The sequence below is a fragment of the Pantherophis guttatus genome, chromosome 14 (assembly GCF_059756535.1).
Source record: "Pantherophis guttatus breed Tessera chromosome 14, ASM5975653v1, whole genome shotgun sequence".
NCBI lineage: Eukaryota > Metazoa > Chordata > Lepidosauria > Squamata > Colubridae > Pantherophis > Pantherophis guttatus.
The window spans coordinates 911486-1483029 of record NC_142076.1 but is presented as its reverse complement, the minus strand read 5'-3'; the positions used below and the strand labels follow the sequence as shown (position 1 = coordinate 1483029).

The following is a 571544-nucleotide window of genomic DNA, read 5'->3' as shown; positions in this document are numbered from 1 at the left end:
CCTGAGCAGGAATTAGGCTCAATGGCCTTCCCGACACACAAGGCAATCCTACCTCACCTGCTGCTGTGGTGGACTCCTTTTTCCGTTCCTGCCACCTGTGAGGAAGCCAAAGGAATCTGGTTGGTGGCCCAGGCAGTGCCACTGCGATGCCACCCAGGCCTTGCCCGCCCCAATGCCTCCTGCAACACCCACCTCTCTGACATTCCAATCATCATCAGATTGGCACCTCCCTGGAGTGTGAGCTGCCCTCATTGTGGAGATGGGTTTCAGGGCTCGTTCATCTTCCTGCTAAGGGGTTTTATGGAGTCCAAAGCCATCGTCCCTCTGAAGAGGGAGGCATATCTGAACTGCTGAACCGTGGGCCATATCCACCATATCCAAAGAAGGACGCAGTGGCTCCATGGCTAAGACTCTGAGCTTGTCGATCGAAAGGTTGGCAGTTCAGAGGTTCGAATCCCTAGTGCCGCGTAACAGGGTGAGCTCCCGTTCCTTGTCCCAGCTTCTGCCAACCTAACAGTTCGAAAGCATGTAAAAAATGCAAGTAGAAAAATAGGGACCACCTTTGGTGGGAAGGTAACAGCGTTCCATGCACCTTTGGCATTTAATCATGCCGGCCACATGACCACAGAGATGTCTTCGGACAGCACTGGCTCTTCGGCTTTGAAACGGAGATGAGCACCACCCCCTAGAGTCGGGAACAACTAGCACATATGTGTGAGGGGAACCTTTACCTTATATCCACCCCAGCCCTCAAGACTGTACCCCTCTCAGTGTTGGGCTGTTGTTTGGGGGACTAGGGGTTTAGCCACCCAGTTGCTTGACAACTCTGCTTTAGGTGCTGAGATGGGCAGCCCGTAAATTAAAGAAACAAACAAGTAAAGAATGGAAGTGAACTGCTCCAGAACCCTCTGGCTGCCATTTGCATCTTTCCCCATAAAGATACCCAACCTCAGGGCCGTGGCGGGGTGGCCTCTTCCCGGCCTGGGAAAGACTGCCAAGAGGGAGAGTCCTCTGCATTGCTTCTTGTCCCTCGGAGTGGTGGGTGGCCACTTCTCCTTCACTCCTGGCCTATGGGGCCAAAGGAGGGGCCCTGCTCTGGGCAGCCTAGCCAGCCCTGCTTGACGAGGGCTGTTTTCTGGGACATGGAAAAGGCAACGTGGAAATGGGAGGAAACAGGCAGAACTTGCAGCCCACTTAGGAGGAGGCAGCTCCCTGCCCCTGGGCAGGCCAGTCATAGAAGGATAGCAACGGCCCATCCCACAAGTGGCGCCTGCTGTGGCTGCTGGAGACACGCCAAGGAGAGGGCCAGGCGGGCGAGGGGAGGGGAGGGGGCGTGTGACATGTGGCCTGCCTCCGACTGGAAGCGCTTGACATCTCAAGAAAGAGGCGCTTTAACATTTGGAGGGTTCAGAGCCATAAATCACAGGCCAGGCTGCTTGAAAAGGATAGAATACATTCAATTTTACAGGATATTAAGCTTCATCTAATTTGAACATAGGAATGGACCAGCAAAATAAATGACCAATTTTTGAAGGAGAAATTACCATTTGGCTGGTGCCATTATGAAGCTGCTGGCATTTTATCATGTTCTTAACATAATATTGCTTGTCTATTGATGCATAGTTATAATGCCAGCACAAATTAGAAGGTGGCGAGAGAGGAGAAGATGAGGGCTGTAGAAAAATGGGCATCATTTGTCAAATTTTCCTCCGCAGATCTTTTGTGCTATTGATGATATGCAGATTAAAGCAGAAGTAAATGGAGGAAATGGGCAAAACAAATTGAGGGAAGGGACTCTTGGTCAAAGGGGGGGAGGGGCATGTGAGGCCAGAAGGAGAGAAGGGTGACTCTCTGGAATCCCTTGATCTTCCTTGGAGACCTCCAACATGGACTCCACACCAGCCCTGGACCTCTGGGATCCCACCATGTTGGGAGAAGAGCTTTAGAGATCTGGAAATGGTAGTCAGTGAATATTTTCTGTGAAGTGTGGCCGCTCCACGGAGCTTCCATGCAACTCTTTCCTCATTTCAGACCCAGAACAGCCTCAAACAGAGCGAAGTGGCTTGACAATTTCAGTCTCTTTCTGAGGAACCACAAAGAAGTTTGGCTTTGGTTGTTTTACTGACAATCACAGCATAAAGTAAAGTTGGATGGGGGAAGTTTAAGGATTTTATTTATTTATTTATTTATTTTTCCCAGAGCAGGGATGAAGGATTTTTTTATTACCTCAGGATCTGCAGCAGATCAGGGCAAGGCAGTAGTTGACTGGTTCTTGTTTTTGGTGTTGTGAGGTTGGCAGGAAAAAAAATGTCTCCAAACTCCTTTTAAGAGTTGTGGAACAAAGCCGAAATGCTTACGCAGAAAAGTCAGGAGTGGAGCTGATCAAAAGGACACAGCTGCCCCTTTGATTCCTGGTTTTCTTGGCTCCTCTGAAGATTTCCCAGTCTCCATTAGAAAACCAGAGGCTCGGGAGGGGCCCTGTCAATTGCAGCCTCCTGCTCACTGCAGAATGAGAGAAAGCCAGACAGAACATTTAAACATTCACGGAGCTGATTTGAGTATCAAACTTCTTGGTTCAGAAAATATTTTTCCCCCTAAGGTTTGGTTGGAATCTACCTTCGTATAACTGGCCTCTCTTATTCTGCGTCTGCCCCCTGAGCAAGAGACAACAATCCCTGATCTTGTTCTATCGCTGTTAGTGATTTCTCTGAAAATTAAACGTTCCCAACTTCTTCAGTCACTCTGAATAAGACGTCTTGCAACTTGATTATTTTAGTTGCAAATTTTCTTAAACTTGTTACAGATTCTTGGACTCATTCTAAAAATTTAAATATTTAGTGTAGTGACCCATTTTATGTGTGATTCTGGGCAGCTCATGACAATCAAGATAACAACAGGAACAATAAAAAATAAACAGGTATCCTAAAATTATGATTAAAAATTTAGTAAAACACAATGACAGTCAGCAGGTGAAAATACAGGTAGTTCTCAACTTACGACCACAATTGACAAAAACAACAGAAACAAAATTTCTGTTGCTAAGTGAAACATTTGTTAAGTGAGTTTGGCCCATTTTACAATGTTTCTTGCCACAGTTGTTAAGTTAGTCAAACTATTGTTAAGTGAATCTGGCTTTGTTGTTAAGTGAACTTTGCTTGTCAGAAGGTCGCAAAAGGGGATCATGTGATCTTGGGATACTGCAAATGTCATAAATGTGAGTCAATTACCAAGCATCTAAATTCTGATCACATGATCATAGGGATGCTACAATGGTCATAAGTGTGAAAACTGGTCATAAGTCACTTTTTTCAGTGATCTTGTAACTTTGAATGGTCATTAAACAAGCTGTTGTAAATTGAGGACTACCTGTAAATCATATGTCCATTTAATACAGCCACTGGAATTACATGGAAGTAAGGAAACAGTGGGGTACCCCAAAGTTTTAGGCCCAGTGCTCCTCAATATCTTCAAAAATGATTTAGATGAGAGAATAGAAGGGGAACTCATCAAATTTGCAGACAAATCTAAGCTGGCAGGAACAGCCAAGACCCCAGAAGACAAGCTCAAGATCCAAAAAGATCTTGTCAGATTTGAACAATGGGCCCTATCCAACAACATGAAATTCAATCTAGATAAAAGTAAGGTTTTACACTTAGGCAAGAAAAACCAACTGTATAGGTGTACACTAGGTGAAACTTGGCTTAATGCCAGTAACTGTGAGAGGGAGTCCTAGTGAACAGTCACTTAAATATGAATAAACAGTGTGCAACAGTAGTCAAAAAAGCCAATGCAATCCTAGGCTGCATTAATAAACGGATAGAATGAAGATCACACGAAGTGTTAGTACCCCTTTATAAGGCCTTGGTAAGGCCACACTTGGAATCTTGCATCCAGTTTTGGTTGCCACAATGTAAAAAAGATGTTGAGACTCTGGAAAGAGGGCAGAGGGGAGCAACAATGATTAGGGGGCAGGAGGCAAAACATACGAAGAACAGTTGCAGGAATTGGATATATCTATTTCCTGAAAAGAAGAATTAAGGGTGACATGATAGCAGTTTTCCAATATTTGAACGGCTGCCACAAAGAAGTGGGGTTCAGCTTATTTTCCAAAGCACCAGAAGGCAAGACAAGAAGCAATGGACGGAACTAACCATGAAGAGAAGCACTCTAGAAGTAAGGATAAAATTCCTAATGGTGAAAGCAATAAACCAACAGAACAGCTTGCCTTTAAAAGTCTGGGTGTTCCATCACTGGAGGCTTTCAAAAAGAGACTGGACAGCCATTTGTCTGAAATGGTACAGGGTCTACTGCTTGAGCAGGGGGATGGACTAGAAGACCTCCAAGGTACCTTCTAATGCTGATGTTCTATGTTTTATGCCAAGGCTCACCATGACTGCCAGCCAGCCAGGCACAATGGCAAAGCGAAGCCTTTAGGCCCTTCCTAGGGGCCAGTATAACATCTGAGGAGGGGGGATGTTCCACAGGGCGGATGCCATGGGAGGAAAGGCTCCTTAGTAACAGGCCTCTTTCTCCTGCTGGTTTGCTGGGACAGGTAGATGTAACTCATAGCGACACACAAATCTGTTGATGCAGCCCAGAACTGCATTTGCTGACTCACATTCAGTTGATGATCCTAAGATCTTTTCTGCAATCCTATTGGCAAGCCAGGTATACGGCTGCTGAGGCAAGAGTTGAGGCTAGACAAGTCTGTTGATAAAGGTGGGAGAGGCAGCAGGCTGGAGGTCTTGGAAATTAGCTCCTCTGAACAGGTTCAGCTCGGGGGCTGCTGGGCGTGGGCAGCACTGGGGTCCTTTGCTTTACCCCAAGCTCATCTGCACGTGTTCTGCTTCCACAATAAAAATTGTTTACCAGGCTTGCCATGCCCTTGAAGCTCCGGCAGTTAGCCGCTGAGCTCAAAATTGTTTCTGGAGATTGGAGATTTATTGCCAGGTCTACTGTGAAGTCTGACTCCGATATCCCTCATTCTATCCCTGTTCATTTCATCTCTGTTTCCTAAATGAAGAATTTGGCACTCGTCTCTGTTAAATTTCATCCTGCTACTTTAGCTCATTTATCTAAGCTATCAAGACCATGCTGAAATTTATTTCTATTCTCTGGAGCAGAGGTTGTCAAAGCGTGGGATGCTGTGACCCCCCCCTAAAACAATAAATTCATTTCTGTGGGCACCCCCACCTTGGACGAGGTTGTCAAGACGCTGGACTGGCAGGACTTTGCCCCGACCGCTGGTTGGGCAGAGCAGCATCTTGGTCTGACAGGATCCCTGGAAAGCCCAGAAGGACCCACCAGGTGGGAGAGGAGGCAGGGAGGCAGAGTCGGGGCTCAGAGCAAGAGTCCGAGGGCAGCACCCTTCAAGTGCGGATCTTGAGCTTCCCAGCATCCACAAAATGCTTTGGGGTGGAGGAGCCATCAGGACTTGTTGGCTCAGGTTCGGCCGACATGGTAAGACCTCAAAAGTCCTCCGCATGCTGTGGATGGGCTTGAGGAAATGAGGCAGGAAGAAGCTGCGGTCCTAGCAGCCAAAGGCCTGGCAGGCAGGAACTGGAACTGCGGGTGGGGAAAAGCACCAGCCATCTTCCCAAAAGGGTGGCAGAGAAGCACAGGATCCAACTGGCCCCGTGTTCCTCAGAGGCAACAGAGGGAATTTTGGAGTCCCGTTTCAGATGGGCCTTGCTCCCCCCAGGAAATCCAGACTGCCCAAGCAAGTTCAGCTTCCCAGGTCCTCAATCCCGCAACTCCCAGGTGCCAGCTTCCCCTGCCAGTGCAGGACTGCCACTTCATTGGTTTGTGGGGTCCTTGGTGCTCTCTGAGCTTGGCTGTTTTCTTCCTGACATTTCATTGCCAACTAGGTAATATCATCAGTGCTACAAGGGAATGGGCCTTGCTCTGTTTATATACAAATGACTTGCCCTGCCAGTATTGGTAGGAGTGTTCTTAGTAGTTCTTGATTGGGCGGTTGTTTACTGTTAAGTTGGTTATCTGAGTTGATAGTTCCTTGATTGGGATATTATTTACTGCTTGTTGGTCTGGTATTAAGATTGGTGTCCATCTCTACTTATCTGGGTGTTGATTGCTGGTGAGGAGGTATTTTGGTCTTTTAGTTTCCTTTTAAGCTTTTTGGTCATCTCTTTTGAATGGTGTGTAGATGTTGTTTATCTCTATGTGCCTATTGATGGCTGATTTGTCTAAGTGTCAGACTTCCAGGAATTCTCTAGTGTTTTTGGATTTGTCTTTGTCTAGGATGCTCACAGTTTTTCCCAGATGAAACTGTGGTTACATCTATCCATGTGTTGTGCAATGAAGGAGTTTTCATCATGTCTTCTGACTGCTAGCTGGTGTTCATGGATGTGCTCTATTTGTCTTCTGCCTGTTTGTCCTACATAGTACTCTGCCTTTTAATATCAACTGGACATTTCATAAGTATTCCTTTTACCTCTTCATCCCATTAATGAACAGACAGACAGAGAGACACACAGACACAGACACAGACACACACACACACACACACACCCCATTGTAACTGTTAGGTCATCTTCCCTCTAGGTGCTCAAAGCAGAGTGCATTCCATTCTCCTCTTCCCACTGTGAGAAAAATCACCCAGTGCGCTTCCATAGATGAGAGTGGAGTGGAACCTGGGTCTCCTGTCCAGCACCTGCATCCCCTTGGTCACCTCCTGAGAACACAGGGCTCAGAGGTGATCCTGGTGGCCCTCTACTTGGTTCTTCCTCTTCTCCCATTCCATGAGGACCATTAATCAGCTTTCCTCATCCCAGGAATTTAGGACACCTGCAGTCTTATGCTGGCCTAGTTGGATACCCATTACTGTCCACAGAAGATAGCTGCAACTCAATGCTTCTTCCACAGTTACTTGAAGGAGGGAGGGCCTGAGATGGGATCTTCAGGACTGTCTGCCTGTGACTGTTCTTGGAGTCTTGTATGACCCTGGAGATGTTATCCAAGATGGCATTCAGTCACTTGAACAATCTGTCCAGATTTGTCATAACCTCTCCCAACTCGGTCCTAATGATGGGATAAGAACTTGCAGAGGCAGTCCTTAAACTTTTAAGGGCCAAGGATTTGGTCAGAGCCAACGCCCTATCCTGGGATGTGTTCCTGGGCAACCATTCGCTTAATGGGCCTGAACTGTGCTTTAGTATTTCTAAAATATGTCACTCATTGACCTCACTGGTTTTATAATTATGGGGTTTTACTGTTTTTTTTTTTAGTTGCTGTTTCACTCGGGGTTTTTTTTTATTTTTGAGTTGTGACCGCCTTCTAAAATGTCTTCTTTTGCTTTATCACTTCAGTTCACAGGTGCAACCGCCGTGCCTGGGAATGTTGGAGCCCAGGAAGAAGATTCCTGTGGCCGTTCAATTTCTTCCCCGCCTACTTGCCTTGGGTAGGCATTGCCTGTTGGTGTAACCTCAGGTTTTGCTATTGAGCAGTTCTCTCTGCAGGGAGGGATTAGCTCTTTGTTCCTGCCATCCAAAGGCTACCTCAGAACAGCATCTGAAGTTATTGGCATTTCTCCCAACAACTTTATTTCTGATCTCTATTTCTTCTAGTCCAGCATTTCTTAAACTTTATTCTGCGTGTTAGATTAAAAAGAAACAAGACAAAGCAATCTTGGAGCCTTCTTGGCACCGTTTTGAACCGTCTGTTTGCTTCAAATTCCATTCGATTTCCACAGTCGCCATTCAAACAGACAATTGTGGTCAGGACACCCGTGTTTCAGGGCTCTCCACCATTGGTTGTGATCTCACAACCAGAGACTTTGAATGAATAATAAAGCAAAGGCAGGGGCCTTACTAGAGGTCACTTGCTCTTTCCATTATCCCTCGGCTGTTGGCGATGCCACCTTGATTTCCCCCGTCTCTTCTGATTCCAGCAAGCGGTTCTTGTTCCAGGAACTACTGAACTGGGATTGCATATTTCTGGCTACCTGGCACCTGAGCTAAATTCAACTGTTCAATACTTAAGCTTCTTTAATGCTGCCCCTTTTGGGGTTTTGGAACATAAATAGATTTTTTTCCAGCCCTTTGGCCATTCTGTGCTTTCCATACCGCTTATAAATTGCAACGAGCTCTTTAACTGCATCACCTTGTAAAATCTGAAGCAGCCCTGATGCTGTTTCATCAAATCTTGCAGTTTCGGTGTTAGCAATATTTTTTAGTGCCCATCCGGGCCAGAGCGCCTGGCAGAAGTTCAATGATCAAATCTTTGTATGTAGTATTGATTTGGGGACATTTTCTTCCATATGTTCACACTTCTCTGCTTTATATCTTCTGTGTCCAATAGATTAGTCTGCCTTTTGTGTCTTTCATTGTGCTTTTTTCTGCACAAAAGTTCCCCTTGATTTCTGAAGTTTTATTAAATATGTATTTTGCCTTTCTTCTTTCTTTCTTCCTCAATTTCTTTGCATTGCATGTAATTCTATATCTCTTTGTGAGAACAATTAACCAGTGGAATTTCTTCCCTCCAGACATTGTAGGTGCTTAATTGGTGGAGGTTTTTAAAAAGAGATTGGACAGTCATTTGTCAAGGATTGTAGAGGGTCTCCTGCTTGGGCATAGGGGTGGACTAGAAGACCTCCAAGGTGCCTTCCAACTCTGTTATTCTGTATGCTTTTCTGGAAGTCAATTTTTGCTGGGACAAAGTAGACTTCTGCCTATGTTGCTTTTCCTTTCTTCCTTTCTTTAGGTATTTTCAATATCTGAGCCAAGGGCCAATTCATCTTCTTTTGCTTTTTGCATTTCAGGATACTTTTGCTTATATTTATTTTATTTATACCCTATCTTTATTATTTTTATAAGTAAGTCAAGGTGATGAACATATCTAATACTCCTACATCATTTCCCCTCATTTCCTCAGAGTTGGGCTGAGAGTGACTGGCCCAAAGTCACCCAGCCTGCTTCCCTGCCTAAAGCAGGACTAGAACTCACCGTCTCCTGGTTTCTAGCCTGGTGCCTTAACCCAAGACCAGACTAGCTCTTCATATTTTCTTTACATTTAATTTCAGTCCAGGGTTCTTCAAGCACTCTATTCAATTTAATTCCAAATAATCAGATGGAAAATTGTTGAGGCTTTACGTTTGTTTATTAGATTTGTGTTCTACCACAATCAGAATGACATTTGGTGGTTCACATTGTCAGAGTGTGGAAGGTTCTTCTTGAACTGGAGGGCTGTTTTGCTTCCTCCCCACCCCACCCCACCCCCACTTCTAGTCAGGCTGGCAGCAGGTCCCACAACAGTTGAGCAGCTGCTTCTGCCGCCAGGACATCCCACCAGGCCCCCTGCAGCCCTGCAGCTCAGCAGCTCAGCCGCTTTGCTCGCGCCATGACCTGACTCACAGCAGCAGAACAGCAGCCAGGCCAGGCCACTAAAACCCATGTGCCACATACACATGCCAATAAAGAGCCACAATAAAAGAATATAGAAAACCCAAATCGGCAAAGAGGGGGTTGAGGGGTTTTTTATGTAAATTTTTGGAAAAAATTTTAAGGGGTCCCGGGGGGGGAGGTAAAATTGGAACTAGGGTAGTGGGTTTGGGGGATAACCCACCAAGGGGAAGGTCAGGCCTGGCCACTATACGCGGCGGGGGGGTGGGAGTTCCGGAGGAAATGGGGGGGGTCGAGCTTGTCCAGATTGTGTTTTTACCATCGGTACTGTGAGGGGGAGGGGTAGATATGGTGGGAGCAGGGGGCCATATCATGTTAAGGGAGTGCGCACCCGCTGTCTCCATGCGGTAGCGTGCTCCGGCCCCCAAGGCTCCACTCGTTCTCCAGGTTGCACAGACCCTCAGGGCCCGGGCCTTCGGCTGATGTTGTGCAATGCCAGGTCCGCAGTAAATAAAGCCCCCCTCATTTGTGATCTTGTTCTGGAGGGGGGAGTGGACCTGGCAGGGCTTACGGAGACCTGGTTGGGCCTGGAGGGAGGGGTCCCTCTGGTAGAAATGTGCCCACCAGGCTTCCACGCATTCCATCAACCGAGGTCACAGGGGAGGGGCGGGGGAGTAGTGGTTATTATTAGAGAAGGCCTTAGGCCGAGGGAGACCACTGTACCTCAGACGGCCGGTTGTGAGACCCTCCTTGTGAAGTGGGGTCATGGGGTTCAGATGGGTTTGCTGATCACGTACCTGGCTCCCTGCCACGTGGCAGCAGCCCTGCCCGAGCTACTCAACGTTATCGCCGCGGTGGCGGTTGATACCCCCAGACTTATGGTCATGGGGGATTTCAACCTGCCGTCCGTGGGTGAGACGTCTGAGGTGGCTCGGGAGTTCATGGCTTCCATGACGGCTATGGATCTGACCCAGCTAATTCATGGCCCTACGCACATGGGGGGAAACACACTGGACTTGATTTTTGTCTCTGGACAGTGGCTGAGTGATCTCGAGATAGGGGACATAGCCATCGAGCCCTTGTCATGGTCGGATCACTCTCTCCTTCACCTTGATCTTCGAACCGCTGCTCCCTGCCGCAGGGAGGCGGAACCGATAAGATGGTACCGCCCCAGGCGCCTGATGGAACCTGATAGGTTCCAGATGGAGCTTGGGCCAATGCCTGAGGTCCTGGCTCACGCCTCGACTGGAGACTTAGTGGCCGCCTGGGATAGGGCGGCCGCTGGAGCTCTGGATCGAGTCGTGCCTTTGCGGCCTCTGACCCGGCGCCGATCTCACCTGGCTCCTTGGTTTACTGAGGAGCTGAGGGAGATGAAGCGCCGGAAAAGATGCCTAGAGAGTAGTTGGAGGGCCAGTCGCACTGAATCTGACCGGACACTGGTAAGATCTCATATTAAGAATTACCTAGTGGCGATAAAAGCAGCGAAATGTACTCATCTTGCTGCTCTTATTGCGTCATCAGATAACCACCCGGCCGCCCTGTTTAGGGTGACCCGCTCCCTGCTCCACCAGGAAGCGAGGGAGGACCCCTTGGAGGGAAGAGCCGAGGACTTTGTTCAGTATCTGTATGACAAAATCACTCAGATTCGGGAAGATCTGGACTCCGACTGGGTAGATCCAGTGGGGATGACGGAGGCAGGTCCTGATAATGTTATCTGGGATGAGTTTGACTCTGTGACCCCTGAGGACGTGGACAGGATTCTGGGTAGACTGAATGCGACCACATGTTTGTTGGACCCGTGCCCCTCCTGGTTAGTGCTGGCTTCCCGGGAGGTGACGCGAGGCTGGCTCCAGGGGATTATAAATGCTTCATTGAGTGAGGGTGTCTTTCCCGCCGCCTTGAAAGAGGCGGTGGTGAGACCTCTCCTCAAGAAGCCTTCCCTGGATCCGGCAATATTGGCTAATTATCATCCAGTCTCCAACCTTCGCTTTGTTGCGAAGGTTGTTGAGAGTGTGGTGGCACGACAGTTTCCCCGGTACCTGGATGAAACGACGTATCTAGATCCGTTCCAGTCGGGCTTCAGGCCTGGGTACAGCACGGAAACGGCATTGGTCGTGTTGGTGGATGATCTCTGGAGGGCTCGGGACAGAGGCTGTTCCTCTCTCCTGGTCCTATTAGATCTCTCAGCGGCTTTTGATACCATCGACCATGGTATCATGCTGCACCGGTTGGAAGGGTTGGGGGTGGGAGCCACCGTACTACGGTGGTTCTCCTCCTTTCTCTCCGACCGGTCGCAGTCTGTGTTGACAGGGGGGCAGAGGTCGACCCCGAGGCCCCTTATATGTGGGGTGCCACAAGGATCGGTCCTCTCGCCCCTTTTGTTCAACATTTATGTGAAGCCGCTGGGCGAGATCATCCGTGGTTTCGGGGTGGAGTACCATCAGTACGCTGACGACACCCAGCTGTACATCTCCACCCCAGACCACCCCAACGATGCCCTTGAAGTGATGTCCCGGTGCCTGGAGGCCGTATGGATCTGGATGGGGAGAAACAGGCTCAGACTCAACCCATCCAAGACCGACTGGCTGTGGTTTCCGACGTCCCGATATAGTCAGCTGGTGCCATCGCTGACTATTGGGGGCGAAGCATTGGCCCCCACGGAGAGGGCTCGCAACTTGGGTGTCCTCCTGGATTCACAGCTGTCTTTAGAAGAGCACTTGACGGCCGTGACCGGGAGGATTTTTCATCAGGTTCGCCTGATCCGCCAGTTGCATCCCTTTCTGGATCGGGACTCGTTACGCACAGTCACTCATGCCCTCGTCACCTCCCGTCTGGACTACTGTAACGCTCTCTACATGGGGCTCCCCTTGAGGAGCACTCGGAGGCTCCGACTGGCGCAGAGTGCAGCCGCGCGGGTGGTGATGGGAGCGACGTGGCGCTCCCATGTAACGCCCCTCCTGCGCGAGCTGCACTGGCTCCCGGTGGTCTTCCGAGTGCACTTCAAGGTTTTGGTTATCACCTTTAGAGCGCTCCATGGCTTAGGACCTGGTTATCTACGGGACCGCCTGCTACCACCAATAGCCTCCCACTGACCAGTACGCTCCCATAGAGAGGGGCTCCTCCGGGTGCCGTCAGCCAAACAATGTCGACTGGCGGCCCCCAGGGGGAGAGCCTTCTCTGTGGGGGCACCTACTATCTGGAACGAGCTCCCCCCCGAGATACGGAGGATTCCGGATCTGCGTACCTTCCGTCGCACGCTTAAGACGTTCCTATTCCAGCAAGCCGGCCTGACCTAAACTTCTTCGCTTTTAAATGGGAATTTTAAATTTGGTTTTAAATTATTGGGGTTTTAAATATGGTTCAGCCAAATTTATTTAATTTGTTTTATCTCTATTTTAAATTTTGTATTTCCATGTTTTATTTTTATGGCTGTTCACCGCCCTGAGTCCTTCGGGAGTAGGGCGGTATACAAATTCAATAAATACAAATACAAATACAAATACAAATCATCACACAATAGTCTGCATCTCCAAAGGCTCCATAAACCGTTTTATTTTGTAATAGCTTAAGGGATGCCAACAATGCAGGGAGATGGAATTTCTCAGGGGATCCCTTTCCGGAATGTCACGGGCTGTGAGAATCACCCTGAGGAATGGCAGGAAGACCTACAGCCCAGTTGGAAGCGTGGGAATCTCTCCCCTCTCAAAAAAGAAAGAAAGAAGAAGCTCTCATCCTCCCTTCCCTTCCCTTGCAAAAATAGGTTACCAGCAGTTCCTTCTGTGATATCTAACTGGGGCTGGTTAACATTCGGGGGGGGGAGGGGAATTCCTGGGAATTCTTTCATGCCAAATATGGGGTCATAAGGGTGAAAAACAATACTTTGAATTGCATTTGAAAACTAACAATAGCAAGACTTGCAAAAAATGGGCGGTCCTCATTTGACTGACCTCGGAAGGACAGAAGGCTGAGTCAACCTTGAGTCTGGTGAGGTTTGAACTGCCAAATTGCAGGCAGCCGGCAGTCAGCAGAAGTAGCCTGCAGTACTGCACTCTAACCACTGTGCCACCACAGCAGAAACAAGGAGCCAGTGCCACGCCCAGAGCACAGTTGGAATATGATCAGCCGGTTCGCACCAGTTCACGTGAACCATTGGTGGAAATTTGGCCAAGGTCACCGAACTGGTAGCGATGGCCGGCTGGCCACACCCCCGAACCGGTCCCCCAGTTACCGCTCACTCGCTTGCCCCGCCCACCATGTTCATCACCGCCATGTTCTTCGCGCATGGGCATCCCATTGCCTTGCAAGTCCAATGGGATGCACATGCGTGAAGAACATGGCAGTGAAGGCAGCAGCTTTTTCCGTGACCTCCAATACTTTTTGGCGACCTGTGGCCAGCCGCCTCCTCTTTGTCAGCTACTTTCCAGCAGTAGCGGCTGGCTGGGGGCCGCTGAAAACTCTGGTCAGCTTGCCTTCTGGACTCTGGACCAGCCGCCGTGGAAGGTAAGCAGCCCGAACAAAGAGGCGGTGGTGGGGGAGGAAGTGGGGCTAGGGCTGGGGCCGCTAAAGGAGGGGAAACAGGGGTGACTTGCAAAGGGAGGGCAGGGGTAGATAGGTGGAAATTCCAAAATTTTTCCTACCTTTTCCTGTGGGCGTAGCTAGGTGTGGGGGTGGTCATGTGACCGTGACACTCACATGGGTGTGAGTGATGTCAAGTTGGCCACACCCACTCAGTCACAAGCCCCCCACCTAGCCACACCCACCGAACCGGTAGCAAAATTTTCTGAAACCCACCCCTGAATATGATGTTGGCAGAGACCTCCCTCCCCTCCCCACAGTAACCAGGCTGTTGCCTTCTGGGCCAATTGAAGCTTCTGAAGGACCTTCAAAGGCAGAGCCATACAGAGTGCACTGAAGAAGTCCCGGTGAGTGGTAATGACAGAAGGAATGGCCACAAAGCCCTCTTGTTCTAGGTAGCATAATTGATGCACCAACTAGAGCTGAGGTAGCTGGGCCTGAGCTGATCACAGGCCTCACTACCCATCCAACATAGCCAGGAGGATCCAGGCCATGGAGCCCCTCCATCAGAGGTTGCTCTACCTTGTCATCCCCAAGGACAGCTTCAAAGGTATCAAGGCACCGAATGCAGTTGCATGTCTCACTTGGGTTCATCCCACTGAGGCTCTCAAAGAGTAGCTACGAGGCCCTGGGTGGTCTCTGCTGCCAATCACACACACAGCCAGGCTTCTGATACAAATCAGGGTATTTATGGCAATCATAAATTTTTAACTGTAGTAATACAAAGCACCGTTGCAAACCAAAACATTTCTGAATAGAGAAGAGACACAAGAGCTTCCTTTTCAAAGAATCCAAAGAGACAAATTGCTAATTTAGGTTTGATGCAAGAATTGTCAATTTCCGAAAGCTTTTGAAAAATTTATGTTCTACAGATTTGCATTCCATTCAGGAATTATATCTCAAGGTTCAGTAAAACTATTCAATCGTAATTAGTTTTGTGCATGAAGAATTCTAGTTCTTTCTGTTGGTTCCCATCCCTGCGCCCACCCAGGGAAGCAAGGAGAACAGAGTGTTGATCATCATATTGCTGACTTTCCACGGCTGTGTGTCCAGCTCTCCACAATGAGGACCTGGGGCTGCAGCCTAACACTGCTGGGTGCCTACTCAGCCAGACGTAAACCTGCTCAGATTTTCTCCAAAGGTCAGTGCCAATCTGCAATGGCTCTTCTCTGAATCTGAATGCAGGGTGGGCTTCACAGTGTATGTGGACTACTACTATCCAGTTCCACCATCCTCAGGCAGGGGGTGAGCCAGATGGCAAATGGGGTGCACTGCAGCGGGTGTCCGTGAGATGGCCCAAGCTCAGTCTCCAGGTGCAAGGCAGCACCTTCTCTGATCTTCCAGAGCTACTCTTGGTCAAAGCAGGCACTCCTGGCCTAGGTGAACCAAGAAAAAGTGGCATTATTCTACAAAAGCTGCCTTCGCTTCATTCGCTGCTGTGTTGAATTCTCAATGAGCAGACTGCAAAATCTTTGGCTCCCCGTCTCCCAGTTTTGCAAGATCCCCCATAAACAACATTCAATTGTTGGTACTTTTCCTTCCATTTTTGTGAACTGGCCACGCAATGAAATGTTTTGCTTCTTTTTTTTTTTTCTAGAGAGAAATGTTGCTTCCTAGCTCAGCTACTTGATAGGTCCATTTTCTTTCTTTCTTTTTGCTTTGACTCTTCCCCTTCCCCTTCCCCCCACTCTGTGTGGGTACTGTAACCCCTATATTCAGCCATCCAACCCCCACCTGGAAAATCTCCTCCCTTCTTGGCCTCCCACCCCACTTCTCCCCCAGCACCTGCCATCAGGAAGCACCTAAGATCCAGCAGAAGATGCAAGACCTTGGCCTTGATCCTTCTGGCTCGCTTGGTCTTGTACCCGAAGACCTTTAAGATCTTTGCTGGCTGCTGTTATATCTCGTTTCAGATTTCTCTTTGGCAAGCTGAACACAGCCAGCTCCTTCAGCCGTTCCTCACCACTTCCCCCTTGAAAGCAGCGTGCTGCGGCTTCTCCATATTCCTTTTAAAGCAGGTAACCGTGAAGTGTGCCCAGAACACCAAGAAAAGACAAGCTGTACAACAGAAGTGTTCCTTCTGAAGGGTTGTGCCCCCCCACTTCCTCAATGCTGGTGGGGAGGCGCCCCTCCCTTTCTGAGAGAAGCCAGAGAATGACTTCCTCCCTCTGCCGCATTATTAGAACTTACCTTTGAGTTCAGCTCTTCTCTCCTACTTCAGGGTTTCTTCTTAAATTTTCTGCAATCTTGTCAGCCTTGTCTCGTTCTAAGGTTTAGTTTTTCTGACTCAGTTCCAACAGCCTTCCCACAAGGGATTGTATTTGCCCACTTTTTGCTTCTATTTATTAAAATCTGCCTTCCTGAAATCCGAAGTGCCCGGCTAACTTCCCTTAATTGTTCCTCCCTTTTTAAACTTGAGTTCCAAGCTAGAGTCCATGTCCTGAAAAGGACCTCACAAGTTATCCAGTTCAACACTCTCCCCAATGCAAGTCCATTTGAGGTGATGGAGGCATGGTCAAGCTTGGTCATCTGAGATCAGGAAGTGGACCAGCTGCTCTGTGTTGTGAATCTGGCCACCTGTGCACTGGATTGCTGTCCTGCCTAGCAGCTTAAAGTGATCAGGGCCCAAGTTAGGGTGCAATGGGACTTTCTTGAGAAACGGGGCCCCTGCCCTCCATCTTGACAAACACACAATCCCCTCAACAAGCCATTGCTCAACCTAGCCATTTAGATAGCTTCCAGCACTCCATTTCCCCTTGAGAGGGTGGGTTGTGGAGAAGGTGGTGGCTTTGTAACTAGAGAGACTCTTGGATGCACTACATTATCTAAGCACTAATCAGTCAGAATTCAGGCCTGGGGAGTGGCCAAATACCCTCTGGCTAAGCTGGGCTGAAGAAGGGTCATCCTGATGACCTCATTGGATTTTGTCAGCAACTTTTGATGCTCTGGCTCTTCAGGTCCTTCTGCTCCAGTATGAACCTGCCCACCTACAGAAGACAAAGAAGAGAAGACTGGTTGAGAAGATTTGGGAATCTGGCTTTTCCAGCAGCTGCTTTTGTTCTATCGTATTTTTTTTCTGTTAGTCAGAATTAGATCCAGGATAGCTGACCCCTTTTTGTCCTCCATCTTCAGGAAAATGAAGATGTCAGTTAGAGAGACAGGGGGAAATGGGGTTCCTGGTCCCTGCTGAATTAGCTTTCCAGGAGGAATCAGTGGAGATTTCCTAGACTGCTCTTGCCAGTCCTTGTGAGATTCTGTGGAGCTGATCTAGGAGCAATCAAACACACTTCCTGTTTCCTATATGTGGATTTTATGAGCTTTTCCATGAACTGGGCTTAGGTTTTCATTTTCTTTTTTCTTTAAATTTTCTAATTTTCTTTAAATTAGCATGCCTAGCACAAGCAGTTGACTTAACGGATGGTCTGGTGGGATGTAGCCATGTAGAAGCTGGCATGGAAGCCTAGATCAGGGTGGAGCAGATAGAACCTTCTGGAACCATTATCCAAACAGTTGAAGTTAGATTTGTGCTATTTGTAGGTATAGTCTCCTTTTTGACCCACCCACCCCTTTTTTTTACCTATCCAATTGGATTGACGTGGCCTCTAGGCCCCACCAAATGAATAAACTCAGAATCTGATGGAAGGCTCTCCTTTGTGAGGTAAGCCAGACTTGAGTGATCACGGTCTGGGCCTCCTGGTGAGCTGGACTGCTGAGCAGAGATTACGCCTGGCTCTCTCCCCACACTCAAATGCCAGTAAGCCTTGGCTGGCTGCCTTGAGGATATCTGCTGCCTGTCCCTGTGCCCTTAGTTCTCTAAACACAACCTTGCAAGGAAGAAAGTTCCAGATGAAGCAAGGTTGAAGTCAGATAACAATAACAACAACAACAACAATAATAATAATGAAGAAGACCTCCAAAGTCTCTTCCAGCTCTATTCTGATTGATTGATTGATTGATTGACTGAGTTTTTGGTAGTTGTGTATCTTCTTTGAAGGGGTGCCTGAGGAGCTTTCCCCATCCTAGCCCTGATGTAAAGCACTGGCATCCTCCGGTCTTATGAGCTAGATAATATGGACTGATGGGCAGGAACCTTTTGCAGGCTGATGGGGCACAGGGACACACACACACACACACCAGTGAAAAGGATGGCTCTGATGGTCTTGCCTCAAAGACAGAGATTTCCCACTCCCCAGGGATCTGACAGGATGATGTTGGCTTGCCTCCCTCACAGTCTGAAGAAGAGAGAAGGCAACCTCAGGGAGGCAGCAGAAAAAATATTTTAACGGTGCCCGATTGTCTATTGACCCTGGACTCCTGAGTCCTCAGAAAAGGCTGCATTCCTGGGAGAGCTTTGGGTCACCAGGATTGGGCCACAATTCATGTGGCTCCCTGACCAGATTTTTCAGCCCAAGCTATGGCAATAGGGAAGCCTTTTGGAGGGGTCACTTTTCCTTCATGGGAGGAGTCACTTCTGTGTTGCCTTCCATCCTTCTACCCCACTAGAAAATATTGCACCCCATAAAAAGGTGGAAAGCATCGTAAGTGGAGCAGCTAAGCATGGCCATCGGAGTCTCATAGGAGAAGCAGCCTTCAATATGGCATCATGCAGTGTTTTTTCTCGAGCCAGGCTTCTGGGAAAGGCAGCCCTGTATATCTCTGGCAATTCTTTGTGGCTCCAAATGCCTCCTTTGCTGCGTCTCCTGGAGAGCCTTCTCAAGATGCTGGGCTGTGCTTATCTTGTCTCCCATTCCCCAAGAAGAACTGTGCTTGGCCCATTAGAGACTCTGCTCCCCAGTCCCAGCTGGGCTCCGAGTCTCTGGTGACGTTTTCCCTTGAGTGCAGAGCTCCTGATCAGCTGGTGCCTTCCTAAGACTTGGCGTCTTGAAGCGTGAAATTATATGACCCTGCCTTGACCTCAGATTTTCTACAGTTAATATCTTTCCCAGAATACAAATAGACACAGCTCAAGGCTATCTTCCTTTTCTGCTCCTCTTCTCAGGAGCTGGAAAATTTCCCATGTCCTGAGCTCTGCCTTCCTGCTTGTCCTACCTGCGCATCTCGTCTTCCTGGTTTCATCCATGGGGCTGGTCCTGGGACCACCTGATGAAAATCTGGAGAGTTGCTGAACTCTAGAAATGAAACCCACAATACATGTTAGACCCTAGATGGACCTCAAGCTTCCTTTTCTGTTGATCTAGTCTCATTAGTTCCCAGTCAACCAGCAGCACTAAAATTGGGGTGACTTTGTTCAATAGCTAGTCCTGATCCCCAAAAGGGTTTGGGGTGATTAAGTTCTACAACCATAACTCTATGCCAGAGGTCCCCAAGGTTCTCAGTTCATGGCACCAGTAGAATCTCAGTAATTTTGATGAACCAGATAGTAAGTGCTGCAAGCAGCTCCTTGAAACTCAGACATTTTTCTTAACAGCTCTGTCAACTTTAGAGCTCCCTGAAAATCACCCGTCTGGACTGGGGAGTGGCAGGCTTTGCACAGCCGGATTGAAAGGGGGAGGGGGCACTGCTCAGGGGCTGCCTGGCTGCCCACTTTCTCACCTGGAGCACTCCTCCTCTCCTATCACACATCCACACTCCAGGTAAACATCTGCATACCAAGAGAATCTCACCGGGGGCTGGAAAGTGCAACTGAGCAATGAAGAAGCTGTTTTAGTTGCAACTAATTTTCACAAACAGTTTCAGAGAAGAATTTTGGCTCCTGAATTTGGCCCTTAAGGCTCAAAGTGGCTGCTTCAGGCATTGGCTCAGTGACCCTGCCTGGTCAGCCCTCATGAGGTTGTTGTTTTGGGGAGAAAATGTGGGGGACTAGCAGCTGCTTGGTGTTGAGGCTGGCATGGGGCTGGCATGGTGGAGAGGGGCAGCATTGTGACATTGGAGCCGATGCAAGTCTGGGGCTCCTGGATCGCCTCTCGGCTATTCTGGCCCAGACTTTGCTCTGAGCAGCTTCCTCCTTTTCTGCATGGAGAGACGGAAAATCTCTGCCTTTTCATTGGACTTCTAAGAAATATTGCCAGAGACCGAGGTGAGTGATATATGAACTGGCCTCCATCTGCCATTGTATTTGCCTCTCTTTCCTCTTTATTATATCATGTTCAGAAGGAGGAGGAGGAGGATTTATGGCTCTCCCAGCTTCTGAGTTATTGGAACCTTCTGGGCTCCAGGGCCACGGCTCCAATACATCGCTTCCCACCCATTGCAACTGCACCGTTTTCCAGACACTCCCAGATGGGGCTAATTGGCTGCCTTTTTGGCACGGAGGAGGCCAGAGGTGAACTGAAATGCAATGCTGGGATGGGACCTTGCTTGCTGTAATTCCGGCTGCTCCCCTTCTGCAGATGGAACTGCCACAATCCATTCACCAGAAAAAGGGAACCTTTTGCCTTTCAACTTAGCTTAGGTTTGTTCTTCTGGTTGCTAAGTGCTCTTTGATAGGTACTGTTTCTTTTCTTTTGCCCAGAGTCACTGGGAGTTAGGTGGCATCAAAATTGGACTAAATAAAATGTATCGATCCTGGAGGAACCCAAAAGCAGCCTTCTTGGATTTGGACTGGCTCCAGCGAGGAGAAGATACAAGAGGACTTGAGCCAGGCAGAGGGAAGAGAAAAGTGCTTGTGAGATTTTGCAGCTCTGCTTGGAGTTTTAATGGGGTCCTATCTGGCTGTTGAGTAACTCAGAGAGGCTGTGTTCTCCAAGCAAGCCTTGGAGGTCTGGCGAGGGCCAAACGGAGCTGTCCTCTGTCTTTGGTTCTGAAAAGCAGGTGCCGCCTGCTCTGCTCAGAACTAGAGGGGTGGGGGCATTAGAGCCCCTTGTAGATGGAAGAGCGGAAGGGTAGGAATTAGAAAAGAGCAGGGAGTTTCCCTTCGGAGCAGATTCTCAGACTCAGAATTAGCCACCATGGGAACAACTCTGAAATGTCTAATAATCCCACATTCTTTCAGATGATTTATTTGGTAGTTTAAGAGGCCCCATTTCCACAACGCTTCTTCTTTCCTTAGTACACCAGCCCTTATATGAGCTCCTTATTTATGGGTTTTCATTTCTACCCAGAACAGGATTCAGTTCAAAGACTTCCTAATCGAGCCTTCCAAAGCTTGACCAACCCTCTTGCACCATCGGTTTGTCCTCCAACCAAATTTATTTTAACATCATTTGCAAAGCCAGTTTGTAACGGCAGAATGTGACTTTTGCTTTCAGGTCATTTTCCACAGCTGCTGTGAATTCTCCCAGTGACCAACTGACCATACAATGGGTTCAAAGGGAGAAATTTGGTTTCTGGGATGATGGCTTGTGCTAGCTGAAGGACAGACTGCTGGCTCAAAGTTCATATATGCATTATCATTCTATGAAAAATAATCAAGGTATGGAAGGCATATATGAATGAATGAATGAATGAATACAATAGAAACCAGATCAGATGACTCCTATCAATGCAACATAGCAATTAAAAAGGATAATTTCTTCTAAAGGATTAAAAGCAATACAAAGAAAAGAGGAGATCCACAGCATAATAAAAATGTCAGTTCTGCTCAGAAATCCAACTGGCAATGCTGTAATCAGACTTAAAATAAGTGGAAGAAGAAATAAAAGCAATATTGTCATTGGTTGCTCAACCAGCCAAGAGAAGATGTCGGTGATCCCTTGCAAAAACAAATATATTTTGATTTTGGCAAGCCATGGGAAAATACTTTGTGGCTTTCTGATTAGCAAGTTAATTAAGTCTGGGCTGGACTGCAAGGCAATTAACTGGATATATAACTAGGACGGAACTCTTATTCAAAGAATTTTCATCTGTAGTTTCTCATCCATCTTGGGTGAGGTATGAAGAGGGTTGCCACAAGAAACAATCCCAGGTTCTTTTCACTCTTTTTATTTATGACTGGGATGGAGAGGTGAAGGGAACATTGGATGGGATCATTATTAGTCCAGAAAGCAGAAATAACATTCCAAACTACCTTGATAGGTTAGATTCATTCAATCATTTCTATGGTTGCTCAATTTAAAAACAACTCTGGGCAGCAAGCAATATAAAAAACAATAAAAGCAATAAGAAACACAAAATGAACCCTCATTCAGTGACAGCAGCAAATTCCTGCTGTGATAGCAATGGTCAAGCCACTCCAGGTACCAAAAAAGCCAAGTGAGTCAACCAGATGAAGTGATGGACACTGGGGTGCCAGAAGATGGACCCCTCAGTCAGTTGACATATTACTGACGAAGAACTGGAGGACTTTTGGAGTACTAATGGGGTTTAGGACACTATATTCCCCTTCGGGACATCTAGTTGCTGATGTTGCCATGTGGGAGAAGAAAACCCAAAGCTGCAAAGGAGCCTGAGCGTAGATACAGGGACATGAGGAACACAGGGGACATGAGGAGCCGGGAGAGCTCAACACAGTGAAAGGTGAAATAAATGGAGGATACATGGACCTCTTGGGCATCGGTGGATTGAAATGGGTTGGAATTGGATTCTTTCAGTCTGAAGAGCACATAGTGCCCAGGACACAAAAAGCAAGGAGCTCCGTTCATAGTCAGGAAGGATTGAGCAAAACCTGTAGCTAGGCACCAAGCAATCAATAGCCGAGTAATTTTTTAAATTAAACTTCACAAACAATCCTTTAATATGATTACCCAAGTTTATGCTCCATCTACTGGTGCAGAAGAGAAGGAAACTTACCAATTACATGGTCAAGTTACATCTGAAATTGACAGAGAAAGCAAGCAAGATGGGTTGGGGGACTGCAAGCCCAAAGCTGGAAATGCAAAGAGCTTAAACATAGTTGGATTGCATGGCCTAGGCCCTAGGGAATAGAAATGGCATCAATTTTGCCAATCAAACACTGTTTTCCAACAACTAAAATAATGCCTATATGCAGGGGTACCATCAGATGGAATACACAGAAATCAGATTGACAGAGACCCATTATAATAGCCAAAATGCGTCCAGAGGCTTACTGTCGAACAGATCAGAAATTGCACAAGTTCCAAATCAGGTAAAATGGAAGTAGAGAATCAATTTATTTCCACAATAAATGCTCACCATTTTCAAAACTATCAGGAATCCTTTTGGGGCCTTGAACCACATTGACAAGAGAACCAGAAGGACTTTGGAAGGAAGTCAACTAAGTTGTTAAGGATGAATGTGAAAAGAGACTGCCAAAGACCAAGAAACAGAAGAAAGCAAATTGGATGTCAGAACAGATGGTGAGCCAGCAAGAGAAGAGAAGAGAAGTCAAAGCTAAGAAAGACAAAGATCTCAGGAGAGGTGTTAAAAGATGCAGGAAGCACTATTGAAGAGATATCCATAAAGATGGACGTGAAATATCAAGCAAAATTTTCTGTCAAAACTTTCCAACAAAAAGAGGTCAATATGGGCTTTACAGATTATAGGAAGGCTTTTGACTTTGTTGGCTGTATCAGTCTGTGGAATGTCCTTAGGAAAAGCGAATTGCAAAACATTGCCTTGTCCTCATGAAAATGCTACAGGCAGGATATGAAGCTACAGCTTGTTAGTCCTTTGATTCAGGCCAGGTGAGAAACAGACACTGCAAGGAACATCCTGCAATTAGGTGTTATACAAACAAAAAGGGTTATGTGTGTGTTTGGGAGGGTGTATTTAGAGTTTCCCCCCCCTCCAAGCTTTCCACTTCTCCAGGACTCCATCTTTCTTGATCCTTTATAAGTCCAGAAGGAACATGACAAAACAGGTCAACAAAGGAAGGAGACAAAGCTCTCTGCTTATTGATTCAATCAATGTGTATATGTATAGAGAGGAGGCTGGATTGATAAAATGAGTCTGGAGGGAGATCAAATAGGATGGGCCAATGCTATGGGAGGGAACAGCCCCTCAAGGAGCTTAGTCTGAGGCCAGATAAAGGTGATCACCAGGGCTTTGAATTCCACCTAGAAGCCTACACGTGGCCAGGACAGCTCCTGAATCAGGGATGCTATATGGGCATACTAAGGCATGTCCATAATTGTCCAGCTGCTGCATTGTGATCTAACTGCAGCTTCAGGGTAACCTTCAAGGTGAGCTCCCTGAACAGCACATTGCAGTAGTCCACATGCAAAGTGACCAAAACATGAATGAAAGTTTGAAGGGCCTCCTGGTTCAGAAAAGGGATGTAGCAATGGCCTTCCTGCCATAGCTGCCGCATGTTCTTCATGCAGTAGCATGCAGGACAGTTCATTGGCAGCAACGCTTAGGCTCTAGGGGTGGAGATACACAGCTGGGTATCATCATATTGCTGATATGTAATCCTAGGCCAAAATATGACCTCACCCGGCAGCTTCATATTAAAGAGCAGGAACAGGAATGCTAAACCTCGAAGCACCCCAGCCTATAACAGGAGTGCCAGGCCCAACCTCTGCCCTTTGTTGACACTGACTAGAGAGAAAGAAAAACAGCCACTGGAGCACAGTGCCACCCAACTCATCCTCCCAAACAGGCCACTCTTGTTGATTGTACTGAAGGCTGATGAGAGAGCCGAGAGAACCAGCTAATAATAGCAAAAGGAAATTGGAAATATCTTTTCTAATGAAAACAAAAATCAAATGCATAAAATGTGGGATATCTAACTTGGTAGTAGTTCTTACAAAAGAGTTATTGGGATAATAATTGATAGTAAAACAAATATGAGCCAGCAGTATGATGTGACTGCAAAAAAGGCAAATACAATTTTATCTCTATCAACACAAGTTTCTAAATACATTGGAAACCACAAACCCGCTTCATTTTGAGTAAGGTGTTCTGTGCTGGTCACCACCCTTTAAGAGCAATGAGGATTTGGTCTGCGAAGAAAAGTCGAAGGACCTGGTGAAATTTATCCTTCAGAAACAAAGGCCGGGATGTGGTAGCACTGTCAAAACACCGAAGAGTGGGGGGGAAAGCATTACATATTAGATGTCAGAAATGCCACGTGTGCATCTGCTAAGCACATTTTCTCTTTTGTAAGTTCTGTGGATTTATTCAGGAGGAGTTCACTGAGTGAGTGTCCAGTTCAGCTGGAGAGAGGTCAGAAGAAGCAGAGAGAGGAGGAGGAAGAAAGTGGCGGAGGAGGAGGAGGAGGAGGAGGAGGAGGAAGCAAGGGCTGATTGATCACTGCTGTCTGTTTCCTACACAACCATGGTGCTGGTTGGCCCGTGAGAATCCCCCCCTCCACTGTATTAACAACTAATAACCTCCTCATCTTGGAACTCTCCAACTTTTGTAATTTTATAACATTTTATATTTTGTAAAAAAATTAACTTTAAATTATTTTGGTTTTAATGCTTCATTTTATTCTAGGGGGACGGAATAACTAAATATCACAACGCAGACTCGGTCTCGGTTTCCACTGCAGGATCTTCTTTTGCTGGCGGGGACAAGCGAGCAGCTCCGGCCCAACGCGCGGCCCCTCTCGCCCTGCTCGCCCCCCGCCGCCTCTGCAAGGCTCTCTAGCTCGGGAGGCGTATTCAGTCCGCGTGGCAAAGAAGCGGCGGTTCCCGAGCACGTCCGGATTAATATTAACAAGGGGGGAATCGCTCACGCTGAGCTATTGCGGAGCTTCGTTGAAGCGGCGCGTTAAACAAAGACTGGCTGGCGGGATGGTTGCACGCGAGGCCGGGAAGCTGCCTGTGGAGCCCGTGCTTTGTTTTGCAACAAGTGGGAGGGGGTCACGGAAGAGCCGGCAAGGCAAAGGGGAGCGGGGGGGAAGAGAGGGGGAGCAGCGGGCCGTCTCTGTCCCCTAAAACTGATAAAGTGGCTGCTGAACCGCCTCGTTTCCTTCCCTCGGGCTGCCCGGCAGAATCTGTCAGCAGCTCGTGGTCACGTCAGAGCGGCTGGGGCTTAAATAAGGAAGCCAGGAGACATTTCTGGTGAAATGGTTTATTGCTTTTGCATTTTGTTTTCTTTGATTTCCCACAGACAGACGGCAGGGACATCTCGGAAAACATCCCTCACCTTGACAGCTAAGTCAACAGGCCAGCTGTCTGTTGGGGGGGAGGCCCACTGGTGGACCCACCCAACTGCCCACCCAGGCCCTGGCCTGGCTCCCATCGAACTGGCTCCCAGCAGCATTTGCCAGTGTGCCTCGGTGAGCAGCTCCTTCCTGGGTCTGGGCGTCTGTCGTGCTGCCCTGGCTTGGCTCCTCCCAGCCTGCTGAAGCTTGCAGGAAGACATGGCTTGAGGCGTCCCTCCTTTGCAACGAAGGCCGAAGCAGAGCTGGATGTCCATCTGAATGGCGTTCCCACTCAGGAGTGCCCAGGCGCCCTGCTCTTGCGATGGCACCCCTCCCCTCTGGGCTGCCAAGCCAGCTGATGCAGGGCCCAAGGAGAGGCCGGGCTGAGGCTTGCCCAGATGTGGCACATCACAAGAAGAAACATGTGTGGGGAGGGGGCAGGGCAGGGCAGCCACCCTGTGTCACCATCTTTCCCCTGAAGAAAAGGGACCCCAAATGTCCTTGAAGCCCTGGAGAGCAGCCCTGGGGCAAAAACACCATCAAAGGTCACTTTCTAAAATTCAGAAAGAGACACTGATTTACAACAAATTCCAGATAGAAATGACAGAAAAGCCAACACAATCCTAAAATGCATTAAGAGAGGGATACAATCAAGATCAAGTGAGATACTAATACTACTCTATAAAGCCTTAGTAAGGACACACCTAGAATCCTGCATCCAGTTTTGGTCACCACACTATAAAAAGATGTTGAGACTCTAGAAAGAGTGCAGAGAAGAGCAACCAGGATGATGAGGGGACTGGAGGCTAAAACATACGATGAACGGTTGCAGGAACTGGGCATGGCCAGTCTAGTGAAGAGAAGAGAAGGACCAGGGGAGACATGATAGCAGTGCTCCAATGTTTGAGGGGCTGCCACAGAGAGGAGGGGGACAAGCTATTTTCCAAAGCACCTGAAGGCCAGACAAGGAAGAATGGATGGAAACTGATCAAGGAGAGATTCAACCTGGAAATAAGGAGAAATTTCCTGACAGTGAAAGTAATCAACCCATGGAACAGAAGTTGCCTTCAGAAGTTGTGGGAGCTTCATCCCTGGAGGCTTTCAAGAAGAGACTGGACTGCCATTTGTTGGAATTGGTGTAGGGTCTCCTGCTTGGGTGGGGGGTTGGACTAGATGACCTACAAAGTCCCTTCCAAGTCTGTTAATCTGTAAATCTTTTTTTCCTTTTGTATGCTCCAGCTCCTCTCACAAACTGCACTAAGGGTTGAGAGGAAGACAGATAGAGCCAAATCGCTTCCTTAATTCCTTCCTGAAATATATGGCCAATTTCTCTCCCGGTTTCCAATTAAATCGTTAACAATTTCCGGGTTCTTCGTGGCAGTTCTCCCTTGTTTCCCTCATCAATCAGCCCTCAGTTCCTCTGTGGGAGCAGGTGAGTGTTTTGCCCAGGAAGGAAGAGCCGGTAGGAATTGCTTTCCCATTTCACAGCTGCCCTGGAGGGTCTCTTGCAGATCCCTTCCTGCGGGACCGACAGCCCAGCGTCATCGCCTCACCCATCTCCTTTCCTCCAGCTGCCGCCAAACAGCTGGGCTTCCACAGCTTTCTATTTCAGGGGCCGCATTGCAGCTGGTCCAAGTTGCCTGCAGTTCAGCATCTCCTTCCTGAGATCGCCCTCAACCCAGGCCCAGAAAAGTCCTCCGGGCAGCTCACGCTCAGAAGGTCAGCCAAGCTCAGGTTTGCTGATCATCTCAAGAGCTGGTGTAGGATTCAGATCAAGGTCTCGCCTCCCTCAGAACAGAAAGGAAGGGTGACATTTGCCTCACACGTGTGCTTCAATTTTCCCTAATGCATCAGGAGCATTTGTCCCTGAATTGATTTTACTTACACTGATTTATACTGCTCTTCTCTAAATAGGTACATACCCTGGTGCGTTAATTTGCTTGTGTAATAAAAACAAATAATGTTTCTATAAAGCTCAGTGCCTTCTTAAATGAAGTTGCTTTGCCAACAAAGCACACTGAGAAAGTCTTGTGTTTGCAGGCAGATGTGCTGCCTGAACTGATCTCTTTACCCCTTAATCCACACATTATTGAGAAATAGGGATCCAAAAGAGCTTGTGGGGAAAGGCGGGGAATTTCCCAACAAATAGAAACTAAGAAAAAAATACATCACTCGGAGTTGAGTCTTTTGTGCTCTCTGAGCTGGGTTATTTGCTTGCTGACATTTGTAAACCCAACTTGGTAACATCAGTTCAAGTGAAGGTGGAGTTAACTCTCTGTTTATATAGCTTGCCCTATTAGTGTTGGGGGTGGCGATTTTCTCCTTTGTACCAGTAGTTGTTTGTTTTTTTTAATTTGATTTATATGCCGCCCTTCTCCGAAGACTCAGGGCGGCTTACAATGTTCTCATAGTTCCTTGATTAGGGCATATTTTTCTGCTTGGTTGTTTGTCTGGTGTTAATCCCTGCTTATCTGCATTTTGGTTGCCGAAGAGGATGAGTTCTGGCCATTTTGTTTCCTTCTTAGCTGTTTGTTGTCTCTTTGAATGATGTGTAGATGTGATTTAGAGTTAGGATCTATTGATGGCTGATTTGTCTGAATGCCAAACTTCCAGGAATTCTTTAGCATTTTTGGGTTTAGCTTGGTCTAGGATGTTCAGTTTCCCACTTGAAACTATGGTTTAGTCTGTCCATGTTTTGTGAAATTAAGGAGTTTTTATTGTGTCTTCTGACAGCTAGTATGATGTTCATGAATTTGCTCTGCTACTCTCCTGCCTGCCTGCCTTATATAGTAGTTGTTACAATCCTTACACTACATATTGTAGGTGCCTCCTATTTCTTCTTTTTGGGTTGTTGTGCCTTTTGGTTTATTTTAAGATGTTTTGAAGGATTTTGGTTGGTTTGTGTGCCACAGTGATGCTGTGTGATTGTTATAGTCTATGCTACTGGTTGTTTCTGAGATATTTTTGATATATGGCAGGGTTAAACTTTTCATAGCTTGTGTTGCTTGTGCTGTAGAAGGTTGAAGCGTTTTTTGTTAAAGTTGCATGCTATCCATTTTCTTGAAAGATGGGGTATTTTCCCATTTTCTGGTATTCTGGGATCCTGCAGTGTGTTTGTGCTCGTCTGAGTTACACAGCTCCTCGGCACTTGGGTAAACTACCAGAAACAGCCTGCAGTCTGCAGTCTTACGAAAAGGGTTCCAAAGGGATAAGCAATTATTCCTGCTGAGTTTTCACACATGAGCAATGAGCTCATGAAAAGGAATTGGGAGGATAAAATCAGGGCTGCTTGAAAAAGAAGGTTTTCTGCCCACCTTGGCATTAGCTCCAGACAGCAAGAGGCCTGGGGGAGGATTGGCACAGAATTAAATCTGCTTTTCAGAAGGATCAAGAAGGCCACGCTCGCATTGCAACCCCAACCTAATGGAGTCCTTCTGAGTGGGGCTTCCTCTCCGAATAGGTCACTGGTAAATTGCAGAGCCAACTTCCTTTTGTAGAGATTGCAGTGCAGAGGTGGGTGATCCTTGGTGATCCCTGGATGTGGGTGTGCCTTGCATTTCAGGTGGATCCCGCATTGCTTGGTTGCTTGAGCTGCAGCACCCTCATTTTTTAAACGATGAACTGAAGAAGCACCTCCTTTGTCTGGGCTCCTTCCAATGGCCCATAGGGCAGCTGCTGTGCTGCCCTTTCTCCCTACACTTCACTTGCCCTCTCTTGGAGGGGTCCCGAGTGGGAGGAGAGCAGTTTTGTTCACATTGGATACAGTGGCATTTTTCTGGGATCCGCTGAGATTGGAGCCCAGAAGCTGCACGAGGAACAGCAGGCAGAGAATCTCAAATTCTGGACTGTTGAGTATCCGTCGAAAAGTCTCTGGATCAGGGGTGTCAAACTTGATTTCATTGAGGGACGCATCAGGGTTGTGTTTGACCTTGGGGGGTGGGGGTGGCCAGGGAGGGCGTGGCTAGATTGACACTCATATCAGGGGCACCTGTGGTGGCCCAAGTGCTCTACCAGTGAAAACGGGTTCTCCCAATCTCCGTTTTCAGCTAGGATGGCCTCCTGCAACCCTCTGCCAGCGAAAACGGAGCTCGAGTTCCGGAGAACCTGTTTTCACTGGCAGAAGCACTGCAGGCCAGTCCTTCGCTGTTTCCAGGGTGGCCCCGCAGGCCACATCTAAGCACCTCACGAGCCAGATCTGGCCCATTGGCCTTGAGTTTGACACCCCTGCTCTAGACATAATAGGGAAAAAAAGTATAGGGGTTCTTTGGGTGACATCTGTATGAACAGAAACATTTTGCAGAACTTGTCACCAAACACAATGAGAGGATATGTTTTTACTCTGAAGCCATTTCTTCACCATGCTGCTACCAGTTTTTGCATGTACCCTTTTTGCAGCATGGAACTTTCCTGACAAGGGCTCCTGTGAAGGAGCATTCTTGCAAGCCGACAGAGAAGATGAGATGAACTTTGAGGAGGGGGCTTTGCACAGAACATCTTTACTTCTCAGGGCAGAGAAAGTCTTGGGGTCTTTCTCCCTATTTCTCCCTTCATCTCCTGTAGATGAAGGAGATTCATAGTGTTGTCAGGTCAAGAAGGGCAGCAGTTCAGTGACTCTAAAGGTTGTGGTAAAGCCAGGAAGGTCGGGCTGGATCGCTGGGTAGGGAGGACTGGTATTTTCAGATTTCCCCCAGGATGCCTGGAGGGCATCTTAATGCTTCCTTGACTGTTCTTCTTCAGAGCAGTTGTGGAGCTGCCAAAAAGGGCCAGAGAGGGACATGTTAGGGAACATGTAGTCTCTTCCTCACCCCTCCTCCCAATGCAGGATAGAAGAAGTGAGCAGAGGAGCACCCAGGAACTGTTTCATTCTTGGCTCTTCTGCCACCAGGAACCAGCAAGCCAACTCAGCCCAGCTGGTGCCTGCTTGGAGTGTGTGGGGGGACACATATGCTGTGGTGTCTGCTGCAATGTATAGAGGAGCACCAGTGGCATCCATCCCACTTTGGGTGTGGAATTGTTAGGCACGTTCTCTTTGACGGGAAGATGCTCTAGTCAGGGCCCTCCTTTGAGCCACCTGAAGTTGAGCAGCTGGAAATTGAGGCAGGTGATGAAATTCCCCTATAAGAAAAGCTGGGAGGCTTGAGGGAACCTTTTTCTTTCTGTTTAGGCTTCCAAATTCTGCTGGCCTTTCAGCAAGGGTTCCCCGTGTGCATGCAAGAGCACTGAGGGGCCTGACCATAACTAGAGTCCAGAATAAGTTCCCCTGGCCTCCTTCACACCTCTATTTTTGGGATGTCCTGTAGTGACCTGCAGCATCTGTTCACTGGAGTTCACCATTTAAATAAGAGAAGCAACCATAATTCCGCATTCTTCACGATCCAAACAACAGTGGTGCAGCAGCAGGGAAAGGAAAGGAAACCCTGCCAACAGTAAGTGCACAGAAGAGAGGGACTATTTCTGGAGACAGGGATCTCCTCTCAGGACCTATGGCTCACCCTGGCCTCTGTGTAGAAGACTCCACGGGCACTTGCAAACTGGGCAGAAAGTGGTTAACCCACCTGGGGGATAGCTAGAGAAAGTTTAAGGCCCACTGCGCTCCTGAACCCTAGGCAGAAGAGCAGCTGAGCCCTGGAAAGGACCCTCTTTTAAGCCTTTCCTTTGGAATGCAAAGGGTGAGGTTTTTAATCCCTCCCACCTCCTCAATACAGAAATAACTCACGCTGACTTAGGATCCACCTGACTTTGGAGCTGCCTCTGTGTCTACTGTTGGTGTCTGGAGAAGAAGGAGGGCTGGACTTGCCCATCTGCTGGCGAACGGACCTCTTGGGGTCCCCAGTGCCAAGACTCCATGACAAGCTACAGCTGCCTGCAAGAACTGAACGGTGAAGCCTGGCTTGGCAGGAAGGAGACACGCTTCGGCACGGATTCTCTTAATCTCCCTGGCCCAGCAGCCATTCCTGGATAGCGTGTCTGCAACCCCCTAGCTGTGTTTTATTCACTCCCAGCTGAGGCACCTAAGTGATCTCTTCCCCCTTGTGCTGCAGGCAGCATAGTCACGTGGACCCCCTTGAGGGAGATGAAACAAAGTGTTCTGTATCAGCACATTTGTGGCTCTGGCTGGTTTTGCCAGTTTCTCATGAGACAATCTGTTCCGTCCATCAGCCCTCAAACTTCTTTTGGCTTCCACAGCCACCTTTAATTTTTTTAATGGGTTGGCTAACTTGGTTGGTCACTAACCCTGCACTTGACCCTGAAATCCCCAGGCCTGTCCCTGGCTTAATTCCTGTAACTGAAAGGACTTCTATCTGCTGGTTCAGAATTCTTTCTTGCCAGGAATGCTTTTCCCAGGAGAATTCTGGCTCTTCAGGGGAAGAAATTGCCTGGAGGGGACCAGGGTCTTCTGGGACCACCAGGATCATCTAATCCTCTGCAATCTGCAGGAGAAGCAGCGAAGCCATCCTTGGGAGGTGGCTGTCCAGGCTCTTCTTGAAGCCCCTCCAGAGATGAACAGCCCCAGCCTCCTTAGAGAGCGTCCCCTCTCTTACTCTCCAGTGAGCAGCCGTTTGGACCCCACTGGATTCTGCAGATGCTCTTGGATTTCCTCTTGATTGATACAGTTTGAGACTGCAGAATCTTCCCTTTCCAAAATTCAAAATTCTCTTTTTTAGGAGTCCCAGTTGAAGACATCATCTTTACCATTAAGATTCTCTTCCCATAGTATCTTCTTTATTATTTATTTTCGTTAATTGGAATCAACCTTTTCAATCTAGCTTTTTTGCCAAATGATTTTCTAAAATCAAGAGTTCTAACCTGATGTGGCCAATCAGCATCCCAGCACTTAAAATGCAGCACATCGAGGCTGCTTGAGGAGCTGTGTGACACACGCCTTCCCCATGCACAGGAAGGACCCTGGTCAGGGCAGAATAGGATGACATTCCAGCCAGCTCCAAGACCAAAGGGGGACACTGAGGAAAGCATTGGTCTGGATGTGACCTTGGCAGTGTTCCCACCAGAAAGAGAGGGATGGTTAGGGAGGTTCCTATGGGGTCTTCCTCAGAATGGGAACAAAGCCCCTGGTTCCTGTGATGCCCCCCCCCCCGTTCCTCTCACTCATTCTGCCAAGTCTCCTGAATTCTCCAGTGCATCGTGGAAGTTGTAGCCAAAAAGCCCTGAAGATGACGACTAGAACAGAAGCAGAGAAGCCTGTGACTAAACAGGCTTGGCAGGTGTCTTTGGAGCCACAGCTTGCCCGGTGTCTTCTCTGGCGTTCGAGGATTTAATTAATCCTTTTTTTGCACGACATCGCTTTCCTTGGCAGAGAAGAGTGTGGAGATGTGTAATTAAGCAGGTAAGCCTAGAGGCATCTCTCCAAGACTGGCATTTGCATGTAAAGAGGGTAGGTGTAGGATCCCTTCTCTCCTTTCACGGTACTTCCAGTTTCCTCAAGAAGCGGAAGGGGAGGCATCCATTTCTGTCATTTCATGTCTGGCTCTGTCCTTTCAGTCATCAGGCGGTTCAGTTCCAATTCCCAAATCTGTGGAACCAGCTGACGCTCATTCTATTGCACTAGATTTGGTGACAAAACATGGCACTGTGCAAACCAGACCCAAAATAGCACCAGGTGCTTCCCTCCATGAATGGATAATGGGATGCCCCTCTTGCCATCTGCCTGCCCAATGATTAGTGACATCATTGAACCCAGCCAGGACCCTCCTGGTGCAAGGACTCATGGGAAGCATTTTCTGGAGGGGGAAGACCAGAGGGGCTGGAGACCACTCCAAATGAATGGTCACCAGCTGAGGAGAAAAGTTGACTGAAGGGATTTTGGGTTCCCTGGCTAAAAGTCCCACAGGTAGTCCAACATCTGCTTTCTCATAGTCTCTTCTCTCTTCTCTCAAAGTTCTTGACATCTTTTTCAAAGCCCTCTTGAGTTGCAGCAAAGTAACTCCAGTAATTTCCTTATAGTCTAAAATTTAAAAAAGCCCACATCACTCTTTCATTTTATTATTATTTGTGTATCTTTTAAACTTTTTAAGTCCTAATACAATCCCATTTGTAAATCCAGTACTTCCATCTTTTCCTCTTTTATAACACCTTTTGTGTCCATTATTGAGTTCAATTGTGGAAGAACTTCTTGGATCCAAGCATCAAACATTTCTTTTACAATAGCCATCTGCTGCCATCTCGTACCCAGGCTCCAAAGTCTGGCTATCACTTGTAAGGTAAGTACAAAGATTTTTCCATGTGAGAGGGTCCTTTTGATTATCTTCAAAGTCTTTCTTTAATTCAAATTCATCTGAATCCTTTGTTCACTAAAAACACTTTCTAAAATCAACACAATAATCACTCTTTTACTGTATATTAGAAAAAATAAAAGTTACAAAACTGTAGTCACATAAGTGCCTTTCTTTCTAAACAGTTTGTGGAGACACTTACCTAGTGCAAGCTAAACTTGTGGTTCAAGGGTTTTTCAATCTTAATAAATAAGATTGGAAAAAGGAAAAAGGAATAAGCTCAAAGAGGATAAAAGATGGGGTTTGGTCAACATTTAAATCCCCCCAAAAAGACTACATAACAGTTCAGAGCATTGATGGAATTGCCGGCTGATCTGAAGCAACTGCAAAAACACCCATTTCTGCTATCTACTTAACAAAAAAAGCTATCCAGAGTTCATATGGGTCCTCTCCTTTATCCAGAGAGAAATTCTGGCAATTCAGATCCAATTTCTAGCTCTCTTTTGGACATCATGACTCCAAAGCCCATGGAATGTCCGTTCCCATCAGAAGTGATTCCAAGTGGTCCATCATCGTGTTCTGCCATTCTGTTGGAAGTGGGAGGGGGAGGCTTGCTGGCATTTTTCATATACTTTTCACTTTTATTTATTTATTTATTTATTTATTAGATTTTTATACCGCCCCCTCTCCCGAAGGACTCGGGGCGGTGCACAGCCAAAGTTAAAAACATACAATATAAACAATTAAAATACGTTTAAAACAGAATTAAATCTAAGATGGCTCCCCAATTTAAAATGCCTTACCCATACCCCTATAAAAAGACAAATTTAAAATTTAAAAATTTAAAATTTCCACATTTAAAAAGGGGGAAGATTTAGGCCAGGCCAGCTTGATAAAATAGAAAAGTCTTAAGTGCGCGGCGGAAGGTGCGCAGATCCGGGATCCTACGTATCTCCGGGGGGAGCTCGTTCCAAATCGTAGGTGCCCCCACAGAGAAGGCTCTCCCCCTAGGGGCCGACAGCCGACATTGTTTGGCCGACGGCACCCGGAGGAGCCCCTCTCTATGGGAGCGTACTGGCCGGTGGGAGGCTATTGGTGGTAGCAGGCGGTCCCGTAAATAACCAGGTCCTAAGCCATGGAGCGCTTTAAAGGTGATAACCAGAACCTTGAAGCGCACTCGGAAGACCACCGGGAGCCAGTGCAGCTCGCGCAGGAGAGGTGTCACATGGGAACTCCATGTCGCTCCCATCACCACCCGCGCGGCCGCACTCTGCGCCAGTTGGAGCCTCCGAGTGCACCTCAAGGGGAGCCCCATGTAGAGAGCATTGCAGTAATCCAGACGAGAAGTAACGAGGGCATGAGTGACTGTGTGTAGGGAGTCCCGATCTAGATAGGGACGCAACTGGCGGATCAGGCGAACCTGATGAAAAATCCTCCCGGACACGGCCGTCACATGCTCTTCTAACGACAGCCGTGAATCCAGGAGGACGCCCAAGTTGCGAGCCCTATCCGTGGGGGCCAATGATTCGCCCCCAATAGTCAGTGATGGCATTAGCTGACTATATCGGGACGTCGGAAACCACAGCCACTCGGTCTTGGATGGGTTGAGCCTGAGCCTGTTCCTCCCCATCCAGATCCGTACGGCCTCCAGGCACTGGGACATCACTTCAAGGGCATCGTTGGGGTGATCCGGGGTGGAGATGTACAGCTGGGTGTCGTCAGCGTACTGATGGTACTCCACCCCAAAACCACGGATGATCTCGCCCAGCGGCTTTACATAAATGTTGAACAAAAGGGGCGAGAGGACCGATCCCTGCGGCACCCCACATATGAGGGGCCTCGGGGTCGACCTCTGCCCCCCTGTCAACACAGACTGCGACCGGTCGGAGAGAAAGGAGGAGAACCACCTTAGTACGGTGCCTCCCACCCCCAACTCTTCCAACCGGTGCAGCATGATACCATGGTCGATGGTATCAAAAGCCGCTGAGAGATCTAACAGGACCAGGACAGAGGAACAACCCCTGTCCCGAGCCCTCCAGAGATCATCAACCAACGCGACCAATGCCGTTTCCGTGCTGTAACCAGGCCTGAAACCCGACTGGAACGGATCCAGATACGACGCTTCATCCAGGTACTGGGGAAGCTGTCCCGCAACCACACTCTCAACAACCTTCGCCACAAAACGAAGGTTGGAGACTGGACGATAATTAGCCAATATTGCCGGGTCCAGGGAAGGCTTCTTGAGGAGGGGCCTCACCACCGCCTCCTTAAGGGCGGCGGGGAAGACACCCTCACCCAATGAAGCATTTATAATCCCCTGGAGCCAGCCTCGCGTCACCTCCCGGGAAGCCAGCACTAACCAGGAGGGACACGGGTCCAACAAACATGTGGTCGCGTTCAATCTACCCAGAATCCTGTCCACGTCATCTGGGGTCACAGGATCAAACTCATCCCAGATAACAGTCTCAAGACCTGCCTCCGTCACTCTCGCTGGATCTACCCAGTCAGAGTCCAGACCTTCTCGAATCTGAGTGATTTTGTCATACAGATACTGAACAAAGTCCTCGGCTCTTCCCTCCAAGGGGTCCTCCCGCGCTTCCTGGTGGAGCAGGGAGCGGGTCACCCTAAACAGGGCGGCCGGGCGATTATCTGATGACGCAATAAGAGCAGCAAAATGCGTACATTTTGCTGCTTTTATCGCCACTAGGTAAGTCCTAATATGGGATCTAACCAGTGTCCGGTCCGATTCAGAAAGACTAGCTCTCCAACTACTCTCTAGGCGTCTTTTCCGGCGCTTCATCTCCCTCAGCTCCTCGGTAAACCAAGGAGCAAGGCGAGATCCGCGCCGGGTCAGAGGCCGCAAAGGCACGACTCGATCCAGGGCCCCAGCGGCCGCCCTATCCCAGGCGGCCACTAGGTCTCCAGTCGAGGCGTGAGCCAGAACCTCAGGAATTGGCCCAAGCTCCGTCTGGAACCTATCAGGTTCCATCAGGCGCCTGGGGCGGTACCATCTTATCGGTTCCGCCTCCCTGCAGCGGGGTGCCGCGGTACGAAGGTCAAGGCGAAGGAGAGAGTGATCCGACCATGACAAGGGCTCGATGACTATATCCCCTATCTCAAGATCACTCAACCACTGTCCAGAGACAAAAAGCAAGTCCAGTGTGTTTCCCCCAGTGTGCGTAGGGCCATGAATTAGTTGGGTCAGATCCATGGCCGTCATGGAAGCCATGAACTCCTGAGCCACCTCAGACGTCTCGCCCACGGACGGCAGTAACCACTGGGAATTAGGAAGGGAGATAGTCTTCAAAGACAGAGCAGACTCCCTCCCAGCTGGTCCCAAGGCCGTCATGCCTGAGGGTGAACTGTTATTTACCTAGCACCTCAGTGTTCTCAAAGCAACCTTGCTGCATCATATTGGCTGCTGGTAGATTGGTCAGGGGGGTTGGATTTCGGGATATAAAATAATTGCTTTGTGCTTTGCGTGGGCTTTTCAGATCCCACCTGACTTTACTACAGCCACATTCTCTCAGCAAAAGTTCTTTTGATTCAATTCAATGGTGTCAAGAGTTTTGCTTTCCTGAGGGACCTGTTGGGGCAGGTCCCTACAGGTAGATTTCATAGCACATTTAAGTCAAAGTTCCTTGTCCACTGTTGGTCCTGTCATCATGGCTAAATCTTTAGATATCTTGTGCATCATATTTAGTAAACCATCTGGATTGGTCTTGGTGATCTCTTCCAGATAAGCATCTAACGGCTACACCAGCTGTGACATATGATGATATGATATGATGAGATGTGCCATGTGCAAACATTTGTCCAGCTGTTGCAACACCTGAGATGAATTACCAAGCATGAAGCAGAAGCCTGTGGAGAACACAGATCCAAATCTGACCAGTGCTCTGGTGGCTCAGCAGACTAATTAACATCCACTTACATCTGCTGCCTGCAATTACTGCAAGTTCAAATCTCACCAGGCTCAAGGTTGACTCAGCCTTCCATCCTTTCTAAGGTAGGTAAAATGAGGACCCAGATTGTGGGGGCAATAAGCTGACTTTGTATAAAATATACAAAAGGATGAAGGCTATTGCTTAGCGCATTGTAAGCCGCCCTGAGTCTCCGGAGAAGGGCGGCATATAAATCAAATTAAAAAAAAAAAAAAAAACAGCTAAGCAAGATCCGTTAGATTGAGGAGGTCAGGAAATTCTTCTACCTCCAACTCTAATTGAGTCTGCTCAGTGGCCATAAGATGGAGGAGTTGACTCTTCCTTGGTGTTTACTGCTAGTGAAAGTTTTAGGGATTTTATCCTGGAATTCCTGAGATTTGAAAGTGGTAAGTGGTTTGGACTCTTGATCATAAATTTGGATAATTTGGTGGGAGGTTGGGGGGCACTGGGGCTGCATGCCCTTCCTCAGATGGTGGGTTAAGTGTACAGGGGGTTGGGTGCCCTACGTGATAAGATGGAGTGTTTTTCTTTTTTCCTGCTAACTACTTGGGTGTGAACAGGAAGGTTAGGTCAAGTTAGGCCTGGGCTGGGCTGTTGTGGTAAATTTATTAGGAGAGAGACTGGGTAGCTGGGCATAAGGGGCTGAAGAAACACCAGGGGTTCAGACCTGCTAACTACTCAGAGGAATGACTTAATGGGTTATATGAATAGGCCCTTTAGCCCGGAGGAGAAAGGGCCTGGGTCAAAGGAACTTAATATTTGGGGAAGGCAGGCAGTAACATTAGGGTAGTAGCAGGCATGGGAGGTGTGGGAGATGGGGGCAGGCTGCTCTCAGGTTAGGTGGCCTTGTTGTTGCTGATGTTCCCAACACACTGTGCACTGTCTTTGCAGCTTTGTTGTTTTTGGTGGCTGGCAATTGCTGCTTAAGGCAAGGTTGGTCTGTCATAAAATTTGCCACGCCTCATCTCGATGAGATGGCTGACCTAGTATGCATTACTAAAACCTATTTGGGCATGAGGTGGGGGGGGGCAATCCAGAGGTGGTATTCAGCAGGTTCTGACCAGTTCTGGAGAACCAGTAGTGGAAATTTTGAGTAATTCAGAGAACAAGTAAATACCACCTCTGACTGGCCCTGCCCCCATTTATTCTCTGCCTCCTGAGTCCCAGCTGATTGGAAGGAAATGGGAATTTTGCAGTAACCTTCCCCTGGAGTGGGAAGGGAATGGAGATTTTACAGTATCCTTCCCCTGCCACGCCCACCAAGCCATGATCACAGAACCGGTAGTAAAAATTTTTGAATCCCACCACTGGGACAATCCCCTCTCAGAAAAGTGCCCATCTGAATTTCAGGTGTGCCGTCAGCCAAACTGGGGCAGAAGTGATGGAGTGTGATGGTAGCTGCCGGAGGGTCTATTCTGCAGATAGCCAGAGATGAGCCCCCTGCAGTTCTTGTAATGGGCAAAAGAACAACTTGAGAAACGGGGAGGAAGAGCCACAACCAAGACATGGTCAGATAAAAGAAATCTGAATCTGGGAGAGAAATGTCACTTGTGAAAGCCTTTCAAACAAGACCTTCCCTAGTTCTCATGAAGATAAAGGGAGGGAGGGAGGAAGAAACACATTCAGACTTGCAAGTACTATAACCTTATAGGAAAAGTAGCCTTTGCCTGTGTGTCTTTGGTTTCCCCATTTGGCCTGTCTTTGCTGTCAGTTCTAGAGATCAAATGGAGCTTCCCTGCCACATTCCCTGGACTTATGTACTGGGGAATTCAATTCAATGGGGCCAGGATCAGAGACAGCTCAAGAGTGAACCACCACCACCACCACCCTGGATCTAATTCAAACTATGGAAGACCAACAGGGCCAAGATCCTCTGTTTCTCGGGAGGTAAAGGGTCCCAGAAGGGACATGGTGGCTCAGTGGCTAAGACGCTGAGCTTGTCAATCGAAAGATCGGCAATTCGGCGGTTCGAATCCCTAGTGCTGCGTAACGGGATGAGCTCCTATTACTTATCCCAGCTTTTGCCAACCTAGCAGTTTGAAAGCACGTCAAAAATGCAAGTAGAAAAATATATGAAATACTGATTGTTAAAATGATAAATGAATATTATAAAGAGCTGTTTAGATTTGAAGTTTAAGATTTAGGGTGATTACATAATAAAATATTAAATGTTAGAATAAGATGTTAGATTGAATGATAAAAATTGGGTTTAGATTTGTTCTTTTTTTCTTTTTTTCCCCCTTTAAGATATTAACTGATGAAATTTGGAATTTATACTTATTTTATACCCGATCAAACCCTTGCTCTAGTCTAAAAAGATGTTGTTTTATGTTTTATGTTGAAAAATAAATAATTTTTTTTTAAAAAAATGCAAATAGAAAAATAGGGACCACCTTTGATGGGAAGGTAACAGCGTTCCATGTGTCTTTGGCGTTGAGTCATGCCAGCCACATGACCACGGAGACAGCGCTGGCTCTTCGGCTTTGAAACAGAGATGAGCACCGCCCCCTAGAGTCAAGAATGACTACCACATATGCATGAGGGGAACCTTTACCTTTACCTAAAAGGTCCCAGAGGGCAGGCACTGTGACAAAGGAGGCACACGACCAGGTCTTGTTAGCATGCCCAACCTGTTGGATCTTATGAGTTGGGCAAACTCAATTGGAGAGCCAGCAGAACCACAGCACAGATTTTGTGCACCCTGGAAGGCCTTGTCCGTGCCTCAGGATCTAACAGGCTCAAGTTCTTCCCAGGTGAGCAACCAGGATACACCTCAGACAGCTTCAGAACTCAGCTCAGAGCAGATCTGAGCAATTTCATCCACAGATGCCTGGAATATTCTTTGTGGTGGCCTTGCAGATTTTCTTCTGATCCCTTCCTATCCAGGAGCGACCCTGAACAGGGCCACTATCTGGCTAACTGTGCACATGGTAAGAGTGAGAAAATAACTGTCTTAATACACATTGTCATAAAATAAACCTCAGTAAAGGATTTTATCCATGTTTGGTCAGATTCAGTCTTTGTTCTCCTCCTCCCATTTCATCTCCCCGATTTCCTCTGAAAGCCAGAGGTCTCTCTATCACACAGACACAAAGAGAACATGAATTCTGAAGACTCCTCCAATTGCCACAAGCCCCTCCCCCCCTTTGTGCCATTCCATCCATCGGAGTCCCTCCGAAAACCTTATGTCATCCACACACGCAGTGAGACACGATCTGATCCACAGCCGTCTCCTCTGCTCATTGCTCGGAAGCAGCACGCAGACCTTGGTGGAAATGTGTCCCAGGACACTTGCGTTTCTCCTGAGAAGTAGGGAGCTACACTTGTGCATTTGGCTGGCCACAGTCATCTGCCAGAGCAGCATCTGCATATTGGTAGTTATGAGGAGGCATCAGTTTTAGTTTTCTGGGTAGATTTAGATTGTTAAATGGTATGATTTACTTTGAAATTTGCTTTGTCTTGTTTTATCCTCAGTAATGTACTGGAGAGTGTACATCACTTCGAGTCAACTGAGCCTGTAAGCCCTGCAAATAAACAAACAAACAAACAGGCAGGCAGCAATTGAAAATGAGGTTCCTTAGGGCTCTCTCAAACCAGGGCCACTCGTGTTTCCAGAGCTGTTGGAAAAGCCCATGAACCAGGTGACTTCTGGAACCAGGTGATAGGAACCCTTCCTTAGCATTCTGTCCTGGAAACAACCCTTGTCCTCCTTGTGGTGGAAGGCAAAGGCAGGGCTGATCTCCCAGTGGGATGAACAGATCGCAGCTCCCAGGGGTTGCTGGGTGGTCATCAGGAGGGAAGCCTGAGTGCCGGTTTTCTGGACTTCTGTGCAAGCTGAAAATTTGGCTGCTCTGCAGGGATGGGGAGAGATGGTTAAGACTGTCCATGTGTGTGAAAACTGTCCCTGTGGCATAGGAGCACAGTCTGCGGGCAAGGAGGGAGGTCTAAAGAGTGGAAAGCAACACTGGAGGCAGCTCCATCTGGGAGCCACAGAACTAGAGGGAAACAAGTTCAGAACAAAACAAATCAGCATTAATTAATGTTAGTATTTGTGTGTTCACTCTATACAGCAAGCTCCGTTGATATTAATCTTGGGTTGTACATCTTGAGTCTCACCTTTTATGCAAACGTGGGCCATTTGATCAGTTTACAGTACCAAGTAATGGGTCATCTGAGCTGGCCAGCTCAGGTCCCTTGAATGCAGCCTGTATGACGCATGTCTGTTGGTGGTAGCAAATAGTCCATACAACAGGTGAGGCTAGTCTGAAACAGACAGAGATAGCCTGCCTCTCGGCACACTGTGTGAACCCAGTCTTGGAGGTACTTGGTCTGTTCTCTAAGAATGTGCAGCAGAGTGAAGCACAGCAGCAGCAATGGGTAGTCTGCAAAACAGTAGCAGCCCCAACTTCAGCACCCGCACCCTCTAGAGGGGTGGCTGTTGTCTTCTCTCCCTCCATCAGAAAGGCTTTGCTGGTTCCAATCTGGCGGCACAGCCCCTCTCTGACCCAGTCACCAGCAGCCTTGTGCTCAACAAGGATACACCAAGGACAATCCAGGTATGCCAGGGAAGGAGAGGTAGGGAAGGAAGCAACTGCTCAGACTTGGATGGAACCAGATCTTGGGTCTGATTCACAGTTAATGGTTCTCTAGTTAAATGATAGTTTCTGAGTGCTGGATCCGAGCAAGCAATAAACATCTCAGCCACAAAAACAGGAGGTTGCATCTCTCACAGTTGCCTTCCTGCTTCTTGTGCTCCTTTGGCAAGTGTTCCAAAATCACATCCGCCAAACAACCACTAGTTGTAATTAAACGCCTCTGTTTTCTTGGCAGATGAATATTTCCCTTTCCCTCTCAACATGAGCACCGAGGGAAGAAGCAGGAGGGAGACAACAGAGCGTGACCTGTTCAGTGATGCATGCATTTAATTTAAATGCATCAAGTTTGGATATATTCATTAGGTGAGCTGCCTTCCTTATTATCCCTAGAACTGGAGGGGGAGGAGGGGGGTTGCTTGTGTTTGACTGATGGCAAGTAAGACGGGAGAATAGGGTAGCTGAGCTCTTTCCTGCAGTGAATTTGGATTGTACACAAACTCAGTCTGTCTGGGGCTTCAAAATAGGCAAGGCCAGCACTTAGCCAGCCAGGAAGATGGCCTCTTGGATGCACCACGGAAAGGCCACCCGCCTAGCCTTTGGACTCCATATCAGCCACGTTTCTTGACTGGTCCTAGAATACGTACAGTAGAAGTTGGCTTTCATCAAACACTCGCCAAGAAGGAACAGAATTCCAGTAAATGTGAAGGGACCACAGCTCTACCTCTAGCCTTCATGGACTGGCTGCTTGGATTTGGTTCATGTTTACTGGGCAACATAACGAAACAGGAGTGATCTTCTTCTGAAGGAAACATTGTGGAGATGAAAGGCAGTCACTCCTTGGAGAACAACTCTTTGTCCAGATGGAAGAAGGACTCCTGTCTTGGGCAGGGGGTTGGCCTAGAAGGCCTCCAAGGTCCCTTCCAGCACTATGATTCTATGATTTTAACTGGGGCTGAGACATTCACCTGTCCTTTCCTGCATGATTTCCTATCCTCAGAGACAATCAGAAACAACAATCAGAAACATTCTGCACTACCAGATTTCAGAAATAATTTTCAAACTTCTGTAGGAGAAACAAACTCTGAGTCTCCATGTCAGGAAAAAACACCAAGATAAACAGTAGACAAGAAGGGAAGGTTCTGAAAAGCAAAGGGACGTGGCTGCTATCTGGGAAGTGACAAAGAGGATAGTAGTTGGTGGCTTACAGTATTTACTCAGGTGTGGTTCACAGCTCAAAAGAGTTTTGAGACAATTTTTTTCAAGTAGGCTGACCAGTGTTGTGCAAACATTTTGCCAAATGCAAAGCAATACATTTATTTTAACAAGCCATGTTTGCTTTGCAAAGGGAGAAATTATGTCTGGCCCCCACTTTTATGAAAAAATATGACTATTTGCAAAGGGAATTATAACAGAGTAACAGAGTTGACAGGATCTTGGAGGTCATCTAGTCCAACCCGCTGCCCAAACATGTCACAAAAATGGCTGTTTTTTAAAAGCCTCCAGTGATGGAGCACCCACAATTTCTGAAGGCAAGCCTGATTGATTGATCTCACTGTCAGGAAATCTCCTTAATTCTAGGTTGAATCTCTCTTTGATAATTTTCCATTCATTGCTTCTTGTTCTGCCTTCAGGTGCTTTGCAGAATAGTTGACTCCCTCTTCCTTATGGCAGCCCCTTCAGATACTGGAAGACTGCTATTATGTCACTCCTGGTCCTTCTTTTCACTAAACTAGACACACCCAATTCCTGCAATCATTCTTCATATGTTTTACCTCCAGATTCCCTAATCATCTTTGCTGCTCTTCCATGCACTCTTTCTATAATCTCAACACATTTTTTTGTATCATGGCGACATAGAATCATAGAGCTGGAAGGGACCTTGGAGATCTTCTAATCTAGTCCAACCCCCTGCCCAAGGCAGGAGTCCTCAAACCATCTCAGACAAATGGCTTTCCAATCCAACTCCTGGAGGCAAGCTGTTTTTCTTGGTTCCAGGTTGGATGTTTTTCTGACAAGCTTCCATCCATTGCTCCTTGTCCTTCCCTCAGTTGCTATGGAGAATAATTCGATCCCTTCTTCTGTATGACATCCTTCTTATATTGGAACATGGCTATCATGCCACCCCTAAGCCTTTGCTTTGTTAGGTTAGAGATTCCTAATTCCCTTAACTGTTCATCATATGGTTTAACCTCCAAACCTCTTATCTTCTTTGTTCTTCTCTGCATTTTTTCTATGACCTCAGCATCTTTGTATTGTGGTGACCAGAACTGGATGCAGTATTCCAAGTGTGGTCTTACCAAAGCAATATAAAGCAGTACTAACACTTCCTGTGATCTCAATGCTATTCATCTGTTGATGCAATCTAGAACTGTGTGGGGGATTTTTTGACAGCTGCAGCACACTGCTAGCTCATACTTACGTGGTTGTCCACCAGGACACCTAATCCCTAACTGCCTATCTTGTACCCATGCATTGTTTTTTTCTGCCTAGATACATGGCCTTATTTTTTTCAACAGCAAACTGTACCTTTTTCAATAGAGCCCAATGCTCAAGTCTGTCAAGATACTTCTGAATCTTGAATCTATCTTCCAAGTCTTAGCTATTCCCCCCAGCTTGGTGTCATCTGCAAATTTCAATCCCCTCAGCTAGGTCATTTATGAAGAGTTGAAGTTCACTGGACCCAAGACAGAACCTTAAGGAACCACACTGTGTAGATCCCTCCACGTAGAAGTAATTCCATTAAGGACTATATGGGGAGTGCGACTGATCAGCCAACTATGAATCCATCTGGTGGTGGTGCTGTCTATTCCACATTGTTCTGTCTTACTAGTAGGCTGTGGTCTATTTTATCAAATGCCTTACTGAAGTCTAAACATACCATATCCAGATTCATTTTCTTGGTCCATTGATTTGGTCACTTTATCAAAGAAAGCAATAAGGTTTGTTTGGCATGACCTGTCTTAACAAACCTGTGCTGGCTTCTAGTAAGATTGGAAGATTGGAACCACACCAGCTCTTTTCCAGTCCTCTGCTAGTTCTCCTGTGCTCCAGGATCTCTGAAAGATTTCATTCAGTGGTTCTGAGATCACATCGGCCAGCTCCTTCAGCATCCTGGAATGTAAACCATCTGGTCCAAAAGATTTGCACTCATCCAAAGCAGATAGGTGTTCTCTTATCAATTCCTTGCATTCCTGTTCTGTCTCCCACAGTACTGCTTTTGATAGGTTGGACTATTTTTTGCTTTTGTGTAAAAACATGCAAAAATTAATTAGGCACTTCTGCCTTCTCCCTGCTGCTGGCCATCATCTTCTCTCATTAAAGCACCAACCACTTCCTTGATTTTTTCCTGGCTCTTTAGATGCTGAAAGGAATGTTTTTGTTATATTTGGCTTTTGCTGTAAGTCTTAGTTCATTCTGAGTCTTGGCCTTCCTGACTCAGTTCTTGCAGATTCGGGTTATTTGCTGGTATTCTGCTCGAATTACTATCCCCTCTTTCTATTTTTTATACTTGTCCTTTTTGTCCCTCAGCTTCTCAGAGAGCTTTGTGCAACCACGCTGGTCTCATCAGGTGTCTCTTGTTTTTCTTTCTCTGTGGTTTTGTTTTTGTTTGGGACTTTATTATACTCACAGCCTGCCAATACAAGCAGGCATATTTTAACAGAAGTTTGAAAGAAGCTAAAATCATTTATTTATTCCTTGCTTCTGAGTCAGTATTGAGTCCTGGCAGCTGGACAAGTCCCTGCAGTTTGACTTTGAAATGAAGCCTGGACGTCGGGGACTTACGCAAAAATAAGCATCCTCCTCACTGAAGTATGGTTTAATTTTTTCATTGTATTTTTGTTGTTACTTGCTTATTTACAAAATAAGAGTGTAGTCGTAAGGTTTCATCAATATTGTATTTGATGCATAGATTTCTTCTGAAATTGTTCCAGGGAAGTAGACAGTGTTTTAATCAGATGGGTTGGGCAGATATTCATTTTTTAGGGTAGTCAGGAAATCAACTCTTCCATGATGTTATGGAAAATGGCAGCTGAAAAGAGAGAACGAGGCCAGAGTCCAGGCAGGCAGGAAGGGTGGAGACAGATCAAAGTGACCAGAGCTGTTGGTTAGCCTGGCGCTCAGGGCAGCAAACAGGGCCCATAAAATCACACCATGGCAGGAGGCTCCAGTCTGTGACAATAGGAGCTAAATGTCTGCCAAGGATGGGTGAATATTGGGGTGCTGCTGACCAGATCCCAGCCCCATTGGGGACCAGTGAAGGATTGAATAATGGTCCAGAGGGTCAGATTGCCTGCCATTGGAGCAAAGATTACTGGATTACAGAAGAGGGAAAGGAGCCCCAAGTGGTCAAAGTGGAAAATGCCATAGTAGCAGCAGAAGCTGGATGGGTGGGGGACTGTTAAGAAGATTGGAGGAACTGAGTCAGAAGAGGGTTGAGCAAGATCGGAGCAAAGGAGGGTGTGGTTGATGTATCAGAGGACTGGTGGAGGGGCACTAAGGGGCACAACTATTCATTGGGAAGAATAACCACAGTTGAGGAGCCTGGGGGCAGGGGGAAGGGGAGATTGACCCCTTCCGTATGAAAGAATGGGAGGCAAGGAGCCTTTGTTGCTAGGTGAGAGCACAGTATCTGCCTCACTGAAGGATGGTTTAAGAGGTGGGAAAGGATGTGTGAAACAGAAGGACTGATGGAAGAGCCAGAAGGAAATTGTGATGACTTGGTGAGGGGGAGAAAGAGTTGAGGAGAGCAAGAGGAATCTATTTAGGTCCTTTAATCGTTCTTCATAACCTCCTCCAAGCCTGCCGCTTTATTTGTTACTCTTCTCCTCACTCTTTCCAGTTCCTCAAAGTATTTTTTTAATCCTTCCTGGTGCGGCTCACTGATGCACCATTGCGTGGTACCATCGCTTTCTATGATCTCAACACCAGGCCTCTGTTGATGCAGACAAAGACTGCATCAGCTATTTGGAGAGCTGCAGCACACGGCTAGCTCGTGCTTCACCTGTGATCTACCAGCTCACACAGATCCTTCTCACAGTTACTTCTGCCAACCAGATATTGCCAACTTCCACCTCTGCATCTGTTTTTCTTACTAACCTTTTTTTTTCCATTGAACTGCATATAAAAGGGCCCAAGATGAAGACTTTCCAACTTTGAATCTGCCTTCTGAGGCATTTCCTAGATGTTGATGTCCAGCTGACTACTCTGAAAACTCCTGGGTTCACTTTTTTCTTTTTTTTTCAAGATGGAGACAAGTTTAGACCTTCTGCCACTTCTTTAGAGGAAAGATGATTCTGAGATCACATCTGCTGGTTCCTTGAACGGATGGAATGAAAACTATCTGAGACCTGAATTCCTTCAGAAGAGCCATGAAGAGAGGAGAATACCAAACAAGGAGAATATTCCACAGCAAAGAAGAGAGAAAGGAGAGAGGAGGAGAGGGTAGGGAGAGGAATGGAAGAAAGGGAAAAGGAGAGGAAGGAAGGGTAGGGGACAGGAGTAGGAGAGAAGGTGAGAAGGGGGAAAAGAAGAGAGGAGTGGGGAAAGGAAGGGGAAGTAGGATGAGGTAGGAGAGGAGGAAGGAGAAAGTAGGAGAGGAGAGGAGGGAGGGAGGGAAGGGAAAGAAAGAAAGAAAGAAGAAGAAAGTTTGTTGCAAAATGAGGGAAGAAAGGGTAGAAGAGAAACTCCGAATGTAATTAAAATGCCTTATTTTAATGCTTTCTTTAAGGAAAACATGTATATGTAGGATTAATTATGTATAAGAAAATGTACATTTTATATTATATGTATAAGAAATAAAACTGAAAACCTTTTCAGAAAAAAAGAGAGAGAGAGAGAGGAGAAGTATAGAAGATCAGATTCCGGCTTATATGATAGTTCTCTGGTATTTCGTCCTGTAAGCCGGGAATGTAGAAAAGATACAAATTGAAAGAGGAGAAAAACAATGTGGGGGCAAAAATAATTGCCCCCATTCCTTTTAAGGGAAGGAATTCCAGGCTCTTCCACTGTGGCCCCTGTCCATTCAGCTGCCAGAGGTGTGATCTGCTCCAACCCTTTGGGCCTTCCAGAAGAGCATTAAAGCCAGGGTTTGTCGGTTGACTTGGGGCCCTGGATGGGGCATTCTATGCTGGAGGTGGTTGATGGGCAAGAAGAAGATCTCCTGATCAGCTGGGACTTGGGAGGCAGAGGATAGATGAGGGCAGGGCCAGCCAGAGATGGTATTTGCCGGTTCTCTGAACTACTCAAAATTTCTGCTACCGGTTCTCCAGAACCTGTCAGAACCTGCTGGATTTCACCCCTGCCTCACCCCCTTGTCATCTACTCACTTACTTCTAGTTTTTATCTAACTTTTCTTAATTTTTATACTTATCTTTTCACTCTTTGTAAGACTGCAGTGATGTAGTGGTTAGAGTGCAGTACTGCAGGCTACTTCTGCTGACTCCCGACTGTCTGCAATTTGTCAGATCGAATCTCACCAGGCTCAGGGTTGGCTCAGCCTTTCCATCCTTCCAAGGTTGGTCAAATGAGGACCCAAATTGTTGAGGGCAATAGGTTGACTCTGTAAACCACTTAGAGAAGGCTGGAAAGCACTGTGAAGCAGTACATAAATCTAAGTGCTATTGCTATCCATAGTCGCCTTATTAGTGAGATGGGTGGCATGTAAATTTATTACATAAACAAAAACATCTGCATAAAGCTGCTGGGTTCATTGAATGGTTTAGGTGTCCCGAAATTGGATTACTGCAATTTGCTCTACGTGGGACTTTCCTTTTTTTTTTTTTTTTATTGCAAAAGTTTTACAATTACATTTTCACCCTTTTTTTTTCACCCCCCCACCTCCCTCCCCAAACTTCCCGTCCTCCCTAGCCCTCCCTAACCCTCCCCCCCAGACTTCCCTATTATATACTCATAACTAATAATACTGATATATATACCTGAACCCATCCCTCCCCCTATATAATTTTCCCTCTTTATCTCTTTACTTTAAAATATTTCTAATACATTGTTTTCAAATAAAAGCTATTTGGTACTTTCTAGTTTGGTATTTGTTCTGAACATATTCTATCCACCTTTTCCATTCCCATTCATAAGTCTCTTGTGAACAATCTTTTAAATATGCTGAAATCTTCGCCATCTCTGCAAAACTGGCCATCTTCAAAGTCCATTCCTCGATAGTAGGCAAAGCTTCATTCTTCCAATATTTACCTATCAACAATCTTGCTGCTGTTATCATATACAATATTAATTTTATTTCACCCCGTGTAAAACCCTTAACTATACCCAATAAAAACAATTGTGGAGAAAATTGAATTTTTTTCTTCAAAACATTCTGCATGACCCACCATATTTTTATCCAAAAAGCCTTAACTTTCCTACAGGTCCACCAAACATGATAATATGTAGCATCCAAACATTCACATCTCCAACATTTTGGCTGAACATTAGGGTACATACATGACAACTTTTTAGGATCTAGATGCCATCTATAAAACATTTTATAAAAATTTTCCCTCAAATTCTGCGACTGTGTAAATTTAACATTCTGAACCCAAATTTTTTCCCATGTTTCCAACATCACTGGTTCTTCAAAATTTTGTGCCCACTTAATCATACAATCTTTAACTAATTCCGTTTCTGAATCCCTTTCTAGCAAAACATTGTAAAGCCTTTTAATATGCATTGGACCTTTCTCTCTTATATGTCTAACCAATTCTTCCTCATGCAACATAATACCAGTTTTTTGGTCCTCTTTCCATCTCAATTGTAATTGATTATATTGTAACCAGGTTAAATTAATCCCTTCGTCCAACAGTGTCTGCAATGTCTTCAACTGCCATCTGCCCGCATCTGTAAAAAGAACCTCTTTGTATAAAAACCCCTCGAGTGACATTATATTTGTATTCCACAAGGTATGACCAAGATCCAGCCATAGCGGTATTTTATAATCCCATTTGAGTCGGTGCTTCTTCCAAACTCTCATCAAAGAGTCTCTAAGTATATGACTTTTAAATACTTTATCAACTTTGTCATCATAAAATAGGTAAGCATGCCATCCAAATTCAAGATCAAAACTTTCTGCATTCAATATTCCAGCCTTTTTACTTCCAAACCAATCACTTGTTAAAGTTAAAGCTGCTGCATCATAATATAACTGTAGGTTTGGAAGTTTAAGGCCTCCTCTTTCTGGAACATCTTGCATAATTTTCAATTTCACTCTCGGCTTTTTCTCGTTCCAGACAAACTTATTAAGTCCAGTTTGCCAACTTTCAGTTGTTTATCACTTTTAAGCACCGGAATCATTTGAAACAAAAACAAAAATCTTGGCAAAATGTTCATCTTAACTGCTGCTATTCTTCCAAGTAAAGACAGTTGCAGCTTTTTCCAAGTCTCCATGTCTTTCTGAACCTCTCGCCACAACACCTCATAGTTATTTTGAAACAATTTCATGTTTGATTCTGCAACCTGAACTCCAAGATATTTTACCTTAGGTACAATTTCAAAACCTGCCCTCCTTTCAAACTCATGTTTACGATCTTGTGTCATATTTTTGACTATCATTTTAGTCTTTTTTGAGTTCACTCTAAAACCTGAAACTCTACCATAGTCTTGTATAATGTCGTTCATCAAGATTATTGATTCCATTGGTTGTGATAGGGTAACCACCAGATCATCTGCAAATGCCTTTATTCTATAATCCTCTTGCCTTATCATTATGCCTTTCAAAATTTTTGAGTCCCGTATTATATTTAGCAAGACTTCCAATGTTAAAATAAATAAAAGTGGGGACAACGGACATCCCTGTCTTGTTCCTTTTTCAATTTTAAACTCTGTCGTCAAACTTCCATTAATAATAATCTGTGCTTTTTGCTCTTGATAAATTGCTGAGATCGCCTGTATAAATTGGTCCCCAAAGCCCATCTTTTTTAAAGTCTTTAGTAGAAAATTCCAATCCACTCTATCAAAGGCCTTCTCCGCATCCAAAAAAACCAGCACTGCAGAAATCTGTTTATTCTTATCAAGATATTCCAATAAGTCTATTACTTGCCTTACATTGTCCTTCATATATCTGCCCTCAATAAATCCCGCTTGGTCCGCATGAATCACCTTTTGGATTACTGGCATCAACCTGTTGGCTAATACCTTCGCATAAATTTTATAGTCTGTGTTCAAAAGAGATATTGGTCTGTAGTTCTCTGGTTTTTTAGGACCAACTTGTTCTTTTGGTATCAAAGATATATAAGCAGTTGTCCAGGATGGGGGTATTTTACCCCCTTGTTGAATATTGCAAAATAAATCTCTAAGTTGTCCCACCATTTCAGCTTGTAAAGTTTTGTAATACACTGCAGTCAAACCATCCGTGCCAGGAGCTTTGGCTGTTTTTAACTGTTTAATTGCTGCTGTTATCTCCTCCTCTGTTATAGGATAATTCATTCTTTCCTTTTGTTGATCAGTAATTTTTGTAACTCTCTTATCCTTTAAATATTTTTCTATAAGTCCATTCTGCACCTCTTCTTTGGCATATAGTTTAGTATAATAATCCACAAAAGCTTCTTTAATTAGTTTTTGTTGAAAGATTTCTTTCCCTCCAATATCAATACTATCAATAGTCCGTATACTTTGTTTTTTCCTCAATGTGTAAGCCAACCATCTGCCCGGTTTATTGGCGTTGCAAAATGTATTATGCTTCGCATATTGTAAACTTGTTGCAACTTGTTCCGCCATAAACATTTGAAATTGGTCTTTCAAAAGTTTTATAGCACTTCGTATTCTTTCATCTGTTGGATTTTTAATAAGTAACTGTTCTTTTTTCTTTATTTCCATTTCCAACTCAGATCTTTTCTTTTGTCGGAGCAGTCTATGTTTAGAGTTCATGTAGATGAGTACCCCTCTCATATAAGCTTTACTTGCATCCCAAACAATTTCAATTGGGGTACCTTTATTCAAATTTATTTCAAAAAATTCTTTCAACTGCTTTTTAAGTTCTATTGTATTTTTTTCATATCTAAACAAGTTCTCATTTAATCTCCAAGAACGTCTCTCAACCTTATCCATCTCAATTTCTATCCATACAGGGCTATGGTCAGTCAGAGTTCTTGGAAAAATCTTTGTTCTTTTTGTCTTAACAAGTAGATCATTTGACAACAGGATAAAATCAATCCTAGAAAAGGATCTATGTCTATCCGAAAAAAAAGTATAGTCCAATTCATTTGGATTATGTATTCTCCAAACATCTTTTAATTCCATATCTTCTTTCATATCAAAAAAAGTCTGTGGTAATCTAATTCTAGACTTTGCCAAGCTCTTTTTATCTAGTTTAGAATCAATTACTCCATTCCAATCTCCCATAATTAAAATAGATCTATAGTCCCATTGCAATATTTTAGTATGTAACATCTTGTAAAAATAATCCTGTTGTTGGTTGGGAGCATAAATTCCAATCAAAAGAATTTGACCATTTGCTGTGAGCAATTCAATTGCTACAAACCTACCATCTTGATCTGCTTCTATAACTTTCGCTGTTAATTTTTTATTTACATAAATAACCACACCATTCTTTTTCTGCGAAGTTGAAGATATATAATGTACTCCTAGTTTTGAATTTATCAAATATTTTTGATCTTGAGTTGTGATATGCGTTTCTTGTAAACATATTATATCATTATTAAATTGTTTCAAATATGTAAATAATTTCTTCCTTTTCTGTGCTGAATTCAACCCATTGACATTCCAAGATAGACACTTAAAGGTCATCAGCCTCTTTCTGGAGCACAGAGCAAAATATTTGAAGTTCATCCGAGAGCTTCGATCTCGCTCCTCCCATAGCTCCACTCTCTTGTACGATACTCTTAATTGCCTTCTTGTCTTGTCTTTCCTGTTGTTGTTGTTGCTTTTGTTTAAGTAGCTTGGATTGGGCTCTAGTTATACGTTGATCTTTAACTTCTGTCAACTGAATCAAATCCAAAATTGGAGAAGAATCCAACAAGGGCTCACTCAGAAAACCTCCTTCTGCACCTTGCACTACTTCTAATTCCTGCTTGGACTGTTCTTGCAATTGCCTCTCTTCACTCTCTTTAATCTCCAAAACTGTGGATGTACGTGGAGATGGTGTTCTTTCCTTAAGAATAGTAGTGTAAAAGTGTTGTGCCTTCTCCACGGTATTCAACCGATACCCTTCTCCCTTGTATCTAAAAATTAACCCAGCTGGTGCGTCCCACCGGAAGGGTATCTGTAAATTTCTCAGTTCCTTAACAAGAAAACCAAATTCTTTTCTGGCTTTCAGCATTTTAGGAGGTAATTCTTTAAAAATTTGAAGTCGTGAACCCCCCACTTGTACAGAAGTATAAAAAGATTTTTGCAGGATATCATTTCTAATTCCTCTTTCTGTAATGTATATGACCACATCTCTGGGCAGTTGTCTTTGTCTGGCCACCCAAGAGTTCACTCTATAGGTTTTATCTATTTTGTGAAATACCACATCAGGATTAACTTGTAGAATCTTGGCCAAGGCTTCAGAACAAACTTGTCTCAAATCCTGTCTCTCCTCCTCTCGAATTCCCCGAAGCCGTATGGCGAATTCCATCGCCCGGAATTGTATCATAACAATCTCATCATCAATTCTCTGCATTTTATTATCAACTTCATCAATTTTATAATCATTGTCTTTCATCTTGACATTAACTTCTGATTTGAATTCTTCAACTTTATAATCAACTTTCCCAATAAATTCTGCCAGGCCAGACGCCACTTCTGATATTTTTTTGGTCACCTTATTTTGATTCTGTTTCACCATGTCTTTGACTTCATTAATTTCCTGCATAAGTTCCTGATGTGATTTTTGAAATTTATCATCTATCTCCTGTTGACATTTTTGAAATTTGTCATCCAGAGTTTTAGAAATAAATTCTTTTAAATCTCCCACATCAAATTCTTTTTTCTGAGTTTGTAGCTGTTGAGCAGGGGGAAGTTGCGTTTGCTGTTTGTGTGTGGGGGATCCCCCCCCTAATGCCTTCCCTTCCTGCTTCTTTGAAGCCATCCTGGCTCGTGATCTAGTTTTTCTAAAAAGGGAAGTTCCTTTTCCTTTCCCTCCTGCACAAAGACTTCTAAAAAAGTCCCCCAGATTTGATCAAACAAGGGTTAAAATAAAGCAGAGTCCAATATTGAAAAGGGAAAAAATTTCCCAGTTATTTCTCTTATAACAAGCAAGGCAGCTTAGTAGCAACTTGGAAACTTTGTAGCAAAACAAAATAACTTCACCAATCCACACTCGCTGGCTCGTTAACTCTGAAGCTAGGCGCCATGTTTTTTCAAAGCACTTTCACTCATTCGCATTGTCTCAGATTGAAAAGTCAACAAAGTGCTAATACTTGCGTTTCCAAATTTCAGGATTCAGGTAGTTTCGCTGTTTATTAAAGCTGGTTCTTTCGCTTTAAGTTTCCTGCAGCCGGCTTGTTCTGCAGGAGCAGAATCGTCCCACGCCGCCCGGAGTCTCAGCAGGTTGAAAGGGAGCCGCGCCTGTTTCCTCCCCAGAAACGATTCCCTGGGGGGTTACAGGGGCTCGACCTGTGCCCTGCTATCTCTCCTCCAACAATCCTCAGGATTTTGAAGTTTTCGAGCCGCTTCTCAATCGCGAAGCGGCTCTACAGGCGGCGGGGCTGGCGGAGCTTCAAAGAGCGCCGCCGTCACCGAAGACAAGGAAACCGGAAGTCTACGTGGGACTTTCCTTGAAGACAACCTGGAAATTGAAGCTGGTATAAAATATCTCACGTTCCCATGTGCCAATAGAAACAACCCATATTGTCTTGTTACAGTTGTGCTGCAGAGTTGCCTTGGTTTCTGATTTGTGTCCAGGTGTTATCCAAGGAACTGGTAATAACCTATAGAATTCTAGGTGACTTTACACTTAGTTGATTGTGAGATTCTAGACAGTAGAATCAACCAGCCAAACTATGCCAGAGAAGGGTGCATGTTCAGTCAGTGTGCTTGCTCCCACACGGGGTGATGAGCATTCTCTTGCCTCTTCCAATGCAGCGACCTGCCCCTTGTGATGTTCAGAAGTGAGTGAAGATGTGACTTGTTTGGAGAGGATCCAGGGACTGAGAAAGTGGGGAGATAAAGGTTCCTGAGGTGGGGATGAGCGCTGGTGATTACAGAAAGCTGTATAGGAAGATCTTTTTGATAAGATTGTTGGAGAGGATCTGTTTTTGTTCTTCATCACAAACGCACCATCTCTGTTCCCTTTTTCAATAGTGGGGTTGCCCAGCTGACCTAGGGAGACTGATTAAGAAAAGGGTTGGCGAAAGCACCATGAGCTTGATCCAAAGGGGGCTTCAGACTGAACCCTGTGGTGGTTGGGAGCATGAAGGAGGACACCGGAAGAAAGGTGAGCATGGCTTCTTTAGGACAGGAAGGCAGATTCGGCAAGTGAGACCTGGTGGTCTCATGAATCTCATGAGGGAACATGGAACTGAAGGATACAACTAGTTGTAAAGGAAGCAAACAGTCCTCTGGGGGAGGGGAGGTCCTGTTTGGGCACATCAATGGCTCCTCAAGGTACGTGATCAGATTGGAGGGAGGCCCTGCAAGGCCCTGCGGTTTTCAACATTTTTATTCATGACTTGGATGAGGTAGGAGGGAATTCATCAATGCCATAGCATTTGTTGGGATAGCTAATACCCTGGAAGACAGGAATAAGACCAAAGACAAGCTTCCAAGTTAGCAAAATAGAGTGAAAATAACACAGGGCAAAATTTAACAGAGATAAATGCAAAGTTGTTCACTTAGGAAACAAATCAAATGCTCAAGGATAGAATGGGGGGCTAGCTGTTTGGTAACTGTACTTGTGAAAAATACTTGGAATAATGGAAGCTGAGTGTGAGTCAGCAGTCTGAAGTAGCTGCAAAAAGGGGGGGGGAAGCAAATGTAATCTTAAATTGCATCAAGAGAAATAGTTTCCAAAATCACAGGAAGGATTTTGCATTCTGAATGTTCTGTCAAACTCTGGACTTCAACTATAACAGATATTGAGACGACCGATAATCTGTTGGGTTCAGAGATATTTCCTCACCTAAACCAATAAACAGAAGGACCGCAGGTGGGCAAACAAGCAGTGGCAGTCGGAGAGCGTTTCAACTTCCTGCCAGCTTCTCCATGGACTTTGCTGGCCAGAAGCATCCAAAATCATGATCATAGGTCCATGGCTGATCGCAGGGGCACGATAGCACTGCAGGGCAGCCTGGTGGGGCTGCAGCAGCCACAACTTTCCCTATACAGTACAATAAGCTTGGAGATCCTTGAAATGTCAGTCCCAGGGGAGTCACAGATCCCAGATTTTGGATGCATTCTTTATCTTCAGGTCCCTTGAAAATTGTTGCTCTACAATGCACCCAACTGAAGGACACAAACAGTTTTATTACTATATGGAAGATATAATATAAAGAAGGGTGTAAAGTAAGACCAATAAAAAGATAGGGAAAGAGTTGAGGCTATTTTGCTTTAGGAGCAAAAGGTCAAGCCAGAGTGCAGGACACAAAATCATGAAGTCACAGGAAAGAAGATTGATGTTTAGTCTCAAGAAACTTGTAACAGTGGGACCAAAAACTCCCTTTACTGGATGTATTTGAGCTACAGTGACCATTAGTTAGTTTTAACCATGAAGTCGTGTCTGACTTTTGGTGACTGTAGACAAGTGTTCTCCATGCTACCCTGTCAGTTGTTGGGTGTTCACCTTTGTGTTCCCACATTTGAGGGAATCAAGCCAGCAGGTTCTTTTCTGACCTCTTCTTCTTGACCCACTAACCATTCCTAGCATCACTGACCTTCTCCGATGAAACTGTGAGCTTTATTACTAAAGATGGTCCTCTATTTCAGGAAGCTCTCGCTTAGATTTATATATTTTTCAAAAACTTACTTCAGCCCCTCATTCTGGTCATTTGTACAAATGGTATCACTTAATGCACAGTTTTTCACATTCATGTGAAAAATATGGGAAGTGAATTGTCTTTTTAAAATAAATGTAAATAGACTGATTTTATTTACTGGTCTTTGAGGCTGGAAGCCATCCCCGGAAGGTGGATCGTGCTCTGAACAGAGAGAGGATTGGGTGTGGGGACTTCAATATACATATATACCTCTGCAGGGAGGTGTGTGTGTGTGTGTGTGTGTGTGTGTGTGTGTGTGTGTGTGTGTATAAAGAGGAGGGGCTCCTGGGCAGAGTCCATATCAGAGGTGCCAGAGATCAGAACAGCTACTGAAGATCAGATTAGGTCAATATTCCTCTTGATACACAGAATTAAAATACCTGGGGACCTCAGTCAATCCAGCATGACTTCTCACCCATGGAGTAATATCACTAGTATCACTGCTTATTATTAATAAAACAAAAGTCACCTCCCAAGATGGAATTTAATCATATGGTAATACGAATATGAATCAGCTCTCAGAGTAACTGGCCCACTTTGGTGGGACAATAGCAGGCATCCCTGGCTAATTTTTTTGCATGCAAACTTTTCTTCAAAGGGCTGAACCCATCGATGTTTTTGGAAACTTCTATCTAGGATCGATGGTTAACTTTGGAAGAGAAGCATCTTTTCTAGCCAGATTCTGCCTTGACCTGCGGGGTCTGGACCTTGGTTTTCTGCTGCAGTGGGCCGGAAGAACCCTTAGCTGCCCTGCTATCGGTTGTCCCACAGATGAAAGTGAATCGCTCACATAACCAGGGAGAATCAGATTCTAGGTGGCAGAAGCCCCCGCTGGGAGGGGGAAAGATGGTGAAGGTTGAAACAGCCTGTGGGCTGGCTTGCGAAGGACCCACTGCTAAGTGGCAGGTAGTGGAGGTCAGAAAAACCTTCCTCCTGACCCAGGAAAAGAAGAGGCAGAGCTTTGCTGAAGCCAGAATCAACGCCCCTCCCACCACCCCCACCGTCGTTCTTGCATTTCTGACTCCACACAGCTCCCCCCAACTCAGCTGCCCCTCAATGTCACCAGATGTTGCCTTCCTGCCTCTCGGCTGCTTCTGATTTCAGGTGAGAATTTCTCTTTGTCGCAAATTGCCTATTCAGGTAATAAAAATTGGCCTTTTTCTGTCACAAGTGCAGCGCTTTTCATATTTTCACTTCCAGCTGTCTTTTACTTTCTTTTCTCTCTTAGTTAATAGAAGCCGTTGAGGGTAAGGCGCCCTTAGCAGTCATCTGCTCAATGGAACCCGAGAACAGAGAGGGAGTTCCGGGTGAAAGCAGGACAAAACCTGAGCTTTTAATGGTGTTTTTGATTCGTGAAATAGAGAAAATTGCATTTGATTATATCTGTAATGGGGGATTATAACTTTGGACTGGCAGGGCAGCAAATGGCTACTTCACTGCAGGGAAAGATTTTGTCTTGTCACATCTATGCGTTTTGAAACAATTACATGCATTTAAAATATTTTAACTTTGGATTTGCATAGCTCAGAGTTCTCCTCCAAAATATTGGGGGTGGGGGGCTGAGCAAGGCTGCTCCTTGACTCTTGGAGGCCCCCCCTCCCCCGAGCTGTAATCTTAGCATGAAGAGCAGCAGCTTCATTGCCCACTGGATGCTGCTGCATTTCTCAGGAAGCTGGCGGGGCCAGATCGCTTCCTCCTTTCCTTCTGAGGCTGACCTGTGAAGCAGAGGTGGGTTTCAGCAGGTTCTGACCAGTTCTGGAGAACCGGTAGTGGAAATTTTGAGTAGTTCGGAGAACTGGCAAATACCACCTCTGACTGCCCCCCCCCCTCCACACCTATTCTCTGCCTCCCAAGTCCCAGCTGATGGGGAGGAAATGGGGATTTTGCAGTAACCTTTCCCTGCCATGCCCACCAAGCCACACCCACCAAGCCACACCCACAGAACCGGTAATAAAAAAATTTTGAAACCCACCACTGCTGTGAAGGGCGTGGCCAAAGCAGAGGTGGACACCTTCAGGGAGAGAAAGAGCCCCCCCTTGACCTTTCCTGGCTGCTAGGTTGGCTTGGCTTTGTCCCCAAATCTTCCTGTGGGGCAAAACAGCATGGCTCCTGGGTACCCACAGCTGGGGCGTCAGCTATGGTGCATGTGGGCACACCTGTGACTGAGAGGGTCCCTGAAGGCATTTTCTCCCACTTGGGAAATGGCAGAAATGGACTGAAAGTGTCCAGTTGGGAGGAGGGGGAGGAATATTCATGGTGCCACTCAGAGCCGGATTTTCATGGCTGTGCCTTGTTTGTGATGGTGCTGCAGGACGAGGCAACCCTTGGAGGCAGCTGTGGGAAGATTGTCTGCAAGGTCCAGGTTACTGAGCAAGCAAACAGGATCAGCAAACAGGTTTGCAAAGAGAGAAAAACCAACATTTGGTGGGAGTTCAGCAGAAGGGGAGGGGGGAAGAGATGGAGGAAGCAGGAACCGGGGTGAAGGACTGGTCGGTTGCTCTTTTCTGTTGATGGCCTTTTGCCTGTAATTGGAGCCCTGCTTGTGGATGGCCGGCTCCCAAGACAAGAGGTGCAAAGGGGGAGAGGAAAGAGGGATTTCAGCAGAGGAGATGTGTTGAGTATTGAATGGCAGATTCAAACGAGCCAATCAATGAAAGAGACCCGGGAGCGGGAAACTTAAGCAAATGTCAGTGGCTGAAGCCGCGGACAGCTCCGGGCTATAAAAGGGGCTGCCGCGGCTGGGATTGCCATTGTAGTTTACGGAGTTTAAATAAAGTATATGTTGCTAACGGAGTGTCCAGTCCTTCTTTGCGCCTGATATTTAACAAGATGAAAGAGGCTGACTGTTGTGCTGCAGGTACCATTTTACTGCTGACTCCGCTGCTGACCAGGTTCAGAGAAGGCCTAAGGAAGCCATGTGGCCAGACGGTGCGCTCCCTGAATGAGTGACCAGGGAGAGCAAGCAGCGAGTTTAGTAGTCTGACCCTTTGGGGTTTGGATTTATCATAAAGAAAGGGGGAGGGAAGCTGCCCCTAGGAGGAGTAGGGTCATGCTTGTTTTTCTTCCTGAAGACAACCTGCGGGCAGGCTGGTTGACTTCTGCAAAGAGAAAGGGAAGGGTCTATCTCCCAATTTATCAGGGATTCTTGGAAAGGGGCCTTCAGGGAGACAACAGCGCCACAAAGAGAGAAGCAAACCAAGCGGAGGGGACAGAAAGATGGAGGGATGTGACCAAGAGGACCAAGAGTATTCTGCAGCTTCAGAAAAGCTCTCACTGTGGATGACATCTCTGGCCCTGGATGAAGCACGGCGGCCATGAGTATCAGGGTCTGAGAAGGAAGGAAAGTGCTACAAGCCCTGCAAAGGGAAGATTATGCTGGGGCAGGGGGGAGATGGGTGGCGGTAATTAGAAACTCTCTGCTGAGAGGGACCATAATGGCAAAAGAGCAATACTATTAGATGACCTGTGATGCCCAATGAGTGGGCAGACGGATGGAAATGTCAGTGTCCATTCTAGCCCTGTGCTGTTCAACACATGTATAAATTACTCAGATGAGTGGTTAGAAAATATGAGGATCAGGTCTGCAGCCAACAAAAAGATGATGGCAAACACCTTGATGGACTGAATCAATTTTCAGGAGGATCATGACAAGCTGGACAGTTGGGCAAGAACAACATGATGAATTTTAAAAGAGACAAATGTGGGGTGAGGAAAACCAACCTGGGCACCATTACATGTCAAAAGAGTATCTTTAACTAGTCAGTGAGTCACAAGCTGAACTTCAACCAGCAATGGTGCTGCAGCCGAAAAGAAGAAAAGCAGATGCCATCCTGGCTGCAAAGGATTGTGTCAAGCTCAAAAGGGGAGATCATTCTTCCCCATTCTGCATTGGTCAAAGGAGCCTTGGTAGTACAGTGGTCTAAAGCACCCTGTTATTAAGACCAGCTGCCTGCAATTACTGCAGGTTCGAATCTCGCCAGGCTCAAGGTTGACTCAGCCTTCCATCCTTTCTAAGGTAGGTGAAATGAGGACCCAGTTTGTGGGGGCAATAAGCTGACTTTGTATAAATATACAAAAGGATGAAGGCTATTGCTTAGCGCATTGTAAGCCGCCCTGAGTCTCCGGAGAAGGGCGGCATATAAATCAAAATTAAAAAAAAAAAAAACCCACTAGAATATTTCTCCTTGTTCTGTCTCAAACATCCAGGTCATGGTTGTCCCAAAGGTGCTTTTCCAAAAGGCACCTGGACTTTCTTGAATTTTTTTTCTTTTAAAATGTTTCGCTTCTCATCTGAGAGGCTTCTTCAGTTTTTCCTGTTCTGTTTTGTTCAGCTCTTTAGGAAAGCCAATGAGACTTATTCAGGGGGGAGCAGTAAAGGCAATAAAAGTCTTGTGTTGTGGGCAGTCATATTAATTAAAGTAAATTGTCCTGGACAAGTCTTTGGGGATTCCATCTTTTTCTCGTATCTGTCTTTATGTTTTCCAGAAAACAGAAGAGACACCAGATTACATGGCAGCAGCTTTTGGCTGGACATCTAGAAGCATCTCCTAAAAGCCAGAGCTCTTCAGCCAAGGAGGAGGCTGCACAGGGGGTGAGGAGCTCCCTCTCTTTCACTGTACGACTCTCTCTTCCATGGAGACTCAGCACTGAGCAGGGGGTGGGAGGAGAAGACCTCCAAAGTCCCTTTCAGCCTGGACCTTCTATCAGCCGTGGAGATAGCATTTCCATTCACACTGTGTGGATGAGAGAAATGAGCTCAGCCTTCCAAATCCACCACTGAAAGCAGGAGTAGCTCTTTCCGCCCTCCACCCCTCAAAAGCCCTCAGAGTTCTGCAATTGGCAATCTTGCATTGCTGAGAAAAAGTCCATCCTGTCATCGCCTGTTGTGGAACCTGCAGCAACAAAAATTCTACATCCTTTCCATGCAGAAAGGAAAACAGACAACTTTCCTCTAGCAATGTTTTGCAAGCCTCCAAAATCCAAGCAGCCCATATGAAGGACAGCAGTAAACTCACCCAGCCGCCTCTCCTTTAAAAAGAATGCTGGTGGGGGGGAGGAATTGGGGTCATCGTAAGGCATCAGCTTCTCAGAAGGGGAAACCAACCGACCATCTATAAACTCCCGCAGAGCCTTGCATTAAAAATAAGAGGCTGGCCTACTGGGAGTCAAATAAGTCTCAGCCGAGCCAGAAATAGATCTGGTTTAATTGGTGGTGAAACAGTAGGATCACATGGGGCTGCGGTTTGATTTGAACTGATCCTCATCTTTGGGGAACAAGCTTCCCTTGTTCAGCAAAAATAGCCATCGGGTGGTGGAAGCAGACTTCAAGTGAAGATTAGGAGAAACTTCTCACAGCAAGAGCTGAAGAGCTGAAGACATGACTTGGGATGACTTCACTGAAGCAGAGAGATCTTGCGATTCCAGATCCTGCATGGAGCTGTCAATTGATCCCTTCGAGGATTTTATGAAGTTCTGCTGCAGCTCAGTTTGGTATAGGTGGGATGACCGAGGGAAATTCTGTGCACTTTTAGCCCCTTTCTTGAAGGACATTTAGCTATTCAACTAAAAGCACTCTATTGAAAATCAATAAGCATAATGTGTTTCAAAGCCAAGTAAAATAAAACATGACAATATTATTTTCTGATATTATCCTTCCATATTGCCAGAATCAACATGCTTCTTTACATGAATTTTAAAAAGTGCCAAATATGGTAGAGGTTGTTCAGATGTAATCCTAACCCTTCTCATTTTTAGACAGAAAAACAAGTCTATGAAACATGAGGGTTATTTTATTTTTGTTTTGTTTGTTATCTGTTATTTTGTTATTTTAACTTCATAGCCATTTTAAGCCGCAGTGCAAACACAATAAAGTTTGGAAATTCACAATAAAGTTGCAAATACCAGATAGTTTGCATGAATAGGAAGGCAGGATTTCTTGATTAAAATCAATACAGTCAAATTATACCTGTTTTTTAAAGCACCCAACTGCCCTGGAACTCAGTATGACTAATTACCTAAACAACAGAATGAGTAGCAGATGAGAAAATCAAATTTAAAAGCAAACAATTTTAGCTTTCCTTCCTTCTTCTTCTGCCATGTTGTAGGACCAAACAGTTGGAGTTCACCCATCAAACAAGCCATGGTCGAAGAAGTCAGAACAATTCAGAGAGTTCAGGAAGAATGCCAAGCCATGGTTTTCTAATCTAAGTGGCCTTGGCAAACATGCATGCGGAAAGGGGTGTCCCCCATGGGAGGAAGAGGAGGAGGACTGAGGACTGAGTATTGAGGAGGAGGAGGAGTGAGCCAATTTTATTCGACAGGCTAGCTAGCAGCCCAGATGAGAAGCAATTAGGCAGTGTTATTCACTCCACAGATGACTATGACCAAGTGGGGTGGGTGGGTGCTGGAGCAGCTCAAAAACCCAGACAGTCTGACAAAGCATCACATCCAAATTAGCGGAAGCAACAATTCTCTCTCTGCAATACATAAATCACACTTGGAATAGGAGCCCCAGCCTGGGCATTGCCAGCTGCCTCTTAGGAGGAATTTCTGATAATAAGAGCCGTTAACCAATGGAACATGGTGCCTAGTGCTGTGATGGATTCCCCTTTACTGGAAGAAATCTCCCTGGATTTCTAAGCTTCCAATTCACATTGGCTGCCTTCTTTTCAATTCATCTTCTAGCAATCCCTATCAGACAATTTGTCTTTTTTTGCAGCAATCACACTCTAGATTGATATTTTCAGCAAATCAAGCTTGTTTGCTGATTCCTGATTGGCCAATGAAAAAATGCTTGCTTACCTCCCAGGGGCAGAGTTTTGGGGGGCTGGGGGCCTCTGCACAAGCAATCCAGGGTCTGAACACTTTTCAGAGCAAGGTGGAGTGAACATTTCTGGCCACAGAGCCAGCTGGCAAGGCAATGGGGGCGTGGTGAGAGGAGATTGGCTGGTAGGGCCCTACTGCTGCCCTGAAGAGCACCTGGATCCATCCTGTCTCTTACAACTGTAGGTCCTCTTGGCCCATCCTGTGCCCCCCCCCATTGACGAGGATCTTTGAGCTGGTAAGAGCCCCCCCTATGGAAGGAAGACAGGTTGAAGCTCTGCTCCTCCTAAGCCTCCTGAGGTTCACTGGCCTAAACTTCACTTGAGATATGCAATGGGGCTCCCTTCTTCCAAGGGTTGTGGGTCTGAAACCTGCTCCTTCCAGATGCTTTGCACAGGTATTGGAGCTTCTCCTGCTGTGACTCATCCTTCCCCTCAGAATCCTATTTGCTGGCCAAGGAGTCGGACGGGGAGCTTGTGGGGCTCCGTGCTTCTCTATTGAGCTGGCAGCAGAGTGAGCACCCAGGAGCCCTTTCAGGAAGAGGGAGTTTGATCCAGAGACAAATTGGCCCCCAGTTGCATGACCTCATGCCAAGAGGTAACATTGGGCAGGACACGTATGAAAAGCTTTCATGTGCCTAGATATCATTGTTCAGACAGCCTCTAAGTCAAGAATTGTCAGGACGTGGGATTGTGATGCCATAAGCCCCAAGTGAGATTCAGCAAGAAACAATTTCCCTTGCACACAAAAAGACATTTCCGTTTGCTGAGCTGCTTTGAAAACTACAAATGTCCTCTAGCAAAATGCTTGGCAAATCCAGGTCATCTCCTGGTTTTGATTGCATTTCTTCCCCAAGTTAGAAGGCGGCCAGAGGTCTAATCCTTTTCCTGCTCTTACCTAACAAATCTCTGCAGCAACTGCAGCAAGAGCCTTGGTAGTACAGTGGTCTAAAGCACCCTGTTATTAAGACCAGCTGCCTGCAATTACTGCAGGTTCGAATCTCGCCAAGGCTCAAGGTTGACTCAGCCTTCCATCCTTTCTAAGGTAGGTAAATTGAGGACACAGTTGTGGGGGCAATAAGCTGACTTTGTATAAATATACAAAAGAATGAAGGCTACTGCTTAGCACATTGTAAGCCGCCCTGAGTCTCCGGAGAAGGGCGGCATATAAATCAAATTTAAAAAAAAAAACAACAACTCTGGAGTGTAGCACAAGGACCCCAAATCTCAGCTCCTGCTGTCATCAGTTTCCAAGGCTGTCGGTTGCCGTCCATGAGAGTCATGATCATAGTTATGGTGTCTATAGAAAAGGACCTTCTTCTCTTTGGGTGAGTGAAGTGAAGATTCAATCCAGTTTGGCTTCTGTGAAGGGAATGGCTGCTCCCGATCACAGCCTGCGTAGAGATGGGCTGGGAGATCAAGGCAAGGCAAATCCCTTGGCCTTCATATCAAAGCAGAGGGGATGATAGAAAGAGCTCCTCCTAAAAATGTTTCTGGAAAGATTGGAGCAAAGTGATTCAGCTGGGCAGAGGGAAGGGAGAGCTTCTTGTGCATTAAAACAACCTATCAGCCTGCCAGGTTCCCTCCTCCCTGGAATGGAAGGACGATGATTTCTTCCATGCTGAAGGCTAGCAGCAGTGGAGAGAACCCAGGACTCCACTGTGGGCCTCCCCAAGAAGCCCTGTTCCCAAGGGAAGATTCTCAGTGGGTTCCGTGGCACAATCCCCCTGTGTGGGTCCGAGTCTCATGCTGCAGGTTCCCACGCAAAGGATGGAGAAAGCAGAGGTGTCCTCAGAGTGGAGGCAGAGGGTGTCTGGCCTGAATTAAGATTCCATCCTATGGAATTGGATGGAATCTGATTGGTGGAGGAAGGATGGAAAGGATTCCAGTCCTTCCTCCTCCTCCTCTCCACATACTTCACATTGGGCTGCCTTTGACCCAAAGCCCCCTCCCGGAGTGGGCTGATGCGTTGGAGGGTCTGCGCAGGTATCCCAGAGAAGTTTCAACTTTCAATGACTTCAGAGATGCTTATGCAATACCCTCATGCTTGTTGTAGGTAGAGGTATAATTATTTCATTAAGCTTTCCTGTGAAGTGTGAAAACTATCTTTACCAATCCCTCTAAATTAGTTCAATATAATATGCAGCGAAACAGGAGATGGAAAATGTTAATTGAAACTGGAGAGGTGTTTATAGGGCGATAGAGTGTGCCCAACTGTGACTGGAATTAATGTCTGGGGCCCTTGTAAGGAGCTCACATCCCAGCGCTGATTAAGTATTTTCGCTGCAAGTCAAGCCCTGTCAAATGACCCTACAGCCCCCACCCCCATGGGAGAGGATGGGCCTTAAGGGTCCTTTTGAAGAACTGGAGGGGGTGACTAAGAGTGGATAGAGGAGCCAAAGCACCTCACAGGCGCCCCTTCCTGAGGCCATCCAAAACCTGGTCCTGCAAGTCCCACTCAGGGAAAGTATGAACAGGCAAGTCCTACAGAATTCCAGGAACTAAAGACAAACACACTCACGCACATGCATGTGCGCAAGCCAAGGGAAGGCTTCACTCCCCCAGCTTGCCCTGCCTGCTCTAGACCTTGGCCTCCACCCCACTTGAGAGGATCCCTGGGCCCCTGACTGAAGGCTGCTCTCAGGGCAGCAGACATGGGGAGGATGCGGGCAGAGCCACTTCCCTGCACGACCTTTCCTGGGGTCCAGAAGACATGGCTGCAGCAGATGAAGGTTCCCAACTGACAGGCGCATGCTCTGTGCAAACAGAGTCTGGCACCTCAGAGCCCTCCACACTGGCATCTCCCACCAAAGGCTAGAAGATCTTCCACCAGTCCAGCCAGGTCAGGCCTGGCAATGACCTCCAGAGCCTCCTGCCTGGGTGGTCCTGGGGGCATCTGGAGAGGGGTTGCTGATTTCCTCTCCCTGGGCTGCCCTGCATTGAGCTGACCAAATCCCAAATCCACCATCCACAAAGAAGCATCTCCTCCAGCTCTCTCCCGGAAATGCATCTCCCTCCCCCAAGCACAGAAAGGTTGGGAGTGCCAGCAGAGCCTTCTGGAAGCATTGGATGGTCTTAGGGGTGCAGCTGGCAGTTCAATGCTCCATTCAAAATGCTCTGTTACCACCCCTCTTGTTGCACTGACCTCCCTTGAGCATTTCCCCAAATAACTGCAGCCTTGAGGTCATGCCTATCTGAATACAGCACAATGTCCATCAGGGTTTCAGTCCTTTTGCCCCACAGACACCATTGAAAAGGGGGAAGGGAGGGAAGAGCAGGCACATTTTATCATTTGGGTGAAGCAACAAGCCGGCATTAGGGGCCCTTTCAGGAAGCCCCAGGGGTCAATTCCCATTCCCTGGTTACTCTTCCCAACCCAACAGAACGTTTCAAAGGAGCTCCGTAGGAGATCAGGGCACAGAGGGCACCTGGAGCCTCAGGACTCCTTCATCAGGATAATCTCCAAAGGCAGCTGGGCAGCATCTGGGCCTCCCAGTCTCTTCTTTCTCCTTCTGAGTAACACAAATACACTGAGATGCCACCCAGATGTACCCACAAAGTATGGAACAGATGCTCCCCACAGCCAAGGCTGGAATAGGAAGCCTGGACAAATTCTGGAAGAGGCTTTTCGGCAGCCAAGGAAAGGAAGCGCCACCAGTTACACTTCCTGGGAAAGCAGTCTGAAAGACCCAGACGGTATAGTGGTGACAGATTGTGGCCTGTCATTCCCTCCCTTTCCTTTCCCTTTTGGACTTAGAGGGCAAGTTAGTTGGCTGCAGGGCTGCAGTCCAGCTGCAAAGAGAGAACCTCCTGGGGACCTGTCAAAAGAAGGTGGAGGGGCTGGAGAATGTCAGAGATAGTGGAGGGCAGTGTGCCACACCAGAGCTGAAGGGGCAGCCAGTCAACAGATGCTGCCCAGGAGAAGAGGGGAATGCCAGTATGCAGAGGCAGCCCTAATCCAAGAACTGCTTCAGGAGCAGCCAAGAATTGTGAGCAGCTGAGGCAGAGCCCACCAGCCCCCCGACCAACCTCGGCAGCGGCAACAGACACTGACTCTAAGAAGGTGTTACTTATACAAATGAGATGTAGAGTCAAGATGTAAAAATAGTTACTTAATAGCCACTGAGAAACCCTGGAATAGGATTTCCTGATGCAGAAAATGGCGGACAAATACGCCTTTGCAGGGACAATGCTAAGGCAGAGATTGGTATCTAGGTGCGAGACTGGACTTATGGAACCTCTCTGGATAAAGCAGGGAGAAGCCATGAGATTGCCCACTGGTGCTCCAGAAAGCAGCTCTTCATGGGGAATCCTAGGATCCGCAGTGGCATCTGCCATGGTGTCTGCTTACAATTCTGGTGGGTGAGGTGCCAGTACCACGTGCCTGGCTGAGCCAGATCTCAGCCTCACCTTCACTTTGAACAACACCCAGATTCTGCACGGGATGTTGGCCTTCGGAATGGATCAGGACCCCTCTTTCCTCCCTCTGCCATTTCCCAAGGAAACGGGAGCCATTTCGGACATCTGGGCCAGGCTCCAAGATGAAGGAGCTGCTGGACCTGCTGCTGGATTCAATCACTGCAACTATTCTCTACTCCCGGTGGGGAATCAGGAGGCAAGTGAGAAGCCAGAACCTGCCACAATTGATGCATGGCTGCTTCTCAGTGGCTGCAAAGGCCCATTTCCTAGCCCTTCCCATCCAGCACCTAGAAGGCTGCAGATGGTCAGGCTGGTTAAAGGGAAGAGATGTCCAGGCAAGTGGGTTGCCTAGTCAAGAAATGGCAGCCATACAGGGAGATCTCGGGATAGAGGTGAAAACTGCACCAAAGTTGGACTGAGGAGGAATCAGCCAAGCCCTAATGGCCTGGGAGATGAGAGAGAGATGGTGGGGGAGAGGGAGGAAGGGAGGGGGGAGAGAGAGAGAGTGCATAAAAACTAACAGAAATACTAAAAGTAATTGCAGGAAAGGAAGAAAAAGAAAAAGAAAAAGAAAAGGAAAAAGAAAGAGAAAAGAAAAAAGCTTCTGATTTCCTTTGCAGCAAAAATAACACAGCTACAAAATTATCTCTTACTCTATAGTTACCTATAATATATAATATATATTCTGTAATCATCAAAACCACAAATCAGAAATGCATGTTTTTGTGCTTCATGTTAAAAGTCTTTAAAGAGGTTTCCAGTCAGCCATAAATGTAGCTATGATTTTTTTTTCTTAGTCCAAATGGTTAATTTAGCCATCTCTTCAAGGTCCACCATCTTCACCAACTGTTCCTTCCATAGGTGGTGGTGAGGCTTTCCACGTTTACACATAGAATCATCTCACTGCAGTTGTCGTATATGAAAAGATCCGATTTTTTTCTAGTTGCTGACCCATTAGTTCCAAAAGAAAAGTCTCTGGTTTCCATTGTACTTTAACCTTTAAAATCGTTTGAATTAATGTATGTATTTGTATCAGTGGTGGAATTCAAATTTTTTACTGCCGGTTCTGTGGGCGTGGCTTGGTGGGCATGGCAGGGGAAGGATATTGCAAAATCTCTATTCCCGCCCCACTCTGGGGCCAGCCGGAGGTGGTATTTGCCGATTCTCCAAACTACTCAAAATTTCCGCTACTGGTTCTCCAAAACCTGTCAGAACCTGCTGAATAGCACCCCTGATTTGTATCCAAATGTTTGCGGTTTTTTTTACAAAGCATGATAAAATGTCCCTTCATGTTGTTTATATTTCCAGAAAAGATTCAAAGTGCCTTTATACATTCTAGAAATTTCTCTGGTAGCAAATATCAACAATATATGATTTGATAAAAATTCTCTTGAAGGCTAGAACTTAATGTGAATTTCAGTCCTTTCAGCCACATATTTTCTCACTGGTCCATTTGTATATTATAGATAATTTCCAGCCCATTTTATTGTACATTCTTTCATTTGTCCTTCTGTCTCATATTTCAGTAAAAGTTCCTAAATTTTAGCAATAACACTAGCATTAGTACATAATTCTATTTCAAGCTCAAGCTCACTCTGTTCAAAACCATCAAACCTTTTATCCAGTTTAACTCTTTCCGTGTACAAAAGAAAACCATCAGCAAGGCCATCCTTGTTATCAAACCTTATCTTGATTTCATTTCATAATCTCTTTGAAAAAAATCCAAAAAAGTACATCATAATAAACATCATTTATGTTTACATATCATTTTTCTTCTATAAAAAGCCACAAAGACATTTTCAGGCAGGATTTCTGTTTATATTTATTCCATACCCTAAGAATAGCCCACCTGCCGCAATGGTTTTTAAAGCTTTAACAGATTGACAGATTAACAGAGTTGGAAGGGACCTTGTAGGTCATCTAGTCCAACCCCCTGCCCAAACAGGAGACCCTACACCATTTCTGACAAATGGCAGTCCAGTCTCTTCTTGAAAGCTTCCAGGGATGAAGCACCCACAACTTCTGAAGGCAACGTCTGTTCCATTGCTTTATCATACCACAGATATCCCTATCACACAAGTCTCAAATCATGGTCTTCTCAATGGAATAACCTTCTATTTCTTAAAACCCCCATTCCTTCATCCAAACCAAACAGACAACAAAATAGGGTTTCAAGTCTGGTAAGCCCAATCCTCCTCTTTCTTTCATATCTTGTAACACCTTATATTTAACTTGTGGTGTTTTTCCTTGCTGTACAAATTTAGATGCATCCTTCTGTCATTGTTTAAACAGTACATCAGTTGTCAGAATAGGTATTGTCTGAAACAAAAATAATATTATAGGCAAAAACATTCATCTTAATCACAGAAATTCTACCTAATACTTGGACATTCTCACAAAAACTCCATTTTGGTTTCTCCAGGAAAGTGTTTTTAATGATGGGGTAGGAATGTGCACTCAATGCACTTAAACAACACATTGAACATCTGGAAATCCCACAGCACTGGGCTGATTTTCATTATGACCACGGCAGCATCCCCCTGGTCACGTGATAAAATTCAGACACTTGGCAACTGACTCATATAGGAAATCCTCAATTTACGACCACAACGGAGCCCAAAATTTATGTTGATAAGTGAGAAATTTGTTAAGTGAGTCGTGCCCCATTTTATGACTTTTCTTGCCACATTTGTTAAATGAATCACTGCAATTCTTAAATTAGTAATACAGTTGTTAAATGAATCTGGTTTCCCCGTTGACTTTGCTTGTCAGAAGGTGGCAAAAAGTGATCATATTGTTATGGTCCAGGTGGTCAAGGCAAAACTCTAGAGAGTCCTTTATTTATCTCAACAAATATTCTAGCCAGCGGCCCTCCAACAACTAGTAAGGCTCCACCCTGATGCTACCCTGAAGGCAGCTTCCCTGAGTCTCCCAAACAGCCCCATAATACAAAGAAAGCCCTCACAGGGCAAGGCCCAGGCTCCCAAGTCCCATCCACCAGGCAGCATCCAGGCACAAGACTAGGGCAGTGCTCAGGACAAGGAGCAGGTCCCAGGCAAGAAGCAGTGCCAAAGCCCCAGTGAAGCAGAGGCCAAGCGCAGGACACAAGAGGAGGGCCAGGTCCAAGGCAAAAGGCGAAGAGCAGTCTTCCAAGCAAGGCAAGGCAAACAGCAACAGGCGCAAGTCAAAGCCGATGGGGGAGTGTAAACCAAAGCAAGCAATGGTTCCTGGCCAAGACTAACTGCCCACGGCTTCTCCTTAAGTTACTCCCCTCCAGGTGTTCCTTGTGAAGAGGGATGGGATGACCTCCTCCTGAGTAGCCTTGCAGTCCTTCTCTGGGCTTCCCTCCACTCTGCTCTCCTGGCCCTTGGATCACGTGAAGAGGCAGCAGGTCCTCACAGGGCCGGATTTTCCTATAGGCTAACTAGGCTTCAGCCTAGGGCCTCAAGATCAAGAGGGGCCTACACAGTGGTGGGATTCTGGGGGTTCTAGGGGGTTCAGCCGAACCCTTTGTTAAATTGCTGGCTCGCCGGCCCCTCGCCTCCCACCCGCGCGGCGCCAGCCTACCGTAGCCAGGGGTAGGCAATTGTGGCTCTTTTACAACCTGTGGACTTCAACTCCCAGAATTCCTGAGACAGCTGGCTGTCTCAGGAATTCTGGGAGTTGAAGGCCATAGGTTGTAAAAGAGCCACAATTGCCCACCCCTTCCCTAGCCTGAGTTCCGCTGCCTGGGATCCACATGGGCTGCCACATGGTTCCCCACCGGCTCCGGACGCAAGAGAGCAGGATGGAGAAAGCAGCTTCCACACCTTCACTCACCCTCACTCTCTGCTCTGTTGGATCGCCGGCCGTTCGCTTACCCCGCCCACTCCCAATCTATTGCTGCCTCCGATGGCTAGAGGAAAAAAAAACTTCAAATTCTTGCCGCGGGGCTTCAAAGGGCCGCCCTAGAGCCAGTGGTGCAGCCGAACCCTTTGTTAAATTGCTGGCTTGTCCCGCCCCTCCGCACGGCTATTTATTGCCAATAAATAATGGTGGGCGAGGGGCAGGGGAGCCAGCAATTTAACAAAGGGTTCGGGTTTTTTTTTTTTTTTTTTTGTAATTTTATTGGCCCACGGAGCTTCAGCAGAGGCTAATTGGCCTCCCGGCTCTCAGCTGATTTGTCTCCAGGGCTCTTCTGCTTCCTTGCAAAGAGTGCTGATTTTTTCCCCCTAGGTATGCTGAGAAACGAAACTGAAACTGCTTTGCTGTTGCTGCAAGGTTGGAAAATTAGGCAGGCAGAATTCTTTTCTTTTTCCTCACCAAAAAAGGTAGGTGCAAACAATGGGAAATTTAGGGAAAAAGAGGAGAGTTCAGGATTTTAAAACACAAAAGAAAAAAAGCTCTATTTAACTAGGGAATTGTAATAATTGAGATACTATTAATTGTATATTTCTGAAAGCAGAAATAGATAAGTTGTGGTTTGGAGGAATATATGGGGGAAATTATTTGGTTTATTATTATTGGTAAATATAATTAATTGATTTGTAAGAAATTGGATTGCATGGAAATAATTGGAATATTCATGTTCATATTGATTAATATACAAAAAAGGTAGTTATTTAACTAATTGATTTATATTAAAATGTTGAATTTATATTAAACAATTAATATTACATAATTAACCAATGTGAGGATGGATATAAAAATAGATGACAATGGGAAGGGGTATAATATAGAATAGAAGGGAAAAATTGAATTTGATTAAGATTAGAGATGAGGATGAAGGGTAATACTGGTTTTTTACAAAAATAGATGAGGAATAAATACGGCAAAAAGGAAATATAGAAATTGTAAATTTAATTGAAATGACTAAACACTGTTTAAATTTGTGAACCGGCCAAATACTCTATTCAAAGAAAAGACATTGTATGTTTGTATGTGTGTTTCTAATTATTGTTATTTATTCATATTTGTTCTCTTTTTATTCTTTAAAGTTTAACAATTCATTCTTTATCTTAATATTTTTATATTTGTTTGGGGTTGGCTTTCTTCCCTTTCATCTTTTTTATTGTACAGCAAACTTTCTCCTCAAACCTACCACCTCTCTCTTTTCTTTCCTTCTTACTTTCTCTTCCTCCCCCTCTTCTTCTTCTCCCTACTTCCTCTTCCTTTCTCCTTCTCCTCCTCTTTTCCTCCCCCTCTTACCCTCACTCCTACTCTAATTTCCCTTCCTTCATCCCTCTCTATTGCTCTATCCTTTTATGCATATGGACTACTCAGAGGTCTGAAAAAGTTATTTCTGACTGGTCCTCACACTTTTGATCAGTCCTCGAACTTACGACTGTCCTCACAATTTACGTTTTTGCCTTATCTTGTCACCATGGTGAAGAGAAGCAGTTGTGAAATGAGTGACATGGTTGTTAAGAAAGCTGCACGGGCATAAATGTGAGGATGGTCATAAGTGTGAGGACCTGTCAAAAGTGCGAGGCTCAGTCAGAAATGACTTTTTTCAGCCCTCTGAGTAGTCCATGATTGCCAAGCCACACCCCCAACCAAGCCACGCCCACAGAACCTGTTGTTAAAAAAATTGAATCCCACCACTGGTGAAAGGGCCTCATAAGTGGAATAGCGTAGGGCCTCTTTTCATCTAAATCCGGCCCTGGGTCCTCATCAGAGGAGTTCAGATGCCTAGCAGCGCCACTGCCAATCCAATCCTCCCCTGTGTCTGTACAGGCAGGCAGCTCTCCATCTGGTCGACCACCTCCCCCAATGCTGAGGGGCCCGGACAGCATCATCCTCAGCCCCTGGAACTCGGACGGCCCCAGTTTATTTATTTATTTATTTATTTTATTCAATTTGTATACCGCCCTTCTCCTAGTGGACTCAGGGCGGTGCACAGCCAGAACTGAAACACATACCAATACAAAATTTAAATTTTTTTAAAAGAATTACATGACTTTGGCCCAAAATTTAAAACATTCAAACTAAAACCCATTGACAATTTAAAAACTAAAAAAGTTCCAACTCCTCCTCCTCTGAACCCGTCTCTTAGGAGGACATAACACACATAACCGTGGGACAGTGCAGCCGTCATAACTATGACTCAGTTGCCAAGTGTCTGAATTTTGATCATATGATCACGAGGACACTGCAAAGGTCATGTGTGAAAAATGATCGTAAGTCACTTTGAATGCTCACTAAATGACCTGCTGTAAGTCAGGGACTACCTGTATTTGGCATATATTTCTTTGTCATCCTCTCCTAACAAGCCGCAAGCATCTTCCCCCTGAAACTGCTGGGTGACATGTCAGGGTGACATCTGGAACCAAGCTGGGGGATCCAAAGGTTACCAACAATGAATTGTCTCATAGCCCTCATTGGGAGCCGAGGTTGGAGAGCACATCGGTGATTTAATTGCATAGCCTAAATCAGCAGTCACCAACTGGTGGTCTGTGGACCACTGGTGGTCCGCAAGAAAATTTTGGTGGTCTGCAGAAAAGTTATTTGCCCAAAATCAGGGGTCCTCAAACTACGGCCCCTGGGCTGGATACGTGCAGTGAACGCTTGTGTTAATGCAGAGAGTCTTCCCCTTCGGGGTCTTTTTGTGCGGGTCTGAGGGGGCAGAAATTCCAACTTGGGGTCTGCTTCAGCCTCCTGGTGTGGGGCTTTGGGCGAAGGCTGGAGGGAAGTGCCGCTGGTGGTGAAGAGCCGGAGGGTCTCGTTCCAGTGGGACTGCATCATGGCTTGGAACTGGCTGACCATCTCAGCCCGATGAGCCTCCAGGCGCCAGTACCTGGCCTTGCACTCCCGCAGGTCTTCCGTCTGCTTGGAAAGCCTATGCTCCTAGTCCTCAGTGAGGTGCTTCTGCTGAGCCTCCTTCTGGGTCAGATCCAGTTTGAACTGAGCTGTTTTGCCGACTCTTTCTCGTGGTGGCTGCTTAGGCTCCAACAACTGCTTCCTGTTGGGGCCCTAAAGAGCCCTGGTGGGGAAGCGAGGAGTGGCTGGGAGGGGAGGGGCGAGTAGAGGTTGGCAAGGCGCCCCTCGATGTGAGTTACATCAAGCTGGCCATCGAGTTGGCTAGGCGCACCCAGTCATATGACCACCTAGCCATGCCCACCCAGCCGGTCATTAGGCAGATCATATTAGTGGTCCGTGGGATTTTAAATTATGAATTTAGTGGTCCCTGAGGTCCGAAAGGTTGGGGACCCCTTTCCCCACATCCCATTTCCTGCCTCCCTCTCTCCCTTTCCCTTCCCTTCCCCCCCTTCCTTGTTTGCAGATCACCAAGCCTGCTGCTCAGACCGCCAGGCGCTGCTTGCTGCATTCTCCTATTAATTGCCAGTGACATGAAAAATGGTCCAGGCTGCTCTGATTCTGCAGCAGTGACATCTTGATTGGCCCGTCGGTCAGCTCTCCCCCCACCCCCGTGTCCCAGAGAGGGCACAGAGCGCTCTGCCTTCTTCTCGGTGGTCTCAACCCCTCCAGCATTCATCAGCCGGGCCTCGGACTAGACTGCCTCCTGGGCTCCTCTCCCTCCATTTCCTTCCCCCCTCTTGCAGTGGGTCGCACTTGGCTGTGTTGGCAGCCTGCCTGGTTTGGCTGCTCATTTCAGCATCTGGAATTAGCACCACAGAAGGAATCTTATTAATTAGTGGCAGAAGGGAGAAGGAAGGAAGAGGGGGCTGCTGTTCTGTACAAGCCAAGCGCATAATGTGCGGCGTTATAAATAGGCCTGGACTGACTTGTAGCCCGTCACAGCTTCAGAAGTTGCAGTTAGGTAACTTTCTTTTCCCGTCCAGGGGAGGGAGGGTTACGCAACTGCTGACTGCTGGGGAAAGGCAAAGTTGGCGCGAAGAAAAAGGTCCTGGGGAGAAGTGATGCTCCCGCAAGCTCTACGCAAATGTTCTGCCCGCCTTCTGAACCGTTGCAGGAGCTGAGCTGCATTCAAACGTTTCAGCTGACATTTTTTTTTATTAAAAAGTTTTTTAAAAATTTTACAAACATTTTCCCATCCCACCTCCCACCTCCCTCCCCAACCCTCCCCCCCCCCCGACTTCCCAGAGCAAAATACAGGGTATAGCATTTAACAATCATATACTAACATATGCTAACTATCTATAAACTCCTATCTCTCTCTTGTACTTTTAACTCCCCTTTTACATGACTAGATTTAAATACTTTCTAAAATCTCTTTATTCATTCATAAACTGTTGGAAACTTTTTAATCCGATATTTGTTTTGAATATAGTCAATCCATCTTCTCCATTGCAAAATATATCTTTCATTTGAATGGTCCTTCAAATACGCTGAAATTTTGGCCATCTCTGCTAAGTTTACTACTTTTAATGTCCATTCTTCAATAGTAGGCAAGTCTTCCTTCTTCCAATACTGCGCCACCAAAAGTCTTGTTGCGGTTACTAAATTTAAAATCAAATTAGTCTCTATAACCGTACAATCTGTAATTATACCCAGCAAAAACAGCTGTGGAGTAAACTTTAACTTCTTTTTAAGAATATTTTGCATAATCCACCATATTTTTATCCAAAATGCTTTGATTTTTTTACATGTCCACCATATATGATAATACGTGGCATCATCACACTCACATCTCCAACACTTGGATTGGAAACTTGGATAACTTTTTTAAAACAGGTGCAATATTTCAAATGAGCAATCCCAGGCCGGGTGAATTCCACACCAGGATCCTGAAGAAATGAGCCAAGGGCCCGGCTGAAACTTTATGGGTATTTTTGGAACTAGAAAGTCCCCAGGCGATGCAGCCGCTTCATTGTCACAAGCAACTGAGGCCCTTTGAGAGCTGAGTGCGAGTGTCTGCATGACTTCAAGGAGCCTGGCAGAGACAGAGATGTGGAGGCTCTTCAGGTTCCTTTGCCATGGGGATCCCGTGCCAGGATCAGGGCAGAAGCAGAGGGGTCCATTTCTGACTTCCTTTCTCTGCTCAGGCTGTTTGGCACACACACACAGATGCATCCTCTCCCCCCTCAGCTTCTCTTTTGAGAAGGGGGGGACTAGCTGAGCTATGCTGGCATCTGCTTAGAGCCCCTTTGTGCGCCTTCTAGATAGAGCTTGCTGAGGCAGCCCTGCTGCGTCTTCTGCCCAGCCCTTCCCCGCCTGAAGCTGCCCCAAACCTTTGGGCATCCACCTGCAAGCAGCTGTCCCCTCCGTGCCCTTCTGCCTTGGGCCATGGGCGGAGCACATGCCACATGCCACAGCCAGCACACCCACACAAAGGAACGAAGGAGAGCAAAGTTTACCCCTATCTTTGAACAGGGGAAAAATGAACGGCACACCAGTCATTCTGATACCAACACTTTAACGGCCTCAAGAGATTGACCTGGAAGTACTTTGAAGAGATTGTGGTAATTTCTGGTTCACACAGATTTGTCAGGAATAAAACTGGCCCTGCTAATTTATCTCATTTTTTTACCAGGTAACTTCCTTAATCAATAGTAGGAAGGCTGCAGACGTAATTATACCTTGATTCAGCAACTTATTTGACAAAGGCTTTGTCCCTACATCCACTCTTGGCAGCTTTCCTTAAGAAACAGGCTGCTGTCTCCTCCTTCAGGTCACAGGTAGACTGCCACACAGGCATGTATCTTGTCCAGACTGGCCCTTCCTTCTTGCCAGCCACCAAGGTGTGCCAGGACACCTCTTGGACTCTGTCGTGGGCACCCATCCCCTCCTACCCCCATTATAGAGACTGCAAAGTGGGTTTTCTGCTATGGAGACCTGGAGAAGGTTGTTGAGTCTGAGTGGAATTGTGGGGAGAAGGTGGAGGCACCTAGCATGTAGGAGCTGAAAGCAAATTCACATACTATGTAATTAGTCCACTACCTGTTCTTAATTGCTTGATGTATAAGATCTAGCCTCTTTCAAACTTGATTCCTGGCGATTTCCTGGACCATGAAAGTTGCCTTTTCTAGGATGTTCTTCCAGCTTCCCAGTCAAGTCCAGAGCTCTCGAATTCCCTGGAGGTCACCCATCCACATATTAATCAGCCCTGATCCTGCTTAGCTTCTAAGCCCAGAAGGGCCGCCAGCCTGTGGTTGATGTCGAACTTGCTCAACGTGATTCATCATGACTCATCCCTTACAATAAGACTTTTTGTTCTTTGTGGGGGGGGGAGGAATGAAAGACACAACCACATATTTGTCCTTCTCTCCTCTCTGACAAGCCTCATATCAGCAGGTGTTCAGCGTGGTGTTGCGCAGAAGCGTTTCTGGAAGATGTTTGCCATGCGAAAAGCAGTTCCTAAATTTGACTGTCATTTAGAATTAAAAGTTCACCTGGCAGCCCCTCTACAGCCCATCATTGGGGGCCAAGAGATCAAGCTCTAGGATGACTGGAAGGAGACGAGCGTGTCTGGCACAATCAGTGAATGGCCATTGCACCTGTGTAAGACCAGCAACCGGGCCTTGTGGAAAGTGATGATAAATTATGCCTGGTATAAAATGAAACGGGGGGGGTGGGTTTCAGAGCCATACTTGTCAGACTCCCTTGGCCACCTGGGGCATAACTTGCTTCGCCTTTTCTGATGTTCCCATGATGCTTGCTCATACACACAAACACGCCCCAGATTGACCCTGCTGAGCTGCAGTCATCTATTCCCTCCCACACCCCCAACGCTCTAGGGTAACCCCTGTGCCCAGCTTCTGCTGGGCAGCCTCTCCCAGGGCTGAGCTCAGCCTTCAGTGCATCATTGCCACCCCTGCAAGAAGACTGCTTTGGGACTCCCCATCTTCAGTGGTGCTGGGGAACCCCAAGAACCTCCAAATTATTTGCAAGACTGCAGGGGCAGCCGGAGGCTACCAAGCAAGGGAGGGGTCTTACTCGCTGAATCCATTCCTGAACCCATCTTTCTCCCTCCCCCATACCTCAGTAGCCATAGTAACCAGATTGCCAGCATGTAGATTCGAAAGGCAGTTCTGAATCCTGTTGCTGAGGCTTGTGCTCTCCCAGTGTGGCTCTCTCAGCTCAGAGCATTAATTGGCAGGAAAGCTTCTCCTAGACAAATTCAACTATCTGCACATTGCACCTTGTGTGCCTGCCTGTCCAGAACGGGGGACCTGTCAAAAGGCTGCCCTGAGCTTGGAAACACAATTTAGCAGGCTACCTGAGACCCCCTTGGGATGCCTGAAAACACCTGCCCTAACCCTGTCCCTGAGCCACCCAGACAAGTGTTCCTGGAGGTGAGGAATTCCTCAGAAGGGAGCTGCCCTATCTTCTCGAGATGCTTCCCATCTCTATAAGGTGCCAAAATTGAGAATGGTGATTCTTGCAAGGAATGGTTATTGGGGTTCCCCAGCACCACTGAAGATGGGGAGGCCTGTCAGGTATAAATGCTCTGCCCGTGCCAGGGATCAGCTATAGCTCAGTAGTGCAAGGGTTAACCCAGACTCCCACCTGGTCAGCTCCTCCCATAGACCCCTCCTTACCTGAATCCCCGCCCACAGGTATAAAAGGTGGGCACACTCCTCCATGTTCCAGATCCTAATGTATTCAAGTGATGATATGATGAACCTGCAAATAAAAGAGAGATATTTTACTTGATGACTCAAGTCTCTTTATTGGGCCTGATCCACCATTCCTCGTAACAATATGGTAGCAGAGGATGGTTGGTAAGGCCCAGAGATCCCAAGCCACAAGACAAGGACCCATACCTACCTGCAGAATGGCGACACCCCCGAAGCAACGGGAAAGCAACCCATCGGACTCGCCAGGGAAGGCAGGAACCTCAACCACCCCCAAAGCCACCGCGACGGAAGAAAGGGGGGAGATCGAGAAAGGGAAAAGGGCCCACCACTACGATCAAGAAGAAGAGAAGCTGCGACTCAACGTCCTGCAGCTGTTGAAAGAGCGAGCCGGTGACAAGAACCTCCTTGCCGACCTGCGGAGCTTCATAATCAACCGCGAGGTGGCAAGGAGCGAAGAGGGCTCGGACTCCGAACTCGAGGAGCTGGACTCGGTGAGTGGATCGCCCAAAAGGGCACCCCCAACGGCCACCGAGCCCCAAAGCCCCGCTCTAAATTTGAAACGGCGGCCATCTTTGTCCACATGGTCGGACAAGATGGCCGACCCCCAACCAATCAGCAAACAGAATTCAAAATGGCCGGCGCGCGAAAAATGCCGGACCATAAACAATGATGAAAGTGACCGGGGAGAGGGGACTGAATCCGACTCCGACCCCTGGTACACCCCCAGCGAGCGGCAAGTGGATAGGGCCATGAAGACCCTTGCCGCCGCCTTCGGCCCAGGTCTCAAAATCACTAAAGAGAAGCCGGAGAGGCCAAAACAAAAGGGAAGACGAGGAGAGGGGCATCGGAACACCCACCCGAGAGCCACCGACGCCCGTGACAATTCGCCAGCCCACCTTCGCACCCCAGGGACACCGCGCCTCCGATCGCCCGGGCCGCGCACCCCGGACCGCATGGATTGGGGCAGCTACTTACAGCCATCGCCGGAGCCCCAGCACCGCCAGGATCTTCATTCCGGAGAAGCAGCTGCTGGACGACGCCTTCCGGAGCACACCTGGACCCCCAAGGCCGAAGCTGAGGCCTACCCGACCGGCAGAGGCCTCTACAGCGGAGCCGCGATGAACAAGTCCTTCCACAGCGACGGCGAAGCTGAAATGGACTTCGCGCATGCGCTCTTCCGCCTAGAGGAAGAAAAAAAAAATTACAAAGCGGGACTTTTAAACTACCGGCAAGCGTTCCCATGCCTTACTGCTGCTATAGACACATAAGGAACCATGGACAGCAGCCAGCAGTAAGTAATTTTACAAATAGTGCTGGGAACTTACCTGTTGACTTTCCCAAGTTGAGGATGGATGGGGGTAATATCCTAGAGTGGTCACAGCAGCTCCAGGTAGTATTCCTGAAAGAAAATATGTCTCATTTTATTAATGACCCCCCAGAGAGACCAAGGACCTTAGAGCTGGATTGCATGCACCATAGGGCATTCTATCTTTTGATTGCCAGCATATCTCCCGCAATTTACCACTGTATAGGCCATAACCTCACGGTATCAGAAATTATAGGAAAAATGTTTGGGTTGTTTTACAGTGAGAGTGTGTCCACCACCACCCAAATTTCCAAAGACTTCTTTTCCACCAGGCTTAAACCAGGGACCCCCATGAGTGAGCACCTAGTGTCATTGAGCGGTACCAGAGCAGAGCTACACCTTAGGGGGGAAGTTATTTCCGACCAGATTATGAAAAGCGTGATAATCAACTCTTTAGACCACTCATGGAATAACTTCTTGACACACTTAGACACCGTTAGTTTAGGGATGCTATCCGTGGAGAAGCTATCCAACAAGCTTATCGCAGAAGATAATCTGAGGAGGAGCCGCCCCGGCCCTCCCAGAGAACACAAAAGTGAGAAGAGAGTAGTCTTCCAAGAGAAACAACACAACACGCCAGAGTGCTACATCTGCGGGTCGAGGGGACACATCAAAAGAGACTGCCCCAAGAACTATAGGGAGAGAGGCAGGCCAGAGCACAGGTACAGACAAACGTAAAGGCACACATCCAAAGAAAGGTATAGGCGTAGAGACTCGCCCATTCCCAGGGATAAGAGGGGGAACAGAGACAGCACACGCGACAGCAGGACAGGGTCTCTATATGGGATAGGGGAGCACACTCACACCACACACCAAGTCAAAGACACCAGCTCATGGCTCCTGGACTCGGGAGCCTCCAACCACACCACCTACAACCAGAAACTACTCTCATCATTCAAGAGGGAGGATTTTTCGATCAAAGTTGCGGACCAAAACCAGGTTAGAGTAACAGGCAAAGGGACAATTACATTACCAGGCGTAGGGAAAATAGAGGGGGTACTGCTAGTCCCGGAGATACCCCACAACATCCTGGCCGCAGTAAAGCTTAGCAAGGAATCAGGGGTTGAGGTGACCTTCACAAAAGGCAATGTCAAAGTTAGCAAGGATGGGGAAGATGTAGGAAGAGTAACCGTTAACCAAGGGTTACCTTACATAACTTTCTGTGAGGATTACACCCACAGCATAAACACCAGTTCAGAGAACGCAAAGGACATTGACCAAGACAGGACTGAGGGTGAACAGGTAGGCGGGAGAGAGACAGATAGCGATGATAACACGACACCAGAAACACAACACAACAAACACACCCAAAAGAGGCCCTCAATAGGCAAACCAATGCATGACGACTGTGCCCATCTGCTGCACCGGAAGCTTGGACACGCCAGTTTTCCCGTGATACAGAAAATGGCCAATTGTACCGAGGGTGTCATAATAAAAAACTGTGAAAACTACCTCGAGTGCTCGGTGTGCAAGTGTTCAAAACTAAAGGTAAAACCCAGACCCAAGAAATCGTTACGTGCCGCCAAACAAATATTCGACTTAGTACACATGGACCTGGTAGGGCCCCTAAGACCATCCATAAATTACAAGAAAAGGTACTTCCTCACCATAGTGGATGACTATAGTCGATATGGCTTCGTCTACACCTTAAGAAAGAAGGATGAGGCCTTCCAAAAATTCAAAGAGTTTTATAAAAGAGTAGAAACCCAAAACAACAAACAAATCAAACAAATCATGACCGACAGAGGGTCTGAGTTTCTATCTAAGGACTTCTCCCATTGGCTCAGGTCCAAAGGCGTGATTCACTTTACGTCGTCCCCGTTTTCCGCCTTTCAGAACGGAGTCGTAGAACGACGGAACTCCACACTGCAAACGATGGTCAGGTGCGCCTTAGAGGACGCGGGCATTGGCCAACACTTCTGGTCTGAAGCCCTGGTCTACTCCAACTACACACTAAATAGAACGTGGTCCAGTGTGATTGACAAAACACCATACGAGATCATGTATAACAAGAAGCCACAGATAGCACACCTACATGTGTTCGGTGTAACTGCTGATGTACACATACCCAAGCAGTTGCGCAAGAAAGGGGATAAGGTATCCAGAAGGCTCAGGTTTATGGGATACGAGCCAGGAACCAAGGGATTCAGGTTTGTGGACAGCAATAATAGGTTTGTGGTCTCTAGAACAGCGGCATTCCATGAGCAAGCCAACTGGTCCAGAATACACTTAAATGAGGTACCCACCAAGCGGGAGGATAGTCCAATCGAGCAAACTCAAAACAAAAACGAGACAGTGGGTAGACAGGAAGGGAGCAGGCCCAAGCCCAACCTCCAAGGCATCAAGGTTGAAGGATGGAAAGAGAATCATCCCAAGATAAGTGTCGAATCACTGACACAAAGAGAGGCCAGATATCTGCATGACACTGAGCAGACAGCAACCAGACCGGTCAGGTCAACCAGAAACCAGCTACCAAGAAGGCTAAATGATTACGTGATGCACGTGCACACGAACCACGTTACGCCAAACTCCTACGAAGAGGTACTGAGACTACCCCAGGAAGAGAGGGCAAAGTGGGAGTTAGCCATGGCCAAAGAACTGGACAGCCTGAGGAAGCTGGAGGTATACACCCCCACCAAAGTCCCAGAGGGCAAGAACACAATAGGCACCCGATGGATCTTCAAGGTCAAGAACTTAGAGGGCGGCCAAAGCCTATACAAAGCAAGATTGGTTGCCCAGGGGTTTGCTCAAAGGTTTCCGGAGGACTACACAGACACCTATTCGCCCACCGTAAGAACAGAGAGCGTCAAAAGCACCTTGGTCATCGCATCCTTGCTAGGGCTGGAGGTGCACCAGTTCGACGTGCAGACCGCCTACCTGCACGCCAAACTAGACAAAGAGATATACATCAGAGCCCCCCACAGCAAAGAAACCAACAGAGGGGATACCTGGTTACTTCATAAGAGCCTGTACGGGCTAAAGCAATCAGGCAAACGCTGGTACGAATGCCTGGTAGAGGCCCTGAAGTCTATGGGATTCACGGCGACCATAGTTGACAACTGTTTCTTCACCAGGAAAGAGGGGGACTCGCCAGAATACATCCTAGTTTACGTGGATGACATTCTATACATCAGCAAACACGAAGCCAACCGCAACACCTTCGCCAGCAGGCTGAGCGAGCATTTCACCCTAAAATACCTTGGAAGGATAAACCGGTACCTGGGAGTACAAGTCAATCAAACACCAAAAGGTTTCCAACTGTCACAGAAAGAGAAAATAGAAGAGTTACTCCATAAGTGCAACATGGCAGACGCCAAGGGATGTGATTCACCCATGCAGGCGGACTTCCTAAAAAACATGCATGATGAATCACCCGAATTTGGAGACAACACGCTGTACAGGTCAGTCATATGCTCCCTCCTGTATATCGCTAACTGGACAAGACCGGACATTGCTCTATCCGTTAATTTACTGTCCAGGCACGTGAGCAAACCCACCACATACCACTGGGACGCAGTGAAAAGGGTGCTAAGATACCTGAAACAAAGTGTCAATGCATGCTTAACCCTAGAGCCTGAAAAATCCGACGAACCCATCCTCTCATGCTACGCTGATGCTGACTGGGCCGGGGACGCCAAAGGCCGCAAAAGCACGTCTGGGTACATATTCTACTTAAATAACTGTCCGGTGCATTGGTACACAGGCAAACAAATCTTGGTGGCAACCTCGACTACTGAAGCTGAATACATATGCCTCTCCAAAGCCGCCAACAATCTCATCTGGTTCGACGACCTACTCGCCAGCGTGTGGAGAGAACCAGCTTACCCAATAAATATCTACGAAGATAACAAAGCCGCCATAGAGATATCCATGTCCGACGCTGTAGGGCAAAGGTCAAGGCACATAGACATAAAGTATAAGCACGTTAGACAGCTCTCCAGAATCGGTTTCATAAAGGCCATACACTGCGATACAGAAGAACAGACCGCAGACATACTCACGAAACCCCTACAGGGCAAGCAACACTCACACTTAGTTTCCAAGCTCAACATCCACCCCAGGGTGCCAACCAGTCAGTCAGGCCTACAGACACGGGTCAGGCATCTAGAGGGGGATTTGTCAGGTATAAATGCTCTGCCCGTGCCAGGGATCAGCTATAGCTCAGTAGTGCAAGGGTTAACCCAGACTCCCACCTGGTCAGCTCCTCCCATAGACCCCTCCTTACCTGAATCCCCGCCCACAGGTATAAAAGGTGGGCACACTCCTCCATGTTCCAGATCCTAATGTATTCAAGTGATGATATGATGAACCTGCAAATAAAAGAGAGATATTTTACTTGATGACTCAAGTCTCTTTATTGGGCCTGATCCACCATTCCTCGTAACAAGGCCCCGCCCACCGCCCCGGATATTGTCATCAGCGATCTGCGCATGCGTTGCGAACCAGTAGTAAAGGTAAGTAGAACCCACTCCTGGACCGCAATGGAAGGCAGGTTGGTAGTAATTTGGGGCTTAGCAGAAATACACACATTCTCTAATCATTCATAGGCAACAGACTTATTTATTTTATTTTAATTATTTGGAAAATTTATATTGCCGCCTACTCTCGGTGACTCAAGGCAGCTTACAGGAAATAAAAACATGTTTCAGGAGACTTGTAGGCCACCGAGAACGGACCCCTGGGGCTAGGAACAGCCAAGTTATTCATTTCTTTGATATTGAAAGCAGTTGTGCTTGGTGAAACTACAGGCTAGAGGTAGAAGTTGACGAGTGAGAGAGTTGTTCCAGACTAAACGTGAATTCCTGGCCATTCAATGCTTGCAGCAAGAGAGGAAGATACAAGGCTGGGCCAGGACAAGTGCGTGGTTGACTGATTTCCCTAATCACACATATATATATATGGATGCAGTGAATATTTGCTAGGTGGCCTCATGGATTGGTATCACCATTTTCAGTCTAGCTGCTTATGCCCCTTGCAGAGGAAACTCACCCAGCTGTCCTCACCAGACTTCCCTATTTCCCTGTGAATAACAGCAGTTGTCAAAAGCATTGCAGATCAGTGTGAAAAATCTCATTACTATGAGCACAGAGACTTTGCGTAATAAATCCTGGGATGGGGGGTGGTGTGGACGGTACAAGAATTTATGAACTTGTTAACAACCATCCATGGGAACATTTTGGTCTGACTAGCGGAGGGATGTTCTTCATTCCATGGCAAGCCTGAAGGAGGAGGACACCACTGAGAACGAGGCCTTGGTCAGCCTCCAAGGGAAACCCAGCTCGGTTCTGGAGGAGAAGGCCGACTCCCCCGAGTTTTGTTTCGAGAAGGAATCTGGTCTCGTACCTGAAACTCCATAGTCAGAAGATGCCCTTTACTGTTTCTGCAGGCCCACGGATCCAGAGAAGCCTACCACAAGATCTAAGCCTTGGCTGGGTTGGAGAAAAGTCTTTGGGGACAGCATGAGAATGAGAAAGGCTCTGTGTCATACAGTTCTGGCCATTCTGGCAGTAGATGTGAGAGACCCATCATTACAGAAAAGAGACTTGGAAAAACAAAAGCAAGCCAGATGAAAGGGTAGATTCAGACTGATTTAGTGGGAGCCCAGCATGCATGGGAAACATCTGTCTCAAGCCAAGCACCAGGGTGCATCTAACTTCTGAATAGACCTAGAATTTGTCAATGGGTCTGATATTCTCTGCTAGCTAGAACTGTATGCAAACGTGGACAGCTTCCAGGCACCGTCATGAGGTTAATTTGGCTTTATCTCAAAGGTCTAACCAAACTTCAGTATCATGTATGTCTAACATGCCATCTCTTCAGTGAGGAAGTCTGGGAGTTGGGATGGGCCAGAGGGGTGATGAGCAGCTACTGTTCTCTCCCCCTTGGGAGGGCAGTACTTGGGGAAGCAAACTGCCTTTGCAAGTCTCAGATTTATGTCTATTTATTTATTAAATAAATTTATATGGCTTCCCAATTTCCACAGGGTGACTCTGTGTTGGAAAGCAAAGAGTGCCTGCAAGGAAAGTGGACCAAGAGGTAGAGCATGACGTAGGACACTTAGTGGACTGTTGTTTAAAGCACAGCTCATAGATTCTCTGTGGTGGCCCCCAAAATCTCTCCAAAGAAGGTAGGGAGAAAAAAAAAGAAGTGAATTGTCAAGACTTCCTTAAAAGCCTCTGAGCGTATGGGTGGCACCTCTGCCATCAGTTGATATGTAGTACTCGGTGAAAAGTGTATGAGCTAGTCTGGCATCTTCCATCTTAGAATCATAGAATCATAGGGCTCAAAGGGACCTTAGAGGTCTTCTAGTCCAACCCCCTGCCCAAAGCAGGAAACTATTGGCCTTTTTGGCAGCTGCAGCACACTACTGGCTCATACTTAAGTGATTGTCTATTAGGACTCTTAGATCCCTCTCACAGTGGCTGCTATTGAGCCTAACTCTGTACTTACCTACCTTACTTTTCTCACCACTGAGCTGCTTCTTGATGGATAGGCCTCATCCACTGCTGTCCGCTTCCTCTGCTTCCAGGCCCTTCTCTGCCACCACTAACCCTAACCCTGTCGCCTTCTCTTGGCGGAATGCCTGCCCCTTTGCAGCTGAGGAAAGACCTAGGTTTCAACAAGGGCAAACCAGGCACCTTCCTTTATCTGCCACCAAACTCCACCTGGAATCTCACACCTTAAACTTCTGTCCCTGGGACGCCCTGGCTGGGGCTCAACTGCCTACTTAGTCTTGGCATCCCTTTTGGTCATTGATTAGATCCCTTGTCACAAGTCGTGAGAAGCCAGCAAGTAGTATGATTACACTCAGTTATACTGACAAATTATGGTCCATGATTTGTTTAACACACTTTGCAAATTAAGCACTCTGGTTTATTCCTGTGGGAACAAACCAAACAAGCCATGGCTTGGTTTTAATTATTTCCTACGGCTTGCAATCCACTAAGGAAGTTGGGCAAAGCAATCCATAATGTGTTAACCACTTGCAAGAGAACCGAGCAGGGGAAGCCGAACTTAACTCCAGCAATGCCAGATTGTGGCTGGCATAGCAGGCCTCTGGGGTGTCGGCCAGGAGGGAGGCCAATTGGAAGCCCTGGGACTTTTCTGGTGGACCTGGACACTGCAGGCCCTATCATCAGAACTAAAGGCTGTGCAAATCTATTAAGATCTACATTCAGGCCATTAATATATTGGAAGCATCATCCAGAGATCAAAAATATCCAGCTAATATTATACCATATATGGGCATGACAAATGTTGAAACTGTCTGGATGAATTTTACAGAAAACCAGTTCCTAAAAGTGCCCCCAGTACTAAGCAAAGATAGATAGATAGATAGATAGATAGATAGATAGATAGATAGATAGATAGATAGATAGATAGATAATTTTATTTCTATACCGCCCCTCTCCCGAAGGACTCGGGGCGGTGCACAGCCAAGTAAAAAACACAATACAAATCCCAATTAAATTTAAAAATTATTAAAATTATTACATTTACGGCCAAGATTCGTTAAAAACCCAAAAATTTAAAACTCCGAATTTAAAACTCCTTTACAAAGATAGCCCTGCCTGTCAGAGAGCAGGGTCTTGAGGGCACAGCGAAAAACTTGGAGGTCAGAGATTGTGCGTATATCTGTGGGCAGTTCGTTCCAAAGGGCAGGAGCTCCCACAGAGAAGGCTCTCACCCTGGATGTCGCCAGCCGACATAGTTTGGCCGACGGCACCCTGAGGAGTTCCTCTCTGTGGGAGCGAACTGGTCGGTGGGAGGCTATCGATGGCAGAAGGCGGTCTCGTAAGTACCCAGGTCCTGAGCCATGGAGCGCTTTAAAGGTGGTAACCAACACCTTGAATCGTACCCGGAAGACCACTGGGAGCCAATGCAGCTTGCGCAGGAGAGGTATTACATGAGCGCAACGGAGAATAGTGGTGACAATTTTTAATTAATTAAAATTTAAATTAGATAATTTTACTTCTGGAACTAATTATTGGGAAGGCATGTCAGATATATTGAAGGAACATAATAAGAGCTGTTCCTCCCATTTTAAAATTAACTAAAGACAAAACAAGAAAGAAAGAAAGAAAGAAAGAAAGAAAGAAAGAAAGAAAGAAAGAAAGAAAGAAAGAAAGAAAGAAAGAAAGAAAGAAAGAAATTATTAAAGAAGAAAAATGGGAGCTAAAAAAATAAAACAAAAGATACAGGACGTATGTTCACAGACATAAATAATATAGAAAGTTGTACAGTAAACATTTCAGTGAATTATCAACAGCTCTTCTGTGATTGCAATTTAATGAAATAAAAGCTACAGTAATGGGTGAGTGTTGGTTAATTAGGGAGCCCCTTTATGCTAATAGTGCCATTTATTTCAAGTCACAATATTCTTCTTTATGGCTCTATCTCTCAAAAACTGGGCCAGGCAAGCCTGAAAGGAATGGACAGAGATGAGCTCTGCATTCAAGGGGCATCACGGAGACCCCTCTGAAGAGCAGCTTCACCCTTGGCCAAGAGCCCCTTGCTCTGAGCCACACATTCCTAGCCCGACAATAGAATTGTCCTAAGGGGAGCTGGAAACACAAGACATTCTGTTCTCCAGCTGAAACGTGCCAGGCTGGATCCTGAGATGATTTCAGAAGCCTTCGGCCGCCTCCTTGTAGCTATTCTTGATTTGGGGTTTCAGCAGAATCATAAGCAGGTGGGGAGATGGGAGGGAGCTCTTGGAAGTCTCTTTCTGGGTGTGGGGAATTTCAAAAGAGCCTGTCAAACCTGCCATCCCTTGTATTGCACTATCCACAAAACAGGATGTCCCCATCCACAGCTCCCCTTCCTTCTCCTTTCCGTTCTGCTCACTTATGAGCAGAAGCGGTGACAGATGGTTCCCTTTGCAGCTCAGGAGACTGATGCCCCCCCCCGCCCCCACCGTCAAGTCTCTCCCAGCCAACGCAGCCACGACCGGGGCAGGAGAAAGCATCTCAAACCGGAACAGCCTGTTGCTCTCTACTGTGTTTCCCCGAAAATGAGACCCTGTCTTATATTTTTTTGAACCCTGAATTAAGCGCTTGGCCTTATTGCCATGCGCTCAAAAGCCCGATTGGGCTTATTATCAGGGGATGTCTTACTTTGTTTTGAATTTAAAGAAAAAAGCTTAGCTGAGATCAGCAAAGGATGCTAGAATAACAACAATGGCTTTTTGAGCTGTGTTCAAAAGAAGGAACGTTTCAGGAACATTCAGGAAACGTTGTTGTTCAGGAAACAGTCCGTTCAGCGGATACCCAAACAAGCCAACCTGGGTTCCACCAGACTGCTGGGAACAGCAAGACGAAGCAACCGGTCTGGGCACAGACTCAGAAACAGGCTCCTTACTTTGTTGGAATTCAGTTCTGCGTCGAAAGGATTTTTATCCTAGGATAGCACGAGACATCACGGATGTTATGGCCAAAGCTTTATTACAGACTTTTCTTTGAGAAATCCTTGACCTTGACTGGAGCGCAAGAGGGCTGGAGAAGGGCCAGCGTCCTTCTCTTGAAAAAGGAGGATCCAGGAAACAACCGACCTGACAACCCCACTTGAAGAGATTCCGAAGCTAATCGCAAAGTGTCAGCACTTAGAAAACAACATGATCATTACCAGAGCTCAGGGTGGATTCGTCAAAAAGTTTTCTCAGTATAACCTACTTTTAGGCATTTGCAGAGGAAGGTAGAGAGGAAGTCCCAGAGTCTGAAAGAAAACAAAAACAAAATTGGCAGAACGTGGTGCAAGGAGAGTCCGAGGGGATACAGGGCACAAAGTAGAGCTCCATCCCGCTCCGGCTGCGTTGGTTGAATCTACAGCAGTCCTGATAAATTCCTGAACTTCGTGCCTTTAATCAATAAAACGTGGCAGTTCCTGGAGCTGTCAGGACAAATTATTGCTAATTAATCCACATGTCTTTTCTCTTGCTCAACAATTAGCAGTTGACAATGACAAGGATGTCATGCTAATTGTCTGCGGGGGGGGGCTTAACAGGCAATACTGGGTAAGGACCCAGTATTGCCTGTTAAGCCCCCCCCCCCGCAGACAATTAGCTTGGAAGAAGCAGGATGTTGAGCATCCAGCGGGGGTGGGGGGGTGGGGTAGGAGACTGCTAAAGCCACCACCCATCGAAAAACAAGGACAAAACAAGGGCTGCTTAGTTCAGGGGAGTCCATAGAAACTGACAGGTCTACTTCTGGCACTGGAAGGAGAGAAGCTAAGGGAGCTGGAAAGGAAAAGTGATGTGGGGCAGTGAGAAGAGAAGAGGGCGAGGGGGTCTCGCAAGGGTCCTGCTAACAAAGACTCTCCTTCCTGGGCTGGCAACAAGGCAGAGTCAAAGCCTGCCTGAAAATGTCCCAGGGCCTCTTCGTAACCTAGTGAGATGCGAGGGGGAAAGATCCTGAGTAGAAGAAGAAAGGATTGCCCATAGACCTGGGGGTGGGAGGGAGAGTTCATGAAGGGCTCTGCTGAATTTGTTGGGAAGTAGAAATAATTGTCCTCCCCACCCATTTTGAAAATATGCACTCTGACTATTATGACCATCCACAGATCCGCTATCCACAGGTTGGCCCTAACCTGAGTTTTCTGTAAAATCTTCTGTCAGACTTGTTGAAGGGATACAGGGAGGCCCTTGGGAGCCTGGACATAACTGATGGCCCCGAGGCCTTCCCAGTCTGGATTCAGCCTTTCCAAGGGGAGACAAATGGCTTCACTGTGGCTTTGACTCCCAGGCAGCAGCTGATGGTGAGTAATTCTCCCTTAGACCGATTGAACATCTCGTCCAAGGCAGGAACGCACCACTCTACCACCCCTGACCATTCAACCTCTGTTTAAACACCTCCACCATCAGGTACAAGCAACCATAGTCACTCATGAATTGTGAAAGTAACCACCTGTGTTACAAGAATCTCATCAGGCTGCTTACCTTCCCCTGGGAACAATAGCAATAGCAATAACACTTAGACTTATATACCACTTTACAGCCCTCTCTAAGCGGTTTACAGAGTCAGCCTCTTGCCCCCAACAATCTGGGTCCTGATTTTACCCACCTCGGAAGATGGAAGGCTGAGTCAACCTTGAGCCTGGCTGGATTTGAACTGCCAAATTGCAGGCAGCTGGCAATCAGCAGAAATAGCCTGCAGTATTGCACTTTAACCACTGCACCACTGAGTCTCACACGGATGAAGGGGTAAGTCAAGTTTATGCCTCTTGGTGCTGCGGCTAGGCCCTTGCTTGACCCCTCCTTCCAGTCTCCTAACAATAAATAACTCAAGGTGACAAACATACATAATACTCCTTCGTCCTCCTATTTTCCCCACGATAGCAAGCCTGTAAGGTGGGTTGGACTGAGAGAGAGAGACCTGATTCCAGCATATGCCTCCTTCTTGTTTTAGCCGAGAGCCGAAATGTGTCAGGCTCAGGGATGTTTTGAACATCTGAGCCGCCAAGATGGTTGCTGTGGGTGCTGATGAATCACGGGAAGCTCCTGCCAGCTGTGGCTTCTTGTGGCAGCCGGCTTTGGGAAGCCTACAGATCAAAGGATGAGGCAGCCTTTCTGCCATTTGCCTGTTTGTCTCTGTACAAGCAGATAATCAAGCCAGAGCTAACAAGATCAGCCTATGCATGGTCAATTCCTCCTGAACGCTGTGAAATTGCATGAAAGATTGGATCAAAGTCACAATTGCACAAGGGCTCCTAATGACTTGGCGGCTTGCTGGAACAGGGTTTTAATTTTATGTTGATTATTTCAAGGCCGGCAGAGGCAGGATCCCCAGGGCTGCTGTGGGGGCTCCCTTTCGCTCACACCAAGAAGACTCTCAGAGCATGGGGAAAGAGAGACAAGGCTTCGCAGGAGAGAATGGGTTTAATTAAAACCACCAGAGAAAAAGAATGTAAAACAGACTGCCAGCATCTTCCCTGCCCCTCAGACACAGCCAGGCTTCCTCTGCCTGAAGGAATGGCCACTGCCTGGAAAGGGGGATAACCAAGGGGGTGGGCTGCTGGGGGAGGGGTTGTGGGGGAGGCTGCCCCCCAGCAGAAAGGCATTTCGTTTGCAGCTCTGCCGCTGGCAGACTTTCAGAGCCGCTGGGAGTGGGCTGGGAGAACAGTCAGATGGCTGATACTCAGCCCACTTCTCTGAGTCAGCCTCTGTCTGGCACCCAGATTCTCCTAGAAAAAACCATGCCCCCCCTTAATAGGTGGCAGCAGGCCTTTCCTTCCCCCAGAGGCCTTCCTGTTCTCTCCCTGCCACCTGGATTGCCTCAGAATAATCTCTCTTAAACAAATGAAAGTTCAGCAGATGCACTAGTGCCAGCTCAGGGACGCACAGAAGAGGGGAAAGAGGCTGCTGAGAGTGACGGTGTTGGGTGTTGTTATAGCCCATCAGTGGGACGACAGCTCCATTCACAAAGCACATAAACATATACGCCAACCTGTCTCCCCAATGCTATTTTCCACTGAAAATCATTTTCCCTTGAATGCTTTCATAATTGGTCTTTCAGACAGTCACTGCTTTTCTGGTCTGTCAAAGACAAGGTGTTTCATGCCTAGGGCATATTATTCAGTCTATATTTACTGGATCCTGCCAACAAGGTGCCTGGGACTTTTGCTAAGCAGAACTCGTCAGATACCTAGCTGGGCTCGCTGATACTGACCAGCCTGGATTCTGCACTAAAACTGTGCCAAGAAATTCATTACCAAATGCAGAAAGCAGCACCAAGGGAAGACCCCGAGGGCCAGCATGTCCAGTTAGCCCAAGAGACGGTGGGCAAAAAATAATATATTCCTTTAAAAGATCATTAAATGTGCAGGGATTAAAGCTGAATGGTTCAAATCTCTGCATGGAAAAAGCCAAAAATCAAGCTAACCCCCAAAACAAAACAGAAAGATGCTGTTGCAGGTGTATCTCACTATATGCCTTCTCAGTCTTCTTCTTAATCTCCTTCCCCACAGATGATATCTTTGCTGGAGGGATATCACAGCTAAAATAGAATTGTTGTAGCACAGGTGGTGCCCACCTGAGTTCAAGGATGGGGTGATCCTCCAGAGCCATCCCAGAAGAAGAAAAGCCCTTGTTTGGGTGGACATTCATGGGAAGGTTTGGGCAGATCTGGGACAGGAGCCCTCCAGAGGACGATCAAAGAGAAAAACCAATGTTTGTGAAGCTTCAGGGAATAATTGTAACCACTCTTGAATTCCATATGGTTCTTACAATGTTTCCCTATGTAAATATTTTTATATTCAAAAAGGAAATTGCTTTTAAGTAAATCCACAGTGAATTTTATACTTTATGGTGTCTTTGACTCAAGCTTCACAGAGCAACCTTGCATTGGTTTCAGAAGTGGATCTGGTGAAAGCAAGGCCACAGGCACATTCGTCTCTTGTTGCTCCTCACACTGAAGAGGTTTCTTGCTCTACTAGGTCATATCATCCGTTCAGGAAGTGAGTCCGTGGTATGGCTGGGACTGGACTCCTTTAACCTCCTCTCATGTGTTTTGGGCTGCTGTAGTGGGATGGTCCGGGGGCCTTTTTCTTGGCTGACCCACACACTTCATGGAGGTGTCCCTTGCCCTGTGCCCCCGGGGGCAGCATTAGTCTCTTTCTCTTGTAGCTTGCCTGTCTCTGGGGCATCGTATCCCACTGGGTCCTGACCGTTTACTAGTGTCACTCACTTACTCTCCTGCTGCTGCTTCTCCTAACTAGTGAGGTGGATGAGGTTTTGTCAGCGAGCCAATCACTTGTGCAGTGTAGACCAAAGTCTCTGGCAGCAATTCTGCCCTCCTTTCCTCAGCCTATCTCTGTTCTATAAGGGAACATCTATGGAGATTCTCAGTTCTCCAGGTCATGGTTGCCTCAAAAGTGCTTTCTCAAAAGGCAACTGGACTTTCTTCTTCTTTTCCTTGAAAATGTCTCACTTCTCATCAATTCTGGCAGGATGGTGGGGGCTATGAGGGGGATTAGTTCTGACAGGATGGGGGAATGGAAGGATATTTCTTTGCATCTGGTCATTTGCACTCTCTCTGAGAGTTGTTGAGGCCACCTGGGCTTTCATCTCTGCCCTCGAGGTCACCTGAATCAGAGTGCAAATGGGTGTGGGATCTTCTTGGAACAAAATCCACATTCCGGGCAGATGACAGATGACGGATTAACAGAGTTGGAAGGGAGCTTGAAGGTCATCTAGTCCAACCCCCTGCCCAAGCAGGAGACCCTACACCATTTCTGACAGGTGGCAGTCCAGTCTCTTCTTGAAGGCTTCCAGGGATGGAGCACCCACCACTTCCGAAGGCAACTTTTGCTCCATCGGTTGATTGTTCTCACTGTCAGAAAATTCCTCCTTATTTCCAGGCTGAATCTCTCCTTGTTCCGTTTCCACCCATTATTCCTTGTCTGGCCTTCAGGCGCCTTGGAAAATAGCTTGACCCCCTCCTCTCTGTGGCAGCCCCTCAAACATTGGAAGACTGAAAGAGGCCATTGTTAAAACTGAGCAACCCTCTCTCAACAGAGGGGCAGGGATAAAACACCACCTATCTCCTGCTACAACACAGTCCTTTCAGCCATCCCAAATAGGTTCCATACCATTTGCACTCTGATTCCTGAGGGCACAGATAAACCCCCAAGTGGCTGCAAGAGCTCTCAGGGAGAATGCTAATGAGCAGATGACTGCAAAGAAATATGATCCTTCCAAATTGAGGTTAGCCATTGTGCAATCCAGGCTATTTAGTATTTTTAAAATTACACGCAAAGAGCCCTGGGACTCCTACTCACGAGACCACCAGTGCAACATATCCTGCTTTGCTGGGCAGCTGGGCAGCATCATTTGTGAGTCACAATCAGGGCTCTCTTTTCTGTTACTTCTTCCGTGAAGGAATTGCCTAAGGGGGATGCCCCTCCCCCATGGAATTAGCAGGGAGATATGACTGCTTAGTGCCACAGAGCAAAAAGGAGAAGCTTTTCTCCTTTGTGGAGGTAGGTGAAGGGGATCCTTTCAGTCTAATTCTGCATGGGGTGTCTGTGTGTGTGTGTGTGTGTGTGTGTGTGTGTGTGTGTGTGTGTATGAAGCTACTTTTACAATACACGCACAATAGAAACATGCTAGACAAATTTCCCTCCTACCAGACAAAAGTCCAAGGTGTTCAGAACTTGCCTTGGTGGCACAGCAGACTAAAGCACTGTTAATTAACACCAGCTGCCTGCAATTACTGCAAATTCAAATCTCACCAGGCTCAAGGTTGACTCAGCCTTCCATCCTTCCGAGGTAGGTAAAATGAGGACCTGGATTGTGGGGGCAATAAGCTGACTTTGTATAAAAAAGAACACCGCTTGGGGGGGGCGAAAGCCCTACTAAGCAGGTATATACAAAAGTGTGAAGGCTATTGCTTAACGCGTTGTAAGCCGCCCTGAGTCTCCGGAGAAAGGCGGCATATAAATCGAACCAATAAATAAATAAATAAATAAACTTGCTATGGCAACCACTCCCAAATACAATCTCCCAGAGTCCATTTAACTGACTACAACATAAGTGAGACAAGAAAGAAAACCTTACAATGAATTTCCACCCTCCCCCATTGTCTTTCTAGCTGTCTTCTTTTAGTCTTTTACTTGTCCATCTCAGGGTCCTTTCTTTCATGTCTGCTGGGTGGCATTAGGCTTGGCTTGGTGGTCAGGGTGGTCAGTCAGGCTTGGGAAGGTCTGCTCCACTCTGGTTGCTGTGAAGACTTTCAGGTGGATGGCTGGATCCAAACCCAATTTCCTGGCTCAGTGAATGGAAGGTCTTCTCTGGAGGCAGCATCTGGGTCAGTGTGATCTGCTTCCATAGGGTTCAGAGTTTTTCTGTGCAAGACTGAAAGACATGAGAACAGGGTCCCTTCCCCACTTTGTGGGTGAGGAAAGGCATTGTAGGAGAATAAGAGATGGAGAGGTAGAATGGGGGTGGGTAGACACCTTGCAGGCAGGATTTGAGGAAGAAAAAAAAATAGTACTACAATTATTAAATAGATACACCAGTTATAACAAAATGGGAACATCACAGATGGGGAAAAAAACTGGATTCACATGCTTCAGAAAAAGGATGGACAGATAAAACCATACAGTAAATGCAAGATCGAAACTTTTCCTGTAAGTGAACTTCCCTCATAAACCTGGGCTGTGCAGAGAGGGAAAGGGGAAAAAATGAACACCATTACCTTCACTCTGATTAGCTGGCCAGACTAAACAGAATGAAGGCCTTTTTTTCCCTAGTGCTTTTAACCTTTTTTGTAGAAATTTAAACTTTTTGTCTTTTGGATTGGAGACAATTTACAGTTACAATTACTTCAAGGGTACACAGAGACACACACACACACAGAAACAAGGAGAGGAAAAAGAGAGGAAAACAGACTGTTAGGTTTACACACCCTGGTCATTCCCATCATAAATCTCAGTTAAATTAGGGAAGGCACAAATCTTAACAAACATATCATGTGGTTGCATGGAAGTCAGAGAGGGAGAGAAACAACCAAACAAAAAAGCAAAACGAAAACCCCAACATTCCTATTTATATATTTCCCTCTTCTTAAGTACCTTTATTTAGTCAAATTGGTTTTCCAACCTCATCCTGAGCAAAGCCCACTCTTTACACAATTTGCTCACATCTTCTTACCAGTCAGGACAGGCATCTGCCATTCATCCTAAGCCTCAAGCAAATCTTCTAAATCTCCTAAGGGGGTTTATGTCACAACCCTCGAGCTACAGCTTCCCATGTTCCCCTTCAGATGTGGGGTTCATTTTGGCTTAACCGGGCCTGCCGCCGTCAGTTTTCAGACCATAATGGTCTGTGAGGACTCTGGTTCCCTCTCAGGGTACAGGCACCTCCTTTGTAGGGAACACCACTGTCAGTTTTCTAACCAAAAAGGGGCCCGGGAGGGCCTCCTGCTTTTCCTAAGCAGTTGTGTATGGGCACCTCCAATCCGCCATCAGTTTTCAGACCCTTGGGGGGTCTGGGAGGACCTGCTGCTTTTAAGCAGTTGAGTACGGGCACCTCCTTACACACAGGACTTTGCTCAATGATTTCCCAGCTGGTTACCCAAAGTTCAACTCTCATTCATTTTTTTCCCATTCCTTTTCACACACTCTCTCCCTTTTTCCCTAACAGAAGGTCCTGTGCTCTGGCACATCCCCCATGCTCTCCAGGCTGTTGGTCATCTGTGGTTAGGAAATGCAAGATCCAGCTGTGATTGGGAGAAGGGCCCTCTCACTCACTCACACAGGCATACAGACATTTCCCACACTTTTCTGGGCTTTAAAAGTTAAGTGTTAGAGGTACTCTAAGCAGCCTTTGAGCTCAAAACTCAAAATCTCTTTAAAACCTTTGTTCCAAATGGCCAAGGTCCAGGAAAACTCACCCACAGACTCAATGGGTCTGCAGCCGGCAAGGGAGGCTTACCTGGGCCAGGTCCATTGGCTTGGAGTCCCATCTTTGGGTGCCAAATTGTTGGAAGAAATGTCCATCTGGGTTCAGTTCCAAGTGGAGAGAAAGACACTGGAAACATGAAGGCTGCTTGGAAAGATGGTTTAATGGTGGACAGGACCACATAGATTTTTTGGGTCCTGGACAAATGAGCACATGGAGAGAGAGAGAGAGAGAGAGAGAGAGAGAGGGAGGGAGGGAGGGAGGGAGGGAGGGAGGGAGAGAGAGAGAGAGAGAGAGAGAGAGAGAGAGAGAGAGAGATTTGAACCCTCTCTTGGGCCCTGCCTTGGAGCTTGAGTGAGGGCTAATCCTATTATGTCCTGAGGGTGAAGGTCTTTTGTTTTGTAGATAGACTGGCCGAGTCTCTTGTCTTCTAGATAGGTTGGCACCAGTCTTTCTGGGGCTATTAACAAAGGTGGAGGCTGCTTTCCAAGAGCATGTTTCTCCTTTCTCATCCAGGGAGGTATAATATTCTGCTTTTTTAATATTTCCTAGAATATTTCATTCTTCTAGGAGAAGAGTGGGTACTAACTTTCTACACACACACCCAATCATCCTGCCAGAACCAATATATAAGTTTTTTATTTTTCAATTTCAAGAATACAAACATTCCATCTTTCCTTAAGCAGTGTGTCATCTAGGTACAAGTATCTCTGTGCAACATCCTTCACATTCACATTACTATTCTTTCTCTAAACTTAAAATTATAATATATTAAACAATTAAACATTGTAAAGCTCTTCATTTTCTTCTTAATGCCTTCTAGTAATACCATATTAACCATATTAATACCATATTAATACCATATTAAACATCATTATTCTCATCTGAAGTGTACTAACAGTTTTCATCTTATTTATATCTCTATCTTAATATATTTTCTATTATTCCTTAGTCTTCTTCATTTCCAAGCTCCTTTTTATTCTCTAACCATTGATGAAATACTTCCCATATCATATAGCAGTGGTGGCTAACCTTTTCTCGACCAAGCGCCCAAAGCGCCCGTGCAAATGCGCGCATGTGAGCGCCCGAACCCCCAAAATGGAATGCGTGTGCAGCCCCCGTGCATGCAACCTGCCCCCCTGCACATGCAGGCGGCACCCCTGCATGCACCCCACACATGCACTGCCCCCGCATGTGCCCTGCCCCCCGCGCATGCACGGCAGAGACCCAATGACCAGCTGGCCAGCGGGAGGCACACGCACATGCGCAGCAGACCTGAACTGGGGCGATGGCTCACGTGCCCACCGAGAAGGCGCTGCATGCCAACTGTAGCACACGTGCTGTAGGTTTGCCGTTACGGTCATATAGTATTCAGTTTATTCTTTCTCCTTAATTGCTAATGTTAATCTGTTCATTTCTGCACGTTCTAATATTTTCCTAATCACTTCCTCATCAATGGGAATCTCTTCACTTTTCCAGTGTTGTGCAAATAAAATTCTAGCTGCAGTTAATAAATGAATAATTAAATATGCATTCTCTTTATTATAAATTTCAGGTAAAATCCCCAGGAGAAATATTTCTGGTTTCAACTCAATACGTTGTTGTATCATCTCTTCCAACCACGTCTTAATTTTTGTCCAATACTTCTTTGCTTCTCCACATGTCCACCATATATAATAGTAAGATCCAGGTATCTGGTGGCACTTCCAGCATTTAGCTGATTTATCTTTAAACACCTTTGCCAACCTCGCCTCGAAAAGCGAAACATCTTTGAGGAAAAGCAAAGAAAATCCAGTTGCCTTTTAAAAAAAGCCCCTTTCAGAGTCCTACAAGGGAAATATTTTAAAAATACACAGAGTAAAATCCTTGATGGTATCCAAGTAGAATTTGGCAGGTTTAACATACTTTCACCATCCCTGCTGTTTTCCACCCATTCTGCCTCAAACTGAAGTGGTTTTAGGCATTTTAAAGTTTCCCCACTATGACTTATACTTATATTGAAAATTATTTTCAATCTCAAATCAGTTTTAATAAAATTGGGTTGCCATGAAATCTCCAACGACAGGCTTGAATCAATCTATGCTCTCTTCAAACTCTGAATCTCTTTTTCAAACTGTATCAGGCCCAACTGACAGCAATTTCTTTCTTACTTGCTATGTATTTTGGATACTATTCCCACATAGGAACATGATAATTGCATCTTAAATCTTAAACGTGGGAGACCAAATATCATTTTCTAGAAAATATCCCGACTGTGCCTTCAGATTCTCCAATGCAATTGGTAGATGTATAAATAGGGGCAACACAAAAACAGATTTAATTAGAGGTAAGAGCTGCACATTTAAAGGAGCTGGAGGCATGGGTTAAATGTCATCACATCTTAAAGTCATAGAAAGATTATTGGAATGTCCACCACACAAAGAACTAGCAGCTGGAAATTTTGTATTTATTCCTGTAGTAGGCTACATGTTCAGACAGAACCTTTGTTAGATCTCACTGGTAATCTGATAATTGTGAATAATTGTAGTTTCAAAATTTTGGAAAATGTTACAGAGGGGCCTCCCATGCCCACTCCACTCCCCCTGCTTGCAACACCCCTTGCTCTGATGCCAAATTTACACCCCAGCATGAAGTTTGCCACCACGTTTGCCCATGGCACCCGGAGGCTTTGGGCAGGACCTTTCTTTTAAAGATTGGCCATTTCTTGCTAGGAAAGCCTGCTGTCTTCAGGCTGAGTTCATTGCATCATTATACTTTCCACCAAGGGGTCTGCAGAGGCCATGGGGGAGTGGTTAACATTAGTAGGATTTAACTGGTGAAGAAATTATGAATGGTAAACCACTTGCAAAGACAAGCCATAAAATGCTGTTTAATTGGAGGGCACGTGGCCTTTGGGCTATCATGGCTCATTAGCAGCGACAGCAGCTGTGCCTTGTGTGATTGTCTCTGCCATGGGATCTTCAGTGAGGACACTGCAAGAGATGCCTGGGAGGACAGCGTCTGCCCGGGGAATGCTCGGACAGGATCCCCCCACTGCAGAAGCGAGGGTGTGGGGATCTCTCAGGGCCCCGGGAGAGAAGCCATGAATGGCACCCTTTTCCTTCCCTCCCACCTGGCAGAGAGAAAGAGGGTGGCATTAAATAAGAGGCACTTCGATTCTGCAGCAGAAACGCTGGTTTTAGAAGGCAATTTGCATAAACAGACAGCTTGGCTACGAAGAATTCCAGCAGTCTCTGGTATTTACATATAGAATATAACCCACTCAAAATACAATTAAAGGCCCTGCCAGCAGGGAGGGTGCCAAGAAGCAGCAGCAGCTTTGATTTTCCCATCAAACCAAGGAGGTCCAGTTGATTTGCCATCTGATGCCCTTGGCATGAGATACCCTCTGGGCAAGAGGTCAGGCTTGGTGGGTTTCCGAAAATGACTTTTCAGCAGCCTTGCAGGATTTTCCCTGTCTCTCTGGCTAAAAATTATCCGGAGGTAGAATTTCTTAAAGGGGCAGTCAAACTCTATTTAATGAGCATTGAAATTATATATGCCATTTGAGGTATTTTGTTTCCACCAGGGTATGATTGGTTGTAGCCACTGCATATAAATGACCCACAAAGGACAAATAGATAGGACAATAAATAAATACAGATTAAACGCTCATGGAAATCCCTCTCTCTCTCTCTCTCTCACACACACACACACACACACAAAAAATAAATATGTGCATATGACACATTTGTACATTTGTGTACATATATCTATCAGAAGCCACACTGTAACAACAGGGAAGAATGCAAAAATAAATATACCCTATTTAATTAATTGCATTAATTACAAACAGTACTTAATAGAAAATAAAATTAATTGCCTGTAAAATAAGGTAACTAGTTTACAAAATGGAGGATTCCTTTTGCATATGTCAGCAATTCTCTCCTACGCACATCAATCACTCGCACAAAGAAACACTCAGGCACCTGCACAGGACAGGATGGGGTTAGTTGACGATTTAGTGTCCTGGGGAAAAAGAAAAAAGAAAAAACCTCAAGGAGATGAAGCGATGCCAACATTTCCTCCTCCTCTAAGAAATCACATGAACTGGGTGCAAAGGCTGTGTGTGTGAGAGAGAAACATAGTACAACCCCTGCATCTCTGCTCTGAGAGCTTAAGGGAAAGTGGGCTGTAGCTACCATTCTGGCAAAGCATCTGAGACCTTTTGATGTATGTGAATCTGCCCACTTCTGGCTCAACTGTGCCAGGGATGTTTCTGGCACAAGGCTGGCTCTTTGACCAAGTAGAAACCACTGCGTCCTGGGAGAAGATGGTGGCATCTGCCACCTTAGCACTAAGTGCTCTCAACTTGGGTAAGAAATTGTTCCAGCCTGTGAGGGTGCTGTGGAGATAAATGTGGGGGCTGAGTAGAGATTTGGGTTTGTTGCAGGGCTGCTTCCTAGATTGCCAGTATTGTCCCACTGTTTCTTCTTCCTGTGAGAATCTGCTTCAGGTTGGGTGGTGGCCTCTCTGCAGGTGGGGCCTGTCACCTGCGCCTGAGAAGGTGCAGTCCGGTATAGATCGTGGCTTATTAATATATTTGAGTAACTTGAGCGATGAGTTGTAGGTGACAACCAGTGCTGTTCTGTTCTGTTTTTATGGTCTGTCTTTTAATAAGTCCTCTCTGGGAATCAATCTGGCTCTATTGATTTGTCTATTGATCTTGTTGGGTGGAGAGTTCAGTGTCCTGAATGCCTAGTTTAATTCCATCAGTTGAGCATCCCTGTCAAGAGAGTCAGAACAAATGTGGTTGGAGGCCTGGATGATGGATTTGGTCGGAGCGTCTGAGTAGAAGCTGACGCAGGTAAGGCTGAGCGGCCATATAACATGAGGTTTATCTATCGGTGTGTAGTTAGCTCAGCTAACTAGGCTGAGACTAAAGTTGACAGAGGGATAGAATTTGTTGACGTCCTGGTGGAATTTTATGAGAGATTATTATTATGGTGAATTAATAGGGTGCTTTTAATCTGTCTCACATGTAATCTGCATAAGCCCCTGTCTTCCTCTGCTCTGGCTCACCCTGATTTAAATTTTTCATCACTACCGGTTCTGTGGGCGTGGCTTGGTGGTGGTGGGGGAGTTAATGTGACTGGATGGGCGTGGCCGACCTTTTTTTTTTTTAACTTTACTTTTTTTACTTTTTACTTTTACTTTTAAAAAATACCTCAGGCAACTCAGCTGGGAGTTGCCAGAGACTTTTCAAGGCATTTTTTTTACCACCTCTTCGGCCAAGAGGTTGCAGGAAAAAATGCTTTGAAAAGCCTCTGATGATCCCAGCTGAGCCGCGCGATCATCAGAGGCTTTTTTTTTTACTTTTAAAAGCATTTTTTTCTTCGGAAGAGGTTGTAGAAAAAAATGCTTTTAAAAGTAAAAAAAAACAGCCTCTGATGATCGTGCAGCTCAGCTGGGCATGGGGGGGGCGCAGGGATTTTTGCTACCGGTTCTCCGAACCACCTGCCGCCATCTCTACCGGATCGGGCGATCCGGTCTGAACCGGGAGCATTTCATCCCTGGTTGAGCCACTCCATGCAACTCACAATGTGACTTGTGGTTCACGAAAGCTTCTGCCTGTTAAGAAAATGTGTGGGTCAAGGAAAATTCTCCCGTTCTTGGTTACAAGGAAGGATATAAACTGTAAGAGCTCTCAGTCTCAGATGCCAAAGTTAAGGGGAGACTCTCAGGCAAACCATCCCCCACCCCAAAAAAATTGAGGGTAGAAATAGTAGTGACCAGTCAAGAAGATGAAGCCCTTGTGGATAAAATCCAAATGGCTTCTGGGAGTCAAGACTGCCCACCTTTCATTTTGCAGCCCAGACCAGCATCCAACCTTAGCCACATTTTTTGGTTTTCAGTAGCTGTTATGACTGGCCACACAGACCACCAGATGTTTAGCCTGGACTTGGCATTTTCATCCAGGTATCGAGTCCTTCCCAAGGACCTAGGATAGCCAGATGCTGTTGTTTGGTGGTGTTAAAGATATCTATCACTATTATTATTATTCTCACTTTTCTTCTCAGTATAAATACATACAGTGCTGAGTCAGAACCCAGAACAAGTTCAATGTTTTATGTATCTTTCTTCTTATTTGATTCTAGCCTCTTTCTGGGAAAATCTCCTGTATGAACATCAAATCTAGACAGCAGCCTGCGCTTACTGACATGGCCGGAGTATTAAAGAATACTCAGTTCTTAGTATTAAAGAAAGAGCCAGGGAGGTTAAACAATATATATACAAACATGTCAATGTCTGGCTGCATACATTGCTTTATTTATATTGTAAGTAATAATTTAGGGTACGGTAACAATTTCCATGGAACTATTTCCCTGAAACAAGGCTGAGCTAAGCGCAGTCAGCACCCAAAAGAACAGATGTGGGCAAGAATTCAGCTGGTCAACAGGCAGGATAACTGGCCAAGAGACACATCAGCAAAGCCAAGCAAGAATGACATGAAATGTCAACAAGAAAGCTGACTCTGACCGTCGTCAAGCAAGAGCGCAACAACAAAGGGCCAATTTTTCACAACAAAAGTCAATTTGTCATAACAACCTCTTTCTCAATCAGCAAGTTTCCAGTATACAAACCATCTCGTGTGCAAAAGAAGCAGCAAGATCAACATCCCCAGGCAATCCCGGGCAAAGGAGAGGAAGGCTGGCCCTGCGCTTCTCAGCTGCCCACCTTCTGGAGCCCAACTGAACCACCTTGCAAATAACTACAACTCTTCTACTTGCTAATTTTCGCTGTGCTAAACATGGTGTTGGTTGCTCTTGGACTGCTTAACATCCTCTTTTTGATTCTGCCGTGCACTTACTCACTGTGCCCTGTTGGGAGTTGAAAAAGGAACCGAATTAAAATTGGACACCTCGCCACCATCACGTGAAACTGATAGAACGGTCTGATATTCCCAAAATGTACAATTTCCTAGATGTGTGGATTCTCTTACAGGTTCTTTTTAGCAATGAAAAAGTGAAAAGTAACTTTTAGAAAGAAAGAAAAAATTGGCCTTTTACTCTGGTTAATCCATGGATGCAAAGTGGAGTGGAAATTGAAAATAGAAAGCATGGGGGCTGCTGGAGAACACAGAAGAGGCAGCAGCTGGGAAAACACCTGCTCCTCCCTCACCCCCACCCCCATCCTGAGGATTCTGCATCCGCTGTGCACCATGGTGCGAAGGACGAGAGCATATGGGGCTTCAGAGCTTATAGAGATTTTCTTACAAAAAGATGGGCTACGAGAGAGGAACGCAACACAGCCTTGGTACTAGATGGGCCTTGTCTTGTCTGCTGCTTTTCAATGTTGCTCTGCCTGAGATGACTCACAACAGGCCAATTAATGCTGCCTCATTCTCAGGAGAGCCTCCCGATCTCAGGGAAGTCCAAAGAAGGCAGCCGCATCTCTGTTTCAGCAGCAGGAAGAATTCTCAGTTAAGCCTCTCTGCCATCGTCCTCCAACCCACTGGCTGAGCTGCTAACTTGCTTTGTCCCCTGCACTAACTAGCACTTGACACCGTTATTCAGCTGGACTCGGTTAAGCCAGCGTTAGAACAGATAGCTAATTCCTCAGCTGAACCCCTAGTCCTACTTTGGTCTAGTTTTAATTTTGATTGGTTTTTGGGTGGAAACACGGATTGTGTGAGCCCAGCCTGCATGGTCAGTCTTCTGAGGGAATGCAGCTGGTGGGTGCAACGCTTACTTTTTTTTTTTTAATTTGATTTATATGCCGCCTTTCTCCGGAGACTCAGGGCGGCTTACAATGCGTTAAGCAATAGCCTTCATTCTTTTGTATATTTATACAAAGTCAGCTTATTGCCCCCACAACTGGGTCTTCAATTTACCTACCTTAGAAAGGATGGAAGGCTGAGTCAACCTTGAGCCTTGGCGAGATTTGAACCTGCAGTAATTGCAGGCAGCTGGTTTTAATAACAGGGTGCCTTAGACCACTGTACTACCAAGGCTCTTTGTGCTCTGCTACAGATTATTTGTCCAGAGCCTCAACTGTGCATGACTTTCTCTATCTTTGGGGAAAGGATTCCAGTCCTCTATGGAACTGCCACCTCTGGGAAGAGGGACTTTGCTCTCTGGACCTTGAACTGGGTGCTCATTTTCTGTCTCTGGCAATGGCACCAATGTGCTACTGAGCAAGAGCCTTTCGGGCAGGGCAAAGACAGTGTCTGGCACTTGAGTGTGGTTTGGGGGTGTCTTCATAACCACCAAGGATTGTGCTCCCCCAGTGTCATCAGTCCAACACATGTGGGAGGAACATCCAACATTTGGTTTTCACCCGACATTTGGCTTAAGCTCCCTGGAGTTTAAGAGAACTTCAGTATTTTATTCTCCAATAAATGCAATGGGTTGTTTTCTTCTTCCCCTGGACTGGTCCTGGCAAATTCAGTCTCTCTCTGAGATGAAATGGATCATTTAAATCCACCCAGTTGGGTTTCTGGTCTTTATTCTGGAAACAGCATTGCTGGGATCACTTTGTGCCAGATGACCAATGAGAGAGTATAACTAGGTTGATTCTCCTAGACCCAGTCCTGGAGGCAGCACCCACCATGATGTCCTTGGGGATAGAAATCAGACCATGCAGCAATCCTGTTCTGCTCCGTTGGGAGACTCAAATTCAAAGGGTGATCTGTCCCAATTATCACCCATCTGTTGTCCAGAAGGGGAACCCATCAAATTTGCAGATGATACTAAAGTGGCAGGAATAGCTAACACCCTAGATGATAGACTCAAGAGCCAGGTGGATCTTGGCAGACCTGAACACTGGGCCCTATCTAACAAAATGAAATTCAACGTAGAGAAAAGTAAAGCCTTACAGTTAGGCAAGAAAAACCAAAAATACCTGTATAAATGAGGTGAAATCTGACTTAATAGCAGTAACTGTGAGAGGGATCTTGGACAATCCTAGTGGACAATCAATTAAATATGAGCCAGCCGTGTGCGGTGGCAGCCAAAAAAGCCAATGCAATCCTAAACTGCATTAACAGAGGGATACAATCAAGATCAAGGGAGGTACTAATACCACTCTATAAGCCTTAGTAAGACCACACCTAGAATACTGCGTGCAGTTTTGGTCACCACACTATAAAAAAGATGTTGAGACTCTAGAAAGACAAAAAAAATGATTAGGGGACTGGAGGCTAAAATATACGATAACGGTTGTAGAAACTGGGCATGGCTAGTCTAGTGAACCACATGCACACCGGCCAGCTGGTCTCCGCACATGCCTGCGCACCAGAAACTGGAAGAGCAGCCATCTGATGCATGCATGCACATGTGTGCTCCTGCCAAAAAGGTTCGCCAACACTAGTATAGGGTCTCCTGCTTGAGCAGGGGGTTGGACTAGATGACCTACAAGGTCCCTTCCAACTCTGTTATTCTAAGTTATTGGCAGCTGCATGGGCCTTAAAGCCAATTGTTTCCCCATCCTGATTTTATATCTACAGTACATAAAACTGCTGGGAAAGATTACTGGACGAGCCACAGCTGGTGCATTTGCTACTCTGATGTCAGCCAGATCTCCAGAATGCAGTTTGCAGCTTGCTTGCCCTCAGCTGCCATGGAAACTAGGAGGGGGGTTGGCATTTGGGGTGGGGAAGTGAGCTGGTGTGAAGACCCCCGGCCTCTTTTAGTTACAGGCACACTGGAAATTTACAGGTAGGCAGCAGCCGTTTTTCAGCTCTCCGGACCCCAAACCATTCAGACCTTTCATAATTTAAAAGAACAACTTGCATCATAAAAACGGAGGTAGGCACAAATCAACCTTGATTTGATTCAAATTGAAAATAAGAATTTGAAACGACCATGATTTGATTTAAGTTTGTGATTCAATATTAGCTGACAGCCCAATTTGACTCAAGATGCTCTCTTTTTTAAAGTTTTTATTTATTTATTTATTTATTGGCAAGAGGGTGATTGAGGGGGTGATCAGTCTGAAAGCGTGAGAAGATGGAGCAGAGACAGAGGCCAGTTGGCTGAGTGGAAGGCAGAGCATTTATACTGCAGGAACTAGATTAGGGTTATACCAACCTTACTAGGTGGAGCACACAGGAAACATGGCCAGATAAACTAATTCCACCATATTATGAATCTGCATTAATGGAATCTTGCAAGTCTGACTGTAAAATATTCTGACCGGCACCGTTATAACCAGAGAACCAGGGGTGGGTTTCACTTCCTTTTGCTACTGGTCTGCGCAGATCGTATTTGAAGACGTCCGGGTGGATGGGCAGAGCCTCCTGCCACCGCTGCTACTGGTTCACCTGAACCGGGGCGAACTGGTAGCAACCCACCACTGCAGAGAATGTAAGGAAAGGCCCGGCTCCTGAGCCTCTTTGTCCACCCCTGATGATGCTACGGGCTCTGCCTTTTCTTATCTAATCCAAGCAGCAGTCTCTTTGCCCTGTCACTCAAGCTCTTGCCCACATCCCATTGCAGGTTAGTTAAATCAGTGGCGGAGCTCTGGAGCTGGATGAGCTCAGAATGAGAGACTGGAAAGATCAGTGGAAAGACAGAACTTTGTCCCCTGAAAGACTTGTCTGGCCTGCAGGATGTGGCTTAGACTGGTGGCCCTGGATGATTACCATGCCAGGAGGGGCAGGGAAGCAGGGCAGCTGCCATCTGAGCAGCCATAGAGGAGATCTCGGGCAGCACCTGCGAGAGATGCCACTTTCAAATGCAGGGCAGCCCATGTTAAAGGATCAAACCATTTATTTGGGATGGCTGCTCCTGAACCAGAAGAGATCAGAGGCAGCAATAGAAACTGGGCCATGGAGGCGGCCAATGGAGAGTCTGGAAGAAGGGACAGAAGCCCCTCCAACCCAGTTGGCCTATATGGTCTAATGGAAGGAAGAACCAGGAAGAAGACGCAGAATCCAACTGGGGCAGTGCCCTCCACATCCAGATGATCCAACCCCTGGTTTAAGACAAGCACTTCCATATGTGCCGGGCCTGAGATTGCTTGGGACAAGCCTATGGTCTTTGGAGGATTTCGGCATGGAGGGGGCTCCGCTCCAGCTATTGCCATGGGTAAATCATTCAGGGCAAATGGCCAGATTAAGATAATCTGCCCCAGATACTGGATGCATCTAGATGGATTCCCCAGAGCACTTGAGGGAGCCACTGAGACCCGGGTTAGCTATGGCACAGGAGGCGACTCAAGCTGATCAGGAATCTCTCCCAGTTCACTCTCCCAGTTGACTTCCTGGTTTACTCAAGAGCTCCAGGAAAGGGAGAGGTCCAGAGCCCTGGGCAGAATATCTGGCCAAATATAAATAGGAGCCCAAGTTCAGGCTTATGCCATGGCACCAGGTAGATGTGTGGCCAGCCAGCAGGCACGTTCAGGATGCTGAATTCCATTATAGGGGGGGCAATACTTAGGCAATCTCCTGCCTGGCCACTGGAAACATTTTGCACACCATTCTGCCAGCAAAGTTGCTGAGATCCAGCTTCCTCCAGGACCTAGTTTCTGTTATTTCCTCTGATCTTCTCTTCCGGTTCAAAAGCAGCCGTCCCAAACCAGGCAACAAATGGTCTGCTCCCTTAGCTGCCCTGCATTTGAAAGTGGCATCTCCCGCAGTCCTTGAAGAGACAGTCCACAATCTGCCCCTCCCCACCAGCCTGAGTTCTCCCCTCCAGCTGATCAGGTGGCAACTGCCCTGCTTCACTGCCCCTCCTGGCACGGCAGTCTGCATGTGTCAGTCAACAGTGGTGAATGGGCATCATCTTGCAGTGTCAGCCAAGGTGTCTGTTGGTCCTTGGACTCCCATAAATTGGAAAGAGAGCTCCCTGGCAGCACTCGGTCCCCTCTGGGTGAGATCCATGCCTGGTTGGCTCTTCCCTCTTCAAGAGGCCAGCCGAATCCAGTTGGCTTAGACAGCTGTTGTCCTGTCTCAAATCAACCCTTTTCTTGAAATGGTTTTTTTTTAATCACTTTTATTTTTTATTTTGTTGAACATTTAAAAGTAATTGAATAACTTAAATCTATAACAGATAGAAAAAAGAAAAAAGGAAATCTCAGTTAAAAAACAAAAAGTAAAGATGAACAGGTAATGAATCCCTTCCATATTTGCCATCTATCAATAGTATGTAATTAGTTTCTTGATTAGATGATTGCCCATATCAGGATACAATAGAGCATTAGCTAACAACTAAATAAAATAGCAATAAATGTACGGAACAGAACAGGAAATGCATCCGCTTGGCATGTGATTGTGATCTATTCTGGAAAACAGATTCTCAGTGGAAGAACCTTGTCTACCCCCTTGGCAATTCTGCTGGCCATGTGGATATTGGTATCCTGGCAGAAGGGCGACAGTCTGTTCCTGAGGTCCCCTCAAGTAATGGTTCCAGTTACCTGGCCATATAATTGGACCTCGAGTCAGAGGCGCAGGGTACCTTCTATGGATGCCCTTCCTCTATTAGTTCGGCCCTTGGTGGAAGTTCCAGTGTTTTCTCAGAGAATCCTGTGACCCATCCCTTGCTCTATTCAAAGCTGCCCTTTGATCCCAGGTCAAACCCATCATCAGGTATTTGTCTATCTGAAATGTTGGTTTGTCCTTGGCCAACTATTTTGAAGATCTACAACTTGCAAGCAACCATATCCTTTGGGTAATGATATTCAGAACTCCCTGTTTAAAGGCTTCCTTGGCCAAGAGTAGATCTTAGTTTGATAGACTGGGCTGTGAAATAACTTAATAGGTTGGTTAATTCACGTAGAGGGCTGGGCCATACCTATCCGTTTTTCTAGACACATTTTCGGTAGTCTCCAGGGGTCCATTAAGAGCATCATCCATCAATAGTTAGAAGGTTTAATTATTCAATAGCTAAGTACGAGAGAGATTTCAGCTCTGACTGCCCAGGCTGGCCCACCTCTATGCTTGTCAGTTCCCAAACTGCGTCTTAAGAAACAGGTCTGGTTTGGTTCAATAAAGGGGCTTTAATAGACCGCGCAGGTCTGCACCCTAAGTCAACATGGCAGCTATTTTCAGCTTGTAAACCTTTAGTATAGGGATCAAACCCCAAACAGCTAAGTAGTTTAAGTAGTGTTTTATAACTTGCTGCATTCTCACTAAACTTGTTTTGAGGTGGTTGGTTTATGACCCTCCGTCAGAAAAAGCCAGTCCAGGTATGGGAAGGAAATCTGCTCAGTAAGCTCTTTGCCCAAGTGCCAATTCTTTGGCAATTCTGCTTATCAATACTATCACTTTGTACTTGACTTTATCACCATTCAAAGAACTGGAGGCACAACGATCGATGCTCTGTTGTGTCCTAATCTGGTCAATTGACTAATCAATAGATTAATCAGGCCACATATTGCAAATACAGGTAGTTCTCCACGTATGGCCACAATTGAACCCAGAATTTATGTTGCTAAGTGAGAACTTCGTTAAGTGGGTTTTGCCTCATTTTACAACTTTTCTGTCCACATTTGTTAAGTGAATCACTGCAGTTGTTAAATTAGTAACCCGGTTGTTAAGTGAACCTGGCTTCCCTTGTCAGAAAGTCACAAAAGATGATCATATGACCCCAGCACACTGCAACCGTCATAAATGTGAGTCAGTCGTCAAGCATCCAAATGTAAATCATGTGACCATGGGGATGCTGCAGTAATCAAAAATGTGAAAAATGGTCATAAGTCACTTTTTTCAGTGCTGTTGTAACTTTGAAGGGTCACTAAATGAGTTGTTGTAAGTCAAGGACTACCTGTAGTAAGTATTAAGATCATGTGTAAAAGCTGCCCAGATTTAATTACATTCTGGTTCCTGCCTCTGCAAAGAATAGAATAGAATAGAATAGAATAGAATAGAATAGAATAGAATAGAATAGAATAGAGTAGAGTAGAGTAGAGTAGAGTAGAATAGAATAGAATAGAATAGAATAGAACAGAGCTGGAAGGGACCTTGGAGGTCTTCTAGTCCAGCCCCCTGCTCAAACAGGAGAACAAGTGACTGTCTAGTCTCTTCTTAAAAACCTCCAGTGATGGAGCACCCATGATTTCTGGAAGCAACTTCTGTTCCACTTATTAAGTGTCCTCACTGTTAGGAAGTTTCTCCTTAATTCCAGGTTGCTTCTCAAATACTGGACTACTGCTATCACGTCGCCCCTAATTCTTCTTTTCTTTAGACCAGCCAAACCCAAATCCTGACTCAGCCTTCCATCCTTTCTAAGGTAGGTGAAATGAGGACCCAGTTTGTGGGGGCAATAAGCTGACTTTGTATAAATATACAAAAGGATGAAGGCTATTGCTGAGCACATTGTAAGCCGCCCTGAGTCTCCGGAGAAGGGCGGCATATAAATCAAATTTTAAAAAAAAATTGGTTTAATCTCCAGGCCTTTAATCGTCTTAGTTGCTCTTCTCTACCATTATAATTCTTACTTTAACTTTTTCTAGCAGAGCAATTGAAGAAGCCCTGTCGGTCCACATCTCAACTATTAGGGTTGCCTACAGTTTTCTAACATTGAGCATTTATTATTTTAGCTGCTAAGATTAAATACAGTGAGATCTTCATTTTTACAGTTAATGTTAGATTTCATTTGTGTTGGTCAAATGATAAGGATACATTCTGGCATAAAATCTTGGGTGAGATAAGCATCATAGCTAAAGAAATAATTGAGTGGGTCCCAGAATTAGGGTGACTGCTTTTATTTATGCAATCTAACCTTAATTATAAAAGTAAATAACTTTTTACTACTTACTTAATCTTAACAGCTAAAATAATTATCCACTAATTTAGTCACTTTATCAAAGATGGCAATAAAGTTTGTCTGGCATGATCTGTTTTTAACAAACCCATGTTGGCTTCTAGCTCTGCTCATTTCGAAGTGCTCACAAATCCTCCACTTGATTATCCTTTCCAGGAGTTCCCCAGGTACTGACTGAAGAAGAACTGCATTCAAGAGGGCCGGAGCTTCCTTTGTTCCTCCCTGCCCTCCTCTGCCCTGGCACCTAGAGCTTCCCATTCCCAACAGGTTCCTCTTCTGTAGGAGTTCTGACCTACCTGTTCTCCCTCACCACAAATGCACCTCTTAAGAGGGTCTACAGAACATCTCCATCTTTTCCATGTGGCACACCAGAGAGGAACTGTGGTCAACCCACACTTCTGGTACACATTCAAATGCCAGCCAGAACCGCTAAGGAAGGAGAATGTTAATATTCTCAAGTCTGTTTTCTTCACTCAGAGTGGGAGGAAGGTAGATTAAGAGAAGGGAATTAGGAAAATCTTTTTTTCCATAAGATTTTGAGTTGAGTCCTCTACAGGAGGCAAGTAACTGCAGAAAAGGTGATTCATGCTTCTGGGCACAAAGGTTCAAGCCCAAAGTTGAGTCAACCTGGGGGAATGGCAGGATGCTATCTTGGTTGCCAACTTGGTTTGGCAAGTGCAAATTTATTAAAAGAATTCAATAAAATTTAACAGCAAGGCTGGGCATGGGCAAGACCAGCTAAGGGTACCCCGACCTCCAGAAGGAAGACCAAGGTTTCTGGTTTCCAGTTGATCATCTAGTCAACTCTGTTAGCTCCTCCAGCTTTGTAGGTGGCAGCCCAAAAGGAAGCCCTGCTTTCCATCCACTCTGGGCTGTTAAGCAGCACAGGAAAGAATCCAACCTCCCAAGTCCCCAGATGGATGATGCCACGGATAAAAGCAGTTCTCTCTCCAGTTCACCTTCTGGAAAATTCCTTTTCCGTCCCTTCCGGCCATCTCCACATCTGTATTTCAAAGGCTTTCTTCTGGGTTTCTGGGTAGGCACCTCACTGCATGGTTGCTGGGGTTCTCTCCAGTCACAGGCCGGCTGGAGGAAAGGAAGGACAGGCCAAGCCATGTGTGGCTTGTTTCTCCTCGATATTTGCTCTCAATAACTCTTTGCTCAGAGTCTTTGTTGTTCTGCTGCTGAGGACATGGCTCTGAAGTTCACCGCACGATGCTCGGTGGACTCTTTTGAACCAGTTTTTTCTGGAGCCTCTAACCAAATGGCTCTTGGCTGCTTGTCTAGGAAGCCCAGGGCTTGATTTAGCTGCACAGAACATCTGATGGGGACAAGGCCCCATGTGAGAACGATTAAGCAGGGGATCAGCTTTCCCTGACTCTGAGCCAGTCAGCAGTCAGTATGGCGGCATCTGACTGGATCTTGATTCTCCTCCGTTCCAGTCCTCTTTTGATGTGGAGATAAATTTGTCATCTCGGCGCACTGAATGAAGGAATGCCACCTGTTTTTGCTGCAGTTTTTCAGTGGCTTTTGACAAATCCTTCCTGAGCATTGTTGTGGAACCACCTTTTAGTAATGGAGCTTGGCCTCTCTGTTAGGTGAAGTGTATGCATTTCTAAAGCACAGCTTCAAGTCAAGCCGGCACATTTTAATTTCCTTTTTACCAGCACTTGTAGCCACCCTGTTTTTATCCTCCTCTCTTTCTCAGAGATAAAAGGGACATAAAGGAGAAGAGAGTGCAAAGGCAATACTAGCACTAGGGTCTGTGCAGAAAATACAACAGGTGGTGGAGCCTATAAGTAAACCCCAATTCTGTGACCCTGCGTGGCCTTTTCCCTTTCCTAGCCATTTTCCATTGAGAGAATTGAGAAACATATGTTGTAAAAAGAAATAACCATCTTGTTAATTCCTGAAAAGCCAAGTTAAATTCTCTCATTTAAAAATTGAATTTTGCTCCCCTGGTTTCTGTTGTGCCTTTCAAGAATTTGATACTCACGGCAATTGTCCCAGGAGCTGAGCTACTCCCTGCCTGGTGTCCGCACTTCTCTTCCTGTGAATGGGGCAGCTACCCCATGGATCTGGGGAAGGAGCATTGCTTCTGTTGAGTGATGGAATAGACCGGGCATAAATCTTTGAGCCCAAATCTAGAAACAGCCCCAGGGGGAAACTTGACTACCTAAAAGTCAAGCTAATGATAAATTGATAAAGTTTATCCACTTTTTTCCACTTTTTAATCTCTCCCCTCTTCAGCTCCAGGCTTCTTGATTCCAGATCCTTTCTTCTCTTCTGGAGATCCTTTTATTTCTCTTCTCCTTCTCCTCTTCTACCTTTTTTAAAAATGTTTTATCCCTTCTGGAATTCCAACTCCTTCAAACTTTTTCAGTCTTTCTGGGACTGGATTTCCAACCTCAAGAGATGGATTAGTCCCTTCGTCTTAGTCTGGCCAGCCTCTCTGACCTTGGGAGCAACAGACCCAGAGTTTGATAGGTATCTTTCTAGCTAAGCAGACAAAGGTGTCTTTCTCTTCAACTGCATCCAAGAAAGCCTTGTACTCTAGAAATAAAACTTCGTGCAAGTTTACTTCTCTGCTTAAAAGAATGGCTCTGAAGGGGTGGCTTGGAAGTTCCCATTGCTACCTCCAACCTTATCTCACAGGGATATCTAGGGAAGAGAGGAGAAGGGACGAGTCAAAAGGAAGAACTTCTCCGTTATGGAATATTCAAGTGGTCCTCGTTTATCAACCACAATTGGAGTCAGCAACACAGTCGTTAAGTGGCTGCTAAATGGAACCACATCTGGGCTTATGGTCTAACTTCAGCTTTTCTTTGCTTTACAGACCTGCAAAGATCATGAACCAGAGGAACGGTTGCAAGATTAATGTCTCTGGAGAATCTCCATCCTCCAGGTCATGGCTGTCCTAAAGGTGCTTTTTCAAGAGGCAACTGAACTTTATGGTTTTGGTTTTTGCTTCTCATACAAGAAGCTTCTTCAAATGAGAAGTGAAACGTCTTCAAAGAAAAACCAGAAAGTCCAGTTGCCTCTTGAAAAAGCACCTTTGGGTTGCAAGATTACTTTTTCATCCTGGTTGCTGAATAAGGAGGGTCTGTCCTGAGCCAGAGGCAGGCTTGGTTCCTTCCATTCTGGAGTCCAGGAAGGCCCTTTTAAAGGCTTTGGCACTAGCTGATGACCACTAGGCAATCCTTTCCCAGTTTTTAAAAATGATGCTTTATTTAGAAACGGATTGGGAGGTGTTTTTATGTTACATTTTATGCTGCAGTCTTCTGCTCTAGAACAAATAAACGTCAAGTTTTACACTAAAGAAATAAAAGTCAGATGAGGAATATCAGGCATGGCAATTGTAAAATAGTTGTTTCTAGATGTTCACAGATCTGTTGTTGTTGTTGTTGTTGTTGTTGTTGTTGTTGTTGTTATTATTATTATTATTATTATTATTATTATTATTATTATTATTATTTCCAGTATCTCCCCAAGTATTGATGTTAGGCTGATTGGTCTGTAGTTTCCTGGTTCTGCTTTTCCTCCTTTTTTGAAGATGGGAACCACATCAACTCTTTTCCAATCCTCTGGTAGTTCCCCAGTGCTTCAGGATTTTTGAAAGATGTGGTATTATGGTTCTCAGATAACATCTGCCAGCTCCTTCAGAACTAGAAAAAGAAAAGCTCTTTCCTTTTGCAGTTATTTGGAAAAACAGGCCTCCAGCCATCCTCTCTTTTTTATCCATATGTTCTTAAGTACAGAAGTTTCACGTACAATAAAATTTTAAAAACAACAATGAGCAATTATGTGGCCTATAAAGGGAAAGTAAGTGGTCTCTGGGGAACAGGAGCTGATTGATCAAAGGCAGTTTCAGCAGTGATTGAACAGGGTAGGAAACAATTGATTAAGGGGGTAGAAAATTTTTAAGCAAAAGAGACAGTCAGCAAAAACTTAAAAAGCTTGGTGGGAAAATAGAAGCCTAACTGAGACTTCTATTTTACTAAATATATTTTAGGTTTGGTTGCATAGCTAAATATTTAGCTCTGCATTTATTTCAAATTTTAGAGTTGGAACCCAGCAGTACTTAACCCCCAATGTGGAAGAAACTATATACTAGGCAGACAAACAATATATATGTTGTTGATGCCCCAAGTGAAATTAAGGGGCAAGGAGAAAGCCAACTATTTTTCACAAGATGATCTTGAACGCAAGATGATATTCAAGGAGAACATCAGTCATTGCTTTTAGGTCCTAAGCCTCATTAATAGAGACTCAGAGAATGCATGGAATGGACTTAAAGAAGTTATTAAGGATGAATGTAAAACAAGACTCTGATGATTGCACAGTTCAGCTGGGCCTGGGGGGGGGCATGGATTTTTGCTACCGGTTCTCCGAACCATCCACGACCATCGCTACTGGATCGGGCGATCAGGTCTGAACCGGGAGCATTTCACCCCTGCAATGTACTATGACTAACTGAGTCCAAAAAGATCAAAGAAAGATGGAATGAAATTCTGTTCAGTAGAGATATCAATATCCAGGATACTTTAGAACCCTAATTACAAGAACTTCTTGTACTAGAAGATGACATTAGATGACTAATTTGGAAGGCTATTGGAGCTGATGGAATACCCACTGAAATAGTAATAGCAATATCACTTAAACACAGTGGTGGGCTTCAAATAACTTAACAACCGGTTCTCTAGAGCTCTGGAGCTGCATGTGGCTCTTTCACCCTTCTGCTGCAGCTCCTGTCACTCAAAATATGTGTCACAATCGCCAATTGCCGGCATGTGATTTATTGAGCTTTTCAACCCCCGGTAGGCCAACCATGGATAAATCCAAGAAAAGTTTCAAAAGAAAATAGAAAGTTTAATTCAACTACATATGCTAGTTTGTGGCTGCTCAAGAAATAGTCAGGATGGGAAGGGTTTTGTGGCCCCCAGTGTTTTCTTTTCTGTGGGAAACGGGTCCAAGTGGCTCTTTGTGTGTTTAAGGTTGCAGACCCCTGGCTTAGACATATATCACAGTGCTCCATGCCCTCTCTAAGCAGTTTATAGAGTCAGCATATTGCCCCCAACCCTCTGGGTCCTTATTTTACTGACCTCGGAAGGATGGAAGGCTGAGGCAACCTTGAGCCAGTGAGAATCGAACTGCTGGCAGCCATCAGTCAGCAGAATTAGCCTGCAGTGCTGTATTCTAGCCATTGTGCCACCACGGCTCATGTAATATGGCAAGTAACAGAAAAAGAATCTGAAAAGTTTCTAATCAAGCTATGCCAGCAAGCCAGAGAACAACGCAATGGCCCATAGATTGGAAGAGGTCAGTCTACATTCCAATACCAAAGAAGAGACACTGATCAGAATATGTACAAGAGCCTTAATTTCAATGCTAGCAAAATGATGCTTAGGATCATCTGACACAGATCAAAGCCTTTTGTGGAAAAAGACATGCTAGACGTTCAAGCTGGCTTTAGAATGTGAAGTATTATTGCTGATGCCTACTGGATAATTGAGAAAGCCAAAGTATACCAAAAAGAAATTTATATGTGCTTTAATAATTATAGAAAGGTCATGTGCCTATCATGTCAAGCTGTGCAACGGGCTTAGCAAAATGTGGATCTTACAATATCTCATTGTCCTCATGTCCTCTACGAGTTCCCTTAGCACACAAGGCTGCTGTTCACTCATGGTTGGATTCTGCCATATCACCTCCAATTATTTTGCCTCCCCTTAATTTATTTTGGCAAGTCAAGCCTTATTTCCTTGGAGAAGGAGCCACTGACATCTTTTTAGACAAAATTGTGGTGCACCAAAAATCTAGATGTTATGATGTCTGGAAAGATGGGGTGGAGAACTCTATTCTTCTGGAGAAGCTTTGTAACACACAACCTGGCTCTGGAGCCCAGTGGGTTTGTGGCAAGACACATTGTGTGACATCCCAAAAGCACAGCAGCAATTTGTGCATATTTGATGAAATGAACTTTGAGTGGATTTTACTTGCAACAGGAAAGGCATCAAGCTGTTTGCTGTGTCCTTGATATTCTCCACAAGTTATTAAAAGATAATAAGCAAAATTCAATGGGAAATTACAAAAGTGAGGTAATCACAGAGAAGAGGGGAGGGGAGGGAAGGAGAAGGGAAGAAAAAAGAAAAGAAAAAAGGGAAGGGAAGGGAAGGGAAGGGAAGGGAAGGGAAGGGAAGGGAAGGGAAGGGAAGGGAAAAGAAATCTGGCAGATTTCAAACCAGCATTTTGTATTACAAGGCAACGATTATAATCATTGTGCTATTAAAGCATCACGGTAAAAATCTTACCCATCAACTCAGTTGAGGGGTGTTCCTCTCTACAAAGTAGACATTGAAGAGTTGGGGTCACCAAGTGAAGTGCAGCAGCTGAAAAAGGCAAAAGCATTTGAGGCAACCTAAGCGAGAGTGGGGGGTAACTATTTTAAAACTGATGTAGGAAGATGTGACAGGAGGAAGAAAGGTCCCTCGTGACGCCTGTCCCTGAATCTTGACACCGGTTGCAACGGGCTCCTGGCTCTAAGCCCTTTTTCTTGTATGTTTCACCCCCCCACCAGGTGAGGTTGAGTTATGTTCCAATGCTTAATTGGGTTGTTGACTCACTAAAGAAAGTCTGATGATGGACTTGCCTCCCCTCCCTTCTTTGTAATTTTGAAAATTTATCTACTGGATTACTTTTTTCAGTGTCCTGCTGAGAATACAAATTGAACAAAATATTCAATTTTGTTTTCTAAATAATCTTTTATTTTTAAAAGATTTTAAACAGAACATAAAAATTAACACAAACTAATTCAGAACACAAAGAAAGAAAAAGATAAAAGAAGAAAAGACAAAAGTGCAGGAAAAAAAGAAAGAAATAGAAAGAAAGCTTCTGATTCCCTTTGCAGCAAATTCAAGCAAGGTTAGAAAGTTCTCTCCCAAATACAGTAAAAGGCTCACTTTTTTAGTGTCTATTTTTTTTTCTAATCATCAAAACTCCAAGTCATGTACATTTTTTTTCTGTTTCATGCAAAAAGTCTATAAGGGGCTTCCAGACAGCCATAAATGTAGATACTGGTTTTTCTCTAATCAAAGCGGTTACTTTAGCCATCTCCCCAAGTTCCACCATCTTCACCAACCATTCCTCCATTTGGGGTGATATTGAACCTTTGTACTGTCCAGCATGTAAGAGCCTTGCTGCAGTTGTCATATATAAAAACAAAGTTCTTTTGCCAAGTTGCCTGTCCCTCAGTCCTCAAAGAAAAGCCGCTGCTTTCCATTCAGCAGAGACAATCCGGAGTTTAAGAATCACCAGCCTGTTGCCAGTTGTGGGAAAGGTACTGAGTCACCTACTAAAGATTCAGAAGACAGCAGCTCGCCCGCGTGGCCAGTTTCATGCGTGGAAGAGGATGTTGTGTCTAACATTCTGGAATAATTGGTCAGGGATACTCCTGGCAGGGGTGCAATCTTACCGGTTCAGCCAAACCGGTAACAATGATTGCCATTGGTTTGGCAAACCAGTAGCAATCATCCCTGGTGGCCCCGCCCATGCCCACCCACTCGCTGCTTCTGGCTGCTCGGCCAACCCACCCCCCCTGCCCTATATAAGTTTCCCAGCTACTCGCCTTGCCAGTTGCCTGCTCAGCTCACCAAAGGTAAGCAATGCATGCCGCCTGCTCACCTTTCACCTTGGGTCGGGGGCCGGGGCCCAGGGACATGCAATTCCCCGAGTCCCCAGAACTGCCACCCGCCTCAACCAGGTCGGGGAATGCACCATTCCCTGGCTCCGCCCTTGCCCTAGAGCCTCCACCCACTCACCGCCTGCCTCGACCAGGTCAGGGAATGCACCATTCCCTGCCTCCAGCCTTGACCTGGAGCTGCCGCCCACTTCCCACTCTCCCTTTATGTCCTTGCCTTCCTCTCACAGCTGGCTGCCAGGGAAGGCAAGCCAGGGCTGAACTGTTGCTGCTGGGCTCCCCGCCAGCCCGCATCTCACCCCCCCCCCCACTTGTTGAGAGATGCCTGCAGCCGTAGGCTCTTTTTTCGGTACACCTGGAGATGCTTCTTGTGCCGAAAGATGCAGCGGCTGCAGGCTTGTTGTAGCAAAACGTACCACATTTGTTGGCTTTGTAGTGTCCCCTGGCCTTTGCTACGAAGCCTCTTTGGGCAGCAGGCCAAAAGAGAGACCCTCCTCCTGCAGCGGGCATGGCATGGAAGGGATGCCACAGTCCTTCTTGTCCTTATGGCGAAATGTCCAGAGAGCTCATCTCATGGACTGACGTGAGCAAAACCTACTTTTCATCTCTCTCACTGCTCAATAGTGTGATCGATGCAGCCATGTGTAAAGACTTTGCTGGTCAGCCTGTGTCAGATTTGGACAAGATGAATTCATCTCAGATCTCATGTTTGCTGATGACAGCATGATTTTGCAAACAGCAAAAGAGAAGTCTGTGACATCCTCCTCAATATAAAAACTGCTGATTATTCATCAGAATTTAAGTCTCCGTACTGACAGCACCAGGCTGTCCGCAACTGATGCCTTCCAGACAGCCATCCAGTTTGGTGAAGCACAGCCTGGGCAGGCTGAACAATTCCAGTAAAATTCAGTTCAACCTTCCTAAAGTAGCAGAAAGTAGCTCCCCCAGCCAATGGCAGCAACTGGACTGGCCAGGCTGCCAGCTGTTTGCAGCAGTGACAGGGGGTCTCTGGTGAAAAAACAGAAGAAATGTTCCACCAAAAGGCTCCTCTGTCCATCATTGATGCTACCAATACTGTGCAGAATCTTGGACTTTGCTTTAAAATAATTTGAAAAAGGTTTCCAGATGCACCACTGACACCAAATATATTAAGGATTTTAATCTGCGACAAGATACAGAAGGAATCAATTCAAGAATGCTGCTGCACCAGCCCAGGGCAGCTGAATGAAGTTCAAAAGCATCAAATATAGCAGTTTTGATACACCTGCCACATGGCGTCATGCTGACTTCCTCATGATTGCTCTGGAAATCACACTCTATGGTTGGAAAGTAGAGTGATCGGATCCAATGAAAACTTGGGTGGAAGAGGATCTCATGAAAGACGGACTCTTGGAGGCTGCAGGTTGCCCTGTGAACTCCAACCACACACAACAAGGTGAGGACTTCAAGTTCACATTCATCCCTCAGTTGGTCAGAAAATATAGATGGTACATTCCTGGAACATGCTTGGAGAAGCCAGCAAGTGAAGCAATGAGAATCTGAGCTATTCTGACCTCTCTCTCAAGCAATGGGTTGCAGCTCATGAGAGTAAGGAAGTGGGTGACAGTTGACCTGGAGAGCTATAATCTGTATGTTGTGTGAGTGGGAGAAGCGAGCCCAGAACATGTTTCAACCCCAAGAACAGGAAGATGATTTAAAGTGGTACACAAGACATGGAGGAACCCAATAATGAGCAGGGAATACAGAGAAGTATTTTCAGTCTTTCCATGCCAAAACATGATCATGGAAAACAAACATGAAGAACTGGATGTCTTAATGCAGGGAGGCTAAATACGATTTAGTAGGAATCGCTGAAAACGGACAGGATGGAATACATAAATGACATTCAAATATTTGAGAGCATAGCTTATTTTTTTAAAAGGTGGGGGGAGAAAGATGCATTATAGGTGAAGGAAATGTGTTGATCTGAACCTGCATATTTGAGTTAGAATGCAAGGAAGATCAATGTCATTGTGGCCTGGACTAAAAAACTGGCAGGAAATCTGGGCAATGCCCTCCAGATGACAAGCATCATGATCACAGTGGGATACCAACTCCTTACACAGCTGTTAGAATCCAAAATCAGCCAAGATGGCAAGATTCCCCCCTCCCCCATTTATTAGTGCTCTTGCTGGTTTATTTTCCAGATTTTAAGACCAGACAAATGGATTGGTACTTAACCAATATGGAAAAGCTTTCCGAAGAGATAAAAGCAATGGGAATTTAGGGAGAAGTCAGATCTTCTTGGGGGTTTGAAGTACTACAGAAAAGTATTTGGAACATAGCTATACTTACACACTAGGTTTCAGTAGAACCACCTCCAACGACTCAGAGCAGTACTAAGTAGTTTGTGTCTAGATCAGGATAGAAAGAACCCAGGGCTGTTCAGAAATCTTTGAACCTCTGATCCTGGAAGTACAGCTTTAGGAAAGAGGTCTAAATGGCACCTCAGGCTGAATTGTTAAGAGGGTCATTAATAGGGAATAAAGCATGGATGTTGTGACTTATTTCTAGGATTTTACCCAATAACTCCAACACAGGATGCAGTGAATCAATTCTCTTTATTAATCAATGTTTCATTTACAGGTATGTGGCTGGAACTGACCTCTGGATGCCTGGACCATGTCTTAAGTACCTGGGAGGCGGAGCTGAGGTAAGGAGGAGTCGGGGAGGATCTAGGTGGATATGGTGTTAACCCTTATCATGCCTGGGGATGGGCAACGGTGGGCATTTATACACAACAAATCCCCCTCTAAATGCCCAACAGTTGCACCTGCTTGTGTGTTTTGCACCCGGACCCCTAATTTAGACGTAAGGTAAGCATGCTGTTTACTTGGTAGAGGTTTGGTCAGGATGTCTGCGGCTTGCTCGGCGGTCTCACAATGTACAGCCTTAATAAAACCAATGTTCGTTAATTCTCTGACATGCTTGTGCTTAATGTCTATGTGTCTGGCCTACTTCTTCTGCCATGGATATGTCTATGGCTGCCTTATTGTCCTCATGTATTACTATCGGGTAGGCCGGTTCGGTCCAGATGCTGGTAAGCAGGTCGTCAAACCATATCAGGTTGTTAGCTGCTTTGGAGAGACAGATGTATTCTGCCTTGGCTGTGGAGGTGGCCACCAGGTTTTGTTTCCCGATGTACCAATGTACTGGGCAGCCGTTGATAAGAAACACATAGCCAGATGTGCTCTTTCTACTTTTTGTGTCGCCTGCCCAGTCAGCGTCGGCATAGGAGGTTAGGATGGGTTCTTTGGACTTCTCTGGCTCTAGGTTCAGGTATGCGTCCATGCTGTGTTTTAGATACCTGAGCACACGTTTCACACCCTCCCAGTGGTACATCTTTGGATCGCTGACATGTCTGGATAGCAGGTTGACTGCCAGGAGGATGTCTGGCCTAGTCCAATTAGCTATATACAGTAATGACCCAACAACAGACCTATAGAGGGTATTGTCCTTGAAGGTCTCGCTTTCCTCATTCATGTGTTTCAGGAAGTCAATGTGTATGGGTGTATCGCATGGCTTGGCTTCCTTCATGTTGCATTTGATTAACAGGTTCAGTATTTTCTCCCTTTGGGAGATCCTGAATCCCTTCTGAGTTCTATCAATCTGGACACCCAGGTATTTGTTCACCTTTCCCAGAGTCTTTAGGGCAAAATGTTTCCCCAACTGATTGGCAAACTTGTCACAATTTTGTTTATGCTGACCACAGTACAAAATGTCATCCACGGAGATGAGTACGTACTCTATGGATGTGCCCTCCCTCTTGGTGAAAAAGCATAGGTCGGCAGAGGTGGCTGTGAACCCCATGTCCTTGAGGATCTTTGCTAGGCACTCGTACCACCTCTTACCGGACTGTTTCAGCCCATACAGACTTTTGTTCAGTAACCACGTGTCCTCCCCTTGTGTGTTTCTCCCCGGGGTGCCCTAACAAAGATCTCTTTATCTAGCTTCGCGTGGAGGTAGGCTGTCTGCACGTCGAACTGGTAGACTTCTAATCCTAGGATTGTGGCTACTACCAGAGCGCTTTTTACACCCTGACCGTGGGTGAGTACGTATCTGTGTAATCCTCCGGGTACCTTGTGCTACTAGCCTAGCTTTGTACAGTTTTTTATTGTCCTCTAGTTCTTTGATTTTGAAAACCCATTTAGTCCCGATGGCTACCTTGTTCTCTAGTACTCTGGATGGGGTATACACGTTTAAATCTTTCAGGCTGTTCATCTCCTTATCTATGGCCTCCTCCCATCTGGCCCTTTCCTCTCGTGGTAACCTAAGAATGTCCTCGTAGGAGTTGGGTGTTGTGGTGCCTGTGTGTATTGAAAGTATGTAATCGTCGAATCTTTTTGGCATTTTGTTTCTGTTGTGTCTTATGGGTCTGCTGGGCATTGTTTCTGAGTCGTGCATGTGTTGGGCTTCCCTCTCTGTGAGTGCATCTACTTTTACCTTTATGAGGGGTGGTTCTCCTTCCATTCTTTGGTGGTTACCCCTTTGTGTTTGGGTTTTTGTTTCTCGTGTGTCTCGTTTTCGGTTGTGTCTGGTTTGTTGTTGGTTCTAACATTGTCATTGGCTCCTTGTCCGGGCAGTACCTCATTGAGGTGTATTCTTGACCAGTTTGTGTTCTCGTGGAACACAGCTGATCAGGACACGACAAATCTGTTGTCCTTGTCAATAAATCTGTACCCCTTGGTTCCGGACTCGTACCCCATGAATTTTAGTCTCCTTGGCACTTTGTCCCCTTTTCTCCTTAACTGTCTGGGTATATGTACATCCGCAGTTACCCCAAATATGTGTAGGTGAGCTATCTGGGGCTTCCTATTATACATGACCTCATAGGGAGTTTTGTTCACTACGCTTTACCATATTCTGTTCAGTGTGTAATTTGAATATGTGAGTGCCTCTGCCCAGAAGCGTTGCCCCAGCCCAGCGTCTTCTAGGACGCACCTTACCATTGTTTGTAATACGCCATTCCTGCATTCTGATACTCCGTTCTGGAATGGCGAAAAAGGCGAAGAGGAGAAGTGTAATATCCCGTATTTCTTTGTCCAATTGGAGAAGTCCCTTGATAGGAACTCTGAGCCTCTATCTGTCATAATTTGTTTTATTTTTATGTTATGTTGAGTTTCTACCCTCTTGTAGAACTCTTTAAATTTTTGGAACACCTCACTTTTGTGATTGAGGGTGTACACAAATCCGTAACGGCTATAGTCATCGACTATGGTTAGGAAGAACCTCTTCTTGTATTTAATAGAGGGTCTCATGGGTCCCACCACGTCCATGTGAACTAATTGGAATATTGAATTGGTGGTGCGGGAGGCCTTCTTGGGCCTTGGTTTGGTTTTGATCTTTGAGCATTTGCACACAGAACACTCCAAATAATTTTTACAGTTCTTTAATAGTAAGCCATTTGAACATTCATTCATTTTTTGTACCGTTGGAAAACTAGCGTGGCCTAATTTTCTATGTAGTAGGTGGGCACACTCATCATGAATGAGTTTGCCAATGTGTGGTTTCTCTATGTGTGTTGTGTCTGAGGTGGGTTTGCCTTCTGCAGTATGTTCTCTTTCACCCCCTCTAGTTTCCATGGGTGTACTTGTCTCTTTCTCCTTACTTTCTGGGTTAGTGTTTGTGTTTGTGTGTTCTTGGGGTACTAAGTATGTGAGTCCCCCTTCTATGATGATTTTTCCTATGTTTTTCTTTCCTTTAGTCATGTATGCTTTCCCTTCCTTGAATGTTGTCTCAATGCCCAAGTCTCTACTGAGCTTGAGCGTGGCTAATATATTGTGGGGTATCTCAGGGATGAGTAGCACCCCCTCTATCTTCCCTATCCCATTTATGTGTGCGCTTCCTTCTCCTGTCACCAATACCTTGTTCTGATTGGCTACATTGATGTGATATTCCTTTGGCGTGAATGACTTCAGTATGTTTTTGTTATTGGTGGTGTGGTTGGTGGCCCCTGAGTCAATGAGCCATGTGTTCTTTCCTTTTGTTTGGGTGTGTGAGTGTTGGTGGTCCCTGAGTTCGTATAGTGACCCAGTCTGGCTATCCCTGGAGCTATCTCTATATCCTCTCCTATCCCTGGGGTTGGGTGAGTCCCTGCGCCTGAACCTGCTCTCTGGGGAGCGCCTGTCTGAGTGTCCTGATTTGCGGCCCTGTCTTTCCCTACGATAGCCGTAGTCTCTGTCCCTCTGGTTTCTGGGACAATCTCTCCTATAGTGATTCCTAGAGCCGCAGTTAAAGCATTCTGGTTTGTCTTGGTCCCTGGTCTGAAAGTCTACCCTTTTTGTTGGTCTGTTCTCCCTACGGCTTGATGAACGGTCCCTTCTTAGGCTGTCCTCCGCTATCAGCCTGTTGGATAATGTCTCTAAAGAGAAGTGCTCTATGTTGAGACTATCCAGTTGCATAATAAAGTTTTCCCAATTGGGGTCTAGAGAGTTTATGATGATGCTTTTCATGCTATCATCAGATATGGTTTCCCCCCTTTGTATGAGTTCTGCCCTGGTGGTGTTTAGCTTAAGTATGTGCTCCCCCATGGGTGTCCCTGCCTTATGCCTGGGTGAGTAAAATTCCCTGGATATTTTGGTTGTTGTGGCTGCACTTTTGCTGTAGAACAAATTAAATATTTTTTGTAATATCTCTGCCACGGTTAAGTGGCGACCAAGACTGGGGTAAATGCTGGGTGACAAGCTAGACATTAACAGATAGTAAGCCCTGTGGTGTAAACAGTCAATCTCAAAAGTCCATGGTTTCTTTGGTGGGTCATCAAATAAATACAACATATTTTCCTTTAGAAAAACAATTTGGAATTGATGGTTCCACTCCAAGAAGTTAGACCCATCTAATTTCAATTTGTGGTTGTCAGCAGTAAAAGTTATGTTACTTACAGTCTGGTGCTGTCCATGGTTCTTTATGTGAGGGAACTCGCAATATGCTGGGGGAATGCTTGTTGCTAGTCTGAATGGATTTATCTCTATGTTCTCTTTTCTTCCTATAGGTGGCGACTGGGCATGTGCGAGGCTCATTTCGCACTGCAGGTCGTCGGGAGAGGAGCTCTCTGTTGCTGGCGTCAAGCCTAGACCTAGGCTTGCTGCTGGGAGGTTGGGCTCACCCCTGGTAGGCCCGTAGCCCTCCCTGGATGGCGGAGACTGTGGCTGGGCCTCTGGATCCCCGGCAAAGAACGGGAGCAGCTGGGGTGGCGAGCCAGTCGTAGGTCGAGGACTCCTGGAGCTCGGCGGTGCAACAGCGGTGGCGGACATAAGTCGAGGACCTTCGGGGATCTTGGGTGCGGTGGCGGCAGCGGCGAAGGCGGCGGCAGCGGTGGACCCTGGGCGACGTTGGAGGACCTCCGGATGGGTCAGGAAGCCTGGTGGAGGCCACGTGGCTGGTGAGTTGTTGTTTCTTCTCCTTATTCCGCGGCCTATGGAAGTTGGTGCAGCGGGTGGCGAGTGTGAATCCTGTGGGTATTCAGTCCTGCAGGCGGTCGGGTCTTGGTTGTAGTTTCCGGGGTGCGTTGTCCCACATGGTGTCTGCTGGGGTGTTGCAAGGGTTACGGTGGCTACCCTGCTGCTCTTTTGGGGTTGTTGAGCATCGGTTTGTTTCTTTCTGGTTGCTGGAGGCTTGAGTGCTGAGCCGAGTGCTGCAGCCAGGTTCTCGATTGCTTCATCTGCTTCGGCTCGATGCTTGCGATCTTGCTTCGGTGTTATTTTTGGGTTCTTCCCCATCAAAGTTGGGGTTCTCGTTGTTTTGCGCCATTCGGTTTGAATCTCGGCTTCCCATTGGCTGTTGGCCATTCCAAGATAGCCACCGAGAGCATGGCGTGGAAATGAAATCTTCCATGTCCGGAGCTTCAGCTTGGGGATACCTTTCCCTTGCCGGGCTGGTGATTTCTTTTCTTTGTTGCTGGATGCTCATCGCTGCTCTATTGCTTTCGAGTAGGCTATGGAGTTTCGCGATGAGCTCCTCTTTGCTGGCAGTCACTTCCATCATTTCCAGGATGGTGGATCGGAATTCTTCATTGCTCGGTGGCTCTGCCCTTTCGCAGTAGTAGGTTTCTTCTCTTGGCCCTTCATCTCTGAGTAGTGGACTCGGGTTGTAGTCTTCATCATCTTCGGTTGTGGCGATCCTCGCTGTGGCACCTTCGAGAGCCTGCAGTTCTTTCATCTGTTTGGTGTAGGCTCTGGTGGCCATTCTTTTCTCTGCCCCTGTCTGGGTTCCTGATTCTGCCATCTCTGTGAGTTGTGGGTAAACCATCCTCTGCTACCAACTTGTGACTTATTTCTAGGATCTTACCCAATAACTCCAACACAGGATGCAGTGAATCAATTCTCTTTATTAATTAATGTTTCATTTACAGGTATGTGGCTGGAAGTGACCTCTGGATGCCTGGACCATGTCTTAAGTACCTGGGAGATGGAGCTGAGGTAAGGAGGGGTCAGGGGAGGATCTAGGTGGATGTGGTGTTAACCCTTATCATGCCTGGGGATGGGCAACGGTGGGCATTTATACACAACAGATGTCATCTCAGGGAAGAATATTAGCAAATAGCAGATATCTGCAGAAAGGTAGAAAGGCTAAATGTGGAAGGAATGCAGGCTCACAAGGAAAGCAAAGAACCAAAGCAAGCAAAGAAGGACTTTTTTTGTTGTTGTGTCATCATTAAAAGCAAGAAGAAGGACGGCGTGGCCCAGCTGCCAAGAGAAGACGGTGCAAGAGAAACAGACAACAAGGAGAAACAGATATCCTAAACTCCTATTTTGCTTCCAATTTTTCCCCAAGGGAACTGAGTTCAACTGGATTTATGCTGAGCAGCTGCCCTATGGAGGAGGTGGCCATCCAAGACAGTCGAGAGACGGCCAAGCGGTCAGGCTTCTTGGGAATAGTTGAAGTCTCCAGAGCCAGACCAAGGACTGAATCCAAGTTTCAGTCTGGTTGAAGTTAGGGAAAACATCCTGAGAAGGAGCAGCTCAGCAGTGAACCAGTTGCAGTTTGCTGGACTGGAGAATTTTTGCTGGCCTATTCAGTTTTGTATCTTCTGCAAATCCAATAAACATTCCCTCCACCTCTTCATAAAACATTGCAGAGTCCTGAGCACAGGATTCATCCAATAGCCTTTCCCTTCATGCTTGTCTCCAACTGGCTTATGAGGCCTCTTCAGATCCGGCCCTTCAGCTGAGGAGTTATTGATGCTTTCCGTGCCTCCATCCAGGAGAGGCTGGCTCTCGTGTTCCCTCTTTTTTGACAGATTGTGGATGAACGGCAAAGTTGGGAGAAGGTTTAGTTTCCCATTGCTAATTGCCTTGTTTGGTTTGTAAACATGCAGGTTGCGGTTTGAGCCCTGACAGCCAGAGTGCTATTTTTAATTGTTTTTAAGAATTACTTGAAAAATGACATTTACCATGTTAGCAGATCTTTCTTTGCGCCCACTCTAAAATTTGACTAAGCCCGCACTGCTTCCTTTATTTGGAATCACTGAAGCATTTCAGACTTTTTAACTGGAAAAATAAGAGGCAGCAAGAAGTGAACTGTCTCGGAAAAATGGAAAGGTTCCTATTTAGCAAGCTCATTTTTGCTGAACTTTCTTTCCAGGAGAATTCTCTCAATATAAGATTATTTCCAATTTCCCTCTCAGTCTCGAGTACTTTATTATGAAGTAAGGAGTAACAATGGAAATAACATTGTGGAGACCTTTGGACTTCTGCAACGCTTGGAAGTCGCAGCTTCTGGTAGCAACTGCCCAACCGTGACCAGCCTTGAGAAGGCAAAGCACTTTCTGGAGAAAGTGCGCTGCTAAGGGCCTTCAAGGAAACAGGTTGCCTGGATTATTTATTCACTCCAACTGAGGCCCATAAAGGGGCCTGAACCGGCATTGGTGGCTTCAGTGAATGACTAGAATGAGGTGTGTGTGTGTGTGTGTGTGTGTCTCCATTCTTTCTGCCTCACCCAGGAGGGCCATATGGCCCCAGGTCAGCACTCTGACCTCCAGACATGATGCTGATAAATAGCAACACCACTGACCTTTTCTCTGAGGGGGAGAAGAGATTGGACAGCCATTTGCCCAAAATGCTAGACGATTTCCTGCATGAGTAGGGATTAAACTAGAGGACTCCAAGATCCCTTCCAATTCTCTTATTCTGCTGGCTCATATTTAATATATAGTATACAGTCCTTTACATCCCTCTCTAAGCGGTTTACAGAGTCAGCCTCTTGCCTCCAAAAATCTGAGTCCTCATTTTACCCACCTCAGAAGGACGGAAGGCTGACCCTGAGCCTGGTGAGATTCGAACTGCCAAATTGCAGACAGCCGGCAGGCAGCAGAAGTAGCCTGCAGTACTGCACTCTAACCACCGTGCCACCACGGCTCCTAATATACCTAATGCTTCTTCCTCCTCTTATTTTCTTCACAAAAACAACCCTGTGAGGTGGGTTGGATTGAGAGAGAGGGACTGGCCCGAAGTCACCCGTCAGCTTTCATGCCTAAGACAGGACTGGAACTCACAGTTTCCTGGTTTGTAAATCAGCACCTTTAACCACTACACCAAAGTGGCTCTTGATTTGCCTTCTCTATATTTGCCTTCCTACAATAAGAAGTTTGTCTCTTACACTCATAGCATAATTGTGTAGACCAGCATGATCCATGTTATAAATCCATGTTGTTCTTGATTTTTCATGTGCTGTAATGGTTTACTACTAGGTCTGAGTCTGGTTACTCTCCCACTGACTCCCACAGTGCTTAACAGAAGCCAGCGCAATTCAGAAGCCAGCAGAGGCACCTGGACACATCAGCTTTGTCATATTACAAAGGACAAACAACTTTTACAAATCTCTCCCCTTTGAAGATGGCGGTTGTGTCTCGTTTGCCTTCCACTCTCTCGTCTCCCATCTGGCCTTGCCTTCTCTCCCTGCCAGGGCAATGCAGAGCCAGGGCTTGGAAGCCGTTCCTGAGCTGGCCTTGGGCAGAACACTGAGGGCGGTGATGTTTCTCAGTTCCTCGGTCCTTGTCTGATCTGCTTCCTCTTCCTGCAGAGTCTTTTCTCAGGAGTTGAAGTGCAGCCATTCTCTGCTCCGCTCCTCTTTCTATCTGCACGGATGCTACAAGCTTGCATTGCCTGCAAATATATGCCAGAGTTTTCCGGCTGGCACAGAAATCTGTCATAAGCTCTGCACATCACAGCAGCAGTAATTGCCACCCATTTCTGTCCGTTGCATAAGCTATTTAAAGCAGCAATTTGTTAGGTGCTCCCCCTTGAATTCCTCTGCCAAATTCCAGCTCTCTTTCTGGATTTATTCTTCCAGTGTACCTACTCCATAGAAACTACCTGCTTTGCATTCCTTCTCCTAATTACTTAAGTATCTCATGGGCAGAAAGCCATGATGTAAATCAAACTAACATATAATAAATAAATAAGTGGAGACACAAATTGTCATGATTTGAATGAAATGTTGTGCATTCCAGTTAATGATATCTTAATGGGAATTGTTTATGTCTTACTCTCAGGATATTTTTTTTCTCCAGCAGTTTAAAGACCGTTCCATCCAAAAGGCAACTAATTGTTGGTTCCCTTGGGTTAGAATGAAAAAGAAACCTTTTCAAGTGAAACCTCTGATGATTGACAAGGATTCCCTCTTCTTTGCAGCTCCAGGAATCCCCTCCAGGCACAGCAGAGAGATCAGGGAAAGAAGCCAATCCGCCTTTGTTGGGAGGGACCCAGAGAGGAGCCACTAATTCTTTTTGCACATTTTAGAGGTGGGAATAATTCAAACTGCTAATCAGATTTTTCAGCTGCTTCTTTATTTCACTCCATTGGGATGGGATGAGGGCAGAATCTGGCTACAATGTGGTTCCAATGGCCCCTTCCTTTCCTCGCCTGCCCACAATCCTCTTCCTTGGAGAATGGCATCCCAGGCAGGGGTGGATTTCCTCTACCTTTGCTACCGGTTCACTCGTGCACGCGCCCCATCTGCACACGCGCAGAAGCTTCTGTGCATGCGCAAATCGCATTTGATGACGTCCAAATGGGTGGGTGGAGCCTCCCACTGCCGCTGCTATCGGTTCACCTGGGGGGCAGAGGGGCGAACCGGTAGCAACCCACCACTGATCCCAGGGGTCTTTTCTGCTGCAGTAACCACCCTTTGGAAGTCCATTCCAAGTGAGGCTCCAACCAGACCTCCTGCTTTTTGTGGGGTGGGGGATGTCATGAGATCTCATATTTGTCAGCTGCCTGGGTGCCTCAGCATTTTACGTTTTCTACTTCTTTAGTATATGGTTTTAATTTTTAGAAGCTATTGTAGAAAGTTAGCACTCACCCCTCTCCTAGAAAAATGAAATATTCTAGGAAATATTAAAAAGGCAGAATATTATATTTCCCTGGATGAAAAATGGAGAAACATTTTTTTTAAAGCAGGAAGCAGAGTCACTCTTAATAGCCCCCACCCTCCTCAATAGCCCACAGCAGATGACAGCAGTTAAGAGATAAAAAGATAGATAGCTCTATTCATGAGCAAATACCCCCACCCAAGATCCAACAAAGGTAGGATTAGCAGTCAGCCATAACAGGAATTGCCCAAAGCCCTTCATTGCATCACCCACCAAGATTCAACCAAGCCTGGGATGCAGACAGCCCACACAGTTAGCTAAGACCCCCCACATAGCCCCCTGGGAGCCTGACAACCAATAGAATACATTTCTTGCAAGGCCCAAGAGAGGGTATAAATCTCTCTCTCTCTCCTCCTTGTGGTCTGCTATCCAGAATCACATGTGCTTGGTGGTTCTGCTTCACTATTAAGCCATCCTTCCAAGCAGCCTCCATGTTTCCAGTTTCTTTCTTCCCACTTGGAACTGAACCCAGATGGACATTTCTTCCAACACTGTGACATTTAGCAAGCTGGGCAGTCACATCACATAGTGTGTGTGTGTGTCAGCAAAATCTGGTCTTCCCAGTGACTTGCCTTTGTAGGGCAGTAACACTTTGGTGCCTCTGGTTGTTGGGGACTCAGGAGGGCTGCCCACATGTTGGAAGGTACCTCTCCTCACTGGCATTAGGCAGAGGGGCTGTCTTGGCAAGGCTGAGGACAGAGCCGGCTCTTCTGGGGTTAGGCTGCTGGGGATAGACTCGGGGTGGACTTGATGGTTTCCGGATTGAAATCTGCTGCCAAGGTTTGGGTGATCAGGCAGGCTGATGACACAGGGCAAGAAAAGAGCAGAGGATGGGCAGGCCAGAGAACACAAGTGACATTTGGTAGGCAATGCTTCTCCATCAGTCTTCAAATCAGGAAAAATTTAATCCAGCACTTGTGAGTGAACCTGATGGCTGCTCACTCCCTCTGGACAGTAGTGGTCAGTAGTGGCTCTCCACTAGCTGATCTCCACTGGCTCCCCCAAGAATTCATGCAATTGGCATCCTACTTCCTCCAAAATGTATTCATTCTTCCCAGTTGGTGCCCAGTTAGGTGCTCTAGATCAGGGATCGCCAACCGCCAGGCCGTGGACTGGCAACAGGCCACAGCGTGCCAGAAACCGAGCCATGCAAACAAGCAAAGCCCCACCCATGGAATGCAAGCAGCACACAAAACCAATCCCCCTCTGGCCTGCAGAAAAACCTCTCTCCATGGAAACGGTCCCTGGTGCCCAAAAGATGGGGACCACTGCTCTCAGAAGTGGTGTTCAGCCAGTTCAGACCGATTCGGGCAAACTGATAGCGGCAATTTGAATTGGTTCACTGAACCAGTAAATACCACCTCTGGCTGGCCCTGCTGATGCCTGCTCGGTCGCCCATTCGCTGCTTGCCACGCCCATCCCAGCCCTATATATGTTGCCTTCGCCACATGGCCCAGCTAATCACCTCGCCAGTTGCCTCGCCCACTCTGCTCAGCTCACCAAAGGTAAGCATGCCGTCTGCTCGCCCTTCGCCTTGGGTCGGGGGCCGGAGCCCAGGGACGCACCATTCCCCAAGGACCAGGCCCCGGCTGAGACTCACGTCGAAAAAGAGGCAACAGCTGCAGGTTTCATGCACCGAAAACTACAAGCCGAAAAAGAGGCCTGAAGTCCTGTCACCGCCGCCCTGTTCTTCATGCCAACCACGCACACACAACCCATTGCCTGTTGGTGCACATGCAAGCTGGCTCTCCATTGCCAGATCCGGCCAGGAGGACGGCCTGTTGGGCTGGAGTGATGGTGTCGCAGCAGAGCTGCTTGGAAGGCAGCTAGACTGCGGTGTCCCTTTAAGGTACTTCGACGCGGGGTGGAGGGGGACCATAAAGGGACAGGCCGCAGGAAGCTGCCTTTTCTGCCAGTTCTGTGGGCGTGGCTTGGTGTGCGTGGCTTGGTGGGGGGGTCATGTGACTGAGTGGGCATGGCCAACTCTGTCACTCACAGCAAGGTGCTGCCCCAACATGACCCACCACCACCAAGCCACGCCCACAGAACCAGTAGTAGAAAAATTTGAATCCCACCACTGACAGCTCTGGATAACTGCCTGTTGCCTTTATGGACTATCCCTTAGCGGATAGTCTTACATGTAAACTTTAAAATTCTGAATTGATCCAATGCTATAAACTGGACCAGTCAGCCTTGAACCCATATTCAGAATCCTGACAGTGGAGTAGATCTCCCACTTGTGTTGGCAGAATCAACACGCAAAACCAGGAACTTATTAGCACAAGAAACAACAATGGGGGTGGGTGGGAGAGCAAATTCAATAAATTGAGAGTAAAACAGAGAAATTTAGCCTTTCTACACTAACGGGTCCCCATAGGTTGGATTCTTTGTTCTATGTCTAGCTGCATATCACACCTGCTTTCATGATGTCTCCATCCGTGTCCATACAGAACACTTGGTGTGAAGAGCAGCTTCGGGCCCCACGTGTCTGAGTCTCCATCGTGGGTCATATGTCCAAATGCTTTTGAGAATCCAGGGGAGATTTGCTGCAGCCATGCAATCAATAGCATTTCCCCAGCAAAGGTTGAGGGATCAATTCACAGCATGGGGGTTACTCTTGCAGAAGGCTCAGGGAGAAGCTTCTGCGTCGCCCGGCAAGAACTGACTGGAGATAGGAAGCCAAGGCTTACATGGTGCAATGCATAAAATTCTGGAATTTAAATTTGAAATGAAACCACAGATTAAAAAGAAATATCATAATTTAATGAGAGATATGCTTGCAGCAATGAGAATAAACTTTGGTCCATAGTGGAAGAAGGACACAATCCCAACGATATCTGACTAGGAACTTAAACTTAAATACCCGGCAGTGACAAAACTAACAGCACCCTTATCCAATAGAAGATTAACTACTTTAAAGCAAGAATAGTCCCCATCTATGAACGCCTAACACAGTATGGCAATATGGAAACCCCCCCATTGGAGCAAACACAGAATTCCTTGACCTCTGAGTCCCTGATTACTTCCACTTCATGTTATGACTGGAGGTGGGGGTGGGGGAGGGGGTGCTGGGATCACAGGGTGCTTGGGGGAAGGGCATCCTTAGAGCAGTAATGAGTGATGAAAGTCTGGATGAACTTCCTGGAGGGAGCCAATGGGAGAGGAAAGGCGACAGGTGTCTCTTGGTCAGAGCTGTTTGGGAGACCTTTGGGTGTCTTCCATACAGAGCTTGAAAGGGCGTCCTTGAAACTGAAGAGTAGAGAGAGATTTTATATGAAAATTCTGCTGAGGCAGTAATGATGGCCAGTTGTCTTGTCTGTAGGTGCAATAACATCAGCTGGTTAGTCTGCTCAAACGGGGGGCTGGACTAGAAGACCTCCAAGGTCCCTTCCAACTCTGTTATCCTAGGATTCTAACAATTCCAATCTGGGAGGCTAATATTGCTCCTCCTCCTGGCTTTGTCTTTAGCCCCCTCCCCACCATCTGAGTGCTAATGCTCAGCCCCTTCCCTACAGCCATCCTCCCCCTCCTTGATCAACAGACTTTGGCCTGTCCCTCCCTCTCACTGGGTCAACTCTCCCAGCTATGGGGAAGCTGTGGGTGGGGGAAGCAGCACTCCAGGCTATGCACAAAGGCCTGGCGGAAAGAATTACAGTAATCACTTCAGAGGTGGGTTTCAGCAGGTTCTGACCAGTTCTGGAGAACCGGTAACGCAAATTTTGAGTAGTTCGGAGAACCGGTAAATACCACCTCTGACTGGCCCTGCCCCCATCTATTCTCTGCCTCCCGAGTCCCAGCTGATTAGGAGGAAATGGGGATTTTGCAGTAACCTTCCCCTGCCACGCCCACCAAGCCACCCCCACAGAACCAGTAGTAAAAAATTTTGAATCCCACCACTGAATCATTTCATTGGGTGAGCTGCATTTCTTTGAGGGGGATATTAGGTACAGACCACCAATGGGAGAAAGGATTGCTTTAGAACTGATAAGGATGCCAGCTGACCCCGAGGCAGACCTGGGTACCAATCCGAGGATGAAGAAGATGCTGCAGTGACTCCTTTAAAAGGCAGCCTAGCAGCTTTGGTGGACAAAAGAATCAAGACTCTGTTATTCTAGCCAGCAGATCCTGCCCTCAACTGTGGGAGGAGAAGCCATCAGAAAGTACTCCCTACACGTCCTTCCGTCTGCTCTGGGTCACCACAGAAGCGCAGAAAAGGGATGGCAGAAAAAGATCTAAAGGTCTACCGAGTCTGCCCTTTGAGTTTATTTGTTCTTTGCTTTCTTTTTCATTTATTTATTATCTTAATTATTTTTATTTTTTTTCATTTTTAATTTTTGGACATGTGTTTATCCCAACCATATTTAAACTCAGTTCTTGATGACTGATGCCCTGCCTCTGCTGGAAGTTAGTGCCAGTCTTTCTGTAAAACAATACTTCCTAACATTACTTTCAAACTTCTTCCCATCAGTTTGAGATGATGCCCCCGGCGTTCTTGATTTTTGCTTAATATTGAAAATACTAGAACCTTCTAGAACCTTCTTCACACACTTAACATATTTCAAGGTTTTAATCATGTCCCTCTCTTTCCTTTCTTCCTCCAGAGTGTAGATATTCCGTTCCTCCAATCTCTTTTGGTATGTTTTGTCGTGTGTCTGTGTGTGTGTGTGTGTGTGTACATATATATGTATATATAATACTTTTCTAGTCAGAGAAAAGTATTATACATATAAACCTACGAATAAAAGAACAAAATAAATATTTGGCCTTTATAGGGAGGAGTCATAAAATAAGAGTGTGGCTGGCTGAAGAGGCCTCATAAGGCCGAAATAGTACTATCCCAGTCTCCCTTAAGTCTCACAGCAGACAACGCAAAATGTCTGATAAAGCCTGAAAGTGGTGATTTGAGATATCACCCAACTAAGGCAATACAAACATCTTGAGTTACGTAGGAAAAACCCTGACTAGAAAAGTATTATACATATAAACCTACGAATAAAAGAACAAAATAAATATATGTATATATGTACACAGAGAGAGAATTCTGTTAATTTAGCCCCACAATATGTATATATGTTATGTTTTACCAGTAGACATACTTCTACTGGCATTTGGGCTCACTGACAAAACATTTGCATAACTACAAAAAGTTCTGCAGGTACAGAATACACCAGTTACTGTCAGCCTCCCAAGTAGGACAGTCAGGAAACATGACAGGATGAGCTAATCTGACTTTATTGTGAGATTATATTAACAGAATCATACAAGTCTGAAAGTACAAACTTCCCACCATCTCTTTTATCATCTGATTAGTTAGGGAGGCCCCTTTTTCTCTGCCTGTTATGCAGCTGGGGGTCTCCCCCACACACACACACCATCTGATGATTCCCTAGGCAGCACCTCTCCCCATTGTTTCCGAAGCTCATTTCCACACACCATTGCAAGCTGTAAGGTCAACTCTTAGAGCAAGCATCATGACTGTACTGGAGTTCAGGCCATTCGTCCACCAGCCCCATAATGGATCTCCAAGTAGCCCCTCTCTCATTCCAGCAACTGACCCAGAAGGGCTCTAGCTCTTCCCTTCGCCCCCTGAATGCTCTTTGTTGGCTGCAGGCACCCCCCAGATCACTCAGCTTCAGCCAGTGGCAGGAAGGTATACTAAAAGAGGAGAAAAAGAAGAAAAGGAGGCCTTCGGGGCCCTTCAAAGCAACAGCAGAGTAGGAATCATTCAAATCTCGGGGAGGGGACTTCATTATAAAGGAAAGATGCTGTGAGAGAAAAGGAGCATTTCTGGGGTCCCAAAAGATGACACAGCTTAATCAAAGGAATCTGGATAGGACTGGCTGGGGAGGTACTAATGGAGACAGGTGGTCCCTCAAGTAACCAGGCCCTGTGCCAGGTAGGGCTAGACAGGTAGTGAGAGTGCCTTGAATCAAAACCACAGGCAACCAGTTCAGCTAATGAAGCAGCCAACCGATCGAGGCCTGCCCATGTCTCTCCGCACTTCTGCGTTCTTGGCCAGGAGTAGTTGCCAGTGGTCTCTAAGGGCAGCCCCCTTCATTGCAGTCATCAGGCCAAGAGGTGGACCAGGGCACGAGCAGCTGTCTTAAGGCCCCCCACCCCCATCTTACAGTGAAGTAATAAAGAAAAAAAACCTCAGTGCCTGGAATTCCAGAATAAGCTGCCTGGTAAATTGGACGGACCTTTTCAGATGCCGCTCCTGCCCAGGGTGGCCTTTGGCCCCTGGAGCCACCAGTCACGGCCCTTCGAACAAGGCCTGGGAAGCTGTATGGGCAGCAGCACCTCTCTGGCCCATTTCAGGGGTGCAGTGAGGGGGCGCCGACAGTGGGGATGGCAAGACCTAAGGCAGCTTGACTAGGTGCCAGTTGGGGGGCAGAAGGGGAGGCAACCTGGCAGAATTTCAATTCCCTTCAGTCACCACAGGCTATTCCAGATTGCACAACATATTTTTTTCCTAGTATTTTTAATATAGAGCCCTCGGGAGTGGGGGGAGATGTTATGTGACACAGAAGTGGCACACCAGCTTTGTAATGCCACTTTGTCACCGGCTTCTGGCTTAATTTTAGGACTGCACCAAAGAGTCATATAACCATCTAACAATAAGGTGGAATAATGATATAGTATTTACTGATCTGCAAACTTTCTATTAAACCTACTGGATCATGGAACCGCGCGTAGACCTTTAAACAGAAGGTTTTGTTCAGTAAAGGCTTTAAAGCATAACTTTTAATTTAAGCCACTGGTGACTCTTGGGTCTCCGGGTCCTTCCGCTCAGTGACAGCAGAACTGATTAATGGAGGGCTTTCTTGGCTCACCTTTCCACAAAATGCAGGGTGGGGGGAGGAGAGAACCTTCTTGGTTCCACTGCTCCAGGTGGCAGGACTGGCGGTTTCCCAGGGGAGGAGGACACTCTCTGCCTCTCCCCCACCCCGCCACCTTTCTCCTGAAGCCAAGTGATTGTCCTTACCTCTCCCACCAAGAAAGGAGGAGCTTCGCGTTTTGCCCAACACTGGATGTGGCCATGGGGCAGGAGGTCAGATGCCTCCTCCCTGGACATTTCCTGGGCTTGTTGGCAGTGTACAAGGTCTTGAGCATTTTGGTGGTGAGTGCAGAGTTCTTTAGATCCAGCATTGTTACTGACTGGTCTTTTCATGTCTAGGATCTTTCTGGGGGATCTTTGGAGAACAGCTGTGATTGTGATCACCAGATACTCATCTAAACTCTGGGAAAGCATCTGCATTGACTTTCCACCTTTGGAAGCCCAGCCAGCCTCACCTTCATGGCTGCCGCTTTCTGAGTTGCAAAGATACCAGCCAGAGTCCTCTCACCCTCCACCCTGCGGAGAAAAGGAACGGGCCGTGTCAAGGGGCCTGCAGGGAGATTAATAAACCTTTCAGGAAGCAGCTCCCTTCAGTGCTGGAGAAGTTTAAGCCCAGCATAATTAATGGTCACCTGCAACTTCTTAGAGCAAGTGCTTCGCTATCAGTTTTATATATGAGCTTCCTGGAAGACAAAGGTCTGTGGGCGAGATGCAGAAAGAGGAAGTGCAGGTGGGCATCCCTGGTGCAAAATGGCGAGTGTGAGATTCCTGGGGTGCAGCCACCATCCTAGACCCAGAACTTGTCCTGGGCCAGACCTTGTAGCCCTCTGACTAATGACCACGCTAGATTAGGAGCAATTGGGTGACGATAACAAACATGCTCTTTTTTGTCATGTAAACATCAGAGGGAACCTGGGACTGGAGGAGGGGAAGATTCGTTCAGCTCACTCAGGATGGCTTTGGGTTTGCTTTGCATATGCAGGGCCTGTAGCCCTCACTTTTGGCTCTTAGCCCTGGTCCTTGGGGAAGGCATGCTCGTCCTACTCTACAGGCCTGGATCTAGGCTGCCTGTTCCCCCCCCCCCAGCCGTTCAGTGGGGGAGAATGCGTCTGGGCATTGTCACGGGTGGCTTTGGATCTGCACAAGAAGGTAAACTGAGACCCTCTTACCCCACTGAAGCAGGAGGAAGCTGAGACTGACCTCATGGACGGCACCGAATGGGACCCCTGACCAATCCAAGGGAGACTCGCTTCACTTCTGCACCAACCTGAGCCCATGTGGGCCCCAAGACACATGTGGAACGCCTTTGCTCCCCCAAGTCCAGCGCAGAGTGGTTAGTCTCAAAGCTGCGTTGTTGAGATACACTGGGAAATTTCTGCGGTTGATGACTTCGATAGTTCTCTTAATGTTGCACTAATGTTCCATTTTGCAAACTTGAGACTGAAATTTATGATGTGTAAGGAATAAGGAAGGAAGATAAGGAAAAAACTCCCTCAAGTGAGCCTACTTTCCTAAGAGAAGCATTGAAATCTTTGGTCCCTACACTGAAATACAGTCTTTGGGGTCCTTGGTGCTCTCAGAGCTTGGTTGTTTTCTTGCAGCTTATCAGGACCACATCGGCGCTCAGAGCACCAACTTTGACCCTACAGTTCAACCCTGAGCTACAAATATTCTCTTCTACCGATACAGTCTTTGGATGTTGCTCACAGAAACCTTTCGGTAAGAATCAGGAAACCTGAAGCGTCACACGCAATTACAAACTCCCAGCCACAGCTTGTGGCCCAGTTGTTCAGCTAGCCCACTGATTTTGTGGAGCTGGCTGCTGTGGGGAAGAGATAATGCCGTTCTTCAGATGTTTCGGCAGGAAAACCATGTTCCTGATCTGACATTCATAACCAGCCAGTGTGGACAACCGTCACACGCGGAATCCGACCTATTACAGTCAAAAGGTCTCTCTCCCTGTTCTAAGATGTCCGAATGCCGCTTCTATCTGGGTCACTTGCTGTGTCTCCACCAGGACTGGCTGTGAGAAGATCTGTCATCTTTGCTCCATGATTTATGCAGGACTCCAACGATAATTTTATTCATGTTGGAGGATAATCACCAGCTCTGTTATTAATGTCTCTCAGTTGCCCTCAGGGCACCACAGCTATAAGGTTAAAATATCAACAAGCAATAAAACCTGCCTTACAAATGAGCAACACCTGGAGAGTGAGAGAAGCTTCCTTGCTGCCTGGCCTCGAGTCTCGCATGCTGGATCTGCAAGGGCTCCCCCAGCTCTGAGCCACCAGAAATTTCCCACCGACTCATTTACGGGAGCAACGGGGCAAAGAAAGCTTCTCCCAGGTTCCCCACGTTCCTCATTTTTATCTCTCATGATAATGAAAAAGTAAGAAAAATGAGGAAATAATAGGACGTTTTTTCCCCCATCAGGCAACCAGCCAGCCTTTTAATCAACTGCATGAAGGATGGGACAGGAATTCCCAGTGGGAAGAGCTCTGAATGCCAATCCTGTTTCTATTCATTGCTTTGACATTCTGGACAGCCCTTCAGGAGGATTCAGAGCCCCAAAGACAACGGGCAAGAGGGACGTTCGGGGACCAGAACAAGGATGGGCTGCAGAGGGGGTCTAGGACAACCCACCATGGCAGCCAACTGGCCATGCCAACTCAACGTGGGACAAGAGTTATGTGAATGTGAATGACAAAGGGTTTATTAAAATATTTTTAAAACTATTTTAAATAATTACATTGATTGAATTGTCCTGCGGCAAGTTGGCCGTGGCGAGTTGTCCCCCTCCAGCTGAAGGAGGCTCATGCCAGACTTGGTTTTTCTCTCTCAAGCAATGTGGACTGCCAAGTTCTGCGCAGCTGCTGTAAAGCCCACCGGCAGAACTGAGGATGTATTACAGTTATTATTTTGTTTTATGTTTTCATTGGATTTGAGCTACGAGCATAAGTAAATAAAATTAGATGAAAACTGTTCCATTATTTCTGCATACTCTTCAAATTTAATTTAATTATTCTGTCATGTTTTATATCCTATGCTATATTTTCACTTTGTAGCGTGAGGTCTTTGTATTAGCATTAAGGAATGTTATACCGAGATCTTCGTGTTTTAATATCATTGTGCCAATAATGCTAGCTTTTAGGTATGTTTAAGGTCTCACAGGTTTCAGTGTTATTACTAAAATGACTCTATAGTAATTCTTACTGATGTCTTATGCTGGTTTATGACTGAAATAAAGATTTATTTTATTTGAGTGAATGAATGAGTGATTGAAGGAGCTGCATATATTTAGCCTGAAGAAAATACGACTGATGTGGGATGAGACATGGTGGAATTGTTTTACACCGCCCAGAGTCATTTTTTGTGAGATGGACAGCCGTATAAATTTGATAAAATAAACAAATAAACCCAAAAGGAAGACATGCAAAAAGGCCAGTCCAGGAACTGCTCAGAATCTGGCCAGAGGGAGGCAGATTTTGACGGAGTGTTGGAAGAGCCTTTCCCAATAAAAGCAACTCAGCAAGGAAAGCAATTTCTGGAAAACTGGCCGACTTCTCTTTAACTGAGCTTATTCCACAGGAGACAATCATCTGTCAGGGAGTTTTTCATTGGGATTCTTGCATTGAGCATGAGCTGGTCTTGACGTCCTCCTTTTTATGCTAGGATCTCCTCCATGTGCAGTTCGAATCTTGGGCCAGCTGGTCCCTCTCTCTCAGCCCTGTTGTGGGGGAAAGAGGCTCAATTCTCCCTAGGTGCCATTCAGAGGAGGAGCCACCTGGGGTCAGGCAAGGGGTGCAAGCCCCCCTCTCAGGTAGTTGCGCACTCACTTCTGCCCTGCTCAGATTTAGCTAGGGCTCCAGAGACCCCCACCCTACCCACAGAGATCCACCCTCTCCACTGATTAGGGCCGCTCAGGGGACAACACGCTTGCTCTGACAGTTTTGTAGCTCTTCAGCATTCAGTGGCCTTCGCAAAATGGCCCAAGTCCCATAAGGCTGTGGCTGAACTACAGCTTACTCCCTTGGGAGGACTTGGCAAGGCTGGGGCAGCAACAACCGGCAAATGCTTGCGTTTCGGGCATTGCCTGAAAGGTTGTTTGTGTGAAATTCCCATGAAAAGCGGTTACTGAGCCATGTCACTGTTTTTGCCCAGTGCAGCTAAAGCTCCTTGAGTCAGCACTTCAGAGAAGTGTAAGCAAACCGATCAAGGCTGGATCAGCAGAACGAACAGACTCAAAGAAGGCAGCTCACATCTTCATCCCCTAAAGCCGAGCCAAGGATCCCAGTGCAGCCACCGGAAGGGGCAGCCCCTGTGATGGTCCAGCTTGCTCCTGTCCTTCCCTTGAATGCACCCACGGTGGACAGCTTGCCTTTCATCTTGCAATGGCCGCTGGGTGCCTAATATTCCTTCTGGATCAAAATGTGCAGATTCTGAACCTGTGAATATGGCCTACAAGCAACCAGGGATGCCCTCAAATCAGGCTGACCTTGGAGAAAGGAAAGGCTGATAAAATGCTAAAATCAGAAAAGGCTGTTGGGTCCCTAAGTCCAACTTTCTGCTCAGGGCAAGAATCAGATGAACTGCCCCAGCCAAAGGCTGCCCCACCAGTCCTGAGCATTTCTAGGAAGGGAGCTCAGCACCTCTCGGGATCATCGGCTCTGTTCTCAAACTGCCCTTAGTTCTGGAAGTTTTTTCCCAACATGCAATTGTATTCTCTGTCCTGCAACTTCCATGCAAAGGAAGAAGTGACATCTTTCTAAAGGTTTGAACAATGGGCCATCTCACTGAGAGGTAAATCCAGTTCCTTCAGGTTTCCTCACTGTCTGATTCCCGGATCTTCCTCCTTGCCTGTTCTATTGCCCGTTTTCTTGATCCTTACGGTGCAGAGGCCAGAATGGTGCACAGCCCTCAGGGGTTGAGGGTCTGACCAGTGCTAAAGAAAGTGGAATGATTCCTTCTGGTAGTTTGGAAACTTTGTTAAACCGGTTTTGAGTCGTTGGAAGCGCAGTAGAACCGCAGGCAGCCTTGGTAAATTCAATGACCCTTAGGATTGCCCTTGCCTTTTTGCAGCTGCATCACCCGATGGCCTCCTATTCCAGAGAGCAGATCCCTACCAGGCCACCCCCCCCCCACCAAGGCCTCGAAAGCCCCGCCCTTGTTACCCAGAGCAATGGTTTTCAAGGGCCCTTTGCTGCTGGGAGGGGGAATGACGGTACTCCGCCCAGTGCTGCCATCTCCTCCTGCCTTGGAAGAACCAGTATCGCCATCACGTTTGCTAAGAGGCTGCCGGCCCTCCGTGGAACCGGATTCCCAGCAAAGCTTTAGCTAAGCGCTGAAACCTGAGGATCGTGTCACGCGCCTATTTGCTTTTAATTTAACGTTTGTGCTGACACAGTTACAAAACGAAATACCTTCCAGAGGCGCGAAGCCCTCTCGCCGCACGCCTCCTGCCATCAATTCCCTCGCCTTCTTAAGACCACCCGCCCCCCCCCAACTTTTCCACCCTCACTAAGGAGGGATCGGACTCCGGGCTGCACCTGCTCAGCGGCCCCAGAAGGGGGGGGCAGGGGGGGCCCAGAGCAACCAGGGAAGCCCAGTTAAGGGGGCTCAGATCAGACCAGAAGAAACGGCGTTTCAAAGAACCGAGAGAAGCCAGGAGTCCCGCGGGCCGCGCCGCAGTTGCCCTTCCAGCCTATCTGCACAAATTCCGGCCTTCCCGGCAGAGCTCCGGCGCTGCCCCTCCGCCCTCGCTCGCGTCCCGATGCCCCTCGGGCTGCGCTGCCGGCAACGTTTGAAATGGGCTGCCCGAAAGGGCCGGCGAGGGGGAAGCGGCTGGGAGGGTTCAGGGCAGCTCGGCCGCCGGAAAGCGGATCGGAAGCCCCGGGGCGGACTGGGCCGTTTGCGAAGAAGCGCAACTGGGAATAGCGAAGCCTCTCGGTCAGGATGGGCCGCAAAGGGCAGGGAGGGCCTGGAATTGGGGCGGCGATTGCTCCCTGCCCACCGGCTGCAGGCACGCCACGCGGGAGCCCCCCGGGCAGGAAACGCCGCCCGAGCCCCTGACTGGGGATTGCGGCCCCGCTGCCCCCGGACCTGTTTAGCCGAGGCCCGGCACGGGCACTTGGGGGCAGACCAGGCCCTCGTCCTCCCGGGATGGCTTCGTGGCCCCCTCCCCGTCGGAGCCCGGGCTCAGCACCCCCTCCTGCCGGGTCTCTGCTCCGCCTGCGCTGACTCGCTCCTGAACGGCACCCTGCCCAAGATAACGGGCGACCAAGCAGACCCTGCGGAGTGATCCTGGGAAAGGGGGGGAGGGGCCGCCGGGCGCTCTCCCTCGGGGCCGGGGGCGGGAGGAGCCCTCCAGGAGGAAGCTGCCCGGGCAGGTGGTGCCAAGGACCCGCCACGCGGCCCTCGGGCATCGCCGCTATTCAGGTGGGCATGAAGTTAAGCAATGCTGCCCTCTAGCGGCGGTTGGCTCCTGGGATATCCTGGCAGGCTACGCTCACTATCGGCTGCTTTTGCACTGAGCGAGGTGGTCATAAATAGATGGAAAAGAGGCAACCCCACATAATCTACTTTCCCTAGTAGAGATCACTTCTAAACCGCCTGGAATCCCCCTGCAAAGCCAACAGTTCTGCCTACAAGGAACAAAGGATCGCTTTAGCCATGAATGTAGGTCAGCTGTAAAGGCTTAGCCTCCACTGTCAATCACCAGCTTCTGGTTGCCAGGCCGTGTCTGGGATGCGTGAAGGAGCTGCAGTGCCAATCTTAGCCAGGCAACTGCCCTTGTCCAGAGGGCCAAAGTCAGGAGAGGAGCCCGTGCCCAGGATGTCCAGCATAAATAATGCGAGACTGTTGGGATGTAATCAGTCATTTAAAAGCCAGGCAGGACCAAACATTTTGGTCTTTGGTTTCGGTAGTTACATAATTCTAGTCTATCCTGCTTGCAAATTGTGTTAGGGCCCTCGAGGTGTTCTTCTGAGATCTTAGAAATACAACCACATCATCTGCATGTCACAAGTACAGGCAAATGCTTTAGATTTACTGCACAAATCAACACTATTGAAAGAGATTTCTTTCTAAGATGAATGTCCTAATTTGTTAAATTGCCTACCAAGTTATGTCTATAGAAAACCAATAATGGGGCCAGGATAATCCATGCCTAATTCCATAGTTTTGGGAAATGACATCTGACCTTCAGCTTTGTATGCTTATGAAGCTTTGGAAATTAGAAGGAACTCGGGCAAGGAGCTTCCAGCTTTTCCCACTATCTTGATAAATAGAAAAAAAGGTGACTTAAAATCAATGAAGGCTGCATAAAGGAAGATTGCAGAAGAGGTAGAATATTTTTCTATTAAGACTAAACCGCAGTAGGTTGGTCCTCTCTTTTTGCCCACCTGATTTTTCTACCCACTTCCTCAGATTCCCGTATGGCATGTATTCTTTTGTTGAAAGCAAATTCGTAGCTTTATATGTGTTGAGACACCTCCCCTCTTTTCCTCAGAGAGTGCTATCATTGTAAGGCCTCGATCCCCAAGGGTGCTATCTACAAACAGTGAAACTCGGGAGGCTGGGTCATTTTTAATTGAGAACATCTTAAATCCCTGGCTGAGGCCTTTTGGGCCTTCCCTGATCTTAATTAGCTGATTAGTCATTAACCTCTGCAAGCATTGCTGGAGGCCAAACCGGGTCTGCTGAGGGTTGAGGCCTTTTCTGATCTCCCACCTCATTATACTGTTTCCTAAAATTCCTCTCCCGTTAACAAGAAGCAGAACATTTCAACGCTGGTCCATTTTTAAAATGTGCAAAATAAAGGCTGCTCTCATTTCTAATTGCATTGGATGTTGAAGAACTACAATGTCCATCACTCCAATAATTTCTTAGATTGGAGATTGCTGCTGATAAAGAAGCAGCAATCTTCTTTTAAAAAAAGATGATGCTTTTGCACTAACATTATAGGTACTTTAACTTTACATCTTATAATTGGGAATTCAGTTGTTTGGGTTCCCCACAATCTTTATCAAACCATGGCTTGGGGGCACATTTACATTATTGACATGACAGTGTGTTCCTGGGTTCTACTTTTTGTGAAACCTTGTTGGAGACTGCAGATAAAAGAGATCACTATCAAAAGTCACGGTCTTGCCTTGTCCAGAGGGGAGGACCTTAAACTTTCCCATAGAAAATCATATATAAAGAAGGCTGCTGAAAAATAGATTTCACACATAAATGGGACAATTGAAGAATAAAGATAAAATGCTTTAGAGAGGCAGACAAATGCCTGAGATGATGTAACAATTACCCTCTTTTGGTCCCCAGCCAGGAAGTCCCCACCCACTATGGGTGATCCTTCTCAGAAAAACCCTCTGAAACATGGAGGATTGTGTCATTCCTTCTCTTGACTGCTGCTTTCCAACTCTCAGGCATTTTTCCCTTCAGGATTTCCATCCATGGAATCCTTTTCTAGACTCTGTGTGTGTGTGTGTGTGTGTGTGTGTGTGTGTGTGTGTGTGTATGCGCATGCATTGAAAGGGCACAAATATATATATATGACTGTTATGAGCCTCCAGGGCTTACATTATATAAGATAATAAATAATTAAATTTAAATAATTATATAAATCCTTCCAATTCTGCTCCTCCACCCCCATCCCTTAGCTATTGAAGTTACCTGGCCTGCAATCTGAAAAACGCAAAATTAGAAAAACCTATCTAGGGCTCATGCAAAACTAAGTATAATGCAACAGGAAATCAGAAGTACTAAGGGAATGAGTGTTGGAAGAAATATCCATCTGGTTCTGTTCCACATGAGGAGAAAGACACTGGAAACATGGAGGCTGATTGGAAAGATGGTTTATTGATGAACAGAACCACATGGATTTGAGGTCCTGGGCAGCTGACCAGATGGAGTGGAGAGTGAGGGTTATTTATACCTTCTCTTGAGCCTTGCCCTTGAACTTCCTGTTCCTGTGCAAGAAATGTATTCTATTGGTTGTTGTAGGGCAGTGTTGGTGAACCTTTTCAGCACTAAGTGCTGAGCGCATGCGTGCCAGAAACCAGAAGAGCAGCCGCCCGGTGCGCATGCATGTGCCAAGAAGATGATTTTCCAGTTTCCAGTGCACACATGCATACCGGCTAGCTGGTCTTCATGTGCGCATGTGCACCAGAAACCAGGTGGCCGGTACACATGAGCGTGCCAGAAACTGGAAGAGCAGCCGTTCGGGTCACACATGCACAGTAAGCAGCTGCTCTTCCAGTTTCTTGCGCTCCCACGCACATGAAGACCAGCTGGCCGGCACACCGGAACCCAGAAGAGCAACAGGCGACGACTCACATGCCCAGAGAGATGGCTCTGCATGCCACTTCCGGCACGTGTGCCATAGGTTCGCCATCACAGTTGTAGGGGTCACTGCTAACTTTGTAGGCTGTCTGAGTCCCAGACTTGGTTGAAGCTTGCTGGGTGATGCAATGAAGGGGCTTCTTGTGCCATGTGGTGAGCTCTGCTGCTAGGTGGTAGAGGGCTAATCCTATTGTGTCCTGAGGGGTCATGTCTTAATCCCACCACCCTGGAGCTGAAGGTCTTTTGTAGATAGGCTGGCCCAGTCCTTCTCAATGGGCACCAAATATCTGCTGGGGGCAGGGAAGCTCTGTGCTTCTGTCTTTAGAAACATGTTTCTCCTTTAGGGAAAATATAATATTCTGCCTTTTTAATATTTCCTAAAATATTTCATTCTTCTAAGAGGGGTGGGTGCTAACTTTCTACAAGGGTACACTACAAAGACAAGGGTTTTACTGAAAATGTTAGAATAATAGCTACTGCACCAGGGCCAGACAGGGCAACTCCCTCTTGCGTGAACTGATCAACTGGCCCCCATCTTCACCTGCATCTTTAATCAATCACTGGAGAGGTGCTACGTCCCTTCTTGCTTCAAACGCTCTACTGTCATTCCGGTGCCCAAGAAACCTTCCATCAAGGAGCTGAATGACCACTGACCGGTTGCCCTGACATCCGTAGTTATGAAAACCTTCGAACGGTTAGTGTTGGCCCACCTGAAGGCCATCACAGATCTGCTGCAGGACCCCTTGCAATTTGCCTACCATGCAAACAGGTCAGCAGATGATGCTGTCAATATGGCACTGCACTCTTACAACATCCTGAATCCCCAAAGAACTAAATAAGGGTCCTTTTTGTAGACTTCCGCTCAACGTTCAACATCACCATTCCTGAAATCCTCCTCTCTAAACTGACTCGGCTTGCTGTGCCTGACCACACTTGTAGATGGATCATAAGCTTTCTAATGAATAGGAAGCAGCAGGTGAAGCTAGGGAAAACACCACATTGAACCTCCATTCAATTAGCACAGGAAACCCCCCCTCCCCAGGGCTGCTCTCTCCATTACTCTCCTCTCTCTATACTAATGGCTGCATCTCGAAGGATCCCTCGGTTAAAGTACTGAAGTTTGCAGACGATACAACAGTCATTGATCTCATTTGAGATAGTGATGAGTCTGCATATAGAGGGGAGGTAGATCAACTGGACCTGTAGTGCAGCTGGAACAATCTGGGCCTGAACACTCTTAAAACTGTAGAGATAATAGTAGATTTAAGAAGTTCTCCTACCACCTCTTCAGTGGTGGGATTCTGCCGGTTCTAGGGGGTTCGGCCAAACCGTTTGTTAAATTGCTGGCTCGCCCCACCCCTTGCCCCGCCCCTCCGCACCACTATTTATTGCCAATGAATAATGGTAGGCAAGGGGCGGGCGAGCCAGCAATTTAACAAACGATTCAGTGTTTTTTTATAATTTTATTGGCCCGCGGAGCTTCAGCATAGGCCAATTAGCCCTTGATTAGATTGGCTCCCGACTGTTAGCTGATTTGCTCTCAGCTGTTTTGCTCAGGGCTCTGCTGTTTGCTTGAGCAAATTTTTTTTCCCCTAGCTATGCTGAAAAACGAAACTGAAAGTAAAGCAGGCTGTTGGCTTTGCTGTTGCTGCAACCTTGGAAAATTAGGCAAGCAGATTTCTTTTCTTTTTCCTCACCAAAAAAGGTAGGTGCAAACAATGGGAAATTTACGGAAAAAGAGGAGAGTTCAAGATTTTAAAACACAAAAGAAAAAAAAGCCCTATTTAACTAGGGAATTGTAATAATTGAGATACTATTAATTGTATATTGTGTTGAAAGCAGAAATGGTTAAGTTGTGGTTTGGAGGAATATATGGGGGAAATTATTTGGTTTATTATTATTGGTAAATATAATTAATTGATTTGTAAGAAATTGGATTGCATGGAAATAATTGGAATATTCATGTTCATATTGATTAATATACAAAACAGGTAGTTATATAACTAATTGATTTATATTAAAATATTGAATTTATATTAAACAACTGTAATATTACATAATTAACCAATGTGAGGATGGATATAAAAATAGATGACAATGGGAAGGGGTATAATATAGAATAGAAGGGAAAATTTGAATTTGATTAAGATTAGAGATGAGAATGAAGGGTAATATTGTTTTACAAAAATAGATGAGGAATAAATATGGCAAAAAGGAAATATAGAAATTGTAAATTTAATTGAAATGACTAAACACTGTTTAAATTTGTGAACCGGCTAAATACTCTGTTCAAAGAAAATACATTGTATGTTTGTATGTGTGTTTCTAATTATTGCAATTTATTCATATTTGTTCTCTTTTATTCTTTAAAGTTTAACAATTCATTCTTTATCTTAATATTTTTATATTTGTTTGGGGTTGGCTTTCTTCCCTTTCATCTTTTTTATTGTACAGCAATCTTTCTCCTCAAACCTACCACCTCTCTCTTTTCTTTCCTTCTTGCTTTCTCTTCCTCCCCCTCTTCTTCTCCTCCCTACTTCCTCTTCCTTTCTCCTTCTCCTCCTCTCTTCCTCCCTCTCTTACCCTCACTCCTACTCTAATTTCCCTTCCCTTCCTTCATCCCTCTCTGTTGCTGTATCCTTTTATGCATATGGACTACTCAGAGGGCTGAAAAAGTTATTTCTGACTGAAATGAGTGACACGGTTGTTAAGAATGCTACAATGGGCATAAATGATGACCAGTCATAAGTGCGAAGACCGGTCAAAAGTGCGAGGACCTGTCAGAAATCACTTTTTTCAGCCCTCTGGGTAGTCCTTTTGTGCATATGGACTACTCAAAGGGCTGAAAAGGTTATTTTTGACTGGTCCTCACACTTTTGACCAGTCCTCAAACTTACAACTGTCCTCACATTTTACGTTTTTGCCCTATCTTGTCACCATGATGAAGAGAAGCAGTTGTGAAATGAGTGACACGGTTGTTAAGAATGCCGCAACGGGCATAAATGTGAGGATGGTCATCAGTGCGAGGACCGGTCAAAAGTGCAAGGACCAGTCAGAAATGACTTTTTTCAGCCCTCTGTAGTCCCTATGCAGATAGCCACGCCCACCCAGTCACATGACCACCAAGCCACACCCCCAACTAAGCCACGCCCACAGAACCGGTTGTTAAAAAAAATGAATCCCCCCACTGCACCTCTTACAATATTAGGCACAGTATCAACAGTAGAAACCTTCAGGTTTCTAGGTTCTATTATCCCCAAGGACTTGAAATGGACCCCTAACATTATTAAAATGGTATGATAAAACATCATTAAAACGGCATAACAAAGAATATTCTTCTTGTGTCAACTCAAAAAGCTCAAACTGCCCAAGGAGCTGCTGATCCAGTTCTACAGAGGAATTATTGTGTCTGTGTCATTTGTACCTTAATAACTGTCTGGTTTGGCACAGCATCCAAACAGGATAGGTACAGATTTCAGCAGAAAGTTAGGACCAGGGGTGAAATGTAAAATTTGTTACTACCAGTTCTGTGGGCGTGGCTTGGTGGTGGTGGTGGGTAATGTGACTGGGTGGGTGTGGCCAACTTTTTTCTTTTTTTAACTTTTCAAAGCATTTTTTGTAATGCTTTGAAAAGCCTCTCTGCCGATCAGGAACTCAGCTGGGATCGTCAGAGACTTTTCAAAGCATTTTTTTTACCACCTCTTCGGCCAAGAGGTTGCAGAAAAAAATGCTTTGAAAAGCCTCTGATGATCCCAGCTGAGCCACGCGATCATCAGAGGCTTTTTTTTTTACTTTTAAAAGCATTTTTTCATCGGAAGAGGTTGTAGAAAAAATGCTTTTAAAAGTAAAAAAAAAAAAAGCCTCTAATGATCATGCGGCTCAGCTGGGCATGGTGAGGGGGGGGGGGCGCAGGGATTTTTGCTACCGGTTCTCCGAACCACCTGCTGCCATCGTTACCGGGTCCGAACCGGGAGCATTTCATCCCTGGTTAGTACTGCAGAAAAAACCATCGCAACCAGCCTGCCTTCCATTGAGGATCTGTATACTGCGTGAACCAGAAAGAGAGCTGAGAAAATATCTACAGACCCCTCAAATTCTGGATAAAATCTATTTCAACTTCTCCCCTCAGGATGCCGCTCTAGGGCATTGCATGCCAAAACAACCAGACATAAAGATAATTTTTACCCTCATGCCATCACTCTGCTGAACACTTAATTCCCACAGCACTGTCTCATTTCTCATCTTTCCTACTATTGTCTATTGGTTTCTTATGATTTATCAATTGTTGTTTGTAATTTATGATTAATTATTGTAATCATGATTATGATCTATGACCTATATTTGCTGTGAGCTTATGGAGACAAATTCTTTATCTGTCCGATCAAACTTGGTCAATAAATAATTTTCCATTCCATTCCATTCGATCTGGTTTTTCCATTGGGACAGTGGCAACATGATCACAGCTTGGGAGAGTTCACCATTCTTTGCCATCCATAGTTCTCCATGAGATGGGACTTTCCAAAACACAACTGGTATGCCATTTGGAAGCCCTCCTAGACTTGTGCTTTTGGTCACGAACATATAGTCTCTTCAACTTGATCCAACACCTAGCAGCAGACTCTTCGCCACGAATATGGACAAGTTGCTGGTCACTCAGTGTCAGTCCAATTATGCAAAGAGCTCGTTCATTGTCTCTGGTAAACTTGGCTAATTTCTTCGCATCTTCATCGTCATCAAGATTCCATGTTGTTACATCCGGTGGATTAAATACTACGTCCCAAAGTCCTTCTCTATGCAGAAGTAGATTACATTTTGTAGACCAGGATACATAGTTTGTTCCATCCAGCCGGGTTATCATGGAAATATTCGATAACTGTTCTTGTGCCATCTTCACTTGGATTATATATCACAAACACAGTTTTCTGTATTATTCACATTAACTCTCAGTTTAGCTCTGAACAATCCTAATTAGTTCTGGTTGGCTCTGGGCCCATAACCAATATTAAGGATATTGTTGTGTTACCAACCAGCAGAGTAAATGCACAGAGAAACGGTACTGAGAGCAATGAATACAATACAGTTACAAGAGAAATTCAAGATTAGAAATTTAGGACATATTAGACATTATTTAGGTCTTGACATTGTTCAAACTGCTAGAGGGTATAAACTGTCACAGGCTAGCAAAATAAGCCAGATGTTAAAACGCTATAGCATGGAGCTATGTAAGCCAGCTAAAACGCCAGAGGCACAGGATTTTCAACATGAAGAAATCCAAAGTCCTGGATTTAGTAAGGAGATCTATCAATCGCTGATAGGGAGTCTATCGTATATTAGCAATTGGTCGAGACCTGATATTTCGTATAGCATAAACCAATTAGCAAGGTATAATGCAGAGCCAACAGATAGGCATTGTCAGGCCGCAAAGCGGATATTAAGATATTTATTTATTTATTTATTTATTTTTATTTATTTATTAAATTTTTATACCGCCCCCTCTCCCGAAGGACTCGGGGCGGTGAACAGCCAAAATTAAAACACACAATACAAATATTAAAATACATTAAAACGAAATTAAATTATCTTTGGCTTCTCCAATTTAAAACCCCTTACCCATAAAATTCCCCAATTAAAAGATTTTTAACCCAGCCCGGCTTGCTGAAATAAAAGTCTTCAGGGCCCGGCGGAAGGTCCGGAGGTCCAGGATTATTCATATCCCTGGGGGTAGCTCATTCCAGAGGGCGGGTGCCCCCACAGAGAAGGCTCTTCCCCGGGGGGTCGCCAGCCGACATTGCCTGACAGACGGCACCCTGAGGAGGCCCTCTCTGTGGGAGCATGTTGGCCGGTGGGAGGTTATCGGAGGCAGAAGATGGTCTCGTAAGTAATCGGGTCCTAAGCCATGGAGCGCTTTGAAGATGAGAACCAACACCTTGAAGCACACTCGGAAGACCACTGGAAGCCAATGCAGCTCGCGCAGGAGAGGTGTTACGTGGGAGCGCCATGTCGCCCCCATAAGTACCCACGCGGCCGCATTCTGCACCAGTTGGAGCCTCCGAGTGCTCCTCAAGGGGAGCCCCATGTAGAGAGCATTGCAGTAGTCGAGGCGGGAAGTAACGAGGGCATGAGTGACCATGCATAAGGAGTCCCGATCCAGAAAGGGGCGCAACTGGCGTATCAGGCGAACCTGATAGAAAGCCCCCCTGGCCACGGCCGTCATATGCTCTTCTAAAGACAGCCGTGCGTCCAGGAGGACACCCAAGTTACGCGCCCTCTCCGATGGCACCAGCTGACTATATCGGGACGCCGGCAGCCACAGCCACTCAGTCTTGGAGGGGTTGAGTCGGAGCCTGTTCCTCCCCATCCAGACCCGCACGGCCTCCAGGCACCGGGACATCACTTCAAGGGCATCGTTGGGGTGGTCTGGGGTGGAGATGTACAGCTGGGTGTCATCAGCATACAGATGGCACTGCACCCCAAAACTATGAATGATCTCACCCAGCGGCTTCACATAAATGTTGAACAGGAGAGGCAAGAGGACCGACCCTTGTGGCACCCCACAAACCAAGTGCCTTGAGGTCGACCTCTGCCCTCCAGCCAACACAGACTGCGACCGGTCGGAGAGATAGGAGGAGAACCACCGTAAAACAGTGCCTCCCACTCCCAACCCTTCCAACCGGCGCAGCATGATACCATGGTCGATTTAAAGATGACAATGCATTATGCATTATATTTAGAACCTAACCGTGATCTTACACTGAGTGCATATGCTGATGCTAGTTTCGCTACTGATTTGACCACCAGAAAATCTACATCAGGTATTACGATAATGTTAGGTAATTGTTTAATAGGATGGAAGTCAATAAGGCAGAAACATATTAGTTTATCCACTATGGAAGCAGAATTTTCTTGTTTGTCACTAGTATGTACTGATTTAATTTATTATAAACAGTTAATGATTGATGTCGGATTAAAGGTAGATTATCCTATTGTAATTTATGAGGATAACCAAACTGCTATGAAAATGGCAACAAATTTAGCAGTTAAGACAAGATTGAAATATACTGATATTCGTTATTTGAATGTTCATCAGAGTATTCAAAGTAATATGGTTCAGTTAGAATATTGTATGTCTGAAAACAATGTAGCTGATAATTTCACCAAAGCGCAGGGTGCAATTAAACATAAAATGTGTTGCGAAAGCTATGGCTTGAGAATTTGAACAGGTATATATTAGCCTGTCCAAAGGGGAGAATGTTAGGATATGGTATAAGTCTAACAAGTTGTCCAGGCAATATATGTGTTCTATCACTTTAAACGTATTCTGTAACTCTAAGATGTAATGCTGAGTAATTGTACTTCTGAGTCATTGTAATGACTAATGACTGTTGACTGAATGCTGACTGCAATTATCATAATTGTACTGTTGAGTCATTGCGCTGCTGACTTCACTTATCTTAAGTGGATAATTACTAGTGTAAACTGTATATAAGGAGAGAGCCGAGCTATAGTCATTGTTGGACCTGCTCTCATCATTGCTTGACTTGCTGCTTGACTGGAACTGTTGATTGGAACTGTTACTGTCATGTGTGAAGAAGCTCTCATCGTAGATGGATATGCTGCCATCATGATTTCTTACCAGCGTGAATTATTGCTGTTTGTCTGGTAAGAAGATATCTGTAACTTCGGATTGATTTGAATGGCTAAAGACTTGGATTGACTAAAAGACTATGCAATTGTTTTTCACTACAAAGTAAAAGCTTTGTTAAATCAGTTTGTATGTATTGTATTCATTGCTCTTAGTACCGTTTTTCTGTGCATTTACTCTGCTGGTTGGTAACACAACAATATCCTTAACACTATCAATGATTTCTTTAAATGTAAAGGTTATTTTCTACAGTTCATTTTTAAACCTAGGCTAGTCAGCCACTATCCCTTTTGCCAAATGGGCAGACATATAAATTGATTAAAATAAAATAATAAATGAAACAAGTGTTATGTTGAGGAGGGACTGGTCTTGTTCTCTATTCCCCAGAGAGCAGGATCAGAACCAATGAATCAAAACTATAAACTTACTGCCTGTAGTACAGTGGACTAAAGCATTGTTATTAACATCTGCTGCTTGCAATTACTGCAAGTTCAAATCTCACCAAGCTCAAGGTTAACTCAGCCTTCCATCCTTTCAACGGTAGGTGAAATGAGGACCCAGATTGTGGGGGCAATAAGCTGACTTTGTATAAATATACAAAAGTATGAAGGCTATTGCTTAACGCATTGTAAGCCACCCTGAGTCTCCGGAGAAGGGCGGCATATAAATTAAAGAAAAAAAAAACTATAAGGAAACTCAATAAATTTTAGAGATAAGGGAGAACGTGGCCACATAGATGTCTTCTTTGTTAGGATGTTTCTGTTGAGTTTAGGCAGCGTGACTAGTTATTATGAGATAAACCCAGGAGCAAAACACAGCACGCAGAGCCTTTAGATAATTAACAGTGGTTTATATACAGCTAAATATATACAGACTTATACATAGTAAATACCTTATCATACAGCTACTGACATACAGAAAGCAATGATACACACGAGGAGAGAGAACATGAGAAGGGAAACATCCTCTAATGGCTTCCCTTATATAGACAGCTTCTGACCCAGCTTCTTAAAATGGCAGTAACCCTGCTGCCTCATTCCTATTGCATCAGCTTTCAGTTGCCTCCACTTACAACCTTCCATCAGTTTACAGCAGAGGGGAGTTTCAGCAGGATCTGACCAGTTCTGAAGAACCGGTAGTAAAAATTCTGACTAGCCCCACCTCCATCTATTCTCTGCCTCCCAAGTCCCAGCTGACAGGGAGGAAATGGGAATTTTGCAGTAACCTTCCCCTGGATTGGGGAGGGAATGGAGATTTTACAGTATCCTTCCCCTGGAGTGGGAAGGTAATGGAGATTTTACAGTATCTTTACCCTGCCACGCCCACCAAGTCACGCTTACCAAGGCATGCCACACCCACCAAGCCACACCCACAGAACCGGTAGTAAAAAAAATTTAAACCCACCACTGGCTTACAGCTATTAAATCTACATACCCTGACAGTTTCCCTTCACAGCAGGCTGGAGATCCACCTGACCTAAATATTTTAGCAGGTCCTGCATAAGCAGGGGCTTGGATGAGATATCCATGGAGAGTTCCTCCATTATTTTATAAATAATCCACAATTGGGGTTGGACTAGAAGAACCTCCAAGGTCCCTTCCAAGTCTGTTATTTTCTTATTCTGTTAATTAAGTCATGAACTGCAGAGAGAAAAGCCAGCATTTTTTTCCCTTGGCAGTTGACAAACCTATAAAGAGCTTTGTTTGAAGAAAGGACATTTTTCCCAGGGAATCACAGGAAGGAGGCTCCTCTGAGGTCCTTTTTCTTCCTCTTACTGTTAATTTGAATTAATCACAATGGCTCTGCTATTTTGGGGGAGGTTATAAAAGACCACAGACCACCTGCTTAGCAGTTCACCACTCAAATCCTACATGGGTCACTTTTTTTGTGATGCATGATGGATCCATTTTTAAAGTGATAACATCTGTTGCTTGTACACATTTTATTTATAATTCTTCCCCGGGTGATTATAACAGGAGCTTGGCAAGTAATCACCAGCTGTGTGAATTAGCTAGGAAAGGCAGTGGTTATTTGATCTGTATACAGAGGTAGCCATGTCTGGAGGGAATAAAACGACAGCTGAGGAACTGTCCCATTGAAGGACTTTAAAATTGCTAAAAATATATGAAGTAGTAAAAGTATCCAATTTATGGCTGATGGTGTAATGCCACTCAAATCAAAGCAGTGGTGAAATCCGAATAATTTCCCTACCGGTTCTGTGGGGGTAGCTTGGGGGTCATGTGAGTGGCTGGGCATGGCCAACTCAATGTCACTCCCATCTAGTCACATGACATACACACCCCAGCCACCCCTACCCAGGTTTTGTGGCTCCCGGTGTTTTCTATGGGAAATGGGTCATGTAGCTGAGTGAGCGTGGCCAACTTGGTTGGTTTCACCCTTAGGAAATTTCTCCTTAGTCCAACTCACAATAAAATAGCACAATAAAATAGCACTGTTCCAATATTTAGAATAGAATAGAATAACAGAGTTGGAAAGGACCTTGGAGGTCTTCTAGTCCAACCCCCTGCTTAGGCAGGAAACTCTACACCACTTCAGACAAATGGTTATCCAACATCTTCTTAAAAACTTCCAGTGTTGGAGCATTTACAACTTCTGGAAGCAAATTGTTCCACTGAATTGTTCTGTCAGGAAATTTGAGGGGCTCCTACAAAAATGAGGGAGTCAATCTATTTTCCAAAGCACCAAAAGGCACAACAAGAAACAATGGATGGAAACTAACCAAAGAGAGAAGCAACCTAGGACTAAGGAGAAATTTCCTAAGGGTGAGACCAATCAACCAATGGAATAACTTGCCATCAGCTTTCAAAAAAAGTGAGGGAAGTACACCCCAAAAGGACAGTGCCAGGAACCACGAAAACAATGCAGAAAACTTAGAACAGCCATTCCCCTTTTTTAAAAAAGTGAACCCCAAAGCAAATGCAGCAGCTGAGAGGGAAACTAAGAGCAGCTGCTCAGGCTAATTGAAAGCCTGGGGGTGCTGCCAAAAGCCATTAACCCTTCCAACTCTATTATTCTATGTTCTCTATTTTCTAAATTGGGTGCTTCACAACAGAAGCAATACAACTGACTGGACCACACATGCGTTAAATTCACAGGCTGTATGACCAAGCTGCATCATTGTCCCCTCCTGTATCTTTTCCCCCAGGAAGAAACAAGAAGTAGCCAACACTGCAGCAGCTATAAAAGGTCTTGGGAAATTCCAGGGAGTATCAGCTGATCACAGAAGTGTTACTTAATACTCTTTATAATGAAAATGTTTGTAATCTTGTCCTTCTTCCTGAAGGGAAGAGGTTAATCCCATCCCTAGATGGGTGATTGACAGGTTTCCCTGCCCTAATCCTGTCAGTTTCTGTTGTTAATTGACTTGATTCAGCGTGTATCGGCTGCATTCCAGCTGCAACTATTAAGTGGAGCTATTAACTGAAGAGAGGGAGGGAGGAAGGGAGAGGGAGAGGGAGAGGGAGAGGGAGAGAGAGAGGGAGAGAGAGAGAGAGAGAGAGAGAGAGAGAGAGAGAGAGAGAGAGAGAGAGACTCTTGCACTTTATTTTTAACCGGTTCTCCGAACTGTCTAAACAATTTACTAACGGTTTGAGGGAACCGGTGAGAACCGGCTGAATTTCACCTGTGAATCAAAGGCCTTTGCCCAATCCCTAACATTTCAAGATTACCCACTAACTTTAGCAAGACTGAGGAGTCCTTCTTGTCTGTTACATGTTTCCCCTCTAAATTTTTGTGGTTGCAGATTGGTCTTTGAGTTTTATTTTTTAAGGAAGTACGGCCTATTTTGATTGTACATTTTATAATTTATCCCTCACACCCATCCATCCTTTATCCATCACAGCCTCTTTTCTTTCTTTCCCCTTTGAGGTGGGTGTAATTTCTATATTTCTAGCTCCTTCTTCATATATGTTTGCCCAGATCCTCTCCACAGGATTATGATAATCACTGGCAATTGTGAGACTATTTTATATTTAGAAAATTGATAAAGTCCCTCGGGAGTTGAGCGGCATAAAAATGTGACAAACAAATAAATAAATAAATAAATAAATAAATCATGCCTCTTACAATCCTGACTCAAAATGTTTCCACGGCTATTTTCTAAGCCACAATAAAAATCTGCAATTTGTCATTCTTAATGTTTAGAGAGGCTTAAGTCTGATTGAGCAGACACTCAAGGGTTCACCCTAATTTTGTCCCCACAACAATCCTTACATGCCACCCATCTCAACCATCAAAGTGGTATCAAAGATTAAAAAGCCAGCTACGATAGAATAGTCAACAATCATCTATATAACTGTGGTTCATAGTCAAAGGGGGGGGAATCTTCCCTTCCTTGGGAAACATCAAGTCTGACAAGGACCGTATGCTGACAGGTAGTTACCAAGGAAATGTCAAGCTGCTCAACTGCTTCAATCTTCTCCAACAGAAAAATGGTCAGATGTTCCACCAGGAATCGATCCAGGGCCAAAGCAAGTGGCAGCAGAGAAGCTGGAATTGGCCACATCCATAGAGCTGTCTGACCAGCTCTCCTCCAATTACAGAGCTGGTCAGTCCTGCCACCATGAATGTTGCCACCCCCAAATCTGTCCTTATCCAGAGCAGGTTGGGACCGGACTGTTCTCTTTAGTCCGCTATTGGCGGTTCCCTTGGGTGGAATGCTGCTCAACATCCAGCCCATGAGAAGAATCTTCCAACTGGCAGGCACAGCATGCTGGTTACCCCACGGATTGTTTCTGGGGAGGGGGAGGATTCCCCCTTTTGTACTATCAATCAATGGAACATTTTCTCCATTCCTGTTTGTCACCTGGTCAGCTCCTTAACTATTCGCTACTAGACAGCAGCAAAAGGGAGAGTTGTTATTAAAAAAAAAAGTTATTGGCTTCCATCTACAGGTCATGCAGATGTTGTAGCCGGTGAATCAACACTGCAGAGCTGGGGTGTGAGGAAGGGGTCCAGATGTGGGGACTAACGTGGGACTTGTCAACTGTCCTCTAGAGATCCTATGAACAGAGACGCTCCAGAGGACTCAGAGTGGAGTCTTTTAATTAAGACACTTTCAGTTGCAGCCATGACGCCACGGACAAACCACTCACATCCAAGGGTTTGCCCTCTCTGGGTCAGCTAATTTAAAAAGAAGAGAGAGGAGGTTGTGGAAAAATGCAAGACTGCCTAGGATGCTCGAATTTCTGCTTGGGGCAGAATATTGGACTTAATCTCCCTTTCCAAATCTATGTAATTTTTATATAGTGAGGATTTATTTCTGCATTATTTGAACCGAACCTTTTTAGTTTTTGTCATTATCTGCAACTGCCAAGAGTTTATTAAGGATTGAGGAAGGAACTCCCACAAAAACATAAACAAGCAAGGAAGTTCCTTTGGTGCCCCATGCTTTGGCTTCTCTGTAAACAGTTCCTGATCTTGAAAGTGCCACCAAGTACAACATGCTGTTAACATGGAAGATCCTGAACTGACGTGTGCTGGCTTTGTTCTGATTGGGGGGACAAGGGTGATTGATTTCCATGACTGGGTAAGACATTTCTTCCCATTTTTCCGTAGAAGGCAGGGCAAGTCATTGTCTCCCCCAAATGGCAGGTTGCTTTTCTCGCCATGATCTCGCTCCCTTTTGGGGGGGGGGGGGAAGCTAAAACTCAATTCCGAGAATGGGAGAGCTGGTTCTTGCAGTCTTTCAGCCGTGCCTCTTGCAGTTGAGCATCTAATAGGATGAGGCAGGTGTAACGACTGTGATGCCTCCATCAACCTGTTCCCCGCATTGCGTTTTTATCAGGGCCATCTGCTCCATGGAGAGTGACAGCTGCTGGGTCGCACAAATAGCTCTGTTGTGTACTTTTGCGTAAAGCAACATATTGTCATAATTTCTTTGCTATCACGGGATGGTATAATGTTAACCAAGGAAAGGTGACATTATTCCTGGTGCCTTCAATGTGCACTGGAGACAAGGTGTTCTTGTACTCGAGGGAAGCCTCTTCTGAGCATCCCCTTCTCCAGAGGCAGGATCTGCCCCCCGGGGGGGGCACCCTTCCTGCTGACTTGTCAGTTGCACCCCTGCTGATTTACCAGCCTGCTTCTCGGAGCAGCTTTCGGAAGAAATGAGCCAAGGAGCCGATCACTCCGTTCTGGGGGGTGATTTATCAAGCCTGCTGCTTTTCCCATTTCCCTTTTTATGAGTCAATAGCATTTGCCTGCACAAGAGGACCATACAGGAATCTGCCGGATTGCTCTCAGTGGCAGTCTAATTATTTGTTACAAAGCAGACTGCAAGGCTTCAACATTTTCCAAATAGCAGGGAGGCAATTAAAAATACTTTATAGCACAATCCCACACAGGTTGACTCAAAGGCCAGCTCTGCTGAGTTCCATGAGAGCTGGTACCACGCCTGCCAGGCTTTAGCTGCATTCGTAAGGCTTGGCCAGGTTGCTGAATTAAGCCATGATCCGGGTTCTTACATTACACTGAATCATGAGCTAAAGAAATAGGTTCTGATTGGACAGAACAGTAAACCATAAATTAAGCTCAAATAACAAAATACCCAAGCTTAAAATTAACACAGTTGAGCATATTCTGTAAATGCATCTGTAAAGTTTTCACTCAACTTTAAATGTCTTATGTGAACACAGGTTTAGACTCTACATCCCTGTATTTCCATTTGTAATTATATTTAATTATTTCAATTTAAAACCACTGGATCAGTGTCTTTCTAAGCAGAATGATCCAGCCCTGACTAGGCAATTCACTACAAAATGGCAATCTTTATTTGCCAGTAGCCGACAGGTAGAACGGCAGGCCAGAAAGTCAGAATCTAAACAGGAATCCATTCCCGCAACAAGCAACATAGAATCCTGAGTAAAATAAACCAATTAATGTCCTGCTGAGCTCTGAGGGAATAGGAACCTGGGCTAACTTCCCATTAGACCTATCTTCTCCCACTCCACTTTCTTAAAATCCCAGAAGTGGGACTGAAAATGTTATAGGCCAGCTGGGCCTGTGTGTGTGTGTGTGTGTGTGTACTCTTGTGTGTATATAAAGCCTTCAAGTCAGTTTGGACTCCTGGTGGCTGCCTGGTCGAGTCCCTGCAGCTTTCCTGGCAAAATTGCTTCCTTTCCTGGGGCTGAGCCATGGGAAATTTGGCCTTGCAGACCCACAAGCTTTCTGACTCTATAAAATCTCATATTGCCATACCAGTGGAGTCACCTTTGCCCACAAAGGCCCTCAGGGCTGCCTCCTCCTCTTCCCCTTTGAATTCTTGCCACCTCCATGAGAAAATTCCCAGTCTTTTCTGGGAAAAAAGCAGAGCAGAAGACAGCCCATGGCAAACCCAGAGCGCTTTCATTTGGATCCATAAATAAAGCAGAGCATTAGACAAAACAGCTTTTCCCAGTCCTCAGATTCCATGTCTTTTGTTGTTGATTAAAAGAAGGAAGTTCATTAGCAAGAAAGCTGCTGCCACAAGTCATCCCAATGGTAGCCCAGATCAACTTCAGAAGAGTCCCATTGTTAGATACTAACAGTGAAGCAATAGGCTTCACTCAGGTCCACTGAATGAGCAGGAAAAATACTTGAACCTGATTGGTTGAGACGCCTGACAGTTCCCTATATAAGGGCTAGCTGTCAGGCAGGGTTTTGCTGGATAATAATAATAATAATAATAATTTTATTTCTATACCGCCCTTCTCCCGAAGGACTCAGGGCGGTGTACAGCCTGTTTAAAAACACAAGCAAAACAACAATATAAAATTTAAAATAATTAAATAAAGTGGCTCAGATTTAAAACCCCAATAAATTTAAATATCCCAATTTAAAAACTATTGTGTTGCTAGTCCGGCCTGGCGGAATAATAGGGTCTTCAGTGCGCAGCGAAACGCCCGGAGGTCGGAGATCTTACGAATTTCCGGGGGCAGTTCGTTCCACAGGGCTGGGGCTCCCATAGAGAAGGCCCTCCCCCTGGGCGCCGCCAGTCGACATAACTTGGTTGACGGCACCCTGAGGAGACCCTCTCTGTGGGAACGGACTGGTCGGTGGGAGGCTATTGGTGGCAGAAGACGGTCTCGGAGGTACCTGGGTCCTATGCCATGGAGTGCTTTAAAGGTGGTAACTAACACCTTGAATCGCACCCGGAAGACCACTGGGAGCCAGTGCAGCTCGCGCAGGAGGGGTGTCACATGGGCACAACGAGTTGCGCCCATAACCACCCGCGCGGCCGCATTCTGGACCAGTTGGAGCCTCCGAGTGCTCTTCAAGGGGAGCCCCATGTAGAGAGCATTACAATAGGATGTTACAGATCTACAATAAAGAATAGTTGTATGAGCCTGGCTTCCTGTCTCTTCATTTACCCTATCTAACACCCATGATCTGGTACTACAGATAACAGAATAAGACTTGGAAGGGAGCTTGTAGGTCATCTAGTCCAACCCCCTGCCCAAGCAGGAGACTCTAAACCATTTCTGACATGTGACAGTCCAGTCTCTTCTTGAAAGCCTCCAGTGATGAAGTTCCCACAACTTCTGAAGGCAAGCCGTTCCTTCGGTGAATTGTTCTAACTGTCAGAAAATTTCTCCTTATTTCTAGGTTGAATCTCTCCATGATCAGTTTCCATCCATTATTCCTTGTCTGGCCTTCGGGTGCTTTGGAAAACAGGCTGACTCTTTCCTCTCTGCGGCAGCCCCTCAAATATTGGAAGACGGCTAACATGTCTCCCCTGGTCCTTCTCTTCTCTTTCCTGGAACCGTTCTTCATACTTTCAGATTTTCCAGTTTCTCTGAGCCTGTTTCAAAAGAACCGGTTTAATTATTTTTCTTTTGTGTAGGTGTATTTATTTATTTATTTATTTGAAGGATCATTATGGTTGTCCAACTCAGACAACATGACTCAGTGCAACATACAAAAAAATAATAATAATGAAACAAAGCAAAACAGCATATGCTGTTCAAACCCAAGTCCATAAAGTCAACATATGCTATCATTCTATCCTGGGAACTCTGTTCATCCTGACTCAAGCACCCAGGCTGGCAAATGTTTCTCCATCTGAAATGATGCTTAACTTAAACCCCAGCTTCATAAATAGAAAGGCATGGTATAAATAAAATAGTACACTCTTTACCCCTCTCCAGGAACAACACAACAAACTGCAGATGGGCTTGGCAAGGAGAGATGCCACTCGAGGCCTGAAAGTCTTCCTAAATTCACCAATCTTGGTCTTTCAAGGAGAGTCACTCGTTCTCGGGCCTTGCCACATTAATCTTGCTTTATTTTGCTTTGTGACCTCTGCAGTAATGAGAACCAAGCAGTTATTGGAGTTTGCTGACATTCACATATTTTGTTGTATTTTAAAAGTGTTGCCAGCATCTGCATGTACCGCAAATTAAATTAGGTTTGAATTTTATTGCCTCTTTTATTTAATTTATCTTAGCTGTTGCGTTCAAGCTGTGGACCAGCTGTTGTCTGTGAAAAAAAGAATGTTAATTTGAGGGAAACAATTTAAGGCTTTCTACGATGGGTGCTAAGTAATCACTCTGGCAATTATATCTACGGAGCCTTCGTGGCTGTTCCCTTGTCAAGAGCTGGCCAGGGTAACCTGACCCAGTGACTCCTTCATCCTTGGGGAAGAGAAGACCACCACTCAGCCAGGTGCCGCTTCTCAGAGCAGCTCTTTCCAACCACGCCGATGTCCCTGTTCTCACTAGGCAGAAAATACCAAAACCTTCACTGTGACCAAGGTGCACAGAACCCAGCCAAGGGAGACTCCTGAAGGCAGAGACCCTCAAGGGAATGCGGGCCTGTTCTTTAAAAGAGCTCCCACTGGACTCGCCTCTTTCAGGCACCGTGTTTCCCACCATCATCCACTTCTTTCTCATCCACCTCATTTTGTCCCAGAGTATTTGGAAACCTGAGCTTGCAGCCTGGGACAAGATGGAGAAGGGATTGAGGAAGATTCACAAAGCAACACAAATGCTTGTTCAAGAAAGAGTGGAGTTAGGTAAATACAGAACACGGACTCCTGCTTTAGGGTCTGTTTTGTGTAGAGGCTTTAACCATGCCCGTGTGTGTACTTAGATCTTGAATATTACTGTACTTTGGAAGCTGGGTTTTGGTTTTTGGGAGTAGAAAAGCAAAGCTAAGGAGGGCGAGCACGGCCATCAGTCACATTAAGCAGAGCTATTCCAGAGTGATAGCCACAATTGCTCCTTTTAGGCCAGGCTTTTCCACTAAGAAAACCTTTTAATTTTTACTAAGATTGTGGTAGATTTCTTTTGCTCCTAAGGTGTACATGTGCACACAAACAATTAGCAGCCAGATGTGTGATCCTTTGTGTCTGTGTGGCAAGAGTTGGAGCAGAGGAAATGAACTGTTGCATCTGAACATCACTTCCCAAAAAGCATCTCTTGAATAAGTGAGTATTGCCAGGTATGGGGGTTGCCTATATGACTCTGGAAGGGTATTCAAGGCTTCAAAAGTGAACACAGCAATCAAAACCTCTTGCAGCAGGGTCAAAGCAAGGGGTGACTTCTGGATACATCACTGAGGAAAGCGAACAGGATCCCAGCACTGAACCCACACCCCATGAGTGGGAGAACCAGCCCCGGGCACTGGTTTCAAAGTGGCCAGAAAGAAAGACTGGTCAACCCAAGCCTGCCAATTTTTGAAACTCCGCCATGCTTGCTGCCCAACTTAAAAGGGGGCAGACCTGGGATAACTAGCCACCCTCAACATTGAGAGGCCTGTGTGTATTGCTGCAGCCCTAAACTTTACAGGAACGAAATGGGAGGTTACACTGGAAGAAATACTGTTCTGGATAAAATCTAACATTGTAGAAACCCTAAAACCGTGATGGCACGTGTGCCGGAAGTGGCATGCAGAGCCATTTTTCTGGCCATGCGAGCTGTCGTCCAACTCACCTGCAGCTGCCCATGCGCACGCGCCCCAGCTGGTGTTCAGGCCTCTGGTGCACATGCGCGCAATTCAGGGAACCCAGCTGGTCTTCGGAGCTCTCCTGTGCATGTGCGCACATTTGCACATGCACACGAGAGTACTGGTGAGCACCAGATGGTGTTCGCATGCGTGCATTGCACACGTGAAAACCATGCACAAGTTAGAAGTGTATAATGATGTATTAGAACGAGCTAAAATGCCAATTTCATGGACGGAGGCATACATAACATTAATTCCGAAAGAAAATACAGACAATCAAATGATCCAAAATTATAGGCCAATCTTGCTTCTAAATGCTGACTATAAAATTCTGGCAACGATTATAGCGGAAAGACTTAAAAAGATATTAAATAATATTATACATTCGGACCAAAACGGGTTTTTACCCAAACAACAAATAAGAAACAATACAAGAATTATAATGAACATATTAGAATATTATGAGCTCACCCCGAAAAACAACTAGCGTTAGTACTGGTGGATACACAAAAGGCTTTCGATAACTTAAATTGGCAGTTCTGAATTACACAACTAATTACTATGAAATTTGGAGAAAAATTTATCAGAATGATCAAGGCAATATATTCAAATCAAACAGCGAAAATAATGGTTAACGGAGATCTAACAGATAAAGTCACCATAAATAAGGGGGTTAGGCAAGGATGCCCACTATCCCCTCTCCTATTTATTCTTTCGCTAGAAGTTTTATTAATTCAGGTCAAGGATAATCAGGAGATAAAAGGGTTAAAAATTAAAAAAGAGTATAAAACACAGGCATTTGCAGTCGATATGGCTTTTATAATAGAGGATCCCCTCAAAACGGGAGATTTACTGATACAGGAAATAGACAAATTTGGTACGGTTGCGGGTTTAAAAATAAATAAAAATAAAAGGAAGATAATAAAGAAAAAATCTCACACAAGGTCAAAATAAGGAATTAGAGAGGATATTGGAAATTCAAGTAATGAAAAAAGTAAAGTATTTTGGCATTTGGTTAACAGCAAAAATTTGTATAAACATTTTAAATTTTATAGTTATCTATAAAAAAAGATAACTATTTAAACTTACTACAACAAATTTGAAAAGATTTAGAAAATTGGGCGAAGCTACAATTATCTTTGATTGGAAGAGTGGCGACCATAAAAATGAACATCCTACCAAAAATTTTATACTTATTTCAAACGGTGCCCATAAAACTAGGGAATTTTTTTTTTTTAAGAATTGAACAAAATAACTCTAAAATTTATCTGGCCGGGGGAAAAAAACTAGAATTAAATTAAAACTCTTTCAAGGTTGACTCAGCCTTCCATCCTTTCTAAGGTAGGTGAAATGAGGACCCAGATTGTGGGGGCAATAAGCTGACTTTGTATAAATATACAAAAGTATGAAGGCTATTGCTTAACGCATTGTAAGCCGCCCTGAGTCTCCGGAGAAGGGCGGCATATAAATTAAAAGCAAAAAAAAAAAAAAAAAAGATTCTAGAATTAAAGAAGGCTTCGGCCTTCCAGATTGGGAACTCTACTATCAGGCGGCAGCAGTAACATGGCTCAAGGAGTGGATAAATTTAAAAAACAGAAGAATACTAACGATAGAGGGGCATGACCTTCAGCGGGGCTGGCACGCCTTCATTTGGGAGGAAAGGAACAGAGCTCACAAATATTTCCAGAGGCATCAAGTGAGAGATGCCGTACTAGAGATTTGGATGAAAATTAAAAGAAATTTCTACACAAAAATCCCCAGATGGATATCAACAATGGAAGCAATGATCTACCCCAATTTAATTGATTTAAAAAGAATAGTAACTTATAAAGAGCTTCTAAATGGGCAAGGGAAACTTAAATCCAATCAGGAATTAATATCACAGGAAATTAAAATAGATTGGTGGCCTTATCTACAGATTCAAACAAGATATAAAAAAAGATTCAGAACAATTTGGGTTTCAAACCAAGCAACAAGAAATGAACAAAATTCTAACAGGGACTGACGAAAAAATGATTACCAAAATGTATAACTGCCTCCTCAAATTCAAAATGGAGGAAGAAACTGTGAAAGAAACAATGATAATTTGGATGAAAAATTTTGGGTATAACATAAAATTGGAACATTGAGAAAAAGTATGGGGGGAAATTATAAAATGACGATGCCGGCCGCATATAAAGAAAATACTTACAAAATGTTCTATAGATGGCATTTACCCCCAGCAAGATTGGCCAAGATGTCTCCAAAAAACCCACCAAATTGTTGGAAATGTAATTATCAACAAGGGACATACTACCACATGTGGTGGACATGCCCCAAAGCTAGAGATTATTGGTTAAAAATTAAAAAGTGGTTGAAGGAAATTATTGAACTAAAAATTGACATGAAATCAGAGTTATTTCTTCTGGATATTACAAAAGGAAAGATGAGTAAAGAAATTTGATACCTTATGCTACATATAATTACAGCAGCCAGAATATCATTTGCCCAAAATTGGAAACAACAAAACGCTCCATTAAACACGATTATAAAAAAAGGGGCTAGAATGTGAAGAAATGAACAAATTAACGATAGAATTAAGGGACAGAGAGGAACTAGTATATTATGAGACATGGTATAGGTGGTATAACTGGCTGAAAAAGAAGTCTAAAATCAATGTATAGTGAATGTTAAGAGAAGATAATAGAAGGAAAAAATATATATTTAGAGTGTATATATTTAGAGTGTAGTTATGTATATATTGTATATATTAGATAAATAAATACTTAAGAAATAAGAATGTATATGTACACAATAAGCCGAAGGATATGATGAATTTAAGAAAAAATTCTGATAACGGAAAGCTGTAAAAATGTAACTGTGATTTTAAACGTGAAAAATGTTTCCCTGTCTTCGGCGACGGTGGCGCCTTTTGAAGCTCCGCCAGCCCCGCCGCCTGTAGAGCCGCTTCGAGACGAAGAAGCGGCTCGAAAACTTCAAAATCCACAGGATTGACGAAGTAGAGATCGCAGGGCACAGGTCGAGCCCCTGTAACCCCCCAGGGAAGTTTCTGGGGAGAGAACAGGCGTGGCTCCCTCCCAACCTGCTGAAACTCCGGGCGACGTGGGACGATTCTGCTTTTGCAGAACAAGCCGGCTGCAGGAAACTTAAAGCGAAAAGAACCAGCTTTAATAAACAGCGAAACTACCTGAATCCTGAAACTTGGAAACGCAAGTATCAGCGCTTTGTTGACTTTTTAATCTGAGAAAAATGCGAATGAGTGAAAGTGCTTTGAAAAAACATGGCGCTCAGCCTTAGAGTTAACGAGCCAGCGAGTGTGGATTGGTGAAGTTATCTTGCCTTGTTACAAAGTTTCCAAGTTGCTACAAAGTTGCTTTGTTTGTAATAAGAGAAACAAGTGGAAAATTTCTCCCTTTTCAATACTTGACTTTGCTTTACTTCAATCTTTATTTGATCAAATCTGGGGGACTTTTTTAGAAGTCTTTGTGCAGGAGGGAAAGGAAAAGGAACTTCCCTCTTTAGAAAAACTAGATCACGTGGCAGGATGGCTTCAAAGAAGCAGGAAGGGAAGGCAACAGGGGGGGGATCCCCCACACACAAACATGAAACGCAGCTTCCCCCTGTTCAACAGCTACAGACTCAGAAAAAAGAATTTGATGTGGGAGATTTAAAAGAATTTATTTCTAAAACTTTGGATGATAAATTTCAAAAATCTCAACAGGAGATAGATGACAAACTTCAAAAATCACATCAGGAATTTATGCAGGAAATTAATGAAGTTAAAGATATGGTGAAACAGAACCAAAACAAGGTGACCAAAAAAATATCAGAAGTGGCATCTGGCCTGGCAGAATTTATTGGTAAAGTTGATTTTAAAGTTGAAGAACTTAAATCAGAAGTTAATGTTAAGATGAAAGACAATGATTATAAAATTGATGAAGTTGACAATAAAATGCAGAGAATTGAAGATGAGATTGTCATGATACAATTCAGGGCAATGGAGTTTGCTATACGGCTTCGAGGAATTCGAGAGGAGGAAAGACAGGATTTGAGACAAGTTTGTTCTGAGGCCCTGGCCAAGATTCTACAAGTTAATCCTGATGTGGTTTTTCACAAAATAGACAAAATTTACAGAGTGAACTCCTGGGTGGCCAGACAAAGACAATTACCTAGAGATGTGGTCATATATTTTACAGATAGAGAAATAAGAAACGATATCCTGCAAAAATCCTTTTACACTTCTGTACAAGTGGGGGGCTCACGAATTGGAATTTATAAAGAATTGCCTCCTAAAATGCTGAAAGCTAGAAAAGAATTTGGCTTTCTTGTTAAGGAATTGCAAAATTTACAGATACCTTTCCGGTGGGACGCACCAGTTGGCATAATTTTCAGATACAAGGGAGAAAGATATCGTTTGAATACCGTGGAGAAGGCACAGCACTTCTACACTACTATTCTTAAGGAAAGAACACCATCTCCACGTACATCTACAGTTTTGGAGATTAAAGAGAGTGAAGAGAAGCAACCTCAACGAGAACTGCAAGAACAGTCTAAGCAGGAATTAGAAGAAGTGCAAGGTGCAGAAGGAGGTTTTCTGGATGAGCCCTTGCTGGAATCTTCTCCAATCTTGGACTCGGTTCGGATGATTGAAGTTAAGGATCAACGTATAACTCGAGCTCAATCTAAGTTACTTAAACAAAAGCAACAACAACAACAGGAAAGACAAGACAAGGAGGCAGTTAAGAGTACTGCACAAGAGTTTGGAGCCATGGGGGGAGCGAGATCGAAGCTTTCGGATGACCTTCAATTATTTTGCTCTTTGCTCCAGAAAGAGGCTGATGATGTTTAAGTGTTTATCTTGGAATGTTAATGGGTTGAATTCAGCACAGAAAAGGAAGAAATTATTTACATATTTGAAACAATTTAATAATGATATAATTTGTTTACAAGAAACGCAAATCACAACTCAAGATCAAAAATATTTGATAAACTCCAAACTAGGAACACATTTTATATCTTCAACTTCGCAAAAAAAGAATGGTGTGGTTATTTATGTAAATAAAAAGTTAACAGCTAAAGTTATAGAAGCAGATGAAGATGGTAGGTTTGTAGCAATTGAATTGCTTACAGCAAATGGCCAAATTCTTCTGATTGGAATTTATGCTCCCAATCAACAACAGGACTATTTCTATAAGATGTTACATACTAAAATATTGCAATGGGATTATAGATCTATTTTAATTATGGGAGACTGGAATGGAGTAATTGACTCTAAATTAGATAAAAAGAGTTTGGCAAAGTCTAGGATCAGACTACCACAGACCTTTTTTGACATGAAAGAAGATATGGAATTAAAAGATGTTTGGAGAATACATAACTCAAAAGAATTGGACTACACTTTTTTTTCTGACAGACACAGATCCTTCTCTAGGATTGACTTCATTTTGTTGACAGATGATTTACTTGTTAAGACAAAAAGAACAAAGATTTTTCCAAGAACTTTGACTGACCATAGCCCAGTATGGATAGAAATTGAGATGGACAAGGTTGAGAGACGTTCTTGGAGATTAAATGAGAATTTGTTCAGATATGAAAAAAATACAATAGAACTCAAAAAGCATTTGAAAGAATTTTTTGAAATAAATTTGAATAAAGGTACCCCAATTGAAATTGTGTGGGACGCAAGTAAAGCTTATATGAGAGGGGTACTTATCTACATGAACTCTAAACATAGATTGTTCCGACAAAAGAAAAGATCTGAACTGGAAATAGAAATAAAGAATAAAGAACAGTTACTTATTAAAAATCCAACAGATGAAAGAATACGTAGTGCTATAAAACTTTTGAAAGACCAATTTCAAATGCTTATGGCGGAACAAGTTGCAACAAACTTGCAATATGCGAAGCATAATACATTTTGTAACGCTAATAAACCGGGTAGATGGTTGGCTTACACATTGAGGAAAAAACAAAGTATACGGACTATTGATAGTATTGATATTGGAGGGAAAGAAATCTTTCAACAAAAATTAATTAAAGAAGCTTTTGTGGACTATTATACTAAATTATATGCTAAAGAGGAGGTGCAGAATGGACTTATAGAAAAATATTTAAACGATAAAAGAGTTACAAAAATTACTGATCAACAAAAGGACAGAATGAATTATCTTATAACAGAGGAGGAGATAATAGTAGCAATTAAACAGTTAAAAACAGCCAAAGCTCCTGGCACTGATGGTTTGACCGCAGTGTATTACAAAACCTTGCAAGCTGAAATGGTGGAACAACTTAGAGATTTATTTTGCAATATTCAGCAAGGGGGTAAAATACCCCCATCATGGACAACAGCCTACATATCTTTGATACCAAAAGAACAAATCGGTCCTAAAAAACCAGAGAACTATAGACCAATATCTCTTTTGAATACAGATTATAAAATCTTTGCGAAAGTACTAGCCAACAGGTTGATGCCAGTAATTCAAAAGGTGATTCATGATGATCAAGCAGGATTTATCGAGGGCAGATACATGAAGGACAATGTAAGGCAAGTAATAGATTTATTGGAATATCTTGAGAAGAATAAACAGATCCCTGCAGTGCTGGTCTTTTTGGATGCAGAGAAGGCCTTTGATAGAGTGGATTGGAATTTTCTATTAAAGACTTTGAAAAAGATGGACTTTGGGGATCAATTTATACAGGCGATTTCGGCAATTTATCAAGAGCAAAAGGCACAGATCATTATTAATGGAAGTCTGACAACAGAGTTTAAAATTGAAAAAGGAACAAGACAGGGATGCCCGCTGTCCCCACTTTTATTTATTTTAACACTAGAAGTCTTGCTAAATACAATACGGGACTCTAATATCTTGAAAGGTATAAAGATTAGGCAAGAGGATTACAGAATAAAAGCATTTGCAGATGATCTGGTTGTTACCCTATCACAACCAATGGAATCAATAATCTTGATGAAGGACATTATACAAGATTATGGTAAAGTTTCAGGTTTTAGATTGAATCCAAAAAAGACTAAAATGATAGCTAAAAACATGACACAAGATCGTAAACATGAGCTTGAAAGGAGGGCAGGTTTTGAGACTGTACCTAAGGTAAAATATCTAGGAGTTCAGGTTGCAGAATCAAACATGAAATTGTTTCAAAATAACTATGAGGTGTTGTGGCGAGAGGTGCAGAAAGATATGGAGACTTGGAAAAAACTGCAGCTGTCTCTACTTGGAAGAATAGCAGCAGTTAAGATGAATATTTTGCCAAGATTTCTTTTTTTGTTTCAAATGATTCCGGTGCTTAAAAGTGATAAACAATTGAAAGTTTGGCAATCTGGAGTGAATAAGTTCGTCTGGAACGAGAAGAAGCCGAGAGTGAAATTGAAAATTATGCAAGATGTTCCAGAAAGAGGAGGTCTTAAACTTCCAAACCTACAGTTATATTATGATGCAGCAGCTTTAACTTTAACAAGTGATTGGTTTGGAAGTAAAAAGGTTGCAATATTGAATGCAGAAAGTTTTGATCTTGAATTTGGATGGCATGCCTACTTATTTTATGATGACAAAGTTGATAAAGTATTTAAAAGTCATATACTTAGAGACTCTTTGATGAGAGTTTGGAAGAAGCACCGACTCAAATGGGATTATAAAATACCGTTATGGCTGGATCTTGGTCATAATTTGTGGAATACAAATATAATGTCACTCGGGGGGGGTTTATACAAAGAGGTTCTTTTTACAGATGCGGGCAGATGGCAGCTGAAGACATTGCAGACACTGTTGGACGAAGGGATTAATTTAACTTGGTTACAATATAATCAATTACAATTGAGATGGAAAGAGGACCAAAAAACTGGTATTATGTTGCATGAGGAAGAATTGGTTAGACATATAAGAGAGAAAGGTCCAATGCATATCAAGAGGCTTTATAATGTTTTGCTAGAAAGGGACTCAGAAACTGAATTAGTTAAAGATTGTATGATTAAGTGGGCACAAAATTTTGAAGAACCAGTGATGTTGGAAACATGGGAAAAAATTTGGGTTCAGAATGTTAAATTTACACAGTCGCAGAACCTGAGGGAAAATTTCTATAAAATGTTTTATAGATGGCATTTAGATCCCAAAAAGTTGTCATGTATGTACCCTAATGTTCAGCCAAAATGTTGGAGATGTGAATGTTTGGATGCTACGTATTATCATGTTTGGTGGACCTGTAGGAAAGTTAAGGCTTTTTGGATAAAAATTTGGTGGGTCATGCAGAATGTTTTGAAGAAAAAAATTCAATTCTCTCCACAATTGTTTTTATTGGGTATAGTTAAGGGTTTTACATTGGGTGAAACAAAATTGATATTGTATATGATAACAGCAGCAAGATTGTTGATAGGTAAATACTGGAAGAATGAAGCCTTGCCCACTATCGAGGAATGGACTTTGAAGATGGCCAGTTTTGCAGAGATGGCGAAGATTTCAGCATATTTAAAAGATTGTTCACAAGAGACTTATGAATGGGAATGGAAAAAGTGGATAGAATATGTTCAGAACAAATATCAAACTAGAAAGTATCAAATAGCTTTTATTTGAAAATAATGTATTGGAAATATTTTAATGTAATGAGGTAAAGAGAAAAATTATGCAGGGGAGGGAGGGGTTCAAGTTTATATATAAGTGTTATATTAAGGGTTTTTTATGAGTATGAGTATATTATAGGGAAGTCTGGGGGGAGGGGAGGGTTAGGGAGGGTTAGGGAGGTTGGGAAGTCTGGGGGGGGAGGGGGGGGGGAAAGGGGTGAAAATGTAATTGTAAAACTTTTGCAATAAAAAAAAAATGTTGAATAAAAATTATTTCAAAAAGAAAAAAGAAAATCATTGCATACACAGATGGTGCGATTGCGCATGCAGTGTATGGGGGAAACCACGTGAAACCTGCATACATGCGCAGATGGTGCAATTGTGTGTGCAGCACACGGTGGGGCACACATGCAAAAGCTGTGCGCATGTGCAGATGGTGTGGTGCACACAGCACATGGTGGGGGCGCACATGAAAGCTGTGCATATGTGCAGATGGTGTGGTTGCGTGCATGCAGCGCATGGGGAGGTGCCGTGCGTTAGCGCAGATGGCACACCCATTTGCAAAGCACGCAAAGCATGTTCCATGTTCGGCACTCGGTGTGTTAAAAGGTTCGCCATCACTGCGCTAGAAGTCCAGATTCTTCCATAAAACCACTCCAGTACCACAAACATGAATTAGATGCAGTGCTATACTGTTGTTTATCTGATCCAAATTATGAGAAACTGAAAGAAATCCGGGAGGCTGCAATTAAAGGTTGGCAGTTCAACAGTTCAAATCCGTAGTATATATCTCCTGCGTGAGCAGTGGGTTGGACTAGATGACCTTCAAGGTCCCTTCCAACTCTGTTACTGTTACTGTTTAAATTACCCTTGCAGATTCGGCATTTATCCCACTGTTTGATTCTCAGAGGGGAATCTTCAGTCCTCCGTGAAAGGGGCCTCCTAAACTGCACGCGCTTCCCCTCAGAGGACTTTATTTAGGGCAGCTGCATCCTTCTCTCAACACCACCTTTACCTGTGCAGAGCAGGTAAAACAGAGGGACCTCCAGATATTCTGAACCTTTTGAGCAGCTCAGGGAAATCCCAACTTCAGACACAATTCTGGGCCCCTTTAATTGGCCGTGCCTTGAAGCAACCAGGCAGAGGCAGCTTTAAGATCACCCTGGGTAGTTAACATCATCAGGCAAATCAAGGCAACCATGACACTAGAAGAGAATATATATATTACTCTCTGCAATTCTATCCATATTATTATATTTTTTTCTGTATTTTTTAATAATTTTCAATAAAAATTTAAAAAAAAAAGAAAAAAAAAGAAAGGAAAATAAACTTTTACTGGCAAATAAATGGGTTACTGGCAAGCAATTTCCAAGCGGACCCCCTTATAGCAATAGCAGTTAGACTTATATATCACTTTACAGCCCTCTCTAACCAACAATCTGTGTCCTCATTTTACCCACCTTGGAAGGATGGAAGGCCGAGTCAACCCTGAGCCTGGTGGGATTTGAACTGTCAAATTGCAGCAGCCGGCAGAAGCAGCCTGCAGTACTGCACTCTAACCACTGAGCCACCGTGACTTATAAGTCATGAGCCAGTCAGGCAAACTATGACTGTTAAAAGCCAATCCTCAGGACCAACATGATGGGCCAAAGGTGACAAGGTAGGTAAGAATTTTATTTCATAAGGAAAGCGTTGCCCAGGGCCTTGGGGATTGTCATCGCCTTCCCGAGCAGGAGGAGGCAGAGAGCAGGCGGTTCTCTTCCCGAAGGCCCAGGCCCAGAGCCTTTTCCCATCTGCTGCACAATCAGAATTAATAATAGATTCAAATAGGTTTCTCTCAGCCTTGGCCGCTTTCAAGACGTGTGGACTTCAACTCCCAGAACCCCCCCAACCGGCATAGCAGAATTCTGGGAGTTGAAGTCCACACGTCTTGAAAGCGGCCAAGGCTGAGAAAAACCGAACGGGCCGTCCCGAGAGAAGCGCCCAGACTCTCGCCCCGAGAGCCGCCAGGGGAGCGCCAGGCTCAACCCTTCGGGGGGCGGGTCACCGGCTGAACTCCCCCACGGGGGCGGGGCTTGGGCCTGCAAGCTCGGCCAAAGCTCCTCCCCTGCCGCCCCAGACGCAGCCCCGCCCACGCAGCGACTCAGAAGCGGCAGCGCCGCCAGCCAGCCCGCCCCCTGGCGTCCTGCTGGGCGAACGCCGCCCACGAGCAGCGGCGGTGGGAAGTGAGCGTCCGCGCAGGCGCGGAGCTCCCGCGGCGCCTCGGAGTGACGCGTGGCGGGCGCCGTTCCCGGCCAGGCTGAGCTTTGGCGGGGGGCGCCATGAGCGGGGAGCGGGAGGGGGACGGGGCGGGCTGGGCGGCGCTGGAGCCGGCGGAGGTGCTGCTCGCCGCTCGGGCCGGGCCGGGGCTGTGCGCGGCGGAGGTGGGCGCGGGCGCGGCGGCGCTGCTGGGCGAGACGGCGGCGCTGCTGGGCCAGGCCGAGGCTCCGGGCGGGTGGCCGGCGGCGGCGCGGGAGGCCTGCCTGCGGGCGGCGGAGCGGCTGGGCGACTGGGCGTGGGAGCGGCTGCAGGAGGGGCCGTGGCATCGCGTGGGCCGCGCCTGGCGCCGCCTCTTCGCCCACGCCTGCCTGCTGCGCGCGCTCTGCCTGTGCCGGGCGCGGGGGGCCTGCGCCGAGGCCCTGCGCGCCTGCGACCTGGGGCTGCTGCTGGGCGCGCCCGGCCCCGAGATGGCCCGCCTGGCCGCGCTGCTGCAGCGCCTCCTGCCCGCCCCGGACGGCCCGCCCCGCAAGGTAGGACGGCGGGAGGGAGGGAGGGAGAGGAGGAGGGGGGGCGCGGGAAGGGAGGCCGCCTTCTGACCCCTCCCCTCCCCCCCCCGCAGAAGCCGCGCACGGAGCGCCCCCCGGCACAGGCGGCGGCGGAGGAGGCGTCGGGGGCGTCGGTGTCCCGGGAGCGGCGCCCGTCCCTGCAGCGCTTCCGCGAGCGCTTCCTGCTGCCCGGGGCGCCGCTGGTGCTGGAGGGCGTGGTGGAGCACTGGCCCTGCCTGCGCAAGTGGAGGTGAGCGCCGCCTTCCCGCTGCCCGGCCGGCGTGGTGGACGCGGAGCGGGGAAGGCGCTGCAGGGGGGCAAAGGAAGCGGGAGGGGAATCTCTCGGTCAGACCTCCGGCTTCTCTTGCCGCAGCGTGGATTACCTGCTGCAGTTGGCCGGCAACCGCACCGTCCCGGTGGAGCTGGGCGCTCGCTACACCGACCAAGATTGGTCCCAAAATCTCATGACGGTCGCCGAGTTCATCCGCCGGTTCGTCGAGCAGGAGGTCCGAGCTCTTCCTTCAGCGGAGCCCCCGGGGGAGGGGCAGGGAGAGGAGTCGGTCTTTCTGCCTTCATGGGGAAGCTTCCCTGGCAGTCGGTATTCCGTGGCCAAAAGGCGTGGAAGCAGCGGCGGGGCTGCCTTGCAGGATTTGGAGCTAGAGAGAGCAGCTCTTCAGGGAAAGTGGGAGGGCAGGGCCGGCGGTCCCCTCAGTCTTTACAGGGGCAAATGGGGGGGGGAGAGGGGTCTCCTGCAAAGGCTGGTTTTGCCTCTTGCTGCACTACATGGCTCAGTCTATTTCTTCTGCCTCTTCCTTTTCATGCCAGAATCCCAACGGATACCTTGCTCAGCACCAGCTTTTTGACCAGGTAAATGTGGAAATTCTTATGGATCCCAGAGCTTCTCTTTGCCCTGAATCACACCCCAAAGTGTGTTCTCAGAGGCAAAAGGACTCAGGCCCCCTCCAATTACCCTTCACACAGAGAGATCTCTTGATAAAAAAAGTTGTCAGAAGCCTAACCCTCCTCCACCCCCAATTTATTTATGAAAAATTATATGGCTGCCCACCTGAGTCTCAGTGACTCTGGGCACTTTTACAAGGATAAAAGCCCAATAAAAAAAACCATAAACCTGTCTCTCTCCTGGCATAACAATCAGATAAGCCACTTGATGGGCTCCATCTCACTTGGGTCCCCTGGCCCGTTGGCAAAACCCAGGTCTTCAGGGCCTTGCAAGAATGGGGGCCAATCTTATCTCCATGGGGTTGATATTCCACAGGCTAGGGAGCCACCACAGAGAAGCCCCTTCTTGGTCCTGCATTCCCTGCCTCCCTGCTGGGGTGGGTTGGGTAGATGTGACTGGGAGAGATAGTCCTTCAGATAACATGCTCCCAAGACACGAAGGGCTTTGAACGTGACAACCAGCACTTTGAATTGGATCCAGAAGCAAATCAACATATATTAAACCTTACTGGGGAAGATCCTGTCCCTTGTAGACCAACCATGTTGTCTCATGCTGCTGCAGTAGCTCCCTTCACCCTAGTGCTCTTTTGGATGTTTTGCATCATGACTGGAAGCAGATCGTCCACCATGCTGGCCTGGGTTGATGGCAGCTATGTCCTAAAGGACTCCATGGGGGGAAAGACTGCTGCCGCTACATCACAGAGACCCTCAGATTCCATAGCAAAAGTCCATTGCCCACCCCAGTAGTAAAGCTCCATTGGTATTGATGCACAGGGAGTATTGGATTGGTGCTTTTTGCTGTGGAAATATATTTGTATGAGAGCCGTGTTTAGTCTAAATGGCATTGAGTGTATGGCTACATCCAGTATTATTTCAATTTTTTAGCAAGCTTGCCCTGACTCCTTTTTTCTTACTCTTTACAGAAGAGGCACCCTGAGCAAGGAGGGGAAGGGATCAGTGTTAGGGACTGAGCATGGTGGATCCCAAGGCAGAAATAACTTTGCCTTTGGATTGCTGCAGAGCGCCATACAACGTAGGCTGAAGGTCTTTTGGGCAACATCCCACAAGCTACAGGGGAGGGGAGGGATGTCAGACTGTGGAGCCCAAATTTGGCCGTCAGTCTCTCTGATATCCAAGTCAAAGGAGCAGGGTACACAGTGTGTGCAAGAGGCCAGGGCCCTGTCCAAGTGGAGAAGGAAGAGCAACTGCTACTGGCTCTCAGGGGAGCCAATGGTGTTGATCCAGCAAACAGGCATGCCAGCCTAATGCCTCCCAACATCACTGGAGAAAAAGTTACCCTTATACATATGTAATATACAGCTGGGGTCATATGCTGATGAAAGACGTGTAAGTGTCATCTCCATATTTCTCTTTCTGATGCTTTCACGCTATATATTTTACAGTGTAAATTTTACACTCCCATAAGCCGCCTAAACATTTTAATGGCAAGGTACCTACAGAACTTGTTCTCTGCATGATGCAATACTTCAAACGCCCTCTTGACTTGTACTTCTGATGGGAATCACTAGATCCCAGAGCTGAAGGAAGACATTGGCATCCCGGACTATTGTTGCCTGGGCAAAAATGATGAAGAGGAGATCACCATCAATGCCTGGTTCGGCCCATCAGGGACCATCTCACCTCTTCACCAGGATCCACAACAAAATTTCTTGGTCCAGGTTTGTTTACATCCTTCAGAAGTTTTTGCCAGGGCAGAATCAATGCTGTCCCCTTGTGGTTCTTCACATAATATTTTGGGCAATAGGTTGCTCTGGACCACCATCTTTACCCAACTTCTAGCATTGCCAAAAATTCGTTTTCCACAGCTTCAATTGGTCCAAATTATTGATGGGGCACTGAAGATATTTGCTGGGTGTTCCAAGTGCCTTCATAGCAGGCTGCTAACTTCACCCTGTGAATTAGTAGAAAAAGGGATACAGTCCATGGCTTTCCTTCTAACTCTCGGGGCATGAAGAAATCATGCCATCCCTGCAGCGGCCTAGTCTGGAACATGAGAGAAGGGCGGGCAGATGACAAACATACATCTTCCCATCTCCCCATCATGACAGGCAATTAACTTTTCATGTTCCCATTTTCAGGTGATGGGACGCAAATACATCCGCCTCTTCTCTCCTGATCAGTCTGAAAAACTGTATCCACATGAAGGGCACCTTCTTCACAACACCAGCCAGGTGGGCGACACCTGCGACTTACGAAACGATGGCCGCTAGTTATCCACTGCGATTTTTAAAGCTGACTGCCCAAAAAGGCTTTGCCACAGGCGCGTAGTGTCAAAGACATTTCTTTCCCCATCGTCTGAGGCTGTAAGGGGGGTATTCTTGAGCTTCTTGAAGTGTCGGATCTAAAAGAGGCATTTCTTTTGCAGGTCGATGTGGAAGACCCCGACTTAGTGAAGTTTCCTAAGTTCAAGGCAGCTGCATTTCAAGACTGTATCTTGAGCCCTGGAGAGGTCCTGTTTATCCCGGCCAGTTACTGGCATTATGTTCGAGCCCTGGAAACCAGCTTCTCTGTTAGCTTCTGGTGGTCCTAGTTTATGCTGAGAACAGATCAAGAGGAACCAAGAGTAGGTACAGGTACAGAATGCCATGGCTGATCCAAGAAAAGTACACCCACCCATCCAAAGATACAGCAAGCAGAATAATCTATTCTTCTATGTCCTGCTACTTCCAAATGCCCTGGAATAACACACTTTTCAATATTCAGTCCCAAGTTTATTTTGTCAGTAGAAAATATGTCACTCTCAGCTACTAATATTATGGCTTAAGCAAGTCATCCTGCAGGGATCGCTCTTGGGTGAGGTATGCAAGTCATCCTGCAGGGATCCGCTCTTGGGTGAGGTATGCAAGGAAATTAAAATTCCCTAATGGATCTACAACCCACTCAAGTCCCATCAATTCAGAGAGGGGGAGTGATGCCAAGAGCAAAATGTATTTGGGAAGAGGCAGGGATCGCCCGCTGGGTGAATGGAATAGTTGCTCAGGCATGTCCTGTTGTGCTAAGTGGGATAGGACCCATCTACAGTGATTCCCTTTATAAAATAAAGGAGAAATGTTGAGGACAATGCTCCACGGGCAGTAAATAAGGAGCAGGCCAACTGCCCAACCACCACTCAAAGCAAAAAGAAGGCAACATGGCTGCCAATAAAAACAGCAGCATAAGCCCTTGTGCAGTTTCAGCTTTTAACCCCCGCACAGCCCCACTTTGTCCAGGTGCGCCCAGAGAAAGAACCCGCTCCTCCGTGTCATCCGAGAGGTCAGAGGCGGCAGCGGCGGCTGCTATTGCTGGTGCCTGAAGCCCATCCTGGAGGCCTTCCTGCTCTCTCTCCTGGCACTTGAGGGCAACTGGCTGGGAGGATGGAGGTCTGCATAGCGAAGGAGAAAATGCAGGATGAGTTGAAGGAGGAAGATAAGCCAGAATGGTGTCAGCTCACATCCCAGAGCCAGCACTTTTATGGCGATGGCAAGACAGCTCAACTTGTGGAAAGAATGGCTTTGGCTCTGTGGGTCAGGGTAGTTCTGTTTTTGAAATGTTACCGTTTTCATTTGGTCCTCCCCTCTAAAAAGCCTCTATAAGAACGAGGCTGCCGCTTCCAGAAAAGCCTCGCGGTCTCATAAAATGAAAGGCCAAATCGCTTGTATTGATCAGACACTGCAGCCAGGTTGTCCTCGCCTCCCTAGGAAAAACAGATAATTCTACAGACAGACATGGCACCCTGAGGTTTTTACCTGGAATCCTGTGAGGCCAAAACTGCTTGCAGTGAGGGCAACGGGGCTCTGGTTGTGTTTGGAAATACTTGGAAAGGCAAGAGCAATGGAGCACAATTCCACAGTCCTCACACACTTGACTCTGAAATGGAAGCAATCCCGTTGAGTCACACGTACAGACGATGGCCAGGCCTCTGAGCAGATAATTTTGCCGCTTCAGCTGCTTCAGAGGTTCTGATGAGTTGGGACGAAATGATGCTGCCAGAATCTTAAGGCCTCCAAGGGAAGCAAGGGTGTGGTAGTTCTCCATAAACAGACTTGGCTAGGCTTGTCCTCTATTCTATCACCACCAGCTGCTCTATAGGAGAGTCTAGAAATGCATTTGGAGGTTTGTAATTGTTTTTAGCCTTGTGCGTTCAAGGGACAGGGCAAAGCTATGTCGCTCAGGCCTCTAGAACAGAATGTTACAAGCAGGAGGACCCTCCTCACAAAAAACTGCCCACCCACTGCCAGGGACCTTCCAGCCTTTGCTGTGGTGGGAGCCCTGCTTCCAGAAGCCACTTGAGCAAGGAGACGCCCTTTTCTGCAGTAAGTCCAAGCAAAAGTTGCTAAATGGGCAGGAATTCACCCAAGGGGTTGACCATCTTAATGTGCAGGGTTTGGCCCATCACCTGCTTACAGTTGGAAACTGCAGGGCAGCAGCTGCCTTAGTCTGTGGCAGCCAAACATCAGGAGTCTGGTAGCCCTCTTTCCTAGTAACAGATTTTGTTACAAGGTAGGACCGAGCTGCAGCCGATGAAAGGTTAGTTCACCATTAATTACCAATCTACTACTGATTTTTCACAGGTGATCCATGTCTCTTGCACCTGCCACAAGATGGGCTGGTAGAGTTACCTGAATGGAAAGGCTGTGGCAGATATGGCATTTCCGGGCAGACTCCGGGTAATGGCGGAAGATGTACTGTTCCAGTTCAAGGATGCTGCGGATGTGCAGGGTGTACTCCCCTTCTTTCTGTAAAACAAATCAACAAGCTGTCAATCATCCTTGGAGCCCATCAGCCCCTCCTCCCTCACGTGCAGGTGGTGTGGTGATGTGCCTGTCATCACTGAGACCTTTGCCCACCTCACACAACCACTTCTTCTGCACCAGCTGTTGGAGCACTTGTTCCACTTCCATTTTCTTCATTTTTTTCGGCTTCAACTGGTCAGCCAAGTTCAAGATCTCGGTGGACGATGCAAAGCCGTTCCCGGACATCAGGATCAAGTCCAGCTGTAAAAACAAAGGACCTAATGTTACTTCTGCCAAAATTGTTTCCCCAGACAGACACGGGGTACCCTATCTTAGGCACCCCCCCCCAATAGTTTCCAATCAGGGATGGTGTGACCCGATGGGTTATTCCCCTCCTCCCATGGCCTAACAGGACCCAAGATGCAGAATGCATGTAGGAACTAAAGACTAGAACTTAATAAATGTGTTTTTCCTTGAATAGATAATTATGGCTACAGCCCTGGAGAGATTTGTATATTTTTGTTGTTTTTTATTCCAATGAAAGAGAATCTCTGTAGCTCAGAGTTTAACTGTGGGGTCCTTGGTGCTCTCTGAGCTAGACCGTTTGCTTGCAGCTGTTTCCTTACCCAACTAGGGAACATCAATCTACCACCATCCCCCTACCACCACAACTGATGAAGCTTCTGGAATAAGAAGTGAAACGTCTTCCTCAAGGAAAAACCGTCCAGTTGCATTTTTGAAAAAGCGCCTTTGAGTCAAGTATGACCTGGATGACTCGGAATCTCCATAGACATCACCAGTGCAACCAACAACCAAGCTCAGAGACCACACAGGAGCCCTCATGGATTATTTAGAACATATTCAGGCCACTTCACAGCACAAAATACTAGAGATCCAGGAGCTGCTAAAACTACTGGAGAAGCTATACAAGGCAATTCCTCTCCTCCTTGCTCTCCCAAAGAATTCCCTTTAGCAGAATTAATGGAGAGGAAGCAAACAGCACATTCTGGTTGAAGGGGATCTAAAGCTGGACCACCTCACTTAGGTGCCTTCAACCACTCCAGCTCTAAAAAATGACTACTCTGCCTAAGAGCTTTAAAGGAAATCCATTATCCTTATTATCCTTATACTTGGCCACAAAAAACCTTTGCCAATATTCCTCAGAATTCTGTTACTTTCATCCCTCTCTTCATTTGAGTGTAGGTGAACTTCGGTATAGTTTATGAAACAGAGGAAAGGCTACAAGGAACCCATAAATGGTCCGGAGGTTCACGTGCCTCCAGCTTCTATCCAGACTTTCATAAAATCCATCCTACCAACAGTCACACAAGCGAGACTGAAGTCCGGCCCCAGGGTAAACTCAATAAAATGTAAACGTTAAACAAATGGAGTTATTGTGGTGTCCAGAATTTATCTAACTCTTATCTCAGCAGAATCCCTCTACTTCATCAGAAGCTCCAATTCAAATCACTCATTCTCAAAGCACCACCAATGAGGCCTTTCCGCTGCCTCTGCCGTGAATCCATGCTGACCACCCAGGCGGCATGTCAAACCAAGCTCTGGAGGCTATTTTGGCCAGAGTTGGGGGGAGGCCCCTTGTTCGTAGCAACTGGTGGGGAGGCTGCTCTGCAACAGCGCTTAGCCTTCTCTGCCGCTTCACGGGGCTTCCAGCCTCTCTGGGCCGTTTACGGAGTCGGCCTTTTGGCCCCGACACCCGGGCTCCTCGTCTGACTGACCTGGGGAGGCTGACCTGGGGAGGCGGAATCCGCTCATCTCCTCCCAGGTGCCGCCGCCGAGGCCTCCCGAGCCACCAGGGCGGCAGCGGCGGACTTACCGTCTTCTTGAAGAGCTCCAGCTCGTTCTCGGAGAAGTCGCTGGCCATTTTGGTGAGGTCGGTCTCTGCCAGGTTCACCTGGGGGGGGGGAGGGGAGGAGCGCCGGGTCAGAGGGCCCAGCCACGGGAGGCCTCTGCACCCCCGAGGGGCCCCGGGCGCCTCGTGGGTCGGCAGCTCACCAGGGCCACGTAGGCGCCGCCGCTGTCTTCCGCCGAGCCCCTCCGGATCTCCATGGAGAGCGGCTGCAGCTGCGCGTTCAGGGCGGCCAGGAAGTCGTCCAGGGCGTCGCTGGCGCCGGGGGCTGCCGGGAGGCACGAGGGGGAGGGGGAGCGTCAGGCAGCCGTGTCCCCCCCCCAGCCCCGAGCCCCGCACCCGCGCACCCCCCCCCCCCACACACACACACAGGGCCCCAGGGCGGCGAAGCCGTTCCGGGCTTCTGAGGGGACCCCGAGCCGCCCCTCGGGACAAGGGCGGCCCACACTGACCCGGGTGCCGCTGGCAGCACAGCCGGCGCAGCCGCTCCGCCTCGGCCGCCTCCACCACCCCGCGGGCCAGCAGCGCCTGCAGGAAGCGCCGGTGCGCGTCGCTCAGCGCGGCGGCCATGGCGGGCGGGGGCGGGGCTTCCGCGCGCGCTCTCCGGGCAGGGCAGCTCGTTAGCGCGCCTCCTCCGCTCTCCGGAGCGCCCTCTGGCGGCTGGACGGAGGCCTGCAGCAGCCCGCGGGCGCCTCCCTTCCGTTCCTGGCTGGTGCGGAGGCGGCGCCTCGATGTCGGGGGGGGGGGGAGGAGGAGCGGGTCGCATCTCTGGGAGCGGATGGCCCGACGGCTCCCCTGAAACTCGGGGGGGGGGCTTTAGTTCCCGGGGGAAGGGTCCCTTGGTTGCCACGGAAAGCGGAGCCGCCGACCCGAGCGTGACTCGAGGAAGCGGCCGAGGGGACCTCAGAGATCTTCTAGTCCAACCCTCTGCTCAAGGCAGGAGCCTTATGCCACCCCAGCATGATCCCACTTACCCTTCTCTTCCAGAGACTCACTAGACATAACTAATTCCTGCAATCCTTCATCATACGATTTAGCATCCAGCCCCCTAGTCATCTTTGTGGCTCTTCTCTGCACACTTTCTAGAGTCTCAACATCTTGTTTGTGTCATGGTGACCAAAACTGGATGCAATATTCCAAGTGTGGCCTCACCAAGGCTTTATCAAGTGGTATTAACACTTCATGTGATCTTGAAGTGATCCTTCTGTTAATGCAGCCTAGAACTGTGTTGGCTTTTGTGGCCGTTACAGAACGTTGCTGGATCATACGTAAGCGGTGACCCACTGAGATACCTAACAGTTGTTGTTATTGAGCCAGGCACTTCCTATTTATCCCTATGCATTTGGTTACACCTACTTAATACTCCTCTTTTCTCCCCAACAGTCATCCTGTGAGGCGGTTGGGCTGAGAGGGATTGGCCCAATGCCACCCAGCCAACCTTCATGCTAAAGCAGGACTAGAATTCACCCGCTCCTTCACCCTCTCTCCAAACGGGCCTCCGTGTTGCCATCTTCTGGACCAAGGAAGCAACCCTACCATCTGGAACTCCACCCCCCAGAGGGAGGCATGGGGTTCCTGGAAGGCTCCAAAGACCTTCCAAAGTATGAGCCGTGTTGTCCATACTGGTTGTTTTTTAATCCAGGCTGCCATGTGTTTGGTTTGGGGCTGTTTTGTTTTGTGTCTTTGAGTCACTATTTATTCTGGTGACTGCCTGGACTGCTCCCTGCTGTTTTCTTGTCAAACTTTTTTAGGAGTGATTAGCTCTTGCCTCTTTCCTAGGGCTGAGTGAGAGCGACTGGCCTGAGGTGATTCACTGGCTTTGTGCCTAAAATGGATCTAGAACTCAGGGCCTCTTGGTTTTTAGCCTGGTGCCTTAAATCAGCTTCAATCTAACTTGATATTGTGGTTATGGTAAAAAGTGCTAGCTCTCTAACACCCACCCAAACTTTCGAAAAATCATCAAAGGATTCAAAGTGCATATTATGGTGTAGGAAGTTAGCACCCACCTAGAAGAATGAAATATTTTGGGAAATATTAAAAAGGCAGAATATTATGTTTCCCTGGATGAGAAATGGAGAAGCATGTTTTAAAGACAAAGCAGCTCCCACCTTCCTGCCCCCCACCCTTTATTAATGGGCCAGAGGCAGAAACCCAATCCTTTGTCAAAGGACAATCACCTGCAAGACAATAGAACCCATCTAGCAACAGAAACTAACACAATGGGGCCCATCTAGCAACAGAAACTCACCACATGGCACCTGGGAAGATTACATCAGCCAGCAAGGCTAGCTAAGACCCCCCACCCCCTGGAAATCTGATAACCAATCAGGATACTCTTTCAGGGCCCCAGGAAGTTCAAAGCCAGAGAGAGCATAAAACCCGGGGACTTGCTGCATCTCGGCCCTTTTCTGTTCAGGAACTCAAGCCATGTGATCCTGTCCGCCATTAAACCATCTTTCCAAGCTGTCTCCATGTTTCCAGTGTCTTTTTCCCCACTTGGAGCTGAACCCAGAAGGATATTTCTTCCTACAATGCAAAGAAGCAGAAGCAACAGTAGATCATACATACTCAGTTTGTGTAAGATGACACTAATGGATTATTAACAACATTGCACAGTTGCCCAAATTATTCACTGGAATATCTAAAAGTTATCATGTGCCAGTAATTAAAAAAATGGTAGGAAAATAAAGTAGGAAAAGTAGAAAAAAGTGAACAGGTTAAAATATTGTGGGTTCTTGGGGAGAACACAATGCATCTGACAGCAACACCAGCTAAGAAACTGGTAGCTGTGGCTTCATATTGTTGAGTATAGTATACAGAACATATGGCTGATAGTGATGAACCAGAATAATTTATACCATGCCACTTTATATATACCTATATACCTACACATATACATATACCACTTTAAGTATATCAAAGGAGTGCGATGGCTCAACAATTTAAGATCTGAGACTGGAACGCCAATTGAGACCCAAGGGTTGCACGATGGGGTGAGCGCCTGTGACTCGCCCCACTTGCGGCCCATGTAGCAATTTGAAAGCCTGCAAATGTGAGTAGATAAATAGGTACCACTTTGGCGGGAAGCATTACATGTCCCTTGGCATATAGTCATGCTGGCCACATGACCACGGACAACGTTTAGCTAAGAAACTAGAGTTGGACATGACTGGACAGGTGAAACCTTTGACCACAGATAATTTATTACATGAGATTATTAAAACCGACATGAAAATAGCCTATATAGGCAGGTGTGAGTTCCCAAGGGTCTGTGGAGAAGCCCCCGGGGTCGTCATCCTCTGCTGAGGGGGAGGGCAGTTTCCTGCCTTGGATTTTAGGGTGTCTTTACTCTTCCCGATCCCGGGCCGCCCAAGGGGCTCTCTACCCCACGGACGCCGCTTTTTGCCAAAGGGCGCAGACGGACCGCTGAACGCAACCCAGGGCGGCTTGGGAACGCGGGCAGAGTCCGGGGCGCGCTCCGTCTGCTCGAGCCAGCAGCCACCGAACGCCAGGAGCGGCGCGGGGCAGGAGGGATGCCCGCAAGGCAGGGGCGGCTCTGTTCTCCCGGCCCCGTCGCGCCCCGGGCAGACCGGCCGAGCCCGCTCCCTTCCCAGCGCGCGCGAAGGCGGCGCCCGGCCTCCCTCCCTTCCCTCGGCCCCAGCAGACGCCGCCTCCGCCCCCGTGGCCCGCCGAGCCTGCCCTGCCCTTCCGCGGAAGAGGGAGCGGGACGCCCAGGGTCGCTTCTGGGAAGCCGCGGCCGGCGGGGTTCGGGGCGGCTGCCCGCGCCAGCGGCGAGGACCGACGGCGCGTCCCGAGCGGCGATGGGTTCGTGGCGGAGCGTGGCGGCGGCGGCGGGGCTGCTCTGCCTCCTGTGGCACCGTGAGTCCCGGCGGCGGGTGGGGCGAGAGGGCGCGACGGCCCCACAGCTCGGCCCCTCGCCTCCCCCCCCGGTCAGCCCGGGAAGAGGCGGCGGCGCTGCCTGGCCTGGCCGCGGAAAGCCGTGCCGGGTGTGGCGGTGCGGGGAGCGCGCGGGCGCCTGTGGAGGAGGAAGGGTGGGCAAAGGGCCGGCCCTCGCCCGTCGGCTGCCCCGCTTTGCGGCCAGGGTGGCCTGGAGGGGAAGGCCGGCGGAGCCCTGTCGGGGGTCGGCTTCTGCTCGGCCGGGATTCCGACGGTCGTTTTGTTAACTGCCGCGAGCGGCCTTTGCAAGGGGCGCCGCGCTCGAGCCCGAGAAGCCAGAAACGGGGCCCTCCCGCCTTTGGACGCCTGGCATGAAGAGGCGTTGGCGTTCCTCTTACGTCAGTTTAGTGCTGAACAGTCCACAACAGACCAGCATTAATTCAAGAGGGTTAACTTCAGATGTTATCCTCCCAGTCATAAAAAAAGGAGGAAGGGGAAGCCTGGAAAATTACTTGGAAGCAGAACTTCGAATGTTGACTCTCCTGTTCCAAAGTCTTCCTCTGGGCCCTTCAGGCAAAACAACGACAACAACAACACCCTCCCTTTCAAACAGTGAGGAATTCTTTAATTTTGTTAGACAATCTCCATGTTGTCTTGATCCATGTCAGATTCGGAGAATACAGCCAGGAGGAACAGCTTAAATTCGCAGTAGATGCCTTAGAAACATTCTACTATGATATTCAAATTTTGGACAGAGCCAAATACTAACCTTGTTTTAAGAGCATGGAAAAACAGTTTCGTGTTGCTCAAAGCAATTCTTTACTGGTTTACTACAAGAGGTTCCAGTTTGCTATTCTGGTTTCATTAGTTTCCTTCTACTACAGGCGGTCCTGGCTCTCTGACTGCTCGTTCAGCAAACAGTTCAAACAAACATGCCCTGAATAAGGAGACTTGACCCAAGTCCTTGACATTGTGGCTGTTGTGTTGTCACCACAGTCACATGATCACAACTTGGGCGCTTGGCCATCAGCCCTCATTACAAGCGGTGCATTGTCCCATATTTACATGATCGCCATTTGCAACCTACACAGCTGACTTCTGACTAGCAAAGTCGTTGGGGAAGCTGGCGGGAAGCCGCAGGTGGCGGTCATGTGACATTGTGCTTAACAACCCACAGTCATTTGCTTAATCACCGCAGCTGGATCGGTTGAACGGCAGTCATGTGACTTTTCACTTCACTCAGTGACAGTCGCTGGTCTCAGTGCAGTTACTAAGTGAGAGTCACCTGTATTAAAAAGGGTTACTACACCACAAGTTACATTTAGTTTCTCCAAATCCTCCTAAACTAGTAGAAGTAATCTGGACCAAGTCTAAGATGAATCAGACTTGGACTTTTTTAAAAAAAAACTCTGCAAAAGTTTCAAAAATAGATACCCGTGCTTCACTATGAAACTGTGTGATGGGGCTTGATAAATCAACACAGCTTGAAAATTAATGAGTAGTTACGATCGGCCTCTCCTCTCCCCTTCTCTCCCTCAGCCTTGACCCACAGAAATGACTCCTATCCTATCCCCCTTCTCTCCCTCAGCCTTGTCCCACAGATGGCTCCCCTATCCCATCCCCTTCTCTCCATCAGCCTTGCTCCACAGAAGCCTATCCTATCCCCTTCTCTTTCTCAGGCTTACAGCACAGAAGCCTCCCCTATCCTATCCCCTTTGCTGCTGTGAAAGTGAAACTGAAAGTGAAACTCCTCTGCTTGTGTTTTCCATTTGGAACAGGTAGGGAGTGGGAGTAGAACTCCTTATCATCAGAGCGTGTTAATAATAATATGGGAAATACTAATGCTCTGATGGTCATTTTGAAAAATCCTTTCGTGAGCAGCTAGAAGCCAAAAGGAACATACGTGGCAAATTTCAAGTTTGTAGGCTTTACGGTTCTGGAGATTTTGTGATTACGGCGAGTGGTTTTCGCTTTTATATATATAGATTTATACTGTAATTGGTAATTGTGAAAGTAGCTATGTTATTGCAAAATAACTGCAAATTCTGCCCGAGTGCGTTTTTCAAAGTTAAAATTTCCCCCAAAGTCAGCTTTTTGTGGGCACACAGTTCCTCAGCCCAATCCTTTTCATGCCTGGGTCGTAGCCTGTTGTGGTGGGGAAAATGGAAGGCATGTTGTTCACTGCTTTGACTGATTTTTTGTAAAAATAATAATAAAGGCAGGATAGGAGGGAGGGAGGGAGGGAACCCAGTGGGGCCCTCCAGAAAGAGGTTACCCTGACTGGGACTTGGAGTTAGAATGACCACCCAGTGGTAAATTGGAAAGTTCAACCCACCTGCAGTGAAATCCTCACCCTGACCAAAGAAAGACTGAATGTCTGAATTCAGAATTAAATCAGCAGGTTTTATTAATTAGTTGTCTGAGCATATAAAAAAACTCTAAAACTAATACAGAGAAAAGAGAAGGGCATGTTCATAATAAATGCAGCATTCAACCCAATCTCTCTTAGGACACCACCTTTGTCTTTTATCTTCTTTGACTGTGATGATACAAAAATGGCAGTCTTGCTAGCTATGTGCGTGTTTGTTCCCTGGAAGAAATGTAAGAGGAAATAAGTGTCTCACTGTCTTTTAGGTTTTAAAAGAGCTCTAAGCAAACGGTCCTTTCAGCAGAATGCCGTTTGCAGCCAAACAGGATATGTGCAATGTCTTCAGGTAGTGCACCATAGATCCTTCTGCTTCTTCTTGGTTAAAGAGAGGAGTTCAGGTTCTGGATTCCTCCACCCCAGCAACTGATGAACCCAACTGGGTTTCAGAGGCAACTGGGGTAAATCGCTGCCAATCTACTACATGGTCCTGCTGAGACCTTGGTGGCTGCCTGGCATAGGGAGTCAGGCGGAGTCTTAGGCATGATGTGGCCTCTCCTGGCCCATCACTCCATAGGGTTCCCATGAGGGAGTTGGAAAGGGTCAAGAGATGCCTGGCACCGTGGTGCTGGAGGAAAAGGAAGAAGGAACTCGACCAAACAGGGGTTAAGGCCACTATTAAGGTTTACTTTGTGGTGGTAAGAGCAGCCAAGCGTCAATACCACTGGGCTCTCGTTGCATCTGCAGACTGGCACCCAGCGGCCTTGTTTAGGGTCACATGGACTCTTCTTGGAAAGGGTGACCCAGACACCTACTACAGGGCTGTGCGGAGGAATTTCCCAGGCATCTGGAGGATAAAATCGCTCAGATTCATTCCCACTTAAATACCAAACATGATGCAAGCCAGACATGCCTGTGGAGATGCCCAGGGAGACTTGTCCAGTTATCTGGGAAGGGTTTGATTCTGTTGGAGCCGAGGAAGTGGACGGGATCCTTTGGAATGCAAACGTCACCACTGGCGCATTCCATCCATGTTGCTCCTGGCTGCTTAAGGCACCTGGGATGGATCCAAGGAATTCACCCTTGTTGGAGGGGGTGTTCCCAGCTCCTTTAAAGAGGTGCTGTTCCCCACTTAAGAGGCTACTGCTGGCCCCAACATTCTGGACATCGTTTGTCCAGTCCCTTCCCTAAAAAGGGACGGTGACCGAGAGGATGGTAGCGTTGCACTCCAGAGGATCTTGGAGGAAATGGATGATCCAGACTCTTCAAGCCCTGATACAGGCCTGAAATGTCATTGGTCTCTGTTGTTGCCCTCACCTGTGGAAGATTCCTCTCCACACACACACACACACCCCGCACCACCAGCCCACCAGAGATGGGGCATGCCCTCAGTCTACTGGCCTTCTGAAAAGGAGTTAAGACCTGCCTCTACGGCAGGGGTGTCAAACTCAATTTCATTGAGGGCTGCATCAGGGTTGTGTTTGACCTTGGGGGGGGGCATGGTCAGGGCAGGCATGGCCAGCTCGATGTCACATGTCGGGGGCGCCTCCTGAGCTCTGTTTTCAGCTGAGACAGCCTCCTGCAACTCTCTGCCAGTAAAAACGGAGCTCGGAAGGGCCGCACACAGCCCTCCTGAGCTCCCTTTTCACTGGCAGAGGCACTGTCGGCTGGTCCATCGCAGTTTCCAGGGCAGCCTTGCAGGCCAGATCTAAGCACCCTACAGGATCTGGGCCCTGGGCCTTGAGTTTGACACCCCTCGTCTGTGGCCTTGCAGGGGTGGCTGGGGGAGCTTGCAGCCATGGGGCTGCTTAATCCCCTAAACCCTCCCTTGTCTTTTGACTAATTTTAATGTCTTGCCTCCTCTTAAAGCGTTTACCTTTTATGTACACTGTTTTATATTTTGACATTTTATTGTATACCACCCAAAGATCCTCTTTGAGGGAGATGGGTGGTTCAGAAATACGAAAAATAAATAAATAAATAAAAACATTTGTGCAATGTGAAGAGAGAGTGTCTACCAGTCAGGGCAACATCAAAGCCATGACTTCCACTCTGGGCCACGATACGCTTCTTCCTGCGAAGCTCTAAGCTAAGCAAGACCCCATTTGAGAAGGGGGGTGGTCTGAGTGTGCAGAGACATTGACGGCAGCTGCTTGGTGGTCCCTGCCCTCTGGTTCATAAAGCAGAAAAGACAACGTTCCTGTTTAGGACAGTGTTTCTCAACCTTGGCAACTTGAAGGTGTGTGGACTTCAGCTCCCACGTCTTGTCCAAGGATTCATTCTGGAAGTTGAAGTCCACACATCTTCAAACTGCCAAGGTTGAGAAACACTGATTTAGGAGACAAATACAGTCTCACGCTAAAGGGTTCCTTGATGTGTCTTGATGGAGAGTAAAGGGGAAAGCAATGTTTTGATTCTTGCCTACAAGAATCTTGCCTACCATTTGCAGGTTCCACTGGCACTCCTGGTTTAACAACTGCATATCAGCAGCATTCCTTTGCAGCTCCCTAAAAGGCCGTGGCAGAAACAGGGAGTGGAATTATTCGGGAAAGTTAATGACCTCAGATAAACTTGTGCAGGAGGCCCAGCCTCGCATTGCAGTATGTGAGGTGACCTCTGCCAAGGTTTGTTGCAAATTCACCCAGAGACCTGGAGAATAATAAACAGACGTTTGTGGAAGTGTATAAACATTCAATCCCAGAAGCAAACTCTACATTGGCCTGGCCAAATGCTGGGATTGTTTTTCCCTGGTGCAAAGTCAATTATTGGACAATGCAGACAATTGCAACCTGTTTCTTCTGTACAGTACAAGGGGGGGGGGGCAATTTAGCTTTTATATGCCTTTGATCATTAGCAAGCAGCAGGCAACAAGCCGCAAAGGATTCACACCCCTGGCAGAGGCTGCCCCTCCCAGAAGGTGGGCTCCTGACTAAAGCAGGACAGCCCTCGGCCTTTGTCCCTCACTGGTGGGGCTGGTAAGGAAGTATGCAAAACTCAAAACTATCTGCAACAGGAAAGGGGCAGTTAACCTGTATTACCTGCCCGCCTGGTTCAAGTTCTTTGATAAGGCTGTCACGTAGTCTCCCAAGGATTTTAGAACATGGATGTGAGGCCCAAAAGGAAAACATCTCATGAGCAAGAGGAAGGGTTTTTCAACAAAATGGACTTTCTCTGGGTAAGACTTTCTACACCTGTCCTACAACCTTGAACTGGAAATTGACAGCTGAGCAAAAAAGATGAAGAAGCACCTATGATCATTTATTTTTTACTATTTTTTTTTATTCAAAACATTAAAATACAACTCCAAAAAAGGATAGAAAAAGAAAATACAAAATAAAGCAAAACTAGACACGGCAAAACTATGCCTATAAAAAGAAAAACAAACATACAAACAAATTGTCCCCCCAGTCAAATATTGATATACTGCAAGAATAATAGTTCCCCCAACCCCATGAAACGAAGCCGCACAGTTAATGAACTTCTACAAGTTTACTTAACCTATTTGACCTGACAATTTATTTATTTATTTATTTATTATATTTCTATACCGCCTTTCTCCCGTAGGACTCAAGGCGGTGTACAGTCAAGAAAAACATAGACATACAAACACCACAAAATTGCTAATTAAAATTGCCACTTAGTTTGGTCAATTACAATTACCCACAATATACCGTATTTTTCAGAGTATAAGATGCACCGGACTATAAGATGCACCAACCTTTTTTGGTGAGGAAAACAAGAAAAAGAAATCTGCCTCAGCCTCCCAGCAATTTTGCCTCCTTTCAGCAAACATCCTGCTTTATTTTCATTTTCATTTTCAGCATAGCTTGATTAGCACAGGAAAAAAAAAATCTGCCCCCAGCAATTTACCTCCTTGCAGCAAGCAGTAGAGGCCTGCGCAAAACAGCTGAGAGCAAAACAGCTGAGAGTCGGGAGGCCAATCCAATCAACTTGTGCTAATTCGGCTGTGCTGAAGCTGAAAGGACCTGTTTCTTCTTGCTGCAAGGAGGTAAATTGCTGGGAGGCAGAGGCCAAAGGATGGGGGCCAGTAGGTGGGCAGGGCTACATTCGGTGTATAAATTTTCACTCCCTTTTAGGGAGGAAAAAGGTGCATCTTATATTCAAAAAATACGGTATATTGAAAAAAACAGATAACAGGTCAAAACAACAGTTAAACTTCAGAGCCCTATTATTGTATTTCACTCGTAGAAAGTCCACAACGGCTTCTAACCCACCATAATCTACCACTTTCTCTCATCCATCCAGGATCAAATATCCTCGACTGATTCTTAATAAGGCTTTTCCTTAAAACTTTAACTGGGCTTTTTCACTTGGATCTCAGTCCCCAAAATCTTATAAGTCTCTGTTGTAGGTATTGCCACAGCATTTGCTGTTCAAAAAAAAAATCATCTACAGGTTGAAAGGTCTCTTAACATTTGTTCTCCAGTTAGATATAACCAATCCGTTTCCCAATCCCCATCAATCTTAGATTAGAATAGAATAGAATTATTTATTGGCCAAGTGTGATTGGACACACAAGGAATTTGTCTTTGGTGCATATGCTCTCAATGTACATAAATAGAGAAGATACATTCGTCAAGAATCATAAGGTACAACACTTAATGATAGTCATAGGGAAACAGTCAATATAAATCTTAAGGATACCAGCAACAAGGTTACAGTCATACAGTCATAAGTGGGAGGAGATGGGTGATAGGAATGATGAGAAGTTTAATAGTAATGCAGACTTAGTAACTAGTCATAGTCATAGGGTACAAATAAGCAATCAAATCATATTAGGAAACTGTACATCGTAAGGATAGATCAACAAGTTACAGTTGTAAGTGGGAGGAGATGGTGATAGGAACGAAGGGAAGATTAATAGTAATGTAGACTTAGTGAATAAGTTTGACAGTGTTGAGGGAATTATTTGTTTAGCAGAGTGATGGCGTTTGGGAAAAAACTGTCCTTGTGTCTAGTTGTTCTGGTGTGCAGTGCTCTATACCATCGTTTTGAGGGTCAGAGTTGAAACAGTTTATGTCCAGGATGTGAGGAGTCTGTAAATATTTTCACAGCCCTCTTTTTGACTCTGCAGTATACAGATCCTCAATGGAAGGCAGGTTGGTAGTAATTGTTTTTTTTTTCCTGCAGTTCTAATTATCCTCTGAAGTCTGTGTCTGTCCTGTTGGGTTGTGGAATCAAACCAGACAGTTATAGGGGTGCAGATGACTCAATAATTCCTCTGTAGAACTGGATCAGCAGCTCTTTGGGCAGTTTGAGCTTTTTGAGTTGGTGCAGAAAGAACATTCTTTGTTGTGCTTTTTTGATGACGTTTTTGATGTTAGGTGTCCATTTTAGGTCGTGAGATATGATAGAACCTAACAATTTGAAGGTCTCTACTGTTGATACTGTGTTGTCTAGTAGTATGGGAGGGTTTCTCCTAAAGTCTACCACCATTTCTACGGTTTTGAGTGTGTTCAGTGCCAGATTGTTCCGGTCGCACCACGAGGCTAGTTGTTCAACCTCCCCTCTGTATGCGGATTCATCGTTGTCTTGAATGAGACCGATCCCTGTTGTGTCATCTGCAAACTTCAGTAGTTTAACAGATGGATTGTTTGAGATGCAGTCATTGGTGTACAGAGAGAAGAGAAGTGGAGAGAGCACACAGCCTGGGGGGCTCCTGTGCTAATTGTGCAGGTATCTGATGTGATTCTGCTTAGCTTCACCTGCTGCTTCCTGCCTGTTAGGAAGCTTATGATCCACTTACAAGTATGTTCAGGTACCGCCGGCTGGTTTAGTTTAGTTAGAAACATCTAGTTCATCGCTCATCAGTTCTGTCCACTTTGAGTCTTTAGAATCCCTGCCCCTTTCAGTCTTCTCCAATCAGCCGGCCATTTTCGGACCAGACACCGCCACCTCCTTCAAATATGCCAGCAACAAATTAAATTCCAGTCATCTGATTGTAAATCTGTTTAACTGCTGTTCCTTACATCTGAATATCATCCTTGGGTTGATTTAAAACCATTGTTATTTTATCAAATGTTTAATCTAAATTTTCAATTCAAACTTGTAAGTTGAAAAACATTTTTTCAAGGGCTTTCCAAAGGTCTTTATCCTTATGTTGTGCATTGTTTGCATTTTTGATATATTCCCAGACCCTTCCTTTAGAGCCAAACATAAACAAGGAACAGGGGAAGCACCATAACAAAATAACCTTGGAGAGCATTGAGATAATCTTTCCCACAATAAAAATAAGTAGAAAAAACAGGGGAATTTCCATCAACAATTTAAAAAATAAGACCAGAGCTTTTAAAAATTAATAAAAGTGAAATCCCTATAATGAAAATACAAATGTAAATCAGATCAGATTACTTTCAATACCCAGGGAATTGCCATCAACTTCCATACGGAGAAAGTAAAAGTGATTTGAAACAGCAAATAAAGCAGTAAGAGCCTTGATAGTACAGTGGTTTAGTGCACCCTGTTATTAACACAGCTGCCTGCAATTTCTGCTGGTTCGAATCTCTCCAAGGCTCAAGGTTGACTCAGCCTTCCATCCTTTCTAAGGTAGGTGAAATGAGGACCCAGTTTGTGGGGGCAATAAGCTGACTTTGTATAAAATATACAAAAGAATGAAGGCTATTGCTTAACGCATTGTAAGCCGCCCTGAGTCTCCGGAGAAGGGCGGCATATAAATCAAATAAAAAAAAAAAAGTAAAAGAAAACACAAAAAAATTAATTTTAATATCCAGCAAGGGATTATAATAAAACACCATTCAGCCAGTCGATTAACATTTAAAAGGAAAAATCAAAAGGAAAAAGGAAATGTCAAAATGTGCAGTTAAAACCCAGCCATTCTTCAAACAAACAAACAAGCAACTGAAAGGAAAAGATGGAGACCTGACTTCTGACTACTGAAAATTGCAATTTTCCAGATTCCTCTTTCCATGTAGATCCACATTTGTCCAAGAATCATTTTGGGTTGTTCCTAATTGCTTCCGTTCAAATCCAAGAGCCAACTTTGGTGGTGAAATTAGCTGTTTGTCAGCAGGAGAGAAAGATTGCTCAGCACGGCATCTTCGGAGGACTTCCCCCACCTATGATCATGTCTCTGACTTCCCATCCTGGTTCTTCCCTGATCCGTATGGACAATCGCCTATCACTCAGCCTTTCACTTTCCATGCCGTTGATCCAGGTCTTAAAGCCAGGTCTTGAAATATGCTCAGCCAGGTCCTTTTTATCACAACTGGGCCAGAACTGGACAGAAATACAGGCAAATCTTGACCCTCCATCCTGCTAGATTCCAAGTTAATACACAGAGAGTTACACGATTAGTCATTCATGTAGGAGAGCGGGAAAGGAAGCTGGCCAGGGTGGATTGTAATAGACCCTCTTCGATCATTCATCAGGAGGTGTCAGGTCAAGGAAATCTGAAATATTCAGCTACACACATTGATGACTTGCATCTTCCTTGAAATCACTCTTGGGGAGGGGGGGGGAGAAACAGCTAACCAAGACTATTCAGCTCATCAACATGTTGACTGTCTTTCGTTGCGATAGTGTTGATGTCTAGTATTGATGTGAATCTGACCTGATAGTCCAGTATGTACCCCAGAAGCTGAGGGGCTTCAAAATTTGGCTGAGTTTGCCAGAATAAGGATGTTGCTGAGTTGTTTGTGGTGGTGGGTTCATCCCAAGAGAGATCTTCTAGGGGGTCACTACAGCCTGTGGTCCATTTGGTGGAACTGTGGCCATAGAGAAGAAAAACTGGAATGTTGGGGCTGCTTTTTACATCAGAGGAGATGCAGCCTTTAAATGGGGGGGGGCTGCATCTGAGCCCCTCTTTGCCTGTTGCTGTTGCCAGATCGTTTTCCTTCTGGTTCTTCCGTTGAAATCCTCAGTTATGTATCAGAGGTATGTTTGGGTTGTTATTGTTGATGTTGCAACTCTTTTCAGTAGGTATTGCCACTAAATTGGATCAGCTTGCTGTTTTCAATATGGTTATTTATTATTCAATTTCTTTAACCACAAACTCAACCAAGTAACTCTGGGGAGCCTTCAGTATCACAAATTATGTGGATTAACTCACATAGAACAAGATGAGTCCATTTTTGTATTCCCTTTGTGACGCTGAGGCCATTAATCAAAGGATGTTCTGCTGCTCCCGTCCTCAACCTGATGTTGTGTAGAATGAAGGCATGGAAAGCTGCTGCTGCTGCTTCTTCTTCTATAGAAATATTGTGAATGTTTTCAGCAGATAGGATAGGATAGGATAGGATAGGATAGGATAGGATAGGATAGGATAGGATAGGATAGGATAGGATAGGATAGAAAATACGGAACGGAACAGAACAGAACAGAACAGAACAGAACAGAAAATACGGAATGAAATAGAATAAAATTAGAATAGAATAGAATTAGGATAGGATAGGATAGGATAGGATAGGATAGGATAGGATAGGATAGAAAATACAGAACAGAATGGAATAGAATAGAATAGAATAGAATAGAATAGAATAGAATAGAATAGAATAGAATAGAAAATACGGAATGAAATAGAATAAAATTAGAATAGAATAAGGATAGGATAGGATAGGATAGGATAGGATAGGATAGGATAGGATAGGATAGGATAGGATAGGATAGGATTCTTTATTGGCCAAGTGTGATTGGACACACAAGGAACTTGTCTGTGGTGCATATGCTCTCAGTGTACATATTTTATTTTTTATAATTTTTTATATTTTTATATTTTATATATTTTATAATTAATACACTCCTAGATTTGACAACAATATTTTTAGAACAATATGTCCACACAGTTGCCTTTCTACCAGGAGATTCTCAACCTACCCCAGAAATCAAGGGCCCTTGATTTCCATACACTATATTACGTCTACTACTATATGCTGTAGGGCGTAGCTTCCTACATAGTTACCAGGTCACGTTTTCTAGATAAATTCACCATCAACCCATTAAAACGTGATGGTGCCCAGGAAGCCTCTCTGGGGCTTTTGGAGACAGGCATTCTCTGTGTTAATTACTGCTACAGTTATTTTCTCCTAACAATAACATATTGTCCCATGTGAGGGTGTGGGTGCCATCCACCCTTTTGGCTCGGGCTATTTGACAAGCAGGAGGAGGGGATCACTGGCTGAGGTGAAGAGGAAGAGGCTCCCCCTCTTCCTTGACAGAAAAAGGGGTGGCATAAGCAGCTACCTTTTGCCCACCATCCGTGGCATGAGCAGACCCACCTGCATCAAAACCAGGACCAGCCATTGTCGGAGAAAGCCCTGCTCCGGAGAAGAGCCAGGCAGTAACATAGATCACAGCCCCATGTTTATAAGATGTGGTATGTATAACCAGGAACTGGACTACAACCAGGCTGCTGCTTGGCTTATATCCAGCCAAAGAAAGTTACGCAGGCCAAGGAAGGGTCCCGCCTACTCCTTCAGCCGAGGAAACCCAACCGTAGAGCGATGTCATCCAATCCAAGAAATGTTCCCTAGGATTCTTTCGCTTCTGCTCCAAGAGACCAAGGAGGTCAACTTTTCTGCAAAGGTTCATTCTGCTGCAGAGTTTTGGGGAAACGCCTTGAGCTGCGCCAGACTATTTGTCTGAATGTATCAGCTTCGCCAAGTAACTATTCTTTTGTACTTTCCTAGTTGCGTCTTCAAAGGATGTCCAGGTAGACTGCTACAACGATTATGTCACTACACTGGTTTGTCGCTGGAAGGTGGATGCCATCACCAACTGCACCGCAGAGTTTAAAGTACTCTACCAGAGACTTTTTTTTGCAGAGTAAGTATTAGCAAAGCTGTGTGTTGTGTTGAGGGACACAACAGTCCTCCGTTCAAGGGTAGGAGGTGTGGGATCAGTTGTAAAGCAGGGACTCTCATAGTTTCAGGGACTGGGGAACCAGGTGGTCAATCAACTCCTTGGAGTAGCTATGCAACTTCCTCCATCTGTCCTCACTCTGCCACAGGGAGCTGATTTGGGCCATTGACAGGATCATTGTCCAGCATTCTCTCGTCATGATGCTTACGTGTCCTCAAGAGAGGGCCATGACTTCAGACAACATAGCTAGATCATCTGTCCCCAACCTGTTTCTTCAGGTTTTCCAGTGATGCACATATCATGGCTGCAATTGTGTCCATCCAACTTGCTTGGTGTTGTAATGTTGCTTCTTGTTTCTTCTGGCAGAATTTTAGTTCCTTCATGAGATGTTTAGCTCTCCCATTGGCAGAGCCAAATTAGCTTTTTGGTAGGGTTGTAAGGTACTGTGGTAGCCCTGAGGAGACAGTCCCCTTCCCGGCATCTTCACGTTGGCCCAGTGGAGCCCTTCCAGAGAGCGCCTGGGTGGTTAACCCAGGGAAATGAGTCCTGGGCGGGGCCGGATTTTCCTATAGGCTAACTAGGCTTCAGCCTAGGGCCTCAAGATCAAGAGGGGCCTACATTCAAATTGTTAGCAAAATTAAAATTACACTTTCACTATAGGTGAAAGGGCCTCATAAGTGGAATAGCCTAGGGCCTCTTTTCATCTAAATCCGGCCCTGGTCCTGGGAAGGCTTTGCAAGACCTTTTATAGGCGAAGCTGTTTGTAGTCAGAGAGAGAGCCAGCACCTGTCTTGTTCAGCAGACATGAATGGGCTCTGGTCACAAAAACCAGTAGAGTGGACAGAGTCCTTGAATAAATTAGAGCCACTCAACTTGTTGAATCTAGTAGGGAGGGACGGGGGGGGGTCCCTTCCAACTCTGTTATGCTGCTGCTGTTTCCTTCTTGAAAAAAGGAGTTGTGTTGAAGATAAGGAGGTGAGGGCGGATGGTAATATTTATTTTAAAAGGGGGGGGGACGTAGAATATTGGCAGAAATTGGAGCATATATAGTAAATATGGAGAAAATAAGCTGTATGAATTTTGACTCGGTCAATACTCTGTTCAGAAATTATGTATTTTATGTGTGTCTGAAAAAAATAAAATAAATGTTTTAAAAAAAATAAATAAATCCCATTTCTCTATTTCAATATTTTCTCCAAAATACATATATTTTATGTAATTTTCTCCTGTTTGCTTATCAAATTCTTTATATCTCTTTTCTATCCAATCATAAAATTTCCCCCATATCTTAAAATATTCCGTATCCTCTTTCTCTTTAATCATTAATCTATTAATCTCTGCGCAGTCCAAAATGTTTCTAATTACTTTCCCTTCTAAAGGGATTTTCTCTGCTTTCCATCTTTGTGCAAATATTATTCTTGCTGCAGTTATTATATGTATAATCAAGTATACATTTTCTTTACTAATTTTCTCTGGTAGGATACCCAGTAGGAACAATTCAATTTTAAATCAATATGTTGTTGAGTCATTTCTTCTATCCATATTTTAATTCTGCTCCAATAATCTTTAGCTTTTGGACAAGTCCACCACATACAATAATAAGATCCTGATATTTGGTGGCATTTCCAAGCCTGATCCTTGTTGTGGACTGGACAAGATCTGCTGTGCCCCAACATCGCCTGTAATCAGCAACACCTGCAATACCAAGCTGGTCAGGCACAAATCCTTGGCTTCCAAACGTGAAGAGGGAGAAATGTGTCTCAGGAGCAGAATTTCTCTCACGGTCTCTTTTGTGGGCCTGCCTAGCATGCCTTGCCCTCTGGCCCCCAAGGTTGGGAGCTGCTGCTCCCTTCATGGACGGAAGCGTCTATGCAGCCCAGGCAGCGCAAAGGTATTCGGCACTTTACAGACCATCTCTGGCTGTGCAGAAATGAAGAAAGGTTTGTGTGCTCTCTCTTGCCATTTTTCCAGGAATCCACGGGAGTGCCCTCTGAAGAAAGTGCAGGGCCACAGGAGTGCCCCCTGGTGTGTTTGCGTGATTCTAGCAGACAATTTCAGAAGAGCCAGGTATAACATATCGCTGGCCAGGACAGAGAACAATGCCAAGGTCTGGAGCAACGAGAGCTTGGATATGGACTCAGTTGGTGAGATACCCTTGGCTTTTCATGCAAACCTCTTTCCACCCCGGGACCATCCTAAACCACAGCAATTTTGGTTTTAGGTGGCAAAAGGGGCATCTGTTGGCATGATGGATATACTGAGTAGGGAAAAGGAGATAGGGAAAATTCATTTGCAAGACTGTGTGCATTAGTAGAAAATGCCCGTCAGTTCCTCCCTTGGCTCTGCTTCCAGAATGGTGCTTGTGTTTGTTTCCCAGACAGAGATCCCAAAAAATTCTGTGGTGATATCCTAACGGTTGATATCTCAAGCCTCCTTTCTCTTCTACTTGAAGAGTTCTCAGTTGAATGGAGGGGGGTGTATACGGGGTGGGTGGGAGTCTAAATGACAGAGAGGACGGGAGTCACCCTGGGGCTTCCTCCAACACTAGGACCAAAGTCCCTAAAGTGGAAGAAAGAGAGAAGATACAGAGAGGCTTTGAATTGTCCTCCTGGCCCCACCCGGTGCCCTGCCTGCAGGGTGTTCCTTCCCCAGATGCCTCGGCCTGTCTCAGTGTCCTCCTCTGCTTCTTCACCATCACAGTGAAGCCCAGGCCCCTGATTAACCTGAGGGTCGAGAAGAATAAGAAGGACCGCACTTTCATCCTTACCTGGAAGAGGGATTACAATGACTCGAACCCACTTCAAAACATTGCAGCGAAATACGAGGTTGCCTATTGGCCCAAAAACCATACCGAACAGGTAAGGGGTGCTGCTCTCCCTTTCTGTGGGTGAGGAAGGCTGATTTGATGGCTTGGAAGCGGAACATCGTATCACTTTGAGTTGCTCCCTCAGCCTCATAAGAGGATAGCTGGACTTTCTGTAAATTTAACCCTGAGCCAGTAGGAGCTTACAGGTAATCTATTCTTCTTTGGGGGCACCTGAAAGGGAAAGTTCACCTGCTTCTAAATTAGGTCAGAGCCCAATACCTTCGGCCAGAGACAGTCTGTCCTTTGAAAAGAAAGCAGGCTCAGGCATTTCAAGGTAGGATGCCTCAGGCAACTTTTTCTGTTGTCAAATTGTTCTTCAAATGTCTACATGGGCTAAGGATTGCCCTGCTATTCAGTAGCGTATTATGAACACGGGCAATAACACGGGCAGTAGACAGGGCTGGGAAATTTTTCAGAACATTTTTAAAAGCTAAGAAAATGTTTAAAATTCATAAATGATAAAAATGTACAAAATAATAAGGCACGTGCATTAAACTCCATTATCGGCCAGATCCTAGAAGCCAACAGGACCTTCCCTTCTTCCGCCCCTGGCTAAGGCCCCACAGAAGCTTTTGGAAGACAGCTTCAGCAGCTGTCTTCCAAAAGAGCTTACCATGTTTGTGGCCCTTTCCTTGGCCTGCTCAGCATTTAGGAGAAGTAGAAAGGAAGGGGCCACTTCAGGATTCAGGCTATGCATTGTGTGTGAGTCCCCTAAGAGAGATCAGCCCAGGGGATCAATTCCAGAGGAAAACAAAGGCTGCTTTGATTGACAATCTTGTGGTCTGATTGGGCTCGATCTCCCTTCCTTCTTGAATCCTAGTGGATCAGGGAGGGTCTATCTCAGCTTCTTCCAAATGTTGTCTTGCTTCCCAAGACTTAAGGAATGTTTCAGCCCTCTTTGCCAAGCTAACAGGTCTTGCCTATTTCCCTCAAAGTGATCTCCCTCACTTGCTCTTGCTGTTCTGTGTGTGTGTGTGCGCGCGCGCGCTGACGTGTTTTCCTCTTCCAGATAATCAATGTTCCAGAGGACTCATCCCGTCATATGATCTTCGCGGACAAGCTCCGTTCAGACTCCACCTACGAAGCGAGTGTGCGCTATAAGTTGAAATACTGGACGGAACCCTGGAGTGAGTGGAGTGCTACATGTGAATGGCTCAATGGTGAGTGTGCTGAAGGCCACTTTTGCTGTGGGGAAGCTGCCTGTCAGGTTCCCAGGGCAGAGCAACCTTGGGACATGGAGGAACTTCCTGAGCGTTTGCAGTGTTACAACTATTCTGAATTGTGCAGCCATCATCAACCCTTCGGCAGTGGCTTCCTAGGGGAAGGTCTAAGCAGTCTTTCTATTTCTAAGTAGATGTTATAATACTGCAGTTAGCTGGAAGCAAGATTAAAAAGGAGATTTTTCTACAGTGTATAATTCAGCAAATATTTTTTCCAAGGCTAATTAACACCTTTTTCTTGAGGGGGCAGGGTTAGATTGTTCCCATTCAGGTTGATTAATTTCTCCTCAATTTATTAGATACCTTCAGGGAAAAGGGATTGGACTTAATCTATTGGTTTAATTGTATTATAAAAAATGCAATCTTGTCTACAGTATACAACCAGAAATCGAGGAATTATAGCCTAAGAATAATTAACTAATTACTAAACATTTTAGATATGTTAGGCTAATAATAAGACAGAAACAGCAACGTTTTGCTAAAGGAAGCAATACAATACTTTTAAAACGCCAATTTATAGTTCTTTGGCACCAGAATTTGCACTGCTACAATAGTAGCCAGCCAAGTCTGGAAACACACAAGTAATGGAAGACAAGAGTTTTGGTGAACACATAAAATGCTGTCCATTAGAAGCAATGGGATAAAGGAAGGAGGGGAGACCATGTGGAGATCACCAGTCCTGCAAAGCTGCCTATAAAGCCAGCCTTTTTCTCCCACCTGTGGAAATGCAGGGCTTGACGAGGCCAGGCTCTGAAGATGGAATCCTGAGCTTAAAAATCTCATGATATGCTAAATCGCCTTCATCTCACAAGAAACACTGTAGAAGAATGCAGAAATGAGTTTGCACGCAAAATCAGGAACTAGAGGAGCACTAGATTGCGGCAATTCCTCATCCTGTCTCAGGCAAGAAATGTAGAAATATTATGGGCTGAAGAGGAATCCACTGAACCCATCTGTCTGAGGTGGGGCCATCCGTCTTGCACTCTGACCCCAGACATCCTAGCCTTGCCCCCTTTAACTGTCAGTCCTTGCCCGAGCCTTGGCCATGCACTTCACGCCATCGTCTTCCTCTTGGTGCAAGAAGCGCATGGGATCCTGGGAAGCAGCATTTGTGCAACAGACATGGTGCCTTCAAATGCCTTGGAGCTCTGAAGGAAAATATCTGCGTTTCTGTACCTCCGGATTGACATGGGGCTCCCTTGCAGCCCTTTCCTGCTCCTTTTAGCCACCTCTGAGCCACCTGCACTTCTAACACAGTCCTGGTCTAGTACCTGAGTAGAAACCTGGTCCTTCCTGGTGAAATCTGTTTCCTTCTCAGGCCAGAGACTCATGTAAGAGATCCTTCCTCCAAACCAAACAATAGGCTGCAAACATAATTTAAGATTGGGTAGTTTTAACCCTCTGCAGAATTTTATATTTCATCTTGGTTTCTCACCCTCTGCCCTCAGCGTCACCTGTATCAGAGTGGAAATGGGGGGTGGAAGTGCTGAAAGGACTGTTTTGTAAGAACACAGTCCTTACAACTTCCAGGAAGGTCCCATCCCCATTTCCACTCTGATAAAGGGGACGCTGAGGGCACAGATTAACTTCCAAGTGGCCTCAGTGGCTCTCAGTGGCTTTCCTATCAGTACATTTTGATTTTCCATCCTCGTATTTTTTGCTAAGATTTTAGTTTTTTCTTCATTAATTTTAATTCCAACCAGTTTATCAAATTCTTTCAGTTTTTCCAATAATATATCTATTCCCTCCAAGAAATTTTCAACTATTAACACCAAACTGTCTGCAAAAGTTTATATAACTACTTTTTCACTTTCACCCCAGTTATTCTTTCCTCTTACATTCTCTCTCTCTCTCTCTCTCTCTCTCTCATAAGAACTTCCAAAGCCAAACTGAACAACAGCTGTGAAAGCTCTTCTTGTTCTTGTGTGTATCTCACAAGATTGAGTTACCATTAACTACTATTTGTACTGTTTGTGAGTTATGTATCAGTTTTACTCATTTGATAAAATTATCTTCAAAATCCATTGTTTCAACAAAAAAATCCAATTCTAATTGGCAAATGATTTTTCCACAGCAAGAAATATCAACACAGCTTGTTTTGATTGTGTTGCATATATTGATTATATTCTAGTATGTTAAGGATATTTTTATATTGCCCCTCAGCTGTCTTTGAGGCAAAAAGCCACATTGATCTTCATGTACAAAATCCTTCATTCTTTTAGTTAAGACCATCCTAAATACTTCATAGTTCTAATGCAATGAAGAAATTGACTGGTCATTTTTTTGGTAAAATAGGAACTTGCCCTTCTTTATGAATGAAAGCAGAATTTGATCCTTTCCAATTTCTGGTATCAAACTGTTTTCCAAAAACAGGCTTCATTGTTATTTGCAAAGGTTGCAGCCGTCCATTTTCAAAGCATTTGTAATCAGATGCAGATGATCAGCCTGGTCCTTGTCCCTTTCCCTACTTTAATCGACTGGCATTGCAAACGTTTGTTTCAAAATACTTTTCCTTCCAAGTGATATTTTAAATCATTTTCTTTTACTTATGTCTTTTTAATCTTTTGTCTGTTTCTTCAATTTAGTATTCTGTAATATAAATTGTCCTCTCAAGAATATTTATTTGCATACCAAACTCTTTTTTACAGTTCTTGATTGCTTATAACAGAGTCTCATTTAATCTCCACCTCTATATTCTATATTTCTTTTTAAATACCAGAGTCACTGGATTATGATCAGAAAAAATTCCCATTAAATGTCGTAGCTGTTGCTATACATCTATACATATTCAGTGTGGCTGTTGCTGTAGGAATTCATTTAGATTGTCTGCAGACACCCTTGAAATTATTATGTCATTGTCCCCTTTTGTTTCTGTTGGCTTTTAATCGTGTATTTATTTATTTATTTATTTATTTATTTATTTATTTATTTATTTATTTATTTATGTAATTTATGTAATTTATATGCTGCCCTTCTCCCGAAGGATTCAGGGTGGCTTACAAGAAGGAACAAAAAACAATTACATAAACATCAAAGTCAATTTAAATTTAGTTAAAATTAGTTAAAAATTGATCACCTGCCTGTGAGCAGCATAATCTGATGGATTATGGAATAGCCATTCCTTAGCACTTAGGACCAACTTATTTTTTAATTGAGCAGAACCACTTGTATTTCCAGTGAAGCTTTTCCTTTTAGTTAAACCTTCTGTTTTATCACCACCATTCGATTTTGAGGCTACATTTGTTTTGAAATCATGCTTTTGCCACCTGCCACTTATTGTAAACTTGGGTCTCGCTTAATGTCTCCTGTTATCTTTGCTTTGGGCAGGCTAAGGGTTGCAATAAAGAAGGACTGACAATTTCCAGGTGAAGCACATTATTTTTGGTAACAGAATAAAGAATTGGAAAGGACCTTGGAGGTTTTTAGTCCAACCCACTGCTAAAGTAGGAGACCTTATACAATCCAGACAAGTGGCTGTCCAGTCTCTTCTTAAAAGCCTCCAGTGATGGAGCACCCACAACTTTTGAAGGCAAGCTGTTCCACTGATTAATTTCTCCTTAGTTCCAGGCTGCTTCTCTCCTTGATTAGTTTCCGTTTATTGTTTCTTTTCCTGCCTTCTGGTGCTTTGGAAAATAGGTTGACCCCCACTTTTAAATTCTTTTACCATTTTCCCCTGCCACTAAATTGCTGGTTTCCATTTTCTTTCTTTTTCCTTTGGTGTTGAAAATACCCAAACAAGCCTTTTAGGTTGTTCTGAGCATTGTTCATTGAGCTCAACTCAATCAGAGCTTCATCTTCCCTGACCAAAACTCTGGGAGTTACCACAGCCACCCAACAATCTTTGTTTTCAACAATCTGTGAAGCTCCCTTGTCTCAAATTGTCCTCCATTTTTCCTTCATGGCTTGCAATTATGCTTTTAATACATTTCCTTGGGAACCTCCACCCATCTTGAAGTCCTTTCCCCATTATTTATTTATTTATTTTGTCAGATTTATATGCCACCCTTCTCCCGCAGGACTCGGGGCGGCTCACAACAATAAAAACAACCCGACAATAAATAAGAGTTAAATAATATTAAAACCAATTTAAAATCCCCAATCCCCAAGTTAAAATCCACACAGATCAGGGAAGTTGGTGAAAAAGCCAAGTCTTTAGGTTGGCGTGGAAGGTGCGGGGGCCGTCTGGAGCTCGGTGGGCAACCCATTCCAGAGGGTCGGTGCGACCACAGAGAATGCCCTCATCCTGGGGACCGCCAGCCGACACTGTCTAGCCGAGGGGACCCAGAGGAGGGCAGCCCTATGTGAGTGCACTGGGTGGTGGGAGGCCGGTAGGAGGTGATCCTGCAGATTCCCCGGGCCCATGCCATGAAGGGCTTTATAGGTAAGTACCAGCACCTTGAAGCAGATCCGGAGGACCACCGGCAACCAGTGCAGCTCGCGCAATAGCGGTGTTATGTGGGAGTAGCGGGACGCACCCGTAACTACTCGCGCGGCCGCATTCTGGACCAGTTGGAGCCTCCGGCTACACCCCAAGGGCAGCCCCATGTAGAGGGCATTGCAGTAATCCAACCGAGAGATGATGAGAGCGTGAGTGACCGTACAGAGGGCGTCCCTGTCTAGAAAGGGTCGTAACTGGCGCACCAGGCGAACCTGTGCGAATGCCCCTCTTGTCACGGCTGTTAGATGGTCCACTAAAGACAGCCGTGAATCAAAGAGGACGCCAAGATTACGAACTCTTTCCGAGGGAGCAAGACACTCCCCTCCCATTAACAGTGATGGGGGAGCTAGATCATGGGACGCCGGTATCCACAGCCACTCTGTCTTGGAGGGGTTGAGCCTGAGCCTGTTCCTACCCATCCAGACCCACACCGCTTCCAGGCATTTAGACATCACGGAAAGGGCATCCCTAGGTTGGTCCGGGGTGGAGATGTACAGTTGGGTATCATCAGCATACTGATGATGCCACACCCCGAAACCCCGAATGATCTCACCCAGCGGCTTCATATAGATGTTAAAGAGCAGGGGGGGAGAGAACTGACCCCTGCAGCACCCCACAACTGAGGGGCCTCGGGGAGGATCTCTGACCCCCCGCCCAAACAAATTGCGTACGGCCTGAGAGATAGGAGGAGAACCACTGTAAAACAGTGCCCCCCACCCCCAACCCCCCATTAGTTCCTTCTTTTGTGGGATCCTGCTGATATTTGCTCTGAGTTCACCAAAATCTGCTTTTTTGAAATCCAAGATATGACTGGAGGTTGCCTTCCTAGTGTGGTGGGTCTGAGGAGAAGATGACGTTGAGAATTTCTTCACTCAAGAAGCTATTGTTCTGCAGGAACTTAGTTGTGCCAATCAGTGTCAAGTCTTCTCTGTCCACAAGCATCAAGTCAAGGATAAATCATCCTCCTGGGCCTTCTCCATCCCAAAGAAAGTTGTCAGCAAGACAACTTCATTTCCTGAAAAACCTTGCTTGGCAGAGTTTAACTAATACTAGGGTAGTTAAAATTTCCCCTCATCACTCTCGCTTTTGCAACACTCATGTGACCTACTCGGTAGGCTTTACTGTGGAATCAGCTGATGCCAGGACACTCAGATCAAGAGGGGGAAACGGTTATGCGGAGGGAGGTGGCCTGGCCTGGCACGACTAGGGAGGAAGGGTCAGGAGAGAGAGAGAGAGTGAGTGAGTGTGTGGTAGTGCTTCTCACCCACACCTGCTCCTTCTTCACGGAAACATACATTTATGCTCGGCCCGAATTCTCTCCAGCTCAGCCTCTTGGGCAGTCCTGAGTTGTTGTTGATTTCCATTGTTTCTCTTTTTGTAACCGTTTCCTTCCTTTGCAGATTTTGAGCCCAGCTCTGAAAAGCAATCCTGGACGTCCATTCTTTGGTTGTGCATGATGATCATCAGTCTCATTCTCTTCTGCTACCTCTGTCTCCTGTGGTGGGTTTCATTTATTGGTTAACTTGTTTGTTAGTTTTATAAGCCGTTTCAAGTGATTCTCAGCCACCGACAATATTTAAATAAAAAAACAAGTAGGAAACAGAAAACAAATATTACTCTATTGGAAAAGTAAACTCCAAAATCCAGGGAATAGAATCCCCACCCCACTCCCCGCAGTGTGGGATCAGAAATTGCCTTTTGCAGGAGCCTTATCTGAAGAGTGTTCCTGGGTGACACCAAAGTGGAGTTGAGCAGATATTGGGGTGGGGGATTCTGCCCCACGGACACAGCCAGCGCTAGAACAGTCCTGTCTCAAGAGTTCTCCACAAGATGACTTAATTTTAATAACCGGACTAGGCGCTTGGCTGGATCTAGCAAGATGGCCAGACATACCAGGAGATATGCAGGTATCCAGGCCCTGAGCCATGAAGGACTTTGTTGGTAACATCTACTACCTTGAATTTCACCCAAAAGCTGTGTGGCAACTTGTGCAGTTTATGGTTGAATGATCTTGGTAGTGGGGACCTAGATATCAAATGCTTGTCATGGACAGATCATTCGCTCCTCCACTTGGACTTTCCTACCGCTCTCCCCCGCCGCAGGGAGACGGAACCGACCAGATGGTTCCGTCCCAGGCGCCTGATGGACCCCAAAAGGTTCCTGATGGAGCTTGGGCCGTTTCCTGAGACTCTGACACACGACTCGACTGAAGAGCTGGTGGCCGCCTGGGAGAGCGCGGCCACCGGAGCTTTGGACCGCGTTGTGCCTTTGCGGCCTCTGACCCGATGCAGATCTCAATTGGCTCCTTGGTTCTCTGAGGAGCTGAGAGAGATGAAGCGTCGGAAAAGACGCCTAGAGAGCATTTGTAGGGCTAGTCAATCCGATTCCGACCGGACACAGGTGACGTCTTATATCAAGACCTACCTAGTGGCGATAAAAGCGGCAAAATCTAACCATTTTTCCGCTCTTATCGCATCTGCAGAGAACCGCCCAGCCACCCTGTTTAGGGTGACCCACTCCCTTCTTCCGGGGGGGGGTGCGGGAAGATCCCTTGCAGGATCGTGCTGAGGATTTTGTGCAATTCCTGCATGATAAAGTTGCTCGGATTCAGGATGGCTTGGACTCCGATTGGATGAGTCCAGGGGAGGAGACGAGGGTAGGTCTTGAGAATGTTATCTGGGAGGAGTTTGATCCTGTGGCTCCCGAGGATGTGGACAGGGGTCTCGGTAAGATTAGTGCCGCCACGTGTTTATTGGACCCGTGTCCCTCGTGGTTGGTACTGGCCTCCCGGGAGGTTACACAAGGCTGGCTCCAGGGGATAATAAGTGCTTCTCTGAGTGAGGGTGCCTTTCCTGCCACCTTGAAAGAGGCGGTAGTGAGGCCCCACCTCAAGAAGCCCTCCCTGGACCCGGCTGAATTAGCCAACTACCGTCCGGTCTCCAACCTTCGTTTTGTGGCGAAGGTTGTTGAGAGCGGGGACAACTTCCCCGGCACCTGGATGAAGCTATCTATCTGGACCCGTACCAGTCGGGTTTCAGGCAGGGGTACAGCACAGAAACAGCATTGGTCGCCTTGGTGGATGATATCTGGAGGGCTCGGGACAGGGGTTGCTCCTCTGTCCTAGTCCTATTAGATCTCTCAGCAGCTTTTGATACCATCGACCATGGTATCATGCTGCAGCAGTTGAGGGGGTTAGGAATAGGGGGCACCGTTCTGCAGTGGTTCTCCTCCTTCCTCTCCGACCGCTCGCAGTTTGTGTTGGCAGGGGGGCAGAGGTCGACTTCGAGGCGCCTTGCATGGGGAATGCCGCAAGGGTCGGTCCTCTCGCCCCTTCTGTTCAACATTTATGTGAAGCCGCTGGGTGAGATCATCCGTGGTTTTGGGGTGAAGTGCCATCTGTACGCTGATGATACTCAGCTGTACATCTTCACCTCAGATCACCCCAACGATGCCCTTGATGTGATGTCCCGTTGCCTGGAGGCCGTGCGGGCCTGGATGGGGAGAAACTGGCTCAGACTCAACCCTTCCAAGACCGAGTGGCTGTGGCTTCCGGCGCCCCGATATAGTCAGCAGGTGCCATCGCTGACTATTGGGGGTGAATCTTTGCCCCCCACAGAGAGGGCTCGCAATCTGGGTGTCCTCCTGGACGCACGGCTGTCTTTAGAAGAGCACATGACGGCCGTGGCCAGGGGGGCCTTTTATCAGGTTCGCCTGATTCGCCAGTTGCATCCCTTTCTGGACCGGGACGCCTTGCGCACAGTCACTCACGCCCTTGTCACCTCCCGGCTGGACTATTGTAATGCTCTCTACCTGGGGCTCCCCTTGAAGAGCACTCGGAGGCTCCAACTGGTCCAGAATGCGGCTGCGCGGGTGGTTATGTGACACCCCTCCTGCGCGAGCTGCACTGGCTCCCAGTGGTCTTCCGAGTGCGATTCAAGGTGTTGGTCACCACCTCTAAAGCGCTCCATGGCATAGGACCCGGGTACCTTCAAGACCGACTTCTGCCACCAATAGCCTCCCACCGACCAGTCCACTCCCACAGAGAGGGTCTCCTCAGGGTGCCATCGGCCAAGTTATGTCGGCTGGCGACACCCAGGGGGAGGGCCTTCTCTGTGGGAGCCCCAGCCCTGTGGAATGATCTGCCCCCGGAAATGCGTAAGATCTCCGACCTCCGGGTATTTCGCTGTGCCCTCAAGACCCTGTTGTTCCGCCAGGCCGGGCTATCAACATAATAATTTTAAATTGGGTGTTTTAAATTTCTGGGGTTTTAAATTGAGCCGAATTATTTAATAATTTTAAATTATTTTAATTGATGTTTGTCTGTGCTTTTAATAGGCTGTATACTGCCCTGAGTCCTTTGGGAGAAGGACGGTATAGAAATATTATTATTATTATTATTATTATTATTATTATTATTATTGGGCGGAGATGCTGTCGGGGTGAAGCAAAGTGCACCCATTACCAGTCAAACTATGCATTCTGCACATGATGCAGCTTCTGAGTGACCACTCAAGGGCATATCCATGTAGAGCACATGGCAGTAGTGCAGCCATAGGACTTCCTGATCCAGGAAAGGACACAATTGGTGCACAAGATGAATCTGTGCAAAAACTTTCCTAGTTACAGCCGTCATCTAGTACTCAAGCAAGAGCTACACATCCAAAAGGACCAGCAGGGATGAGCAACCAAGAAGTTGGCAGGTCCTTAATTACAGCTTCCATGAATCCAGTCGCTCAGTCTGGTTAGGAATGAACCTGCACCTGCACCTCCCCATCCAAAGCCACCAAGATACAACTTCAAAAGCATCCCTGGTCAACCAAGAGTCAAGAGACACAGTTGGGCATCAACTGACCCCAGGCTGGCCTCATTCAGCGACCTCCTGTAGATGTTGACATGGGGAGAGTTCAAGCCCTGAGGAATTTCCCAAAGAGCTCAGCCTCAATTTCCTCTCCATCCGCACCGATTGGAATCAGTCTGAAGGAGAGGAGGGGAACGAGGCAATATTGTACCCATTCACCCTTGTGTTGGGGTCTTAAAGCCTCGGGCATTTGGGGCATCCAGCACAGGAGAGTCTGTCCTGCCTGGCTCATGCCTGCTGCAGTTTTCCCGCCTTTCTTCAGATAATGAAGTAAGTTCTTTTCTTGCTTTGCAGGGTGAAGAGGAAATGGTGGGACGTGATCCCAAGTCCACGCAAGAGCAAAATGGCAGAGGATATAACAGCAGGAAAATGGGTAGGCTTCCCCAGGGTGGCTCCTTTTGGGGGGGGCGGGCAGGGCACCTTGCATGCAAGCACCCTCAAGCGTCTTCCTGCTTCTTTCAGCTTTGGGTTTTCGGCAAGATGGAGACGGCTCCCTACAGACGGTATGTAGAGCGGAGGGTAGCTGGTCTTGCCTCTAAGGAAGGCCGGGGCTGGGTCTGCTGCTCTAGTGCTGTTCCAGGCTGTGTCATCGAAGCCAAGGGAGGCCGATGAGCAGCCAGGCGGCAGGAGTGGGGAGGCCAACAAGCAAAGGGGGCTCCCCTCGTGCTCCTGGCAATCCGCTGATCCTCGTGCCTTTCCTTCCTGACATGCCAACTGCAGGCCTTTTCCCAGCAAAGGTGGCGCTGATCTCCCTCGCCAGCCTCTCAGTGTGAACCGGGAGCCCTTTCTAATCCCCGAAGAAGTCTTCCTGAGCAAAGGCTCTCTAACCACAGACAGCAGTGCTGGAGGTGTCAAACCAGGAAGCCCGGAAGAGGCAGAGGAAGAGACGGAGCAGGTCCCACACGAAGACGCTGTGGCCGGTCTCTTCAGAGACCTTCTGCGTGGCGTCCTGAGCATGGGTGATCCAGGCCCCCCGACAACCTCCGCCCAAAGCTGCTCTGCTCCAGAGAAGCCCGCCTGCCTGCAGGGTCTCTGCCAGCCGGCTTATCAAGCCTGCCGAGTGGAGCCTGAGGGCTCTGGGCTGGAGCTGCCTTTGTCAGGGCGAGGCCCATATGCTTCCGAAGGACACGCCGACTGGCTGCCCGGGCTGGAGACCTCGCCGGTGGATCCCTCCTGTGCTACCCTCCCTCAGGCAAAGAGCAGCCCTGCTGCCCCCTCGGCCCCGGGCTACAAGTCTTTCAGCAGCCTGGAGGCTCAGCCGGTGAGCGGCTTCTGCCCGGCCTGGAGTCAGTGGCCTTGTCTTGCCCCAGAAGACCAAAGCCAGCAGGCCTGGGGCAGCACCAAGCCCGGCCTTCTTCCGCTGCCAGACACTTCTGGAGGCTTCCCAGCAGGTCAAGACTCCTTCCCCCTTTATGGAGCAGCTGCCCAGGGAATGTGGCTTTTCCCTGCACAGCAAGGAGAGGCTTTGGCAGCTTCTGCTCTACGGGCCTCTGGAGGGCCTGAGAGCCTGCCTGGTCCAAAGGCTGCTTTCTTCTCCAGTTACCGGGCCTTCAACTGTGCCCTCCAGAGCAGCCTCGCCTCCCCGGAGTTGTCTATGGAGCCCGTCTAGAAGCCTTTCCTCTGGGGCATCGAAGAGAGGCTTCTTGGGGGCAGGTAACTCAGTAAGGACAAAGGGAGATAAACGGATGTTGCACCTTTTCAGATAAAAGCAAATTAAGCCCACTGCTGAAATTTCCCCGCTTCACAATTTTCAGCTTTCTGTGGACTGTCAACAGGGAATGTGGGTGGTGGGTCAGGCAGCCTACTTCGTGGGGTGTATCTTCCCCGGCTTGTGCCCCTTCCCAATTGCAGGCCTTCCTAGAGCCATGGCTACAGAAGGGTGATGCCCCTTGCTCTGGAAAGCGGCTGCTGTGGGCACCTGGCTCGAGCCATCCCCACCCTGGCTCTGCATTCCCAACCTCAGCTGTGAGTTGAACCTCCAAGACCTTCATCCCTCCAGTAGGCCTTCCTTACTCTTCCTGCAGTTGGAGATCCACAGGCCACAGCCAGGAGGGAAGGGCGGGCTGGAGCGAGGGTCCTCCTGGAGGGATCCTTCGGGGTCCTGCCTGGAGGGGGAAGCAAGCGCTGGGGCCTTTCAGATCTTGGCATGAGGAGTGCAGTGCAGCTCAGGGCTTCCTCTTCTCTACCTGAAGGAGGTGACCTGCTGTCCAGGGGTTAGAGAAGCCACACAGGCATTGCAGAAAGGAACCACTTCGGCCCAACGGGACTAACCTGCCTTACTCGCTCCGGCAGGCGGGGCTTGCTGCAGACCCCGTGGGTCAAGGAGCTTCAGCTGGCGGGGTCCAGGAGAAGGGCCTTTTCTGCTATGCCCCCCCCCCTTGGAACATCGTGCCTCTGGAGGGGAGAGCCATCCCCATCCGCCTGTCCTCCCAGAAGAACCTCAAAGCCTGGCTCAGCTGGTTAGCTTGAGGCCCCAATGGGGGCCTTGCGCACTGGAGGTGGGTGGTGGACGGAGAGAAGACCCCACATTCCTGCTCTTGGTTTTCAGTCTTTTCCTATTTCTTATTAATGGTTTATATGACTTCATCGCATTGCAAGCTGCCCAGAGTCTCTCTGGAAAGTGAGATGGGTGGCATAAATTTAATAAATAAATAACTGAATAAACAAACCCTTTTACAGCCCTGACAGTGTACAAGTTGGGGCCATGCGTACCTTGTTCTGACTTCACCCATGGTTGAAATGCATGGCTTGTGACACCCCCACCCACCCACCCACCCACACAACTTGGCTTACATCTTTGGGAGTTCCCAACCGGGGGGGGGGAGGGGGGGCAGCAGAAAGGCTGATGTGGTGCATGCAGGACAGCTCTAATAGGCTACGCTGAGTTGCCACCCGAGTTGCTTGGGAAACAGGACTTGGCAAGCCAGAATTGGTGCTGGTGGCAGAAGGGAGGCATGCTTGGCCACTGGCCAGCCTTGCTGTTGCACATGGGGGGCACTTGGGCCCTGTGTTGCGAGCGCTCAGCCGGGATAAAGACAGAAGGAGGCAGTTGCCTCTCTAAAGGGGAGAGCTGCCAAAAAGCCCTGGCTCATTCAAGCCCTCTCCCCATCGGACCCCTCCCTTCTCCAAGGAGCACCGCATTCTTCTCCCACGGGCACCATTTGGAGGCCACAGCCCCGCCAGAGGATCAGCATAAATGTAGGCAGGTAGTCTTACAACCGTAGTTGTTATTTAGCGTATCATGAGAACAGGACAGAGAAGAGAACATATGCCCACAATCCAAGTAAATATATATAAAACTACTATGGATGTACGACCATGGCATCATAACTGGATGTCCAATTCGGCTATCCAGGCAATGGCCTCTGGCATTGCTTTGTGCAGATCTTCTAGGAAACAGAGAATGTACATCATGGACAATCTTGCACAATATATTTAATAGTTTGCACAGCAGCCCACAATTGCAAGCATCCCCACTGATACAGGGCAGAGGCACCTCTTCCAGTAAAACACCTTATTCTGTTCAATTTTGTCCAGACAGAGCAAGCAGGTCAAAACCAGGTGGTTTGGTAGAGGGATTTCAATCAGAATACAGCTGGAAGGGACATTGGCGGTTTTTTCGTCCAACCCCATGCTCAGACAGGAGGCCCTATACCACGGCTGTCAATCTCGCGGCCCATGGGCCAGATGTATCCTGTGCTGCCTCCGCCCCACCCGGTTTAGCAAAGGGGTGAAAAGTCCTAATACGTCACGTGACGCTGCTGTGATGATGCGAGTTTGACACCCCTGCCCTATACCATTTCAGACAGATGGTTGTCCGGTCTCTTCTTAAAAACATGCAGTGATGAAGCACCCACAACTTCTGAAAGGAAGCTCTTCCACTGGTCAATTGTCCTCACTGTCAGGAAGTTTCTCCTTAGTTCCAGGTTGCTTCTCTCTTTGATCTGTTTCCATCCGTTGTTTTCTGTCCTGTAACATGACCCAGTGGTGGGATGGAACCAGGTTGGCTAAAGAACCATCTTGCCTCAATGGGGTTGGTCTGCCCCGTCCACTCTTGCAGAAGAGGCATGCTATGGACCCCGTCGGCTGAGGAATCCCAGCTGGCAGGCTCTGGGAGAAGGGCCCACCCACCCCCCACCCCACCCTTTGGAGCCTCTTGCTGCCATTTATATTTCTGCAAATGTAACATTCTAACAAAGCTGGCAGAGGAATTCTGGGAGTTGAAGCCCACAAGTCTTAAAGTTGCCAAGGTTGGAGACCCCAAAACTAGGGGACCCTCAAACAGCAAAGCACAGAACAGGAAGTCAGACCAGCCAATCAGCAGACAGGACCTTTGCACAATACGCACTTGGGATTTGGGGAGGGTTTGTGTCAGTCTGCCTGCAGCCATCTGCTTACCCATCAACCCTTCGCAGCGTAGGTGGGCAGCAACGGCCAAGTGCGGTTGCAGGCAACTAAATCAGCCTTCAGAGAAAAGTAGACAAGCCTTCCTACCTACCGCTTGTCTACTTCTTTCCTAGCTTTAACTAATTCCTGTTAATTTTAATGTTTTTATCCTTGCACTGGCACTGTAGCACAAGCCACCTAGAGTCACTTTGTATAGTGAGGTTGGTGGCATATATATTTTAATAATGGATCAATAAACAAAATAAAAACAAGTGTGGGCTAGAAGCCCCAGCCACGGGGACCAATAATGCCTGCAATTAGTGTAGGCTGCACATCCATGCTGCCCAAATGGCCAGGAAAACATCCATTCCCTTTCCCTGGCACTTTGGTATTTCATGGGGAGAGACGAATCCCTCTCGCCTGTGACTCGATCTTCTAAAGAAGCCCGTGGTCAGTCCCAACCCCTTGGCTGAAGGAGGCCCCTTCTGTGCTCCATGCCAGGTCCCACAACGCGTTGGCTGCAAGCGCTGAATCCCCGGCAGGGGCGGAAATCCCCAGCTACTTCTGAGAAAGAGCTCACAAAGCACACCGTGACCTTTCCAGCAACAGCCACGGATCTTCCCAGCTGCGGTTGGAGAGAGCTACACTCTGGCTGCTTCCCAGCAGGGTTAACATCAATTTCCTGCTACCTGGAGAAAAGACAATAATACCAACTCTCTCTCCCTGAAGGAAGAACACAGAACTTACTGACCTCGCTGGGTAAAACAAACACCGAACATGTAATTCTGCGGAGAATAGTGAACCGATCCTGCATTTAATCTGTTTCTTCATTCTTAATCATTCAAGCCCCCCGATGAATGTTGCGAGCCTTCAGATCTAGACAGGAAGGGCACCCTGTTGCCTCTGTTGGGCCACCTATGGTGGATGGCCATGTAGACTTGTAGAGGACACTTCTGGCCAGTTGAGTGCTAGCCACACATAATTGCAGGGAGGTTGTCTGCAAGTAGCACAGAAAGGGACACTGTCTCCAGATATAGCCTCCTTGATGCGCCTGTGGCCACCCTTCCTCTGCAGCTGGAATCCCAGAGCTTCCACCTCCAAGTGAGCCCAGTAGCTACTTAGCTGAGGGCCGGCAGTGGTTCTGGGGTGCCAGCAGGTATTTGAAGAGACCACGTGTTCCTTGCAAGTTCGCACAATTTGCTCCACTTCGTTCACCACTTCCTTTTTCCGGCACAGTAAATGTGAGGCAGGCAGCTCCGGTGTCTAGCAATGACTCACTGACTTCAGGAGGTATAGTTGGGGAAGCTACATGAACTTACTGGAAGACATGGTCGCCTGAGTAGAAGGCAAACGGTAACGCTGGGCACGGGGGAGAGGCTGGGAGGAGGGGGGCTTTCTCCTTAGCTTCCATATTGGGTTCTGCTTGAGATAGAGTGGTGTCCGGATGCCATTACAGTGAACGCCTGGCATGGCTGATGGGCAGCAATGGCCTCTCTTGGAGACCTCCAGGACTCTGGTTGGCCTTCTTTGGCCTTCTGATGTCTGATGACTCCCATATTCAAGAGGAACAGAAGATGTAAGTGGCCAGGCTGACCCTCTGCCCTGGGAGAGCCAGTGTGCAAATTTGAGTTTCTCTGGAAAGAGATGTCAGCCAAAAACACTCCACAATTTCAAGGCCAAGAAATGCACAGCAAAATGTCTGTTAACGGAAGATGGATGCGGGAAAAAGTAACCTCAGAATTAAACTACCTAGAGAGGGAGACTTGCATCTCCATGTCGAGGAGGACGATCAATCAATCCTCCTGGCATTGCCTTAGTAGGCAATGGGTTTTGATCTAGTTGTGCCGGTTTTGATCTAGTTGTGCCAGTTTTGATCTAGTTGTGATTTGAAGTGTGAGCCTTGAGCTAGTGAAGCCAGGGGAGTTGACATCTGGGGAAGTTTGCTGAGCTCTTGCCATATCCTGACAAGTAACCGTGGGGTGAAAACTCAAGACAGGAGTGCCAGGGAGGGATTAGAGGGGAGAAGGCAGGTCAGCCTCTCCCAAATTCATCCTATGGGCCACAAGGCCTCTCCGGCTGGTCTGCAGAGTGTTGCTTAGAGCAAAACGCATAACGCATTGTGAGCTGCCCTGAGTCTCCGGAGAAGGGCGGCATATAAATCAAATTAAAAAAAAAAAAAAGACTGTCTTTAAGAGGCTAAGGAGGCTTCAGGAATAATTTGGCAGAATAACTTCACTGCTATCCTTTCGAGCAAACTTAAAGCTGCAAGATTTTTTCAGGCTTATATGGAAGTCTGAAAAAAGATTGGATTGATTGATTGTGATTGACTGCCATTGAGTCAGCCTTGCCTACTCCCTTAGTTGACCCCACAGGTAGATAATTTCTCCAGGAGGAACTGACCCCAACTTGGTCCTTCAAGTCTCCTAATGGGGCCCCCACGGCTACTGTAACTGAGCCCATCCACCCTACCAGTCATCGTCTTCTCCTCTTTCCCAGCCCAGCAGCCTTTCCCAGAGAGCTGGATCTTCACACAACGTGTCCTAAATGGGAAAATTTGAGCCTGGTCATTTGTCCATTGAGGGACAATCCTGGCTTGTTTTGTTTGATGATCCATTGATTTCTTTCTTGATTGTCCACAATATTCCCAGGAGTCTTTTCCAACACCAATTCAAATGAATCAATGCTTTTCCTATCCTCTTTTTTTCAAGTCCACCTTTTGCTTCTCTAGAGCGTCTCAGCCGACCCAATTCTGACCTTTGTAGGTATAGAGATATACCTGCAAAGTACCTTTGAGTACCTTTTCCAATGCCTTCGGGTCCATTCTACCAAATGCTAATCCAGAAAGAGTTTTGGCCGCTGGTTCCTAGTCAATCCTAAGAGGCAGAAGCTATAAACCACTTCAATATCTTCATTGACAATTCTGGCTGCAGTACTTGTTGTTGTTAGTTTTGTCTTCTTTATATTTAATTAGTCTCATTTTTTCACTGTGCCGTTTGACTTGCATTACTAGAGACTGCAGATCTTTTGCATTTCCAACTATCAGAGGGTCCTCAGCACAGTGCACGTTATTGACGTTTCTTCCTCTATTTTAAGATGCTCTTCCAATCCAGTTTCTCTTGATGTATCTTGCATGTAGACTGAACAAAAATGGGTGAACAGCGTTAGTGAATAGCCAAGAACCTCAAACTGCTGGCTCTTTTTCTGTCTGCAATTCACTAGTAGTGTTTTAAGTTAGAAATTTTGCACATACTGCTTTCAAATTTAATCAATTTACTTTCATCCTACAATAGACTTTTAACAATATTGATTTATTTGTTTATTTGTTTATTTACTTGTTTGTTTATTTATCTATCCATTCATTCAATTTTTCACATTTCTGAACCATCCATCTCTTTCAAATACAGATTCTGGTGTTTTATTGATGTACTATAGAATGTTAAAATATTTAAAAAACTACATAAAATTAATTTTTTAGAATGAAAGTGTTTTATTTGATATACTTTTAAAAATTGGTACATGAAACCCATTTCTCTAGGGGGGAAGGAAGAGAAAATATGTTGGATATGTTTGCTGCTTTGAGTTATTTGTAAAAGTAATAAAGGTGTGATAATAATAAATGAATATAGGAAGTAGAAAAATAAAATTTCCCATCAATCTATAAGTTAACAGTTGTTTTGGAGAGAAGGGGATGGGTGGGGGGGTGGAGAGAGAGAGAGAGAGAGAGAGAGAGAGAGAGAGAGAGAGAGAGAGAGAGAGAGAGAGAGAGAGAGAGAGAGAGAGAGAGTGAGTGTTGGTCTGTCCCAGGTGCCTGGGGTGCCATCTTGGGGTACAGTCTGGGATGAGTTGGTAATGCTTGAAGAAGTACGTAGACAAGGTTTTCAGGTATGTTCAGCCTTGAAGGAGATGGTACTGCCCTCCTCAAGAAGCTGTCCTTAGACCCAACACTTTTAGATAGCTACCATGTAGGGAAGGTTGTTGAAAAAGTAAGTCTGCAGAATTCCTGAGAATTCTGCAGGAACTAGATTATCTAGTCCCATTTAAGACTAGAACTCAGTGCAGAGACAGCCTTGTCACACCTGTAGGTAATCTGTGATGAATCTGACTTAAAGGTTGTACATCCTTGCTTGCTCCCCTTCATCTCTCCATGGCTTTTGATGCCATCCACCATGATATTCTTCTGGACTGGCTTTGGGAACTGGGAATTGGTGGCACTATTTTACAATAGTCTCCTCTTCCTTTGGGGCCAATTCCAGTCTCTCCCTAGGTTCCACCTTTGAGATGATACCATGGAACCCCGTCTCCTCTTTCCTCTTGTTCCAACATCTACATGAAACCGATGGGTGAGGTCCTGCATTGCAGATTCAGCTTTAGGCTAAGCTTGGTAGGCACTGGTCCAGGGCACCAAAATGGAGGGTATGCCAATGCTGCCTCTTATTACAAATAATTCTAAAAATGCAAATATTCTCATTGTCTGGAGATGACAGCATCAGTTAATTTTATTTAGATTTTATCCCAGTGCCTAGAGGTTGTGTGGGGTTTGATGGGGAGGTCTCAATCTTCCCAGTGGCCATAGATATTAAGACCACCTAGATCTGGCACCTCTTATCTTTAACCTTGGATAGGGTTGCACCTCCCAACTGAGTAGCGATGAGCAACCTTGGGGATGTTCCTGCTCAATGAGCAGTTGGCAGCTGTGGCCAGGAAGGCCTGTGTGCAGTGTGGCTGGTGGGCCAGTTGTGCTCTCTCTTGGATCAGGAGGTCCTTCAGATAGTTACTCATGTCCTGGTTGAACTCTATGTGGGGCTGTCCTCAAAGGCCTCCTGAGAACTTCAGCTGGTGCAGAATGCAGCATCACAAGCATTGATGGGCACTCGGCATACGGCTCTTTTGCTTTGGGACTTGCACTGTTTGCCAGCTGGTTTCCAGGTAGGGTTCCTGGTTAAAATCCTACATGGCATGTCTTGGGTGTTTGGGGGCCAGCCTGCCTTCATAAAGACTGCTCAGCTGATACACACACAGAGACCGGGCAATGCCCCCTGGGTTCCTTTGATTAAACAGGGTCACCAATCATCACCTGGAAGCAGGCTTTCTTGGTCATGGCACCTGCCCTTTGGAATGCGGCTTCCCCACTAAGGCCCAGGTAGCTGCCGGTGCCCTGGAGAGCAGGCTGTTCTGCCAGGCCTGGGCTAAGGTGGCTGGAGCAACCTCTGGGTGTTGGTGGCCGATGTTCTGCGTGGTCTGCCCAATTCACCTTCATCTGGTTCTTTTCTTTCTTTTCTGGTCTAATTCTCTTGTTTGCATGGTTTTGTTTTTATTACGCTGTTTTTTATTCTGTTGATCTTACTCTTGACCCAGCCGGAATCTCTGGACTGGGCAGTGCCAAGTCAGATCAAACAAACAAACAAACAAACGAAGGATTTCCAATTGCAAATTCAGTCATGATTTGGGCATGAAGTGTGGGCGACGTGACTGGTAAAAAAAGAGGTTCCCAGGCATATTCAGAGCATGGCTGGGTACAAATGGGGCAGTCCTCTAACTCAGCGGCCCCCAACCTTTTGGGCACCAGGGACTGGTTCCATGGAAAGAGGTTTTTCCACGGACCAGAGGGGTGGTGGTTTGCGTGCCATCTGCATCCTGTGGATGGGGCTTCGCTTGTTTGCGTGGCCTGGTTTCTGGCATGCCACAGCTCGATGCCAGTTAATGGACCGGAGATGGGGACCCCTGCTCTAAACTGCCCTTAGTCCCCTCCTTTGCCCTGTTCTGCTTCTTTGTATCTTTCTTTGTACTTTTGTACAAATACAGTTGTGCTTTCACTCAGGAGTCATTTGGTTTTCATCAGCTACAATTTCAAGTCTGTTTTTAAGTCCTATGACTAAGCCAGGTGCCTCACACCTGCCATTTGACTTCTCTTTCCTAAAGGACGAAAGAGCAGAAGGCCCAAGACCTTACTAGACAGTCTGCAGCTGAGTGATTTATCCATTCAGCTGAATCCGACTCTTGGCGATTCTCTGGACCAGGTCTCTCCGCGTCTTCCAATCTTGCCCTATTTCCTTGAGTTTTTCTATGCCTTGGCTGGTGTCAGCCTTGATGGTGTCCAGCCACCCTGTTTTTTGATTGCCTAGTTTCTTTTTACTGCTAACTCACTCTTTAAATGTTATGTTCTTTGTCAAGTGGTTTCATAAAATCAAGATATGATATACTAAGGAAGTTAACAGATTGAACAGTCAGATAATCTTAGTTTGGCAAGTCTCGTTTCTTGATAAATGGGTGCTCATTTCTGGAAATTGCTGCATGGTTCTTAAGATCCAACCCTTCATGAACTGCTGCACAATATTGCCAAGTACTGATTCGAACTGAGTGGCCTGAAAATTGTAGGTTTTCCCCGTCCCACTTTTGAAAGTGGGGGCCATATTTTCTCTTCCCCAGCCACCTGGCTGCTTTGCTGTGACTCAAATGGGCAGAATGCATAAATGTTCCTCTATCCCATCAACTAATTCCTCCCCTGTCCTATGTCACAATTCTAACTGGTTCTGGAAATTTAAACTCAATTAAAGTACATAAGAGTTATTGGATTCTGTTTATATAAGACTTCGATCCTGCTCCCTCACCTCTCTTTTCATAATCTTGCTTATTTGTTCACATCAAAGAACTGTTGGAATCTGACCTCTGTCAAGATTAATATTATTTACGAAGACTTACTCTCCACCTCAATCTATTCCTCCATAAGATTCTCCAAAATCACCACTTACTTCATTTGAACAGGACAGAATAACAGAGTTTGAAGGGACCTTGGAGGTCTTCTAGTCCAGGGGTCCCCAAACTTTTGGACCTCAGGGACCACCAAGTTCATAATTTTAAATTTCGTGGACCACTAATATGAATCCAGCGCGCCGCTTGCTGAAGCACCTGGACTCCCAGTGATGCGATGGGGTCCTTCAGGCACTCCCCCTCCTGTCTCTCTCTCTCTCTTTCTCTCTCATTCTCTCTCTCATTCTCTTTCTCTCTCATTCCCTTTCTTCCTCTCTCATTCCCTCTTTCTCTCTCATTCCCTCTCTCTTCCTCTCTCTCCCACTCTTTCTCTCTCATTCTTTTTCTCTCTCATTCCCCCCTCTCTCCCACTCTTTCTCTCTCATTCTTTTTCTAATTCCCCCTCTCTTCCTCTCTCCCACTTTCACTCTCATTCTCTTTCTCTCTCCCACTTTTTCTCTCATTCTCTCTTTCTCTCATTCCCCCTCTCTCTCCCACTCTTTCTCTCATTCTCTTTCTCTCCCCCTCTCTCCCCCTCATTCTCTTTCTCTCTCATTCCCCCTCTCTTCCTCTCTCTCCCACTCTCTCTCTCATTCCCCCTTTCTCTCCCCCTTTCTTTCTCTCTCCCCCACTCTCTCTCATTCTCTTTCTCTCCCCCCCACTCATTCTCTTTCTCTCTAATTCCCCCTCTCTTCCTCTCTGCCCCACTTTCACTCTCAATCTCTTTCCCTTTCTCCCATTCTTTTTCTCTCATTCTCTTTCTCTCTAATTCCCCCCTTTTCCTCTCTCTCCCACTCTTTCTCTCTCATTCTTTCTCTCTCCCCCTTCTCTCTCTCCCCCACTCTCTCATTCTCTTTCTCTCCCCCCCACTCATTCTCTTTCTCTCTAATTCCCCCTCTCTTCCTCTCTGCCCCACTTTCACTCTCAATCTCTTTCCCTTTCTCCCATTCTTTTTCTCTCATTCTCTCTTTCTCTCTAATTCCCCCCTTTTCCTCTCTCTCCCACTCTTTCTCTCATTCTTTCTCTCTCCCCCTTCTCTCTCTCTCCCCCACTCTCTCTCATTCTCTTTCTCTCTCACCCCCTCTTTCTCTCTCTCTCTCTCCCCCACTCACTCTCTCTCATTCTCTCTTTCTCTGCCCCCCCCTCTTTGTCTCTCACATTTTCATTCAAGGGCCGGAAGAAGCATGGGAGCGAAGCTTTACTTGAACTTGCGTGGCATGAGCATTCGCCTTGGTATATTTATGCCAGCCGATGGTGCAAGACAGCCCTCGTTTCCTGCCGCTTGGGACTCGGAGTGGTAAACAGCGTCTGGTTCGGGGAGCAGCTGGATTTTGCTCTCCATTGCGGATGCCAGATCGGCCCCCTGCAAGCTCTCGTCTCTCGAGGAGCCCAACCAAGGTTTCCCACACCACTTCAGGGAGCACTCCTCAAGAGACGAGAGCTTGCAGGGGGCTGATCTGGCATCCGCAATGGAGAGCAAAATCCAGCTGCTCCCCAGACCAGACGCCATTTACCGCTCCGAATCCCAAACAGCAGGAGACGAGGGCTGCCTTGTGCCACTGGCTGGCACAAATATACCGAGGCGGAATGCTGTTGCCGTGCAAATGAAAGTAGTGCTTCGCTCCCGCAGCTTCCAGCCATCACAAACGCCATTTCTTCCCGCTTGTGCCACCCCCTCCCCCCCACCACAACAGCACCATTCATTCCAGACAGTGAGGGCTGCGCTCCTTTTTCCGTATTGCACCACCTGCAAAAATGCAAAAATACGAAAATTTCTCCGCAGACCACCAAAATTTTCTCGTGGACTACCAGTGGTCCGCAGGCCATCGGTTGGTGACCACTGTTCTAGTCTAATCCCCTTTTCAAGCAGGAGACCAGTGGTAGACTGGTTGTTCTCAACCTTTTCTTCATCATGGACCCCCTTTAAATATCTTCTGTGGCCAACAACCATGGCTATGGACCACCAAGACTTAACCCAAGATTTAAATTATAATGTTTCTTCAAGTCTTTGCGGATCCCATGACATTGCGCCCCCCCAGTGGTCCACAGACCACAGTTGAGAACCACAGTTCTGGCCCATTCAAGACAAATGGCTGTCCAATCTCTTCTTAAAAACCTTCAGTGGAGACAAGCCGTGCCACTGATTGACTGTTCTGTGGGTGGGTGGAGCCTCCCGCAACTGACACTACCGGGGCAAACCGGTAGCAACCCACCACTAATGCAGGCCTGTCTCTCCATCTGAGCGGCTGACCGCAATGATCCAGCCAAGATGCTTCTACGTCAGGGGTGTCAAACTCAATTTCATTGAGGGCCATGTTAGGGTTGGGTTTGACCTCAGGGGCCATGGTGGGCGTGGCCAGCTTGACATCCCTCATGTCGGGGGCGCCTGTGGCAGCCCAAGCGCTCTGCCAGAGAAAAAGGGCTTCCGACCTCCGTTTTTGGCTGGGATGGCTTCCTACAACCTTCTGCCAGCAAAAACGGAGCTTGGGAGGGCTGCATTTTCACTGGCAGAGGCACCGCAGGCCAGTCCTTTGCTATTTCCAGGGCGGCCCCGCAGGCCAGATCTAAGCACCCCGCGGGCCAGATCCAGCCCCCGGGCCTTGAGTTTCACACCCCTGTTCTACACTCAGTGTAGATGAACTCTCAACAGCATGAAAAGCCCTCAAAACAGCTGAGATATACTTTCTGAGCCAATTGTGCAAGTACCTACTGACAAGACTACAGTAGTCTTTTATCTGTAAGTGTTGTAAGTGGATCATAAGCTTCCTAACAGGCAGGAAGCAGCAGGTGAAGCTAAGCAGAATCACATCAGATACCTGCACAATTAGCACAGGAGCCCCCCAGGCTGTGTGCTCTCTCCACTTCTCTTCTCTCTCTATACCAATGACTGCATCTGAAACAATCCATCTGTTAAACTACTGAAGTTTGCAGATGACACAACAGTGATCAGTCTCATTCAAGACAACGATGAATCCGCATACAGAGGGGAGGTTGAACAAGTAGCCTCGTGGTGCGACCGGAACAATCTGGAACTGAACACACTCAAAACCGTAGAAATGGTGGTAGACTTTAGGAGAAACCCTCCCATACTACTAGACAACACAGTATCAACAGTAGAGACCTTCAAATTTCTAGGTTCTATCATATCTCACGACCTAAAATGGACACCTAACATCAAAAACATCATCAAAAAAGCACAACAAAGAATGTTCTTTCTGCACCAACTCAAAAAGCTCAAACTGCCCAAAGAGCTGCTGATCCAGTTCTACAGAGGAATTATTGAGTCATCTGCACCCCTATAACTGTCTGGTTTGGTTCTGCAACCCAACAAGACAGACACAGACTTAAGGGGATAATTAGAACTGCAGAAAAAAACAATTACTACCAACCTGCCTTCCATTGAGGACCTGTATACTGCACGAGTCAAAAAGAGGGCTGTGAAAATATTTACAGACCCCTCGCATCCTGGACATTAAACTGTTTCTACTCCTACCCTCAAAATGACGCTATAGAGCACTACACACCAGAACAACTAGACACAAGGACAGTTTTTTCCTGAACGCCATCACTCTGCTAAACAAATAATTCCCTCAACACTGTCAAACTAGTTACTAAGTCTGCACTACTATTAATCTTCTCATCATTCCTATCACCCATCTCTTCCCACTTATGACTGTATAACTGTAACCTTGTTGCTGGTATCCTTAAGATTTATATGGATTGTTTCCCTATGACTATCATTAAGTGTTGTACCTTATGATTCTTGATGAACGTATCTTTTCTTTTTATGTACACTGAGAGCTTATGTACCAAAGACAAATCCCTTGTGTGTCCAATCACACTTGGCCAATAAAGAATTCTATTCTATTCTATTCTATTCTATTCTATTCTATTCTATTCTATTCTATTCTATTCTATTCTATTCTAGTCGAAGTCGAAGTCGAAGTCTAGTCTTTTATCTGAACAAGTCAGGGTGCGTAAAATTCCAGATCTTTCTATGTCTTACTATGATTCAACTTACTGAAATAGACGTTATATTAGTGAACCATCTGTGATTATACATGAGGCACAACTGGAAAAAGAGCCCTGGAAACAACCCATATTTATTTGCCCCACTTGCATTCAGTGCTTCTCCAAAAGGGAGCAGGCGAGCAGCCTCTCTTGGGGAGGATTCCCTGCATCCGTGGCCACTGCCACCGGTTCCTGTGCTCACCAGAGTAATTCCTCAAAACCAACAAGATGAGTCAATCCCTGTCTTGATAACTCCACAGTGGCCACACCAGCCCATAGTTCTTTCTGTTCTGGGTGGCACAGAATTGCCCATGATGCTGGCTGTTCCATTCCCCCTGATCTCCCGCGCCATTCCCTACACCTCAGGACTGGGAGGATTCAATGGTTTCACCAAGGATATTGCTGAAATTCTAGGAACAACTAAGTTTCTATTTATCCATTGGGAAGATTTCAGGGCCAAACAGAGGTTTTCCACAGCAGGGGCTCTGCCCCATCCACAGTGTGCGTTGTAAGTTTTCCACTTTTCCTGGCCGGCCATTCACAAGGGGTCAAGGAGCTCACCTACAGAAGTTTCTTCCCAACAATCGCAATATTTCACATTCCAATTGCAAAAAGTCCATGTTTTCCCAGCCTTTACTGTATAACACCGTTTTTTAAGACTGCAAAATCACTCTGCATCCTAGATACAAATAGTCCTCACTTAGGGACAACAATTGGGGATAGAAGCTCTGCTGCTAAGTGTCACGGTACCTAAGCGAATCATGTGACCATGACACACTTACAATATCTTTTCCTTTTTTTTTATTTATTTACACTTTATTGATTTTTTTTTTTTACACAGATAAAATATAATAACAATTCTGTTTGACATCGGATTCGCAGTGTTTGTACATATATACATGGAAAAATATCTGGTGTCATTTATACTATACATTTCTAATTAATTTCTACACCTTTTACTCCTTCCTTTATTCTCTCATTTATCCATTCGTACCATCTTCCCCACACAGTATCATAATCTGAATTTTCATCATCATTTATCTCGTGCGTTAATTTACTTATCTCTGCACACTCTAATATTTTGCTAATTATAAGGTCGTCTGCTGATAGGTCTTTCTTTTTCCAGTATTGACCGTACGCCAGTCTGGCAGCTGTAGTTATGTGTATTAGGAGGTGGACCTTTTCCTTTCCATGCCCTTTCTTTACCATTCCCAGGAGAAATATTTCTGGATTCAAATCGATTTCTTCTTTAAGTATGTCTTTCAACCATCTCCAAATTTTGCTCCAGTATCTTTTTGCTTCGGGGCATGTCCACCACATATGAAAGAAGGTACCCTGACCATGGCCACATTTCCAACAATTTGGGTGCACATTGGGGAACATCTTTGCTAATCTTGCAGGTGCTAAATGCCACCTATGGAGCATTTTATAATGGTTTTCCTTGTACGTGGCTGCTCTAGTTAATTTATAGTTTTTATTCCACGCCTCTTCCCATTCATTAAAGTTCAAGCTGTGCCCAATGTTTCTCTCCCATGCTCTCAATTGGTTTCTGATTGTATCCTCATCTCTGTCTTCATCTAATAAGTAATTATATAGCTTGGCCAACGCTTTTTTTCCTGGTCCCATCAAAATTTTGTCTAATCGGTTGTATCCTAATTCTAAGCCATACTCATCCTTATCTTTCTGGTATCTTGATTTTATTTGCAGGTAAGTCCACCAATCTAAGGTTATACCTTGGTCTCTCAGGGCATCATTTGATTTAAGGTTTCCCCCTCCGTCGATGATGTCTTTGTATCTGCACAGTTTCTCCATTCCCCACCTGTTGGGGTAAATCAATGCCTCTACCGTGGAGAGCCAATTTGGGACTTTTGTATAATATCTCTGCCTAATCCCCGCCCACGTTTGTATTAGGGAGTCCCTGATTTTATGCCTGTGGAAGTAGGTTTTCTTTTTCTTGTCTTTGTCCCATAGATACGCATGCCACCCTCTCTGTAAATCATGGCCTTCTAACATTAGGATTCTCTTGTTCTCCAAAGTGATCCATTCCCTTATCCATATCAACTTTGCTGCTCTGTAATACATTTCCCAATTCGGGAGTCCAAATCCTCCCACATTCCTTTTTTCCTGTAGGATTTTGAGTGAGATCCTCGATTTTTTTCCCTCCCAAACAAATTCCCTAATGATCTTATTTAATTCTAGAAAAAAAAATTTCTCTAAAATCACTGGTAAATTTTGATATAGAAATAGGATCTTGGGGAGGATGTTCATCTTAATTGCTGCAATTTTGCCTATAAGTGACAATTTAATCTTTTTCCATCTATCCAAATCTTGTTTTAATTTATTAATTAATGGAGTATAATTATCTTCTTTTAGAGATGAACACCTTTTGGTTAGCCAGATTCCTAAGTATTTTATTTTTAGGACAACCTGTAGGCCCAAAGTTCCTTCTATCTCTTTCTTCTGCGTCTCAGTTACATTCTTAGTTAGTATTTTGGTTTTAGATTTGTTCAATTTAAAGCCAGCCACCTCTCCATATTTACCCAATTCCTCTAATACTTTTTGTCCAGATATTAATGGGTCTTCTAGTATTAGCGCCACGTCATCCGCAAAGGCTTGCGTTTTATAAATCTCTTTTCTAATTTTTAGGCCTTTGATTTCCTCGTTATTTCTAATCTTTCGTAGCAAAACTTCTAGAGCCAGAATGAATAATAGCGGTGACAGGGGGCAGCCCTGCCTTACTCCCTTCTTGATTTGGAATGTTCTTGTCCTATCTCCATTTACTAAAATGCTCACCCTCTGATTGTCGTAGATAGTCTTTATCATCTTTTCGAAGTTTTGCCCGAATCCCATTATTTTAATTTGCTTGGTCATAAAGTTCCAATTTAAATTGTCGAATGCCTTTTGGGCATCCAAGAAGACTAAGGCCAACTGCTTTTCTGGGTGTTCTTCATAATATTCTAGAGTATCTAACACAATTCTCAAATTATCCCTAATTTGTCACCCCGGGAGAAATCCATTTTGATCTTTATGAATCCAGTTGTTTAATATTTTTTTGGCTCTTTCTGCCATTATACACATGAATAGTTTGTAATCAGTGTTTAGAAGCGAAATTGGTCTGTAATTTTGGATTTTTTTGGGGTCGGCACCTTCTTTCGGCAGCAGTGTAACATGTGCTTCCCTCCACGAGTCAGGGATTTTTGAGCCCGTCAAAACCTCATTGAAAATTTCCATTAATTTGGGTTGTAGAATTTTTTCCAATTTTTTGTATATTTCTCCTGGGAATCCATCTGGGCCTGGCAATTTGTTGTTTTTGAGTTTGGAGAGGGCTTTTTTAAATTCTTCAATTGTTATCTTAGCGTTTAGCATCTCCTTCTCTTCCTCCGTTATTTGTGGGAGCTCCGCATTTGCCAGATATTGGTCTATTTTTCCTTCCGAGGCCTCCTCTTCTTTGTATAGGGATTCATAATGCTCTCTCGCTCTTTCTAATTTGTCTTCTTCTTTATTTAAGAGATTTCCCTCAGCGTCTTCTAGTATCTGAATTGTCCCTTTTTCATTTTCCTTTTTTAATTTATAGGCCAGCCACCTGCCCGATTTATTGGCGTTCTCAAAGTAGTACTGTTTTGTTCTTTTTATTTTTGGGGCTAGCTCCTCTTGATCTAGGATGTTTAATTTATGTCTCCACACCAGCCAATTTTCTTTTGCTACAGTATCTCCAGGCGTTTTCTGGAGTTTCCTTTCTGCTTCATCTAGATGTTTAATGAGATCTTCCCGGGATTTCCTTTTTAATTTATTTTTATATGCAGTGTAGGATATTATTACCCCTCTTAGATAGGCCTTCATTGTGTCCCATACTATTTCGCGGGGTGTCCCTTGGTTCTCATTTTCTATAAAAAAAGTCTTTATTTCTCCTTTCAATTTTTCTACACACTCTTTGTCACATAGTAGTTTTGCATTGAGCCTCCATCTCTGTTGTTTCTTTCTCTTTATGTTTCTCCATTTTATTTCCAGGGGGTTGTGATCTGCCCAAATGTTTGGGCTGATTTCTGCCGTCTCTATTTCTAACCCCAGCGTCCTGGTAACCCAAACCATATCTATTCTCAACCATGACTATTGCGGATTGGAATAGAATGTATATTGTCTTTCGCTTGGGTGTAAAGTTCGCCATATGTCAATTAAATTCATTTCCTCCACCAAATCGAAAAAAGCTTTTGGTAAAGTCGCCCTTTTATTTTTGTTCATTTTATTACTTTTGTGATCGTTGTCTGGGTCTACGATTCCATTGAAATCGCCTATCATGCAAATTTCATTATATTCCATTTTCCCTAATTGTTCACGAAGCTTTTGGAAATATTCTCCTTGTTTTTTATTTGGGGCATAAATGTCCACTAGTAACATTTTAGTGTTTTCTCTCGTGACTTCAACCATGAGGGTTCTTCCCTTTGTATCATTATATTTCAATTTTGCTTCAATTCCTTTTTTAACATAAATTGCTACCCCTCTCTTTCTTTTTTCTGCTAATGAGGTAAATAGTTTACCATATTTTTTATACTCCAAACATTTACCCTCATCCTTTTTTATGTGGACCTCCTGTAAACAGATTATATCCATATTTTGTTTTGCTAGTTTTGTAAGTGTTAATTTCCTCTTTTTACTATCGTTTAATCCATTGACATTTACTGAGATTAATTTCAAATCATTCATTCCTGTTTTCCTTGCTCGGTCTTAGTTCTTGTTTAGTCTTACGGCTCTTACTGGTCTTGTTTTTTTTTCCTTAGTTTCTTCTTCGATCTTCTTCTCCTCCGCGGTTCCTTCCTCTTCTAAATTTGTCGCCTCTATTTCCTCCTTACTACTTTGTTCTTCTTCTGCACCCCTTAACTGATCAAGAAAGTCTTGTGCTGTGCTCAAGCTATCTATTTTTATTTTTCTCCCCTGCCAGGTGATTAACATCCCCTCTGGCAGGAGCTATCTAAACAATATATTTCTTTTGTTCAATTGCACAGCCAAAAATCTGTAGTCTTTTCTCACCTCCCTCACTCTTCTTGGGATCTGTTTTAATATTATCACTTCTTTTCCTCTGTATGTTATTTGTCCGTCCCTCGCCATACTGTATAAGATGTCTTTTACTTTTTTTCTCGCGAACCTAATATGGACTTCTCTGGGGAGCCTATTCCTCCTCGCATAATTTGTTTGGACTCTATAGACGTCGTCCAGTTCTCTAATTATCTCACGTTTATCTTGTTGGAGTACTTCTGCGATTAGTTCCGCCATCTTCTCTCCCAGATCCTCCTCTTTATCTTCTTCCACATTTTGGAAGCGCAGGTAGAACGACGCCCTATCCATCTCTAATTGTATTAACGAATCTTCTAATTCCTTGTTTTGCATCGTCAACGTCTGATCTACCATGTCCAGTTTCTTCTCATTTTGTTCTATTTTTTGCTCCGCCTTCTGGATCCTTTGTTCGTTGTTGGAGATTGAGACTTGAATCTCGTTCATCTTCTGGTCCAGTAGGTGGATATCTGTTTTTAGTTCGGTGTGATTGTTAGACATTTTTTCCTGCATGGCCATCATAGTTTCTTGAATTAATGTCAATGTTGACTGCACTGTTAGTAATGTTGGTGTTGCTATGGCCTTGTCCGTTTTTGATAGTCCTTCCGTTGACTTTTGGGTAGCCGGGGAGGTCATGGATATAGTGGGATTTGAGGGGGTCTTTTTTCCTGTTTTCAGGATCGTTGATGACATGCTCATCATTTCTTTCAAGATTATTTTTTGTTCTCTAATTATTTTCTCGATATTTCTCCAAATTTTCATACACTGGCTGTCACCTCTTTTTATACTTCTTCAGAATATGGAGAAAAATTATTTATCAATCAATGTCAATTTATCAGTCTATATCACTTCCAATCAATATCTTAAATAAACTTATCAATCAATATCAATTTATCAATCTATATCACTTCCAATCAATATTTTAAGTAAATAACAAGAATTGATTTATGGTTTGTAATTAGTTTATAGTTAATTGATATATTAGATAGTAATTAATTAATAAGAATTTATTTCTACTTGTTAATAATTAATTCAAGTCCTAATAGTTTAAATCACAATAACACAATAACTCCTAGGTAAATCTATAATCTATAACTAAAATTCCTATGTCTAAATTACTACTTAAAAAAGGTTTTTAGTTCAAATTCCTGTATAGCTGTTTACCAATAAATTAATATATGTGGATATTGTAATTCTAATATAACAATATGTCAATAAGTCAATATATGAGAATAGTATCAGTACAGATAGATGTAAATAAATATAGTTAAATACAATTAAATAGTTAATTAAATAGGTATAAATCTAATAAACTCTATAAAAATATATCTTGTATATAAGCAAAGGTCAGAACTTAATTAATATAGATATTTACAATTCTTATTAATAACAGTATTATTATGCAGAGGATCAAAATGTTATAAAAAGAATTTTCAGAAGAAAAGGGAAAAAGGGGGGGGGGAAATATCCAAATTTCAGTTGGGGACAAGCAATGTTTTTCCAAAAGGGTGATATTCTTTCTCACTCAGCCACTGGTCTCCTCCAATCCTTTCTTCTTCCCACATTTACTTTGCTACTGTCAAAACTCTATGGTAAGCCTCGAAGCTAGATTGTCTCTAGCCTGTCCTTTTCAGTTTGCTCTGTCAGGCTTCTTCAATGGCTGCACTTCCTGTTCTCTGGCATAATTGGATAGAGTCCAATCTCCGACTTAGTTCACCTTTGTGCTTTCACCAGCAAATGGAAAAAAGAGTTCTTCTGGATTCTTTTAGTTTCCTTGCTCCCTATGCCCACCGATCCTCTTCTTGCGCAGGCAATTTAGCGTCCTCAGTTTCTTGTTCTCTGCGCCGGCTTGTCGAGCTCCATGGTCGTTCAGACTATTCTCCGATCTCCGGCGCCGCTCTTTTCCATTTGAGCCCTTCTCGCCCGACTCCGCCGACCCCTTCCTGATGTTCAATCTCACGTACGCAGGGAGGACACGTTTCAATCTCGGCACTGCAGCCTCCGATCTTCCTTGCTTCCCGTCTAGTTGTCGGCTACCACAGCTTCAGGCCAGCCATTGAAAGGCTGACTTCACACGCGCCAGTTTGACAGAGCTGCCCGGTTTTGCGAGAAGTGTTTGCGCTTCACTTTCTCGCTCACCCAGATCTCTCTATTGTCCGCGGGGCTCTCCAGGACCCGCGCCCCCGAAGGGATCCCCAAAACGCGGTGACAAACGGTGTTGAGGAGTGGCGATCACTCACTCAGCACCATGTCGCTGCAGCTCGCCAACCGGAAGTCTACAATATCTTTTCCTATCCAGTCATTAAGCAAGTCACTAAGCAAGTCATTAAGCGACTTAAAGTGAGTTTCCTTCAGGGGAGGGAACAATATCTGTTTTCTCCCATCTTCTGGGACCTTACCAGCCCTCCGGGAGTTCTCAAAGATAACCAAAAGCTCACCTTTGCTTATTTTTTCCAGTATCCCTCTGGCCTGGGGCATTTCTGTTAGTTAACTGCTCTTTACTCTCTCCTGATCCAACCAACACCTGCCACGTCCTCCTTCCACTAGTGGGACAACCATGGAGAGCCGGAGTTTCATTTCCTTCCTAAGAAATGTAAACTATGAATTGAAACTTTCCGCCTTTTCACCTTTATAAGCTTTTTGCCCCTTTCCTTTTCACCTTTCTCTTCGTAACGGTCTGACAGCCCCTTTGCATGTCTGACATACGCCAAAATTTCCTTTTATTTTCCCCTTGGATTGAATATTTCTTGCCTCGGCTCATTCTGTGTATCAGCCTTTTGGACAGTTCCTGAAGTTTCTGAGAAACTGGGAAACTTAGCCACGACAAAATCAAGGCATTCTCTCTGATAAACAGAACAGAATCCTTTTTTTGGTCAAGTGTGATTAGACACACAAGGAATTTGTCTCCAGTGCATAAGTTCTGTGTACATGCAAAATGACAAAATAATCATAATCGTAACAACAAAGTAATAGTATTCATAATAATGATACCAATAAGAGAAGAAAGTGGAACATATGAGAAGGATAATAGTAATACAGACATACTACATGGGTAAATATAAGCCAGTACTGTGGAAATTAGGTGTTCAACGAGACAAAAGAAAAAAAGATTATGGAAAATTCCAAATAGCCCTGGATGAAATCGTATCCTCTTAGGACAGAAGGACCTGGTTCTATCAACACTCTAAAATCATCGGAAATTCTGCATAGGTGACCAATGTGCTGTACTTACTCTTGTCTGATTTTGAGGCCTTGGGCTTCCTCTAGGTTGATGAGATGGCGGGCTGCTTGGTCCTCTGCTTTGAGTTGGAAAATAGTCCTTTCCCTGAAATACACGTCTCTGCTGATTCCCAAGAGGCCTGCACCTGGAGGCCCATAAGCCCTGCCTCCTGACTTGCCACCACTGCTAACCTCTAACTTTTCTTGGCCAAGACGCAGAAGAAGCCAGTGAACCAGTCCTAATAGGAAGAAGAAAAGGATGCGGCTGGCCCAGATGGCTGTGGTGCTGCTTCTCCTTCAGCACAGTAAGTTGCCTTTGTAATCTGGCTCTACATTTTGAGGGCATGTTCTATCCAGCATGTTCAGCACTTGTGTTATCCAGCGTGACCTAGAGTTATAAAAGCCTGCCTGGACAACCCCCATTGCCCAAGGAGTCTGGGATACCCAGTTTCATTTATCAGAGCCACACGGTTCTCCCTGCCAGCTGAGCACAAATTGAAAACCCAGAGCTGCCCTTCAGGGTAATACTTATATCCAGGACATAAGTCTACTTTTGGGGTGGAGGTCTAGATTTTACACCCCCCCCCAATTTCTACAGCTGTCCAAAATGTTTCTGCCTGACCTGCTCCGAAACGAGGTTTAATGCACCTCAATTGCTGCTGATGAGTTTGATCACAGTGGCCTAACACCCAAGCAAAAAACCATTGCAGGAGGGCCAATGTTCTCCCATATGGTGCTAGGAATGACTCTCGCCTGTCAAGCCAACCGTCACATAGGAAGCCTTGCCTTGGGAAGTGGCTCGGTTGCCATGGGACTCCTCAGAGATAACCAGAGAGATGCGGTCCTGGCCGCCCCGTGCACCAGCAGGAGCAAAGGCGAACCGAGGGTTAGTGGGTCAAAGGGACAAATCTAGCTCTATCCAAACAACCAGCAGCCCTGGCGTTTTGCTTTTCAGGCCCACCTGCTTCCTTCCACCCCGAAAAGCATCCTGGCTGCACAGCACAGGGCCTGGCAGGGGACTTGCATGCTGAGGTATCTGTAATGAAGCAGGTGGGGAAAACCTCTTCACCCAGTGCCTACAGAGGGTGGACAGATGAACAATTTTATGTACTCGCAAGCAAATCCCATGCAGGTCATAACCAAAGTGCTTCAAATCACCCCTGCATGTGTGTACGAGAAAAATGATGCTTGTATCTTTGCTGGTTTGTGTATCGTTGTCCCCATTTATCTCTTCTCCCTTCTGCTGCTTCCCTGTGCCTGGGAAGGAGGACCCACTATTTGTAAATGAAAAGCCTGGTGCAGAGAGGTGAGTCCCAGGAAAAAGCCACAGGAAATTGTGAGGGGAACGTTTCTGAAATAGTAGAGACCAGAAAGGCCCTTTGTTAGTATCTTGTTTATTAATTTAGTTGTTTTAATCAGCACTTCACGGATGCTATGCAAATATTTGGATACCACTCTAGAACCAGTGGTGTGTTTCAGTGCTAATTTAAGACTGATTAAAACATAAAGTTGGTGCTAATATGGTGACTGCTACTGTGTGATTGCGGCAGAGGCCGTGTGACCATTTGCCCAAAGGGACAGAAGGACATGGCAAACTATCTCCCCACCCCCACCCCCCAGATGTCCAAATGGAAAAAGAGGGAAGCCAACCAGGAACTGCTGGCCTAATGCTCTTCCCTGCCTTTTCTCCACCTCACCTGCAACCTCGCTGGGGACTGTTGGCCAAACCTGACTTAGGTTCTGCCTCAGTTTACCTTTTCCAATAAGCAACCGAGTTGGAAGATCATTTAAAAGAAATTATTAGAGTACTCTGATAAAATGGGGTCTCCCTATGAAAAAGGGAGCCAGGAAAAATGGATTACATTCACTTTTATAGTTAGCACAACAAAGGACTTCAAAGCGAAAGTTGATTGCTTTAGAAATAGTCACCTGTCCAATTACAACACAAGAGTTACAACATCCAATAATATGTGAGAATAGCCATAGAAAAGAGTCTTGTATTTTGAGTAAAAGTAAAAGAAACGTTTGGAAAGGAAAAACATCCAAATGGATTTGGGTACGGCACCTTCTCAGAGCTTCCCAAGGTTGGGCTTGACTATTCTCTTTGTTCACTGAGGCAAAGGAAACTGATCTGCAATGTACCCAATACTCTCCTGCCAGTCCTGGTTTCTGAAAGAGGCTTTTACCTGAAGGTTAAGGCTTATGGCAAGCTATTAACAGTACATTTGAAAAAACAAATTTAAAATACAAGAAAACCCGTGATGGTTAGCCAGTGCAACAGTACTACAAAAACCATGTTTCAAGTATTACAAAGTCCATTCTGCTGGCAAGGGGAGGGGATAGAGATGGGTGGGGGGGTGTCAGACTGGGCCTTCTTGGCCTTTGGGAGACCACAACTGACATGGCAGCTTCTCACTTCCCGTACAGACTCCGCGTGCCAGGAGCTCACCTGCTTCGCGGACTACATCCAGCGGCTGGAATGCACGTGGGGAGGCGGCCTCAGCCCAGCTCACAGGGCCCAGTACAAGCTCAGCGCAAAGTGGTAGGTTTGAGGATGAGGCACCCCGGGCTTCTCTGCCCACTCAGAAGGTGGCGCAGGAGCCTCCGCTGCAGCCGCTTCCCAGCCAGGCTCTGTCGGCCTGGACAGTCGGCCTGCCTGGCCAACTCCATGCCGGGGATCAGTGGGGGGAAGCAGCTCTCCTGTTGCAAGGGAGGCTCCTCGAGGGGCGGGGGGAGGAGCAGGAGAAAGCCCAGAAAGCCTCCTGGGGGGCGGGGGGGACTCGGGCATTTGGCTCCCCTTCTGAAAGCCCTTCCACGCTCCCTGGGAAGCGGCCTCTTTGCTGGACCCTCTCGCGATGTTTGCTTTCCCCAGGAACTGTGGCGACGGCGGGAGCTGCTCCTTCAACCTTACCGCTGGCAACACCACCCACGCACGCTATGCCTGCTTCTCTGAGCAGAAGCTCTGCTTTGCCACCAACGCCTTCGAGGTCAGCATCGCCGCAACTCCTGCGGAGGAGCCTTCGTGGCTACCCCGAAGTTGCAATAAGACGTTCCTGTTCCAGAACCACAGTGAGTGCACCCAAAGAGCTGTGCTAGAACTCCCGGGCAGGTGCGAGAGATTCAGTGGCCGGTCGCAGCTGGACAAAGAGACCCCAAGGGCCGTCCGCGGGGCATCGCCCGCTGCTGCTGCTGCTTTCCTTGTGATGCTTTGACTCAGGCGGGTTTTGGAGGGGAAGTTAAAGTGAGGGTTACCCCTTCAGCCCTCTGGGCCACCTTCATTCTGTCCACCTTGGGGGGGGGGAATGCCCCCTGCTGAGGGGTGCCCCAGTCTGGCTTCTTCTCTTCCCAGTTAAGCCACATCCGCCAATCCACCTGGTCGCAGTTGCATCATCTGCTGGCTACACCCTTTCTTGGGAGACCAAATACCTGGACCAAGAGTACCACTTACTGAGCGACAACCTGCAGTATGAGTTGCGGTACAAGAAAAAAGACCAGCCTTGGCAGGTGAGGAGGCAGAGTGGAAGGGGGGAGAATTCAAGGGATGGGGCTCGAGAGGTCATCCGAAGGCACCGGCAGGGAGGAGTGACACGGGGATGGGCCAATCGGTCCAGAGCAGCCTATGGCTGGCCTGTCCTCCTCGAAGGGCAGCAGGTCAGCTCTGGGCTTCAGCGGCAGCAGACCAGAGCAAGCCAGCCAATGCCCCAAGCCATGCAATGGCTTCGTCCCACGAGGGTGGGGGGGGGTCTTCCCTCCCACTCGCCACCCTCCTTTCATGAGGAAAACCTGGAAAAGCAGAAAAGCTTCATTTAAAGGTGAGGCACACATTATTTTATGTTTGCAACTGAAACAATACTTGGAAAATTTATGTTTGGGAAAGACTGATGACCTTTTGCAATTGCCCCTCCTCTTCGCTTTTCTTTGACTAACACTCCCACTTTTTAAAAATGCAAATAATGTTGTTTAACAAAGTAAGTCTGCCTCATCTCCAAGGCTGGGAGAAGGGCTTTGGACTTCCGATTAAAAGCAGCATTTTTAAAAACCGGGCTTCCTCCAACCCTGGCACTTCCCTGGCATGATGCAAAAGGAAATGCCACCTCCTTGGCCACACCAGTGAGAACGATCAACCGATGGAACAGAAGTTGTGGGAGCTTCATCCCTGGAGGCTTTCATGAAGAGACTGGATTGCCGTCGGCTGTAGGCAGGGTCTCCTGCTTGGGCGGGGGGTTGAACTAGATGACCTACAAGGTCCCGTCCAACTCTGTTAATCTGTAAGGGATCAGCGCCCTGTAGCCATTCCTACAAACAAGACTGAGTGGGACTGAGATTGGAGAACAAGGCTGAGTCTTTCTGCTGCCCCCAGCAAGCCATCATCTCACGGTAGCTCAGGAGGAGCCATCGTGGCTGGCATCTTCCTAACCTCCTTGGCAGTGTGTGGGTGGAGACTAGCGGGGGGTGGGGGCTGCTTTGAAAAAAAAACTCAAGAAATAACCTCTGAGGCCTAACCAAAGTCAGGGCTATTTAGAACATCTCCTTGGGCAATTTTTGGCATGGCTGGGTATCCAACCCACCAACCCCCGTCCCTCGGAGACTGTTTTCTGAGGACAATTCAGGTGACGCAGTGGTCAGATTAATCCCACAACTCCTGGGGGTCTCTTTGGGGGCTCAGAACAGCGCCTCCCCCAGAGTTCTCTCTTCCTTTTCTCCCGTGCAGCGGCAGAGCCAGAAATCCCTCCTGCAGGACCTACACAGCTTGCAGCTTCTGCCCCAGGAGTTGGAGCAGAATACCGAGTACGAGTTCCAGGTGCGCTCAAAGCCGGCCTCTTCTTACCAGGGAACATGGAGTGACTGGAGCCCCCTCGCCTCCCTTAAGACCACGCACAAGGGTGAGCCCCCCCACGCCCTCCTCTGCCCTCCATGCCTTCCACTTCACAGCCAGGATGGCGGGGGAAACCGGCAGTCCAGGCACGGCCTCCTGACCTCAAGCCCCTTCTCTTCCGTGAGCAAGGGCAGCCTGGCTTCTCCTGGGTTACCCAGTCCAGAGAAGCCAGTTTATGAAGAGCAAAGGACCTGCCCCACACCTACATCCTGGCCCCCAACCTGGCTTCTGGAGCTTTCCTCAGCAGGCGGCTTTCTGCACCAGCTGTTCAAGATTGGGGGACCAAACTGATTCTTTCCCCTCCCTTCTTTAGCCTCGGAACATGGTGCAGTCCAATGGCTGAAGGTGTTTTTACTGGTGCTCAGCTTCATTGTTGTCCTCATGGCCTTCCTGGGGTGGCATCAAAGGTGAGTGACATTGCCGGGGAAGCCAGATGCAGGAGACGCCTTGCCCAGTCCATGGAGGCTTTTCCAGGTCTCCTTACACTGCAGGGATTCCCCCCCTCCCCCAATGTGTTTTTTCATCTCATAGCCAATATCCAAGCCAGCATTAGCATCCTGCGAGCATCTCAAGGGGCCAACGGCAGAGGCCGGAGACCAGAGAATCATCAAGAGTATCCCAGGCTGCAGATGAGCTCTTTGTTGTCTCAAGATGGCCTGGGGTCACAACAGTCCCTCTTTCCAGGCAGGCCAGCCACCTGGCAGGGCAAAGACCCCCAGTTCAAGACTCCTTCTGGGTTCAGGGACTTGAGAAACAAATGTTGCTGAAAAACTCAGGGATGGGACTCCTGCTCAGCACTTGACCTTTAGCAGCTGGGACGACATCTGGTGACCGGCCTGTCTTTCCCCTCACAGGTTGTGGAAGAAGCTGGACTGTTTCACCCCCAGCCCAGCCCCCTTCTTCCAGCCCCTCTACCTGAGACACAATGGAGACTTCAAGGTAAGAGCCGGCTCCTTGCCAGTTACTAACCAAAGTAATTTGCGGGGAGGGAGGACTGCAGTTGCAAGGGGTGCCTGAAGCACCCACAGCTTTTGGCAGCCCAGCAGGGGCTTCCTGTGGCAAGGAGGGCAGCCTGTGGGCAGCTCACGTGGCAGCTCAGGGCAAGGGAACAGCATCAGTTAGTTTCTCCCCGCCACCTTCCTGCACCAGCCTATCCTGGCAGCCTGCCCTACTCTGCCACACCACGGTTTCCTCCATCACCCTCCCGCGGGCAGAGGAAAGCCTAAGCAGGCAACCCTCTTGGCTGAAAAAGGGAAGCCGTTTCCCGCCCAAGCAGGCAGCTGAATCCCAGCAAAAGGCGCACTCAGTTCTCATCCTCTCCCCCTACATCACGCATGGCAGTCGCTACCAACTCCTGATTGCCTGTACAGATGCTCCTCTGTCCCACATCAGCAAACTAAACACATCTGGCATTTGTAAACAGTCGAGAGGTCTCTGCCCTCTTTGCTAGGGAAAGACACCAACACGGGTCTCCCTATGGCCAGCAAACGGGTCAGTAATGGAAGCTTAGGTCTTGCCGAGCTGCGAGCTGCAACCTCCACTGGTCTGGCCACAGTTCTGATGCCCTCAAGAACAGAGGGATAAAGGAGCGGGCTGGGGGGGGGGAGGCCAATTCACTGTGGTGCAAGAGTTACATTAATTTTGAAGAAATAGTGGAATCGAATCATTAAAGGAAGGATGGCAAAGGAGGTTCAAAATAAAACATGAATAACAACAATTAAAATGTTTTCTAAAATTACCAGTATTTTAAATTATTAAATTGAATTGCTGAATTGGGCCACAGCAAGTTGTCCCGTGGTCGAGTTAACTATGGAGAGTTGTCCTATTCCGCTCATCAGGAGGGCCAGCAGAGAATAGCCAATGTCCATGGACAATGTTTGGACTGAGGCCTTCCCGGGGACCTCTCAGGCTGAGCTTCCCCGCTCCTCTTTAGCTTCTTACTAAAAAGAAGCTAAAGAAGCTAAAAGAAGCTAAAGAAGCTTCACTGTTGTAGTGAAGTGAGAACCTGCCACTCACAACTCTCCCCACACACAACTGCCCTTGCTCAGTGCAGGAGTCCAAATTCGACTCCTGGCTATCTCTATCGATGGCTATCTCTAGTGGGACCCATCCAAAGAAGGGGAGTCCACATCCACCCACCATTAGGAAGCTGTTTTTTCCTAAAGTTTGATCAGAATGATGCTTTTTGAGATTCATTTCTAGCAAGATTTAGGCCTGAGTGGGCCACAGAAATCACCCTTCTTCTGTGGGCTGACCATTGCCAGAAGAGAGGGAGCGACCCTGCAACTTCTGGAGCTCTCGAGGACTGAGGGTTCCGTTGACCATCCTGCTGAGCTCAGACCAGGCAGAACTGTTTGCAGGAGTCCCATTCTCTGGGGTGGCTGATTGAGAGGGGAGGCTGGAGGATTTGTCTCCTCTGAAACATTTGTGGTTTGAGCTTCACAGGATTTCACCTTGTTTCCTACGATGTTCCGCATCTCCACAAACACCCCAGTCATCTGGGGATTTAGAGTAGGGTCCTCAGTATGCTGCTAACCTTCAGCTCTGATGTTTAGCATAGCTGCAAGCGAGGCTGGCACAGTGGCAGAATAGATGACAACTAAGCCACTGATCGTTTGAATACTACAAAATTACTTTGGCAGGTGGTTTGTGCCCACGGCAATATTCTCTGGAGCAACTAACCGCCCGGATGGCACCTTCTTCCTCTAGATATCGAACTGCATGCATTTCTCTTCTTCTCTCCACAGAAATGGGTGGGTGCCCCTTGCTCTGGAACAACCCTCGATGCCTTTGACTGGGGCATAGTTGTGCCAGAGTTATTTGGCATTGGACACAAGAGCCTTCTCCTGAACTGTGCCAAGGGAGACTGGAATGATGACCTGAATGGGCAGCCTCCAATGTCTGCCCCGCTCCTGCCAGAACACTTGCAGGCCTTGGCCAAGGGCTGCAGGGCCACATGGGAGCAGGGCTATGGCCACCTCTCCATTGGCACCGTCACGGTGGCGGAGGACTTTGCAACTCACTGTCCCCAGTGCAGCAGCGCCCACCCGTGCTGGGCCCTGGAGGAGGAGCTGCAGGAGGAGACGGAAACCAGCGAGAAGGAGGCCTATCGTGGCCTGCAGTTTGACAGCAGCAGCAGCAGCAGCCTTGGTCTGGGCTCGGGCCGTTTGCTGCTGGGGAACGAGGTGCCCCTGCAGGACTCCTTTCCCTCTGGGCCGGCCTCCTGGACAAGCCACCCCCACTTTGGCTCTCTCCCAGGGGGCCCAGAGGGATTCTTCAGTCTGCTGCCTGCCCCCTCGCTCCTCGGCACCTGCCTCTCTGCCCCAGCCCCAGAGGAAGGCCTCTACAGGGGATCCCGCTCCCCCGACTGGGAGGGGGAAAGCGATCACGTCAATGGCCTGGATCTGGACACCATGGACAGCGGCTTCGCAGACTGCGAGTGCAGGAGCCCTGGCGATGGGGAGCTGGCGGAAATGCCGTCAGGTTGCAGTTGCCAGTCTGAGCCCGGCCCTGTTGTGGGGGAACCTGAAAAAGAGGATTTTCTCCTGCCGAGATATGTCAAGCAGTGGATTTAGTCCCACAGCACTGAGGGACTCAGGTGGGCTGGGCAGGGGCGGAGCACCGGCTCAGTCCAAGAGGATCCCACAGGCCTCTGCCAGCCCTTGCAGGATTCTTCTGCCCCAGAGGCTCCTGATGCTGTCTCCCCTCCTTTGCCCCATGCCAGAAGTGCCCAGCTTTCTTTTTGTGAAGATGTGACGCTCTCCAAGCAATGTGGGAATGGAGGGCTTGGGGCATCAAAGGCAAATGGGAAGGCGAGTGGAGCTGAGCTCCAGGGATCCCAGCCTGCACCCAAGTGAATTGGGCTGGTTCTCCCTTAGTTTTTCTTCCGTCCTTTAGGCCAAGCTTCAGTTAGAGTGGCCTTTTGCTTCTGCACAATGTTTAGTTGATAAAAGATGTTTAAAGAGTAAAACTGACCTACAACAATTAGGGATTCCCACCTGTGTGAATGTCTTGGGATTGAGGCTCGTGCCATGGGAGAGGCTGGTCGGGATTCCCTTCCTGTTTTCTTAAACCACTCAGATGGACACCAACCATCTACTGACTACAAATAAAAGCTTCAAGAATTGTTGTCCTTGGTCTCTGATGGTCTTCAGCCTCACAGAAGCCTCACAGGCTATGGAACAGGAAGTCACAACGCACTGTGCGATTGTGATTTGGCCACGCCATTTTAGCACACACACCTCTGTTTTTTCTCATGCAAGGATTTGGTCATTTAGTGTCACATGCTGGGACAGAAGCATCATTCACAAGAACATCTCGGGTTCTGTTAAAGTAAAGGGCCTTGTTCTTTCCAACACAGCAGAAGGTTAGGAAGGAATGACATGAAAGGCTTTGGGCCACCCTGGGCATACTAGACCAAAGGTGAGCAAGGTTGGTGGGGAGGAAGAAGTGGCAAAGGATGGCTGAGTTTGAAAATGGGTAGATTAAACCAAGGGCTGAAGAAGAGATGATCCAGAAAACACACACACACACACACACACACACACACACACACACACACACACCTCATCTAAATGGAAGAAGCAGTGGCTCAACATTTGGCAGCTGCTGCACTCTCAGCCCCTCCCATCAAATCATGTGACTTGGAATGGAGTCCAGCAGCCGGTCCTGAGCCCACAGTACAGACAGGCACACCAGACACAGCCACCTTTGGGGTAGGCAGCACTGCCACCAGGTGCATTTGCAACTGGCCAACTGCCCTCCGCATGTGCAGTCCTTAACGGAGCTACATCTGTAGATGAAGGAGAAGCATGCAGTGGGGAACCTCCAGGTTCCGTTTTAGGCCCAGCACTTTTCAACATCTTCATAAGTGATCCAGAGGAGGGGAAAGAAGAGAATCCATCAAATTTGCAGACAACACCAAGCTGGGGGGAATTGATAACTCTTTAGAAGAAAGACTTCGACAGACTTGAACACTGAGCCCTATCCAACAAAATGCAATTCAGCAGTGAGAAAAGCAAGATCCTACCCAGAGGCAAGGGAAACTAAATACACAAGTATAGAGCAAGTGGTACCTGGCTCAACATTAGCAACTGTGAGAGGAATCTAGGAGTCCTAGTGGACAATCACTTAGCTATGAGCCAGGTGTGTACGGCAGCTGCCAAAAAAGCTAATGCAGTCCTCGGTTGCAGCAACAGAGAGATAGTTTCAAGATCACAAGGAGTGATATATTGCATTGGTGAGGCCATACTTGGAATACTGCATCTAATTCTGGTCACCATGATACAAAAAAGATGTTGAGACCATAGACAGTGCAGAAAACAGTAATAAAGATTATAAGGGGTCTGATGAACAGTTGAGGGAACTAGGTATGTCTAGTCCAACAAACAGTAGGACTAGTGGTGATAGGATAGCAGTCTTCTTGAGGGTCTCTCACAGAGAAGAGGGGTCAACCTATTCTCTAAAGCACCTGAGGGCAGGACAAGAAGTAATAGATGGAAGAACATTAAAGAGCGATCCAAACTAGAATTAAGAAAAAAATTCCTGTCAGTGAGAACAATTAATCAGTGGAACAGCTTGCCTCCCGAAGTTGTTGGTGCCCCATCACTGGAAGTTTTCAAGAAGAGACTGGACATCCACTTGTCTGGAATGATATAGGGGGTCTCCTGCTTAAGCAGTGGGTTGGACTAGAAGACCTCCAAGGTCCCTTCCAACCCTATTACTCTATGTTCTGGAGTAGGGCAAGGCATTATTTCTGTGTCACCCAGAAGAAACTGAGGATGTTTCCGAGAGTGTCTGCTGGTAAAGGAATTACAAAGAGTTTAGGAATCATATAGGATCAAATGATATTGCAGTTATTGGCATGGTTTGATTTATTAACCATGGTTTATGTTCCTGCAACAAAAGAGAAATGAATGAGAAACTTGCCACAAGGGCTGGCTCCACAGAAACTAGCCAGCCACATGGCAGTCTTGTCTGTTATACCAGCCGGTAGGTACCCTCTTTCCCTCTTCAATGGTTCTCTGCTAGTGAGCAAAAGGCAACAGGTGAACAAGAAGGGCAGCTGGGGGACCTGCTGGGATATAGCACAGGTTGGAGAGCCGCTTTGGTGTATTGGTTAAAGACATCAGGCTAGAAGCTAGGAGACCATGAGTTCTAGTCCTGCCATCTGGGTGACCCTGGGCCAGTCACTCTCTCTCAGCTCTAAGAAGAAGGCAATGGCAAGCTACTTCTGAAAACCTGACCAAAAAACCCCTGCAGGGACTTGTCCAGGCAATTGTCACAAATCGCCACTGCCTCGAACACACAAGGTCACTCGTATTGACCTAGGAAGCTTTGCCCAGCCTGGGCCAGTGCTACCAATAGACCCAGCAGACACACACACACCCCGCACCGTCCCCTCACAGCGTCTGGGGGATCCAAGGCTTGGAGCTTGGAGGGGGGCAGGGTAAAGGGCTTGCACCACTCCATGGCTGGAGGGACGGCAAGTCAGGATGAGCCACACTTGTCAGAGGTCCTGGGCACTGTAAGAAAACCAGCCAGATTCTGCTCAGACTAAACGTCATTTTTGGGGAAGTGGGGCGAAGGTGGGAAGAATGGAGAAAAAGAATGACCAGGAAACCATGGACAGAACTCGGGTGAAATCCAGCAGGTTCTAACAGGTTCTGGAGAACCGATAGCAGAAATTTTGAGTAGTTCAGAGAACCAGCAAATACCACCTCTGGCTGGCCCCAGAGTGGGGTGGGAATGGAGATTTTGTAATATCCTTCCCCTGCCACGCCCACCAAGCCACGCCCACAGAACCGGTAGGAAAAAAAATGGATTTCACCACTGGCAGAACTGACTAACATCAGTCACTGCAGATGGAGGAGGTCACCCAAGGCTGCAAAGGTGTGAGGAACAATCAACAGGGAGATGAGGCGAAGTGAGGAGATGCTGCTTGTTTGGACCCCCACTCCCTGGGGAGGGGGGTCCCCTTTCTTCCCCTGAACCTTGGAAGCATAGAACTGGAAGGATAATAAGAGTTGGAAGGGACCTTGGAGGTCTTCTGGTCTAACCCCCTGCTCAAGCAGGAGACCCTGCATCATTTCAGTCTCTTTTTGAAAACCTCCAGAGGCCACTTCTGTCCCACTTATTAATTGTTCTCACTGACAGGAAATTTCTCCTTCATTCTAGGTTGCTTGTCTCCTTGGTTAGTTTCCATCCATTGTTTCTTGTCTTGCCTTTTGATGCCTTGGAAAATAGTTTTGACACCCTCATCTTTGTAGGAGCCCTTCAAATATTGGAAGACTGCTATCATGTCTCCCCTGTTCCTTCTTCTCATTAAAGTAGACATCCCCAATTCCTGCAACCATCCATTCTCCAGCCCTCTCACCATCTGCGTTGCTCTTCTCTGCCCTCGTTCCAGAATCTCAACATCTTTTTATACGAATGATGCAGGATGAAAGAGCAGCAGGAAAACGGAGTCTTTTTGTGACTCAGTTAAGTTCTTCACTGTTACATGCAAAAAAGTTATTTTCTGTGCAAGATGGCCACCTCTTCCTTTTTTGATCAGATTACTGCCTTTTTAAAAAAAATTGCAATAATCTCACCCAGATAGGCATCTTGTAACAATGTGAGAAAGATAAACTGCCTTATCTCTATTCAGTTTGCCCGCTGCACACTGGAGGCCCTCAACAATTCTTGGTACATAACAAATATAGCTTGGGAGGAAAAAAGTCAGTTTCCTCCTAAGCGATCAGGAAACCAGTGTTATTTAGACATTTCTCTGCCAGGGCAGATTCTTAAATCTGGTATCATCCGATACCATCTTGATACCTCATTCTAATTTTGCACTCCAGCCCCCAAACTCTACCCCAGTACCTGCTTTCAGGTGCTGCTGCTAAATGCTAAGCTGCCCTGTGATCAGGCCACCCTCACTGTGACTTGATCACAGTTTCGTAGTGTTGTCCTGTGCCTGCTCCATGTTTTCTCCTCGCCCTGGGCAGAGAGGTCACCTAAACATGCGCTCCCTTCCTTCCCCATCTGCTTTTCTCCACAGTGCACCTCCTCTAAAAAGTGCTAACTGTAAATTAACAAGCTCAGCTCTGTGGCCTTAGTTTAATTCGAACCCAGGGCTGCTCCTGCTGCTGCCTGACACCGAGACGACCCTAATCATCAGTTTCACATTTGAGGCTTTTGCCTGCCTCCTAAGTGGCTTGCTAGGCAAACAGCAGGTGCTTGTTCTCACTGTCAGGAATTTTCTCCGTAGTTCTAGGTTGCTTCTCTCCTTGGTTACTTCTTGTCCTGCCCTCAAGTGCTCTGGAGAACAGGTTGACCTCCACTTCTCTGTGGCAGCCCCTCAAATGTTGGAAGACTGCCATCATGTCACATACCCCCCCCACACACACACACAGTTCTTGTCTTCATTAGACTAGACATGCCCAGTTCCTGCAACTGTTTGTCATAAAGTTTAGCTTCCTGCCCCCTCATCATCTTGGTTGCTCTTTTCTGCAATCTTTCCAGAGTCTTGACATTTTTTTAATATTGTGGTGACCAAAATGGATGCAGTATTCCAAGAATGCTTTGTATTGCCCGTTGCATAGGTAGTCCTCGGCTTACAACCAAAACTCAGCCCAACGGTTTTGTTGCTAAGTGAGACAGTTAAGTGAATTTTGCCACAAAATTTTATGACTTTTCTTGCCACAGTTGTCAAGTGAATCACTGCGGTTTTAAGTTAGAAACACGGTTGCTTAGTGAATCTGGCTTCCCCACTGATTTTGTTTTTCAGAAGGTCACAAAAGGGGATCATGGCAACTGTCATAAATAGGAGTCAGTTGCCAAGTGTCCGAATTTTGATGATCTGACCATGCAGTTGCTGCAATGGTTGTAAGTGTGAAAAATGGTCACAAGTCAGTGCTGTTGTAACACTGAATGGTCACTAAATGAACTGTTGTAAATCGAGGACTGTCTGTATCCGTTGTGTGCCTGCTTACTCCCTTGTAGTCTCTTTCTCTCCAAAGAGTGTAAGCACACACATCCATTTCCCTTTGCTCATTAGCCCAGCATCAAGGCGAGGCTCCCAAAGGGAGTGGGGAGGGGAAAGGGGCTGCACGATTTGCCCCTTTCCCAGCTTCCTGCATTGAGCTCCTAAGCCGTTCCTGTCGTTTGGGCTCACATCTTTCTGACCCTGAAAGCTAAAGCAAAATAAAGAGCCCAACCACTGTCACGTGAACTTTCTCTTTGCTTAACAACTGACTTGTCAGCCTCAATTCTGGATGCTAAATGAGGACTGCTTGTATTGTGGTTATTATCTGCCTCCCTTCTTCTTTTCTAATCTGTTATGCCAAAATTTCCCTGGTTTGCTTCATATTATCAAAATGTCTTCAGTCAGTGGAGCGTATCTTCTGCTGTAGTTCTTTCATTTGGTTTTTGCAATTTGTTCATCCTTTTTAGATTGATTGTATTGCACAATTTTGGTTTGGTTTTCAACCATTTCTTGTTTAGGAAAAGATGGTGAAAGAAACTGATTATCAGGGTAGGATAGGAAATAAAATAGAGAATAAAATATGGAATTGAAAATAGAGAGTAAAACATGGAATGAGAGTAACGTACAGTAGAATAGAATAGAGAACAGAATAGAATAGGAATCTCAGCATCCTTTTTGTATCATGGCAACCAGAATTGGATGTTATATTCCAAGTGTGGCCTCACTAGTGCAGTATAGAGCAGTGCTGCCTCTCCTTGTGATTTTGGTACTATCCCTCTGTTGATGCAGCTCAGAATTGCATTGGCTTTTTTGGAAGCTGCAGCACACTGCTGGCTCATACTTAAGAGTAGTCCAATAGGATACTTGGAACCCTTTCAGTTACTACTGCTGAGCCAGGTACCACCTAGTCTGTACTTGTGCATCTGGTTTTTCCTGCGTGAGTGCAGGACCTTATTTTTCTCATCATTGAATTGAAGCTTGTTGGATAGGGCCCAATGCTTCATGCCTGTGAAGATTCTTCTGAATCTTAGCTTATCTTACTAAGTATTGGCGATCCCTCGGCTTGGTGTCATCTGCAAATTTTAGTTTTATTCTTTCATCTAGATCAGGGTCCCCAACCCATGGGCCGTGGACTGGTACCAGTCTGTGGCTCGTTGGGAATAGGGCCACGATGCAGTGGACGAGTGCATGAAGCTTTATTTGTGCATGTGTGGGATCATCTCCTCTGCTTCCCGCCGGCACTGGTCCATGGACCCAAAAAGTTAGGAGACTGTTGGTCTAGACCAGTGTTTCTCAACCTTGGTAGCTTGAAGATGGGTGGACTTCAACTCCCAGAATCCCCCAGCCAGCAGCGCTGGCTGGGGGATTCTGGGAGTTGAAGTCCACCCATCTTCAAGCTACCAAGGTTGAGAAACACTGGTCTAGACCATTTTTGAAGATGTGAAGAATACTGGCTGGATCTCTCTCAATCAGATTTCAGACCTACAGCATTGAGACATCATGTTTGTTGATGATCTTGGACAACGTCCCTCATCTCCAACTCCCACCTCATCCCAATCTAAATCTTTTAGTTACTTTGTGGACTGGCTGACAAAAGGCTCTGCGTTTAAACGGAGTGTGTCAATTGCGAAGATGCTACGGCTCTCCTGATTTCTGGCTACTGTAGACCAAGCAGCTTCTTCCTGCAGCATCTGATTCCCTTTTCTCCACCTGCAAAGGCAGCAGGCAGGGCAACTCCCCAGTCGCACCGTTCTGGAGTCCAGTCCCCTCAGGCAAGAAATTTCTATCAATCATGGTCTGTCCATCCCATGTTTTTATTTTATTATATGCAAAAGGAGAAGAGAAAGCAGAAGCACTGAACAAAAAGTATTCTTACAATATACCCTCAGACCAGGTCTTGTACCATTAGATTACTAACAGGTAGGTTTTCCTTCACAACAATTCTACTTTTCTGTTAACCAACCCCCACCCCCCCACACACACGTTTTTCCTAAAAGGAGGAGCATCCGATTGTAAAAAAGAAAATCGATGAAATATTCCTTTTATATCTATGTAAAAGGATGCGATGCATTGATGCCCAAATAGTCTTCCACTGACGTTCAGTTTCCCAACGCCGCGCTTCCCGTCACTCGGGAGCCTCAACGAAGAGGGGCCGCATCGGCCGCGCCTCCCCGCTCCAGCCGCAGTCCCGGAGCGGCCCTCCCAGAGCGGCGGGGGCGCCAGGGCTGCTCGCGGGCGGCTCCTGGGCTCGGCCTTGGCCGCGGAGGGGAAGCGGAGGTCCCGAGCGGGCACCGGGAGGCGGCGGCGGCGGGGGCCAGTGGGCGGGCATGGGGGACGCCCCTTCACCCGCCCCGCCGAGGGTGCAGTAGTCGCCGGGCGGCCGCTCGGGCTCCAGCGCCGCCCCGGGGAGCTCTTCGCCCGGCGGGGATGCGCGTCGCTTGGCTGGCCCCGACCCGGCGCAGGTGGGCGGCTGCAGGAAGGAGAGCCGAGAAACCGCCTCCGCCGCCTCCTCCGGGGCCAGCCCTGCCCAGCCCTGCGGGAGCGAGGGAGAGCGCAGCGGCGTCAGCCGGCCCCGCCGAAGCCCCGGGGAGGGAGGAAGGAAAGAAGGAAGGGCGGGGGCCGGCGGCTCCTTTGCCCGGCGCTGGAGGGTAGGAGGGCCGGAAGGCCGGACCCGGGGAGCCCGGCCCTTACCTTGAAATCCCCGTGCTGAGCCAGGTAGAGAGGCTGGAAGAAGGCGGCCGGCGTGGGAATGCTGGCCCCGCAGCTGCTGCGCGCCCTGTGGCCGAGGAAAGGCCGGTTGGTCCTGCCGCTCACAAGGGGCGCCCAGCACGGCTGCCCCCCCCCCCAGCGAACCCTGCAGAGCTGCTGCTTCTGGCACTCAGCCCAACAGCAACAAAGGAAGCCCAGATGCCCCCCCCCAGGTGGCACTGGGAGGACAGGCCGAAGGGGCTCCCCTGTTAAGCCTGCCAGGCCCTCCCGTGTGGGCTGCAACTTCGGGAAAGAAATCTCCTCTTGGGGCCCCCTTGACCCAGCTGGAGGGAGGGGAAGAGCAAACTGGGCAGGGACGCTTGCGGCCACCTTACGTGCCTGGCACAACTCCCAGGGGTAAAACCTTTGCAGGGGAGCCACCGTGAGAGCGAAAGGAGGTCCCGTACCTCTTGAAGAGGGCGAAGGCCAGCGCCAGCAAGAGCAGGAGGGTGCCAAGGATGAACAGGAAGTAGATGGGAGCATCAAGCTGCTGCCAGTCACCTGGGGTGGGAAACAGGAGCTGCTGAGCACAAGGGTTCTGCCCCACCTACCAACCCCAAAGAAAGTAGCACCTTCTTAACAACCTGCCAGAAATTCCACAGATAAGATCGAGTCTTACTAGAGTTGGCAGAAAGCCCAGAAGCCAGATTTGCAGAGAAAATTCAAACTCAATGATCAGCGAACAAATGAACACATGTTGTTTCCTGCAGCTTTTTACAAGCTGTGTGCAAACTTAAATAGGCTAAGGGAGTGGCCAATTAGCCCCAAGCCTTACTCTCAAGGAGACCTCCTCCTGAGTAACCACTTCTGCCTTTTGGCAGCTCTGCGTGCTCCTGCATTGAGAAGAGGCTTCTCCTCTTCATCCTCTTCACTTAAAGGAGCCTCTGGAGGTTCTGAAGGCCCTGGCTGAATCCCTGCCTCTGGCACATCTTCTTCAGCCTCCTTGCTGTCTGACTCGAGCACCGGCTGCACAGGCTGCTGGTGCGACACCACACCAGCCGTCTCATCGGGATCAGCAACAATCCGCGCAGGCCGCTGGCAGGCCACAACAAGAAGCAGGACCACCCTGGACACGCAGGAAGCATTGCAGAGGCCTCGGAAGGCCCCAACCCGGCCTGCTATTTCCTCTGGACACATTTGGGCACCCCGGAGGCAGAACTTGCTGGGTCATGTAGCGTGAGGGGTGAGCTGCCAGTCTGCTGGCCTGGCTGATGGGCTTCAAGTCCATTTCAATTGCTGCCAAAGGCAAGAAAAAAAGCTGCACCTAGCCAGACTGAGTTTGCAGGGCTTGGCTTGAGTCCTGATCTACGTCAGCTCGGCTAGGTAGGCCCCGCCAAGAAATCAACCCTGCAGGAAGCTTAGAATTGCTTGCCTTGAGATTGGCTAGAAGGACAGTCTTGGAAATCTGCCTCTGATGGACACACACACACACCAGCAAATCAGGTGGGGACCTGCCTGAGCCGTTTCTGAATATTATATCTCAGCCACCCAGAACCGCTTTTCAGATTGCGATGAGTGTATGAAAAGCCAATCTGGTCTAGTAGTAAACCAGGTTAGTCAGGTGGTTAAGACACCACCTTAACCATGAAAGGTGACTAAGGGCCAGTTACCCTCTCTCTCTCTTTCAGCCAAGCCCACCTCACTGGGCTGTTGTGGGGAAAATTGGAAGAAGGCGTGTTGGATATATTTGCCTCCTTAAATTATTTGTAAAATACTTATGTAAAAATATTATGGAAGGGTCAATTTGATTTGTTTTCTACCTCTTGTTTGAGAATAAAGGAGAAGAAAAAAATAGGCTGAAATCTTGCAAGAGAAAAATGCAGTAAGAAAAGGCAGGGTGGGTGCAATGCAGGGGCCCAAAGGAGGCAAAGCTATCCTTCTCCTTTTATCAGCATTGCCGCAGCTGGCAACTGCTCCAGCTATCGGGGTGGTATGAGCAGCCAGTCTAGAAAAGGATAATCAGAACCTCAGCCAAGGACTGGAAGTGGGGTGTGTCTTTCCTGCAGAATAGAAGACCGAGGGGAGATAAAAGAACCCCCATCAAGATGTGCTCGTTCTGTATCATCCTGGGTGGGAAATGCAGGGAAGTGGACACAGATGAGCTACCTGTCAGGGGGAATTTCAGGGGGATTGGAGGCCTCTCCCTGGAATTCTTCAAAGGCTGGGGGCAATCTGTCAAAAATACCGTAGGAGATCCATCGGTTTGGGCGAGATGCTTGCAGAGGTGCCTTTCAACTCCACGATAAACTGCTACGGGTAGACCTCATTTAGCAACTGCCTTGCTTAGTGGCTTCGCAGTTACATCGCAGTGGTGATGAAAATGTAACATTACGACCAAACGTCATTTTTACGACCTTCACAGGTCTGAAGTAAAGTCATGAGCATATTTGCAGTTTTGCATTGTGACCAGTCTGCTTAACAACCAAGTAGCTGGTCCCAATTGTGGTTGCTAAAGGAGAATTACCTGTATAAGCAATTCTAACAAATTTCTGCAAAAAGGCTTTTAAACGCCAAGGTGTGTGAAAAATTAAAATCTCAAAATATGATAACTCGAAATAGAAACCAGGGAAATTGGCATCAGTTCAACATCAGGACCATGTGGCCTCCTGGAGGCCAACCTGGGTGAGCTGCCCAAGTGACACAGGAACTCCATGGACTCCAGTGGCTGCCATAGTGACGATTCTCCTCTGGTGTTTTGCAGCGCATTCTTGCAACATAATCTCTGTCACTCTTGAATTCAAAGCCTTCTAGGTGCACCCAGGTTTCCGAGTTGATGAAGATCTTTCTCTGGGCTTGCTAGGAGGAGAGAGGGAGGGAAGGGAGGAAACTATCAAGTACCTGGATGGATGAAATCCCCGCCCCCCCAAAAAAGCAGAGGAAGTGATCTAACTGCAGAATCTTTCTCTCTCCCTCTTTTTCTTCCTTCCCCCCCCCCCCGCCCCCGCCATACACACCCACCCATACAGACCTGCAGTCTTAACAACAACTACCTGGATCATTTAAATCCCTCGGCATCGTTTCCAGAAGTGGGTTGCCCTGGCTACCCTCTTCCTGGTGTTAAGAAGGGGCTGGCTCAACGTCACCCAGCTTTTGGGCCTCAGGCAGGTTTCTGCACTCTCAGTCCTGCACCTGAGAACGACTGCCATCAACGTGTACTGGGCTGCAACTGTTGTCATTGTGGAGGTGATGACAAGGAATGACCCAGTTGCATTACAGCCCAACACATTTCAGAACTTTTCAGTTGGGAAAGGGGCACTGTAAGACGGCGAGCTGCACATGTCAGCAAATTGGTTTAGGGATACTGGAGGGCAGGTCAAGTGAGCCCTGAGCCACTTGCAAATGGATACAAATTTGCCTCTGCTGAGTTGCCTAGTCCTGACCAAAGGGGAGGCCCAGCAGCCCCCGAAAACATTCTTTCTGCTCCTTATCACCTGAGGTTACACCTGGTGGGTTTTGGGAGCACCAGCATCCCATCTCACCGCCTTCCCTTGGCTTCTCCTACCTCCCAGGGGTCTTGAACAGCCTTGAATGCCAGCTCCCACTGCCAGTCCTCCAAAACCTCCCCACAGGCCTTTGGCCTCTTCCAGCGGACACAGCAGGTATTGTCACCGCATTTGCTCTGCAGATCAAAGGGTGGGTCGCACTGAACTGGAAAGAAGACGGGCAGGGAGAAATGATTCGGGAATGCAATGGCTCACATTGCTGAGCTCCACCCGAGACCCCCAAGGCGCCAGCAGTCTTCCTGAGGACCCCAGGCTACGCGGAGGTGGAGAAGAAGAGCAGAGGCCAGAGCAGGCCAAGAGAACCCGGCGGTCACCAGGAAGGCCTCTCGGCCTCCCCCTCCGGTTCACTTTCACTCACTGTGTAGTCTGGGCTTATACTTCGCAAAGATCACGTCGGTCTGGTTTTCTCCCAAGGAGCTGAGGTGGAGAACCACTTTATACTCATCGTTTTCTGTGAACTCGCCTTCCTCGCTGTGCACGGAACAGTCGAAGTGATCCGGTGTGCCAGGGGAGGCGGACAGAGGGCAAATGAGGTCACTGGAGAGTCCGAGGGTGCTGGAAGAAGAAAGGCCATCACGGCTTCAGTCTGCACCTAAGCACCGCTCATGGAAGGGCACAAAGCAGGGGGCAGCCCCAAGTGCCTGGCAGCCAGCCGAAGGGGGCATTCAAGGCTCCGTTTCATGGGAAGACCCCCTCTGAACATGAACATCGGGATCTCTAGAAACTTTACTTGGGGAAGGCAACCGCTGGCAAGTTTGCTGCAAAGGTTTTTATGAGCTGCTCTTGGGTGAAGATTAAGATCCCCCCAGCCGGGCATTGCCCGTGCTGCCTGGCAGCCTCTCCCTGGGCTGGCAGACCCAGGCGTTGCTGCCCTTCTGCTGGGGGCACCACCTGCTTTCAGGCTTTCCGCAAAAGTGGCCCGTCCCCTCCCTGCTTTCCCCTGCAACAGAACACAGTCCAGAGTTTGGCCGGGAAAGAGACCCCTGCGCTTGATGTCTCCTGAATACGTGATTGGGAAAAAACGAAAAGGGGCAAAGGAAATTTTGGGCTTTGGGTTTCTAGAGAAATACAGTTTCCCAAACTCAAAAACAAATTGTCCCATTCATTTTACATTTGTCAGATCCCACCTTCCGCCTCTGGCCCAGGTGTGGGCAGCACACTTTGTCCCCGTTTCTACAAGACACTGAAAGGGGGAGGCAGCCCCAAGGCCGTGCCCCTCTCCTGACTCAGCCGGCCCGACTACGTGGCTGGGGCTGTGCATGGAACAGACGCCCCGGACGATAATAGGGGCCCCTCCTCCCCATTTCCTCCCTCTGGAGAGCTTGTGGGGGCAATGCAGATGTTCACATGCTCTCTGAGGAAGATTTTCTTCAGAAAAGACGGCATTTGTAGATGTCATTTCTCACTTTTAGGCTGAGGAGGAGAAAGAGTTCTCGGGATGAAACAAGGAAATAATCCCCAAAATGTTTTCACAGATTTATAGAACTGAACGTGGCCAAAGAGGTCACATCAATCAAGAGGGAAGGATGGACATTGTAGCCGGTGGTGCTTGGAGGCTCCCTTATTGATTCCCCCAGAAATCGTCCCTGCTTCCACACTGGGCTCACAAGCCCCAGGAGCTCCCTGAGCAGAACATGCTGGAATGGAAGTTGGAGAGGAAACGGGGGGGGGGGTAGTGGGGGGGGGTGTCCCCTTGATTGGCCATACTGCTTTTTGGAAAGATCTGGGAGAAGGGAAATGGGAGCAGCCATGCAGGACAGACTTTTCCCAATCTAGGCACTTGTCCAATTAAAGGACGGGGAGCAGTGGTGGGCAGAGAATAGATGGGGGCGGGGCCAGTCTGAATTTTTACTACTGGTTCTCTGAACTACTCAAAATTTCCGTTACCGATTCTCCAGAACTGGCCAGAACCTGCTGAAACCCACCTCTGACGGGGAGGGCCTGCAACTTGGAGTGGAGGGACAGATGGGTAGGATGGGTTTTTTGAAGTGTACCTGGCAGATAGTCTGGGGTGGGGCGGGAAAAGGACCATCTGCCATTTTCTCCAGGGCCCTGAGAAGACCAAGGAGATGGGCTGGAATGGATGGGCGCATTTTCTTCTACTGGCAAATCCACATTAGACCAATGCAGTGAAATGACCACCCTGCTGTCCAAGAGGCCATCTCCCTCCACTAAACCCTGGATCTTACTCAGAGAAATTGAGGTAGAACAGAGTTCCCTCCAAGGCCTGATTGCGGTGCCATCGGCAGTCCAGTCTGCGTCCCTGAAAACCGTAATTGTTGAGACACTGCACCTGGCTGGCAGCTTCTGCTAAGAGAGGGAGAGGGAGGAAAGCAACTGAGGATTACAGTTCTCCCGACCTCCCCTTGCCCGGTCTCCCCCCACACACGTCCCTTTACAGCGGAGGGTTAGCGATACCATCCCTGGGCTGCCAAAACCCAGAGAACCATTTGAGGGCAGCAAAGAAGAAGACTGGTCTGTATCCCTTAGCTGCCCTCAGGCGGCCACCTGATGTATGCAAAAAAGACACTGTTTCTCTTCCCTGGACCAGCGATGGGCATCTTGTTTGGTATCACATCTAAAATCAGTAGCCAACTAAGAGAAGATGGTAGTGCATCATGACCCAGAAAACGAGACGGCTCAAGGGCTTCTGAGCAGATGGATTCTGGAACTGGGTGGTGGACCTTTTTAGGCCTATAAAGGTTGTACAGCTGTTTTATTCCAGCACTGCTGCTCTGGTCAAAAGAAGAGCCCACCCTTCACAATGCAGGTACTTTTACACTCATCAGGAGCTAGAGGTGCACACTTTTACGCCCAGCTTTTCTCCAAATTGATGGGGGCGGGGTGAGAGAGGAATATTCTCACACCTGGACCTTGAAGATTTGGATACCAATCTCCATTGGCTCATCATCAGTTTGGGGTCACAGATCTCATTATAAGCAGGTGCTCTTGCTGCTACCTCATACCTGTTTGCTCCATTGTCAAGAGAAGGAAGAACTGAGCCCAGAGCATCAAGCAGGCAGCTGTCCCACAGGCCTTTCCCATGGCCTCTGGATGTCTTGAATGCAAGGTGACTGCAACACAGACATGACACTGACATAGCTGGGAAGGGATTTTCAGTGGGGGAACTCACTCAGCCCCAAACCAAGTATTGAATCTCCTTTGCAGATTCTGGGAACAGACACCTGGGTGGATGGAGCCAATCAGGAAGTTACAGATACAGATTAACAAGAGTTGGAAGGGACCTTGTAGGTCATCTAGTCCAACCTCCCGCCCAAGCAGACCCTACACCATGGGAGGGAGGGAGGGAGGAAAAGGGAAGCAGGGCAGCCACTTCTGGGACTTGGGAAACAAGCCTCTAGTTAAAACCAGTTGGAAGCAGAGGTGTGGCTTTTAACCGAGTCCAAGAATGGCGGTGGGAGCCAAGTAGCAGTATTTCTTTCTGATGCCTGCACAAAGTAACCACTGGGAGCAATAAGGGCGCTTCCTTACCCTTGGCTCTTCTGTCACTGCTCAGGAAGGTGCAGATATTCTTCTCAAGTTTTTTTCACTGAAAGGAAGATGCCCTTTGCCCAGCAGACAGAAGGTGGTCTCCAAAGACACTGGGCTCTTGCACCAAATTAATATCCTGCCTGATTTCAAACTCAGTAAGCAACGGAAACTGTCTCTCAGATTGGGGAACTGATCTGGAGGACCAGCAGATAAGTATGGACATGTGACAAGCCCCAACAAGATTAGAGTGTTGGTGATCCAACAATTCGCAGCTTACTCTGACAATGATCCTAAAGCAGAGTTCCTCTGTCCAAATGGACACATGTTGGAAGAGGCCATTTGTAGCCCTTCACACCCTTTTTCAGGCTGGAGACTCCCAGGCTGAGTTGATGCAATACTGGATTAAAAGCATGCACAGGACACATTACGTTCCCTAGACAGACTTTATTATAGCTTAGGGCAGTGGCCTGGTTTGGACATCTTGGCAATACGATGCCTCTTTTCCCTTAACAGACCAAATGTAAACTGCCTTGTCCAATTTTCCCCCAATTTAGAATGTGAACCTATCCTCAGAGTGCTGATAGATTCACTGTGCCTCTAAATTATAATGGTGCAATAGGCTGTCATTCATGTTTAGTCACCTCTCCTATGGATTACTGCAATGTGTTCTACACAGGGCTGCCCTTAAAAGAATATTAGGAAGCTTCAACTAGTTCAAAATGCAGCTGTGTGTGCTGTTACATGTGTTAACAGTTTTGTGCATGTTACACCTTCTGCTCAAGGAGTTTCAGCAGCCGCCACATTGATGATTCAAGATTCTGGCAGCGACCTACCAAGCCCCACATGGGCTGAGGCTGGCCTGTCCCCAGTTGCTTCTCCTTTTAATCAGGGCTGGCAGGAGGTGCCCACTAGCCAAGGAGTCTTGTCTGGCAGGGCCAAGAAGGGTCCTTGGTGCTCTCTCTTTTTTTTTTTAATTTTTTTTAATTTTTTATTTATATGCCGGTCTTCTCTGGAAATTTAGGGCGGCTTACAAGGCGTTAAGCAATAGCCTTCATACTTTTGTATATTTTATACAAAGTCAGCTTATTGCCCCCACAATCTGGGTCCTCATTTTACCTACCTTAGAAAGGATGGAAGGCTGAGTCAACCTTGAGCCTTGGAGAGATTTGAACTTGCAGTAATTGCAGGCAGCTGGAAGCTAAATACTACCTTTTAACACTAGCATTAGTCTGCTGCACCACTCAACCTCTGAGCTTGTTTTTTTTTTTTGCAGATGTTTCATTAATCAAACTGGGCAACATCATCAGTGCTAGTAAGGAGTGGGGTTTGCTCTCAGCTTATATTCTACTGTCTTGCCCTGCCATTCCTTACCAGCACTGATGACATTACCTAGTTAAGATCATGAAACGCCTGCAGGAAAACCACCAAGTTCAGAGAGCACCAAGGAGCCCTCATTTCAACCCTTAGCTACGAATCTTCTCCTTTATTAGGCAGAGGAAGAGGACCTTTCCTGCCTTGCGGAATACCATCGTCCTGCCGGAGATCCGACCGGCCCCGCTCTCTGGCCTTTCGAATGATCCTGAAGACGGCTTTTTGCCAGCAGGCACGAAGACCTAGGAAGGTGGTAGACAGGGCACATCAGTTTGGCAGGAAGCTGCTTGTAAAATTAGCACCTTAGGCGGTTCTTTTTGAGAAGTCACCAGGGGGTCCCTTTCGCTGCTAACCTCCGGCGTGGCGGCGTTCTGAGGGGGAACCTGACAAGCACCCTAGAGGTCTCCGTCTAAAGAGTCTCCATACTGTGCCGAGTTGACGCTTCAATTGCAACTTCCCAGGCAATGTGGCGTCTTTACCGTTCAGCAGCCGACAACGGACGCCGTGACCCACTGAACGGACTTCCTGGGCTGACGCAGACAGGAGGCTACATTAGAAGCCGGCTGGGAGAAACGGGGTTTGCAAAGCGGGTCAGGCTATGGGAAGACAATGAAGCCGAAGGCGGACGAGCCCTCCATGCCTCGGTTCAGAAGCGCGGGAGGAGCGCTCAGCGCTGGCCGAGCGGATCCCGAAGCGCCCTTTGCGCTTTGAAGGGGCTCCTTATCGCGCTCCTCTCGGTGCAGAGCCCACAGTTGCCCACCAGGGGGCAGCAAAACGGGGCAGGACCCTGTGGGGAGGGGGAGGGGGAGTCGCGGAATGACCGGGGGTAAGCGGCCCTTGGGCCTCCCACGCTCCAGCCCTCCTCCGCCATTCCTCTCGCGGCCCGCCGGGGAAGCAGCTGCGCGAGCAGGACGCCGGCCGCCTCCGCTCGGCCCGGGCTCCCCCGAAAAGACCCGAAGCGCCGCCAGGCCCCCTCGGCCCGCCCCCTACATCCGGGCCTCCTACCCAGCAGGCCCCGCGAAGGGCGGCTGCGTCAATACGGGGGGAGGGGTGGCGCGCAGAGAGTCTCGCGAGAACGGCGGACGGGGCTCCCGCGCCTCGGAACAGCCAGTCTGGAAGCGCGCGGGGGGAAGTCCCGCCTCTTCGGGCGGAAGCGGGCATTGTTGTGGCTGACGTCACTGGCGGAGGACGCGGGCGTCCCGTTGGGTCGCGCTCCTGGTGGCGGCGCAGCGGAGGCGGCGGAGGGCCGGCGGGCCCATGGCCAGCGCTGGCAGCCCCCTGGTAGGCCTCGCGGCGGGGCCGGCCGCCACTCGCGCGCGGGAGCGACCGACGGCGCCGGCTGCCGGGTCGGTGTGGCGGCGGCGGCGGGGCGGGCGGCTGTTCCTCAGGCCCCGCCCGGGGTGCGTGGAGCGAAGGCCCGGCCGGCGGAGGAGCTGCTTCCGCCAGGATGGGTCGGAGCGGAGCACGCCTGTGTCCCGAGCGGCGGCGGCGGCGGCCTTGGGCGCGCGGCTCTGCTTGCCTTGCCCTGCGGGTCTCGGCCTGCTGGCGCCCGGCATCGGCCCCGCCTTTGGCCCTCGGCCGCCCGGCCTTGCTCGGCTCCTGGCGGGGCGACGGAGGGATCCGGTCTCGGCGCCTTGCGGGCAGGAAGGGATGGGACGAGCCGGGTCGCCTTCCGGGGCTGCTCAGAAGGGTTTCGGTCCATCCCAAGAGTCGCAAGAGCGGCTGCCCTGCCCCGAGTCTAGGTGCTGGGTGGGATCAGAGGCTTTGCTGGGGCGTTTGAGGAAGGCAAGTCTCGCATTTGCAGCCTCTCTTCTTTCTAAAAAACCCCCTGGAATTCCGGGAACTGGAGCCACGAGGGGAGGGCAAAAGGGTGCTTCAGACTCTTACCAGGAGTCCGAACTAAACTCACAAGTTTAGAGCTGTGGCTCCTGTGGCATTGAAATTCGGCAAAGCTGTGGCTCTTTACTGCTGCTGCGGTCACCCTCTTCCCATTACTGTCATTTCTTGCAAGGAATATCATTGGGGGGACCTGGTCAGAAATCACTCCTGTTCCCCCTACCCTTTTCCCCCACCCAGGATCATTCCGGTTAAATAAGGAAATGATAACTCATCAGGGGTTGATGACAGCCCAACTTTGTGGTGCTGAGGGTGTGCTCTGGAGTGTGGTGGGGGAGTAAGGAAGGGTTGGGCCAAGTGCATGAGAAAGGAAATGTCTCTGAAATGATGACCCAACCAGGCCACCAGTTGTCTATTTGATATTTATTTATTTTTTATTGGTTTGATTTATATGCCGCCCTTCTCCGGAGACTCAGGGCGGCTTACAATGCATTAAACAATAGCCGTCATACTTTTGTATATACCTGCTTAGTAGGGCTTTCGCCCCCCCCCACAAGCGGTGTTCTTTTTTATACAAAGTCAGCTTATTGCCCCCACAATCCGGGTCCTCATTTTACCTACCTTGGAAGGATGGAAGGCTGAGTCAACCTTGAGCCTGGTGAGATTTGAACTTGCAGTAATTGCAGGCAGCTGGCAGCTAAGTGCTACTTAACAGCACTTTAGTCCACTGCACCACCAAGGCTCTTATAAATGTGATCACTCCTGATTTTTCATGAGCATTACTTTTAAGCAACTTCATTTGGGACAGAAAGCTTTTTAAATACAGTACAGGCAGTCCTCGACTTACAACCACAATTGAGCCCAAAATTTGTGGTGTTAAGTGGGACATTCGTTAAGTGAGTTTTGCCCCATTTTATGACTTCTTGCCACAGTTGTTAAGTGAATAGCTGCAGCTGGAAAGTGAATCTGGCTTTCCCATTGACTGCTTGTCAGAAGGTCAGAAAAGATAATCACATGACTCTGGGACACAGCAACGGTCATCAGTATGAACCTGTTGCCAAGCATCTGAATTTTGATCACATGATTATAGGCATGCTGCAAAGATCATAACTGAAAAATGATCATGTTACATTTTTCAGTGCTGTTGTAACTTCGAACGGTTATTAAGCAAACTGTTGTAAGTCGAGGACTACCTGTATTGTAATTCTTAGGAAGCCAGTAGCCATTGCTTCTGTACTGGTCTTCGCTTAGGCATATTATCGTGTCACTCAAGGGGGGTGGGGGGGTGGCAACAAGGAAGGGTTAACTCTAAGCCCTGGCTAGAAAGCAGGGCTTAAACTTTTTGTCATTTGGTGAGCTAGCTCCTTAGTTGCATGCATTATCTTTAGCTGAAAAATAGTTCAATCTAGGTATTCATACAATTGATAGTGCTGTAGTAGATAATAGCTTAGCATTAATTACAAAATACAAGCATTTCCTGCAGGTGACAGTAACAACTCTTGGGAAGACTTTCCAGGGGTTAGACTATTTCAAAAGTCCAAAATTGTCATTTATTGCTTAACGCATTGTAAGCTGCCCTGAGTCTCCGGAGAAGGGCGGCATATAATAAATAAATAAATAAATAAATAATAAGTTTCATTTTTCGTTATCTGAAAGTTTTTGGCAAAAAAGAAATATTTAAAATGTTATTATTATTTTATTATTATTTGGGGTTTAAAGCACACTTGTCAGTATAGAGCAACTGAAGGCCATCTTTGCAGATGCCCATGTGTTTTTCCAGTCATGTTTAATGGAAGGAAATAATTCTGACCGCTTTGCTCCTGTACAAATGTCATATCAGGTAATCCCAGATGACAGGCCTTCCTTGATTGAGTAGACAGTAATTCTCCCAAATAATTGCTTAGTTTTAGTCACTGAAATGCATTCCCTGACCCATCTATTAATAGAGGAGGACATTACATATCTCCCTAGTTCATTCCATGTTCCTGTCCCAATGGATGCACTTAGTTCTTAAGCTCCTGGATATATCTAGCTTATATCAGCTATGTTGTCTTGGATGGTAAAGGATGCAACAGAAATTTAAAAGTGCTATCTCCTGTGCCTTGTGAGACTTGGAGTTAACTTTAAGAATGAAATGAGGGTCTGGTGTTAACATCAACTTATTGTGATGAGAGGCCAGACCTTCTCTTATCAATAGGAACACTTATCAGTAATTTGACAACTCATGGCTGAGATTAGCATCACTAGGAAAGCTGTTTCCAAGAGGGAGTATTGATTGGAATCTCTTTAATTCCAAAGGAGCTATTGTCAGTGCATGTGAATCTGTATTAAATCTCATGAAAGGAAACAGAGAATGCCAGAGGGGAAACGAGAGCCATACACCTGAATGGCATACATAAGGATGCCTGAAAGAGTGACTCCATTTGTCCAGAGTGATGAAGCCCAAGCGGCCTGCCTAGACAGGCTTTCATTATCGGGCCCTCCTCATCCAGTGTGACCTATTGAAATCCAAGAAGTTCTTGCTGCCCTAAGATTCCTTCTCCACCAGGTTCAGACTTTCATCATGTCAAATGCTCTGTCTTCCTTGTGCCTAGATGTCGAATAGAATAGAATAGAATAGAATTTTTTATTGGTGAAGTGTGATTGGACACACAAGGAATTTGTCTTTGATGCATATGCTCTCAGTGTACATAAAAGAAAAGATACGTTCATCAAGATAAGGTACAATACTTAATGCTAGTCATAGGATACAAATAAGCAGTCAGGAAATAATATCAGTATAAATCGTAAGGATACAAGCAACAAGGTTACAGTTATACAGTCATAAGTGGGAGGAGATGGGTGATAGGAATGATAAGATTAATAGTAATGCAGACTTAGTAACTAGTTTGACAGTGTTGAGGGAATTATTTGTTTAGCAGAGTGATGGCATTCAGGAAAAAACTGTCCTTGTGTCTAGTTGTTCTGGTGTGCAGTGTTCTATAGCGTCGTTTGAGGGTAGGAGTTGAAACAGTTTATGTCCAGGATGCGAGGGGTCTGTAGATATTTTCACAGCCCTCTTTTTGACTCCTGCAGCATACAGGTCCTCAGTGGAAGGCAGGTTGGCAGCAATTGTTTTTTCTGCAGTTCTAATTATCCTCTGAAGTCTGTGTCTGTCTTGTTGGGTTGCAGAACCAAACCAGACAGTTATAGAGTTGCAGATGACAGATGGTCTCTACCAGTGGTGGGTTGCCCCCGGTTCACACTGGTTCTATAGAACTGGTAGTAAAACCGGCAGGAGGCTCCGCCCACTGACCCTGACATCATCAAAATGCTTCTGTGCGGCCCCGTTGCGAACCAGTAGTAAAGGTAAGTAGAACCCACCCCTGGTCTCTACCATTGACTGGTAGTCCTTGGCTCAGCAAATTGGTTTGTGTTGACAGGTATTATGGAAGTTTTTGCTTACTTTGATTAATACTGCAAACCAGAAACATCTGGAACAGAATGGGGTGATTGCACCCTGAGAAGATTATATTGCTTACCACTGTGGAACCAGATTGGTTGTCATTTGCTATTGCAAACGGCCTAATGAGACTTCTCATCTTTCCAGTCTTCCAGAAGATCTCTGGGTATAGAGTCAGTTCCTTTAGCAAATCAGATTGACAGCTGAATTGATCTGCTGTTTGTGTTCAGCAACCTTTTTATATATATTGCTGCTATAGAGATTAGGAGCTTTTCTGCAAGCCATTAAGAAGTCAGTGTTTGATCTTCCGATCTCTTTCATGAACCCCTCAACTGTCCACTTGCCAATGGGGTTGTGAAGGACTTGTTTCCTCTTAACACATTTGTTTTAGAGCAGCGGTTCTCAACCTGGGGGTCGCAACCCCTTTGGGGGTTGAACGGCCATTTCACGGGTTGCCAAAGCCATCTCTCCCCCCCCCACGCCTTCACTCACCCTCACTCTCTGCTCTGTTGGATCGCCGGCCGTTCGCTTACCCCGCCCACTCCCAATCTGTTGCTGCCTCCTGAGTCCCAGCTGATGGCTAGAGGAAAAAAAACTGTTTAAATTCTTGCCGCGGGGCTTCAAAGGGCTGCCCTATAGCCAGTGGTGGGATTCTGCCGGTTCCGCCTTGCCCCGCCCCTCCGCACCACTATTTATTGCCAATAAATAGTGGTGGGCGAGGGGCGGGCGAGCCAACAATTTAACAAATGGTTCGGTGTTTTTTTGTAATTTTATTGGCCCGCGGAGCTTCAGCATAGGCTAATTAGCCCTTGATTAGATCGGCTCCCGACTCTCAGCTGATTTGCTCTCAGCTGTTTTGCTCAGGGCTCTGCTGCTTGTTTGCAAAGAGTGCTGGAGCAATTTTTTTTCCCCTAGCTATGCTGACAAACGAAACTGAAAGTAAAGCAGGCTGTTGGCTTTGCTGTTGCTGCAACGTTGGAAAATTAGGCAGGCAGATTTCTTTTCTTTTTCCTCACCAAAAAAGGTAGGTGCAAACAATGGGAAATTTAGGGAAAAAGAGGAGAGTTCAAGATTTTAAAACACAAAAGAAAAAAAGCTCTATTTAACTAGGGAATTGTAATAATTGAGATACTATTAATTGTATATTGTGTTGAAAGCAGAAATGGTTAAGTTGTGGTTTGGAGGAATATATGGGGGAAATTATTTGGTTTATTATTATTGGTAAATATAATTAATTGATTTGTAAGAAATTGGATTGCATGGAAATAATTGGAATATTCATGTTCATATTGATTAATATACAAAACAGGTAGTTATATAACTAATTGATTTATATTAAAATGTTGAATTTATATTAAACAACTAATATTACATAATTAACCAATGTGTAGATGGATATAAAAATAGATGACAATGGGAAGGGGTATAATATAGACTAGAAGGGAAAAATTGAATTTGATTAAGATTAGAGATGAGGATGAAGGGTAATATTGGTTTTTTACAAAAATAGATGAGGAATAAATATGGCAAAAAGGAAATATAGAAATTGTAAATGTAATTGAAATGACTAAACACTGTTTAAATTTGTGAACCGGCCAAATACTCTATTCAAAGAAAATACATTGTATGTTTGTATGTGTGTTTCTAATTATTGTTATTTATTCATATTTGTTCTCTTTTATTCTTTAAAGTTTAACAATTCATTCTTTATCTTAATATCTTTATATTTGTTTGGGGCTGGCTTTCTTCCCTTTCATCTTTTCTATTGTACAGCAATCTCTCTCCTCAAACCTACCACCTCTCTCTTTTCTTTCCTTCTTACTTTCTCTTCCTCCCCCTCTTCTTCTCCTCCCTACTTCTTCCTTTCTCCTTCTCCTCCTCTCTTCCTCCCTCTCTTACCCTCACTCCTACTCTAATTTCCCTTCCCTTCCTTCATCCCTCTCTATTGCTGTATCCTTTTATACATATGGACTACTCAGAGGGCTGAAAAAGTTATTTCTGACTGGTCCTTGCACTTTTGACCAGTCCTCGAACTTACGACTGTCCTCACATTTTACGTGTTTGCCCTATCTTGTCACCATGGTGAAGAAAAGCAGTTGTGAAATGAGTGACACGGTTGTTAAGAATGCTACAATGGGCATAAATGATGACCAGTCATAAGTGCGAAGACCGGTTAAAAGTGCGAGGACCTGTCAGAAATCACTTTTTTCAGCCCTCTGGGTAGTCCTTTTGTGCACATGGACTACTCAGAGGGCTGAAAAAGTTATTTTTGACTGGTCCTCGCACTTTTGACCAGATCTCGAATTTACGACTATCCTCACATTTTACGTTTTTTGCCCTATCTTATCACCATGGTGAAAAGAAGCAGTTGTGAAATGAGTGACATGGTTGTTAAGAATGCTGCATGGGCATAAATGTGAGGATGGTCATAAGTGTGAGGACCAGTCAAAAGTGCGAGGACCTGTCAGAAATGACTTTTTTCAGCCCTCTGAGTAGTCCCTATACACATAGCCATGGCTACCCGGTCACATGACCAGCTAGCCACGCCCACCCAGTCACATGACCTCCAAGACACGCCCACAAAATAAGCCACACCCACAGAACCGGTAGTGGAAAAATTTAGAACCCACCCCTGGTTGGGGGTCACCACAACATGAGGAACTGTATTAAAGGGTCGCGGCATTAGGAAGGTTGAGAACCACTGTTTTAGAGGATGCTGGATGGCAGTTTTCAAGGCATCTTGTTCCCCTTTTTGCACTGCATTTCTGCATGGCTTGACAACCCATTCTTTGAGGGGTTGGCCTTCTCCTCAGCAAGTGAGATCAAGCACTAAAGGAGGGGAGTATGATGGGCAGGTGCATTCTCCAGGCCTGAGCGTGCTCTGATTTGCCTTAGACCAAGGCAACAATATCTGGGCTGCTGCTTCGCTTGGTGGCTAAGGGACTATGGATGGACCGGCTAGATTGGCTCTAGTGGAGAACTGCCTCTCTCCCCAACCCTAGGCTATGCTGGAGAGCTAATAACTTTTAAACATGCTCCAACACTACCAGGCTTGTTTTCACCCCCTTGGACAAAATGCCATTTCAATGGAAGGGAAGATTGGAGGTCCGTTTGCTTGTCTTGTTTCTGGGGAAAAGGAGGTGAGGAAAGCTGCTGGACTCTTGCCACCCCCAACTGCTGTTAGTGTGAGCTTCGGTTCCAGAGGGGAAGAGGACCTGCCAGAAAACACCACAGATAGAGCCAATCTGTTCCTCTTCCTGCTTTCTCTTCAGCTGGGTGCCAGCTCCTTATTTATACTGTAGCATAAATGCAAAGCATATTTCAGCCTTGGTAACCGCCTTTAGGAAAAAGGCCCTCTCTGTACAAAGTTATTCCTTTCCTTCCCGTGTTTTAAACTCATGAATTGGAATAATACAAACTCTTCTGTGTTTCCTGATCCAACCTGCAGCCTTTGGTTGCAATTCTGATGGTGGAGGTAAAGGAGTTAGACTGTGAGAGAGGCAGATCAAGAGAGGGACACAAGAGCAGTGAGAAAGAAAAATAATTTGCAGTCCATCCAAGGACTCTGTGGTGGTTGTCTCTGCTCTGAGGGTGAGTGGAGAATTCCTGGTAAAACAGGAGAAACAGAGGTCCCCTTTCACCCTGCAATTCTGGTTCTGACAAGTTTAAGCAGTTGTCAGAACTTGCTCCCGGTCCATCCCATATTAGAGAGAGCAATTGGTGTATTGTGGAATCGTGCTCTTTGAGTAGGTTGTTTGGTAGCAGACATTTTATTACCCAATTAGGTAACATTATCCTTGCTAGTGAGTGTGGGGTTTGCTTCCTGTTTCTATGTAGTCACTTGTCCTGCCAATGTTGGTGATGTGGTTATTCTCCTTGGTAGTTTCTTAATTAGGGTAGGTATTCTGCTTGATTGTTTGTCTGGTGTTAATCACTGTTTGTCTGGGTATAGAATACTGGAGAGGATGTGTTCTGGCCTTTTTGTTTCCTTCTTAGTTTTTTTAATTGCCTCTTTTGAATGTTGTGTAAATATGATCTATCTCTACGTTAAGGGCTGATTTGTCTCAGCTAAGCTTCCAGGAATTTCCTAGGGTTTTTGGATTTGGCTTGGTCTGGAACGCTCATAGTTTCCTGTTGAAAATATGGTTAAGTCTGCCCATGTGTTGCAAGCTCTATTGTGAGGTCTGTAAGCACCTTTAACACAATTCAGTCATTGCCAGAAGATTAGCATATGGGCACTGCATTTTAGGAAGGACACTGCCAAACTGGAGTGGAAAGGAAGAAGATGATACAAGGGCTTGAGAATAAAACTTCTGAGCAGTGACGTAGGACTTTTGCAGCAGGTGTTTAAGTAGAGGCTGTCAAAGGGATAGCAGTGGATTCCTAGACTGGGCAGGGGTCATAGAAGATCTCCAAGGTTGCATTTGACCCGTATCTTCAGTGATTCTATGTTGTGTGAATACAGCCTTTGTATCTTATTAATCAGGGTATGTCATATTGTACAATGTACCTGCAGTTCAGCATTCTCAGTGTTCTGAACTTGAAATAACCACCATGCTTTGAGTCTAGAACCTCTGTTCCATGTTCAGACCAAAACTTGAGCATTCTGAGCAAATGTTATGATTGTTCTTTTATTGTGTTTTTAAAAAAACAACCAATAGAGTAGTAGAAACTGTCCCATTGCACTTAGGTGAAAGATGATGGAAAAGAGGATGTGCTGATGCACTTATTGTGACATATGGCTTGAGTCTGAAGGGCACTACAGAATTTTGTTGTTCTGCTGAATGGAACTTGAACTATTGCAATTGACCAATTAGCTAACTGTGACAAGGATATATTGCTATTAGTGTTGGTGGAGTTTTACTGGTGAATATATATAATCACTTCTAGGATTTGAACAGCGTTCCGTGCGCCTTTGGCATTTAGTCATGCTGGCCACATGACCATGGAGACGTCTTCAGACAATGCTGGCTCTTCAGCTTTGAAATGGAGATGAGTACTGCCCCCTAGAGTCGGGAGCGACTAGCACATATGTGCGAGGGGAACCTTTACCTTTAGGACTCGAAGGTTCGTCTGCAGGGGTGTGCTGAGGAATTTGTTGATTTTCTGGCAGAGAAAGTCACTCGGATTCATTCAGAGTTAGACATTGGCATGGTTACTGGCCCAGTGGAGATGCTCAGGGTAGGTCTTTGCTCAGTTACCTGGGAATGGTTTGACCCTGTAAATCCTGAAGAAATGGACAAGATCCTAGGGAATTTGAGCTCAGTCATTTTAGATCCATGTCTCCCGTGGCTGGTTAAAGCCTCCTGGTGGTGACGTGCCAGTGGTTATTGGCAGTGATAAGTGATTCTGTGGGAGAGGGCATGATGCCTCAATCTTTATGCCTCTTCTTAAGAGGCCATCACTAGATCCCACCCAGATGGAGAACTTTAGCCCTGTCTCTAACTTTCCAGGACAGGAGGGCAGAGTTTGCTGCAGTCCCATCTATTAGAGATGTGGGACCATAAAAAAAGAGCCTTCTCAGTGGTTGCCCCTTCCCTAGGAACATCAATTCCCACAAGGTACGATTGTTCCGCCCCCCCCCCCGCCCCTTTGTTGCTTTTCCCAAAGACCCTGATGTGGTTTTGTCAGTGTGCCTGGGGACCATAAGTGGAGATGGAGCCGATCAAGTAATTCATTTGATTGTGTGGTTGCTGCCATGGGGGAGGGGTGGGGTTTTATATTATGGATTTTTAATATTGTAAGCTGCCCAGAATCACCTGTGTATAAGTAATATAAATTTACACACACAAAACACATGCTTTTTAAAGGAAAAAAAATCACTTTGTGACAGTGAGATTAATGAAGTGACATTAATCAAATGGAACAGTTTGCCTTCCCGACTTGTGCTCTGCTGCTGGAGGGTTTTAAGAAAAGATTGGAGAACCATCTATCTGGGATTTTTATAAGAACTCCTGCTTTGTGTCCAAGGTCCCTTCCAGCCCTAAGATTCTAACAAAAGATAATATAAACTAAACTAAACTCAGAGAAAAAAAGAAAAATAGAGAATAGAAAGTGAGAGAGAAAGGAAAGAGGAAAAATAAAAAAGAGAAAAGGAACATTTAAGTAGGTGACTTATGATCTTTATCACAAGCACAAACAAGCTTAAATAATTCACGTTGTGTAAAGTTTTATGTAATAGCTTTTCTTCCCATAACTAATCTCTTACTTATATGCAAATCCATAAATCATTAACATTTCAGCCCTGATGTCAACAAACATCACAAAGGATTCCCAGAGTTTTATAGAAACAGATCTTAATTTAACCTTGATCAAATAAACCAACTTTGTATTTCTTCTTGGAGGCTTTAGCAAATTTCCAGTAAATAGTTACTCTCCAGGTCATTCTCTTGGCTGGTCATTTCTATTCCCCACTTTTACTGTCTGTTCTGCCTTATAAGCCACAGGGTTTTTTCCCCAGTATTTTAGTAACTGCTTTAGTAACTGCTTTTTTAAAAAACAGGTTTTATTGATTTTTTTTCTTTCACATACATATTTTATGAACAGAGTATTGACTGGATCATATGTTATACAACTTGTGACATCCAAGTACAATTTACATATTTCAATTTCTGCCAAAATATTCTTTTTCCCTTTTTTATCTTGTCTTAATGCCTTCTATACTTATGATATCACCATCTGCCCTTCAAATCCTAATTTCTTAACATTATTTCAATTAATTATCTTATCCATTGAATATCCATACATATTCTCTTTCACCTTTCATATTAGTTCATTCTTCATCCTAACCAGTTTAAGTATACTCGGGGTTGCTCTTCCACCATTCCATCTCCCTTATTTTACAACAATCCTTCTTCTCCTTCTCTCTTTCCCTTCCCTCCCTTCTTTTATCCTTTTCTACTTTCTTCTTTCCTCCTCTCCTTCCCTTTCGCTACTTTCCCTTCCTTCCCCCACTCCTCCTTTCTTCCTCCTTTCTAACCTTCTCTCCTACTCTTGTTTCCCTCCCTTTCTTCCTCTCCTTTTCCCTTTCTTCTGTTCCTCTATCTCCTTCCTCTCTTCTCCCCTCCTATCTATCCCTCTACTCCTCTTTCCATTCTCTCTCCATTGTTGTATTCATTTTCAATTCAGTATTTTCCAAAATGTTATCTGAGCAACCCTGATTTTTTTCTCCATTTATTGAATATGTTTCTCAAAATCCCCATCACATTTTTTGGTTATCAACAATGTATTTCATCTTATTCCATTCTTACATTGAAACCTTTTAATTTAATTAACCTTCCACCTCTTACTTTCCTTAATTCCTAATTTCTTATTCTAACATCAATTAATTATTTTATTTCATCAATTACAACATGTTTTTCTAAATCCCCATCACACTTTTTAACATTTCAATTTTGTCTCTTGCTTTCATTTATTCATAGTTAAGCCAATTTACCACTTCATATTTCATCTGCTAATCTATTTTACATTAAACAATATGTATCATATTTACTTCTTACCTATAACATTTCAATTTTATATCTTAATTTCAGTTATTTTCATAGTTAAACCAGATTACATTTCATATTGCATCTGTTGATCCATTTTACAATAAACAATATACTTCATTTTGTTTGCTTCTTACATACAATTTCTACTATTAACACAATTTCCTTAAAGCAACTACTATATGCTCTATTTCCCTTCCTTCTCTCCATTATTCTTCCCCTTTTAACCATTTTCTTTTGGTCTCTCCAAAATTCTACTTCTTAATTTTTTTCTCCCTTTGTCCCATTCTCTTTTCTTCTTCTTCTTCTTCTTTTTATATTTATTGTATCTTTTCCCCTGCATCCTTTCTCTTAACTTTTAGGACTGTTACTCTCATAATTCTCCCCCTGTTTTTACCTAGTCTTTTCCCATTTCCTTCTCTTCCGTTCTTTTTTGGGATATTCCCCCCCTATCCATTCTTTTTTGTCACTGTCAATCTCAGTGTAATTATCCATCTTTTTATCTTCAATTATTTTCCCTTCAACATTATATTCTTGCTTCTCATTTATATTCTCTTTTTCCTTTTTTGTGTGTTCTAACCAGGCTTCTGCTTCTTTATTACCCTTGAATGCTTCACACACATTTTTAAGCATCTCCATTAATTCCTCATACTCCCAATGCTTCATATTGTCAATTCAACTTTTTAATATTTTAATTTATATTTAATTAAAATTCAAGTCCATGTAGTCTCTTTTTTTACTTCCAAGTAATATCCAGTTCAAATATTTATCTAGTCTACTCCAAGTTGACACTTTTGGGATGTATTTTATCTGTAGAAACAGACATCACTGCTGACATTATAGCTGCTAGTTTCTGTCCCAGTTCTTCAGATTTCTTCTGAAATATTTCAAATAGGATAACATTTTGTGTCATTTTGTCTCGATGCTGATAAACAAGCAAACCTATATTTTTCCTTCGATGCTTCAAAATTTTAGTCCCTTCAAGTTTCTGATATGACTTAAGATGAACTAAACAATTTATTTCTCATGAAAGTGGTATTTAATTTAATAATTACTTCCAAAATTGTGTAGCAAAACTCCTTTTGCTCCTATAAAGTCCTTAATTTACACCTTTCATGGATTAAAATCTTATTTAGCTTTTCGCTATTTGTTGCAAATCTTTAAATTCTTAACATATACTTAATTTTTCATTTATTTTTGGATGAAGGTATATTCAAGTATCTATTGTCATTTTGCAGATCTCTAATAGCATTAAGATTATTAAATAGATAATTATTAAATTTTATTATTATCAAATAGATAATTTTTGAAAGTGATTAGAAAAGTGAATTTACAAATCTAACTTTCAAGGAACACCATTGTGAGTTAGATGTCCCTGTTAAAGTGGAATGGCGTTTCAGATGGAGATGGCATTTATGGTGCTCAGCAGCTGGATCCTAGATGATAAAATCTCTCTGGAGAGATTGTGAGATTGCCCACATGCACTCCAGACAGCTGCTTCTTGCGAGAAGTCCTCAGGAATTAAGGTTTTGCAGTCAGTTTATGAGTTGAGGAATATCGTCTAATTCTAAGCTCACAGTTGTAATACAGCCTTTTATAAACAAAAAGCTTGACAGGCTACATTTCATAATTTTGTTAATAAATGAATGAACTAAGGCAGTAGCGGGCACTACTGGGTGAGATTCGTGCATCACAACTGACCGCGGGTGACGCTGTGCATGCAACCTGTGGCGGCAGCGGGTGCAACGGCTTTTGTGTCGAGCGCAGGAGGAGGAGCAGAAAGGAGAAAAAGTAAAATTAAAGAAACAAAGGTAAGAGAGAGACGTGGAGAGGGAGAAGGAATGGTGTTGGGCAGCAGTGGGACATGCAGGGCTATGGCTGAGAAGGGTGACGATAGCATCAGGGCAGCAGAAAGGGTTGATGCCAAAATAGAGTGGCACAACACGAAAGCTGAAATAAATCAGTGAGACCCCTAAGAGAAGAAGGGAAGGACAACTGAACGGAGAGGTGATCATCGCCACCAGCCACACCTCGAGATGGGAGAAAAGAGCAATTTACAACAACAATAAAGGAAGGGATCCAAAGATTGTTAAAAAAATAAGAAAATTGCATAAATACAATTTTTTAAAAAATAGTTACATTTTTATTTTTTTTAAATAATCAGGTTTTTCCATTTTTAGAATTTTGAAAGTCTTTTAAAGAAAAAGGGGCCCAAAGACTTTTAAAAATAGTCCAATTTATTGTCAAAATAAATTCATTTTTTTAAAAAATAAAAATTTAAAATGTATAAATATTCAAGGTTTTTAAATTTTTAAAATAAAGACAGAACCAAAAGGCCACCAAATTAGACAAAATTAAGAAACCCTACTAAAAAAACCTTGTCTGGGAGGAATTGAGAATTTACCATTTTTATAGATTCTGTTACAATAAATGTGCTGAGTGACTTTTTTTCCTTCTATTCCTCTCTGGATTACAACCACCTTGAAGGCAATCTGATTGGCCTTTGATGAGTTACCAGTATAGTTAAGGTTTACTTCAACCCTAGCCACAAGAGGGAGCAAAAGACTAACATTTAAGTCTTATTTCAACACTACAAAACTATGTGATGGGGCTTGATAAATTGACACTTAGATATTGAAAATTGAGTAATTACCATCGGCCTCTCCTCTCCTGTTCTCTCCCTCAAGCTTGCCCCATAGATCCTCTCCTCTCCCCTTCTCTTCCTCAGGCTGACCCCACAGAAGCCTCTCCTGTCCTCTCCCCTTCTCTCCCTCAGGCTGGCCCCACAGAGGCCTCTCTTATCCCCACAGAAACCTCTCTTATCCAGAAGCCCCATAGATCCTCTCCTATCCTCTTCTCTCCCTCAGGCTGGCCCCATAGAACCTCTCCCATCCCCTTCCCTCCCTCAGGCTTGGCCCCATAGATCCTCTCCTCTCCCCTTCTCTCCCTCAGGCTGGCCCCATAGATCCTCTCCTACCACAGGCTTTCTAGCCCCTTCTCTCCATGAGGCTTGCCCCACCAAAGCCTGTCCTATGCTATCCCCTTCTCTCCAGAGTTATTTTCAAGTTGGGAGGGGGAGTAGAATGTCTAACTAATTAGCATCAGAGCATGTTATAATAATATAGGAAATACTAATGCTCTGATGGTCATTTCAAAAAATCCTTTCTAAGTGAGCACCTAGAAGCCAGGAGGAACATACGTGGCAAATTTCATGTTTGTAGGCTTTACGGTTCTGGAGATTTCGTGATTAATGAGTGAGTGGTTTTCACTTTTATATATATAGATTAACTACAAAGACCAATTCTGAAAACCAAAGGATACCTTATTGAAAATACTGCTAAAAAATATAACCCTAACCCTAACCCTACCCGCTATGGTGGAATAAGAAAAATGGGGATACTTGATAATTGGATGTTGCAAAATGGTGTAGTAGATGTTTGGAGGGAGATTAAAGGTAATGAAAGAATGTATACTTTTTACTCAAAGGTATTTAATTCATATTCAAGAATTGACTATATTTTTGTATCCAAGAATTTGATGGATAACGTGGATAATATGGATGTTGGAATATTTAAAGACTCTGACCACGCAGAATTGTTACTAGAATTAGATATGTTTCTGGAGAAAAAAGAAAATTGTTGGAGATATGATGAAAAATTGTATAAAAACGAGGAAGATAAGAATCGTATTCTTAAGAAATGGGAAGAAAATTGGGATTGGAATGATAATGGGGAAGTCAATTACGGAACAGTTTGGGACACAATGAAAGCAATTTTTAGAGGAGAAAGCATTAAATTATCAAGCAGAAAGTATAAGAATTATAAAGTAAAAATAGAGGAAAAGAAGAAATTGATAAAAGAACTGGAAAATAGATTTTTAGTGACTAAGGATAGGAAATTATGGGAGGAACTTATAAAATTGAAAAATAAACAAATAGTGGAAGATACAGAAATAGTTAAAAAAAATTAAGCTATTTAAAAAGAGAATTTTTTGAATATGGTAATAAAAATTCAAAATTATTAGCAAGAATGGCGAAAGATAAAAAAGAAAAAAGAGAAATAGGTGTCCTAATAGATGAAAAAGGTAAGAGATGTTATAAAAAATTAGAGAAATGTGAAATTGTTAAAAAGTTTTTTCTATATCTCAAGAAAGAAATTGATAATTGTAAATTAAAAATTTTTTTAGAAAAATATGGTCAGAAGAAAATTGATAATAAATATAAAGAAAAAATGGAAAAGGATATTACCTCTGAGGAAATTAAAGATGTGATTCAGAAGCTAAAACTTGGAAAATCTCCAGGTGAGGATGGGTTACCAGCAGAATTTTATAAAGAGTTTAAAGAAACTTTGATCCCAAAACTACAGAAATTGTATAATAAGATATTACATGGAGGTGATATTCCCATGTCCTGGAATAGAACAATTATATCCTTAATCCCGAAACCAGGTAAAGATTTAGAAAAAATTGAATCCTATTGGCCCATTTCCTTGATTAACCAAGATGCTAAGATATTTACTGCAATTGTAGCAAAGAGATTGAATTATTTTGTAGATAAATATATAAACCACAATCAAGTAGGTTTTGTTAAAGGGCATTATATGTGTGATTTAGTTAGAAGAGTATTAAATGTTATTGATATTGCTGAGAATAATGGTGACAAGATAGGTATTCTTGCCTTGGATATTTTTAAAGCCTTTGATTCTATACAATGGGATACTATGAAAGAAATGATTTCTGCATTAGGATTTGGTAATAAATTTATTCATATTATTTCTAAATTGTATCAGAGGGGTACGGCAAGAGTGAAGGTAAATGGTATATTTACACAAGACATAAATTTGGAAGCAGGGACGAGACAGGGTTGTCCCCTGTCTCCGACCCTATTCTTATTAGCAATGGAAATTTTAACAACTTTGATTGAAGAGGATTCAGAATTAATAGGTTATAAAGGCATCAAAGTTAATTTATATGCAGATGACACTCTTGTCATTTTAAATAATATTACAAATGATATAAAAAGAGTTCAAATACATTTGGAAGAATTTGAAGATATGACTGGTTTGAAAGTAAATTGGGCAAAATCAGAATTATTAATGGAAATTGATAGGGAAAACAAAGAAAAATTACAAAATCAATTTGGAATTAGGATAAAGGATAATTTAAGATATTTAGGTATTATACTTTCACTTAAAATTAAAAATTTAAAGAAACTAAACTATGACATAGTAATAAAAGAAATTGAAGAGAAAATTGGGAAATATAAAAAACTAAAGTTATCTTGGTTTGGTACAGTAGCTATATGTAAAATGATGTTACTTCCTAAATTTAACTTTTTATTCGAGATGCTTCCGATTTTTTTAACTGAGAAGGACATTGAAGTATATAAAAGAAAATTAGATAAATTTTGTAATGGGGATAAAAAATCAAGATTGATTAAGAAAATGTGGTATCAGAACCAAAAACAAGGTGGTTTAGGAATTCCAAAATTATTAAACTATTATAGAGCATTTAATATAAGAACAGTAGTAAAAATTTTAAAAGGAGACGTTGAACTTTGGGGTAGTTTGGAAATGAAGGAAATAAAGAAGTTTGGTTACAAATGGTTTTTGGAAAATTTTAAAGGTAAGGTTAAAATTTGTAATTATCGGTTAAATAGTCTGACTAAAAATTGGGATAGAGTAGCAAAAAAATTAATACCAGACGTATTGTATTTAGGTAAACTGAAAGAGAATTGCCCAATGAAATTAAATAGTAACAGAGAGAGGATTATAATAGAAGAGAAAGTGGAAACAATTAGTGAATGGTTGAAATTTACAGAAAATGAAATGAGGAAAGAGGAAATTTATGGAAAATTAAACATTAATTGGTTCGAAAGAATTCAAATGAATAAATGGAATAGGAAATGTAAAGAAAGAATGATGAGTGTAGAAAGGAAACGGAATTTGAAAATTTGACATCTCGAATAATAAAAGATGAAATTGGGCCAAAGGGATTAGTTAGCAAAATTTATAAAATTATTAACTTTGATAATAATTCACAAATGGTAATGAAAGAGAATTGGGTAAAAGAACTGGGTATTGAAATTTCTAATCAAAATTGGAATATGAACTGGGTTAGCAGAATAATGAGGACATTATCAATAAGGATTAAAGAACATAATTATAAAGTTATTTGGAAGTGGTGTTTGACCCCAATAAGACTTTTTCAAATGGATAATAAAGTGGATAAAATGTGTTGGAGATGTAAAGTGGAACTTGGGACATATGTTCATATGTGGTGTAAATGTAATGGGGTTGAACTTTTTTGGTCTAGGATAGAAAATGAAATATTTGAAATGATTAAGAAGAGGGTCAAATTGAAATCGGAAACCATATTATTATTAATATTGAATGAAACAACATTAACAATTGGAGAAAGAGAATTGGTGAGGATTTTGGTTATAATGGGGAGAATTATAATTGCTAGATATTGGAAATTAAATGTTGACTTAAAATTAGAAGAATGGAATAATGAAACATGGAAATTTGCATTAAATGATAAATTGACTTGTGATATTAAAATTAGAAGTGGTATATACAAAGAGAATGTTTTTTGGAACACTTGGCAACCATTTGTGGACTTTGCACTTGGGAGATTGGATGAATCAGCGCCAGTACCTTATCAAAGAGATTTCTGGAAGAATTGAAGACTTTAGTTTCCTAAAACTTCCTTTCCATTTGTATAGCACGTTGGGGGGAATTTTTTTTTTCTTTACTATTGATTTTTGTATTGTTTTTTTTTTTCTGTTATTCTTTAACAATAAAAATATAATAAAAAATATAAAAAAAATTAAATTAAAAAAATATAACTCTTCATTAAACCAAATTTTAAAAGAAATAAGGCACCCTGCCTTGGAACGACTCAGAGCATTTGCAAATAGCATAGTCATGGGAAAAGCACATAGTCACGGAAAGACTAACTCAGTTGTGATATGTATATATGTGTGCCATATATGTATTCATGCCTACTGAGAACCGAAATTAAAAAAACCCTGAGAATCCCCCTGCAGTCCAGCTTAGTCCAGTCCAATCAATCCCCACTGGAGCTGAGCAATCGATTTCATATCCTCCACCTGGAAGAAAGCATGTAGACACCTGGAGAAGGGACATTGTCAAGTATAGCGGTGAGAAGGAAAAAAGACAAGACTTCTCCAAAGAAAAAAAATACGTGTTGGTGATAGAAGACACTCTTTTCAGAGGAAAGGAACCAGCAGTTTGTAGACTGGGCAATCTATCTGCTGTCTCCCAGAAGCAAAGATCAAAGATGTGGCTGAGAGGCTTACTAAAATAATTAAGCCCACAGATTATTATCCCTTTCTTCTCTTTAATATGAGGACGAATTATACAACAACGAACCTGAAATATCAAGAGACTATGAGCAGCTGAACACAAAAGCCAAAGAGATAGGAGCACAGGTGGTATTTTCATCTGTACTTCCAATGGAAAGTCAACATCCACTGAGGGAATGGAGAATCGGCTTAAGGGATGATGCTGTTGAGAGAATTTTAGATTCCTAGACTGTGGTCTACATTATGTACATGAAGGGCTTCTGGCAGGGGATGGGCTACACCTCACAAAAATCAGGGGAAATGTGTTTGTAAAACAACTGGCTTGGCATATCCAAAGGGCTTTGCTTTTAATTGAAAGGGGAGGCAGACCAGTCTTTAGGACCTAATTCCAGGCATAAACCTCAAGATAACCACTCAAACAATGAGATAAGAAATAGTGAAAAGAAAGGAGAACTTGGATGTAAAACATAGTAGGAAGCAAACGCAGAGTCAGTCATAAAGGATTCAGATGCCTGTACATTAAGGCTCAAAGTACGAGGAACAAATAGGATGGACTTGAAGTCCTAATACATGAGGGTAGATATGACAGTGTTGTCATTACCAAAACCTTGTGGGATGAAACCCATAACTAGAATGTACTGCTAGAAGGATTTAAATTGTTCAAAAGAAACAGATCTATCAAAAAAAGGAGGTGGAGTTGCCTGATGTGTAAGAAACAACTACATCTCTACAGGAATACACAAAACCAAATATAAATCAACTGGGAGACAAACTGCACCAAATGGGGTATCAGACAGGTTCTTGACAAACCTAGCAGGCAACTTGTCTTCCAGAGGGTAGAGGGAGGAGGCTAAACTGTATGATGAAAGATTAAGGGAATGAGATGTGTCTAATCTATCGAAGAGAAGGATTAGTGATGAAATAACTATCTTCCAATACTTGAAGGGCTGGAAGGAAGGAAGACCTTAAGCTTGAGAACCTTGGCACAGTGCCATCTGCAGGGTCACTAGTGGCCTTCCTGGAATGGGAATTTCTTCTTGACATTCACTCATGCTATGTCACTGCCTGTTTAGACAATGTGACCTATGTGGAGCACCCCTTGAAGGCTATTAAAAAACTCCAGATGTTTCAAAATGCAGTGGTTTGAGTGGTAATGAGTTTAATTCAATGTAGTCATCTGACATCACTGGTGGGATATCGTGGGAAATTCAAAGTGTTTTTTTCTAAAAAAAAAAAAACCCTTTTAGGGCCTGGGTGTTTCTGAGATGACTGTTTTGGGGGGACTGTTCTGGCTGTCTGTTGAGGTGCTTGAGGGAAGCTGTGATGTACCTCTCCCTACGGATGTAGTGTATAAGGAATCCCAAGATGGAGTCACGCTGATGGCAGTTCCTGCTCTGGAACATCCTGGAGATTAGGACAGCCCCTTCCCCATTAATATCCGGCACCTGGGTCTTCTGCAGGGCTTTTTGAGGTAGGATAGAATTGTGATTATATCAAGGGAAGTAAGTGGTGCCCGAGTGTTCAGACAGGCTTTCTGATTTGTATTATTTTATTGTCTTTAGTGGCTTATATGTTGATGTTCCCTTAACCTGAATTTCTGAATGTAGGAATTGTAATTGTAAGCCATCCAGAATCTGACTGATTGGAGTGGCAAAAAAGCCTAAATAAACAAATCTTAGCATTGCCTGCCATCTGGCTACAAAAACTACCTAGGATGCTATAGGCACAATATTCTAGGCTAGGAATGGCCAGCTTTTGGTAGCTCTGGGCATCATTTACTTAGTGAGAGCCACAGAGTTAAGGAACGATGATGCAAAGGAAAGAAGTCCCCCTTCCCCTTTGGTTTCCCCATTCAGAAGTTAATTCAGGTTGCTTCTTTATTAATAAAAAATATTAAGTTTATTTTGGGAAGCTTTTTTGTCCCCAGCCCATTCTTGTTTTGAGTGTTTGTTTTAATTGGGCAATGTATACTTTAAGTGAAAGAGGGGCATAGACAATTTTTTAAAAAAAAATTGATTTATATACCGCCCTTCTCCGGAGACTCAGGGCGGCTTACAATGCGTTAAGCAATAGCCTTCATACTTTTGTATATTTATACAAAGTCAGCTTATTGCCCCCACAAACTCGGTCCTCAATTTACCTACCTTAGAAAGGATGGAAGGCTGAGTCAACCTTGAATTTTGGATCAAACATAAATATACATATTCACCTTGATTTTATTTAGTACACAAGAACTTTTTTTTGTAACTTCTCGAGAAATGTATTTGAGAAACCTCCACTCTAGCCTAGCAAAGGTCTCAACTGAATTGCAGAAAAAGAAGAGAAGAATAGTAACTTAGTTGTCAGAGCACTTCACAACATCCCTGGGGACATTTCTAGTTGGTTATCGAGAGGAGAAAGCTCTCTCATATGGATCTTTTTAATTTCTGGAACCCATTCTGGTAATGGGCAATAGTCGTCTAAATGATTAAATGAGCCAACTTAGTTGAAGTTGTTTGTCTTTTTCTTAAATAGCAAATGGGGGGTGTATCTGTCATACCTATATTATATGTGGCTCTGAATCAGGTAGGTTTTTTGAAATAAATTCCTAAGATCCAAGCAGGGTGGATTTGATTTAAATCAAACTGATTTAAATCACTAGTCAGTAAGGCTTGATTTAAATCATAGTTTTCTACATAAAGACTAATTCTTGCTGGTATAACTTTAATATGCAAATAGATGAAGATTTTTAGAATAACAACTTTTCATAGTTTTTTTATCCCCAGTTTAATAGGTTAATCATTCATATTTGGACAACTTTTCTGTTGTACTTAGGAAGGAGAAAAATAATCATTACCTTAATAATAACAATTTAAATAGATTTATTCAACTGAAACAATAACATTACAGCATATGTTATTTGCTTAAACAAACATCCATGTTTGTTAACTAATTTGGCTAAAAAAATATATATATATTTTAAGAAACTTAGACTGTCAGCCCAGCCTACACATGAAAAGCTTAAATACTGTCCTCTGTATCTCACTCGTCATCTTCATCTTCTTCTTTGTCCATAATCTGGAAAAGAAAAACAAGCTTTCCTGCTTTATCAGGTCCCAAACGATTTCTCAATTTAGAACGAATGAGTCCAAAGGAAGAGAATATTCTTTTAACACCTGCAGAAGAAGCTATTTCTGTTAAAAGTGAAATCATTACTTGAACAGTCTCTAAATCCAAGTGCTTAAGTGACTTCCACCAGTTCACTGGTGTAACTTTCTTTAAAATATCTTCAGCAAACATATATTTCTTGAATGGTTCCCCCTTAGCTTTGAAGTTTATTATAGTTGGCATTACAGATGGATGATTGCTGGATACCCATGTCATAGCTAACTCCTCTTCCTCAGCACTTAAGTTTTGACCCTGATACTGGATATTGACAATATTTGCCAAAAAATGAGCTGGAGACAGTACTTGTCCCATTCGCTTTTTTAATGCTTGTGATTTAATTCTGTCCATGTGTAGTTCTGTTTTTAAGTGTTCACTCAGTTCCTTCCAAATTTCAACAGCATCAGCAATAAACAGCTATTTTTCTGAATTTTGTTTAAAGCTTCAGAGATGGGTTTCAGGATGCTCAGCATATGTTCAACATTTCTCTTAAACCCAATGTTGAGGATTTTGGCCGTGACAGTGCCATCTATTTTAGCTCGATTTTCTTCACAAACTGTCATCAGAATAGGCCAGTTCTTGATATACTGCTCAAAACAGTCCACCACAGAGTTCCATCTAACATCTTGTGGGAGCGTTAGCTTGGTTCCACCCATCCTTTTCAGAGCTACTGCAGCAAAATGATTGTTACGGAAGTATTTAGCAATTTCAACAACATTAGTCTTTATTTCTGGAACACTTAAATCTTTGGCTAAGAGGTGCAGCAAATGAGCACTGCAACCATATGTTATTAGCTTTGTATTCCCTTCCTGCTCTTCTAAATTTCATTTGCAGCATTGTCTGTGACCAAACTGCGTACTAGACATTTGAATTTTTGTTCACATGTTATTATAGCTTTTACTGCCACTTCTTGTAAGTATTCTGCTGTGTGTGCATTTCCTGACGTATCAATTGTTTGTGCAAGGAAGACTTTCCCTTCTTCTGTTGTTATACAAGCACATACAATAGGATCATTGTGGACATTACTCCACCCATCAATACTTAGGTTAACAATTCTACCCTCCAGAGCTGTTACACGTTGCTCCATTTCTCTGTCATACACTTTATCCAGCAGTTTCCCTGCAACATCTGCTCTGCTGGGTGGACTGTATCCTGGTCTCAGTGACTGAACCATATTAATGAAATGTGGGTTCTCAGTCAGACGGAAAGAAGAGTTTGTTGCATAAACAAACTGGGCAATTTTTTCATCAACTCTTTTTCTAATCTGCTAGTTTTTATCACAAACTTATCTATGGTGGTTCCAGGAGGGAAGGGTTTTTTCTTTCTTTTAGGTGATAGTGATATGTGGCTGTGGGTGTCTGATGATAATGCTAATGAAGCACTATCCTGGGTGGATAACTCTGAAACTGTAGAACAGGAGGATGGTGATCTTGAAGGTGGATAGTTTCCGGAATCCATGAATTCCCCTAAACAAAAAAGTCAATGCTGTTATTTTATTGTTTATATAATTTCTGCTTATTGTACACAGCACTGCCCCAAAAGGAATATTTGCTTTTCTTCATAACTGTACCAAATGACAGTAACATGCAGTAATAATAAGAAATATAATTTTGCTCAAACATGACAGTTCAAGGCAGTCTTTAGAAATATGATTCAATAAAAATGTTTACCAACCTGAAGATCCTGCCTGTTCAAATGTGTTTCTTTGGTCATCTTCATCACAGCACTTCTCATGATGTTGCCTCATTCAGGCCACCAGGCCTTGCATTTCTTTGTTGCAGTGTTTGCAGTTTGCACGCATGCCTGCCTTACCGATAGGTAAAGGAACTTCATTAAAATATTGCCAAACTGGGTCTCTTTTACAGCCTGCTGTCATTATAGGTTTTTTCCTCCAAGGAAAGAATGTGATAAACCTCAGGTCATACACACAAAAAGATCCAAAGACTTGTCTGTCTGTGGCTGTGCAGTATTGTGCTCAGAAAGTTTCACTTTCATTTTGTACTGCTTGTCTGCTTGCCCCTTCCTCCTCACACTTAGTTTCACTTCCTTCTTGTGCAGATCTATTCCACTCCAAACAATCAGAAAAATATTGTTTCTATTCTATTCACTGAACTTCTTGAAACTTAGCACTGAAGGGGTTGATTCTGTATTCATAGGTTTGTAGAACAATAGGATTAAGGTCTTTTTCTCAACTCTGTTCATGTTATAACATTTTTGCTGTGAAGAAGAGGAATGTAATCTCTGCTGAGTCAAATTCAGTTTTGAGAACTGCAAAAGTAAACCAAGCATCTGTGATAATATCTTGTAGGCAGAGAAACTGCCCAATAATCTTACAAAAACCTCTGGAAGAGCATGACATTGTGAATGGATTAATGGAATTTATTTACCAAAAAAATTAAACATATACAGCCTTATTCTACATAATTAAAAAACTAATCTTTATTTCATGATGGAATAACCTTTGGATGGTAATATATTTTCCTCAAAAAGCATTTTATTTAAAAAAATCCGATTTCAATAAAATCTGATTTTTTTTATTTTTTTAAAAAAATCATTGATTTTTATCCACCCTGGATCCAAGTAAATCCAGTTGTTCAGTCTGAGCCAGACTAGAAGAAAATCTTCTAGAAACAACGTGGCTGCATTTTGAAGAAGAAGTTTTCATTGAGTGCAGACTAAACCGGATTTTGCCAGGCAAAAATGGAAAGCAAGGCTTCAATTAACTATCTCGGTATGGGAAGCTGCCGAAAGCCCCGTCCCTGGTCAGGCTATTTGGGGCTATTATAAATAGCTATTGGCATGTTGCCTTCTGGCCATGGTCTCCTCCCTCCATTTATGAAAGAGGCAGATCTCTAATTGGAGCGTTTGAGAAACTGTTCTTGGCCCCCCTCCCCCCCCCAAAAAAAATCTTTGGTTGATTGCTCTCCTGTATTAGATTCCAGAGGTTTTTCTCCTGCTTTTGGGCTCCAGGGCCTGCGTATGCAGCCACGTGCGTTGGGGTCACCTTTATATCTTGGTCTATGCAGACACCTCTATGAGCCTTCTGGCTCACATGCTTTGTGAAGCTGCATTAGGAGGCTGAATGAGCTGTCCTACACTGCAGGGCTGAACCCAAGCTCTATTTCAAGTGTGATTCCACTGCAGTGGGGACAGGGAAGAAAGCAGCTATGCATGGAGGCAGTGAGACTTGCCAGGTTGCCCTTCTGGAAAATCCAAGACCTGTCAAATTCTGAAGTCTTTCTTGTGGGCTGAGGTCAATGTTGTGCTTTCTGCCTGTCTGCATGAAGTGCTGCAGATTCTGCAGGATAATGAGGGTTGTGGGCTGTTTTTATGGTTTCCAGGCTCTCTGGATTTGTCTGGGCGGGAAAGGCCATCCGTTTGCTGAAATATAGTAAATAATTCTGAGAGGTTAGGTATAAGCCCAGAAAAGAAGGTGATCAGAAAAAGATATGGCAATTCGACAGAAGAATTAAGGAAAAGTATTTTAAAAATAAAGCAATTATTGTGTATGTATGTATATATGTACAGTGGTGCCTTGGTACTCAATTGCTTTGAAACTCATCGAATTTGGTACACAATAATTTTGACACAAAAATTTTGCCTCAGTATTCATAGTTTGTTTGGTACTCAACGTACAAGCTAAAACTTGTCACTGTCTTCTGACTTACTACTTTATTTTTTATGGGAAAAATTGTTTGGTATTCATCACAACTCCAGGAACCAATTAACAATGAGTACCAAGCTATCACCGTGTGTGTGTGTGTGCGCGCGCGCATACACACACACACACACGCACACACAGACACAGAATAACAGAGTTGGAAGGGACCTTGGAGGTTTTCTAGTCCAACCCCCTGCTCAGTTTAGGCTAGGCAGCCTCCTTTAGAGAGCTACTTTGCATCCCTGTGACACTCTTGCCATTTGGGATGCCACCCATTGTTAAAAATGTTCAAGGCCACACCTGGCCGCTGGATGTAAAATAGCACAAATGATCCCCATGTTCTCTTGCTAAACTCTGGCTTCCATATTGAATGGGGTTTAGTCCTGCCCGTCATGACTGCAGAGTCTTTGGTCCTTCCCTCCTCTTCCTCCTGCTGCTGCTGCTGCTACTTGAGTTTGCAAATCCATGCCTTAGAAGCCTCTTGTGGTCAGCCAAACTGCCCAGCACCCTCAGCTGTTGGTGTGGCAGAATCTTTTAGCCAATCACTCCTTTTAGCAGGAAATGTAGTGACTCAGTATAGGCAGGGTTGGGACCAGTGGTGGAATTCTGCCAGTTCTAGGGGGTTCGGCCAAACCGTTTGTTAAATTGCTGGCTCGCCCCGCCCCTCCGCACCACTATTTATTGCCAATAAATAGTAGTGGGCGAGGGGCGGGCGAGCCAACAATTTAACAAACGGTTCAGTGTTTTTTTGTAATTTTATTGGCCCGCGGAGCTTCAGCATAGGCTAATTAGCCCTTGATTAGATCGGCCTCCCGACTCTCAGCTGATTTGCTCTCAGCTGTTTTGCTCAGGGCTATGGTGCTTGCTGGAGCAGATTTTCCCCCCCTAGCTATGCTGAAAAATAAAACTGAAAGTAAAGCAGGCTGTTGGCTTTGCTGTTGCTGCAACGTTGGAAAATTAGGCAGGCAGATTTCTTTTCTTTTTCCTCACCAAAAAAGGTAAGTGCAAACAATGGGAAATTTAGGGAAAAAGAGGAGAGTTCAAGATTTTAAAACACAAAAGAAAAAAAGCTCTATTTAACTAGGGAATTGTTATAATTGAGATACTATTAATTGTATATTGTGTTGAAAGCAGAAATGGTTAAGTTGTGGTTTGGAGGAATATATGGGGGAAATTATTTGGTTTATTATTGTTGGTAAATATAATTAATTGTTTTGTAAGAAATTGGATTGCATGGAAATAATTGGAATATTCATGTTCATATTGATTAATATACAAAAAGGTAGTTATATAACTAATTGATTTATATTGAAATGTTGAATTTATATTAAACAACTGTAATATTTCATAATTAACCAATGTGAGGATGGATATAAAAATAGATGACAATGGGAAGGGGTATAATATAGAATAGAAGGGAAAATTTGAATTTAATTAAGATTAGAGATGAGGATGAAGGGTAATATTGTTTTTTTAAAAAATAGATAAGGAATAAATATGGCAAAAAGGAAATATAGAAATTGTAAATTTAATTGAAATGACTAAACACTGTTTAAATTTGTGAACCGGCCAAATACTCTGTTCAAAGAAAATAAATTATATGTTTGTATGTGTGTTTCTAATTATTGTTATTAATTCATATTTGTTCTCTTTTATTCTTTAAAGTTTAACAATTCATTCTTTATCTTAATATCTTTATATTTGTTTGGGGTTGCCTTTCTTCCATTTCATCTTTTTTACTGTACAGCAATCTTTCTCCTCAAACCTACCACCTCTCTCTCTTCTTTCCTTCTTACTTTCTCTTCCTCACCCTCTTCTTCTCCTCCCTACTTCCTCTTCTTTCTCCTTCTCCTCCTCTCTTCCTCCCTCTCTTACCCTCAGTCCTACTCTAATTTCCCTTCCCTTCCTTCCTCCCTTCTCTTCCTTCCCTCTCTCTCCTTCTTTCTTCCATCTCTCTTCTCCTTCCTTCATCCCTCTCTATTGCTGTATCCTTTTGTGCATATGGATTACTCAGAGGGGTGAAAAAGTTATTTTTGACTGGTCCTCGCACTTTTGACCACTCCTCGAACTTACGACTGTCCTCACATTTTACGTTTTTTGCCCTATCTTATGACCATGGTGAAGAGAAGGAGTTGTGAAATGAGTGACATGGTTGTTAAGAATGCTACAATGGGCATAAATGATGACCAGTCATAAGGGTGAGGACCGGTTAAAAGTGCGAAGACCTGTCAGAAATCACTTTTTTCAGCCCTCTGGGTAGTCCTTTTGTGCATATGGACTACTGAAAGGGCTGAAAAAGTTATTTTTGACTGGTCCTCGCACTTTTGACCAGTCCTCGAACTTACGACTGTCCTCACATTTTACGTTTTGTGCCCTATCTTGTCACCATGGTGAGGACAAGTAGTGGTGAAATGACTGACACAGTTGTTAAGAATGCCGCAACGGGCATAAATGTGAGGAAGGTCATAGGTTTAGGTTTAGGTTTAGGTTTTATTAAATTTGTATACCGCCCTACTCCCGTCATAAGTGCGAGGACCGGTCAAAAATGTGAGGATCAGTCAGAAATGACTTTTTTCAGCCCTCTGAATAGTCCCTATGTGCAAATGGACTAGTCAGAAGGACGAAAAAGTTATTTTTGACCGGTCCTCCCACTTTTGACCAGTCCTTGAACTTATGACTATCCTCACATTTTACGTTTTACGCCCTATCTTGTCACCGTGGTGAAGAGAAGTAGTGGTAAAATGACTGACACGGTTGTTAAGAATGTCGTAACGGGCATAAATGTGAGGATGGTCATAAGTGCGAGGACCAGTCAGAAATGACTTTTTTCAGCCCTCTGAGTAGTCCCTATGCACATAGCCACGCCCACCCAGTCACATGACCACCAAGCCACACACCCCAACTAAGCCACGCCCACAGAACCGGTTGTTAAAAAAATTGAATCCCACCACTGGTTGGGACTCAAGTATGACTGCTGAAAAGCGAAGCATTGAGTTTCTGGTCTGGTCCAACACAAACTGTCTGGTCAACACAGAGGACCGAGCCTGCTCAGTATCCTATAGAAAGCAGAGTTTCCGTTGGCAGACAATGAAAGAAAGGGAGGAAGACGAGGGAGGACACTGGGTGCCCCACTGGAACCCTAAGCAAGAGAAGGACATTTCAGGGTCCAAAACTAGGCAGGATGCTATGAGATCACCTCTGACTTGAGCTCTTGCCATTTAGGCCGTGGGAGCTTGTGCGAAATGACAGCCAGCGCCTGCAAGGTTTCTTATAGGCCGCGTTTCGTGATCTGGCCATTTTTGTCTTGTGACGGTTGATCGATTAAGGGTCACAACATTGAGTGTGCTTTCTACTTTGCAGTATGATGCTGTTCCTATCCAGTCCAGTGTGGTCTTATGTTCCTGCTCATCTCCATCAATGGTGAGGAACCAGGTGGATTCCAGCCTTCAACCTGTTGCTGCTGCCTGTGGCAGCAGACAGGAACTGAATATGGAGAGCACCTTGCAACAGCCTCCACAGCCTCGAAAGAAACGCCCAGAGGACTTTAAGTTTGGGAAGATTCTCGGGGAAGGATCTTTTTCCACAGTGAGTATCTGCGGCAGCTGCTTGTCAGTGCTAAGGCAAAGGGCCGGATCGGGTGTGCTGCTGCTGTTGTCGCTGCTTTTCTCCTGGCCTTTGCACTTGGTGACAAGTCTGCTTAGGTCATTGAGTGCCTGATCTTCACCACATTAGACAGACTTTCCAAAGCGTTGCATTTTCTTCAGACACCTGATTGCCACAAATCCCTATAAGATTGTGGATCTTGTCTCTCTGAGCATGCAAAACACTCTTGAGAAACACCTGGTAAGACCGGCTAAGCAGTCTGGGGAGCAACTGGCTGAATTAACTTGATACGTTTCCATAATCATTTTGTAAGCATGGCATTTCAGGCTTGCACTACTGATGCCCTCTAGATGCTAAACCTCACCATGCAAACTTCAGCAAGGCCTTAGCTTAACCCTTTTGTTGGCCCTGATTATGACAGCCTCCAGATAGAGAACACCTGGCTCTACAAGAATGTATACCCCAGTCTTGCCAGCAAGTGCTTGTCACATGCTCCGAATGTAACCAGATTTCTCTTTCCCTTAAAAACAGGTTGTCCTGGCCAGAGAATTGACCACTTCCCGAGAATATGCCAGTGAGTATCACTTGCTTCTTGGGTTGTAGTTTGTTGATGACCCTCTAAGTCAGGGGTCTCCAACCTTGGCCACTTTAAACCAAAGCTGGCTGGGGAATTCTGGGAGTTGAAGTCCACCAAGCTTAAAGTGGCCAAGGTTGGAGACCGCTGCTGTAAGTCACATCTGCTGTAAGGTGTGACTATTGTACTTGATCAAAGCAGAGAGAGAGGGGTTCATTGATCGAGGTCCAAATGTCTAGTAATTTGTCTGTTGTTTAAAAGTTAAAATTCTAGAGAAGCGTCATATCATTAAAGAGAATAAGGTCCCCTACGTGACCAGGGAGAGAGATGTGATGTCCCGCCTGGATCACCCTTTCTTTGTGAAGCTCTACTTCACATTTCAAGATGAAGAAAAGCTCTGTATCCTTTTCTGTGTTTGACTTGGCAGTAAAAATTGTGGCCAAAAATGGAAGGGTGTCTGTGGTTGAAACTGAACTGGAATTCCAAGTGTGTGTGCTGAATGCTGAATCTCATCAGCTTCTTGATGGTTTCAAGGGCAGGATGGGCATCCTAAGATTTCGGAGCCACCTCTGACTGAATTGCAGAAAACGGAGAGCACCAGTTCTGTCATGGAGAATATTAAAAAACTAAAATATCTGCTTCATATATAGTTCAACATATGACCGCATAACCATGGTTCAGAGTTACAAAAGCCTTGGAAATAGTGACTTACAAACTGTCAAATCAACCCATTGTCATGGGATTGCAATTCAACTGCCAGGCGAGCAGCTCATATTTACAACTGGTTGCAGCCGCCTATGGTCACATGATTGTATTTGTGACTCTTTTTGCTGATTTCCATGAAAAAATGCCCATTGGGAAAGCTGGGTTTGCTTAGTGACCGCATGATTTTCTTAACGATTACATTTTTTAATTTATTTATTTAATTTGATTTATATGCCACCCTTCTCCGGAGACTCAGGGCGGCTTACAATGCGTTAAGCAATAGCCTTCATACTTTTGTATATTTATACAAAGTCAGCTTATTGCCCCCACAAACTGGGTCCTCATTTAACCTACCTTAGAAAGGATGGAAGGCTGAGTCAACCTTGAGCCTGGTGAGCTTCGAACTTACAGTGATTGCAGACAGCTGTGTTAATAACAGGGTGCTTTAGACCACTGTACTACCAGTGGTTGCTTAACAACCACTGTAAAAATTGTCCTAAAATTTGGATCTGACTTTACTTATGACTTCAATGCTTACAATGGAAATTCCGGGCCCAGTTATGGTCCTAAATCGAGGAGTAGCTCTAATTAATACCTAGTTTAGAAACCTAACTCAAGGAAAGAGCCTTAAAGACTTTTGGTAGAGAGGAAAAAATCTTTCCTCTCTATCAGTTGTGCCCCCTGGGCCATCCTCTTTCCAATCTCATGGCTTTCTCTTTAGCCTTGTCTCCAAATACATGCTTGTGTTGTCTAGATCACCCAGTAGAAATAATTCTTAACTTGGCATTCAGATTTTGGTCTCAGTTATGCTAAAAATGGAGAGCTTCTAAAATACATCCGAAAGATTGGTTCATTTGATGAGACATGTACGAGGTTTTATACTGCTGAAATTGTGGCTGCATTAGAGTACTTGCACGGAAAGGGAATTATCCATAGGTAATGTATTTTGAATCGATGCACCTCCTGATTAATTCATCTGTCGTGGGTTATTTCTCTACCGTGTGACTGTATAAGCAAAAGGCCTTTGGGAGCCACCTTCCCAGCCGCTGCTGGTTGAGGCTTTGAACTTTCTCTTCCGGTTCAGCATCACCTTTGCCAACAGGAACATCCATGCTTTTGAAGCTGAGTGGGGCAAAAATATTGGAAGGGTCTCTGCATTGCCTTGGCTTTCTTGAAGACTGATCTCTTTGGCTTTTTCTGCTTGCCCACTACAAGAAAGGAAACATGTACTTAAAGGGTTTGTCTCACTTTTATTTGTCCCATGCCCAGAGTGCTTGTGTGGCTGCAGTCAATATGGAACTTGCAGGATGCTGGGTTTATCCCTGCATCCTTAGTCCTCTGGGGAGCTAGCTCTGCCCTGAATTACAGAGCTTGTTCAACCATTGCAAATGAAATGATAGACAAGGATACATAGCTCATTGGCCACATTCACAGTTCAGGTTTTTTGTCTTAACTCTTTCTTGTGAATTCCTCCCTCTCTCCCTCCCTTTTCTGCCATCTCCTAATAACTCTTCCCTGTTCCCCAAATTCTCCGATGGATGATTTAGTCTATGAAATAAATGAAACAATCAAAAAAAGCTGAGGTTAATTCAAATTTCATGTATTTCTGTAAGACACATGAACTTTATGAAGCTATGATTCAGTGGCAGTCCTAGATAGATCACTGCAACTTTCCTGACATGGGGCTGCCCTTGAAGACCATCCAGAAATTAGCACTAGCACTGATGATCCTAGTTTGGGTAATGAAACGTCTGCAAGAAAACAACCAAGCTCAAAGAGCACCAGGGCCGGATTTTCCTATAGGCTAACTAGGCTTCAGCCTAGGGCCTCAAGATCAAGAGGGGCCTACATTCAAATTGTTAGCAAAATTAAAATTACACTTTCACTATAGGTGAAAGGGCCTCATAAGTGGAATAGCCTAGGGCCTCTTTTCATCTAAATCCGGCCCTGAAGAGCACCAAGGATTCCAGAGTAGAGATGTAAAATTTCCGAAAATTTTGAAACCATGAGAAAAAACCCTGTTTTTTCCCCTGTTTTTTTTTTCTGGAAAAAATAGAAATCTTGGAAAAATTGAAAAAAAAAGTTCAGTGTGGAGTAGTTTTACTGATTGCATGAAATGCAAAAGCATAAAGGTATTATGCTTGCAATAAAACAAGTAACCACCCCCTTTTCCCTCAAAGGCAACAACAAAAAACAAAGCAAGAAACCATCAACATAAAAAATAATAATCAGAGTTGCCCCTTAGCATCAGTAGCAAATAAAGTTATGGTCCACCTCAATATTTAAGCTCCATAGAAGTTTTACCTTTTGAATGGTGTTTTAAAAAGAAAAAAGAAACAGAAGAAGGCATAACATATTCCTCCAGTTTATTCTATCTCATTTTCTGATCTTCTGCTATCATCTTCTGTTTCTTTTCTTCTTCCTTGTTGTCATTTTTCTCATGGAGTTCTAAAAACTTTTAGGTTAGCACAGATTGAAACAAGCCCTTTTCTACCCTTTCACAGATCAGTTTGTTCCTTGATTTGGTATGAATATTATAAAACATAGACCAGATTCTTCCACATATAGCAGAACATGCAGGAATCTGCAGTAAGTGAGGTGTCAGAGGTTGTGTGGTGCAGAGACTTTGCCACCATGTTGCAGGAGGGATATATTTTGCAGGATCCCAGAATGAATTCCTGGCCCAAATCCCTGAAGATGTTCTATATTCTGCAACATTTCAAAGTACTTTTCCAACATCAAGTCCTAAGTGCGGAGCTTGTTTCGTAATCCAATCAAATGCAGCAGCTGCATTCCCATCACTCACACTGTTGCCTTTAAATCTTGGATCCAGTAGATTTGCAGTAGCATGTATTGGATGGCAACAAAATTCTCCCTGTTTCTTAATAAAACCTTTCACTTTACTTTTTTCAGCAGAGATGCACTTAGGTTTTCAAAAACATATGTTTTTATCATAGCCACATGGTTAGGAATTTCTGACAAAAGTGCAGTGTCTGATTCAGATGCATGGATTGCTGAAAAAATGGGTGTTAAAATCTGTAGGGAGTTCTGCAGCCGAACCCGAAAACGTCCTCATCAAGCACAGTCTTCCTTATATTTCTGGGAATTTTAAGATCCTCAATTATTTCTGTGCTTGAAGAGCTTTATTGTTTAGCAAACTTTCAAAGGAGATCATCACTCCACCCCAACGGAGCTTCAGTGTCACTACTTTATTCTGTGCATTTTTCTTCTTGTATTTTGGTGAGGCAGTGGTTTGCAACACTTCCTTACTTGAAGATGCTGGTGAAAAAACACTTTGTGATCATCCAGAAGCAGCAGAAAAAGTGTTTCTGAATTAGAATTCTGGAAGGAAAAGCTACTTGCACTTTCATTCTGGTTCTCATCATTTAATTCCATAAAGTATTTTTTAATGTGTTTAGGGCATCTCTGGAATGCAAGGATGTATTTTGTCATCCTTGTAGCCAGGCAGGGCTGTCAATATAATAATTTTAAATTGGGGTATTTTATTTTTGGGGTTTTAAATCGGCCAAATCTATTTAATTATTTTAATTTTTAATTATTGTTGTGTCTTGTGTTTTTAAATTGGCTGTACACCGCCCTGAGTCCTTCGGGAGAAGGGCGGTATAGAAATAAAATTATTATTATTATTATTATTATTATTATTATTATTATTATTATTATTATTATTATTATTATTATTATTATTTGGAAAAGAATATTTCTTCTCACAATATTTGCAAATTGCAGCTTTGCTCTCAGCAAAAGTTGCACCGTGGAAATGTTTCCAAACTCCAGAAGTTGGTCTCACCATTTTACTGAGAGGAGGAAAAGAAACACCAAATCACTGACCAAACTATAGGTGAACTATATAGGTGCTGTGATGGTGGAGAACATTAATAGGAACCTTTTAAGGGTTACAAAAGAGAAACTAATTTGTGAGGCAGACTTACCCTCTTATCTTTTAAGGGGTTCTGGGAGGGATTGTGGGAATGGATCTGGGGGGATCCATAAATCCACTGAAAGGGGTAATGGGTCTGATGATCACGGTGGGGAGGATGGGGACAGAAATCTGACAAGGATGCAGGGGGATGAAGCGATGGGCATTAGTATAGTAAGTGGGAGGGGCAGATACGACGGCTGCAGGGGGCCATATTATGTTTCGGGAGTGCGCACTCGTTATTTATGAGCGATTGCCCACTCCGACCCCCAAAGCACTGCTTGTTTCCCGGGTTGTTCAGAGTCTCAGACCCTGGGTCTACGGCTGATGTTATGTAATGCCAGGTCAGTGGTAAATAAAGCCCCCCTCATTCATGATCTTATTTCAGAGGGGGGTGCTGACCTGGCAGGGATTACGGAGACCTGGTTAGGCCAGGAGGGAGGAGTTCCCCTTGTGGAAATGTGCCCGCCAGGTTTCCGTGCATTCCATCAGCCAAGGACTCAGGGAAGGGGTGGGGGAGTGGCAGCAATCATTAGAGAAAATCTTTGCCCGAGGGACGCCACTGTTCCTCAGGTAGTTGGATGTGAGTCCCTCCTTGTGAAGTGGGGTCGGGGGATTCAGATGGGCCTACTGATTGCGTACCTGGCTCCCTGCCACGTAACAGCGGTCCTGCCTGAGCTGCTCGACATTATAGCCGGGGTGGCGGTGGAAACCCCCAGACTTATTGTTATGGGGGATTTTAACCTGCCATCCGCTGGTGAGATGTCAGAGACGGCTCGGGAGTTCATGGCTTCCATGACGGCCATGGACCTGACCCAGGTAGTTCAAGGCCCCACCCACTTGGGGAATCACACTCTGGACTTGATTTTTGTGTCTGATCAGTGGCTGAATGATGTAAGAATAGGGGATATAGACATCAAGCCCTTGTCATGGTCTGATCATTCTCTCCTTCACATGGACTTTCGAGTCACTTCCACCCACTGCAGGGAGACGGAACCAACCAAATGGTTCCATCCCAGGCGCCTGATGGACCCCGAAAGGTTCCTGATGGAGCTTGGGCCATTTCCTGAGACTCTGGCTCATGACTCGACTGAGGACCTGGTGGTCGCCTGGGACAGGGCAGCTACTGGGGCCTTGGACCGCGTTGTGCCTTTGCGGCCTCTGACCCGATGCCGATCTCGTCTAGTTCCTTGGTTTTCCGAGGAGCTGAGAGAGATGAAGCGTCGGAAAAGATGCCTGGAGAGCGATTGGAGGACAAGCCGATCTGAATCTGACCGAACACAGGTGAGATCTTATATTAAGACCTACCTAGTGGCGATAAGAGTGGCGAAGTCTAGCTACTTCTCCGCTCTTATTGCATCTGCAGAGAACCACCCAGCAGCGCTGTTTAGGGTGACCCGCTCCCTACTTCAGGTGGGGGTACGGGAAGATCCCTTAAAGGGTCGAGCTGAGGATTTTGTACAATTCCTGCATGATAAAGTTGCTCAGATTCGGGGAGGCCTGGACTCCGATTGGGTAGATCCAGGGGAGGAGACAGGGGCAGGTCTTGAGAGCGTTATCTGGGAAGAGTTTGACTCTGTGACTCCTGAGGACGTGGACAGGATTCTGGGCAAGCTTAACGCTGCCACATGTTTATTGGACCCGTGTCCCTCCTGGTTGGTACTGGCCTCCCGGGAGGTTACACGAGGCTGGCTCCAGGGGATTATAAATGCTTCTCTGAGTGAGGGTGTCTTTCCCACTGCCTTGAAAGAGGCGGTTGTGAAGCCCCTCCTCAAGAAGCCTTCCCTGGACCCGGCTATATTATCAAATTGTCGTCCAGTCTCCAATCTTCGCTTTGTTGCGAAGGTTGTTGAGAGTGTGGTAGCGCGACAACTACCCCGATACCTGGATGAAGTTGTCTATCTGGATCCGTTCCAGTCGGGCTTCAGGTCACGATACAGCACGGAAACGGCATTGGTCGCATTGGTGGATGATCTCTGGAGGGCTCGGGACAGAGGTTGCTCCTCTATCCTGGTCCTATTAGATCTCTCAGCGGCTTTTGATACCATCGACCATGCTATCTTACTGCACCGGCTGGAGGGGTTAGGAATAGGGGGCACCGTGCTTCGGTGGTTCTCCTCCTTCCTCTCTGTCCGTTTGCAGTTTGTGTTGGCAGGGGGGCAGAGGTCGGCCTCGAGGCACCTTATTTGTGGAGTGCCGCAAGGGTCAGTCCTCTCACCCCTTCTGTTCAACATTTATGTAAAACCGCTAGGCGAGATCATCCGTGGTTTCGGGGTGAGTGTTCATTAGTATGCTGATGACACACAGCTATACATCTCCACCCCAGACCACCCCAATGATGCCGTTGCTGTGATGTCCCATTGCCTGGAGGCCGTGCGGATCTGGATGGGGAGAAACAAGCTCAGACTCAGCCCCTCCAAGACCGAGTGGCTGTGGCTTCCGGCGTCCCGGTATAGTCAGCTGGTACCATCACTGACAATAGGGGATGAGATCTTGCTCCCCACAGAGAGGGCCTGCAACTTGGGTGTCCTCCTGGATTCACGGCTATCTTTAGAAGATCATTTGACGGCCGTGGCCAGGGGTGCCTTTTATCAGGTTCGCCTGATCCGCCAGTTGCGTCCCTTTCTGGATCGGGCCGCCTTGCGCACGGTCACTCATGCCCTAGTTACCTCCCGTATGGACTACTGTAATGCTCTCTACATGGGGCTCCCCTTGAAAAGCACCCGGAGGCTCCAACTGGTCCAGAACGTAGCCGCGCAGGTGATTATGGGTGCAGCTCGTTACGCCCATGCAACACCTCTCCTACGCGAGCTGCACTGGCTCCCGGTGGTCTTCCGGGTGCGATTCAAGGTGTTAGTTATCACCTTTAAAGCGCTCCATGGCTTAGGACCTGGGTACCTACGAGACCGTCTTTTGCCACCAATAGCCTCCCACCGACCAGTTTGTTCTCACAGGGAGGGACTACTCAGGGTACCGTCAGTCAAATTATGCCGACTGGCGACTCCCAGGGGGAGGGCCTTCTCTGTGGGGGCTCCAACCCTTTGGAATGAACTGCCCCCGGAGATACGGAATATCCCTGATCTCTGTGCTTTCCGCTGTGCCCTCAAGACCCTGATGTTCCAACAGGCGGGGCTAAACATATGAACATGTGAATGATTTTTTAAATGTGATCTAATTCTGGGTTTTATTTAATTGACCAAACTAAGTAATAATTTTAATTAGCAATTTTATGATGTTTGTGTGTCTATATTTTTCTTGACTGTACACCGCCTTGAGTCCTACGGGACAAAGGTGGTATAGAAATATAATAAATAAATAAATAAAATAAATAAATAAATCTGTCAGTTAAGGCCTGAGAGGAGGACAGAAACACTCCTCTACTGTATACCATCCATTACTCAACTGTCCCGAGGTACACAAGCCTTTTCCCTGCAGCGCCCCCTAGTGGCACAAATGCATATTTCTCTTGTTTGAGAACTGCATTGAGAAGTACAGTGTTACTTGAAATGTATTCCAGGATTTGCTGGTCTTCAGCTGAGAGAACTTGCAATAATTTAAAACTTTTTAAAAAGTCTCAGAAATCTTTCATGAAGGTCTTCATGTTACATAGTTTGAATACCATCTCAATCTTAACTTTATCTTGTAATCAAGGTTCTTGTAAGTAGAACCTTACAATTTATTTATTTATTTTATTTATTTAATCTAATTTTTATACCGCCCTTCTCCCGAAGGACTCAGGGCGGTGCACAGCCAAAGATAAAACAAATACCCATATAAAATTTAAAAACAATTTAAAAACATATTAAATAATTTGGCCCCGACGTCATTAAAACAAAAACAACCCATTAAAATTAATGTTTAGGCCAACCCAGCTTGTTGGAACAATAACGTCTTGAGGGCACGGCAAAAGGTTCGCAAGTCAGGGATCATCCGTATCTCCGGGGGCAATCCATTCCAGAGGACGAGTGCCCCCCCCCCAGAGAAGGCTCTCCCCCTGGGTGTCGCCAGTTGACATTGTTTGACCGACGGTACCCTGAGGAGTCCCACTCTGTGGGAGCGCACTGGCCAGTGGGAGGCTATCGGTAGCGATCTCGTAAGTACCCAGGTCCTAAGCCATGGAGCGCTCTAAAGATGGTAACCAACACCTTGAATCGCACCCGGAAGACCACCGGGAGCCAGTGCAGCTCGTGCAGGAGAGGTGTTACATGGGAGTGCCGTGTCACTCCCATAATCACCCACGCGGCCGCATTCTGGACCAGTTGGAGCCTCCGGGTGCTCTTCAAGGGGAGCCCCATGTAGAGAGCGTTATAGTAGTCCAGACGGGAAGTGTCGAGGGCATGAGTGACAGTGCGCAAGGAGTCCCGATCCAGAAAGGGACGCAACTGGTGAATCAGGCGAACCTGATAAAAAGCCCCCTTGGCCACAGCCGTCACATGATCTTCTAGAGACAGCCGTGCATCCAGGAGGACACCCAAGTTACAAGCCCTCTCTGAAGGGGCTAAGATCTCACCCCCAATAATCAGTGATGGAACCAGCTGGCTATAATGGAATGCCGGAAACCGCAGCCACTCGGTCTTGGAGGGGTTGAGTCTGAGCCTGTTTCTCCCCATCCAGATCCGCACGGCCTCCAGGCACTGGGACATCACGTCAAGGGCATCATTGGGGTGGTCCGGGGTAGAGATTTACAACTGAGTATCATCAGCGTACTGATGGAACTTCACCCCCAAACCACTGATGATCTCACCCACAGCTTCACATAAATGTTGAACAGGAGGGGCGAGAGGACCAATCCTTGCGGCACCCCACAAACAAGGCGCCTCGAGGTTGACCTCTTCCCCCCTGCCAACACAGACTGCGTGTGGTCAGAGAGGAAGGAGGAGAACCTCCGCAACCCGGTGCCCCCTACTCCTAACCCCTCCAACCGGCGCAGCATGATACCATGGTCGACGGTATCAAAAGCTGCTGAGAGGTCTAATAGGACCAGGACAGAGGAACAACCTCTGTCCCGAGCCCTCCAGAGATCATCAACCAATGCGACCAATGCCGTTTCTGTGCTGTAGCCAGGCCTGAAGCCCGACTGGAAAGGATCTAGATAAACAGCTTCATCCAGGTACTGAGGAAGTTGTCGCGCCACCACACTCTCAACAACCTTCGCCACAAAGCGAAGGCTGGAGACTGGACGATAGTTCGCTAATACAGCCGGGTCCAGGGAAGGCTTCTTGAGGAGAGGTCTCACCACCGCCTCTTTCAAGCCGGAGGGGAAGAAACCCTCACTCAGAGAAGCGTTAATAATCTCCTGGAGCCAGCCTCGTGTGACCGCCCGGGAGGCCAGCACCAACCAGGAGGGACACGGGTCCAATAAACATGTGGCAGCGCTAAGTCTACCCAGAATCCTGTCCACATCCTCGGGAGTCACAGGGTCAAACTCCTCCCGGATAACACTCTCAAGACCCACCTCCATCACCCCATCTGAACCTACCCAGTCGGAGTCCAAGCCTTCCCGAATCTGAGCGATTTTGTCATGCAGATATTGCACAAAATCCTCAGCCCTGCCCTGCAAGAATATTTTGTCAGGTATTTTAGCTGTTGACTCTATTGAATTTCAGTATCTCCTTCCAACTTTGCTTGATCTTTGAATTAGTTGAATCATATGTATCCATTGGCATCCTTTATCTTACTAATTCGAGACTGGGGCTTCCTCCTCAATTTGAAGCTACTAAAATTGCATTAAAAAGCCAGTTTAGTGGTATGATTTAGCCATCAAACTAGACCAGGAGTTCTAATCCTGCTTTAGACACAAAAGCTAGCTGGGTGACCTCAGGCCAATCCCTCCTCCTCAGCCCTAGGAAGGAGGCAATGGCAAGCCACATCTGAAACCCTTTGCTAGGAAAACTGCGGGGACTAGGAGTCCAGGCAGCCACCAGGAAGCAACACTGCCTAGAAGGCACAAACAAAACAAGAAGAAAGGTTGCATTATGTTTAATGAGAGGATTCTTTAAAGCAGCAACATGTTTTTCATATCATGAATAAATAATACTTCAAGTCATTTTCAAAACGTACAGCTGTACCTTTTTTCAGTGTTTGGTTTCTTTTTATCCTGTAGTAAGAGTTTTTAAAATGGAATTTACTGTTAAAAGCATTTGAGCCCTAGGCCCTCAATGCCTACTAAATCTTTTCTGGTTTGTGTCTTACTAATGTGATCTTCCTGATGCTACTGCAACAGTATAGAGCAGTTTTTTTTTTGGATATCACTTTCAACGCTGGGCATTGCATGTGGAGCTAAACATTTCCTTGGGGAGGAAGAGATGATCAGTTCATGTAACCATTTTGCTTTTTTTAGGGACCTGAAGCCAGAGAACATCTTGTTAAATGGAGAGATGCATATTCAGATTACAGACTTTGGGACAGCAAAAATATTGTCTGCAGATAGTAAACAAGGTGTGTGTCATTTATCTTTCATTCCCTGAAACAGTCGCACTGCCTTGAGAAGTACCCTCCCTTACTTCTGTATTTCTTCTTTCAGCACGAGCAAACTCCTTCGTAGGGACAGCACAGTATGTGTCTCCAGAGCTATTAACAGAAAAATCTGCCTGCAAAAGGTGAGCTCTGCATATGCGTTTCAATATTTTCATGCTTTCTTTTGAGTTGCATCAAGGTGATGACTTTGAGCTGTTACCTCTATTCTCCAAGCTTTTTGCATTGTCTCTGTTGACAGTTAGATTTTGGGGTGGGTGTCCAGCAGATAAAAAGGGATCCTAAAAACTCTCAAATTTATTGAGAGCTTTTAAACTCATAAACATTTGTTCAATAGAACATTCCAAAACAACATTTGCTCTGCCCAGATATGAGACAATAATTATTTATTCCTTTTTCCTACTAGGCAATGATACTTATTGATATTTATTGTGGGGTATTTTTAAGGATAACTTTTTTTTAGTGAAGTCTCAATAAAGGATGAATAATATATTTCAAAGCACAGTTAAATTAAACTACAGTATTTTTCGGAGTATAAGATGCACTGGAGTATAAGACACCTTAATTTTGGGGGAGGAAAACAAGAATTCTGCCTCTGCCTACCAGCATCAGGATCAGTGGCATCCTCACTTCCATTTGGATTTTGATAATGAGTAGCACAGATCTTTTTATCAGTTTAAAACAAATCCTATCTATTTAACTGGAGTGGGTAGGGTGGGGTGGGGGATGATTTTCATGGGGGCAGTAATCTCAGGAGGTTAAGGAAAAGTCTGCTGCTATAGGTGATGGGGATCTCCAGTCCTCGCACAAGTTGTGAAGGCAGCCGTCAGAACTGCTGGAGCTGCTTCCAGGCAGATCCTGGGAGAACTCGGAGCTCTCGGTGGCTAAAGGGGAAGAAGAAAACTCTGGGCATGTTGAGAACACACACACTCCTGTTGCTGGAAGAAGGGGAGAAGGGCTGCTTCTCCTGCAGTCTCCCCCACCCCCACCCCCGTGCCTAAACTCCTCCCTCCTCAGCCACCTTCTCCTCCCAAACAGTCCCAGAGGGGCTCCATCCGCAGTCGAAGTTGGTCTTCCTCCCCCCCCCCTCTTAAACTGAACTGCACTGAGCAGCTGGGGGGGCAGCGTGAAGGAGAAATGTCTCAGCTCCCCACAGCCACTTGGCATTTTGACCATCCGGAACGGATCAATGCCACCTCCGCAGTGGCCGGCTGCTGCTTTCTTCTAGGATCATTTATCAACAAGTCAGAAAAGCAGTGCAGTTCAGTTTAAGAGAGCAAAGGGGGGGGGGAACCAACTTCGACCTTCTTCCAGCAACAGGAGAATGTGCTTTCTCAACGTGCCCAGAGTTTTCTTCTTCCCCTTTAGCCACCAAGAAGGAGGAGGGTGCGCGGCTCTGCAAATTGCATTGGAGAATCGGGGAAGAAAACGCCGGAAAATGCGATGCATGGAGGCAACGCTTTTGCAAAGCGGACGCTTTTGCGTGGAGAGGTGTAAGGCAAGGTGCTCGCCGCCCAGCCTGTCCCTTCTCCAGACAACCCAGGCTGAGGGCGGTCAGCTTCTGCTCCTGGCCCAGGAGACGGATCTGGCCAGGAGGGAAGAGAAAGTGAGACTGCAGAAAAGGAGGAGGAGGGTGGGCGGCTTTGTGAATTGCTTCAGGGAATTGGGAAGGAAAAAGAGCATTGCCTCTACGCATCGCGTTTTCCAGCGTTTTTCTCCCCAATTCCCCGAAACAATTTGCAAAGCCACGCACTCTCCTCCTCCTTTTCTGCAGCCTCACTTTCTCTTCCCTCCTGGCCAGATCCGTCTCCTGGGCCAGGAGCAGAAGCTGACCGCCCTCAGCCTGGGTTGTCTGGAGAAGGGACAGGCTGGGCGGCGAGCACCTTGCCTTACACCTCTCCACGCAGAAGCACCCACATCGCAAGAGCATCGCCTCCATGCATCGCGTTTCTGGCATTTTCCTCCCCGATTCCCTGATGCAATTCGTAGAGCTGCACGCCCTCATGAAAATGTGGCGGCGGCAGTTTTCAGCAGGTTCCAAGCAGCACCCTAACCGTTTCCGTCACCCATCTCCCAGCATGCAACATTGCTCATTTTTGGCAATGTGAGAATCCCCACTGCCTGAAACCACTGGAAAATGTGACGCACAGAGACCAACAACCTCCCAAGTGTGGGGGCCGGCAGGCGAGTGGGGCTACATTCGGAGTATAAGACACACCCAGATTTTCACCCCCTTTTGGGGGGTAAAAAGGTGTGTCTTATACTCCCAAAAATGTGGTAGGTTTCTTAATATTTACAGCTAAAATACTCTTCATCTTTTTACTAACATATCTGTTCGAAACAGAACTTATTTGAAAAGAACAAAAGCTTTTTTCAATAATGTTTTCTACATACATACATACATACATGTCTATTAGCTGTTGTTTTTAGTTTAAAATTTAAATGATAACCTTACTGTGTTGTAACTACTTTGAAAAAGCTATGCTTTGAAAGAATTCATATACAAAGATTCCTGGATAAAATGGATTATCTAGACCAGTCAGGATTCAGGACAGAAACCGCATTGGTTGTGCTTTTGGATGATCTCTGGCGGGAGCAGGATCGGGCACTGCATCCCTCCTGGCTCTGCTTGACCTCTCGGCAGCCTTCAATACCATCAGTATCCTTGTGGAATGGAATGGGGCTTTGTGTTGTCCTGCTTCACTTCCTCTGTGGCCACTTTCAGTCAGTGTTGATTGGAAGCGAGAGGTCTGGCCCCCATCCACTGCTCAGTACTTCCTCCGCTTTTATTTAATATCTACGTGAAGCCGTTGGGTGAGATCATCCGTCACCATGGGCTGAGATATCATCAACATGCTGATGACGCCCAGCTCTGTATCTCAGCCCATGGTTCTGTGACTTCCCTCTCACAGTGCTTGGAGGCAGTTAAGGGCTGGATGGGGAGCAATGGGCTGAAACTGAAACTTGGTATGATGGGATGGCTCTGGTTTCCATGAAGAATTGCCATCTTTGGTCTTGGATGGGTTGGCACAGCCCCAGAAAGACCCAGTGCGTAATCCGGGGGTTCTCCTGGTCTCACGGCTCCTGCTTGAAGAGCAGGTGGCAGTCATAGCCACGAGGGCCTTTGTTATGTATCATTTATGCCCTTTCCCGAACCAACAATTTCTGCTCACAGTCAGTCATATCCTAGTCATCTCGTGTCTTGCAATGTAGTGTACATGGGGCTGCCCTAGAAAAGCATGGGGAAGCTCCTGTTGGTTCAAAATTCAGTGGCCGACATGGTTTTGTGGTGGCCTAGATGTGCACATGTGTCCTGTCTCTCTCTCGGCTGCCGATTCGCTTCTGGCTCTAATTCAAAGTGCTGGTTGTCGCCTTTAAAGCCCCACGTGGCTTGGGAACAGGTTATTTGAAGGATCATCTTCTCCTGGTCACAGCTACCTGACCCACCAGAGTGAGGAGACGGAATGCCGTGGGTCCCTTCTCCTAAGGAAGTTTATCCAGTGGGAGCAAGAAAAAGGCCCTTTTCTGTTATGGAACGTCATCCCGCAGAGACAAAATGGGCCCCCAGTTTGACCCTCTTTTGCAAGGTCCTGAAGACGTGATTTTGACTAAGGGTGGCCAAAGATCCTTTGCTAGGAACGCCCTGGGTAGTAGGTGAAGCTCTGCACAATTGCTTCCTACATCTGTTGAAAGCAGACATGGCAATGTGGCCTAGGTAATATTAATTCCTGTGTTTTGTTTCTTCCCTTTGTCCGTCTTGCTGATGAAGTTCTGATCTGTGGGCTCTGGGCTGCATCGTGTACCAGCTTGTAGCAGGGTTACCACCGTTCCGAGCTGGGTAAGGCAAGGTCCTGAATTGTACCAAGTTTCCAGTTTTTAGAAAGGATTTCCTGAGTACAATTTGAAAGAGAATGCTCATATAATGGGAAGCAACGGAGAAACGGGGAGGGGTTGGAATTTCTGGCTATGGAAAGAGTGCCATGTCTCTACTTAATAAGGCTCCCTAGCTAGATTCCTTGCTTTTGCCTGTCTCTGCTCTGATTCCCTTATGAGACACTGAATGGGAATAAAAAAGGGAAGTTTCTTGTGGACCTTCTAGAGACACTCTAGCCAGACTCTGCGTAGTTACAGCTGAAGCTGTGTTGCTCTTTCTCCTGCCAATTTGTTTGATTTTGGCTAATCATTGTTTAAGGCTTGACATCTGCTAACTGATTTGTTGAACGCTACAGTTGTTGGTTTCATACAATTTTAAGAAACAAACTATAGTGTTTGGACCACAATAGTTTTGATATATTATATTAAGCCACAAGGTGCAACTTAATATGGGTTAACTTCTGGAGACAAACAATGGCTTAAGCAGAACGTATGGCTCAAGCCAGTGTCTAGTTGGACGCATTCAATGCAGATTTGGACCAACTTTGGCCTGGTTACTGCAGTATAATTCCCCTCCCCCCCCCCCCCCACACACACCACACTTTCCAACAGAGAGTATTTCCTTGCTGATAAAGAAATCACCCTCTTGAGTGATATGATATGTTTTTTTTTCCTTTGCTACCTAGGATTTTACATTAATGTGACTTTTTTTTTTCCAGAAATGAGTATCTCATATTTCAAAAGATAATCAAACTGGAATATGAATTCCCAGAGAAGTTCTTTCCCAAGGCAAAAGATCTTGTAGAAAAGCTTCTGGTAAATAAACATTACTATCCAAAGAAAAAAAAAACAAATGTAAAACATTTAACTTGTGTTCTCCAAGTCCCCATCCCCCATTGGTTTGAGTTTGATTACCATCAGAGCTTCCTCTCCAGCAGGTCTTTTTTCACACCTTTCAATGCTTTTTCACAACTTAAAATCAAGGCCATAATTCTCCATCTGTTATGGTTTTGTTTTCTTTCAAGCCTCTGGACTGCCTGCCCGTCCTTTGCTCTTTTTTGCAAGCCTGCCCTGAAGGTGGAGGAGCTGTTTAAGAAGTTCAATCAGGGCAACCGGACCAAAGTATATACTTTAGAGCAGTTGCCCTGATTTAACTTTTTAAATAACTTTTTGGCCTGGATGATTGAGTCTTCATTGACATATTACACTGTGGAGCTGCTTGGAACATGGAACTCACTCCTTGCTTGAGCAGAAGGTCAGGCCTGCGGGACCTTCACTGCTTAGAGAATTCCTCCAGGTGCTCAGCTTGACTCCCTGCTGATCCTTGCCCTGCTCTTGTTTTCAGCAGAGACAAGTTCACCCCCTTGCACATGTCAGCCTTTTAGAAGTCTATAGATTTCTATAATATCTTTTTTCCTTTTTTCTTTTTCTGTAAGCTAGACATCATTATTGCCTAAATGTGGAACTGTTCCCCCAAGGCCTCATTTTTCAGTCCCCTTAAATATCCCAGCACATTCCTCTGCTAATTCTCAGGATATGAACAACAAAGAAGGAACAGCCTAGCAAGAACATCATGAAATCCATGACCAGTGATCTCAATTGCTTTGTAGTCAGCCCTTTAATGTGACAAATCTTTCAAATTTATGCAGAAGAAGAGATGAATGAGTCTCATGATCAAGTTGAGTTTGAAATTGACAGAACATCCAAGCATGACTGAAATGTAGAAGTTGCAGCTGTATAACCTATGAAACTGAAATGAGGCAAGAGAACATTTTCTCTTTTTTAAAATACAAAAGCTTTAAAGAGCACATAAAACTTAACAAAAACAAGACAGAACCAAGAAAACAAAGAGATAAAGAAGAAAAAACAAAAGTGCAGGAAAAAAACCAACAGGAAGTTTCTGGTTTCCTTTATAGCAAATACAAGTATGGTTAGAAGGCTATCTCTTTCTCTTATGATTTCAATAAAAAGGTCATTTTTTCCTATCTAATTTTTTCCCCTAAACCACAAGTTGTACGTGCCTTTTTTTCTCTTTCATGCAAAAAGTCTGTAAGTAGTTTACAGTCAGCCATAAATGTATATTTTTTTTCTCTAATCAAAGAGGTTAAATTTAGCCATCTTCAGAAGTTCCAGTACCAACCATTCCTCCATTATGGGGGAGATGGAACCTTTCCATTTTTCAGCATAAATAGTCTCAATGAAGCTGTCGTATACAGAGTCCCTTCAAAAGAAGTCTCTGGATTTAATTGCACCAGAATATAAAGAACAGTTGTAATATTGTCCCTTAGCTGTCTTTTAGGTGAAGACCCACACTGGTCCTCATGAATAGATTCTGCAAAATTATTTTCACTCTATCAGCTAGGATTGTTGTGAACAACTGTAGTCATTATTCAGTAATGATATTGCTTTGTAATTTCTTCCTAAAGTCAAGCTTGATCTTTTTTAGGTATTACATATATATTAGCCTCTTTCCAGGTCTCTGGCATCTTTCCTCTCTGTAAAATAGGATTCATCGAGCTTTGTTAAAAGTTATAAAAGTTCATCCTCAAAACTCTTGTAGTACAAACTCAGTAGTCCAGTGTTTCTTAATCTCAGCAACTTTAAGATGTGTGGACTTCAGTTCCCAGGATTCCCCAGACAGCCAACAGCAACAACAATCAATCAGATAAATAAATAAATAAGCTTCCTTTCCATTCAGCCACAAAGTTGTTTATAAAATAGTGAATGAGTTAGCTCTAAGGAAGGAGCTCAGTAATTCCTAGACTGATGCTGAAACGTTTACATGAACTCTGGTTGGGATTGTTCAACCAGATGCAAATCAATTGGACTATACTGTGCTGTAACTCATGTGCATCTATCTTCTGCACAAGGGTATCATGAAAGGCCTTGACAAATATTTTACAGAGATGGCATTATGCCCCATCACTTATGGATTGGACTACAGCAATGTGCTCTACAAAGAGCTGCCCTTGAAGGGTCCTGAATGCAGTGGCGTAGGTAGCAATGGGCATGGCTCAGTTCTTACTGCTCTACAAGCTGTGTTATAACTCCTCCAACTCCTGGTCATATTGCTACTGCTATGAGATCCAAATCAGAGGAAGCATGGAGTCCCTCTGTGAGTTGAGCCCTCAGTAATGTCCATGTGGTCTGTGGCTGTTACGGTGTCCATGAATTTCCAAGCTGCCTCCAATTCCAGGCCCAAAGGAAGACAATGTCCCCCAGTACCATAAATCTGGGAAACTACGGCCACTCTAGCCACAGTATTAAACAGCTCAGTCAGGGAGAAGTTTGCTCTTGTTGACCCTTGTGGCAATGAAAGTTCCCTCTGTTGTCATGTAGGATTCTGTTATGTAGGATTTCCTGACAGTTAGAACAATTCATCAATGGGAATTGTTTGCCATCAGAAGTTGTGAGTCCTGGCTCAGGAATTCTGGGAATTGAAGTCCACAAGTCGTAAAAGGGCCATAGTTCCCCACCTCTGCTCTAGGGTCTCCTGCTTGAGTAGCCGGTTGGGTTAGAAGATCTCCAAGATGCTGTTAAGTAATAGAACTGTCTCAGGTGTTACCAAAACTCTTCCTGGTTCATCCATTCTTTCTTGCCACCTGTCTCTGAGAAGTTGCTCCTCCTACTGGGGTGCCTCTTGGGGCCTTCCTCCACTGCTCTAGTAACATCCGGTGCTATGTCTTCAGAGGTCTTCTTTTGCTGACCTTCCCAGAGAGCTCTCTGCTCTCCCCAACGAGCATTGGATAAGAAAAGGAAAGCCAGCACGTGGTCCTTTCGGCTTCTCCTCTAACAAGGAGAGAAACTTAAAATTACAAGAAGTGTAATTAGCATATTCTTCAGGTAAAAACAGTAACATGAACCAGGGACATCATTACCATATTCAAATAGAGACTGAGATCATTTTGTTTCTCCCCTACAAAACTATTGCTTAACGCACTGTAAGCCGCCCTGAGTCTCCGGAGAAGGGCGACATATAAATCAAATTTAAAAAAAACAAAACAAAAAACTCCTCTCTTTCTTTTTGTTCTCCATGGTTAGCAAACTCACAACCAACGGTTCTTTTTCTAAAGCGTTCTAGTTGGAAAAAAAACTTTTTTCAAAGAATGACTTGTTTTAAATATGTAACCATCATTTAATTCTAAATATAAAATACTTTATTCAACTATTTTATGAATAAGGCATCCCAGTCAAATTTTCCCAGGGATCCGGTTTATAATAACAATCTATAAAAATGTGTTAATTTGTTACAATTGTCTTAGCTGTTGTTACTAAAGTATCGAGAGCCGGAGCAGCCTTTTTTCTATGCTAAGGGGCTTGGTTCACCCTGGCTGCACTCCAGGGGGGCTCAGCTTGTAATTTAGACCCACGTAGTTCTTTTGATCTTCTGTAGAAAGTGTTAAAATCAAATTTCAAGCCTCTGGCTGTGTGTTTTTGGGAGGGACCCTCCAAATAAAACATCATTGGAAGCTGACCAGTTTCAGGGGAAAAGTAACTGTCATTTCTTAATCAGGTTCTTGATGCTACCAAAAGGTTAGGATGTGAAGAAATGGGAGGCTATGGACCTTTGAGGGCCCATCCGTTCTTTGATTTCATCACCTGGGAAAATCTGCATCATCAGACCCCACCCAAGCTCACAGCCTACTTGCCCGCCATGTCTGAAGACGATGAGGATTGCTATGGGAATGTAAGTGCCAAAGGGTGACAGGAAGGTGAATCAGGTTCCAAGAAACCTTGATTCCCTCCGTTGAGTGATGCGCCTGGATCAGCTTTGGGGTGTCCGTTGCATCTTCACAGCCTTCATGTTCGCCCTATCATCCCCATCAGGGAAGGGTGCTCTTTGTGCCTGGAGCATTAACTTCGGTCCGTCCATACTCTGAGACTGGCCTTGCATCCCTGAAGAGAGTCAGTCATAGGATGTGAAAAAGACGTTTTGATTTGGGTATAAAATAAATCCATCGCTTGGACATTTCTGGGTGGGATTATACTATGGTTGAGCTGAATCCTGGACCGTGCTGTGCTGGGTCTGAGCCTCGGGTGGCCAAATTGAGAGGGGCTAGCAGGACCCAGCTGGTGCCTGTTTCCAGGACTGCTGAATACCTGCCCTGATGATTAGTTCTCTGGTGTTGAGCCATGCCTTTGTGAAGTGGTGCCCCCCTCCCAATGCACAAGTCTGCCCATGCCTTGCTGTGTTGCACGGCATGTATGACATTACTCATGTTGTGCATAGGCAGTGCAGCACAGCAAGACAAGTGTTAATGACTGGTTGACTGAAAAGACTGCAAATCTTTCCTTTCCCATCAGTTAGAACTGAAAAAGCTTCTCAGAGGAGAAGCAAAACAACTTCAAGAAAAATCAAGAAAGTCCAGTTGCCATTAAAAAAAAAGGCACCTTTGGGATAAAGGTAGAAAGCCCTGACATGTTATCTGTCTCAGCATCTCCATATTCAGGGCAAAGTGCTAAATGGCGCTTGCTTTTCTTTTGTAGTATGACAACCTTCTGAGTCAGTTTGGCTGCATGCAAGTTTCCACCTCAACCTCTTCTCAGTCACTGTCTTCCCCAGAAATGGGTCCCTTGCAGACTTCTGGAAACAACATAGAGCAATACATCCATGACCTGGACAGCAATTCCTTTGAGCTGGACCTCCAGTTCTCAGAAGAGGAGAAAAGGTTGCTGTTGGCAAAGCAGGCTGGTGGAAATCCTTGGTAAGTCTCGAGATCTCTTAGCTGAGTTTTCTATGGAATTTTTAAATTTTTAATCTCTGTAGTTTTAATATTTTAATATATCTTAATTATTTACCTATTTGATTTATAACCTGTAAGTCTCCCAGAGTCACCTCCCAGAAATGGGCGGCATAAAAAATGATTAATAAATAAAATATTGTCCCATAGACCTTCTTAATCTCTTGAACATAGAGGAGGGTCTTAGAGGAGTAAAGAGTGGGGGTGGGCTTAAAAATAACACAGAACTTAAGATCAAATCAGAAGGAGATGAGAAAACTTTCTTAGGAGTTGTCCAAAATCACTAAACAATATTGCATCAAACTCTAGCAAGCAGAAGAAACTTCCTCTGGAACTTGTAGCCATCCAGAAGATGACAAGGGGTGGTCTCCTGACCATTTACAGAGGGCCACAAGTTCCCCATTCCTTCTTTAAAGCGCTGCTGGAAAAGCTGGTGGAAACATAACAGCAGAATTGAAGCTTCGGTTCTCAGAAGTTATTGTAAAAAAACAACCAAACACTTATTCTTGAAGTGATACATTCCTACTTGATTATGAGGATGGAGATTCTCAGATTTGTAAGAGATGGATTCAGAAAATTTAATGAATTAAACTCTAAGAATCCAGTCAATTTGTGACTCAAGATGTTGGATCTTTGTTCACGTTGTTAGGGCTGTTTTTTCTGGGCACATGAGAATCGGTCTCAAAGGGTGACGTTCCTCTTCTGGTTCTCGGAGAGGTTGTGCTTGTCTCATGTTGCAAGTTGGGGTGGCTCAAAGATAGGATGATGGAATAATGTGCTGTGATGTTTTCTCTTTAGGCACCAGTTTGTAGAAAACAATTTAATACTGAAAATGGGGCCCGTAGACAAGAGAAAGGTAAGTTGCTTGGTCCTGTTGCTTGACATGCCTTCAGGGAACACAGCACCGGAAACCCCCAAAGTTACAAAAGTGGAATCCAGCTGCCCCCAAATATTCAATTCAGGGAGACGGAACGTGGGGACACCTTCCCGTTCCTCTGCCACAAGGCTGCCGTGAAAGAGAAAGGCCTCGGGGAGGGACACTAAGCAAGGGTCACCCTGGGTGTGGTTTAATCCCTGGAAATGGGAACGCATTGAATTGTGATGGCCATAGAATAATGGCAGGTAAATTGCTTGCCTGCTGGGAGATAGTTCTAGAAGTGTTGGACCAGAGTTAGCCGTTGTAGCCAACCTCTTTGCAGCAGTGATGGGAGGTGGCTCTGGAACCCCCAGGCCTTTTATGTGGAGCATTCTAGAACAAGATTGGTAGGTTACTTGTTCTGGAAATTGTGCTCTGAATGCTCGCATTGTAACTGCAGGCCCAAGGATGTCTTTGCTTTCTGATAGCCTAATGAGTGGTAGATGAGCAAGTCTTTGAAAAATGCCAGTGCTGCATTTGGGAGGCAAAGAAAACAATCTCCCAAAAGCTGCCTTAGTTGCATATTCAGATACTTGGGTTGACCTTTTGATAGGTAAATTGTTTAGGAAGAGGCACTGTGAATGACTACAGGTACTGTAAAAGAAGCGGATTACTAGCCATATAAACGGTGTTTTGGTTGCACTTAGGTTCTTGGGTATATGTAATAATAAATGAACCATAATACATGGCAGTACCTGGAGATACCAAAACAGAACAGAAAGAACTGGGGGAAAATCACAAAGCTCAAAGAGCTGTAAATAGAAGAACAGCTGTGACAAAAGAAAGCCAGGAGAGTACCAGTAATAATAAGCACCAAAACAACTGGAGCACCACTTGAACCCCATCAGCATCAATCAATTGCACAAGGTAGCTTTACTTGGAACAGCTTACATCCTACGACAAAATTTTTGAACACCATCAAACAACAGCAACTACCTATCCCAGTTCTTGGGAAGAGGTGAATAAAAGTCCTTAAAATTCAGCCTAAAAATCTGGCTGACCATGGCCTCTCATCATCATCATCATCATCATCATCAATTGGACATACAGCCTCCAAATCCAAGAGAATCAGGAAGCTTATAATAGTGAAAACAATAAAAATGCAGGAGGTGCAAAAAGTTAACTCTAAAGGAAGAACATTTTTTAAAAAGTTTCAACAAGTGCTCTTTGCTCACCTCTCAGGGTCCCAAAACACTTTGGCCCATGTCCTGTTTAAAAAGCCAAGTTGTCATTGCCTTCCATAGCAAAGCAGGGCTGGGTTAAAAAGGCATCTAGGAGAATGGCATTTTAGAGGGTAGGAGCAGCAGCAGAGAAAGCACAGCCCAAATAATGGCATTTTAAATTGAAGGGAACCAGAGCATGACAGCTGCAGATCTCCTGGGCAATGGATGGGCTGTTGGCTTACAAGGAGAGGGACAGCTGGAGCATCTCTGTTAGGGGAACCTATCCACTGATTATGGATCAATGCACCACCATATGCTGGTGCTGCTCCATCGTAGTGAAGTTCTCCTAACCCCTAATTCTGTAGCCTTCGGAGGTTGGATAAAACAATAAAGGCTAGTCCTGGTGACAAAAAATGTCCCCATTCCTGACTTAGAACATTTTTTAGGGCTGTGTGCAGCTTTGGGTTCAATTGTCATTGGTTCTTATTTTATTTCTTCTCATTTGCCACAGTACTGTATATATGCTGTTCTACTCAAGAAGGCCCAAAGCAGCTTACAAAGGAGGAATGCACTAAAATGAAAACTATCATGAATTGTAATTAAGGCAAACATGCCACAGCCATGGCTTTCCATCCTGAAGCGGGTTAGGTTTTCCTTTTCCATCTCTTCCCAAGGCTTTCTGGGGGGGAAAAGTCATGCTGGAGGCTTCCTGGGAGGATTGCTCCCCTCAGATCCTGTTAACATCCTGACCTGGGAGACAGGCAACCTCTTGGTGGCCCTAATCCCTTGGCCTGGGGGCAGAGAATGAGGGCTTTTCCTGTGAGATAGGAACTCTGGCAAGGCAGTTTAGGCTTCTGTGTCAGTGCACATCAGGGAACGTGTCTGTCTCTCATTCGGAGATGGTTGGGTGGCTATTGCATTTATACCTCTGTGAATGTTAATTTTATGGATAGAGATACTCAAACAACAATGTGCCCAACAGGAAGTTGGATCAACTAATCATGCGGGAGGCACATCACACAACTTATAGTTGAGATTTGGGAGGTGTGTGTGTTGGCCCGTCCACAGCCATTGGCAACCTAGGCTTACAACATCAGCCCCTTCTCAGTGTAACAGTTGCAGACAAGTCTAAATCAAGCTTTAATGTTCAACTCTGCTTTCTGAAAAGCATTGAATTGTTTCACTTTCCGACTTAAGGGATTTGTTATAGTAGTTGTGGCATAACAGTAGCTTTTTATGATGCCTTCATTTTCTGGAACTAGACAGTTGAGGTTCCAAACAGTACCCGTAAAGCTTTATGTACTGGTCATGCTTTTAAAGCCTTTAATGGGTTCTGGGTGCCATGTGCTTCTCCACAGGGGCTGTTTGCCCGCCGGCGACAGCTGCTGCTCACAGAAGGGCCACACCTGTACTATGTTGATCCTGTCAACAAAGTCCTGAAAGGGGAGATTCCTTGGTCACTGGAACTCCGACCAGAAGCAAAGAACTTCAAGACCTTTTTTGTCCACACAGTAAGTAACCTGCCCAGCCAGTTCAAGTGGAGTTTTCCTTAATTGCAAATTCTATGCTGGGATGTTCATCCAAATGATTTTAAAGGGGTGGGGGGGGGAGAGAGAGACGACTTTTAGCCTATTTTGAGAACAGGAGCTGTGAGAAATCCCTAATCAGGAAACAAAATAGGCCCAAATGCGAGCAACTCTGAGCTTGGCGTCTGCAGCCGTTTCCTCTTAGGGGCAGCAGAAAGTAGGAGCAACCCTGTGCATTTGCCTTAGGACACTGGATGAGGTGTAGAGGGGAGGTCCCATTGGGCAGAAGCTTGCATAGAGTTCTTCGTGCCTAAAGCCAAACCTGCTGCTGGCTGCTGAAATGAACAGGCGCTAAATCTTCTTTACTTACAGCCGAACAGGACATACTACCTGATGGACCCAAGCGGGAATGCTCATAAGTGGTGCAAAAAGATTCAAGAGGTTTGGCGACACAGATATCACCAGAATGCTGCAAAATGAGACTGCCCCTCAGTGCCCATCTCACTCCTTTGCTGCTAGAGTGCCACGTGCCCCCAGACGGAGGACTCTTCCACGCCCGGCTCACCTCCAGCTCCAGGGCCGAACTAGTTCTTCTTCTGAGGAGGAGGAGGAGGGAGGAGGAGGAGGAGGAGGAGGAAAAGCCCAGCCAGTGGAATTCAGGGTTGCTTTGCTTGCTTTTGTGCTTCTGGTGGAGCTTCTACACCCCCCCACCCACACCCACATTCTGCTGATACTGATGACGGTGGCTTCTGCTGCAAATGAGTGGAGTTTGCATTGCTGGCTTCACCCTAGATCAGTTAAGGTAGCCGAGCCCAGATCATGTGGGGCCTGGATTATTACTGTGATCTTCTGATTAATCATGCAACTGTGTTTTGGGGAGCTTGGAAATCTCTCTTCATGAGAAGTTACCACCCTTGATGCTGCTGCCGTCACTTTCATTTCTAACCGTTGGTTCTTTGATATCCAGCACTTGTCATCACTCTGGGTGTAAACCCACAAAATTCTCCAGGTCATGTCCAGTTGCAGGATCTCCAAGGATGGTACTTCTAATGCCTGCCAGCCTGTCTGCCTTCAAGATGCACTCCGGCACATATGGAAAGTGAGAGGAATGGTGAACGTGACCCTTTAAATCCTGGCTTTCTAGTATCAGACATTTTTAAAACATGGAATTTTAATTTGATGCATTTACATGTTTAACTGAGCATAAAAAGTTACCAGCATGATTTTAACTAATACTAAAAGTGAACTAGTTAGTACAAAATCGTATTGACGTAATAAGTAGACTCTTCACTTTTTCAGAAGAGGGAGCAAACGGTTTTTTTTCCCCCCAAGGTCTGGCAGGGGCAAAGGGTTGCAGGGCCCGACTTTTTGTGTGGCAGGAAGGCCAAACGAAATGCTGTTGTACGACTGATGACTTGATTTGTTGTCTCTTTGTATAATGAGGTGTACAAATATTCCTGTATTGTTCATTGGCCAAGCATTGTACCTTTTAGCAACTTTGAAAATATTTTACATGATTTAAATATATTTAAGCCCCTCTATTAATTGGACTAATTGTTGTGTTCATGTAAAAATGTTGATACAGAGGGGAAAATGTATGGTACTTGAGTCATATCTATCATATGTTTCATATTGTTCTTTTGTCTTTTTCCAATTAAACTGTCACGCTCAAACATTTCTTGAACTATAGGCGAGGTGTTGTTTCCTCACCCCAAGAATCCTTCACTTTGTGCAGGGCCAGCCCTGGACTGTCTCAACACCCCCCCCCCCCCATTTCTGTCCCCGTCACCTTTACATGCTGGGAGTAGGCATTTGAGCAAGCAATGGCGACTTTGGCTTTTTCTAATCCAACACATGAAGATGTTGACGCCTCTATTCAAAGGGATGCTTCCTGTGCAGCACAGAAGAGGCCTCTTCTGGCAGGAGCCCATGTGGAGGTTTGCCATGGCAAAGTCAGGACATTCTGGGTTTGGGGCTGATCTACTGTAGAAAGACTTTGGGCAATGAGCAAAGCCTTTATTTTGCTCTCCCTGGTCTTTTCCCCCGGGTCAAGCAGTCAGATACATGTAGCCTGAACGAGATCCTACCAAAACCCTAAACCAGGTAGGGATTTAGGGAGCATAAGGTTGAGTTTCCTTTGTGTTATTGTATTGCATGATGGAATGAGGGGGCGGGGGGAGAATTAGTGCTCAAACTGGATTTGCACATTGCTGATCATTTTCATTTCTTTATTTCAATCACTGAAGAAACCAGAAATGTCCTGGAGGATTGGGAAGGTTTAGGGTAGAATTCAGTTCACTACTATACCACTTTGGAACAAATTTGAAACAAAATACAGGTGTTGAGAGTCTTATAAATGGGTGAAGGGAATTTATGGAAATTAATGCTGGCCTTACTTTAAAAATTATATTGAAGATTTGGTCCTCATGTAAGCACAGCACTTGTCTCCTTTTGATAAAAATGCCCTGGCTTTCTTTGCCTCCCCCCCCCCCCCCCAATTTTCTGCACAAGTCAGGGGGGCAAAATAGCACAGCTACTTTAAAAGTTGCATGGTTTAATATAGGTTGATTCATTTAAAGAAGAGGCATTTGGGCAGCATAGAAGCCAGGAATAAATCCAGATTGTTTTACTGAATAGTACAGAGGTGCTGAGCTGGCATAAAGTCCAAAGCATTTTTGCAGCATGTACAATACTAATAGAAACATCAGTCCTGAAGAGGAGGAAGAGAGAAGAACAAGAAGGTTGGATTATCAGTTACTACTGGGGAATGTGTTCAAAGTGGCTGCCTACCTCCAGATTCTGCCAGGCTATGGGACATCATAGTAAAAGCCCTGACCAGGACTGCAGCTGGTCCCTATTAGATTGTTGCAAATCCAGGAAAGAACTGAAATTTCTCACTGTCTGATAATCTCTTCAAAAATCAATAGCAATTTTGTTTCAAAATAGAAGTAAAAAAAGTAAACTTTATTTTATTCCAAATGTACAAAACATTTACAACTGTACAGTGTTGCTTAAAAGTTTGTAAATTCTTCTGAATTTTCAATGTTTCTGCATAAATATGACCTAAAGCGTGATCTGTTTTCCATATAAGTCCTAAAACTAGTTGAGAACCCAATTAAACAAATTAGTAAAAAGCAATATACTTGTTCATTGATTTATTGAGGAAAATGAACCAAAACTACATATTTGTTGTGGCAAAGTATATGAACCTTTGCATTCAACAACAGGAACCCTTTAGGCAGCAATAATGGCAAATAACCATTTCCAATACTGTTCAGATAGTCCTCAGATTACAATGACAATTGGATATGGAACTCCGCCTCTAAGTGTGCTGAGTCCATGTCTCTTAGCAATGGCAACTTCAGCAGTCCTGGTTGCTGTCATTAAACAAAACCTGCACAGATGGTTAAGCGAGGACCTCATGTGATTGCAACTTCCGACATCCAAAAGCCAGCAGGGAATGTCAGAAATTGCAATGTGTGACTGACTCACTGTGATGTAATTGTGAGCCTGGCACCCAGATAGTCATGTGACCAGGGTGCTGCAATGAACAGAACTTTGAGAACTACGTACAGTACCCCTTGTTCAACGTGGCGCAACTTTGAACAGTCATTGAACAAATGGTCATAACTTGAGGACTACCTGTAACAGCTGATCAGTCCTGCCCATCTGCTTGGAGAAATTTTAGCCCTTTCCTCCTGGCCGAACAGCTTAAACTCAGGGATGTTGTGATTAAAGTCAGGACTTTGACTTGGCTGTTCCAAAGCATTCGTTTTCTTCTGCTTTATCCATCCTTTAGTCATAACTTGTGTGTTTTGGATTGTTGTCTTGCTGCATGACCCATTTTCTCTTGATTTTCAGTTCACAAGGATACGTCCTGGCTTTACCTGTAGAATTTGGGGACATGATTCAGGATTTATAGTTCCATCAATGGTGGAAGTCATCCTAGTCCATAGTCAGCAAAGCAGAACCAAACCATGATACTACTATGTTTCACATAATGTGATAAGGTCCTTATGCTGGAATGCAGGGTTTGCCTTTCCCCAAAACATGACCATTTTATTCAAGCCTAAAAGTTCTATTTTGGCCTCAACCATCCACAGAATCTTCTTCCAGGAGTTTTCTGGCTTAGCCACCTGGTCTCTTTCAATCCTTACAGAGCCAGCAGCCGCCTTCTTGGGGAGGAGTGGCTTTCTCCTTGCAACACTGCCACGCACACCATGCTTGTGATGGTGATCTCACAAACACTGACATCTGCCAGTGCAAGAGAAGGCTTTTAGTTCACTAGACAATATCCAAGGCTTCTTTGCGATATCCTGAAGAATTATTCCTCTTGCTCTTGGTGTGATCATGGTCAACCGCTTGGCGAAGATAACAATGGTGTTGAATTGCCTCTGCACACCATTTGCCTGACAGTGTATTGGCAGAGTCCAAAGTCTTTGGAAATAGTTTTGTCACCTTTTCCAGCTTGATTTTCCAGCATCAACAGTTTTTCAGATGCCCTCAAAAACCTTTGTACAAGCCATGATATGTTCCCACCTTCCTGTGTTCCAAAAATCAGACTTTGATAGTGAATACCCAGAAAGAAGGCAGGATCTCTCACTCTCACACCTGATTATCATCCCATTGACTGAATTACCTGATTCTTAACTTCCTCCTCAAATGAATTGATAATCTTAGAGGTTCACATACTTTTGTCACACAGATATGCATAGCTTTATTTCCTCAAATAAATGAACAAGCATGTTTTGACTCACCTGTTTAACTGAGTTCTCTTTATCTAGTTTTAGGAAATGTGCACGGAACAGACATTTGATTTTTCTTGCCTAAATATAACCTAAACCTTAAAAACCTTAACCTCTTGCCTAAACCTATTTGGTTTTCTTGCCTCTTTTCTCCATTGAATTTCATTTTGTTAGATAGGGCCCAGTGTTCAAGTCTGTCAAGATCCTTTTTGATCTTGAGCTTATCTTCTGATGTGTTGGCTATTCCTGCAAACTTTATGTTGTCTGCAAATTTGATGAGCTTTCCTTCTATTCCCTCATCTAAATAATTTATGAAGGTATTGAAGAGTAGAGGGCCTAAGACAGAATCTTGGGGTACCCTACTGCTTGCTTCTCTCCATGTAGATGTAGTTCTATTAAGGACTACATTATTGATTGCCAGCCAGTTATTGTCAGCCAGTTATGAATCCATCTGGGGTGATGCTGTCTATGCCACTTTCTTCTAGTTTAGTAAGTAGGTTGTGGTCTTATTTTGTCAAATGCCTTACTGAAATGCAAGTATATTATGTCCACCACATTTTGCTGTTCCACTAATTTAGTAACTTCGTCAAAGAAGGTTTGTTTGGCATGATCTGTTTTATGCAGAAACAGTTCATATTTATGTAGAAATGCTGAAAATCCAAAAGGGGTCACAAACTTTTAAACACCACTGAATATGTCTCTCAAAAGATAAGACTAGAGAAATTGGTTAAAATAATGACATTTAAAAGCATTCTGTGGCATTCTGTAAAATTTCCAGTTCTTTGGAAGCCTTCTCGAAATGTAGACACAGTATTTAAGATGGGATTTGACAAAATGTATTAAATACTTCTGACAATTTAGGGACTAGATCTGCCTTTTTGCAGCCAGACCACTCTGCTAACATAGTTGGTTTGCAATCAAAGTATTGCAAAAGCTTTTTTCATAAATACAATTATCAAACTGAGTATTCCCTATCCAGCATCATTTGATTTTCGTTTCCTATGTACATTTACATTTATCTCTACTGAATTTCAGTCTGTTTGGCTAATCTGTTAAAATTATTTTGAATTTTATTTCCATCTTCTCTGTTATGTATTGTTCTCAAATCTTACACCATAGTAAGCAAGCTTTCTATCTTTCACATCATTAATAAAGATGCTGGAGAACCCAGAGAGTGTTCTGCTGGATCCGGCCAGTCTAGTTTCGGTGTCACATGTTGGCTACTGGGATGTGCTTGGAATGCCACATGCCTGCAAAAGCTGCCCTCCACCCTTCCCAGCAGCCAGTATTTAGAAATATTGCCATGAAGAGGTAATAAGAAGACTCTCTTCTGTGAATCTATTTAGTCTCTTAGAACATTGAAAGTCAGTGTTATAATCAAAACTGCTGCCCTCATAGTTCATCCATCTTGAATCTATTAGTATTTAGTGTCAGTGGATCCCTCAAGTTTGATACCATGAAGGGGGGGGGGATGCCAATTTTTTCAAACCATTTCAGTCTATGGAGCCTGAACATTCCTGGCATTCTTGCCCTCTCAGATTCACAATGATGAGTTGTCACGAGCACAAACATCCCAAGGAGCGGGGGAGAAACTTTTGACTGTCAGCTGTCGAGATCCACCCTTTTTGTCATACCTTAGATGCCACCAGTTGTGTTTGAGTGAACTCTTTTTTGCTCTTTCCTGAATCCCCATCACACAACCCTCAGGTTACATGAGCAGTTTAGAATCCTGAGCTGTATTTTGCACATAATATTTTGTGCATCACCCTGCTTTGTTCCAAACTATATTTTCCAACCTGAAGAAGCAAAAAAACCCCCACCTGGTTGTACTTGCACATGGAACCATTAGTCAGGCTTCACCATGTTTGCCTGCATCATTCTGGGAGCCAGAATTCCACCAAGCAAGCAATCTCCGGCGGGGGTGGGGGTGGGGGCTGTCTGCTCTGCTTGTTAGGGCCAGTCCAATAAGCAAAACATAGAATTGTCGTAGAAACGGGCATTCCAGGTTATTGGGAGTTTCTTCTTTGACTGCCTCTGCTTGGAGACTTGGTGGCTGAATCAGTGGGGCTCCTGACCTCGAATCAATGCTGGTGATTAAAGCCAGTTCAGTCTATAATGAGACCACAACCATCCATGATGGCGGTGGGTAAACAAACAAATGGTGGGGAATATTGAGATCTGACTGAGGGAAGAGTGGTGGTGTCACCTTCAGAAATCTGTCCAGCCAGGTTTCAGGACCTGTTGACAGGCAGGCCAGCAGGTAGGGTGGCATTGAATTTCATGACACCTTATTGGTGATCAGGGTCACTGTTCCAGAGGTGGCTGATGTGTGAGCACCTATTGTTTGGATTGACTGCAGAGATAAGCTAGGGGTCTTTTGGGTGTATCATAGATATTGTTCTTTTAAGAACCTTCCTTGAGCTGGACCGATTTCCAACTTGATGTTGGAGACTAGGATTGGTCCCGAAAGACTTCAGTCTCTGGAGTGTTGAGTCTTGATCTAGTAAAGCTCAAGAGTTCATGACATCAGTGATGGCAATGATGGGCCTGTCCCAAGTTATCTCGGTTTCTATCACAGGTTAGACCTCAGTTTTGTCTCTGAATAATTGCTGTGTGATCTCACTGTGGGGTTATTATCATTTGCTCTTTGTTGTAGACAAGGAGACAATCACACAAGGGCCTTCATTAGACAATCACACAAGGGCCTTCATTACCATCAACCACAATTTCCTTCTGGACTGGCTGTGGGCATTGGGAGCATTGTCTTGCAGTGGTTCTATCTTTCCTCATCAGCTGGTTCCAATTGGAAATTAATGGAATGAAAGATCGATATTGTGCATGCCCTGTTATGAGCTTCTGCAGAGATCTATTCTCTCCTCTTGTTATTTAACATTTACCCGGAGTCACTAGTAGAGGTTGTCTAGTGACTTGGGGTCTGTATCACCAATATTCAACTTGCTGTATATTGTGACCCTGGGCTGGGCTCAACATGATGCTGAAGTCCTATCCCAGTGCCTGGAGACACCATTCCCTGAAAGGATAGATCCATGACTAGGAAATCCCCAAGATTGGTGGCTTCTGCTGAATCATAAGATGGAAGTCATGGCTGAAAGGCTGTGCCAGTTGCAGCCTTACTTAAGACAGTGCTCCATGCCCTCATCACCAAGTAGACTACTGCAATGTGCTGTACATAGAACTGTCTTTAAAAACCACCCAGAAGCTTCAGTTGGTACAATAAGTAGTAGCCCATATGTATTCGTGGATGGCACATATTACACTGTTTTGCAGGTCTACACTGCTTTTCTATTAGCTCCTGGGTATAATTTAAAATCCTAGTTTTAAGCTATAAAGCTCTTTGTGCTTGGTACCTGGTAATCTCCAGGTTTGCATCCCCTTGCTAGAATCAGCCCAGCCACTACGATTATACTAGGAAAAACAACTGGCTGTCCCGTTTCCAAAAGCTCATGGAGTCTAATGCCTAGAAGCATTGCTTTTCACTGATGGGTCAATCTTGGGAATAGCTTTCTGATGAAAGTTCATCTGTCTTCAAAATAGCCTTCAGGAAAAAAACTGAAAACAGAGCTTGTCTAGAAGGCTTGGGACCCTGACATCATGTATCATGTTAATTCTTTTATCTTTATATACTCTTACTGTATATTCCTCTTTTATGAGCTGCTGAGGGTACCTATGAGTTCAGTGGGCTACAAATTTGGTTAATAAATTTACTCTTTACCCAGGTGCCACTTGAAGTTGAACAGCCCAGATTTATTGGGATCAGAGTTTGCAACAGCTTCAGCTGCCATCAAGAAATATAGAATAAGAGTTGGAAGGGATCTTGTAGGTCATCTACTCCAACCCGCTGTTCAAGCAGGAGACCCTGTACCATTTCTGACAGATGGCAGTCCAGTCTCTTCTTGAAAGCCTCCAGTGTTGAAGCTCCCACAACTTCTGAAGGGGAGCTGTCCCATTGGTTGATTGTTCTGTCAGAAAATGTCTCCTTATTTCTAGGTTGAATTTCTCCTCAATCAGTTTCCATCATTGTTCCTTGTCTGGCCTTCAGGTGCTTTGGAAAATAGCTTGATCTCTCTGTAACAGCCCCTGTCACGATATCAAAACAGCAGGACATTTTGGTTTTGTTAAAACATTACATTTGATACGGCGGCAGTTTTGGTGGCTGCGGTTGAGGAATCATGTAGAGAAATATATGCAAGGTTGTCCAGTTTGTGTAGCAACCAAACCACTGTCAGGCAAGCCACTCGGCCTGTTACAGTCCGTGGCTAATCCACATAAACCATGGGACGACATAGCCATGGACTTTATAGTTGAGTTGCCTAATAGCAAAGGACATAATGTAATATGGACCATCATCCATCTGTTTTCTAAGCAGGCACATTTTATCCCTTGCAAGGGATTGCCTTCTGCGAGGCGTTTGGCAAAACTGTTCGTACAACACATATACCGTCTCCATGGGGTACCCAAATGGATCATTTCTGATCGGGCCCCCAGTTTACTGCTCGGTTCTGGAGGGTTTTCCTAAAACAAATAGGGACAGAACAAGGCCTTAGTTCGGCGTTTCACCCATGCGTTAATGGGGCAGTCGAAAGGCCTAATGCCATGGTAGAAAGGAACCTGCGGTCGTATGTGTCTTACCAACAAACCGATTGCTATGATCTATTACCATTCACAGAAGCAGCGTATAACAACACTGTACATAGTAGCACGGGGTATACCCCGTTTCAAGTAGTATCTGGAGTTTCCTGCCATACCAGAACTAGATATTCAAACAGGAGGTCCAAATACCCTGATTGAATGGACAGAGCGGATTAAGGAAAGTTGGCCACATATAAAAATCGCATTAACCAAAGCCTCCACAGCATATAAAACCCAGGCCAACAAGAAGAGGAGCGATACTCCACCATTTAAGGTGGGAGACAAATTATATTTGTCTACAAAGTACATAAAATTGCGAATACCTAGCAAAAAGTTAGGCCCCAAATACATAGGTCCGTTCACAATTATCAAAATAATAAATGCCGTAACGGTGTCATTATGACTTCCACTCCTATTGAATAAATTCATCCAGGATTCCATAGTAGCCTCCTGAAACCAGCAACAAATATTAGGGACCCTGGAATACGTCCAGGACCTATTGCAGGAAACGTTTACGAAGTCGAGAAAATACTCGATTCAAAATTATACCATGGAACGCGCAGATATCTCGTACGTTGGAAAGGATACCCCCATACAGATGTGTCATGGGTACGAGTAAAAAATCTTAACGCCCCATGGCTGTTAAAATGGTTCCATAAGTCACACCCACACAAACCAGGTGGTCATACCTCATAATAGCATGTCAATAATCATATGTATTTGCCTCCTACAGGAAGAGACCTGGTGGGGGGGCCGCATGTACCCCTCGACACACAGCACCATTGAGCTAGCGGAAAATCCACAGTGAGGGGACTGGCGACAACTGACCCGAATGAACCCACGACATGGCACGGTGGAGTGGGGGGTGTTGCATCTAGGCTACACGGTGATATTTGGTGGCGGACGGTACACGGAAGGGGGGCTTGATGGTTAATAATCGTTAGCTGACGGGAGGACGGCGTTATGACCTCGCGGCCAGGGAGAGTGCCTGAGGATGACATCATCAGTCCGTGCGGATGCAGGAAATAGAATGAGCGGCAACTCAAAACTTCAGACAACTGTGAGGGATAATGGATGGGTGGAAAGCATTATTACATGCAATTATACACACTCTATAAAGCCCCTCAAGAGGTGTATATGACTGACTTTGTTCTACATAGGACTTCGGCACCTGTTAGCCACCGTGTAAGCTACGATTAAACCTGGTTTGGTGCTATCAGTTTGTGTGCGTGTAGTACTTTGCCTGGTGAAGCACAGGCAGTTCCAGAGGGGCTGACAGCCCCTCAAATATTGGAACACTGCTATCATATCTCCCCTGGTCCTTTTCTTCATTAGACTAGCCATGCCCAGTTCTTGCAACCATTCTTCCTATGTTTTAGCCCCCCAGGGCCCTAATCATTTTTGTTGCTCTTCTCTGCACTCTTTCTAGAGTCTCAAAATCTTTTATATCGTGTGGTGACCAAAACTGGATGCAGTATTCTAGGTGTGGCCTATGGCTCTATAGAAAGGTACTAGTACCTCAAGTGATCTTGATTCAATCCCTGTTAATGCAATTTAGGATTGTATTGGCCTTTTTGGCTGCTGCTGCACACTGTTGGCTCACATTTAATTGATTGTCCACTAAGACTCCAAGACCCCTCTTACAGTTACTGCTATTAAGCCAGGTTTCACATAATCTGTATGTGTACTTTTGATTTTTTTTGCCTAAGTGTAAGACTTTACTTTTCTCTCTGTTGAATTTCATTAGGCCTGTTCAAATCTGTCAAGATCCATCTGGATCTTTAGTCTATCATCTAGGATGTTGGGTATTCCTGCCAGCTTAGCATCACCTGCAAATCTGATAAATTCCCTTTCTATTCCCTCATCTAAGTCATTTACGAAGATATTGAAGAGTTCTGAGCCTAAGATGGAACCTTGTGGTACCCCACTGCTTCCTTCCTTCCTTCCATGTAGTATAGATGGAGACCTGTTAAGGACTACTTGTAGAGAAGGGTTTGGCAGCCAGTTACAAATCCATCCAGTGGCGATGCTATCTATCCCACTTTTTTCTAGCTTACCAAGAACTAGGTTATGGTCTGCTATGTCGAATGCCTTGTGGAAGTCTAAATATATTATGTCCACAGTATTTCGCTGGTCTACTAATTTAGTCACTATGTTGAAGAATGAAATAAGATTGGTTTGGCATGATCTGTTTTTAACAAACCCCTGCTGATCTAGTTATTACTTTACTCGTTTCCAGATGTTGGCAGATCTACTTTTTGATTATATTTTCCCGGGGATTGATGTTAGGCTGATTGGTCTGTACTTTCCTGGGTCTGTTCCACACCTCCTCCCCCCCCCCTTTTGTGAAGATGGGAACCACATCAGCTCTTTCCCGATCTTCTGAGGGTTCCTGGTGCGCCAGGATTTTTGAAAGGCGCGGTGCGGTGGTTCTGAGATGGGGTCTGTCAGCTCCGTCACAACTCTTCTGCCCAAACCCCAGGAGGCTATTTTGGGGCGGGGGGCGGGGATTCCCAAGCCCTCCGTTGCTCGAGCGGCAGCAGCTCCCGCGCCCGGCCACCCCCCCCCCCACCGCCCGCCTCCTTCGCCCGAGGCCGCTTCCAGCCGTGGGAGGCGAGAAGGCGGGACCTGGCGGCGGCCGGAAGACCCGCCTCTCCAGCGGGACGGGAAGCGAGGGAGCGCCCGCCCCGCCCCTTCCTCCGTCGGGGCCCTGCGCAGGCGCGCTCGCGGCTGTCGGGGGCGCGGCTGGCTCGGCGGGGACTCCTTTCGCGGGGGGACCTTCCGGCGCCGGGCCAGGATGGCGACGGGCAGTCCCTGCGAGCTCCCGGCGTCGCCGGCGGGCGGGCCGAGCCTGGGCCGGCCTCCCTCGGCGCCCTTCCGCCGCTGCAGCCCTTCCAGGGGCGCCGCCCCGTCGAGCGGCGGGCCTCCCGCGACGCTGCCCGGGAAGTGGGTCCGGCTGAACGTGGGCGGCACCTGCTTCCTCACCACCCGGCAGACGCTCTGCAGGGACCCCAAGAGCTTCCTCTTCCGCCTCTGCCAGGCCGACCCCGACCTCGACTCCGACAAGGTGGGCCCCCGCCCGGCCCCGGCCTTCCCTCCTCGGCCGGCCTCGGCCTCGGTGCTTTCCCGGGAGGCCCTCGAGGTCCCCGCCTGTGCCAGAAAGCGGCCTCGCTTAATGAGGGAACCTCCGCTCTCCCTTCAACGGCGTGTTCTGTAGGCCAGAACGAAGGTTTTCTTCCCATTTTCTCGGAGGATCTTCCTCCCCTCCAGCTTCACCTCGACACCAAGCTCCCCCAGAGCCGAAGCTCCGTTCCCGGCCGTAAAATAAACCAAGGGACGAGCTTTAAGGACCTGGGAGCAGCCAGAGAGGAGCGCCGGCTGCGAAAATAGCTCTGCCAACGGCCTCCTTAAACTTTCCCAGTCCGAGGAAACGTTTCCACCTTCCAGCCGCCCTTTCAGGCTGAGCCGCTGGCCCAGCTCCTCTGCGGGCGTTGGGTGCCTCCTCTGCAGAGGTTCAGTCCAAATCCATCAGAGCAAAGTTGAGTCAAGGGTGGGCCGCTTTTGGGGAAAGAAAGCTCCTCTGCGGTCCTCGGAGCTTAGCCCCACGAATCCTTCAGGGCCATTTTCAGTCCCCACCAGTCAAGGGTGTTGAATCTAACCTTTTAAATCCGGGCTCCTCTCCTTCCTCAGCTCTTAAGGTGGAATGAAATCAGGTGAAAGGATAAAGGATGCAGAGAGGCAAGCAGCTCTAGGGAAGCCTTCCTCCCCCCCCCCCCCCAGTGCATAACTGCTCTGTTGGTCACTGCTGCCAGCTACCTTAGCCAGCCATTGGAAAGCTTTCTCTCGTGCCCAGGGCCATGCTCTTCCCTCTGCAGCATTGGATGGCAAATATAAATACCAAAGGCTCTGCCCCAGTGATTCTGGAGAGGTGGAAACTACTGAATCTGTTCTTTGTTGCTCCTTTTACGGGGACTGCAGCCCTCAATCGACACCCCTGTTTTAATGTATCATTTATTATTATTATTTTAATTTTTTATTTATTATTGTATTTTATTTTTTAATTTTTATCATATGATGGGCATATGTTTATCCCAAGCATATTTAAACTCAGTTATTGATGATTGATGTGCTACATCTGTTGGAACTTGATCCCAAGCTTCCTCTACTCTTTTTTGTGAAGTCATACTTTCTAACATTATGTTTGAACTTCCCTCCTTTCAGTTTGACATTATGCCCTTGGGTTCCTGATTTTTGCTTAATGTTGAAAATACTAGAACCTTCTAGAACCTTGTTCACACCTTTCATATACTTCAAGGTTTCAATCATGTCCTCCAGACTGCACATAGTCAGTTCCTCCAATCTCTTGATTGTCCCTTGGAGTTTGCACCATTTTTGTTCCCCATCTCTGGACTTGCTCAATCTTATATCTTTTTTTAAGTGAGGTCTCCAGAACTGGACACTGTGTTCCAGTTTAGTCAGAGGTCTGGCTAAAGCTCTATACGGCGGGATTAGGACCTGCTTTTTCTTGCTGATGATCCTTCTAGTGATGTATCACAGAATTTTGTTTGCTTTCACAATGTCAGCTCTTATTATACACCTTTGTGTCACCAACAAAAGATGTGTATTAGAGTTTATGTTCCTGGCATCAAGAATATATTCAGGGCGGGATCTCGGGGTCTGTCTTGTCCCCAGTACTCTTCAACTTTCTAATGAATTATTTAGATGAGATAGAAGAAGAGCTGATCAAGTTTTCTGGCAACACAAAGTTGGGGAGAATTGCTAACTCGTTAGAAGACAGGCTTAAGGTTCAAAAGACTGTACTCAAGATAGTTCCCCTCCCTAAATCCCACATGGTTACAGCAAAAACGAAAGCACACAGAGAATGCAACCCCGATAGCCTCCCCCTTCCTTCATCGGAATGGCAGCATCCCAGAAGGGGATCTGACATGCTGCCCTCCTTAAAAGAAAGAGGCTTATACCTGCAGCACATAATATAATAAACAGGAGAGAAAAACAGCATTTATTCTCATTTAGGTTTATCAGGGTATTGGCCGTGGAACTGTTTGATTAATTTAGGTCTAATTCATTGTCTTGAGGATGTCAAACCAATAAGCATGACCTCCCCACGAAGACCACAGTGATCTAAATAACCTTATTTGTTTTATTGTTAAAACTTAAAAAGCTGCTTACAGAACTGATTGCTGGAAAACTAGGATGTGTACCAAATAAATAAAATTTATTTCTTTTAATTAGGATGAAAGAGGTGCCTATTTAATAGACAGAGATCCAACCTATTTTGGACCGGTACTGAACTATCTCCGACATGGGAAACTGGTTATCAATAAAGACCTGGCAGAGGAAGGTATGTTTTACAATTCAGGAAAACTGTCCTAAAATTCATTGGCTCGAAAAATTAGTTTTCAAATTGCTTCATTTGGAAAGCAGTTGCAGGCTGGCTAGTCTTGGCACCTCAACTTGTAGTGGCCTCTTTTTGAATTTCCTGGGCTTGAAATTTTGAAAAATAAACTGGTCTTGGTATTTAATTCTTGTAAAATAACAGTTCTTTCAAACAATAAAAAGTAGGAATAAAGAAGAACTATATTTATACAAGCAGACCCAAGTCTCATTTTGCAAGGCTAGCCAGTCTTCCAAGTAGCCAGTGACAAACATTGATCGATTGCCACCAGAATTAAGTTTTATCTTTTGTAACTTGGTTTCCTTTTCAAGGCGTGCTTGAAGAAGCTGAATTCTACAACATCACATCCTTAATTAAACTGGTGAAGGACAAAATAAGAGAAAGAGACAGCAAAATCTCACAGGTGGGACCCTCTTTGATTTCTGAGTAAGTGGTGTTTGGTTTGGGGCCCTTTCAGTATGTGAGATTTCCAGTCTGGAAGAGGACGGTGGCCTTCCCCAGCTCCAGCAGCATTTCTTCTCTCCTCTTGATGCCGCGTTGACACTCTGTGAGGCCAGTCCAACCAAGGGGGGAGCTGTACCTGTGACCTGGTGGTGGGCGGGATTCAGGAGAGCTCCTTTTCCTGCATTGGTCCCAGCAGCCTTGTTCTCTGCCACAGGTGCCAGTCAAGCATGTTTACAGAGTGTTACAGTGCCAGGAAGAGGAGTTGACTCAGATGGTCTCCACCATGTCTGATGGCTGGAAATTTGAACAGGTAACGTAACCAGATTTCATTTCCTTTGCAGATAAAGTTGAGAAAAAGAGGGAGGGAGAAGTTTCATTGCATTGGTATATAAGGCACTGTAAGGTAGTCCTCGACTTACAACTGTTTAATGACCAAAGTTACAACGCCACTGAAAAAAGTGATTTATGACTTTTTCACACTTATGACTGCTGCAGCATCCCCAATGATCATGTGAACAAAATTCAGGCGTTTGTCAACTGACTCATATTTATGACGATCATGTGATCCCTTTTGAGACCACCTGACAAGAAAGTCAATGGGGAGGCCAGATTCCCTTAACAGCAGTGTTACTAATTTAACTGCAGTGATTCCCTTAACAACTGTGACAGGAAATGTCATAAAATGGAGCAAAACTCACTTAACAACTGTTTTGCTTAGGCACAGAATTTTTGGGCTCCATTTTGGTCGTAAATGGAGGATTACTGTACTACATTATTATCAATAGCAAATATGGATTAATAATAGCAATATCCCATCAGTAATATCTGTGTTACCTGTTTCCCCTAAAATAAGGCATCCCCTGATCATAAGCCCAATCAGGCTTTTGAGCGCATGGCAATAAGGCAAAGAGCTTATTTCAGGGTTCAAAAAAATATAAGACAGGGTCTTATTTTGGGGGAAACACGGTATTAAGTAATGCCAAATTAATAAGTAATAATCTGCAATTAATGTGTCAGTTACTTTAGTGTGCTTCAGTGGCGGAAAGTTCACAGCTGCTCTTTCAGTCACCCGTCTGTCTCTCTTTTATAGGAAGGCCAATACTTTCATTCCTGCCTTGAGAGAGAGGTGGGGACAGGTAGAAGTCCCTTAACTAGGCCCAGCAAGACAATCCATGAAGTGGGGGACAACCTCTGGCTCTTCTCTAACTCCCTTTGCCTCTGGTTTGTTTTTGGAAGGAGCCCCCCCACCTCACCCCCGGCCCCTTTGTACATGCTGTCCCTTGTTTTTGTACATAGCTGAGAGCCTCCTATTTATGGCACCTCTTAAGAAAACTTCATATTTGAACGTAATATTGCTGCTCCTTTGGGGGTGGGGGTGGTAATCTTTTTGTTTCCTCTTCCTTTTCTGCGAGTTTATGGTTCATTTCTGAACAGTGTTCTTGTTTAAAACAGTTTAAAACAGTATCCTGTTTCCTTTATAATTCTGGTGATTTCTTGAAACCAGCGGTCACTTTCCTGACTTGCAACATGTACTGGATTCTAGCTGGATTTCTGTTTTTTCCCTTTTTTTAGTAATCCCTCAGTGATTTGGAAGATTTGACCACCTTGACTGCTTCTCTCAGGTTTCTTTTGATAGTCCCTCATTTTTAGAGATTAGTTACTGCAAACAAGTGTGATTGAATTGGTGTGTTCCTTGCCTTCATCATTCATCAGTTTATATCCAGTGTTTCTCCTCAGAGAACACTCTATGGTTTTTTTACTGTTTTAAAGGAAGTCTGATAAAACTAATTAAGTTACCATTAACTAATTTGAACTGAAAAAATCTGGCTAAAGGGGGAAAAAAACTTTTCTTCCTAAAGAGAAAGAACCAGGGTTGAACTCTCAAGTGAGTTCATTCTACTTCCTCTGTTCTTGCATTGTTGCCTTTCATCGATCATCATTGTTGTCGTTGATTCTCTCAGTAATACTTACTGCATTTGGGGTCCCACATTGCCATTCAGGAAACTTCCAGGCCTAAGTAGGAAAAGAAGAACCCTCTGCTCTTCCTCCCCAGCAGCTGGTATTCAGGTTAGCACTGCTACTATAGGTCACAGTTCTATCAAGCATATAAAAAAATAAAAATGATTAAAAAAAAGGCAGAATGCAGAAAGTGAGATCAGAACCATACAGCAGTCATTGGATGGCTGCTGGTTATTACCAGCATTGTTATTACTTGTTGACATGCACACTTAATAACTGCAAAACATGTTTTTTTGGTTCTAATAAAAAGGTCTTTAATATACAAATTAGACAACAATGGGACAATCTTGTTTCACCCCCTTTTTGGATAGGAATAGGTTTAGTTGGATATCCTTTATAATTTACCTTAACTCACCTTAACTGGGTATTTTAATGCAGTGATATTATCAATTTAAGAAAGCAGTGAGCAATCAACGTGGCTAATTTCTTCCAAAATCTTTCACATGGTCTAAGACTGCCTTTAGCCCCCATGAAGGGCACCTGTGTGAAGAAATCTTTGGGAATCTTTGAGAAGATTTCTTGGCTGGGAGGATATAATATGATGCTATGGTCCATTATTGAATGACCTGGCCTGAACCTTGCCTGCTTTGAGGCCAGGATGTTTTTGGAAAGCTTTGAGTCAGAAAGTTTATAATATGAAAAACTGATGTTTAAGCTATTGATTGGAGATGAGAGGCTGGTAGGATGATAGTTCATAGGATAAGACTAGTCTCCTGTTTTGTCCATGGGAAGAAAGATGGAATTAAGCCCAATTTTGGAATCTGGAAAGAGTTATTTGTAGAGATGAAGAGAGGAGCTATCAGAGGTGGGGTTGGATTTTGGAAATTCTGGTATAATTGTTTTTGCTGAGAGATTTATCTTTTTTCCCAATTGAAAACTTTATTTTTGATGTTTTATATGTGAGATGGGTCCATTGAGGAAGGGTAGCAAAACTGAAGGATCCCCACCCAGAGATGTTTTTTTTTTTTTTTTTGGCTTTAATTTATATGCCGCCCTTCTCCGGAGACTCAGGGCGGCTTACAATGCGTTAAGCAATAGCCTTCATACTTTTGTATATTTATACAAAGTCAGCTTATTGCCCCCACAATCTGGGTCCTCATTTCACCAACCTTTGAAAGGATGGAAGGCTGAGTCAACCTTGAGCCTGGTGAGATTTGAACTTGCAGTAATTGCAAGCAGCAGATGTTAATAAAAGTGCTTCAGTCCACTGTACTACAGACTCTTGAATAAATGGCTGAAATGTCCATCCCAAAAATCAGCAGAGATTAAATTATTGTTGTCAGGTGAGTTATAGCTAGCTGAAGATCGGGAAATGAGGTGCTAGAATAGACAGTAATTTTTCTTTGTTTAGCCCAAGGTCTTTATTGCATAATTTTGTTTCTTCTCCTTTATAAACTTCTTGAAACTCTTTTTTTTTAGCATAAATTTTTTTCAGGATTGTGATATATATGAGCATATCTATCCACAATAATTCCCAGGGCCTTCCCTGGCAAACCAGGGTTTCAGTCAGACTGATACAACCTGTAGAGGAGAAAGGCCACGTTGAAAAGCATGTGGTCCCAGAGGAATTCCTGCTGGGTAGATCAGCTGTTTGGTGGTTAGTGGAGCAGCTGGAGCTGGTGTGTGTGTGTGTGTGTGTGTGTGTGTGAGAGAGAGAGAGAGAGAGAGAGAGAGATGGGAGCGATTGGAGACACTTGGCAGCCTGCTTTCAGTGGGGATGAATTTATCTTCTTACATTTATTTTACTTAGTTATCAAATTTTGAAACAGCTGATCTCCCTCACAGAGGGACTCTGGATAGTGTACAAATAAAATATTAAAACATTAAAAACCAGTATGCAAAATTTAAAAAGAGCCAAGGTTGATTATAATTCAGTTAATTGGAAAGGGGGGGGGAAGGCTTTCAGGGTGCTAATCAGCTCCACCTCCGTCTGCTGCTCTGTGCTCCCTAAGCAAGAGAGCAGAGCCATGTTTCCAAGTCTTTCCAAAAGGAGAGGGGGTCCCGCCTCATCTCTGGGGGGAGAGTGTTCCACAGGGTGGGGCATCAGCAGAGGGGGCTCTCTTCCTGGACCTCACCAGTCAGAATTCTTTAACTGACCGGTCCACAGCATGTCCTCCCGCTCTGGGTGGGATGGGCCAGTGAATTGGGCTGAAGATGGTTCCAGAGATACAGTAGCCCGGCCCCCTGCCATCTGGCTCTTTAAGGTCGTAGCCAAAACCTGGCATTGGATCCAGAGCAAACTGCCATCCAGTGGAGCCGGTGCAGCAACCTTGTTACGTACTCTGTTCTGTGGGTGCCCAATATTGCTCGTGGGGCTGCATTTAGTACGAGCTGCTTCTGGATACTTTTCAAGATTATTACTTTCCCAGAAGCGCTACTGGCTGCGTGAGGCTGCTTGCCAAGCTGCCCATGGCTCCTGGCCTCACTTTGGGTTGAAAGCTGGGGAAAATGGGTTTGCTCAGGTTTTTGATGTTTCTGAGCAAAAGGGATAATTTGATGGAACATGGCAATTATTTTACCAGCTGTTGCCATTAATCTGCATGTTGGTATTTAATTTAGAATTTACAGGACGGATACTAAAAAAAGAACACCAGTAGAGATGGGAAAATTGTAATAAATATTTAGAAAGGTTTATTAAGTAAGTGCCCCTAAATATTTAGAGTCAGGGGGATATGACCCCAAAGAGCAGGGTGAGCCCTAATCGTGGGCAAAGTTCATGTTCCGGAACTCAGCCCACCAGGAAGTGGGGATTTATTTTGCCCACTGCCTCCGCCTTGAGGATCTTCCCATTTGGGGATGATGAGCATGAGGAAATGAAAGCTTGCATTTCAGTTATTGGAGAGGAAGAGATTACAGGAGAGCAAACGGGCACATAAAGGAGAATACAGCCTTAGTAACAGTTAACAGAGTGGGAAGGGACCTTGAAGGTCATCTAGTCCAACCCCCTGCTCACGCAGGAGACCTATAACTAGGGATTTGAACAGCTGAACTGCTGACCTTTCTGATTGACAAGCTCAGCGTCTTAGCCACTGAGTCACCTTAGCCACTGAGCCTTAGCATAGACTGCTCCGGCTTCTTAGAAGAGAGGGGGTGGAAACCTTTAGGGTCAAACTGATTAGGTCATGCCAGTGTTAGATAGCAGCGCAAACCAGAGGAGAATTAACTAAGATTGGAGAATTGAGCTAACCTGTGGTTGGTTAGCATCTATTACAAAATCAGGCATAGGACAGAAGCCTTAATAGCCACACTTAGACTTTCAAGTGATTGATCATTTGCATCTTACTAGACTAGATTAGTTGCAAATAATTGCAAATAGCAAGAGAGTCATGGGGATGTTAAGCTTGGGTCTGTTGTACCAATATTATACTGGCAGATTTTGCCAGGAGTAATGGAAATGAAGAATAAAATAATTGTATATTAATATACAATGTAAAGCTTATGGCCTCAAGATTAGTTCACCCTCTGGGTCACTGGACACCCATCCATTAAGGATTTTTAAGGCAAATTTTAAAAGACATTAAAATGGCAAATTGCCACATCCTCCACCCATAACCCCCGATTTTAAATTTAGCATCTATAGATTTTCATGAAGACAAACTGATTAGTGAGAAACATGGGTTATTATATACTGAAAAAGAATCTTGTCATTCTAGCATTACAAACACCAGCAAGTAATACTGTTGAGTTTTGAAACATGGATGTTAAGTTTAGGGATCAAAATTCAAAACAGTTGCTACTGCTTTTAAATTGGGATCAATCATTTTGTAAACACCGAAGAGACTGATTGCGCCAGCTTTTAGAGGGAGGGCAATAACTACCTTGTGACTGTCTCATAAATGCCCCAAAACAGAAAAAATGTTGTACCTGTGCAGTGGCGACCATCACTCTTGGGGAGACCATTCCCTAATTCACTGAAGGGATAAGAAGGAAAAGCAGGAGCTAAGCCACGATCAGACTTGGAAGGCTCTGGCTTTAGAGCCAATCTCAATCAAAGGAGCTGATTTTCTAGTCTGGTCTACCCAGTGGAGCTAAATGGATGGTCTCTGGCCCTGGGGTGGAAAAAGGTTGCTGACCTCTGACCTAAAACGCTACACTGCAGAATCCAGGCCATGTGGGTTTAAAAAAACAAACCTAGGGATTCCCAGGTTGTTTCAATGTTTTTTAAAGAATGTTTTAATTATTTTATTGTTAATTAATTACTGTTTTACTGTATGATGCCCAGAGTCACATTTGTGAAATGGTAGGCTGTATAAATTTGATCAATGGAGCTGTGTTAATTGTGGTCAGATGAAGGTTTGTTTTTTCCTCCTGGACTGTGACCAGGTTTAATGTAACAAAATTAACACTATATTAACTGCAAGCCTAATGAGAAGATGGATTTTTGGAATTAGTTGGGAGAGTAACTGGAGGCTGTACTTTGAATACTAAATGAATCTGAAAGTCAAACCCTGCAAAGTTTGTTTTATGAACAAGCTTAATCACTGTCAGTTCTGCGTCTTTCATTGAAAATGTCTCTGTTTTTTCCTCTACTCTCCCAAGTTGAAGTGAATTCTGTTTTATGGCTTCTGCTCCAGCTGGAGCAAGCTAGCAGTCGGTTTCCGCGGAATTCCTTCCTAGAAGACTAAACCCCAGAATGAAATAAAAATGAAAGAAATTATCTTCTTGAGATTTAGTTTTATTTGTTAAATAAACGAATGCTGTTTACTTCTACCTTGAGACCGGATGCTTCAGTCTCAAGCCTGCCTAAGTCCTCTTCCTCTGGGCTTGGTCGTCAGAGCTTCCACACGCTGTGGGTCTTCCTGTCCTTCAGAGTTCTAGAGATTTCACCACTGCCTGAAAAAGTCAGTTTAATAAAAATGGTACTTGAGGATCCAAGGAGAAACTCAATTGCTCTTTACCTGAGCTTGAATAAAATAAGGCCCCAAATGATGGCCCTGCCCTTCCTCTCTGCTAGGGTTAGGAATAAAAAGAGAAAACTCCCCTCCGGCTAGTGGTGTCTTTGGGCACTGTTGCCGTGCGATATGAGGCCTCGGGCCCTTTGCAAGCAAGAGCCGCAACTAAGCCTCTCTTTCCTGTTCCAGCTAGTGAGCATCGGATCATCCTATAATTATGGGAATGAGGACCAGGCAGAATTCCTCTGCGTTGTCTCCAAGGAGCTGCACAACATGCCCTACGGCACAGCCAGCGAGCCCAGCGAGAAAGCAAAGGTGAGTCGTCTTCAGGAGCGCATAAAAGCTCGGCGCAGGGCTTTGTGCTTGCCAGAGGTCAGGGCAGGGGTCAGGTGCCCAGACAGTTGGTCTTTTCAGACAACAGACAGACCAGCGAATAAGAATTGTTAAGCTTTATTATTAACCCAAGCAAACAGTTTTAAAAGCCTAACATAAAAAGCATACACGCCAGGCAAGATGACACCCAAATCTCCGATAAGGAGCTCCTTAATAACAGCTGCAGAGATACCCCTTCCCCAGGTTGGCCAATTTGCACCTCCCCTTGTGCAGGATTCTGGGTGGAAGCTCCCAGTTTAAAGGCCGGGCAGAGGTTTCTATGAAAGCCTAGCACCATCCCTTCCCGGCCCTGCCTCTGTAGTCCTGAGACAGCAGGACCTGACCTTGACCAGGAGGCACCTGGTCGGAATCAAAAATCTGAGCCTTTCACAGATGAGGAAAACTTTGCAGCTATATGACAGTTTCCTTCCCCCCACCTCCTTTTTTCAGCAGACAAGAATGAAAAACAATCATGTTAGCTCAGAATGAGCTTTAAACTTTTTCTTAATATGAAGGAGAAATCAAAATGTGCCAGTCAACTCAAAATACAATGGTATTCCACTGTATTACTACACTTCAATCCTAATGGGATTCCTTTTAAGAAAGCAGCCTTGCCTCTGCCCACAGGTGGGGCCCTTGTCCCCATTGCAGTTTGAGATTCTGACCTGAGTTGGGGGCCTTCAGGCTAAGTAGATTATGTTTTGGAAATGAAAGCTGAAGTAACACTCCCCCCCCCCCGCCGCCCCCCATCCCACTACAGAAGAATTCTGTTTGCATCCCATGGCTTCGTCCGTGGGGGGGGGGTAGTTGAGTGCTGGGTGGAGCAGTGGGAGTAAATGTTGGTTTAATTAGCAAAGTTTCAATGTCTGGACAATGCCATTTGCATTTAAGCCCAAACTGGCCTGAAGGAGAATGGAAGAATCTTCAGAAGATGAATGGGCATCTGCCCATGACACATAGATCTGGCCTTCTCCTCTGCCAAAGGGGACCCACAGGAGGGCTGCCATCAGGAATGCCAGCCACTCTAGTTAAGAGGACCAGAGGGGTGCAGATGGCTCTCCATCCTCAGGCAAGGCAGAACTGGGCAAAGGTATTGATTATGGGGGCTAAGAATTCAAGCTACTTTAAGATTGCAGAGTAGATTTTAAGGGTATTTTTACTTGCTTTTTATTACTATGACAGCCATAGTTTTACTTTGTGCGTTCACATGAAATGACTAAGCCATCTTCTAATTCTTCCGGAATAAACTTTGGTGAGAACTGGAGAAGAGAGAAAAATGAGTTTATATGAGCATTTTAGACACAAACTATAAAAAACACTCCAGTGAAAAATAAAAAGTTATCATTGAAACAGGAGGTAACACAGTCCTGGTCCTTAAAATATGTGATTGGAAAGTCTAGGGTTTTACAACACCTCAGACATGTCGGTCCTAAGGCATCACTTGACTGCTGGTTTTTCTAAGAATGTGTCAAGAGTTATTGCAAAAAGAACTAGTTTGGCTACTTGATTTCTCAGATTGTGATACTTGCTAAGCAAAAAGCCAGCAAAGGTGTCTCCATATTCAATTGAGGTCATTCAAGGACATGTTGCATTATTTGCCATTATTGTCCATGTTCTGCCATCTTTGAGGAGCTAAGCAGCAGCTTAACGGCACCTGCGTTTCTTTTGAACAGCAGCTTTTAATAAAATTGTTAGCCTACAAAGATGCTCCTCCTATGTTAGATTAAGTGCCACCTGTTGCTTCCCCCCACCCCCCCTCACAATGTTGCCTCTTGTTTTTGTATTTCTACATCCCTTAACTCCTAATACTGGGTAAAAGTGGATTGAAGTATCATTATTCCAATTTTGGAATAGCACAAGGGCCAGGGACTCGGCTCCCTGACGGACGGGGACAAACCTTTTCAGTGCAGGGTTTCTCAGACAACCTCCAGTGGCCAGACTGCTTTGGGATAATGGGCCCACAGATTATTAAAATAAGCTTTGTGTCACAAAGCGCCTCCAGTCATTCTAGTAAGCTACATCTTTCCTTGCAGAAGGTGGCGTTCCTGTGTCTTGGTGATAGGAGCTGCACAAACTGTTCATGGCTGAGATATTTATGCTCGGTGGCTAAACGATGGTTTGCTGACTTCGTACTGGTCAGAGGCATGGGTTTTCTTAGAATAAAGTAAACAATGTTTAGTATACAAATCCACTTGGAAGATTTTGTCAAATCTAATTTCTCACTGTAATCCTGCCCTCCTGCCCCCCCCCCCCCAGATTTTGCAGGAACGAGGTTCGAGAATGTAATTGTATCACAGTATTGAATGCAGAAGATTGTTTTATTTGCATCACCATACGAAGAGGCTTGGCGCCAAGTGGAAGTCTCTTGTGCAGACAAGATGGATTTGTAACCTTTGAAAATGTTGTGCCCGGAGCAGGCCTGCGTTTCCTGCATCGTTCTGACCCCTGGTTGTGCGGATGGTGATTCCACGGAAGGACTCGGCTCTCCTCTCTGCTTCCGCCCTGTAGAGCTACAGCACTTTCTCCAGGGCCGGCCAGAGGAAGCTGTGCTGATTTGTGAGAAGCGGTTGGGGGCTTAGTTACTGTAGATGGTTAAAGGACAACTTATTGGTGCTACTCCAGTCCGTATACAGGCCTCTGTTACTAGCAGCCTCTGTGGACTTCTCCTACACATTCCTTTGCGGTTCTCATGTAAGAATGTTTTAGGGAATAAGTATTCCTCTGTCGGGATAAATGAGATACGTGTTTCTCTCCTCCCTGATTCCTCTCCCCTCTTTACCTTGCTTCCTTTATTACCCAAAGGGGAGAACTCTCTTTTTGCCTGCATTTCTAGAGTTGGCCTTCAGATTGCTTGATCTTACCAATGTCAGCATTCAGTTTGACTACAATTAAAGATCGAAGACCAGTTTTGTTTACAAACGATACAACATCTTGCCTTTCAAATGCATGGCTGCCCACCATGTTTTTTGAAAATATCTGCAAATATTGATAGTGGCAAAGCTGACGTTAGGCCTCAGATTTTAGTCTTAATGGCTGCTCGGTCCAGAGGGTCGGGAATGAAGATCTGTGTGTCCGAAAGCATAGAATTTATGCAGCAGAAAGAAGGAATTCTTCTGATTCTTAAACAGATGTTTACAGTTATTTCTATATTCTTATCTATGCAGTTCTTTCTAATGTTTTGGCAAATACTGTCAAAGCGAACCATAGTTTCATTAAGAGAAGCTTCTAGTAAATGTGAAAAAACACAACTGGATCTTTTTAGAGCACTGTGTTGAAATGGAACCCTTGGCACGCCTTTCAGAGTAGCTTAAAGAGGAATCAACTTCAAACTTCTCTTTGTTCCTTAGAAAGGAGTCCCTGCTTGTTTGAGACTTTAAAGCATCCAACCCATATTTTAAACTTTCATTAAACAACTTATGTAATACTTGTTTTATAATTCACATGTACTGTCTCAAACATATCTCGTCTGCCTGCATTTGGTAAAATCTTTGGGCCTAAAAGAACGGGCAAGTTGGCTACATTTTCTAGCCTCCCGTTTGGAGATGGCATTAAGCAGCACAGATGATTTGCAAGGCCTTCTCAGTACTTTTGAAAGATGCTGAATTGATTAAAGTGTAATTACATAGGACAACTGTACATACACATCGACTCTTCGAGGAGTCCATGTTTTAGTTTTTATATCTATTGCCAGTTTTTCCCCTGAAAGAAGTATTGCTTTGAGAAGTACTGAGAAACAGGTTTGTGTATATGGCCATGCCTCTTGGAAAGGTTGCCACTGAATTGACCTTGGCTTTGTGGAACATTCTAGAAGTAGAGCGGCTTGAAAGAGTATCAGTATACCTTCTCTAAAAGATGGTGCTTAGAATACCTGCCCAGCCTTTTTTAAGCCCTTGAAGTTATTAGTAATTAGCCAATTCATTATCATTCAATGGCAGCCTGAAAAGGGACAGCAGCCAAGCTCAGGATGGGGCAGTGGAGCCCTTCTTCACCCCTCTGTTGTGTCTCCTTTAGCATGAGTTCAAGGGTTGGCTTTGGAATGAGTGAACCCTAACACCCCCCACCCCCGGTGGTCCTTGCCATTTCTGAAGATTGCCTTGCAAGAGCAGGGAGGCAATGGGAATGTTGACTGACATTGATTCAGTTTTGAAGAGCGTGCAGTTCAGAAACTTCCAACATTAGGGCTATTCTTATGGAGGATTTTAAATCCAGGCAATACTTCCTTTTTGATGTGACTTCTTGCTGAGTTGGGGATGGGGTGGGAGTAGTATGTGAACAATCTAGCATCAGATTTTAAAGTTTATATCTTGGAAATTATATCAAATTAACCTAAAAAGCATGGAATTTTTCTTTGTATTTTTCAAGGTTATGTAATGTTATAAGGCATGACGTTTAGCTTCCTGAAAAAAACAGTTTACAATAATCCATTAACCATTGATTATCACTTTTTTATGGTAATCTCTTCCCATATGTTGTCTTCCTCATTTCAACAAACACTGTTATAGAAAGTTGATGGGTCTTACCAAGGGAATTGGGTAGATTTTAATAACTTAAATTGACACTTGTTTTTTTGAAGGCTTCCGCACTAATTCTGGATTCTGAATGATAAACATGGGTGTTAGCAAACCTGTTTCTTTTCAGTTGTTTGATCTAACTTTTGCATTTTATTTATTTTTGACAGTGAAGGTTAAATGCTTTTTAAAATGCTTTAATATCGTGTAGTCAGTGTGTCCCCTTAAACTGATATAACGCACGGCTAAGGCATAAGACAGTGATGATGCTCAATAAAAGAACAAAAAGAGCCAGAAGAGGGAGTTGTCTGAAGATCAGTAGGTTTCTTTTCCCTAACAGGCTGTGAAAGTTCTTTCCAGATTTAGGTTCTTTACTCCTGAGATGGGACCTCCCTATTTTGACTGGATTTTAACCTACAGAGCCCTGCATTGAGATTTGAATGTTGCAAAGAAATACTACATCTACTGTGGAATCGGTAGAAAATTCCCAGCTACAGGTTCTCTGCTTATCAGGAGGCCATAATTCCTTAACACCAAGTGAAGGTAGGATCTAAACAATCAGTGGAAACCTATAGAGATCAAGCCTTTTGGATCAGTTCTGTTGACACTTTCTCAGGGGTTCTCAAGCAATATCTTGGCTGGTTCTTTTCCCCAAGAAAACCTCTCATTCCAAATATCATGGACTGCTTCAGGGCCCAGATGTTCTAAATTCTGGCTGCCATGGCTAATGCCAATGAACCACTGTGAGGGAATTTCCTGCAAGCTTGCTGAAAAAGTTCTAGCAGCCTAATCTTTTTTTTTATTCTTGAACATTTTCAAATTAATCTTAAAATAAAAGGCCACCCAGAAGCCTGGAAAGAATCCAGACCAAGTGTTTTATTCTATCCTCAGGCAGAAAGTCCCGATACATTTGGCATGCTATCTTGTCAAGAAGGGCAGAGATGAGAGGGTAGTTCAGTGCTGGAAAAAGCTGCAGACGCAACTAGGTAAAGCATCTTACAGTTTACTGTGATTTCCAAAACATTTCCGGGTAACATATCACACCTTTGTCACTGGGTTGGGTAAAAGGAAAAGAAAACAAGTAGAAGCCAAAGAATTCTGGGTTTTTCATGAATTAGAGTAGAATTTGGAAAGCATTTAGAATTTGGAAAGCAACAGTTTTGTAAAACACAGAACTAGTCACAATCGCTATTATACCTCTCAGTATTTAAACAGGGAAGTCATCTTCTCGGGCTTCGTAAGAGCATCCTTTAGTCAAAATGGGACAACTCAAGATGTTTGTTAACTTCACCTATTGTTCTTGGAAATAGCAAAGTTACTACCTGGAATGAATACTTATTACCCTTTACATCAATTCACTGCCCTATATATTCTAAACCAAACGGTTAACTATCTCAGTTGGTTAATACCAAACATTTGGAAGTCGGGGTAACATTTTGGTCAGTGGTGGTTGGTGACAAATCAGCTAGAGGGCATTTTTCTTCAGCTTAGCTTTCATCACTCAACAGTGGTGACCCATCCATCCTGAATACCGAAGCCTATTATAAACTTTAATCCTAAAGGATCATTGTTGAGATATCAACTCGTGTGTGTTCCATGGGACACACCCAGGCCCAGGATTCACCAAGAACGAGACAGAGCTACCCTCTTCCTGGGTATAAGAGTGGCAAGTGATTTCACAGAATACTTGTGACCCCCTTCAGAAAACCAGGTGGGGCCCTCATTTAATAAGTTAAATGAGGGCAACCTGAATGAGTCTATTCAGGAATGCCGTTTTCTGTAGGAGGAGGAAAAGATTTGCTTTTCCCTGTGATGGAGCAACAGAGGAAAGGCTTAAATTAAACCATTTTCTGGGTTGACAAAATGAAGTTAAGCATGTTGCTTCACACATTTTGCCAAGCTTCAAAAGCTTTTAATCAAGGTTAAAACTAACACAATTCTACACGTGCAGATGTAGTGGCTAAGTCTTTGGCCTGGTAATACATGTTCAAACCCAGCCATTGAGTCAGATCAGTGGTGAAATCCGGCTGGATCTATCCAGCTCGCGCGAACCAGTGGCGGTGGGAGGCTCCGTCCATCCGCCGAGACATCATTACGCCCTGTTTTTTACCCTCTGCACAGAACCGGTAGCGAAGGTAAGTGGATTTCACCGCTGAATCAGATTATTCCTTCATGGAATACTCAATCTTGTTTACATGATCTTTATAAACAGGATGATTTCCAATCCATCTTGCTGATGGCAGGGATCAATTTGGGGATCTTTTGCATGAAAATATGATATAGAGGTAGTCCTCAATTTACAAAAAATTGTTTTGTGACAGTTTGAAGTTACAACAGCACTGAAAAAAGTGACGATTTTATCAATTACCATTGCAGCATCCCCATGGTCACATGATCAAAATTTGGAGGCTTGGCAACAGGCTCATAAGGATGACAGTGTCCCAGGGTCATGTGATCACCTTTTGTGACCATCTGATAAACTAGAGTCAATGGGGAAACTAGTTACTTAACAAATGTGTTACTAACTTAACTGCGGTGTTTAACTGGCAAAAAGGTTCTAAATGGGGCAAAGCTCACTTAACTTTCTTGGTTAGCAAAAAAAATGCTGGGATCAATTGAGGTAGCAAGTCAAATGCTACCTGTATTGCCTATGAACTCTGGCCCACTCTCAGTGGTTTTTGTTTGTTATCCCCAAGTATGGATAAAAAATACTTCATTTTGTGGCTCCTCGAACCAGCATAGCTACTACCAGACAGTTTGCTGCTTCCCCACGTCTCTTATTCTCCTGGTCCACTTTCCTTGCAAGGATTCTAGCCAATTCATCTAGAATAGCTGCTGTCCTATTTCTGAGCCAAGTGACATTTGCCATAAGCCAGTCTGCTGACCAAGAGCTAAACAAACAAGGTTGCACAACTACATCTGATGCACCCTTCAGACCCTCACGCCCGGCATCTGATGGCTTGACTGCTGTAATGCCCTGCGCGTGGGGCTGTCCTTGAAGAAGCTTCACCTGGTGCCAAAGGCAACCACCGTGCTTAATGAGCTGGACTGGTCAGGGATGCAATCCCAGGTGAAAGGCCCCCCCTGCCTTGGGTTACTCGGCTCCCGTGACAGACATCTGGCCAATTCAATCCTGCAGACTCCTTTGACCGTTAATGCCGCCTGCCGCCCCCCGAAGCGCCCCTGCCTTCTGCAACCAGGGTCCCCGGAGACCCAGGTGGGCCGCCTGCCTTGTTCAAGCCTCTTCCCCCGGCCCGTCCTTCCTTCCTTCCGTCCGTCCGGCCTGCCGTTAGAATAGAATAAGGAAGTCGGAAGGGACCTTGTGGGTCATCTAGTCCAACCCCCTTCTCAAGCAGGAGACCCTACACCATTTCTGACCGAGGCCGCTCTTGCCCTTTAACTCGCTTTTATCGCAGGCGGCCACAGTCCCGGGATTAAAGCCCGCCGGGTCCCTAAATTGCCGCCCCGGCCCCGGCTCTCTCCCTGGCTAAGAGCGGCCACTCGGCCGGAGCGCGACTCCGCCTCTGGATCGGGCCCGGCCGGAGAGCGCGGCCGCCGCGGCGGAGGCGGCCCCGCCCCTTCCGGCCTCCCGCCCGCTGGCCGCTCTCTGCCGGAGCGGGAGGCGTGGCCTCAGAGCGTCCCGCGCTGCGGCGTTCGGCTTCGCGCTCTCGGCGCAGGCGCTGTGGCGCAAACGGGTCGCGCCGAGGGACAGGCTGTGGTGACGCGCTCCGTTTTCTGCGAGGGAAAGGCCGGGTTTGAGACAAAAGGGGGGAGGCGGGCAGGGAACATCCGGGTCATTCGCCGCCGCCGCCGCCGCCGCCTGAATCCGGGACACGCGCGGGGGTTGCTGCTGCCGCCGCCTCCGCCTCCGCCGGGGCGCTTCACGGTAAGGCCCGGGGGGCGCCCGGAGGGCATCGCGGCCGCTTCTGGGGGCGGGGGTCGACCCGCGCGGCGCCTGTCAAGGTCAGTCGGGGCCCGGCGGCGCTCGGGGCTTCGGCCTTCCCTCCCGGGGCCCCCGCAGGCCCGCAGCCGCCTTGACCGGCCGCCTTTGTGTCGCAGAGTCCGTCGACCATGTCTGGGATCGCGCTCAGCCGCCTGGCGCAGGAGAGGAAGGCCTGGAGGAAGGACCACCCGTTCGTGAGTGGCGGGGGCGGCGGGCAGGGGAGGGCGGGGGAGGGGGCGGCGGGCGCGCAACTAACCTCCGGCTCCTCGCAGGGCTTCGTGGCGGTGCCCACCAAGAACCCCGACGGCACCATGAACCTCATGAACTGGGAGTGCGCGATTCCGGGCAAGAAAGGGGTAAGGAGGCGGCCGGCCCCTTTGTCCGCTCCCGCCGGGCCGCAAGGAGGGAGGGAGGGAGGGAGCCCGCCCGGCCATGGGAGCCTCCGGGGACGGGGGAGGGCCTCCGGGAGAGCCGGTGGGCCTGGGCGCTGCGGTTGGGAGGGCGGCCGGGAGCCCGAGGCGGAGAAGGCCACGGAGGCCAAGGATGCAGCCGCAGCCCTCGAGAAAGACGCGCCGCCGCTTTTGTGCTCCCCCTGCAGACCCCGTGGGAAGGAGGCCTCTTTAAGCTACGGATGCTCTTCAAGGACGACTATCCCTCCTCGCCTCCGAAATGTAAGTCTGGCAGACCTCCCGGCTGCCCCGGGAGACGCCCACGACTCTCCGGTCGCTGGACTGGGCCAAGCAGGAGCGTCTCCTCCTCCCCCCCCCCGAGAGAGAGAGAGAGAGCGCGAGCGGGGGAAGAGCAGCGAACCCCTCAGCCTCCATGCCGACCCTCTGGTGGGGTTTCCTGCTCTGCTTTGCGAGCCCCTTTCCCTGCAGAAGCGGCGCCTTGGCGCTCTCGGGTTTGGACTTGACTTTCAAGCTCTGCGTGACTTAGAACCTTCACCGCCATTTCTTCCCTTGTGCAAAAACTCTCGGAATCCGCAGAACGTAACTGGGTGTCTGGAATGGCAGGACTTTGCTGCTTCCTTTATTTTGTATTACTGGCTTACAGAAGTTTTACAGGGGCAGAGACGCTGAAATTCACTTTTCAGTAACTCCGAAGCTGTGCTGTTTTCTGTCCTGATATATTTCTTTCCACTGAATGTTTTTGAGATTTTTCATTTTCATTTTGTTAATTGGTTCCAAGTCTAAGTGCTTGAATAAATATTTTGGTGCGTGGAACAAATACTATTTAGATGCATTTTAAAAAATGACTGCATTTCAGATTTCAGTTTCAGCTTCTTTAAATTTTTTTTTCCTTTGGGATTCTTTCCCACCCAAGTCTTGTCACCATCTTTACTAGAGCTCTTTTAAAAGAAATTTGTTCAAATTTCTTTTAAGTGATATTATGAGTTACAGTCCTTAAGATCTAAGTGATTACAAAGGAAATTCGATTGGTTTACTTGAGAGAAGGGAGTTCAAACTGGGTATGGAGGCAAGGAGCATGTTCTTGCTCCCTAGCATTGACTGAAGCCCTGCTAGCTTTTAAAAGTGTTTTGCCAAAGCCTTGTATCTGAACCAAGTTTTCCTTCCTCTAGGCAAATTTGAGCCACCCTTATTCCATCCCAATGTGTATCCTTCAGGCACAGTCTGCCTGTCTATCTTAGAAGAGGATAAGGATTGGAGGCCTGCAATCACAATTAAACAAGTATGCATTTTGTTAGAACATGGACCTAATTTATGCATCATACTGTATTGACTCAAATGCCCTTAACTGTATACCTGTGAGTATACAATAATGGTTTCTTAATATTTTAAATTCATAATTAACAGCTGAGGGTAAGCATTTAATACCTTGATGAAAATATGTATCTGATTTTAATCCATGGTTTTGCAAGGTGGAAGTCTTACAGTGCTGCTTCTCTCATTCTATGTTCTTAGATCTTGTTAGGAATTCAAGAACTCCTAAATGAACCAAATATCCAGGACCCAGCTCAAGCAGAGGCTTACACAATCTACTGGTGAGTTGCCTTTCGACTCCTTTTTTTATAGCAAACGTGGATCGTGGAGTTTGAGATTAAAATTGGTTTCATCTTTTCACATATCAAGGATTAGGTCTCTGAACTATAGGTAGTCCTCCACTTACGACCAACCATTGAGCCCAAAATTTATGTTACTAAGTGAGACATTTGTTAAGTGAGTTTTGCCCCCTTTTACAGCTTTTCTTGCCACAGATGTTGAGTGAATCACTGCATTTGTTAGCAGCCTGGTGGTTAAGTGAATCTTTGTCCCCCGTTGACTTTGCTTGTCAGAAGGTCGCCAAAGGTGATCACGTGACCCCCGGGACACTGCAACCGTCATAAATGTGAGTCGGTTGCCAAGGGTCCGAATTTTGGTCACTTGACCATGGGAATGCTGCAAGAGTCGTGAGTGTAAAAAAGGTCATAAATCAGTTTTTTCAGTGCCGTTGTAACTTTGAACGGTCACTAAATGAACTATTGTAAGTCAAGGACTATGTGTATCTAATTTCCTTTCATTTTCACTATTCTTTTAAAAATTCAAACAGGTAACGGAACAGATTTATTTTCTGCTGCTCTTGGAACAAGGGCTTCATTTTAAACCATTTTAGACAGGTGTGGGGACACCTCTTCCCTCTTAGAGGTGCACGTGGTACTGCGTAATATACCAGGAGAGAGAGTGTATACGTGTGTATACTTAGGTACATTTTAAAAAAGATTTAGCTGAGATACAAAGGTTGCTGGGAAAGTGAGGCATGCCTAAGAGAGGAAGTTGGCCTCATAGCAGGAGGTAGGCACTGTTAGCAAGTGAGACCGGGGAGTGGGGGGGCACCATTTATAGGCATATTAGTCCATCCCTGCCTCCAATAAGATTTGATTGATTTAAATGGCCACCCATCTTGTAAAACAACAACAGTATGTTCAGCTTTACAGTTGAAGAGATGAGAAAACTCGAGGCGCCTAATCAGCAACCTCCAGCCATTTACCTACGCAGCCCCCAGGTTCCAGCCTTAGCATTCCAGTGCCTGGGAGGGAGGGTGAAGAGGGTGGAGGGAGGCTTGCTTGATCTGGAGAGGAAGGGTGTTTACTGGGTGGGGCTGCTACACAACAGGCACTCTGCCTCACTCCCACTAGATGGCAGCATTTAACGGGAGGGACCCAAAGGTTGCCCTGCAATGAGAAAGGCACCTGGACTGCCTGATGGAATCACCATCGCTTTGAATTGCACCCAGGAAGAAACTGAAAGGCAGCTTTCACATGGGTAAAAGGAGAGATGCCCAGCACTGGGTGAACTGCTGCATTCTGGGCACCTATAACTTCTGAGCAGTTTCCAAGGGCAGTCCCCGCGGAAGGCAGTGCTATAGTCCAATAAGTGACCAGGCCATGATTAATTATGAGCAGCAAGGCCTCCTGGCCCCAGAAAAGGTGCCGTTGGCCGGCAAGAGCTACCACTGCAAAAGCCTCTCTAGTTGTGGTTGTTCCCTGAAGCCCCAAACTCAGGAGGACTCCCATATTGCACAGCAATTCTGTCCGGGAAGTGCTACTTTACCAGGAGTCGAAGGGGAAGGGGAACAAACACCCCAAACTCTGTCTTGCTGAGGTTGAGCTGGAGCCGCTTCCTGCCTGTCCAGACCCTCACAGCTGCCAGGCACTGAGCGAGCACTGAGACAACATTAGCTTCCCAGCTGGGGTGAAGATGCCTGACTAAGTGTCTTCAATTCATGTAGATGTTAAAAGAAGTGGGCAGCCCAAGCCCTGAGGCAGTCCACATCGTAGTGGTCATGGCTAGACCCCCCCTTCCCCCAACAGCCGCAGAGAGAAGGAGAATCCCTGAAAAACAGGGCTTCCCAATCTTTGCAGGTAATCCAGAGGATGCCATGATCATGATCTGGCCTAAACCCAGATTGAAAAGGGTGCAGGTAATCCACTTCATCCTGGGCCCTCTGCAGTTGAATGCCAACCACCCTTTCAATCTCCCTCCCTAGAAAGAGAAAATGGAAGATTGGCTGGGTCCAAGTTTGGCCTCTTCTAACAGGGTTGGGCCACTGCCTTCTTCAGGACAGGCAGAACCACCTCCCTCCCTCCCTCCCTCCAAGAGGTGTTCACTTCAGTTGCAGATTTTGACAGAGAAATTATTTACTGTTACATTTATACCTCCATGCTTCTTACAAGCCAACTCACTGTAGTTTCCTCCTGCCCATTCACTACAGGTAGTCCTCAACTTACAACTGAACCCGAAACTTAACATTTGTTAAGTGAGTTTTGCCTCATTTTACAACCTTTCTATCCACAGTTTGGTAACATGGTTGTTAAGTGAATCTGGCTTCCCCACTGACTTTCCCCTGTCAGAAGGTCACAAAAGGGGATAACGTGACTCTGGGACACTCAACCGTCACAAATATAAGTCAGTTGTCAAGCATCCAAATGTAAATCACATGACCATGGGGATGCTGCAATGGTCATAAGTGTGAAAAAATGGTCATAAATCACTTTTTTCAGTGCCATTGTAACTTCAAACAGTCATCAAATGAACTGTTGTAAGTTGAGGGCTACCTCAACTTACAACGGCGGGGGTAGAAAGGGGGAAGCAGGCATTCATGGGCAGAATCCCAAGATTAATATCAGAGATGCAAGTTAGGTAATAAGATGTCCAGTCTGTTCCCTGTGGAGAAGCAGAAATGTTAGGAAGTAGCGATGCTGTGTGGAGTAATTAGACCATGCTGGGAGAGTAGACACGAGCATGGAAGGGAAGGGAGGAGCACTGAGTGTGGATTTTTTAAGGGAAAAGTCCAGGTTGCTATTGGCTCCTTCTGGTTCTTAATTCAAATGGACCATGTATTCTGCATTCCTTCACTCCATATTGGGCTTTCTCCAGCAGCCAAGCATTTATTCAGGCAAAACCTGGTTTCTCCAGGGGTGCCCACCCCTTAACAAATAGTCTGAATTTCCAGAACAAGGATTACAACCTCCTTCCAATACTTCCTGCTTCTAATTATATTTTGTTTTGATTTACATCTCCACAGCTATAATCTTGCTTGCAAAAATTCCAAGGTTCAGTCCCCTGCCACAAACTATGATTATTAAACACAGTTACTTTATATAATGGGAGGGAAGGGAAAGAGGGAAAATTCTGCTTTTTAACAAATACCTTGTGATGGCTCTTAAATTCTGAAATTTCTTGCCCTCAGAAACTCCAAGGGCTCCCTCCCTGTTAATATTCAGGAGGCAATTGAAATACTGCACTTTTGCAGTCTTTGGGAAATGAGTGTTACTGTTTTGAGTGAGTAATTATGCAGGCAGGTCTTATGAAAGGGTTTCTCTTGAAATACTTTTAAAAATATATTGGTAAGTGATCAGCTGATTTGATGTTACTGGACTTCAGTTTGAATGGATATTTTATTAATGTTTAGCATTTTAAGCAGCATATACATTTGGTAAATGAATAATTTTCCACTGATAACTGATTTTCCACCTCATCATTAAACGTTTACATGAATACATTTATAATACACCAGATTTGTATTATATACAAATAATATTTGTATATAATTATATTATATATATACAATTATACACACTGGTGGCACATTGGTTAGAATGCAGTATCGCAGACTAACTGCGCGCAGCCAGGAGTTCAATCCTGACAGACTTGACAGGTTGACTCAGCCTTCCGAGGTCAGTAATAAGAGAAGTCAGATTGCTGGGGAGCAATGGGCTGACATTGGGAACTGCCTAGGGAGTGCTGGAAAACACTCTGGAGAGGTAGATAAATCTAAGTGCTGTTGCTATTACGATATGCAAATCTGAATTCTAACCATTCCTAACAGATTCAACTGAATTGTAGTCTAGCCAGAATGGTTTAGCAGAATTTCTGAAACACAGTGTATTTATTTGAAAAGAAAACTTTTAAAATTTTGAAACAGTTAATTTTGAAGCATTGTTTTATTTTCTGAAGTTACGAGCTCTACTCTAAGCATATTTTTCCATGGAAAAGCTGCATGCTAGTAAACTGTTAGGTGTTCACAACTAAAAAGAGGCCCATTTTCTATCCCACGAATAAAGAGTTTGCTGCTAAACTCTTTATTCATGTTTAGCCTTTGGGACATGAGAAAACACCATTAAAATCTCTGAGGCATCAGGATCATCTGTTCAAAATGAAATGGTTTTTGGTTTGATTTATGGAGATTCCTCCCCTTTAGAGTTCCCGTGTTTTATCATCTTTCCCATTCTTTTAAATTACTTCATCATTATAAATAATTGCATTCAATTTGATACTGATTTTTCATCTGAGACACCGATGGCATTCATACAAATTCATGCATATCAAAATTCTTGGGAGGCGTGTTCTAAAGTGCTTGGACTTGAGTCTTAGCCTGTAACTCCTGTCTAATTTCCATCTCCAGGGAAACAGTGAAAATTCACTTAAAATACCAACAGTTTGATTTTTGTGGGTTTTTGTGCTAGGGAAAATCTGATCTAGAACACTTTATGGATTCTGATCTTTGAGAATCGTTAGCTTTTTTCTCTCTACATTTAGCCAAAACAGAGTGGAATATGAAAAGAGGGTTCGAGCACAAGCCAAGAAGTTTGCACCATCATAAGCTCCTGTCATCCACATCTTTAAAGGAAGGGATTAATTGGCAAGAACTTGTTTACAAAACTTTTGCAAATCTAATGTCGCTATGTACAATTAATAGTCATTTAGGGGAAGGGATTATGTGTGCCATTTTCCATATTCACCACTTGTATACAGTTCTAAACTTGCTGAATTGTCCCCAGTTTTTCATACAGGGTCTCTTCCTTCAGTCTTTTGTATTTTTGATTGTTATGTAAAACTTGCTTTTATTTTAATATTGATGTCAGTATTTCAACTGCTGTAAACTATAAACTTTTATACTTCTATAAATTCACTAGTATCTCTAGTTTCTTTGCTCTCAGATGCAGGCACGCTTTAAAATGTTTGGGAGGGGGTGTCTTTTTTTTTTTTTTCCTCTACTTGGCTGGTAAGAAAAAAAACATATCCTCCATTCCCTTTTGTTTTCTACCAATAAGGAATTAGATTGTTGCATAAATGCCTTGGATCCAAAGTCAGCCGCATCTTGATTCTGCGTCACCTCCTTTGTGTTTATGGAGTTTTGTCTGTGTTGCTGTTTAGAGTAAATAAACTGTTTCTATAAAGTTTTTTGTCTCGCTTTCTTCCCCATTTCTTCAATATTACACCACTGGAGAAACAACTGCTCTACAATGCAGATAGCACAACTTGATGTGCAGTAGTTTCATTGAACACCTGGTGAAGGGAAACACTGGGTGACACTAAGTAGATGGGTTTGTCTGCTGTAGCTGTCAGCAAACCATACCAGGAGATCCAGGAGTTTTTAAGTATTTTAACTCTGCTTTTCATACATCTCTAAAATGCAGTTAAATTGTTTATGGTTACACTAAAAAGTCAATGATGGAAAGAGCAGAAATGTTTGAAAATTGAGAAATGTTAAATTGAGAAATGTTAAATTTTGTATTGAGTTTAACTTAATTCTCTGACAAACTTGTGAGAGTTTACAAAAAAAAAATATGATTAGGTCTGGAACTTGCTATGTAATCTGACTCTTTTTAAACCACAAATAATGCCAATTAAAATATGGGTTAATATCTGTTCACTAAAAAAAGCAAAAGGCTATTAGGCACTTGCAAGACTTACCATGCCATGACAGGGACTTTCCAGAGAACTCCAGAATATGCCAATTCTCCTCCAGGGCTGGTCAGGGTATTTTCCAAGATGAATTATCTGAACATGAAGCACTGGGAGAGTTGAAGATGTGATTCACACCCCTCCTAAATCTTTTACCAAGAATCACTTCCAGAGCCCCACTGGATCAGGAAGAAGGTATGATTGGCACACCTCCATATTCTTTAAAAGACCAGCAATCTAGTCTGAATTTGGGCAACCCTAGATAAAAGGACATTTCAGTCAGACCTGGTTTTCTGATAGGGATGCCAAAAACTTTCATGTTTTGGAAACAAACAAACTTGGGGAAAAAGCATCCAATGTTCTGGTTTCAACCCGTGTTGACACCATTGGACTTCCTGGCCATTCCTCAATTGGCTTTTAATTGCTGAGGCAAAAATATAGAAAAATGGATAGGTCAAAGCAGGAAATACAGGTTTTCTTGATAGAGTCAAAAAAATATAAAGCCACACTGATTTACTGTATCATGAAGGCAATAGCTGCCAAACTGCAAACTGGATTTATTGCTGTTTTTACACCTTTTCTGTGTTGTTTTTCCGGCACAAAAGGAAAAGTCTAAACAGTACTCAAAAGAGCAGCATTTTTCCTAATCCTGCGTTTGTTCATGAATTCCTGTTCAATTAAGTAGCATCTCCAGGCAACTAACATACAAATACAAAATATATTTCAAAGCAAGTTTAGGGAAAAAACAGATCAGCTGAGATTAAAAATAAACCTGAGAAATTCAGTCCATAACCACATGGGCTCCAGCGATTTGCCCTATTCCAAAGCCCAAGAATAAAATTTTATGCTAAAATTAATGTTGGTGTGTCACTCTTGGCTCTAATAGCTGTTTGCAGGCAGAAAAAAGCTGTTACTGTTTGCTATAGCAAATGTTCATAAAAAGCCAATAATTTTTATAGGATTGGTAAGGAACAGCCAGTTCCCACTTATTGTTATGGCCTACTTTGTTCTGAAGTTCATGCCCAAATGCAAACTGCCAATGACACACTATAGCATTCTGAAAGATTTCATAGGAAACCAAAGTGAATCTTGCTGCTTGAATGGTGGGCTGCCAATAGTGATGCTGTGAGAATTTCTACTCAATCTCCAGCTGACTCATGCCTTGCAGTTCTGTTCCTTTATGCATGCTGCATCATATTTACATGAAGCTCTTGTGGGTGATCGTCAGGAGACCTGATCCATTCATAGTTCTTAATTTTGAGGCTGCCCAATGCCATAGTGACGCTGGGTGGCTCACAGGTAAGTAAAAGAATAAGCAGTATATCGAGTGAAAGAAGATGACTGACGAGAGACAAAATTTCAAAAAAATCAAACAGAAAAAAACAACCCAAGTGGTGGTTCATGTTGCGCCTCAAGCAGTTTGCAGAAAGTCAAAGAGGTCGTGGTGATCCAACTCTTGGGGGTTCTCATTCCCATTTAACTGATGAGACCCAAAGCATCCAGTAGTTTGCTTTCTGGATTTAAGTGACAATGTTCTTATGACATACTCAGCCACCTGACTCTGAAAGCTACCTGGCTCTAATAGAACAAGTTAATTATCACTTTGAGAACAACTTTGCTGCAATGCAGAATTGTTTTAAAAAATTGGTTTGGATTTAAAATTTGTCCATAATGTGGCAAAAGACAAAAGTTTTGGCCTCATTACGCTGCACTGAAAAAGGCTAACTCTAGTACCTTCAGCCAAATGAGGCACCAGAGAGCAGAAAGATCCCTCAGAGTATCACCCTGGAGTCAAGTAAAGAAGGTTTATTGTAAGATTAACATCTTACAATACAGTATTTTAGTTGCTATTTAATATTACAGTTTTGAGACCACGCAACTCTGGGCGATTCACAATGAAGTAAAATTAAAATCTTTATCAAAGAGGAGACGGATGACTGGAACACATTGATTCCAAGACCTGGAGAACAACCAGTTTTCAGCAAGTTGTGAAAAATCAATAGCCTGGGAACAATACAGATTTCCAGAGAGCAGGAGCCATCATTGTGCTTTCTGGGTCCTGTGACATTGCTAAAGTCTACTCTGACCTCATTGGGCAATTTCCTTGGGTAGCTGGGTCCTAACTCACAAAGGGCTTTCACTAGTGCCTCGAATTGCGTGAGAAACCGAACAGTAACCAGTGTAACTCATGAAACAGCAGAGGAAGTGCTTAGCACATTGTAAGCCGCCCTGAGTCTCCGGAGAAGGGCGGCATATAAATCAAATTTTTTTTTAAAAAAGTGCATATATTGTCATCCGGCCAGGACTGCCTATACTGCTGTATTCTGGACTAGCTGTGGCTTCCCAGTGGTCTTCAAGGGTGGCCCCATATAGAGGACGCTAGCAATCCAAATCACAAGATGGCCAAGGCACGAGTCATTTTCTGAAGAGCTTATGAGCCAGAAATAGGCACAACTGGTGAACCAGATGCCCTTTTGGCCACTATTACCCCGTTCTTGAGTCCCAATCTGTTCTTCACATCCAGGCCCATATAGCCTCCAGACACTGGGTCAGCACTTTTGAGTCTCACTTCAAAACTATAATTGAGTTCCCTCTGAAGGGGAGAGAGACATGAGCCCTGCATTGCCCCTCCCGTGCTCCATAAATAAGGGACTGTGGCATGACTCCCAGAATCCTAGAGCCAGAAGGAATCTTCGAGGTCGTCTAGGCCAATCCCTTGCCCAAGGCAAATGATTGTCTGGTCTTTTCTTGAAAAACTCCAATGGAGCACCTACTACTCCAGGAAGCAAGTTGCTCCAGTGATTAACTGTTCTTACTGTCAGGAAATTCCTCATTTCCAGGTTGAATCTCACTTTGGTCGGCCACCCATTGCTGCTTTTCCTGCCCTCAGGTGCTGTGGAGAATAATTCGATGGCCTCTTTCCTGTAGTAGCCTTCAAGTTTTGGAAGACTGCTATCATGTCTCCCCTGAGCCTTCACTTCATTGGACTAAACGTACCTAGTTTCCTTAGCTGTACATTGTAAGATTTAGCTTTGAAGCCCTGTTGCTCTTCTCTGCACTATCTCCAGGGCCTCAGCATGTTTTTAAAATTGTGGTCACCAGAACTAGATTCCAAGTGAGGTCTCATCAGTAGAAAGCAGAACTATCACGTCCTTGATTGTGATGTTATCCCTTTGCTGAATCAGCCTAGAATGGCATTTTTTAGCAGAGGCAATGCACTGCTGACTCCTATTTAAGCAGTCATTCACCAGGATACAAAGACCCTCTCACAATTTCTACTGTTGAGCCAGATGCCTCCTAGTCTATACCTATGCATTTGGTTTTTCCTTCTTAAGTGCGGGACCTTACTTTTTTCATCACTGAACTGCATCTTTATTGGATAGCTCCCAGTGCTCAAGTCTGTCAAGATCCTTTCTTCTTGCGTCTATCTTCCAAAGCAATTCCCCCAGCTTAGTGTCATCTACAAGTTTGATGAGTTCTCCATTATTTATTTATGAGATTTATATTGCCGCCTATTTGCACATGGCAAGCTTACAAGAATTTAAAAACATATAAAACCAATAAGAGAAAAACATACATAATAAAATAACCCCCCACCTCCCGCCCCGGCGGCAAGACATCATACAAGCCATTTAATTTTAGCCCCTCATTTAGATAATTTAGGAAGATGTTGAAGAGCACCAGACCCAGGACTGAACCCTACAACATGCTCTCCTCCATGAAGATGTAGCTCCACACTGAATGTGATTGGTCAGCCAACTGTGAATCAATCTGGTGGTAATATAGTCTATTCCACAATCTTAAAAAGAAGCAAGCTATGACCTTTGTTGAATGCCTTATTGAAGTCCAAGTATATTATATCCACACGATTTCCCTGATTCACTAATTTAGTCACTTTATCAAAAAGAGCAGTGGGTTTTGTTTGGCTTGATCTATTTTTAACAAACCCATACTGGCTTCCAGTAATCACCTTGTTCATTTCTAAATGCTCACAAATTCACTGATCGATGCTCTTTTCCAGGATTTTCCCAGGTACTGATGTCAAGATGATTGGTCTGCAATTTCCTGGATCCAGACCCTTCAAAAACAATGAGAAGCCGGTTTCTACTGTAATTTTTGGTTTAGAGCATTTATTATCAACTATCCATCCACAACATATTAAGAACCGAAATAGCAAATAACCAAAAAGTAGTGATCTCAAATATGAGGAAGTTGCTTCTGGTTTTTCCTCCATCATCTCAAAACAATTCTTGGAATAATAATTAACTGAGATGCTAAGTAAAAAAATAAGACCAGGATATGGATATTGCATTAGTAAAATTATATTTGACAAGCAGTGTATTAATGAAGTTCATCACACAGCTCAGTTGATAGACAAGGCCCATGGGCTGAATGAAGTATTTCAGACTGGAAGAACATTGTCCAATTTGTATCCTAACTCTGAGCAAAACCTTGTTACTAGATTCAGTGAAACTTCTTCTCTTTGAGAATGCTCTTTTGCCTCCATGCGGCTGATTTACTGGCTCCAGAACAGGCTGTGTTCAGGTCCTCATTGCTGCTGCTACTGCTGCTGCTGCTGTCGCTGTCCTCAGGGGTCTCCTCAGAGGAGCTTTCATCTGCAGCAGTTGCTCTAACAAATGGAGATCAGGGTTACTCTATAACAAATGATCTCTAGAAACTCTTAAAGGAATCCTTTAGAAAACTTACTCTGTGGTTCTGCAAGGCCCGTTGAGTATAAAAAATTCCTTTCCTGAATCAACATCAAAAGGATCTGGGGGGGAAACATAAAAGACTGTTAAAATAAAAGTCCCCATCCACTGACCTACCAGAAAAGTAAGGTAACAACTATTAATTTAAATTCCTCATTAAATCCACAAATCCCAAACAAATGTTAAACCACCAGCTTCTCTGGCAGAGGAAGGATTCGCCAAGTAATTTTCAGGAACGAATCTGAATTATTCTGCATTAGCTTTTCTAGGGATGGGAAGATGGAAGCAGCATGGAAAGCAAGGAAAGTCTTTCAAAAGATCTCAGCAGGAGGCTCCGATCTCAAATTGGTGTGCGAAAAGGTGACAATGGACTGTAACTTATTCCAAAAACTCACAAAGATGTGAGGAGTATAATGGAATTCTATGCAGTAGACATGACTGCTTAGAAAACTGTCCAAGACTGTTTAGAAAATCTTCCATACTTTTACAAGAACCTCTAGTCCTACAGCATGAAGTTAGATTAGTGCTCCAGTCATTATCAAGTTGGAAGGCTACAGGAGACCTGCTGTAATATGCCAAGCAACAGATCAGACAGCAGAACCAGATTTTAAGGTTCTTTGGAAAGTGCAGGGGCTGATGTCATGTCAGGTGAGAGACAAGGGTGGGGCCGGGCAGAAAAAGGCTCTTCTCTTGCACCCTGCCAGCTGAAATTGGTTGGCAGATGGGATGTGTAGTAGGCATCATCCCGCTGGAGTGAGTGGGACAGACCAAGGCGGGCTTTAAAGTAGCAGGATAGGAAGAGCTTTGGAGCCTTTGAACTTGTGTTGGAGAAAATTGAGAATACTGTGAATAGCAAAATAAATAAAATAAAAAACAAACCACTGAATATATCAGTACAGAGTTTTTACTCGAGGCACAGATGAGCAAATTCAAATTATCCTATTTTGGACACATTAAAAAAAGTCTCCAATGCTGTTCCCAGATGGAAGGAAAGAGATGAGGTTACCCAGCAACAAGATGGAGTCAGATAGAAGGGTGATGAATGTGCCGTTGGGAGACTTGAAAGAACAGGTATGGGATAAATCATCATCAATTTGTGAGGGCATTTTAGGGGTTTGGGAGAGGGCTCCTTCCTGTATTTGGGAATAGTTATACAGCATTAATGACATTTATTATGGCTGCTTGATACCACTGAGAAATCCCCACTGTTTGTTCACCATTATGATTACTTCTCATGGATTATGGATAAAAGATTCCTCACTTTTTCTTACTACATCAAAATTTCTTGGAATGTTAACCAGAATAAATAAATAAATAAATAAAAATTAAAAATAAAAAAATAAATCATTGAATATATCAATAGAGTTCTTATTCGAGGCACAAATGACCAGGTTCAAATTGTCATATCGACATATGTCCAATTAATGTGGACTATCTATCCCCTGTGTGTGATTAAGTGGTTTCTTTCTCACTTTATCTTGACCCAAATATTTAAATTTACTTTAAAATTTTGGTAAAAGCATCACTAATTCGCCAATTCAATTCTATCTCTTCTTCTCTAAGCAGCCAAAAAAAAAAACTTGGGATGTCCTACCTGTTTCATCTTTTTCTTGGACATGGTTCAGAAATTCATTCTCAACCCTTAACACTTCCTCTTCACAGCTACATGCTGCATATTTTTCCAGGAGATCTTTGTTCAGATCAAGAAACACACTTCCCCATTTAAATTTTTGCAAAAGAACTGTGGCTAGATCAGTGTGTCCTAAAATAAGGAAAATAACTTCAGCAAGGATCAAACATTTCAAAGGTAATTTGCATATCTTACTGGTGAAATATACTTCTCAGTCAAGGCTATTAAAAGAATCTTATATATGAAGCTTGTGAATTTGAGATTTTATCTTATCCATGGGTCAAGAAATGTGCTTTGGTAGTCTATGTATCATGGACTTTTATTATATTTTTTTCTATTTTATATTTATAAACTACCCAGAATCTTGGATGAGATTAGTAATAAACCAACACAATAAATAAAAAAAAAAATGCTTGGCAGAACAACTTTTTTTCACTCACATGACAAACAGCTACAGACAAATATGTATGTATATGTGTATATATAAATATTCCTCTAATCTGTAAAATAAGGAATCCAAACAATATTTATTGCAGCTCACCTACAATGCAGAGGGTAGCTGCAAAAGCTTCCACACAAGTAAGTTTGTATGGCCGTCCATAATTCACTGGATTTGCAGCTATCAAGTAGGGTAACAGCCGGAGATGACTTCCCTTCATCTTGCTAAACGGCGTTTTGTCCAGCTTTGCCCAAGAGCAGTCAATCACGGCAACTCCATTCTGGGTCACAACCTCCCTGAAAATACACTTGCCTTTTAATATGGGATATTTCTGTTTTGCTGACTTGTCAGGAAATCAGATTAATTTTGTAGGCTGCCAGAAGAAGAAAAAGGGTCAAAAAGCTACCATCATACTACGAAAGCAACATTGCAAACCATCAAATATTTTAAAATCAGTAACACAAATGTTTGGATTCCGTGTGCTGCAATTCAGAAAGTGTTCGGGAATCTGGACCAGTCAGATGATGGCAGTCGCAAAAGGCCGATCGGCGGAGGCAGCGCAGGAGCTTCCCCAGGGTGGAGCTGGCAAGGGAGCCGGCAGCTTAAGCAAGCAACGGGTCCGGGAGGCCATGAACCGATCCGCTCCACCAGGCTCCTCTAGCAGCCGAAGCCCCCCAAGAGCAGCCACTGAGCAGGCGGGCACCGGCGAGCGGGAGGCGGGGGAGCGGGCGCTCACCTGTCGGCGGGCGAGAGGAAGCGGGCGGCGGCGGGGCTGAGCACCAGGCCCCCGAAGCGCTGCCCCAGGCGGAGCGTCCGCACCAGCCCCTTCCGCGCCAGCCGCCGCCCGGTACACCGCCGCGGGTCGCACTGGCCCAGGTCCCACATGGCCAGCGGGCACAGGCGGTGCGGGGTTCCGGCCGCGGCCCTCGCCTCTTCGCCTTCGCCTTCGCCGCCATCCTCCAAGGAGCCTGCGGAGAAAAGGAGGCGCGTCAGGGAGCGTTAGAAGCCCGCCCGGCCCCCCCGCCGCCGCCGCCGCCGCCCGCCGCGCCCTCACCGCCCAGCGCCTCCGGGAAGGTCTCCAGGCATCGCTCCCCGCCCGGCCGCCTCGGCCGCCGCCGCCGCCCCCGGCCCATCTCCGATTCTTCCGCTTCCGGGTCGAGCCAATGGCTCCGCCCACCGTCGGCCAATCGCAGGGAGTGGCTCCGGAAGAGAACGCCCCGCCCCTTCCGGAGGCGCGAAGATGGCGGCCCGGGGCCCCGCGGGGAAGAGGCTGCGGCCGCTCCGGCTCCCCTGGCTGCTGCCGCTGCTGCTGGCGGGAGGTGAGGAGATGGCCGTCCTTCCCGCGAGGCGCTGCCGGGGCCTCCGCCGTGGCTGCCCGTCTCTCTCGCTCTCTCTCTCGCCTTCCAGGACTCGCGGCTGCCGGGAAGATGAAGGTGGTGGAGGAGCCCAACAGCTTCGGGTGAGGCGGCGGCGGCGGCGGCGGTGGGCTTGGGCGGCGCTTGGTCCTCGCGCGCCGCGGTTCTGAAAGGTCTCTGTCTTTCTGTCTCCCCTCCGTCTCCGAGAAGGCTGAACAACCCCTTCCTGCCGCCCTCCAACCGGCTCCAGCCCAGAGCGGCGCCCTCCCCCATCTCGGGTGAGCCGGGCAGGGCGAGGGAGGGTCCGGCGGGGCTGCGGGGTCTCCCAACCGCCAGGCGGCCTCATTTCGAGCCTGATCGGATTTCAACCCCTTCCTTTCCCAGGGCCTGAACATCTTTTTAGGCTGGCGGGCAAATGCTTTGCTTACCTGGAATCCACGTAAGTTGTTTAATTACCGTAGACGTGCATTTTAAAAATCACCGCCTTCTAAAAAGTGGAAATAAATCTCTGACTTGTTTTGAAATTTTAGGTATAAATACGAGTTCTGCCCATTTTATAACGTCACCCAACACGAGCAAACTTTCCGATGGAATGCCTACAGCGGGATTCTCGGGTAAGAGGATCCAGCTCCACAGCCACCTTCCTCTTCGCTGCTGTCTGTGTTTTTTTTATATATATATATATTTTCACACCATGCATATTTTGTGGACAATGTATTCACTGGGTCAAATCTTTTTTAAACAATGCTAACAATAATAATACAAATAAGTATGTGTAATCCTAATCTTCCAACTTCAACAATAATTCTTTATCATTTTTCTCATTAATTCATTTACAAGAAGAATTTTTTATTGGCCAAGTGTGATTGGACACTAAACATAGATAACATTTCTTTGTGCCATGTATTTGTTACCCCCTACTAAATTACTAATATTTAATATTTTTAAAATTCCTCATTATTCCCCCATAACTTTCCAAACATTCCAAATGTGTAGGATTACTAATAAAGCCAAATATTAACAATATTTAATCAATCCCGGGAGTGTATCTCAAAATCCACACAATTTCTTTAATTACCTGGTCAGCCCTTCTTTATTCTCCTACCATCTGGAAGGAGATATAGAAGCATAGGCAGCCGCACAAACAGGCTGAAGAACAGTTTTTATCCGTGGGCTGTCAAACTCCTGAATGAAAAATATCTCTACAACAACATAGCACGCTGGACTTGTGGGGCCAGCACAACATGCAATAAGTTCACATGGTGCAATAGGACTGAGTGTGTGTTAGTAGGATCCACTGGGCTAGGGATTTCTTTTTGTCTTTCACTGTGAGTTGTATTGTGTTGGGGGGGTGCACGAAGGAGGCTCAGCCAATCTCATTGTACACATGCTATACTCTGACAAAGGTTTGAATTGGTGTTGGCACTTTGCAATAAATAAGTGGGTTTTGGGTTGCAGTTTGGGCACTTGGTTTCTAAAAGGTTCGGCATCACTGATAAAGGGTTTCCTGCTTGAACAGAGGTTGGACTAGACCTCCAACTCTGTTATTCTGTTTCTAAAATCAGTCATTTTTAGGGATATAATTTATGGGGTTGTGTAATGTACCCAACTACCAAAACACTCAAGTGGAAGTGAGGGGTAGGAATTGTGGGAAGACAGTTTTTGTAAATGTGGTTGCAGCTGCAAACGGCAAGTGTTTGGAAAAAATCAAAGAAGAGTTGGAAAGTGATGCAGGGCTGAAGACAGTATTTTAAAACAGTACCGGATGAAAATTAATCAAGCCCATCAATTATTATTGTCTCTTTCATGTTGGGGCAAATGATAAACAAAGAGCTTGAAAACAATATCAAGAGACTATGAGGAGCTAGGCATGAAAGCCAAAGAGATAGGAGCACAAGTGGTGTTCTCAACAAAAGGTCAACAGCCAATGAGGGAATGGAGGATTCTAGAAGTAAACCCCCTGTCACAAGGGATGGTGCTTTCAAGAGAACTTTGGATTTCTAGACTATGGTTTACCTACAGGAGGGACTTTGGACAGGAATGTGTTGTACCTCACAGGGACTTGGAAGAATGGCAAAAAGATGTTGAAGATGTTGTGCATCTTCTCTGCACCCTTTCTATATGATACGGCACTTGGAGGCTGAATCATACAATCACTGGCTAAGGGTATGTTTAGCCTAAGAGGTATAGGGGTGACATATTACCTGCCTTCCAATATTTTAAGGGTTGTCACAGGGAAGAGGAGGTTGATTTATTTTCCAAAGCACTGAAGGCAGGACAAGAAACAATGGATGGAAGCTCCTCAGAGAGACCCAACCTGGAACTAAGGAGAAACTTCCTGACAGAACAGTTAGTCAGTGTAACAACTTGCCTCTGGAACTGTGGTATTCAAGAAAAGAAGGTGCAGCCAAAAGCAGTGGCTACTCTTTAGGGGCTCCTAAAGAGTAGCCGATATCCCCGATGTCCGAGGGTCTTTTGTGACCTAAATTGTCCTGAAGAGACAACCAACAAGAGGAGCACATACTGGTCGATCCAGGGGGGGCTGCAAATCCCCTAGGAAGACTAGAAGAAGCTCCTCAAATTGGACACAGTGGGAAAGCGACCAAGAAGTCGCTAAAAAGCTGTGGAGGCTATACCAGAAGAGAAAGTAAAGAAACAGCCTGTGTCATCGCGGTGAGACTGACTTGATTTTATCACTTGAAAGTTTCTCTTAAACTAACTGGATGATCAAAGGGTGGAGAAGAGAGGCTGAGAGAGAGGAGTGTGTGTGTGTGTGTGTGTGTGTGTGTGTGTGTGTGCTCGCAACCACATCTGGAAAACTGGGGCGGCAAGGAACGCGTGACTGAGAGCCCATTAACTTCTTTTTTCTATTCAACTTTTACTGAAAAAAAGAAGATGATTTGGAGACTTTAAAAACAATTGGACATTTGGATATTAAAGCTTTGAATGACTGAATGGATTACCTGTTATCTTTTTTTTTTTTTTTTTGAATGGATTGTTATGGACTGCTGTAACAAATTTCATCATTTGGGAGATTGAAAGCTGAAAAATTGATGATGTAATTTCTGGAAATTCCTAATTTAAAGATTAACTATTTGAAAAGTGGGTTGGGGGAAGCTACTAATTCTTTCACGTAAATACAGCATTGTATTTACCTATGATTTGATGGTGTATTTACTCTATTTCAATTATTCATATACTGTCTCAAGATAAGAATCCAATCACAGGGGTTTGGAAACAATAAAATGATCTTTTTAAAATGGACTCATTTTGGGGCCCTCGGGTTGGGCAGGAAATCTGGTTCGCAGGAGCCATTTTGGCCTCCCTTCTTTTCTCTCTTCAGGAGAACTATCCATTTTAAGGACTTTGCACAGTAAAGTGTGTTGCTAATGTTAATAACAGTGAGAAGATGTTTTGTGCTCCCTGAACTAAGGGGAGGTTAGTCAAGTAAATCTAAGTTGCAGGTCAATTTGGCCCATTACAATTTACATCCCTAAATTCAATATTTCTACAGTATGACTTCATATAAATGAAATGGAGTAGCATCAAATGTCAACTGCATATTGGTGCGCTTCGCTTCTGATTCTTGGATTAATGCTATAGTTTCTTGCTACAGATATAAGATAAAACACTACAAGACTCTTTAATTTTGCAGATACAAAGAGTAGCTCTTAGTAGTATTCCTTTTTAAAAGCAGCATCTATGAGTGGAAGGAAACATTAACACTGCTAAAATGATATCATTGTTTTTAGCATCAAAAGCTGCTGAGAGATCCAGAAAAATAAACAAGGCTTAACCCTGATTCATCCCCTGGTATCAGGGTGACCTAAGCAAATTGTTCTAAACTTGGGCTTGAAATCAAACTGCCAGTAGCCTTCTTTGAAATATCTGAAGTATATTATTCTTATTTCCTAGAATCTGGCATGAATGGGAAATTGAAAACAACACTTTTGTTGGTATGTGGATGAGAGAAGGAGATTCTTGTGAAACAAAAAATAGAGAAACAAAGGTAAAGAATTTGATCTAATAAAGAAGCCAACATATATCTTTACATTCTGTATTATTTATTCATTCATTTATTTATTTATTTGATTTGTATCCTGCCTTTTTATAAGCAGTTTAAGCAGCATATTAGTGTCACCACCTGCAATAATAATCCTGTGGAAGGTCGGATGAGCTGAGAATGCAGGACTGGCCCAGAGTTACCCAATGAGCTTCTGCAGCTGAGAGTGGACGAGAGTCTGAGCCTGTTTGCTCCTAGTTTAATACTTCACTTCCTATTTCAATCAACATTATTTTTGATAATCTAGTTAGATATACTTTATTTATTTATTATGTAAATATATTATTCATCACTGAATAGTTTGCAACTGCTTAGCTGTAATACATATGTTTCCCTTTATCTGTCAAATATTGCAAGTTCATTGAGCACATTATATTAATTAGGTCTCTTTTTACTGGTCTGTGATTTAGAGAAATTAGTTAAATTTATGAATTCTGTTTATAAATTCTCAAACCTCTGCTTTTCAGGTACTTCTTGTATGTGGAAAAAACAATAGATTGGCTCAAGTATCTGAACCAAGCACTTGCGTTTATTCTCTTACATTTGAAACTCCGCTTGTTTGTCACCCACATTCTCTTTTAGGTGAGAAAATAATTCCTCCTTTGGATTAAAAGCAGAAAACTGAAACAATGCAATTTATACTCCAATCTTGACATTGTATATGTTCAATAAGTCCATTATATCAAACTATTTTTTGTTCCCAAACATTTCTTGCTGTGTCATGATCCCAAGAACTAAAGGTTTCTGCAAATTAGCCTTGATTTTTGATACGACAAGTAACAACACACAAGTCCACTGGCCTTGCTAAACTGATGGTAACTAACCCAGTAACTCTTGCAATTCCATAGACTTCGTTGGCACCCAGAGTTGCCCCTTTTCCCCAGGAAGGGGTGAGGATTGGTAAAGTTATAAATCAAAGAATTAAGAATGTTCACTGCTGCTAAAATGTCCGTATTAATCACTGGAAAGATTAGACTATGATATTAGTGGTCTCTTACCAAAAGGACTGGCCGGTCGCCATATCAGAGAAACCGACCTACACTTTTCATTTCTGTACGGTCAAGCTGAACTCAGTTATTCTGTTAAAGGTAAAGCTTTCATCTTATACCTTAAAGTAATCAAGGATACCATAACACCCGATGAATCGATTAACCTGTGGGAAGAATTGTTATAACATTTGTCTCCTTGGGTGAGCATAAGATTCTTCCCCAAACATGTTCCTTTTCACTCATTCGTGTTCCCTCGGCCAGCAAGGATGTGGCTGATAGCGGTACTTAATGGCAGCTAAGGAATGGTAAAAGTGCTTGCATGGTAATCCTCTGCCTCTGTGAACTTAATCTTTGAGGAAATGGAGTCTAGAGAGAGCTCAAAGAGCCATCATTTCTTCTCTACAGTCTATCCAACCTTGCCTGAAGCTCTTCAGAGAAAGTGGGATGAAGTTGAACAACTGCTTTATGATGACTTAATCACAAAACAGGTGTGTGCATTTTATCTTATACATAATATAAATATATTGATATATAAATATATATCAAGATAAATAACTAAAAAAGTGAGCCCTTGAGTCACGTTGGATTTCTGCTCGCTAAATGGATGGCTGCAATTTCCTTGATAATAATGTGGGTCTGGTCTACCACTGACTGCCATCTACTCTTTTGCGTTAATTTACCAGTACAGCCTTAAGCTTTTGGATTTCTTGGTGGTATCCATCCAAATTTAGCCCTCTTAAGCTTCTGATTTTTTAAAAGGGTGTGTGTGTACACAGACAGACAGAGTATATATTGCATCAACTTGTTTAATGTAAGCCACAGAGGACTAGATTAAGTGCACTGAAATCCCTGGGAACTAAATGTATGATTGTTGAAGTGCTGTTGGAGAAAGTCAGGATGAACCCAATAAATACAAATCATCAGAGATGGGATTCAGTTGGTTTGCACCGATTCAGGCGAACCGGTTGTTAACTTTGCCCAGTTTGGAGAACTGGCTAATCCCACCTCTGGCTGGACCCACCCATCCTGCCCCTCCCAGGAGTCCCTCCGCGCGCCCCATTTTGGCTTCCAGGGTGGTGCAGGAGACCCAAAATGGGCCGGGGGGGCGTCATGTGCCCCCCCAGCCCATTTTGGCTCTCCTGTTGGTGCAGGAGGCCTTCCAGGCCCAAAACCCCTGCTCTAGGGTGAGTTGGGAATGGGGATTTTGCATTAAGATTGCTCATAAGTAAGTAGGAACCAGTAAAAGAGGAATGGAAAAATTCCTATCTGTAGATCAGTGTTTTTTAGTCTTGGCAAATTTTAAGATGGGCGAACTTCATGCTGCCTGGGGGATTCTGGGAATTGAAGTCCATGCACCTTAAAGTTGCCAAAGTTGAGAAGCATGGGTCTAGACTAGAGTTTAGGATTTTTCCATTCCTGTTTTATTTATAGAGTTCGATGCAATTAAATAAATCAGTTGTGGTTTCGTTAATAGTGATTAAAGTGATATGAACCATTACTGGATTTTTTGTGAGAAACTGAAATTACAAGTTGATCTGGGCTTTGATGATTAAATAAGGAATTATGGAAATAATGTAGACAAATGTTAATCTTAGAGTAAGAGTTTGGATATATTTTTTTACTTATATCTGTACCAAAGAAAGTGGGAAGTCATTCTTTTTACCTCTTTCTTACACTTTCATTCCTTCTTTCCTGAGCCTTTTCTTTTTTCAAATCTGTTTTTTATTTGTTTATCCCTTAGCTTTGTATTTTTTTATTTTTATTTTTTTGGGATGTGTGACGGATCAAATACTCAGCCATTATAATTCTACATTCCTTATTTACAGAAATCATATCAAAATTTAGAATGAAATCCACTGGGAACTATCTCATATAAGGCAGGCTCTGAGTCCCTCTCACCAAAAAGTGTTTATCGATAGAATATTTGTAGCTCAGGGTTGAACTGTGGGTTCTTTGGTGCTCTCTGAGCTTGATGGTTTTCTTGCATCTGTTTCATTACCAAACTAGGTAACCTCATCAGTATTAGAAAGGAGTGGAGTTTGCTCTTATTTTCATTTAATAGTGGCAGTGTTGATCAGTTGCTTTACAAAAAGTGTTTTGATTGGTGCCGGGTCTCTACAGCCTCAGGCAGAGAAGGACTATTCTGCACAGAGTTTCCTAGCATTCCTTTAGGAACCTCCAACATGCAAACTGTGGTTACTTATCCTAAAATGAATCCTCTTTACCTGGAGTGTCAAAATTTGCTGTTTGCTGGAGAGATGTGTAGCTAAAAGTCAGTCTACATTTAGTGTACATCTGATTTTGGGGATATTTCTTCATAACCAAACAAAACTATTTTCTGTGCAGTTCATACCCCTTGCTTGCTGGATCTAGATATCACAAAGCAAAGCCCACATTTTGTAATTAACTCCCACACCCCGTTTTGGCTGGCAGAGTGCTGCAGGAGGTTGAGTGTCATACCCCCTGGCCATGCCCATCCTGGCCACGCCCACCCACCCAGCCACACCCACCCAACCAGTCATTAGGGCAGAGAACTGGTTATTAAATTATTTGAATCCCACCACTGCAAATAATAACTCATATTTTTATTTATTTATTTATTATTCCAATTAATATACCGCCCTTCTCCCGACGGACTCAGGGCGGTGTATAGCCAAAAGTAAAAGCACACAAATATAAAATTTAAAAACGATTTAAAAGCATATTAAATAATTCGGCCCAGTTATTCAAATAAAACCCCTGTTTTAAAATTTTAAAAATTAAAAAAGTTTAAAAATTAGGCCAGCCCGGCTTGTTGGAATAAAAACGTTTTGAAAGCACAGCGAAAGGTGCGCAAGTCGGGAATCCTCCGTATCCCGGGGGACAGTTTGTTCCAGAGGGCAGGTGCCCCTACAGAGCCTTCGACATTGTTTGACCAACGGCACCTGGAGGAGCCCCTCTCTGTGGGAGCGTACTGGCCGATGGGAGGCTATTGGTAGCAGCAGGCGGTCTTGTAAGTACCCAGGTCCTAAGCCATGGAGCGCTCTGAAGATGGTAACCAGCACCTTGAATCGCACCCGGAAGACCACCGGAAGCCAGTGCAGCTCGCGCAGAAGAGGTGTTACATGGGAGCGCCATGTCGCTCCCACAATCACCCACACGGCCGCATTCTGGACCAGTTGGAGCCTCCAGGTGCTCTTCAAGGGGAGCCCCATGTTGAGAGCATTACAGTAGTCCAGGCGGGAAGTGACGAGGGCATGAGTGACTGTGCGCAAGGAGTCCCGGTCCAGAAAGGGACGCAACTGGTGAATCAGGCGAACCTGATAGAAGGCCCCCTGGCCACAGCCGTCACATGCTCTTCTAAGGACAGCCATGCATCCAGGAGGAAATCCAAGTTGCGAGCCCTCTCCGTGGGGGCCAACGACTCGCTCCCAATAGTCAGTGATGGCATCAGCTGGCTATTCCGGGATGTCGGGAGCCAGAGCCACTCAGTCTTGGAAGGGTTGAGTCTGAGCCTGTTTCTCCCCATCCAGATCCGCACGGCCTCCAGGCACCGGGACATCACATCAAGGGCATCATTGGGGTGGTCCAGGGTGGAGATGTACAGCTGAGTGTCATCAGTGTACTGTGGAATTTCACCCCGAAACCACGGATGATCTCACCCAGCGGCTTTACATAAATGTTGAACAGAAGGGGCGAGAGGACCGACCCTTGCGGCACCCCACACACAAGGCGCCTCGGGGTTGACCTCTGTCCCCCTGCCAACACAGACTGCGACCAGTCAGAGAGAAAGGAGGAGAACCACCGCAGCATGGTGCCCCCTACTCCTAAGCCCTCCAATCGGCGCAGCATGATACCATGGTTGATGGTATCAAAAGCCGGTGAGAGATCTAATAGGACCAGGATAGAGGAACAGCCCCTATCCCGAGCCCTCCAGAGATCATCAACCAATGCGACCAATGCCATTTCCGTGCTGTACCCAGGCCTGAAACCCAACTGAAACGGCTCTAGATAGACAGCTCTAGATATTTGGGCTTCCATAAGGGCAGTAAAATGCTGCTATTTCTACATCCACCTTGTGTCTGCTGATTACACCCAGCTGCCTTGTTTATAGTGACTTGTTGCCCGTTGCGGGAGGGGCACTTGGGATGTATGTGAAAAAGATAAAATCAAGAGACTGTGCCAGGGGAATATTCAGATAAGAGGCAGCTTAGCCCCACAGTGGGAATGTGGGCAGGAGAAATGTTTCAGAAGGGACCCTCCCTAGTTTCTTGGGCTGTAAAAGCAACGCGGGGGCAGGGGGGTGTTCTTTCTGACTTGCAAAACTCTGTTAAGGTAGCCGTACAATAGTAGAATTAGTTCACCTGGATTCTTGTCTGGATTACCTTACCAGGCTGATAGTCGCAGCCTTTGGAACAGCCTTTGGAAGAGCCTTCTCCCACATGCTCCGGCCCCCAAGGCTCCACCCATTCCCCAGGTTGCACAGACCCTCAGGACCCGACCCTTCGGCTGATGCTGTGCAATGCCAGGTCCGTAGTAAATAAAGCCCCCCCCCCCATTTGTGATCTTATTTGTGAGGGGGGAGCGGACCTGGCGGGTATTACAGAGACCTGGTTGGGCCAGGAGGGGGGGGGCTCGTTGAGATGTGCCAACCAGGTTTCCTCGCATTCCATCGGCTGAGGTCTCAGGGGAGGGGCGGGGGAGTAGCGGTTATTATTAAAGAAGGTCTGAGACCGAGGGAGGCCACTGTTCCTCAGATGGCCGGCTGTGAGTCCCTCCTTGTGAAGTGGGGTCATGGGGTTCAGATGGGTTTGCTGATCACGTACCTGGCTCCCTGCCACGTGGCAACAGCCCTGCCCGAGCTACTCAACGTCATCGCCGCGGTGGCGGTTGATATCCCCAGGCTTATGGTCATGGGGGATTTCAACCTGCCGTCTGTGGGTGAGGCGTCTGAAGTGGCTCGGGAGTTCATGGCTTCCATGACAGCCATGGACCTGACCCAGTTAATTCATGGCCCTACCCACACGGGGGGAAACACGCTGGATCTGGTTTTTGTCTCTGGACAGTGGCTGAGTGATCTTGAGATAGGGGATATAGTTACCGAGCCCTTGTCATGGTCAGATCACTCTCTCCCTCGTCTCGACCTTCAAACCGCTGCACCCCGCCGCAGGGAGGCGGAGCCAGTAAGATGGTTCCGCCCCAGGTGCCTGATGGAACCTGATAGGTTCCAGATGGAGCTTGGGCCATTTCCCGAGGCTCTGGCACACGCCTCGACTGGAGACCTAGTGGCCACCTGGGATAGGGCGGCCGCTGGAGCTCTGGATCGCGTCGTGCCTTTGCGGCCTCTGACCCGGCGCCGATCTCATTTGGCTCCTTGGTTCACTGAGGAGCTGAGGGAGTTGAAGCGCCGGAAAAGTCGCCTAGAGAGTAGTTGGAGGGCCAGTCTTTCTGAATCTGACCGGACACTAGTAAGATCCCATATTAGGAATTACCTAGTGGCGATAAAAGCAGCGAAATGTAGTTATTTTGCTGCTCTTATTGCATCATCAGATAACCACCCGGCCACCCTGTTTAGGGTGACCCGCTCCCTGCTCCATCAGGAAGCGCGGGAGGACCCCTTGGAGGGTAGAGCCGAGGATTTTGTTCAGTATCTGTATGACAAAATCACTCAGATCCGGGAAGATCTGGACTCCAACTGGGTAGTCTCAGGGGGAGGGACTGGGGCAGGTCTTGAGAATGTTATCTGGGATGAGTTTGATCCTGTGACCCCTGAGGACATGGACAGGATTCTCAGCAGATTGAACGCGACCACTTGTTTATTAGACCTGTGCCCCTCCTGGTTAGTGCTGGCTTCCCGGGAGGTGACGCGAGGCTGGCTCCAGGGGATTATAAATGCTTCATTGGGTGAAGGTGACTTCCCCACCACCTTGAAAGAGGCAGTGGTGAGGCCTCTCCTCAAGAAGCCTTCCCTGGACCCGGCAATGTTGGTTAATTATCGTCCGGTCTCCAACCTTCGTTTTGTGGCGAAGGTTGTCGAGAGTGTGGTTGCACAACAGCTTCCCCAGCACCTGGATGAGACGACGTATCTGGATCCATTCCAGTCGGGTTTCAGACCCGGGTACAGCACGGAAACAGCATTGGTTGCGTTGGTTGATGATCTCTGGAGGGCTCGGGACAGGGGGTGCTCCTCTGTCCTGGTCCTGTTAGACCTCTCAGCGGCTTTTGATACCATCGACCATGGTATTATGCTGCACCGGTTGGAAGAGTTAGGGGTGGGAGGCACTGTGTTGCGGTGGTTCTCCTCCTTTCTCTCTGACCAGTCGCAGTCTGTGTTGACAGGGGGACAGAGGTCGACCCCGAGGCCCCTCATATGTGGGGTGCCGCAAGGGTCGGTCCTCTCGCCTCTCCTGTTCAACATTTATGTGAAGCCGCTGGGCGAGATCATCTGTGGTTTCGGGGTGAAGTACCACCAGTACGCTGATGACACCCAGCTGTACATCTCCACCCCGGACCACCCCAACAATGCCCTTGAAGTGATGTCCCAGTGCCTGGAGGCCGTGCAGATCTGGATGGGGAGAAACAGGCTCAGGCTCAACCCATCCAAGACCGAGTGGCTGTGGTTTCCGACATCCCGATATAGTCAGTTGACGCCATCACTGACTATTGGGGGCGAATCGCTGGCCCCCACGGAGAGGGCTCACAACTTGGGCATCCTCCTGGACTGACGGCTGTCTTTAGAAGAGCACTTGACGGCCGTGACCGGGAGGATCTTTCATCAGGTTCACCTGATTCGCCAGTTGCGTCCCTTTCTGGATCGGGACTCCCTACACGCAGTCACTCATGCCCTCGTTACCTCCCGCCTGGACTATTGTAACGCTCTCTACATGGGGCTCCCCTTGAGCACACGGAGGCTCCAACTGGCGCAGAGTGCGACCACGCGGGTGGTTATGGGAGCAACATGGTGCTCCCGTGTGACACCTCCTGCGCGAGCTGCACTGGCTCCCGGTGGTCTTCCGGGTGCGCTTCAAGGTTTTGGTTACCACCTTTAGAGCGCTCCATGGCTTAGGACCTGGCTACTTATGGGACCGCCTACTTCCACAAGCAGCCTCATAGCGGCCAGTACGCTCTCATAGAGAGGGGCTCCTCCAGGTGCCGTCAGCCAAACAATGTTGACTGGTGGCCCCTAGGGGGAGGGCCTTCTCTGTGGGGGCACCTACTATCTGGAATGAGCTCCCCCCGGAGATACGGAGGATCCCAGATCTGCGCACTTTCCGCCGTGCTTTGAAGACACTCCTATTCCAGCAGGCCGGCCTGGCCTAATTTTCTCCCCTTCTTTTAAATTTTTAAACTGAAATTTTAATTCGTTTTAAATTATTGGGAGTTTTAAATTGTCTTGGGCACAAATTATTTAATTGGGTTTTAATCATGTTTTAACTTTTGTATTTATGTGTTTTATTTTGTGCCTGTACACCGCCCTGAGTCCTTCGGGAGTAGGGCGGTATACAAATTTAATAAAATGAAATGAAATGAAATGAAGAGGTATCCATGGCACCTGCCCACTCAGGGCTCCAGATCCAGCTAGGTCCCCAGTCCTGAGATTGGTGTGTTTAGTGGAGCCCCTGCTGTGTTTTTCACTGCTGTGGTTGTTTTTCTCCTCTGTTAGGGTCTGTGATGTTTTTAATATTTTAAAATTGTGTTTGGATATTGTAAGCCACTGAGAGTCCTCTGGAGTGAAACAATGTATTGATGAGGACTTGAAAGTGTACATATTTTGCTTTTCAAATAGTATCCATTTTCCATTTTAGTACCCAATTATTTGCAGATGTTAGACTTTATGATGCAATGAGGAGCATTGATCTGACAATGTTTTCAAAGGTAATTTTTGTGTTTGACAGGGAAATGGAATAAACAAATGCATGGCAACATAAATTGCAAACAAAAAAAAAAGAAAAAGAAGTCCCAGTTGAATGCTTCAACCCTTGGCTAATTTTTAACCTTAAGCCATTGCCTTTTTCCAGAATGTTCTTTAAAAAAAAAAAAAAAAGGTGTGTGTGGTTTAGCCTATAAACCTGGACTTTCTAGATTGTCTCCATCTGACCAGCCCTGCTTAGTTTCTGAGATCAACCAAAAATGTCTTCGGTGTCTTAATCTGAGCCTTCCAAAATGAAAAATTAAAGTAACTATTACTTTTGTTTTCAGGGATACAAGAAAAGATTGAGAGAGCTGTTTGAAGAAGGCTCCCTTTTAAAATCAACAAGAGAGAAAAAAGAGGACACTCAACTTCAACATTTGGAATTTGACTCTGTAGAAAAGTGCAGCAAGGTACAGGATCTCTTTGGACAGTCCCTTGTGGTTGACTGGGTTTCCTTGCTGTTTTAGATGCGGTTATTTTAGGCTGTCTAATTAATTCACAGAGGGCATCAGTGAAATCTCAGAACTGTCTTGCTAATGATGGCTAAATTAAAGATAATCTTCGAAAAAACTGCAGACGATTTCTCTGAATTCACAGCTTCTCCACTTTGCTGTTTCGTCTCTCTTGGACTTTGTATAAATATATTCTGTTTTTGTGGTAAAATCAATGTGAAGTTACTCTCCTTTTTTTTTTCTAGGAATATAAGCGACTTTCCAATGATCTGCAGAAATTGTCAGATTTACTAACCCAGCATGGAATTGCATATGAAACCGTCCTATGTAAGTTTGCAATATTTTTCCTTCTGAAGAACTGCCTTGCTTAATGACTGCCATATTTAGCTGTTGTCCAAAGTTACAACAGCACTGAAAAAGTCACTTTATGACTGGTCCTTCCAAACTTCCTAGCCTCCCTACAGGCCTGGGATTGAGATTCAGGATCCTTGCAGGACTCCGCAATCTCACACAGCTGCTTCTTGCATGTTTCACAGCTGGCTTCCAACAAGCAAAGTTAATGGAGAAGCCAGGGGTAAAATAGCAAGTCACAGCCATGTGCTCTCACTTAACGAGCCACAGGGACTCTCTTAATGACTGTGGGGTAAGTGAGGTTGTAAGTTATCCACATCACTTAGTGACAGTTGCCAATCCCAGTCATGGTCATAAAGTGAGGCTTACCTGTACTAATACAACAGTGATAAATTTCATTTTCCAAAATCAGGGAAATTCAGTGGAACAAAATATCTGTTAGAATTTTTGAAGTCTTAAAATTATTTCATGTTGGTTTAAGTACCAGAAATCTGAAATTTAAATTTGATGCTGTAATTGAAGTTAGTTGTAGAGTTGGAAGGGACCACAAGGATCAATCAGTTAGTTCAGCTTTCTGCAATATGCAGGAAAGCCAATTAATATATCCATGAATGGGACTATTCTGCCTCCTCTTAAAACTTTCTAGAGATGGAAAACCCACAAACCATAAGCAGACTCTTCCATTGTTGTACAGGACATTCTAGGTTGAATCTCTCCTTGGTCAGTTTCCATCCATCATTCCTTGTCTGACCTTCAGATGCTTTGGAAAACAGCTTGACCCCCTCCTCTCTGTGGCAGCCCCTCAAGTATTGGAAGACTGCTATCCTGTCTCCCCTGGTCCTTCTCTTCTCTTCACTAGACTAGCCATGCTCAGTTCATGTAACTGTTCTTAATATGTTTTAGTCTCCAATCCTGTAATCATCCTGGTTGCTCTCCTCTGCACTTTTTCTAGTCTCAACATCTTTTTTATAGTGAGGTGACCAAAACTGGATGCAGTATTCTAGGTGTGGTCTTACCTAGGGCTTTAGTATTAGGTATGCTCTTGAGGTATTAGGTTAGTCTTGAGATATATTTATAAAAAAGGGAGGATAAAAAGCTAATAATAATAAAGTAATAATTGTAATTTCCACATGTTAATAAGCCATCTCCTTTGCCTTTGATATAGTTGAAGACATTCTTGCTGGATTTTGCCTCTCTTATTTCCCACTTGTCCTTTCCTTTCCTCTGTTTCTGAGATGAGGCTTTGCATTCTCTGGGGCTGGGGTCTCCTTGAATAGGGGGCTGCTGGTTCAGCCACATTGGCTCATTTAGGGGCCTCCTAGTTTTCTTCTTCCTTGGTATAACTTTGAGACCAAGCTATCTTTATTTTCCTTTTTAAGAAGTCTCAGCTGACAGTTACCACAATTATTTTGATTTTGTTTGCAATTTATTTTTATTTTTTAAAAAGTTAAAATACAAATTCCATTTTTTTAAACAGACATTTAAACACAAAGACATTTAAAAAGGTGTATTAAAAAAGACACTAACATTTATACACATTTTATCCCTCCTAGATGAATACTGATAAATATATTGCAACGATATTAGTTCCTCACACCTTGAAACAGGTCCCCCAAAAGTTTTAAATTAATTCTATTTTCACATTATTAACCTGTCATTTATTTACTATCTATGAGCTGTGATGGGGTAGTGGTTGGAATGCAGTATTGCAGGCCGATTCTACCGACTGCCAGGAGTTTGATCCTGACGGGTTCAAGATTGACTCAAGTCTTCCATCCTTCCAAGATCGGCTAAAATGAGGACCCAGATTGTTGGGGGCAACATGCTGACATTTGTAAACTGCTCAGATATGTAGTCTTCACACACCAGAAGTCAGGAAATGGGCTATTTCCGGCCTTGGGGTGGGGGTGGGAGGCCATTTTCGCCCTCCCCAGGCTCCTAGAAAGCCTCTGGCCCACCCTGCCATTGCGTGCCAAAAGCAGGGAGAGCATGGGGCGCGCGCGCATGCGTGGGGGGGGCTCGGCGCATTGAATTATGGGTACGGGCATGCATACACACAGTCCCCCTGCGCTCTCTCCACTTTTGGCACACGACAGCAAAAAGGTTAGCCATCAGCACTTGAGAAGGGTTGGACTAGAAGACTCCCAAGGTCCCTTTCAACTCTATCAATATTCTATGACTTCTTCTATGATTAACCTTGTATAAAGTAGTTTTTTCCCCCCTGTGTTCTAGTTGGAAACAGAGATGGTAATCATATTCCGCAAGCACTCGGGATGAAAAAGTCAGATCTTAGCACTATTTCAAATGCTAACAGGCATGGAGATGCTGAAACTCAGGACAACGCCTTGTGAGAAAATTGAATTGTCCGCTTTTCCCAGCTTCGGTAAAGTATTTTCATCCACATACGATTTTTAATAATCCATAACCATATTATTTTGTTCAAATCAACATTTGTTCAGAAGTTCTATCCATTTGGAATTCTTTTTGTGATTATGCTGGCAGGAAAATGGGGAGCTCAGTCATTGCATTTTACGTGGGCAGCTTCCTTCAACCGTGTTCCTTCCTTCCATAACAGAGAGTCTTGTATGTGAGGACAGCAAACGGTGGCTTGAGCTACCAGACTCCGCTCCTTTGTGGATAATGGCAACTGGAGCCCCATTCAGGCATCGCAAACATGGAACAGCAAGAGCAGGAGTGACAGCCTTACACATTCAACAGTCCTGCTGGTGCTGCTGTGGCCCTTCTTTTCTCAGTGGGACTTGGAAGAATATCTTGTCTTGGACCTTTGAATAAAGATCCAGTGTTCAAACAATGCTGCACCTTCTGTGTCTGTTACTGACTTTGGGGGATACATTTCCTTCTGGACCACAAGAAACAGATTTGCTATTCATTTTGGGTAAAAAAAATCAGTTTTAATCTGAATTACTGACATGGTTTCCTATACCAAAATGTTTCTTGACCGGATCCCGCCTGTGAACTTCTTTTTGAGAGAGAAACGTTGGTGTCGCCAGTTCTGGAAGATTATAATAAAGCTCCTTGTGCTGAGATGGGGGAGAGGAAGGAGTGGGGATCAATGCTGTCAGCTTCTAGGATGAAATGGTCTATGCCAGAGGTTCCCAACTCCCAGGACAGGTCTGTGCCTAACCCTAACTAGGCCACACAGCTGGAGTCAAGCGGTGAGCAAGTGAGCAAAGCTTCATTGGCATTTGCAGCCGCTCCCCAGCGCTAGCATCACCGCCTCAGATTTTCATAGGAGCGCAAAGCCTACTGTAAAATGGGCATTAGCAGTGAGGAGCAGTGGAGGGAGGGAAGAGACTGGGATGCGGGAGGAAAGGAGGGCAGTTTGGGAGGCAAGCCGTGCCAGCCCAGAAAGTGAAACGCGTCAGTCGAACAGAAAGCCAAAAAAAGCCGAGATGGAGAAGGTGCCAACAGGGATCCATTACCTAAACCAGCAGAGGACTTTTAATTGGACACTGACTGACAACGGGGTTGGCCAGGGGAGAAAGTTAATTGCATCTTTTGTGCCAAGCAGGCAGATTCCACTTCACTCCTTCTGTAATCACTTTTGCTTTCAGTGAAGTACATACTCTTGGAAAGGCAATGAGCCAGGAGTCTCTCTTACTAAGTGGGATGGAGACCATTAAGTGGAACCTGCCCGGAAATAGCTTCTACCAAGATTTTGCAAATGATGTTCGTTCATTGAAGGACATCAGGGAGAGCAGGGATGGGGAACATTCTGCAACTGTAACGGGCAGGCTCCATCCATCGTACCTTGAGGACTCTTGTATAAGTGCTGGGAACCAAACCTTTATCTCAATTGTGTTGAAAAAAGCTTTGTGCGTGATCCAGGGAACCCTCAACTCTGGCAAACATTCAAAGCTGTAATGGGCCTCCCTAAAGGCCCTTTCGACCCGGTTCCAAGTTCTGACAGCCAGTCCCCCATTCCTCCCCCCCACCCCAATTCACATGGCTGCATTATGGGTGCTCCGTAACCAACCTGCATTTATGGCCATCTACAGCATCCCCCAGTCACATGGCTGCGATTCATATTTTTGATGAAAACAGGCGTTTACTTCTGGTTTGGGGCAAAAGTGCCCCATAATGAACAACGGGTTTGTTTAAGGTCTGCCACAAAGAAAACGTTATAAATTGAGGTCGGTCACATGATGACCCACTTTACAACTTCACAAGTTATTTGGGCAAAAGAGCCGTTTGTCTGATGATTTGGGGATTCCAACTCCAGGATTTTATCATTCCAATAAGAAAATGATGGGCACCAGAACCACCCCAGGCTCCCTTTGTCCCATGGAGGGCGGAGGATCCTGAAGGGCGACTCCTCGCTACCTACAGGATGAGCGTTTTTTTTTTTTTTATTGAAAAAGTTTTACAAATACAAATTTTCCCATTTCCCCCCCCTTCCCCTCCCTAACCCTCCCCTCCTCCCATGACTTCCCCAAGGTCAAATCCAAATCCAAATCATATTATATCATAGTTTACAGCCCTTCTATTCCCCCCCCCCCCGTGTACTATACATTTCTACACAACATTCAACTAAAAGCTATCTGGTACTTCCTAGTTTGATATTTATTCTGCACATAATCTATCCATTTCTTCCACTCCCATGCATAAGTCTCTTGAGTCCGTTCTTTTAAGTATGCTGATATCTTCACCATTTCTGCAAAACTGGCCACCTTCAAAGTCCATTCTTCAATAGTAGGCAAAACATCCCTTTTCCAGTATTGACCAATCAGTAACCTAGCTGCTGTCACCATATACAATATCAATTTTGTTTCACCCATTGAAAAACCCTTAACTATGCCCAATAAAAACAATTGAGGAGAAAATTTGAGTTTTTTCTTCATAACATTTTGCATAACCCACCAAATTTTTATCCAGAAAGCCTTCACTTTCTTGCAAGTTCACCATATATGATATTATGTAGCATCCAAACAATCACATCTCTAACATTTTGGTTGAACATTAGGATACATGCACGACAATTTCTTAGGATCTAAATGCCACCTATAAAACATTTTATAAAAATTTTCCCTCAAATTCTGTGACTGCGTAAATTTAACATTCTGGACCCATATTTTTTCCCACGTTTCCATCATAACTGGTTCTGCAAAATTTTGTGCCCATTTTATCATACAATCTTTAACCAATTCATTTTCTGAGTCTCTTTCTAACAAAACATTATAAACCCTCTTGATATACATTGGGCCTCTCTCTTTTATCTGTCTAACCAATTCTTCTTCATGCAACATTAAACCAGTTTTTTGATTTTCTCTCCATCTCAGTTGAAGTTGATTATACTGTAACCAAGTTAAATTAATCCCTTCTTCCAACAGTGTGTTTAATGTCTTTAATTGCCATCTGCCCCCATCATTAAAAAGTACTTCTTTGTATAAAACTCCCCCGAGTGACTTTATATTTATATTCCGTATGATATGACCAAGATCCAACCACAACGGTATTTTATAATCCCATTTGAACCGGTGCTTCTTCCATACTCTCATCAAGGAGTTTCTAAGCATATGGCTGTTGAATACTTTATCCACTTTATTTTCATAGAATAAATATGCATGCCAACCAAGTTCAAGATCATAACTCTCTATATTCAATATTCCAGTCTTTGTCCTTCCAAACCAATCACTTGCTTGTGTCAACGCTGCTGCTTCATAGTACAATCGTAGGTTTGGAAGTTTAAGACCACCCCTTTCACGAACATCTTGCATAATTTTCAATTTAACTCTTGGCTTTTTCTCATTCCAAACAAACTTATTCACTCCTTTTTGCCATTCCATCAGCTGTTTATCACTTTTAAGCACCGGAATCATTTGAAACAAAAATAAAAATCTAGGTAGAACATTCATTTTAACTGCTGCTATTCTTCCAAGTAGAGACAGCTGCAGTTTTTTCCAGGTTTCCATATCCTTTTGCACCTTTCGCCACAACACCTCATAATTGTTTTGGAACAGTTTTATATTTGAATCTGCAACTTGAACTCCTAGATATCTCACCTTTGGTACTATTTCAAAACCTGCCTTCCTTTCAAGTTCCTTCTTTTGATCTTCTGTCATATTTTTAACTATCATCTTGGTTTTTTTCTGATACCAGTCTAAATCCTGATACCATACCATATTCTTCTATAATGTTTTTCACCTGAATTATTGATTCCATCGGCCGTGTTAGAGTTACAACCAGATCATCTGCAAATGCCCTTGTTCTGTAATCCTCTTGCCTTATAACTATTCCATTCAAAGTGCTCGAGTCCCGTATTGTGTTCAACAAGACTTCTAGAGTTAAAATAAACAACGGGGATAATGGACAACCTTGTCTTGTGCCTTTTTCTATACTGAAGTTTGTAGTTAAACTTCCATTAATGATAATTTGTGCTGTTTGCTCTTGATAAATTGCTGAAACCGCCTGCACGAACTGATCCCCAAAATCCATCTTTCTTAAAGTCTTTAATAGAAAGTTCCAGTTCACTCGATCAAAGGCCTTCTCCGCATCCAAAAACACCAGCACTGCAGAGATCTGTTTATTCTTCTCAAGATATTCCAATAAATCTATAATTTGCCTCACATTATCCTTCATGTATCTGCCTTCTATAAATCCTGCTTGATCATGATGAATCACCTCTTGAATAACTGGCATTAGTCTGTTGGCTAGTACTTTTGCAAAAATTTTATAATCCGTACTCAGGAGAGATATTGGTCTAAAATTTTCCGGTTTTGTAGAACCTACTTCCTCTTTCGGTATCAAAGAAACAAAAGCTGCTTTCCATGAAGGGGGTATTTTACCCCCTTGTTGTATGCTACAAAATAAGTCTTTAAGATGTTCAATCATTTCTGCTTGTAAAGTTTTATAATACACCGCAGTTAAACCATCCGTTCCTGGAGCTTTAGCTGTTTTCAGTTGTTTAATAGCAACAATAATCTCCTCAGCTGTTATTGGTAAACTTGTTCTTTCCTTTTGATCACTAGAAATTTTCATAACTCTCCTTTCTTCTAGATATTTAAGTTCATTCTGTATATCATCTTTGGCATATAATTTGGTATAATAATCTAAGAAGGCTTCTTTAATTAGTCTTTGTTGAAAAACTTCCTTCCCTCCATACTCAATACTGCCAATAGTCCGAGTACTCTGTTGTTTCCTCAGTATGTAAGCTAACCACCTGCCCGGCTTATTAGCGTTGCAAAATGTATTATGTTTCGCAAATTGTAAATTAGTTGCTGCTTGTTCCACTGTAAGCATTTGAAATTGGTCTTTCAAAAGTTTTATAATTCCTTGTAGTTTTTCATCTGTTGGGTTTTTTATGAGCAACTGTTCTTTTTTCTTTATCTCTCCTTCCAATTCTCAGGATGAGCATTTTAATGGGCCTGCCTGATTCACGCACAAAGGGAGGCTGAGGTTGGCAGCTAGGACCCCACCTGAAAGGGGGCCTGGAGAAGTAATGACAGCCCAGGTGCCACCAATTGATTTACCTCCCCTCCCCCCATTGAAGGAAAGGCAAGAGACAAGGAAAGCAATACAGCAGAATGAGGTTTTATTGCCCCCAAATCTCCCCCCTTTGGGAAAAAGCATCAGAACTTTTCCTACTTTTATATGAATACCCAAGGCAGTCTGAACCAGAGAAGGGCCTCTGACCGCTGAACTCGAGAGAGAGACAGACATTCTTGCTTCAGGAAAACGCTTACATTTCCTGCTGGCCTCGTAGCCTGTTAAAAGGGAGCTGCCGGCTCCCGCAGAAAACACTAAATTCAATGCACGTTTTACTCTCAACACTTGGGACAGATTTAAGCAAACGTGATCAGCCCCAAATGCCTCCCGAAGCTCGGCTTCAATAATGAACCACCCACATTTACCCTATTTCATTTATTTTCATTTCATTTCATTTTCATATTGGCTTTCCTCTGAAGACCAAGGGCTCCCCAGCTCCTGCAAGACCAAACTCTCCCCAACAGGTGGAAGTAACACCACAGGCACATTTCATGGAACTCTACCGGGAGATTAGAGGCCTTGGGGGACATTAATGTCAGGTTGCTGATTTTCCTTCTGCCATTTCAAACAAACCATAAATCTGAGCTGTGCCTTCATTCACTTTAAAAAGCTTGATTACAGAACTGGTGGTTAGAAAAACCCACAAAAGTTGTGTGTCAGGCCAGCAGCCTTCAAGGCAGCACAAAGCTGCAATCTCAATTCATGGGCTGAGAAGAGGCCGAAATGACTGCAGCTGGAGGCTGGAGCTGCTTTGCGCCAGAGAGGTTGTGGCAGGGCAACCTTTGCCCTACACGAACTCTGTGAAGTCGTCCACGGAGGAGATCAAGCGCTTCCTCTGTCCAGTTTCGTAGGTGGGGGCCGGGTCCTGGGGGACCCGGGTGGAGGCTTTCGTAGGGACTGGAGGATGCACGGTGGGGAAACCGGCCTCTTGGAACTGGGTTTCTTCTCGGATCTGGAAGAAAGAGATGTTGATTGCAAAGGCACCATCCATGGCAGCCCATGCCCAGGTAGCTTCTCCCAAAGACCCAGCTGCTGCCCCACACCTGCTGCTAGGCTGGTCTTTATGGCTCAGGTGCACTGTTGGTCTTGGGCATCCCGAGCTATTGCATATAACTTTGGGTTTGATTTCTGTATGCCATCCAGAGTCACTGTCTGAGCTACCCAGGTTTGGGCTAAAAGTGAGTAATTCAAGACTGGGTTCCAAGAGGTCTAGAAAACGTGCTTCTCGCAGGACATGTTTGCCTTTTGTGAAGAAACAAGTCTTGATGGCTCCCCTACCTGCTTCAGATATCACCGGCTGTTTGGAAGAAGCGAGTGGCTGCTCAAAAGGAGGAAAGAGGGTCCCTTACTCACCCTGTGCCGGAGCCGCTTGATGTGGCGCAGCCGAGCAATCCACTTCGAGGGATAGGTGTCAGTGGGGTTGGAGCGGCTGTGATGGACCAGAGACGCCATCTGAGTAGAGAGAGATGAGGAGGAGGCCCTGTGAAGCACACCTGAGTGGAGGGGCTCTCCTGACTGGAATAAGCCAACCCAGCACGTGCCAATCTGACAAACACCCCAGTGCAATACCCATTGGGATGAAAAGAGGCATCCTGGAGGCAGAGGCAGGCACTGGCCCAGTGATCCAAGCCAGAGCTGCTCTGCAGGGAGAGCCTGATTCTGCTGGGTCAGCTGCCACAGGAGCGTAGCTTCAAGGAAGAGAGTCCAGCTCCTGGCAGCAGATCTTGTGCTCAGAGCAACCATAAAGTCTTCCTTGCCTTCCCAGCCAGAGGATCCCTCCGCTTATTCAATGCTGTTTTGAAGCTCTAGAGGGCAGAGGGGGAGACCTTGAGGGATAGGAGGAAGAACTGCTGCCAAAGCAATGGCCGCATAAGAGAGACTTGAGTTTGGGCCAGAAAAGCAGCCCCTCCTTAGTTCACAAAAGGCTAAAGAGAGGGAGGGGGAAGCTCATTCAGACCTGCAAGATTCAGTTCCTAGAACGTTACAGCAAAAGTCGTCCTGACCTACATGGCCTTGCTTTCTGAGTCTGGTCTACCTTGTAGAGCTGGCAGAAGGGAAGGTATCCTCCCACCCAAAGGAGACTTACATTGGCATGCAACGCCATCTGTCGGGCAACAAATGAAAGGTTTTTGTCTGAGACAATCTTCACCACACTTGTGTCAATGAGCCCCTCCATATCTGGGAGAGAGGAAATTACAGGGTGAGAGCAGAAACCAGCAACCCACTCAACCCTCCAGCATTTACTACATTTCATTCAACCAGCACCCATTCTTGGATCCCTGTATGAGGCATTTGCAACACACACCACCTTTTGCAAACTTGGGTGAAGAGAGCAAGGCTGGGCATACCTTTACGGCACTGTAGAGTAAGCAGGTTGCAGTTATAATCCAGCGGTTTGATGATGACATGAACAAAGTTGAATTGGCCCTAGAAAGGAAAAGCAGAATTAGCATGGAGGAACCGGCCTTAAGGAGGACCACAAAACTTTGGTCTCTTGTCCTTGGAGCAGTGATCACTTCTCTGGAGCAACTGTGGAGGGGCAACCTACTTAGGAAAGCGATTCAGAACCCAGAGTGGGAGAGTCCAAAGAAAAAAATCCCCCACAGGCACTTTCACCGACTTCATTCTTCATTCCGAAGAGCCGTGATTGGCTCAAGATCTCAGCCTCAAACAGCAGAGGCAAGTTGCAGCTCCCCCTCCCATCCATCGACTGGCAGAAAGCCCCTCCCAGAGGCAGGCCAATCGGAAAGCCACCAGCTGCCTTTGTCCAATTCGTGTCTTCCTCCTTACCTTGATGGTGCCCAGTTTGAAGTCTTCCCCGGAATCATTGTAAATTATGGAAACAAAATCATTCCCCAAATGTCGTTTCTTGTCACAGCAATTTTTATCCAAATCTTTGGTGGGCATCAAAGTGGCAATGTGGAAAATAGCTATAAAACAAGGAGTGAGGAAAATGGCTGCAGAGAGTAGTTCAGACCAGTGATGAAATACAATTTTTTTTGCTACCGGTTCTGTGGAAGTGGCTTGGTGGGTGGGGTCATGTGCCTGGGTGGATGTGCCCAACTTTTTCTTCCTTTTCTTTTTAAAGCATTTTTTACTACCTACTCACCTGAACCAGTAGTAAAAAAATGCTTTTAAAAAGTTTAAAAAAGGTTCCGACAATCACAGCTGTGCCGCGCAATCATCAGAACCTTTTTTTTTTCTTTTTTAAAGCATTTTTTTACTACCAGTTTGCCCGAACCAGTAGTTTTAATCACTGGTTTGCCTGAACCAGAGCGAACCGGTGGCATTTCACCCCTGGTTCAGACCTCAAGCAGCAAAAGAGGGATCCTCTGGAGATCACTACTTCGGCAGCCCAACTTAAAACAAGGGGTTTTAGGTAGCTCACTGGATGGAGAATAGCCATCTCAGTCCACAAAATGCTCCCAGGAGCCCAAGCTCCCTGCTTGGAGAAAAGGACAGGGCTGAGAACTGGGAAAGATTTTGCTCAGCAAAGACTTTCCTCGCTGAGTTGATCAGAAGGGGAAGCTAAGTTGCAGAGTTGCTAAGTCCACCACCATCTCAAGATCCAGTCACCCAACAAGCCTCATGCTCCGAAGGGTTCCTCAGCTGGGACATCTGTTTGTTCATGCCAGCTCAAGGTAGATGCTAACATCTGTCTGGCACCTCACAGCCTGGAGCATGGGTGTGAAGTGGCATTATGGTGGCTGGCTCCCTTCCAGAGGGAGTTCTTATGCTACTTTGCTGCCTTGACTCCCACATCAGTACAGGTACACCTGGCAAGGTTTGAATCCCGGAATCTGAAGACTCAAACTGTCCTTAGATTCACAGACCCTTCAGGCTTCAAAATAGCTCCTAAAGAGCTCTGAGGTGGAGGCGGAGTAAATGCAGGTGAGAAGCTGCCTCCCATACCTTGCATGATGTCGTCATGCCAGCAGTAGGTGAACTGCCCGTCCTCTCCACACACGTCCAGACCGCCCAGATAAACCTTGTCTGGCTGGCAGTCCTTGAGCTCAATGAGTTTGCCCAGGCCAGTCAGGAACTCTGTGTACCTGTAGGAGCCATGCTCATTGGACAGAATGGCGAGCTCGTTGCTGCTCTGCAGGACAAGGAGGAAAGCAGACCCTCAGAGCAGAGCCAAGGCCACACCAAGGGCTCCATCGTTTAGCATTTATTTCTGAAACCCACAAGGACCTTCATGATTTGACTGTGTACTCAACCGCAGCCAAGACCGATTACGCGACTCCTGAGAGAGGAGCTGTAGTGGAAGAGAGGTCCTGCTTCAATCTAGTTGAGCAACTGGCACTTCCAAGGAAAGAGTGACCAGCTCCTCCAAAGAGGTTCTGCTGACAGAAATCTAACTTAGGAACATACTGTTACCAGACATGGCACACACCTGTCCTTCTCCAACATACAAGACGGCAATCTTGTGAGTGTCATATGGAGGGATCTGATCTAGAAGTTGAATGGAGTTCTCAAAGGTCTAAGGATTAAAAGACAAGAGGGCGAGAAACACACAGGATCAGATCCACACTCCTGGGCCTTTCAGAATACTAAAACAAGGTCAGATACAAATGTCCTATTCACTGCTGAAGACTTCCCAGGCATTTTTCATGGAGAACCGTGCACAGGCAACACAACTCCCAGCGCAACCCAACTGCTCGTCTGAGCACGAGAGTCCCTTTTTTTCACCTTTCTTGCAATTCTCAGGAAGCCACATGGGGTCTAGTAGTCCAAAAGCCCAGAATCCCCTTCCACAGATACAATCCCAGGAATGCCAGAGAAGCAGACCGGGGGCGGGGGAGACACACGACAGGGAGGCAATTGGCCTGACCCTTCCTTTTTTTTTTATAGAAAGCTTTTTAAATTTTTTTAGACAAACACATATACACTTCAGAATCCACAATTCTCTTGTTTAACAGAGTGTCCATTTTGTATCAATCTTTGTTAACAATCTAGCTTCATTTTTGCTTCTTTTTAACTTAGAAAATACCAAATCAATTTTATAGTCCAGTCCAAATTAAAACAATGCTTCCCACCCACCCACCCACTCTTTTTTTTAGGTATAAAGTGCTTCTATTGCAGAGCTTAATATCCAATTGTCTTTTGTTTTATTTTCCTTAGTTTTCTTTTTTTTTTTTATTGAAAAAGTTTTCAAATACAAATTTTTCCCTTTTTTCCCCCTCTCCCTCCCCCTCCCTAACCCCCCCTCCCCACCCATCCCCCCCTGTGACTTCTTCATAACAAAAAAAAACCTAATTCATAACAGATTACTTACTCCCTCCTCTAGATATTGACCTTTACTTACTAAAAATATTATTAATATTATAACATCCCCCTTTATCCATACATATCAAAAAAGAGAAAAGAAAGGGGAAAAAAAAGACATTATACTATGACATTATAAAATAACTTCTCCACTTTAAAACTATACGATAAGTCCTACTTTAACATTTAATCTTCTATATATATTACTATAACATTCCAAAGCGGCCTTCCCCATAAAATCTAGTTTAACATTTATTCCACTCTATCCATTTCCTCCACTCCCCTAAATATAACACTTAAAAATCCCTTTTCTTAGACTAATCAATCTACTAAATAGCTTATTCACCCACTATCATGCAAAATTGCCATACACAACATTTCTTAACATCTTTGATTCACTGCCCACACTTCTTAAAAATATATGTCTATATTTTCCATTATATCTAAATAAAAAAAAAGAAAAGACAATGACTTTAAATTTATAATCCATATAGTATCTTCTTTGAGGTCTTTCCACTGGATTGGTAGAACCAACATCCATAATCGGGTAACATAGCTTACTGGTGCAACAGTTTATTCAGGATCTTCAATCATATCTGCCCCCATCAGTAGTAAATATCTTCTTATATGTATAAAAGTAAAAACAACCACCCGAGTGACATTATAATTATATTCCATATAGTAATAATTGTGGGTTTCATCAGGATTATTAATTCCCATCATCATAGTGGGTAACAACCCGATCTTCTGCATGCCCCAGCATAATTCTCTTGCCTTGTGATTCAAGATAATATAATATGTTTATCAACACAAAAAGAAATTCCAAAATGGATAATTCAAATCCATCAGTTTAAGGCTCGTTTCACGTCCCCAGATTACGGCCATGCAGAGATCTGCCACAAACCTCAGGATGATATTAACCAATACGTCGCCTCTTCTGTGTTTACACATAATCGTTCATATTTTAAAATCACTGGCTTCACTGTTGCCTGATTAGAAATTTCTGTTTTTATGCCACCTATTTCTTTTTTTCTTTTCTTTTTGTGGGTTTGGTTTCCATCCTGGTTCCCTTTCTATAAAGTGTGTATCATCTGGTCGGTTTTTATTCTGCTTTGTAGATTGGTCTTGTTGGTTTTGCTTTTGTATCTCATATTTCTTTTTTATCCCTTGTATATCCCCTAATTGGTTTCCATGTTTATCCTTGCCTTGATAAGTCATCACATTAAGATTAGATGCCTCTTCTCTCAAATTTGTAGATAGTCCAGCTGGGGTATCCAATAAATCCAAAGGCAATTCATCTGGTACAGTCTCTGTAATTCGATATTTTACCTTTATTTCCGGCTCCTTCTGCTTATCCTGTATTATACCTGGAGATGTTAAGTTCATTTTCAACCTATTTTGATAAAATTCTTCCGCTCTTTCAACAGTATTTAGCTGATATCTTTCTCCTTGTATCTAAATATAATACCAACTGGGGCGTCCCACCTGTAGGAGATATTTCTCTTTTTTAACTCATTCACCAGAAAACCAAATTTCTTCCTTTCCATCAATATCTTAGGTGGGAGTTCCTTGTAAATCCAAATCTTTCTTCCATACAATTGCAAATTAGAATTGAAGGAGTTTTGAACGATATTATTCCTAATTTCCTTATCTGTAAAATAAATCACCACATCTCTAGGCAATTGCCTTTGCTTAGCAATCCAGGAGTTGATTCGATAAACTCTGTCGATCCTACAAAACACTTCGTCAGGTTGAACCTTTAGAATCCCAGCTAGAAATTCAGAAGATATTTTCCTTAAATCATCTCTATTATTTTCCTGCAAACCTCTTAATCTTACGGCATATTCTGTGAAATTATATTGTACAATTTTCCTTAGTTTTCAACAAGAAAGGATCTATTTATTTTCTTTCCAATCCTTTAGCCAATTTTAGGATTGTTTCTTCTAATTCTTAAAATTTTCCAGTCAATTTTATTCAAAAATCAATTTTCTTTTTGGGTTTGTCCCTTTAAATTCCGCTTGCTTTCTCTTTTCTTCCCCTGTGCCCGTTAGCCGCTAATTTTACGCTGGGGGTTTCAAAATAATTGTTGTTGTTGTTATCTCGCCTGTGGGTTGGCTGTCACTCACCCAGCTTCAAAAACTCCATTGCTTTCACCGTTCGTGCTTGATACTTAGTCCGGTTGCCCCAGCTTCTTGACAGCCATAATGGCTGCCGCCTCTGCCGCCTCCGCCGCCAAATCGGAGAGAGATTCCTCTGACCTTCAAGGAACTTGCCTGTTCCTCTTGGTCTTCTGAGGTGCCTCTCCTTCTTCCCTGTCCCTACAGGACGGTTCTGGTCCGAAGACCCCTCGGCGGCGGTTTGTTAGTCCGGGTTTTCGCAGAGCTCATCAGAGCCCGCTAATTCCCTAACTCTCTTGCCACAACGCTTCCGGTCGAAAACCGGCCTGACCCTTCCATTGGCTAGAAGAGCAGCAGCTGCAAAAACTTCCCTGCCCTTGTGAGAAAAAGAAACCGGTTCAGCCTTTTTTCCTTCTTCCTCGTTTTGAACTGGGTCTTCTTAACCTGCTACAGCAGCTGAGTGAAGTGACAATGCCACAAATAATAAGTAAATTGTGTTCAGGAGCACGCACAAACAATTGTAGTTGTAGCTGTTGTTTGGTGGTATTTTGTTTCATTCTCTACAAAACCTGAGCTGCCACAGTCCCACAGAAGTCACTGCAGACAGGATGGGGGCCAAAGAGGCCCGGTTCCATTAATGTCCCACCTGAACAGAAGCACGTGTCCTTCAAATGCCCCCCTCCCCTTCCCAAACAAGTAAAGCAGCTGGGAAGTCCCAAGCCTTGGACTCAACCTAACCAATGAAAACTAGGGAATCAAGAAACACTTGGAACCAACCAGAGCATTTGAGCCTCTCTCGGAAAAGGAATATTAGCCCCAGGGAAGCATTTCTGGGCCCAGAGAATGTAACTGGGAACGTCACCTTCCCAAATAGAGCATTTTCCACCTGGAAATTACATTTTAGCAACCTTCTCTCTACATCTGCTCTCTCTAGTGACATTTATTGGTTCCAGTGTTTCACATGTTTAATACAACATGCTCTCTCCCCTCCCCCTTCCAAGGCCTGCTGTGCTGCTTCATTGTGGCAGTAGCAGGGTGTGTGTATGTCTGTGTGTTCCTGGGAGGGATGAGCAAAGAATGCCAAGAGCATGGACTCCTATACCCAAGGAGGGAAGGTCATCCCAGCTGCCAGCTGCACCAGCTGCATTGGGCAGCAGTGAGACAGAAACATGCTGGAAGCAGAGGATCAATTACAGGTAATCCTCAATTTACAACAGTTCACTTAGTGACCGTTTGAAGTTACAATGGTACTGAAAAAAGTGACATGATCGTTTTTCACACTTATGACTGTTGCAGCATCCCCATGATCATGTGATTTACATTTGGCTGCTTGACAACTGACTCACACTTATGAGGGTTGCAGTGTCCTGGGGTCACATGATCCCCTTTTGCGACCTTCTGACATGCAAAGTCAATGGGGAAGCCAGATTCACTTAACAACCATGTTACTAATTTAACAGTTGCAATGATTCACTTAACAAATGTGGCAAGGAAAGTTGTAAAATGGGGAAACACTCACTTGATGGATTTCTTACTTAGCAACATAAATTTTGGGGTCAATTGTGGTGATAAATTGTGATAAAATGATTACCTGTAGTGTCATTAGTGACAATTTAACTAATTTATTTGCATCCTACATTGACTTTTACAAATAACTCAAGATGCTGAACATATCCTTCCTCCTAATTTCCCCACACAATCGGTGAGGAGGGATGGGCTCAGAGAGAGGGACTCACTCTCTCCTCCAGCCAGTTTTAATGCCTAAATCAAGACTTGAACTCACCATCTCCTGGTGATTGATCCAGCCAGCTTTTGGGCCAAAGACAGGACTTGAACTCACCGCCTCCCATTTTCTAGCCTGATGTCTCAACCTCTAGACCAAACTGGCTCTCCCAATGGTGAGAGCAGGAAAAGGTAACCATAAACCATTCTTGTGTTTTTACCAAGAAAACCGCAGGGAGAGAAGATATAAAATCACCGATGATGGACAGATCATCATGGAGAAATCTATCTCTGTGGTCACTAAGAGTCAGCAATGATTTAACGGTACAAAATCAATCAATGAATCAATTACAAAATGCTCAAGCTTACCTCATTTGGCAATAAAAGGGGCTTGTTGGATTCATCACCAAAGAACGGAGAATGATACAACTGCAGGAACACAAAGCTGAAGGGGGGGGGAGGGAGGGAGAAAAGAAAACCTGTTTAGCTGCATCAGAATTAAGGCCTTATGGAAGACACAATAATCTACGATGAACACTCAGATGTGAAAAAGGAAACATTCTTTCTGGTTGTCTGCGCAAAACATTGCAAAGACCATGAAAAAGAGCCTTGGTAGTACAGTGGTCTAAAGCACCCTGTTATTAAGAACAGCTGCCTGCAATTACTGCAGGTTCGAATCTCGCCAAGGCTCAAGGTTGACTCAGCCATTTCTACCACCAACATCCCTCACCTTGGGTTGATGCCTGGAACTTTCCCTGCGTTGGAGGCAGCTGCTGCTCTTCCCTTAAAGAGGTCCCTCTCGACCCTTTTGCCCCTCCTGGAGGGGGCCGAGTCAGAGATGGTGTATCCCCGCGGCCGGTGGCCGGTTGGGGAGTGGGGAGAAGAGGCAGGGGCCGCCGCAGCCAGCCTCATCCCTCCAGGGTCCTGGTCGTCTTCCCCCTTCGCCAGCCAGCCCCCGGCGGCCTCTCCTTCCAGGTGCCCAGACTGAGACTTGGATTTGCCTTCGCTGCTGAGTTTCTGGGCCGACTCTTCGCCACCTGGATCCTTGAGGACTTCCTGAAGTGTCTGGAGCTCTGGGGAGGAGCTGGACTTGCTGAGGGTCTGGGAAGGCTGGAAAGAGAGGGCTTCGAAGGCCCGGCTGTCTTCCAGGTTCCTGGCCCTTTCGATCGGAATGCCAATGGCGGCCAGATCTTCTGCTTTGGGGGCCTTCTCCTCTTGGCTGGAAGTCGATGATGACTGCCAAGGGCGAGGAGGAGAAACAAGATACAAAATAACATTTATTAGTAATTGGAAATCCCTTATGTACTTTTTGCAGAACTGGGAAAAAATGAACTTGTGATTTATGGGATTGACAATTTAAAAAGGCAGGCTGTGGAAAGAAGGAAATTATAGTGTAATCTTAGCGAGAGGATGTAGAATAGAAATGCATTTATAACCATTATCAAGAAGAGTAGAAGCCCCCTTCTTAATAGCAATAGCAATAGCACTTAGACTTCTATACCACTTCACGGTGCTTTCCAGCCCTCTCTAAGCAGTTAACAGAGTCAGCCTATTGCCCTCAACAATTTGGGTCCTCATTTGACCAACCTTGGAAGGATGGAAGGCTGAGTCAACCTTGAGCCTGGTGAGATTCGATCTGCCAAATTGCAGGCAGTCGGCAGTCAGCAGAAGTAGCCTGCAATACTGCATTCTAACCACTGTGCTACCGAGGCTCTTAATCGTCTTTTCTTTTTCTTATTGTTTGTCTTTCCCTCTTTTCTTTCTTGTCTATTGACTATTTTTCTTTATTTCTTTTCTAAAAAGTGCATTGTTTTTATCTTGTGAAAACTTCTTTAATGAAAATTGTGTTTAAAAAATCCAAAATAATTTTCTTCTTTTCTTCTATTTGGATTTTTCTTCCTTCCTGCAGAGCTTTTACAGTGATTTTTTCCCCCTGAAATTTCCCCGACAATGAGAACAATTAATCAATGGAAGAGTTTGTCTCCTAGGGTTATGGGTGCTCCATCACTGGAGGTTTTCAAGAAAAGATTGAACAGCCATTGGTCCAGGATGGACTAGGATCTCCCACTCAAGCAGGCGGTTGGACTAGAAGACCTCCAAGAACCCTCCCAAGCCTATTATTCTATATTCAGGTGGCATCTCCTTTCAAGGAGCAATTCTACCTGCCCCGTGACTACTATTCCCTACTGCAATCAATTCAGTTATCTGACAAAAACGTGCCAATCCTTGGGAGTCCCTGAAGCTCTGTCTCTCAAGGACACCCCAGATCTTGATGGACCTCTTCCTATCAGGAAGCATCCTGAGCAGCTCTGCCTGATGGGCAAACAGGGCAGGAAGGGGCTATCTTACCCGACAATAGGCTCCTCGGCCTAATCTCTCTTCCTCCAGCCCTTGCCCCAAACACGTGGGTTCAAAGTCTTCAATCTCTTGAGATTCAGGGTGGAATTCCACTCCTTTTCGATCTTCATCTGGGGGGCTTCCTTCTTCTGGTACAACTGCAGATTCTGTCAAGAGACACAAAGAGCCAGGAATGACAGGTGGAGAAATATTTCCTGGAAGGAGGATCCTCTCTTCCTGCAACCCTGGTGTTTTGCAAAGTACCTCCCTTCCACTTCACCGGGCAGCTGTTTTTTCAAACAAAAATTAGAACAATCTAGTCTAGTGTTTTTCAACCTTGACAACTTTAACTCTGGACTTCAACTCCCAGAATTCCCCAGCCTGTTCCTCCCACAGAGATCAAAGGAGCAACTGCAGTAGACAGAGTGAAAAATGCAGTTAGTCCAATATTGTTAACAACTTTGCCCAAAGTATATCATATATGGAATCTTGTTACGATACTGTATGTATAACAGTCCCATTACAGAGGCGAAACAGTTTTCCCAGTATTGGTGAGGCCAGAGGAGAGGGCAGTTTGCCTACGGCCAGGTCCAGCTGCTTCATTCATGGCCAAATGGGAGTCAAACAAGCTCATGAGTTCCAACTCAGTTCTTGAGCGTTTTGCTCTGTTTAGGAGGCTTTCTTGCAATATGCAGAGATGTGAACAGAAACCAAGACACAAGCCTTATTAAGGTGTCACTAGGTGTCAATGCTATTGAACCCTTGAATCAGCCCTGTAGGACTGGGGGTTGGGGGGGTGGCTCTGTGGCCTGGCTGGATTATGGAGTGCTGGGCAGGTCCAAAGATTTTTGGGGCAGGTCCCCATTTTTGTTAAGGTAGTTTTTAGAACATATTTTAAAATGTTTAGTGATTTAGTGTTAAAGCCACCTATCCTTACTTGCTAATGTGCTGATCTATTAAACTGTTCAAGCAGAAGACTTCTGGCCAACTTCACAAACGCCCCTGATTAGAATCAGTTTTTTTAGCAAATGGTATATTTATCATATACTTCTATCAAATTTTCATATGCTTGATAATGAAGTATAGCTGGGGCAGATGACAAGGTAATGGGAAGGATAAGACTGGTCTTGCCCTGATTTTCTGGTATTATTTTAAAGTTGCACTGAACAAGGGCCCCTGGCAGATGCTCTTCCAACTCTTGCGTTCATACTGGCATTCCCTGGCGTCCAGCGGTTACCGGGTGAGCTTTATAGCTTGAGACTGGAGCAGAGTCGCTTACATAACATGGCCACAAGGAAGTAGAACGGAACACGGCAGAAAATAGAAGGGAAATGGAAGTGGTAAAAAGGCAGGTTTTGTCCTTCTAAACTCTTCACAAGTTTTGAGCTCCCAGGGACCAGAGGCCACCTCTGCCTGGCCCACCTTTCTTCCCCTTCCTACTTCCAATGATTGGTGAGAAAGATGGCTGGCTGACTGGAAGGGCCGAGAAAAGCCCTAGGTATGAATCACAGGCATGCTTCCTTCCACACCAAGCTGCCTTTAGAAACCAAACCAAACAGCAAACACCCTCTTTGAAAAGATGCAAATATACCTGCCCAGGAAATGCTCCTGTACAACCCTCCTTGAGAGCTGGTCAGGCCCATGGCAGAGAAAGAGGCCACTGTGGAGGGAAAACCAAGGAAGGAGCTACATCAAAAGGGAAGAAAGGAGAGACGGAAAGACAGAGAGAGAGAGACAGACAACACGGAGGGAAAAAATAACCACAACCACAAATAAATATGTAAAAGGCTCAGAAGCAGAGAAGGAGGAATTGGACCACCGCAGTTTCCAATATTTTCTGCCTACTCTGCAGTGGATGTTTTAGGAAAGAAAAAGGGAGGGGGAATGAAATTATACACTACTAAATACTGTAGCTTTCTCTAACACAGGCGTCTTTCAAGGTTTTCACTATAAATTGTAATTTCCTGTTGGGAAAGACAGATTTAATTTTCCACCATTTCAAGCTTATCAGACAATTATTTACCTTTGATCATTCAGAATTCTAAATTTACTCCTCTCTGAAATCTCTGACTCCTGTAAGGATTGTTATCCTTGTTTGAGAATTAGTTCCTAAGTAGGCACTTAATGCTTAAATTAAATATTGAGTTATAGTTACCATTATGTGAGGCAGCCAATTTGTGAATATGCAAACATCCATAGATGTTAGGTGACTTTTAAAACATTTCATAATACTACCATTTAGCATCAGCTCAGTTTTGGCAAAGCAGATATTAAAGGATTTGTTGAAATTAAAATCAATTCAATTTACCTCATAGACTATAAGATTTATTATACCACCCTGGAAATACAAATTTATACCTGATTCACTTTTAACTTAGTCACTTTTCTGAACTTGTTTTGTTTATGATATATTTTCTGTGGCCTTTTTCTACTATATTAATACAGATGTGTACACACACACACACACACACATTTATGGAGTTTCTTAGTTACATATCATTTTTTAAAAAGCAAGCACAAAATATATTTTCATATCTACATTTTATATATATTTGAGAAAACAATATTTTCTCAAATGCAATGTGTTTTTATATACTGCACTTGCTACAATTAATGTACTGGTATGTCATTTCACATACACATTGTTGGATCTTATCTGATGGAAAACCTGCATCTTCGCGTCTGGAAAAGTATCCATAGCAAAACATGCAGCATTCCCAGGGAATCGACATTGCTCCAAAATGAAGTACACCTGCATTAAAACCTTGTTCCGCAGTGCTTCTCCTGAAGTCTATCTGAAGAGAAGGAAAGTGGGGAGGCAGTAGAGGCACCTCATGGCCATAGGAGGCTCCCACTGCTCAAGTGCAGCTTCTGGGCATGAGAGACGGACTGGCCCCAAGTCATGCAGTTGGCTTTTATGGCTAAGGCAGGCCTAGAACTCACCACCTCCCGGTTTCTAGCTAAACCAAATTAGCCCTTTAAATAGAATAAAAAAAATAAAATAAAACAGACCTATCCTGGGAAATTCCAGCAATGGATGGCTCTTGTTATAGGCATTGGATGAGGAGAGCTGTGCTAACCTATGGTGGCAAAAAAAATCAGGTCTGCAAATGGACTAATCAGTTTTTTATTAAAAAGCACACATTTTTAGTCAGAAAGGTGCTAAAAGGCTCTTCCTTATATGGAGCAGGCAGCCATGAGCTGAGTAAAAAAATGTTTATTTATGGCCCCTCATTCAGATGAGGCTGCATCTAACCACTCAGACAGGTTGGTGGGAAATTCGGAAGCTGAATTATTTGCTGTAGAATGGAATACATTTTGAATGTTGCGATCCCATTGAAAACGGAGATATTGTTTTCCTGCACTTGATATAATTCTCAAGATGCTTTGAGATGATTGTCGCTGTCCACAAGCCAGACCAAGAATCTTGTCATCTTCTTCAGATGGGAGCACCAGAACCACTGAGTCCTACACCTAATGAAAAGCTACATTTGTAGAGGCTACTCTGGCTGTCGGATTTCAAGGTCGAGACAATGCACCACATGGAAAACACATTCATTGAAAGACTGGAGATTTTTTTCCCATGTTGGAAGCAGCAAAGGATTTGCCAGTGACAACACTGTTGCCGAGGGATGCCCAGTTAGGGGTCTCTTTTGTGTCCCCATGAAGTTGCCCATTGAAGTGGTGCCCAAGGGCCACCCACATTCGAACTACTGGGTCAGCAGGAGCTCTGGAGCATGTGATGGGAGCTCACCCCACCCAGCAGCAACAGGTCTCAAGCGCGAACCTGCTGATTGTCAGTGCAGCGTTCTAACCTCCGTGCCCTCTGACTGGAGTTGATACAATGGGAAAAGAGACATTTGACTGTCCATCCACCAGTAAAGATACAGAAGCAGGGATATCAAGTGATAGCCATCCAGGGTCTGCTGGAGATAATAAAACAGCACAGCTGCCTGTTCTCTCAGCTACAGAGATGGGCCAATAATGGAGAAGGCTCTTTAACCCCAGGATATTGCTGAAGGGCCAAAGGCATGAAGGAGACGCAGTTCTGATCTGCCCTGGGGCTGAAATTACACACCAACAGCCGGTACTACTCTCTTCCTGGAGGAAATGAAGGTACCTCACTAGACCTGCAGCCAGTCAAGTACAGGCTGTCCTACAAAGGAGAGGGCAGGTCCTGTTCTGTGACTGGGCTCAGAGGGGAGGCTGAGGTTAATGGCAGCTGCGGTGCCTGGGCTGAGCCTGGGTTGCCTCAGAGACAGACGTAGCTGGATCCAGAGGACCTGCTTCGGCTTGACTGAGGACCCAGAGGAAGCTGGCAGATGAAGCACAATGGCAGCAGGACAATGGCAGCAGGACAATGGCTGAGCCCTGCCATCCCCTTCCAGCTGAGAAACAGATACAGGAGTACCAGGCCAATCAGTGACAAAAGCTGAGGTTGCCCTCAGCAAGCAAGCGCACAACCTCCATATACGCCCCCCCACCCCTGCTCTTCCACCCCCTCCCCTTCCTTCTCCTAACAAGCGCAGCACCTCCCCACAAGCAGCATCTCTCCCAAAGCCCCCGAGCCCCTGCACCGATTGGCTGGCTGCGAACTGTCCCGGGCACCCAAATGCCCGATGCAAACTGTACTTTGTACTTCGACGAATGGGCTGTGGTGAAGGGACTGGGATGGAGGGGCCGTGGCCCATGTGCCGGGGCAAAAGGATGGGGGAAGGCCAGCCGAGGAGAAAGCTTGGGGATAATAATGTGGAGGAGAAACCATGGAGGAGAAACAGGCACGGCCAAGGGTACGAGCCGAAAAGTCCCATTCCGTCTGGGGGAGGCCCTGGGAAGCCTGGTGCTGGCCGCGTGCCAGTGCCTCTCACTCAGGGACTGAAAATCTTGCTTGGATTTCAGCAAGGATTTTCAGCACCTGAGCAGAGCCCCCTCCCCACCTCCCCCAGGCACTTGTGCTCTTTACCAGAGACACAATCCATTTAATCCATGCATCACTTAATGATTGCAACATGAGCCGAGGTGGCGCAGTGGTTAGGGTGCAGTACTGCAGCTACTTCAGCAGATCAGCGGATCAAATCTCACCGGCTCAAGGTTGACTCAGCCTTCCATCCTTCCGAGGGGGGTAAAATGAGGACTCAGATTGTTGGGGGCAATATGCTATTTAGTATACTGTCTTTGGTGTAAGCCGCCCAGAGTCCTCGGAGAGTGGGCGGCATAGAAATATGAATAATAAAATAAATAAATAAAATAAACAAGTGCCAGAACTGCAGTTGTTGAGCAAAGCAGTCACGTGATGTTTTGCTTAACAACCGTTTCGCTCAATGATTGAGATTCCAGGTCCAATTGTGGCCATTACTGTGTTTCCCTGAAAATAAGACCCTGTCTTACATTTTTTTGAACCCTGAAATAAGTGCTTGGCCTTAATGCCATGCTCTCAAAAGCCTGCTTTTGGGGCTTATTATCAGGGAATGTCTTATTTTTAGGGGAAACAGGGTAAGTATGAACTGCCTGTACAACTCTCTAAGAACCCACACAGTATGTGGGCTGCACCGGAGACTCAAGAAGCCGAAGTCAGCGAAGGCAGAAGCAGTTCAATATGCTTCCTATAGAATATCTCGTTCCAATGTGCATCCAGCTGAAGAACTGCCTGGCTAGAGATAATGCAGATTTTAATTCCATGCTGGGAGAGTAGCAAGAAAGATCTCCTGCTACTTTTTATGGCCCACAGAACAAATCAATATATGAATCCACATCTACTGAATTTACATTTTTATCCTGCATTTCTACATGAAAGGCTTGAACTTATTCAGGAGATGTTTTTGTGGCTTTTTAAAAGAGACTTTCAACATTATTTATTTAAAGACTATCCTGAGCGAACCCAGCCTTTTCTTTTATAGGAAGACTGAGGCTGTTCCAAAGCTTTCTGTGCAAAGCAACTCCTCCGAAGTGAAGCCAGCTTGGGACAAGTCCTATTTCCCGTGGGCTCCACTGGGGTGGCCCGGCAGGCCTCCCGAGCTTTGCCTCACCTGTGTTGGAGCGCTGCAGGAGAGACGGCTTGGCTGTTCCCGTGGACAAGCTCGAGGAGGGGACCGAGAGGGACTTGTACAGGGCTGTCTCACGATGCTCCTTGAAACGCTCGGCTGCCATCAGGGCATTGGACAGTTCCTGCAGGGGCATGTTGTTGATATCTGAAGAGAAGGGGCTCAGCGGATTTTCCAGGCTCATCAGCCAGCTGGTGTTACCTGAGGAAAGAGAAGAACGTAGCCAGGGAGAGCCCCATCACGCTGGGCAGCCTCGTCTGGGAAGAGAAGGACAAAACTCCCTTCTAAGGTTTTTCCCCAGAAGCTTCTTTTGGTACAATTGAACAATTCTGACCTATCTGTCCCAGGAATATCCGGATATCCCAACTTGGCCAGTGGCTAGACTGGCTAAAATCCAACTCCCCAAAGAATCTGAATTCTCCAGCCCTAATCAAGTCTGACTGAAGGTTGCCCTTCTAGGAACCAGGGCTTCTTTCCCAGCCCAGCTCCAGACTGGATCCCTTTGAAAGTGCCCTCAGGATCACCTTCTGTTCTTCACAACCCTCTGGAACACAAATATCAGTAGAGCCCCCTGATGGAGAGCAGACTCCCCCCCTCTGCCAGCTGTCCCCATTCCCTCGGCAGGCATATGAAGGCACGCTCCCGGTGCTAAATGTCTCTGGAGATTCTCCGTCCTCCAGGTCATGGCTGTCTCAAAGGGGCTTTTTCAAGAGGCAACTGGACTTTCTGGTTTTTCTTTGAAGACGTTTCGCTTTCATCCAAGAAGCCTCTTCAGCTCTGACTGGATGGTGGGGAATGGAAGGGTTTATACCAGGGGTGAAATTCACTTACCTTCCCTACCAGTTTGCAAATGTGCGTGTGCTGTCATCTGCACATGTGCAAAGCCTTCTTTGCATCCATAAAAGCAACGTCATGATGTCTGTGCGGGCAGGCAGAGCCTCCCACAGCCGCTGCTACCGGTTTGCCCAAGCCGGATAGAACCGGATGAATTTCACCCCTGATTTATATTCATTGCATACAGCTGGTCATTTGCATTCTTTTGAATGCAAGGAATATAAATACTTCCATTCCCCACCATCCAGTCAGAACTGAAGAAGCTTCTTGGAGAGAAGTGAAACATCTTCAAGCAAAAACAAGAGAAGTCCAGTTGCCTCTTGAAAAAAAGCACCTCTGGGATTCCTGGTGCTAGTTACCTTAGTGCACCTACCTGTTGGCCTCCGCACTGATATTTCTGCCCAGCCTTGAGTCAGGAGGGGGACATAAGCAGCCAGGTTAGCCTTCTCGGTTTGGGGAGCAGGAACAGGAGAGCTTGGAGGCGGCTGAGGCCCCGTGCTGGCTGAGAAGTGAGAGGCAGAGCTGTCCAGAGCACCAACCCGCAAAGCATGGCCTCCTGCACAAGAGGGGAGAGTCACGGAGCTGCATTTGATTTCAGGCTAAATCAAAACACAGGAGGAGCAACACAGAAGGGACAAGTCCAGCCTAGGCAACTAAAGGAGAAACAGCCTGCCCCTTCCCCAAGATGTGGAGTTGAAAATACATGCACAATTGTACACCTGCCTTTCTCTGCCAGTTTAGCAGGTGGACGTATTTCATTCGGTCTACCCCTCTTTCATAGCAAGCCATGCACTCACCCACCCACCCACCATGCCAGGCACAGGCATCCTCTTTCCCTCCTCCTGGGCATTCCAAGAAGCTCAGAGGGGCCTGGCTTCCGGGCTGGACAACGCTCACCAACCAGTCCACTCCACTCCGTTCTTCTCCCTCCAGACGCAAGTCTCGGGGCAGAAGGGAAGAGGAAAGCGGGGTGCGCAACCAGGTTCAAGAAAGGCCGGGCTCCTGCTCCTTGCATCCCCTCCGGGGCCCCATCCAGGCCACCTGGCAGAAGCCTTTCAATGAAAGCGCAGAGGTCTCACGGTGCCCTGGTTAAGGCAGACTTGGCAACAGGCTCTGAAGTTGGATTCATGCAATTCAGTTTAACCAGGTGAAAAAGGGCTGGGGAATCTGCGGCTTAGCATACCCTATGAACACAGTTACTGATTTAGCATGCTAATTTTCTTGGGAACAACAGGCAAGAGAGATATCACAATGTAGCTTTTGATAACGAGATTTAACATGTTGTGAGATCCAGCTGATAAACGCATTCCTCCTATTTAGGCAGGGATTGGCAACTTGGTTCCTTTCGAACATTCTGGATTACAATTCCCATCAGTCAAAATCATTAGCTATCTTGACTGGGCTTTAATGGGAGTTGTAATCTAAAGTCTTAGTGGCCGCCATCAAACTTTCGCTTTTAGTTTCCAAGCAAGAGGCCAAGTCATTCCATGCCCTGTGGAGGCCGGCAGCATTCAGGCACTGGGAAACTTCTTTTGGCCCTCTTGCTCGGACAAATCGAGCTCTCCTGCCAGAAGTGACCCTTCCCGGAATCACCAAATGCCCAGCCACAAGAATCAGAAACCAAAGCCTGACAACGCAGACCGTATTACTGCTAATAGGATAATCAGGAGATCGGGATTCAACCCCAACATTTTCACTGCAGGACATCCTTCGATGGACAAAGACTCCCAGCTCAGCAGAGCCTACAAACAACAAGCTGATTCTTTGACATGATTAACAACCGCAATTCCAAGTATATTTTCCTGTCCCTAAATTTATTTGTGCATTTTAGAGACTCTGGGAGGCTCCTTACCTGACATGGACCTGACTCGGTTGCGGGTTCGAACCACCTGCGGGCCAGCCTGAGATTCAAGTTTTGCCGGGGCTTCCTTTGACTGTCTCACTTGCAAGCTGTGATCTGAACTGGGAATCAGAAATGATCTAACTGTCAATTCATTAGGAAATAGGAGACTCTTTTGGCCTGAACTTAAACCTGGCAGCATTTGTAGGAAGGAGTTGGAGCTCAGGATTTACAAACAGGCTTCAACTCAATCCTGGCAAAAAAAAAAAAACCAATTTTGGCCCCCAGGCTCGACCTGGTGTGCAACTTGGGGTCCTCCTAGGAGCTGGTGGTAGTCATGGCTAGGGTGCCTGCTTTGCACAGGTTCACCTGGTGCACCAATTTTCCTTCTTCCTGGACTGGGAGGCCTCGGTCACTTCTTGTTTGGATTGCTGCAAGGCATTCTACATGGGGCTGCCCTTGAAGACCACCCACAAACTACAAGTGTCCTGGAATCTGGGGGTGCAGGCAGTGATGGGAGCCCCTGCATTTGCCCATGTAACACCTTTATTGCCAGACTGCTTCTCCCTAAGCATCTGCCCATCTTACCAGATCAGATCAGGTGGGCACACTCCCTAGTCCTTCCCAGTTCATGCCTTGGAAAGTCAGTCTAGCGATCAACTAGCAACTGCCACTCAAACATGAAATGCAGGGGAAGATGGACTTAGGGGCTATGCCAAGAATATGCTCCCAATGTCCACACCTGATAGAATATTTGTTGGGCAGTGGCATCAATGACAACCACATTTGTTTGCTTGTGATGTAACACAATGTTTTAAGCAGATAGATATTATAATTAAAATTGGCAAATTTGTTTACAGCACCATTTTCTGTTGTGCTACTGTGAAGAAGCCCATAATGATGGCAGAACATCCTGGAGAACTAACTGCCAAGACTGATGACTTTTAATCCTGCAGAACCAGATCATTCTTCCAAGCTCCATCCCTGCCTTGAGATTTAGGCTACTTTTGCAAATCAGTCTTTCTCAATCTTGGCAAGTTTATATGTGCTGGCTGGAGAATTCTGGGAGCTGAAGTCCACGCATCATATTGATCTGGACAAAAACGCCACCTTCCCTTCGAGTTATAACATTGTCGTTAATTTTCTGTCCCTCTTACTTTAAAAAGGACCTGAAAAGCGAGCAAGCTGTAGGAAGCTTACCTGGATTCTGCACCATTATGGAGCTCTCCATGGTCAAGGCCCAGGAGGGACCTGGTTCCTGTCCCAACGCTTGTAGTGATTGTAACAAGCTTGTTACCCACTAGCCATGTCTTGGTTCTCCCTCCAGCCAAGAGGAACTCACCCACTGGAGACCTAAAAACCCCCAGAAAACAAAGATAAAGATGCTATTGAAGTCTCTCCAAATAGGGAGATTTCAACATTCATTGAAACTTTCCCAAAGAAAGCTTCTAAATCCCACTCCCACCTCCAGAAGGAAAATATACAGTAAAAGAATGAAAGAGCCATGATTCCCAACTGATTTTCCATCCTCCCTGAGCAAACTATCTCTTCAAGCACCATTGATTTGAGGTGCTGACAATCAGACAGAAGTGTTGCCTCCGGGCAGAGACTAGAGGTTGCACCAACCCTGGAGCTTAATGCTTCAGGTGTTGGGTCTCCCTCCTGGGAAGAACCCCGTGCAAACACCAGAGGAGAACAGCTACTCCAACCTTTTGGGCACAGCTGTGAAGTTGGAAAAGACATATCGGGCCATCATGTCGAGGCAGGTCTCTGTGAGCTCCAAGTGGAGGGTCTTCAGGTTGTCGTCTGCCTGAGCCATGGAGTTCTCATCGGCAGAGCCCAGGCTGGAACTGGTGATGGAGGTTTGTATCCGGCTAGAAAAGGGGGGCAGGGAGAAGATTATAATTTTGAAGAACAAATCTCCCAAGGGAAGAGGCCCCCAAATTCTGTTAAGCATGCAGCAGGCTGAGTTGTGGGCGAATATATCCGATTCTGGGAGGTTTTAACTGACAGGCCTCACGCTGGCTTGGGGAGCCCTGAAGTCCAGGGCCAGGAAGCAGATGCAGGGAGAAGAGCAAATGGGTGGCTATTTCATCTATTCCCAAAAGCAGAGAAGGGCTTGGCCAGATGGCATCAGATAGTAACCGGCCAGAATTGACTGGGGGTCATTTTCAGGACTCTCGTTTGTCTATGATTGAACAGCAAGGGGTTCAGAGGGCTGAATCAGGATTAAACTAGATAATTATGTACAAAAAATGAATTTACCTTGTAAAAGAAAAACTAAAGGAATCAAACTGAAATACCTCAAAAAATGCAAACAGAAAGACTCCCACTGATTCAAAGGTGGGAGCCGGAAATCAGTAAAATTTATTTCTCTCCCCATTCCAGACAACCCAGGAGGCTGCAAATTGCTTTCTCTCCCCAGTTCTAACCCCATAACAAGAGCCCTGCAAGGCCCCCAGGTGGCTTCCCTGGCTGAGATGCTCAACTCCACAGAGTCTGATATTTGGGGAAAACCTTATGTTTAATATCAGTATTAAGTATTTAAGTATTTAATATTAATTAAAACACATTAGCTTAATGGTCAGCGGTGTGTAGCTAGACTTAAGAACACAATTGAGCCCCAAATCTGATTGCTAAGTGAGACAGCTGTTAAGTGGGTTTTGCCTCATTTTACCACCTTTCTTGCCAGAGTTATTAAGTGAATCACTGGGGATTTTAAGTGAGCAACAGGGTGGTTAAGTGAATCTGGCTTCCCCATTCACTTTCCTTGCCAGAAAGTCACAAAAGGGGATCACATGACCTGGGACACTGCAACCATCTTAATCCCGTTATGTTTAAATCGAAACAAATGTCCCAATCCTGGCCACTTCTTGGCCAAGGCAGGGCCCCTTCCACTCATTCTGGGAATGGAGCCACAACCTGCCGGTGAAAGCCTGAGTGTCAGACCGGCTCGAAATGAAATGTGCACCCAGCACAGGGTCTGCCCCAAATGAAAAAAATGGTGGCTGCCACAGGGCATCAAAAGCAGGCAGAGCTGCAATCGCATAATTTTGGCTGCCGTCTTATTTTACCCTGCAGAAACCCTCACCTCAGCAGACCATAATTCTGTGTGTCCCGTCCACCCCCCCCCCCAAGCAGAATTATTTCACAAACAAGTTTTGAAGGTGCAGGACTTTGTTCAAGGCACATCAGCTTTCATATCTGAGTCCCTTTGCCTGATTTTGTGTTGGCTCTTATGGCTGTTCTTTGGTTGCTCTTTAAGCTACATCTGACGGTTGTTGTCTGCAGCAAAACCTCTCCACTCACGCCTTCTCCTCCAGTTCTCAAGTCTTTTTTTCCCAGTTAACTGGAAGAAAGTATGTGAGTTTCCACACAAGGACATCTCTGTGATGGGCTCCTCTGCAATTACTCTGTTGCTAACTAGGATTGGCAGCTAGGATTCCTCTTTGCTGCAGCTAGCCCTTCCCTACCCAGGTTCCCAATACATCTGTTGAAGGAACCCCTCCCCCCGCCAAACATAACTGAGGAGCCAGCACAGATAAAGTTTTGATGCCTAAGACGAGACCAGAGGCTCGCAAATCCCCCCTTTCTTTCTCTTCCTCACAACTGGTTAGTGATACAATAAAGCAGCCTCAATTATGGTTATCTTCCAAACTAGTGTCAAACATTGACTGAAGGGAATCAGGATTAGCTCTGACAAGGCGGGGTAACCCAAATGAACATGATGCTTCATAAGGGTGAAGGTCAGAGTGAGGCTCAGCCTTCAGGTAGCAGGGAATAAGTGGATTTTTCTTGCAGCGAATGTTACATTTGCCTTGGATATGAAAGAGATGCATTCTGGATGCCTTCCTTGTTTTAAACTGCTTAAACTAAACACAGAGCTATAGAAGATTATAGATGGCAAACCTTGACAGTTCATTCTCAAAAGATCTCAGGTTCCACGTCCCCATTTCCACTCCATCCCGTAGTATCTGCACAGGTTTTGAACCATGATATTACGAAGCACAGAGCCAGCACACAGGATATGCTTTCATTCCGGCCATGGAATAACCACCATTTGAAAGGTTTAAGCCAGAAGCAACTGCAACCTGTCATACCCTAAGAAATGGTGGGGGAGGGGGGGATCTGGGCAAAGCACCAGCATGGTCCCTTCAAACCAAACCAAACCAAGCCAAACCAAACTTAGACCGTTATCCTGAAACATGCACCAACATGCTTGCAAAGCTAGTGGGAGGGTGGGCATCAGGAAGCCAAGCAGGAGTCCCAACATGCACCGTCCCAGCCCCCTCAGCACAGACCCCCTTGCTCTTCACCCTCCTCCTCCTCCTCCCCTGTCCCAGCATCTCTACCTGTGGGCTGCATGGTCAGACACACTGATGCTGCGGGAGCGGAAGGCATCAACGGCCGAGGGATCCTTCAGGGCTCTCACGGGAGGAGACTGGTTCAAGTTTGGCCTGGCATTTTTGCCTACTTTAAAGCTACTAAGGGCAAAGCGGCATCAGAACCAGAGAGGCGGGATTGCACAGCAAGGAAATCATTGGAAGGATGGGATGTGAAAGGCCACAAAAGCCCCAGAAGACGGTGGAGAAAAGAAAGGAAAAGAAGACAAAACAGAAGACAAAAGGCCAAAAAAAGGAGGGAAGGGAATTAAAAAACAAGAAAAACTTAACAGCATGAACATTTTAAACACAACAAGCCCGTTTTGCTCCAGACTGCTCGGTGTTACCCCAACCCAAAATAAAACAGAACACAAAACCAATCACACAACCAGATGAAATTAGCGCAACTTAACACAAAGGCAGATTGAAAGTGGCAGCTGGAATGTTAAGGTGCGTTGTACAAGGGAGCCCCTTACGCAGCTGAGTGGGCAGAGACAGGACCAGAGACCTCCAAGTGCCCTTCACAACACTGCCCCAAGTGACCCATCAAGTCACAAGGCTCATCAGGAAGCATCCACTCAATGGAGAAACCACTCCAGCACTGAAGCAGGACAACCCCAAGACTGAGGGTAAGAATTACTGCATTTTTCCTACTGCCAAAAAAAATTATTTCATTTCAAACAAGCAAGTTTTTTTGAGTGGGAATCCCTCCAGTCTGGACTCCAGTAAGAACATCACCTGAGAAAGACATCAGGAGCCGGGAGAATGCATTTCTTACCAGGCAGACAAACACATTATTGTCTCTCCTACCTGAGCTGCTTCTATGAAGGCATACCAAGTCTGACTACAATTTATTCATAGTTTGGGGATTTCTGGCGAGTGTTCTGTTTAAAAGCGAGTCATGAGAACCATTAATTTCTAATCAAGAAGTTCTCTCCTTTGGAGAGGAACAGATTCCAAGAGTTTTTGGAAGAAGATTGATTCGAGACACTTCAATTATTGTGATTTAACCTGACTCACAAAGACTATACTGCGGTCTCTGTTTGGCAACCCGTCTGATGGCTGTTAGAACTGGGAGAAGAACTAAGATGCCTCTAGAGCACCTCAGCCACCTCAAGACGTGAACAGGCAACCCAAGAGGGTGAATCCGAGTTCTTCACCAAGAAGGGAGGCAAAGGCTCTGCATTCGTTCCATACATCCCTTCTCCAGGTGCGTTGCAGCCACCATCCAGCCAGAGCGAGTGGGCAAAGGCTGAGAGAAGCCCTTCTTGTAGAAACCGCCTTTAACTGCTGCCAAAGCGAGAGAAGAGCCTTTCCTGCTCTTAGGACCAACTTACTTCTTGGGTCTCTCATTCAGACTGGTACTCCGAGCTCGGAAACTGTCTTTCTCTGGGGTGTCATCGAAGGAGAGGAGGATGTTCGACCGCAAGCCCTGTCCAAAAGAGGAGGAGGGGGGGAGTGTGCCAGAGAGGATCCAAGAGGTTCTCTACCCCAGATGGGTCTCAGCACAACACCCCCAGCTGAACACCCCCACTCCCACTCAAAGGGCACTTGGTGTTAGCCCTACAATGTAGACCAGATGAGGCCATGTGGCAAGGGCTATTTTTATTGTAACAGCCAGAAGAACCAAATCTTGCAAATTGGACTGTGCTTCCCCCACCCTCCCTTCCCCTTCAGGTGAATGAGGGAGAGGCTCCCTTGGCCCACAGCCGCTTTTCCTCCTGACCTTCAAGGCCAGTCCCTCTGTCCTCTATCCCTGGCTGGGGAATAGCTGGATCAAGCCGCAAAGTCAACTCAAGCAAAATCTTCCCAGCCTCACTAATTGTGAGGTAAGTCACAATGAGAAGAAAGATCACTGAAGTGTGTTGCGGGCTGCGAGAATCACTTTGGGAGCTGGAAGCCACATTTCTGAAAGCTGCCAGGGTTAAGAAACGGCTGCAGCAGCCGGACTTTTCCTTGGTCTTTCTTAATTATGGAAGACACTCACCTTAGTGATATAGGGAACAAAGTCTTTCCGAAAGGGGAGACGGCATTTGATAAACCACATGGCTATGACATGATGCGCCAGGCATACAATATACTGGTTAAACCTACAAACAGTTAAGAAAGGATGTTTAGTAGCCCTGATGGCCTGGGTCAATCAATTTATAAATCAATAAATATGCAGTCCATCAAATTAACAACAACAGCATGGGGCAAAGCAGCCAGGTCAACCTGTGTGATCTGTTCTACCAATGGAAGTGCTACAGAGAAGTCTATACTGTGAAGGTCATGCCGATAGGTAGGAGGTTTGCCTGAGAAGTAAATTCACCATAGCTGATACATTCATCAACCAGCCTCTTCACCATAGGAGCCATGGTGGCACAGTGGTTAGAATGCATACTGCAGACTACTTCTGCTGACTGCCAGCTGACTGCAATTTGGCAGTTCGAATCTCACCAGGCTCAAGGCTGACTCAGCCTTCCATCCTTCTGAGGTGGGTAAAATGAGGACCCAGATTGTTGTGGGCAAGAGGCTGACTCTGTAAACTGTTTAGAGAGGGCTGTAAAGCACTTTGAAGTGGTATATAAGTCTAAGTGCTATTGCTATTGCTATCCCCTTCTGCCTCTCTCATCTTTCAGTCTCCTAAGAGAAGGGGAAGGAGAACAAAGCAGCTGCACGCTTGGGACAATGGGACTGGGCCATCTAAGCCATTCTCTTCTGGAGTGGAAAGCCATTCTCAAAACAACTGTTTACAGAAAACCAAGGATCCCTTGGTTACGAATTAATATGAAGCAGCCAGCTTACTTGGAGGGGTTTGTATAGGGCAGAGAGATGGCAAATACACTGGCATACTGCTCCGCTGCAAAATTCCTGTAGAGATGAGGCAGGCGGGCCAGGGCTGGAAGGGAGAAGAAAATAAGATCAGGTGAGAGGCCTCACCCTGCTCCATGCACATAAAGGAAATTCACATTGCCTGATTTTGCAAAATTCACACAGATGAAGGTTTTTGAATGAACTGCAATGGGCTGGGATTCTGTATCACCCTAAATCATAAAACAGCAGTCTACCAACACAAGGCTAGGCCCCATAGGATAGCCTGCCCACCAAGCTTGGATTGGTCTCGTGCAGGGACAGGTCATCTGTCCCAGGTAGCCTTCTTGGCCAGGGAAGGGAAGTGGCATGCTAATGCCTGTTTCAGTGGTCTCTCACTCAAGTCCCAGCTATATCTGAATATGGGGGTGGGGTGGGGTGGGGTCTGAGCTAGAGTTCTATCACTTGCTGGGACTGAAAATATAACCCCAGATGCAAAGAGCAACTCAACGATCTCCAGAAACTAAAATGGTTTGAGCTTTCCCGCACCTGTTTTCCTCTAATTCCCCCTGCCTTCTCACTGTCAAAGCACCAAAAATTTGCACAAGAAAGGGCAACTATTTCGGAGACAGGGCAACTATTCAAGTATCCCACTGTCAAAGATCTTATGGAGTTTCTAAGAGTTTCCAAAAAAGCAGAGATGCTTTTTGCTACCCCTCCCGAAGAGACAGGCCGATGCAGACTCTGGGGCCACCCACAACTTACTTGAAAGGAATTCCAAGAGAGGGATGGCCATGTTGGCTGTGGCTGAAATATGCGTCAACTTAACTATCAGGACTGGCAAAGCTTTGATGATAATATCCGGCATCTCAACGCTGCAGATCGACAATGCCACCACACACTGGCTGGCGCAGCGGAAGATCAGCCCATGCTCCAGGCAGTAAACCATCTCTCGCTGGATGGAGAGAACATGGTTATACAGGAGAAGATACAATGTGGGCTCTAAGACATTCTGTATGTATTGAGTATAGATTGTTAGAATGACGGAGTTGACTGTGATGGGTTTTAGCATCCAAAAGAGGATTTTTAAAAAGCCAAATTCAAGGTTCCTCAGATTAAATATTCTCTCAGGCATCTCTCTATGCTAAACCTTTGGAGGACAAAATCACTCAACTTGGATGCCGCTTGGGCAAATCCATTTGAAGTGACAAGCTCTTGTCTTGGGGAGCAGGAAGTAGCTTCAACCTGTGGCTCTTGATGAAGCAGACCGAGTCCCCCGTGGGATTAGCTCCACCGCTTGTGAATTAGGTCGTTGCCTTATCTGGTCAGTCAAAGCCCGTGTGCGTGTGTGTATGTGTGCGTGTGTGTGTGACAAAAGACTGAGTCAGGTGGTAGTAAATATATTGGTGAGTGGTGGTGCTCCTTCTCTTGAAAGAGGTGGTACGTCCTCTTCTCAAGAAATCATCCCCATCCTCAGTTGTGAGAAACGGTCATGTCACTTTTCCAGTGCCGTTGCAACTCTGAATGGTTACTAAACATATGGCTGTAAATTGAAGGCTGCCTGTAATTCATGCCCTTATCACTAGGATCTCTAGCAGGCCTATCCCTGCCCTGCACGCAGAAGGCCTTGGGGAAACTGCAGCAGCCCTGGCTATGCACCCACAGACGCCTGCTCACAAAATGCCATCGCTGAGAGTTGTAACGACTGCCAGGGAGTTCCGGGTGCAGATCAACACTTTTAAAACCTGACATGACTCAAGGGCTGGATTTCTCCGGGTCTGCCTTCTCCAAGGTGAATCTGCTAATCCAGTGAAACGTGCTTGCACGGGATCCTTCCACCAGGGGAATGCTATTTGGAGATCCCCTGCTTAAGCCTTTCCCAGCCCATTCCCAGAGATCTGGACACCAACCACCCCTTGCGGCGTTGTTATGGTGCTTCAGAAAAGCATCTGAAGATGATTAAGGTCATCTATCCCGAATGGTGGAACACTGGACTGATTGGCTATCACTGCATACGCTGAATTTTGCCTTTAATCTTCTCTTGTTAATGCTTATAAAGCCCCGAGAGCCTCTGGGAATGAAATGGCAAAAAGTGGTAGCAATCATTATAAATGCAGGGGTCTCAGAAGCCCCGAAAGCAGAAAGTTTCCCTCGCCCCACTGCCCCCGCCCCTCCGGCAATACCTGCTTTGTCTTGTCCAGGTAGCTGTGATAGGAGATCAAAGCAGTCAAGACCGGAACCACCGCCTGGTGCAAGTCGTTCCGGGACAGCCCTTCCGAGACATCCCTCAGCCGCTCCGTCATCTTTTTATCGGTGAGCTAGGGCGAAAGAGTCACTGACTTGTGCTTTCCAAAAACAATGTTACACGAGGGAAATTGTGGATTGGAACCATGGGGGGGGCAGGCAAGCCGCTGGGCCTCTGAAGCCTTGGGGGAAGGAGACGACACTCCTCAAAACCCCTGCTGGATGAAAAATGAACTGCATTCTTCATAGAGGACGAAGGGAAAACAAATGCATGGAGAATTATCAAAGTGAACTGCATTTGATTTAAAATGTAGTTTTTGCTTGTGCTGGATCAACCCACACAGATTCTGGCCCTCAGCCTAAAACATGCTCTACAGCCCTGGATACAAACAGCCAAGACCAATTTGAAAGCTGCAGGCTAATACCTCCCCCCTCCCCCAATTCCATGCTGGCTCCCTGTCAAACACTGTAGTCATATCATGAAAATGTGTCGGGGAAGGACAGAGAGAAGCTGGGCCCCAAACAGCCAAGCCCAAATTCCCAGAGGCCCAGCACATCCTTACCATGGAGCACAGGGCAGAAGACAGCTGATCGATACTGCAAGGGGAGGTTAAGTACAGGACTTTATACTGCAGGGATTTGGGCAGCTTGTTCAGGACCTGCTTCAGCACCTTCCAGTCTGTCTCCTAAAAGGGAAGAAGAAGAAGAAGAAGAAGAAGAAGAGAGAAATTGGAGAGATGGAGGAAGAGCCCAGAAAGTGGCAGACAAGGAAGAATCCTTTTTCTATGTGAATCGAGTTGTTCATTCTCAGCATCCTAGCCATTATTTAATTACTCTGCACTTGCTATATTATTTGTTCTTGATAGCATTTCAGAACCAATATTGGCAGACAGAACATAATCCTCAAAATAAATAAATATGAGTATTACGGCATTCCTTAAACAAACAGGAATGTTGCAAACCACTGGCAATAATCCCAGCATTGATTCAAAATCTTAAACCTACTAACAATAATCCTGTAAGCTTGCCTGCCTAACTGGACATCCTTAAGATGTAGAACATAGTTGCCAGAATCTCCAAACAACAGAGCATATGTTTGGGCCAGCAAAGAGATCTGAAAATTGAAGTAAAGACATGTGAAGGGCACTGCTTTGGGGGAATGGAGTTGCAAGATACTGGGAACTTCCCAGTTCAGAACTCGGGTCTCTTCAGCACTCTCCCAAAGTTTGCTGCAAGATGACTGCAGTCTGGCCATTTATGACAACCTGTGTCTAGAAAACAGGGAAACCCACTGCGACTGGCAGAAGCTGCCTTGAACCTCCAGCCTCTGGCTTCAGTCCAATCCTGGCTGGACACCGAGAACTCAGATCAACTGGCTTTTGTGCACTTTGACTCCTCACTCACTTGCTTCAAGCACTGCAGGAGAACTCCAAAGAGGAGCGAGTAAGACAGGTGGCCTGTGCGGATGGGGGCGTTCTGAGTGGGGCCACTTGGACTTCCCGAGGGAGGGGACAGAGTGCCGGCAAGCTTTTTCTCGGGCTCCCTGCAACACAAGAGAAGAGCATCAGCATGGCCTGGTGCCCAGAGCTCCCCATTCCATTCAGAAGACCGAGCTCCTTCCAGACCATTCCAAGCAAGCTTTAGGCTAGGACAAAGAAGAAGCATTTGGGAGAAGAGGCAGCCGCTGCCCCCAACCTCTGGAAAGGGAAAGGCTGCAACCAAAAGAAACATACACCGCATCGCAGAGGCAGTAGGGGCTGAATCTCACAAGGCCGTCTTTGGTGGGGAGGCCCAGGCGGTGGAGAAGAGCATCAGCACGCAGTGAGAGCAAGAAGTCAAATACCTAAAAATGGAAAGAACAATCCAACGTAAGAGCAAGAAGGAAAAGAAAAGGGCATCGTTTCCAGTCATTCCAAGCCTAACTACATGAAAAGAGCTCCTCAGTCAAGCTAAGATTTCTGAAAAACATTTAGAAAGTATTAGATGGGCAGCAGAAAGAAATTGTCCCCACCCCCACGGGCACAGGATCCCTGCAAAAGTCAATGTCCTGCTGCATTGCTGTTAAACCTCTTTCCTCTTGTATCATCATCAGGTTCAAACCTTCACAATAAGACCCCTAAGACAGGCAAGAGGGTCACACTTAGCCTGGTCTAGGGATTCAGAAAGAGGCACCTCACCCCTTTGTTGTGACAAACTTCTTCTCAGAACTTGTAAAACCAAGACAGCTGTCTGCAAGTTCAGCAGCAATGGCCACGCAAACCATTTGCTCCCCCTTTGCTTTCTCCCTCCATCTTTTCCTGCAAATCCCTGAGTCTGGGAAGGGGTCTGAAAGAGTTTTCACCTGCAGGCGGATGCTGCTAGCAATGGGGAGGCTGTACTTGTGCTTGTAGTGGAGCTGAAGGTGATGGGCGAGCATCTCGTAGACCCGCATGGCGTGACTGGCAGGCAAGCTGTACAACTTGGTCTAAAAGGAGGAGGAGGGGAGGTTTTGTCACACTGAAACTGTTCTCTTCTACTACAAAAGCACAGAAAGAATGGCTGAGGACCATATGGAATCCTTAAAATATTCTCCTTGTAAGGGAAAAAGAAAGGGCAGGCTGGAACTTTACCTGGAAAATGACAAGTAAGCCAACGACTGCCGTCTTCACGTCTTCTAAGGAGGCCGAGTAAGAGAGCAGGTCTCTTTCTTCCAGGTCAGCAGGAGGCAGCAAAGAGTGGGAAGCCACCTTTACAGGAAGACAGCAAACAGCTTTGGTGAAGACGGCAGCCCACAATGGGGACTTCAAGGGGTGGAGATTGCCAGGCTACACCCCAGGAGCTCCGAGAGCCGCTAATGCCACCACCGAGAAGTGCTGCTGGGTAGGACGGCCAAGAGGATGGAGATGAGGGAGAGGGAGGTGAAGAGGAGACACCCCCCTTATCTGCAAGAACAAAGGCTTGGGGCCAGGAGGGACCAAACTGAGAATGGCTTATATGAGGGTGGGTCCTCACCTGATGACCGAGTGGGATTCACTTAACACTGGCAACAGACATGGCCAGTGAGGGGCAATCGTGTGATATGTTTTGCTTAACAAACACATTACTTAGTGGCAGAGTTGTAAGTCACAGTTGTGGTTGTAAAATGAGGACTCTCTGCATGGCTTATTCAATAAACAGTGCTTGGAAACATCATAGTTCAGTGCTTTGTGTACGTCCGAACTCTGTTTCAGCTAACAAGACATAGTGGAAGGGGAAGGAGCCTAAATGGGAGCTTCTAGGTGGTGGTCCAATTCCACGGCCTCAAAACAGAGTTGCGACACAATGCTGTCATTGTTACCAAAGCCTCTTAATTTTACAATGCGCACTGGACAGCCCCACCAGAAAAGCAGTGAGTCTTGAATGAACAGCAGTCTCTCTGACCCGAAGCAGGATTTGCTCTCTTGTTTCCTGGGAAGGGGCTTCATCTCCACGGTCACAGAAACTGGAGGTGAAACACGGAGTCCATACCTTCTCTATGATATCCAGCAAGCTGCTGAAGTGATGGGTATTGCAACCCTCGGCCAAGTCCACCAGCAACTGGGTGGCCAGTTTGCGAACTTGGTGGTCTTTATCTTCTGGGACATGAGACAGTTGGGAGATGACCAGATTGATCAATTCCTCCTGCAATCAGAGACAATTTCCAACTGTAACTAAAGCGGATGGATCGACAGGTTTCTATGCTGTCAGGCAAAACAATCAGGTTCGGGAGTCTTGAATTTCTAGGTCCTCAAGCAGCCATACGTCATTCGGCCTCCAGAACCAACAATCGTTTCAACACACACAACCATGAGTGTGCACTGGGATGTGCAAAAGAGGTTGGGGAACGAGGGGAAGAGAAGTTGCCAAGGAAACACTCAGATTATATGAGGTGCAGAACTCCCCAGTCACTTAGGGGTCAGGAAAAGAAGCTAAAAGAAGGATCTGCGCTAGCGGGAAGATTTTCAGACTTGCAACATTTATATCAGCCCTGTATTGTACAGGTAGTCCTTGATTTATGACAATTGAACTCAAAATTTCTGTTGCTAAGCTAGTCTGTTATTAAGTAAATTTTGTCCCATTTTATGACCTTTCCTGCCACAGTTGTTAAGTACATCAATGCAGATGTTAAGTTAGTAGCACAGTTGTTAAATGAATCTGGCTCCTCCAGAAGATCAAGAAATGTGATCGCATGACCCCAAAATACTACAAAAATATGAGTCAGTTGACAAGCGCCTGGATTTTTATCACTTCTGCCTTAATTTTTTTGTTTATAAACTATTGTTTTATCTTTCAGCAGTGTTAGTCAGCAAATGTGGCACTTTTACAACTGTTAATATTATTCCTGAGATTTTGAATTAAGCTGATTGTCAAGATCTCTGAGCACTTCACAGTAAAAATACAGCTTTCTATGATTTTAAATGCTGAACTAGTTTTCATTGACTGTTGTTTCCATTTGTGATTTTAAAAATTGTGTTCTGCTGCTTTTACTGAATCCCACGTAATATACTAAAAATCAATAGATAAATAAGTAATCATTATAAATTCACCACCTTAAATAGGAATTTGAGAAGTGCAAGCAGTGACAGGTGGGAGAAGAAGGCAGTGCATATATTCAGGGTTTCCAAAGGATTCAAGGATCATCTGATGGAAGCCAAAGAAGCAACCCAACATTTCCATTTCACTGCAGAAAAGCACTGAATCTATGAAACACATACACAAAGAAACAGGCTGTGCAGCTTCCACTGCCTTCAAAGTGAGACTAAACTTTCTGTGCCTGCTGAGGGCAGCATTCCAAAGTTCTACGGGATGACATGTGTTCCTTGAGCCCAATTTTCTGGTGGTTTCAGGGAAAAGAGGGCTAACCCTTGCAGAGGATTTTGGTATCCATTCCTTAAAATTCCTGACCTCAAAAATAGGACAGGTTTCCTTGGTTTGGGCTATCTCAGTAGGCAAAAGTCTCTGCAAGGCGTAAGTCCCTTGCCTGAAATAGTCAAAATGCATGAAGGACAGGCTGGAGAGGACCCTGTGACCTGGGGGAAGTAGGCAGCTGTCTCCAAGGGATGGGAAGGGAGCTGCCATTTTGCCCATTTTTATTAGTAACTATTTCCCGCCTTCCATTGGGGGGGGGGCGCTCTATCTGGAGGACAAATATGTTTGTTTGTTTGTTTGTTTGTTTCTAACTAATTAACATAAATGCATTGTGTTCTGGAAGTTTAGCTGGAATTTGCCAGGGACAAAACTTTTTTTGTTGCTGTTGTGAGTTTCAGCCAAAAGAAACCCCAGAGGGATCTGGAGCAATTTCCTGAGGCGAGCAGGGCAAAGACTTTTTTCCCTCTCTCTCTCTCTCCTTGTTCAGAATTAAGAGAAGGCAGTGCTGCTGTTCTTGCCTTTGTTGCCTGACTGGGGGGGGCCTGTTGCTCAAGGGCTTCAGCAGTTCCCAGTTTCCAGGCCATGACCTTCCTTCCGGATGCCTGTGTGGAAAAGGAGATGGCCTTCCACCATGGGGCAGCATAGGGGTTCTCCCAAAGTCCCTGTTCGACCTTCACTGCCTCTCCCTTCTCAACTGCCATTCCTGGGATGTGCTATTGCAAGGAAAGCTCACGGCCATGGCTCTCCCCCTGCAAAACAGACCTGCCCAGAGCAACCGGATCAGAAAATGTCCTCACCTGCATCTCTATCTTGTCCAAACACGTGTTCGGTTTGAGCGTGAACACCATTGCTTCTGTACATGGAACAATTTGCACACCAACTGTTTGTGCCTCTCTCCTCTGGGCCACAAAGCCTGACGACCTCTCTGTACAATCAGAATAAGAGGGGGACTCACCTCATAAAGCTGCCTGTTGACACTCAGCACGAAAGACAGGACGTGCAAAACCTTTATGCGAACAGCACTCCGACTCTCATTTCTAAGCAGAAAAGGTGGAGAAATAAAGTTGCTTTTCAAAAAGAAACCAAATCTACCCATGCAGCTCAAAATCTTATGGCAGCCAGCGTTGCTCAGCTTGTTAAACTATAAGCTAACTCCGGAACTCATCTGATCCTTTAGGCTAAACCAATCTTTGGTTTATTCAGTGGTGATGCGCTTCTGGGCTAACAGGACATGTTCCAATTATTTGTTATCCTAATTATAACAGTTAACTTAAAACAATATAATAATTATAGAAACACTGCCACTAATAAAAGTATGCATCAATATATAGTACATGTAGTTTTTCCATCGTAAGTTATTGCACTTATGAGATGGACCCGATTTTACAGCAATTTTTACAGCAGTCATTAAGCAAATCACTGTAATCATTAAGCAAACAATGTGGTCATTAAGCAAATCCAGTTTCCTCAATGGGCATTTTTTACCACTTTTGCCCGAAAACAGGAAAAAAAAAAAAGTCACAGGTTGCAATCACGAGATCCCACTTTGACACCTGGCACATTTACAACCAATTGCCAAGTGCCCAAATTGTGACCGGTGGAACAGGTCAAGCGTGAGTCCAGGTCGTGTCACTCTTTCCAAGGCCGTTTTAACTTTGAACCATTGTTCATTGTACCGTGATAAGGCAAGCAGTACCTGTAAATCGTTGGTTTGAATGATTTGGTGTAAACTGTGCTTTGCACTTAAGTTTCTCTCTGGGACCCAGACAACCACGACCTCAACTTCCCTATTCCCATGTGGGGATGCAGCCACAGAAATGTAAGCAATGTGCAGAACATTAGGTCCAATGCAAGGTCCACAGATGTATCTGCTGCTCAAGTGTCCCAATCCTTGACCAGCCAGCCTCTCTTTCTAGGCCCTTTAACAAAAGAAGAGGCCACCATTGCTAAGTCTCTATAATTCCACTTTGGAATCATCTGAACCAGGGAGAAATTTCTCCTAATATTTCTTCAGTTATAATATATTGGTTGGTATCAAATCATTTAGAGCAAAGTGAAAGTAAGTTTGCTACTTCAACCATACATTTGATATTCAACCCCCCACTCCCACCCCCGGTGAATGGAGCTCACAGCTACCCATTCGTCCTACCTCTCAGAGTTTTTGTTGTGGCTAGTTTGAGAGGGGACATCCATGTGAGTGGCCTTGAGCTCCCAGAGGAGAGATGGGACATTATTGCAATAAAGTAGTATTAAAACATCAGAAAAGTATGATCACGTGGGTTGGAGTCATCAATAGCTCAAAGCATAAAGCACAATGGCTGCACTCAGAAGCCGCAAACCATTCTGGTGAGCTCAATCAGGGTCCCTTCCTGACATGGTCTCCAGCAGCTCTTGGGACCCTCACCTCAACATCCTCATCTGGCAAAGCCTGGAGAGAAAAGAGGTGACGTGGAGCCACGTGGCAGTTGTTGGTCCTACCTGAAGAACCTGTCCATTAGTGCCTGGAGGTTTTGAATCCAGCCGTCCTTTGCAGGGTGGATGGACTGAGCTCGGTAGGTTATGAGGTTCAGAACCGAAGATTCCTTCCAAAAGGCAACAGAGAGACAGCAGTGAGGGGGGGGGAAAGGGATACTGGAGTTCTGAATCATTTTCATTTTAACTATCTTTTGCTTCTTATATAATTTTATATTCAGTTTTCATGCTTTTAATATTTTACATGTACACAGGCCAGAGTCCCTCTGTGAGGAATATGGGCAGTTTCTAAATTTGATAAATTAAATAAAAATAGCCTCTTATCTTTCTCCAGTAAGATCCAAACATTCTGGCTTAAAAAGCACCAAGTTTTGTTTCTTACTACTTTATAGACACATATATGCAAAAAAAATCAGGATCATGCAGAACCAATGTTAATGGTTTAGAAGAGGTGTGACTTAAATGGTGGTCTCTTCCAGTGGTAGTTAGAAAGAGGGACATGTTATCTGCCCTGCAGTTTGTAATTTAGCTTTCTTTTTTAATTCATACATAACATTAAAATTTGTTTTTTTTTAACTGAAGCATAGTTGCCATACAACTTCCTCACAGGCATCAAACCGGTTTTGGGAGAATATATAACATTTAAAATAATGGGTTTTATTGATCAGGATTGATTTAGTCATGACACAGCAGGGACAGAGAGTTAATTGATACAGAACATTTCTGTCCCCAGCAATCTAAAACTAATAGGGTTATTAGTGCTTGTAACAGATGTTTGTGTGGGTAAGAATATCGACCTTGATGTCAAGGAAAATCAAGCTTTTGATAGTGTGTGCCATACCATGTGCACCAATCAAACAGGTGGTAAGGAAGTAGGGGAACTCAGGCACAAAACAGGCTATGTAGAAAGTAAACAGGGTCAGTCAAAAAGGATTCAATTGTCTATACACCAACGCACAGAGTATGAGGAATACAAAGGGTGAATTAGAAATTCAAGTAAGTAAGGGCAGATATGATATTGCTGCCATTACGGAAACTTGATAACATAGAAAAATGTGGGTTAGACAGCATCACCACCAGATGGATTCGTAACTGGCTGACCAACCGCACTCAACGTGTAGTCCTCAATGGAACTGCATCTACATGGAGGGAAGTATTCAGTGGAGTACCTAAAGGCTGTTTTAGACCCAGTACTCTTCAACATCTTCATCAATGATTTGGATGAGGGGATAGATGCAGTGGTGGGATTCAATTTTTTTTATTACTGGTTCTGTGGGCATGGCTTGATGGGCATGGCAGGGGAAGGATACTGTAAAATCTCCATTCCCTTCCCATTCCAGGGGAAGGTTACTGCAAAATCCTCATTTCCTCCCGATCAGCTGGGACTCGGGAGGCAGAGAATAGATGGGGGTGGGGCCAGTCAGAGGTAGTATTTACTGGTTCTCCAAACTACTCAAAATTTCCGCTACCGGTTCTCCAGAACTGGTCAGAACCTGCTGAATATCACCTCTGGATAGATGGGATACTCATCAAATCTGCAGGAGACACCCAGCTGGCAGGAATAGCCAACACTCCAGAAGTTAGGCTTAAGATACAGAAGGATCTTGACAGACTTGAACATTGAGCGCTATCTAATAAAATGTAATTCAATGGTGAAAAAAGTAAGGTTCTACACTTAGGCAAAAAAACCCTAATGCACAAGTATAGTATAGGTGGTACCTGGCTCAATAGTAACTATGAGAGAGATCTTGGAGCCCTAGTGAACAATCACTTAAATATGAGCCAGTAGTGTACAGCAGCTGCCAAAAAAGCCAACACTGTTCTAGGCTGCATTAACAGAGGGATAGAATCAAGATCACATGAAGTGTTAATACCACTTTATAATGCCTTGGTAAGGCCACACTTGGAATACTGCATCCAGTTTTGGTCGCCCGATGTAAAAAAGATGTTGGGATTCCAGAAAAAGTGCAGAGAAGAGCAACAAAGATGATTAGGGGACTGAAGGCTAAAACATATGAAGAATGGTTGCTGGAATTGGTTCTAGTTTAATGAAAAGGACTAGGGGTGACATGATAACAGTGTTCCAGTATCTCAGGGGTCGCCATGAAAAAGAGGGAGTCAAGCTATTCTTCAAAGCACCAGAGGGCAGGATGAGAAACAATGGATGGAAACTAATCAAGGAGAGAAGCAACCTGGAATTAAGGAGAAACTTCCTAACAGTGAGAACAATTAAGCAGTGGAACAACTTGCCTCCAGAAGTTGTGAATGCTCCAACACTGGAAGTTTTGGGCAACCATTTGTCTGAAACAGTATAGGGCTGTGATGGCGAACCTATGGCATGTGTGCCATAGGTGGTATGCGGAGCCATTTCTGCGGGCACGTGAGCCAACGCCCAGGTCAGCTCCAGCGCACATGCTCGCACGCCTCCCGCCAGCCAGCTGATTTTCGGGTCTCTGCCAGGAGACGTGCATGAAAAAGAAAAATACACCCTCTTCGAGTTCTATGGTTTCATGTATCAGACAGAGTAAAAATAATCTGGTCCTTAGCAGTTCTTGAAAGTTCTTGAAATACAATGTCAGATGAACAACAATTTCACACATTTTTTCTCTTGAGTGCGATCTGACCTTGGGGTTTGCTGGGACATCCACTCCTGGAAGACTGCCTTGAATGTTTTCCCCTCATGAATAAGCTTCCTCTCTGTAGAATGATGGGCTTTAGATTATCTGGAAATAGCCTTTATAATCCTTCCCAGATTGATGGGCAGCACCAATTGCTTCTCAGGAAATCATTTCTGATGTCCTTCTTCTTTGGCATTGTATGAACACACACCTCAATGTTGGGGACCAGCAAACTCCTAAAGCTTTGGCTTTTCTAGAGGTTGTCACAATTGCTGATGCTCAGTTGATCAAAGGCACCAGATTAGCAACTCCTGGCTGCTACTTAGCCTCCTCATACCTATGGAAGCAGTCAGGGTGTACTCAAGTTTTCACACAAAGCTTCTCCACTTTCTTTTTGTAAAATAATGACATCGTATAAAATGCCATGTGTTGTTCTTCATCTGAGGTTGTATTTACCTATTTTAAAGAACTGCTGAGGACCAGATGATTTGTACTATGTTCTGATACATAAAACTATAGAACTCAAAAAAACTCCATAGACATAGAACTCAAAGAGGGTGTACTGTAGTCCTCAATTTATGTCCATAATTGAGGCCAAAATTTATATTGCTAAGCAAGACATTTGGTCTCTTGGTGACTGAGTTAAGAAGACAAAATATTTTATTCAGGTGGGATGTCCCAGTGGGTATAATACTGAGATATCAAGGAGTAAGATATCAGTTAAATACTGTTGAAAAAGCGGAAGAATTTTATCATAAGGTACTTAAAAAGCAAAATCAACAAGAGACAGAAATTCAAGAAAAGCAGAAGGAGATGGAGACAATGAAGAAACAACAAGTTAAAGAGGTCTCCACAGATGAGCCGCTTTTGGATTCTCTTTCAGAGGTCTCAGCTGGATTATTTAATATAAGAGAGGCGGTTCCGGACCCTAATGCAATGATTTGTCAAGCCACAAACCAGCATGGAAGTCAATCAGTTGATATACAATTTACAGAACCAGAAAGATCTCAGCCACAAAAGCAAACACAACAGGATCAAGTTATACATCAGCAAAACCAAATAGTTGACACACAACCTACAGAAAGGAATTTAGGATGGAGATCCAACCCACAAAAAGTCAAGAAAAGAAGAAGTAGGTCTCACAAACATAAAAACTTTTAAACTAAACAACAGTGTAATGCCAGTTACTTATGAGAGGACTGAATATACAAAAAGATAATTGGCAAAGTATTGGTTTATTTTATCCTGAGGATAGGGCAGATCTCTGCAGTCCTGAATTATTTTGGGATGTGAAAAAGGCCTTAAATCGAATGGTTGGAAATATCTTGTTTGTTTTTTGGATTTCCGGATAAATATATTACGTGTATGCTGAGTTATATGGCAAGAGATCTACTGGATTGGGGCACGAAGAAGATCTGGTTGTTACCCTATTATGATGGTTGGAACTAATAATCTGGATAAAAGACACCTCCATAAATATTATATGGAATATAATTATAAAGTCACTCGGGTGGTTGTCGGGGTTTTTTTTTTTTTCTCTCTTCCAATATGAAGATATTTGTTACTGATGGGGGCAGATGGTAATTGAAGATACTGAAAATACTGTTGGAATAAGGATGCGATGTTACCCTAACATGGGCGATGGAGTTTATCATCCAGTTGAAAGATATTACAGAAGATGCTATATGGATTACAAGCTTAAAGTCTTTTTCTTTTAGGATTTTATTTACATAAGGGAATATTTTTCTAGGGGAGTGGGCAGAAGAATAAAGATATTAATTATGGTAATTTTGTAGGAAAGTGGGTGGAGATAGGTTAGGTTATGGATTGTTTAGTTTAAAGAAAAGGGATATTATGTTTAGATGTGAATATATGTAATGAAGGGGGGGAAGGAAATGGGTAGCTGAACTGAATAAGTGTTAAATTAGGATTTATTGAATAGTCTTAGAGTGGAAGTATGCTATGAAATGTTATATCGTATGGGGGGTAGTAAAAGGGTAGATCACGAGCAGAAATTGTTAAATTGGGAGATATAATAATATTATTATGTTAAATCAGGAGTTATTAGACATTGTTATAATAGAATGTCACTTTGAAATGCATATTATAGCATAGTATAAGGGGGGTATGATAATTTTATTAGAAAGAAAGGGTCAGTATATGGAGATGGAGTAAGTGGATAGTCAAGCATGATATAATCTGTTATGAATTTGGGTTTTATTATGAAGAAGTCAAAGGGGAAGGGGGGGTGAGGGGGGTTAGGGAGGAGGGGGGGAAAAGGGGGAAAAATCTGTATTTGAAAAACTTTTTCAATAAAAAAAAAGACATCTGTGAAGTGATTTTTGTTCCATTTTACATTACATTATAACATTAAGAATGAAAACCAAAATGTGCAAGAACCAATGAACTATTAAAAGCCTTATTAACTGGGATTCTATATTGGGTGAGAAACAAGGTTAAGTTAGTAACACAGCTTCCCCATTGACTCTGCATGTTAGGTCACAAAAAGTGATTATATGACTCCGGGACACTGCAACCATCAATATGAACCAATTGCCACGTGTACGAATTTTGGTCACATGACCATGGGGATACTACAATGGTCGTTAAGTGTGAAAAATGGTCGTAAGTACCATTGTTAACTTTGAACAGTCACAAAACGAATGGTTGTAAGCTGGGTACTACCTGACTGTTCTTTTCTACATGACTGTAGCAAACAATGCATGCTAATGCCATCCAAGACTCCTCAGCTGGCTTTTACCGCTCAGAGGGCCTGGAAGACCATTTAGGAGTGCATTAAATAAGCAACGGTGTGAAGGAGCACTTTCGGGCCGAATAAAATGACTCAAAGGGATCACTTGAGGGGAACATTTCCCACCCAAAGCCTTACAGGCCTTCGGTCAGCACATCGCTCCACAAGTTCGAAGTATCTCTCTTTGGAGCCGTGGAAGTCGTTCTGGTCACACAGCTCCTCAACTGTAGTCAACAAATCGTGGACAATGGATTTCAGCTCCTGGCTTTCCAAAGTCTAGAAGGCAGAAGGAAAAAAAACATCTTATTTCAACACTGTCTAGCAGAGCTGCTTTCATTAACCCTGGTGCCTAAGAATGGGAGGAAAATGCACCTTCTTCCTAGCTGCTGTTCATAAACCAAACTATTAGACTTGTGACTCAACTAATTTCCCCCTAGCAATTATTTAATCAAGAGCCTCTATTTCTGTGAGAGTTACAGATGCAGGAACAGGTGTAGACTGCTGGACCTTCAAGAAAGAAGCAAACTTCCAGTCGGAAAGCAGGAACAGACAAGAGCAGTTGCATTTGAGAGTAAGGAGGGTCTCCGGAATCCTTGTGTTGTAACTTTTTACCTTCCTGATAATAAATATTATTAATCTGAGTTTCTAGTCTTATTCTGTGGATTAACTATTCCAAATCTAGACAACTAATAGATAGTTCAGGGTTACTCACGTCATGATTTCCTCAAGGAAAGGATAACCGCATTCCAAGCAATGCGCCCTAGTTTAAATATGTCACTTATTTGTGCATTACAGATAACACGACCCATTTGGTCCCCTAAATAGCCGGTTTGGTGCATGAAGCCAATCCCATGCATTTTGGCTGTTTAGGTTCATGCATGAAATGAGATACAGGTATTTCAAGTAGAAAGTGACGTGGGGCTATTTTGGGCAAGAGAAATTGGTGGAGAAAGAAATAGGAGGTGGTAAGATGCCATGCTCACCAGTAGTGGCTGGGATGGGGGAACAAGAGAAAAGGAGAGGGGGCACTGGAAAGATCAAGGGGGCAGGCAGGCAGGGATGTTGAGAATTGCTGAGGAAAGGAGGGCTGATGGGACATCAGCCTTGTCTGTCTGCTTCTGGGATTTTGTGTGTTCTGAAACTCAGAACTGAAAGCTCCCAGTGCCCCTTCTGCCAAACTGTGGCTGGACTGAAATGGTTGGGAAGGACTTCTGGAATGCTTGGTTTGCCCCAAATTCCAAACACCACAGCTTTTCCTTTTCATGCACACCCATATTGCACACCATAAAACTGTATGGTATTACCCATGCCAGCAAAAGGACAGAGGTGGCATCTAATTTTCTGGGCTTAGTTTTGATCAATCTTGAAGAGAAAGAGCCCCTCAAAGAAAAGGAGGAGAAAAGCAACAGAATGCACAAAAATACAGGCGGTTGTAAGAACAACCTCCAATCCACACAGACCAGAAGTTCACAATCTGGTCAGCTGCACAGCAAAATCTGCTCCACCAGGAGGGCATCTAAAACAGGCAGGGCACCAACCTGCAGCTGCTCGACCAGCCGCTGCATGATATCCAAAAGGACGTCCCAAGTGACTGCCTGGAGGTCCTTGCCATACTTCTTGATCAGCCTTGTTATGGAGAGAACGATTTCGTAAGACACGATGGCATTGGGGGCTGACATGGCCTAGAAGGAAAAGCCCCAGTCAAGGAAAGAGCTGGTGAGTAGAAGCAGCGCCTGAACCCTCCCCAGAATGGCCCCTTCCCTCTTGAATTTTAGGAAGACGATGGTGGTGGCACCCTTCTGCTGAGCTCAGGGGGAAGACAGAGCACAAGTGGTTGACTCTACTTAGGGATTTTTATACATGTGCCATTTTTACATTTTATTATTATGTAGCTGCTTTCATCAGTATTATTTAAATCCAAAAGCGGCATCATTTTTTGTATTTTTGTTGGCCATAAACCATCTAAAGTCTGGGAAGAAAGTGGTATACATATTTTATAATAAAATTAAGAAATATTTTTCATTTTAAACCTATGTTCTAAAACAAGGGTGTCAAACTCAAGGCCCAGGGGCTGAATCCAGCCCATGGAGTGCTTAGATCTGGCCCGGGGGGCCGTGCTGGAAACAATGAAGGACCAACCCGTGCGGCCCTCAATGAAATCGAGTTTGACACCCTTGTTCTAAAACATATTTTATAGTAAAATGAATAACAAATCTAAGTAGCAAACAAATGCTAGTGTTGTGCAAGTAGGACTCCAAGCCAGCAGCTGCTCTGAGTACAACTGGATGTTTGTGAAAAGTTGCAACCAAGAGAGGAATCCAGGTGCTTATAGCTTCCTCGGACTCCTGCTCACTCAAAGCTCTTATGAGGCTCCATATCTGGGATGTAAGCAACTCTGAAGACACTAAGAAGAGGACCTTGTATTTATCTCTGAAGCAACTCCCTCCCCAGTTCCCCTTCTCCAGCATTACTCCACCCTTCCTCCAAGGAGTTCAGGGATCTCTAAAAGATTCCCCTTACCCAAATTGTATCCTAGTTGCTGATCTGCAGGTAGGCAAGGCAACTAATCCTCAACCAGCAGTGAATATTCAGTGAACTTTGCATCTAAACTAGGACCAGAATGTCACTTGCCTTGCTATCGAGAACCCATGGCAGCCTTTGCAAGCGGGGAACTTTGGGAAGAGTTGGGCCAACTACCATGAAGGCTCTGGTTTATGGTTGTGCTGCATTTGGAACTATTCGGAATATAATCTAATACATCTGGAGGACCCAAGTTTGGGGAGGCAACTCTACGCCATCCTGTTTCAAACCCTTTTCAGGGTTTCACGTTTACCTTCAGGAAAGATGGCAGCACGGATGTTGGTGAATTTTTGAGAGACTGCAGTCTGTGTGCTCCCCACAAGGCCATCCCCACAAAGAAGACAGCTCCCCTCAGGAGGACAGCATCTGCCATGTAAGTCCTGAAAACAGAGAACAGTGGCAAGTATGCCTAATCTTCTTCACAAAAGTCTGCACAAGAACAACAGGTCCCAGATTTTGTACATTTCCTACGTCAAGATGAAACAACATTTCATTTTTGGTGGCACCCAACCATCTCTCTGCTTCCAAGGTAGTCCTTCAATGTGCCACAACTAAGGCTTGCTCCCATCCCTGAGAAAGACATGCAGCCACATACCTATCCTCCATGATCCGACACATGTTATAAATGGCACTATGACCCAGGTGAGTTCCCAACAGATTCCGCATGAGCTGAAGGACAAATAAGGGCTTTCTGTTAAGTGTACAGAATCCCAAGAATTCTACACAGAAAGCACTATACATTTTGCAACAAAGAAATGAGGGCAGCACCAAGCCTGATGACAAATTCTCCAATAGAAATTTAATCAAACTGTATAACATTTATATCAATTCTGTACTGTATGGTAGATAATTTGGCATACTGTCTTCTAAAAGGTCACCCAAACATTTTCAATGTAAAATTCCTGCTCTTTAAAGCACAGATAGGTGGGTTGAATTTCATATGTTTTTCTGATGTAAAGCAACCAGTAAAGGACTGATCTGTAAGTGGCAAAGCCAAAAACTTGGGGGGAAAACCTTGGGAGGAGGGGTGCTCGAAGAATTCTGAGCGAAAGCCACTCTTCAGGCCTTCTACCTGCCAACCTGACAGCTCCAAAAAGGGAAGACAAGAGATCCAACTTTTCAGGTCTACTCTGCCTTATCCCAAATATTTTGTATGGAAGCTCTAATAGGGCATCAAGCCAAAAAGGAGGCTGTTTGAAACCCCTCCCCCTTCTTCTTCCATGTGGCCCTAGAAAATATTTGCTCCCATCCTAGATCTCAAAGCAACTTTCTCTGAAGAATAGAAGGATCTGGGCATGTTTGCCTGGAGATAAGAACATTACCAGATCAGAATATTACTTGGTTCACACATCCACATGACTGAATTTGCTGTTTGGGATTGAATTTGCCTTATTCAACTCAACCTACTTATAAAAATAGCACTAAGCATAAACAAAGCACGTTATGGCTTAGTATATGACATGAACTAGACTAGTATACCAGGGCTTGCTTAACATTAAATAAGCCCACAACCCAAACAGATTCTGGCCTGGTTGATAGGTGAACCCAGCTGTAGGTTCCTTAAACTCCCCCCCCCCCACCCACCCCCAAAAATCCATGCTGCTGCTGCTGCTGCATTTTTCTCCTGCTGCCCAGGACTCAGCTGCTCCCTGCTCTGAGCCCAGGAGAAAGGCCTCACCTTCCAGCAGGGCTCACAGAGCTCCTTCACGTTGATGGTCCAGCACAAGGTGATGATGAACATCGGGAGGATTTCAGAAGGCAGGCAATTATAACACACCACAGCATCCAACACCTGCAGGGAAACCTTGAGGGAAAAGATTGGGGTGAGGAGAAATGATTTCTGTATTTCATTTCTATTCTGTCTCAGCAAAAATACAAATGACTGAAGCAAACCAGGCAGGCAATTGATAAAAGCAAGCTAGGGCTGAGGGAGCAGCAAGCAAACTATCAGTATTACCGCCATCTGAGCAAAGGCTACAGTGCATGCAGTTCAGACATGGGCCCGTGTCATTCTGGTGCCCCTTCCCAGACCTCTAGCCAAGGACACAAGCTGCCAGCCACAAAATGACCCAGTGCATGAAGACCCGGGTACAAGCAGGCTTCCAACTGCCCCGCCATGAGATGCTGGTGGGCAGACCCAATTCTGTGGCTGCAACAGCAACTTGCAGGCAGGGAGGTTGATGGCCAACTGAGCAGGAGGAGGAGGGATGGGTTGGAAGATGTTGAGGGAGAAAGAAACAGAATCCAAGTCTCATTGTCCCAACGCAGACCTGTTCCTATTTTTAAGGGCCCTTTTTATCTTGCCCACGTTTATGTCACTACTCACCTTAATGTCAACTGCAGAAGAGGTCTGAATGCACAAGGCACAAATCATGCTAAAGGAAAGGAAAATCTGGTTAAGGGTGTTGGTTGGCTGGCTTTGTTCACTGAACCTCCTGGGCAGAAATCTTAAATGTACAACTTGAGCCTGCCAGAAACACCCCCCCCCCAAAAAAAAACCAGGCTCAGGTATGTGAAGAGAACTTGTTCTGACCAAATTCTCCATTAGTTTATGGCTAATGGCTCCCTTGGGCTGCCACCTCAATTAACTCAGTGCTTGAACTGATACTGATATACTTTCTCCACAACCCAGCCAGCAAAAGAACATGGCTCTACCATGATTATCATTTCAGAGCAACCTCCTCCAAACCAGTTTGTCTAGATACAATTGGGACCACAGAATCCAGAATTCCACACTAATCATGCTTCCTTATAAGCAAGGGAAGATCTAAAATTTGCCTTACTAGACCATGCCAGCAATGTAGTCATCCAAGTAACAGCTGTTGAATTTCACTAAGTTGATCAACACCAACAGAAACTCTGAAGTCAAACCAACTTTCATCCACTGAAGAACAAATTCAGCTGAAAGAAGCAGCAACAAGAAAAGGGAGAACATACCAGATGCTGAACTGCAGAAAACATTCTATACAAATGACGGTCAATAGCTCTAGCTTCAAAAATTCCCCAGAGAGGCCCTTCCTTGTAAGACCAGGAGGAAAAACCTCGCTGGATCAGACCAGAAGCTCAAAAGAGATGATGAGTTTTGGTCACCCCCTTCTCAGTGCAAAAATCTACTGTGGAAAAAGGGGACTTACCTAGTTCCTCTTCCAAGTACGTTATGTGTTTTCCGTTATCAGTCAGTGCCTTGAATACCTCAAGCCGCTCATGTAGGTCTTCATTAGATGGATAATCTTTAATCACTCTAAAAAAATGAGCTCGGAGAATCCCCAGCCTTTCACCCTTAAGGATAAAAGAATTGCCTTAAGTAAGGGGCATACATTCTTTAAAAGGATGATTCCTTCTAGTACAGGTGCTTGGTAATGCAACTTACCTGTCCCAGAATAATTGCCTGCAGCAGATGGAGGACAGCATGCCGTGCCTCGGGTGGTCGATCTGGCTGCAGCATATCAGCTACCGCTTTCCAAATAGCTTCCACTGCATGCTATTGGAGCACAGAAACATTCAGAGATACTTGGTTTATTCAGCTAAAATTGCATCAATCATTGCATCAGTCATAAATGTAGATCCAACAGCAAACATCTGCCTATTAGGAAACTGTGACATTTGTATCTTAACATCACAGGGTTAGTTTCTGATTTAATTATTTTTCTAGGTCCTGTTCTAATCCTAACAGAAACATTCATGTCTTTTTTTTAACATTTTCTGTTCTGCTTCAAAGTAAATGGATGCTCCCTCACCAGAATATTGTAAGATAGGAACCAAACACTGTAGAATTTCAGATCATGTCTATTCTCAAATTAACAGCTTCTTTCTGACATTCTCTTCCAATGCCATATAACTACCCCAAGGCAGGTCACCTTGAGCAGAAATGAATAAAAATATCTACTTTCAAAAGAAAAAAAAATCATGAGTCAGTTTTGCTTTCCTGTGATTTATTTAAACCTCAAATTTGCTCTATCTCCTTTTCTACTGGGGAAGGCAAAGAGAAATTCTCTGGCTTAGCAACCCAGGTTCCCACCCTCCATTCATCCCAAACCCTCTATACAGTAAATGCTGAGCCATGCAGGATGTGCAGTTCAGCAACAATGGAGTGGATGCTTATATATCAGGCATTTCTTTATCCAAAGAGCACGCTCACCAAAGAGCCCTGCATACTCACCTCTTCAAACTTTTTAGTTTTTGCCACCTCACAGATTTGTCCGATTGCTTTTATCCGATTGTTTAAGCCACATTCTATGCTCAGTTCCTGAAAGACAAGTGCAGGCTTAGAACTGCACAAGCAGCAGCAGGTTCACAGACAGGACGGTGGCTCTACCTGTCTGGCCACATCAAGCACTGAAGAACCAGGATTAGCACTTCCTGGTTAAATATTCTTATGCAAAGATTCACATTTTTTAGATAAGGGGAAAACCTGGCCTTCCTTGCTCACGCACCATCCTCTATATTAATTTTCTTTTCTGGCATCTATTAAAATTCTCGGCTCTTAATATAAGTTCCAGGTTTGGAATATTTCTGAATGTTACCTTGAGTATTTCTGCAGTGATGATGAATTCTGTCTGTTTTCCTTCAGATGACTTAGAATTGGGCCTGGATGACAGTCCTAGGAGGCTCTTAAACTTCTCCTTTAGCCCAGGATCTTTACTTGGTGGCTTTGCCATTGTTAACTAAGACAGCATCAAGGAAACTGTATAGAGAGAAGATTGCTTCATCAAGGGAAAATAGTTGAGATTTTCTCAATGTAACCCTCCCGAGATAGAAGGTAAGAGAGACAAAAAAAAGTAGACACCTACAATCCACGCTATGCATGCTCAAACATGGCATACACGTCAGAGATGAAATCTACTTACCTTCCTTATCGGTTCGGAAATGCACGTGCAGCGCACTCGCAAGGGTAAAAAACACATTACTTCCTGGTTAAAACCAGGAAGTAACGAAAACCGGGCGGGTGGACGGAGCCTGGCGCCGCCATCCCTACTGGTTCTCCGAACCACGCACCACGATTGCTATTGGATCGGCCGAACCAGTCTGAACTAGGAACATTTCACCCGATACAGGTGGAATAGAACATGGGTCCAACTTTGTCAGGAATTCTTCCTCTTTATTTAAAAAAAAAGCTATTATTGAAACAACTCCCAAATTCTGTGCATTAAAACATTATCAACTTATATGAGGAGAACCAGTGTGGTGCTTTAGTTAAGAAAATGTATGGAAGAGCCTCAACTCTCTTTTAATCCTCTGAGGTCATTGGTTCAGCCAAGAAGTCAAGGAGCCAGACTCTGAACCAAACTGGCCTTGCAGGATTGTGATGCCGGTACGTATATAGTGGGGAACTGAATATCTCTAAGCTGGTCCCTCAGTTCTTTGGACTATACACAAAATAGTTTTTAAACAGAAAAAAAAAGCAAGCAAAACCTTCCTCTTGAAATGAAACAAGGTGGTTTCATAAACCAGAACCTGAAAATAATTAAATTCAGACCAACAATACTGTTGTTTCTTTTGATCATACTGAAAGGCATGACCGTACAAATTAAAGATATTTTGCAGTTTTAAAAAGATAATTACTACAGGTCTGTATGTATTAGGATGCTGGTTATTTATTATGTCAAATTGATGTTATGAATCTACCTTGTTTCCCGATTCTCAAAGTTTTAGAAATAGTCATGCTGTTCTTCCCAAATGCTAATGGTAATTAATCATTACAATAAATCTTATTTTTCAGTCTGGATAGAGCACTTCCAACTTTATTATTCAACAACTAGTTAGTGGAGTAATACTAGTATGTGGAGCAATAATAATATGTACACTAGTACATATAAAAGCTTTTTGAGCTGAAATAATTATTGTATTGATAGCATGAAAGATTGGTTTGTTTTTTGTTTTTTTGTTTTTATTGAATTTGTATACCGCCCTACTCCCGAAGGACTCAGGGCGGTGAACAGCCATAAAATAAAACAATATAAATACAAAATTTAAAATAGAATAAAATGAATTAAATGATTTGGCTGAACAAATTTAAAACTCCAATACTTTAAAACCAAATTTAAAATTTCCATTTAAAAAGGGGAAAAACTTAGGTCAGGCCGGCCTGATGAAACAAGAACGTCTTGAGCGTGCGACAGAAGGTACGCAGATCTGGGATCCTCCGTATCTCCGGGGGGAGCTCGTTCCAGATAGTAGGTGCCCCCACAGAGAAGGCTCTCCCCCTGGGGGCCGCCAGTCGACATTGTTTGGCCGACGGCACCCGGAGGAGTCCCTCTCTATGGGAGCGTACTGGTCGGTGGGAGGCTATTGGTGGTAGCAGGCGGTCCCGTAAATAGCCAGGTCCTAAGCCATGGAGCGCTCTGAAGGTGATAACCAAAACCTTGAAGCGCACTCGGAAGACCACAGGGAGCCAGTGCAGCTCGCACAGGAGAGGTGTTACATGGGAGTGCCACATCGCTCCCATCACCACCCGCGCGGCCGCACTCTGCGCCAGTTGGAACCTCCGAGTGCTCCTCAAGGGGAGCCCCATGTAGAGAGCATTACAATAGTCCAGATGGGAGGTGACGAGGGCATGAGCAACTGGCAGATCAGGCGACCCTGATGAAAAATCAGGTTTGTTGATCTCATTTTTATTGCTGCTTGTAAATAGCTTGGTAGTACTTTTAGAAATTATTTCTAGAATACTTCCAGTGTAAAAAATACAAAATGGCTCACGAGAATATGGCATTGCTGTAACAACAAGAAAAGGAAAGAGAGCATTTTGGATGTAACGTGCCTCGTAATTTTTACTGTCACCTTTTCATTAATGAAGCTATGCTTCAATGAGCTACTGTTTTAATTAGGCTTAAGAGTTTCTCATTCATTCATTCCAGGAAACAGGGCCCTTAGCACATTCAGCAACCCAGGCACAGGAACATAGCCAGGTTTTTAGGGCCTTAGGAAAGGCTAACAGCCATTCTAATCTCCAAGGGAGGATGCTCCATAGCCGAAGCTTCTCTTCTGGTCCCTATCAGCTGGCTCCCTTGGCTGATGGGCTTTGCAGTCTGGCCATTCTGCTCAGCCCCGTTTCAGATTGTTAGATTTTTATCCCCCCCACCGATATCACTTCTGGTGAATATACTTGATGCTCGGACCCCCCATTTTCCCCACAACCACCCAGGGAGGTGGGTTAAGTCCCCCAGCCCAGCCGGCTTTTATGCTTTGCCGGCTGCTCGCGAAGGCTCCGTGTGTGGCAAAAGGGGAATGGAATGGAATACGGTTCTTAACGGTTTTCGCTTTCACAAGCAGCTGCGGGGAAGCCTTTTAGCCGCCGTCCTAAGCCGGCACCCCCGAGGGGCTCCCCGCTCCTTGAGGGCAGGTCAGCCGCCAGCCGGTCTCCCCCAAGGCCAGGCCCGGCTGCCAAGAGGCGGCTGCGGGCCCCTTGCGGGCAGGGCAGCTGTGTCGGGAAGCCCCCAGCAGAGCCCGCCCAGCCCCTCCGGCCACGGCCTCCCTCTCCAGAGGCTCCTCGGGGCAGCAGCCGCCGCCGACCCGCTTTCCCTCCGCTCTGCGCCGACTCTGCCGCCTTGGCCTCGTCCAGGGCTGCCGAAGATGAGCGCGAAGCTTCCGCCCTCGGCCTCCGCCGGGAGTTGCACGGTTGAAGCCCCGTTTGCCAAGCGAGCCCCGAGGACCCACCGGCTGCGCCTCCTCCCGGGCAGCTCAGCGGCTGGACCGACCCCCCGCCCGGGCCGCTCCTGGCCTCGGCCCCGCCTTTGCCCGCCCCTCGCGTTTCCGCGGCCGTCGCCCACAACAGACTTACCGGCCTCCCTCGCGAGGGTCGCGGCGCCCCGACCCCAAATCGCGTAAACACCTCCGCCTGGGGCCCCGCCCCCCGCCGGCGGAAGGGCCGCTGAACTTCCGGTGTGGAGCCCAGGCGACGGCGGAAGGAGGCGGCTCTGGCCGCGGGGCATTGTGGGGGCTGTAGTCCCTGGCGGGCGGGGGCCATGTGCGCTGGGCGCGGCTTCCCGGCCCGGCGGCGGCTGTGCGGAGGCCGAGGTGAGGCGGGGGTGGGGGGGGCAGGGGGGGGCAGTCCCCCTCCGATCTTGTAGCCTATCTTGGAGCCCCCTGGATGAAAGGAACCAAGAGCTTTTCTGAGTCTCCCGTTGCTTATTTAAGCGCGCGTGTGTGTGTGTTGCATTATGTGTCACAGGACCAACGGAGACCCTCTGCGCAAGGAATCTCCGGAGCGGGAGGAAAGTCAGCATTGCCTACGGACCCCCCGAGGAAAATGGGGCAGCAGAGACCCCTGAGCCCAAGAAGCAGAAATGGGAACCGGCCAACTGGGAGCAGCAGCTGGCCAACATCCGGGAGATGCGGAGGGAGAGGAATGCCCCCGTCGACCAGATGGGAGCTGGGGCATGCTTTGATGGGGAGGCCCCTCCGGAGGTGAGCAGGGCCCAGGGCAATGATGGCGTATCTTTTCGGCACCGAGTGCCCAAGCAGGAACACAGGCCAGAGTGCCAGAAACCCAAAGGCCAGATCAGCGCCCCCTCCCCCCCCCCCCGGTCTTCAGGTTTCCAGCGCTCCGGCACATGCAAAGACCAGCTGGCAGCGCCACAAACTAGGAGCCTGGCGGTGCAGTGGACTAAACTACTGTTAAAATAGCACTTAGCTGCCAGCTGCCTGCAATTACTGCGAGTTCAAATCTCACCAGGCTCAAGGTTGACTCAGCCTTCCATCCTTCCGAGGTAGGTAAAATGAGGACCCGGACTGTGGGGGCAATAAGCTGACTTTGTATAAAATAAAACACCGCTGGAGGGGGGCAAAAGCCCTACTAAGCAGGTATATACAAAAAGTATGAAGGCTATTGCATAAAAGCATTGTAAGCCGCCCTGAGTCTCCAGAGAAAAGCGGCATATACATCAAAATAATAAATAATAAATAAATAATAAACCAGAAGAACAGCTGGCAATGGCGCACGTGCCCACAGAGAGGTCTCTGCGTGCCACCAGTTGGCCATCATGGGCCTAGGGGGTCCCGGGCCAGCCAGAAACACAGGGTCCCCCCTGCCTCTCCCTTCTGCTTGGCAGGTGAAGCGTTACCAGATTCTGCTGTCGCTCATGCTCTCCAGCCAAACGAAAGACCAGGTGACCTCCGCGGCCATGATGCGCCTGCGGGAGCACGGCCTGACGGTGGACCGGATCCTGGAGACCAACGAGGAGGCTCTGGGCCAGCTCATTTATCCCGTTGGCTTTTGGAGGGTGAGTGATTTGCCACACGGTGAAGGGAAGAGCAAGGGAAGCATGGTTACTTTGTAGGTTAATCTACTCTCTGACTTCCATGGGAGCACCTCTGCCACCCACTCACCCCATCCCAACCCTGTGAGGTCAGCTGATTGGGCTCAAAGCCCCCGTTGGAGCGTCACAATCCTTTGCCAAAATGGCCCTGGCCAATTGTGTGTGAATTTATTACCACATTCATTACCAAATTACTTAGCATCCTCAGTGCATTACAGAGCAGCTCAAGTAACCTCCTGCCAATTAGGAGATGCTGTTCTGCACATGCCAGGGTGGCAAGGAGACCTTGCTGGTAGAAGGTGGGGGTTTGCCTCTCTGTCCCCTTTGAGTCCCTGGCAGAGCTCTGTGCGTGGCATGAAGACCTCCTCCTCCTCCTCAAAACATTAGGACCAGGGTTACCTATAGATAGATGTTAAAAAAAATAAATGACAGCCCTGAAAAGGGCAAATCTGAAAGAGATTCATAACAAAAAATCATCCATTTGTGTTTATAACTTTGCTTTACAAAGAAAAATTCAAGAACAAAAAAATTCTACAAAAACATATTCTAATAAAAATAAAAGTACCATGTTTTTCGGACTATAAGACGCACCAAGATTTCGAAGAGATAAGTAAGGAAAAGTTTTTGCAAAAACGGGCATGCAAAAACCTTTTTGCAAAAAACTCATTTCTTTCTCTCCTCCCTTTCTCTCCTTCATCTCTCTTTCTCCCCCTCTCTTTCTCTCCCCTCTCTCTCTCCCCCCTTTCTCTCCTTCATCTCTTTCTCTCCATCTCTCTCCCCCTCTCTCTCCTTCATCTCTCTTTCTCTCCATCTCTTTCTCTCCCCTCCTTTCTTTCCTTCATCTTTCTCTCCATCTCTCTTTCTCCCTCTCTCTTTCTCTCCTTCATTTCTTTCTCTCCTCCCTTTCTCTCCTTCATCTCTCTTTCTCCCCCTCTCTTTCTCTCCCCTCTCTCTCTCCCCCCTTTCTCTCCTTCATATCTCTCTCTCCATCTCTCTCCCCCCTCTCTCTCCTTCATCTCTCTTTCTCTCCATCTCTTTCTCTCCCCTCCTTTCTTTCCTTCATCTTTCTCTCCATCTCTCTTTCTCCCTCTCTCTTTCTCTCCTTCATTTCTTTCTCTCCTCCCTTTCTCTCCTTCATCTCTCTTTCTCCCCCTCTCTTTCTCTCCCCTCTCTCTCTCCCCCCTTTCTCTCCTTCATCTCTCTTTCTCTCCATCTCTTTCTCCTCTCCCGTTTGGGCGGCGGCGGCAGCGCACCTACCACACCATCGGTTGCCCCTCGGCTTGGAGGCGGCGCCTTAAGCCTGCGCGCCACTGCACGTGCGCCCATCCGGCTGCACCTGCAGCTGGCTCTGGTTGCTCTTACTGAGCTTCGCAATGGGGCAGACGGCGCCCCTCCTCCTCCTGGAGCCCATTACGATGCGGAGCTTCAGCTGCAGCCTGGGCAGCCAGTGTTCCAGGGTGGAGAAAAATCATGCATCTCCCCCAGTGACTGGATGGGCTAGGGTAGGCTGGCGCCGCTCGAGTGGGGGGCGGGGCGAAGGGCGGGCGAGCCAGCAATTTAACAAACGGTTTGGTGTGCTGCGAGGCCAATAAATTACAAAAAAACACCGAACCGTTTGTTAAATTGCTGGCTCGCCTGCCCTTCGCCCCGCCCCCCACTATTTATTGGCAATAAATGGTGCGGAGGGGCGGGGCGAGCCAGCAATTTAACACGGTTCGGCCGAACTGCCTAGAACCAGCAGAATCCCACCACTAGATGTGGTGGCGCAGTGGTTAGAATGCAGTACTGCAGACTAACTCACTGCTCACTCCACCAGTTCGACTCAGCCTTCCATCCTTCCAACGTGGGTAAAATGAAGATCCAGATTGTTGGGGCAATATGCTGACTCTGTGAACCGCTTAGAGAGGGCTGTTCTGCACTTTGAAGCAGTGCATAAGTCTAAATGCTATTGTTATATAAATTTATTTTAAAAAGACAGTTCAATTTCACATAAATATAAATATACCAAAATGTAAAAATGATGTAAAAAATTTTAGGTGGTGCCATTTGTATGGTAAAAGTTAAATGACTAAAGTAAAGCAATTGAATTTTTGGAAAATAAATTAAAGGACAGCTTTCTGAAATAAAAGCTTTATAATATAAATGAGTTTATTTTATCATTATACTCATAGAATATGAAAGGAAGGCAGTTTAGAACAGACAAAAGGAAGCTTCTGTCCACATGGTGCTAATTGAGTGGTTAGAATGCCACATTGCAAGCTGACTCTGCCCATAGCCAGGAGTTTGATCCTGACTGGCTCAAGGTTGACTCAGCCTTCCAACCTTCCAAGGTCGGTAAAATGAGGACCCCAATTGTTGGGTTCAGTAGGGTGACTCTGTAAAACTGTCAAGAGTTATACCCTCTTTCACCTACTTGCTTCTTCGCTCTCAGCTTGACAACAATCGGGAGGAGGGTGGATGATATGTCAGGGAATGGAATGCCAACTTGCAGATCGTAAGACCCTGCTACCAACCCCAAGGTCACACAGCGCAGGTGTTTGAAAGATCCAGACTGTTCCCATAAAAAAAAAAAAAAAGATTTAATTGGCAACGCAATGAACTGAGGGGGATGGCCAAAGGGGAAAATCAAGTCCAACTATGTGGACGTTTGCATGGGAAATTCAGAGCTGGTTTCATTTCTTCTGTGCCAATGTAGTGTATTCAATAAAGTTTTCCTTCTGGGAAGCACAGTGTCCCAGGAGTTCTATTTTTGGATTCTCTACCTGGACAGCTGACACTTAGGGTTGTGAAGCACTGTTGGGTGATATCTGAGTCTAAGTGCTATTGCTGAGTGCTATGTTCTATCTCTTGGAGAACACAACTTGCAAGAGAATGTGGTAGTCTTCATCTCTGGGTTGTGATGACCATCTCCAAGGTCAACTGGCTGCTGCAAGAAACAAAATTTTGATCCAAGATGGGCCTTGGCCTAATCCAGCAGAACTCTTCCGATGTTCTTAAAATGGTGAAGTAGGCACTATAACCTGGATGGCTTTTAAAAGGGTTTAGAGAATGCAGGTCAGGTCTATGGAGGGTTATGGTCTTGAGGCTTCCATGTTACTTGTAGGCAGCTGTCTCCAAATACTATTTGAAGGGGAACAGTAGTGGGACAGAGAAAAAGTAGGTCTTTTTTTGAGTTGCAAGCACCAAGTTTGGGGCCAGCTGGTTAGGACACAATAGGAAACAAAAAATAAAAATGCAGAAATCAGATTGGCCTTAGTCTGATCCGGCAGGGCTGTTCCTCCTCCTGAGTTAGTCCAGCTCATTGATTGACCTTTTCATGGGCTGCAGAACAAGGTGCGATATATCCAGCAGACCACAGCAATCCTGAAGCGGGAGTATGCTGGCGACATCCCAAAAACTGTTGCAGAGTTAGTGAAATTGCCTGGAGTTGGTCCAAAGATGGCTCACCTGGTGATGGACATTGCCTGGAAGAACGTCTCAGGGATCGGTATGTCTCTTGCCATAATAGATTTCTTCCTGTGTCTTTTGGGGGAACAAGCATTCAGCTAATTCTTGCACATTTAGATTTTTTGACAATCCCTGCCATGTATCCAGTTCATATTCACTAATGTTCCGGTCTTCCAGTCCTTCCAATTCCTGTTCAGCTGTCATATTTACATCTGGATTGCCCAAACTTCAAAGTTCAGATTCATTCATTCATTCATTCATTCATTTACAGGTGGTCCTCACTTTATGACTAGTCGCTTAGCAACCATTAAAAGTTACACAGACACACACACACTCCCGGGTGCTTAGGATCCTGTTCTGAAGTTATGACAGCCCCCACCCCCTGCAGTCACAGGACTGCACCTCAATGCCTCGGCAGTTGCCGCATTTATGGCCATTTGCAGCTTTAAAACCACAGCATTCACTTAATGACTGCCACAACAAAGTCATAAAATTGAGTTAGTCACGTGGGTGACGTGATTTATGACTGTCACAACTTACAAGATGATGGGTGGTCTCCATTGTGGTTGTAAGTTGAGGACTACCTGTGTTCTAGTCAATTTATATGATCTTGTTCTTGAAACAGCGTCCCTGGGCAGCCCCCGCTGAATTAAAACTCGGTAAAATCAGTCACAATAATGGCAAATACTGTATGCATGTAATGGGAGCCAAGGACAAGAACTGTCCCTACCAATCACATCCATCTCATGAACTTCACACAAACCCTCCTAGAAAAGCAGCCGTGTTTTTGAAAATTTTCTGAAATGCCAGGAGAATCGGAGCCAGAGTGTGGCCTGAGCTGGGACACCACCTCCTCTTCATGACCTGTTTTCCTTGTTACCATCTGGGAGGGGGCTTCGTGGTATCCGAAGCAGAACATCCAGATTCATTTACAGTTTTCTTCCCTAGAGCATCAACCTTGTGAACTCTTAAGTAAACTGCTTAGAGAGGGCTGTGAAGCGGTATATAAATCTAAGTGCTATTGCTATATATTTGTTGTTAGTTGCGAAGTCGTGTCCGACCCATTGCGACCCCATGGACAACCTTCCTCCAGGCCTTCCTGTCCTCTACCATCCCCCGGAGTCCATTTAAGCTCACGCCGGCTGCTTCAGTGACTCCATCTAGCCACCTCGTTCTCTGCCGTCCCTTTCTTCTTTTGCCCTCAATCATTCCCAGCATTAGGCTCTTCTCCAGCGAGTCCTTCCTTCTCCTTAGGTGGCCAAAGGATTTGAATTTCCTCTTCAGGATCTGGCCTTCTAAAGAGCAGTCAGGGTTGATCTCCTCTAGGAGTGACTGGTTTGATTGTCTTGCAGTCCAAGGGATTCGCAGGAGTCTTCTCCAGCTCCAGAATTCAAAGGCCTCCATTCTTTGGCGCTTAGCCTTTCTTATGGTCCAACTTTCACAGCCAGACATTGCAACTGGGAAAGCCATAGCCTTGAATATGCGCACTTTTGTTGGCAGGATGATGTCTCTGCTTTTTAGTATGCTGTCTAGATTTGCCATGGCTTTCCTCCCCAGGAGCAAGTGTCTTTTAATTTCTTGGCTGCAGTCCCCATCTGCGGTGATCTTGAAGCCCAAGAAAATAAAATCTGTCAGTACCTCCATTTCTTCCCCATCTATTTGTCAGGAATTGAGAGGCCGGATGTCATGATCTTAGTTTTCTTAATATTGAGTTTCAAGCTAACTTTTGCACTTTCCTTCACCCGCATTAAGAGACTCTTTAGTTCCTCTTCACTTTCTACCATTAGAGTGGTATCATCTGCATATCTGAGGTTGTTGATATTTGTCCCGGAAATCTTAATTCCAACTTTTGATTCATCTAGCCCCGCCTTTCTCATGATGTGCTCTGCATTTAGGCAGGGTGACAGTATACAGCCTTGCTGGACTCCTTTCCCAATTTTGAACCAATCAGTGGTTCCGTGTCCAGTTCTCACTATTGCTTCTTGACACATATAGATTTCTCAAAAGATAAATAAGATGGTCTGGTACTCCTATCTCTTTAAGAACTTGCCACAATTTGTTGTGATCCACACAATCAAAGGCTTTAGCATAGTCAGTGAAGCAGAAGTAGAGGTTTTTCTGGAACTCCCTAGCTTTCTCTGTGATCCAGCGTATGTTGGTAATTTGATCTCTAGTTCCTCTGCCTCTTTGAAATCCTGCCTGTACTTCTGGTAGTTCTCGATCCACATACTGCTGGAGCCTAGCTTGTAGGATTTTAAGGATTTTAACCTTACTAGCATGCAAAATGAGTGCAATGGTGCAATAGTTTGAACATTCTTTGGCATTGCCTTTCTTTAGAATTGGAATGTAAACTGACCTTTTCCAATCCTGTGGCCACTGTTGAGTTTTCCAAATTTGCTGGAAAATTGAGTGTAGCACTTTTACTGCATCATCTTTTAAGATTTTGAATAGCTCAGCTGGAATACTGTCTCCTCCACTAGCTTTGTTGTTGCTCAGACTTCCTAAGGCCCATTTGACTTCCCATTCTAGGATGTCTGGCTCAAGGTCAGTGACCCCTCCATCATGGTTATCAGCAGAGGTGGGTTCTAAATTTTTTTACTACCAGTTCTGTGGGCGTGGCTTATTTTATGGGTGTGGCTTGATGGTCATGTGACAATTCTTTAGGATTTAGCAGAGGTACTGATCTACCAGGCTTTTAACTGCTTGCAGAGCTGTACCGGTCTACCCATTTATTTTTGCAGGCATTGGTCTACCCATTTATTTTTGCAGGCACTGGTCTACTCATGTATTTTTGCAGGCACCGGTCTACTCATGTATTTTTGCAGGCACTGGTCTACCCATTTATTTTTCCAGGCACTGGTCTACCCATTTATTTTTCCAGGCACTGGTCTACCCATTTATTTTTGCAGGCACTTCTTGGTCTACTCACTTGTTTTTGGAGGCACCGGTCTACCACCAAACTGCCTTTTACCACTGATCAGCTGTAGGGCGGCCCTTTGAAGCCCCGCGGCAAGAGTTTAAACAGGTTTTTTTCCTTATAGCCCATAGCTGGGATTCAGGAGGCAGCAATAGATTGGGGGTGGGGCCAAATAAAAAGTAGAATAACACGGGGGGGTGCAGAACCGGTTCGGTGATGTCATATTGTCACGGCTACCCGCTCGGCGGAACCGGGAGAAACCCACCACTGGTTATCAGGGATGTTAAGCTCATTCTTGTATAGCTGTTCTGTGTAATTTTGCCACCTCTTCTGAATATCTTCTGCCTCTGTTAAGTCCCTGCCATTTTGGTCCTTTACCATGCCCATCTTTGCATGAAACGCTCCCCTCATATCTCCAATTTTCTTGAAGAGATCTCTGGTCCTTCCTATTCCATTGTTTTCTTCTATTTTTTTGCACTGTTCATTTAAGAAGGCATTCTTATCTCTTCTAGCTATTCTCTGGAATTCTGCATTCAACTGGGTGTATCTTTCTCTTTCTCCCTTGCCTTTTGCTTCCCTTCTTTCCATAGCTATTTGCAAAGCTTCCTCAACCAGCAATTTTGCTTTCTTTGGGATGGTTTTAGTTGCTACCTCTTGTACAATGTTTTGAACCTCCATCCATAGTTCTGTTTCTGTCTATCAGATCTAATTCTGTCTATCAGATCTAATTCCTTAAATCTATTTGTCACCTCTACTGTATATTCATCAGGGATATGATTTAGTTCATACCTGAGTGGCCTAGTGCTTTTCCCTACTTTCTTCAATTTAAGCCTAAATTTTGCAACGAGAAGCTCATGATCTGAGCCACAGTCAGCTCCTGGTCTTGTTTTTACTGACTGTATAGAGCAGCTCCATCTTTAGCTACAGAGCGCAGTCAGTCTGATTTCTGTGTTGACCGTCTGGTGATGTCCATGTGTAGAGTCGTCTCTTGGGTTGTTGGAAAAGAGTGTTTGCTATGACCATTGTATTCTCTTGACAAAATTCTATCAGCCTGTGCCCTGCTTTATTTTGTACTCCAAGGCCAAACTTGCCTGTTATTCCAGTTATCTTTTGGCTTCCTACTTTAGCATTCCAATCCCCCATGATGATAAGGACATTATTTTTTTGGTCTTAATTCTATAAGGTGCTGTAGGGCTTCATAGAACTGGTCAACTTCAGCCTCTTCAGCACCAGTGGTTGAGGCGTAGACTTGAACTACTGTGATATTGAATGGTTTGCCTTGGATTCGAACTGAGATCATTCTGTCATTTTGGGGATTGTATCCCAGTACTGCTTTTCCTACTCTTTTATTGACTATGGGGGCTACTCCATTTCTTCTGAGGGATTCTTGCCCACAGTAGTATACCTGATGGTCATCTGAATTAAATTCACCCATTCCTGTCCATTTTAGTTCGCTGATTTCTAAGATGTCGATGTTCAGGCTTGTCATCTCTTGTTTGATCACGTCCAGCTTGCCTTGATTCATGGATCTTACATTCCAGGTTCCTATAGAGAAAAAATCTTTACAGCATCGACTTTCCTTTCACCACCAGATGCATCTACAGCTGAGCATCCTTTCGGCTTTGGCCCAGTCACTTCACTCTTTCTGGCGCTACTAGTACCAGCCCTCTGCTCTTCCCCAGTAGCATATTGGACACCTTCCGACCTGAGGGGCTCATCTTCCAGCATCATATCTTTTTGCCTTTTGATACTGTCCATGGGGTTTTCATGGCAAAGGTACTGGAGTGGGTTGCCATTTCCTTCTCCAGTGGATCATGTTTTGTCAGAACTCTCTGCTATGACCTGTCCGTCTTGGGTGGCCCTGCATGGCATAGCTTCATTGAGCTATGCAAGCCCCTTCACCACGACAAGGCAATAATCCATGAAGGAGATTGCTATATATAGCATGTGTATATATGTGTTATGTATGTGTTTGGGTAGATACACACTTTCTCTTGAGAACAGGAAACAGAACTTCATTTTTAATGTGGGCCAGTGTGCTTGCAGTAAAAAAAAAATGACAGTAAAGTTATCTGTTTTACGAGACGGTTCCTCATGGGAGAAGCTGGAGAGGTAGGACTCCAGAGGTAGGACTTCTGGGGTGACAAGACTCCTTTCCGTGGGTTGGCATGTCCAAGGAAAGCAGTGAGCTGCCTGCCAGCCACTTTTTTAGCCAGCCCAAATTTCAGAGGGGAATAAATAAAATGGGATGGATCTGGAAGGAAGTTCACAAGCCACACGGGTGGGTGGGTGGAGCAGAGAGGAGACCTGAGGGGGGACATCTTGACTAGGGCATCCAACTGCAAAAGTTTTTTTGCAACTGGGTTGCTCTACTTGGAGTGTCTGTCACATGACCGAATCCTCCAGCAGGGGGCACTGCTTTCCTGAATGCTGATGAGCGATGGGGTGTAGTGGGGGGGGGCTGGCGTTTGAGGGAAATACAGCTTGTTGATTCCTGATGAAGGGCTCCTCGGCCGTGACAGTAGTTGAGAAGGAATTGTGGGGGCAAAGCAGCCATTAAATAGCTCAGCAGGGATGCTGGAGTCTTCAGTTCGATTTCTTTCCTATTGACGATTAATATACCATGGACAGTCGTGCTACTCCTGGGAGCCCAAGAGGAAAAAACATTTTTGGAGCCTTTCCTATCCAGGCCACTAATGTTCTCCCCCTTCTGTGGTCTCCAGTCATGGTAGGAACTAGCGAGGAGAGCTTGGGATCTTGCCCTGGACATCAGAAAGTCCCCAGATTTCCACTGGTTTCTCCATCACCTTCTTACTGCAGAAGCTTCATGTAAGCCCTTGGCTGAATAAAAGACCTTCAGCCTGTGACTCCAGGCTTTGTTCGTGAGAAGGAGAAGGAGAAGGAAAGCGCCAGAAGACCCTCTGGTTTGAAGCAGCGGCTAAGGTGTCTCGCCACACTCGGAGCCAATCCATAGACCGAATTGTAAGGTTGGATCATCTGACACGGCCCTCCAGAAAACTAAACCCTTGACAAATGTCTATTCAGCCTCTATCAAAATCTCTAATAAATCCATTGTCTCTATTCGAAGATGTCCTTCTGTGGGCCAAACCGGGATTTTTCTAAACTTAAACAAAACACCATTTTGCAATCTCAGCTGATTGATTGGGCCGCAACTGTCCTCCCAAGGGGATCAAATGCCCTCATTCAAGGAGCTGGGGATGCACCTGATTGCAGCAGGGTGGGGCTTTGCCCCATCCTTGTTTAGGACAGTCTCCTTTTTCTGATTTTGAACTACAGGTGTGGACACGCATGTGCATCGGATTTGCAACAGGTTAAAGTGGGCAAAAAGGGAAACAAAACTTCCAGAGGAAACGAGGCAAGCCCTGGAAGAATGGCTGCCCAGGTGAGCCTGTTCAAACTGGCCCTAAACATTTCACTTCTCTCCCTCTCTCTTAGTCTCCGTGTGGGATCCCAGCTCCCATGATTTTTGTGCAAGGACATTGAGTTACATTCCCACAATACCATTCCTTATTAAGTGGATGAGATGCAGGCAAAGGTGCTTCAAACTGGTCTCCAATTGACGTTTCCTTCCAGTATTGCCTCTTTAAGGAGGTGGGGGTGGTGGCAGGCTTCTGTTTTTCAAGGCTCATCACATTTCCTCTCTAGACCTGGGGTCCACCTTGGAAAAGCTCAGGTTTCTCTTAAAAAAAAAATGGGGGTGGGGCTTCAAGTCCTGGTGAATCCCTGCAGTTTTCTTGCCAACATTTTCAGAAATGATTTTCCATCACCACCTTGTTCTTTATAAGACTTTGATTGAGGGACTGGGACCAGGATCACGCAACTGGCTTTGTGCTTGAGACGGGACTAGAATTTGTGGGTTCTCAGTTTCCAGTCTGGTGTCGTAACCACAGCGCCAAAGCAGCCTTCATTCCCATTCTCTGGAATGCAGGCTGGAAAACGCTCGTCTTAAGAAGTCTGCATTCCAGATGTATCCGTCAGCAGTGCTGTTCCTTCCAATGGGATAGGCACACCTTCTCACTTGAAAAGGGGGCAAGGCCCCTTTTTCACCTATTACTCCATCTTTCCATTTATTTCAGTGTTGTAGCAAAGGTTGACCTTGACCTACAACAGCAGGATTTGAGTGTTCTGCTGTAGGAAATTTCTCACACTTGTAGGACTTTGGCCAAGGCATTCTCTCTCCTATCACCATGTAGGGCTGTGGTTCCCATCACCATGGGTTAGCAGACATCAGTGCACCAGCCAACACCTCACTTGTTAGTGAAAGCCAAAGACCAGCTCCAGACTCGTCTTTCTTGCCAGGCGTCCCCAAGGAATCCGCCTAACCCTGTTGGCATCCTTGGGAACTATGCATGGAAGGTGGCTCTAAAATGCCTCCTCCAACCCAGGACAAAGGGAAGAGTTCTGGTGGGGCAGGGAGCAGCCTCTGTGCTCGCACTTTGGTAAATGGGGTGTGATGGCAATCTCACTTCCCTTTAGTGTCCCCAGTGTTGGGTACCAACTTGCCTCTATTGCTCGACGCTCCAGAATTGTAGTTATTTCCTGGTGTTGATGTTCCCGTGGTCTCACCGTTGGGAATTGTCTTCCTGTAACGTCTGAGGGTGGGCTGTTTCAGGCATCGCTGGATACCAATGTGTTACTTTTTCTACCACACTGAAATGTTTTCTTCTTTTTTTTTTGCTCCGCTGCCTGCAGAACTCTCTGGAGTGAGTTAAACTGGCTCCTGGTTGGCTTCGGGCAGCAGATCTGCTTGCCTGTCCATCCACGTTGCAGCAAGTGCCTCAACAGGAACATCTGCCCGGGATCCACAAAGCGCTGAGGAACAGCCCCACCCCCACCCATGGCCTCTTTGTCTCGGGGCTTCCGTTGCTTGGGAGAAGCTGTTTTCCACCAGGCCGAGACTTGGAGCCCGTCCCAGGAACTGCAGGGCCTCCTTGGACAAGGAGGAGGTCTCCTTGTCCTCCATCTCCGGGCACAGAAGTTTGGGGCTGGGATTTCACTCTGCCTCTTGAGCCTCCATGAAGAGGCAGCTATCTAGGAAGGATGATTTTATCCAGTGAGCGCTTTTAATAAATAAAGTATGTGGGAAGGAGGCTTAGGCTGGCTTCATTCAAGGGGGTATCTGGAAGGAGAAGGAATGACTGCATAGAACTGGGGCAGGCAAGGGCCTTCAAGATGTTTGTTTATATCATATATTATACTAAATATTCATAGCTGGTTTCCTCACTTAACAAAATCTCTCCAATGAAATGAAAATAATGCTTGGTGGAATGCTTGAAGCAGCAGCAGTCGCACCACAATACTAGAAAGGGACAGATTGGGACAGCAGGGAGGGCTGGGCAGTGGGTGCCAAGCTCAGCATCCTTTCAGGGAAGGACTGATGCTCGAAGCAAGCTAAATTGGCGCAGCCTGGATGCTGGAGGAGCCAAAGCCAGCCTGTTGCAGAACTGCAGTCCCCTGGGCTTCTAACACCCACTGATGATTAATAGAATCAGTTGGAAGGGACCCAAGAGGTCATCAAGACCAACTCTCTGCACACTGCAGGATTCACTACACCATCCTTAGTAAATGATTAATAGAATCATAAAACTTGGAAGGGACCCAAGAGGTCATTGTAATTGTGAGAGATACTGGGAACTGCCAAGTCTGCATCTTGCCCCAAAAGCCAACTCAAAACAGGCAACAGAGTTTAAGGATGTGATGTCACTTAAGAGACCAACGTAGCATGCTTGCTCTGCTCTTGACTAGTTAGTGGTGATGCAGCTCTACAGACAAGGGGGCCTCGTGGTTGAACTAGGACCAGAGGGGCCTCTGTTCAAAGCCACAGAGGTTCTTTAAGCTGGTTTCCTTAAACCAGCCAGTCTCATCCAGCCCAACTCAACATTTGGGAGGGGGGGGACTTGAAGGAAGAAGTGCCCCAACTCCTGACCCAGAGGGATGTAGGTCTTAACATAAGGAACCCAACAGAATCCCACTGAGGTGGCTGCAGGTTGCAGAGCGGCCCCTCCAACCTTCCCTGGGTTTTGAGGGTTTGGGTTTCTGTCTTACACCAGACTGGTGCCCCCCACCCTTCCTCCCTGCCTCGAATTTGCATTTCCAATGCTCCTCACTTGATGCCAGCAAAGGCCTTCTCCAACTCAGTCATCTGGTCCGATGTGCAGCCTTGGGAGCCCCCACTAAGGTGGCTCAGACTTGAAAGCAGTTACACCCGTTCTTCTGAGGAAAAGCTGCTGGAGGTTGAAGTCCAATTCTGGGCAGAAAAGGGTTGGCACAAGACCATGTCTCGATTGTGGGGGGAGGCTTTGATGCATTCATATCCTACTACACCAATAGCTGAATGGACAAATTATAGGATCCTAAATATGAATTGTGAGGATACATTTTCACATTTTAAAAGAAGCAAAAGGACCCATTGTTACTTCCCAGCACAGAAGGGGTGCATTTGGTCCTTGAGTGGCAAGGTTGGGCGATGACTCTTCCCGCACAAAAAGGTAAATCTAGATCCAAACTTAAGTTTTGTCTGGTATCGTTTACATTAGTTCATCAACAATGAATGCAGGTAATGCTGCTTATTTATTTAAACATTTTCTTGTGCTGCATTGAAAATGAAAACTTAGCAACATTAGCCTCTAAGGTGGCCGCAAAAGTGTCCATGGAGTGGGGTCATGACGCAGTTAAAGCCCCACCCTCTTTACCTGTGCCGCGTGTGCAACACAAAAGGGGCGGGGCTTCACTTCCACAGTGGCGGCAGTTACCTTGTCTTAGTGCCACATAGAAGACCGACATCAGCGCTCCCTGAGGTCAGGGGAAGGCTCAGACAAGGGAGGGCGTTTGTAATACTGAATCTTGAGAATTGTCAGAAAATGTGTTTGGAAGGAGCAAAAATGGAAAGAAAACAGAACAGACACCAACACAACGAAAGCTTGCTGTCCATGAGAAATCAGTTTTATTATTGACATTGTAGTATACGTTTTTAAACACAATGCAATTAAAGGAGTTCTTTTTGTCAGTTTTTGTGTGTGAGAGAATTTCTAAAATGTGCAGAAATCAAGTTACAGAACTGGCCTGATGGCAGAAAAAGAAGAAAGCGTGTGCTTTTATCCACCAGCATCATTCCAGGAAGCAGAGGGCAGAAGTTATTCCCCTTTGGGAATAACGCAGGCAAGAGGCCAGGGTGATCGCTGGGCTCACGTGGGGCCTTCGTCCCACCCATTGTCCAGCCAGCCGTCAGTCTGGAAAACTAACAAAGCCCTTTCTTAGGCTGGCACCTGCACACTTGTCCTCTGGAGAAAAATGCCACAGGGCCGGTGCCTGCCTTTTGCCCCCACGTCTCTAATGTGAAAGCGATTCCATAAAACAATGAAGCCAAGCAGTTCTGACCACAAACCAAAAAAGGTGACTCAAAAAACACTTTCAACGCAAGCCATGCAAACCACCTGAAGATTTTCCACCTTAATACCGGTTTCCCCACACATTTTAAAAATGCACACCTCCCCCAGAAGGTGCCCCTTCCTCATTGGCACCATCAACATCTCCAGCTCCCTATTATGGTGGCTCCAGTCCCGCCAATGAAGAGCAGCCCCCCCCCCCCGAGATCAGCTGGACATCTCCTGGGGCTCTTAGCCCACCAACTCTAGGGGGGGAAGCCTAGCAGAAATGGGGGACGTCCAAGCAGAGGCAAAGGGGGATTCCTGCAACTGTAAACTGGAAGGGGGTGGAATTTCCATTTCTGTAGCCTTATATTATGCACGTTATCATGCCACATTTTATGCCTCCATCCTTTAATCACTTACAGCAGGACAGCTATTAAATCATCGCAGAATGAAAATGGACTGCAGTGACATTTTCCTCCCTACTCATAAGTGGGTTCAGGGGCACCAGCTGGGGGGCAGGAAAGAAAAACTGAAGATGGCAGGAACAGCTGTGCAATGGAAGCCCTACCTCCTTTGTACATATGTCACCCGTGGAAAGGGATGGGGCAAAAAATCCATTATAATAGTGATGTTTGAGGCACCAGCTTTTGTGATCTGTATCAATCCTTGACATCCTGCATGGACAATGATGAAGCCAAAAATTAATGGAATCAATAATCTGAAATGTAGTTTTTTAAATCCAAAATTCTTGTTTAATCTTTCCCAAATTGAGACCTTCCATAGATAAGTAGAAATACACTACTCATCGTTCTCAACCAATATGGCATTAAGGACGCTCTACCCTCAACACCTCTGGAGAGCCTCAAGGTGTACAAACTGGAGAGATAAACTTCAAAAATGAGAGGCATTGCTTGCTGCCTAACTGACAGGTGCCTACCGGCCCAAAAGGGTGGACGGGACCACCGCCAAGCCTTTCCTCTCTCCATCTAGATTTCACCTTTCTACAAGCCACAAGACAAAGTTCCAGAGAACCACAACACTCACGGATTTTACTTGTCCTTTCAAAAACAATCCCATCTTCTACAATCAGATTCACTGGAAAGAAAACAAGAAAGGGTGAGGTGTGAATTGCAATTTACAGTCTGTCGCACCCCTAAAAAGTTCTCATTGGAAGCTTCCTGGTTTCTTTAACAGGAGAGCCAAATCCGGAATTTGATTCCCTTGCAATATTTTCTCCTGTGGTTGAAGCCTGACTCCTAGGGGTGTAATTAGGCAGTGGAGGCTGGCACGAGGGATGCAAATGCATTGCAAATTCATATATCCAGTATCTGAAGCCTCTTCAGAGCATCAGAGCCCTTGGTCTGGCCCGTGACTCTTACAGGGCCTTTCCGTCAGCCCAGGCAGCGCCTGAACAAAAGGCCCCTCTGGAAAGAAATGCTGCAATTGCTCAACCGCTACCTTTTTTTTCAAATGGAGAATAAACTAAGCAAACTTCAAGTCCACCATTTTCAAAATATTCATAAAGCTCCAAATTTGTTCATTTATAACATGCAAAAACATCACTCTCCCCTGCCCCCCCCCTTTTTCAGGAGCGCCGGAGGACAGTTGGTACACAAAAAGGGCAGGGCTTTGATTGCATCTGGACTCTGGGGACCCTCCCTGGTGGACACCCCCTAAGAGCAATAGGTAATCCCTGCCATCATGAAAAGGCAACTCCTTGTTTATATGCCCTCTGCTTTTTAAAAAAAAAAAGGGGAAACTACACCCCACTCAGCTAGCTTCTTAACACTTTTTTTAAAAGAGAAAGGAAGGTTGTTCCTTTTCCTAGGGAAGAAGGAACAGAGACCCATCCCTGCCCTTTTCCCTCCCCCATTAACAAAGCTGCGAGGCCCTTCCCTCCCTGCTCAGGGCACTCTTCTCTGGTGAGCAGTTTCTTCCTTGCCAAAGACCACCCTCAGCCTTTAAGAGGCTGCCCCCCAAAATGAAGGTGGGTAGGGTTCATTCATTAACTCAATTATATTTAGGTTTAATGAAGGCTTTATACGGTTAAGATTATTTCTGACTTGCCACGTATCCCTCCTGCCAAATTAATCATTCCAATTTGGTAGCTCATCTGGAGGTGTCTGGAGTGTCACCAAAATGTTGGGAGCTGTACTTCTGTCCAGAGTGACCTCCACTTTGTGTCCAGAACTCTTAGTGGCATTTTTATGGGCAAGAGAGTTCTGCAGAAATTACTTGGAAATATTTGCCTTGATTTTACGCTGTTCAGAAACACTAGAAACCACATTCCCACCAAAAGAGAATCAATTTGGTGGGAAATTCCAAATTTGCCCGCTCTGTCCTGACCTGGGTCCAAGGCATGTTGGCATATGCAGCAGAAATTTCCCACGACACGTGTCCCACCAGGAATAAAGATGGAGTAAAAATACTCCTTGCCTAAAAGGCTTAGATGTAAGTTTCCCTGTGGGTTCCATTCTCTCGCCCCCTCGGAACAGTCAGTGGCCAATGACGACCACCAGATTTAATCACAGAGTCGCAGGAACCCCTCATTGCCCACTGTCTCTGGATGTTGAGCCTTCGCTGAGTTAGGCAGAAATGGACAGCTCTGGAGCTGATGGGCCAAGATGTTCTTTGGGGAAGAGCAGACCCACTGGTATCTAACATTCATTGCTTTCCCCAAGAGCAACCGTGTAAGAGCTAGAGAGCGTCACACCAAATTCACAATCATGTTTACCACCTGTGTGAAGATTAGTCCCACCTGAGACCAAACCCTGTCAACATTTCTGGGGACAGAAAAAGGCTTCTACTGTAGGTTGCAAGCTGAAAGGGTGGCTGGCTGCCTCACAGCTCCTGAAAGATCAGCAAAATCAAAATTAATGTCCTAAAAATAATAGAGATGAAATTCACCTTGAGATGTTTCTTGCTTACCAGCAAGAATTTCATTCTTGAAGGAACTTTTTTCTCATACGTCTCTCAAGTCTCACTAAAAAATGTATTCTATTTTTTTTTACTTTATAACTTCATAGGCCATCCATTTCATTATTGAGTGACTCTGTTATAACAAAAATGAATTCAGATTGCAATCCCTTAATAAATGACAGGTTTCACGTAGGGGTCCTTAAGAGGTGGGCTTGACAGCTGATGATCTCTGTCCTTGTAATCGTCTGTGGTATTTTGTAACATAAAAATCTTGTACTTGCTAAGTTATGGGTCTGAAAAAGGACTGGAAAGAAAAAGATCTGCTATGCTAAAAACAAGGGAATTTCAAGTGCTAACTGAATAAAGTACTGAAAAAAATAAAGTACTGAAGATAAAGTATGGAAAAAATAAACTCCAAACTTAGAACCGAAAGAGTCACAATCAAGGAATAGTTGGCTAATCCATTTCTGAAGTTGTTAACACTGCAGTCCATAGTAGTAGAAACTGTAGCTTTCAGCTAAATGGAAAGGAAAGGTGCTGATTTGGAATGTAAAAATATTTTAAAATATCTAAACGCAAATGGAGAAGAAAAGCAACTCAAACAATTCCTTATATAAAAATGGTCCTATAAATAATATATTCTAATATTGCCAGTTAAATGATCCATAATTAATACAAACTGCAAGAGGTTTCTCTCTCCCTCCCACCTTCTTCGCCTTCCCTTTTGCTTGAGTGAATCCACCTTGCCTGTGGAAAAATGTGGCGCATGGAGTGCGTTGTGGCCCTGTCCGTCGGGGTGGGACACAAGTTGTGCACCTTTCAAATGTCTCCGTGCAGGAGGAGCCGGAAGGGAAACGGGCCCCTCGGTGGGTTCAGAAGTTGCTGAAAATCTCCCGCTTCTTGTTCCAGTCCATCTGAGGCGCTCTCTTGTTCACCCTCTTGGCACGCACTCTCTCTTTGGCTTCCGCTGCAGTGGGACTCAGGTTCAACCCGCTTTCTTCAAAGGGATCTTTCTTTTTCACCTCTCTCACCTAGGAGGAAACGAAAGAGCTTCAACAGGGGGCAGTTCTTTGGCTACACTGCTGCTCTGCTTCAAACTATTTTGACAGGTTCTGAAATCCCAGCACAAACTTTGCATGACTTACAAGACCAAGACAAGGCTGCAAAAATACGTTGGGGTGGAAATTAGTCACCTGAACATCTTACTTCTAGAGTGGGAAAAAGTACAGTTTCTAGTCTTAGAAGAAGAAAAAAATAAGGAGTTCAAGTTTCCTCGCGTTACGTCAGTCATTCAATGACCATTCAAACAATGCTGAAGGAAGGGGGGCTTATGACACAGTCCTCTGAGTTTGGGCCATTGCAGTGTCCCTACTGTCACATGGTTACAATTTCTGATGTTCCTTGCCAGCTTGCCAAAAGCAAAGTCAATGGGGAAGCCAGCAGGAAGTCAGAAGTTGAGGCTCTCATTTTATGACAACAGCCAGCCTTGCCCTGGCTAAGTGCATGGTCACGTGATGTCATACTCTGTGATCAAGTCACTTACTGATGGCAGTTCTGGTCCCCATTGCCAACATAAGCTGAGGATAATCAGTAAATATATCCTTTTAGTCATTTGCCGGTTGCTGCCAACAAAACTTGACACTGGCTGGATTTACACAATATGCCCAACAAAATAGAATTGCTGTGTTCATACTGCACAACCAATTGACCTCCAAAGCGATGCTAAGGTTCTCACAATATGCTGAGATAAGTAGTGGTTTTCCACGACAGTTTGACCTAAATGCCATCCAGGTGTATTTCACCCTAAACTAAAGCCGGTCCCAGGCACGTCAGAAGGGTCTAGGACAACTTGCCGTGGGAAAGTCTCCACACCAACTCACTGTGGGACAATTCACCATGGCCAAATTGCCACTGGACAACTCGCTGCAGGACAAGAGTTACACAAATATCAAAGAAATGGTGGGACGGGATCATTAAATAAAGGATGCCAAAAGAAAATGAAATACAAATGACAAAAATTAAAATATTTTTAACATTATTTTAAATAATTAAATTGAATTATTGAATTGTCCTGCAGCAAGTTGTCCCGTGGCGAGCTGGCCGTGGAAAGTTGTCCCATGGCAAGTTTGTTGTGACGGGCTGGCCATAGCAAGTTGCACAGGATGACTTGGCTGTTGCGAGTTGTCCCATTCCCCTTACAGGGTGGGGGGTGGTAGCATGCCCAGAGGTGGACGGTGGCCCTGAGCTGGCATCAGCAAGACCAGGCATGGTGGAATGGCTGCAGGGGGAGCAATCAGACGAGCAGCCAGCTGTGCTGAGACGGTCGAGAGACAGCTGCAGCAGGACAGCCCCAGGGTCTCGGGAGGAGAGTGCATGCAGCTGCAACCAGCCAGCATGGATGAGAAGGAACTGCCTCCTCCGTCTGATCTGAGAAGAGGCAGAGAATGCTCAGGAAGATAAATCTATCTCAGCATCTTCTTCTATCCTACTATCACAGCACCATTGAAAGTGTCTTGACATATGGCATTCCTCCATGGTATGGGAGCAGCTCTGCAGCGGACATAAAAGCTCTACAGAGAATTATTTATTTATTTTATTTTATTAGTCATATTTCTATACCACCCACTCTCTGAGGACTCTGGGCGGCTTACCCCAAAGACAGTATACTAAATAGCATATTGCCCCCAACAATTTGGGTCCTCATTTTACCCACCTCGGAAGGATGGAAGGCTGAGTCAACCTTGAGCCGATGAGATTTGATCCGCTGATCTGCTGAACTAGCAGTCAGCTGAAGTAGCTGCAGTACTGCACTCTAACCACTGTGCCACCTCGGCTCAATTATTAAAACTGCCCAGAATATCATCGGGCTCCAGCTACCAGCCCTGGATGACATCTTCGCATCTCGCTATTTGAGGAAGTTGCACAACATTCTCAGAGACTCTTCCCATCCTACTTACAATCTTTTTGGACAGTTGCCTTCTGTCCACAATTAAAACTCAGACCACATGTCTTCTGAATAGTTTTTATCCCAGAGTTATAATTGCACTCAGCAATGAACTAAAGGGCCACCATCAGTGAGCTGTTGATGACATCTTCGCATCTCGCTATTTGAGGAAGTTGCACAACATTCTCAGAGACTCTTCCCATCCTACTTACAATCTTTTTGGACAGTTGCCTTCTGTCCACAATTAAAACTCAGACCACATGTCTTCTGAATAGTTTTTATCCCAGAGTTATAATTGCACTCAGCAATGAACTAAAGGGCCACCATCAGTGAGCTGTTGGACAGCATTATTTGGTCTGCTGTGTGGATGCTTGGGTGGTTTAGGGGTGGGGAATTTTTGGTGTGTGGGGTGTGTGTCTGGGGATTGTTATGTGTGTTGGGCTTGGTCTCTGGGTGTTATGTGAATTTCATTGTATGGGTATACTGTGAATATATGCGTACAATGACAATAAACTTTATATATATATATAAAGAGGCAGGAGCAATGGTGGCCATCCAGCTACTTGCGAGTCAGTAGCCTCGCCCCTCTTGATGAGCTACACCGAGCACTACCAAAGACACTTAGACGTATATATACTACCTACCGAGCAAATAGATTGACAGATGATGCTGTTAATATGACTCTGCACTACATCCTACAACATCTTGAATCTCCAAAGACCTATGCAAGGATTCTCTTTGTAGACTTCAGCTCAGCATTCAATACCATCATTCCAGATATTCTTCTAACTAACCCTTCTAATCCTCAAAACGACGGTATAGAGTACTGCACATCAAGACAACTAGACACAAGAACAGTTTTTTCCCAAATGCCATCACTCTGCTAAACAAATAATGCCCTCAACACTGTCAAATTATTCACTAAGGCTGCATTACCGTGTTTCCCCAAAAATAAGACCCTGTCTTATATTTTCTTGAACCCTGAAATAAGGCTTGGATGATACAACAGTGATTGGTCTCATTCAAGACAATGACGAATCTGCATACAGATAGGAGGTTGAACAACTAGCCTTGTGGTGCGACCAGAACAACCTGGAACTAAACACACTCAAAACCATAGAAATGGTGGTAGACTTCAGGAGAAACCCTTCCATACTTCCACCTCTTACAATACTAGACAACACAGTATCAACAGTAGAGACCTTCAAGTTTCTAGGTTCTACCATATTGCAAGATCTAAAATGGACAGCTAACATCAAAACGTCATCAAAAAAGCACAACAAAGAATGTTCTTTCTGCACCAACTCAAAAAGCTCAAACTGCCCAAGGAGCTGCTGATTCAGTTCTACAGAGGAACTATTGAGTCTGTCATCTGCACCGGGGGGAAATTCACTTACCTTCCCTACCGGTTCACAAAAGTGCCTGTCATCAGCGCATGCGCAAAGCCTTCTGCACATGCACAGAGGCTTTAAAAAAGCAACGTCATGATGTCCGTACAGGTGGGCAGAGCCTCCCGCAGCCGCTGCTACCGATTTGCCTGAGCCAGAAAGAACCGGCTGAACCTGATCTGCACCTGTCTGGCTCTGCAACCAAACAAGACTTCAACGGATAGTTAGGACTGCAGAAAAAAAAATTGCTACCAACCTGCCTTCCTGTACACTGGACCTGTATACTGTATACTGTATACTGAGGACCTGTATACTGCACAAGTCAAAAAGAGGGCTGAGAAAATATTTACAGACCCCTCGTATCCTGGACATAAACTGTTTCAACTCTGACCCTCAAAACGATGGTATAGAGCACTGCACACCAGAACTACTAGACACAAGGACAGTTTTTTCCCAAACACCATCACTCTGCTAAACAAATAATTCCCTCAACACTGTCAAACTATTTACTAGTATTTATCTCCTCCTTATGACTATAACCATGTTGTTTGCATTTTTACGATTTATATTGTTCTGTTTGTTTCCTAGTATGATTTGATTGCTTGATTGCTTATTAGTACATATGGCCATCACTAAGATACCTTATGATTCTTGATGAATGTATTTTTTTTCTTTTTTTTTCCTTTTAGTATATGCACCAAAGACAAATTCCTTGTGTGTCCAATCACTGTTGGACAATAAAGAATTCTATTCTATTCTATCCTATCCTATCCTATCCTATCCTATCCTATCCTATCCTATCCTATCCTATCCTATCCTATCCTATCCTATCCTATCCTATCCTACCCTACCCTACCCTACTCCTAATTCTAATCCTATATATCGCTTCGCAGTTTCTAAGCAGTTCTAAGCAATACCTCTCTAAGCAGTTTACAGTGTCAGCATATTGGCCCCAACGATCTAGATCCTCATTTTATCCACCTCAGAAGGATGGAAGGCTGAATCAACCTTGAGCCTGGTGAGATTCAAACTGCCAAATTGCAGGCAGCTGGTAGGCAGAGAAGTAGCTTGCAGGACTGCACCACAGCAGCTCCTGCGATGGGTATTTAGCGCAGCGAGAAGAAAGGAACGACACTGGGAACAACACATCTGGTTTGGTGCCTAGCATTTGTGAGTTTCTTTGTTGCTCTTCCTGACCTGGACTGTGGACTTAGACCCTGGACTTGTGCCTTGACTCTTGAACCTACTTCTCGGACTTGCCTTTGCCTTGGACCTTGATGGTGGACTTTGGTGTGGATGTGCCTGTCTTTGCTTCTACCTTGTCCTTGCCTTGTAGACTGCTCCAACTCCTTGGATTCATTATGGGAGTCATTTCAGAACTGAATTGGGAAACTCATTGGGGGTTGCTTCAGGGGTGGGTTCTACTTACCTTTACTACCGGTTCGCAATGGGAGCACCTTCTATGCATGTGCAGAAGCTTCTGTGCATGCGCAGATCGTCAATTATGACATCCGGGCGGATGGGCGGAGCCTCGTGCTGCTTTTACTACCGGTTCTAAAGAACCGGACAGAACCCACCACTGGGTGGCTTGTTGCTGAACTGGGATTCCCTGGGGAAGACTTTTGGAGAGCTTGGAAAGCCTCAATAAACCCCTTGAATCCTCCGTGGTGTATGTGCGTTTGAGAGGGAATAGGACAGTTAGGAAAGCAAGGATCTCAAGGCCTGCTTTTAATAAGCAGTCAAGAAACCAACATCAAAGGTTTTAAAACACCAATTTTGGTTGCTTCCTATAATCAACGACCTAATTGCAGCAATACAAATGTTTCTGTGATGTTCCCCCAACTCATTAAAAAAACCTCTGGAAGAGTTTTGAAGTTTCTCAATGTTCTTCAAGGGGGCAACCCCATGTAGAGCACATTGCGACTAAGGCCTGAGTAATTATGTCAGTCTGGAAAATAATGCCATTGGCACACAAGACAAAGTCCTGACCTTTTCACTGAACAGGAGCTGCAAGTCCAAGAGGACCCTCAGGTTGTGCACTGGTTCTGTTCTGTCCATCAGAACAAGAGATGGCAAATTCTTGGATCCAGAGGCCCTAAAGCCCAAAGCCTTGCTAGGGATAAACTGAAGCCTATTCTTCCTCCTGCAGCCCCCAATATCCTCCAAGGCCATCCACGGAAATACTTCTTGGCCAGGAGCAGAAATGTAGGGCTGGGTATCATCAGCACATCGCTGATGGCTTCTCTCAGAACCTGCAAGTAGATTGTAGATGCTGGGTAGGGGGAGTCTTCAGCCCTGAGGCCTCCCATAGTACCAGAGCTGTGGGTTCCATCTCTCCCCTGCATCACCACCACCTGGAATGGGTCCAGAGGAAGGAGGAGAGCCATGCCTCCCTCTCCCAACTCTCAGAGATGGTCCAGAAGATACCATGGTCCTGAGGAAGGAAGGCTGTTCCATAACTTCAGGAGCATTGTGGTGGTGCAGTGGTTAGTAGTCCTGCAGGCTACTTCTGCTGACAGCTGGCTGCCTGCAATTTGGTAGTTCAAATCCCACCAGGCTCAAGGTTGACTCAGCCTTCCATCCTTCTGAGGTGGGTAAAATGAGGATCCAGATTGTTGGGGGCAAGAGGCTGACTCTGTAAATTGCTTAGAGAGGGATGTGAAACACTGTGAAGTGGTATATAAGTCTAAGTGCTATTTATATTGTGGCACCTTCCCTGATTTCATGCGGCAGTGAGAAACTGTAATATTCTTCCCTGAGATGTTATTGGATGGGACAATTCCGAACAAAGGAATTTAGCAAAAAGATGGCTGGGCTTTGTAAGTAAAAACCAGTAAAATGTCCCCGTGATCCTACTGGTAGCATTTGAGGGGGGACCATGGGCACCTGGCCTCTAGTGGCATGTGGATCAGAGCTCACCCATCAGCCCCCCTCCTTCCTCCCCTCCCCTCCTGCAACTCCCTCCAGAACCTCCATGTCAAGAGCACTCTGGGAAGAGGAAAGCACCCAGTCCCTACTTCCTGGCTGGGGGGAGCAAGAGGGGCTGCCTCTCATCTCACTGCCTTGCCCCTGCTAAGCTTCCATGTCAAACTATGTGAAGAAGTGCAGAGATGAGCCTGAAGGCAGCACAGAAGAGCAAGGACGGACAATAGAGTCCTAGCCAAGGGAAGGAGTGAGAAACACACTCAAGATTGTGCCACCTTGATTCACTTTGCTACAAGAGGAGACAGAGGGAAACTCTGGTGGGCTTTCAACCTCCTGTAATTACACTTCACAACAATACAGGAACCTTCCTGTATTCCCCTTATAGCTTCCTGGTCTGCCCTACCTTGGAGGCCTGACAAAATACGGACACCACTCCCCTCTACCAGGGAGGCGATGTGACCAAAACTGCATCCCCAAACGTCACCAGAGGCCCAAACCTCACTCCAGCTCTGCTTCCTGGTTCCCCTCTCCGGTTCCAGAAAGCAGCCCCCTTCCCCCCCCCCACATCATTTGCCAAGAAGACAGCACTCCCCATGGCATCTCTCTACACGCAAAGCAGAAGGAATCCTTCAAGCGGAGCCAACGGTGAGTAGAGGGAGCCCTCGGTTTACAACTGGTTGATGAGCAAGCTTTCAAAGTTACAACGGACTTCGAAACAGCTACTCACAGCCGGTCTTCAGAGTTATGATTGCTGCACCCTTCCCCGTGGTTGTCTTATTGCCACTTCTGGTGCTTGGCAACCGGCTTACATTGGCAACTGGTGGCAGCATCTCATAGTCACGTGGCTGCAATTCACAACGTTTTTTGCCATTTTCCAGGAGAATGGCAAAAAACACCATACTGGATTCGCTTAACAACTATGTGATTTGCTTAATGACTGCTATTTATTCATTTATTTATTTATTTAATCTAATTTTTATACCGCCCTTCTCCCGAAGGACTCAGGGCGGTGCACAGCCAAAGATAAAACAAATACCCATATAAAATTTAAAAACAATTTAAAAACATATTAAATAATTTGGCCCCGACGTCATTAAAACAAAAACAACCCATTAAAATTAATGTTTAGGCCAACCCAGCTTGTTGGAACAATAACGTCTTGAGGGCACGGCGAAAGGTGCGCAAGTCAGGGATCATCCGTATCTCTGGGGGCAATCCATTCCAGAGGGTCGGTGCCCCCACAGAGAAGGCTCTCCCCCTGGGTGTCGCCAGTCGACATTGTTTGACTGACGATACCCTGAGGAGCCCCTCTCTGTGGGAGCGCACTGACCTGTGGGAGGCTATCAGTTGGAGAAGGCAATCTCGTAAGTACCCAGGTCCTAAGCCATGGAGCGCTCTAAAGATGGTAACCAGCACCTTGAATCGCACCCGAAGACCACCGGGAGCCAGTGCAGCTCACGCAGGAGTGGTGTTACATGGGAATGCCGTGTCACTCCCATAATCACCCGCACGGCCGCATTCTGGGTCAGTTGGAGCCTCCGGGTGCTCTTCAAGGGGATCCCCATGTAGAGAGCATTATAGTAGTCCAGACGGGAAGTGACGAGGGCATGAGTGACCGTGCGCAAGGAGTCCCGATCCAGAAAGGGACGCAACTGGTGAATCAGGCGAACCTGATAAAAAGCCCCCTTGGCCACAGCCGTCACATGATCTTCTAGAGACAGCCGCGCATCCAGGAGGACACCCAAGTTACGAGCCCTCTCTGAAGGGGCTAAGATCTCACCCCCAATAGTCAGCGATGGAACCAGCTGGCTGTAATGGGACGCCAGAAACCACAGCCACTCGCTCTTGGAGGGGTTGAGTCTGAGCCTGTTTCTCCCCATCCAGATCCGCACGGCCTCCAGGCACTGGGACATCACGTCAAGGGCATCATTGGGGTGGTCCGGGGTAGAGATTTACAGCTGAGTATCATCAGCGTACTGATGGAACTTCACCCCAAAACCACGGATGATCTCACCCACAGCTTCACATAAATGTTGAACAGGAGGGGCGAGAGGACCCGTCCTTGCGGCACCCCACAAACAAGGCGCCTCGAGGTCGACCTCTTCCCCCCTGCCAACACAGACTGCGTACGGTCAGAGAGGAAGGAGGAGAACCACCGCAACATGGTGCCCCCTACTCCTAACCCCTCCAACTGGCGCAGCATGATACCATGGTCGACGGTATCAAAAGCTGCTGAGAGGTCTAATAGGACCAGGACAGAGGAACAACCCCTGTCCCGAGCCCTCCAGAGATCATCAACCAATGCGACCAATGCCGTTTCTGTGCTGTAGCCAGGCCTGAAGCCCGACTGGTACAGATCTAGATAAACAGCTTCATCCAGGTACTGGGGAAGTTGTCGCGCCACCACACTCTCAACAATCTTCGCCACAAAGCGAAGGCTGGAGACTGGACGATAGTTCGCTAATACAGCCGGGTCCAGGGAAGGCTTCTTGAGGAGAGGTCTCACCACCGCCTCTTTCAAGGCAGAGGGGAAGAAACCCTCACTCAGAGAAGCGTTAATAATCTCCTGGAGCCAGCCTCGTGTGACCGCCCGGGAGGCCAGCACCAACCAGGAGGGACACGGGTCCAATAAACATGTGGCAGCGCTAAGTCTACCCAGAATCCTGTCCACATCCTCGGGAGTCACAGGGTCAAACTCCTCCCAGATAACACTCTCAAGACCCACCTCCCTCACCCCATCTGAACCTACCCAGTCGGAGTCCAAGCCTTCCCGAAGCTGAGCGATTTTGTCATGCAGATATTGCACAAAATCCTCAGCCCTGCCCTGCAAGGGGTCTTCCTGCGCTCCCAAATGAAGTAAGGAGCAGGTCACCCTAAACAGGGCGGCTGGGCGGTTCTCTGCAGACACAATAAGAGCGGAAAAATAATTAGATTTTGCCAGTCTTATCGCCACTAGGTAGATCTTAATATGAGACCTCACCAGTGTTCGGTCAGATTCGGAACGGCTGGCCCTCCAATCGCTCTCCAAGCGTCTTTTCTGGCGCTTCATCTCCCTCAGCTCCTCAGAGAACCAGGGAGCCAATTGGGATTGGCACCGGCTATGACTCACTTTATGACTTTGTAAACATGGTTGTAAAATAGTCTGGCCACGTGGTACCTTGATTTATGACTGCTATGAATTACAATCAAAATTCCAGGCTCCATGTGGTCATAAGTCAAGGACTACCTGTACAGCAGAATGACTTGGGGGCAGCAGTGGGAAATAACTCAGAGAGCCTCCTTCTCTCTCAGCCGTGTAACAGGAGCGGCCAAGTGGAGCAGCCAGAGTGAGACGGGGTGGGGTGGGGGGAGACACACACACTGCACCGAGTTGCCCCTGGAACCAAAGCAGCTTGAAGAGCGAGAGGCCCCCCCTGGACATGAGTGTCCAAACAAGGACAACAGCCACTTCCTTCATGCCAGCCGAGCTTCACCCCCCCCAACCCCCCTGGCAAGATCCCACACAAAGGACCCACCCGATCCTGCTCAGAAATCATCTCCTCTCCCCAGGCTGGCAAAAGCAGGTTGAGAGCAGCAGAGCCTTCTCCCCACTCCCTCCCCTCTGCTGCCTCCCCTCGGGCCCCCCAAGCGTGGAAAGAATGCGGAGCGGGACGCCCGCAAGCCAAGATCCAGCTGCTCTCTTGCAAGTGCCTGAGCGGATCCTTCCTAATCAAAGCCACGCTGTCAAGCGCCACAGAGTTTCGCTCTTAAAGAAAGAGCAACAAATAAGCCGTATTGCATGGAAATATTTTCTTTCACATTTGAATGCAATTAAGGGCTTTAATTGCAGGGCTGGGCGAGGGCGGCCTGTCCATTGCTCCATGACAGACGTTGCAGGGTGGAAAAAATCCGAATCCCTTTTGCGTTTACACGGCCTACCCGTTTGTCGCGTCTCTGTGGATCAGCGGAGCCTTTTGGGACGCCGGAGGGAAGACAGCTTGACTGCGGCCACCTCTGGGACGGGGCCAGCAGATGTTGAACTGCTTAGGGAGCAAGGAGGGAGGGAAGACTCAGAGCAAGAGAAGAGGGCGTGAAATGCTGGCTGTGGAAGGCGTAAAGTGGGAGGAAAACTTCACAAGCTGCTCAGAATAAAGAAGAGGAAAGGGGGAGAAAAGGCTAAAAGCTAGAGGGGAAAACTTGACATGCAAAGGGCTGGAAGCTAAAAAGCGATGCTGGACGGGAGAGCTGCCCATGGCGGGAAGAGTTCAGAACGACATATAAAGAAGACAAGAAGATAAAAAAGACAAAGACTAATAAAAAAGGAACAAGGAGAACGGGACAGGACCAAGAAGGCCACAGCCCACCATGGGAGAGTAGGTGGAGTATAAGGAGAATCCTGACTTGAACTAGATGACCTTCAGGGACCCTTCCAGCCCTAGGATTCTATGAGAAGGGTGAACTCTTGGTGGTTGGCAAGTCAGTCCTTGGCCTGGATGAGGAAAAAGGCTGCTTCTTTACCTCGGCCTCCTCAGGACTTTGGCAATCGCTGTGGGACGAAGACATGGATCCGCCATTCAGCTGTGAGGGATGGAAAAAGGGGGCACATTTATCACAAGACATGGAGGGTGGCTGGGAAAGACCCCCCTTTATTGGTTGGAGAAAGCAGCTGGAGGGCTTTGCAAAGGCAGACACCCTGCTCAGTTAAAGAAAAAAAAAATTGAGACTCTTTGGGCAAGTGAAGAGAAAGGAAAAACAGGCCATGACCTTCTTTCAGAGACCTGGTTTGGGCTGCACACCAAGCCATGGTTTGTTGAACAAACCACACCAGGCTGACTTATCACATTCCGCTAGGACATCAGGTGAGGTTTAAAGGCTAGGCTTAGGTGTTCTGATTGTGCAAAGGCAGAGCAGATGTGCATTATTATGGCTCAACGTCATGAGGTTGAACTGGAAGAACCTGGGGTCCCTCACAGCCCCCAAAGGCAACGGTGCTCCAGTCAGCAATGGCCAGAGAATTCCTGTCACACGTCTAGAGATGGAAAGCAATCCTGGATCCATTTCAAAGGATCGCTTATGGCTCTCTGGCCTCAGGGCCAAAATCCCTGGGTCCTGCAAGGGGAGACCAAATGACCAAACTTGCCGGCTGGAGAAGTTGACTAGGACAGAATGGTTTCCAAAATTCTCCCCCCAAAAAGAACGACCAACGCTCAGCTCCGCTTACCTGTGTTTGCGCTGACCCATTCGTCATAGGTGGAGGAATTCCCCCTGCAGAAAATGCAGAAACAACGCCAATGAGCAACCGTTCCTGTGAAATCCCTAACCCCGTGCAGAGGATTGGCCCGCTCTGGGTCGGAGAGCCACCAATTCTGCAGCTTCCGGGGCGAGGACCCACCCAGAGTGGCAGGTTGCGCAGAAGAGCTCCACCTTGGGTCACAGCACAGGACAGCCCATGGTTAAGTGAGAACGGGTCACAAGGGTTAGTGCAGGGGTAGAGACCCACTGGTCACCTAGGCTGGGAAGTAACCACCAACCAGCCCAGAAAGAGGCCTGGGGGAGCCTCTTTCTGCAAGGAAGGACGCAGCTGTGTCCATACAGTCACCGCTCTTGAAATCAACTTGGGGGAGACTTTATTTTTGCTAGCGTGAAATGCAGAAAGGTTCTCTTTCTCCCATTCTGATCCCAACATAGACACACACGTGCTGGAACTGGGGAACTGATTCAAGTAGGGATCAGGCCCAGGGTTGGGTCAGGGTTGCTGCTCAGTGTAGTGATGGCCCTAATGTAGCTGGGTTTGTTAGCTATGCCAGGTGAGTTCGTGGGCCTGTCTCTGCTGAGAACTTGTAGAACATCAACCCCCATCAGCCAACTCAGAATGGGCAAAGCTCCAGGTTCTGGAATCCAACAACTCCCCAAACTGCAGGGAGCTCAGATCCATCCCATGGTGTCCTCCAAAATCTCACCTTCTCATTCTTCTGCTCCCATGAGGGGTCAGTGATCTGAACCCAGCCCAAACCCAACACTCTCTGCTACACCACACAGGCGGAAAAAGGGGCATGCTGCCTGCTCCAAGGGCACATTAAGTGCCAAGGTGGCATCAGGCCAGTTGAACCAGAAGCAGCCTGCAAAATCAGGAGCTCAAACCTTAATGTTGCAGGAAGCTTCCCTCTCCTCTCTCCCTGTGCTGACAACTCCCCTGAGGGCCCGGCCAACCCCTCCGCAGCCCCTTGCCCAGAAGAAAGAAGGGCCATATCTGAGCCTGGCCTGCAGCATTTGGAAAGCAGGTCTGGGCACTAGTGGTTTCTTCTGGCACTCTGCCTGCGTCGTCTGCTGCTGCTGCTGCTGCTTGCAAAGAGAACCGGGGGCTCCTTCTACGCGGAGCCAAGAAGAAAGTATCTCCAATCCGTCTCTTGGTTGTTCCTGAGCTCAACATCTGACACCAGCCGCTTCCCTCCCTCCCCTCCCCCCACTGCAAAAATCTCCGAGTTGTTCTTTTGGAGTCTTTCTTTCCACTGAGAGCCAGAAAAGAGGGCAGGCAGCTTCAATGGGAAACAGCTGTGCTAAAAACACAGAGCTCTCCATTCAGCCTGGCTAAGCGGGGGAAGGGGAAGCTGGTGGTGGAATCATATAGGTTGGGTGGAAGGTATGATCTCCCTCCCCACCCCCACCCCCACCCCCAGGCAAGAAGGAGCCGGGAGTCTGTGTAGCTGCTGGGATCCAGTCCTCGCTCTGTTTGAGACCTGGGTCTTGCAAGTCCAACCTGCTGAAGGACAACCGGACACCCGCTGCAGCCCCAGGAGAGGGCAGGGTCAGCTGGGGGATTCCTGGGACACTTTTAAGTGTGGGAAAGGGAGGGGGCCCCTGGGAGGCCTATGGCTGTCATGCCCACTCTCAAAATGGAAAGATGGACATTTATAGCTGGGCAGCAGGGGCATCTGCCCAAGAGGGAGGTCAAAAAAGTCACAATGGCAGCTGCAATCATACAAAGTTCCATTCCTTTTCTAATGTCTGTTTGATACCTCATCCCCGCTCTCCCCAGGCAGATGGGTAAGTTGCCTATTCTAGTCTAAGAGAATTAGCTACGGATGCTTTCAAAATCTGTTTACTTCACTTGCGACTGCCAAGAGGACTTGCGGAAAATTTGGTTCCAGTTCTGTCCATGGAAGGTATCTGGCACTCCATGTCTGCCCTTCCGCCAGCATCTAATGGTGACATTCTTGATTTTCTTCAGCCACTTTACAACAGCTTTTCTGCTCAAAAGTGGGAAGGAGTGGGCTTAATTTACCTATAAAACACAGTTTATAGGTCCCCCTTTGGGCACATGTATCAGCTGCAGTTCTGGAAATGACAGGGCCTTTTAGAGTATGTAAGTGCTTGTCAAACATGGCAATTTCAAGATGTGTGGACTTCAACTCCCAGAAATCACTGCTGGGTGAGAATTCTGGGAGCTGAAGTCCACACATCTTAAAATGGCCAAGTTTTCAAAGCATTGGGTTATAGCCTGCAATTTCATTTCTCACTTCTTCAGGGCTGAGGCCTTAGAAATAGATTTGGCGGTTGAGGTTAACCTACAGGAGAGCCGAGGTGCCTTTCTCAAGAACAGGCCCCTGGTGGAATCCCTCACCTCGAATGTGTTCTTCAGCAGGAGCGACACCACGTTTCTTGAAATGTTCATCTGTGGCAGGGTCCACTACTAGCAACCTCGTTTCGTTTTCCATAGACTTGATGTGGGCCACAACTTCTGAATGCCTCATGCCTTCCACGTTGATCCCATTGACCTGCAGGACAGCCAAACCAAAAAGGAAGAAGCTGGTAAGAAATGCACATTAGGGCAACACCAGAGAAAGTAACACTTAGAGTACAGAGAACTTCCATCGGCCACCCTTTTCTTAAAAAAAGTTTTTATTTCTATTTTTCATAAACACATTTACATGTACAGTCATTTCCATCATTTTTCATTCATCTTTTCTTTTAACTTTCATTTTTCATTTTTACTTTTTCGGGGCTGCTCTTTTACCCATCAGCCACCCTGATGGGATTTTCTCTTCCCAAGACATCAAGTTCTCAAAGCATGCACTTATGGAACACTAAGGGGCTATTCGCTGTAGCTCACCAAACTGTGATTACATCATGTGCCATAATATACACACAGAGAGACTCAGGGAGGAGATTATGGGGCACTGGAGGAATAGTGGTAAACCACCTGTGGTCCTAAAGAAGCAATTGCCCATCTCAGTGGCTACAAGCCATAATTACCTTGTTCACACCACTTCCTAATCAAAAACCAGCCAGCCCATGGCAACCCTGTCACACAATGTGAACTACGTAGCATGGAACATTATTTAAGTTCCAATGATTTTCTTGCTGCATCATCAACCCCAGCAAGAAGTGGGATGCCAGAACCCAAAAAAGACCCAGCTCCCAGCTTTAGTTTTCAGTGGCAAAAATATATAGTGTCTCTGTGTGTCTATGTCACACACATACAGTATATGCATATTATTTTATGCAAGACAAAGGATCAGACCAGCTCTGTAATGTTCAGAGGACTATAAATGAGGATGAAGGCAATATTTGCTCCAGGAGGCTGCCCATTTGCCAGGTGGGATAATGAAGCCTCTTTGTCCATGCGCAGAGGCTAAATAACCCCTCAGAGAGAGAGAGCCATATTCAGGAGCCAGGGGCTGGAGGCATTGCTTAAGCCCTGGGAAGGCAGAGAGCATTAGGAAGGGATTCGGGGTGACCCTTCTGTGATGGAAGAGGGATGGGAGGAGAAGCAGAATCAGGCCAGCTGTGGTCTTCTAGCCACGCTCAATCAAGTCGAGTTCTACTCCTCCCATGGGAGGCGTTTCCGGATCTGGTCTACCTCACAGGGCTGACATTGGTATTAGCACACGATGCACATTATCAAAAACAGCAAATGCAGAGTAACGTATAACAAGTAACATGCTGTGAGGAGGGGAGCAGAGGAGGGAAGATCTGTCAAATGAAGCTGAGCAGTTCCTGCTGTCTCCATCCCCGGGCAAGGCTACACCTGTTAAATGCCCACCACCTCTTCCTTGGGAGTTGATCCTTGGGAACACAGGTCCTGGAGTTGCAAATATCCACAAGATTCATTACTTATTGTGCTGATTCCAGCAAGACTTCATTCTTCTGGCCAACCCTCTCCCGGTCAGCCTCCATTTCCAGCCCACTCTCAATGGCCGCTCTGGCTCTCTCCCTCCCCTTTAAGTAATCAGTGGGGAAGGGGGGGTAGAACCCCTGCAGGTGCCCACAGAGCTCTCCAGACATAGCCCTGGAGACACTGCCAACCTTCTCCCCTCCTGGCAACCTTGCGCTTGCAGTGTTTAAACAGGTGGCCTGGCGGGGGCTGCGGGAGGCTGAAGGGAGCTCGAAGGGGCCAAAAGAGCAAATAGAAGAAAGCCGCCCCTCCCTCCCTCCCTCCCTCCCTCCCCCTGCACCAGCCAAACACTCCCAAGTGGAGGAACAGCCCATCAAACATTGATGCCAGTCCTGAAGAGCAGGAGGTGCCTGGATTGGGTGGCGCCTCCACAGGTCACCGAGTCCATTTATGTGTCTGGGAAATGCGCCAGGTGTGCTAAATTAATTATCAGAGGCCGATGGGTGAGGTATTGAGCGGCAGGAAAGGAGGACTTCTCTTTCTCTTCCCTCTCAGAAGTCCATGCACCCGCTTGGAGAAAAGGAAACAGTCCGAAAGAGCCTTTTCCGGGATGCCCCACAAGAATTGCCCCAGAGAAGGGCGCAAAGGGAAGAGGGTCTCTGCAGCTCAGGACTGAATTGGGGGGTTCTTGGTGCTCTCTGAGCTTGTGGTTTGCTTTCAGATGTTTCCTTACCTGACCTGGTTCCAAAGTTCTGACGGTCGCTCCCCCCTCCCCCCCCAGTCACATGACTGCACTTTAGGCACTTGGCAATGCAGCCACATTTGCAGACCCCCCACACACACAATCAGGTGACCATGGTTTACTATGGGTTAGCTGAATAAGGTAGTCCTTGACTTACAACCATTCATTTAACAACTGTTCGAAGTGACTATGACACTGAAAAAAGTGACTTATGACCATTTTTCACACTTACGGCCACTGCAGCATCCCCACGGTCATGGGTGCTTGGCAAAGGTGGGCATTTATGACGGTTGCAGCCTCCTGGGGTTGCGCGATCCCCGTTTTAACCTTCCCAACTGGCTTTTTTATTTATTTATTTATTTATTTGATTTATATGCCGCCCTTCTCTGGAGACTCAGACTTTTGACAAAGAAAATCAACGGAAGTCAGATTTACTTAAAAAACGCATGGTTCACTTAACAACTGCAGTGATTGACTTAATGACTGTGGCAATGAAGGTCATAAAATAAGGCATAGGTCACTTAACAGCTGTCTTGCTTAGCAGTGAAAATTTGGGGCTAAATTATGGTCATAAGTAGAGGACTATCTGTAACTTCTGGTTTTTGGCAAAACTATGCCACAGCAAAGAATGAGTTTGCTTAGCAGCCATGGCGTTCGTTTTACACGACTATGTTCGCTTACGGACTGCTGCAGAAAAGGTCATAAAAACGGATCAGTCATGAAAACGGCTCCTTTTACAACTGTCACGACATACGGCCCAGGAGTGGCTTCCACTTACCTTCGTTACCGGTTTGGAACTGTGAGCGTGCGCATGAGCACGCTCGTTTCACTCATATGCGGCACTTCTACACATGCGCAAAACCTTCTGCGCATGCCCAGAGCATCCGTGATGATGTCCGGGCGGGTGGGCGGAGCCTCCCACCACCACCACTACCGGTTCACCCAAACCAGGGTGAACCAGTAGAAATCCACCACTGATACGGCCGCAATGGGCAAGCTCCACTGCAGTTTTAGGTTGAAATTACCTGTACCAGGTTGTGTAACAAAACATCTACAAGCGAACCAGCCAGCTCAAAGAGCGCTCAGGGCCCCCCCCCAGGCAGTAGGGGTTTCAATTTCAGCTGCTACCGGTTCACTCATGGGTGTGTGCATGCTCACGCGTGCACGACGCTTCTGGCAGGCCTGGGCGGGTGGGGGGAGCCTCCCGGCGCCACAGCTACTGGTTCGCCTGATCCAGGGCGAACCGGTAGCAACCCATCACTGTCCCCAGGGAAGGCAGCCCCAGCCCAGGGTTTCCTCTTCTGGATCAGCTCCTGCTCGGGCTTCTCTCTCGGAGACGGGGATCCCTCGGGAATGGAGACTCGAGGGCATTCCCTCTGCCTCTTTTTTAACTTTTTAACATCCTCATTTTAACCTTGTTCTTCATGCTGTGTTTGTTTTTTAATTACGCTTTTTATACCCCTGTATGTTTTTATTGTAAACTGCAATAAAATAGATGAGATGGGCAGTGTGGAAATTTGATAAATGAATAAAATAAACCTGTAAAACCAAAGCTTTCACTTGATGCCAACTCTGGTTTTGGCTTCCTTTTGCCTATCCACTCGCTGAGGATGATGTTGTATAAACAGAGTGAGAAAAAACACCTCAAACATGTCTTGCCACCTAGGAGTGGCAATAACATTCCCCTCCAAGAGGCAGGATCCTTCTCCTGCTTCCCAGATCCCCTCATTACCTCCACAAGTCTGTCTTGTGGCCGGAGACCCGCCTTGAATGCCGGGGAATCTGGATCCACCGAGCGGATGAACTGGCCAGGCCTGGACTTCTCGCTGTGCAGGTTGAACCCGTAGCCATTGGGCCCTTTCTTGAGGTGGCAAAGTCGGGGCCCCAAAGGATCCTTGGCCTGCCCATTCACATCCTGGGTTGGGGGGAAAAAAGAGAAAAAGGCATTGTTTTTTCTTCTTTGGTAACAATAAGGAGCCCCATAGAAGCACCAAGCAAGACCTGCCCGCCCAAACGCCAGGAGGACAGAGTATAAATAGACTCAATGGGAGGAAATGTCTTGGATAAAATCAATTGTCCCATCCCATCCTGACAGAATACATCTGAGGGGCTTACTAAATGGCAAGAAGATAAAATTAGCTAGGCCTGATCAGCTCAACAGCAATTCATCCCTGCGCATTACGTGGAAGAAGAACCCCAAGAGACAAAGGTAGAAGCTCTCCCTTAAGCAAAATGGGGAAAAAGAGAAGGCATTTTTGATCCATCAGAGTAAGGGGAAAGACCTCCCTTCACTAGGCTGGTTTATTTTCAGGCATAGACCAAACTTCCACTGAACAATGAAATGCATAGAAAAACTGAATTATAAAAAACTACATACAGGGGTGCTATTCAGCAGCTTCTGACAGGTTCTGGAGAACCGATAGCAGAAATTTTGAGTAGTTTGGAGAACCGGCAAATACCACTTCTGGCTGGCCCCAGAGTGGGGTGGGAATGGAGATTTTGCAATATCCTTCCCCCAGGAGTGGGGATTTTGCAGTATCCTTCCTCTGCCACACCCACCAAGCCACGCCCATAGAACTGGTAGTAAAAAAATTTGAATTCCACCACTGACTACATATATTTGCCTTCTAACATGAAAAAATAATATACCTGATTTTGTTTATCCTCTAAGGGTCGTTATAGCCATCACAAATAAACACCAATGGGCAACTTCTTTGATTCTGCAGATTTATCCGCTAATAAGGAGGAGGCCTCTTCTTCCATAGGGCAGCCACAGTGATCAGCAAGGAAGGGGGCTCCTGATTCAGAGCAGCAAGCATGAGACCACTAACAGTTCAGCAAAAGCACTGCATGCACACTCCATGGGTTGCTACCGGTTCAGTCTGGTTCTTGCGAACTGGTAGTAACGGTGGCAGGAGGCTCCGCCCACCCGCCCAGATGTCATCACGGACAATCTGCACGTGCGTGCTCCCATTGCAAACCGGTAGCAAAGGTAAGTGGAACCCACCCTTGAAGTACAGCCTTCACATGGAGTGGATCTGATCCTAGACGGCTCTTCCAGAACTGCTATGGATGGAGCATTGAACCCAGGAAGCATAAATGTTTTGCAAGGAGCAGAGAAACAAATAGCCAGGATCAGAAATGGGTCTTTGAATCGAGAACTTTGCCCACTCTGGGTCTCCACTCGTTGGGGCCCCCAGTTCTCCTCCTCCCACCCTGCTGTGAGCAACACTCTGCAAGTGACTCAGTGTAGCTTTCTCCCACTTCCATTCAGACTATAGTTTACAATAGGATTAAAATGTAGTTTAAAAAAAATAAAGAAAATATCTAAAGCTCCCTCTACAAGAAAAGCAAGAAAAATAGAAAATCCACATCCATTGAAAAAACTAACACACTGTGTACCTCTTGGCCTGACAGAAAAGAGGAGGCCAGTTCTCAGCCATCAGTCTTAATTATCTAAGTGTCAGACGTACGGATTAGATCCACACATGAAGGTTCAATTAAACTGATTTATTGCCTAAGCCTCTGCACAGAAATCTTCTTAACTAAAGTCAGCACCTGCTTAGAGTTAGATAAAGGTCAGTGGGAGCTGCTGGACTTAGTTTGCTTGGGGCTACATAGGTATTCCAGGCTGACCCCCTTGTCACTCAGCCCCAGGTTTTGCAATTCTTTCTCCTACGCGAAGTCTGAAAAATAAATAATGTAAAACTAAGATTTGATTTGCTAAGGAACAGCCCAGCTTGGCAGATCTCAAAAAGCTCAGCTGGCTCAACCTGGTTGAGATTTAGAGAGGAGACCACCAGGAGATTCCAGGACTGGCAAGATGAAACATCGCAAAAGAACACTGCCAAAGAAAACCAAATAGATGTATCCATGAAGAGACCAGGAGTTAATGCAGGCTGAAAGAGGACAACAGGCTAAAAAGATACCACTGAGGAAGCCGATCTTTCTGAGCCAGCTGAACTTGGAGAGAAGGTCACTCAGAGAACATAGAAGAATAGAGTTGGAAGGGACTTTGGAGGTCTTCTAGTACAACTCCCTGCTCAAGTATGAGACCCTATAGCATTTCAGACAAATCGTTGTCCTGTCTCTTTCAGAAAGCCTCCAGTGATGGAGCACCCACAATTTCTGAAGTCCAGCTATTCCACTGATTGGTTGTTCTCACCATTAGGAAATTTCTTAGTTCTAGGCTGCTTCTCTCCGTGGATAGTTTCCAACCGGTTCATACACTTTCTGCCACAAGGACAGCATAAGGAGGCTCCTCCGAAGCCCCCCGTGACCATAAAATGCTTCCTGCCATCCCCCTCCCACCCCCAGCTCCCACGAAGCTCTTCCCTCCCAGGAAGGATGCTGGTCTGGCATCCTTCGGGCCATCCTGTCAAGCCAACTGCTGGGCCTGGAGCCATCACCTTTAAAAGCAAGGCCATGCTGCACAATTGGTTTGGCAGAATGAAGGTTCTCTCCCTCCGCCCCCACCTCTCAGAGAGACAGAGACTATATCCTTGTCTCAACAAGCATGGAAATTATGAAAAGAGGTGTGCATGGCATATTGGGGTCTCTACCCCACCACCCAGATAAGGTCTCATTTAGTATACAAATTTGTTCTCATTCATATAATTCCTATTTTCTATTAACTCAGGATTACTTCTTTCTGAATATATTTCTTTCAAAGTTTCAAACTGGGACTGGCAAAGACCCAGGATAGAAGAATAGAGAACTTGCAGTAAGAAGAGACAGGAGCACCTAAAATAATTTTGCTAACGTCTGATAGTGGAAAAGGTCAGGGAGTTCCAAAACGAATTCTGTTTTTGCCTTATTGGTTATACAAAGCATTTTTGCAGGCGCTTAAACTCTGGGTGCCAAGGGCTACCTCATCTGCCTCCTGAAAGAGTTGCAGGACTCAACTCATAAAATGGCATGTGGAGCAACTAAACGTGGGGAAAAGCCAAGATTGTTTACTTTATTTACTTAAATCGCATTCAGAAATTCTGAATTAGAAGATTCAGGAATTGGGATTAAACCGCTGGGAAAACTTCAGCAGCTCAGAGACGCTGAAATGCCACTTGGATGGCTGGAGGCGAGGGAGAAGTCAGCTGTCTCCTTAAGGATGAAAAAGAGAGGGCCAAAGCCAGCCTTGTGGTTCAGTATTTAAAAAGGCCTCAGCTTCTCTCAACAGGCAATGCCAACTCGATGCAAATAGACAGAAAGGAAATTGAACAAGCGGCAGACTTTGTCTTCCTGGGGTGGAAACTTCAATGGGGTGGCAACTGGAATAAGCAGAGGTTTCTTACTTAGGAGAAAGACTACGGCTACTCTGAAGTGCAGAAGCCTCAGACTGCAGCAAAGTTAGTTGTTGTCCAGGCCAACGTTTTCCCAGCTGTAACGCCTGGCTGTGAAAGCCGGAGCATCAGAAAAGAAAGAAGGAAGCACTGAGCTGTGTTGCTGGAGAAAATGGCTGAGAGCACCTTGGACGATCAGAAGGCCAAATCATCTGAGGCTGGACGAAGTCAAAATAGGCTCTTGCTGGAAGGATAAAGCTGAAACCGAAATACTTTGCAGGCACAATGCAAAAACTGGAGTCAGTGGAGAAGACCCTGATGCTTGCAAAAATTGAAAAAAAGCGCTGGCAGAGGACAAGATGGTACAACAGCCATGATTTCCACCAAGACGCAGAGTCAAAAGCAACTGAGCAATAATGACCAACAGAATTGCTATTCCAACTCAGTGGCCTTCGGGCTCTTTCCCCTTAGCTCATTTAACTATCATAAAACCCCTCAAGGCTGCAAGCCACCCAGGTGACTTCTTTCCGGAGAAGTGGCAGAAAGTTTGAATCAGTGGTGAAATCTGAACCGGTTTACTACCGGTTCGCTGGCTGCGCGTGCGCAGTGCGCACCACACACCAAATGTGAGGTGCGCACGCACAGTGCACGGCAAAAGACAGCATGCGGTAAGTAGAACAGTGTGGCCAAAGAGGTTGTAGAAAAAATGCTTTTAAAAGTTTTTTAAAAAGCCTTTGATGATTGCGCGGCTCAACTGGGCATGGGGGGGGGGCAGAGATTTTTGCTACCAGTTCTCCAAACCACCTGCCACCATCGCTACTGGATCGGGTGATCCGGTCCAAACCGGGAACATTTTACCCCTGGTTTGAATATAAGTTGGGGATGGAGTTGTAGCTGGGGAAGGATGTACTTTGTCCACACAGAATTCCTCTCAACCGAACATCTTCAGATTGTAGAAAGTAGCTACGTATATTTGGGAGATTTGTCTCTTTCAAAGCACGTTATGTCAGGATATTGTTCTATACAAGCAAAAGTTCAGGCAAGTACCACTAATGCATTGCTCCAAGCTGTCACCAGCATGACTTCATGCAGCAAAGGCTGTTTCTTAATTGAAGACAAATGTCCCCCACCAAGCAAGCGCTTCTACCCCACAAACCCCTCTGGCCTGGGCCATTGCTTGAAACCAAAACCTCTAACCAAGGGCTCCTACAAAGCAACAGGTTCATGTAAATGGTCTGCAGCCGGGTTCAAATTAGCCCCAGATGGCTATGGAAAAATAAAGAGCATCATGAAAGTAGGAACAGTAACAACAAGGGTGCAAACTGAGGGGAAAAAAACCTGCTATAGCAAAGAATGCCTTTCCAAAGCATTCAAGTTATTTTTCATTTTTATTTGTCTTGCATAAAATGTTACTTATTTTAAGCCCTATTTCCCCTTCTTTCTTTTTTTAGATAGGACTCATGTTGGGTGCCAGAAGAAAACAAAGAAGAAAACAAAGGGGCAGCTCACAAAAGCTTCTGTTTTTAATACAATTTGTTAATCAGAAAAGGTGTGCTACTCCTGGGTACTTTTAACCTGCCAGAAAGGAAAGCAAAAACCAAGCAGCTTCTTCCTGTTGTCCATTACAGTATGGAACTGCAAACATCAACGTCACTTTTCTTGCAAAGGTAGAACAAGACTGACAAGCGCTGAACATGCTTGCAGAGTCGCATCATCCCATTTCTCCATTTTTTTTTCTCCATAGGCATTTTGGCTACACCCTTTATCCCCCACTCGGACATTTGATTTCTTCTTTTAAGTGAAGTCTGATGTATTTGTTTCCATAGCACTTCACGGATATTTTTATAACATGTCAAGATAGATTTAATTTTAATTTGTTTTCTATTATCCAACATTGTGTCATCTGCACATTGGATCTCTCCACCTTCAAGTCATTACAAAAAATGTTGAAAGCTACACCTGACTTACTTCCTCTCAAGCCTAATGAGGATTCAGGCTGCGCAAATTCCAGGTACAATTTTCCAGCCCACTTAATTGCTATGCCATCCAGCACATATTCAACTAGCTTGTCAATCAAAATAGATGAAAGACTGAAATCAAGATATTTATGCCTATATCATCCCCACAACCTGTCTTGGAAGTTAGCCAATCAAATCACGAAAATCTTTGATCTTAGCAAATCCAGGCTGACCTCTAGTGCTACCTAATTATCCAGCTCCATACAATCTATTTCTCTATGATCTATTCTAGAATCTTTCCAAATACTGGTCAGACTAATTATCCACTGTCCTTGAAACCTTGAAATAAAAAGGCAACATTTGCCTACCTCTAGTCATTCAAGATTCCTTCAAGGGTTAACAGGCCTTCAGCAAGTTCCTTCTGCATCCGAAAATACAATTAATCTTTTCCTGGAGATTTAGCTCATGTAAAGGAAGTATTCCCTGGCCATATTACCATTCATTTCACTTTTCAAACTTGCCACTTCACTCCATACTTCCTAACTGCAATGCATTGTTTTTGAAATCTCGCACCTACATTTTCTTGCTTCTTCTCCCACATCTGCCCCCCAAATAGTCCCTGCAATGCAGATAGTCCTTAGTAGGACTGCTGGTGGAAAAGCTACCCCCACATGCTTTGGGGGAACCAAGCTTCCATTTCTGAAAACATTCCTTGTCAAAGACGATTTCTCCAACTCAGAGCAAGGCTTCAGACAAGCCTCTCTCAGGTTTTTTTCTTAATTGAGGAGAATTTGTCCCACTAGATTAATTTGGTCTGGCAAGTATCTTTCCAGCTGCCTAAAAGGCCAAGAATGCTACTGGCACCAAATAAATTGTTTAAGGACATACGATCTTTGTCCCACCTTGGCAAAGTATTTGGGGGGGGGTGCTGTGACTGGAAGGGCTGGCTTTGCACTTTGGGTATTGGACATAATTCAGAACAGACAGAAGTGAAGATTTAAGGAGCAGAAAAGAAAGGAAGGAAGGAAGAAAGAAAGAAAGGGGCTTTTGGAGTCTGGAAAACTGGAGCCAGTGGCTTTGGTTTACTGCCTGCAGTGGGGTAAACTTATTTTGCCACAAGATTGATTGATTAATTGATTGATTGATTGATTGATTGATTGATTGATTGAGTCAAGCTTGTAATAGGTAACAGATCAAAGTATAAACATGATTATGAATACATGAAATGGATACATATAAAAGGGAACATTAGGAGAGGGATGGAAGGCGCACTGGTGCGCTTATGCATGTCCCTTACAGACCTCTTAGGAATGGGGTGAGGTCTACAGTGGACAATTTAAGGTTAAAGTTTTGGGGGTTTGGGGAAGAAACCACAGAGGCAGGTAGTGCATTCCAGGCGCTGACAACTCTGTTACTGAAGTCGTATTTTCTGTAATCATGTTTAGCACGGTTTACCACAAGTTTGTATCTATTGTGTGCTCGTGTATTGTTGTGGTTGAAGCTGAAGTAGTCATTGACAGATAGGACATTGTAGCAGATAATTTTATGTACTACGCTTAGGTCTGACCGAAGATGGCAAAGTTCTAATAAATTGTCTAATCCCAAAATTTGAAGTCTGGCGGCATAAGGTATTCTGTTGTGAGCAGAGGAATGGAGGACTCTTCTCGTGAAATATCTCTGGACTCATTCAATTGTATTAATGTCCGATATGCAGTGTTGATTCCAAACAGACGAGCTGTATTCAAGAATTGGTCTAGCAAAAGTTTTGTATGCCCTGGTTTGCAGTTCAATATTACCGGAGAAGAAGCTACGCAAGATTAGGTTAACAACTTTTAATGCTTTTTTGGCAATGTTGTTACAGTGAGCTCTGGCACTTAGATCATTTGAGATGAGTACTCCAAGGTCCTTAATAGAATGAGGGTCGTCTATAAGGTCGTATCCGCCCACCTTGTATTTAGTGTTTTGATTTTTTTTTTGCCAATATGTAAGACAGAACATTTGTTGGTTGAAATTTGGAGTTGCCAATTGTTTGACCATTCTGATAGATAGTCAAGGTCTTTCTGTAGGGTAGCAGCATTGTCGGTGGTGTTGAATAGTTTTACATCATCAGCGAAGAGAACGCAGTTGCTTATAATATGATTGCAAAGGTCATTTATGTAAAGTATAAAGAGCGTGGGTCCTAAAACACTTCCTTGGGGGACACCACTGTTAACTGGTGCAGGGTTTGATAGGGCGTTCCCTATTTTGACCACTTGTTGCTTGTTAGATAGGAACGCAGCTATCCACTTATGCAGGGATCCGGAAATGCCATAAGATTTTAGTTTTAGAAGTAGCTTGTTGTGTACTACTGAATCAAAGGCTTTACAGAAGTCTATATAAATTGCATCTTTTGCTTTACCCTGGTCGAGTTGGAAGTCCATATGTTTTTGCAGTGTAGGAGTTGCAGATTGCACGACAGTTTTTTTCTGAAGCCAAACTGCTTGTTAGAAAGTAGGTTGTTGGTCTAAATAGAGGATAATGGATTGGTTTATGATTGATTCCATGTCTTTGCATGTGATGCAACATAACGAGATTGGTCTGTAATTTTCAACTAGGCTGGGGTCACCCTTTTTGAAAATAGGGATGACTGTGGCTAGTGACCATAAATTAGGCAAGTAACTGGATTTGAAAGATATTTCATAGATTATACTAAGAGGTTCTGCTATGGTGGTTGAAAGATTTTTAAAGAAGTAGACACATAATCCATCAGGGCCAATAGATAGAGATGGTTTTAGGTTGGGTAATGCGTTTATGATGGCATCTTCTGTAGTAGATGTAGTAGTAGATCATTGTGATTAGTTGTGGTACAATTGGGAAATGTGGGGCATGATCCATTGCTGTTTACAAGGACTGAACCGAAGAACGTGTTGAAGAGGTTGGCCTTAAAGGTTTCATCATTACAGTCTTTCCCGTTTGGCCCTTTTAGTGGTGGGACGGATCTTGAGTCTTTATGTTTGCTGTTTACAAAATTATAGAAGGCCCAGGTGGATTTTTTATATTTTTTATATTTTAAGGGACATTTTGGTAGGATTTCCTTTGATTTTTAGACGGTGGGATCAGTGGTGAAATCTGAACCAGTTTACTACCGGTTCGTTGGCCATGCATGCGTGCATGCACAGTGCACACCAAACGCGAGCTATGCACACGCATGTGCAGTGTGCGCCAAAAGGAGGCTTGGGAAGGTAAGTAGAACAGTGCGGGGGGGGGTGATCAGCTGTGGCACGCGTGGGAACCTTTTAAAAAAACTTTTTAAAAACATTTTTTACTACCGGCAAATAGGTAGTAAAAAATACTTTTAAAAAGTTTTTAAAAGGTTCCGACGAACGCACAGCACAGCTGTGATTGTCAGAGGCTTTTTTTTTTTTTTTTACTTTTTTAAAGCATTTTTTACTACTGGCTCGGGTGAATAGGTAGTAAAAAAATGCTTTAAAAAAGTAAAAAAAACCAGCTCTGGCGATCGCACAGCACAGCTGGATGGGATCCTACACCCAATCTCAAAGACATCTTGTTTCTGGCTCTGTTAATTAGTGCCAGGCAGAGAAATTGTCCTGCATTTGTTCCTATTATTTTTTATTTAGTTTGATGAAAGAGAACCTGATTTCAAACGTGAAAAGGAGAAGATGGTTTTGGTGACATCTGGGATTCCTGTACTTAGTAATGCGGTGGAGAAGGGCTGGGCTTGCATGTCTGGAGGTTTCCCCCCCCCCCCCCAGTTGTTCATAGTTTCCAAAACTCCCAAGGAAAGCTGTGGGGGTGGGGGGCGTGTTCGGAGGCTGCCAAGAGGCCTTTTTTAAAAAGTGCTACTCTCTACTGTTGCTAAAGAAGAGGAACAGATTTTCTCCTGGACAATGGATAAATTTAGTGCTTTAATTCAAAGGAAGAGAACTTCAGATATGTTGTTCCCCAAATTTCTTTCTAATTTTGGTGGAAAATTTTGTTTAAATTAAATGATCAGTTTAACTTCGTTTAGGGAGACATCCTCCAAAAGAAAATTAAAATAGGTCTAAGCAGCCATTTTCTGCTATTTCTCCCTCTCTCCAATATTTGGATTGGAAGGTTATTTACCTGTCTATGCAGCCATTGGGTAGTTGAAGCCTGACTTCCAGAGGTTCTGGTTCCAGATTTCCAAATCTGTGCTAGTTGTGTGTTGTGTAAACTGTTCACGTCCCATGGACACTAAGTACAGAATGCTTTCTAGATCTGATTATCAAGCGCAATGTCTACTCTCCTCAATAAAGTGGAAAGCTTCTGTACAGCTAAGTTGGAGCCATCAAGCTAGCACAGGAGCCAAGCAGACAGAATGTGGGACCATCATCTCTGAGGGACAAAACCTCACCTTCAGGTTTTGTAGGATGGGTACACCACAAAGTCTTCTTGCTAGGCCATACAGGAACTCACCACTTCCCCAGGATGACTGCTAGTGGCCATCCTATTCTGCAGCACATGCAAAATTGCAGCATAAGATCACAAAGGTGGTTTCAGATAATCCGTTTGTCCCCTGAGAGAAAAGCCATCATGCAAACAGGGGGATCTTTCCTTGATCTTTTGCCCTGTCAGGTTTGCAGGCACATCAACAGCCTGACAAATAGTAGCAAAGGATTTCTTGCTACCATCCCACCAGCCTGACCTATCGTAATCACATTTGAGACCGAGTGTAAATCTCCAGATTTACACTTGCAAAATGTCTGGCTCTGAAATCCATCCAACTTTCCTGGCAGTTCCTATTCCTGCCACCCTCATCTCCTGACTGAAAGCTGAGTGATGACAGCCAGGAGATAATCCCATGGCGAGATAGCAGAGTGAGCTGGTCCCCCACTCCCGGTTGGTTGGCACCAGATGGGTCACCCGTTCACTGCTCGAGCCTCTTCTTGACAGCAGGGACTTCAGAAGGGAAGGGCAAAGAGTTCTTGAGGGTGAGTCGGGGCTCTGGGTATCAGCAGGATCTTTGTGCCCGCTCCCACAAAATCCACTTCAGGACGGAGCTAATCTTTAAAACAATATTTCTGAACTTTGGCAACCTTCAACTCCCAGGTCCACCTACCTTAAAGCTGTCAAGATTGAACAAGACTGCTGTAAAGGCAGCCTCAAGATTAGATCCTGTACAGAGTTGATCCGATTTCAGGAAGAACCCAAGGAGAGAGCAGAAAAAACACCTTCTTGGCGGTTCTGCACCCCATCCCCCTTGGTGATTCCAGAGGGTGTACCTCTGCAGGTGTGCTGGCCCAAGGCCGAATACCTGTTTGAGCCAACAAAAGATCCTTTCTATTTGTCTAGGATCAGGATTGAGTCCTACAACTTTTTTAATAACAATTTTGCATTTGTTCAACTCAGGAGGCACCCAGAAAAGCCTGCAGTTATAAATGGAGAGCAAATCTGTATAATAAAATGATAAATAAAACCACTGAATAATGCTGCAATGGGACCATTATGCTCTTCTACTCAACCAGACCATTTGTTTCAGGGCCAAATTGCTATTTCTAAATATTTCCCTACAATACTAGGGAAAGTGTATAACCACTGAGCATAACCACTGAAAACCTGCAAGAGGATTTCCTCTTGTGATATCAAAACTCAAAAAAACTGTAATATAAGCTCTAAAATAAGTGCAACCACATTTTAAAAAATCATTTTCTTCCTCCCATTCTGTAAACCCACCCGCTCCTGCTCTTCCCACCCCAAAAACTACAAAGGCAACCCTTTCCCCCTCCTGTAAAACTGGCAGCAGAACACCTGGACAGCTGGGGGGGGGAGCAGCCCTTTCGCTTTCTTTTCCCCTGTGGTCACTCCCCCCCCCCAATAGGAGAGCATCCTCAGAGAGAGGCTCTCCATCTGCAAGGGGATCTCACCGGCCAGAGAAAAGGCTCACCATTGGATCCTGCCGCCCACATAAAGCCAAGATGGGTTGGTCCCCAGACTGGTGAGCAGGACCAGCAGGAGCCGGCTCTGACAACTCGCCTTCCTTGATACTCTGTGCGCCTCAGGCAGAGAAAATAAAATAATAACCACCTGGTGACATCTCCCCTCCTTCCTGGAAGAGAGGGCAGCAGGTAAACAATCCAATTATGCAGCTTGTGTTGAATGACTCCCTAGCCAGGAAGCTGGGCGGGTGGCTGGGACATCTGAATTTCTATTACGCTTCTTCTCTTCAGTGGGAGCCTGGCTCCTCCGCAGGAGACCAGAAGAGCTGGCTTCCCAAGGTGCAGCCGGAGGCCAGGGGCCCTTCAGGCTTTCCAGTTCTTGTCACGGCCCCTTCCTCTGGAAAGAGTTTTGTGCAAGGCAGAATTTTGACCATCTTCTCCCCACTCTGGTTCTATGGGGAGGGAGAAATTGCCATCCCCCAAATCAAGTGTCCCGCCTGAGGTTCTTCTGCAGCCATACAGCAAGGAGCCCTTTGATCTCTCTGCACTGGAGGGGCCTCCGGTGAGTAAACAGAAAGCAGAGAGGCCTGGACGGCTGGGGAGCTGCCTAAGCCTTGTTAAGTGTATCAGGTGACCACGACACAACTCAGTTGCATCTACCCTGGGACAAAAGGTGCCCAGTTCGGGTGGAAAGGGCATCATGCCTCACTTGCAATCTTAGGATCACACAGTAAGGCAACTTGATGTCAGTGGAGGGCCCCTGTGGCCCCTTAGATCCCTTGGGGAGAAACTCTACTTGGCAGCATTTTTTCATCTCTGGTGTGAAACGTACAATTGTTCCTCAAATTTGACAAAGCATCTCCCATCCACTACAGCATGGGAGGGGGCACGGATGTGCACCTGGCCCAAATATTCTGCCCTTACTCTGGCAATGCATATATTTTTAAATTACTTTCTCTTCCTCTTTATTTAAGTATTTGCAGCAGCAGCAGTTCACAACAATAAAACAATATGAAAAATATAAAAGGCATCAATAAAATCAATACAATTGAAAAGAAAAATGAAATCCTTGTCCTTACACCCACTAACCACACAGCTCCCAGGCAGAACACGGACAGAAAGTTTGTCCTGGGCTCAAAATGGTTGCCCATCCTGGCCTTTTCAGGCAGAACAAGCATTTCGTGTCTCTCATTTCACTTCTCGCATTTGGTCCTCGGCCATTCAGCTCACTGGGCCCAAGCTGACATCTTCTTCCTCTCTTGGACAACTACTGTAGTGGGAGATATTTGCATAATGGGAGGGGGAAGGGAAAAGCAGTGGGTGGGGCCAGAAGCCAAGGTGGAGGGAGACACTTCTCTCCCTTCTTTCTCTTCCAAAGATGCATTTCTCTTTGTCCAAAGCAAACAACAAACGCAAAAGTAAAGGGGTGTGAGATTCTCAGTCATCTAGATCCCAAAGGGGCTTTTTCAAGAGACAGAGCTGAAGAAGCTTCTTGGATGAGAAGTGAAACATCTTCAAAAAACCCCCCAGAAAGCCCAATTGACTCTTGAAAAAGCACCTTTGGGATAAAGGTGTGTGTGTGTGTTGAACCCCCAGAAGTTGCAAAGGGCCCAAGGGAGCTTCCTTCAGCTGCACTCACGCTCTGCAAGCCACAGTTCAACTCTAAGAATCCTCCCTCCTCACCTGCATCATCACCCTTTTTGCAATATCAGTGGCATTTTTACAACCCTGGGATAAACATTTGGAAAGGAGCCTCTCAGCAGCTGTTGTGGCCCATCACAAAGAGGCTGCTCCAATGCTCCCCTTCTCCAGAAGAAGCTTGCCAGCCTGGCTTCTTTGCTGCGTGCTTGGTACTAAGGAGCAGGCAAACGCGGGCAGTGTTGAAAGTAGCAGAAGTTGCTGGGTTGCAAAGAGGCTTCCAGTCATGTGTCTAGAGGCCTCTAGATGCAACCCAGGGCTTCCTGTGCAGCCCTCAATATTGATGGGTCTTCTTTTCTCCAGTGTTACTGGGGGAAAGCAAAATAAAATGAAATAATGTTAATCTAATCTACCGTGGATTCCAGCATTGTAACCTATGTGATATTTCTCTCGCACAGTAAGCCAGATGTCCTAGGACAGTGATGGCTAAACTTTTTGCTGTCACGTGCCAAAAATGGGGGGAGCGCAGGGAGGTTGCACATGGCCCCCTAGTTGAGAATCATGACTCCTCTTTAGCACCAGGAGTCACATGCTGTGGGGCACATAAAGCTTACTCCCCTTCCATGCCAACCTGTCTCTTAGGGTTAGGTCCGCCTGGTTTTCCTTGAACCAGGAATCAGTCGAGAGCGCTGCTTTTAGCTCCGCTGTCAATTTGTCTTCGGGGAGGTTGGAAACCTGGCACGTTTGCGGGCTTGGGCGGCTGGCTGAGTTTCCGAGATCATGGCATGAACTATCTCTTTCCGTCGGCTGTCAAACTGAAGCTTACGGGAGAGAGCGTCAGCTAAAAGTTCCCCCCCCCCCCCGGGATGTATTTCAGGTTAAAGTTAAAGCGTTTGAAATATTGAGCCCAATGAACCTGCTTGGGTGAAAGTTTCTTCAGGGTCTTCAGGGCCTCAAGATTCTTGTGGTCAGTCCATACCTCAAAAGGCTCATTAACCCCCTCTAGGAAGTGTCTCCAGGATAGGAGAGCCCATCACACCGCAAAAGCCTCTTTTTTCCATACCGCCCATCTGCGCTCAGTGTCCATTAACTTTCTTGATACTTAAGCACACGGCATTAGATTGTTTTGGGCGTTCCTTTGCAGTAGAACAGCAGCCACCGCCACATCACTTGCGTCTGCCTGAACACAAATGGCTTATTTGGGTCAGGATGCTGTAGGATCGGCTCCACTGCAAATAGGCATTTCAACTGTTCAAAGGATTTTTGACAACCCATTGTCCAAGCTAGGGGTTGGCTAGGTTTTGGCTTGGTGGGAGACGGGCCGGTTTTTAGCAATTCTGTCAAAGGGAGCGCGACCTCAGTGAAGGAAGGGATGAATTGTCTGTAAAAGTTTGCAAACCCCAGGAAGCTTTGGAGTTGCTTACGGATTCGTGGGGGCTGCCAGTCCTGGGTCCATTTCGATTCCCTGACTCGACACCCTGTATCCCAGGTAGTCCAAGGACTCCTTATAGAACTCACATTTGGACAACTTTGCATAAAGCTTGGTCGCTAGGAGTTTTTTCAACACTTGTCTGACCAATCTGACATGTTCTTCCATACTTTCGCTGAATATAAGGATGTCATCAAGATAAACAAGAAGCCCCTTATATAGGTGCTCATGCAAAACTTCATTGATCAGTTGCATGAAGACTGCGGGGGCCCCTTGGAGTCCAAAAGGCATGACCCAGAATTGGAAACTGCCCAGGGGGCAGTTAAAAGCAGTCTTCCATTCGTCTCCCTCCTTTATGTGAACTCGGTAGTAGGTTTTAAAGCAGATTCGGGTTAATGTCAGCGTTCCAGAAAAACCCCAACTCCAAGTAAAGATGCGGAAGCAAGCATTTTCCATACTTCTCTTTACTAGAATAGGCAAACTGGCACATCTGGGAAAACCCAAATCTGAAAAGCCCGGGTTTTCCCTCAGTAAATCAAAACCCCCAAAACCATCCCCTTTCTCCCTATTCGATCACATGCTCCAATCAACGTCCGTTCCATCTCGACCCAGCCCCCTGATCACTCCTTCTCCAGATGCTGGATCGCCCTGACCTTGACCGACAGGAAGAATGCTATTATGTCTACTAACAACCCCTCTCCTTAATCCCCCCTCCTACTTTCCCACACATGAAAAGGTGGCAGCATTGAAGCTTCCGGTCTAATATGGCTTCCAAAGCTGACAGCTACATTGGCAGAATCTTGCAAACCTAAAGCACAATCCTCCCACTGTCTCCTTACAACCAGAGAAACAAGGGAGGGTCCCTTGCCCCACCCACTCTCCAGCTGCAGGCTCTGCCCTCTCTTATCAGACCGTTCCCATGCAGCATCTCTCCACCCCAGCTCCCACGGCCTTTCCCACACAGCATTTCAGAGGGAGAGAAAGGAACATGAAAGGTGAGCTGTGCATCACACACTCACTCCCTGGAGGCCAGGGAACACAGAGCACCGATTGGCTGCAGAGGAGAGGCCTTACCTGCTACTGGTTTAAGAGCTCACAATACCGAGTAGCCTTGCACACTCTTTCCTGGTGCAAAGGCTAAAGGAATGTGAGACACTCCCTGGAGAGAGAGACAACTTTCAGATTAGCGGGACTCTGTGTCCCGCAATGAGATTGACTGACGGTTGAAGACCAGAGGCTACAGCTATTGTGAAGCTCCCAGATAGAGCTGGTCTTATGGACAGATTCCTTGGGGAACCCATTGTTTCTTGCCCCCTGCAGAATAAAAAGAGGCTTTGAGCAAGAGAAGGCAGTTTTGTAAGACCAATGTTAGATAATCTGTGCAAGGCAGTTCTCTCTCCTCTAGAGCAATCAAGTCAGCAAGCTCAATTGTCTTTTGTAACTTCTATCACACAATGTGACGCTGCACACTGTCACAAGCACACACAGTTGGCTCCTCTTCCCTGGCAAGTGTAACAAACCAGATATTTCCCAGGCCTTCAGGCCAGCACGTTCGTGAGGCACCACAAATATTTTCAGTCTGCCTCAGAGAATTCTTCCAAACCTGCAGAAAACAGGAAATGATTCAACTGGTTGAATAATAACAGAGCTCTGAGCTTTCCCAACTCAAAGTATGCATTGCTGCAGTGTGCTAAGAACCGGGAATAGGCAGAAAAGCCTATTAAAATTTGTATTTGTAAAATTAATGACCAAATGGACACCTTTCAGATTGTCATGAAGATTCATGCTTATGTTTTATTACAAATTTATTACAAATTTAATTATAATTTGTTTTCTAAAGTACAAGAGTTCACAGTGCTCGGCAAACTAAGGAGCAGCTGGATTGGCACTGATGATAATATCAAACCAACAATTGACTTTGTTAACCCACAGTTGCAGTATGTTGTCTGAACCCAATCCTTCTCTGGGGATTCTTTGGGAATTAAGGCAAAATAGAAAAGATACTTTAAGCTGTAGTTTTGTTATATTTTTCTCCACAAATCACACTGCCAACAATCTGAATGATGACAAATTCTACAAGTGTATCTTTGGGGACTTCTGGAGCAGCTGTGGACCACATCCAGCCTGCAAACCGTCAGGCACCCATGCCTCTTTTGTGGACTTCCTCCCAGAATTCTTAGCAACGGCCACGTCAGGTGTGCCTCCTTTCAGCACTCAAGAAAGAAAAACCCCGACTCCATTTTCATAGAGAAAGGTACTTTTACTGAGTATGAACTGAATGCAATCAAAGAAAAGCAAGGTCTGAGGCAATAGGCGCAAAAACCACATATAGAAAGCATCCTTAAAACCCTCCCCCCAATGGTCCAGTCAGGATTATCCAATCCACATCCCCTTTCTCCCCTCTTCTCCACCAGTTCACTTCTCCCCTCCCAGACATTCAAATAGCTCCCCCCTTCCCCCGTTACAATGGCAGCCAAGCAAGCAAGCAATAAAAAGGCGGAGGCTGACATTCTGCCCTCCTGCAGAAGAGTCATTATCCCTACAAGAAAAACAGAATAAGGGAAAATAGATAATTACATAACCAGGAACATGAGTACAGCTCCAAGATGAAGGTTTATCAGGATATTTGGAATAAAATAATTGTAGCTGTTTCGGAGCCCTAACATCTCACTCATTTACCCATTCAGACTGAGCTAAAGGGAAATGTTTCCAGGCCACCAAGTACTGCACCTTACTGCGATGTTTCCTCGAATCCAATATTTCTTTGACCTCAAAATGCTGTTCCCCTTCAATGAGTCTGGGGACAGGAGGAGGTCCTTGGTCCGAACACAAAGGGGACGTACGCTCGGGTTTCAGCAAACTAACATGAAACACCGGTTGAATCCTTTGCAAGGTTTTAGGCAGCTCTAATTGCACCGTAACTGGGTTAACTATGCGCACGATAGGGAAAGGACCCACGTATTTGGCCCCAAGTTTCTTCAACTTTTGGGTAGTTTGCAAGTACTTGGTAGAAAGGAAAACCCTATCTCCTACCTTATAATCCCTACCCTGAAGTCTTTTCTTATCAGTTTGGACTTTATGAGCTTGGTGAGCCTCGTCCAGGGCCTTACGTGTTACGGACCAAGTACCACGTAGCTGTTCAATCCATTCAGCCAAAGAAGGAATCTGTGGATTTTCCTGAGGTAACTCCAGGATGGGCACAAAGTCTTGGCCAGAGGCTACCTTAAAGGGGGTAAACCCAGTACTGCTGTGTATAGAGTTATTATATGCAACCTCTGCAAACGGCAACAAGTCTGCCCAGTTATCTTGCTGATAATTTATGTAACATCTAGGTATTGTTCCAACACTGAGTTAGTTCTTTCACAAGCCCCATTGGTCTGAGGGTGGTGGGCAGAGCTTAACCCCTGGGCGGAGCCTAACAATCCCAGAAACTCCTTCCAAAAGTGGGAGGTGAACTGGACCCCTCTGTCCGAGATTCCTGGTGAACTGGACCCCTCTGGAGCACCGTGTAATCTATACACATGTTGGACAAACAATTAGCAAGAGTTTTAGCCGAAGGGATCTTGGGACATGGGATAAAATGCATTTGTCTAGAAAGTAAATTGTCAGGCTTCGATGCTATCACCCAAATGACTGTATTCCCTCCACTTTCGGGCAACTCAACAATAAAATCCATGGACATTTCCTTCCATGGGGCTCCCGGCCTGGTTACACTCTGAAGCAGCCCAGGTGGTTTCCCAGGAGGCCTCTTTGCTGAAGCACATATGGGGCAGCTCGCCACGTAGGCTTCTATGTCTTTCTTCAGCGCCGGCAACCAGAATTTTTTTTTTTAATTTGATTTATATGCCGCCCTTCTCCGGAGACTCAGGGCGGCTTACAATGTGCTCAGCAATATTGTTGTTTAACTAAATTGACGTTTAACTAAATGTAATGTCTCAGACCTTGCTTAATGTCAGGTCTGTCTCCTTTCAGTACTCAAGAAAGAAAAACCCTGACTCCATTTTCATAGAGAAAGGTACTTTTACTGAGTACAGCAATAAAAACATGGAGGCTGACAGGCCACACTAACTGAGGAATTCTGGGAGCTGAAGCTTCACATCTCAAGATTGCCAAGATAAGGAAAATCCAGCAGTAGAACATGCTAGTAACACCCAGATGCATTCACTTTAGTTCCACAATTTCAGCAATTGTTGGTGAGGAAATTGGCATAACCACTGAGGCAACATACAAGGATACATATAAAGAAATAAATATATTCCGGATGGTAACCTATACCGAGAAATAACCCCAAATCATCCTAGAAAAAAGCATCAGCAAAGCAGGCCTATTTTGTTGCTTAGACGTCATCCGGAGCTAAGCTTGACTCCAAGGAGATTTTATTGTTTAACATAATTTTAAAACTGTACCTAGAACATAGACTAACAGAATGGGCAGGGATCTTGGAGGTCTTCTAGTCCAACCCCCTGCTCAAGCAGGAGATCCTGTAGCATTTCAGTGTATGTTTCAGTTATATTTATTACTCATTTTGCATTTATGTATTTTTATATTGTGAACTTGCTGATGATCCTCTGGATAGAGAGGATCTCCATTTCTGTTTGGATGTGTGTAAATTAAAAGGATAAGAGAGATGAGGGGATGAGAGTGCAAATGAAAGGGGCAGGGATGGGCAATAGCCCCACTGCTACTGTGATGGTGATGATGCTTTTATTCAACACTACAAAGGATAAAAATAATTATGTTTCTGATATTTTTGGAAAATACAAATTCCAATCTAGGAATTATCTAAATAACATGGGTCCAGCAAGGTGTTTTTTTGCAAATGTGCAGTTGATACAACCAAAATAGTTATTGTAAAAATGTATTTGTTATTCCGCCTAATGCTCCATTAACAAAAGAATAACTTTGTAAGATCTTTTTCATCATCCACCCATTTGATCCCTTGATCTCTACATTTTGTATTTTTTTCCAATTCTGTACCTTTGGCCCTATTGTCTCCCTGGCGTTGCCAAATCTACAAAATTATTTTTTCCTTTTCGATTATTTATTTATTAGACTTGTTTGCTGCCCATCTCATCTAGAGCACACTCTGGGCGGCTTGCGAAGATCAAAAGCCAATAAAACATTCAAGTAACAAATAATCATAATAATCCTTGGATGTAATCCCCAAATAGGCATCTTGGGTGTGATCCCAAAACACCTGAGCATGATTTGAACCTCATCAACCTTGACAAAATCCTCATCAGTCAATTACAAAGAACAGCTTGACTCGGAACAGCTTCCATCCTGCAATGATACCTCTAAAAAAACACCTCCCTTTTTACAATCCTATAATCCCTTAATTTGGGATGGAGTCAGAGCGATCGGATGGAGCTGAGCATTTACTGGCCGGATGCCCTTCCTGACACCTAAATGGAGCTCTCAGCAGATATTTTCTCTTTCCGCCCTGAGAGAGAAAGATCTGCTGCTACCTAGGATTGACCTCAACCTTCTGAGTGGGAGGCAAGCATCTTCACTTCTAAGTCATCTAACTAAAACTAACACCACAAAACATCAACATCTGCTTATCCCAGCTCCTTGGAAAAGACTCCATAGGTGGATAAAAATGCCAAATCCAGTCTGAACATCTGGCTGACTGTGTAATAATTTACAATTAAAAGACGGGGAGGAAGGGAGTTGCTCTTCTCTTAAATCTGTCAGCCACCTCCAGCATGATATTGTATATCAGATATAACTATTGTTATATCTGTAGTATTGTGTTCCAGATGGCAATCAATTTGTATGCCAAAGTCCCCTAAAATGTTAATTTCTTCATTTGCAATAATTTTTTCAATGTTGTATTCATACCACATTTGGGAAAGTTGGGAATTGAGAGTTTTTGTATAGATTTCAAGGGACCTTAGTGGTTGGTAGGTTGGTTGATTTAATTGATTCACCCTTACACAAGTGATTCGCGGTAGTTTACAAGATTAAAGACAAGCTTCCCTTCCCCCTGGCATAACACCCCCTGCCCCCCGAACCCTAGGATAAACACTGAACTATGAACCACCCAGAGTAGTGAGGCTCATCTCCTGAGCCAAACAATGGGGGTTACTTTGAGCAATTTTTTGCATTCACTAGCCACACCATCCACGGTTTCATCCAACTTTTCTTATAAACGCTGCATTGCCCTTTGATACGTGTTGAATCCTTGCTTGCATTGTGTTTGTTTCAATGCTTGTTTTCAGCTGCAAAAAAGAACCTTTGTTTCCTCCTTGAAAGTGCCAGCTTGCAACCATTATCAATTCCTGGTGCTGCCCACTTTACTGGCCATGTAATGTAATTATTTCCTCCATGTTTTTTTCTCCAATTGTTTTACTGTCAGTAAACCATGAATAACAAAGCATGATATTTCATGGTACATGTAGTCAATAAACTTCACCATGGATTGCATGTATGACGCACTAGCATCAGTTTTGGGTTTTCCAATTTAAATTGTTTGATTCAAGCTGTATCCAGTTTTCTCCGTCAGCAGTATATCTTATTACAGGACTGGTACACCCATTATTCATGGTTGTACAGTAATTGTATTTCCACCATTTAACTTTCAGTGTAGAACTTTTTAAATATTCTAAGTGTTTTTAATTTCACTATGCAAAATGTTTTCTGATCCAAGAATTCCTAGATATTTGTAGCTTTCTTCTGTGGGCAACTGCATCATTTTGATCATTTTTTCCTTTCTTTATGCTGAGCATTGCACATTTGTTAAATTCAAATTCCATATTGAAATCACCACTATATATCCTTACAATATTAAGGGTTCATTTTCGGTTTCTGATTTTCCATAGACTTTCAATCAACCCTGTTAAAAGGTACACTGTTTTTCCACCTTCTTTTTATAGTTCATATCCAGGTTTTGTTTTTATTCAGGATATTAGTGAAGGGTATGACTGAGACAGTAAAAAGCAAAAGAATGAATCTCCTTGGAAAATTCCTGCCCTGAAGTTTACATTTCCCATTTACCATCAAAGTTGTTTTCTATTTTTTCATAGCTTCTTTTACAAAATTCTGGTTTTATGCACTAATGCATTTACAAGCATTCCTGTATGCAACTAAGTGAAGAGGATAAAATATCCTTTTATAACAATTCCTAACTTCTTGTAAGTTAGTTTTTTCTTCACTTGTAGTTTTAAAATATAATTTTGTCAACTAACAATTGGCCTTTTGCTCTTCGTGAAATTTTAGCAAATCTTTTGTTCAAATGAATACATAAAATTTTTGAACACTGCACACCAGTTAGCAGTCTGAACATTCTTGACAAATGAAAACTATTCCACAGTTGCTTGCAAGTACACTTTTGTCTGTTTTTTATTACTAAAAGTGTTCTACCAGTTGCCATTCATTCTTCAAAGTTTCCAATCTGAAACATGACATTAAATTGAATAGTCCACCTTTCATGAAGTGTCATCAGATGCTTGAGCCAGAATCTGGGTCCTTCCTCTTTTCCTGCTGCACTCCAGTTCTTAACCTGCTTTGCTTCGTTTTTGATTTCTGGTGTAACAGCCATTTGGACTCAGCAAAAAGTTTTCTCAGTCTCTTTTCTCCGTTTTGCAACTTTACATTCTAGTGAGTTGTCTTGGGTATCCCTCTAAAATGTGAATGTATTACTCTTATCAGGGCAAGCATATATGTTTGTAGAATTTTCCAGCAAAATTTCTTTAAAAAGAAATTCTGGCTTGTGATTTATTCTACTTTCATATCATTCAGTTTCTTTGAAATATGTGAGACTCAATGTTTTAATTTTCTGAGACTTCTTTAATCAACCTAGCACTTTTATGTCTCCATTTTCTTTTCTTCAAATTCTTCCCATTGTGATCAAGAACTGAATGGACTAGCAATTGTCAGCAGCCAAACAACTACTCTTTTCTAACACTATAGTCTCCTGGCTAATGTAACATCCCCACACGCTAAATAAATTCCCATCGCTGACATCAACTCAGAATTTATCCATTTTTTTTTCCGATCAAAATTTCCATTTTGGCGTCTGATTTTATTGCTTTTGTTTTATTTCACTGTATTTCATTTCCAATGTTAACACTGCATTATGATGATGATGATGATGACAATGGACTAAACAATTGTATCAATATTCTGCCTTGTCCCCAACAAATCACTGTGATTCAGATGGGTGCGCCCCAAATTTTATTTCTTAGGTATCTTACCTTTCAATCAGGAGCTCAGTGAAGTCCCCATAGAACAACCACGCTGTGAGGCCGAGAAAGGACGAGAGGTCAAAGTCACACAGTAGGGAATTGTGTTGACCGGATTCAATGCAACACTTCAAACCATCTGGGCCACAAGGTCCACTCACGGGGGAATGAAACTGGGCAGGTGGGGATGAGCAAATGGAAACCACAGACTTTTTATCAAGATGGAGGTTGCAATGGTGCAATTAAAGCTCCATCCTTTCTTTTCCCGCAATGCCTCCTAAATCAGTATTTCTCAACCTGTTTGGGAAATTCTGGGATTCAAAGTCCACGCATCTTAAAACGGCCAAAATTAAGAAACACTGGCCTACCCGAAGAGAAGAGAAGTGAGAATAACAGAGTTGGAAGGAACCTTGGAGGTCTTCTAGTCCAACCCCCTGCCCAGGCAGGAAACCCTACACCACTTCAGACAAATGGTTATCCAACATCTTTTTAAAAATTTCCAGTTTTGGAGCATTCACAACTTCTGCAGGCAAGTTGTTCCACTGATTCATTGTTCTGTCAGGAAATTTCTCCTTAGTTCTAAGTTGCTTCTCTCCTTAATTAGTTTCCACCCATTGCTTCTTGTTCTACCCTCAGGTGCTTTGGAGAATAGTTTGACTCCCTCTTCTTTGTGGCAACCCTGAGATATTAGAAGACTGCTATCATATCTCCCCTAGTCTTTCTTTTCATTAAACTAGACATACCCAGTTCCTGCAACCGTTCTTCATATGTTTTAGCCTCCTAATCATCTTTATTGCTCTTTTCTGCACTCTTTCTAGAGTCTCAACATCTTTTTTACACTGTCGCAACCAAAACTGAATGCAATATTCCAAGTGTGGCCTTACCAAGACATTATAAAGTGGTATCAACACTTCACGTGATCTTGATTCTATCCCTCTGTTTATGCATCCCAAAACTGTGTTGGCTTTTTTGCCAGCTGCTGCACACTGCTGGCTCATATCTAAATGGTTGTCCACTAGGACTCCAAGATCCCTCTCACAGTTACTACTATTGAGCAAGGTACCACATATACAGTACCTGGGCATTTTGTTTTTCTTCCCTAAATGTAGACCCTTGCTTTTTTCACTGGTGAATTTCATTTTGTTAGATAGCACCCAGTGTTCAAGTCTGTCAAGATCCTTCTGTATCTTGAGCCTATTTTCTGGAGTGTTGGCTATTCCTGCCAGCTTGGTGACATCTGCAAATTTGATGAGTTCCCCATCTATCCCCTCGTCCAACTCATTGATGAAGATGTTGAAGAGTACTGGGCCTATGTGAGTGTCATCTTAACTTCTTTGACCACAGGCCTGGGGAAGACCAGCAAATGGTCCCCCAAACCAGATTTGGGGCCAGAGGGAGGGCTCCTTTGGTAACCTCCGGCTTTGGGGATAGGAGAGAGAAACATTTCTAGCTGGGCAGAGGCTAAAGAGCAGCTCAGCTGGACGGACAGCTCTGTCTTCTCTCCTGTCCCAGACAAGAGCAGCCCCGAACCTCTCACTCAGCTTGCCTGGAACGGTTGGTGGCTCTGGCCTTCTCAGAAGAAAAGTTCTGGCAGAGAGGAAGAGATGGCAGGAGGGAGGTCCGGGAGTGCATGGTGCAGAATGGTGCATGGGGAGGATTAGCAGGCAAAATATTTTCAGGGCCACTCATTTTTGCAGCTGGTTTATTTGTTCATTCATTCATTTGTATCCCACCTAAAGTGCTTCCAGGCAGCGGCCCTCCAGGTTTGTCAGAATGCTGGCTGGGACTTTGAGGAGTGGGAGTCTCACATCTGGGGAGCACCAGGTTGGGGAAGACTGCTGTGACAACCAAGAAAAATATATTACCATTTTTTTCTTGAGAACATTTCTGCAAAATTGTCTCTCAGATAAGGGACAGCATCGGATGCAAAGGAGATCCTAACTATCACCTGCTGCAAGTATTAATCTGTGCTTATTTGAAAAGAAAGAAAGAAAAGAGCCATGGTAGTACAGTGGTCTAAGGCACCCTGTTATTAAGCTGGTTATTAAGACCAGCTGCCTGCAATTACTGCAGGTTCGAATCTCGCCAAGGCTCAAGGTTGACTCAGCCTTCCATCCTTTCTAAGGTAGGTAAAATGAGGACCCAGATTGTGGCGGCAATAAGCTGACTTTGTATAAATATACAAAAGTATGAAGGCTATTGCTTAGCGCATTGTAAGCCGCCCTGAGTCTCTGGAGAAGGGCAGCATATAAATCAAATTTAAAAAAAAAAAAAAAGACAGCTGGATCTTTACTTTACAGATAGTCCTCAACTTACAATCATTTATTTAGCAACTTACAATGGCACTGAAAAAAGATATTTACAATGGGTCTTCACACTTATGACTGACACAGCATCCCCACTGTCCTGTGATCAAAATCCTGGGATTTGGTGAGCGGAATGTATTTACAACAGTTGCCCATGTCCGGGAACAGGCAAACGCCACAGGCAGCCCTCAAGGCTGCTTCCAGTAAGTGAAATCAATGGGGAAAGCTGAATTTAGTTAACAACCACGTGATTCACCTTGCAGCTGCAGTGATTCGCTTAACAGCCACAGCAAAATAGGCCATAAAACTGCATACAACTCACAACAACCTCCTTGCTTAGCAGTAGAAATTCTGGTCCCAATTATTGTCATAAATTGAGAAATTCCTGTATTTATATCCTTACTTAATGGCTGAATTTGCCTGTTAAAGCTTATTTTTTTCATTATTTACAAAACATTGTATGTTGATATTGTTTCATCATTGTTTCCACTGGTGTTTGCCATCCGAAGTGGGGCTTTCTGAACCAGACTAATGGACTATAAAAATTGTTCCCAAATAAGTAAGTAGTAAGGCCTGAAACTTTGTTTGGGGTGAAATGCTCCTGGTTTGGACCGGATCGCCCAATCCGGTAGTGATGGAGGCGGGTGGTTCGGAGAACCGGTAGCAAAAATCCCTGCCCCACCACCATGCCCAGCTGAGATGCACAATCATGAGAGACTTTTTTTTTACTTTTAAAAGCATTTTTTCTACAACTTCTTCTGCCGAAAAAATGCTTTTAAAAGTAAAAAAAAGCCTCTGATGATCACGTGGCTCAGCTGGGATCGTCAAAGGCTTTTAAAAGAAAAAAAACCCTTTTTTTCTTTTAAATGCCTCTGACGATCCAAGCTCAGTTTTTAAAAAAGCCTCTGCCGATCAGACAACTCAGCTGGGATTGTCAGAGCCTTTTGAAAGTATTTTTTTACAACCTCTTCGCTGAAGAGGTTGTAGAAAAAATGGTTTTAAAAGAAAAAAAAAAATTGGCCACGCCCACCCAGTTACATTACCACCACCACCACCAAGCCATGCCCACAGAACCGGTAGTAACAAATTTTAGATTTCACCACTGCTTTGCACACACCAAAGCGACGGAAACCTGAAGACCCGGTGCGCATGCGAATGTGCGCGCTGACCAGCTGGTCTTTGGCTTTCTAGTGCTCTAGTGTGCATGCATGCACATTCCAGTTTGGACACTCGGTGGCATGTGCGTGTGTTTCGGTTTGGGCACTCAGTGCCGAAAATGTTCGCCATCACTGCCCTATCCCATGTCAGACAGGTGACTGTCCAGTCTCTTCTTAAAAACCTCCAGTGATGATGCACCAGAGGTGGGTTTCAGCAGGTTCTGACCAGTTCTGGAGAACTAGTAGCAGAAATTTTGAGTAGTTCGGAGAACTGGTAGTAAAAATTCTGACTTGCCCCACCTCCATATATTCTCTGCCTCCCAAGTCCCAACTGATTGGGAGGAAGTGGGGATTTTGCAATAACCTTTCCCTGGAGTGGGGAGGAATGGAGATTTTACAGTATCCTTCTCCTGCCACGCCCACCAAGCCACACCCACAGAACCGGTAGTAAAAAAATTTGATGCACCCACAATTTCTGGAGGCAAGCTGTTCCACTGATTGATTGTTCTCACTGTCAGGAAATTTCTCAATTCCAGCTTGCTTTTCTCCTTGATTAGTTTCTATCTGTTGCTTCTTGTCCTGCCTTCTGGAGCTTTGGAAAATAAGTTGACCCCCTCTTCTTTGTGGCAGCCCCTCAAATAATGGAATACTGCCATCATGTCACCCATAGTCCTTCTTTTCTCTAAACCAAATCCTGCAACCGTTCTTCATATGTTTTATTCTCCAGGCCCTTAATTATCTTAGTTGCTGTTCTCTGCACTTTTTCCAAAGTCCCAACATCTTTTTTGTAATGTGGTGACCAAAACTGGATGCAGTATTCCAGGTGTGGTCTTAGTAATGATTTATAAAGTGGTATTAATATTTCAGGTGATTTTGATTTCATGCCTCTTTATAGAACCAAGGATTGTATTAGCTTTTTTGCTGCTGCCACACACTGTTGGCTCATGTTAAGGTTCCTCTCAGAGTTACTGTTTTTGAACCAGGTTTTGCCTAATCTGTACTTGTATCTTTGGTTTTTCCTACCTAAATATAAAATTCTGCTTTTCTCCATTTTCTCCAGATGCTTTGGATTTTAGCCCTCATAACCCCTTCAGACTCCCGGCTGGTCAACTGGTCTGCAGGAGCTGAAAGCCAGCCGAGTGGGAGGGGGCCAAGTGCAGAAGGCCAGAGCCTCCGCTGTGAGCCAGCTGAGGAGGCCTTTCCGCAGCAGCACCCAGCGATCCCTGTGGGTGTGGAAATTACAGACAGATCATAGACTTGACAGACACAGACAGGCAGAGATAAGCCACAGTTCCTGTTTCGTGTAACCTGAGGCTTCGGTGTAATTTGAGAAAAAAACAACAGGTGATGCCCCTCTGAGTGCAGCTGGAGAAGGAACCTGCTTTCTGCCAGTTGACTCCCATTTAAAACTCAGAGGCCTCCAGAGAGGCTTGGGAGAGCAAAGATTAAGCCCTTGAATGCCCAGGGAAACCCATCTTCCCCATCCCCATTTGGCAAGATCAGGCTTGCAGGCTGTTAAGCAGGAGACCCTGATGAAGCTTAAGAATGGGGCATAGACTGTGAAAGAGTCTTCAATAAAGACAGTTTATTGAAACTCTCCTGCAAAACTTTATACATATATCTACACACCCAGCGGCCATGATTCATATTTCTTCTTGTTGTTCAACATTTTTCCCTTTCTTTTACTATTTTTTTCTTCTATTGTCAAGAAACAAAATTTAGGCCAAACTTTTAAAAACCATGGTGTGTTTTTAAAAGACTTGTTACTTTGCAGGCGAAAGCATCTGTGGAAGCACCCCAAAATTTTGGCAATGCTCTGCCCAGGAAGACAACTGGCTGGCGGCATGCCAGGTGAGCTGCAGTCCAGCTTGCAGGCCTAGGTGATTTAAACACCCCCCTCCCCATTTCAAATAACAAGAAAAAGATGGCTGCCCACCATATCTATCTGCCCCAATAAAGATTACAGGTAATTGAAGACAGGAAGCAGTTAGGGTTGCCAGGTCTGCTTCCAAAAAATAGCGGACAAGCGGTGTGTGGGGGGGGAGGGTTTAAGTAGTAAAAAAATTTAAAAATTTTTTACAATTAAATTATATATTTTCTTACAAACATTTTAACATGTATTAAAATAATCACTTCAAAACTTTACTTAAAATTCAAAACATCAAATATATTATAATAATATGTAAAATATTAAATTACATTTTACTTTGCTGTCGTGTGTATTTTTTATTTGACTGCGCAGCTTTGATCAATTCTTTGTGTTTAAGGAATAATTCTTTAATTTCAGTACAACGTTGAGAAATATTAAAAAATATATAAAGTTCACTTCGAACTGATGGTACAAGCAGTCGGTTACGTTCGTCAGTCCACAAATTTCCCATGAGGCTGAAAATTCATTCAACGTTTGCATTTGATACCGGAATTGATGCACAATACTGGAACAGTTTCAGTAAACTCGGAGCTGGCTCTTTCTTGAAAAAGCACGTCCACTTATCAAGGGATGAATCGCCCTGCAGATGAACATAAACTTCTTCTAAGGCAGAAATTTCATTGAAGAGAGTGTTGGGTGGAAGTTCTTCTCACCATGGTGATAATAACCAGATGTTCGTCATTTCTTCTAAAGTTGGAGGATTATTGTGATCAATTAGATTGAAACAACTTAGCATCTCATATACTGAATCGGTGAAATTATACCACTTTTCTAGGTACGCAATGGCTCTTTGATACACGTTGATGGCTTCTTTCTTGAACTTTTGCACGGCATTCTCAGGCAAATGTTTTTTACGTAAAGCAAATAAAACTTTCATTCCAAAAAACTGCTCATCGTATTTTTTTTGCAAAGAATCACGCAGCTTACACATGATAATGTGAAGATCATATGCAAGAATTTTCTTGCTTTCCAGCTTCAGTAGGGTGTCTTGCATTATTGACATGAAGAAGTGTGTGAAATATAAATACAATTCTGAAATTGTTGGTTCATCGTCCTTTGCGAGTTCATTTTCCTGATCCGAAATAAGGTTCCAGATAACCTTATGGCACACATCAGATCCAAGAGAAATAAAATACGATTTTAGAGGTATCCAGTTTAAAAGAAGTCTTTCGACCGCTTTAAACAAACTTAACCAATGTGTTGGAACATGGCGCAAAACTTCATGGAATTCTGACTCGCAAAACTCAAAAAATGATTTCAACTCTTCTCGTTTCTTCACAGAATTGTGTAGCAGAGAAGCTGTTTGACTCAAAACAGAGGAGCCAAGTTTTTATCTCTAGAAGCTCACTGGGGACTCAAGGCCGATTCTTCTCTACCTCACACGGTTGGTGTGAGAGGGGGTGTGCTGTGCACCTAGCCTTGAGTTTCTGAATGAAAGCTCTGATATAACAATGTAAAAAAATAAATAAACAGTCTTGAAGCTGGAAAGTTGGTAGCCTGAAATATCTGGGAACCTTGTTGCCTGGCCATTAATTTTTGAGAGATTTGCAGAGGACTACGCTGAATGTAGATAAAACGAATTCCAAAGCAGCTTCCTTTTATGAACTTTTACTCCAAATAATTTAGTCTTTCATGTTTAAAAGTACAATGGCAACCTGCCCTCCTTTCTCCCCCACCAATGGCCTGTCATGAAAGCTAGTTTTGCAGAACCCACTCAGGGCACCAGGCTGGGCCTCCGAAGAGGAGGCACAACTTTCTCTTTTCACACAGGCTGTCTGTCATCCAGGGGATATGACGAGTGGAGCCCCCCGCCCCCAGGTCATTGCTTGGTAATAGAAGGACTCCCTGGCGCTCCTGAAAAGCAGAAGGGAGAGTCTCCATTACTGAAGGGAGACCCCAATGCCAAGACCAGGCATGGTTTGGACCATACAAACAACCCAAAGTGGCTGAACTTTATTTACCACTGGTGCTTCTTCCATATAATGTGCAAATAACCTATAAGACCCACCTTTTTTGAAAACCTCCTTTTCTTTTGGGCTATATAATTAACAAAGACAGACACCCTCAATTTAAGATTATTTCCTCCTCTAAGAAGATTAGGCAACCACCATCCCCTTTGCTTGTTTCCATTCTGAGTGGATGACACCCTTTTTCAAGGAGATAAATTATTTGGGAGAAAGACTAACAGCTTGTAAGAGAGAGGGTCTTGTTTGCTGCAGTTTTCATATAATCTGGGCTCGGAGCCTTTCCACAGGAGGAGGAGCAGAAAAATGCCTTAAATAAACAAGCGAGCAAACACACTGCTACTGGCGAGAGCAAGAGCAGGCCACACTGGTTCTGCGTTTATAGGCATTACATACATTCTCCAGATGGTAAGGGGGCCGAAGACAATGCTAACTGCCTGTAAATCAGCCTTGCCAAAGCTGGATAGACTTCAACTCCCAGAATTCCTTACCCAGCAGGGCCGATGGGGAGAATCCTGGGAGAGAATTCCAAATCTGGAGGGTGCCTGGTTGGGGAAAGCTGTTTCTTTCACAGCAGATCTCCAACCCAAGTTTGAGAGCTGTCAGCCATACCCAGCCCATCGTTTAACCTTGAACACATTCAGATTTGAACATTGGACCCTATCCAACAAAATGAAATTTAATGTAGATGAAAGTAAGGCTTTACACTTAGACAAGGAAAACCAACTGTACAGGTACAGACTAGGTGAAACTTGGCTTAATGCCAGTAATTGTGAGAGGGATCTTGGACAATCACTTAAATATGAGCCAATAATGTGCAGCGGCAGCTTACAAAGCCAATGTGATCCTAGACCGCATTAACAGATGGATAGAATCACGTAAAATATTAGTACCACTTTATAAAGCCTTAGTTAAGACCACACTTGGAATACCGCATCCAGTTTTGGTCACAATATAAAAAAGATGATGTGACTCTGAAAAAAGTGCAGAGAAGAGCAACAAGGATGATTGGGAGCTGGAGGCTAAAACATGAACAGTTGCAGGAACTGTGTTGTAGACTGGAGATAGATGATGTCGTATCCCTCCCCCTCTGTTGAGGGAGGGCTGTTCAATTTTGACATAGCAAAAACAAAGCAACGTGGTATATATTGCAGTAAAATGCCCCAAGTTACCCCTTCGCACTCCTTGTGCAAAATACTGTGAACAACAAATGTGCTACACTTATTTCAGATGACAAGAGTAACCTCATTTCAATTCCTGATAAATTCACCTACGTTCCCATGTGCATTTTTGTAAAAGTGGCTTGTTTATCTCAGCCAAGCCCACAGTACTGGGACTCCCGGATCCTAACTTAGCTTCCAAGCATGAAGTCAGCCTGCGTGTCGCCAACTGAAGTCAAAGCAGTGGACTGAATTAGGTCCGATCCTAATATGGGACAGAGACAAGCAACCCTGCCACATTACCAGTTTCTGGTGTGGCAGGGAACACCAGGGTTGAGGAAAGACCCGACAACAGGCCAGGGGGCTCCAACTCATGGAACCAAAGGGTGCAAATTAACTCCTCAGCTTCAAATAACTAAATGTCTTCAGCTCTGGTTACACAGGGAGCAATTGGACCAGCACGACCATTGCTGACGATACAGTTGTAAAGCATGACATAACGTGGCTGTATTGCTTAGTGACCGTAGTCCCAGTGGCCAGAGTAACACCAGGACTGCACAAGTTCTTAAGTGGGACAAGGCAGGAGTCCCAGGCAAGCAGGCAGGCAGGTTCCCCCAGCAGGTGCTCTGGAGCACAGGCGGGCAAAGAGTGGCAGGAGTGGGAGTGGCTTCTAACTTTCTGCCAGCTTATCCGTTGGCTTTGCTTATGGAGACCCATCAGGGAACGTTGGAAAGTGTGATTGCTTGATTGTGGAGACCCTGGACCTCTGAAGATCAATTGCAAGACCGCCTCATCCATCACTGTTGAACAAGTGGTTCTAACTCAAGGACTACCGGTAATGCAAAAGATATTAACCCGGCAAGACTGAACCCTCTGGACAAAAGGTGGGGTAAACCAGCTTTAATAAACAAAGACAGAGACGTCTTTCTATTCTTATGAGTTCCTGTCTTTGACATAATGGACGTGAAAGCTACCTGCAGTTCCAAAGAGAGCAGTCTCACTGACAATAAAATATTTATGTCCATGGCCAAATGTGCCAGATAAAAAGGTAATGTGTTCACACAAAGGACAGAAATCAATCTCTCTTCAGCACTGAAATTTTCTACCTCATTTCACTCACACAAAATATCCTCCAAGAAACTAGGCCAATATCTCCAGCTTTAGACACAGATAAGCACCAAAATACTTTCTTAAAAGTCTGTAAATGTCTGGGATCATAAGGGATCTATTTCCCCCTTTAAAACCTTGCAAAGCCTAAGAATTCCACACACCCACACACCCACTGAACTTGCCCACTCCAGGGGTTCATATTGCATCTCCTATAGCCGGGAGAGAAGTTTGCACACTCTTGATGTTGTCCACCTTCTGCTAAGTCAAACTGCTGAACAGCATTAGGCAAGGCGAGTCACTGGAATCCATAAAGCATTATTTCTGGCTTAGTACTTTTAAATATTGTGATTAATTAGTAAATCATGGCTAAATAGCATTAGCACTCATACACATATTTACACATCTCTCCAATGTAGCATTATCTGAATGAGATTATCAAGTTTTAATGGCAGAAAATTATCATTATTTGTTAAATATATATGCTGTCCATCTCACTATTTAAAGTGACTGTAGGCAGCTTACAATACAATAAAAGCGTATAAAAACATTAACATTTACAAGAATTACATGTGCTATCCCACTTGTAATTTTGTTGAATTTGCAGCCAGAGAAAAATCACAATGAATATTGGTAAAAAACAATCTGAATGATTTTCACGTTAGCCATCCTTGCATCTGGTGCTGTATATAGCTTTCCATTTTAATGTAGAATTATTCTTCCAAACGAGCCCAAATAAATGGTAGTAAATAGCCAAACATGGATGATCCTGTAAAGCTAACCTGGTTAAGTAGAATTGTTGGAAGGTCCAGTTTGACCTATGAGTCCAGTGCAGGGATCCAGACTGAAGCATCCTAAAGAGGTGGGCATCCATCCTCCTCTTGGATATCCCCAACAGCTGGGAGGCCAGCCCCTCCCTAGGGCATTCAGCTGCTTTTATGGTGAGGACGTTTTTGGCTCCTTGGGAGACCCCAGGAAAGCTCTGGGCTAGACTGGAAGATAAATGAGCAAACCAGACCTATACTGTTGCCAAGACAACTCCAGGGCGTACTGTAGTCATTAGGCTTAGTTTGAGGGAGATTTACTTGTTATGCTTTTGAATAGCCTGGGAATCTTTAAAGAGATTTACATATTCATAGAGGAAAAAGTTAGCAGGGAATGTCCAGTCATTGTTAAGTACATGCTAGGCTTCTCCAACCTGGCCCCTCCCAGACCACTTTACACCAGGATTTCTCAACCTTGAGGTCATAGAGTGTGGATTTCAGCTCCCAGAATTCCCCAGCATCAGAAATAATTCTATGTGGAAGGGAAGAGAAGGGAAGGGAAGGGAAGGGAAGGGAAGGGAAGGGAGGAAAGGAAAATACTTTATTTGACCAAGTGCGATTAGACTCACAACAAAGTACAGATGACAGACTGTATGGATTAGCCTTCCACTAACTGGAGACAATCTTGAATTGAAGATTAAGACGACACCGGGACACTGAAACTGTCAGAAGTATATGCTAATTGCCACGTGCCCAATTTTAATCATTTGACAGTGGGAATCTGCAACAGTTGTAAGTATGAAAAATGATCATAAATCACTTTTTTCAATGCTGTGGTAACTTCAAAAAGTCACTGAATGAATGGTTGTAAGTCGAGGACTACCTGTATTGACCATGGACTGCTTCTCTCTGTTATAGGTTGCTCTAGTCTGGGAGGCTGCAAGGAGATTTTACTACACAAACAGATTCCTCCCCACAATAAAATTATTTTCAGTTACAGACAGAGTAAAAATCTTTTGCAATCTTCTGACAAGCAAACCAGATTCCTTTAACAGCTGGATTACTAGCTTAACTGCAGTGATTCACTTAACAACTATGACAAGAAAGTGGGACAAAACTCACTTAACAACTGTCTTGGTTGGCAGTGGAAATTATGGGCTCAATTGTGGTCCTAAATCGAAGACTATCTGTAGATGCCATGCTGGTCCCTCCCTGGGTTTGTGCCTGCGTTGGATGAGAAGAGCACATCTTTCTCCTTCTGTCCTGGCCATTTTTTACAGAGGCACGATTGAGAGTGTTTTAACAAACTGCATCCCTATTTGGTTTGGTGGCAGCAGTGCCTCAGACAGAAAGTCCCTACAGAGAGTGGCGAGGACAGCCGAGATTATAGGAGGCTTGCTTCCCGTCATTCAGGATACTGCTTGTAAGCGCTGTGATTAGAGCTGAAAGCATTGTTAAGAGACCCCACACACCAGGGGTGAAATCCAGCAGGTTCTGACAGGTTCTGGAGAACCGGTAGCGGAAATTTTGAGCAGCTTGGAGAACCGGCAAATACCATCTCTGGCTGACCCCCGAGTGGAGAGGGAATGGGGATTTTGCAGTATCCTTCCCCTGCCACGTCCCCAAGCCATGCCCCAAAGCCACACCACACCCACCAAGCATGCCCACAGAACCAGTGGTAAAAAAAATGGATTTCAACACTGCCACACACCCATTTCACAGTCTATTTCTGTTGCTGTCCTCTGGGAGGAGGTTTCAAATTATCTCTAGCAGGACTACCTGATTCTGGAACAGCTTTGTTCCCTGGGCCATTCCTCTGGTAAACTGGCAAGATTACTTTCTCTCGCCATGTACATGTATACTCCAGACTAGACTGTGTTGTTTCTCTGTGTCATATGCATAATATTTATGTGTTTACTTATTTAGTCATGTTTATGTAGTGTATATTGGAGGCGGTGACTTTTTGAGAGCTGCATGCAACGAAATTTCATTTTATCGTATGTCAATTACATTCAGACTCTTCCCCGACGTCGCTTCTCCTGTCTCGGCCCCGGGAGAAAAGCAGGGAGGGAAAGAAAGAAGACCCGCCGCAGCCCCCGGCCGCCTTCCTGGGCAGCTCTCGGCCCACGCCGCCATCCTGCACCCTCTGACAGCTTCAAAGATTCGGGGCGAATCTCCAGGAAGAAGAAAACGGGCCATTGCAACAACCTTCCACCAACATGGAGCCCCTTCCACTGGGCCGGCAATGGCGCCGACGCCCCCCACCCCACCCCACGCAACGATCCCGGTGCCACAGCCCAAGGCCAGGCGGCCAGGCCGGGTCACATCCGGCCCGGGACTCTCCTCGACCGCGCCAGGCTTGGCGAGGTGGGAAAGGGCTCCCTTATCGGCCGGGAGGAGAATTCCTCCGGGCAGCCGCTCAGCAGCTACAAGAGCCGCTGGCCCAGCCGCCGGCCAACATTCCTGCCGCTCCGGGGCCGCTTATCGCTCCGCGCAGCCGGACAAAGAGCGCACAAAGCGCTTCCAAAGAGGGCCGGGGGGGGGGGCGAGCCCCAAGAAGGGGGGCTGAGGTGAAATCCCCCTCCCCGCAAGGCCTGGAGGGCGGAGGATGCTCTCTGGGCCGCTGTCCTGGGGAGAGGAAGGGGGGGCGCGGGAGGGGCCAGGCCATCAAGGGCCTCCCCAAAGGGTGGCAGAAAAGATCAGCTAAAACATGGAGGAGCAAAGGGGCAGAGTCAGAAATCAGCAGGGCAAGCGCCCCCCCCCGTCTCCCCCCTCCCCCAGCTGAGCCTCCTGGCCTGCAAACATCCCTAATAAAAGGCACCCTATGCTCCAGCTGGAGTCTTCCTCCCACTCAGCCCCTGGCTCAAAGGAGAGGCCGGATGAGCATGGAGGTGGCTGGCATGGCTGCTCTGATGGACTGAGGGGGGTCTCTGGTTCCATTCAGCAGAGTGAAGGGGGCGGGGGGGGGGGCTGAGTGCCTTCCCCTGAAAGAGAAAAGAGGTAAGAGACATAGAATAATAAGTTCAGAAGGGACCTTGAAGATCTTCTAGTCCAACCCCTTGCTCAAGCAAGAGAACCTATATCATTCCAGACAAATGTCTGTCCAGTCTCTCTTGAAAACCTCCAGTGATGGAGCTTCCACAACTTCTGGAGACAAGCCATTCCACTCATTCATTGTTCTGACAGGAAATTCCTCCTTGGTTCTAGGTTGGATCTCTTTGATAATCTTCCATCTGTTACTTCCTGTCCTGTCCTCAGGTGCTTTGGAGAATGAATTGACCAAGTCTTCTCTGTGAGAGACCCCTCAAGTATTGGAAGACAGCTATCATGTCACCCCAATCCTTCTCCTCAATAGGTTAGACATACCTAGTTCTCTCAACCTAGTTTATCATATAGTTTAGCCTCCAGACCTCTTATCATCTTTTGCTCTTCTCTCTCTGTACTGCTTCTAGCATCTTTTTCATAACATGGTGACCAGAACTGGACGGTGAACAGATACAGCCTCCCTTTCGGGGGCCCAGACCTCAAAGCCATTGGCTCCCAGTCCGGCCCTTTCTCAGTTTCCGAGCTGGACTGGGAAGACCCTGCAGCCACAGAGGGATCATTTTAGACTTACAAAGGGAGAGGAAATGACTTGTTTATAAAGATAAACAAGGATAGGAAGTGCACTTAATTCACTTAAATTTAAGAAAATAGAAAGAAAGTTAACGGCCCACTCCTTTGTCCTGGCTCCATGAACTCTTTGGAGTCAGACCCACCAAAACAGGCCAAATGCCAGGGGCATCCACTGGTGAGACTAGGCAGTCAAGAAGGACCAGACGGAGGTCGCAGCCACATGATCAACCCACCTGCTTGTGGCCACCATATTGACTTTTTTGACTCCTGTGGACACCCCTCCCATGTATGGCCTTCATTCCAACAGTTGTGTTACCATAATTTAAAGCAGCAAGCTTTAAATGTTGGTAGGGAAGAAGGCTTTCATCCTTTGCCAATATAATTTCTTATGTGCAGATGAGGCTCCTGATGACAACAGAATACTTTATTTGGCCAAGTATAATTAGACACACCAGGAATTTGTCTCTGGTGCAGAACTCTCAATGTACATGCGAAGCAACAGAGTAAAAAGGATGGTAATATGATACCAATAGGGGTAGTGGAGAAGATGAAAGGAATAATAATACAACAACCTTACAACATGGGCAAATATACCTAGACACAAGATAGTACTGTGAGGATTAGGTGTTCAGCTGAGTGATGGCATGAGAGAAAAAACTGTCTTAATTGTTTTGGCCTGCAATGCCCCATAGCGCCATCCCGAGCAGAGGAGTTAAAACAGTGTATGTTCAGGATGTGAGGAATCTGCAGATACTTTTCTTCTGATTCACACAATATACAGATCTTCTATGTTACACTAACAGTAACAGAGTTGGAAGGGACCTTGGATGTCATCTAGTCCAACCCCCTACTCACGCAGGAGACCTGTACTAGGGATTCGAACCGCCAAACTGCCGACCTTTCTGATCGACAAGCTCAGTGTCTTAGCCACTCAGCCACCTAATCTGGCATGTTGTCAAGCAACTCCAGAGACGTGGTCAATGGCCCTGCCTTCTGGCATGTTTTTCCCAATCCAGGAATTAACCACTTCCAACCAGTGGTGGGTTACCCCCGGTTCATACCGGTTCGCAAGAACCAATAGTAAAACCGGTGGGAGGCTCCGCCCACTGACCCGACATCATCAAAGTAGACCTGTGCATGCGCAGAAGCTTCTGCACATGCGCAGAAGAGTGCGCACACGGGCACAACGCAAACAGGTAGTAAAGATAAGTACAACCCACCGCTGCTTCCAACTCTTTTGAAATCTGTCAAAGTTGGTTAGGAGTTGCCACTTTCTGGGCTAAATGTGACCTTGAGTCCAGGTAAAGATCAGAAAGACCTTTTTGGGTTGTTTTCTTGGCAATCCTATGCAAGTGGCTTGCCTCTGGCCCCTCCAAGGACACTTAAATGCTTTGCACAATCAATGTACAGTTGACCTCGAACGAGAAGACCTGCTCATGGCCCAGGACCTCCCCACCTGGACCATGCAGAGGCTTCTTTGCCAACCAGATGGAAAACCACTGCCTTAACGTTATTGGGCTCCTTGGCTTCTCTTGTGCAGAGAAACTCCCTTTGCTTGTTTCTGTACATTTCATCTCAACTGCACACGTCCAAAGGCCAGAAGGAAATGCTTCACACAGAAGAACAACAATCTTCCACTCTCTCTCATGCCTAACAGTTGAGAAAGAGAAGCTGTGCCTGCTATCTTGCCAGGAGTGTTCGGATAACACACTTGTCTTGTTCCTGGGATGGGTGTGGATGCCTCTCCCTGGGTGCAGTCCAAGCCTTCTTCCTGGCTCTGTGTAAGTCACTTCTGCTTTGTGAGGTTTTCACAATTTCTGCCCATTAAATTAACCTTCACAGACTAACAGAAACTAGAGTTATTTTTCACTTTGCTACTATGGCCAATCCTGCTAGAATCCCCAGCTTGGTCATGGTTTGTCCTTTAATTAGGATAGGTGGGAAGTCACTCTTAAGTGACTCAAGAACCACATGGTGGCACACTGAGCACTAACCATAAGCTACATACATACGTAATGGTACCACATGGAGGGTAGTAAGAAGTGGGGTACCACAAGGCTCCATCTTAGGCCCAGTACCCTTCAATATCTTCAAAAACTACTTAGATGAGGGAACAGAAGGGGAACTCATCAAATTTGAAGATGATGTTAGCTGGCAGAATGAGCCACACGCTAGATGAAAGGCTCAAGATTCAGATGGATCTCAACAGATTTGAACACTGGGCCCTAACTAACAAAATGAAATTCAATGTAGAGAAAAAGTCTTACACTTAGGCAAGAAAAACCAAAAGTACACGTACAGACTGGGTGAAACCAGGCTTAATAGCAGTAACTGAGAGGGATCTTGGTGTCTTAGTGGACAACCAATTAAATATGAGCCAACTATGCAGTGGCAACAAAAAAGCCAATGCAATCCTAAATTGCATTAACAGAGGGGTTCAATCAAGATCACATGAGGTACTAACACCACTCTATGAAGCTTTAGTAAGACCACATCTAGAATAGTCTAGTGAAGAGAAGGACCAGGGGAGACATGATAGCAGTGTTCCAATATTTGAGGGGCTGTCACAGAGAGGAGGGGGTCAACCTGTTTTTCAAAGCACCCAAAGGCCAGACAAGGATGGAAACTGACGCAGAAGAGTAAACTTAGAAATAATGGGACATTTTCTGACAGAACAATCATCCAATGGAACAGAAGTTGCCTTCATGGTTGTGGGAGCTTCATCACTAGAGGCTTTCAAGAAGAGACTGGACTGCCATCTGTCAAAAATGGTATAGGGCAGGGGTGTCAAACTTTCTTCAGAAATTGGATCAGCATTGTAGTTTTTCTCTATGGGCTGGCCAGCCGGCCGGGGGGGCAGTGTGGCGAGACGGTATGGATGCCCCCTGCAGCACTTTGCTGGCCAAAATGGGGTGCGGGGTGTGTGCGGCCAGCAAAGTGCTTGCAGGAGGCCTTCCAGGCCGAAAATGGGCCGCGTGGGTTTGGCTGCCAGAGGCATTGCGGACCGGTCCTTTGCTAATTCCAGGCCAGCCCTGCGGGCCAGTTTAAGCCCTCTGCAGGCTGCATCTGGCCTGCAGGCCTTGAGCTTGATACCCCTGATATACGGTCTCATGCTTGAGCAGGGGGTTGAACTAGGTGACCAATCCTATCCTATTCCTGTTCTACCGCTGCAAGGTACTCTTGAATATACTATGACAGAAGCTTCCAGGGAGTTGATTTATTTCTGGAATTGTTTCCAAGAAGTGGGTCCTCAGCTAATCAAAAGAAGCCTGTGTATTAATAGCCTGGAAAAGAGCTTGAAGGAGACCCCGAAGCAACTTCTTGCTAAGGGTTATTAAAATGCAGCTACTTAGGAGGAAATCATCAACATAAAGAGAATGCTGCTACTTTATTTATTCAATTTATATGCCACCCATCTCCCTCTGCAAAGTGATTTGGGGATGGTTGCGACAACATTGTGACTGGATCCAATTCACTTTTGGGGCATGCACTGCAATTCACACGCAAAAACAGATTTATCCTATGAAAGACTAAATCCTGTCACAGTATTTTATCTTATAATCACGCTTTATGATTTAATATAAATCATGAAGCTCATCAGAGACTACCCTGATTTATACTGAACCCATAGTTAGTCTAACTATGGCTGACTGCCTAAATGAGCTGTCAGGTTCACCCAGCTATAACCAACCATTTGCCCAAAGCCACCATTTGGTTTTGACTCGTCCAGCCATATCAATTTCCCATTTGCAGAGCTGGGGCCCACGGGCCAGATGTGCCACACGCAGGCCATGCCCACCCGAGCTCTGCGAATGGGAGAAATGCCGCAAAGCGTCAGGTGACAGCAACGTGACGCCACGAGTTTGACACCCGTGCTTTATGGCTTAGTAGCCTATATTACCTGGGCACTGCTGCTTGTTCAACAATCGTTTTCAAAATAACAATGATTTGGCACAGTGGGTGAACTTTGCCAAGGCTGCAAAACTGATAGGCCGGGAGGGCCTCCTTTGCCATCCCCACCAGCTATTGGAGCTACCAGTTTATACTGGGTTACTGGCAGTGGCGGATTAACGCTCATTGGTGCCCTAAACACTGACAAATCTTGGTGCCCCCCTCCTTTGTTTTTTACAAATCTTCATTGGGTTTTTTTTTCTTTCTCAACTTTGTGGTGCCCCCTTTGGGCCTGGTGCCATAAGCACGTGCTTAGTCTGCTAATACACACTGGTTACTGGGTTATTACAGGGCTATTACAGGGCGCGACAGCTTCCGGGGTACCTGGATGAAGCTGTTTATCTGGATCCGCTCCAGTCCGGCTTCAGGCCTGGGCACAGCACGGAAACAGCATTGGTCGCGTTGGTGGATGATCTCTGGAGGGCTCGAGATAGGGGTTGTTCCACTATCCTGGTCCTGTTAGATCTCTCAGCGGCTTTTGATACCATCGACCACGGTATCATGCTGCGCCGGTTGGAGGGGTTGGGAGTGGGGGGCACCGTTCTGCGGTGGTTCTCCTCCTATCTCTCCAACCGGACGCAGTCGGTGTTGGCAGGGGGGCAGAGGTCGACCCCAAGGCGCCTTGCTTGGGGGGTGCCGCGAGGGTCGGTCCTCTCACCCCTTCTGTTCAACATTTATGTGAAGCCGCTGGGCGAGATCATCCTTGGCTTTGGGGTGGAGTTCCATGAGTACGCTGACGATACTCAGCTGTACATCTCCACCCAGGCCATCCCAACGATGCCCTTGAAGTGATGTCCCGGTGCCTGGAAGCTGTGCGGATCTAGATGGGGAGTAACAGGCTTTGACTCAACCCTTCCAAGACCGAGTGGCTGTGGCTTCTGGCGTCCCAATATAGCCAGCTGGTGCCATTGCTGGCTATTGGGGGCAAGTCATTGGCCCCCACGGAGAGGGCTCGCAACTTGGGCGTCTTCCTGCATGCACAGCTGTCTTTAGAAGAGCATGTGACGGCCGTGGCCAGGGGGGCTTTTCATCAGGTTCGCCTGATTCGCCAGTTGCGTCCCTTTCTGGATCGGGACTCCTTACACATAGTCACTCAGGCACTCGTCACTTCCCACCTGGACTACTGCAATGGTCTCTACATGGGGCTCCCCTTGAGGAGCACCCGGAGGCTCCAACTGGTGCAGAATGCGGCCGCGCGGAGAATTATGGGAGCGAGGGGGCGCTCCCATGTGATGCCTCTCCCGCGTGAGCTGCATTGGCTTCTGGTGGTCTTCCGGGTGCGCTTCAAGGTATTGGTTACCACCTTTAAAGCGCTCCATGGCATTGGACCTGGGTATTTACGGGACCGCCTTCTACTGCCGATAGCCTCCCACCGGCCAGTACGCTCCCACAGAGAGGGACTCCTCAGGGTGCCGTCAGCCAGGCAGTGTCGGCTGGTGACCCCCAGGGGGAGGGCCTTCTCTGTGGCAGCACCTGCCCTCTGGAACGACCTGCCCCCGGAGATACACATGATACCAGATCTCCAGGCTTTTCGCCGTGCCCTAAAAACCTTTCTTTTTCACCAAGCAGGGCTGGCGTATCCCCCCCCCCCTTTTTTGAGATGTTAGATTTTTAATTGTCTATGGGTTTGAGTCGGGATTTTAAATTTAGGCCAAAGTTGTGTAATTCTTTTAACAAATTTTAAATTTTGTATTGGGATGTTTTTATTTTGGCTGTGCACCGCCCCGAGTCCAGTAGGAGAAGGGCGGTATACAAATTTAATAAAATAAATAAATAATAAATAAATATTTCAGAGCGATGCCGCCATACTGCTGATTTAAACTGAGCTTCTGGGCCATTCATGGTTACATAATGCTTGGAACTGTACAGTTTTATCACTTACCTTACTAGTCCTTATATCACATGAGTAAAGAGAAATCAAATCAGTCACAGCAGTGGTGGGATTCAAAAATTTTTACTACTGGTTCTGTGGGCATGGCTTGGTGGGCGTGGCAAAGGAAGGATACTACAAAATCCCCATTTCCTCCAATCAGCTGGGACTTGGGAGGCAGAGAATAAATGGGGGCAGGACCAGTCAGGTGGTATTTACCGGTTCTCCGAACTACTCAAAATTTCTGCTACCAGTTCTCCAGAAACCCACCTCTGAGTCACAGTCATAAAAGTAAACAGGATTTTAAAATAAAATGTGCTTCCAATTTGAAGTGGCCCACTTGTTGGGGAAAGGATAGCCTACAAGAGGAAAAAGTTTGTCTCAGCATTTTTGTATCAAATTTCTGCCTTTTTTACTCTGACTCCAACAAAATCTGCAAAACCAGCAGAAAGTTGATCTAATCTCAGGGAGAGGCTGTTCGATCAAGAAATAATCCATTCTCACCATTTGAGGGGAAAAGGTTGGGATGGAATTGAAACAACAAAGAAAAAGAGAGAGAAGAACGAAAAATTGCTTTCTCTCCAAATGTTCCGATAAAAAGGCAGAGAAAGAAGAAGCTCTGAAGGAGGGAGGGGGGGAAACGTTGCTGTATTAACACAAAGCATATTTGGAAGTTAAAATGTTTATTCAGCTTCTCCTGTTTTATTTCTAAAAAATGGGATACAGTACTGGAAGTCGGCAGGCACACAAGAAAACAGAACCAGTTAACAAATCATAGTAAGTCTTGAACTAAGGTTCGAAAACAGAGGAAGCCAAAATCCAAGAATATTGGATTGTTAAATGCAGTACGTTTTAACCTGGTTGTTTTTAAAAAGTGCTTAACGTGGTTAAGGAATTCATTTTCCAGGTTCAAAAATATGTTGAAATTATATTTTATTAAACTAATGAAAAAGTCTGAGTTCCCACAAAAGACTAACCAAGGTTAAACTAGCAATGCTTTAAAATGCCAAGTCAAGTTTATAACAAGTTTATAAATTATCAGGATAAATGCTTCATAAGGATGGAGCCTCAGCAGGATTCTCAGGTATTAAAATAGTAGGCTGGTTGTCAGACCTGAAAGATGGAAGAACTATTTTAGAAAAATGACAAATAAATAGACTACTTTTTCATAACACGGAGAATGAATAAACCTGAAAAAGACTGAATTTGAGAAAATACATAAATAAATGCAACGGAGAGACAAAGACCCAGAGAATCAAAAGTGGCCATTCAAAATGCTGTTAGGACCACCAAGTTGGCAACAGATGTCTGTTGACTAGTAAGCACTGCCTTCTTGATTCAACTCTAGACACCGTTTTTGTAAATTTATTATTTGTAAACTTCTCTTTGATCCTCTCAAGCCATTTTATCCATTCTCATTCTGTTTCCTGTCACTCTGCACAACCATTTTCCCAGCCTATCCCATTTGTCCATTACACACCCAAAGCACACGGGTTTCTGCTTGTGGATATCAACACAAGGAGCTGACAGCTGTGGTTCCTCATGCAGACCAAGCCAGGACAGAATGGCAGATTCTAGAAATAAAGTTCCTGAACTGCCTGAGTATTGTGCCTTCCTCGTTCCTTGAATCTCCCTCTTCACTGCAGGCATTGTTTGCACCAGACTTTTTCAACCCTTTGCCCTCCCCTCCCCACCCACCACTCTTGATCCACGTTCATTGACCCAGAATGGTTACTACTGCATGCTCTTCTCGTTAGATAACATTTCCGCTGCTTTCTTCCTCATTAATTTGGATCCTGGACTTAATGTCTTCCTCTGAATGTTTCTATCATGCTAAACTCTGTTTGTGAATGTTTCCCCTTCACCTCAGTTCTTTCTACTAAAGCTTTTCTAACGCTCACCTCCTCCTCCCAGTTTTTTTGGGATTTCTCTTTATCTTCTTAATCTCCCATCTCCTGCTTTGGCATCTTTTCCCTCCTTTCTAGCTGCAGAGGTTTCCATTCTCTTGTCAAAGATTCTTGAGGCCCAAGGTTTCCAATGACATCCATCTGCTGATTTGTTTATGTTGCATAAGACAGATGCTTAGTGAATGCGATAATGAACAAAACTCTTTTCAATCCAAATCTCCCTGTAATTCCAGCTTCCTCCATTTTGCCAATTATCTATTACTAGGCAATGCACTTTCCAAGTGGCGCATTTAGCATAGCTTGTTATTTGCCATGTTTTTGTCCAATGCGTCTGTAGCAGGCACATCACGGTACATAACTGTTGATGTCCACCAATAATAATAAGTTTGTGCTTTCAATTTGCTTTGATTCCTAGTGACTGCTTGGACTAGTCCCTAAATTTTTCTTGACAAGGTTTTTGAGAGTGCTTCGTCAATGCCTACTTCCTAGAGTTGAGAGAGGGCACTCATGCCTAAGGCAAGACTAGAACACCTACTCTCCCAGTTACTGACACTCTGTTTGGTGGAAATCCATGGTTTGTGGAATGGATCATTTGTTGACTGTCTTCTTTCAGTCTGTACTTGCTGGAGAATGGAACCCCAGTACCTCTACTGATCATACTTTTAACTCTCCCAAAGGCTGCCTCCTCCACAAACTCTTGGCTTCGTCACAAGATGGGTCCTGGGTCTATGTTGATGCAGCCAGTAACCACCAGTCGATGCTCAATTGCTGGTGTAAACAAAGCCCACACTTTTCTCACAATGTCTATTGAAACTGGAGGTGGACCACCTCTCAGTGGTTCAGGATATACTAAAAATATTGAGAGGTCTGAGTTGTCTTTTTTCTTGTTGTTTTTGGGTGCGGACTTTTCTTTTTAAAACTCTGTTAACCTATTTTAGGACTTCCTTAGAAAGGCAGGAAACAATGTCACTAGTTTTCAGTAGTTGTAGTTGGAGAAAATTCCAAGGCCTTGGAAAAAATAGGCGTGTGATCTGGCAGTTGACCATCCCTGTTTTAAATAAACCAAACTTTTTTTTACCTGGAATAGGAGACCTGCACTGGGATTATTTCCTGGACCAAAATGTTCCGTGATCTCAAAGAAAAATCTCCTTGCTTCGTATAGTATCTCAGCAGGACAAACCATCTAAATCAATTGATTCCCAATTTCTCCAACACACAATGCCTCAATTCAACAATGGCAAGCATTTATTCTCTGCCCTTAATTCAGAGCATCAGTACTAAGACAAAGCATGGAAGGCCCTCATCCATTGGAACCAATCAAGAAAGATTACCAATTGTGCGCACATCTTTTCCTCCATGCCTTGGAGATCCCCTCTCAATCTCATTTTCAGAAGCACTCTTGTGATTTCTTCTACTCAGCCTCCTCTAGAGAGCCTCAACAGTCCCACAGAGTGGTTGTTTTAGGAAAGCAGGGAAAGGCTGGATTTGCCAATCAAAAGCAGGGAAATTGTTCAGCAGAATATATTTGGAGAAATGCTGCCTGAGGCCATCATGCCAACCAGCTGAATCAAGAACATTGTCATCAGACAGTCTTAATGGACTGGATTGGTCTGAGACACATGACAGTTTTGTTAGACTCGCATCTGGGGCGTTTTTGCTTCCTTTGGAATATTCTGCAGTTATATCATTCTTTTCACTTCTACCAGGAAAGGCATAAATGCAACTTTCACCAAAGGAGGCACTTTATTTATTTATTCTGCGAATATGTTTTTTTTTATAACCTACAAAACGGTACTCCGCTCTGACACAGTATATTGCTAATATAAAAGAAGGATGCGAGATTCAAAATGTGTTGTTAATTAAAGTAAAACTGTTAATTTCATTACTGAAGAAGTTACCTACAGTCTTCTAACCAGAGTTTTCCCCTTTGTACATAGTGCAGCTAGTGGGATATTCACAAGAATCTTCGGCAAGACTCTGCCAGGTACATAGAATTCAGAAATATACTGTCTTAGAGCACACAGAGTCTATTCTTAGCCATTGTTGACAGAAACTGTTTATAGACAGGCAGGCCATGGGCTTAAGCTAAGCTGTATTTTCACAAAATCATGCAGAGTAGCTTTTCTCCAGCAGCAGGTAGGAAACTCCCAAATGATCCTTGCCATGGGGGGGGGGGGCTGGGGAGAGACACACAAGACACACACAAAGGAGAAACATTCCCCACAAATGGGGGAAAAAACTTTCAGGAACAAGGATTCCAATCTAGTTTTCTTCTTGATGTGCTAATTTACCATGGATTAGAAACTAAAAACACAATTCCATACCTAAAGCTTGAAATGATAGTTTATAACAACCACCAAATGATAATTCTTGCTAAATGTTTTGCAAGGTATTTGTGGTTATACAGTAGTGGCCAAAATTGTGAAAACCTTTTGGGAAAAGTGTATTTTTGAGGTTTGATGGCTAATAACACCACTTTTTTTGGAGTTTCAAGATAATCATATTCCACAGCTGGAATGGCCTGGGAATAGTCCAGAGCCGACTAAAGAAACTTGTTAGTCAGAAGCAACCCAGCAATAAAACCCAGTTAATAGAAGCATTCAATCTTGGTTTCACATTATAACAGCTGAAGAACTAAAAGACTTGGTTCACTCCATGGGAAGACGTTGTAAGGCCATAATTCATGCTAAAGGTTACCCAACTAAGTATTAACTGACACGGTGATAATTTTTGTATATCTCGTTTTTTCTACGTGTTTCACTTTTCTTCTTTATACTGTAACTGCTATTCCTTCATAAAAGTTATTGCATTACATTCTTGATTAAATTAACTTTCCATTGATATATAATTTTATGGTACTACTCCAAAAAAAAAGTGATGTTATTAGCTAGTTTTAGAAAATACAATTTTCCCAAAAGGTTTCCACAGTTTTGGCCACTACTGTACATCCCATAAATCTCACTGCACTGTAAGAATTCATTTGGCTTCCTTTGAATATACTACCAAGTCAACCTACTTAACCTTCCCATTTCTAGAATACTGTTCGATTCTGGAAAAACTCATTCTACACATTCTTCTTAAAATGTTCACATACCATCACCATAGCTCACCATACCATCATACCACATCTCTCAGCCACCATTAGCTATCTTCCTACAAAGCATTTAATGGAGTCAAGATGGGGCTGCCAAAAAGGATTAAACTCAACCAAAAGTTGACCAGATATGCAGAGAGTTAACTAATTCCACTCAAGTCATCACAACAGGAGAATACCTAAACCAGGTGATGATTTTGCTTTATTGATCTAGTCCCCCAAGAACAAGAGCTAGAGAGAAAGACTGGTCCCCAAAACAAGTCTCCCCATTGCACAGCTCACTCCCACTGGGGTCTCCAATGATGATTGGCTGCAGTCCCCATCTATTGCTTCCTGGCTGGCCAATGGGGAAGGGCATAGTATGCTCCCAAACACTCTTGGGATACTGGGTGCTCCTAAAACCACAAACTGACTATTCTGAAATGGTGATATCTGATCCAATTCGTGGTTTTTAATGCAATCAGTACTATATGCAAGAAAATAAGACTAGGAGCTGATTCTTGGAAATTATTGTCTGTCATTTTCCCTTCTTTTTTCTCTCATTCCCATTTTCACCCTTATCTGCCTTGGCTTCTTTTCCCCCAGTTTTTGGCCCAGCTCCTCCTTCCCACAAAATTCTTATTTTAGGAAGACAAAAAAATTTGAGAAAAAGGCCCAGGAAACATGGAAAGAAACTGACCTGGGCATAAAAAACCTGTAGGCTGAAGCCAAGACAGGAAGTCCTTTTCAATATATAAAATGCAAGCAATTGTTCTTGCTATTATTGTAATTCTTCCAGGGAGGGTGAGAAATGTTTCTAGGGTTTTATGTTTCAGAATATGCTAAAATGATTTGGCTCCTATGCATTTTAATCCAGAGCATAAGAAGAAAAGCAGGAGCCTCTTTGAGAGTTGAAAAAAATATAATAAACTGTACAGTGGTTTTGGGTAGTGTTAGAACTGAACAGGATGGTCCAAAGCAGTGGTGAAATGCAGCCGGTTCTTTCTAGCTGGGGTATATGGGTAGCGCCGGCAGCGGGAGGCTCCACCCACCCACCCAGACGTCATTACATCCCGTTTTTGATGCTCTGCACATGCGCAGAGGTGTCATGTGCAAGCAAAGCAAGCATGCGTGCGCATGCTCCCATTTACGAATTTCACCCCTGGTCCAAATTCCAATTGGTTTATTGTGGACCCCTAAATCTCCATTGCTGTTGTGTTTCTCACTCTATGATCAAAAATCCTATCCAATACTCAAGCCTTTAGAGCAGTGTTTCTCAACCTTGACTAGTCTAAGACTTCAACTCCCAGAATTCCTCAGCCAGCATTGCTGGGAGTTGAAGTCCCCACTGTCTTAAGGTTGAGAAACACAGTGTTAGAGGAAGTATTTCCCCATTGTTGTTTGGCTGTTATATTTGAAGGACTGTGATGTTCCTACTCAATACTTACATCCACGGGAAGTGTGGTCTCCATCAGGAGCCTCTAATTAAAAGCCCTGAAGATGCTTTTAATCATGCACAATCAAGGGGGTGTTGGGTGCCTTCAAGCAAGCATTCTAATGTACACCAGCCTCCTGAATAAAATGTGCAGCAAACAGAACCTCTTTGCACACTGAAGCTTCTGTTCGCAATATTTTGCCCTAATCCAGAAGAAGCAGAGAAGTTAAATTTGGAGAATTACCAAAGAGGATGCAAGCATTTGCCATATCACACAAACAGCAACTGGGGAAGGGGGTTTAGCAGTCTTCAGCACATCCTTTGCCAAAGTTCAGCAGATGAGGGTACCAGAAGCCCCCTCAAACTATTTTTTCACTACCCAATTTAAGGCACATTCTCTTCCTCTCATGCCCCAGGAGGACACCTTTTAGGACACATGGGCAAGTGTGAAATTTGGCTACATATAAACATGAAACAGAGATCATAAACTGCAGTGATTAAGGTGCTGCACCAGAAAGCAGGAGACCAGGAGTTTTAGTTCTCCTTTAGGCAGAGACGGCAGCCAGGTAACATTAGTCTTAGGGCAATCCTTCTTCTTCATCCCACCATTTACAAGGTTATTGTTGATAAGAAAGCAGCAGGCAGGATGATATTATGACATCTTGAGTAATGCAGAAATAAAAGCAGGACAATAACGATAATCACACTGAGAAAATAGATGAGATGGGAGACTTGTGTGTTTACAAAATAGCTAACTTAGCTAGTCACCAAAAATCAACAATTGATCTCTACCAGCCCAAAGGCATAACTGCAAATAATTACAATACTTGGAAGCTGGTTTTCTTTCAAAAAACAGGACTAGGTGGGACATGCAAGCTGGGGAGCTCCAAAGAAATTGTCTCCCCTATGAGAGCAGCCATGAAACCAACAATGCCGTAGTTGCCTGTATGGTAGTAAGTTAACATTTTTTTCTAAGTGACTGGCAAGACAGCTTTTCCCTGAAAAATAACCAATTATTGTGCCCAATCACTTTTGGGCCATAGATAGGTACAGATATACAATTTAAGTCTCTGCTGCTAGACAGGTATGGGCACATAGGATTTCTATTCCGTTCTGTAACAAGATAAACCAAAATATCAGAATTATAACAGAGTTGGAAGGGACCTTGTAAGTCATCTAGTCCAGGGGTCACCAACCTTTCGGACCTCAGGGACCACTAAATTCAGAATTTTAAATCCCGTGGACCACTAATATGATCTGCCTAATGACCGGCTGGGTAGGCGTGGCTAGGTGGTCATGTGACTGTGGGTGTGGCCAACTTGATGTCACTCATGTCAAGGGGCGCCTCCCCAGCCTCTATTCAGCCATTCCTCGCCTCCCCGCTCAGACTCCTTAGGGCCCCAACAGGAAGCAGTTGTTGGAACTAAGCAGCCACCACGAGAAGGAGTTGGCCAAACAGCCTACTCAGTTCAAATTGGATCTGACCGAGAAGGAGGCTCAGCAGAAGCACCTCACTGAGGACTAGGAGCATAGGCTTTCCAAGCAGAGGGAAGACCTGCGGGAGTGCAAGGCCAGGTACTGGTGCCTGGAGGCTCAGCAGGCTGAGATAGTCAGTCAGTTCCAGGCCATGAGGCAGTCCCACTGGAACAAGGCCCTCCGGCTCTTTGCCAGCAGTGACACTTCCCTCCAGCCTTTACCCAAAGCCCCGCACCAGGAGGCTGAAGCAGACCCCAAGTTGGAATTTCTGCCCCCCTCTGACCCGCACAAAAAGACCCCAAAGGGGGAGACGCTGCAGCAACACAAATGTTCATTGCACATATCCAGCCCAGGGGCCGTAATTTGAGGATCCCTGTTTTAGTGCAATATAAAAAATGCAAATAATTTTTCTGTGGACCACCAAAATCTTCTCGCGGACCACCAGTGGTCCATGGACCACCAGTTGGTGACCACTGATCTAGTCCAACCCCCCACCACTCAAGCACAAAAACCTACACCATTTCTGACAGGTGGCAATCCAGTCTCTTCTTGAAAGCTTCCAGTGATGAAGCTTCTACAACATAGAATTGCATTTTTGACTGCCACCACACACTGTTGGCTCATATTTAATTGATTGTCCACTAAGACTCCCTCTTACAGTTACTGCTATTAAGTCAGGTTTCACCTAATCTATATGTGTACTTTTGGTTTTTCTAGCCTAAGACTTTATTTTTCTCTACGTTGAATTTCATTTCGTTAAATAGGGCCCAGTGTTCAAGTCTGTCGAGATCCATCTGGATCTTGAGTCTATCTTCCAGGGTGTTGACTATTCCTGCCATCTTAGTATAATCTGTGAATTTGATAAGTTCCCTTTCTATTCCCTCATCTAAGTCATTTATGAAGATATTGAAGAGTACTGCGCCTAAGATGGAACCTTGTGGTACCCCACTTCTTACTACCCTCTATGTAGACATAGTACCATTAAGGATGTCATTGTATCATTGAGTATGGTTTGTCAGCCAGTTACAAATCCAGCTGGTGGTGATCTATCCCACTTTTTTCTAGCTTACCAAGAAATAGGTTGTGGTCTACTTTGTCAAATGCCTTGCTGAAGTATACTATACTATATATAGTATACTATACTATACTATACTATACTCCACAGTATACTATGTGACATATACTATATGTACTATGTGAAGCATACTATGTAATGCATACTATGTAGAGTATGTGACCACTAGGTGGTCTACTTTGTCGAATGCCTTGCTGAAATATACTATACTAAGTAAGCCCACAGCATTTCGTTGGTCTCCTACTTTAGTCACTTTGTCAAAGAATGAAAGACCGATGCAAAGAATGAGTTAAGCAGCTCTGCTTTCTCTCTACTGCCTGTTATTTGCTTGCCATCTTCTCTCTTTAGTGGACCGGCTGTTTCCTTGATTTTTTTTTCTTGTTATTTATATGTTGTCAGCTAGGTTGGTCAGGAACCTATTCGATTTCTCACTTGATGCAGAATTAGTCTTCCAGTTGATTTTAGGGTAACTGAAGTCCCCAATTACTATTGTAATGTGTTTCCTACATATATTTAATTAGTTAGCAAAAAGTGCATCTATTTTCTCTGCTTGGTTGGGTGGCTTGTATGACACTTATGGCAATGTCATTCCTTTTTTCTTTTATATTGACCCATATGCATTCATATGGTATTTTTATATGTAATATTTATTGATATACCATATACAGTATTGTTTTAATACTGTATCAATACAGTAGTAAGAGTCTTCGTTGCACCATTCATTATTCCACCCTCCTCAGTCTGGACCTTTAGTCCAGCCAGCTAGAACATCTGGAGCAGCAACTTTACTCTCTGTAACTGAAGAACTGCCGTCATCTGAAGGCATCTGGCGCAAGAGCCCTACAGAAGCCAAAGATCAACCGGGCAGGAATTATGCTTGGAAGAAGAATGACCACTTGGGAGCACAGTTGGCAGAGCAATTCAGACCCCTTTTGGGTCATGCAACAAGTTTTGCTTAAATGGAGTTGTTGTGAATCCCGTTCCATCCTGACAATCTTCAGAAAGGCCAGAGCCAGCTTGCAAAAGGGCCTAACAAAGTGGAGGTTGTTTTCAATGTGTAAATCATAGGCAGGTAAGACAGGAAGCCAACAGGGATTCCTGGGGAGGCAGGAGGCACAGAATAACAGAGTTGGAAGGGAGCTTGGCAGTCTTCTATCAAACCTCAAACTTGAGCAGGAGAGCCTACACCATTCCAGACAAATGGCTGTCCAGTCTCTTAAAAACCTCCAGTGATGAAGCACCCATAACTTCTGAAGGCAAGTTCTGAAGGTTTCATTGATTCATTGTTCTCACTGTCAGGAAATTTCTCTTTAATTCTAGTTGGATCTTTCTTTGTTAAGCTTCCATTTATTACTTCCTGTCCTGCCCCAAGGTGCTTTAGAAAATAAATTGACCCACTCTTCTCTGTGACGGCCCCTCCAGTACTGGAAGACTGCTATCATATGTCCCCAAGTCCTTCTCTTTGTTAGAATAGACATTCCTAGTCTTTCAATTGTTCATCACAAGGGTTAGCCTCCAGTCCCCTAATCATCTTTGTTGCTCTTCTCTGCACTCTTTTTAGGATCTCAACATCTTTTTTATAATGTGAACTGGATGCAGGATTCCAAATGTGGTGTCACCAGCGCAGTATAAAGGGGTACTATACTGAACAATGGAAGATTGCCCCCAAAGCAAAGGAGTAACAGCATGCAGCATATGGCGGTGCTTAAAAGTTTGCAAACCCTTTTGAATCTTCAATATTTCTGCATAAATCTGTGATGACCTCTAGCTTTGTTTGAAAGTACAGTACAAAACTCAAGCCAGAGAAGATCCATGCACCGCCTGTCCTGGTTAACTGATTTCAGATGTTCTTTTAGGGAAGAAAAACACATGGAGAATCAACTGCCTGACTTCAGTTCCTGCTCTCATTACCTTCTTGAAGCCAGACCTAAGCAATGGGCTGCCCTGGATACAATGGGGCCAATAGACAGCTACTGATGCCTATCAAGCTCACAGTCCTTCCTAATTTTGAAAAGTGGTTTTGTAATCCAACAAGAATAAAAGCCCTGGGTTTCTTTGTAAGGGGGCTCCCCCCTCCTGAAAAAAAGCCAGAGAGAATCAGGAACAGGACTCAGAAAATTTTGAAACTGCCTTGGAATTTGCTATTAACTTGGGAGCTTTTAAAACTCACCAAGCACAGCAGAAAACTAGCCTGATCTTTTCTGAGGACTTTCCATCTCTGGAGCTCCTTGGGCAGAAATGGATCCCTTTCCTTATCTATGCTCATTGTATGGGGCTTATGGGCTGCTCCACACAATCACAATGCTGAGCGGTACACAATTTCAGCTCCAAAGGCCCCTGCCGAAAGGGGGGTTGAGCTCCACCAAGCAGTTAAAGGAGTTAAAACACCCTCAGAGGAATGTGAAATCCAGAGCCAAGAGTGGTTCAAACACTCTCCACGGAAGCCAAAAGTAAGTGATTGGGGGGAGGGGGCTGATCTGCTGGACTCCAGCCATGGGGGGAAAATCAACACCCTGGAAGGGAAGAACCCATTTGGTCTACACGCATTTCATATTCTTAGGAGTCCCTGAAAGAGAAAGGAAAGTCCCACTCTTAAAACCCAGAATAAAAGTAGCTACATTGAAAGAACAAAACTCTTTCCAGACGTTTTGGCAAGACACATTATATAAGCAGCGATTGGGGAAGTTGCATGGCTGCTGAAAGGGGGGGGGGGTCCCCATAAACACCCCACCACAACTCCATATGAGGAGCTACTACAGTCCTTTGGAACTTCCTGCCACCTCCTCTGCTTGACCACTGCAATTTCTGTGGTACTTTTCAATGATGGGCAAGGTAAGACTATTCTGTCAGAAATAAACTAAGATTTTCAATTATTCCAGGTTGGGCAATCTAAAGGATGCTGTCATTGTGTTAGCAATTCTGGGGACAAAGAGGCTGAAATGTCTTTTCAGACACACAACAGCATTAAACTATGATATAATAGATTATGTAGACATTGTCACAGACATTATGGCATATTGAATTCTGCAAACTCAGTTATGATTTCTTTAATAAATCATGGTTAAACAAAGCATGGGTGAGCACAGGTCACACTCATCATCTTGCCTGTCCTACTGTTGCCTCTATTTCAGTGCTATCTGAGTCACGCAACCTCCAAATGGGTGGACTTTGCCTCCCAGACTTCTCCTGCCCCACAAACATTGCTGAGAATTCTGGGAGTTGAAGTCCACACATCTGGAAGTTGCCAATCATGCTCAAAATCATGCCCCCACAACAAAACCCCTCTTTAATAGAGCTTCTGGATTTGGGCTAGAAAAATATTCTTTCGTCCTGCCAATAACCTTCTGCCACTCCTTGGTATCATCTCTACATCTCGCAGAAAACATGAGGCCCAGCAACATAACTGAATAATGGGGGATTTGCCTCCAAAGCCTCAACTCCTTCACCTTTGGAGCCTGGAGCAAAATGCCTTTGCCTGGCAAGGCCCCCGCCCACCCACCCGCCTGCCCTGCTGGGAATCTGCCGCTTCTTTGGTCCAGAAAACCACAGCACTTTGCACTCGGGTCCCCAGGAACAAAAACAGGCCTGGGCCAGCCCATCCTGATTTAATCTCCTTCCTCCTGCTTTGTGTTTCACTAAAAATACCGCTGCAGAGGAAATCTCTGCTCTGGGGTGGATCCCTTCCTTCTCAGGAGGGGTTTCCTGCCAACACCCCAATTCAAAGACAAGCAGGCGACCCAAGTTCTCAGGCCAGACCGGAGAAAACAGGGGAAGGGGCAGAGGAGGATGCTTTGAAGTAACACGGAGAGCATGGAGGGTGTGCACAACCCACGGCCTGACCTTTGCAAAACGTGGTTTGTTGAGCCAGCTGTACCGTTCTGGTTCACACAGCATCCTAGACCAGAACCACAGTTGCAATTCACATTAGACATTAAACTCACATCAAAAGAGTCATGTTATATTTCACCATGGAGTTAATTAATGGAATTAACTTAAATTAATGTAGTTTTAAAACAAGGGTTAGGACAAGTGTGATGTGTAAAGCAGGACCCTACATTTGACCCTACGTGGTCAAAATAATACACAGTTTAACCTGATGCATAAACTGTGGTTTGCAAATGCTAACCACATTATATAGACATGGCTTCTTCTATAAACTATGGTTAAAACAAACTACAACCTGGAAGGCTATATGAAGCATCAGGTGACTGGGCCATCTCACTCCATTTATTTATTCAGATTCTCAACCGCTTTGCATGTCAAATCATAATTCCGTGATAAAACAAACCCCCAAGAGGTCACCCTTCCCATCCTCAGGAAAAGAGGAGCCAGGACAGCCTACCGTAATTCAAAGCTCACCCATTTATCGTCAGGGATCCATTTAAAGGTTGGGTCAAACATATTCCATACTGTTGGGGCTGCCATACAAAAGCTTCGCCTCCTGGTCACATTCCTCTTACTTCTTGAGGAGGTGGGACCTTTAGCAGACCCACCTAGACAACAGTTGGGCAAGGTACCATGCTGTGGTGTACAGGGCTTTAGAGGGGATAACCAGCACCCTGAATTGAGCCAAGAAATCTACAGATGCAATTCTACAATAGCGGCTTTCCCCAACTTGCTGACAGCCTGCTACATTCTGTCCTAATGAAGCTTCTAAATTACTTTCAAATGCAGCCCTAAGTTGAATACCCGGCAGTGGTCCACCTGCACAGGGATCAAGGGATGAGTTACTGTCACCAAGACCCCCTGATCTTGGTAAGGCAAGGCTGCAACTAATGCATCGAGCAAAGCCATCACCACCACCCACACCCCAATATGGATGGGAGGGCATCATTAAGTAATGTCAGCATTTGTTGATGTTCTTCCAACCGTTCTCTCCTAGAGGCAGATGTTCAATATTCAGGGGAGAGAATTAAGCCCACAATTCTCCCACTGGAGCTACTACAGGGTGCTCAATTGTGCTTCCCCCACAAATATTGAGTGGAGCCTCTTCATCAGAGAGAGCAGAATCACTGCACAACGGGGAGCTTCCACTCCAACTTCTGCAGGCTATCCTGAAGATACCATAGTCAATAGTTTCTAAGAGGATCTAGGACGACCAGGAGAATGACTTCCTCCAACAAAGGTCATCCATCAAGGCAAACAATGCCATTTCCATCCTGAGACCAGACTGAATCCGATTTGGATTATCTGCTTCTTCCAAGACCTTCTACAGTTGTGACCTTTGCTAAGAACAGAAGGTTGGAGAAAGATGGAAGTTCTCAAAGATGGCTGGATTGAGAGATGGGTTCTTGATGGAGGCAGAGGGCATCTCCCCTTTCCCCAGAGAAGCATGAGCCACTTCACAATTCCAGCAGCATGCATCCTGCCTGACCTTATGACCAAACCAAGAGGGGCAAGGATCTAGTATGAATATTTTCTATTATTTTCCAGTATGCTTGAAAAACCATGGGGAGTCAAGCCTGATGATCCTTGGAGAGAAGACCACGAGAAAATGCCCAGTCTGCAGGCTACACTGGGAGTTCCAAAGAACATCCCTGCAGGCAACAGTGGGATGCCATATCTCTCTTCTTCCTCCCACGGGGCTGAATCCCTGGGCACAGAGAGAACGGGGAAAAGACAAACCAAAGATGCTTATAAACATTGTCTAGAATGGGAAAACCACAATTCCACCCCCCAAAAAATATAAATGCAAACATCTGATTGCATAAACCAACCTTCCCCAGAAGCAAATCTCTAAGTCAACTGAAGAGTAATCATTTGCAGTTTAACCAATTCTTAAAGGAGGCCTGGCGAAAGCATCAGAGACTTCGGTCACAAAGCCTGGGTCTTGCATGCGCTACGACCCTCAGACTGGACCCAGCGACACTGGCAAAGCCTTTGGGGAAGGCAAAGCTCATTCTTCAAATATGGTTTTCATTTTTAAAAAGGGACGTTCTTTGCAGCCTCCCGCAAAACAGGCGAGGGCGACACCCAAGTGCCCCTTTTGTACGCCAGCCATTGTGTTCCTCAGCTGACACAGGGCAAACAATGCAGCGCTGTTTCTACTGGCCTGAGAAGAGGATCGCAAGGTGCCAGGCGGTCAGAGGTCCCAGTAAGGCTCGGCTGATTCACTCAGAGCCCTGTCTCCATTCATGCATCAGCTTTAACCATTGTTCCTTCATTCCTGGGCATGTGATAAAACTGGATTTCAAATCCTTTAGTGCCCCCAATCTCTTGGGGGACCCAGATTATCAGGGTAATTCTGTCCTTTTATCACCTACTCTTGCATTTTAGCAGACAATCTGAGGCAGGCAGCAAAAATTCAGCCAACCACCAGCTGGTAGCAGAGACTTTGTATCCTCTCTATCTTTTGGCATCTGCTGCTTGTCAGTATTTTTGCAGCCCAGACCTGATAACCAAAATGCAATGTCTGATTCAGTTAATTTCAGAATCTTTTCTAGTCCATTTCATGCAGAAGATTACTTGATTGTATCTGCTTTTCTAAAATGCACAAGTTCCCTAACAAGTAAAAGTGCTTGGACAGCAACATTTAGCTCTGCAGTGCATCAGAACTTCTGTTGCCTGAAAGTTGCATCTAAGAACAATTGGGGGCAGCCTGCACAAAATAAGGACCATCAGCTGATACGCCATCTGTTTAACGGAGGTTCTACTGTCTGCCATAAATGTCGGACCAGCCTTTACCGGAGGCTTTGCCAGCATGACCGTCCTGGCTGTGTACACTCAACCCTCTCGAGCACAGTAGGGTGGAGGGTGCGCCAAAGCTTAACATGTCACAGACAAACTGGGAAGCAGGTGGGCAGTTCCTACCGAGCTCTGAAATGACAGCATGCCTTCCTTCCGTCTGTTTATTTGCCCTCTCCTCTCCATTACTAGCAAACATAGAAGGATGTGACAAACTGACACGCTAATGTGCTCTTGCACCGCTTTATACAGGTGGCAGAAGTGAATTCTTTGTCACACAACTGCAGAGCCATTAAAGGGGTTGACCATAAGGCACACACAACTGTATCAAGAGCATCGTTTTGCAACAGCTGTTAGTTCAGAGATGCATATTTCCTCCTCCACTCCTACAGCTGTTCCGGGACATTCTTTTCTCCAGTTTGTTTGGAGTTCATGAGATCAAGATTTGAGCCCCCTCACCCCATCCTCCAGAAAAAAGTGCAACCTCCTTCTGGAACTCAAAATCCTACTGGGTCTCCCCACCCCCACCCAGTGCTGTATTCCCAGCAGATGTCACTTAGGTTTCCTAAAGCTGACCCGACAGTGACCGTTCTCTGCTACTCCACTTTGTTTTTCTAAGGGAAAAGCCAACCAAGAGCGGAAACGAGTCTGCAGGGGAGTCGATGGGACATGCTGGCGTTCCCAGGACCCATTTTAATCAAGGTTCCTGGTTCGTGGATCCCTGTGCTACAGCAATGTACATAAAATGCATTTACAAATCCATGCTGTGTTCATAGGGAGACAGACAAGCTGCCTCAAACATTTGCATAAAACATGGGAGTTATGGCTGAGCCTCTCTGTTAATTTGTCATTTTTCGGCATTAAATCAAAAGGAAACTATCCACCAGGTTCATCCAAATGGAAATGAAACTGACCACGTCATTTCAGCAATCAAGATCAAATAGCGCAAAATTAGCACTCCAAACATTTGTAGACTAATGCTATTAAATGAATAAATATTGTTACCACTTAACGTCAATATGTGGTCCTTGACTTACAACCGGTTGCTTAAAGACAGTTCAAAGTTACAACGGTCTTGGTGAAAGTGATTTACACCCTGTTGTCAAAGTTACGACTGTCACACTGCCTTCATGATCACGTGATCAAATTTGGGAGCTTGGCAACCAGTTCACCTTTCCCGCCGGCTGCAGCCTCTTGCGGTCCCATGATCGGGATTTGTAACCTTTCCAGTCTGTTTCCACCCAGCAACATCAACTGGGGAAGCTGGATTCACTTAACAACTGCAAGATTTACTTAATAACCATGGGGTTTGCTTAACAACCACTGAAGAAATGGCCATAAAATCAAGTTTGGTTATGTGATGACTCATTTAACAACCATATTACTTAGGGACCAAAATCCCAGTCCCAATTGTAGTCATAAATTGAGTAACTGACTTTAGACAATCTCCAAAGCTGAATCTCATGAGTTGCCTGGATGGAAGAGCCTGCAAAACCCCAGGGCTCCAGGCTAGACGTAGGAATGGGGAAAAGCTCCCTGGGAAGGGCAGCAGGAAAGCACTTCCATACTGCTGGACACAGATGCCCCCAGGAAGTCCCCAGGCACCCAGCTAGAGTCCCGGGAGTTTTCTCTTGATACCGGTCTGGCTCTTTGGAGGAAGCGCGGGGGGAGAAGGCTCAGCTGCCTGGTATCCAAGCAGAACTACGATCCCCCCCCCCAGAACTTGCCACAGCAGCCATGGGCAGGGCCAGTCAAGTGGCAGAATCAGCCACTCCGGGTCTGGCTGTGCTTCTGTTGTAATGTGGGCATGCATCGACTTCCTCTGCAAAACAGCTTCTCCTCCCTGCTGCCACTGGCATTCTCTTGCCCTCTGCCATTCCGAACCCTCATGCAGAACGGCCTTCCTGCTGGGCTCAAAGCCTTCCACTCCACCTGTTCTCCATGGCAATTGCCCACACGGAACTCCCTCGCTCCTCTGGCATCCCCACCCATCCTCCAGCTCTCGTTCTCTGTACAAGGGGGAGAAATTGAGGCAAGGGAGGGGAACGGTTTGAATTCACCCTGGAAGGCAAAACAAAGTGACTCTGCATCAGCTGAGCTGCTATTCAAAACGCCTGCTTTTCTAAACCCAGCAACAGTTTGCACACTGTTAAAAAATGCAATCAGAGAAAACTCACTCCTAATTATGAAACAAAGGTCCAGAAATGTTTGAAAAAAAAACAGATAATATTAGGCAAAACTGCCAGCAACATTTGTTTGGAGAAATCAGCTCACATGTCATTTGGAATGGAGACTTTAAAAAAGATTTCTCAAGTTCAACAAAGCAAACCTGATACATTCACAAAATTGACTAACTCAAAAAACCGGAATTTGACAGATTTGGAGAAATGAGACGCTGCCAGGAACAAAAACTGGTATTTAGATCTTTCACCACTGCCGGGTTCCTCCAATGTCAGATGGTCCAACAAGGAAAGGCCAGCCCAGCAACATGCAGGTTCAGTGTTCGGAAAGGGGTTGCAACCCAAATATTGATCTGGGGGAGAGACAAGGTGACTTGCAAGGAATGGTATAAAGAACCTTGGACCACCCCGAGGCTAGATCAGGCCACGGAGGGCCCCGCCCAGCCTTTGGGGTCCCTCCGCAGATGCACCTGGTAGCATCCAAGATGGAGAAGACAGGCCTCTTCTGAGGGGCTCCAGGGCTGGCACTTCAGGGCCCCGGGGCCTCACCTCCACTCCCGCTAAGCTCTGCAGACAGTGACAGAGGAAACCTTTACCGCTGCACTTCCCCTCCATCTCCGGGAACAGCCAGACAGCCTTACCTTCTTCCCACTCTCCGAATCTAAACTGTGCTTGTGCCTTTTCAGGCTCCTGCTGCTCAGCTCGGCTGGAGCCTTCCAGGAGTCTCCGTTGCTGGAATTGGGCCCTTTGGTTAGTGGCGCTTCAGGGTTTGCCACCATGACCAGCCGCCCCGCCTCCTCAGAGCACGTCAGGTGTCGACTCCGGAAGTGCTCATCAGACTCTTTGTCCACCACCAGCAACTGGGTCTCGGTTTCAATTGCTTTGATGCGCTGCACAACCTGGGGAAGGACAGGTGGGCGAAGGGAGAAGAAGAAAGCATCAGAAAGACCCTCAAAAAGAATGGGATTTTGCTTTAAATAACTGGTAAATGAGAATAATACAAGGGATATAATAAATTGTCAAATAAGAGAATTTTGGATATGGGATTAAGCATAAAAGATTTGTAAAAAAAAATTTAAAAAAATGGGATTTTGCTAAATAGGAAAAAAAAAATCTCCTGAACAGCATTTATAGGAGAGCAGAAATACAGTCCCTTTCAGCTGATATTCAAAACGCAGGGCAGCAACTGTGGTGGTTTTTCCTTTGGCTGGGAAAGTGGCGAAAGGGAGCTTCTCAGGGGAGGTCAGTCTGGCCCCAAGTGCCAAAGAGGAAGGGAGACGCTTGAGGCTGGTTAAATCAATTGCAGTTCTTAGATTCACACGTTGCTCTACATCTGCGGTTCCTAGTTATCCCTTGACGAGGGCCAGGAAGATCTTCCAGCTGCCAAAAAGTTCTCCAGGGTAGAAAGGGAGGACTCCATCAAGCAGCTGGGTCTTTTCCTGGGGTTCGGGCCTTAATAAACCACCCCACAAAAGAGCTTTGTTTTCCTTGAAGACATTTTGCTTCTTGTTCAAGAAGCTTCTCCAGTTCAGTTCCCAGAAAAAACATCAAGCCCTATAAGCTCGGGGCAACCCCATCCGTTCTCTCCACTGCAGGGAAAACGTTCAGGGACAGACCCCGTCCACAGCATGGCTTGGTATCCTAAAGCTACTTCACACAACTCAGCATCTGGGGAGGATGCTGACCAATGGTCTGGCACTGTGTGAACCATCCTCCCAACTCTTCCATTTCTGCCTTGAAGACAAAGTTCTGAACCCGGCCCCATGGACGAGGAATTTGGGCCCTCAAATGGGCTCCTCTGCCTGGCCAAGCCAAAAGCCAGTGAGAAGCAACCCCCGCAATGCACCCTTGCAAGCTGCCAGTGCTGCCATCCATAGCTCAACATCCGAAAACCATCTGCTGCCTTTCAGTTGCATTTGCAGATGCCTTTAATTTTCTTAGGACTGGTTCAAACCTTTGCAACACGTTCCCACAACAAGCTGCAAAGGGAGTTTGGAAAGTTCTCCCCCCCCCCCACAACATATTGCAAGTAGCCCTACCTGATAGGAGAGGCCCACCCCTTCCCTCTGCCTCTTAGAGACTTTCTTAGGCAGAGGTGAAATTGTTTTTTAAGCAGGTGCTAGGTAAGCTGTTCAGTATCTCAAGCAGCGAGTTGAGCATAAAACATTTTAGTAAACATGGGGAGCACCCAGTCACAGGCGGAATCTGCCTCTGAATCTGGAGTGTGTTTCAGGACTCATTGTGGCCGGAACCAACAGAGCTTTTTTATAGCTGTTGCACCTATAGACAGTGATGACTTACAGCAGCTTTGGATCATCATTAATATTACATGGAGAAAAGCATTTGCTTTGATTAAAGAGAAGGAGCAACTGCCAGGAAGGGCTTTGCACAGCTTCATCTGAAGTACCAGTTTTCTATATCAGGCTGCCAGGTCTTCCTCCAGACAGTAACTCATGTTGTGGTGATCTCAAGACTTGACTATTGCAATATGCTCTATGAGGAGCTGCCCTTGAAGACCACTCAGAAGCTCCAACCAGCCCAGAAGGCAGTGATGGGCATGCTCTAATATGCTCATGTAATGCTGCTGTTTTGCCAGCGGCACTAGTTGCCCACACAGCATCTGTCCCCAGGAACCCTGCAGGTCAGTGTGCTTCAGGTTCCTTCAATAAGGCAAGGCTGTCTATTGAGACCCCTCCTCTGGGACAGGCAGACCTGAACAACCCCCTCCCTGTGGGTGTTTGGAAGCGGCCTGAGGCCTGAAGACGTGGCTCTTCACCTGGGTCTTTGCAGAGGCTTTTAATCCAGAAAATGGCGGCCTTCTTTTGTTTCCACCCAGTTTGTTATCCTGTCATCTCTGTCTTCCTTTTTGTTTCCTGTCATTTTTCTTGCCCTCCAAGGGAAAAAAACATTTCGATGACATTCCATGAGTGGAGCAAGGCATTTCTGCCCCCTCCTTTAATGTCAGGTGGTTATGTGGACACCCTGCCCTTCACTGCCCTTCACTCTAGGGCTCTGCAGCTTCCCCTTCCTTCAGTCCCACACCTGGCACAAGGGGGCCTTTTTAGTGGCAACACTAAATCTCTCCTCCTGCTGATGTTTGGAAAAAAGATCCCACTCAACTTCTCAACTTTGATGGAGACATTCTGAAGTTGAACAAGCTGGCTGGGAAGAACCTGAAAAAGCTCCTTGGTGACCATCCTGCAGAACATCCAGAAATGGAGCCTCTGCTTCAAGATGCCCACTTAGGAAGCACCCCAGTTCTCCATAAGAGCCTCCGTCTTATTATCAGTAGGTGCTGCACGGACTCAGATCCACAAGGAATTATGGATTAGAATCTGAGCATTGTGAAATCAGGATCTGAAGAAATGATTCAGGTTGGCTGCACTTTCACTTCTTAATAAGCATGCCTGGAATTGCCCTGAAGACAAGGAAAGAGCCTTGTGGTTTGGAGTCCAAAATGTCAACTGTAAATACAGACATAAACACACATGCCGAGACAGAAACATGCAAAACGTTTCAGCTAAAAGCTGACTGATTAGTGCTATGAGGAAATATTCATTTAGCAGTATCAAAGGAGGAGATCATGGCTCTATGATTTCATGATTCAAGGAGCGATGCTAGCCCAAGAAGTCACTTCTTCTGTTCTTTCCAACAGGGAGCCAGAACCAAGGTTGCTGGGAATTCTGGAACTTGTAGTCCTAATGCATTTGTGGGCCAATATGACACAAGTTGGGTAAACACACCAAGGTTTACTCAGCCACAACTGCCTGGGTCCACCTGGCACATTAAGCAGGAAATCAGGGTGTGCAAATTATAGTTGCCAGGCTTTACAATGCAATTATACAAAGAGGTTTCTCTACCTCTTACCTCTCTAATACAGAGATATCAGTAGAACAACTCAGAAATTAAAACATTCAGGAGAAATCAAATAAACTATATTGTGACTTAAAGAGTTGTGTGAACCGGACTGGGATTCAGAAAAACACTGCCAGATTCAACTAATGGCCTCAAATACATTGCGGATTTTCCAGTTTAATTCCACGGTCACTCATGAACAACCCCTCACCCCGGTGAGCTCTGAACCTCTCAGTTACACTCTGTTTCTCAAGCCTTTACAATTTCGAGCTGTGTGGACTGCAACTCCCAGAATTCCGAAGCCAGCGTGCTTGTTAAAGTCCACAAATGTTAAAGTTGCTGAGGTTGAAAAACCCTGGCCTGCACCATGAAGGAGAATTGGGAAGCCCCTTTGGAGAAAAATCAACAAATGGGTCCCATTCAAGGTCTCAAACTTGCAAAAGCAGCACTAGCAGCCAATAGCAATGATGCCACAAGGATGACACACAGCCAGCAGTATTCTCATGCAAAGGCAGCCATTCAGTCCTTGAATCCCCCCTACATCTGATGCAAGAATGTAAGTCACAACAGCGTTTGCATAATGACATCATCGCACAGAATGGGAGGAAGGGACCTTGGAGGTCTCCTAGTCCTACCCCCTGCTCAAGGCAGGAGCCTTCTGCCATCCCAGTCAAATGATTTATCTCCCCCCCCTCACACACCTATGTCTTGGAATGCACCTCTTAATTCTCCCCCGTGTGAGAATTCTGCTGCAGGATCCATTGGTTGTGTTTTCATGATCCCAAACCCAGATTAACAAAGCCAAATGGAATCCAGTTCCCACAATACGCTGACTGACAAGCTTCCCAAAGGCATTTTAGCTTCATCTGGGGTGCCTTCAAAGCAGCAAGTGAGAACAGAACGAGCTGAAAGTATTGTGGTGTTCCATCCTGCACGCCAGTCCCCAGCACTAGCCCATAAGAACATGCTTTAGCCACCTGCTTATACATTTACAGCTGGGAAAAAGAGGATGCGTCCCCACCTGGTCACCCAAATGTGGCTGTTGTTCACCCCAAGGCAGACAAGTCCCCCTGTGTGGCTGACAGCAGAAGGCAGCTCTTCCTGCCTTCCTAAGCAGCTCGCTGCTTCCCGCCACCAGTGGTTATTAGCAGGCACCCTGAGGCCTCCTTTTCTGAGGGACAACCAGGAAGTCTTGATTCCTCTCCTGGTTGGCCGATGGGCATGACTGCAGGTCCGGGGCTGCCCTCTCAGGTACATTCAATGGGAGGGAGATGGGAACGTGAATCAATCCACCCCACTTGACCTTCCATGTCCAAATAAAAGGCCTGGAAAATTTCCAGGGCGGATTTCAATGTGCTCAATTCTCCCCATTAGGCTGATCTCCAACATCAGCCACTCAGCAAACAAGTTTCGGTTAAGCAGAAGTTGCAGAAAGGTGTCTGCAGGGATGCCAGAGGTGCTGCCGAAAGGCGGGAAGGAAGCCTGGAGCCAAGGAAAGCAGAGCGAGGTAAGTGAGACAGTGACAAGCGAGCCACATCCAGAGAGACCACGGTTCTCCTGGGGAGTGGCCACCTGGTCTCTGAATCCCCTCTGAAACGCAGTTAGTCTCCTTGCTGGCAAGAGCTGCGCTATGGACTTAGGCAAAGCAGGGCAAGCTGACTCTCTGCAGCCTCCAGGCCAAAAAGCAGAGTATCAATCAAAGACACAAATCCGCCTCCCCACTCCACACAGACAAGGCCAGCAGCCACTGCTGTCTTTTCCTTCCTTCCTTCCTTCCTTCCTTCCACCTGCTCATTTCTCACTCGTTTGGCCGGCTTCCAGCCCAGGCTCCTGGTCATGAGAACTTCATTAACATCACCCCTTTCATTATAAATGCACCTTCTCCGTCGCCTTGGCTCCCTGCAGCGGATAGCTCAGTTCCCTGTGATTCTGCCCCAAAGGAGGAGGGGAAAGGGCCAGGACCACCAGCCAGAGGCTCCCTCTCAGCCTAGCCTGCCTCGCAAGGCTGGTGCTGGCAGGGAAAAAAGGTTGGGGTTATGTTAGAAAAGCAGGAGGAAAGGCAGGACCCGACTAAATCATGATAAAGTTGCACAGCCCTGCTCCTCATTCAGGACACTTGATGGATGGCGGCCTGCGTGTGGCCCTCCAGTCTTATAATTTCTCTCCTGACTAAAACATCTCAATTACCACCAAAGAGCTGCTACGGGATGCCTTATTTTGGGATATTATTATGGGATAGCTTATTTATTTTCCGCTTTTGAGGCCAAGCGGCAGGAACCTCAGCCCCAGAGTCCCCCTTGTTTTGTCTCTGAACACAACAGACGTCCTTTAACGCTTCCATCCGCAGAGCCCCAAATGAGACCCCTGCCTGCCCTTTGAAAGCAGCTTTGGGCTCAGCCCCCTCCCCCAGCAGATGCAGAAAAGGAGACTGCTCCCCCCCCCACCAACACTGTCACAAGGGAAGACACACAAGCTTGGCAGATCTAACATGCCCATCAAGCAAACGAGGTTTTGCCCTCTCTAGAGGGGTGGCAAGGAAGCCTCCATGGAGGCCTCTCCTCATTTTAATCTTATACCAACCCTGTCAGTGTCAGTCAGTTTAGGTGACAGAGAGTAACTGGCCAAACTTCCCAATGAGCTCCAGCTGTGTATGGTCTCTCTTCCCAGTCCAGGATCAGCGCTTTATCTGGGACCTTTCTCTTTATTGTGGGGCCAACCCCCAGGACCCCCCAGCCTGTGAATCCTCTCCATTTTCCGGGGCCTTTGGATGGCTCATTTGAGCGGGTCCTCCAGGCACAAGGCTTGTTTTGTTTACACAGCAGGGGAAGGGAGGGCTCCGTTTACATACTAAACTTTCCTGCCGCAAGTCCTCCGAAGCAGCTTGAAGGGAAGGGGGTCCCTCACTTCTCCAGGCTTGAAACGGGGGGGGGGGGAGGAATCCAGCAGGCTGACATGTTGTTTCTCCCTTCCCTGCGCATGGGTAGTTTCCATGTAAATCCCCCTTAAACCACAGCTGTAGATGCACCCGCCAGGTTTCCTGATCTCCATCACTGCAACAGCCACTGGCACCCAGACACCTCTGGGGATGTTGGGACCGATTTTCCAGAATTCCCAGCCAGTCTGGCTTCCCATGAGAATCCTGGGACACTCCAAAACCGCCTGCCGCCTGAGGCTTAACCTGGCAGGCCCCTCGAGGCCCCTCCCAGAAGTAGCCCCTCTGCCCTGATTTAAAGGTGGAAACAGCCCAGATGTGCAAAAGGGAGATGGCGGGGGCCTTTGCGAGAGTTTGGCTCCTGAGCCCCCCAAGCCGAGGCAGGTCCCTCGGCTTGCCTGCCCTGATAACTCAGGGAGGAGCCCGCCAAGACCCTTATCTGCCGGGGGCAGCCGGGCATCTTCCCCGCTCCAAGTGCTCCGGAGCACCCTTCCGTCGGGGGCCAAAGCGGCCGAAGAGCGGCTGATTCGGGGCCACCCGCGGGTCTGGGGCCCCGGAGTTTGGGTACCGGAGGGGGAGCCGCGGGCGATTCAGGGCTGAGGCGCTCGGAGCCCCCCGCCCGCCGCGCTTTTAAGGGCTCCGGCGGCCCGGCTCTTCCAGCTAGACTGCGCCGCCCGGGGAGGCTCGTCTGCCCGCCCGGCGGACCCACCTGGAGGTGCGTCTCCTTCTCCACGTTGACGCCGTTGACTTCGAGCAGGCGGTCCCCGGCGCGCAGCCCCGCCGCCTCGGCCGGCGAGCCGGGCTCGACCTTGCGGATGAACTGGCCGCTCTTGCCCTTCTCGCCGTGCAGGTGGAAGCCGTAGCCCTGCTCGCCGCGCAGCATCTGGCAGAGGCGCGGCTGGCGGCGGGGCGCGCCCTGCTCCATGGCCGGCCGCCGCTCCTGGCTCCGCTCCGCTCCCGACGGCCCGGCCGGGCGAGCAACAGCCAGCCAGCCAGCGGGGCGGCGCTCGGCGCGGGGGCGTCTCCGGGCCGCCCCGGCCGCCCCCGCGCCCGCCCCGCGCTCCGCAACGGCGCCCACAGCGCCCGCAGGCGGCCAGCGGCCAGGCCGGCCCGCAGCTCCCCGGCTCCGGCGGGGCTGCGCGACCCGCTCCCCGCCCCCTGCGCCAGGACGCCGCCCCGCCCGCCGCCCGGGCAGGCGAGGAGCGGGGCGGAGGCGGGCGGAGCGGAGCGCCTCTGGGCGCGTGCAGAGCGCGGAGCGAGCGAGCGCAGCCCCGCTCTGGCCCCTCCCGCCAGGCACCGGCTGGGAGGAAAAGGGAGCTGCGGCGGCCGGACTCCGCGGCGCATCATCCGTGCAGTTGGGAGCGGAGCCCGAGCCGCCTCCGGCTCTTTCGGGCAAGTCTGGCTTGCGAGGGGGCGGACGGGGCCTCGGCCCTTTCGGGGACCCAGAGTGGCCTGGTTCTTCCGCAGAGCCAGCAAGGGCGGCTAGCTCAATGAAGCGGCGTTGAGCAAAGCAGGGCTCGAAGGGGGCCCTCGGGAGACTTTCCCAAGGCCAACCTGGCTCGGGCTCAGCCTGAGGGGCATCGGAGCCGCCATTCCGGGGCAGCTGAGTAAGTTCAAGCAGCTGCTCTGGGTTTCAACCCCGCCCCCCCGCCAGCCAGGGCTACCTGCAGGGAAGGTGCTTTTGTTCATTCAGAGAACGCCGGAGCCTCCGAATGAGCGCTTGGGCCGTTGAGCGGGAGCTGCTTGGATGCCAGCAAAATACACTGAGACGCTTTTCCGCTGATTCCGGCCCCCCCTCCGCCTTTCGGCAGGTGTCCTGCAGGTGTTCTGTGGCACCCAGAGCAGAGCAGGCAGAAAGGCGGTTTCAGGCTCATTGGGGAGCAACCTGTTCAAAGCGAATTCCTCTCTTGTGGCTTTCAGGCCTCGTCCTGGTCTCAGTCATGCAGCCAACTTAATATCCCAGGGGCTTCGAATGGCTGGGAACAGCCAGGACCCAGTATGCTGGCTAAAACAATTTAGCAGCTGAAAGAAGAGAGATCAGAGGCTGGCAGCTTTGCTGCTATGTCAGCCTGTCATTTTCATACCCTGTAAGCAAAGGGGTATTTAAAATAATGCTGTGCCCAAACTCTGCATTGCGGTTTCATTTGTTTTGCCCCTGCAGACGTGGCTTAGGGGGAGATGCCACAGCCTTTATTTTCAATTCCCCTTAGTGGGCTTTTCAACCTACTTTGATTGGTTGGGGATGATGGAGGGTGAAACCGCTGGAGAGAGGATGGAGCAGCGAAAGGCCGAACCGGACCGTCCACTTGCAGACAGCTGGGCTACCGAATCACTTATTACATTCCAAAACATCTTCCTCCAATCCTCAGATTTTCAATTACATTTTCTTCTTGGTCAAAAGAAATTTGAAAAGCAAATTCTCTTTCATCAGACTGATTAAAAATTGGCAGAAAAATAGCATTTGTCTGCATGATGCTAGCAGAATGCAGATTTATGATTACTCTTCTATATGGCTGAAGGAATTCCCCTGCCAAGGCTGGGTAGCTTGCTCCATATTTATTTCGTTATTATTTAATTAATACCTGCCCCCTCCCTATTTTCTGAGAAGTCGAGGAGAGCAACCCCTCTTTCTTGGGAGCATCCCTTAATTTTATCCCAGTCAAATCAGGTTGTCAAGTGAGTTCAAAAGGGGGTCTCTGTTCCCCCAGTCAGGCACATTAATCAGTCATCAGTTTATACTTTGCATCAATTTTAAGACCGAGTGATCAGCAGTTACAAGAGTGCCTCTGTGCACATGCAGAGAGCAGGCCTTTGACTTAGGTAGGGACTTTCAGGGAGTCTGACTTTAGAATCCTCTGGGATCTGCCCTGCATTTCTCTACATCCATGCTATACGGGATGTAGCTGCTTTGGTGCCCACGTGCCAGAGCCTTTCTCCCAATGACAGGAGAGAGCGCAGGACGTGTGCCAGTGGCTCGTCCAGTGGTGCCATGGGTCGACTGTTGCTTTTCTCACAAGACCACATGGGCTTCCCTCCTTTCCCTGGGAAGCAAAAGTCGGGCTGGGCCAAGCCAAGGTTGTCAGCTGCCCTGAGCTGCGAATCCAGGGGCTTTCCTACCCAGGGCAGGCAGCAAGACAGAAATTTCCAAGACGTCTTCTTAGAGGGAAGCTGGGTTAATCTTTTCCCACAACTGCTGGGAAATTCTGCAGCAACCAGTTCCGGCCAGACTCCAATACCTGGTCTGTGTTCCTGCTGGCAGCAGATTGCAAATGGCTATTTACCTTGCCCCTGCCCCTCTTCCTCAGGGTTACATCATTATCCAAAAATATATGGCTGAAATTGTGTAAGTAACAATGACAAGGGGCAGCATTCATTCACTTTGGGCACGGCCAGTTCCTCATGACAGTCCCAAACAGGCATTCAGCCTCCTCAGATCTTGATCCTGCCTTGGGCTTCCAATGCACCAAGCTGGCAGTGCCAAGGAGACGCTTCTGGGTGGCTGGCAAAAAGTGAGGGCAGCTGTGATTGGGCTGATGCAGCTCCTCTCTAGCTGCATCAGCTGGAAGATGACAGGAGCTGCATCATTAAAACTAATCCGACTGGGCCTCAGTCTTGCTCCTTCCAAATTTTAGTCTAGAAGGATGGAGAGAGGGAAAGAGATAGGTAGACAGACAGACAGACAGATCCAGACCCAGATAGGATGTTGGTGAAATTGAAATCGGTGGGAAAGGAGATCACTGAACACTCAGAGCATGGACTCGAGTGTAGAGATGTGGGATCAGCTCAGCTGGGATACCCACTGTGTGAATTGGAGGCTGTATTTTTTTACTGCTCTTATATTTCACCTTTTCTCTAAGATTTAGGGCAATATATGTTAGGATCTATTACAACCCCAAAGCAGCCCTGTAAGATAGGAGAATTAAGAGCACAACTGACCCAAAGTTGGCCAGAGAGCCATAAACTATATGGGGATTTAAACCCCACACCTCAGAATCTTAGGTTATTCCGCTAGCAGGATGAGTTTGAGGCTAGAATGAAGAAAATTGAGAGACTCGTTGCTCACAAGTGACTTGTGAATAACCTAAACAATATTGGATGGAAATTAGTAATACAAAATGTTGAATATTAATGTACAGTTTGGACCAGAAACTTCTCTGATAGTTTTTGGAAAACTCACATGGTGCTTTGTTGTTATATATAATAACAGCAGCGTGATTTTTATATGCTCAGCATTGAAAAGATCCTACACAGCATCCACCCAAACTAATAATTATCTAATTTGAAGTACAGGTAGTGCTTGCCTTAACAACAATTCATTTAGTGTCCAAAATTACAATGGCACTGAAAAACGATCACTACTTATCACCATTTTTCACACGACCATTGCAGCATTCCCCATGGTCACGTGATCAAAATTTGGGCCCTTGGCAACTGACTCACTGACAGTTGCAGTGTCCAGGGTCATGTGATTGTCTTTTGCGACCTGACAAAGTCAATGGGGGGCTCAGATTCACTTAACAACTGTGTTAGTAACTTAACAACTGTGGCAAGAAAGATCGTAAAATTGGGCAAAACTCATTTAACAAATGTCTCACTTACCAACAGAAATTTTGGGCTCAATTGTGTTTGTAAGATGAGGACTATCTGTATTAGTACTGCTATATACTGCTTTGCTAAGACCACAGTTGGAATTCTGCATCCAATTCTGGTCACCACGATGTAAAAAAGATGTTGAGACTCTAGAAAGAGTGCAGAGAAGAGCAACAAAGAGGATTAGGGGACTGGAGGCTAAAACATACAATGAACAGTTGTAGGAACCAGGTATGTCTAATCAGTGGTGAAATCTGAACCGGTTTTCTGTCGGTTTGCTGGCTGCACATGCGCACTGCACACCAAAGGCACGCTGCATGCACAGTGCGCACCAAAAGGAGGCTTGGAGAAATAGAAGGGAGGGGGGAATCAGCTGTGGCGCGCAATTTAGCTTTGCTAGAAAGCAGGATTTCTAGTTAAGCCAAACTGCGCTGCACAGCTGATCCCCTCCCCTGCTGTTCTACTTACCTCCCCAAGCCTCCTTTTGCGTAACCCTTTCTAGCAAAACCAAACCCTGCTGCACAGCTGATTGTCGGAAATACCAGTTTGGAGGAACTGGTAGCTTTTTAAACTGCCGGTTCAACCAAACCAATAGCTAACTGCCGGTTCGCCCAAACTGGTAGCTTTTTTTTTACTACCAGTTTGCCCGAACTGGTAGCATTTCACCCCTGTGTCTAGTCTAACAAAGAGAAGGATTAGGGGTGACATGATAGCAGTCTTCCAATATTTGAAGGGCTGTCAACCTATTCTCCAAACCACTTGAGGGCAAGTAACCGATGGAAGTTTAACAAAGAGCGATCCAACCTAGAATTAAGGAGAAATTTCATGACGGTAAGAACAATTCATCAGTGGAACAGTTCATCTCTTGTTGTTGTGGGTGCTCCATAATTGGAGGTATTTAAGAACTTGTCTGCAGTGGTCTAGATCTCCAGCTTGAGCAGGTGGTTGGAGTAAAACACCTCGAAGGTCCCTTCCATCTCTGTTATTCTGTTATTCTATAAGAGTTGAATATAAGCATTCTTTATATCCTTCGAAGAAGAAGTTGGAAGTCATTCTTTATATATATTTGTTTTCCTTATACTTTCTATACTCCTGCTTTTTATACTTTTTATACTTTTTCACACTTCTGTCCCTTTCTCTTTTTACTCTATCATTTCCTTTAATTGTTAGACTGTATTTTTATGTCTATGTTGTGTAAAATGTAATGAAATTGTCATGAACATGTAGTGTGAGAGACTCGTGTGCTCTTTCCTACCTCTTAGAAGAAAGATAAACATTAAAAAAATTGAAGCACTGCATTAAAAAACGCCTATGCAATGGAGGAAAAAGTGTGCAAACCTGGATTATTTTCCTGTGGATTCTGTGTTTCCTTGCTGTATCTTAACCGTGTGGCAAAATGACTCCATGCTGCCATCTCTTGATGCAGCAGCAGCCAGTTTAAGTCTAAACCCCCTCAGGTCCAATGTATCCTTTTTGGAAGAAGAGGGAGGGGGCTGCTTTACTTGGGAACCAAGGGCTGCAGTTGGGGAGGGAGGGGGGAGCCAAGGGTTTGCCTTCTTTTTTTTCTGGGAGGTTTTGGGAGATGAACTTTCTATAGCACACAAGATGCTTCAAGTAGACAGTTCTACCTTTTGCACATCATTAGAAGCTGGGTTATTGTTTCCCATTATTCATTTCTGATGGGCTCAGATTGCTGTATGGCCCTCCCCAACCCATTTGATTCATGTTTCAAGGATTATGTGAATGCAGAAATTGGGCTAATTCAATAAATAGGTTAAAATGTGAACAGAGTTGTTGCATCTTAGGCCTTTTGCAAATCTTAATACGTGAGATTTCCTCCTTTTCACACTGAAGATCAGTGGAAAATTGCACCAGTCATGTTCAGGAAAGCAGCAGGGAAGGGAAGAATCGCATGGATGAAACTCCTTAGCTCCCTTGCTGCTGCCCTCTTGAACATGCTATCAGGGGTTGTAGTCCCAAAGGTGCTTTTTTACAGAGGCAACTGGACTTTCTTGTTTTTTCTTTGAAGACGTTCTGCTTTTCATCCAAGAAGCTTCTTCAGCTCTGACTGGATGGCAGGGAATGGAAGGATTCCTTGCAGACAGCTGGTCATTTGCATTCTTTAAGAGCAGGGGTCCCCAACCTTTTGGACCTCAGGGACTACCAAGTTCATAATTTTAAATTTTGCAGACCACTAATACGAATCCAGCGTTCAGCTTGCTGAAGCACCTGGATTCCCATGACGGGATGGGATCCTTCAGGCACTCTCCCTCCTCTCTCTCTCTCTCTCCCTCCCTCCCTCCCATTCTTTCTATCTCATTTTCTCTTTCTCTCTCCCCCCTCTCTCTTTTTCTCTCTCCCACTCTTTCTCTCTCATTCTCTCTTTCCCTCTCTTTCTCTCTCTCCCACTCTTTCTCTCTCATTCTTTCATTCTTTGTCTCTTTCTCTCTCTGTCTCATTCTGATTCTCTCTCTTTCTCTCTCTCTCTCTCTCATTCTCTCTGTCTCTCATCTTGTGGGCCAGCCAGTGTCTTGGGGCTGAGAGGAAATCAAGCATCTCCCTGAGAGACCGAGGTGCGTGGAGCACCAACAAGGGCCGGAAGAAGTGCGGGAGCAAAGCACTACTTGAACTTGCACTGCATGAGCATTCGCCTTGGTATATTTGCGCCAGCCGGTGGCACAAAGCAGCCCTCGTCTCCTGCCGCTTGGGACTCTGAGCAGTAAATGGTGACTGGTCCGGGGAGCAGATGGATTTTGCTCTCCATTGCAGATGCCAGATCGGCCCCCTGCAAGCTCTCGTCTCTTGAGGAGCGCTCTCTGTAGCGGCGCTGGAAACTTTGGTCGGGCTCCTCAAGAGACGAGAGCTTGCAGGGGGCCAATCTGGCGTCTGCAATGGAGAGCAAAATCTGGCTTCTTCTCTCTGCTGTAAGTGCGGCATCAGGATTCCGCCTTGGTATATTTGCAGTGCAAGGCAGCCCTCATCTCCTGCCGCTTAGGACTCAGAGCGGTAAATGATGACTGGTACGGGGAGCAGCCGGATTTTGCTCTCCATTGTGGATGCATGTAGGGGTCATGTGGGGTGCAGCTTCAGATGGCTCCATCCTCCTGGTATGCCACGACAGTTGACCTTGAGTGGTTATCAGCGCGCTTCCCAGCTGCAGAGAAACGCTGGGGAAAACTTTCTCCCATTTACTCCACCAGTTCACTTTCCGCCCCAAACATCCAGAAGACAGCTCCCCCCTTCCCCCGTTACAATGGCAGCCGAGCAAGCAAGAAATAAAAAGGCGGAGGCTGACATTCTGCCCTCCTGTAGAAGAGACATTATCCCTACAAGAAAAACAGAATAAGGGAAAATAGATAATTACATAACCAGGAACATGAGTACAGCTCCAAGATGAAGGTTTATCAGGATATTTGGAATAAAATAATTGTAGCTGCTTCGGAGCCCTAACATCTCACTCATTTACCCATTCAGACTGAGCTAAAGGGAAATGTTTCCAGGCCACCAAGTACTGCACCTTACCGCAATGTTTCCTCGAATCCAATATTTCTTTGACCTCAAAATGCTGTTCCTCTTCAATGAGTCTGGGGACAGGAGGAGGTTCTTGGTCCGAACACAAAGGGGACGTACGCTCGGGTTTCAGCAAACTAACATGAAACACCGGATGAATCCTTTGCAAGGTTTTAGACAACTCTAATTGCACCGTAACTGGGTTAACTATGTGTACGATAGGGAAAGGACCACGTATTTGGGCCCAAGTTTCTTCAACTTTTGGGTAGTTTGCAAGTACTTGGTGGAAAGGAAAACCCTATCTCCTACCTTATAATCCCTACCCTGAAGTCTTTTCTTATCAGTTTGGACTTTATGAGCTTGGTGAGCCTCGTCCAGGGCCTTACGTGTTACGGACCAAGTACCACGTAGCTGTTCAATCCATTCAGCCAAAGAAGGAATCTGTGGGTTTTCCTGAGGTAACTCTGGGATGGGCACAAAGTCTTGGCCAGAGGCTACCTTAAAGGGGGTAAACCCAGTACTGCTGTGTATAGAGTTATTATAGGCAACCTCTGCAAACGGCAACAAGTCTGCCCAGTTATCTTGCTGATAATTTATGTAACATCTAGGTATTGTTCCAACACTGAGTTAGTTCTTTCACAAGCCCCATTGGTCTGAGGGTGGTGGGCGGAGCTTAACCCCTGGGCGGAGCCTAACAACCCCAGAAACTCCTTCCAAAAGTGGGAGGTGAACTGGACCCCTCTGTCCTAGATTCCTGGTGAACTGGACCCTTCTGGAGCCCCGTGTAATCTATACACATGTTGGACAAACAATTTAGCCAGAGTTTTAGCCAAAGGGATCTTGGGACATGGGATAAAATGCACTTGTTTAGAAAACAAATCAGTAACCACCCAAATGACTGTATTCCCTCCACTTTCGGGCAACTCAACAATAAAATCCATGGACATTTCCTTCTATGGGGCTCCCGGCCTGGCTACACTCGGAAGCAGCCCAGGTGGTTTCCCAGGAGACCTCTTTGCTGAAGCACATATGGGGCAGCTCGCCACGTAGGCTTCTATGTCTTTCGTCAGTGCCGGCCACCAGAACTGTCGTTTAACTAAATGTAATGTATTTATGAAACCAAAATGCCCAGCAATTTTAGCATCATGGGTGTATTGTAATACTGCCCCCCTCAGGCTGGCGGGGACATATGGTTTCGCTCCCACCCATGCGAGACCCTCCCTAAGCATACACTCATTGGAGTAGGCTAAAAACCACTCGTCAGTTTTTAGTGCTTCTTTTAACTGCTTGCTCAACTCGCCGGACAAGGTTAGGTTCCCTTTTGCCTGGGCTCTGGTAACCACTGGTGCCATCAGCTGTTTCAAGGGGATAACCGGATGAATCATTTCCTCTTGAACACTATTGTATTGAGGCAGTCTCAAGAGGGCATCTGCCAGAAAGTTCTTCCCTCCAAGAAGGTAGCGCAGGGAGAAATTAAATCGGTTAAAGTGTTGGGCCTAGTGGATTTGCTTAGGCGACAGTTTTTGTGGCGTTTTTAAGACCTCTAGGTTTTTGTGATCAGTTCACACCTCAAAGGGGTGTTTTGCCCCTTCCAGGAAATGCCTCCATGTTAACAGCGCCGAACGAAACAGCAAAAGCCTCCTTCTCCCAGATGGGCCATCTCCTCCCGGTCTCAGATAATTTCCAAGAGGTATAGGCACAGGGTTGCAAATTCCCCTCAGCCTTTGCTTGGTGTAGCACCGCCCTGACAGCCACATCGCTGGCGTCGGCCTGAACAACAATGTCAGAGTGTTTAAGAATAAGGGCCTGGTGGCTCAGCAGACTAAAAAAGCATTGTGATTAACACCAGCTGTCTGCAATTTCTGCTGGTTCGAATCTCTCCAAGGCTCAAGGTCGACTCAGCCTTCCATCCTTTCTAAGGTAGGTGAAATGAGGACCCAGTTTGTGGGGGCAATAAGCTGACTTTGTATAAATATACAAAAGTATGAAGGCTATTGCTTAACGCATTGTAAGCCGCCCTGAGTCTCCGGAGAAGGGCGGCATATAAATCAAATTTAAAAAAAAAAAAAAACCGGTTCAGCAGCAAACAGTCATTTCAGTTTCTCAAAAGCTGCCTGACATTCCATAGTCCACTCGAGAGGCCGGGAGGGCTTTGGCCTCGCCCCTCCTTTTGTTTTCAGAAGGTTAGTAATCGGTAAGGCAAATAGCGTTCAGGTTCTTATAGTCAACCACCAGTCAGTAAGACCCATCCTTCTTCTCCCGGAATAGCACCGGGGCGGCTACACGCGGCCTAGCCGGTTGGATGAAGCCGCATTTTAGGTTTTTATCAATAAAGTCTCATAGTTCCCCCAACTCCCAGGGGGTCATGAGGTAGATCTTTGGTTTAGGGAGCTTTACCCCAGGAAGGAATTCTATACTACAGTCTGTAGGCCAGTGGGGGGGTGGGGTAGTACATCTGACACCTTCTCACTAAACACCTCCCAGAGGTCCTGGTACTCTTTTGGGATCTTTTCCTCCCCCACAATGTATTCTGTTGCAGTTGCTGCACCTCACTCGCCACTTTGGCCACGCAATAGGGGTTCTCCCCTCTTTTCCCTTGCTGGTTAGAGCGGATGTGCAACACCCATCTTCCAATTTATGCACGGGTTCCATTTTCAGAGGCAGGTACGAGAGGTCATTCCATGCCAGGGGCCACAATAAAGCTCAGAGTTTCTAGGTGATCCCCCATCCTCATCTCAATCGGTTCGGTTAAAAAATGGGCTGCCCCCTCCCCCCCCAGCTACCAACCCATCTAGCTGACAGAATGCAATGGGCCTTTTCAGCGTTTTTAGTCTTAGACCCATCTCTTCCACAATCTCAGGGCTGATGACACACCTGGTGCATCCCGAATCTAGAAGGGCTAGCATGTTCCCCTGGGCCCTGGTGGATGGTACCTTTAGTTTTACTGGGATGGTCATGGGTCCTCCATTCTGACTTACCAGGAGATCCTCGTTGGAATCGGTTTCGGTTTCGCTATCATTGGCGACAGTCGGAGTTCCCAATTCACCCTGTTTCAGGGGAGCGAACTCAATGACTTCTAGCCCTTTTAGGACGGTTTCGTGGGGTTTTGTAGGCATTTTGTCGAGTCTCTTCCCTCTACTAGGGGTCGCCTTGGGTCCAGGCTTAGAGAAACACTCAGCTGCTCGGTGGCCCTCCTTTCCACATCTGAAGCACGCGGTGGACTTCAGCTTGGAGACTGCAGGTCCCACTGTAGCCTTTGGAGCCCTCTTGTGGGATGAGGAGAGTGGTTGGCTCCAGGTGTGCCCACCGCAGAAATTATCTCTGGCCAAGTCAATCTCCACATCAGCGGCCAGCATGTACCAACTTTGCCGATCCCTAGGGGCCCCTCGGGAGCAGCAATCCTTGTAGACATCCTCATTAAGACCATCCTTATAGCTTTCCAGCAGGGCTACTTCTGACCACCCTCTCATGTAGGGCACCAGCTCGCAGAACTCCTGGGTGTACTCCGCCACCAATCTCTGCCCCTGATGTATGGACTTCATTCTAATTCTCGCCCTTCGCTCAGCTAATGGGTCCTCAAAGCGTGCTCTGAGGGCTGCCATGAACTGGTCATAATTTCTCATCAGAGGGGAATCTTCATTATGGAGTCCCACCATCCACTCAGCTGCCACCCCCTCCAGGGCCCTGGTAACGCACCTCACGCATGCGGCATCTGAGGGGAAATCCTCCCCCCAGTCTTGCATGTGGTTCCACACTTGGGTTAAAAAGAATCCCAAAGAGTCCTTTCGGATCTCCCCCGTATCTTATTGATAGCAAGGGAATTTTGGGCTTTTTTCGCCTCCGTGGCAAGGCCTGCCCAACAGGGGTGTGACGGGGAGATCACAGAACCAGCAGTTCCCATATCCTCCTGGTTGCTGTCTTGGTCAGACATTCTTTGCTAAGCCCTCACAGTAGTTTTCCGGGATGGCTGTTAATTGCAGACCTTGCTTAATGTCAGGTGTGCCTCCTTTCAGCACTCAAGAAAGAAAAACCCCGACTCCATTTTCATAGAGAAAGGTATTTTTACTGAGTATGAACTGAATGCAACCAAAGAAAAGCAAGGTCTGAGGCAATAGGCGCGAAAACCACATATAGAAAGCATCCTTAAAACCCTCCCCCCAATGGTCCAGTCAGGATTATCCAATCCACATCCCCCCAAGGGGTCATGTGGGGTGCAGCTTCCGATGGCTCCATCCTTCTGGTAGGCCATGACGGTTGACCTTGAGTGGTTACCAGCTGCAGAGAAATGCTCAGGAAAACTTTTTCCCATTTACTCCACCAGCTCACTTCCCCCTCCAGACATCCAGACAGCTCCCCCTTCCCCCCATTACAATGGCAGCCAAGCAAGCAAGCAAAATAAATGTGGAGGCTGACAAAGCCTCTGATGATCGCACGGCTCAGCTGAGCATGGACCGGGCGGGGGGAGGGGCAGGGATTTTTGCTACCAGTTCTGCAAACCACCTGCTGCCATTCCTACCGGATCAGGTGATCCAGTCCGAACCGGGAGCATTTCACCCCTGCTTGGGGGTTTATCTGTGTCCTCAGGGTCACCTGAGCAGTGCAAAGGGTTCCTGTAGTCTGCCATTTTTCCTCTGGAAACTTGTTCCTACTCCCACACCATTCAAAGGCTATTCATCCCAAATTGTATAGCTAAAAGTCTGTGGAGATTCTAAGTTATGCAGATCATGGTTGTCCCAAAGGTGCTTTTTTCAGGAGGCAACTGGACTTCCTTGGGTTTTTTTCAGGAGTTGTACTTCAATCACATTTGGAAAACAGCTTTTAATCCCCCCACCTCCCTCCTCCCCAAAATATAGCCAGTAGGTGGCGCTACCGCCATTCCAGTGGGTGAATTTCTGACAAATTTGCCTCCCTTCCAGCCACTGCTACTTTTCCCTACTTGTTAGGCTGTTTCCCAGCCCGGAATTAGGACTGAGGGGGGGAAACATGATAAACTCTGAGGGAGATTAATTTTATGGATTAATGCAACAGCTAATTAGGGCAAAAGGGACTGTTAGGAATACATAAAGGTGTGAGCATTTGTAACCCTAGAAACACAAGACTGAGGACCAAGTCCAGCTTCCCGCTCAGCCTAGGAATCCTAATTCAGTGAAAGCATCTCAGTAAGTGGGCTTTGAGGAGGAGAAGCTGAGCTTCTCTTTCGGTCTTTGCACCCCCTGTCAAACCTTTCCAACGTTCAAGAAGATTTCCTTCCTGTCTTTAACTTTAAATTACCAGGCCATCTGGCTCACATTTAAATGGCTTGGCAAACAGCATGCAGATTCTTTGTGGAATCCTTTGGTGAAGGCAAGATATATTATACCTAGCATCTTCCTAAGAATCTGCCAGAATGGTCTCAAGGTGGTCAGTATTAACCCACAAAGGTCAATGGGACTATCTATTAATATTGTGGTGGTTGTTATTTGTAGTACTATTAAAGTAATATGTATTACATTATTTTCATATAATAACTCTTGAACAAGCCCAAAACTTCATGGAGGGGTTGATGGGGGACAGCTAGATTTTTTTTATTTCTCTTTTTAGCCTTTTATAAATCACTTAAGGTGGTGAATGTAACTAATCGTCCTTCCACCTCCTTGTTTCCTCACAACAACCCTGTAAAGTGGGTTGGACTGTGAGAGGGACTGACCCAAAATCATCCAGGCAGCTTGCATTCCTAAAGTGGGACTAGAACTCCTAATCTCCTGGTCTGTAGCCTGAGGTCTTAACCACTAGACCAGGGGTGTCAAACTCACGTCATCGTGTCAGAGTCATGTAACATATCGGGACTTTTTCCCCCTTCGCTAAACCAGGGGTGGGCATGGCCAACACATCACATGACACATCCAGCCCGCAGCCCAGGAGTTTAACACCCCTGCACTAGGCTAAACTGGCTTTCTGTGATAAATAGATATCATATATCATATCATCATAGAGATAACGAATTTGGGGGACCCTGGTCTTTATCTTCCACTTCCCTTAGGTTTTGGCAGAGGCAGAGGAGAGAGCGATTACATTACATTGTCATGAGGCATATGCAAGGTTTACGTGACTTCCACCAGCCCTTGCCATCTGTGTTTCTCTCTTTAAGAAAAAAGGGGGGGAAAAGAGAGTGTCTATCCTGTGTATTCTATATTTTCCCTTAGCTTGGCCACCAGGGAGCGCTGTGGGAGTCCCAATATAGGATGAAACTGAGGGAGTCCTTGGTGCTGTCTGAGCTTGGTTGTTTTCTTGCAGATGTTTCATTAGCCAAACTAGGTAACAGCATCAGTGCTAGAAGGGAGTGGGTGAGTGCTAGAACAGAGAGCAAGCCCCATTCCCTTCTAGCACTGAGGATGTTTTACCTAGTTTGGCTAATGAAACATCTGCAGGAAAACAACCAAGCTCAGACAGCACCAAGGACTCCCTCATTTCAACCCTGAGCTACAAATATTCTCTTTTAAAGACAAAGTTGGTCACGTATTGCCTCTTGCTGTTCAGATCAGACAAAACAGCATCTGTTAAATCATCTCCCCATCTGTCCCCAAAATGTAGCTCTCTGGGTTTGTGATCACAAGTGGTTTGGACAGATGTTTTTGACAAAATCACCTTGTCTCTTCTCATACCATATTGTTTCAAGTTGTTTCAAAGATGTTGAGAGTTTGGAAAAAGTTTAAAGAAGAGCAATTGAGATGATAAAAAACCTGGAGACTAAAACATGTGAAGAGCAGTTGCAGGAACTGGGTATGACCAGTCCAGATAAAAAAAAGGACTGGGGGGGGGACATAGTATTTGAGAGGTTGCCACAAAGAGGAGGGGGTCAATTTATTTTCCAAAACACCAGAAGGCAGGCACGGTCTGACCTGCAATATTCAGCTATTATCGCTTTGCAATAAAAGTAGTCCTGGCCTATTTGGCCTTGGGTTGCTCATCTGGTCTCCCTTGGCAGATTCATCTGTTTATGATCTCCTGAATATCAGTGTCCAACTGACACAGCTGTAATTTGCTGGAGGTGAGGGCCACATTTGCTCTTCTCAGTCAGTTTCTTCGCTCCTGCTCCTTCCTTGAGTCAAGACCTCCTGGCACTGAGGTCATGGACAGATTCAGTTTCCTTTTCAGTGTAGCAGAAGCATTTGGCTGTCATTTTTGGCCTTATTTATTTATTTATTTATTTATTTATTCCAAAAATTTATATGCCGCCCTTCTCCCTAAGGACTCAGGGCAGCGAACACAGGTTAAAACATACAATAATAAAAGGTAACATAATTAAAACCCAGTTAAAACAACGACAATAAATTAATAAAACCCAAGGATCAGGGTCAACCCATTTGTTGAAACAGCCAAATCTTTAAGTCCCGACAGAAGGAGCGGAAATCAGGCACCGTCTGAAGCTCGGTGGGTAACTCATTCCAGAGGACAGGAGCATCTACAGAGAACGCTCTAACCCTGGACGTTGCCAGCCGACATTGTCTGGCCGACGGTACCCTGAGGAGGGCAGCCCTGTGTGAGCGGACAGGATGGTGGGAGGCAGGTGGTCATTTGCAGATGGTCCTGCAAATACCTTGGACCTAAGCCATGTAGGGCTTTAAAGGTAAGTACCAGCACTTTGAAGCAGATCCGGAGGACCACTGGTAGCCAGGAGAGGTGTTACACGGAAGTAACGGGGAGCTCCCGTAACCACCCACGCGGCTGCATTCTGTACCAGTTGGAGCCTCCGGGTGCACCTCAAGGGCAGCCCCATGTAGAGGGAGTTGCAGTAATCCAAGGAGAATTTCCTAGTCTTGCCTATGGCCGGAGTCTTCCATTATTCCAAGCTTTCATGCTTTGCTTCCAGACTAACCAAGGTCAGCTAGATGCAATGGGTACTGATGCTTTGAGTAGTATGAATCTCAAATTTTCAAAAGTGGGGGGAGCATTAAGTGGGTGCGTTAATATTTTACTTGTTCCAAGAAATCCTCTATGCCAATGAAGAGTAAAATGGGGAAGCCACATCTGGTGGTCGCTGCCGGAGTTCCAGCAGGAAATGTCATGGTGTCCCCTTGCCTTCTCTCTCCATTGTACCCTCTCTGTAAAGATCTGTCATCCTACCCACATTGCCTGGATGGCTGCTGGGTGCCAGAGAAGCCACTGCAGCGCCAGGCAAGCCTGGTCTTTGGAGAGCCCTTTGCTGAGCGAGAGGCCCTTCAGGCTGAATGGCCCTGGAGTTTCTCATCCCATAATTGACACATCCCTTCAGCTCCGCCACAATCGCAGCCGGGGCTGAAGCACCTCAATGCAGCCAATTAAGCCTCTCAAATTGGTTTTCATCTCCCTCTTCTGCTCAGCCATCTCCCAACTTCCGATGATAGCTCTCTTGCTTTGTCGGCCTTTCCTGAGAAGGCTGCGGTTAGCTGCAGAAGCCGGGGCAAACGCCTGACGCTCGGGGCTTAATGGCTCATTTCCAGCAGGTGCCATCCAGGAGGACTGTCAAGGGCCACTCATGGCCAGAGGTGACGCTTAGCAGGCACTGAGAGCGAGCAGGAAAGGGAGTGATCTGCCCAGCCCTAGGTGGTCCCCAGGGACAGCTGGGGGCTTGAGGGGCAGGGACCCCAGCTTTCCATGTTCCCCTTCTCCAGGGGGTGAAGAAGAAAAGCATTCCATCACAGGCAGAAACCCAGGAGAAACGGATAAGGACAAGCTAGTTTACACCTTGTGCTAATTATGCTAGGTTGTGTGTGTGTGTGTGTGTGTGTGTTTTAAATAAACCACAATTGGCTGGATTGGTATCTGATAGTCAACCATGGCTTATGAACCTCAATGACTGGATTCACACAACAGATGAAGCTGTGATGGGGGGGAGGGGAGGGAGGTGTTGGGATATCACAATCCATTTATTGGGGCTCAGCATGATGCACAAAGAGGTTCATTTTAGCTCCAGATTTGGTGCTATATGACAGCAAAGCCAAAATGTTCTGGAGGTGCTCTGGTGGCCTGACTCTCTGCTGTCCAGGGAGCCATGCACATCCTGCTGGTGTTGTGATCCACCAGCAGCCTGCGGAGCTGGCAGCAGAGTTGGATGGTGAGGTGGCTGGGGAGGAACATGGGCCAGTCCTGGAGTCAGGGGAAGGCCCGGACAGGTCTGCAATGGAGGCAGAGATGGGGCCAGGGCCATCTGGGAGTGATGTGCAGACTCCGGAGCCTCCAGAGTTGGACAGCAGAGAGGCAGAGGAACAGGAGGAGCCTGTTCCTAGTGCACGCATGCACAGAGCTACCAGAAGGCACGAACAGTTAAAACAAAAGGGACGACTCAGGAGTAAGGCCTGGAGATGATTGGCCCCTCCCATAAGGCTTAAAAGAGGAGCAAAGTCATGTGGGCCCTTTGCAGGAAAGCAACACTGTTAATTCTGTTCCCAGTCAGCATCTCTGTTTGATTCTGGAATTCGTGTGGCTTTGCCAAGTATGTCTTTGGCAGAGTGTCAAGGGAGATAAAGGTTGGTGATTATCCCGAAGGACTTCTCCCGAAGGACTTTTTGCAACTAATTGGGACTCAGCTGTGAATGAACATAATTCACAGCTGTTGCAATAAAAGAGGTTTTTGGGACTACGCGTGGGTTTTAATGACTCAGAAAGCCTCGATCGCAACAGCTGGGGCATCTGGCCCTGATCTTGCAGGTTTTGCTGTTTCCCAGCCTTGGCCACCATGTGGACTTCAACTCCCAGAATTCCCCAGCCAACTATCCTCCCAATCATCTTTGTTGCTCTTCTCTGCACCCTTTCTAGAGTCTCAGCATCTTTTTTGTGTTGTGGCGACCAGAACTGGATGCAGTGTTCCAAGTGGAGTCCAACCAAAGCAGTATAAAGTGGGACAAACACTTCATGTGACGCTATCCCTCTGTTGATGCAGCCCATTGGCTTTTCATTGGCTCCTTTGGCAGCTACTGCACATTGTTAGTTTGGCACATGACGTGAGCAAAGCTATGCATGTGGGAGCAAGTATAAATAGATCCTGGGTGCAAAAGGGCCCGGTCAGTCGCGTCTGGTTCCCAAGGTTGGGCCCAGCAGAATGGCAAGCTGTCTGTGGACATCAATGGGTGGCCCCGCAGAGCCACAGGAGGTGGGCATTGCTGTGGGAAAGGCTCAGTGCCCTCTGGCCAGTCCTTGGATCAAGACCCCATTCTCCTTGTGACTGGCAGCATGAATGAGGCAATTCATGTTTCCTCCAGGAGGGAATTTCAGCCATTTCCTTATTTAAGAAGCTGCTCTGAGGATGAAGACTTGGGGGCTGACAACCGTTTCCCCAGCCACTGGCCAGCCCAGAGGCCAAAGAGTTTGTGCTCCCTACAACTGCTGTTTTACCCCAGGCCACAGAAAGGAATGATGCAGACCGAATTGGCGCATTGGATCTGCCTCCCCCTCTTCTTCTGGAGGACTGGCACATTTGCATGTGTCAGAAGATCCTGTGCCAGCTGACTTGGCATTGGGGTATTCTGAGGCTCCTTGTCTGTAAAGTCTTGGCACCCGTGAGCCCTGATCTCCTGCCCCAAAGCAGGGGGTCTTCTTCCTAAAATCCAGCCACCGCAGCACAACTAAGGCCCACCCCAAGGTCAAGGAGCCTTTCCAAGTAGGAAGGCAGAACCCATGGGGCAGACTGTGGGAGGGAGTCAAGCAGTGTGGGGGAGGCCTCAGAAGGGAGGCTGCTGGAGGCTGCAAGCACTTCTCTTGCAGCTGAGACCCACAGAAAGCCTCGGGGCCCAGATGTAGCTCTCTTGGCAGGTTTCTCTGGCTTCTGGAGGCCTCGGGGTTTTGCAGCTTTCTGAATTGGCTGCTTACAGATTCTCTTGCCCTGCCCACATTTGCTGTTGTCAATTAACTTTATTAAATCCTTGTGTGTCCAATCGCACTTGGTCAATAAAAATATTCTACAATGTTTCTACATTATAAACCACTCAGGGAGTGCTGTAAAGCAGAGGTTTCCAACATTGGCAACTTTAAGGTTTGTGGACTTCAGCTCCCAGAATTCCCCAGCCAGCAGTGCAATCACCAGTTACAGCATCCTGCAGTCAATGTGAACTGTGAATTACCTTTTTGCCATTTTCCAGCAAAATTTCCATTGGACAAGCGGATTCATTTAACAACCCTGGTGATTCACTTAATGATTACTGTAAAAATTGTCATAAATTGGGTATGACTCAACATATGACCATAACACCTTATGATGGACATTCCAGCCACCACAACAACAACCCTGTGAGGTAGGGTGAAATGAGATTGAGGGACTGGCCCGAAGTCACCCAGCTGGCTTTCATATCTAAAACAGGACTAGAACTCATCGTCTCCTGGTTTCTAGCCTGGTGCCTTCACCACTAGACCAAACTGGTTCTCTCAAACTTACTTCAAACTGGGGTTGAAGGGGAATGCACCTAATTCATGAATCAATGGTATTTACCTGGTTAAGCAGCCTGAAAAGGAACAAGAAAGAAAAGCCTTTCCAAGTGCTTGGAAAGTGATTGGTCACACAAGGAATTTGTCTTGGTGCATATGCTCTCAGTGTACATAAAAGAAAAGATACGTTCATCAAGAATCATAAGGTACAACACTTAATGATTGTCATAGGGTACAAATAAGCAATCAAATCATATTAGGAAACAGTCAGTAACAGTCATGCATGTCAGATGTAAATGCCTTATTCTCTAATGTGTAAATAGTGTACAGACAGGGTATCAGGGGTTAACTTATTCTTCACTTCTTAATGTATTCATAATTCACCACTCCCACATATAGCTCCACCCATTGTATATATAAGGAGCTACCTACACCCTTTCCCTTGCTTCTATCTGTGAATATTCAGTGAATATAGAATGCCTAATGTAAATAAAAGAATATATAGTTAAATCTTTAACTCTTGCTAATCTTATTGAGTCTGATCCTGAAAATATTGCAACAATCTGGTAGCAGAGGATGGTTAATTGACTCAATAAAAAACTTTAAAATGTCTAAGAAAGATAGGCCCAACACCAGGGCCTACAGCAAAGAAATGGAAACGGAACAAGAAATAATCAACGAATCCACGAATGCAATTTCGAGAGAATCCGAAGAATACACCACTGAAGACGAAGAAATAATTGATGACCAGGAGGAAATCGAAATAGAAAATAACGAACTCAGGTCAGAGATATTAAAACTATTAAAAAGCCAGAAGAATGATGAAAGCCTCATCGCAAACCTCCAAGATATGCTGAAGAACAGCGGAGCAGCGAGAGAGAAAAACATCATCAATGAAAAACCTAAAGATCCAAAAATAGTGAGTGATATGACTGCGGAGAAAATCATTACAAAGAAGAAAAACGATGATCCCGCGCGAAAATTTGAATGGCGGCCATCTTGGTTTCAACCGGCCTCCAAGATGAACGAAACAGAACCAATCAGCAAGCTCAATTCAAAATTTCTGGCGCGAAAAATGTTATCAGACAACGAAAACGAAAAGGAAGATTCAAACACCTCAGAAGAATCAGAACCAGAAAGTGAGGAAGATCCAACAAAACACCAAATAAAATCAGCGATGAAAACGCTCTTTGCTGCATTTGGGCCAAAACTGAAAATTACTAAAAAGATACCAAAAAAGCGAACGAGCAAGTCAATGCCTCAAGAACTGCCCGCTCCCATCCTGACTACTAGAGCGCTGACGCCAGAACCCAGAGAGCCCTGCCGATACCGCCCTACGCCGCAGACCGAAGCAAGCACCAACGCTCTCAATAGAAGAGGAAGAACAGCCACCGTCGTCAGAACCCCCAAAGTCGAACCAGAGACCGACTCATCTGAAGAAGAGCAGAGCGAGCAAGCCGCAATGAGGAGAACCTTCCACGACGACGCCGAAGAAGAAATGAGCAACGCGCATGCGCGAAACTACGCTGACGATCCGGGAAGACATGAACTGGAGAGACGATCATGCAGACTCGTAGCGAGCATCCCCACGCCGTTTTGCAATTTTCTGCATTTACGAGACCACGGACTACCTCAGGTTGTAAGTAATGGACCCAATAATGTCGGAAATTTACCCAGTGACTTCCCAAAACTAAGGGTTGATGGCATTAATTTACAAGAATGGTATCAACAGCTCCAGGTTGTCTTTATGAAGGAAAACTTACTGTTTTTTATCACTAGTCCCCCAAAAAGACCTTGGACACTAAAAATAGATTGTTTACACCATAGAGCTTTTTTCTTAATAATATCTAGTGTGTCTCCTGCAATGTATCACAGCATTAAGCCAAATTTGACTGTTTCAGAAATTATTCAATGCATGTTTAATTTGTTTCACAGTGACAGTGTAGCTACCACCACAAGGATATCTAAAGACTTCTTTTCATCTAGGATAAAACCAGGGGTTTCCATAAGTGAACATTTAATATCTTTGAACAAAATAAGAGCTGAACTGCATTTGAGGGGGGAGGTGATTTCAGACCAAACAATGAAAAGTGTTATTATCAACTCACTTGATCCATCATGGGACAATTTTATGTCACATTTAGACACAATCAATCTAGGGTATTTATCCATAGAAAGTCTATCTAACAAATTGATAACAGAAGATAATTCTAGAAGGAATCGTTCTAACAATCACACAGAACATAAACCATATAGGAAAGTAGCTTTCCAAGAAAAATATAGTGGAACATTTAAATGTCATAATTGTGGATCCAGGGAACACAATAGAAGAGATTGCCCAAAAATCTTAAAAGAAAGATATAGATCAGAATACAGAAACAAATACGATTATAGACAGCCTTCCATAGAAAGGCATAGATATAGGAGCCCACCAAATCACAGAGAGAATAGAGGGGGCAGAGACAATTCAAAGGATAGAAAGTCTGGTTCACTGAATGGATTAAATAAACAAGACAACACTAACACACAACAAAGTGAGAACAATAATTGGCTTATTGATTCTGGAGCAACTAATCACACCACTAATAACAAAAGTATATTGTCTTCATTTGCAGAAGATAAATTTGTAATTAAGGTAGCTAACCAAGAAAAGGTTCAAGTATTAGGTAGAGGAAATGTAACCTTGCCTGGTCTAGGAAAAATAGAGGGGGTATTACTAATACCTGAAATACCTCATAACATATTAAGTGCCATAAAACTAAGCAGAGATTCTGACATTAACATTGTCTTTTCAAAAGGAAAGGCAACTTTGGAAAAGAATAAAATAAATGTAGGCACTGTGGTGACTAAAGGAGGACTACCTTATCTAATAACAAAAGAAAAATGGTTACATAACATTGATTCAAATATGGAAGATTGTATTGAAATAGATGATGAGAATGTTAGCAACAGTGACAATGATGAATGTAAAATATCTCATGATCACACAGATGCACACAACGATAAGAAGCCAAAGATAGGTAAACCAATTCATGATGAGTGTGCTCACATATTGCATAGGAAGTTAGGACATGCCAGTTTTCCTGTAGTGCAAAAAATGACTGAACACGCAGAAGGTGTTAAAATAAAAAATTGTGAAAATTATCTGGAATGCTCAGTATGTAAATCTACAAAACTAAAAACTAGTCCCAGGCCAAGAAAATCTACCAGATCAACTAACAAAATTTTTGATTTAGTACACATGGACTTAGTTGGTCCATTAACTCCATCAATCACTTATAGGAAACGTTACTTCCTGACAATAGTGGACGATTATAGCCGCTATGGATTTGTTTATACATTAAAACACAAAGATGAAACATTTCAAAAATTTAAAGAATTTTACAAACGCATAGAAACACAACACAACATCAAAATAAAACAAATTATGACAGACAGAGGATGCGAATTCATGTCTAAAGAATTCTCACAATGGTTAAAAGACAAAGGAATGTTACATTACACATCTAGTCCATTTTCTGCGTTCCAAAACGGGATTGCAGAGAGAAAAAATTCCACATTACAAACCATGATTAGATGCACATTGGAAGATGCTGGCTTAAGCAAACAATTCTGGTCAGAAGCCTTACATTATTCAAATTACACACAAAATAGAACATGGTCCAGCATTGTAAATAAGACACCATATGAAGTGATGTATAATAGAAAACCAAAATTAGCACACATGCATATATTTGGAGTCACAGCAGACGTACACATACCTAAACAATTAAGAAGAAAGGGAGAAAATGTGTCCAGGAGACTCAGATTTATGGGATATGAGACTGGCACTAAAGGATACAGATTCATTGATAGTAACAACAAATTTATAGTCTCCAGAACAGCTGTGTTCCATGAACAAGCTAACTGGTCTAAATTACATCTTAATGAGATATTCCCAAATAAACATGAAGATACAAAATCTCATGAGAAAGGGACTATAGAAAAGCAAAATATCAACAAATATAAAAACAAAACCAAAACTTGGACAAATAGCCAACTCAAAATAAAGACAGACACACTAACAAAAAAGGAAGCAAGATATTTGCATGATAACGATAGTAAACCCGAAAAAATCATTAGAAACACCAGAAATCAAATGCCAAATAAATACAAGGATTATGTAATGCACATGAATGGTGAACCAACAACACCCAATACATACGAGGAAGTGTTAAAACTTCCTCACGAAGAAAAGGAAAAATGGGAATTAGCAATGAAGAAAGAGATGGAAAGTTTACAAGGACTAAATGTATTTACACCTGCAACTGCACCTAAAGATAAGACAATTATTGGTACCAGATGGATATATAAAATTAAGAATTTAGAGGGAGGAAATACTCTATACAAAGCTAGATTAGTTGCACAGGGTTATGCACAGAAATATCCGGAGGACTATACTGACACGTATTCCCCCACTGTAAGAACAGAGAGTGTCAAAACAGCTCTAGTGGTAGCATCAGCACTCAATCTTGATGTATTCCAATATGACATACAGACTGCGTACCTACACGCAAAATTAGATAAAGAAATATACGTGAGAGCACCTCATAGTCAATACACAAACAGAAATGAGACTTGGTTGTTAAACAAGAGTTTATACGGGCTAAAATAATCTGGTAAACGGTGGTATGATTGTTTAGTAAAAGTACTTAAGACCATGGACTTCAACGCTACCACTGCTGATAATTGTTTCTTTGTCAAGAGGGGTGATGATTACATTGAATTTGTATTGATTTATGTGGATGACATTTTATACATAGGAAAACATAAAGAAAGAAGAGAAACTTTTGTAACTAAACTAAATGAGCATTTCTCATTGAAATCTTTAGGCAAGGTAAACAAATACCTTGGTGTCCAAATTAATAAGACAAAAAGGGGATTCAAACTTACCCAGAAAGATAAGATCATAGAACTTTTAAATAAATGCAACTTAAACAATGCCAAACCTTGTGATACCCCTATGCAAACTGACTTTCTAAGAAATTCTGATGAATCTTCTCCCGAGTTCAAGGACAATACATTCTATAGATCAATCATAGGTTCACTTCTTTACATATCTAATTGGACTAGACCAGATATCGCTTTACCACTCAATTTATTATCTAGGCATGTCAGCAAACCAACAATGTACCACTGGGAAGCTGTTAAAAGAATTTTAAGATATCTAAAAAGTACACTAGACTTTTGTTTAATGTTAGAGCCTAATGATATTAAAGAACCAAAGCTTACGTGTTATGCAGATGCAGATTGGGCTGGAGACACCTCATGCAGAAAAAGTACATCTGGTTATGTATTTCTCTTAAATGACTGTCCAGTTTACTGGTACACTGGTAAACAAGAACTAGTGGCTACTTCAACGACAGAAGCGGAATATGTTTGTTTATCCAAAGCCGCAAATAACCTTGTATGGTTTAATGATTTAATTTCAGATGTCTGGAAAAAACCTGCTCTGCCCTTTGTTATGCATGAAGACAATAAAGCAGCCATTGAAATATCTAGATCTGATGCCATTGGACAAAGGTCCAGACATATAGATATAAAATTTAAACATGTGAGACAATTATCTCAGGATGGATTTATTAAAGCAGTGCATTGCGACACTTCAGAACAATTAGCTGATATATTGACAAAGCCTTTACCTTCTAAACAGCATAAATATTTAACCTCTAAGTTGTATGTTTTGTATTGTCCTGAATCTGAGTGTAACTGGTGTTGTATAACGAATCGGCATTTAGAGGGGGATTTGTCAGATGTAAATGCCTTATTCTCTAATGTGTAAATAGTGTACAGACAGGGTATCAGGGGTTAACTTATTCTTCACTTCTTAATGTATTCATAATTCACCACTCCCACATATAGCTCCACCCATTGTATATATAAGGAGCTACCTACACCCTTTCCCTTGCTTCTATCTGTGAATATTCAGTGAATATAGAATGCCTAATGTAAATAAAAGAATATATAGTTAAATCTTTAACTCTTGCTAATCTTATTGAGTCTGATCCTGAAAATATTGCAACAATGCAGTCATTAGTGGAAGGAGATGGGTGATAGGAACGATGGGAAGCTTAATAGTAGTGCAGACTTACATATAAGCATGAATTGAATACATAAAATGAATACAGTTAAAGGGAACATTAGGACAGGGACGCTGGTGCTCTTATGCCCCTTACAGACGTCTTAGGAATGGAGTGAGGTCAACAGTAGACAGTCTTAGGTTAAAATCTTGGGGATTTGGGGAAGAAACCACAGAGTCAGGTAGTGCATTCCAGGCATTGATCACTCTGTTGCTGAAGTCGTATTTTCTGCAATCAAGTTTGGAACGGTTCACAAGTTTGTATCTATTGTGTGCTTGTGTATTGTTGTGGTTGAAGCTGAAGTATTGACAGGTAGGACA

The 571544-nt window shown here is 45.6% G+C and overlaps 14 protein-coding genes and 4 long non-coding RNA genes across 38 annotated transcripts; 10 read left to right on the top strand and 8 right to left on the bottom strand.

Annotated features, from left to right (window-relative positions):
- Nucleotides 1-59741: 59741 nt before the first annotated feature.
- LOC117667405 (uncharacterized) lies at nucleotides 59742-63205 on the top strand. Of its 3 annotated transcripts, none has more exons than XR_004592026.2 (2): nucleotides 59742-59964; nucleotides 62055-63205. It is a non-coding gene; the product is annotated as an uncharacterized LOC117667405 (long non-coding RNA). The 3 variants fall into 3 exon arrangements; XR_004592027.2 differs by lacking the exon at nucleotides 59742-59964 and adding an exon at nucleotides 60319-60426; XR_015729904.1 differs by lacking the exon at nucleotides 59742-59964 and adding an exon at nucleotides 60319-61584.
- A 40606-nt stretch (nucleotides 63206-103811) lies between these two features.
- On the top strand, nucleotides 103812-129962 carry LOC117667406 (uncharacterized). The gene is made up of 4 exons (XR_004592028.2): nucleotides 103812-103896; nucleotides 124116-124182; nucleotides 128521-128910; nucleotides 129880-129962. It is a non-coding gene; the product is annotated as an uncharacterized LOC117667406 (long non-coding RNA).
- A 35107-nt stretch (nucleotides 129963-165069) lies between these two features.
- On the bottom strand, nucleotides 165070-179100 carry LOC148112080 (uncharacterized). Of its 3 annotated transcripts, XR_015729902.1 has the most exons (3): nucleotides 178695-179100; nucleotides 166858-167021; nucleotides 165070-166521 (listed from the first exon to the last, which is right to left on the bottom strand). It is a non-coding gene; the product is annotated as an uncharacterized LOC148112080 (long non-coding RNA). The 3 variants fall into 3 exon arrangements; XR_015729903.1 differs by lacking the exon at nucleotides 166858-167021; XR_015729901.1 differs by lacking the exon at nucleotides 178695-179100 and having other exon boundaries at nucleotides 166858-167567.
- A 440-nt stretch (nucleotides 179101-179540) lies between these two features.
- KDM8 (lysine demethylase 8 (putative)) lies at nucleotides 179541-187117 on the top strand. 5 transcript variants are annotated; one of them, XR_009622895.2, is made up of 8 exons: nucleotides 179541-180023; nucleotides 180113-180288; nucleotides 180412-180544; nucleotides 180864-180905; nucleotides 182528-182677; nucleotides 183098-183279; nucleotides 183385-183582; nucleotides 185570-187117. XR_009622895.2 is itself a non-coding variant. In XM_060693045.2 (8 exons), the coding sequence occupies exons 1-7, from the start codon at nucleotides 179556-179558 to the stop codon at nucleotides 183547-183549; spliced, it is 1227 nt and encodes a 408-aa protein (XP_060549028.2). In that variant the 5' UTR covers nucleotides 179541-179555; the 3' UTR covers nucleotides 183550-183582; nucleotides 185570-187117. The 5 variants fall into 5 exon arrangements, 3 of the variants coding, with proteins under 3 accessions (XP_060549028.2, XP_060549029.2, XP_060549027.2); XR_015729900.1 differs by having other exon boundaries at nucleotides 183385-183592; XM_060693045.2 differs by having other exon boundaries at nucleotides 183098-183190.
- NSMCE1 (NSE1 component of SMC5/6 complex) lies at nucleotides 183709-188254 on the bottom strand. 3 transcript variants are annotated; one of them, XM_034420637.2, is made up of 7 exons: nucleotides 188051-188254; nucleotides 187745-187866; nucleotides 187566-187643; nucleotides 185846-185992; nucleotides 185618-185734; nucleotides 184745-184865; nucleotides 183709-184380 (listed from the first exon to the last, which is right to left on the bottom strand). In XM_034420637.2, the coding sequence occupies exons 1-7, from the start codon at nucleotides 188166-188168 to the stop codon at nucleotides 184295-184297; spliced, it is 789 nt and encodes a 262-aa protein (XP_034276528.2). In that variant the 5' UTR covers nucleotides 188169-188254; the 3' UTR covers nucleotides 183709-184294. The 3 variants fall into 3 exon arrangements, with proteins under 3 accessions (XP_034276528.2, XP_087734940.1, XP_060549031.2); XM_087878814.1 differs by lacking the exon at nucleotides 184745-184865 and adding an exon at nucleotides 184553-184692 and having other exon boundaries at nucleotides 188051-188205; XM_060693048.2 differs by lacking the exon at nucleotides 187566-187643 and having other exon boundaries at nucleotides 188051-188203.
- Nucleotides 188255-190910: 2656 nt separating this feature from the next.
- IL4R (interleukin 4 receptor) lies at nucleotides 190911-219747 on the top strand. 2 transcript variants are annotated; one of them, XM_034420640.3, is made up of 9 exons: nucleotides 190911-191477; nucleotides 203526-203661; nucleotides 205669-205841; nucleotides 206398-206555; nucleotides 207573-207723; nucleotides 213622-213721; nucleotides 217374-217452; nucleotides 217542-217582; nucleotides 217800-219747. In XM_034420640.3, exons 1-9 carry the CDS (start codon nucleotides 191132-191134, stop codon nucleotides 218686-218688), a joined length of 2073 nt encoding a protein of 690 aa, XP_034276531.3. In that variant the 5' UTR covers nucleotides 190911-191131; the 3' UTR covers nucleotides 218689-219747. The 2 variants fall into 2 exon arrangements, with proteins under 2 accessions (XP_034276531.3, XP_087734937.1); XM_087878811.1 differs by having other exon boundaries at nucleotides 190940-192107.
- On the bottom strand, nucleotides 211481-212787 carry LOC148112079 (uncharacterized). Its single transcript, XM_087878591.1, has one exon. The coding sequence runs from the start codon at nucleotides 212785-212787 to the stop codon at nucleotides 211936-211938; it is 852 nt and encodes a 283-aa protein (XP_087734717.1). The 3' UTR covers nucleotides 211481-211935.
- Nucleotides 219748-222699: 2952 nt separating the features above from the next.
- On the top strand, nucleotides 222700-249493 carry IL21R (interleukin 21 receptor). 2 transcript variants are annotated; one of them, XM_034420643.3, is made up of 9 exons: nucleotides 222700-222818; nucleotides 240702-240793; nucleotides 242916-243030; nucleotides 243361-243557; nucleotides 243838-243992; nucleotides 245200-245371; nucleotides 245678-245771; nucleotides 246219-246303; nucleotides 248112-249493. In XM_034420643.3, exons 2-9 carry the CDS (start codon nucleotides 240748-240750, stop codon nucleotides 248937-248939), a joined length of 1692 nt encoding a protein of 563 aa, XP_034276534.2. In that variant the 5' UTR covers nucleotides 222700-222818; nucleotides 240702-240747; the 3' UTR covers nucleotides 248940-249493. The 2 variants fall into 2 exon arrangements, with proteins under 2 accessions (XP_034276534.2, XP_087734938.1); XM_087878812.1 differs by lacking the exons at nucleotides 222700-222818; nucleotides 240702-240793 and having other exon boundaries at nucleotides 242601-243030.
- Nucleotides 249494-256130: 6637 nt separating this feature from the next.
- LOC117667343 (interleukin-9 receptor-like) lies at nucleotides 256131-266084 on the bottom strand. Its single transcript, XM_087878595.1, has 10 exons — nucleotides 266044-266084; nucleotides 265800-265993; nucleotides 265602-265688; nucleotides 262773-262890; nucleotides 260942-261138; nucleotides 260583-260728; nucleotides 259699-259876; nucleotides 257488-257581; nucleotides 257024-257108; nucleotides 256131-256865 (listed from the first exon to the last, which is right to left on the bottom strand). The coding sequence occupies exons 1-10, from the start codon at nucleotides 266082-266084 to the stop codon at nucleotides 256458-256460; spliced, it is 1548 nt and encodes a 515-aa protein (XP_087734721.1). The 3' UTR covers nucleotides 256131-256457.
- Nucleotides 266085-266486: 402 nt separating this feature from the next.
- PDPK1 (3-phosphoinositide dependent protein kinase 1) lies at nucleotides 266487-323993 on the top strand. 2 transcript variants are annotated; one of them, XM_034420646.3, is made up of 14 exons: nucleotides 266487-266727; nucleotides 295704-295928; nucleotides 296478-296520; nucleotides 296782-296919; nucleotides 298017-298161; nucleotides 307503-307600; nucleotides 307686-307761; nucleotides 311406-311474; nucleotides 312229-312325; nucleotides 316023-316196; nucleotides 316997-317214; nucleotides 318049-318106; nucleotides 320688-320840; nucleotides 321228-323993. In XM_034420646.3, exons 1-14 carry the CDS (start codon nucleotides 266704-266706, stop codon nucleotides 321333-321335), a joined length of 1626 nt encoding a protein of 541 aa, XP_034276537.1. In that variant the 5' UTR covers nucleotides 266487-266703; the 3' UTR covers nucleotides 321336-323993. The 2 variants fall into 2 exon arrangements, with proteins under 2 accessions (XP_034276537.1, XP_034276538.1); XM_034420647.3 differs by lacking the exon at nucleotides 266487-266727 and adding an exon at nucleotides 270454-270630 and having other exon boundaries at nucleotides 321228-322530.
- A 5357-nt stretch (nucleotides 323994-329350) lies between these two features.
- On the top strand, nucleotides 329351-348016 carry LOC117667345 (BTB/POZ domain-containing protein KCTD5). The gene is made up of 6 exons (XM_034420650.3): nucleotides 329351-333317; nucleotides 335504-335612; nucleotides 335978-336069; nucleotides 336325-336420; nucleotides 343211-343336; nucleotides 345650-348016. The coding sequence occupies exons 1-6, from the start codon at nucleotides 332688-332690 to the stop codon at nucleotides 345677-345679; spliced, it is 1083 nt and encodes a 360-aa protein (XP_034276541.2). The 5' UTR covers nucleotides 329351-332687; the 3' UTR covers nucleotides 345680-348016.
- Nucleotides 335831-344654, bottom strand: LOC117667346 (uncharacterized). Its single transcript, XR_004592014.2, has 4 exons — nucleotides 344554-344654; nucleotides 342841-342958; nucleotides 338082-338205; nucleotides 335831-336443 (listed from the first exon to the last, which is right to left on the bottom strand). It is a non-coding gene; the product is annotated as an uncharacterized LOC117667346 (long non-coding RNA).
- Nucleotides 348017-351495: 3479 nt separating the features above from the next.
- On the top strand, nucleotides 351496-359021 carry UBE2I (ubiquitin conjugating enzyme E2 I). Of its 2 annotated transcripts, none has more exons than XM_034420653.3 (7): nucleotides 351496-351787; nucleotides 351961-352038; nucleotides 352117-352200; nucleotides 352443-352515; nucleotides 353424-353533; nucleotides 353767-353846; nucleotides 358381-359021. In XM_034420653.3, the coding sequence occupies exons 2-7, from the start codon at nucleotides 351973-351975 to the stop codon at nucleotides 358442-358444; spliced, it is 477 nt and encodes a 158-aa protein (XP_034276544.1). In that variant the 5' UTR covers nucleotides 351496-351787; nucleotides 351961-351972; the 3' UTR covers nucleotides 358445-359021. The 2 variants fall into 2 exon arrangements, with proteins under 2 accessions (XP_034276544.1, XP_034276545.1); XM_034420654.2 differs by having other exon boundaries at nucleotides 351519-351864.
- A 4621-nt stretch (nucleotides 359022-363642) lies between these two features.
- TSR3 (TSR3 ribosome maturation factor) lies at nucleotides 363643-367492 on the bottom strand. The gene is made up of 5 exons (XM_087878813.1): nucleotides 367362-367492; nucleotides 367044-367275; nucleotides 366410-366603; nucleotides 364237-364300; nucleotides 363643-364159 (listed from the first exon to the last, which is right to left on the bottom strand). The coding sequence occupies exons 1-5, from the start codon at nucleotides 367438-367440 to the stop codon at nucleotides 363994-363996; spliced, it is 735 nt and encodes a 244-aa protein (XP_087734939.1). The 5' UTR covers nucleotides 367441-367492; the 3' UTR covers nucleotides 363643-363993.
- Nucleotides 367493-367496: 4 nt separating this feature from the next.
- GNPTG (N-acetylglucosamine-1-phosphate transferase subunit gamma) lies at nucleotides 367497-384220 on the top strand. Its single transcript, XM_034420652.3, has 12 exons — nucleotides 367497-367626; nucleotides 367715-367766; nucleotides 367873-367940; nucleotides 368047-368101; nucleotides 368193-368276; nucleotides 371578-371671; nucleotides 372193-372307; nucleotides 373120-373202; nucleotides 380893-381015; nucleotides 381303-381384; nucleotides 383641-383791; nucleotides 383984-384220. The coding sequence occupies exons 1-11, from the start codon at nucleotides 367548-367550 to the stop codon at nucleotides 383757-383759; spliced, it is 954 nt and encodes a 317-aa protein (XP_034276543.1). The 5' UTR covers nucleotides 367497-367547; the 3' UTR covers nucleotides 383760-383791; nucleotides 383984-384220.
- A 4723-nt stretch (nucleotides 384221-388943) lies between these two features.
- TSC2 (TSC complex subunit 2) lies at nucleotides 388944-441880 on the bottom strand. Of its 6 annotated transcripts, none has more exons than XM_034420655.3 (41): nucleotides 441558-441880; nucleotides 438304-438464; nucleotides 437940-438026; nucleotides 437151-437261; nucleotides 436915-437059; nucleotides 436564-436681; nucleotides 436107-436155; nucleotides 435459-435584; nucleotides 434376-434449; nucleotides 434034-434160; nucleotides 432739-432882; nucleotides 431339-431476; nucleotides 425837-425940; nucleotides 424314-424395; nucleotides 421979-422131; nucleotides 421102-421218; nucleotides 420834-420956; nucleotides 420226-420335; nucleotides 419897-420035; nucleotides 419056-419178; nucleotides 418432-418566; nucleotides 417014-417203; nucleotides 416243-416336; nucleotides 415443-415545; nucleotides 414793-414887; nucleotides 413426-413557; nucleotides 410783-410947; nucleotides 410274-410426; nucleotides 409086-409195; nucleotides 407607-407789; nucleotides 406385-406600; nucleotides 400371-400525; nucleotides 398752-399257; nucleotides 398391-398466; nucleotides 393311-393397; nucleotides 392827-393013; nucleotides 391705-391844; nucleotides 391263-391341; nucleotides 391001-391092; nucleotides 390268-390366; nucleotides 388944-389866 (listed from the first exon to the last, which is right to left on the bottom strand). In XM_034420655.3, exons 2-41 carry the CDS (start codon nucleotides 438436-438438, stop codon nucleotides 389702-389704), a joined length of 5367 nt encoding a protein of 1788 aa, XP_034276546.2. In that variant the 5' UTR covers nucleotides 438439-438464; nucleotides 441558-441880; the 3' UTR covers nucleotides 388944-389701. The 6 variants fall into 6 exon arrangements, with proteins under 6 accessions (XP_034276546.2, XP_034276547.2, XP_087734934.1 ...); XM_034420656.3 differs by having other exon boundaries at nucleotides 413426-413554; XM_087878808.1 differs by having other exon boundaries at nucleotides 441290-441631.
- On the top strand, nucleotides 441484-454505 carry NTHL1 (nth like DNA glycosylase 1). The gene is made up of 6 exons (XM_034420661.3): nucleotides 441484-441793; nucleotides 441948-442183; nucleotides 442828-442998; nucleotides 446362-446521; nucleotides 452696-452801; nucleotides 454112-454505. Exons 1-6 carry the CDS (start codon nucleotides 441742-441744, stop codon nucleotides 454233-454235), a joined length of 849 nt encoding a protein of 282 aa, XP_034276552.2. The 5' UTR covers nucleotides 441484-441741; the 3' UTR covers nucleotides 454236-454505.
- A 1834-nt stretch (nucleotides 454506-456339) lies between these two features.
- On the bottom strand, nucleotides 456340-546670 carry NHERF2 (NHERF family PDZ scaffold protein 2). Of its 2 annotated transcripts, XM_034420658.3 has the most exons (7): nucleotides 546339-546670; nucleotides 539484-539741; nucleotides 478534-478716; nucleotides 474566-474719; nucleotides 472166-472209; nucleotides 471463-471522; nucleotides 456340-460739 (listed from the first exon to the last, which is right to left on the bottom strand). In XM_034420658.3, the coding sequence occupies exons 1-7, from the start codon at nucleotides 546552-546554 to the stop codon at nucleotides 460581-460583; spliced, it is 1074 nt and encodes a 357-aa protein (XP_034276549.2). In that variant the 5' UTR covers nucleotides 546555-546670; the 3' UTR covers nucleotides 456340-460580. The 2 variants fall into 2 exon arrangements, with proteins under 2 accessions (XP_034276549.2, XP_034276550.2); XM_034420659.3 differs by lacking the exon at nucleotides 471463-471522 and having other exon boundaries at nucleotides 546339-546642.
- Between the last annotated feature and the right edge of the window lie 24874 nt (nucleotides 546671-571544).

Coding starts and splice junctions, on each gene's coding strand:
- KDM8 (XM_060693045.2), top strand. CDS start 179,556: ATGAGCGGGGAGCGGGAGGGGGACGGGGCGGGCTGGGCGGCGCTGGAG. Junction 180,289..180,411: donor CCCTGCCTGCGCAAGTGGAG/GTGAGCGCCGCC, acceptor CTCTTGCCGCAG/CGTGGATTACCTGCTGCAGT. Junction 180,545..180,863: donor GCCGGTTCGTCGAGCAGGAG/GTCCGAGCTCTT, acceptor TTTTCATGCCAG/AATCCCAACGGATACCTTGC.
- NSMCE1 (XM_034420637.2), bottom strand. CDS start 188,168: ATGGCCGCCGCGCTGAGCGACGCGCACCGGCGCTTCCTGCAGGCGCTG. Junction 184,866..185,617: donor GCCACAGCCTTTCCATTCAG/GTAACTCTACCA, acceptor CTTCCATTTCAG/AGTCAAGTGTGTGAGGACTG. Junction 184,381..184,744: donor TTGGCCTCACAGGATTCCAG/GTAAAAACCTCA, acceptor TTCGCTATGCAG/ACCTCCATCCTCCCAGCCAG.
- IL4R (XM_034420640.3), top strand. CDS start 191,132: ATGCCCGCAAGGCAGGGGCGGCTCTGTTCTCCCGGCCCCGTCGCGCCC. Junction 203,662..205,668: donor CAGAGACTTTTTTTTGCAGA/GTAAGTATTAGC, acceptor CCATTTTTCCAG/GAATCCACGGGAGTGCCCTC. Junction 217,453..217,541: donor ATATAACAGCAGGAAAATGG/GTAGGCTTCCCC, acceptor TGCTTCTTTCAG/CTTTGGGTTTTCGGCAAGAT.
- LOC148112079 (XM_087878591.1), bottom strand. CDS start 212,787: ATGAAGCCGCTGGGTGAGATCATTCGGGGTTTCGGGGTGTGGCATCAT.
- IL21R (XM_087878812.1), top strand. CDS start 242,750: ATGGTTAGCCAGTGCAACAGTACTACAAAAACCATGTTTCAAGTATTA. Junction 243,031..243,360: donor TACAAGCTCAGCGCAAAGTG/GTAGGTTTGAGG, acceptor TGCTTTCCCCAG/GAACTGTGGCGACGGCGGGA. Junction 245,772..246,218: donor TTCCTGGGGTGGCATCAAAG/GTGAGTGACATT, acceptor TTCCCCTCACAG/GTTGTGGAAGAAGCTGGACT.
- LOC117667343 (XM_087878595.1), bottom strand. CDS start 266,084: ATGGAGGGCTCGTCCGCCTTCGGCTTCATTGTCTTCCCATA. Junction 265,994..266,043: donor GGCTTCATTGTCTTCCCATA/GCCTGACCCGCT, acceptor CTTCTAATGTAG/CCTCCTGTCTGCGTCAGCCC. Junction 260,729..260,941: donor GTATAAGCCCAGACTACACA/GTGAGTGAAAGT, acceptor TCTTCTTTCCAG/TTCAGTGCGACCCACCCTTT.
- PDPK1 (XM_034420646.3), top strand. CDS start 266,704: ATGGCCAGCGCTGGCAGCCCCCTG. Junction 295,929..296,477: donor GGGAAGGATCTTTTTCCACA/GTGAGTATCTGC, acceptor CCTTAAAAACAG/GTTGTCCTGGCCAGAGAATT. Junction 316,197..316,996: donor ATGAGGATTGCTATGGGAAT/GTAAGTGCCAAA, acceptor TTTCTTTTGTAG/TATGACAACCTTCTGAGTCA.
- LOC117667345 (XM_034420650.3), top strand. CDS start 332,688: ATGGGGTCTGTCAGCTCCGTCACAACTCTTCTGCCCAAACCCCAGGAG. Junction 335,613..335,977: donor TAAAGACCTGGCAGAGGAAG/GTATGTTTTACA, acceptor TTCCTTTTCAAG/GCGTGCTTGAAGAAGCTGAA. Junction 343,337..345,649: donor AGCCCAGCGAGAAAGCAAAG/GTGAGTCGTCTT, acceptor CCCCCCCCCCAG/ATTTTGCAGGAACGAGGTTC.
- UBE2I (XM_034420653.3), top strand. CDS start 351,973: ATGTCTGGGATCGCGCTCAGCCGCCTGGCGCAGGAGAGGAAGGCCTGG. Junction 352,201..352,442: donor CGATTCCGGGCAAGAAAGGG/GTAAGGAGGCGG, acceptor CTCCCCCTGCAG/ACCCCGTGGGAAGGAGGCCT. Junction 352,516..353,423: donor TCCCTCCTCGCCTCCGAAAT/GTAAGTCTGGCA, acceptor TCCTTCCTCTAG/GCAAATTTGAGCCACCCTTA.
- TSR3 (XM_087878813.1), bottom strand. CDS start 367,440: ATGGGCCGGGGGCGGCGGCGGCGGCCGAGGCGGCCGGGCGGGGAGCGA. Junction 366,604..367,043: donor TTCCTCTCGCCCGCCGACAG/GTGAGCGCCCGC, acceptor GTGTATTTTCAG/GGAGGTTGTGACCCAGAATG. Junction 364,160..364,236: donor GGGCCTTGCAGAACCACAGA/GTAAGTTTTCTA, acceptor TCCATTTGTTAG/AGCAACTGCTGCAGATGAAA.
- GNPTG (XM_034420652.3), top strand. CDS start 367,548: ATGGCGGCCCGGGGCCCCGCGGGGAAGAGGCTGCGGCCGCTCCGGCTC. Junction 373,203..380,892: donor ATGACTTAATCACAAAACAG/GTGTGTGCATTT, acceptor TTTTGTTTTCAG/GGATACAAGAAAAGATTGAG. Junction 381,016..381,302: donor CTGTAGAAAAGTGCAGCAAG/GTACAGGATCTC, acceptor TTTTTTTTCTAG/GAATATAAGCGACTTTCCAA.
- TSC2 (XM_034420655.3), bottom strand. CDS start 438,438: ATGGCAAAGCCACCAAGTAAAGATCCTGGGCTAAAGGAGAAGTTTAAG. Junction 410,948..413,425: donor TCTGACCATGCAGCCCACAG/GTAGAGATGCTG, acceptor CCCCTTTTCTAG/CCGGATACAAACCTCCATCA. Junction 391,093..391,262: donor TACTCTACAGTGCCGTAAAG/GTATGCCCAGCC, acceptor CCTCTCTCCCAG/ATATGGAGGGGCTCATTGAC.
- NTHL1 (XM_034420661.3), top strand. CDS start 441,742: ATGTGCGCTGGGCGCGGCTTCCCGGCCCGGCGGCGGCTGTGCGGAGGC. Junction 446,522..452,695: donor GAAGAACGTCTCAGGGATCG/GTATGTCTCTTG, acceptor TTTGAACTACAG/GTGTGGACACGCATGTGCAT. Junction 452,802..454,111: donor CTGGAAGAATGGCTGCCCAG/GTGAGCCTGTTC, acceptor CGCTGCCTGCAG/AACTCTCTGGAGTGAGTTAA.
- NHERF2 (XM_034420658.3), bottom strand. CDS start 546,554: ATGGAGCAGGGCGCGCCCCGCCGCCAGCCGCGCCTCTGCCAGATGCTG. Junction 539,742..546,338: donor AGAAGGAGACGCACCTCCAG/GTGGGTCCGCCG, acceptor GTCCTTCCCCAG/GTTGTGCAGCGCATCAAAGC. Junction 478,717..539,483: donor ATTCGGAGAGTGGGAAGAAG/GTAAGGCTGTCT, acceptor CCCCCAACCCAG/GATGTGAATGGGCAGGCCAA.